The sequence below is a fragment of the Cryptomeria japonica genome, chromosome 3 (assembly GCF_030272615.1).
Source record: "Cryptomeria japonica chromosome 3, Sugi_1.0, whole genome shotgun sequence".
Taxonomy (NCBI): domain Eukaryota; kingdom Viridiplantae; phylum Streptophyta; class Pinopsida; order Cupressales; family Cupressaceae; genus Cryptomeria; species Cryptomeria japonica.
This window is the reverse complement of record NC_081407.1, coordinates 364,880,626-365,457,341: the sequence shown is the minus strand read 5'-3', so window position 1 is coordinate 365,457,341 and position 576,716 is coordinate 364,880,626. Positions and strand designations below refer to the sequence as shown.

The 576,716-nt window shown below is 36.7% G+C and overlaps 4 protein-coding genes across 12 annotated transcripts; 3 read left to right on the top strand and 1 right to left on the bottom strand.

Moving 5' to 3' along the window:
- The first annotated feature begins 84,333 nt into the window (after positions 1-84,333).
- Positions 84,334-191,821, top strand: LOC131080026 (uncharacterized). Of its 2 annotated transcripts, XM_058018117.2 has the most exons (14): positions 84,334-84,540; positions 107,978-108,235; positions 108,356-108,423; positions 115,225-115,286; positions 115,397-115,537; positions 120,174-120,350; positions 138,604-138,819; positions 161,339-162,876; positions 163,104-163,166; positions 187,242-187,311; positions 187,426-187,655; positions 187,869-187,934; positions 188,071-188,140; positions 188,297-191,821. In XM_058018117.2, the coding sequence occupies exons 2-14, from the start codon at positions 108,012-108,014 to the stop codon at positions 190,820-190,822; spliced, it is 5,451 nt and encodes a 1,816-aa protein (XP_057874100.2). In that variant the 5' UTR covers positions 84,334-84,540; positions 107,978-108,011; the 3' UTR covers positions 190,823-191,821. The 2 variants fall into 2 exon arrangements, with proteins under 2 accessions (XP_057874100.2, XP_057874101.2); XM_058018118.2 differs by lacking the exons at positions 84,334-84,540; positions 107,978-108,235; positions 108,356-108,423; positions 115,225-115,286; positions 115,397-115,537 and having other exon boundaries at positions 120,245-120,350; positions 138,614-138,819.
- Positions 191,822-234,675: 42,854 nt separating this feature from the next.
- On the bottom strand, positions 234,676-538,699 carry LOC131080024 (serine/threonine-protein kinase EDR1). Of its 8 annotated transcripts, none has more exons than XR_009114112.2 (21): positions 538,292-538,695; positions 535,024-535,162; positions 482,571-482,877; positions 465,531-465,734; positions 452,014-452,205; positions 451,353-451,615; positions 450,573-450,698; positions 450,248-450,337; positions 439,353-439,448; positions 399,305-399,403; positions 364,133-364,180; positions 363,059-363,145; positions 312,044-312,155; positions 308,705-309,002; positions 275,200-275,323; positions 275,041-275,060; positions 266,179-266,335; positions 235,661-235,949; positions 235,326-235,398; positions 234,995-235,241; positions 234,676-234,887 (listed from the first exon to the last, which is right to left on the bottom strand). XR_009114112.2 is itself a non-coding variant. In XM_058018113.2 (21 exons), exons 4-21 carry the CDS (start codon positions 482,814-482,816, stop codon positions 235,159-235,161), a joined length of 2,607 nt encoding a protein of 868 aa, XP_057874096.1. In that variant the 5' UTR covers positions 482,817-482,877; positions 486,414-486,445; positions 535,024-535,162; positions 538,292-538,687; the 3' UTR covers positions 234,676-235,158. The 8 variants fall into 8 exon arrangements, 6 of the variants coding, with proteins under 6 accessions (XP_057874096.1, XP_057874097.1, XP_057874092.1 ...); XR_009114111.2 differs by having other exon boundaries at positions 235,022-235,241; positions 538,292-538,694; XM_058018113.2 differs by adding an exon at positions 486,414-486,445 and having other exon boundaries at positions 234,676-235,241; positions 538,292-538,687.
- Positions 506,900-508,098, top strand: LOC131031097 (uncharacterized). The gene is made up of 2 exons (XM_059218332.1): positions 506,900-507,683; positions 507,796-508,098. Exons 1-2 carry the CDS (start codon positions 506,947-506,949, stop codon positions 507,947-507,949), a joined length of 891 nt encoding a protein of 296 aa, XP_059074315.1. The 5' UTR covers positions 506,900-506,946; the 3' UTR covers positions 507,950-508,098.
- On the top strand, positions 508,680-509,600 carry LOC131080025 (uncharacterized). The gene is made up of 2 exons (XM_059218333.1): positions 508,680-509,135; positions 509,246-509,600. The coding sequence occupies exons 1-2, from the start codon at positions 508,778-508,780 to the stop codon at positions 509,584-509,586; spliced, it is 699 nt and encodes a 232-aa protein (XP_059074316.1). The 5' UTR covers positions 508,680-508,777; the 3' UTR covers positions 509,587-509,600.
- Positions 538,700-576,716: the final 38,017 nt, after the last annotated feature.

Genomic DNA, 576,716 nt, shown 5'->3' with positions numbered 1-576,716 from the left:
AGATTTAGGCTTGGGATTCCGCTTTGAAACAAGATCCCATTTCAAATTTTGGCTTTGAACCCCAAAGCATAAGAGGATCCCATTTTGTTCGGTGCATTTTCACGTTTTTGGCCAAGTCCAAAATTTCCACTCTAATTGGATTTAACTTTATGCATTTACACATGGAAAAGTTATTACTATACATCATAGTATTTTCCAGCCCTTAGTTAATCATGAGAATTTTACCATTGATTACTTTTGGCCTCAAAAACCTCAACCACTTAAACCTCATCAAGATATCTTATTCCTTTCCTACATAAAGTTTGAAGCAAATAGGATAACTAACTTATCCCTAGGTAATCCTTTGAGATCTTCTTTGATTGTCACACCTAAGGATCCTTTGTCATATATGGATATATAAGTATCTATTCCTACCCCATAGGTGAGGAGTGAACCACATCCTGGACCAGGAATCCTTCTTACTCCTAGCATTCCTCCTATATATGTTGTGGTTTCGCCTCCACAATCCTATAAGGCACAAAGAGGGAAACATCTAGCATCTTCTATCTCTCAACCTTTAGTGGTTCCTTTTGTTCCTACTTACATTCCTAGAGAAAGGGAAGAAAATAAATTGATGTTGAGTTATTCCCAATGTTCTACACAAACTTCAATTTGTAGCCAACACAATTGTAGTGTGACAGAATGCCAATGAAGATGTCATCCCAAGGCTCGTGAGCTTGCTTCCAAAATAGATTTTTCTCCTAATAGTTTGAATATTGATTTGATCTCATCTTCTCATCCTTCTTTGTCATCTTCCATGCCTAGGGAGGATCCTTAACTTGACGAAACTCGCCAAATTTCAAAGTTGTCGATTCAAAATGGTTCTTCTTCTTCTCCTCCTCATATTGAATATCCTATTGTGATTAATTTAGATGACGATTTTGATGATATAGTTGAGGATGTTGTCAATTATAATGATGATCTATCCTCCATGTTTTCAAAAGTATTAATTATAGCTCCTAGTGACACACACTAGAACAAATAGACAAGAGCTCAAGATGTCATGAGTACAAGGCGATGTAAGATGAGTTTGCAAATCTCTCAAATACATGCAATCCAGAAGTTCAAATGGTGCCTAGATAATTAAAAATTGGGCTTGTTAAATTTCACTAACCAACAACATTAAATTGTAATTAACACTCACTACATGTCTTTAATGCTCGGTTAGGCATTGTCAAGCTCAAGCGTCAAGACAACAAGACATTGTCATTATTAGGTGTTGGGGTTAAGGTTTGACACTTTTAGTTTCAAGGAAGATGAAACTCTTAATTCCAATCCATTTTCTTGTGAAGAAAACAAATAGGAGAAGCAAGCATCAAGGGTCAAGGTTGAAACTTTTGGGATACTACAAGGATGACACTTGATCCTTGAGAAGAAAAAATTGAAGCGTGAAAACAAACAAAGGGAGATGAAAAAGGGGGGGGGGGGGGGGGGGGGAGCTATTTGAAAGGTGGGGCATAAGGGTGTAAGGCACAACATTAGGTTGATCCAATATTAGGATGGTTCGATGGTACATCATGTACAGTCACGTGTGTCACTTATGACAATGGAAAAATGAGATATTTATCATGTAAAATATTTATGCTTGTGCATATATGTACAATTTTTTTTATATAAATCAATATTCTAAAAAATAATTACATTTTGGTAGGGCTCTATGAATATATGGGGGTAGGTTTCTTACTACGAGGGTCACCTGACTAGGAGTTGCTTACTTTTATTCCTTGACATTTATGTGGAAATTTATTTGTTTATATCATGAACACACACACACACACACACATCATAAAAATGTTTATATATGTTTATATTCATGGCTTTACATATATGACCTCATTTATAAATTTGATGTGCACTAGTGTGTGTATCCCAAAATGTTATATATTTCTATAAATTTCACTATTTAGCACATTGTGATAATTTATGGTAATATCCAATATAATCACATAGCTTGTCTATTTCAATATGGGAAATTTTGCATAAGTTATATAAAAACATATGGGAACTTTTTAAAAAATTGTTTAGATACAATTGATGTTTGAATGTTTCCTATCAATTAATATAATTTTTTAAACCAAAATTTTCATTGTTTCATGTTAATTAACATAATACACAGAGATTCACTTATGTAAATAATATCTTGCATCTAAAATAATTAATATTTCACAATTAAGAATGAATATTAGCATGATGTAAAGATGCAACAAGTTAGAACTTTGTCAAAGATATATACTTTGTCAATAAAATTAGGAAACAAGTTATCACTAAATTATATGTGGATTGTGTTGAACACACTCAGATGTTGAGAGTGGGGTGAATCAACATTACCTAAAACTTATGCATTCATTAACCATTTAAACAATAAATAGAATCTTCTAAAAAGTAACAAAAGCAAAGCATTCAACACATAAGAACACCATTTTACATGGAAAACCCGAGAATGGGAAAATGATGGTGAGAGTTAAATCAAACTATATGAAACAAATATTACAATGTTTGTTTTAGGGCTCACCGCTCAAGGAGGCTCACTACTCATAGGACTTATTGGTTGAGGGTCACTACCCCAGACAAAGATACAAAAGACTCGTTGAAGAGACACACTATCTCTAAGCAAGATACATGAAGGTTACAATTAAGAACATAATATGAATTGTTGTAGAAAAAGGCATCTGACATATGTTGAAGTTGCAGTCCTCCTTTTCTACTGCAGTTAGTATGTCATATTGATTTTGCACACTTCATGGTCGATTGATTCATCCCAACATACTTCCTTGCCCTCACGAATGATTTATCTTTCCTTATATACCCTCTGCAATGCACTGAAACATTAATTAGGTCGACTCCAGCAGATGAAACATATGACCCAATATAGGTCAACTCCAAACACATATGTCGCAAACCAAGATTAGGTTGTGGATCAATCCAAGGCTTAATTGTACTTCAAACACCTCTTTTCACATCCTTCAAAGCAATTATAATAGGTTAGGATCAACTGCAAATGAAGGAACTCAATTGTTGGTCCAAATATCAACAAAGCTATTAAAACTATTAACTATTAGCCTCAACACCATCGAAAAAACCAAAATCAATATGAGGACCAAAATGAAACTTGTGCAAATAATCTACAACCACAACAATCACCTCTTTAAGAGATAAATCACCAACAATCAACACAAGGGAGTAAATCCACTGACAGAGCCAAGGCAACCCAAACAAACTATAACACTTCATCATGATAAGCATTGCACTATCAAGCACCAAATCATTTGAAACTCATATTACTGATTCCTCATACCATCTTGAACATGTTCTAAAATCCGCACAAGCATACCAATTATCGTGGACGAACACAGAGCATTCTAGTGATTCAATTGAGACAAATTTCACTCTTAAACTGCAATTTGGATAACAAACACTTATAATTTTTGTTGCTAAAATGGTTATGACTCTAAATCCAAGAGTTAGACATCTTACACACTACCAATATTAACTCTAGAACCACATAAGCATAAAGTGTAATGTGGTAGAATGTGGACCAAATTACCAACTCATATACTTGTGAAAATGCTCTACTCAACACTAAGACAAATTTGCTTAACATCATAAGTGTGAAACTAAACTTCAACATCACTAATCAACACCTTGAGCATGTAGCCAACATTTAAAGTAACGATATCTCATAACCAAAACATAAAGCATACATAACAATGTGTTACCATATACTTACAATGATTTTCCAAACTGATAAACTGACATAGATACAACTGCAGTAATTTTGGATAGTCTTTCCTGTTGTTTTCCAAGACACCATCAATGTTAGAGGCACAACTTCTCTCAACTCCAAACACATATGTCGCAAACCAAGATTAGGTTGTGGATCAATCCAAGGCTTAATTGTACTTCAAACACCTCTTTTCACATCCTTCAAAGCAATTATAATAGGTTAGGATCAACTGCAAATGAAGGAACTCAATTGTTGGTCCAAATATCAACAAAGCTATTAAAACTATTAACTATTAGCCTCAACACCATCGAAAAAACCAAAATCAATATGAGGACCAAAATGAAACTTGTGCAAATAATCTACAACCACAACAATCACCTCTTTAAGAGATAAATCACCAACAATCAACACAAGGGAGTAAATCCACTAACAGAGCCAAGGCAACCCAAACAAACTATAACACTTCATCATGATAAGCATTGCACTATCAAGCACCAAATCATTTGAAACTCATATTACTGATTCCTCATACCATCTTGAACATGTTCTAAAATCCACACAAGCATACCAATTATCGTGGACGAACACAGAGCATTCTAGTGATTCAATTGAGACAAATTTCACTCTTAAACTGCAATTTGGATAACAAACACTTATAATTTTTGTTGCTAAAATGGTTATGACTCTAAATCCAAGAGTTAGACATCTTACACACTACCAATATTAACTCTAGAACCACATAAGCATAAAGTGTAATGTGGTAGAATGTGGACCAAATTACCAACTCATATACTTGTGAAAATGCTCTACTCAACACTAAGACAAATTTGCTTAACATCATAAGTGTGAAACTAAACTTCAACATCACTAATCAACACCTTGAGCATGTAGCCAACATTTAAAGTAACGATATCTCATAACCAAAACATAAAGCATACATAACAATGTGTTACCATATACTTACAATGATTTTCCAAACTGATAAACTGACATAGATACAACTGCAGTAATTTTGGATAGTCTTTCCTGTTGTTTTCCAAGACACCATCAATGTTAGAGGCACAACTTCTCTCAACTCCAAACACATATGTCGCAAACCAAGATTAGGTTGTGGATCAATCCAAGGCTTAATTGTACTTCAAACACCTCTTTTCACATCCTTCAAAGCAATTATAATAGGTTAGGATCAACTGCAAATGAAGGAACTCAATTGTTGGTCCAAATATCAACAAAGCTATTAAAACTATTAACTATTAGCCTCAACACCATCGAAAAAACCAAAATCAATATGAGGACCAAAATGAAACTTGTGCAAATAATCTACAACCACAACAATCACCTCTTTAAGAGATAAATCACCAACAATCAACACAAGGGAGTAAATCCACTGACAGAGCCAAGGCAACCCAAACAAACTATAACACTTCATCATGATAAGCATTGCACTATCAAGCACCAAATCATTTGAAACTCATATTACTGATTCCTCATACCATCTTGAACATGTTCTAAAATCCGCACAAGCATACCAATTATCGTGGACGAACACAGAGCATTCTAGTGATTCAATTGAGACAAATTTCACTCTTAAACTGCAATTTGGATAACAAACACTTATAATTTTTGTTGCTAAAATGGTTATGACTCTAAATCCAAGAGTTAGACATCTTACACACTACCAATATTAACTCTAGAACCACATAAGCATAAAGTGTAATGTGGTAGAATGTGGACCAAATTACCAACTCATATACTTGTGAAAATGCTCTACTCAACACTAAGACAAATTTGCTTAACATCATAAGTGTGAAACTAAACTTCAACATCACTAATCAACACCTTGAGCATGTAGCCAACATTTAAAGTAACGATATCTCATAACCAAAACATAAAGCATACATAACAATGTGTTACCATATACTTACAATGATTTTCCAAACTGATAAACTGACATAGATACAACTGCAGTAATTTTGGATAGTCTTTCCTGTTGTTTTCCAAGACACCATCAATGTTAGAGGCACAACTTCTCTCAACTCCAAACACATATGTCGCAAACCAAGATTAGGTTGTGGATCAATCCAAGGCTTAATTGTACTTCAAACACCTTTTTTCACATCCTTCAAAGCAATTATAATAGGTTAGGATCAACTGCAAATGAAGGAACTCAATTGTTGGTCCAAATATCAACAAAGCTATTAAAACTATTAACTATTAGCCTCAACACCATCGAAAAAACCAAAATCAATATGAGGACCAAAATGAAACTTGTGCAAATAATCTACAACCACAACAATCACCTCTTTAAGAGATAAATCACCAACAATCAACACAAGGGAGTAAATCCACTGACAGAGCCAAGGCAACCCAAACAAACTATAACACTTCATCATGATAAGCATTGCACTATCAAGCACCAAATCATTTGAAACTCATATTACTGATTCCTCATACCATCTTGAACATGTTCTAAAATCCGCACAAGCATACCAATTATCGTGGACGAACACAGAGCATTCTAGTGATTCAATTGAGACAAATTTCACTCTTAAACTGCAATTTGGATAACAAACACTTATAATTTTTGTTGCTAAAATGGTTATGACTCTAAATCCAAGAGTTAGACATCTTACACACTACCAATATTAACTCTAGAACCACATAAGCATAAAGTGTAATGTGGTAGAATGTGGACCAAATTACCAACTCATATACTTGTGAAAATGCTCTACTCAACACTAAGACAAATTTGCTTAACATCATAAGTGTGAAACTAAACTTCAACATCACTAATCAACACCTTGAGCATGTAGCCAACATTTAAAGTAACGATATCTCATAACCAAAACATAAAGCATACATAACAATGTGTTACCATATACTTACAATGATTTTCCAAACTGATAAACTGACATAGATACAACTGCAGTAATTTTGGATAGTCTTTCCTGTTGTTTTCCAAGACACCATCAATGTTAGAGGCACAACTTCTCTCAACTCCAAACACATATGTCGCAAACCAAGATTAGGTTGTGGATCAATCCAAGGCTTAATTGTACTTCAAACACCTCTTTTCACATCCTTCAAAGCAATTATAATAGGTTAGGATCAACTGCAAATGAAGGAACTCAATTGTTGGTCCAAATATCAACAAAGCTATTAAAACTATTAACTATTAGCCTCAACACCATCGAAAAAACCAAAATCAATATGAGGACCAAAATGAAACTTGTGCAAATAATCTACAACCACAACAATCACCTCTTTAAGAGATAAATCACCAACAATCAACACAAGGGAGTAAATCCACTGACAGAGCCAAGGCAACCCAAACAAACTATAACACTTCATCATGATAAGCATTGCACTATCAAGCACCAAATCATTTGAAACTCATATTACTGATTCCTCATACCATCTTGAACATGTTCTAAAATCCGCACAAGCATACCAATTATCGTGGACGAACACAGAGCATTCTAGTGATTCAATTGAGACAAATTTCACTCTTAAACTGCAATTTGGATAACAAACACTTATAATTTTTGTTGCTAAAATGGTTATGACTCTAAATCCAAGAGTTAGACATCTTACACACTACCAATATTAACTCTAGAACCACATAAGCATAAAGTGTAATGTGGTAGAATGTGGACCAAATTACCAACTCATATACTTGTGAAAATGCTCTACTCAACACTAAGACAAATTTGCTTAACATCATAAGTGTGAAACTAAACTTCAACATCACTAATCAACACCTTGAGCATGTAGCCAACATTTAAAGTAACGATATCTCATAACCAAAACATAAAGCATACATAACAATGTGTTACCATATACTTACAATGATTTTCCAAACTGATAAACTGACATAGATACAACTGCAGTAATTTTGGATAGTCTTTCCTGTTGTTTTCCAAGACACCATCAATGTTAGAGGCACAACTTCTCTCAAATACACTAGACACACCTCATCTGATTCATCAATGACCTCACCACATATTCTATTCATATTCTCAATGACAACACATATTATCAAACATCAAGTTGACATCATTGACAACACATATTGCTTCCCTTATTAATGTTTAAGGATATATATTTCATAATATAAATCTCCTAACACGATTTTAAATGTAAAAAAATAAGAACCATAGTAGATTGAATGAGTGAAAAAATTAGAATCTAGAGATAACACATACAATCTAAAAAAATTAAGAACCATTTAAGCCAAAAATAATTGAAATTTATTTGAAAGAATTTCATATTTATCAAAGTGAGCTATGTAAGATACATCTGATATTTAGTAGGTCCCTAACACACCCAATACTTCTACTTTTACTAAGTGGCAAAATTCCACGAGATAGTACTTGAGTCTAGAGTGAATACTTGAAATGATAGTTATTATCCATATTTTTCATATCATATCCATTGGTTTGGTTTGTTCTTCAGTAACATGCAATATCTTCTCACGTTCATCTCTATCTAATCTCCATTTAGTACATCCATGCGTATATGGAACTGGATAAAGATACAAACTAGTAGAAATTACTAGGTGATTAATTGATACACCATGTTGTGAGGTTGGTAATCTATAAAGTGAAACCCATTATGAATAATTTTGACTCGTTTGAGATACGTTCCTTGCACTACAACTGAACATATGGAAAACAACACTCTATCACTTGTCTCTAGTTTTGTTAACTTTATCCTTTCTTCTATGCAACATAATAAACAATAACCTTCTATATTTCCAACCTTTGTTGTGACTATAAAAACATCTCTTACATATGTCACAAATCAAATGTAAGAAAAATAGAATGATTCGTGACATTAATTGTAATGACTTAAGAACCGAGTTAAAACTAGATTTTATCATATTAAAAATATCAAAAATTAAAGATTTGTAATCTAAGTGAACTACATGATACATATATACCTTTTTTAATCAATATTAAAATATGGTCATAATTTATTGAAAAAGAAGTGTCTTCAAAGATTTCTTATTCATCTTCATCATATGTGTTTAACAACAACAAATTCCATTCACTAGGGTGTCCATGTTGTTGGTTCTTGTAGTTCTCATAATAACCTAACATGCAATCATAACAAAAACATGAGTAATTCCTAGTGCACAATGTCCATGTTTGACTACTTGTACTCATTAAATAATGAAAATATCTTGTTTTATCTACCCTCTTACATCCATGCATTAATCTTCTATCCACACCTACAAATTACATGTGTGCACATGTCAAACTCATAAGTTATAATTATAATTATAATTATAATTTCATTTCAAGATATTTAATTACATAATAACAATATGTTTAGCTAGAGTCGATCTATTTTTTAAATAATTTACATACTTGATATCTCCCCAAACACTCTAGTTGGACATGGGTTTATCCTTCAAGATGTCTTAGCCTCATATGTGAAGTGTTTCTTATACCATTCAACAACATCATGAGCATCATTTATACGATCTGTGTGATAATTCATTTGATGTTTTCTTAGAGAAATCTCAATTCAAGCTCTTGCATCATCATTTTCACCCTTACCATGTCCACTCTCAAATAAATTCCAAATGTGTGGTACATTTATCATTTCGATGATACCTACAAAGTACTTAAAATGACCTTGATGATTTAAAGTGTGACACGCACACATCTGACCATAAAAAATGTTTCTCAATTTTCACACCCCTTATTGACAAATCTTAAAATAACTTCTTTAAGCAATGTTCTATCATTCTCTTTATCATAACTAATATAAAAGTGATATTCTTTCTTAATGACATGTTACAGATATGTACTCTTAACGCTATCCAAATCCAATAGTGTATGTTGATAACATAAATGCACTATAATAGTGACCTTTGAATAATAATATTGTATTTGAATCTACTTTTGACTAGTAAAATAGTATTTTTTACTAAGTCAACTAGAATAATAAAATTTTTGCAAGTGGAAAAGTATGCCTCAACAACTAAAACTCTTTAGCTCAACACTTAGCAAAAACTACTTGATGAATATATGGTTTTATTTGTTTACGAAAAATCCATAAATGTCTCAATGGGTAGTTGCTCTTCTACTTAATCTAACCTTGTGGATTCTTTCCCAAGTTTAGTTTGATACTTTACATACTTGTAAACCAATTTACCATTTTTGTCATGTCAGCAACTTCATTTCTCAAAGGGAACTTCGCTAAATTTCCACATATTTCAGAATGTCCCTTTACACATTTCATTGGATCGTCTGTATCATCATCATTTTTATCACATAAAATGGATTCTATGAACTGACTTACCCTTTTTGGACATGCATTTCCAAAACCATCATTTTATTCTATGACATTTTGATACACTTGGAGATCAAAATCAATATGGTGACGACAACAACAAGTTTTAAAATAATTGTTTGGTTTGAAATACCATTACCTTAACATTTCAAACAAAATTGCCTAATCTTTATATGAGGATTCATATCACAAAATTTAATATACATTTCATGTTGTGTTATTTCTAACAAGCATTTTATATGCAATTCATAATCATTTGGTTCAATCCTATGTTTGGGTGTATCTTTGCTATTTGATGAAGGATGAATATAATCATGCAAAAAATATGAGATCAAATTTCTAACATCATCTTCAATTTTATCAAAATTAGGAGCCCTATACATCAATGTGCAATTGCTTAAATAGTATTACCATCCAAAATCTTTCATCAATTCACATATCATGTTAGTATTTTCTACTCAAACCAATGCAATTGCCTTAAACAGTATTATCATCCAAAACCTTTCATCTTTTCACATATCTTGATAGTGTTTTTCTACTCAAACCAATTTCAGTTGAAAGTGAAGAGATTTGAAATTTTCTTTACATTTGCAAAGTTACAATAAAGGTCAATATCATTCTTTTTAATATGCTCTTATCAGTTGATCAAGATTTTTTACTAATGGAACTCAAATCTTTTGTAACATTTTTTACCAAATTCTTTTTTAGGTGTCTTTTCCTCAATTTTTTAAAATCGACAACCAACAACTATAATGGTTCTTCTAACTCATCACAAGAAAGTATACTTGATAATATTTGGGCTTGACCAAGTATATTTCAATTTTTAAATACTTCTCAACTATTTTCTCTGAAGTTCTAATCAAGGATCTCTTACTAACCGTACTAGGTTGTTCAACATATAATTTTGATTTCTCTATATCAATATCAGATAAATGTTCTATATTTTTCTAAAAAAAAATTTCTCAATGTCTTTAATTAGGTTCATATAATATATATATTTGTAGAATGAATTGATCTAGAACCATCTCCAACATCAAAGATTAGTTGAACCTTCTCTTTGACATTAACTATGTGTGTTTGGGCCTCCTCCATAACACCAACTAAGTGTGGTTGATCACCCTTAGCTCCAATATCTAAATTGGGCTCAACTTGTATTCCACTTTTTGTATGTTGAGCCCCTACATGTATAAAAGAGGGGAGACAAGTTAGAATCATACACATTATTTATATAAGACCGACATGGATCACTATATATAAACTCATTTTGAAAAACAGGCACATATCTAGCTCATTAGATTTCAGAATATAATTAGTCTTATTCAAGTAGTTGTACCCTTAAGGTGGATGGAAACTTTGTGGGGTGCCTTAGATCATATCTATATTTTAAATTTAGTACTAATTTGTTTGATTGATATATAATTTATGGGAGATTTGATTATAAAAAATAATGATAATTATTCTTTACCAAAACTATTGCATACTGTTGGTTTCTTGTCAAGTAAGAAAATGAAAAAAAATGGACACAGAGACAAATTCTATAATAATTTTCTAGTCTTGTAAATTTGGAATCTCAGGACATCCAAGTTTCCTAGTTAACCTTAAGTGTTGGAATTGTGGTAAGAGGGATCACATAAGAATAATACAAATCTAGAATAAATATGATTCTTTCAATAAATTACTAGAAAATAATGAATTTAGTAATGAAGTTTCTATATCTCCAATTACATTATCAACAACATGAATCCTAGAATTGCTTAAAGTTATTGCATCATATCGCATGGATCTACTTTAGGAAATAGTAAGTTTTGATTACAATAAGTGAGAGTGATATATGTAGAATATATTCTTTGGTTGAGAGTATTTCTCTAGGGAGTTTGAAGTGTTTTATAAATATTCTATAATTGTTGTTGAGATCTAGGGGGAAAGAACCTATGTACATTGCAATGAAAGGTAGATAAAAATTTGAACTTGATCGTTTAATATTTGAAATTAATGAAATTGAAGGTTATTTACTTAATTTATGTTATAAACATGAAACTTAGAGTCTCATCAAAGGATGAATAGTGAAAGGATGCATTTGGAACATAAAATGTAACAATACATGATGTATCTACAAATTAAGAACTAGTGGACAATGCAATTTAGCTAGAGAGAAAGGAGATCAGGCACAAGTTTTGGAAAAAAAAAAAATGTTGACACATAATGGGATATCCAATACTCCTTAAGAAGTCATAAAATGTTTATGTACACATGGTTTGAAGTAGGACCAAAATGTATGTTGGAATCAAGGAACACTAAGAGGGGGGGGGTGAATCAGTGTTCTATTAGTTAACAAATTTTATGACTTAACCTTAAACCACCAGAAGCATAAGCATGAAACTGAAATGCAGAAAGTCAAAACAACCAACCACAAAATCATAACACCAAGATTGTATACGTGGAAACCCAAATGGGAAAAACCAAGGTGAGATTTGAACCCACAATATTATTCCACTATGGTCAGTAGCAAAACAATATTACATGAGGAGGAATGCACAAGCATTCAGGATCACTGCCTAGAGCTCACTACTCAATTATAATAAGGGATACAACCCTGAAAGGCTCACTGCCTTATTGATCAATTACAAGGATGAAATACAATGAAAGAACTCCAAAATAGCATCTAACAATTCCTGGATGAGTTTCGGTTAAATGTCAAATCTTTGACTGTATCTGCTCTACAACTTTGCTCTATTTCCTATCTCATTCAGCTACCGGATCAAGAATGCGCACGTGAAACTGTGTTACAAAGGATTATCGATCACCACTTGCTCACATATCAATCATACCACACTCCAAAAAGATCTTCAGCACTGGTCTTATATATCTGCAATCATAAAATAGATCATTCATCAAGTCGGCCTGCTAATGTAACGTGTAGTCATATGTCAGCTTGATTGGATCGCCAAGTTGATGATAAAATGATGTTTCTATGTTGGCCCAATTATCCCATGCACGATTCATAACACCGCAATCACTAGAAAGCTTTTGGACCAAAACTACTCTACTCAACCTGAAATACCAATTAACTGGCTACCAATTCATATCCACTTCCGGATATCAAGATCTGTGATTACAGGATAGGAATCTTAAGAAGATTTTCCATTAATGACAACCCTAAACCACCATATGAGTGTCAATTTCCAACAATCTCCCCCTTTGGCATTGATGGCAACACATGTGAAAAATGATTAAATGTTGAAAATTTGTACACTGGATCAAAATTTGCTAAGGATCCCCCTTAGACAAAGAATTTTGAAACCTTGAACATGCTATGTACATTACACTCTTCTACTATACATTTTTCACCTTTACTCTCCCCCTTTGACAATAATTCCAAATATGGGGTGTTGTACAAAACTTATATACAAAGATATCTACCGGAGACTTTACAAGTACTTGAAGATATCTGCAAAAATGTTCTTCAGAAATCTTGGGTGAGTGTCCCACCCACTCTTCAAGTTGTCCAAGAATGTGGTGAATGCACTGGAAACATATGCATGAATCTCCACATCCTTCAGTTTAGATGGAGCAAGTTGTCCCATAGCCTTCAGATAGTGAACCTTATTGCTCAACATGGTGTCCAACCGGGGGGCAATCAAATTCTGGAGTTCACCAACTCTCCAAAAAAATTCTATCCTCATCCACATTAAGGCTCGAGATTTGATCATAATTGAGATTTGCCCTTCTACATTGCTGGATAGGGCTACATTAGGATCAAAATACTGTGAAATACCAGCAAGTTTACCCTGGCAAACATTTATTTGCTTGTCTATGTCTATTGTGAACTTTGACAAAATTATACAAGACATATATTTTACTGCCTTTTGTTAATGCATCTAAAATAATCTGCAGACCTTTATTCAATTTCACTCTATCATCTTCTATCATTTTTCAAAATGTCTGCATTCTAACCTCCTTAAATCTATCTAATACCTGCCTAGGAGTAGACTTCTCCAAAGAATCAAAATTGGTATTTACATTGTTAATCAATTATAATAATTTACCGGAGGGGCTAGAATTGGGATCTAGTTGCACTCATGGAGCCACCTTCTGTAACACATCAACAGACATCAAAATAATCTCTTTGTCTTAGGACTCTGATTTGACCAAATCTTGATTGGCCTAATCTTGCACATTTGCTGCAAGCATCAGCTTCTCAGTAGGAGACATTTGACCAAGATCTAGAGGACCATCAAGATTGATAGAGATTTGGGGTAGGGCCCTTGTGACTTTGACTGGATGAGTGTCAATTGTTGGATCAACAACTCCCTTCCCTTTATCTACCTCTACATCTCACACCTCTGACTTCTTAGGCTCCTTTACCTCAACATTATCCCCTTTTATCCTATGCACCAGTGTTGCCACTTGGTGCAGTATCATCCTTTTGAATCTCAGGAACTTTTCCAACATTATCTATCAGTGAAGGATTTGCATTGATATCAGCATCAAGTGTTGCATTACCTTGGTCTTTTGGATGCTCCTCGGTCCGATTTTCATCCTTTTGATCACCGAAGACACCTTCCTTTACTTCTGGATGGGAAGTCTAAACTGCATCACTGTACAAGGGGTTGTTCTTCATGATTCTTCTCCAAATATCCTCAATCTCCTTCCTCGCCTCTTCAATTCCAATCATCAACCTGTTCACCTTGTTTCTGCTTTTGAATTATTTCTTATTAGCTTCCTCAATAAGCCTTTTGGATTCATCTTGGGAGACACGGGTGCAGACATTAATCAATTCCCTTTCTTTCATTTCCTTATCAATTTTACTGACAGTCAGTCTCCTCGCATCAATAATGTTATATAAATCCTTAGGGAGACTGTGCTCCAATTCAATCAAAGTTTTGCTAAAGTAATGAAAATACAAAACAACTACTTCCTCAACCTTTCTTTCATCTGCCTCATCTAGATTTTCATAATATACTCAAATATTCTTCAAATTTCCATCAACAATTATCTCATCAATCAATTGATTTGTTATCATTGGAGGAACAAATGTATATTTATCTTGTTGATCACCGGATTCAAGATCTTTATCAAGTTGAGTTCTAATCTTCCTTCCCCTATTGGGTCTTCTGGTAAGGGTAGGTTCAGATGTAGCTTTCTTTGCTTCGCATCACCATATTGTGGTTTTCTCACAACTCTGACAAACTCTCCTTTATTCTTAGCTTTATCTGCTTCCTCATCCAATTCGGTCTCAGAGGCCACCGGAGATACAGAAATGTAAGTTTGTTTAGGCTTCTCCTTTTTCTTCAAGACTCCCTTTCTAGATGAGATCTATCCTGATGATGGTGCTACCAAAGTAGGGGTAGACTTCGTTTATTTTGGCTTGGCTTTAGAGGGAACCGGTTCAGCCTTAGGCTTCTTGATTTCCTCCTTACCGTCCATCTGAGCATGTTTTTCCTTAGCCTGCTTCATTGCCTCCCAGGTAAATCCCATCTACACTGCCACTTCCTCAGCCATCTTGGATACTTTCCTCTTCCTTGCAGGGGCTGTGAACTGCTTGTGCAACTCTAGGTCCTTCTCCTTAAATGTACCAAACCTTTATTCTTTCTCATCAACCGGCTAACTCAATATATGTTGAGCATAGGCATCAAGGGTAACAACATCAACTTCATAACCCATTGGAAGAATCCATACAATCCTTGGCCCAATGGCTTCCATTAAGCATTGATCTTTATCAACCATGAAGCAATTGTTTTCTCATACTTCTCCATTATTTCTTCTAGGATTCTTTCTTTGCTCTTCATTGTGGCTTGAAAAGTTTTGAAATAACACCATAGAGTGGATATCCTCATTGTGCCATCACCAATCCCCATAATCCCTTCCTTGATTTGCATAGCAATCAGCTTGTCATAGGCCCATTGGACCTTTCCTTGAACACCGGGGATTTCATTCATAAAATATAGAGCCAAACAGATGATAAGGGTGTTAAACTTAAAGCTATGCTTCTTGTCTTGTTTAATTTTCTTCAAATTGTTAGAATTCATGATTATTGAATTCCCACAAGCCCAAATAGTCATCTGCAAGAATACATGTTACATACAAAGGAGAAATTGTGCAACAAATGAGAATATTGAAGACAATAACAAGAATTGAATGCTTGATTGAATATTGCTTGTATTGATTATTGCTTATTGCTTGATTTACAATGAAGGATATGTCATCCTTATAAAGAAATATAATTCTAAAGATAGAAACCCTAAAAAGCAATTAATAATTAGTAATTAATTAAATATTAATATACCTAAGGGATGCATGCATATTAAATGCCTAAAAAAGCTTCCTAAATTTAGCTTAAGTAAAAAAAGAAAATGTGACTTAATTAATTAATCAATATGATTAAATTAATTAAGTAAATAAAACATTTTACTCTAACACAAATTGCTCGGTAACTCATTCAAGAGAACCGTACATAAATCATACCTCTTATCTTCCTTCAACATCAGATAGGCAGAGTATATTGTTGTACCAGAGACAGAGTTTTGTCTGCTTGACTGGTATACTTTATATCCAACCACCATTGATTCAAACTTGGCATCATTCTCTAGAATTTAATTGATTTTCATCGATCTGCTATCAAATTGAGAATCAGTGGCGGCAATCACAGTGTTGTTTGATATTTTCCTTAGGCTAGGAACTTCACCGGATGCGCTCAAACAAGTCATGGCCAAATTCGCAATCGAGGAGAGAAATTTGCTTTATAATCATTGTGGTCACTATTTTAGGTCGCCAAATTACTTTGCTCTACTACTCTTCACTTTCTCTTGATCGCATTGTGAGAAATGAAGCTTTGAAATGCCTTTTTAACCTTTGAAAACCTAATTCTGCATTGTAATAAATGTTGCAACCGGTTATCTTGATTTTCATGGAATCACTTATCAGAGCATCAAATCTTCACTAAATCTTTTACATAACATCTGCAACTTTCCAAAATTGATTGTAGATCTCCGAAGAGGGGGGATTCTTAGAGTCTACATGAAAAGTTCCCCCTAAGGCAAAAAGCACTAGTTACTGGATGAAGATCCTACACCGGATTCGGGTGCAGATCCATTTTCTACCTTGGATTCATCTTTTCCAGACCCACATCTTCTCATGCTTGTCTATGATGTCCTCTACCTTTGCCTTGCCTTTCTCATATGATTTATTCTTGTCTACCGGAGCACTCAAGTGTTCACATTTTTGCTTCTGTAATATTTTGCAATGTGACCGGTTTTATTGCATGCATAGCAAACAACATTCTGCATAGGCCTAAAGTTCATCTGATTTGGTCTCATCCTATACTAGTTATAGATATGCCAAATATCCCACAAGCATAGCATCTCTTGTTTTGAAAATTATTCATTACTACTTTGCACATGTTTGACTTGTGACCAAAATTATTGCATATGAAACAATGACCGGTAAAGGTAGGACCATTGTTTACATTATTCATTCCATTATTCATCCTACTTCTGCATTGATTCACCATATGACCGAATTTATTGCATCTGCCATAGAATTTATGAGCATCAGGCTATCTTACCGAAGGGTTCTTGTTTGTAGGCTTTCCATTGCTTTGTCCATATCCAGAGGATTCACCTTTCTCAAATCCAAGTCCTCACATCTCCTTTCCATGTCTCTGACTTTCCAGCATCTCATCAAGCCTTGTTGAGCTAGCATTGAATTTGTCTTTGTATTCATTTGTAGTAGCAAGTTCATCTCTTAGGACAACAATCTGTCTTTCAACTTCTTGACCATTATTCCTCGATTGTGTCAACTCAAGATTCAATTGATCATTCTCATAGGTAAGCCTAAAGCATTCATCTTCGCTTTCCTTCAATGATTGAGTCAAATTCTCTTCATTCTTCTTCTAGTCCTCAATCTCCTTAGTCAGCTTCATCACAATGGATTGCATCTCATTCTTCTATGCAGCATTCTCTCTCTCAAGCTTGTCAACTTTGTCCTGATTTTCCATGCATTGATCTTCTTTCTCCTTCATCTTGCCCATCAGCTCTTTCCTCTTGTCTCTTGTAGAGTTCACTTGATCCTTCAAATCATTAATGAAGTCTTCAATTGCATTCAGGTTTCTCTTGAAGGAGCTTATCTTGTTTCTTGTTGTATCAAGATCCTCAAGTGCCACACTAAGATGTCTCTGAAAACTAGAATCCATTGATTCAATCTCCCAGACCTTCCTCAGAGGAACTAGGCTCTGATACCAATTTTTGGAATCAAGGAATACTAAGAGGAGGGGTGAATCAATGTTCTACCGGTTAACAAATTTTTTGACTTAATCTTAAACCACCGGAAGCATAAGCATGAAACTGAAATGCAGAAACTCAAAACAACCAACCACAAAATCATAACACCAAGATTTTTTATGTGGAAACCCAAATGGGAAAAACCACGGTGGGATTTGAACCCACATTATTTTTCCACTACGGCTAGTAGAAAAACAATATTACATGAGGAGGAATGCACAAGCATTCAAGCACACTACCTAGAGCTTACTACTCAATTAAAATGAGGGCTACAACCCCAGAAGGCTCACTTCCTTACTTATCAATTACAGGGATGAAATAGAAATTAAAGAACTCCAAAATAGCATCTAGCAATGCCTAGATGAGTTCTGGTTAAGTGCCAAATCTCTGATTGTATTTGCTCTACAACTCTACTCTGTTTCCTATCTCAGTCATCTACCAGATCAAGAATGCGCACATGAAACTGCACTACAAAGGATTCTCAATCACCACTCGCTCGCATATCAATCATAACACACTCCAAAAATATCTTCTACACGAGTCTTATATATCTGCAATCACAAAATAGATCATTCATCAAATCGGCCTACTAATTTAACGTGTAGTCATATGTCGGCTTGATCGGATCACCAAAAATAAATGTGGATCACAAAGTTGATGATAAAATGATTTTTCTATGTTGGCCCAATTATCTCATGCATGATCCATAACACCGCAATCATCGGAAAGCTTCTGCACCAAAACTGCTCTGCTCAACCTAAAATAGCGGTTAACTAGCTACCGGTTCATATCCACTTTCGGATATCAAGATCTGTGATTACCAGATAGGAATATTAAGAAGAGTTATCATCAATGACAACCCTAAACCACTAATAAAGCATCGATAGCCACCAGATGAGTGTCAATTGCCAACACATGTATATGTAAATCACTAGTGTGATGTATGTGTGCATTATAACTAGGTTTTGCACTTGGAATCACGTTAATCAAATTTTTCGAGCCTAAATAAGAGATGATTAAGGAGATTGAGGCTCAATTATCAAGGAGATTTGATGCAAAGGGATAAGGCTCAATAAGCAATAGTTTGAATCATGAGTGCATTATAACTAGGTTTCTTGGGATCTAAGAACACTGAGAGGGGGGGTGAATTAGTGTTCTATCGGAATGAATAGTTTTTAACCTTTTAGACCACACACATATATACCGGTAAACAAATAAGCATATAACAAGAAGCAAATAAACCATCCACATAAATGAACACCATAACACACAAAGTTTATACGTGGAAAACCTCAATGAGGAAAAACCACTATGGGATTTGTGACCCACAATATCAATTCACTGGCCATATGAAAAGATATTACATATAATAGGGGCCTGCACTTGCAGGAAGGCACACTTTCTAGAGCATATTGCTCATCACTAAAGAGCCTCACTGGCTACAAGCTTTCTGCCAAAGTAAATTACTAAAAATGAACTCAAGAATGCATTTGCTATGCCAAATAGAGTTCTGGTTTAGGTTCTGCTCTGTACTGGTTCATAAACTCTAAACTGCTACCATTATTACTTCTCCTCCAAGAATGCTTTCCAAGCTATCTACAAATCATTGTATGATATAGCATTCACATACAAAATTATCTCCATACATATATTTTGCATCATACAATTCTGCTATATTTTCCTATATCCACATATATCATATATCTTTCTCTATTTCAAAAATATCCTAGCAGACTGACCTATATACCTATTACAAATGATATGCCTTATGTCGGCTTACAATACATTTACAAAAATGTCGGCCTTGACAATAATAATAATTACAAAATGATTTAAGTAAATCCTCCTTGATGTCGGCTTCCAAAGAAGTGTTGATGTTGGTGCCGATGTCGGTGTCGATGTAGCCCTGGATGCTCAAAAGTCGGTATATGCTTCCTAGTGCCGGTTTATGACTTCCATCATATCTTGTTGTCATCAATGACAACAAAATTAATCCAATGAGTGTCAATTGCCAACAAGTTTTGCACTTAGAATCATGTTAATCAAATATTATAAACCTCAATAAGGGTTAATTAAGGAAATTGAGGCTGAATTATTTACAAGATTTGATATAAAGGACTAAGGGTCTATAAGACTTGGTATAGAGATGTTGAATATCCAGGAAACTGAGAGGGGGGGTGAATTAGTTGATAACTTAAATCAATTTATTTTATTATTTTCATATTCAGACCAACTCACAGAATTAACTAAGACAAATATAGCATGAAAATGTAAACATACAATAGATCACACAATGAACACCAGATATGACGCTAAAAACCCAAGAAGGGAAAAACCACAGAGAATGATAGTTCTGAATATAAAACACCAGCTAAGATGACATTGGTTAAGGTGATTTTTACAAAGGGTGGCTCACTACCAGAATTCTCATTGCAAAAGGGCTCACTGCCCAAAAAAAGGCTCACTGTTGAAGAAAGAGAGAAAGAAAGAAAGAATCCACCACTAAATTACAATTTGCAAAACCTGGACTACTTTTGGTGCCTCAATACCAAAACACTCTCACATATCACCAACAGCCAAATCTTTCCTTTCCAATCTCGCATATCTTCAATAAAAATGTCACACTTTTTCCATATTAACACATCCAGATCATTCTCATATATATATATATATATATATATATATATATATTCTCTGAGAAGCATAATCTTCAAAATCGGCCAAGACAGAGATCTAAAATAGGTCAACACTAAACATTTTGGGTGGGAAGGAATGAGAAGTAGACCATACCACAACACACATCAATAATCAGATCAACACGATACAACCATTACAAATTCCTAACTCAAATCAAGATTCACACGCTACACCAAAGTCACTACACATCCTCGAATTTCGAAATTAATCGGAACCCAAACATCATTGCCCAAAACATAAAAAATAAGAATGCAACCAAGATACGAATGAATATCATTGATTAACACCATATCTGATAACCAAAAAATATTTGGATTGCCAACAATATATCTGAACACATCTTCCGAAGCATCAAAGATTTTGGGAACGCATATTCTAGATCACCAACACCAAAAATATCAAAGACATCAATGACAACCATTATGTTGACATCAATGACAACCAAACATAATCATCAACAACATATCTGCAACAATCTCCCCCTTTGTCATTGATGGAAACATCCATCAACAAACTTGAACGCGTGACACTCTCTGCAACAACTCAACAACTATCTGAATCTCTCAAAAACTCTCAAAACTCTCCCCTTTTGACATCAAGGACAAAGGTGAGCATAACTTCCCCTAAGAAACTTACTTCTGCTCCCCCCATGAGGAAGCACCCAAGCATTAGTCCAAATAAAAATATGCAAGTTTTTCACTAGACCAATGCACAACCAAAAGTACATCAGTTCACACTATGAAGGGGTAATACCCCTAACTTCTACTAGAGATACTCAAAACTATCTTTACACAATGCCTTTGTGAATATATTTTCAATCTTCTCTTTTTTTGGTACATACTCAAGCTTCACTTTATTATCCAACACCTTTTCCCTCAAGAAGTGATATCGAATGGATATGTTCATTTTTCTGGAATGTTGTATCAGATTCTTAGAAATTTTTATTGCACTAGTGTTATCACACATAATAGAGATAGGTTCATTAAATGTTACACCAATATCCTTCAAAGTTTGCTTCATCCATAAAATTTATGTGTAACATGAAGATGTTGCAATGTATTCTACTCTAATTGTAGATAAAGAGATAGAATCTTGCTTCTTATTTGACCAAGCAACTAATTGGGAGCCAAGAAAGAATGCTCCACCACTTGTACTTTTCCTGTCATCCACACTTTCAACCCAATTTGCATCAGTATAAGTTGTCAGGGAGAAATATGAGTTTCTAGGGTACCACAAACCAAACTCCTATGTTTCTTTTAGATAACTAAAAATTCCTTTCACTGCCACAACATGTGATTCTTTTGGTTCTTGTTGAAATATAGCCATCAAATAGACTGCATACATGATATTCAATCTGGTAGCAGTCAAATATAATAGTCCTCCATTCATTGATCTATATTGATTTGCATTTTCTTTAGGGGACATCATCTTTTATCAATTTGCATCTGGTGATCACAAGTGTAGACACCGGTTTGGAGTTCTCTACCCCAAACTTCTTCAACAATTCCTTAATGTATTTAGTCTGAGAAATGAAAATTCCTTTATCATTTTGATTTAAAACCAAGAAAGAAATTTAACTTTCCAATCAGAGAAATCTCAAATTCCTTTTGCATCTCATTAGCAAATTTTATGCACGTACCTTCATTTCCTCCAAAAATTAGGTCATCAACATACACTGCAACAATTAATATATTACCTGAATCAATTTTAAAATATAATTTTTTTATTAGCCGAACACTTCTGAAAACCTTGATCAATCAAGCATTTATCTAGCCTTCCATACCAATCTCTAGGTGCTTGTTTCGATCCATACAGGGCCTTCTTTAATCTGCAAACAATGTTCGGATCATCTTTCAACTTAAATCCTTTCGATTGTTCAATGTAAACTTCTTCTTTCAACTATCCATTTAAAAATGTTGATTTCACATCCATCTGATAAAATTTGAAATCCTTTAAATGCAAAAGCCAAAAACATCCTGATTGCCTACATCCAAGCAACTCGGGCATATGTCTCCTCAAAATCAATGCCTTCAATCTGAATATAACCTTTGCAAACCAACTTTGCTTTATTTCTCACAACCTTTCCATCTTCATCCAACTTGTTCTGAAATACTCACTTTGATCCAATCACATTCTTATATGTTGCTCTATTGACTAATTCTCATGTCTGGTTCTTCTCAATTTGATACAGCTCTTATTTCATTGCCTTCATCCAATTCTACTCTTTTGTAGAATATCCTAGGAATATGCCTTCATCAACTCTGTTGTCAAATTTTCCAATATTATCCTCATTTCTCCGGATGTAGCACTTGCTTCCAAATTCCTTGAAATATTTCACTGTTAGAGTTCTACCATGCCATAGTTCATAAGATGTCTTTCCATGTCTTATCTGGTATATAATTTTGTTAAGAGTGTAGACTGCAGTATGAATTGCTTCTCTCCAATAGACTTCCAAGAGTTTTGCTCCTTTGATCATTGTTCTGGCTGCCTCTTGAATTGTTTGGTTCATCCTTTCCACTACACCATTTTGTTGAGGTGTTCTCAGGGTAGACATCGGTCTTCTAATACCATGCTTCTCACAAAAATTGTTAAACTCATTAGAAGTAAATTCTCCTCCTTTGTCAGACCTCAAACACTTAATCTTTCTATCAACTTCATTTTCAACTTTAGCCTTGAATATTTTGAATTTATTTGATGCTTCTAACTTCTCTCTCAAAAATGTAACCCATGACATTATAGATTAATCATCAATCAATAACATGAAATACTTTTGACCTTGTATACTCCTTATTCCGGTCAGACCGGATAGGTCTATATGCACTAAATCCAATAATCTGGTGGACTAATGCTTCTTTCCTCTGTAATTTCCTTTTCTCTGCTTTCCAACTTGACATTCTCTACAAATGTTGTTATACGGTTTGGTCAGCCTCAGTAAATCTCTCACTGCTAATGAACTAATCTTCACCAAGGTGTCAAAATGGATATGAAACATCCTTCGGTGCCAGAGCAAGCTATCATTGATCTGAGATAACAAACAATGCTTCGTAGCTCCTTCTAGCAGATACATGTTTCCACCAGTCCTTTTCCCTATTGCAATAACAATTTTGGATCCTTTCTAGATCTCACAACCATCATCCTGAAAAAACAACATTAACCATTTTTGCACATTTTTCCAACACTCAAAAGATTATGATGCAAACCCTTCACATAATAAACATTGTCAGTATTATGCTTTCCATCAAAATAAATAGAACCAATTCCCATAATTTGTGTTGTTTGATCATCTTTGAACCTCACAGAACCACCATCATAATTATCTAGTTTCAGAAACCTAATTTTGTCATAGTCATAAGATTTGAACATCCACTATCAATCAACCATTCATTTCTATCTCTTCCAACATGTAAAGTAGTAGCAATTGTTGGCATTAAATTGTCATTGTTGTCAACAGTTGAGAAGATGTAGAGACATCCACTAGACAGAGACGCAACAGTATGAATGCCCCAGATGAAGATCGGGTTTGGATGAGATGGTGTTGTCTCGGATTGGAAAAGTTGAGAAACTGTGAGTGCTCAAGAGTGGAGACAAGATTGGACACAAATGTTTGATAATGCATATCCCAAAGGAAGATCAGATTGGCTGAAGTTGTTGGCATTGTGTTGCCATTAATGTCAACTAGTATGCAAGTTGATGTTACTGGTATGCAAGTAGGATTATTGCAAATTGTTGGCATGTTGATGTCAACCGGTAAGTATGTCAACCGGTAAGAAAGAAAAGAGACAAATTGAAGGACCCAGATAAGAAGATGAAAGGATGTGAAGTGTTTTCCACTTTGGCAAAATGGTTGAGGAATGTCACCAATAAATGTTAAGCAGAACAAAGAAGTGCACGATATGAAGGTTAACTAGTTAGTGTATACTGGTAGTATGTTTGGTCGATGACCAAGTTTGAACTGACAGTCAAGTGAGTTGGATGATGATAGAGATGGCATGTGGACTCCAGGTGGTGAACATGTAGTGGTAGGTGAATAGTGCATCGGCGAGGTAGTTGCCGACTAGGTCGGTATTAAATGAAGACTGCGGAAATCACGGATCGATTGCCGAGGATTGCGGATCAAAGCAGATTGAAAGGCAGAGATTTAATTTTTTTGGTATTATGATCAAAGAAGGACATTTGATTGTCTTGTTGATCTGGAGAAGGAAACAACTAGATTATTTATTGTGATCGACAAAATCAAAGCTAATGAATAGGATCCAATTTGCTAAATATAGTAAATGTGTATTGGAAGGATAAAAAATGGCACTAATGTTTGATTTGTTGTAGGTTGTCTATCCAATAAATAAGATCTGATTTGATTTAATATAGACTGAGTCAGTGAAGAAAACCCTAGGCGTGTAAAGATTGAACTTTGTTTTTGGCAGGAAAGCATGTGTATAAATATGCATATCAAAGACTTAAACAGTTTGATGGTGGATGACTGATGAAAAGGTGTGATCATGCTAAACGAGAGCTGATTAGTCTAAGTGTTTATAGAAAAATATTGAAGTGACTAAGTGTTAGAACAAGAACCAACACGAAGGGTTTAACCGACAAGGTTTAAGGTAACCGATAAACTGTTACAGAGCATAACAGTCCATCAAACCGGCAAAGATTGAACTAGTAAGGTAGCCGCTGAGAGTGAAAAAAAACAGAGAGTGTGTGAGAGGAGATTCCGCAAGGCAGAAGTTGAGTTGAAGAGGATTCAGATAGACAGAACTGTGATCTGGTAGAGAAGAAGCAGTGTGACAGAAAATAGTTCAACCGACAGAGTGAATAAGTTGCACAGGTTACAAAACTCATTTGTAACAAAGTGTTTATCATTGTACTGTTTTTATATCTCATTGTATTTCACTGAGTGGGTGCTCAATGTAGGGGTTAGTGCTCCTTGAGTTGGTGCTCAAAATAGATTAGGGGTTGGTTCTCCTTTGGGTAGGCGCCCATAAATTGTTAGGGGTTGGTGCTCCTTGGGTTGGTGCACTAAAACATTGTAAAACTGTTATTTTATTGTGAGGCTGGATTGGAGCAGTAGATCTCCAGCAGCATTTCTCAGTGAGGTTTTTCCCACATTGGGTCTTCCTCGTATATCTCGTGTAATGTGATGTGTTCTTGTGTGTGGTTGCTTGTTAGTGTTTTCATTATCCTGCCGGTTGCACACATTGTTTGAAATTGTTTATAATCACTTATTCACCCCCCCTTTCAATGATATATGTGTTCTACAGGTGTGTTGTTGTGGTGTTGATGAAGAGCAACTTAATTCATGTTGTTAGAGTTGAGTAGATCTCATTGTATACAAGCAAGTTGAATAAGTATGAAATGTGCATGTAGTCAAAAGCCACTAAAAAGATAAAGAAGACAATGGGGTCATCTATTTGGAACTACAATTGGATAAAAGGACAAACACAATAGAACCATGAAAGCACTGGGAAAATTGGATTGGCTTAGAAAATGTATTGTTGCATTGCAGAAATCCCACCATGTTATCTACATGCAACAGGGCGCCTGAGTTTATTGATGAGATATTTCATTTTGGCAAGACGCCTTGACTGCTTTGGAGATCAATCAAGTATAGTTCAGTAAAGCTTCAGAAAAATATTGTGGAAAACCCAACGTGTTTATCACTACATGGGCAGACAGAGAACATAGTGTGGTCATTGTTTCATAGGTCAACATGTTTGTGCTAACCAAGGTGGCTGGCTAAAAGATGTGTAGATATCACGTTGTGTTTATCACCAAGTTCGGTGTGACTTTGATTTTCGATAAAAGATCTAGCAAGTCTCCTCTACACCCTTGGGTCACACTAATATAATAGTAATTGTAAATCACATCGTGTTTATCACCAATGATTTAATTGTAGAAAAATAGGACACTTTGCTTCAAAATGTCCCTATGGTGGGAATGCTGGAGAGGAGCAACAAAGCACCAGCACACCTTCAGGTAAGGATAAAAAGAAGAAAACCTACTAACAAGAAAGAACAAGCTACCGGAAGCTAAACAACCTGTATACTTTTGAAGATGACGCTACAGATGAATAAAGTGCCTCAGAAGATGATTGTTGTGAGGATAAAAGAGAAATTAATCTCTTCATGGCACAAGATGAATCAGTTGATGGAGATAATGAAGATGAAGACATTGAAGCTAAAGTGGGCTTGTAAGGTGAGCTAAGTGCTCTTGAGGAGTTGATAGAAACAAGAAGGGAACTCAAGAAGTGTAAGTGTGTTGTTGCAGAAGAACAAGATCGTTTAGAGCAATTTGTGGAGGAGCCCAAGAAAATAATTTTTGATATGAAACTCCAGTTGGAAGAAGCTAAAAGGATATGTGAAGTTACATCCTCTAAATTGATAAAGATGGAGAAGGAGCATCAGAATCTGGAAGAATAAATTGTAAGGCTCAGAAAGGAGCTTGAAAAAAGCAAGAATGAATTAAAGATGAGCAAATATGAAAGCAGCACTGAAGCCTTGGACAAGATGTTGAATAATCAGAAGCACTCAAAAGATACCGGAGGTATAGGATTTGAAGAGGGACAGAGTTCCAATAGCAAAGACACACCTTGCAAGGAGATACAGTTTACTTCTTCAAGTGAAAGTAAATAAAAACAAACCTTTATAGTCAGCAAATCTACTGAGAAGAAGACCTATGTTGAAGCTGCTAGAAATCAGCATGTGAACCAGAATGCTCAAACCTTGAACTGGAAGGCTCACTCATTGTACTAAAATGTAGATCCTAAAGGAAAGCCCAAGGTTGATAATGAAGGGTTCACTAGAGTCAATAACGTGAGAAGAAAACACCTAGTGAGACGAATATTTTTCGATCCAAAGAGACAAGATTGGTATGTACCCAAATTCCATGGTTACTGTCACCGATGTAATAAGTTTGGATGTAGAATTGTTGATTGTAGTTTAATACATAATCCCCATCATAGTTTTGAAAGTAGAAATCCATTTGTTGTACTCTGGGAAATGAATGTTATTTGTTATCAGTGTAATGGGTTTGGTCATAGAAGTTATGAATGTAGGAGAAGTCAGTCGGTATCCTATAATAGTTTTTCAAATACATCTTTCAATGTCAATGCAAAATGCTATCATTGTCAAAATGTTGGCCACATTGCAAAGCATTGCAAACTCTAAACAAATAAGAAAAAGAAGTCAGTACCGGATCAGAAATCAGAAGCAAAACCAGAGCAAAAAGGTGTTGCTGGACAGGAGAAGGAAGCCAAACAATTTTGGATAGAAAATGATAAGAATAAGGTCGAGTCAAGTCTGATTGTCCAGACTGCCCTGCATGCAGAAAGAAGAAATTTATGGGTATTTGACAGTGGTTGTTCCAATCACATGACCAGAGACAAGAAGAAGTTCATCAAGGTTGAAGATTGGAATGGAGGTTTGGTAAGATTCAGAGACAAATCTTCCATCAAGATAAAAGGCAAAGGTACTCTGAACATGGATGGCAAATTAAAATAAAATGATGTATACTATGTGGAAGGCCTAAAACATAATTTTTTGAGTGTGAGTCAGATGTGTGACAAAGGATACAAGTTCACTTTTGACTCTATCGATTGTCAGATAAGAAAGGAGAGTACCAGACAAATTGTTGCAGAAGGAAAAAGGACATATGAAAATGTGTACAATCTAAAGGAATGCTTTGAGTCCCAATGCTTGATGGGACAAGTAGATGAGAGCTGGTTGTGGCACAAAATATTAGGCCATATAAATTTTGATAATTTAGTTAAGGTGAGTAAGGAAGGCTATGTGAGAGATATACCACAGATCATCAAACCGACAAGCACCTTTTGTGATGAATGTCTAAGAGGTAAGTAGACTAAGGTGACTTTCAAGACCAAGGAACATAATACCTCAAGGCCCTTAGAACTTGTGCATACTGATCTATGTGGACCAACCAGAACAAGAGCTTCAGCCGGTGAAAGATACTTCATGATAATCATTGACGATTTTTCAAGAATGACATGGGTCACCTTTCTACATGATAAATTACAAGCATATGAGAGGTTTAAAATCTTTCAGAAGATGGTTGAGAAGTAAAGTGGATGCAAGTTGAAGTTTCTGAGATCATACCGAGGTGGTGAGTTCACATCAAATGAGTTTGAAGACTACTGTGAGAGACATGGAATCAAAAGATAGTATTCAGCCCCAAGTTCACCACAACAAAACAGTGTTGTAGAAAGGAAAAACCAGACTATCAAGGAGATGGAGAGAACTATGTTGAATGAAGAAAGCATACCAGATGCGTACTGGAAGGAAGCAGTACATACTATTGTATATACATTGAATTGGGTTCAATTGAGAGTAAATAGAAAAATGACATGTTATGAATTGTGGTATGATCACAAGCCATCAGTCAAATACTTCGAAGTGTTTGGAAGTAAATGCTTCATCAAGATATATGAAGATGGTTTAGGTGGTTTTGATTCTAGGAGTGATGAAGGTATTTTCTTGGGTTACTCAACTCACAGCAAGGCCTACAGATGCTACAACAAAAGACTGAGAAGAGTTGTTGAGAGTGTGCATGTAAGAGTTGATGAAGACTTGCATAAAGGCAGACAAACACAAGTAAACCAGTATGATCACTCTTGTGATGAAGCTGAAGTGCAGTCAGAAAGTGAAGCACCCAGCAAGACCCCTAATAGATATGTGCAGAAAAATCACCTGAAAGAGAAGATTATAGGAATTAAAATTGTCGGTGTGCAGACTAAACAAGGCTTGCATAGAACAATGAACAAGTGAATTTTTGCCTCGTGACTGAAATGGAATCCAAAACATTTAATGAGGCCAGCAAAAATGAGAAATGGATGGATGCAATGGAAGAAGAGTTGCAGTAGATTGAAAAGAAAAAGACTTGGGAGTTAGTTCCTAGACCCACAAATAAGAATGTCATTGGTACTAAATGGTTCTACTGAAACAAGATGAATGAAGAAGGTAAGATTGTCAAACATAAAGAAAGATTAGTGTGCAAAGGGTACTCTCAAGTAGAGGGAATTGATTTTGAAGAAACATTTGCACTGGTTGCAAGAAGTGAGGCTGTGTTCTTAGCATTCTCTGCCTACAAAAGATACAAGGTATATCAAATGGATGCTAAATCTGCCTTCTTGAATGGTAATTTGGAAGAAGAAGTCTACATAGAACAACCGGAACGTTTTCTGCTGCATGACAATGAAACTTTTGTATGCCAATTGAAGAAGGCATTGTATGGTTTGTATCAGTCTCCAAGAGCATGGTATTCAAGGTTAGATAAGTATCTTCGAGAGGAAGGTTTCAGAAAGGGAAATACAGATAGTAATTCGTACATAAAATCATATGGACATCACATGATTATTGTTGATGTGTATGTGGATGATATAATAGCTGGAGGCAACAAGGATACCTTGTGTAAAGAGTTTGTTGATCATATGCAATCAAAGTTTGAGATTTCAATGCTTGGAGAGCTATCATATTTTCTTGGTTTGCAGATTTGAAAGCAAGATAAAGGAATATTTATCTCTCAAATCAAGTATGCCAGAGATATGGTGAAGTAGTTTCAAATGGAGGATAGCAAATCAGTTAGCACCCCCATGGTGATCGGATGCAAGTTGAGCAAGGTTGATGAGTCACCAGAAGTGGATCAGACCCTGTATAGATCCATGATTGGTAGTCTGTTATATCTTACTGCCTCAAGACCGGATATAGTGCAGGCAGTATGTATGGTGGCAAGATTTCAAGTTGCACCTAAACAATCACATGTGAATGCAATCAAAAGGATCTTCAAGTACCTAAAAGTAACACTTAATTATGGCTTATGGTATCCAAAGCAATGAAATTTTACTTTACAGGCCTACATTGATGTTGATTGGGCAGGTTACATTGATGACTAGAAGAGAACAAGTGGTGGAGCATTCTTTTTGGGTAACCAGTTGGTTTCATGGCACAACAAGAAGCAGGATTCAATCTCCTTATCTACTGCTGAGGCAGAGTATATTGTTGTTGCTACATGTTGTTCTCAGGTGTTATGGATGAAGCAGACCCTCAAGGACATTCAAGTAGAAATATTTGACCCTATTCCTATCCAGTGTGATAACTCAAGTGCAATCAACATTTCAAAGAATCTAGTTATGCACTCAAGGACAAAGCACATTGCCATCAAATACCATTTTCTCAGGGAGAAGGTTGTAGAGAAAGAAGTAAAGGCAGAATATGTCCCTACAAGTGAACAAGTTGTCGATATCTTCACAAAACCTCTACCGGCAAACACATTTGAGTATCTAGGACAAAAGTAGGGAGTAGTCCCACCAGCTTTCTGCACTTAAATGTGTATGGAGATCTATGGTTCAGGGGGAGTTCACATCTATACATATTTTGACTCTTGGACCATATGTTGTACAAAGGGGGAGAACTCGATCATCAGTCTCCAGAGTGAAGTTGGTGTTTGAGCCCTTTGTCATTGTTGTCAAAGGGGGAGTAAGATTGCAGTTGGAGAAAGAGTACAGTTGTGTATGTGAGTTGACATTGTGTGTTGAAATCAATGCCAAAGGGGGCGATTGTTGGCATTGTGTTGTCATTGATATCAACCAGGATGCAAGTTAATGTTACCGGTATGCAAGTAAGAGTATTGCAGATTGTTGGCATGTTGATGTCAACCGGTAAGCAAGCAAAGAGACAAATTGAAGGACCCGGATAAGAAGATGAAAGGATGTGAAGTGTTTGCCACTTTGGCAAAATGGTTGAGGGTTATCATCGATAAATGCTAACATGTCCTAACCGGCATAATAGAGAAGTGGACGATATGAAGGTTAACCGATTAGTGTATACCTATAGTATGTTTGGTCGGTGACCAAGTTTGAACCGATCGACACAGTCAAGTGAGTTGGATGCTGATAGAGATATCATGTGGACTCCAGGTGGCGAACATGCAGTGGTAGGTGAATAGTGCATCGGTGAGGAAGTTTCTGATTAGGTCGGTATTAAATGAAGATTGTGAAAATCATGGATCGATTGTAGAGAATTGTGGATCAAAATAGGTCGAAAGGCAGAGATTTTTTTTTTTGGTATTATGATCGAAGCAGGACATCTAATCATCTTTCTGATCTGGAGAAGGAAACAACTAGATCATTTATTGTGATCGACAAAATCAAAGCCAATGAACAGGATCTGGTTTGCTAAATATAGTAAACGTGTATTGAAAGGATAAAAAATGGCGTTGATGTTTGATTTGTTGCAGGTTGTCAGTCCAAGAAATAACATTTGATTTGATTTGATATGGACTAAGTCAGTGAAGAAATCTTGAAATTTGTTTTTGGTGAGAAAGCATGTGTATAAATATGCAGATCAAAGACTTAAGTAGTTTGATGATGGATGAGTGATGAAAATGTGTGATCATGCTAAATGAGAGCTGATCAGTCTGAGTGTATAGAAAAATATTGAAGTGACTGAGTGTTAGAAGAAGAAATAGAAAGAAGAGTTTAACCAACAAGGTTAAAGGTAACCAGTAAACTGTTACAAAGCATAACAGTCCATCAAACTGACAAAGATTGAACCGGTAAGGTAGCCGCTAAGAGTGAAAAAAAACAGAGAGAGTGTGAGAGGAGATCCAGAAAGACAAAAGCTGAGTTGAAGAGGATTCAGATAGAGAGAATTGAGATACGGTAGAGAAGAAGCAGTGTGACATAAAATAGTTCAACCAGCGGAGTGAATAGGTTGCAAAGGTTACAAAACTCATTTGTAACAAAGTGTTTATCATTGTATTTCACTAAGTGGGTGCTCAGTGTAGGGGTTGGTGCTCCTTGAGTTGGCTCTCATAATAGATCAGGGGTTGGTGCTCCTTTAGGTAGGTGCCCATAAATTGTTAGGGGTTCATGCTCCTTGGGTTGGTACCCTAAAACATTGTAAAAATTTTATTTCATTGTGAGGCTGGATTGGAGCAGTAGATCTCTAGTAGCATTTCTCACTGAGGTTTTTCTCAAATCGGGTTTTTTCTCAAATCGGGTTTTCCTCACATTGGTTTTTCCTCATATATCAAGTGTTATGTGATGTGCTCTTGTGTGTGGTTGCTTTGTAGTGTTTTCATTATCCTATCGGTTGCACACATTGTTTGAAATTGTGTATAATCACTAATTCGTGCCCCTCTTAGTGATATCTTGTGTTCTACAGGTGTGTTGGTGCGGTGTTGATGAAGACCAAATTAATTCATGTTGTCAGAGTTGAGTAGATCTTATTGTATACAAGCAAGCTGAATAAGTATGAAATGTGCATGTAGTCAAAAGCCACTCAAAAGTTAAAGAAGACAATGGGGTCACCTATTTGGAACTACAATTGGATAAAATGACAAAGACAATAGAACTATGAAAGCACTGGGCAAATTGGATTGGCTTATAAAATGTATTGTTGCAGTGAAGAAATTCCACCGTGTTATCTACATGTAAAAGGGCGCCTGAGTTTATTGATGATAGATTTCATTTCGGCAAGACGCCTTGACTGCTTTGGAGATCAATCAAGTATTGTTGATTAAAGCTTCAGAAAAATGTTGTGGAAAACCCAACGTATTTATCACTACATGTGCAAACATAAAATAGAGTGTGGTCGTTGTTTCATAAGTCAACATGTTTGTGTTGACCAAGGTGGTTGGCTAAAAGATGTGTAGATATCACATTGTGTTTATCACCAAGGATGTTGATGTGACTTTGCTTTTTGATGAAAGATCCAACAAATCTCCTCGACACCCTTGGGTCACATTGATATAACAATAATTGCAAATCACATCGTGTTTATCACTAAGGATTTCGATGTGACTTTGTATTTCGGTGAGAGATCTAGCAAGTCTCCCCGACACCCTTGGGTCACACCAATAAAGATTTCCTTTTCGATGTGACTTTTCTTTTAGACAAAATGCATTTATGTTCTTGTCAACCCTTGGTGTTATAGCGATGTGAATCTTTTCTTTATGACACATAAGATGTCTTGGTGAAAATGATATTTCTTGCGCAATAAATCAAATGACATATTTTACACAATGCCCCATCAGCCCGCATCAAGAAAGTTCAAAGATAGATGATCTTGCAGGATAATAAGGAGGAAGAAGGTGCATAGTCCCGCCATCCTGCAGGTGTTGGTTGAGCGGTTGAGAAAGTGATGTGTATTGCACCAATGTCGACATAAAGACAGTCCACAATGCTAACTCATAAACATTCTAGATTTTGAAAATCTTAGGTTGGCATGTTAACAGAATGTCTTGGGACTTGATTTGGCAATTGGTTGATTCATTTTTGTCAAAATATAGATTGAGAAATGATAAGATCAAAGTATAAACAAACTGTATGAATAATTCTAACGCAACCTAGGAAATTGTGCAGATCATGTTTTGTAAAATCATTGCAAACTATTTCTTGTTGATCTGTGATGATATATCTTTGAGCCAACCTTATGGAGATGAATGAAAAGTATAAAAAGAGGATACATGTCGGCAAAGTGTAATATTTTTTAAGTGAAGCAAAGAGCAGAAACCTAAGAACAAAGAGAGGAAGAGACTTAAGTGAAGGAAAAAAGATCAAAGTTCAAATTATATCAAGTTCAGAGTATAGACAACACAGAGGGTTGTACACACAGAGTGTGCAAAGAAAGAAGCCTAATCAAAGCAAAGATCAAGAATGTTGTGTGTAGAGAATAGAAGAGAACGAGTCAGAGAGAAGAGATATGATCAGAGTAGAGATCTTAAGAGAAGGTGAAAATACAAGATAGAGTGAAGTGAGTTGTTGAAGAGATCAGAGAGAAGAAGAAAAAACTTGTAAGCAGAAAAGAGAAGATTCGGTTTCAGGTGTGGAAAACACGATGTGTTACAAAATATCATTTGTAACAAGGTGCTTAAATTGTATTTGAATATTTGTTCATTGTAATTGTTTGAGTTGGTTCTCAAATAGGGGGTTGCTACTCCTTTGGGTTGGGGCCCATAAATCTCATGGGTTGGTGATCCTTTGGGTTGGTGACCATAAATCTTAGAGGTTGGTGATCCTTAGGGTTGGTGCCCATTAATATGTAATCAAACTATTTTCATTGAGAGACTGGATTAGAGTGTGAAGACTCTAGCAACATTTCTCATCGAGGTTTTTCCCTACTGTGGGTTTTCCTCATATATTTGGTGTTATGGGTTTGCCTTATATGTGTGTGTGCAGATTTGTTTAGTATATTTACTCATAGTTGTTTGATCTTTGTTATTAGAGCTTTAATTTTTAGAAATTTCAAGTTTTTGAGTTACCACTAACTCACCCCCCCCTCTCAGTGATCCATTTGTGTTCCTTCAATTGGTATCAGAGCCCTATGTTCCCTGTCAGATAAGCTATGTCTAGCTTGGGTAGATTCTGGAGTGTGAACACAATGGTGATGTATGAATCATCCTCTGCTAGTGTACCAAAGTTTGATGGCACAAAATATGTCATTTGGAGTTCTGTAATAGAATTCTATTTGTTTGCCTTAGGCTATGATATTTGGATGTCAGTTGTAAATGGTTACTCCATTCCTACTTGTCCTCCTACTGATCTTGAAGAAAAAAGAAGATATGAGTGAAATGTTGAAGCCAAAAAGGCTATTCTCAGTGGGCTATCGAATACAGTGTCCTCAAAGGTCAATAGATGTAAATCTGAAAAGAGCTTATGGGATAGACTAAAGAAAATCTATGGAGAAGTGCCTACCACTACTGGAACAGATTGTGGATTGAAGAAAAATAAAGATGTAGATAATTGTGAAGAAGATAAAAGAAGATCAGACAGTTGTTGCAACAGAGATGAAAAGGAAAACCATCTATTCATGGCATAAGAGGTCCAAAACAAGAAGAAAACATCTAAGTATGAAAAAGAAACTCAATCCAGAATGCAAGATGTATTTGGAGGTGATGATGAAGAAGAAGAGGAAGTTGATGTTGAGGTTGATCTTGAAGGTGAGCTTGTGAGTGCACTTGAAGAACCCAGAAAGGTGAGGAAAGAATGCAAAAATGTTAAGTATGTTGCTACTGAAGAGCAAGACAGATTGAACAAATATCTCGAAGCGTCTGAGAAAAATATTTCAAATCTTAAAAACACAATTGAATGAAGCTAAAAGGATGTATGAGGCGACAAAATAAATTTTGGAAGTTAAGGAGAAGGAGTATCAGAAGATGGAACATGAAGTGATGACTCTGAGAAAAGAGCTTGAGAGTTGCCATGATGAACTCAAACTGAGAAAGAAGTATGATGGTGGTACCAAAGCATTGTATGAAATGTTGAGTAAACAAAAGCACTCTAAGGACACTAAAGGTGTTGGATATGATGTTGGTCAATTCTCTACTAGCAAGGACACATATAAGAAGGAAATACATATTTTTGTCTCTTCAAGTGATAATGGTAGTAGACAAACTTTCACAACCAATAATGCTCCAAGGAAGAAGATTGATCTTACCACTACTACTGAAAGTGTGAAAGCACAGGTTGTTGCTAAAAGGAAGAATGATGTTGATACAGATAAGTTGAATGAAGATGGTTTCATCAAAGAAGAGAACACAAGAGGAAATTTTAAGAGACCTTTTGCTGAAAGAAGACCAAAATATGTTGCTCCCAAAACTGAGAACAAGAGAAAATCAGAATATGTGACTATTACAAATGGACAGCTCAAGAACAACAAAAGAGGAAGAATATTTAGTGCAAGCATATCTATAAGATCTCCACACATTTGGCAAAATCAATTTATAAGTTACAATTCTCCTTTCTCATGTTGTTGTTATTCTTGCAAAGGTTATGGGCATAAAGCAAGTGAGTGTAGAAAAAGGTCTAGAAAAAGGCAAGTTGCATCCTCTATAAATAGAAATGCAGTTTTTCATAGATGCAATGCATATGGACATAAAGTTTTTGAATGTAAATTTATGCATAGATCTACTCCCATCTATGATAGAAAGGGTCATTTTATTGTCCGAAGAAATATGAATGAAATTTTCTATAATTGTAATGGAGCTGGTCATAAGAGCTTTGAATGTAGAAATAGGTATGCATGGAACAAATTTAGAAATGCCCCTAGAATATCAAGAAATACCTTTGTTCCATTTGCCAACTACAAATGTATGCATTGGAAAAGGAAATAAATCAGTCAAACATATGCCACTTTGTTTCAAAGGTTGATGCAAACATGATGTGTTTTGCATGTCACAAGTTTAGGCATAGATCTCAGTACTGTAGAAGCAATCAAATGAAATCATCTAGATACAACAAGAAGGTTGGAACCCTAAACATGAAGTACAAAGGATCTCTGAAAGTTTGGAGAATAAAACAAAGCCCAGGTGATGAGAAAGACAAGAAGGATGTAACTATGAGATGGCATTGTGCATTCCATTTACAAGTGGTATCCCCTCAATGTTGAGGAGAATCAAAACCTTAGGGGGACTTAAACATGATCAAATCTTTCATTCCGAATTTATGAAAAGACTAAGGACAAGGATGTTTCAAAGTATTGGAATTAGTGACAATGAATCTGATGAGAAAAATAATTATTTATGTATACTTCAGCTAATATAGATGTTTGTGTATTCGCAACAATTGCTTGAGTTGCAAAAGTTTATGCCTTGGCAACAATTAAGGTTTGACACTATCGACATTTAGTGTGGTAAGGCTATGTATAGCTGCAAGTGGTGAAAATAAATTGTAGATAGTTTGCAATACACTATATTCAACAAATAAGGATACAATTCATTGGATAAATGAAGTGATAGGTATTTTGCAGCATAAAAGTGAAATAACGGATGTAACAAAATGAGGATAATGAACTATCTTACAACAGCAACATAGAAGGAGATGAAAGTGTTAGGATGGATTGGATAATGCTAAAGAGAAAAAGAAGAAAACATAATGTATGTTGAAGCTAAAAGTATAATGCACATGGAAGCAATTGTAGCATTTGTTGGCAAGTACAAGGACTACAAATAGTTTGTTTGTTGTAGCATTGATCATATGGACATATGGAAGAACTTCAGAAGAGAAGTTGAGAGTACTTGTATAATATGACGTGTTATACATAAGAGAAGATGGGAGAAATTAGAGGATAGGTTAGTTAGAGTATTGATTGGTTCAAGGCATGAAAGAAGAATTGCAGCATATGTAAAATAAAAAAATCTAATCAAAATTTTTGTAGCACAGAAAAGTTAGGATACCAAGCAAGATAACAAAAGCACATGACAATGGTCATAAAGAAAGTGAAAATTAAAATGTAGAGTGCTTAGTTCAGGGGGAGATCATAGCCTCAAATTATATATCCTTGAACTAGTTTGTGCTCTTCAAGGAAGGAGGAGCCTAAATATTATATTATTCCAAGGGGAGTCAATAGAGGTTGCAGAATGGTAACTGGTGTTGCAAATGTGCAATGAACAGAAGAAAAGATATAAGTGGTTTTTGCATGATAAACATAACAGTCTTCAGCACTCCAAAGAGAAGAAAAGGAAGTCTGCATCCACAATTTATCCATATGGTTCTCAAGGGAGGATTATTGCTCATAAATAGGATCATCAAAATTATAGCAAGTATTATAGATGCATAGGCGCAACAGAAGTGTATGTGATAAAACAGTTATGATTGCAACTATTTGTACAATAAAAATTGTCACAGGGGGAGTGTTATTAGCTGAGAGAAGAAGTTCAAAGGGGGAGAAGATGTGCGGTTGAGAAGGTTGGTAGTTGGTTTCCCCGCCCTTTGCCATTTTTGTCAAAGGGGGAGAGTTTGAGCATGGTTGACATCAATGCCAAAGGGGGGGAATGTTCGCATTAGATTGTCATTGATGTCAACAATTGAGAACATGAAGAGACATGCACTAGACAGAGATGCAACAGTATGAATTTCCTAGATGAAGATCAAGTTTGGATGAGATGGTGTTGTCTCATATTGGAAAATTTGAGCAATTGTGAGTGCTAAAGAGTGGAGACAAGATTGGACAGAGATGTTCGATGATGCATATCCCAAAGGAAGATCATATTGGTTGAAGGTGTGTTATTGTGGTGTTGATGAAGAGCAAATTAATTCATGTTGTTAGAGTTGAGTAGATCTTATTGTATACAAGAAAATTGAATAAGTATGAAATGTGCATGTAGTCAAAAGCCACTAAAAAGATAAAGAAGATAATGGGGTCAGCTATTTGGATTTGCAATTGGATAAAAGGACAAAGGCAATAGAATTGTGAAAGAACTAGGCAAATTGGATTGGCTTAGAAATTGTATTGTTGCAGTGCAGAAATCCCACCGTGTTATCTACATGCAATAGGATGTTTGAGTTTATTGATGAGAGATTTCATTTTGGTAAGACACCTTGACTGCTTTTGAGATCAATAGAGTATTGTCAATTAAAGCTTCATAAAAATGTTGTGGAAAACCCAACGCGTTTATCACTACATGCGCAGACCGAGAATAGAGTGTGGTCATTGTTTCATAGGTCAACATGTTTGCGTTGACCAAGGTGGCTAGCTAAAAGATGTGTAGATATCATGTTGTGTTTATCACCAAGGATTTCCGTGTGACTTTGCTTTTCGGTGAAAGATCCAGCAAGTCTCCTCGACACCCTTGGGTCACACTGATATAACAATAATTGTAAATCACATCGTGTTTATCACCAAGGATTTCGGTGTGACTTTGCATTTCAGTGAGAGATCCAACAAGTCTCCTCGACACCCTTAGGTCACACTGATAAAGATTTCCTTTTCGATGTGACTTTGGCTTTCGAAAAAACACATTTATGTTCTTGCCGACCCTTGGTGTTATAGAGATATGAATCTTTTCGCTATGACACATGAGATGTCTTGGCAAAAATGATATTTCTTGCACAGTAGATCAAACGTCATGTTTTGCACAACGCCTAGTTAGCACGCAACAAGAAATTATGAAGACAGATGATATCGCGGGATAATAAGGAGGAAGAAGGTGCGTAGTCCTGCCATCCTGCAGGTGGTTGAGCGGTTGAGAAAGCGATGTGTATTGCACCAATGTCGACACAAAGAAAGTCCACAATACCGACTCAGAAATGATCCAGATTTTGGAAATCTTAGGTTGGTGCACTAACATAATGTCTTGGGACTTGATTTGAAAATTGGTTGATTCATTTTTATCAAAATACAGATTGAGAAATGATAAGATCAAAGTATAAACAAATTGTATGAATGATTCTAACGCAGCCTAGGAAATTGTGCAGATCATGTTTTGTAAAATCAATGCAAATTATTTCTTGTTGATCTGTGATGATCTATCTTTGAGATGACCTTATGGAGGTGAATGAAAAGTATAAAAAGAGGATACGTGTCAGCAAAGTGAAATGGTTTTTAAGGAGTGTTAATGAATTCGGAAATGAAATTAGAGCGTGAAGAACAAAGAGAGTATGTGTAGACATCACTGCGTGTAATTCACATCAAGTGAAGTAGAGAGCGAAAACCTGAGAACAAAGAGAGGAAGAGACTTAAGTGCAGGACAAAAGATCAGAGTGCAAAGTATATAGAGTTTAGAGTGTTGTACACACAGAGTGTGCAAAGAAATAAGTCTAATGAGAGCAGAGATTGGGAATGTTGTGCGCAGAGAATAGAAGAGAATGAGTCAAAGAGAAGAGATCTAATCAGAGCAGAGATCAGAAGAGCAAGTGCAAAGACAAGACAAAGTGAAGTGAGTTTTTGCAAAGATTAGAGAGCAGAAGACAAATCCTATAAGCATAAAAGAGCAGATTCAGTTTCAGGTGTGGAAAACACGATGTGTTACAAAACATCATTTGTAACAAGGTGCTTAAACTGTATTTTAATATCTGTTCATTGTAATCATCCGTGTTGGTACTCGGATAGGGGTTTGCTACTCCTTTTGGTTGGTTCCCATAAATTTTAGGGGTTACTTCTCCTTTGGGTTGGTGCCCATAAATATGTACTCAAACTATTTCCATTGTGAGACTGGATTAGAGCAAGAGACTCTAGCAGCATTTCTCACTGAGGTTTTTCCCTACTGTATATTTTCCTCATATATTTGGTGTTATGGGTTTGCCTTCTATGTGTGTGTAGATTTGTTTAGTATCTTTGCTCATAGTTGCTTGATCTTTGTTATTGGAGCTTTAATTTTTAGAAAGTTCAAGTTTTTGAGTTACCACTGATTCACCCCCCCTCTCAGTGATCCATTTGCGTTCCTTCAGCAATAGTCTTAGGTATATCTCTCTCTACCAAAAACAACCAATCACCATCTTCATAGTCTGGTTCATCATCTGAAGTACCAACATCATCTTTGACATAATAGGCTCTCTTATTAGATTTTTCCTTTACCTTCTCTAGATTTATGTCTTAAACTCTTTTCTAGACACCTAGTAGCAATATGACCAATATTTCTACATCTAAAGAATTTAAGGGGTAACATACCTTTGTATTTGCCAGTGCCTTTCTTCAGTTTCCTTACGAAGTTTTCTTCCATCTCATCTAAACTTTCATCTTTCGGATCTTCCTCAGAGGCTTTAAAGGAAGACACGGTCTTAGCTTTGTCTTTTCCAAACTTCCTTATTTCAAATGTTGATAGAGTACCACAAATATGCTCTCTAGTAAACTTCTTCAAATAATAGGTTTCTTCAATAGCCGAGATCTTGTCACTGTAGCTTTCCAGTAGGGACATCAAGATTTTCTCAATCATGTCTTCATCAGTCAAGGTGCCACCAAGTTCTATGATTTCATTTACCGCACTATCAACCTTTTGAAAGTAGCTAGTTACGTCCTCTCCTTCCATTTTCAAGTTCTCATATCTGTGCTTAGTTGTTAACTTCTTTGATAATTTGACTATGTCATTTCCTTCATAGATATTTCTCAACTTTTCTCAAGCCTCATAAGAAATATTCAATGAAATAACCTTTGTTAATTCAATCTTAGATAAAGAACTAAGGATAGCATACCTTGCCTTTTCATTCTTTGAATCTCATTAGGAGTGGTAAGACCATTTTCCGGTTGAACATACTTAGTTTCCACTACTTTCCAAGTATTGTATCCTGAAGATATCAGGTAGCCTCTCATCTTCACTATCCAAAAACTATAGTTGGATAATTCAAAGATAAGAATAGTCAATTATTAGGATCTACTTCAAGTGGTTAAGCTCTTCTCCAAGGAGCCAAAGATTTGATACCAATTGTTGAATATTCGAGTAACTAAGAGCGGGGGGTGAATCAGTTGATAACTTAAATCGATTTCTTTTATTCTTTTCACATATGGACCAACTAACAAAATTAATAGAGATGGTTATAGCATGGAAACGTAAACACACAACAGATCACACAATGAACACCGGATATGACATAGAACATCCAAGAAGGGAAAAACCATAAAGAATGTTAGTTCTCAATATAAAACACCAGTTAAGGTGATTGTTACAAAGGGTGGCTCATTGCCAGAATGCTCGCTACAGAAGGGCTCACTGCCCAAAAAAAGGCTCAAATCTGAGGAAAGAGAAAAAGAAAGAAAGAACCCACCACTAAATTACAATCTGTGAAACCCAAATTGCTTTCGGTGCCTCAATACCAACACACTCTCACATATCACCAACAGTTAGATCTTTCCTTTCCAATTTCACATATCTTCAATAACAATGTCACACTTTTTCCGTATTCACACATCCAGATCATTCTCATATATATATTATCTCTAAGAAGCATAATCTTCTAAGTCAGCCAAGACAAAGATCTAAAATAGGTTAACACTAAACATTTTGGTGGTGGGAAGGAATGAGAAGTAGACCATACCACAACACACATCAATAGTCAGATCAACATGATACAACCATTACAAATTTTGGACCCAAATCAAGATTCACATGCTATACCAAAGACGCTACACATCCTCAAATTCTGAACTTAATCCGGACCCAAACATTATTGTCCAAAACATCAAAAATAAGAATGGAACCAAGATACGCATGAATATCATTTATCAACACCATATCCGATAACCGAAAAATATCTGGATCACCAACAACACATCTTTCGAAGCATTAAAGATTTCGGGAACACATATTATGGATCACCAATATCAAGAACATCAAAGACATCAATGAAATCAATGACAACCATTCTGTTGACATCAATGACAACCAAACATAATCATCAACAACATATTTGCAACAGGAGATTCATAAAAAAACTTAATCTAACTTGTTCAATTGCATGTTAATTAGCCACATATGAAATTTAGTTATATAAACCTTTACAAATCAAAATGTAAGTTAACATGTGTAAAAGTATAGTTCAATCTACATCTTTTGTAAGTGATGTAAAATAATCTACAAACCCTAGCTCAGGGGAACTAGTGAATTTGATGTAGGGAAAATAGATCTACAAACTACATATGTTAAAACCCTAGTGCAGACACCTAAAAAATATCTCATCACTAACACATTAATTATTCATCTTAATTAATTAAATAATTATTTAATTAAGCTAATTTATATTCTTTTAAACTAATTTAATCATCATGCATTTCACCAGTTCTAATTATTCTATTTCTATCTTCATCATTTAATCATTTAACCTGTTCTTTATATTAATTAAATATTAATTATTTAATTAAATTCAATTTTGAAGTTCTTGTAATTAAACAATTTCTTTAAGTTATTTAATTAACTAATTCATCCTTTACTAATTCAAAATTCCCCAAATGCTAATTTCAAATAATGTGCATTTCATTTCATGATTTTAAAAATCCAAATTCAAGTCAAATGCAAATGAAACTATAAATTTTAAATCAATTTCCTACCACACATGTCAAAATCCTAACTGGCACTGACTTTCAGTCTAACTATCAATCACCTTTTTCTGACTGGGCAACCAATTTAGTCAACTTCCCAATCAATTCAGTTATCTCCACAATTAACTCAATTAACTCATCAATCAACTTTTTGGAACAAATTCATCAATTCAGTCATTTGATTAATCAATCTAGTCATCCTTGTAAGCAAACTTGTAGCCAATTTTATGACAATTTCCACATAACCCAATTGAGATTTTAATCAAATCAACACATAGAATCCACATGCAAAGAATAGACAACATGCCCATGAAAATGTGACACAAGATATATCATGGGAAAACCCTCACGAGGGAAAAATCTAGCCTCCAAAAGCATCATCCACCATGTATTATTAGCAATGTGTCCATTAAAATACAACTATGGAAAGCCTTCGAAAACCCAGTCATAACCAAGCACTCCATGTGACCAAGCATGAATCCACACATCCCATGCCATGCTTCCTCCTTCATAAATGCTAACCTGGCTAACTAACCAACCCAAACAACTACCCTTGTGGTTGCTTTTATAAACACAAGCTCCCACAAAACCACCAAGTGGTATTACATCAAAACCATGTGCCCAAAACCATGTGACAATAAAATATAATATTTTTCCTACCTACCCTTGACCCACATTTAATATTGGGTACTTCATCACAATTGCATTCCCCAATATTAAATAAATACAATATAATAATACCAATGTGTCAATACAACTCATCAAGTGGTTACAAGAATATTCCAAGGGAATCCCTACATGTTGCACGTCCATCTAGGTGCTCCTAGGTGCAACAATACAATATGATATCACAATATAATTCCATGTCCACCTCACACAATAATAAAATAATACAACAATGAAACATTATTATGCAAGGTGCACAACATCATTTCTCAACATTCCCCCACTTGTTGTATACATTGCATAAGGGCCAAGAAGTAAACCATCGCAAGAGATTGATCTCTCCTCGCACATATACTATCATGGAATCCCAGTGCTCCATGTGCCCCATCAAGATACCTCTAACAAGAAACAAAGTGACCACCATCTCATACATGAATGCTCCCACCCTCCATTATGCCACTACCACTGGACATGAAAAGACCATCCAAAGAGAAAGCCACACAATTTATCACAACAAATGATTATTCTTGCACCAACTGATATCCGAACACAAACACTAATCCAAAGGTATTCAATGAAAAGGTAGTTATTTGCATAGCTAAAATAACACCCACAACAAGTGCTAACACATCAACTATACATGCCTCTGAGGCATACAAACCAAGTGAATAACATCTCATCAACATATGCAACCTGTAACATCCAACCATAAGCCCCAAGTGCAATACCTACCACGTATGTACATCAAGGAACTCCCACTGCATAGGTAATGTCAATATCATAAATGAATCTACTAACAACATATCATAGAGTGTAACTGTGTAGTATCAAAAACATCCACATCAATATGAACATCATGTAAACCAATAACCTGCAAGTACCACTCTCACACCATGTCTCCAACATTCTCCCATGTTCTCCACACCAAAAAAAAGAAAGAGATAAAGAAACCACTATGCCATCTTCCACATGACAACACATGAACACAAAACCAGTGAACACATAGGTCCAAACAATCTCCAGCCAATGTAATGTGAATACGAACAACCAGGAAGATAACCGAAATAAAGAGAGAAACATTGCAAATCAAATCTTGTAGTATGTCCTTCTACACACACCTCTAAATGCCAACCATGTCAAGTATGATCTCCTCTATAAAACTCCAAAAGAGAATAGCAAAACAACACCCAAAATCGTTCAGTCCCTTGGACCAAACCAACATATATAACATGTAATAAACATGGATGTAAGTCTCTCATAACCAAGAAGATCAAACTAAATATCCATTCCCATGCCTAGGGAATACAACCAATAAACCATCTTCCAAACTAATATCAATGACTGCCAGCATTATAATAATAACTCAAATGCACAAGGAGATAACCAATACCATACATCTCTCAAATGAACCCTCCAAAACTAAACATCTTTGTAGCTAAAGATCCATATCTATGAAAGATAAGCAATAAACATAATGCACCTGAAAGGAACAATGGGCAATACCTCTCAAGTAGTAAACCACCGAGTAGACCAAGAGTTGGTAATGAGAATGCTCATCAAACTATCCAAGTCATCATGACTTATCTAAGAACAATCTCCTCCCAAGTCCATACCAGGTGAATGCTCCTTGGTCTTTTTGCTGAAACCATCAACCATCTCGACACATATCTCTAATCACAAGAGAATACTAGCATCACCTATGTCTCCAAGTATCCATGAGTACCCGTAACCAATCAATCCATGCCAAACTCCAAATGCAACAGAGCACCACCATAAAGTAATCAAGCAAATGATCATGTACCCAATACAAAGAGAACTACCAAGATCAATGTCAAAGCTCCAACAGCTGAATCAGAAACATAAACATGACAACATGATCTAACCATCCCTTCCAAGAAGACAACATGTTTCATATTAACATATCAAATAATTGTAACATGCCATAACTCTAAATGCATATCAAGAGTATAGCATGACATAATATCAACCACCCTATCAAACAAGGATAACATGTCAAATGAAAGCATAAAACCACATCTCAACCAAGGACTCCTTAAGCCCTCAAGATGTAAACATCCTCAAATATCATGAAGATCACCATCGCCTACAAGTGTAACCGCAAATGTGAAAGACCCTTCTACAGCAATAGGATCTAAGGTATCCTCCAAACATCTGCACACTAAGAAGATCATCCACCATCCAATGGTAAATACACATCACTGCTACAAGCTCCCACTGAACCATGATACCAAGCTCTCCATAGCATCGTGATAACCATCTCCTAAATGAAGATTATCTAGGTCTACACACATACAACTAAAATGTTAATAACATCAAGTAAACCATGAACTCCAAACAAAGAAGATGCAAGACCGCCAACAAACAATCAGGAACCAACCCTACACCGCCACATCATCATTGTCAAAATCTCTCACTAAAAGTCTAACTAAACTATCCATGACATCATGATAAAACCTCCTCTAACATGAGAATCAACCAAAGCCATCTAACAATCAAAGAACTCAAAGTGCACATCATGAGCTCCCAAAAGTCAAAGTAACCATGATCCTCAATCAAGAAGATATACCACCAAAATGAATCAGGAAGCCAAATCAAATTATCATCAATCAAAGCACCTGCAAATCCAACCATGTCATGCCCAATTTCCTAAACACAAGGAACAACCATGGCATCATGATCACATCCACGAAACAAGCATCTAACTCAATGTGTCCAACCTATCACCATCACATAGTCAACCACGTAGGTCCCCATCACAACTGTACCTGGTAACAATATCTCTCCTCCTCAACATGACAACAAATCAATGAAATAATGACTAAGCCAAGCCACCAATTTTGAATATGCATAAACCATGAAAGATCTATGGACATAGACAACCTATATCCAAGTCATAGGTGCAGTCCCATAAGTAAAGACAACTTACAAAACTGCACAACTTGTAGACCAACCAATGCAACATACATACCCAAACTGAAATGATAACCATGTCATCACAAGAGCAATATGAGATACAACACTGAGTATACAATGACATCAAATCCAAATCTCAAATATGTAGCATGTCATAAACTCATAATGTCACCATAGTCAAGAGAACCTATAAACAACTCATATAAAAAAATCAACAAATAAAACATCTCAAACTTGCTCCAAATCTGAACCAAACCATAGTGCTCTCCAACATAAATCCGTCGACTATTCGAAGCCCAAAATCCGACTCCGTATGCTCAAGTTATGATCTCTCAAAGCCATAAAGGTAACTTTCACTTCCAACTAACATTTCACCACCCAAACAACAAAATCTGGAAAAACTAATCATATAATCATTAAGTACACTGAGTCACCTTTCCAACGACTATAAGAAGTCGAAAAAAAAACACCATATGCCCAAGATTTGTTCCGTCAAAGAAAAACAACCAATTAGGCTATATAAGTTTGTGCTTGTGTACTTAGATGATATCATTGTCTATTCTAACGAAGCAAAAGATCGTATCAATAATTTGAGATAGATATTTGAGAGGTGCAGAGAGTTGGGATATCTCTTAATCCTAAGAAATGTGTTTTCGTTGTGCATGAGGGCAGATTGCTTGGCTACATAGTGTCCAAGCAGGGAACCACTATTGACCCAAAAAGAGTTCAGGCAATTTTAGAGCTGCCTTTGCCCGGCCATAAAAAGGAGCTGCAAAGTTTCATAGGCAGAATTAATTTTGTAAGAAGGTTTATGCCTAATATTGCTAATATTTTGAAGCCTCTAACTGTTATGTTAAAGAAAAATACAGTTTTCAGTTGGACTAGTGAAGCTAGGAACAATTTTCAAGCCATTAAGGAAGCTTTGTCTACAACCCCTACTTTGGTAAAACCCAATTTCTCAAAGTAATTCATTTTTTATGCATATGGTAGCCTAGATACTATTTCTATAATATTTTTACAACAAAATGATGAGGGCACATAACAACCCATTGCTTTTTTAAGTAAAGGTCTAGAGGATTACGAGCAAAGGTACAATTTTATGGAAAAGAATGCTCTTGTTGTTATTAGGAGTCTCAAGAAATTTAGACATTTGGTTTCTAATATTAGGATACATATAATGGTGGCTCACCCTAGTGTAAAATAATTCTTGTTGAGCAGGGATTTAAATAAGAAGAGGGTTGGGTCGATTACCAAGGTAATGGAGTATGAAGTGGATATTAAAGTGACAAGGCTTGTGAGAGGAAAGGGTCTGTGTGAGAAGTGGCTAATGAACCAGATTTGGAAGCTGAAAGTGTGAAGGAAGCAGTCTTAGTCATAAATGATGCACCTGCAGTTGGTGAACCGTATGTGTACCTTAGACTACAGTCTGTTCCATATGAACCTGATTTGGAAGCTGAAAGTTGAAGGAAGCAGTCTTGGTCACAGTCTGTTCCATATGTGTTGATTGATAATGTTCTATTTAGAAAGGATCATAGTGGTGTACTCTTAAGATGCATTGATACTGATCAGACTAGTAAGAGACTGCATGAGTTCCATGATGGAACTTCTAGGGGTCACGTTCCCCAAGGACTATAGCATGGAAGATAATGAGGGCTGCTTATTATTGTCCAATCCTATTTAAGGATGCCCGTGCTTGGGCTAGGAAATGTGTTAAATGTGTCATGTTTGAAAACAAAGAAAGGCTACCTTCTCTACCATTGCAACCAATCCAAGTAGAACAACCCTTCATGAGATGGGGCATTGATTTTACAGGAGTTATTAATCCACCTTCTAGTGCAAGACATGAGTGGGTCCTCACTACAACTGACTATTTCACAAGGTGGACTGAAGCAATGGCTTTGAAAGAGGCCAATGAATCTGTTGTTATAAATTTTTATGATGATATCATAACCAAATTTGGAGTGCCTAAGTCCATTATCTCAGACAATGCCTTGGCATTTGTGGGTTTAAGAGTAACTGAATGGGCTATGGAGAATGGTATATATTTGAATACATCCTCAAACTACTATTCCCAGGGTAACGATTTGGTAGAGTCTACTAACAAGAATCTGACAAAGATAATCAAGAGGACACTACAAGATAACCAGAGAGATTGGCACACTAAGTTGAAATCTGCCCTATGGGGAGATAGGATAAATCCTAAGAAGTCTATTGGTAACTCTCCATATGTGTTGGTATATGGGAAAGAAGCGAGGTTCCTTATATCTACTAAATTTTCTACACTTGACCTTTCTAAATAGCTGGAAATGTTTGAAAAAAGTGACCCAACGAGAGTAAGATATGCTCTTCTTTTAGAGTTGGAGGAAGACAGGGATAAAGCAATGAAGACAATGCAATATCAACAAATCCAAACAAAAAGGACCTTTGATAGGAAGGCAAATCCTAGAATTTTCAGAGAAGGGGATGTTGTTCTAAGATGGGATGAGTTGAAAAGACCAGGTAAGCATACTAAGTTTGACAGCATGTGGAGCGGCCTATTTATCATTACTGAATACAAGGAGCACAATGCATACCAGTTGTCAAACATGGATGGAAAATTTCTACCTATCCCAGTCAATGGGATACACCTCAAATGTTGCTTTGAGGTTTGATCTACCCCCGTATATATTAGGTTAGGTTTCTTGTTTTTCAATAAGTGTTGTTGCACATAGGATAGAAGCATTTTTCAATTTTTTCTAAGTGTTGTTATGTAGAGTTTTTTAGTTGTGGTTTTGTTTCCCTAAGTTCTTTGGGCACAAGTTTTGAAGAATAATAAGGTTGATATTTGTATGATGCGTTGTAGTTATAGAAGGAAGGTATTTATTACATGAAACGGTGAAATCAATATATCCACTGCCACACATAACATATATCTCCTTTGTATAACTATAATAAGTCATATCAGTATGTTGGAATAAGAGGGTGTTTTGTGTTTTTTCCCTGCTAGCCATCAATTACACATGTATCATTTATGATAGTGAAGTTGTTAGTTCACTATCACAAATTGCACACCTATACTCAATGAAATAGTAGGAAAAAATGAGTTTCGATTGTAGGCATAAGTTTTCAAGGATTGTCAGTCATTAAGTGACTATGTGCCCAATAGATTGTTTAGGCAACTGGTCTTGATGTCTTGCAGGCAGACATATAGCAAATGTCGCCAAAAATGTTATCAAATTTTCACCTATGGCTCAATCAAGTAGAGCCTCTAAGAGTTTCAAAGAACATGGTGCATTTTTCTTACTTTCCCTAAATTGCATCCAAATGCATGAATGAAATAACTTAAAAGAGATTATAAAACATCAAGGATCATTACATTCATACTGATGCATGAAATATAAGGAAACATTTTACAAATCTATTCTGGAATAGTGATCTTTATTGAATGGCAAATGTACATTTTGTCTCACACAAGCTATGAGACTAATTGTTGCTTATTCAATGCAAACAGAAATGAACATATAGATGAATAAGTAATGAAAAGTAAAAGTTCATGTAGGGAGGGTGACCAGTTATTGCCTGAATGATTGGTTCAGAGTTGTCTTGTTTGTTGTTGCCTCTGTTGTTTGTCTTTCCTAGCTCCTTAGTGCTCCTTATTTCTGCATGGGATCATAGCAATGTGTTAGAGAAATGCTCTAAGCAATGAAACGTCACAAACCTTACAAGATCATCTAATTATACATGTATAAGTTAATCTCAATAGGCATTTAGTTTCTAACATGTTTATTCCATGTGCAGCTACAGGTGAGAAACATGTTCTTTTGATTAATTAGATTCAGTATGTGGGGTAACATGTGGCTCCCACAAGGGTTGAGACCAAAATGCATCAAGAAAAAGGAAAATGATATGATATCATTGAAAATACAATCATCATTCATAAAAGCGGTGTCTGTGATTGTAATGTGTAAAAGAGTGATCATTGTGTAAGTAAGAGATTGCAACAAAGAAAATTGTAGTCATAGATTGCAGGTCAAGCAAAGAAGAAAAGACTAGCACCATCTCTTAAAAGCAGCACAAGGAAAATATAACAGTCATTATCACAGAAGGAGTCTAAATGACTATCATAAACCAAAAGACAATTTTTCATGAACAGTGATCACAAAGCCCTCGAAGGTCTGATAAAGTGATATGGATCAAGTATGGTTAAAGATAGAGAAATGCATAATCGAAACAATCAAAATACTTGGAAATGAATGTATAATATTACCGGTCATCTAGCCATGATGTGTGCAGTCAAATGATGAGTAAAGATACATGAAGTTAAAATGTTGTGTATTTATGGTAGCAGATCAAGACATAGATCTTCAAGAGTATGTCAATCCATAAGCACCAAGCAGTGACTGTATACAAGACAAAATAGTTAATACAATATTCCTCCAAGAGGTATACAGTCAGAAACCCTTGACTGGTCATAGTAGTTTTAAAGACAGTCTTATCCAATATTTGTAGGGAATATCACAAAGGACAGTCATACAACCTCAAAGGCAACAAATATTGTAGACCTTCATTAGTAAAGGGAGCGTGGAGTATCTACAAATTAGCAACTATAATATCAAAGCAAGGAGATGGCCGCAAGTCAATCCTGAGAGAGATAGCTAATCACTATCAGTTTGATAGCAAAAAAAAGAATCAAATTCATCATTGACAATAAATGACCAAAGACTTAGTGCAATGGTGCAAAAGAACAATGATTATCAATTGTCAAAAGGATACATTTGCAGTCATACAGAAGTGTATCATGAAACTGGAGACATTCTTCAATTGTTAAGGAAGCTTATCACAGAGTATGTCTTTTAGTAGACCTAATACATAGAAAGATTAGTGGAAGAGACTTACTGAAATAGCAACATCCACAAACTACAATCACAAGACAGTCATATTAAAAGAGGAAAGCTACAATTAGAAGACATCTTCAGTCAAAAGGAGGGCTATTGGGATTCAGGAACACTAAGAGGGGGGGGTGAATCAATGTTATGCCAGAATGAACAGTTTTTAACTTTCTAGACCATGCATATATATACTTGTAAACAAATAAACATATAACAAGAAGCAAATAAACCATCCACATAAATGAACACCATAACACATAGAATTTATACGTGGAAAACCTCAATGAGGAAAAACCATGATGGGATTTGTGACCCACAATATCAGTTCACTGGCCATATGAAAAGATATTATATATAATAGGGGCCTCCACTTGCAGGAAGGCACACTGCCTAGAGCATACTACTCATCACTAAAGAGCCTCATTGACTACAAGCTTTGTGCCAAAGTAAATTATTGAAAATAAACTCAAGAATGCATCTGCTATGCCGAATAGAGTTTCGGTTCTAGTTCTGCTCTGTACCAGTTTATAAACTCTAAACTACTACCGGTATCTCTTCTCCTCCAAGAATGCTTTCCAAGCTATCTACAAATCATTGCATGATATAGCATTCACATACAAAATGATCTCCATACATATATTTTGCATCATATTGTTTTGATATATTCTCCTATATCCACACATATCATACATCTTGCTCCAGTACAAAAATAACCTAGCAGACTAACCTATATACCTATTACAGATGATATGCCTTATGTCGTCTTACAATACATTTACAAAAATGTCGGCCTTGACAATATTAATTACAAAATGGTTTAAGTAAATCCTCCTTGATGTCGGCTTCCAAAGAAGTATTGATGTTGGTGTCGGTGCTGGTGTTGGTGTAGCCCTAAATGCTCCAAAGCCGGTGTCTGCCGATATATGCTTCCTAGTGTCGGTTTATGACTTCCATCATATCTTTGTGCCATCAATGACAACAAAATGAATCCAATGAGTGTCAATTGCCAACAATCTCCCCCTTTGGCATTGATGGCAACACTCATGTGAAAAATGGATTCCCTGTCAATATGCTCCCCCTGAGCAATACACTACATCTGAAATGTGTTTCCTTGATATTTTTCACATATGAACATACTCCCCCTTTGACATTAATTCCAAAGACCGGTAAAAGAATAAAATAAATAAAATAATATTGTTAGTTTCACTGGAGCTTAGTCATCTTCAGGATTTCCGGGTATGCCTTTTGCAATAACTGAAGATATGTATCCCAGCCGGATTTAAAGGTATCAGGAATAGATGCAAGTCCACTTAGTAAGTGGGCAAGTGTTTCTTTCTCTTGGATATTTTTCGGTGTGGGTTTAGCTATCATATCCATGCACTCTTTCTTGTGAACACCCAATGAATCTAGTCGAGGACTTACCAATCCTCTTAGATTTCTTGCTCTCCTCATGATTTTATCTCTCTCCTTCTCAAAAGAAAAAAAATGGTTCTCCAAGGACAAAATTTGTCCATCAACAGATGTGGTTAGTGTAGTCAATCCATCAAAAGAGTTAGCAATTTTAGCCATCTTATCATATAACTCCTTCAATCTGCTATCTACATTAGTTGTAAGACTTTCTATGTTACAACACACTCTGTAGATATTTGTACATTATTTTAAACAAACCTCAATAGGGATAAGTTTGTCCTCAATTTTCTTCTTCCCTATTTCTATAAGCTGATCAAAAGTTGTTCTTTTTGTTGTTGTGAAATTGTCCAAAGCCTGTCGGTCTACTATCTGCCTCAGAGATTGAAAATTGTTGGATATGTGCTCTGTTAGAGTATTGAGCTTACCATAAGGGCTTGCTCCATCTTCAATGTGACAGTAGGGTAATAACCTATGCAATACAGAGACTGATTAATCAATTAATCCTTTATCTATAGTGCCTTCCTTCAGTAAATTCTGAGTAGCCATCATCATTAATTCTGTTGGACTCAACTCAGAGACTGATTTCTTCTCAACCTGAGAAGTGTCAATTGCCAAAACCTTTGTCGGGGAATCAGTTTTACTTGTCGGTATGGACTCAGTGGCTTTTTCCTTGTCCATTTCAACCTCTATTGCACCGATGGCTTCGCCACTTGGTGCAGTGTCGGTTACTGTCGGTGGAGTATTATCCACAGAATTTCCAGTGTCTTGTACATTGCCTTGTTCAAAAATGGTATGTGTCAATACAGAATGTACACTCTCCTTAGTTGTCGATTGTGTTTGAGTATCTATAGTTACTGTCGGTTGTGTCAAAACTGTAGTTGAACTGCCCAAAATACCTTTCCCTTTTGATTTGTCAGGAATGGTGGAAGATGTTGCCCTTGCAAATTCTTCTTGAGATGTGAGAAAGTCTGGGTTTTTCTGAAAGAATTTGGTCCATCCCTTACTTGTCTCATTTACCACCTCATTTACTCTCCCCATCACAAGGCTTATCTATCGGGATTTACTACTAAAGATTGTCCTCTTTGCAGTGTCAATAAATCTTTTCATTTCCTCATTATTTACAGTACCACATAATTCAAAAAGTGCTACTTCTTTGATCTCCCTATCCCTCTTGACAGTGTCAAGTCTCCTAGCTTCAAGTTTATTATACAAGGATAAAGGTATCTCCTTCAAAATTTCAATTAAGGCTTTCTTGTAGATGTCTATATACAACAAAATAGCCTCTTCTAATTCACTTTTCTCATTCTCTTCTAAATTTTCATAATACTTAGATATATTTTTCAATATTCCATCTTTTGTAATTTCATCAATAAGCTCAGCACAGGTCATTGTGGTCTTACCGGTTCCAATATCATCACCTTTCTTCTTTTTGCTTGTGGTTGCCGGTGTGACTGGTTTCCTCTTCTACATAGGCTTCCTTGTCGGTGGTGGAGGTGCAGTAGGCTTAGTTACCTTTCTAACAAGTCTCCTCCTAGGCTCTACCTTCTTCTGCTCTACCGGTGGTTTTCTCACATTCTTCCTTTGTACCCTTCTAAAAGCTAGAGGTTCATTTTCCTCAGGATCAGAGTCAAAAGTGATAGGGGAAATGTGAACTTGTGGCTTCTTCACTTCTAACTACTCGAAAGCTTTTTCATAATGCTTCTGCTCGCTCTTGACTCGCCTTTACTTCGCTCTGAATGCTTGAATGCTCGGTGAGTGAAAATGAATTCACTTACCCTCTTTTATCAGCGAATAAAACCTTAAATATTTGTAATAAATGCTTCACCAACAACCCTACGGATGTCAATTTCACAGTTATGTGTCGGGTGAACCTTCATCGATGATGAACACAATTCTCCATATCTCTTTCCAGATCTTCTTCTCAGATCTCTTTTGGGGTAGTATGCAAAATTTAGCACTGACTTTGCCAACCCCTAAGGCTTATGCCTTAGTTATCGATGGTATTTCCTGTCAGTGGAGGAATACTTTGTTCTACCAGTGGAGTTACCGATATAGATCCATTCCACTCGATTCTTCAGATTTTCTAGCCCATCTCTTGGCGTGATCTGGTTGTATTTCATCTACCTTCTTCTTTCCTTTCTTATTATATTTATCATTATTAACCAGTTGAGTCTTGCATCTGCAATACTTAGCAATATGACCTATTTTGTTGCATGCATAACATGTAACATTGTTCTTTTGAATTGCTTTGACATGTCCGATATCATTTCTTGACCTACAATGATTATAAAAATGTCCAAACTTTCCACATGCATGACATTTAACATTCATTATGCAGTCTTCTGATCTATGACCATATTTCTTGCAGTTTGTGCATTGACTGGGAACAAAATTGTAGTTTTGATTTGCCTTATTTCTACATTGTTTAGCCATATGCCCAAATTTATTGCAAACAAAACATCTACCATTGAATTTATAAGCATTAGATTGCCTTACCGGTTTCCTCTGTTTTGATGAGTTCTACATACCGGTTGTCTGATCTTCATTTATAGTACTAGAGCTTTCTCCTTGTACAAATCCAAGTCCTCTAGAATCATCAATCTATCTTTATCTTTTCAATAAGTAATCCAACTGTGCAGCATTGATCCTAAATTTTTATTTATACTCACTTGCAGTAGTCAGATCATCTCTCAGAGTGGTTACTTATCTTTCAAGTTCTTGTTCATTATTCTGGGAGTGTGCCAAATCAGTTCTCAATAGATTATTCTCATGAATCAATCTGCCACATTCATCAAATTGGTTCTTCAAAGATATAACAAGATTATCTTCCTTCTTCTTTCTATCCCCAATTTCTTTTGATAACCTCATAGTCAGATCTTGCATTTCATTCTTCATGAGCATGTTTGCTTGACTTAGTTTCTGACATTGTTCATTAAGAGCATTTTTCTCCTCGTCATCCGATCGTTGCAAAAGTTATTTTCTCTTGGCTTGAGCAGATGACAACCTTTCTTGCAGAATAAGAATGAATTCATTTGCAGAATTCAATTCTTCTTGCAATTTCAAGTTCTTCATCCTTTCAGCATCGTAGTCCTCAAGAGCCATCTCAATTTGCTTCTCCATAGCCATGTTCAAAGATTCCAGATTCATGATCTTCCTCAAGATGTTAAACTTCTTCTGAGGTACCAGGCTCTGATACCAATTGTTGGGATTCAGGAACACTAAGAGGGGGGGGGGGGCGGGGGGGTGAATCAGTGTTCTGCCGAAATGAACAGTTTTTAACTTTCTAGACCATGCATATATATCGGTAAACAAATAAACATATAACAAGAAGCGAATAAACCATCCACATAAATGAACACCATAATACACAAAATTTATACGTGGAAAACCTCAATGAGGAAAAACCACAGTGGGATTTGTGACCCACAATATCAGCTCATTGGCCATATGAAAAGATATTACATATAATAGGGGCCTGCACTTGCAAGAAGGCACATTGCCTAGAGCATACTGCTCATCACTAAAGAGCCTCACTGACTACAATATTTCTGCCAAAGTAAATTACTAAAAATGAACTCAAGAATGCATCTGCTATGCCAAATAGAGATCAGGTTCTGGTTCTGCTCTGTATCGATTCATAAACTTTGAACTGCTACCGGTATCTCTTCTCCTCCAAGAATTATTTCCAAACTATCTACAGATCATTGCATGATATAACATTCGCATACAAAATGATCTCCATACATATTTTTCGCATCATACAGTTCTGCTATATTCTCTTATATCCACACATATCATATATCTTGCTCCATTACAAAAATAACCTAGCAAACTGACTTATATACCTATTATAAATTATATGTCTTATGTCAGCTTACAATACATTTACAAAAATTTTGGCCTTGAGATTATGAATTACAAAATGATTTAAGTAAATCCTCCTTAATGTCGGCTTTGAAAGAAGTATTGATGTTGGTGCTGGTGTAGCCCTGAATGCTCCAAAGCCGGTATCTGCCGGTATATGCCTCCTAGTGCCGGTTTATGACTTCCATCATATCTTGTTGCCATCATTGACAACAAAATGAATCCAATGAGTGTTAATTTCCAACAAGGACAATTACCCAAAGGTGAATATTCAATACCCATTTGTTCAACTCTCAATCAATTATGTCTCAAATGATCTCAATCGTTGATCAATGTTTGTTCTCAAATGCATCTCAACAATTCAATTTCTCCTTTTAAAATCTATAAATTAGACATCATTCTCCCAAATTCAATAACCACTATCTTTGAAATTATTGTGTCAATCTTATGCAAGAATCTCAGTGCAACACTGAGAACCACGCAACCATGATAATGTAGAAGAGCAATGGAAGCCATGGATGGAATCAATTGAGGGAGTTTTAATTTAGAATCTATGTTTCATTTATTTTTGTCTTACATTCTATTGAGATTTATGGATTTAGCTAATTAGAATTGAGTTCTAGTGGTTAGCTCATTTATTTTGATTAATTGTGCCTAAATTTCCCGTAAAGACATTGGTGAACCTTACGTGAAGTAACAACAACCTAACATTTTATTTGTTTTATGTGTTTTTGCTAATTACACAATACAGTGTTTCGCATTAGTTCCCAAGATGTTGCATTTGTAGATGCAAAATTTTGCATGTGTTCAGATGTGGCTTTGCATACAATGAGTTCGTGTTTTCAATTCATGCATCAGGTGTTTCACATTCATGAAAGGTAAAACCACGCTAAAGTAAATTTATGCATTCTCTTTCTTCTGCTGTCGCCTATCGATTTTCGATTCAAATGTGTCACCTAATTTATTAAAAAAATTGCTAACAAGGATAGGCACTAGATTTGCAATGTCTAACAAAATGGATTGCAGGGTAAAATTTAATATTGCGGGATCTAAACAGTGAGCAAAACGCAGGAGACTACAAAGACATTATTAGAAAACCCTACACGCAGAGCAATAAATTTTGAACCAGAATTACAGATCACATACTTTCAGTATCAAAGATGTGTTCTCACCTACATTCCGATATACAAAATGATACAAAAAACACAATTAAAATTTTAATGACAATCTATGAAAATTAACTCTTTGTTTTGTAGGATCTGATTTGCAGTTTTTACACAAAAAATGGTTTCGCACGCATTTATTGCCTATTTTGCATTCATTTAACCAGTATTTCGCAAGTGTTCAGATAGTATTTTGCAAATGTTCATTTACTAATTTGCATGTGTTTTGTTTTTGTTTCGCATTCAACTGGTAAATTTGATTCTACTATGTTTTTAATTATTTATGGTTTTTCAATTGTTCTATGCTACTAACTATCTATCTGCAACATGTCCAAGACTTAAATAAACATAAAACTACTGACATCGTATTTTTAGGGGTTTTCCATTTTTTTAGATTAAATAATCTCTCCTTTGGGTGTAAAATGAATCAGTGTTTTTTGTGCTTGGCACACTTGTGCTCGTGAGCGGACCTACTGCTAACACACACTATCCTCTCCCCTGGCTTTCGTGGTCTTGGGTGCAAGATAAAAGTGTTAGTGATGCTAAATTTTCTTTTTTAGGTAAAGGGCATACCTCTCAAGTATCCAATAAGGTCAGGTGAGAGAGAACGACTCAAACGATACTTCTTCAGCCCGCTATATAAATTAATAAGTCAAGTGAAAGTCATGACTACATGGTGACATTTATCTACACCGATGATTCCCTCAGTATCTACATTCATGTGAGATGCATAAAAATCCTTTAACAAGGAATGGGACACGCTCTTAAGTGGGTCACTACCGCATGGGTAGACACTGGGTTTCCCTAAAGTTCCCCCACTAAGAACCAATTATTTTTAGAAGCCAAAAATCCTTCTATCCACTGGTGCAGGAGGTCGGACCTTTGAAGTCATCCCACATACTCACAGTCTAGAGTATAGATAGAAAGTTCCTTTAGACCTACGAGTCTTTGGGAATTTGAAGTTTGGCATGCCTAAGAAGTTTGTGTCGTGGAGGGGAGCCAATGCTATCAAACTTCTAAGTTGTCCACTCTAGATAAGTGCGGCTTAGATTAATTTTCATAGTGGGAATCTAATAGATATTTTCCTTGCCATCTTAGGAATTTTAATTGAATGATTTTAAATTTTGTTCAAAAAATCAAGCAATTTTTTTAATTTTGTGCTTTTCAAAACTCTTAGGATAAAGATTTGCACTCAAACAAGATCATGAAACAACAAAACTGGTCAACAAAAACTGCAAACAAAGTTCTCACAACCAAAATGTTAATCAAACTCAAACTTCACAATGTCTCATTAACATCTTTGTGATCAAAAGTTTATCAAAGGTCCATAGGTCCCATAGGTTGCATAGTCCTCATTTTGCACCTGCATTGTCTTAAGATCGAGTCCAAGCTTTGGTTTAGGAAGTCATTAAGCCTATAAGTCTTCATAGGTTGCATAGCCCTCATTTTGCACTTGCATCGTCTTAGGATCAAGTCCAAACATTTTCTTAGATTTTTTTTTAGCTCAAGAGACCCTCTATTATCAATCAATCTCCAATCAGTCTAGGTGCGCGTACTCATTAGTCTAGTATAGGGTACTGTTTCTCAAAACTCAATCCCGGTCAAAAACAAACCTGAATACTTTTGAGTAGTCTAACCAATTTGGTCATTAGATTTCGCCTTAGTATCTGTATTTTCATTTTAGGATTTGTAACCCATTTAGTAGAGTCTCATAGCATGCATTGAAATGGTATTACCGGGTGATCTAGGATCAAATGACTATTAGGAAGATATCATTTACAATCTTAGTAACCTTTCTTAGAGGCTAAAAAGGAATACCTTCCAGTATATAGGAATCATGTTTGTTATAGAGGACAAAATACAAAAAGTCAGTCGCATTGAGGCCGAAGTTGAAAGAAAAATCATTCAGTAGAGACTCGAGAGACTCAAGCTCCAACAACAACAACCTTTTCCTAATCCTCAGTAGAGTGTCGAGTTAGGTTGCATACTTAGTCTCATCTCATTCACATACATAATTTATCCTTCATTTCAGATCTTGCATTTAGATTCTTACGGTGCCATAAACTGTTATAAGTCTTACATTGCATCTTTGAGTCATTTTAGAGGTCCATATGCCCATCACGAGATCACAAAAGGCTAGGAACTAAATGGATCCAAATAGAGACCCTTTGTGTAACCTAGCTATCATAATGAATGGCTCAAACTATTCACACGAACAACCCCAAGGAGGGGCAACCTTGCCAACAAACTTGAACAATATTCCCTCGATAGAGGAAATTCAACACAATTTGAAAATGAAAGAGCTCGAGGTTGCGCAACAAGACCTGCAAGTCCTCACGGTCCTAAATTCTCACCTTAATCATAATAGAGATAAATATCTCTCCTTGATATTGTAAAATGGTGTTAAGTTACCCCAAAACTTTGTTGTGACAACAATCTTACTAGCAAGAGTAAATTTAAACCAAAATGTGAATCAAGTAGCAAACTCATCTCAAGCACAAGTTGTGTCCTCAAGCTCTACTCAAGGAACAACTCAGATCACACAAGCATCATCAACCCAAGCTACCATAGATTCAAACCAAAGTTCACAAGCTGGCATGGCATCCTCTAATGTAAACATCACATCCCAAACACATGCCAATTAACTTCGCAAATAACTTCAAATGTCCCAACGCAATGTCAGACAAGTACTTCCCAAGTTATGATTCCAACCAGTACATCTCAACCAACGGTGTTGGTCTCGGTGGGATCAACATACAATAACCAAAGTCTAAATCAAGATCCCAATAATCTAATTGGTGCAACCCAGCCTAATGTTAGCATACAGTTTATGTACTTTACTGCACCCCGTGGGACTCAACACACAAATTCACAATCAATCAACATTCCAACAAACTCCAGTGTACACCAACACTAACCCTTTTGTGGGAAACATATACACACTAAATGTGCCAGTAGCTCAAATAGATTTTCTCCTCCAACAAGTCCAAAATTTACAAAGACAAATGATCGACATGCAATTAGGTAATGAGAAGAAATGTTACACCATGGAAGATCTTTGTTTGTATCTTTTTGATCGGATAATCTATATACCACCTTTTCCTCCACATTTTGAAATGTTGAAATTCGATAAGTACATAGGAAAAGGTGACCCAAGAGATCACATTAGGGAGTTCTTCTTGGCTTGCATGGAGGTAGTTTATGAAGATACATTTTTTTTTTATTGCACCAGTGGTATCCCCACGATCCAACCCATCGCACAACCCGCCTTACCTTGGTCTTACTTATTGCTAAGTTGGGGTTCAGGAAGGGGCAAGCTAAGGCGAGACTAGTCCACTGGGGATGTACCAAGCCTCTCACAAGCCAGGTGCATCGAGTGAGTCCGAGGCTCAGAGTCAAACCTGAGACCAATGGGGAGCAAACCCATGGCTCAAGCCAACTCTGCTACCTGTGCGGGATATGAAGATACATATTTAATGTACCTATTCCCTGAGAGTCTTGGCGGTCAAGCCTTGGAGTGGATCTCTCATTTACCGCCAAAGATAAGATCATATAGTAAATTAGTTGAGTAGTTCATCACGAACTTCTCCCATAACATAGACAACTTCGTGACTCTAATGGATTTATGTGCCGCCAGGCAAAGAGAGGGTGAAACTTATGCTTCATTCTTACAATGTTGGAGATCCCTTGCTCATAGATGTCCATTTCACATCCCTGAAGTTTAAAAAGTGGATATTTTCAGAGAAAATCTAATTCCTCAAATCAAATACCCGCTACAAATGCAGTGTCTCGATACATTCAAACAAATCATAGAGAAAGGACTCAAGTGTGAGAAAGGTCTTGTTGAACAGGGGATTTTGAATAACAATAAGGAACGTGATTTGACCAGTGATATAAGTAATGAAAAATCAAAATTTTGGTCAAAAAATAAAAATGTGACAGGCGATGGGAGTGCAGATGCTCGTGTGGTGAACATAGCTCAACTTGTAGTTTCATTACAAGGACTAGTCAATTATTTTGTGCCAAACAAAAATCAATCTTAGGACAATGAATGTAACGTCAATAGATGTCGTAAAACCTATTAACTCTCGACCTTTAAGGAATAACACACCTGAGTAAAAATATACACCGCTTGGAGAACTAATTGAGTCGACACCGAAGAAATTGATATAGAAAAATATCATAACTCTGCCAAAGGTCAAGCCATATGAATTAGGTCATTTCAATTCAACTTGGTGGAATGATAATGATTTTTGTAAATATCATCGCACCAAGGGCCACAAAACAACAAGTTGCTATAAGCTCAAAAAACCTAATTCAAGACCTCATTGACCAAGGAGATATCATTGTAGATAACAATAAAGGGTCTTCCAATAATGATTACATCATCTTCAATGACGCATTTGTCAAACATGACAAAGGGAAAGCTTCAAGCTCAGGTTCACAAGACAACTAGGCCAACTACACTAAGGTTTCCTACAATTATCCAATCAATACTCTCATCTCAGGTGATGAGATAGTGGCCACAATTTTTTTCAACCCAAGGAATTGGAATTGTGCGGTCATCACTCGCAGGTCAAAAGTCACACTACAAGGAGTCCCTTCTAATCCTCCTCCGCTAATGGGGACCTATAATGTTGTGGACTAGTTGAATAAAACTCTAGCATAAATATCACTCTTTGAACTACTCCCCATTTCTCTTAATCATAGAGAAATTCTAGATAAAGCTCTTCGTGAGTATGTTGTCGTTAGAGACATAGACGAGAAAACCTTCCAAGCCATGGTTGTAAATCTAGTTGTTGCTCCCCGTGTTGCCTTCATAGAGCAAGATGTTCCAACACACAAACCTTTGCATAACAACCTACTACATCTAGAGGTTTTTGTTCAAAAGAGGAAAGTAAGGAGAGTATTGATAGATAACGGAGCTAGTTTGAACATATGCACTCTCAATCTGATCAAAGCGTTGGGTTATTCACATCTTCACATCGATCCTTCTAAAAGGATAAACATTAAAGCCTACGATGATGATGAATGCCCATCCAAAGGTGTGGTCACTCTACCTGTGCAAGTAGGACCTATCAATACAGATGTCACATCCAAGTGCTAGATAGAGAATTAGGATACAACATTCTACTGGGTCACCTATGGATGCATGTCATGCAAGTCATGTCATCAACCTTTCATCAGTGCTTTAAGTTTCCATATAATGGCATTGAGATCATAATACAAGGTGATCCACACTCATTTCAACACTGTAATAATCCCAAAGCAAGCAATGATAACCAGGTCCCTATCAGTCAAGCAACTCCTCTCACCTCATAGCTAGAATCTTTGACAATCAGAGATACACAAGCATCTTCATCTTACACACTCACTGCACCACCATTACAAATAAAAGAAGAAGGATGTGGTGAATATTCTTATTTGGGAACACTCTCTTGTGGGTAATCGTCTCTATCCTCAAAATCTTTTGGGAGACCACTACCTAATCCGGCTAATCAAAACAAGGAAAAGAAGTGGTTATATTTTCTTCCTCGTGCTCTTTTATTAGATGGAGAGAATTAAATGATGTATATTTAAAAGAAAATATAAACAAATGGTTGTATAGAGAGGAGAAAGACAATCCCTCAATCAAACTCCCCTTGGATCAGTATGGACAAGGTTTTAAAATGTTGTAAAGGCATGGTTATGATGGTATGATGGGCCTAGGCACAAGGTCAAGGGATCATATAACCAATTTTATCTTCAAAGAACCCAAGAAACCAAGGGCTGGGATATGGAAATAGGACACGAAGATCAATATCTAGGCGAGACACCCCGGTTATATTGTATATGCCTACTCTAACAACACCCCATCCTACTGGCATAATCACTAACCTAGAATCCCTGAATCAAATTAACTTGTCAATGGTGGTGTTTATGCCATCATCTCATGGGAATGTGGAAACAAAAATGGGTATAGCACCTATAGGTAAATTAAGTATTGGTCTTGCACCTTCATCTCATGCAAATGTGGTAATGGAAACTGGTCTAACATTAGCCAGTGACTCAAATATCAAAAGACCACAACCTCTTATCAGAGAGATGAGTGTTATCTCAATAACATAAGAAGGGTCTACTAGTCATGGAAACGTTCCACTAATCATCAATCTTGTAGGAACTTCACTCCCTCCCATCAAAGAAATTGAAGAGCCTTATGAAGAAGGGTCAAACATAGAAACATATATTAAAACCAAGACAGATTCCCATGAATATGAATGGATGTCTCTTCATAGTAGCAACACCTATGCAGTGGACATGTCTTATGATCATCAACCACCCATTGATGATGGTATTGTTTATGAAGACAAGACAATAGATCCTAACTCCTGGCTACATAATTTTGATACTTGAGCATGCATGATAACTACAACACCCTACTCCAACGAGGGCAATGACCTATACCTCATGTTTCCACACTTGATAGTGTATATGGTGAAAATGGAAACAACAATATTGAAAGACTAAATGAATTCAACCATAAAACCCTAGCCTAACAACAACAAAGATCCACCATAACATATGAAGATTACCTAAGACAATGCAAATCAAATAAAATCACAAAGATTATACCATCACATGTCCAATAGGGTTTGGATCTCCATTGATCTTGCTTGATATGTTTGCTCTCAAATTTTATGTGTGCACAAGAGCTCAACAAAGAACGAAAATGTGGCTGCAAGTAGGCTTGATCGCATATGAAAGTTTGAAAGTGTAGTTTAGGAGTGCTTAGGAGGATTGAATAGAATAATTAGGGTTGATAATGAAGGAAGCATCTCCTTGTATAGAAGACATAATAAGAAATGGAGGGATAAGATTGAGAGGTGTAAAAGATAAATGGTTGGCTAGGATTAGAGGGTAGGTAGAGGAAATAATAAAATAATGAGAGGGTAGGTACTGTAGGAATTAAGATATGAATGACATGTGTCACAGGTGGAAAAGGCTGATGAATTAATTAAATAAATAAAGATTTATTTAATTAACAACATAAGCGGGATCAATTAAATAAATAATATATTTATTTAATTTAAGAAAAGGGGAATTTAAATAAATAAAGGTATTTATTTAAATGAGAAATGATGCTAGAAGAGGATAAATTAATTAATTAAATAAATAAAGATTTATTTAATTAATAGAAGAATTAGGCTAAAATAATTAAATAAATAAAGATATTTATTTAATTAGACAAGACAATTTTAGGTGTCTATAGATAGACTAGGGGCAACAAGAGCAACCACAATTGGATTGGTTCAAAAATGATGAAGCCATAGCAGAATTCCTTGGTGCACATGAGGGAATACCATATGGAGACCACAAGGCAGGCTTTGCAATTGATTTAGATAAAACTGTATACTTTGGAGAGGCAAGTTCGTCCTCCACTCTAGAAAACTTGAAAGAAGATGAAAACACACCCAAAGGTAGACTAGAGGATTTGTCCATTGATCAAGAAAGGTTGGCACTACTTATAGAAAAGACAAAATAGGTGAACATTAGTGATGCTAAAACTGTACATAAAATCCACTTAGTAGAATCTCTAAAGCCTAAAGAAAGATAAATTTATCCAGTTCTTTAAGTAGACATTGATAAATTTTGCCTGGTCGGGATTAGATACAAAGCTTGTTTTGCATCACTTGCCACTACTTTCAGGGACAAAGCCCTACAAGAAAAAATTCTAAAAAATACATCCACAAATTGCTCTACTAGTGAAAGTGGAATTACAATTTAAGCTGCTAGATATGGGTTTCATTAGGCCAATTGAATAAGCAAAGTGGATATCCAACTTGGTATCAGTAACTAAACCCATTGGGGGAATCAAAATCTACACCAAAATTAGAGACTTGAATAAAGGTTGCCCAAAAGATGAGTTTCCATTGTCGAACATCGACATGATTATGTATTTAACTACTAGAAATGAAATTATGTCACTAATGGATGGTTTCTCCGAGTATAATCAAATCAGAATTGCACCAAAGGATCAACATAAGACAACATTCGCCTATCCATGGGGGACATATTGCTGGAATGTGATTCCATTTGGACTAAAGAATGTTGGTGCCACTTACCAAAGAGCTATGACAACTTTGTTACATGACGTGATATCATGGAGGACTATGTTGATGAAATTTGTTAGCAAAATCTAAAACCAGAGATTACCACCTTGATGTTCTTGCCAGGATCTTTGATAGACTCGAGCAATATAAAGTTCAATTGAACCCAAAGAAGTGTGTGTTCGGTGTGACAACTGGAAAACTCTTAGGCTTAATTATCTCTAATATGGGTATCAAAGTGGATCCCACTAAAGTGAAATCTATTCTAGAAATTCCATCATAATCTACACTTAAAAAGTTGAGGAGCTTACAAGGGAGGTTGAAATCCATCAGACGCTTCATAACACAATTGGCAAATAAGTACTAGCCATTCTAGCATCTCCTCAAGAAAGGAGTGACATTCAAATGGATAGATTAGTGTCAGGAATCTTTCCAAGCATTAAAATACTATCTTCTATCACCACCGGTCCTAGTGCCTCCAACACTAGGAAAACCATTTTTGTTGTACATTTTAGCAACTAACTCATCCTTAGGAGCACTCTTGGCCCAATATGATGACCAAGGAAAAGAAAGGGCTATCTACTATATCAACAAAGCACTGGTGGGATAGGAAATATATTATAGTCCCACTAAGGGAGCATGTTTGGCAGTAATTTTTGCATCACAAAAACTCAAAGATAACATTCTTAGCCACAAGGTGCAACTCGTTGCAAGCTTTGACCCACTCAAATATCTCCTAAGAAAAGTTGCACTAACAGGAAGACTGGCCAAATGGATCATGATCCTAAGTGAGTTCAACATCGAGTATGTTGATCGAAAATAAATCAAAGGCCAAATAATAACAAATTAGTTAGCAGAAGCGCCTCTAGAAGACAACCATCCCTTGCTCACAAAATTCCTTGATGAGACAATGTTCACATTGGTAGCTTCCAAAAGGTGGAAATTATATTTCGATGGATCCTATACCAACCATGGAGCAGGTGTCAGAATCCTCTTTGTCACTCCCCAAGGTGATTCAATTCTGAAATCATACAGAATAAGTTTCCCATGTACCAACAACATGGTTGAATATAAATCTCTAATAACAAGACTCTACATTATTGTACAATGGAAAATAATAGACTTGCATGTCTATGGAGGTTCAAACCTCATAGTCAACCAAGTTAATGATGACTATACCACCAAAGGCGACAAGCCAATACCTTATAAATGGATGGTGGATGACTTCAAGCAACATTTTAGTCATAATATCTTTTAGCAAATTCCTAGACTACAGAATAAAGTAGCAAATGCAATGGAAACTATACGATCTCTCCTTGACATGCCAAGCAATGTAACGCAGTTTGAGTTCATGGTTGAGCAATTGATGGTATTGGCATACAAGATCCCCCCTTTAGAATATGTATGTGTGATAGTCAGTCTTGAGTCCCCATGGTATAACGACATATCTTCATGAGCAATACATATCTCCTAATCTCTCACGTAATTAGCACAAAAGTCTCATGCAGCAAGCATCTAGACATGTCCTCGTAGCAGATACCTTGTATAGAAAGAGTCTAGATGACACACTTCTTTGATGTTGGATTTTGAAGAAGCACAATTGGCCTTAAAAGAAGTGCATGATGGAATCTGTGGCGCCCATTCTAGTGGCCCTACCCTAGCAAAGAAACTCTTGTGCGCAGGTTACTACTGACCAACCATGGAGAAAGATGCATATAAATATGCTCAAAAATGTAAATAGTGCCAAATACATGGAGATATAATTCATGCAAATTCTCAATATCTCCAACCTATCACATCACCATCACTATTTTTACAATGGGTACTTGACCCACTAGGGAAAATCAACCCTACTTCTTCCAATGGGCATAAGTTTATTTTAACAACCACTGAGTATTTCACCAAGTGGGTAGAGGAAATCCCTCTAACATATACAACTGACAAAAAGAGAGCAAATTTAATACTCAACTACATTATTTATCAGTACGAAGTTCCAATGTGTATAGTCACTGACAATGGACGCCCTTTTAAGAACTAGGAAGTGCATGAATTATGTGATCAATTCCATATTTAGCATCACTACTCCATGCTATCCTCAGAATAATGACCAAGAAGAGGAAACAAATAAGACAATTCTATAGATCTTCAAGAAAGTTGTCAATGAAGCTAGATGAGATTGGCACCTCGAATTGAATCCTGCTCTTTGGGCTTACAAAATAGGTGGTCGCACAACTACAAGAGCTACTCCATAATCTTTGGTCTATGGATCAAAAGCAACTTTTCCTATTGAGGTAGAACTTCCATCGTTGAGAGTTTCCTTGAAACATATCATTTTAAAGAAGATTACAAAGTGGTTAGGCTATAAGAGTAGAAAATCCTAGATGAAAAAAGATAAAGTGCACTAAATCACTTGCGAGGATATTAGAATAGGCTATGAATAAGATATAATAAAAGAGTAAGAGTATGGTTATTTGAAGTTGGAGACCTAGTTCTAAATGAAAATCAAAGAAATCTAGTAGAGTGTGAATGACTAGGCAATTTTGAACCTGACTAGTTGGGTCCTTATGTGATAACTAGAGTAATTGGCAATTGCGCATATCATTTGGCAACAATGGAGGGTGATTCCTTCTTTGGACCCATCAATAACATGCACCTCAAAAAGTACTATGTCTAATGTTGGATAGTTTAAATTTCTTTTCACTTCATTGCATAGCATCTGCATATAGTTTCTTTCAAATCTGTCGCATCTTGCATCACATTTTCATATAGTTGCATCAATAAAGCATTTTAAGCACAAAGATGATTGTGTGAATCGGTCGCTTGTTTGCATTTGAGCAAGTCAAGGTTCATCTCATTTCTTAGATATTCACTCGTGAATTTTTTAAAACCCAAGGTCACTTATATTTAGTGTCATCTTATGATTATGATTTGTATTTGGTTGGGTAGAGGACCGACTATTCTTTCTTGTTACCGAAATCTATCAATTGCTATATCTTTCACACATTATTAAGTTGCTCTAAGTCATTGTAGATACTTGGTTAATAATGTGACTAGTGAAAAGTCCAAAATTCAACTTCAATACCATTGTAATTGCCACACCCATGTACCTTTTTTCACTTACAAGACAATGCAAGGACTAAATAAATCGCCCAACGATATATCAAAAAATCAAGGCAAATATAATGAGCAAGAAAAAGAAATATCAAGCAAAGAACTACATTGAATATCAAAAGATTAGCTATGGGAATATACAAGTAACTCCATCGGGACTATAGACGTCTACAGGCAATGGAGCAATATTCAAGAGATTGCAATGATAATCTCGTTGGGATATAGACATCTACTGGCAGTGAGGCTATATCCAAGATGCTTTTGGAGTTAGGATAACTCACGTAGCTAGTCACATAGGATTCTAAGGGTCGCCAATGCTCACAAGAGTTGGAATAATTCCAAGTGCACACACATAGGGAATTGCAGACCAAAGTCTCAAGAGTCAATGGAGAAGTTTTATGCATATCCATTTACAAATCATAATCACATGGTACGCTAAGTTGAGTCGTCCAAAGTTTGTTGAGAATGGAACGAGACCTAAATCTATGAAATGTTCTACAACCTCAATTTTATTAGTGTATAACAATGTGATAAAGTCACAAAAGTGTCCTTGTTTGGATAAAATGTTGCATAAATCATTTATCATTATGGTTTACATAATAAAAGCATTCATGCTATATCAATCATCATCATATTAAATACCCAGTCTGTATGTAAAGTTTGCATAGTTTGTCGATTGCATCATATGAGTCTACAAAATGGGGGGCATACCCTTAAAAAAATCTTAAAAATCAAATATAATCCTAAAAAAACCCTAAAATTTGCAAAATGTCCTGAATTTTTTTCCTAGAAATCAATTATGATCCTGAAAAAATCATAAAAATAAAAAAAATGTCTTGAAAAAATAAAAAACATCATATAATTATCTTGAAAAAAATTATAAGCATTAAAAAATGATTGTGAAAAAATCATAAACATTGAAAAAACAATCTTGAAAAAACTACAAAAAATTAAAAGCACTAAAAATCGAAAAATCAAAAACAAAATCTTGCAATAAAATGTCTCGCAGAGATCAAACACTTGAGCAGATATCTAGTAAACACTTCAAGCAAAGTCAACAACGGATAAAACTATCTTCTCAAAATCTGCAAACAAACAGATCAACTATCTTATCAATCAAATAAACCAACCGTATCAATCATAATATTGTCTTAAATAGGGAAGGGTACACTCAAAATTAGACAAATCGGTCTTAAACGGGGTATTCAATCTTTGATATAAAACATCAACCATCACATCAAACAATCAAAACGAAGGCACATATCGGTATGGCTGCTGGATTTTTGTCCTAGTTAGTCTTTATCTTTCATCAATTGGTGACCGGTCATGTCCCTATGCTACTCAAGGATGTCCACAAATGACTAGAGGAGCCGAGATGGTTTGTGGTGTGAACCAACAAAGTTTTGGGGCAATGGTACTTTGGGTGTCTGTATTGGTATGTTCATTTGGAAAGCATCCTATGCAAAAATGAAGTCAAGGATAACTATGCTTGTGACTGTCACACATACCTCAACCCTTAGTGCTACACCCAAAATGGAGGGTTTCACTCCTTGTTTGCCATGTGTTTGTTTCTACAATGGGATATCATTTATACAAGGGATCCTTATACCCTGGTGTACAAAGCTCCATTGAAACATAGTAAGGCTAGATGATGAATATGTTGCGTTAAAAATAAAGGCATAAGAATTCATGGTTATATCATTTCAAATCTTTAATTCCTCTTCTAATCTCTCCTAATTCTATCTCAAATCATTTCTCATCAACCTACTAATTTGTACTAACAATTATTCTCAGCCCACAAATCAAGGAACAAAGAGGTACTCTGGCATACATAACATAAAAATATATCATTTATATATAGTTGTATTTCATAATAAAATCATCATATTAGGTGCATTTTGCATTATAGATGTATTTGAATAATAATACTCATTGTATATCATTTTAATAGCATTAAGTCATGCATTCATCCAGTGATTAGGTTGCATATCAACTCATTAATTAAATTGAATTCATTATATTTCATATAGTCCATCACATAATCATCATCACAACATATCATGTAGAAAAATTAGGAAGTGCATAGGTAAGATAGCATTAAACCATTATAGTATGCATAAATAACATCCTATATAATCAGCATAAGTGCATCATAATATCATCAAACATGCATCATAGAACTAAGCATCATAAATAATAACACATAATACATGCATATAGGAATATCGCCAAAAGTTTCATCTCACATATATCTCAAAAATATGTGTGTCAAAGTACAAATATCATGAAGGCTCAAAGGCTCAATAAATGTCTAACAAGTATCAACAAATGCTACCCCGGTCAAGAGCATGTCCGCTTGGTCTTGCCCTAGGATGAACCAGTGGTGGACAATGTGGTCCCATGGCACCTGTGCTACTCGTGCCCCAACTTTGTGACTAACATTTGTTTTATGATCTAGATTCTCAATAGCTAGGAACTCTCTGTCCCTCGAGAACAACAACCTCATAATGACGACGCCAATAAGTTGTCTCATAGCCAACATGGAATAATCTATCTGCCATCTATCATGCATTTGTACCATCTACAAAATATCTCTGATAGGAGTCAATGCACAACTGAGTCCTCCTAACTGCCTCATTCCTCTTAACCTACAGTCTATCTCGCTCCTATATCCAAGCCTTCTCCTCCTGCCTAAACTGAACTTGATCCTCTCTCGTGCATTGTTTCTCTATGGCTAGTGCATATTATAAGCTCCAAATCTAAGCCCTCATAACCTGTAAATCCTCGACCTATGTGGCAGCCTCACCAATGGGAAAATCCTCTAACTCTGGTATATTGGCATCCTCACTACTACTCTCAATGTGCTCCGAGCTAGATGACCCAAGGGATGTATCATCAGTCCCCATTGAGTCTGTATCCCCATGAATCTCAACCTCCACATCTCTTCCCTCCTCCTCACCTACTGCAACAATGATGCCACTCCCCCATCTCCTCCTCCATCTCCTCCATCCTCTCCTCCTCCATCTCCTCTTCGTTGTCTAGGTTGTCTACCCATCTACAGTGTAATGGGCACTGCAGGATCAATTAATGGAATAGGCTGATGCATGGGCCACCATGCATCATACTATGGCGTAGTGCCTGAATCTAATACCTCGACACCCCAATCCCACTAAATAGATCTCAAATAATTGAACTCTACAAAGGCAACATGTGGCTCTATACAAGCCCCCCAAACTGACAACTCTTAGAGTGGATTGTGCAAAATAAGTTATCACATTAGGCACACCCTGAACCTCACCAAATTGATGCAAAACTCAGTTAGGGAGATGTATGTGTATGATTCGTTGAGCCTAAACGGTCCTGCCAATAAGGTATCTATGTTGTCGACACTACGGAAGATGTTGTCCATCATCTACCCAACCAAGGCAATCTATGTATGACCTCCAAGTAAAGTGTTGTAACGCATCTATAACATGTTGCCAATATAGGGTATTCCCTACACCCTTATGCCTGATCACACTTGTGTACCTATGTGCATAAGGCTCCTCTGCTTGTAGCTAAACATGTACAAATGGCCAAAACACAGATATATGCTCCCAAGCCCAGACCCGTAAGAGCATAATGCCACAACTGATGGACCTATACCGCAAGTAAACTACTGTATGTATTTGTTAGTATAACATGGCTAGCACGCAAGGACCCCAAGCATAAACACACATATCGATAATCATACCTACTAGTACTCGGCCCCATCCCACAAGAAAGCCATGACATTGTCGATCAGGAACTAAAGGGCCTGTTATGATCCTGCATAATACTATAGTGAGATCATCATAATCTGCACTCAATTGATCCCATTCAATCTCATACTACCCACCCATCCCTAGTTCTTGCTCAACACACTCAAATAACTCGCACAATGCTACGACACCTACCTTGTGATCATAAACAAGTCTCTCCCCATGGATATGAATGTGCAAGATCCTCCACACATCCTCTAAGATGACATATGCCTCACCTGTCAGCAAATGAAATGTACTCGTTTCCGAATGCCACCTTTCCACCAACGCAGTGATGAGACCTTTGTTGTTTGTAATGTCAAACAGATGAAGAACATGATACAATCCTACATAACGAATTAGAGCAACATCCTCGGGAATCAACTAATCCCGCAATGCCATGCCACTAGGCCTACCCCGTCGTGTCCCTAGCACACCAAGAATCTCCTGCATGTCGGAAAATCAGAGCGGTAATCAAAATGTCCAATTAAGACAATAACTTGGCACTAAATAGTAAAAATTGGCACTATAACAAGGAATGTGAAATACTTATGTCTAATGCGATAGAGACAATGCAAATGCAAAAGACTTAGTACGAATACGCAAGACTTAAAACCAATGCGACAAGATTATAATATATGCATAATTCAACAGTTGAATGCAAAATATATACGACATGCGCGATACAAAAAATGTATGCAAAACTCAGATGGAAAATGCGAAAAAGATATTACTTATGCGAAAAAGTCAAAATATGCATGCAAAATGATTAAAATTGCAGATCTTTGACAAGTTTGAAAAAAAGTTCAAAATCAAGCAAAAATCGATGAAATTTTTTGAGATGTTCACCATGCCTCCTATGCCAATTGGATGTTGGTATGATCGGACATGCTCAGATAAGTGTTGTCGTGCTCTAACGCCTACCATCATGCTCAAAATGCTCGCAAAAGGCTTTGAATTCGCTTTGGATGCTCTAAACTCAAGGGATGCAAATGAGCCAAATGAAGCTTGGATTTTCTATTTATATGCCAAAATTAAGGGTTTTCCCTCCACAATGATTGTGGTCCCCCTGAACTTTGAATCACTTGTAGGTCAATCAAACAAACTTGAAAATTCACAAAATCAAAAACTAATACTCGTGAGCATATTATTGTTAAATTGGTCTCAATTAAATAATTTTTTTTGACCAATTTTTCGAGGGGGCACATTTACACCTTGCTATCGCAAGGGCATATTAGGGCCGAAAAAATTCTCATCGGGACATACTCGGGCAGGAAAATTTCTCATTTTAGTTGACACAATATCATTTTGACATTGTCTCAAAGAGGAGTAGATGTAGACACCTAAAATCATCTCATCGCTAACACATTAATTATTCATCTTAATTAATTAAATACTTTTTTAATTATTTAATTAAGCTAATTTATATTCTTCTGAACTAATTTAATCATCACATTTCATCAATTCTAATTATTTTATTTCTATCTTCATCATTTAACCTCTTCTTTATATTAATTAAATATTTATTATTTAATTAATTGAGATTTAAATTTCAAATCAATTTCCTACATCACATATCAAAATCCTAACTGGCATTGACTTTCAGTCTAACTATCAATCACCTTTTTCTGACTAGGCAACTAATTTAGCCAACTTCCCAATCAATTTAGTCATCTCCTTAGTTAAATCATCAATTAAATTTTTGGAACATATCCATCTATTTAGTCATCTGATCAATCAATCTAGTCATTTGATCAATCAATCTAATTATTTCATCAATCAAATGAGTTCAACTCTCAATCAGTTTTGTCTCAACTGATCTCAACCATTGATCAATTTTATTTTCAAATGCATCTCAACCATTCAATTTCTCCTTTCAAAATCTATAAATTGGACATCATCCTCCCAAATTCAATAACCACTATCTTTTATTAAATTATTGTGTCAATCTTATGCAAGAATCCCAACGCAACACTGAGAGCCACACAACCATGATAATGCAAAAGAGCAATGGAAGCCATGGATGGAATCAATTGAGGGAGTTTTAATTTAGTTTCTATGTTTCATTGTTTTTTGTCTTATATTTTATTGTCATTTATGGATTTAGCTAATTAGAATTGAGTTCTAGTGGTTAGCTCATTTATTTTGATTAATTATGCCCGAATTTCTCGTAAAAACACCTAGAGTCAAGAAGTAGGGAAAATAGATCCTAAAGACAGATAGTAAATTTTTCGTAGAGTTTTTGTACGAAATAGGGGTAAATACAAATCTTTAATTTTTGAAATATTTTTATACAAATTACATATTTTTACATATTGTATTTTTGTAAGAAATATCTTTGAGCCTTTTTTCAAATTGTTCTTCTTCCTTTTCTATGAATATTTCCTCATACTCTTGTTTTTCCTTGTCTTCTTATTTTGAATTTCTTCTTTCGCAAAATATTTGTTTATGGTTTATTTCTCAAATATTTCCTCCTTCTGAAAAGCTAAAAATTACCCAAAAAATCCTTATGCAAATTTTCAAAAAAAATAGCATGTAAAAGCTCAAAATTTTTCTTGTATTTCATTTTTTAGTTTGCAATAATTTTGTTTGATTTATATTATATAATAATAATTAATTTTTAATTTTTGAAAGTCAACAAAAATGATCTTCATTTGAAGGTCACTTATATTTTAATTTTTTCATTCTGTCAAACTTTGAATGAAGATCCTCTTTATGGAATATTTTAGACCTTGTCACACCTATCTAAGCACCTTCTTTGAAGGGACCTTCAAGTGAAGATAGGAATGTTCATTCAAATGTACTTTGAATGAAGGTTCTTGATTGTTAGTTGAAAATTTTGTACACCTAGGAAGGCATGCAAAATTATGGTTTCAACCACATCGTGTGAGTTAAAAACTCTCCTAACTCTTAGAGAAGGCTCCCCCTTTCCCACTATTACAAATTAACTATAATATATAAACACTAATGTAACTTGGGTGGGACAACATCCTTTTCTCTCTTTTTTAGAAAACATTACATTCTTTTCTCTTTTCAGAAAAGAAACTACAATTAGAGTAACAAATACAAAAACTTAAGAAATTTCAACAACTAAAAAGATACTTGTGTAAAGGAGGGAAAGTTACCATGAAAGCACAAAGTATTACATCACTTCCTTGAGAAGGGAAAATAGAAATAGAAGCCCAAAGTCTTCAACTCCTCTAATATCCTATCAACCTTCTAAAGTGATTATTACAACAACAATATATAATATATAATAGCTCAAAGTCTGTCAATATGATGCACCTCCAGACTGCTACTGAATAAGAACGATTACACTCAAAAAGTCTTGTAGTCTCTTCCTATCTTAACACTTATATATGCTAATTTCAACCCTTAGTACTTGCAACACAAAGTCTACAAGAAATTAGATCAAAGCTCTTTCCAACAACCTCACTAGAATCTTAAGTATATGCAAAAAAATATATCACTTTGACATAAGAACACAATGAACATATGAATAATGCTTCAAAACAAAATTTGAAACTCAAATCTCTACTTTGTATTACTTGAGAATCCAATTTACAAGTATAAAACACAAAGTCTTTATCACTGTAAATTTCTGCAAAGTTTTCTTGCTTGCTAAAAAGATCCCTAATTATATAGAGCACCCTCCAATATATATAGGAGAGGGGCTGAGAGAGAAAAAAGTGGGAGAAGTCCAACTAACTAAGACTTATTCCACAACTAACTATGACTTATTCCAAATTACAATGCTATTGTCTTTCAATTTGTAATTTGTTTACATGTAATTACAAGTTACAAGAATACAAGTAATGTAATTACTTGTAATTACAAGTTTTGATATTACATGCAATTTGTCAAAAAGAAAAAAAGAAAAAAACATTCTACAACAAAACAAAGACATCATTCAAGTGTCAAGAGAGAATTCTTTTTCTTCTCTACTCTTGGCCATAAAAGTTTTAAACTTGCTAATTGATTGTTGCAAATCATCAGGATATGAACCTATTGTATTCCTTGCAACGACAACAATTTTGATGATGACATTGAAGTAGCTCATTGTCGCTGCTCTATGTTCTTCAAGAATAGTCTGCATCTTATCAAGGAAAACTTGGCAATTCATAAATCTATTGATTGAAGTCATTGTAAATTGCTCGATTTCAAGCTCCTGATGAAGCCTTGACACCAACTCAGAAAGTATCATATTTTCAGGAAGCAAGTCTTCATCTTGACTTACCATCTTGCAGGATATTTTCTCAAAATTGGTCGTAATATCCTGCTCCACTTCAATACTCATTTCTAGAGAAGCTTATATATCTTTAATCAGGTCCTTGATAACTAATAAATTATTAATCATAAGTTCTTAAAATTCAATGTACATTTCTCTATTTGGTATACAGTGTTGTTGCACAGGATCTCCAACTTTACTTGATCCATTTCATGCCAAACTTTCAAATCTTTTTCAATGGAATCTAGACTTTGCTTAAAAGCTTCTAAAGTTTGGTTTACCTTCATCTTTGTTGCCCTTACATTGCCCAACACCTATAAGGCTTTCTTCACCAGTTGAGTACTTTGATGTGCCAATTGATTTACCCAAGAATCAATAGCTTTTGCCTTTTGAGTAGCTCTTTCAACCTATTTTATGGATTCTTTGAAAGTGGAGGAAGTTAAGGGATCAACCTTTTCCGAAGAATCAGTGATCTTTTGGATCACTGAGATGAGTTGTGCATTTTCCTCTTTTAGCTCATCCTTCTTTGCTAAAAGCTCATCATAGCTCTGAACTAGTGAAGCTATAGAGTCCCGAGCATCATGCATCATCCCAGCATGTGTCTTCTTTCCTAGTTCCACTCTTGTAAACCTGTAATCAAATAGTTGCATTTCTCCCTGTGGCTTATCAGTAAGAGGGTTTTCTACCTCTGCATACTTCATCTTGTTACTATCTACAACCACTTGTGAAACTATTTTTTCTTTCTTGGCAGCCTTGGGTTTGGATTTTCTAAGTTGCTGAAAGTCAAACACATCAGGCGAAATCTCTTGCTTTTTCCTCTTCGGAGTGATTGAGCTCAACCATAGGGGTAAATCTAACGAGCTTTCCTCAGTAACAACAACTGCAGTTTGTGTAGAAATACGCTCAACTTGTACTACATTTGTCATTCTAGGGGAAGCCTCAGTCTGAATAGCAACAAGTTTTTTCTTAGATGATATGTCATGGCTGGCTTCAATCATAAACTTATCAAAGCTTACAACAAAGGTATCAATCTTAGGAAGTGACATACTTGATATAATGGCATATGAAGGATTTGTATCAAAAACATTTTCCAAGTTGTCACGTGGAGCATTCATAGATATATCTGTTGTTGATGTCACAACGATGCAAATAGACACACTTGGTGCAATGTGATCAATGTGAATTGCAAAAAAAGAATCCACATTTGTGTCTATTGGAGACACAGGGACATCCAAAGACAATTGGGGAATGGTCATATGAGGATAATCTAAGTTAAAAGTAGTAGGATATTTAGGAGCATTCTCTTCTTGTGGTTCATCCTTAGGGTCAATGACCTGAATTTGCACCTGGGGTTTCTCTTTTCCTTTCAAAGACACCTCTTCTGGAGGAATAAACTAAGCTCTACTAACTCTTATCTTGATTCTGGTACTAGAGGAAGAAGCACCCTCTTAGGATTTGACTCTCACCTTAGACTCACGCCAACTAGTCTCGTTGAATCATCCTCTGCTCCAACTTTAATCTTTATGGTTTTAACATTATTTCTCCTTAACCAAGCATTGGCGTTGGAAAGGATAGATTGAAATCTATCAAAGATTGAAGTACATTCCTTCTGTGACCAATGTACAGATGGAATCTAGGAGCCTCAACGACTCTTTGTTATGTACTCCAGATCAAGTATTTTCCAGTCATCTACAATGCCTCATGAAACCTTGGTTAGTTCCGGATCTGCAATTTCCTCTAAGGTAATATTGCTATAGTCCGTCTTCCTGATATCTTCTACTATATTAAGATCAACCCATATATCCTCAAGGCGATGAACATGAGTGAAGGCTCTCTTGATTTTATCTTTCATTCCTCGATAATCAAAATCTTTCCTTGCCTTGAACTTCTTCAACTTTATTTCTTGAAGCTCTGTCTCCATTGCCTTGGCTCTTGCTGAAGTGGTCAAGGAATATGTACAAATTTGTAGTGGATTATGTGAGGATATATTGATCCCTGACTTATGTTGAGCTAGTTGGACTATTGAACTGTCATTAGCTGTTTAGCCAACTCCACCAGAATAATCTTATCAGTAGGATATGTTGGAAGCATATATGGATGGCCTTCAAAGCAGCCAACTCTCGTGTAAGTGAAAAGTTGGGAACTAAAGAAACATACATCCACACTCATTTCACTTTCTTCTAGGCTGCCTTAAACACTCTCTTGTTCTTAAGTGTCTTGTCAAACAAATACATGAAATTACCAAAGAAGGCATCCTCTAGAAAATCTTGCTAGGTCCCAAGGTGAGTTGATCATATAATATTTCTACACAGGTACCAATGACATGTCACTTTGGTAGAAAGACCTAGAAACTGTCTTAGCGACACTACTATGTATACCAGGTAGGAGTTCATATATAAAGTGAGAGTGGCTGGAACTTGTGATAATTTTTCATGTAGATTATCACTGATCACTTCTCCCCAGAAGATATGTGACTGAGCTTTTCTCACAACCACAATGTATTTATACATCCAGACCTCAAACACATTAGAATGCTTCAACCCCATTATCTTGCTCATAAGTGTGATCATGTCACTGATTTCTTCAATGAAGTCAGAACAATACAACTTGGGCCATCGAGACAAGTAGATTCTAGGAGTTTCAAGCCATTTGGAATTGACATGCCTTATGCAATCTGACTTTTTTTGGTTATAGTGATCCAGAACACTCTTCATGGAGATGTCTGCGTACACTGGAGTAGTAGGAACCTTAAATATTTTATCAATGATGTTTGCATCCAATCTAATAATAATATTGCCATCATCATCCTTGATTATTCTAGATCCTTTGTCAAAATTAGTATCACAAGCAAGGACAAATTATGGTTCCAAGGCAGCCACCGAGAAACTGGAAATCAAGTGAATGACTATTCAAAAGCAACTGCATGTTATGATTTGGTGACCCTTCCACTCTCTCAATGAAATCAAACATATCAACATGCCCAATCTTTGTATCTTTGATTTCATCGACAAGAGAGCTCACTTGAGAAGGGGAAATATCATTATGGTACTTGTCATATTTGTACTTCATCTTCTTGTTAAAAGGAGATGTTGGTTCTTCTGTCATTGAGCAAGAATTTGTAAGACTACGATGAAAACCCCAAAGAGTTAAGACATCATCATAGGCTATTGGATAAGCCATGACACCTTCTTCAAATGAAAGAGCTTGGAAAACAATGCCCAACTCTTATATTTATCATGGGAAAGGGAAAATGAGTGAACAAGCTTTAACGATGCTATTTGGACGAGACACTAGTGGTGACATGGGCAAAATTTTGTATCTTGGAGGGTGCAATGCAAGTGAAGCAAATTCGGAATGTACGAGTGGAAGAGTGCAAGTTGGGGAAAACATGCTGAAATTTACACTTGCAATCGGGTCTTAGAGACCAGAATGCAAGTAAGTGTGCATTGAACGATAGATGCAAGCTTGTAGTCGAGTCTTCAAGGTCCGATTACAAACAAGTACACATATGAAAGGCGTTTGGGTATAATAAAGTTCACCATTATAATCCTTGATTGCAAGTGAAAAAGAGTGATAAGGATAAGCTTGCAATTGGGTCTTAAATACCCGATTGCAAGTGAACAATCTTGCAATAAAGAAAGTGTGAACGATATACTTGCAATCGGGTCTCAAAGGCCCAATTGCAAGCTGACAAGATTTTCAAGGAGGGCACAAACTTGCAATCGGGCTTTAGGAACCTGATTGCAAGCGTGCACATTATGAAATGCAAACAAACATGATGGTTTGCAATTGGGTTTCAAAGGCCCGATTGCAACTTATAGATGCAAGAAATTTTCATTTGGAAGGTGATTGAGACTATTCATTTAAAAAATTATAAAGCTTAATAAGATTTATGCAACATACACTTTTGGAATAAATGCCACACAACCAAGAACTTTTATTTTGACTAAAAACTAACTCTATAGTCCAAAAATTAAGTTTTTTTATGTTTCATTATTTATAAGTTGCATTCTTTATATACTTAACATTAATAGAAAGGTTAAGACACCTTTCCTAATAAGTATCTAGCTCAACACACTTGGCACTTACACACTATTTCACTTATAGACCATAGATATAGAAAGCCATTCAATGGTAATTGGAAAGTCAATAATTGTAATAGTTCCATAATTTCTTATTCGTAACACTCATGTAACTACAAGTTCAACTCTTCACCTCTTTTATACTCATACAAATCTTTTATTGTAAACCTTATTTATATCTCATTCACAATCTCATTAACTATAAGTATTATTTGTCAAAAGTCTTGCATGCATTTGAATGTGTATTGGTTAATAATGTTTTCATTTTTCCTTACATATTTTATAATTTTATCTTTCACTAAAATAAGATTACCTCGAAGACCACCTAGGATTTGGATCATGCATTATGGGATTGACAATCATAGGATTCAACCATTACTTGTTGATGTGGGTGAGTTCTTTTTGCATCTAGGGCTATGCATTAAAGACATAATGCCAGGAAAATTGCACACAAATACAATGTCGGTCTAATGAATAACAATTATCATCAAATGATATTTTTAAAGGAAGCAAGGTACATGGAAATGTTTCCCTACACTAATATTTGAGGAGGTTGTTGTGCAAATTTCTATATTTTAACAATTACAACAAGTAGAGACACATTTAAATAGAAATAAACAACAAATACCACAACAAATACGTACATAGGGAAAATCCTTTCAAAAAAGATAAAAAGAAAAAAGTAAAAAATACTCAACACTCTAGAGAAACTTAATGTGTTATTTAACAAACTATGATTACAATACACTTATAGAGAAGGCTATTACATGACTATTACCAATTATTGCATTAAGCTTCAACGTTAATCAACAATTATTGCTCAAAGACATTCATTGCCACCTCACATTAGCATCCTTTGTCACTCATAATCTATAAACTACATTTACTATGAACTCAATCTTGGGGGCTCAAAAAAGATACAAGAAAGTCTCAAATTTCAACCCTTGCATAACATGCTCCATGGTACTCATTATCAACATCTAAAAATGACTAATGCATTTTCATCATGTCATCCCTAACTAATCTAGCCTTTATTAATTAAACACATTTTAAGTATTTAATTAAGCTATTTTTTCCTCTAATAATTAAATAATTTTTAATTATTTAATTACTTCATTAGCCTCTTCTATTTTACTATTTTTTCTAATATTAAAATAATTTTACTATTTAATTAATTCTCCACCTTGAATAAATAAAATATTAATTTTATTTATTCTCTCCATGCACTTACACCTTAGCTTATCCTTCCACCTTGTCAATTCATGTGTATTTTAGATCCCACTCTCCATAAAATTTAACATTTCCCTCTAAAATTAATAAATTTAAATAATTTATTTAATTTTCGACCTCAAATAAATTAAAATAAACATTTTATTTATTTTCTCTATGCACTTACACCTCATCTTATCCTTCTACCTCGTCAATTCATGTGCATTTTAGATCCCACCTCTATAAATTTAACATTTCCCTACCAAATTAAATAAATTCAATTAACTTATTTAATTTTCCACCTCAGAAAAATAAAATTAATATTTTATTGATTTTCTCTATGCATTTACACCACACTTATCCCTCCACCTTATCAATCCATGTGCATCATAGGTCATACCCTCTCTCAACAATTGATTTTGCTCTCTAAATCCCTACCATTGATCAAATGTATGTGAAGTGTATAAGTAGGACCTTCACTCCTTCATTTTCTATGTAGCACTTTTCGAGCACCTACAATCAAGCATCTATCCTTCATTGTGCAATCATGGTTATCTATTCTAAAGAGCACCCACGTACCAAAACATTCAAGCAAGTCTCAAGCAACAAATGGAGTCTCCTAAAGTCTTTGTGATGGTATTATTATTTATCATTTGATTTTTTGCATAGATCTTAGCCTTCATTTCGTGTTTGTGTGGATTATAAGTTTAGATCTTACATTACATTGTTTCTATTATTATTTTGATTCACATTTTCATTATCTTAAATATAATTAGATAAATAGACTTTATAGATATCAAATATTAATTCTAATCTATGATAAGATTCACCATATATAAGATTACTATTATAATTGTATCCCAAACTTCTCTTCTAAGTGATGCATATTTCCAATTTTCTAAAAATTGCATTTAATTTGTTATACCTCTGAAATATAATTTGATTATCCTTTAAGGCTCAAGTCTATCAACGATAAAAATAACAATCGCTGAATAAAAGGAGCATGGCGACTTTAAATCAAGTTGGCGCCATTTTATGTTTTTTATTTGGGTTGGCTGTCAGGCTCTTATTTGTTTATTTAAAAAGATATTTATACCTCAAACAAACAAATATATTAAGAAAAGTTAGATGAAGTTTTGGAGTCCAGCTACTGTAGCAGCAAAATAGAACGGTAGCAGAGCAGGGCGTCAGTACAACTTTCCGCCATTTTTTCACCTTTGTTATAATTTAAACGAACGAGGTGAAGTCTCTGATATTGGCCGAAAGCTCTCGAGGTTTGACAGGCGTTTGAATGAAGTGAAAGTATTTGGCGCTAAATCGAAGAATGCGGCTAAATTAGTGTAAGTCACAGCTAAGATTTAATGGTTTAGGCGCGTTTTCCTTTTTCCTTCGGAAGCTATTAGCTAAACTTATATTTTTTTTAAGTAGGAATTCCTCTGGAAGTTTTGTAGATCTAGAAAAAACTATGTTTCACTGGTTTTGCATATTTAGAAACCCTATTGTAATGTAAAGGAATTTACAGAACTTTTTACAGTTAAATTGAAAAAAGCCTTTTGCAATATTGTAATTTGTAACAGTTATGATAGTGAAATTGTAGCTTTTTCTTTTTATTTGCAGATATGTTTGTTATAAGGTTTTAATTATTGCAATTTTATATTGAAGAAGGTGAAGAGTCCTATAAGCCCCCTTAAAAAGAGAGAGAAGACAAGGTCTAAATTGGTACAACCTCACCATATTGCCTGATTTGTGATCTTGGAAACTTATCAATTGTATTCCTTCTTAAAATGACATTATTACAGTCTCACATGCTTCCCCGTCTTTTATGCTATTGTGTAAAGAATAAATGCATACGTACTAGCTGTTTGCGCATTAGTGATATTATACTTCCAATGAAAAGAACCTGAAAATTGTTAACAATGCTGCCCTGGTCCCGTATACTGATGGTCTTCTGGACATCATGAAAACTCACTCATTCATTCATAGTCCATAAATTGGCGTAAAAAAGCAATTTGTATACAGAATCAGTGATGATTCCCGCTCACGGTCATGCTTTGGTAACAATGACACCATTAGTAAATTCTCGGGCATTTTATGCACAAGCATACGACCCTATAACCCTATAGGCATTCTATTTGCTCGTGTTTAAATTCGATCAATGCAATGTGAATCGAAATATGGCATGGAAGTGCTGTTGCTGGAGAAGCCATAAGGGAATGCTTTAAGAGGGAGTGATGCCAACATATTCAAAGTTAAGTGACAATTTCATTAAGCGACCATTCTCCAATTAATTTTTCCCAATGAATGTGTAGACTCAAGGACGCAACTTCACAGCTAGTGCTAATGAGACAGATTTTGTGAAAGTTCACAAGGTGATTCTTTTCATTTATCTTACATTTTGTTCCCATATTGTACACGAAGGTTTTCATCCCGTGATAGTAAACAGAACCTTGCCAATCCAGTTATATTTATCAAGTATATCAGTTAGTATATTGAAGGTAAGAATTCTTTTTGAGGTAAGGTCCCTTGAAGGTGGACGGTGTTTCTATTTTCCAGTTTGTGCCATGAACTGTAGACGTGTCACAAATTGCAGAATTTGGAAATTCTCTCTGACAATGTGGAGTCATTCCTGTTTAGGGAAGATATTTTCAATTTTCAAGATATATAATAAGTGCGGGCCCTTAAAAATAATTTAGGTTTTTGGCAAATTTACTCATGGATATTGGAATTCAATTTGAGGTTTGTTGAAAAAATTGGCATCTAGGTTTTGAACATTTGTCTATTCTTTTCATCTTCCCCATAAAATAAAATTATTTGGTGAATTGGATAGTAAATGTGGCTATTTCAATTTGTAGTTTGGTAAAAATAATAATGAATTTTAGCATTCCTTGCTTACATTTGACTTATTTTTATGAGATCCTTTCCCTTTAAGAATGGTTTTGCTTAATTGCTTGAAAGAAATATTAACCAAGGGCATTTTTGAAAATGTACCTGAAGCATGATTTGGATTGTTGATCAAATATCTATTTGCTGCTTGTTCTTTTCTCGTGGGGCTTAAATAGTACATTCCATTTCAAAGGGATGAACCATGATCAAGTGAAATTAGAACTGTTGATTCATCTTCCATCTAATTGTTCTCATTAGTAACTGGGGTCCAAACAACACATGCCCATGTAAGAAGGATTTTAAAAGAATAAGGAAAATCTAACAAAATTAGAAACACATGGTGTTAAAATGGGGATATTTCCAAATACAAGTATTTGCCTCAATGTGATCAGTAACCTATGATGGTTACGGCCTAAAATATTTACCAATATAAATATCTTAGTGAAGGAAATTAATGCTATACATTTTGGCAATCAACTATATTGCTTAGTAGGAAAAATGCGAACAAACCACCATCTCAAAAGAAGACACACATAATTTACCTCGGACAACCTGATTTTTGAGAGAAAACCCTAGCAAAAGTTAGGCAAATCATCTCTTTATCTTTTATTGTCAATGCCACATACAACCTTAGGCCTCTTGGGAACACAACTACCTAAGATCACACACATCTCCCTTACACGCTCTCTTTTAGCTCTGATTTAGCCTAATTCAGTTTACTTGTTCACATGGATCATTGGAATCCTCTTGGAATTCACTTTTAATTCCTTCTCCATTTTTTTCTTGGGCACTTAAATTGACCAATATGTTTGCATATGTCCAATAGGAATCTCATAAGCCACAAGAAGTAGAATGTGAAGTGTGTTTAGGCATTATAGAACATTTCTAGACATGTGGAAAAACCTTTACTCCTACAAGAATGAAATTACTCAAATTGTTTCACAATTGTCGTGGCAAAATTTCTTGTCCTGTACTTAAGAGATAGAAACCTTCGTTTTTCTTCATTTTTATCCTTTTTGACACTTTCACCTTGCACAAATGATCCTTAAGGATTAGGAAGTTAAAAGTTGAATAGTAAGATGGATTTGTGAGTTTGGCAAATATCAAAATAGGTGATAGAAAAATTTAGAACTGCAAAATGAACATGATTGCTATTTTGTGGGTCTACTTTAGTGCTACATCTTTGGAATTGATCTTGTGTTCATGGAAGTAAACCCCAACTGTTCAAATTCAGAATTTGAACTAAAATGATGCCCTTTTCTAGCTTTGAGAGGTTTCTCCTTGGGTTTGGGGAAAGCTCTAGCATTTGGAAAATTATAAATAGAGGTGTTTGGGATGGGTTTTGAATGAAAGGATTGAGTTGAGTATTTTAATGAGGAGAATATGAAGCAAGTTTTATAGTTTGTGAGTTGCAAGTGATGGACAAAGAGAGTAGAGGGTAGCTATTGTTGTCCAACCTCTTGTAATATTCCTTATAATTGATTCCATAGGGTAGTAGGGTGTTTCCAATACCAAAAGTTGTTTTTTATCTCATAGGGTTTTTGGGAGAAATTCTTGGATTTGTGAATGTATTTCAAATAAAATGAAGGTATTTGTTGTCATTTAATTTGATGATTTCTCTTCATAGAAAATGATTTTAGAAGCCTTGTATGCTCATGAACTTCAAAGCATCTCTTTGACTATCTTCTCATCCATTGTTGATTTTGAAAGGATTTTGCTTCTTTTTTTGAGATAACTTTGAAAAATCTACAAAATGATTTGCATTATGAGCCTTAATTTCAAGAGTGCAAAATGTTTTTTTGTTTGCCTATAGATTAGATAAAAACCATATCTATTGCTCAAATTGGTGGGAAGTGTCAATTAAAAAGGGGTGAAAAATGCATGCGAAGATCTAAAACTCATGTTGGGGAATATTTAATCTTGTTTTAATTTGATACAAATATCTTTCAATAAGACAAAATGAGCCAATAGTTGTTGATCATGATTCTCAAAAAATTCAAGGAATTTTTTAGTGAAAAAGTCCCGAGTGGTGGTGATTTCCGATTAATTGCATTTACTTGTGATTTTTGCTTATTTGATTGGTCAATAGTAAAGGCATATGTCAAGGCAACAAATAAAATGGCACAAGAACAATCTTTTGTTGGAGATTTGGTAAAAGCCCCTCCCAAGAAATTTAGAATTGAGGAAAAAGATAAGTGATGAAAGCAGATGATTTCTTGAAAGAGCCATGGGAAAACAAATTAAAATTTCAATGTCCATTGAAAGTATAAATAAAGACTTTTGATGCAAAAATAAATGCTGAAATGTTACATTCATGGGTAAAGCAATTATAAGCTTATTTTAGTGTTCATAAAGTAGATGGGGCACACACAATTTTCTTTGCATGGTGCAAAATGGAAAGAAATTTGCTTGTATCGTTGGAGAATTATGTTGTGAATTGTGAAAAGAAAGCACTCCATAATTAGCAATTGGAATGATTTTATAGAATTAATTTGTAGGAATGTTAAACCCATTGGGCATAAGACAGACAAAAAAAAAATGAATAGATTACAAACAAACAAGTGGGAAAAGTGTGCAAGACTACACAATAGAGCTTAGGAGGCAAGCCATGTCAAATGGCATGGACTTGGATGAGGAGGCATGTTGACAATGTATCTTGAATGGCTCCATTCCCACATCTGAGGGAGGGTGTTTATCACCAATCATAAGAACATGGAGGAAGCATTTGTTCAAGCTTACTACATGAAGGAGGAGAAGTGTTTGAAGGTGAATCTTCCAAAGAAAAAACAAGATTATAAGGGTAGTTGGAAAGTAAAGAAAGCTAACATTGTTGTTCAAAAGGAAAGTCACCGTCAAAAATAGTTATCCTCTTTTGATGATAGATAACTTGTTAGACCAACATCAACATACAAAAGATTTTACTAAGTTGATTCTTAAATCAAGTTATCATTTCTTGTGGATTAAAGAGGAAGATGCATGGAATATTGCATTCAAAATTGAGCAAGGACTTTATGAAAGGTTAGCTCTTTCATTTGGTTTGTGTAATGCACCAACTACTTCTATAAGACTTATGAATGACGTGCTAAGGGTTTTCATAGGTAGTTGTGTGATCATATATTTAGATGACGTCCTAATAATTAGTACTACATGGAAGAGAGCATTTCATTCACATTAAATATGTTTTTCAAGAATTAAAAGAAAAATTTATGTATTATGAATAAATGTGAGTTTGGAATAACATACCATTGGTTTATCTAGTATGTGGTAGGAGGGGAATTAAGATTAGATCCATCAAAATTAGAAGTGATTTGAATTGGCCTACTTCGTAGAGTGCTATTGAAACTAGAAGTTTTGAAGGGGCTGCACCATACATCAAGAAATTTGTTCTTTCATTTTCCTCCATAGGCTTGCCGTTACATCAAATTGCATCAATGGGAAGAGAATTTAACTAGGGTAAAGAACATGATGAAACTTTTAAAATGCTGAAGCATACAAGGAGTCATGCTGTTATGCTTGCTCTTCTTGATTTTCTCTTGTTGAAGTTTTGTTTAAAGATGCCTTTGTTCATGTTGATATTGATGGTACCCTATTAGACCCTCTTGTCCTCCAAAGATCTAGAAGGCAAGGTTGCCTCTTGGCCCCCTCTTTGTTTGTGATTGCAGCATAATCCCTACGCTACCAATTGAGAGACAACTCCTTTAGATTGCATGTGAAAGAAATGAGCCTTCCTATGGGTCTAATCTTATAGACCTTCAGTTTCTAGATGATAAATCTCTTTTTCCTTGCATGGAGGAGGATAGCTTCTTTGTTATGTTGAAAGGGTTGGATTTATATTGCTTATCTTCTTGTTCTAAATTGTCCAGGCATGAACCTTATGTTGTTAGTTGGTTTGACAAAATTGGTAGGATGGGGTGTCCTAATAAATTGGCAAGATACTTGAGAAATCTCTTTGTTGTCTCCCATTTACTCCATGAAATGTGGAATTGAATAGTTCACAAAATTGAGAAGAAATGTTTTTAAAGGGCAAGGACGTCTTGTTTCCATTGCTGGTATGTCTCAAATGCTTGTCAATAGATATTTTCTTGCTTCAACTTATATTATGCTTTTGCTTGGCTTTTTCGTGGTTGTCAAGTTGATAACTTGCATAAGATGATTAACAATTTTCTTTCGTAAGATGGAAAAGGTAATAAGAAGAGTCATATTTTCAATTGGAATTGGTGCTGTCTTCCTAAGAAACTTGGAGGAATGGTCCTTGGGAACTTAAAACTTTGTGGTGTTCTCTAGTTGTAAAATGGATTCTTAAGTCTTTTGAAGGATATAAACCATGGAAAGTCTTGGTTATTAACAATATTTGCAATGTTGTTCCTAAAAAAAATCATGGAAGTGTCTACACCATGATCTTTTATTTGGGAAATTCTTCATGATACCTGCAGGATCAGCCTTATTTTGTAGTATCTAAAAGAGTTCAAAATCAATCAAATATCTGTTATTTGGTTAGGATGTTTCAAATGGGAGGGATGGTAGTGTTCAGAGCTACAGATCAATTTCATGGAGCCTACACCTTAAAAATAAACCTCTAGCACTGATTCAGGGCTGTTTTTGCTTGAAATTGGTTTTGTTAGAGCATTCAAACATCGTGAGAGTTGTTCAAGAATGGGCAAATAATGTCTTGGAAGGATATTAAAGAATAGTTTATGATTTCTAAATACTGAAATAAACCCTTTTTGTTGTGTTGAATATTGTCAATAATCTTCCTAAGCAACCAAAGATCAATCATAGCATTGACATTTTTAAAAATGTCAGTTGGGATAATGGTGCCTCATTGACCTTTTTTTTTGTAAAGCTTTGTATGATTTACTAACTGGTACCCAAGAAAATTTTCTCTTCTTAAATAATAGAGGGAAGAGGTTTTCTTCTATATGGGATTCTTGGTTGGAGCCCAAGAAAGCCTATTTCTGTTGGTTGCTACCCTACAAAAGCTTTCTGCATGGTTTGTTTTGAATACCATTGGTTTTAGTATTATTGTTTGTTCTCTGTATGTTATTGAGGAGTCCTTTCATCTTTTATTTGATTGAATGTTTGGTAGAAAAATATTGGATTTTTCTTAGAATATCGGGTGAAGTGGGCTAGAAAAGATGTTTTAACTTGATATGATGCCGTGTTCGCTTTTTTTTTTTTAAAAGAGGTAAAAACTTTATTGAAGATCAGACACAAAAATTACAAGGAGGACCAGAGCCCCAAGGCCCCCCAAAAAAGAGCCCTAGGCCCAGACCAAGCTCAGCCAACATCATAACTATCCATGTCCTCAGGAAGAATCTTCCGCAAGACTTGATAGTAATCCGGGGAGAGATGCTCCCAACCTTCAAACTTCCAATCACTATCATGTTCTGAAGCCCACTTAGCCAAACAATTTGCTGCTCTATTCCATTCACGGGGAATGTGGATGAAAGACACCTGCTCCATTAATGAACTAATCTGAAGAATTTGATGAACAATCCCTGCCAGCTGCCAATGAATCCCACTCACCTTCTGCTCAGTCAACAAATTAACAATAATTTGTGAATCCGATTCACAGATAACCTTCCTACAACCCAACTCCCAAGCCCACTCCAGGGCATAGTGAATAGCAAGTCCCTCCATATAATTATTAGATTGCCTCCTTTATGCACCGAAAAGAGGAAGACCACCTCTCCCATATAGTTCCGACCTATCCCACCAACCCCTGCAGGGCCTGGGTTACCCCTAGAGGAGCCATCGGTGTTAATCTTAATAATCTCATCCTAAGGGGGGCTCCACTTTCCCACCCTTTGTACCTTCTTCATAGCACATCTACCTCTTCTGACACAAGCGGAAGTAGGAGACAGCTCATGCCAACCCAACCTACTCACAATGTCCGCCTCATCTCTGTTCAAAGGAAGATTAACCTCACACTTAGCTTCCACCGTCTCCCGAATCATAACCATGGTTCTATTCCATACTTGCTGCACTAACAGTCTGGCCTCTCTAAAGATCCTTGTGTTCCTCTCAAGCCAAATCTGCCAGAGTATGAAGATGGGCCCAATATACCAAACCGTCTGAAGGAAGGAGGACAAGATAGGAGGTCTGCCCAAACTGCTCCAAAATTCCACCAAAGAATCAGCATGAACACACAGACACTTCCACACCCCCCACTAGTAGTGCCAAATAAGCATAGAGAAGGGACATCTGAAGAACAGATGTGAGGAGTCTTCTTCCCCGTTACCACACAAAGCACAAATAGAAGGCCCCAAGAATCCCTTTTTTTTTGGTTCATTTGAAGAGCTAGGAGAAATGAGTTATTTCAAGGTAAAAGAAGGCTACTTGCTTACTTAAGTTGTGAAGTTGGCTTTATTGCTCTCATTTAGTAGGTTACTATGTTACTTGATATCTTTAAAGGCAATTTTTTTTACAAGGTGATGCACCATGGATCCTTGAACTTGACTAAGGAAGACATAAAACATATAAAATAGTGGCATCATATTGATTATGATGGACACATAGATAAATAAAAATAGGTTATTGATAGTGTGCAAAGTGATTCTTGTTGCTCCAAAATAATAGCTAAGTTGTGGTAGAAGAATTGGAAGATTGGATGTGATGTTGAAATGGAAGATAATCAAAAACTGATTTGACATTTCATTTGCCATAATGCTGGCACATCTCTTATAGAACACTTGACTCTATTGTTGAAGTAATCATCCAAGATCTTCAATCCGCAACACCAAATAACCTCCGCATGACAAGAGAGAAGCAACAACAAAAGATGCTATTCCACCAAATCAAGAATACAATATGATACAAGATGCAGGAGAGGCCTTGCTTATATAGGCAAGGAGAGGGCATAAGATTAGACAAGAACATGACACATGTCTTACTCTTATAACATGAGACGACTAACTAAACAAATATTAAATGACCTAGGTAACAAGCATTAAGTAAAGATCTTATCTAGACAACTAATACTTCTAGAATGACACCTAGGACCTAAGTAAACTTAAGCATGTGAATAAGTCTCCACCAAGAACTAGCTAGGTACAAAACCTTTACTAGGTACAAAACTTTATTCACACCAACACCCCCTTTAAGTGCAACTTACGGAGGTGTTGTGACATTTTCAAACATCACTCGGGACCCCCATGTTTTGCTTGGTACCATAGTTGTTTTTACGACTCAACAATATTTTTGGTATCTTTAACCTCTCGCTTGTGAGGGAATGTAATGCCTTGTCGTCATGATGTGATTGAGTTAGGCAGTCCAGCAACAGACAAGTCTCCCTTTGGATTGATTTGGAGTCTTTGCAGCTCTAAGTGCTTAGGTGATGGGCGAGTGCCAAGATATTCATCAAATGATTTCTCACAATGTAGCTTCTAAGTTGAGTCGAGGTATGGGTCTCAAGATAGAAGAATAGTCAAGCAAGTAGGGCACTCTAAGGTTAGGATGAGGAGACAAGGATCGATCAAGTCTAAGTGGATAGAGAATGAATTTCAAGAAAATTATGAGTGAAGATGAGGGAAGTATGAAAAAGAGTATAAGTTGTTTTCCTTGGATTTTCGAGAGGAAATTCAAGGATGAAACCCTCACCTAGGATGAAATCAACTTCATGTGAAGATAAGGTTTAAGTGCAAGTGGTGATTCCACGACTTGCCAAAATCCACGACTTGTCAGAATCCATGACTTGGTGGAATCCAGACCTTGAGGTGAGGTGCAACAACTTGATCAAACCCACAACTTGAAAGGCTTAATGCTCAAGACAGGTAAGAGGTGGGATGATCAATCTATCCATGACCTTCATAAATCCACGGATTTAGTGACTTGATGCCTAAGAGGAGTTGATCAATCTTGCAAGGAATAATTGAAGCGTATGATTTGAGTGACTTAATGCTTAGAGTGGCTATTATAGGGAAAGGTAACATGAAGTCACCTTTGCCACAATTTTATCCTTCACTTGGTGGGATCCACGACCAGAGGGTGAAGTGCTTGATGAAGACGATTCAATGCTTAGAATGATTATGAGAAGCAATGCAACACCAAGTCAATCTTACAACGATGCTATCTCCCACATGGTGAAAAAAGTGAACTTAAGAAGTGAGAGTGAGTTTGTCCACCACTTGAAGGAATCCATGCCTAGGCAAAATCCACCCTGGGGACCTTGAGGGTGATGTTGAGCAAAGGTAGTACTAAATGAATTCATCCTTAGAATCTTCCAAATTTGCAAGCACAAGTCATAGATGATCAACTTGAGCAAGTAAGAACGAAGGCAACTTGAGGTGGAAGTTATTGAGTTTGTCCTTGAGTTGCTAAAAACCACAACCTAAGGGAGTCCATGACTTGAAGATCTTTGAAGGCAATAATGATGTGTAGGAATTGTGCTATCCCTAAGCCTTGATGAGTGATGCCAAGCTTGTCTCGAGGTAGGTTAAATGAAGAATCTTGATGATGAGGGTGAATGATGATGATCAATCCATGACTTGAGCACATCAATGAGGTGCTAAAATCCATGACTCAAGCATGAAAATGGCAAGATTGATCCATGAAGTGCAGGAGAAACAATGAACTCACTTAATCCTTGACTTGGAGAAGTGTTGATGTGTTTTTTATGCACATGCGAACACAGAATAAAATACCAAGGTATCTTATCCTCTCTTGAACAAAGTTATCCTAATGCTGAAGATTTGCCTAAGGATCAGTCGAAATAACTCCAAGGTTCTTATATGTAGGGTCTCTACGTGTGGATAAGCTCTGTTGGTGTGATGTGATTATGCTAGATTCACAAGGGATCTTACGTTTGTTTGTTTGAGCGTTTAATTAGCTGGAACTTGAGTCCTAACTACTCATCGGGAGATTAAAGAAATAGCAAAAGGTTGAGGGCTCAGAAAGTCTACTCTAAGACCTAGAATGCAAGAAGATGGATGAATGACTAGTTGGAGTCCTATTGGGCTAGGTCTCACCATCAAACAGAACAATTTGAGACCAGCTCAGTGCAATCTTCTAAGGGAATTTTGAAGATGTTCAAATTGTTACACCATCAAACACTGATCACCATTCAAGTTAATGCATGAACAATAGACGCATAACAATTCGAAATTCAGCTCATTCAATGCCAGTTGACCACGTAGGGCACCCTTACAATCAATAAGAGGCTAGTGGTTTGGACTAGGCGGATTCCACGCGAGTGCATTTAGTAACTTCATTCAATCTAATCATTTACCATCTAAAATGAAGATTCAACAAGATACCATGCATATTGCAAAGAAACAACATATTTCACCATATCTTCAATGAAAATGGAGTTCATTTACAATCGAGGCAACAATTTCTTGCCTTCTCCTCCTCTATTCTAATTGCTACTTTATTCACTATTCTTCTGCTACTGACTATTCTACTGAATATTAACTATCCACTAACTATTAACCTTTACAAATGAAGAGCCAAAGCTTTATATAGAGAGCTCTTTACATTTCAATGGCTCTGATTGATTTACAATCAATGGCTAGGATTACAAGATGAAAACCCTAATTAGGGTTTGTTACAACGAACTCCCTTAGCCAATGAGAAAATTACATTTCATGAGCGTGGACCAATAGGAAATCGAGGTAGGTGCCTCAAAGTTTGTGCCATCACTGGTGAGTTAGGTACATTGAATTTGGACATGCTGATGTGGACCTATCTGATTGGAGGAACAGTGACTGGGATGCCACCTTGTCTTGCGTTTGTGCTTGGTCAGGGAACTTTTTATCTCTTGATATTTGATGAGAAGCTTAACTTTGATTAACTCTTCTGAAACTATCTGTCTCTTCAACGTACCCTTGTACTGACTTTGGTTGATCCTCCTTCGTCCTTGATGTACTTGATGACTGATGTACCTCCCCTTGACACTCGTGTGTTTGATGAAGCCTCCTCTTGATTTTGCATAATGGTGATAGGAAGTCATGGTCAAGTCACCTTCTCTAGTAGCTCATCTTTCCTTGAAATGTTTTTCTTCTGATATCTTGTGATCTCTTTGAGGATAGTTCTAATACTTGAAGTCCTTTGATTTTAGCAACACCCTGGGTACTTTCTCATGCATCTAAATGTCCCTGATGATGATGAAACTTGAAGAGGTTGCCCTTGTCCTAGCCTGATCTTCCTCCAACTTGATTTGATTGACCTGTAAAACAAACGAAAGGTGATTAAGAATACATGATATATTCATTTTAACATAGCATTTCTTACCTTAAATCATCAACAAGAAGGCATTAGGATTAATTTCGCTCTGGACCCTCTCCAAGGACAAGACCTATAATGAAAATCGCTCTGGACCCTCTGGAAGGACAGGCCCAATAATGAAATTCGCTCTGGATCCTCTCCAGGGAAATGACCTATAATGAGATTTTCGCTCTAGACCCTTTGGAAGGGTCAGGAGCGAATTAGCTATTTTGCTCAATTTTCCTTCACTTTCTCATCATTTTCTTTACTTCAATTGTTTCCAAGGCATGATAACGTCCTAGTTGAGGTTTCAAGGCATGAAATTAGTCCATTTTTGAAGCAAAAGGGAGGGTCATAGGAAAATTCGCTCTGGACCCTTTGGAAGGGTCAAGAGCGAAATTGATGTTATTTAGCCTCAAATTCATTGTTTCCCTCACTTCAATTCACTTCTCAAGGCAAGTATACATCAATCTTCCCTCAAATACGCCATAGGAACAAAGATCTTGGTCTCAAACAAGGAGTAAATAGGTGTTTAGGAAAATGCGCTCTAGACCCTTTGGAAGGGTTAGGAGCGAAATTGATGTTTTAGGCTCAATTCACATTCAATTTGCCTTGGACCTGTCTTTTCCACCCTTACCTTATCATACTCAAGCCAATTTGCTTTGAAAGTGATGTCCACTCAATAGTTTTGGTGAGGAAATAAGTCTTTTGGAGAATTTCGCTCTGGACCCTTTGGAAGGGTCAGGAGCTTAGAAAAAATTCGCTTCGGACCCTTTGGAAGGGTCAGGAGCGAATTTTGCATTCTTGGTCAAATTCCTAACTCTTTCAAGGTCCAAGGGCATTCTTCTAGGTCCCAAATCACTTTAAGTCATTAGTCTTCCCTTAATCACACCATAGGAACAAAGAGTTCAGCCCAAACAAGGAGCAAATAGGTGTTTTAAGAAAATTCACTCCTGTCCCTTTGGAAGGGTCAGGAGCGAATTTGGTGTTTTTGCCCAAGTTCTCCATTTCTTCATGTTCCAAGTGTATTTATCTATTTCAAAGATGCCATGGGAGCAAGGTTTGTGATGCAAATTAGGACCAGGAAGGGAGATATAAGGAAATTTGCTCTGGATTCTTTGGAAGGGCCAGGAGCGAATTTGAGGAATTAGTCTCAGATATCATCCAAACACTCAAACTTCACCCTCATTCACATTGTTCTCACCTTAGGACATGCTAACAAATCACCTTAAGGAAGTGCTTTGTTCAAAATGTTGAATCAAAAGTGCATCTTAACAATTTCGCTTAGGTACCTTTGGAAGGACAGGACCTAAAGAGGAATTTTGCTCTGGACCCTTTGGAAGGGTTAGGAGCGAAATTTGCTTCTTAGCTCAAATTCTCCAATTTTCCTCATCTCACTTGGTTGCAACTCACCTCCAAAGGCATGGATATATCATTTTTCATTCACTCAAGGCATAGAATCAAGGATTTTAACCCATGTTAGAAGCAGGAGAGGTTTTTAGAGAAATTCGCTTTGGACCCTTTGGAAGGGTCAGGAGCGAAATTCTTCTTTAAGCTCAAATTCCAAATTTTCCCATCAACTTTGCTCTTAGACTTAAGAGGTCCCTTGAAGCGTTTCGCTCTGGACCCTTTCGTAGGGTTAGGAGCGAAATTGATGTTTTAGGCTCAATTTCCTCATCCCATCTCGTTCCAACTTGCTCACAAGGCATAGATAGGTCATTCCTCACTCGGTCAAGGCGTAGGAGCAAGCTTTGAGGTCTAAACTAGGAGCAAGAGAAGAGTCTAAGGAAATTCGCTCTTGACCCTTTGGAAGGGTCAGGAGCGAATTTTGCATTAATGCTCAAATTCATGACCTTTTCTCCAAATTTTTAAGTCTAAGTTTGTTCAAAGGCATCCAAAGGGTGATTTCAAGCTAATTTCCTCCCAATCCATGCCATAAAGTGAAGATTTTGTCTAGAATAGGAGTCAAAAGGGAGCTAAGGAGGATTTCGCTCCTGTCCCTTTGGAAGGGTCAGGAGCGAATTTAACAATCTCACTCAAATTCTTCACCTTTTGCTCAAACTTTTAGGTCTAGACTTGATCATTAGGCATTCTCTAAGGGCAAAATAGGTCAATTTTATACCAGTCAATGCCTAGAGGTAAAAGAACTTCATTATTCATTAACTAGACCAATCTCAAACCCTCAAAGGGAAGAATCCTTGAGAAAACATACTCACAAACCTCCATTCACTTCCTTGACTCAATGACATAGGTCTCAAAAGGCAAGACTCCTAACATGGGACAAAGACTTCCTTAAACTCAATCAAGGCTCGACCCTAGAAACAAGACCCAGGCCTAACTAGGGGGAGGCTTTCAAAGAGACCCTGACTTGGACCACCTACTAACCCACTTCAATTCAAGCAGACCCTGCTATCCCAATGATCCCTCTGGCAACTCTCCAATGCAAAGATTAATAGCCAAGAACCTAAAAGACTAAGCTAAGAAAACTAACCCTAGAAAGCAAAAAGTAGGGGTCCCCATTTGCAATGGGGTGATGTGTGAATACGTCACAACAAGAAGGAAGATCAACAACATGATGAAGGTGAATTAATTGATTAAGTGTTGGAGTTTACAAGCTTGAATGATGATGACTATCCATGGACTCAAGAAATCCACACCTCACCAAAATCCACGACCTTAGCAAAGCCACGACCTTGGCAAATTCACGACTTGCTCAAATCCCCGACCAGCTAAAATCCATGACCTTAGCAAATCTACGATTTGCTCAAATCCTCGAGTAGCTAAAATCCATGACCTAAGGGTGGAAGGCAATGTTTATCCGTGAGCCTGCAAAATCCACGATTGTAGAGGCTTGATTGGGCACATATTTGGAAGGTGATGAGTTATGTTAATGCAAGTCAGCTTCTTTGGGAGATGAAAAGGTGCGACCCAAGCATGAACACCTATATAGGAGGAGTGAGCATTTCATTTGCTCACCTACACAATTCAATTCCACAACAAATAGAGCAAACTCAGATTGACCTAATAAGCAGAGCTGAGCGAATAAAGGCAGACTTGTGTGAATTTGGGCAGAAATCAGTATGATTTTGTGAAGGAGATCAGGTGCGAATTAAGATGAGAATCAGGTGCAAATGAGGGTCACATTTAGAAAGCAGCAAATCAGGTCTAAAATCAGAGCAAAAATGAGAAAATAAGACCTGAAACTATCCTCCTCCAAGTGAAAATCATTACTTCCAGAATTAGTGAATTGGCTACAATGTTTGATAATGATTAGCAAGCCTATTCTTTTGTAGCTCTTCAATGTGAATTTAATGATGCAAGGGCTTGAAACTGTCATTTTTTTATTGATCTTACAGTTGACTAAGGGTTTCATTCACTATCCAAGGTATTTCTTTCTTTTCAGGTATGAAGGTGAATGGAGGACCCAACCGTGGAGAGGAACTTCATGACTTCGAGCATTGCAACAACAATAGTAACATTTCAACAAGGCAAGTAATATCAATTATCAATACAAGGATCAAGGTCAAGAGCAGTCAAGGCGAAGGATTCTAAGGTTGAAAGGCGAGACGCATCATGAAGAAGGATAAGTGAAGGTGATCAAATCAGATAAAATGATATCTCACCATCATCACATTTATCCTTCAACAATTTGGAATGTTGAATATCAAGAGATGTTGTTCAACCACAAACACTTGTGATGATCTACAAGATAAGCAAATTGATGTGGTGCCTAGTCATCATGAACCCAATCACATCATTCCAAGTCAAAGCGTCCATATTCAATGTACTTGACTCATCAAACAAGGTTAAATACCACATGTGGAGGCACAAAGTTCAATGTACCTAACCTCATCACTCATTGGTCAGCATTCAAAGGACATGTGTCCAAAATATGTAATCAAATCATTGGTCAAGTATTAGGGTTTTATCTTGTAATCTTGGCCATTGATTTGGATTTGATCCTGGCCATTCATTTGCAAAGGTTAATAGATATTAGTGGATCAATAATTAGCAAGTAGATGTAGAGTAGGAGGAGGTAGCTTGTAATTGTTACCAAGTTATGTTTAAATCAATTCAATACTTTCATTGAAGTTATGGTGGATGTGTTTCTACATTTTGCATGGTTCCTTGTTACTTCTCAAATTTAGATAATGTTCATTTGATCATGGTGATGCTTATGAATATATTTTGATGAATTCCTTGGTTTATACTTTTTGTAGTTTGTTGATTGTAAGCTACAGTGTAAAGTTAGCCTGAGCCTCATTAATTGTGCTAAGTTCGATTGTGTATATTTGTTCAAGTTGCGCCAACATTGGGTATTTGAGTGATGTATTCGTAGTATTAAAGTCTTCCACTTCCTTAGAAGATTGCATCAAGTTTGTGTAGTTGTTGTCATCATGGCAAAACAAACCTTGATTTGAAGGAATTTGTCAAGTAAACATCTATTGTCATCATTTGATCTTAGGAGTACCGTAGTCTTTCTAAATCCTTATCCTTTTTATCTTTTTTTCAAGCCAATTAGATCTCAAGTTCTAGCAGAGTTCAAGTGTAAATGTAAGTCCCCTTGTGATTCCAGCAAAATCACATCAACACACTGAGTGTATCCACAATATAAAGTCAAGATTTGACAATTGAAACCTTGGAGTCGTCTTGGTTGATCACATAGTTTAGCATTCGAGAGGTCTTTGTTCAAGAGAGGATAGAATACTTAGTATTTTATTCTGTGTTGTAAGGTGTCATAAAAAACACATCAACAGGAGGAACAAAAACCAATGCAAAGATGCAAAAAATGGGTCTTGACAACAAGGCTTAATGAGGTACCCATGTACAAATGCAATGCAATCTCTCACAAATGAAGAAAAGGAGAAAAATGCTATGGGAGAAAACTCCTCTCCAAAAGAGAGAAAAACAAAAAAAGTGAGGGAAGGTGGACTCATGAAGATCCCCCAAGGACAACTTCCTTCATCTCAAGCATTGATCACAATTCAAGATAATGAGGTGATTGCAAAGGTTTGGTAAAGATGTTTACAACCTATTGCTCTGTTGGCAAGTGCTTCAAACTGAGAACACCATCCTGGATGAGCTTTTTGATGAAGTGCATGTGGATCTCGATATGCTTGGTACGTTGATGCTCCACTAGGCTGTGAGAAATGTGAATAGCACTTTGATTGTCACCAGATAATAGTGGGATGATCATAAGGAGAGTTGAATTCAGTCATCAACTAATGAAGCCAAAGAATCTGTTGATTAGCCAAGATTGCGCCTCAATACACAACCTCAGTCGGTGATAATGCAATAGTAATTTGCTTTTTGCAAGACCATGCAATCGGTTTGCAACCGAGGCAAAAGACAAAGCTAGAATTAGACTTTTCATCATTGACATAACCAACCCATTTTGAGTCAGTGAAGCACACAATATGAGATGCTCCTGATGTGTAGTGAATGCTGAATTGTGTAATGCCTTGTATGTACCTTAAGATACGTTTGGGTACTTTTCAATGACTCTTGTAAGGATCTTGAGAGAAATGAGAGACAAGTCCAACCGCAAAGGAAATATTGGGACGACTATGTGTCAAGTACAAAATGCTGCTAACCAACTACCATTATAGAGTAGGGGCAAGCTTGCAATCAACCATGCCAAATCTATGAAGCAAATCAAGAGCATACTTCCGCTGGAAGATAGAAATGCCCTCAGAAGAATGATGAACCTAAAGACCAAGAAAGTAATGTAAAGGACTAAGGTTGGTCATATTAAAATGCTTTATCAAATCTTGTTGAGTACTTTGAATCATGGAAGAACTCCCTATGAGAATCAAGTCATCCACATAGAGCACAAGAATGAGAAGATCTCCCTATGTCGTTGGGTATACATGGTTGGATCAGAATGGCTTCGTGTGAATCCAGAAGTAAGCAAGAAACTATCCATCTTCTCATACCAAGCCCGATGGACTTGTTTGAAACCATAAAAAGAACGCCCAAGCTTGCAAATAAGTGCAGGGTCCTGCACAAAACCAAGAGGTTGCTCTATATAGATCTCCTCCTGTAGATCACCATGCAAAAAAGCACTCTTCACGTCCATTTGATACATAGACCAATCCTTAGATGTAGCAAGAGAGATTACAAGATAAATGGAATCTATCTTTACAACAGGAGCAAAGCTTTCAGAGTAGTCAATACCCTCAACCTAGGAAAACCCCTTAGCAACAAGACGAGCCTTGTATTTGTTGTTAGAATTGGTTTAGTCTTATGGGCAAATTGTGCATATTGCCATTGAATTTGTTCATGATGAGTATATTGCCAACCACACGTTTGATGAGGCAATTAGGGTTATAATTTTTTTAAAGGCAAAGTGGATATTGGGAGAATATTTCCCAGAAACACCCTTGTTGATTGCCTTGCTCATGCTTCAGTGTACAATAATTTCAAAGTAGCCCTTGAAGTGCAAAATGAGGGAATCCTTGGTAGGGCCCTAATTGCGTACAATGACTAGTTCGGCCCTGTAGAAACAGGGCAGATTTAGTGTAAGTTTCAAGGGCTCGGTTAGCTGGTAAATCATGTTACTCATGAGCATGTTCATCGACTCATAGCGCATTGCTCAATTAACTCCCTTGGTCGCCTCACATCAAAACTATCACCTTTAGAGTGCTCAAACAAGTAGGACAACTTCAAGGTCCCCTCCAATGACAAAGGTAAAGGAAGAGAAGATTGAAGAAAATGTATTAGACTAGGTTTGAAATATTTTTGCTTTAATATGATTTTGTATAAACATTGTCAATTTTGTATTGTTTGTAGTCAAGCTCAGCTCCTTGTATAAACATCCTCATATTTTTGTCTATCCTTTGGTTGAGCATGGCTCTCATTTTGGTACTCAATAGCCAATGATAAACTTTGCATGATTTGGTTGAGCATTGCTACCAATTAAATCTCATATGCTGTATCTACTCAAATATTAATTATTATAATATTTATATAATATCTACTCAAATATTTGTAAGTGATCAACTTATTGCAATAATAATGTCAATTGATGTGCAAGAAATTTTAGTGATTAATATTGGTAGTTACTACTATTGTGCTGTATTTTATTATTATCATAGTATTACATAGAAATGAAATTGCAAAAATTACATAGTTTATACAAATATTGATAAGGGACAATACATTCTAAAGAGGAGTACAAATATCTAAACAAAACTAAAGACACACTTCAACATGTGTATTTGAGTGTGAGGGCATCAATATTAGTGTAGCATCTAATAAAAAATAATTTTTTATGTTATAGTATGATTTTGACATGAGTGGTTCATGACGTGTGTTGCATGCGTAAAGCATTCTATTTATGTTTCATTTTCACACCTTAGCATAATAATTTCATCCCATTAATAAGAGTCTTATTTTCGTGAAATATAATGTGCCGTGCATAAAAATCTAGTTGCAAAGCTATTTTGGAGTAGTAGCAGCATTGAAACAGTTAAAATGCTGTTTTCAACAAGCTTTGGACAGGTGTTGGGAAGAGGTGAACGAATGGCCATAAGAAAATATTATAGAAAAATAAAGTTTTCTTTTTGAAATCTAAACTTTAAGGCTTTTATTATTTAAAAGTTTATTATATTTAAAAAAAAAGTTTCAAAGTTCAAGGCAAGGGATAAAAATTATGTTCAACACTACTATTGTTTTGTAACTATCTAGTGAGGCAGAGTCTGTAGTGTCCCACCCTAGTCTGGAACACTGAACCACTGTAGAACTGAAAATAACCTGCTTATTCCTTGTATTATTATTTGTTCGATTGATTTTATCTTTCAAAACTGGAAAGAAATTGCAAAGGGTTTGGTTTTTGGTGTTTGCAATGTTTTTTGGATTGACAATAATAAACAACGACATTCTTGCAATAAATGATAGTAATGAAAATAGCATTAAAAACTATGCAACCTGATAACGTAAATTCCAGCTTTCACTATAATTTTCAAAGTTACAAAAATTACTGCACAAGAGAATGACCTAGTTCAGAAAATTGTTCTTACAAATCCCATTGAAGTATGCACAATAATAGCCTCTGAAACTTGAGGAAGGAGGGCTCCAAACAACTGTCTTGTAGGTCTAATTCACCAAGCTAACAGCCACAAAGGATACTCAGAAAACACCAAGTTGACAGCCACTTAGGTCACTCAGAAAATTACTTACAGCTCTTTCAAAACTGCCCTTTTAAACTCAAAAAAGCTCTTAGCAGGGTAGTCCGATCTTGGTGCTCAAGAAGTGCAAAAGAGTTGTCAAAACCTAGACAACTTAGCCTAGAAATCACCACTTTTCTATGGAGCTGGTACGGCCTGGCTGAGTTTGATTTTTTATTGTAATAACCCCTTGAACCTTTGAAAGTTGTAGTCAACTTGCTCCAAACAGTTGTGCGAGAAGTAATAGATGCAGCCCAACACCAAACAGCAGTAGGATAGCTTATTTCAACTCCAAAATGGTTAGGAAAGGGTGCGGCTAGGCAGGCAGACTGCTTACTTAGAAAAACTAGCAATGAAGCTGCAAAAACTAATTTCTTTGTTGCCTAAATGAAACCCTTGAAGTAGGATTTCCTTACACACCCTTGGAATATCTCTCACTTCTGCAGGTATGAAACTTCATGAAGGATTTTGTCTTCACAAAGTGGATTCTAAACCTTCAGTTTCAATAAGCTCCTTAAGAGGCATGAGAGGAAATAATCAACATAACATAATCTACCCAAAATGTTTTCCAAGTGCCTTTTTATAAAACTCCAAAACCATGCTCCCTAATTAGGGTTTATTTCTCAAGCTCTCTTTATGATTTTAATTTCAGTTTATTTAATTTTAATGTCACTAACACCTTTTTATCATTTCTAACTCTACTTGGGGTGGCGTCCAAGGAAAGTGACTTTATTATAGTGTCATTTTCATAACTTTATAATTTTAGCTTTATAAAGTCACCTTTTAATATCATTTGCAATGTTGCAAGTAATTCCAACATGTAGTGAACTCCAATTTCTCTCTCCTAAGGCGTCCATACTCTCTCTCTAGACTTAAGTGAACTTTGGAGGAGTATAACTTGGGTTTTAATATGGTTTTAACTTGGCAACATTGAGACATCATAATTAATAATTGATACCACCCGATTCACGCGAGCAATTTATCTCAACCAAGAGAAAATCAACCCAACATGGGTCCTCTGCCCATCCTGTTAGTCTATGAGGCCTTGGTGATAGACTAATTTCGATTGGCTGACACTGGCTAAGAAGGGGACATTACAGTCCGCCCTCACCAATATTACTTGCCCATAAGCAATCACCTATATTGAATCTATATTAATCTAGGCTCTCGGTATTTCTACCCATGCGTATCTCTTTTAAATTTCTGCTGCTGCACTCTGAAAAAAACATCACTATGCCTCAAATTGTGAAACAATTTATCATGGTTTTAATGAAGTAATGCACCAAACATACTAATGCCACGATCCCAAATCATCATGTTGTCATATTCATTAATCATGAGAAAATAGAAGTATCTCGAAGAGCTATTAACAAACAATTCTCCAACTCCGGATGATCTCTCATGGATGTGGAAGATATCCATAATGGGTGCACTAAAAGACATAGTAGCCCATCCTAGGCTGCTGATGTAGACCAGAACAGCACCCTTAAATCTGAAAATCAGACCTATGATGATGTAACGAGTGCCTCTAATGACTAATAATGATGAGACCTCATTGTTATTCCAACTTCCAATAGTTAAGAAATGATCCATGTTCCTCCAAACCACCCGAACAGCTGCTGTCATCCATGTCCCCTCTAGGAAATGAATGTTTAACAGTATAGGACAGCCACCTCCTATTGATGCATGGAGTAGTTATTGTGAATTCGGGCTGGAACATCGATGTCCTCATGCTCACACCCATATCAAGCACCATAGTCCAGCTGTAACACAATCATTTGTAATTCAAGGTCAAGTATTATAATTTATAACAATATTCCCATGTTTAGGATCATACATTAGCTTGAACTGAATTTCCCAAAATCCATGCCAATCAAAAACAAATGTCTCCATGACATGTGCCATAAGTCTCGGAGGTAGGGCAGCCTCATACCCTATCAAAGAGTCATTAACATGATAGGTTTGTATCACATCACAAGTCCACTCCTCAAGCTCCCCATGAATGATCAAAGGTGTAGGTATAATGCTAGTGGCTGGTCCACTAAGTGTGTGCTTAACTATCCCATCTTCATTTGTGATTTGAGCCTTTAACGAACTATCTAAAAGAGGGGATTCATGAACCTCATGATGCAAACTGGATATCAACACGTTTTAATTTAATTTTAATGTCATTAACACCTTTTTATCTTTTCTGACTCCACTTGGGGTGGTGTCCAAGGAAAGTGACTTATAAAGTCATTTTCATAACTTTATAATTCTAGCTTTTTAAAGTCACCTTTTAATGTCATTTGCAATATTGCAAATAACCCCAACATGTAGTGAACTCCACTTTCTCTCTCCTAATGCGTTCATACTCTTTCTCTAGACTTAAGTGAACTTTGGAGGAGTACAACTTGGGTTTTAATATAGTTTTAACTTGGCAACATTGAGACATAATAATTAATAATTGATACCTCCCAATCCACCTGAGCAACCCATTTGAACCGAGTGAAAATCAACCCAACACGGGTCCTCTGCACATCTTGTTAGTCTATGAGGCCTTGGTGATGGACTAATCCTGATTGGTTGACACTGGCTAAGAAGGGGACATTGCAGAGTCCAATTAGAGGAGTGATTGAGGCGAAAGGTCCAGCCCACCTAAGGATGTAGTGTTGTTATTTTCCACTACTAAAGTGATTGTTGTCTATTGTGGTCAAATCCTATAGAGGATACATAGTAAAGCTCAGTCTCAAGCAAATATTTCAGTGTTTTTATATTTGCATATTGTGTATAATGTTAGAGTGTGTCGCCATGTGTAAGAGGTGTAATGAGGCCTTTCCCATTATAGATTGTAAGTATACAACATTGATGGCGTGTGTAATTGACATATTAAGATTTTCCTCTCCCAATATGAAAACTGTATGTAATAGATGGGGAGGGGGAATGCTGGGAATTTATATGACATAGTATATGTTATAGGGTAATTAGTTATTATATAGGTCTAGATATTTATTTAAACCTATTGACTAAATAAATAGTATTGGATTACTCCATGTTGAGTGGTTGTTTAAAGACTTTAAGACACTCATGTACATAGAGCATTGTTAAGGAATTTCAGGTATATGAGGCTTAAACATAGGGTGTGAGTTCCTAAATAATAAGAGCAAAACCACCCAACAACATTGTATAAATATCTCCCGTTTTATCATTAATAATCATCTTGATACTGACATTTGATTTGCAAAATCTCGGTGGTTCCCAAAGTCAATCTTTGCTTAGATGAAACCACAATTGATCCCTAACATGGAAATTGTAAACCATTCAACAAATTTCGGGTGTGGCTTTGTATTTCTGTTGAGAAGTTTGAAGTTTCTTTTGTGGTGAATCTGTTTTTAACCTTTCCACAGACTTCCCAGCTTGATTGACTTTGTCTTTTTAATCTATGGTTTGGTTTTAAAATGTTTTAATTGTGTGAGTTAATCTTATGTTGGTGGACATACATCATGTATGCTAGAGCTAATTAATTTAGCGAGTTTCTGTGCAGGTTATTTGAAGATTTTGTAAATGATTGCAAAAAGATGGGAAGGCAGTTGAGATTAAATTTTTATCATTCCATTGATGAAATTACGAAAATATTGCTTGTGGGCGAGTCGGAGTTGAATACAATAGATGCCTATGATCGGCTTTTGCATATTCTAAAGCAGCTGGGAAGCTTTCCAAAGTTAGACTATCATACTTGTCAACGCTTGAAAACAATTATTGGGTTCATCCCATCTGGAATCTCCTCCAATGAGGAAGAAGTGTATGTTTTCTTCTGAATATTATGTTGATTGTTTATGGTCATACATTTTTTTGTTTTTATTCTTTTCTTCTGAAATTGGCCAGATAAGTCTAATAAGATGAAATTTGTGTGTTAATGCAGTGCCAAATTAGCCTTGAATTGCATGAGTCTTTTAGTTCAAAATACAGGTTTTGTATCATCTATTTCTAGTAAGTATTTCTCCTACAAAATTCTGTTGTATAATTGTTTTTTTTGAGAAAGAAGAAATATCTTAAAGCATTTGATTCTATATTACTTTGAACTGCAAGTGTAGACAGTAGAATGATCAACCTAGACTTGTGAGAAGAAATCTGGTAAATGTAGGATTGTTGTCAATTTCATGCAACTATAATATAAATGATTGGTAAATAATGGTATCTTCTTATATTTTCTTTGGGGTTGGAGAGGGTTTAAAACATGAAGGTCCATCCAATTTGGTAATTAATATTAAAGTGTTAAACCATTTTTTGGAAATTAAGAAGGAAGAGCATATATTATCATGAGTCCTAGCATCACGAGTTAATAACTTTTCTAGTTCCATAATGTAATCACTGCTTTATTATATAGTTTTATCTTTTTAGATGACTTTCAAGCATTTGCAATTGCAGAAAATAGGAATATATTCCCTTTCAGATATGAATTATTTAGGAATTAATGAATATCAACTTATAAATTATAGTCCATTGACAACCATTTTAGTGCTTTATTGTATTTAATTAGAAAGTTGTTAAAATTAACTGGGAAAAATTGTGGGTCAATAAGATTTATTAAATGAAACAAGACAAATAAAGACACATCTAGTTAAAAACCTCTATCCTAAAGATTTGATCTGTTTCTGGTTGACCTATTAGATTCGCATGGGCATAGGTTTTTGGCATGTTGGTACGACAATTTTTTTTCTTGGGTTCAATATAGTTGGGTATGGTTGTATTATATATAGAGAATTGAAAAGACATCTGATAAATGATTATATCATATAATATTATAATAATATTGGCATTTGAATCTTTGACAGTATGATACTTCATCATTGATCAATGATAGTGCTAAAGATAATATGCATTGTTAATTGATAGTTTAAAGTTTCAATATTATGTCATATATCATATATGTCTAGGAGCATATAGTTAAGATTCAAATGAAAATCATTATAATTATAAAATTTGAAAATAAGACAATTAAAAATTTGTATCTTGGTCTTCAATACTCATCAAAAACATCTAGATGGAAGTAATCACTTGGTTCAACATTATTTGAACCACAAGCAAATGGAATGCGATTCTCATTAGTTACATCATGTGTAAGAAGCTTGTCATCATCTACATTGACTTTGACAAGCTCTACAATAGATGCATCCAAGTTGGTACACTTAGGAGTTATATCTCAATTCTTCATTACCCCTTTTTTTGGTCAACTTCCTTATGTGATAGGTGATGAAAGTTGGCATGGATATAGACGGAGTGTTTTTTTTTGGCAGCTAACTAGTTATGTTTCCCTAAGAGGATAAAGGAGTATGTACTCCAATTCCATGTAGCCAAAGAAGAACTTGCAACCTATTGCAATTGGAGAGAAAGTCAATAAAATTTAAAAATAAATCTGCACTAGACTGGCAAGTACTAAGAATGTTGAACAATAAAAAATAAAAATTATTTGTTTGTTATAGGATTTTGATTGCATGAGGCTGGTGTAACAAAGAATCTTGTCCGTGGAGGTACCACCATGTACAAGCATCTTCCTTGTATTGGTCTCAAAGAGCACAAATATTATGATCTCATCTTGAGATGAACTTGCCAAACTCTTTTCTAACATTATCCACTACTTTTGGATATGAGAAGAACCTTTAGAATGTCAACTTGTACCCATTTACAAGTTCACTATCTTTGTATTGTGTACTTCTCCTTGGCAAAAAAACCTATCTGTATGCTATAATATTCGGGGGTTAATACATATGCAAGGAGATGCAAGGGTGTGTTCATCTTGTTCCAGTAGTGATGAATGATTTTTTCCACACTTCAGAATTGCTTTTTCGGGTCATTCTCCTTTTGTGCTATTATGACCTTTACTTATTTATGTCATAGAGTTGATGCCATGATAGATTTCCTCCAAACATGGTCAATTCGTATTCGTAAACTTGGTCATGCTGCTGATAGGTTTGGTGAAACTCAAGAGATAGTCCTCTTGAGTCCACCAATCATCATCTAGGATCAATGACCTGATCTTTTGTGATTTCTCAAATTTGATCGCTTCCAAATACTCCATTGGTGGTTAATGCCCACAACACTCAACGCCCCTCACATTTAAATAAATCATCTCGAAACACTTGTGTGTGATGTGAATTGGGTCTCAGTAACCTAATGTTGTGTTAAAAATATTTTCATTATTAGTACATTAAAATATAATTAAATATGATAAATTTAATTTAGTTTCAACAACTTTGAATTTGAAAAAGTCTTGAAGATGCCTCGTTACATATGATGGTTTGTTTTACAAACATTTGAGTCTCCTCACCCTCAGTTTATATACTTTTAAGCCACTATCTGAGAGTGCCAATTGCATCACCAAGTTGAGGGAGTGTATGGTACATGATCTCCAAAAAATGTTCGTATACCTTTCCTCAACCGAAGTACTTGTCTTGCAATTTTTCACATTGTTTGTAATGACTTGGATAACATTATCAGGATGCACCATCTCTATGGACTCAATGAGGATTTTGAAATGAATTGTGCATCCTTGATTTGCCCCTCACAATCAACCACCTTAAAGAACATTTCTCTTTTGGGGGATACTAGAATAACAATTTTTGAAGGTTTGTTTTTGTGATCTTTCCATCTGTAAGAAATAATGGACACTCTTGTTTGAATCCATGAATCTCTACTTGGTTTGAGTGATGTCTCTCCAATTTTTTTTCCTTTTGCCAAAAGGGGGCTGTGCACATTATCATATCCAAGACTTGTGTAACTAGAGGGTGCATTAAATTGACCATTTATTGCCAATATGGTGATCTCACCAAGTTGCAATGAAGACCATTGGCATAAATGCAACATGCAATTTTTTCATCTGCAATGTCTCTTGTCTCATTTGAAATGCCTTAACCATTGGGCCTCTTTTGTGAGGAAAGGGATCTTCTTCTTTGATAGATAGAGTCGCCAAGAAAGGATATTGGGAGGCCACTATTGAAGATGAACCTGTAGGTGGTTTCAATGATGTTTTCTTTGCTAAAGAATGGTATTTTAATTTTGCTCTCTCACTCATATCATCAGCTTCTTCTTGTTCTCTAATGCGTGCCATAATTTGTCTTTTTGGCAACGCCTTCTTGTTTTGCCTTTCACATATTCTAATTCCACACCCACTCATAGAACACAAGTGAAGCTTTCACTTGACTATATGAGCTCTTAAATTGGACTCTACACCAATCACAATTCCAAATTAAAGCACCACCTCCTAGAAGTTTGAGCATGATAACATATTTTCATAGAGACATGCTTGATTGTATCTAAATTTTTTATTTGCCTCAAGGCCCACTCGATTTGAATCAGTGGCCATTTCAAATAGATTTCTGTTATAAGAAATTACAAAATATTAAATAAAAAATAAAAAAAACCAACCCAATAATATGTATAAATTAATAAAAGTTTAAAAACCATTATGAAAAAATAAAAAAAACTTTATTTTTTCAAAAAATATTGAACTTTTTGTTTAAAAATTAAAAGAATTTGTTTAACTTCTTCAGTTCAATAGCTTGTCCTTTGTGCATCCTTCGGCAATTTTCAACCGTTCTTCAGAAAATACTAGCAATATTTGAAAATGCAAAACGGCAAAACAAGAATGATTTTGTGTGAAAATAGGCTTTTTTTTGTCAAACAACAAACATAATGGGAACGTTTTAGCAATTTGGGCACTTTTAAGGCTTTTTTTTGATGTTTAAATGTTTAGAAAAGAAAAGTTGCACCTGTAGGTCATGGGAGCATGTGGGTTCACATTAGAGCGACCCAGGCATGTCCTTGCTGCTTCAAATACCCACTAGGAACCAGGGGCAATAGGGATGCACCTTGGCTGCTCCTGATGTGGTCGATTTGTTAGACCAATACTTAGATAGGTGCCCCAAGAGAAGAACTTGACAACTTAGGATCAATGTGTTGATTTAGTCAAACATTAAGTTAATTATGAGATTACCTAGATGACTAAGTCCCTAGTTTGCTAAGTGGACTGAATGCCTTTGGAGTATGGGGTTATATTCTCTATTATATTTTGATTTGAAATGTCGGAGCATCAACTTTTTGTTTCTATTATTCATAAACCAAAAGAGGGATTATGAATAAAATTATCAGATGAATGTAGACATGTTGGATATATTATGTACTCTTAAAAGACAAGGTTGCCGGTTCTGATTTGGGCTTGTGGTTTCGGGCAAAAATGTTTTTCAAGGCTGGGTTCGTTTTGGGTTTGTCCATACAAAAGCATATAAAAATCAGAAATATATACATATTTGCAGCAATAATTAAGTTCAAAATACACCACCATATTTATAGTCAAATAACATAGAAAAATACACTACCATATTTATAGTCAAATAACATAGAAAAATTCACCACCATATTAACAGTCAAATGTTAGTCAAACTTGAATGTCATGATATAGTTTAAACTTTAAAGTTAAAAAATAATAATGTTCAAGTGTCAACAATCAGCTGTTATTGATCATTGATCAAATATCATATGGGTCATCAAAAATATTATCATCATCATCCATATTAGATGACTTTCTTACTGTAGGTCATTTGACTTGGGTTTACTTGACATGACAATCATTTGCAATTATGAGCTCTATAGGCTCTAGTCTCAATAGACCATGAATGACATTTCATAGATAACAACTTGATGACTATCATATGCATGTCTCTTCTTAGAACACTGTGATACATAGGATACTCTTCATAGAGCACTATGATCTCTCTTTTGATACCACTATCATTTGAAGTTTACTATGACTCTCATGATGGCTTATCTGTACATTGTCTTTGTTTGTTGCTGTATCACAAGGTCTTTATGCATATTAAGACTGCTACTTTTTGAGTTTATAAGACCTTGAAGTGTGTCAAGAATTTCGATAAGGCTTACTAGTCCTAAGATTTTAACACGGTATTAACCCTTGCTCACTATTATCTATCACTACCCCTATACACTTGATAGAGTGCTGAAGGCTGCCATTTGATACTCTTGCAGACACAATCCACTGTCCCTAACAACGATAAACATGATTCATTCCTAGTTATAAATTTGATAACATTAGAGATTGAGAATTGAATATGCAAGGGTTTATGATTTATATTAGACCTTCCATTTTGTTTCTAGCATAGCAACCTGGTGATTATTCCTTGATGCCATGGTTTTGACAATATTTTTACCATTGCTGTTGATGGATATTTTACAATAAAAATTCAAAAAGAACATCGAAATTTGCTGGCTGGACACATCTAGAGGTGAAATTTGCTCACTTGGGTTCATCTAGGCCAAACCCTCCAGTTGTGAGCAGGACCTGGTTGAGCCCAGAGAGGATTGGATAAGAACCTGAACTCGGTTCGAACTGGACCAGGACCTAGGGGGTGCAGGGGAAAGACCCAGTAACCTCGTTAAAAGATGATAAACTATCAAGTTGTTCCCCATATTGCTCAATGAGTGAAGATGATAATTTTCTAGTGAGTCGGGTGCATAAAATCATGCAATTTTGCTTGTTTCTGCAGGAAAACACATCATGAGTATGTCAAAAATTTGTTGCAGAGTATTACTGTTTGTTACTTAGGATGCCATTTGCTTTGCGAATACTTGCAGAATATTTCATCTATGGTTGGAAGCGAACCATATGCTACTCATAAAATAGGAATGAAGTTACCAATATTGTACAAGGCAGTGATATATATGGAACATATTTATTGTAGCGGCTTGAAATTTGGTCCAAAATTTTTGATTCCACTGTAATGGCTTTTTAGCAGCAACATATAAACTTGATGCTACTCATAAAATAGGAATGAAGTTACCAATATTGTACAAGGCAGTGATATATATGGAACATATTTATTGTAGCGGCTTGAAATTTGGTCCAAAATTTTTGATTCCACTGTAATGGCTTTTTAGCAGCAACATATAAACTTGAAACTTGGCCCAAAAATGCTGATTTGATGATGTGATATAATTTACTCGTAAATATGAATCAAACAATCGCAATCAATAAACCCAAGTGCAATCCTTGAGTAGAATCGCCTCAAAGAAAATGAGGGTTTTTGTCCCCAAATCCCAGAATCAAAATCCCAGAGGGTTTTTGTCCTTGAATGCTTCAAACTCCAATTCAGAAAAAAAGTGAAATAACAAATTCAGATGATTTGATGTGAGACTTGACCTCTCTTTTATAGTTGCTTATTTTGGGTCGTCTATGATATATATTGTTATTTAATTTATTTTTTCCTCAAATTATTTAAAAATAATTTTAAATTACATTTCAAAGGCCCTTTTTGAATTACATTTTGAATAAAGTGTAAATTTTTTATTTATTTAAACATTCATAGGACCTAATATAACATTTACTTCGTCCATTTGAAAGTAAATTGATTGGGCCCAAGTTAAAATATGATCAGTTATTTTAGTTATGAAAAGGAGACATGACAATCACCAAAGCCTATTTATGTGCAAATGTTACATTTTTGTTTTTATGTTTTGTATATGATGCTTTCTATTCCAATTGATGGGATAAAAGGCATTCAAATTTGTAATATTGGGTGAATCTTTTGGGTTTACCATTATCAAAAGGCTTCCACAAAGATAGAATATTCTATTTGTTAATTTTTGTTTTAATATTTATTTTAAATTTGCAGAATAATGTTTGGTACTTTTGAAGTCTCATGATTTAGTAATTGTAATGACCAGCATCTCTTACAAGATTTCTAGACATTGATATTCTTTTTATTGTGTTTGTTTTAGATGAAATGGCTATTGAATCTTTACTTTCTCTCGTGGAACTGATCAAAACTACAAAATCAAATGTAAGCAGGTCCATATTTTTGGTATTTGTACTTTTCTTTGAAGGACATATACTTATTGTATGCCAATTTTATTGCCCTTGCACTGAAATATATTTCGAAATGACTTACAGGAAATGTTCAAAAAAGGGGTTGAGTGCATCCTTGCTCAAAAATTTGAACCGTATATTATGTCCTCACAACTCTCTCATGTTTTGGAAGGCATTTTACAAGCAGTCAATAATACAAGCCTCTCAGTTGCTGATGTGTTTGAGGTAATATACATATGTTCATTTCCTTTTATATTGTAATTGAAACTAAATTTGAAATTTGCATTTATTATATGAATAGATGAAAAATAACAAACCTATGCTATCATGAAAAAAAGAGTAATATTTTTAAGTGGTATAATCTCAAGGGCTTAAAATATTTATAAATATGAATGATTGTTGCATCCAATAGTTGAATAACTATGCGAGAGTGATCATATCTATCAGGAAAGACATTTATAGATCTTCCTACTATTAGAAAATTCAAGGAATAATTGTATCTGATGTTTCTACGCTTGTATCAATGATACGTTTGTCCATTGATGCAAACGCTGCTTAGGATTATCTAAATTGAAACTTAATTGCTGTAATTAACCATATATGTTATAGTAAATACTTCACATTATTATTTTGAGACTTGAACTTGGCTCATTGTTAATTGGCCTGTTTTAGGCTTGGGCTTGAACTCAGACTTGGAAAAAATGTGACATTTTGGCAAAACACAAAAAAATAAAAATTTGTACATTTCAGCAGTGTATGACAAAAAGAAGTGTTGCTGTTATACCTTCAAGGCAGAATAATGTCAATAACATACACAATTACCCATACACATGCTATTGTTGAAAGGTGGAGTGGAGAGTTAAAATCCTTCAAATTTGATATCTGTACAGTATAAAACATAAACATAATGAGGAGGATAAACTAAGGAGAGGATTTACTATGATGTGCCCAGTACCAAGTGAAGTAGCTATTCTAGTTATCTCTGCTTTAATATTATTCTCCACCACGAGCATTGCTGGCTTTCCATTTGATTATTCAATCCAAGCTATGCCCACCTTGATAAAGAGGGGCTTCCCAGTATTGGTGGTCCACTTAGATTGTGTATTGATCTCCTCCAACTTGATGATATCTACATTGGTCCTCATACATTCATTTTTTGATAGTGCTGGAAAATTAAATTGTCCACTTAAAGGCATTATACGGTTGGGTCAAAATTCAAATAGGAAACTTATGAAGATCGATACATCATAGTAAAATGTATAGGGTGTGAATGATATATAAAATGATTAACATAAATGAAATAGACAAAAATACCAAGAATACAAGATATTTAGTTGGAACCCCTCAAGGATTCTTATATGATAATATTCACAATAACAAGATAGTTAGAAATGTATGTGGATAATGAATAGACACAATTGCATAAATTACCCTTTTTGTTAATAATATGTGAGGTGAGTTGATTACTTGAGTGTACGCAATGTCGTACATCTCCTTGTACTTTATAAATTAAGGATCTATAAAAGGCACAACAAGAGTGATTACATTGAGAGGCATTATGTATTGACATTAAGGGTAAGAATGTTACTATGCACATAAAAACAAAACATAGCTGATATATTTTGAATTTTTTATATAAAATAATCATTTTGTAAAAAATTATAAATATAAAAAATTATTTCCTAAATAGTTCTAAAGTTAAATAGCCTAAGTATTTTAAGTAAATAAAAGAAATTTAGAATAACTCTTAAGTTAAAAAAAAGAACTCTTTAAATAAATAAAAATAATTCAATATTGACACTTACATTTTTAGATAGATGCAGTTAAGATATTGTATATACAAACCTACCTATATATACACACACAATAAATCTTTTAAATAAAAAATCATAAAACTGACATAAATTATCAAACTAGCATACCTATCTTTAGAAAAGTCCATCTGAATTATGTAGAGAAATATCCTTCCCAAGGTGCCTATTCAATTGATATTAGACAAATTGATTCAAAAGTACGTGCATCAAGAAGGATATCTCTTGGTGTAAGATAGGTATGCTACTTTACACCAACGCTAACATTACCCTAAACTACAAATTAGAGGGTGTATAGTGACTTGCCATTCATGTTAGCCAAAACTTCCACATGGTTGAAGGGAATCACAACCCATTTTTGTAATCATTGGAAGACTCAAATTATTCTATTGCAAAGAATGATGATGGAGTAGAGATCTCAATGCATGTCATCTGACTACATTGTTCATCCCTGAATGAAGTTGTGTTCACACGAGATGGCTAAGTGTGAATATCATATGTATTTGTAAATATTGGTTTAGAAGAATTTGGCAAACTGATGCCATTTGCAATGCAAAGCTATCTAAATAAATGACTTTCATACAATTTTTTCAAGTCATCAAGTTTATTTAGCATGCATTCATCTATTGTATGCCTTTTTTTCCCACAATAATTACATTTTGCTTTTTCATTGATTTGGGAACATGATTACAAATTTACAACTAACAAAAATAAATGTAGAATAGAATTGTTGAAATGAAGCCCACCCAAAAAGATAGAGCTCCAAGTTATCAACTAGAACGCATAAAACCACCAAACTAAATAAAAAATGCCTCGTTGAATTTGGAAAAATCACATGGATGGCTGTGAAGAGCTTGTTGGTACCTTTCCAATGCCATAAGAGTTGCGAAAATCAAATAAATTGGCAAAAAAGATATGAGCTTAGAACCTGAAATGATTGATTGAACTTCAACTAGCAATGAAATTTACTAGAAGCAAAATCTAGAAAAATGACCAGCACCATTGCATACTGGTTGGAATTAGCTTTTCAATGCCTATTTGTTTTTGAAAATTTGGCATTGTATGCTCAAGCTATGCTTGTTTCCATAAATTGCTCCTTTTGGGCTTCTTATAAGAACTATAGAAGGTCTTGGCTACCTATGTGACCGATAGTTGAGTCTTTGGGGGTTGATGGTTGGCAATAGGGTATCTAGACACCCATGTGACTAGGGGCTTAGGCTTGGGGGGCTAGCACTTGGCAGATGGGTATTGGTCACCCACATGTCTAGGGGCTTAGCACCCAAATAAAAAATCGTTTTCTAAGAGATAAAAAAATTAATATAAGATTTAGTCATACCTTTTTGACACAAAAATTAAGACATGGAAATCAAGGTGGCACAAAAATCGAGATTGCATGAAAATTGAGATGACTAAAAAATTCAGGACAGCGAAAAAGTGATAGCACATAAATTGAGGCGGTCGTATGATGATACAGATCTATATGGCTGTATGGAATTTGTTTGGCATTTTTTTTATAAACCTCCCAGAAAAGCTCAACTTTTTTTTGGTAATCAAATCCAATCATGCCTTATATGGATTTAGGGATTTTTGGGCCTTCTCAACACAATTGTGAGAGGTGTTGTGCACCAGGATGCACCATTTGACAGCTCTAGGCTGAAACTTAAAAAAAAGGAAAGGGAATTGCATATTGGAGTTGATGATTATACCCTACAGAATCCCAAAGATCATGTGCAAAAAACTCTTTCACACAAGATAGAAGCAATTGATTTTCTTTGAAGCTTGAGAATTCATTAGATGCAAAATAACGACAATCTAATAGACAATGATAAATCCTTGTTATAGAGACAAGGATGAAACCCTAGGATTAAATGAGATCATGACATGTGCTTTAGTCCCATGTCATTAGACAAAAAAGCACATGACCTAAGTAAGATTAAGTTAGCTAGTGTGAATAGGACCTAAAAAGCAACAAGCTAGATAATATAACTTTTTCACCCAACATATGTTCCTAAAAAGTAATGGAGTTTTAGTAAAACTAAGCATATCATCTAAAAATTAACTTATTGATAATTAAGGTTGCCTATCAAAGAAATACCGTGATTAGTAAAATTAAATCATTGACATAAAGTGCCATTATAATTTTATGAGGTTATCAACATATCTGACATTCAAATTATGATTTGAGTTGCATTTAACCATATAGTGATCTCCAAAGGCTGCAACCAAACTTTGATCTTTGAAGCTTGCTAGCGGCTTTGTATGGAACTCTTCCTTTAGATCACCATTGAAGAAGGCACACTTCAGATCTGTATGATTTACATCCTATTCAAAACTTGTTGCCAATCAAAAGATTAGTGCATGATAACACTATCTAGGATAAATTTCCCAATGGCCAAGTACTAGTTTTTGTGAGAAACCCTTAGACACCATGCCATTCCTTGTATTTGTCCACATATGCATTGAAAAATAATTTATTCTTGCAAATCCACTTGAATTTGACATCATGCTATCAAGGTAGATTAGACATTGTCTCAAATATCTTCATTGTCATCTTCATCAGTGGGATGTACTCCTCATCCATAGCCTTTTTTCTACTTTTCTTTCCCTTTGGCTAGTGTTGGGGTCATAATTGGCTCGTTCTTTTTCACATTAGGTACACCAACTGCAAGCTTCATCCTTACTTTGAACTTTAGCGTCCTCAAGAGTCTTAACAACTTAGCTGGGTAGAACTTTTTTTCAGAAATTGTTTTGGATGGCTTTTCTTAGTCCAAGCCTAAAGAACATTTTCTATACCCTCCTAAGTTGGAATTATTTTTGGATGACTTCGATCAATCCGCTTTATCAAGAAGCCTTTTCTAGAAATGTAAATCTAACTTCAGACCTTTACCTAATAACACTTGCAGAACATGTGGTTAAATGTGAAATAAGTCATATATATCTTTTTGTTTTAAGCATTTCATTCACTGATATATTTGAGACCTTGTTTACAAGAATACTTTTCATAAGATCAATCTGGACTTTTCTAATGCTCTTTTAATATACACATGCAGGCCTTAAACCAGTTTAGTATTCAGATGCCAGGGAGAATGAGAGAGCTAGCCCACTTGTGGGCTGCTGTCATATATGAAAAACTGCTTAGCTCTGATGAGGCTGAAAGAAGGATGGCAGATAGTTACCTTTGGATAATGAAAGCAATTGTCTTACCTCCTACACCACTTCTTGCCAAGGTGGGTTCTTAGTCTGTTTTGCCTTGTCTCTGATTTTGTTGTCAGTTTTCTTGATCGTCATGAATTGTAAAGAATATTTTATTTCTTCGTCAGAGCATACGGATATAAATTTTTTATGAAGCTGTAGAAGCCTGTAGTATTCTTTCTATTGAAAGAGTTTGGCCTTTTCTAAGGATATCAGCTACTGGTGACATCAGTGGCATTACATGAAACTAAGGGTAACAAGCTAAGTACTTATAATTTGCAAGTTCAAATACAATGGAAAGTGAAATGTTTATCCGATATTTTGGTTAGGGGAATTTGTTCCTTATCTTCACCTTGTAATGTTAAATGACTAGATGGAACTATTACGAGTAGATTGTTCACTTCATATGGCATATATTCTCTAGCCTGCTCTATATATTCCAAAACTGAAGTCGCTCATGATATTAGTATTTTTCCCAAGAATGTAGTATCACCATTGTGCTACAGGTTGCACAATGTTGTACAATTCTTTTTCATAGGATGACAGTGTGTTGTTGAATATCTTTGAGTGATAAATGACTGGATGCCCATGCTAAGTGAAAATAGCATTGAGTACACTCTGATGCATCAGTTTTGATCTTGATGTATAGTGCAATATCTGCCATGGCTAGGAATAACATTGCATAAAGGTGCTATTTAGGCAATTGAAAAGAAAGTCCTAGGCAAATTTCCATCAGAAAATGACACTGGTGAAAGGGGTTTGATTTAGCAGCTAGCAAAAGTATGAAAATCAACGGACAAATTTGCAAGTCAAAGAAAATTCATTAGGTGTTGTGAGATTACTTGGAGTTGATCAATCTTGGTTTATCTTCATCTTTTATAGATCTACACAAATGCCCTTTGAGCCAATGATGTAACCTAGGAACTAGATTCGTACAACAGCAAATGTAAACTTTTCAAAGTTAGCTTGTTACTTGTGTTTCCACAATGTTTCTAAGATGTATGCAATGCATTGTGCAAGCTTCTCCCAAGTATTGTTGAACATGAGGGTATGATCCAAGTAAATGAAAATGAAGGATTTGTTGCAAGGTTTGAGAAAATCATTCATAAGACACATGAATGTTGTTGGCGAATTGGTCAAGCTGAAAGTCATAACTAACAACTCATACAATCCTTCTTTTGTATTAAAAGTTGTCTCCAAACATATTTAGGACTGGTTGGAGTCTAATGGTAACTTGACCTTAGATTGATCTTGGTGAAGTATTGTGCTCCTAGGAGCTGGCTTAGATGGTTATCAGTACATGGTAAGGATTAATATTCTTCAATGTTTTCTTGATGAGTGATAGTTAGTGTATATGTGTCATGAACCATCCTTCTTTGGAGTGAGGAATACCTAAGTGTGACATGGAGGTCTTGGCCTAATCGTTCCCTGATCTAGGAGCTCTTGTATTTGCCACTGATTGCCATTGTTATAGTGGGCTGTTGAAAGAGTGAATCTTGAAAATATGTTAATTTAAGGCTCTATTGTATAGTGTTTTGGGATGCCCTTGGGCTCACAAAAGATATTTCTATACTATTACAGTATCTGATTAGTTTATTGCTTGTGTAGTGTTGCACATTATTGTTGGTGTTTATGGCCAAACCATGAGCAGAAAAAGGTTGTGTTGGAGACATTGCCTGTAAAATTCTAACTTCCAGATTGTTGTGAGTCTTCAAAATTGATTGTGTTGATCAGTGGACTAATTATGTGGGAAGCAAAGCAATCATAACCATATAGCTAGCTGATTAGAATGCCTCATACATGAATGATATGACATTAGAGGTGAATACATTGTGCATGGACATGATACTAGAGCATGCATTGGATTTTGACTTGAATGTCTTCCTTTTTGCAACCGATTGAGAGAGTGTGGTTGAGACTGTTCTTCATTTGTGAGGTCAAGGTGCTTGATTGCATTTTGCATGATGATGTTTTTTTGGTTTCACTATTAGCGATAATACGAAGAAGTTGACTTTTGATCCAATACTTGTTATAGAAGAGGCACATTTTTCCTTAGAGATGTTGGTGGTTGAGGTGTTGTCCTTGAGACAAGTAGGTTTTGATGATTTGAAATTGAGGTTTTTAAGTGCATTAATGTATTCCTATCTAGAGTAAAGGGTGTGAATGTGGATGCCTATAAATTTGTTATTAGGTGTATGTTGGTGGAAGAAAGGAAATAAAGTTGGACTACCTAATCTATGTAGTAAGTGGGTAATTGTTGAAGGTTGAGGTTAATTATAGTGTGATGAAGTGAAAAAGCATGAGGCCAAATATCTCTTTCCAAAATTTCAACATTACCTATTGGCCAACCCTTTCATGTTATGCATCAATCATATGGTTTTTTGTTCTTCTTAAGTAAGTTACTAATACGTAGAAAAGTAAGCGGATGTTTTCTCTTGCTATAAGAAATTATTTTTTAGATTATATGTGGCTAGGAAGCACTTGTGATTGGGGATCACATGTTGTATAGCTACATTAAATAGATTCAAATATCAAATAACAGATTTGGTCACATAGCTATTTACTTTTAGTATATGTTATCCTTGTGGGATGAGAATAGCTAGAAAATTTAGTTTTAAGATTAGTTTCCCCAAAGATACAAGGTAGAGGGTAAAAATCTACTCACCAAGCTCAAATTCTACCAATTCATCAATGTGATTGGATTGAGTTCGTTGGTGACATATGATGAGAGAAAATATTCAATGAATTCCAAGGGAAGCATATGAAGGTGTCACATTTTGACAAATGCAATATATATCCGTTCCAATGAAGGTTTTTCTAATGGGTGAATGTTGGTCTTTTTTTGAGAGATGGATTTTTGCTTTTGAATTTAGCAAGTGATAGACAAGCCATGAGTTATTTAAGAGATAGGGCATGAACTTTATAGGTTTCAATGAGAAGCCCAATCACCTCTAACAATGCATATAAATTATTAGGCACTAAAGTTTTTGATGAACTAGATGCAAACGAGAGCATAGCCAAATAACTAAGTCACCCCCTTGCAATCCGATCAAGGCAAGACACTGTAGATAGAAAGATTGAAAAGCATTCAATTCACAATTGCATTATCTTCTACATAGACTACTTTATTTAAGGCGTGCACACCATTTGGCATAGAAGGTATTGGAGTAGGAATACAAGTCCTGAGTTGTAGGTGACAGATTCGTAAAAAGTCTACAAAAACATTAGAGCCAATCTTTTGGCAAAACATGGAGGAAGACAATCTACATTATATTAATAGACTGTTATTTTGGTTCTTAGCCCATGGTCTTAGTGTCATTGTTTAAGTTGCACTTCGTTTGCATAAAATGAAAGAAGGGTGTACTTTCCCATTTACTATTAAGAGAAAACCCGAACATATGTATGTTAAAATCTTGTTCGTTGATGCAATGTAGGATGTTTTTGTTATGTGAGGGGAGTGTGTTTAAAATTGGGTTTGTAGGTACAATGCATCTTGGGTGAGTAGGTGTTCCCATGTGGGACTAATTTTAGTAGGGTCAAGAAAGAAGACATCAAGGTTTTTATTAGTCATGATTGTAAAGAAGAAGCTTTGTAGAAAGGAGTTGTTTCAAGAATCTTTTGTGAATCCATAAAAAGGTTGATATTTTATTGAGAACCACAGGTTTGAGTAAAGGATAATAATTCTTGCTGAGCAGAAATTACAAATTTTGTGGTGTATTCTTAAAAATGTTGTTTTTTGGGACTTGCCTGGACTTGGTGAGTCTCGAGTTAGGTAAGTCCAAAGTGAGACTTGCTGAGACCGAGGACTTGCGAGCTCGACGAGTCCCAATGCCTGGACTCGACCAAATTTTTTTTTTTTACTCAAAAAATAACAAAACAAACATTTTGTGATGTTTTTTTTATAAAAAATTTGCATCCAAAAACCCTAAAATGTTCCTAAAATCATCATTTCACCCAATGCAAGGATCATTTTGCTCCCTTCACTCTCTCTTCTCTTTTTCTGTAATTTTTTTCTTTCCTGGGGCATGGTTTTCCCACACCCCTTCTATCATTGGGTTTTTCTCACATCTAACACCTTGTGCAGCTTATCATTGCTATCCCTCAAACCCATTAGCGTCTCTACTCCGAAATCTCCGCTAGTTGGTGGGATCTATCTTAGATGCCTTCGTAGGAGGGATGCAAGCTCCTTTGAGCCATATACTTCTTATTATTGTTTTGATATTTGTTTGGAACATTTGATGTCATGGATTTCATATTCCATGAGTTTTGTATATATTTGACAATATTTATATATCTAAGTGTGCTATTTCCTTCAACTATAATTTGTGTTTATATTTATGTGATCGATGTATACTTGTGTGTGTGATCAAATTAGCTTCTACTTGATGATGTTATTGTGTCTTTAAGGTTTATTTAATAAAGGGTGCAGGAAACAAGTTTTAAATCCTTAAAAATCTTTTAAATTCTTGGGTTTTTCACTTGCCGAGTCTTTTGCTGAGTTTGGAGTCCCAAGTCGAGTCACTCTCATCAAGTTTAAGTCTCGTTTCTATGGTTTTAATCAACAAACATTCAAACAAAAAATTCACATTGAAAAGTTTACAACGTGACCAGATTCTAGAAACAGAAAACATTTTGTAGAGGGGGCCAAGTTGAGCACCCTACCTTGAATTTGGCTTAAAAGAAGTGTGGGATGAAGAGTTTCTAAAAATTGTTCAATGCGGATACAAGAAAAAAATTTGTGTTACAGACATGCAATGGATGGAATTGGCAAAATTAGCAGTGAATTTAGAATGAAACTTACACTTATATTCTATGGGCCTAATTTGAGTAGTTGAGGATATTATAAAAGAAGGCATCAAGTATTTTAGTAATTGATATTATAGAGAAGCAAACATTGAGAAACAAAGAGTTTTAAGAATCTTTCACACATCCATAAGATAATTGAATATTGAGAAACCCAAGTTGTTGTAGATAATGGAAATCAATGATGAAAAAAAATCACAAAGCAAGGAGCTCCATTCTTGATAGCTTGATTTCATCAACAAACATGGAAACCAAGAATTCCTGTTGAAAGGTATGGTATGTTGAGAGATTTTTAGGGTGGCTGATCTAGGATTTACAAATATTGCTATGTGCACATTGTTGCTATGTTTAAAGAGGTAAATTTGTTGAATAGGACCCATTTTTGTTTTGACTTTGCCAACTAGTGTGAAGAATGGTAAAAAATTTAGAGGGAGGTTTGCAAGATTTTTGGTAAGCTAATTGTAAGGATGTAGTGTCCCCTTCCTAACCAATTGAGTTGGTGAACTGTTAGCCTATTTAGTTTGGTTCTCGTAGGCTAATGTGTTGGGGTTAGGGAACTTAGGAGATAGTTTGTCCAATAGTTTCACGATATTTCATGTTTGGTTGAGCTTCCACCATTATTATGAGCGCACTGCCCTTTTTCGGAGTGAATTTGGGTTAGTCTTCTAATACTTAACTATTTTTAGTAACTCAGTTTTGAGCACCGACTGAGCCAGTTGACAAGGTTTCCATTATTAGTATTGTTGGTGGATTCAATATTGATGATTATCTTAGTGTTTTATATTGTCCAATGGTTTTAAATAAAATAATGATAAGTTTTAATTAATAAACTTAAATTAAAGATTTAGCTTTATTGTTATTTTAATTTACTTATTGAAGGGACTACAGAGGCTAGTTATAAAGAAAAAGGTGATTTATTTTAATGGATGGGCCTTAATTATTTAATGCCACATTGGGAGATTAAAGAAAGTGACTTTTATTAATTAAATAAAAGCCAAAATTGAAAGAGGCTGAGTTTGCTTGGAGAGTTATAAAAGGAATTTTGTGAAGCTCATTTGGCATGCTAAGTTTGATATTGATATTGCTATTTCTTTTGGAGGAGAATGCTTCTCATTAGTTTGTGAGGACGGAAAATCTTGCAGGCAACATTCTCCACATTGTTGAAAGATGTAATCTAGAGAATTTGTTGGTGTTTTCACTTGAGGAACACATTGGAGCTTCATGGTGAATCAATCGATATATTAAATCAGTTCAGTTCATAGCTGCAGATTTTGGAGAGGATAATTATGAGTTGCAGATTGTGAGATTGAGGAGGAAGTTTAGAGATTAACATTTCTTGTTTTTGCTGGTCGTTCTATGCTGGCCGTACACCTCCATAAGTTGTCCGTACACTTCCTTGCTGGGCATCTAGGGTTTTGAGGAGCTGTGTTTTGTTGTTTGTAGGCGTTTCGGTCTGCAACTCCTTTCCTATCCTCAATGCGGCCTTTGTGGTAGATAGTGAAGGTTGGTGTTCAGGTTTCCTAGTGCCAATTTACCAATTTCAATGCCAGTTTAGTCTTTTCTTTGCTGCATTTTTTGGGTATGTTTGAAATACATTTGTAATGCTATTTTATGAATTGGGTTGTTCATACTTTTAAGAAATATTGTGTTATCAAATCAGAAATTAAATATGGAATATTTCAGCCTTGTGGGTTTCTGTATATTGTCAATTTTATGAGTTGTTTAATTGGTGCAAGCTTATATAAATTCTGCACTTTCTATATCATTCAAGACAATTGCAATACTCAAACCAAAAACAGAAAATAAAAACCAAAAACTCAAGGCAAAACATGGGAGCATAGTATAGTGGTATCAAAGTGGTTTATCTTGCCATCCTGGAGGATACATAATGATAGAATAGTGATATGTGAGGGTTAGACTAGCAACCTTTCACACAACATTATAATACTCCCAAAAATAGGTTTGGCACAATTTTGGTTGCAGAGGAATAGAGGGCAGTAGAGGGATAAAATATTACAAAGAGAGATTTCTGAATTTGTTGGATGCTTTGGTTAGAGGGCAACAAGTTGCAGAACAAAGAGCACAACGAAATAAGCGTTTGGATCTACTAACAAAAAATGATGGCTCGACAAATGGAGATAAATATTGGTGCAAACATTAATGGAGGCAATAATGGGGGTAATAATGGCCAAGGAGAGAACTCGGTTCATGGTGGAGTTCCAAATCAGCAAACTAGAACCATTGCCTACTTATGCCTACTTTTGCACCTAGGACATGAACATCAGTTGATAAGGAGCCTCAAAGAACATATTTGCAGAACAAGTTCAAACTTGATTGCGAGAATGGAGGTCTTGAGTTCCAAGCTGCTCTATCATTGGGGGACTATATTGATGTCAGAATAAAGCATAGACCTTGCACTAGTGATAGAACATAGAACTATGATTTACGAAAGGTGGGAAAATTGACTCTTATTATGATGGTTCGGGGAAGACTTCAGCTAGAGTTTGAGTCTAGAAGGTAGATACCTATTTTTAGCTCAATCTTATGCTAGAGCAAGAGGCCATTAAATATGCAGCTATACATCTTGATGGCATTGCACGAGTGGTGGCATGATGGGATGATGACCATGGGGCATGATAGAATCACCTCTTAAGCAGATTCTACAGAGAGGTTGATTGAAAGACTTGATAAAAAAGACTTAGAGTTGCATTTCAAAGAATTGGCACAACTGAAGCAACGGGGTTCAGTTGATACATATATTGCAGTCTTTTAGAGACTTGTAGTGTTAGTCACTGATATTTAAGAGATGAGACTCGTAGTTCTTTTAATGGATGGGTTGACATATCCATTGAGAGGTTGGATTAAGGCTCTTATCCCACCTACTCTACAGGAAGCTATAAAAAAGACTAGACATATGGAGGCTTCTACTTCTAGAAGCAAATTTTAGTCTAAGAGTTCCCACATAAAAAGGACAAAGACAAAAAGGGAATCACATCAGCCATGCAATGATTCAAACAGGTTGGATAGGGAGCAGATGCATGACCTCAAAAGGAGGAAATTGTGCTTCCATTGCATAGAATTTTAGGACCCCCCCATAAGTGCACAATGTAAGTGAAGGCTAAGCAGTTGGAGTATTTTTCTGTTGAGGAATCTGCTTTAGAAAAATCAGATCATCTATCTAATTCAGAGAGTAGTGAAGAGGAAAACACATTAGAAGAAGAATTCAGGGATGATAGAACCATTGCACTACTTACTAGTGCTCAAAAGGCAATCACTTTCAAGGTGAGAGGTGTAATTTAAGGGCAATGAGTAGTTGCTTTAATTGATACATGTGCTACACATAACTTCATTGATGAGAGGTTTGTAGTCACGAGGTGATTGCAAATAGAAGAGCCTGATGGGCTCAAATTGATGGTAGCTAACAGGTATAAGCTTCCTTGTACTTGTAAGATTTCTAATCTGATTATACAATTGTGTGATAATGAGCTAACAAACAAATTATATTTGGTTGACATGGGGGACAATGATGTTATTCTTGGCATGATAAGGATGTTTTCTCTTGTAGAGTTCTCTTTCAACTTACAAAAGTTAGAAACTATGGTCAAACACCGCAATAGGAAAGTGGTACTTTGAGGACTTTCAGATGGAGTGCATAGAGTGGTATCATTGAAGAGGATTGTACTGGCCCTTTTTTGAAATAGGATTTAATTTTAAATTATAATAATTATTATAAAATATAAATAAATAAATAAATAAATAAATAAAAAATTAATAATAATATACTATAATTACAAGTTAATTAATTTTATTGAAAAGTCAAGAGGCATGCTATGAATAGTTGTGACTCATCCAAATGTGAGATAGAAAAGGGAGAAGAGTTTTATTGAAAGAGGCAAAAAAAGAGGAAGGGAATAAAAGGAAGCAACATTTAATCTGTAATCAGAAGTGCAGTTCTAATTTGAAAGATAAGACAACGGATGTAGCCATGAAAGCAACAATTATGAAAGGGTTGTGTAGGTATGTTTGTTGTTGCGCAAAAAGCTCGAGCTATCAACGCTCGCTACAAGCGCTAGACTTACCAAGATCTACGGGAGGCGATTAAGCCATGTCGCGAACCTCGAAGGAGGTGCTGACCACCCAGTCAACAATCTCCCCCTTAGCACCAACTGAGGGTTCCGCATCAACGGAATGAAGGAGACCTCCTGGAATTCGAACCCATGATCCAAGGCTTTGATACCAATTGTAGGTATGTTTGCCATTGCGCCAAAAGCTCAAGCTATCGACGCCCGCTGCAAACGCCAGACTTACCTAGATCCACGGGAGGCGGTTAAGCCATGTCGCGAACCCCGAAGGAGGTGCTGACCACCAAGTCAATAGGTTGCACTAAGAGTATTTAAGAACAGCAATTAAGATTATTTAAGGGGCAATTAAGAAAATGAAAGAGACACCACTTAGGGAAAGAAAGGAGGCCACTTCAAAAGACATAACCCTTCAGCAGAGAAGAATGATATTTAAGGAGAAGAAAGGCATCAACCCAAGGATCATCAAACCAAGAAGAAGATCAATCGATCCATTCAAGGAAGCATCAAAGTTTATAACTGATTTCAAAATTAATAAAGAGAGGAAGCCAACAAACTTGATAATAGTAAAGATCTAAATCAAGATTTAAAGTTGGCAATTTGCATTTTCTATATATACTTCGTACCTTGTTGGGAATTCTAGGACACAATAGAGTAAGATCCCATTGGGGGCCATACAAATGGTATCGAAGCATCGTTCTTGCTAGCCTGGGGGACATAGGATAGTTAATGCAAACTAGCCAAAAGGCTCGAGGGCGTTGGAAAGAGAAAGGAAGCAATTTGTTGAATATCATTCCCATTCAAGGCAAAATTGAGCATACTTATGAGCAGCAAGATGGGGTTACGACCACTTTCTGGCTCTAAAAGGCTTATGAGCATCAAGAAGGGGTTAGGCCCACTTTTTGGCTCTAAATGGCTTATGAGCAACAAGATTGGGTTATGCCCACTTTCTGGCTCAAAATTTATTATGGGTAGAAGGATGGGTTTAGGCCCACTTTCTACTTCAAAATGGATTATGGGCAGAAGGATGGGGTTAGGCCCACTTTTTGGCTCAAAATGGATTATGGGCAGAAGGATGGGGTTAGACCCACTTTCTGGCTCAAAATGGATTATGGGCTAAAGGATGGGGTTAGGCCCACTTTCTGGTTCAAAATAGATAATGAGCAGCAAGATTGGGGTTAGGCCTACTTTCTGGTTCGAAAAGAAAAGAGAAGGGATCTAACAACACGTGTATTTGTGTGTATGCTTCGTGTCTGCATATATTCATGTGTATGCTTCGTGTTTTTATGTGTATGCTCCGTGTTTGGTTCATACTTGATGTGTTTTCAACAAGTTTATTCCATGCGTGTTTCCAAATCCATTTCATATAGGGAATCATTTTGAACACTCCATGATAAGGACAAGCAATCTTGGGTGGGGTGGACTGTAATGCTCCTTTTCTGAAATATGATTTAATAATTAATAATAATAAATAAATAAAATATAAATAAATAAATAAATAATAAAATATAATATACTATAATTACAAGCTAATTAAGTTTACTGAAAATTCAAGAGGCATGCTATGAATAGTTGTGACTCCCTCAAATGTGAGATATAAAAGGGAGAAGAGTTCATTTGAAAGAGGCAAAAAAAAGAGGAAGGGAATAAAAGGAAGCAACATATAATTTGCAATCAGAAGTGCAGTTCTGATTTGAAAGATAAGACAGTAGATAGAACCATGAAATTAGCAATTATTAAGGGGTTGCACTAAGAGTTATTAAAGAACAACAATTAAGATTAGTTAAGGAGCGATTAAGAAAATGAAAGAGACACCACTCTTGGAAAGAGAGGATGCCACTTCAAAAGACATATTCCTTCAGCAGAGAAGAATGATATTTAAGGAGAAGAAAGGCATCAACCCAAGGATCATCGAACCAAGAAGAACATCAATCGATCCATTCAAGGAAGCATCAATGTTCATAACTGCTTTCAGAATAAATAAAGAGAGGATGCCAACAAACTTGATAATAGTAAGGATCTAAATCAAGATTTAAAGTTGGCAATTTGCATTTCCTGAATATACTTCATTCCTTGTTGGGAATTCTAGGACAGAATAGAGTAAGATCCCAATGGGGGACATTACAAGGATGGAGTGGCTGATTAGGCATGATTAGGTAGAGTGGGCAGCATAGTGTGTCATCATGCCAACTGTTCCTACAATTTCAGATTTGCAAAAGAACAGTTATTATCCAGATATTTAGAGGTTGCTATCTAATCATAGCAAGGTGTTCGGGTGTATCCTTCATGGAGTGCCACCTGAGAGGGAAATAGAGCATGTCATTCAGCTAGAGAAGGAGCCAAACCAGTAATTACTACTCCTTATTGGCATCCGAAGAGATTAAAAATGAAATAGAAAAGGTAATTAAGGAGTTACTAGAGATGGGGCACATAAGACCTAGCAAGAGCCCATTCAACAATTATTTTGGTGAAAAAAAGCTGGAACAATGTGGATATGTATTGATTATAGGGCCCTGAACAAAAAGACAATAAAAAACAGGTATCCAATTCTTAGGATAGATGAGTTGATTGATGAGTTGCGTGGGGCTTGATACTTTTCTAAGATAGATTTGAGGTCAAGGTATCATCAGATTCGAATGAGGAAAGAGGATATTGAGAAGATTGTTTTCAGGTGCCATTTTGGGCATTTCAAATTTTTGGTAATGCCCTTTGGATTGACGAATGGATTGTATGAATTAGGTGTTTAGGAAATAGTTGAGGAAATTTATTTTGATATTTTTTGATGACATCTTGATTTTCAGTAAGAGTTGGAAGGAGTATATGCAACATCTTAAGGAGGTATTGAGCATCGTAGAGAGTGAGTCTCTATATGCTAAAGAGTCTAAATGTGACTTCGGGATGACAAAGCTTCTTTATATGAGTCACATCATCAGTTAAGAGGGAGTGAGAATCGACCTCGAGGAGATTAATGCTATTGTTGAATGACGTACTCCAAATCTCACACCACTGAAGGGTTTTTTTGGTCATTGTGGATTCTACAGGATGGTTGTTAGATGCTTTCCATAGATTGTAGTCTCACTCACAGATTTGACCAAGAATGGGGCCTTTGAGTTGTTTGATTCAGCAAAGTGTTTTGAACACTTCAAAAAGTTAATGTCTACATGCCCAGTATTAGCAATACTTGATTTTTCCAAACCTTTTGAGTTGGAGTGTGATGCTTTAGTAGAGGGGACAAGAGTGGTTTTGATGTAGGAGAAGCACCCCATCGCTTTTGAGAGCTGAAAGTTAAGGGGTGTGGAGAGAAGCTACTCTGTTTATGATAAAGAGATATTGGACATTATGTGTGCCTTGCCAAATCTAGACCATATCTAGCTGGGGTCAAGTTCATCATCAAAACATACCACAATAGCATCAAATTCTTCATGAACCAAAAGGCTAGTCCAACAACATGATGAAATGTAGAGCCTTAGGATTTGAAACAAATTGATAAGGATCAGATTGCATGCATAGGGATGGGGGACTTTTCACAAGAGCTAACTGCGTTTAGCTTTTATGATGATGAGTATGCAACAACATTTGCATTAGACAATGAGCTTGATTGGCCATTGTGTTTTGTGTCTCAATGCTTCTTTGTAGAATTGCACTTTGTATCTTGAACATGGTGAATAATATAAATAATAGGTTGCATTTTCTTGTTGATTATTTTATGAATTGATTTTCACATTATCAAACTTAGTATAAAATTTGAGTTGATTTTACTCATTATTTACATAACTGATAAATTGCAACTTCTTTTTTCGTTTCCTATAATTAATTCTTCAATTATTAACTTTTATATGTTATTATAAATGTGGTCCACCCGCTGTTATCAAAACAGAATTTTTTCTGGTGTCCCCGTGACACATAGCCCTTGTAATATTCCCATTTTTTTTTAATTTTTAAAGCAAGATCACAGTCACACCAATCTCCCGTTAAGGTTAGAACAATGTAATCCAAACAACTGAAAGGAACCCTACACCTTTTGATCACCGAGAGCCAAAACTGGGAGGGTGAGAGCATACGGTAGCAGGGGATCGTTAGCCACAAACTGCTGAAAGTAATGATTACAATAATGGGCGGCAAGCCAGCCCCTTCCGCTTATCTAGCAGGTAAACAAGATACTTGGCGGTAAACCAGCCAAGGCAACAAGAGCACACTCAACACGAATCACTCTACCACAATGTTTCAGCGGGAGGACTGAACACATCAATAAAGCTCAACTCGACCGCTTATGCAGCGGGAGGATCATTACAAACATAATATCACTCAACCACTTACTTAGTGGGAGGACAAAGCAACAAAACTGAATTACATAACAAGTAGGCGGCCAGCCTCTTCCACTTATGCAGTGGGCAAGCAACACTCCAGAAATGGTTAGTAGTACTACTACTTAACCTTACAATATAGAAATAGAGAGATAGAATAGAGAAGTAATGCTGTCCAATGCTGATAAATATCTCCAAACAATTACTAACTCCCAAAAGATCCTTGAACATGTAATTATGAAATTCTAGGATCAATAACACGCAGACCAGCAGCTTCAAGAAACTATGAAATGCTCATATCTCTCTCCCAACTCACCCAAATCACTCCAAATCACACCCAAATCACACCCAAATCAACTAATCTGTTCACACTTCGAAATGCACACCCAAAAGCCAACTTCTGGAAATCCGTAATTTATGACAGCAAGCTGGAAATGCACAACCAGCAACACCAAGACACACTAAATGCATAAAACTCACTCACAACTCACACAAAACATCCCCAAAAACTCCCAAACTGCAATATATCATAAGTGATCGAGTACAAATAGAAAAATGACCTCTATATTTCTCAACCACCACAACTTGCTTCCAAATGCTCACACAAAGAATGATGCCTAGGTTGGGAAGTTCAATTTGCATGATAAAATTGAACACTCAAAGTTTAGAGCTGAAAATAGACAAATGTCATCGCCTAGGACATAGAAAACCAAAGAGCCAATGCCCAGAAGCAACGGGAGATCACACAGAGACTTATGAACGAAAGTATGCTTCAGCCATGTCGTCCCTAGCAGCCTGGAAACACACCAAAATTTGAACTACAACAAAACCAACAATCCCACACTTCAACAAAGTCACTAATATAACTGGAAGATCATGGAAAACAGCTAGGTACTGTCTTGCAAGTACGGAATTGCACTTAGCTAGGAAGACTCACTTCGAAGCTCAAATTTCAATTGCCAAATCGGCAGCATAACGGTATAATTTCTTTAAGATGTCCAAACGAGAGGCCAAGCACCTGTATTTAAAGATTTTTCCCTTTGAAATTCAAATGTAATTGCTCTCAAATTCGTCCATATCTCATTGCATTTCATTTTCCAAAGTGGACCCAAGAATGGCGTCCCCCTTCAAGTCAAAACCACGCCTAGCCAAAGGGGACCATGATTTTTGACATAACATATACTTTGCTAAATAAAATAAAATTTCCTTATTCATTTTGGTGTCCCCCTTCATGACACAAATAATTCGCCTAGCGGACTTAGGAGAAATCACATCATGCACATTTCCAATGTCGTTAATCAGTAATAAAAATAATAAAATAATAAAATATTAAACCTTAGGATAAGAAAATAATATTTAATTAAATCACTTATGACTTCAATAATGATTATCAACAAAATCCAGAATGAAGCTGAGCAAAGAAGACCACTGAACTACTCCAGGATAAGGACCCTGTCCAAGATTGCTAAAAATAGAAATGCTCAATACTTCCACTTACTAAAAATAGTAAGTCATGAAATACTCATCTAAACAGCCAAACCCTAACTTACTAAAAATAGTAAATTCACACTTCGCCATAGAGTCAATTGCATGTTATGCCACCCTGAAGTTCATGAAAAACCCAGAAGGAAACCATAAACAGAACTGAAGAATTCCCTCCTGATAAACCCTAAAAAGCACATGCAAAACTCCACAAAAGCTGGAAACCCCAATTCTCCTTTCTAAATAGCCTACGGGTCTCCGGAATAGGCCAATGGACTACCGAATGCACATCACTGAGAAGGGGACATTACAGCCCCATCCTTGAAAATTCAGAGTAACACTGATTTTTATGCATTATTGTTTGATAGTCATCTACAAAAAACTAGGAAGAAGCCGTTGTGGGTATCCACTCTACAAAAATCAAATGTAATCTTTGACATGATATATAAAAATTGTTTCACTAAGAAAATGGCTAAAGGAAAAATGGATTGACTATATCAAAGTTATGAGTTACATCTGTGCATTTTGAGAAGGCTGAGTAAATATACAGTAAAATTGATCTGATCCTTGTCTATCCTTATTGAATGAGTTTATTGATACTACTTGACAACATTACTTTCAAGTAAATACAATATTATTTTGTTAGCATCATTGTTGTTTGGTTTGAATATTGTAATGTTCCCTTCTCGCACCTAGTCAGTTTGGTTTCTTGTTAGCCTATTTTTGGGGTTCCCATTGGCTACACAGTGTTGGTTAGGGGACTCATTGTTCAGTGGAGAGCTCGAGCCTGTTGTTTTTTATAATATTAAAGATAGTATGAAAACTGAAATACAGATCCAAACATGATAGGGTTGGGACAACATTATGCTGTCATCAAAAAAGAATCAAAAAATAATACTGTCATTAAGGCCACGTAGGGCTATAACACTGTTTACATCGCTGCCAGCTATATAAGGTCCTAGAGATATCATAATACAGTATACTAAGTTGTCTACTGAGGTAATGCAGATTTCACTTCATATGCCAAAAATGGTATTCATTCTTCCTCCTTAGTAGTTCCTGCTTTCACTATATTGATCTAGGTCCCCCCATCCAATGGGAGGGTCAATAGTAGATATTTTTTCATTGGAGTTGATCACCTCCATAGCTGAGCTTTCTCCCTGGTTCATGTAATATCTGGTTCTCTCATCTTGGTTGGTGTGTTTCGACGACATTTCTATTTTTGGCATATACTATTTTTAGTAAGTGCTATTTTGGGCACTTGGTGTCAGTTTCAATTCCTTGTTTGCTTCTGTGTGAAGTGTTCTCGATTTCAGTGCTTTGGTGAAGTTTCTAATGTTATGCGAACAATATTATATATTTGTCACTAAAGTGACGAAAAAGTGATTTTTATTTTATAACTTAAGTGATAAATGTTTTATAAAGTGTGCCTCAAAGGGGGATGCCTAGGCAAGGGGGAAAACATAAAGTGTTTTTAAAAGATATATTGAGGGTCATTGAGGGAAATATAATATTTTAAAATTTGAGTTGCCCTAATTTTCACTCCAACTCTATAAATTGGAGTTTGGTCTCTCATTCTTCCATTCTGCTTATGCATACATTGTGAGATGTTGCTGGATGATCTCAGAGAGTTTTCTTGGTGATTGTTGAGGACAATTACCCTCTTCAGCTGAGCTGGTTTCGATGGTGCAATATCCATCCTTGCTGGTTGTAGCTTTCAATTTGAGTTTTTTGTGATTTTGGCTTGAAGTTTGGTGATAAGGGTTTGGAGGAGATTGAGATTTATGAATTGTTTTGAAGAGGGTATTCAGTTTTTGGTGTGTTTAATCCTTTTTGGGAGTTCTGTTCATGTTTGGTGAGTTTTGGTCATTTTCTCATTGCTGGCCCTACCATATCAGCTACATAGGAAACAATAGTTTTGCACATATTCAAAGGAAGAATCATTTTCTGCTTGTGGGTATTGACTCATAGGGTTTCTAGCTGCTGGGCGACCCTTTTTGATATGTTATAGGTAATTTTTGATGCACAGTTGAATTAGTAGCTGAAATTGCCCCTATTGGAGGTAGCGCCCACCTTGGTATTGACACGTGTGGTGTTTAGTCTGTTTAATCTGCCCTCTTTGGTCTGCAAATTGTCTTCTTGGAGGCATCTAGGCTTCCAAAATAAATCTGGAAGTGTTCATAAGAGTTCGTGGCCTTGGGGAGTGAGAATCTTAAATCTACGTGAATTGGCCTTCTTGGTTTTGGTGCCAAGGTTGCTGTAGCAGGGTTTTTTTAAGGAGGTTTCAGAGTTGGACAGCATTCTAAGCAATCAAAGTCTGCAAGTGAATGAAATTGTATTGTTGTTGAAGCAGGCTCAAATATTTTCTAAAGCCTCTTGTTTGGATGCATGAAATCAGACTTCAGACTTCCAAGCGTGTTTTTGATCACAAATTACAATGACATCTGCATTTCCAGGTCTGCAATATTTGTAATCAGTCTGTAATGTCCCCTATTGGGATATTCCTATATTTTTGCCCAAGCACCTTGTAAATGCACAGCTCTGTTGTTTATAGCAATCTGATCTGCTGCTATACTCAGATTTATATATATATATATCAATCTGATCTTTCTTTTCCATCAGGTCTGATTCTCTGGTTATTGATTTAATGTTTCTTCTTCTTTTCATTCGATGCCTGCTTGATTATTGTATGCAGATTTGTATTTGTGTTCTGATCTCTTTGGTAAATGTTCATATCATTCTTCCAGATTTTCTTATAATTCTGATTTAGGTCTGTTCCTAAATCTGCTTTTAATTCTTCAGATATCTTGTTCTATTCCATGGATCCTTCCTTCTCAAATGAAAACTTCTCCCTTTATATCCTCCAATGTGAGGGAGAGTCACACCTCTTCATAATGGTCACAACCTTTCACAATTACCACCCTTCGAAAGAGTCACAACCCTTCATCATTGCTGCCCCTTTGAAAGGTCACTTTCTTATATTCTTCCCATAAATGCTTCGTTAATTCCTTTGCTCCCTTCTTTCTTCCTACATCCCTTTCTCCCCAAATGAAGTTTTCTTCTCTCCCTTTTATATCTCATGTTTGAGGGAGTCGCAACTTTTCATTTCATGCCTTTTGACCATTCATTAAATTTAACTAAATTTTAATTATATTAATTTTTTTAATTCTTTTATATTTAATTTATTATTATTATCTATTAATAAATCCTATTTCAACAAGGGGACATTACACAGTCAACCTTTTGATGTTATGTAATTTGATTTGAAGAGTTAATAGCAATCTTGATGATTCTGTTTACTTGTCTTTTCAATATGCTAAAGTTGAATATCTTCTAAACATCATTGCAATGAGATCTTAAATGAAACCTGAAAACAATAAGACAATCAGAAAAACAGTGCATTATCCTTTCCTATCAATCATTCAATCAGCAAACAACTAAAAAAAAAGCATTAGTCTTGTTCAATTTCTCTATTTATCGGAGTAGTTGGTAATTAGTTGTATTTAATTACATTCTGAGATTCAATTTGTCACAAAGCTGTTTTGGTATCTTGATTTGCAACTTATCTTAGTCTCCTTTATTATCTGCTAACAACTTTTGCTGTGGTGGTGATGTGTAAGGTCGTCGCAGAAAGTGTGCAAAACAAATTACTTCTGTGTATCCAGAGAATGATACAAGTTCAAAGCAGTAAGGTTCCAGCTATAAATGCCTGGGGATGGTTTATCTGGCTGCTTGGAGGTCGTGTACTGCAGAATAGACCACTTGTGAATAGCATGTTGAAAATACTAGAACAGACTTTCCTTGATACAGACATTGATGTACGAATTGCATCTCAGGTATGTAATGCAAACTCTTTATTTTTTTAATCTATTAATTGGCATATATAAAATATGGAAAATCAGTCTCATGCATCTTACTTGTCGATAAAATTGAGAAATTTAACAGGTAAAGTCTTGATATTTTTTTAAATTTAAAAACTTTGATTGCAATTATTAGTTGATATTTGCTTCTTTATTCTTAGTTTTGTACCAATACAAAACTTTCATATTGTGACAAGTTTCAAGCTAAAGTCCACCATTTTTGCAAGTTCACGTCATATTGTTTCCATTTGTGTTATTTTTTGTCTTCATAAGATCATGGAATGAAGGTTCTGAAGTTGTTCATCATAGTGAAGAAAGATAGTTTGTCTGAGAAATTCCCAGGGTAAGAGGTCGTGGACACACCTCTGTATGGGAGAGAAAGTTCTAAATAACAAGGTTTAAATCCCTTTGTTGGGGATGCCCCTGTGTGAAGAATAAATTTATTAAGTAAAAAATGTTTATTGAGGTACACACCTCAATAAAGGAAACCGTTTCCAATTCAAAAGGAGAAATTACATTGTCATTTGTCAGGTCATTGTTGTCATTTTATGACACCCTCGGTCCATCAGTGAGAACCGATCGAAGATATGTTCCATGGACCAGCGCTGCCCAGTTGATCAAGGAGAAAAGCAGTGAAATCATGGTTTGAAGTGTTGTCTTGTCGGAAGTTCCTTGGCCCTCTCTTTCTCTAGCTCGGAACTTCGGAACCTCAAGGTTCCGAGTTTCTTTGCCTTAGCTTCTTTCTTTCCTGCTCTGGAACTCCAGAACTTCAAGTTTCCGAAGTTTCCTTCCTTCCATTAGCTTTTCTTCTGTCTTCTACCCCGGAACTCCGGAACCCTCAGGTTTCCGAAGTTCCTTAGTCTTCAACCCCGGAACTCCGGAACCCCCAGGTTCCGAAGTTCCTTGTCCAACTATGGAGACCTCGGTTTCCCAGGTTCCGAAGTTCCCAAGTCTTCAACCCCGGAACTCCGGAACCCCCAGGTTCCGAAGTTCCTTGTCCAACTATGGAGACCCCCGTCTCCCAAGTTCCGAAGTTCCCAAGTCTTCAACCCCGAAACTCCGGAACCCCCAGGTTCCGAAGTTCCTTGTCCAACTATGGAGACCTCGGTCTTCGAAGTTCCCCAACTACGGTGACTCCGGTCCCCGAAGTTTTCCAAACCTACTTCCGACTTGCAACACTTCCGGATGGCGTGATCAACACTCAAGGCTTTAAATGCTTTGACAGTTTGGTGACTTATGCACTTTTTTTGTGGAGCAGATAAGGAGATTCAACGGTACCCATTCCTACAGTACGAAGCAAGGAGTCATTTTAATCCCTTTCACCGGATGAGAATGGCTAATGGGGTGAAGTTTGAGCATAGGCCAACGTTGTTGACAACTTTGATAGAAGAAGATTCTGGTCTAGAATTCCATTGAATTTGATTAGGATATCTGAAGTCTTCAGTGTAGTAGATCAACTTGAGGAAGATAATGAATATGAGCAGCCACACTATGCCAACCTGAAAAACGAGCCTCTTGCCCTAGTGGACTGGACAGATTCTGAGAGATCCAACTTGGGTGATTTAATGAGACCCAAATTGAATACTCTAAGTGGTGGGTAGCACAAAAGACAAAGGAGCTCAAAGCGAGGAATATCTCCTTAACTTACGATCTTATGGGGACTGATGAGTCCTTATCTTCTAATCATGGTGTGACATCCAGCAATCCAAGGAACCCAGAAAGTGCTGGATCAAGGAAAATGGAGGAACCCACTGGGAATTCAGTAAGGGCAAAGGGAAAGAGATTCATTGGAGAGGAAGATGTAAGCAGGCGATAGAAGTCCAATGAAGGCCATTCAACTATTAGTGCTTCATCTACAACTCCAGTTAGAATTTTGATTGATGAACATGAACTATACAATGAAATAGGAGGCAATGAGACGAGAATCCCTTCTCCCATCATTGAGGAACCAATTCAAGAGCGTATCCCCACTAAAGTTGTAGAGCCAGAGAATCCTAAACTTGAAGGAGGATTCCAGGATGGCATAACCTCTGTGCTGAAAGGAGTTGAAGATAATTTTGATGATAGTGGCATGGAGCAATCAACCATCCCTGATTGGTTGAGAGAAAAGATGAAAGTCAAAGTACTTGAAGAAGTTCATCAGGAGGATAATACAACACTACTCTTGTCTGAGTTAAACAAGTCAAATAAAAGAAGACCATCTAAGCCAGCCAAGAAGTTTTCTTTGATCCAAAGGAGCAGTGTGGGATTCAGATCTGATCAGGTAGCAGTGCCGAAAGTAGATAAAGCTCGGGACAATATCACTCCTGAGGAATATGAGATCACTACCATAAGCCTGGGTAAGACCACCAAAATCCAAGAAGTCCAAGAGTTTGATGATTCCTGCAATACCCTTCAAGAAAGGTGAAACAAAGGAGTGGAGAAGAGAAAGAAAGCTAGAGGCCGAAAATGAGTAGTGGAAGAGGTATGTCCAGCACTTGACAAACCCTATTGATCGGGAGGAGGTACACAAACGTACACCAACAATGCCTAACAAGGGAAGATGAGCAATCAAAGTTTGAACAGAATTGCATTGCCAGGTGGGCACTTGACAAGGGAAAAATACTACTTATGGTTAGTGTTGATGTGTTTTTCATGCACATGCGAACACATAATAAAATGCCCAAAAGTATCTTATCCTCTCTTGAACAAAGTTCTTCAAATGCTTAAGATTAGCTTAAGGATCACTTGAGATAACTCCAAGGTTTATAAATGTCGAGTCACGAAGTGTGGATAACCACAGTGGTTTGATGTGATTATGCTGGGATCACAAAGGGACTTACGTTGAATTGTTGAATGCTTAAATCACTGGAACTTGATCATCTGATGTTGCAATCTTGTGATGTTTTTTGTCTTAAACTAACTTGAGTTGAAAAAAGGGCAAAAGGAAAGGGTTGAGAGAGTCTATTCTATGACTTAGAATGTAAGAAGATAGGTGAATGATTAGATGAAATCCTACTAGGCAAGGTCTCACCATCAAATTGAACAATTTGAGACAAGTTCAGTGCAATCTTTTAAGGGATAATTTAAAGATTGTAATGTCCCCATTTTTCGTGAGCATTAGAGTTTGAGGGATTAGCCTATTATTTTGACTCTTGTAGGCTAACATGTTTGGATAGAGAGTCTCAGTGTCAGTTCCACTTCTTCAGTTCAGTCTTGGGTTCAGTTCCAGGGCCTTTGTAGTTAGTGTGTGGACTTAGTTGAGGTCAATTTGGTAGTAGTGTTATCTTTAGTCAGGGCACTTGGACACATGGGGGTTATTCAGTGTTGACTCCAGCTTCAGATGACACATCAAAAGATTGAATATAGAGGGAGATATTAATATTTTAGTGGTTAAGTTAATAAATTAACTTATATGGATATTATAAAGTCATAAAGTGACTTTATTAAAATTAAAAGCTACTTTAATATTATAAAGTGATTTTTATTAAATCACGTAAGTGAATTTGGATGCCCAAAAGCAAATTAAACTATGGAGAGCAAATTAAATACATTTAAATGACTTTGGTTCTACTTTCTTGAGAAACGTGTCATTTGGAGTTATTATAAAGTTATATTATTAACTTTATTAAAGTGGGCCACTTAAATAATATAAAGTGAATATCAAAAGGGTACATCCAAGTGGGGAATTAATTCAAATGTTGCATAAAGTATATTAAATACATTTTAAATGTATTTAACTCCCTTCAAAAGTAAATCACACTTTTTGGAGAATTATGCCTTTTTGGGTTTATAAAGGCAAAGCAAACAATTCAGCCTCTATTATTGATTATTTGACATTGCTTGTTATTTTGCTTTGTGGAATTCTTTGACAAGGGTTTCAGAGGTTTGGCCATTGGAGAACGAAAATTCTTCGTGGATTTGTGATTGTGAGGCTGTGGAAGATCAGCTGAATTATTGCAATTGTGAAGGCTTCATTCAGGAGTCTTATTGTGCTTCAACAGAGATTCTTTTATCCAGATATTGCAGATTTTTCAATAAGGAAAGGGCAAATCAGGTTAGACACCCCTTTTAGCAGCATACTTCATTCAATAAGCAGTCGTACAATTTCCAATTGCTGGCCGTACAATTCAGGCTTGGCATGTGGGGTCTAGGAAAGGGACATTTTGTCCTGGAGGGTTGAAATGCCTTCCTTCTTGCATTTTGGTTGCACGATCATCAACACCTAGCACATACAGGGTATTCCATCACTTTTCTGGCTTGAAGAAATAATTTCCTGGACTTGTACACCTATATTTGTCAGTTTCCTAGTTCTGGCTGGCAAACTCCAGAATTCTTTTTTTAAAATAAGCTGAGGACCTACGGGCATATTTTATGTATGAGTTTCATTTGTAGCAATTATCTAATTCATAATATAGATTCAATTGCCCTATATTTGGTATCTATTCGGTTTTGTGAGCAATTCTTGCTTGGTGCACTTGTTATTTTTTATTCAAAATTGTTCAAAACCCTTGAAAAATCCAAAAACAAATCAGCAATAAAATTTTAGGAGAGTTAGAACCAGCAGGGTTCTTACAAAGATGTTCAAATCATTATCACCAAACATTGATCACCATTCAAGTTAATGCATAAACAATGGACACATAACAATTTGAAGTTAAGCTCATATCATTCCAGTTGACCACACAAGGCACACTTACAATCAGCAAGAGGCTAGTGGTATGGACTAAATGAATTCCGCATAAATGCATTCAACAAATTCCATCTAATTAACATGAAAGCAAATGAGAAGTAGAAGCCATGAGATTTGTTGAAATAATACATTTCACCATAACTTCAATGAAAAGAGTATCTCATTTACAAGTCTTTAACAACAATTTCTTCTTCTCCTAATCTATTCTAACTTCTATTCTATTCTTCTCCTGCTATTATTCTTCTATCAACCTCTACAAATGATGAGCTTGAGCCTTTTATAATGCTCTTAATACAATTCAATGGCTTAGATCAATTTGAGATCGACGACCAAGATTTTACAATGATACCCTAATTAGGGTTTGTTACAACAAACTCAATTCTGGCCAATGAAACAATTACAACACTTGGACACATTTTCTTTTTGGGATATTCGACCAATGGACAATGGGGGTAGGTTCCTTGAAGTTTGTGCCATCATGGACGAGTCAGGTACATTGCATCTAGACTGCTGATGTGGAACTTCTTTGATTGGTGGAAATAGTGACTGGGATGATGATTAGGATGCCACTTCAACTTGCACTTGTAGACTTGGTAGATCATCTTGAATGAATATCATTATCCAGCTCCAACAGTGACGATGATGATCTTCTAACTTTGATTAACTCTTTTGAAACTGTTCTGTTGAATGTCCTAATCATGGAGGTGCATGTTATACTCTTAGTTTTGAAGTATTGATGTTGCCTTGGAATGAACTCTTGATGTCACCACTGCTTCTCTCCTTTGGAATTCCTTCTTTGTGACTCCCTTCATGTTGTTGATTCTTTCAATGCATCTAACCTTGAATCGCTGGATCATGCCATTGTATTAGTAAATGTTTCTTGTGTAGTCACCTTCTTGTGTTTGTCTATGAAGGCCCCTTGAGGATATCTTCCTTCAACTTGATTTTGATGTTGAAATTTTCTCCTTAGGACACTTGTTTGGATCCTCCTTCAACGTGATCTCCTTGATTTCTTTCTTCATCTCCTGTAAAACAAACAAATGAGCATCAAATACACATGATATATACCTTCTATATAACCTCCTAATTTGATATAATTTCTGATTTTACGTGGTTTGCAGGTTTGATAAGAGGATTTAGAGAGAATTCGCTCTCATGAAGGAGCAATAGAAGTTCTCTCAAACCTAGTCCAATTCTGCCCTTCATCACATCAGGTTTTAGTACTTTGTTTTTCATGTAGGTGGAGGCATCAAATTTAAATGGAAGAGGGCTCTACAAGCAATTTCTCTCCTAAAGTGGAGCACTTGAAGTTCGCTCTAGGAATGATGCACATGAAGTTCTGTCCAAAGGTGGTGCACTTGAAGTGAATTTCAAATCAGAACTAAACTTGCTCTCAATCATTTTTATTGCTTCATTGAATCAAACCTTGGGTTTTTCAAACATTCATTCATGAAAGTATGTCAAACCTATTTCATGGAAGGCCCTAAAGGAAATTTTGCTTCTATTAAAAGGCACATGAAGTGAAATTCGCTCCTCAAGAGGAGCACTTGAAGTTAATTCCAAATCAACACTCTAACTTTCCTTCTCTCACCTACACTCACTTTCTCAATTCCAACACGTGATAGCATGCTCAACATGAGGTCTTAGGAGGAATTTCGCTCTGAGTCTTGAGCTCATGAAGTTTGCTCCACAAGGGGTGCATATGAAGTTCACTCTAAGAGTGGTGCACCTGAAGTAGATTGAAACTCGATACTTAGTGTTTGCTCGCTCGCCCTCCTTCATTCCATGGTGTATTCTAGGAACAACTTCGCTTTCCACTAAGGGCATTTGAAATGAATTTCGCTCAAGAGAACTTGAAGTTTTTCGCCCTCAACCTTAAGCACTTGAAGTAGCTTGAAAACGCACTTTGGGTTGAATGCTTTAGTTTATGCCTCCACATACTGTAAGACCTCAAAACCTACCTTGAATAAGATTTCTTGAGGCAACAAGAGTGAAATTTGCTCTGGGAGAGGGGCACTTGAAGTTTTGGCATACTTAGTTAAATTTTGCCTCTAGAAGTCACCTCTCGCTGTAACATATATAAGTCACTCGCATGATCAAGGAAACACCATGCGTTGTTGATTAGACTTGATTAAGGGTTTCTCCATCAATACCTCTTTATTTCACCACTTACACAAGGCTATCCACTTGACCCCTGGCCTCTTGACCATTTATACCTCTTCAATGCAAAGGCTAATAGCTTAGGACTCTAACACTATCCTATAAAGAAGACAGAAGTGGGGATCCCCATTTGCAATGGGGCGATGTGTGAATACATCACAACAGTTAGTTTTAAATTCATGTCTATAGTTGTGCATCTGTATGAAGGAAATGGACTTCAAAATTAGATTGACGTGTGCTCCTCAATTAAGGTAATTCGATTTCTAACTTCAATAGCAGATGATGCATATTGTTAGGCATGCGTTTCTAAAAGTAGATTTCTTTTGAGAAGGAATTTCCCATTTAAGTGAGCACTCAATCAAGTGAAAAAGGGTTGTCGAAAGTGTAAATCAAGCTTTCAGGCATGGACACACTCTTTTATGAAGAGAATCAAGTTTGAAAAGTGCCACTATCAGGTGTGGTGTAATGTCCCCACTCTAGTCAGCATCAGTTGCTGATGGGTTAGCCTATTATTTGGACTCAAGTAGGCTAACATGTTTGGATAGAGAGTCTCAGTGGCAGTTCCACTTCTTCAATTCAGTCTTGGGTTCAGTTCCAGGCCTTTGTAGTCAGTGTTTGAGCTTAGTTGAGGAACTTACTATTATAGTAAGTTTATCTGGCAGTTGTGATATTTTTAGTCAAGGCACCTCGACACATGGGGGTTATTCAGTGTTGACCCCAGCTTCTGACGACACGTCAAAAGATTGAATATTGAGGGAGATATTAATATTTTAGTGGTTAAGTTATTTAATTAACATATGGATATCATAAAGTCATAAAGTGATTTTATTAAAATTATATGCCACTTAAATATTATAAAGTGACTTTTATAATCACTTAAATAAAATTTCACCCAAATACATTTTTTAACTATGAAAAGTGATTAAAATACATTTAATGTATTTAAAAGCAACTTGGGTGTACCTTTTTGGAAATTGTGCCATTTTGGGGTTATAAGGAAAAAGAAGGCAATTCAAACTATATTATTGTTGATTATTTGAAATTGCTTCATTTTGCTCTGTGGATTTTTTGAGGCAAGGGTTTCAGAGGGTTTGCTATTGAAGAACGAAAATTCTTCATGGATTTGTGATTTTGAGGTTGTGAAAGATCAACTGAATTATTGTAACTGGGAGGGTTTCATTCAGGAGTCTGTTTGTGCTTCATGTGAGGTTATTTTCTTCAATTATTTGTAGATTTGGAATAAGAAAGGAGGCATTTAGGTTTAGATGCCTCTATTAGCAGCATTCTCATTTCAATAAAGAAGCTGTACAAGTTCCCATTGCTGGCCGTACAAATCAGACTTGGCATGTGAGGTCCAGAAAGAGGGCGTTTTGCCTGGGAGGCTGGAACGCCTACCTAATTTGCAGTTTAGTTGCTCCATTCCCCACGTCCAACATTATCAGGAGGTTTCATCTCATTTCTGGCCTGGAGAATTCATATTTTGGACTTGTACACTCATTTTGGTCACTTTCCCAGTTTTCGCTGGCAAACTCTCGAATTCTTTATTTAAAATAAGTTTAGAGGACCTTCGGGTATGCAATTAGCATTAGAATTATTCGTAGCAGTTATTCTATTCATAATATAGTTGCAGTTGCTTTCAATATTGTTTCAATTTAGTCTTATGTGCATTTCTTGTTTGGCAAACTTGTTATTTTTTACCTTAAATTATCCAAAACTATTGAAACATATAAAAACAAATCAGAATTAGCATTTCAAAGAAGTTAGAACCAGCAAGGTTCTTACAGTGGTATTGGAGCTCTGATCCTGCCTTCCTGGAGGGTTAGAAGTTCTTATGCATCAGCATCACTTTGGGCATCATAGGTATTATACACGCAGGAGATCTGGTTTATAGGGAAACCAAGATCAATTTGAAGAGATATCGTTGGAAATCATGGGAGACAGGAATGATGGTGAACCACGTAGAGAGCCTGTTAACAATGAGGACCAAGATGCTAGAATTATTATGAGGGGTCTAGTAACTGGGCAGGAACAGGTGGCAAATGTGTTACAACAGCTGACTACAACCATTCAGTAGATCACTATGCCTAGGGGACATAACCAAAATCAAGAAGAGAATGGAAGTGTTGCTGGTCGCCCAAGGGCAAGGGTGACACCCACACGCACCTATGATAGGCCTACACGCCCAACATTTGTGAGAAATGAACCTGAAGAAGAGAGCGTGGCTAAGGGGGAAGATGACGTGGTATTTGCAGATAATTTGACGACAATGCATGATGAGTGGGATAGATTACCACAAAGAGTTAAGGATCATCTTAACTTTGATAGGTTCATCAGTCAGAAGAGAGATCATAGCAAGAATTGGAATGACAGGAAACCATGGAACAAATTCAATGATCTCAGATATGCCACTGACAAGCTTACACTCTCCACTTTTGATGATTGCGGTAGAGTTACAACCAGAGCTTGGGTTAACAAGTTGGATACCTTCTTGAACTTACATCCTATGAAAGAGGAAGATGCCATTACGTTTGTATCTTTGCATTTGGAGGGAGTTGCCCATGACTAGTGGCACCATGTGATGGTTACCTTGCAGCATGACCTTATCACTATGTATCAGAAATTTACTGATAGACTAGTTGAGTGCTTTGGCAAGAGAGACCCAAAGTTATGTTTTAGCAGTGTTCCACAGAAACACATCCCCCCTGGCCCAAGCCCCCCGTTCTTGAAACTTTTTCCCTTTGTCCCCCTTTCCCCGTCCCCGTCCCCAATGGTAGTGGAACAATGTAATTCTAGAGATTTAGCTCAGTTGAAACAGATGGGCAGCTTGGAGTCTTATATTGGTGAATTGTAAAGGCTCTCGGTCATGGGCACAAGTATTTCAGAGAGAAGGCTGGTCATACTATTTGTTGAAGGTCTTTATGAACCTATGAAGGGTTGGATTAAAGCTTTTGACCCCCCTACCTTGCAAGAAGCTATGAGGAAAGCACGTAGCATGGAACTTACAGTTGCACGTAGTAAGTTCACTCCAAACAATTCAAAACCATCTTCATCCTATAATGACAATAAATCTGATCCAAAGAAATCAGACAATGCTGATCAAAAGAAGAAATTTGGAGCACCTTTGGATAGGGAAACTATAAATGATTTGCATAGGAAGAGGCTGTTTTTATTGCAAGGGCCCTTATGATCAAAACCATGATTGTCCTCTCAAGCCTAAGGGGCAAAATAAGCATATGGAATGGTTTTATGAGGGTGAAAACATGAATGAAAATACAGACCAGCAAGCTGATCAAGAGGATTCAAGGACTGAAAATTCTGAAAATGAAGTTGAAAATGTAGAGGAAATGGTGCTACAGGAAGCTCATATATCTAGTATGCAAAGGGAAGGCTCCTTTAAGTTGCGTGGACTCTTGGCTGGTCAAAGAGTCATTTCCTTACTTGATACAGGTGCATCACACAATTTCATAGATGCACATTTGGTGGAAAAGCGTGGTATTCAAACTCAAGAGATTGAAGGTATTAAGGTAAACGTTGCTGATAGTTACACTCTCAATTGTGATACAGTGATTCCAGATCTGCCTATGAAACTTAATAACTATGAGTTTAAAGTAGATTTTTATGTGGTAAACATGGAGAACATGGATGTGGTTCTTGGCATGAAGTGGCTTCATGCAATTGGGGAATTTACACTCAACCTTAGGGATATGGAAATGAAATTTAAGGTTGATGGGAAAAATCATGTACTTAAAGCTATCAAGGACAACAACTCGAGAGTTATAACTCTCAGAAGAATGGAGAGACTTAACAAACATGATATGGTAGAGTGGGCAACAGAGTGTAAGTTGATGACTTCTTATGAGGAGCAACATAAAAATTCAGATGTACAGGAGCTTAGAGTTAGCACACAAAGGTGTTTAGTGACATACCACCTGGTAGACCTCCTGATAGAGGCTTTGAGCACATCATTGAGCTGGAGGAGGGCACGAAGCCCATCATGATTACACCTTACTGGCACCCAAAGTGTTTAAAGGATGAGATTGAGAAAACCATCAAAGAACTCCTTGCTATGGGACATATAAGGCCGAGTAAGTCTCCTTTCACTTCATCAGTGGTGTTGGTGAAGAAGAAAGATGGTATGCTCAGAATGTGCATTGATTACATGATGCTGAACAAAAGAACAATAAAGAATAGGTATCCCATTCCTTGCATTGATGAGTTGATAGATGAGCTTCATGGAGCTTTTTATTTTTCTAAAATTGACTTGAGGACATGATATCACCGGATTAGTGTCAGGGAGCAGGATATTGAGAAGGCCGCATTCAGATGTCATTGTGGACACTATGAGTTTTTGGTTATGCCCTTTGGTTTAACCAACACACCAACTACTTTTCAGTCCACTGTGAACTGGATTTTCCAGTCTCAGTTGAGGAGATTTGTTCTGGTATTCTTTGACGATATTTTGGTTTACAGTAGAACCTGGGAGGAGCATATGGCTCACTTGGATATTGTTTTAGGCATTCTTGATAGGGACTCCTTATATGCCAAGGAGTCCAAGTGTGCATTGGGCATGGCAGAAATTTTATATTTGGGGTCACATAATCAGCAGAGAGGGAGTTCGCATGGATCCTAATAAGGTTCGTGCCATTATTGATTGGCCTACGCCTGAGACTTTGACTCAACTCAAGGGATTTGTTGGTTTATGTGACTTCTATCGTCGGTTTGTTAGTGGATTTTCACGTCATGCCGCACCACTCATTGATTTGACAAAGAAGGGTGCATTTGTTTGGACACCTCTAGCACATGAGTGTTTTGAGAAGTTCAAGCAGTTGATGACTACATGTCCAGTTCTAGCCTTACCAAATTTCACCAAACCTTTTGAGCTTCATTGTGATGCATGTGGAGAGGGTATTGGTGCAGTGATTATGCGGGATCGTCATCCTATAGCTTTCGAGAGCAGGAAGCTAAGGGGTCCTGAGAGGAGCTATAGTATTTATGACAAGGAAATGTCGGCTATCATGCATGCAATGGCCAAGTTCAAACAATACTTAGTTGGCTGATCATAATAGCTTGAAGCATTTCCTTGGACAACGAGATCTAAATGAGCGTCAACAGAAGTGGGTCAGCAAGTTACAATCTTATGATTTTGACATCTCCTATGTCAAAGGGACTCAACACGTTGTTGATGCCTTATCTCACCATCCCCATTTGAGCTCCATGGTAGAAGTTTCTGAGGATTGGAAACACTTGATCATAGTAGAGTATGCCAAGAATCCATGGGCTTCTGGCATTATTGATGGGTTAGTACAGGAAGCAGGCACTCTCATGTGAATGATCTCATCATTTACAAAGAGAGAATATTTTTAGTCCTAGGTTTAGATATGAAGAACAAGGTATTGAGATCTTTACATGATTCACTTGTGGCTGGTCATCTCGAATACTTTAAGACCTATAGGTAGGTACGGGAGAGATTCACTTGGAAGGGTTTCAAATCTGATGTTCTTCAGGATGTCAGGGAGTGCTCTGTTTGTCAGCAGAACAAGCACGAGCACACTTACCCTGTTGGGTTGGTTCAGCCACTGAGAGGAAGTGGGAATGCGTGTCTATGGACTTTATTACGAGCTTTCCAAAAGCTCAAGGGAGAGACAACATTTATGTGGTAGTTGATTGGTTGACTAAGTATGCACGTCTTCCCGATCACGACTACTTATTCAGTTGCATAGGTGGCAGATCTTTTCTTTTGTGAGGTATTCAGATTGCATGGGCTACCTCGTAGTATTGTCAGTAGGTGCATGGGTAACTTCTGGTAGGAGTTATTCAGGCTATGCAGGACAAAGCTCATTCCGAGTACTAGCTACCACCCTCAGACTGATGGGCAGGCTAAGATTGTCAATAAATGGGTGGAGGGACACTTGCGAAACTACATTTATGGGCAACAAAAGGCTTGAGTGAAGTGGTTGCATCTTTGTGAGTATTTTTATAATTCCACTTACCACATGTCTATCCATATGACACCTTTTAGAGCTTTGTATGGCTACGACGCTCCTAGTTTTTTGGATTTATTGATGAACGATTGCAGAGTACCTAGTGTTGGGGACTTGTTACATGAGAACTAGGATATCATGAGAGCTCTTCGTGAGAACATTTAGAAGGCTCAGAATCAACAAAAGCAATGTGCTAATCAGAGGAGGGTTGAGCGATCTTTTGAGATCGGGGATATGGTGTATCTGATGCTACAACCCTATAGATAGTCCTCTCTTAGGAAGAAGGGCTCAGAGAATCTCAAGCCACGTTATTATGGGCCATTCAGGATTATCAGGCGAGTTGGCGAGGTGGTTTATGAGTTAGATTTATCGGCAGATAGTAAGGTTCATAATGTGTTCCGTGTTTCTCGCCTCAAGAAGGCATTGGGACAACATATAGCTCCTTCTTTAGACCTACCACCACTGGATGATGAGGGGAAGTTGATATTAGCACCTGAGGCTGTCATAGAGACTAGAGAGCATCATCTACGGAGGCGGGTCATCAGGGAAATTCTGGTTAAGTGGAGAGATTTGTCGATAGAGGATGCTACTTGGGAGAGTGAGAGCATTTTACAACATCCAACATTGAGTTTGCTTGAGGACAAGCAAATTCAGGGAGGGCAGACTGTAATGTCCCCACTCTAGTTAGCATCAGTTGCTGATGGGCTAGCCTATTTTTTGGACTCTCGTAGGCTAACATGTTTGGATAGAGAGTCTCAGTGGCAGTTCCACTTCTTCAGTTCAGTGTTGGGTTCAGTTCCAGGCCTTTGCAGTCAGTGTTTGATCTTAGTTGAGGAACTTACTATTTATACATTTAATGTATTCAAAAAGCAACTTGGGCGTACTGTTTTGGAAATTGTGCCATTTGGGGGTTATAAGGAAAAAGAAGACAATTCATACTCTATTATTGTTGATTATTTGAAATTGCTTCATTTTGCTTTGTGGATTTTCTGAGACAAGGGTTTCAGAGGGTTTTCTATTGAAGAACGAAAATTCTTCATGGATCTGTTATTTTGAGGCTGTGAAAGATCAGTTGAATTATTGCAACTGGGAGGGCTTCATTCAGGAGTCTGTCTGTGCTTCATCAGAGGTTATTTTCTTCAATTATTTGCAGATTTGGAATAATAAGAAAGGAGGCATTCAGGTTTAGACGCCTCTATTAGCAACATTCTCATTTCAATAAAGCAACTGTACAAGTTCTCACTGCTGGCGGTACAAATCAGACTTGGCACCTGGGGTCTAGAAAGAGGGCGTTTTGCTTGGGAGGCTGGGACGCCTACCTAAGTTGCGGTTTAGTTGCTCCATTCCCAATGTCGAGCATTAGCAGGAGGTTACATCTCTTTTCTGGCTTGGAGAATTCATATTCTGGACTTGTACACTCATTTTGGTCAGTTTCCCAGTTTTGGCTGGCAAACTTCAGATTTCTTTATTTAAAATAAGCTGAGGACCTACGGGTATGCAATTAGCATTAGAATTATTCGTAGCAGTTATTCTATTCATAATACAGTTGCAGTTGCTCTCAATTTCGTTTCAATTCAGTCTTATGTGCATTTCTTGTCTGACAAACTTGCTATTTTTTACCTTCAATTATCGAAAACTATTGAAAAATATAAAAACAAATCAGAATTAGCATTTCAGAGAAGTTAGAACCAGCAGGGTTCTTACATGTGGACTGGTCTAAAGGAAATCCAAATATTAAAGTCTGAAATTACATGTACTTAGGTGTGCCTCTCTGAATAATGAATGAAGTTTCAAAAGTTTGCCTATATGTGTGCATGTGACAAAGGGATGTGATCTGCAAATCATCAAGAATATTGTAATGCTGAAGTGCATGCCTGAAAGAGGAAAATAGTGCAGAGACCAAAATCTCAGATTTGGATGGTGAGTGCCTCGATAGAGGGTTTTTTCTTTCACAGATTAAAGATCAGTTTTGCTAATACAGGTGCACCAATGAAAGGGGTGAATTTCAAAGTGCAGAGTATATGCACCAATGAAAGGGGTGAATTTCAAAGTGCAGAGTATATGCTTAAAGTGTGCACCTCAACAAAACAGGGTTATTTTAAAATATCCTATTCACAAGTGTTTGCCTAGACAAAGAAATTTCCAAGTATAGAAACATACGATCAGATGTGCACGTGTATTGAGAAAAACAAGTTTTAGGTTTAGAGTTCATGGGCTACAGAAGAAACTGAATTTCAACTCAGACAAGAACTATCGTTTATAAGCACACACCTATCTATAGGGGATGGCCACCGACAATAGAGAAGGGTTTTTCTTTTCACATTTCTTATCATGGTACAGCGTGAAAATAAAGACAAAACGTTGCAACAGAAAAATAATAGCAGAATACAAATCTATAGAGTAGAATGCCAAAGAAGAATGGTAATTTTTTAAGTGAAATCAGAGTTTATAAAAAACAACAAAGAATACCAATATTCATGGGAGTAGCTGATTCACTCTTTTTTTCTGGAAGGGTTTTTGATAGTTCTTTCTCCAATCAGCAGTTGTCTTCATCATATCACATCAGTAGTTAATTAGTTTGAAAATTAGGCTGTTCTTTGCCAAATCATCAACAATTTTGAGGCAAAATCAGTCCTATCAGCCTTGAGTTTTTTGTGATCTTTTTCAGCTTTTGAGAGCAATTTCATTGAATAAAAGATGAAAGACAACCATCATAGTTATGGAGTGGTGCAATATCTGATCACTTTATACAGAAAGTGCCTGATGTCAGCAAATTTTCATTAGAGATTTTTATTAAAGGATTAAATATTTTCAAATAAAGACACACCTAATATTTGGTACAGAGAAGTCTATAGAAGAAAGTTTTTCTGTTTTGGAGTTTCAAAATGTTGTTAATGGATCAGCGATGATTAGGAGGAAAACTTCTTCAAAATCTCTAGAACCGCCTATCTTATTTGTTATATTTAGTGCACAACATGCTATTTTTAGCCATCATTGATTTCAAGGAGAAGAGCATATTTTGAAATGCATATCTTTGCGAGAGCTATTTGTAGCCTACATAGTTTAGCCCAATGAGGTTTTTAAGGAGTTAGTTTTTGTTAGATCATCTATTTTTTGATCTCTTGTCATGCAAGAGATTTGAGTTTTGGTGTTAGTTTGTTGCAATCTCTACTAGTAGTTTAGTTGATGATTGTCAGATTTCAGATTTCAAGTTAGTGGATCCATGTGATGGAACTCCTATGCCTCATGTTTGGAATAATCTACATCATGGAACAACTACCATGTGAGAATCAACAATGTTGTGATTTGCAATGAAGGGAGTCTCCTTATCGTGCACACTCTAGTGTTTGTAGGGACCATTCTCATTGAAATCAGTTGGCTTCTGTTGAGTCAACTCATTGCACTTCTTTTTGTGAATGGTTTCAAACAAACTTCAATTTTGTTCACATCTAGAAGTGCTGCAAGGTTGAGATAAGGCTTGGTGGCCTAGCTATTGAAGATTTGGGTATTCTCACCAAAATGTTTCCACCAAGAACTTGTATATAAGATATTCGAACATCTTTTTCAGATGGTTATTGACGAAGAAAAGAGCATCCCTTGAGCTTGCTTGAAATTATATAACTCTGAAATAATAAGGTCCCTCAACTCAACCTCAAGTATCATCCTCCCGATGCATGTTGAGAGGCTCCCCAAAACCTTCCAATCAACACTTGCAAAGCCATTAGAGAGGAAAAAAACTTGCGGTCCTTGTTGCATGAATGGGTTGGTGGAGTCAATTGTTTCACCATTATCAATTATCTTCCAAATGGGATCAAATTTGTTTTTATCACTTCTGTAATGGTTTTGGATAGCCTCTTTGGTCATATCCATGGCCTTGTACACGTTTAAACAAATAAAGTTACAAACTTACAATTGAAGTAAATACTTTTAAAAATAGATACTAAAGTATTCAACTTGAAATTTAATATTAAGTTTGATTTACCTTGATGATCTCTATAACTCTTATGATTTTTATATGTTTTCTACATCAACGTACCCAAACATATCCAACATCCCAATTTTTTTTTGCTGTATTGGCTTATTGTACCAAGTTACCAACATGTCCGTACCCAATCCTAATTCCGATTCAAGAACTTAGTATAAAAGTAAAATTATTGGGACAACTTAAAATATTATTATTAAATTATTTTTCCAATTTTATCTCTTAGTCTATGGGAAATAAGAAATAGGCTGTCTCCCAATTATTTTAATTTTGGAAAGGAGACATGACAAGCTTTAGTTATGTGTGCCCCTTTTCCTATTGCATTTTGTAGAGATCTTGATCAACAAATTGCATGATATTTCTTCTCCTCATCTTGATGATTATGTAATGTCCCCTTCTCAGTGATGTGCATTCAGCGATCCATTGGCCAATTCCGGAGACCCCTAGGCTATTTGGAAAGAGAATTAGGGTTTCCAACTTTTGTGGAGTTCCGCACGTGCTTTTTAGGGTTTATTAGGAGGGAATTCTTCAGTTCTGTTTATGGTTTCCTTTTGGGTTTTTCATGAACTTCAGGGTGGCATAACATGCAATTGACTCTATGGTGAAGTGTGAACTTAGTATTTTTAGTAAGTTAGGGTTTGGCTGTTTGGATGATGCTATCTTATTGAGCTTTCCAAGCTCTTTCTCTAGGTGCGAAGATCATGCTTTTCGGAGGAGTATTTCATGACTTACTATATTTAGTAAGTGGCAGTATTGAGCATTTCTATTTTTAGTAGTCTTGGACGGGGTCTTGATCCTGCAGCAGTTCAGTGGTTTTCTTTGCTCAACTTCATCTTAGATTTTGTTGATAATCAATATTGGAGTCATAAGTGATTTAATTAAATATTATTTTCTTATCCTAAGGTTTAATATTTAATTATTTTTATTACTGATTAACGACATTAGGAAATGTGCATAATATGATTTCTCCTAAGTCTGCTAGGCAAATTATTTGTGTCATGAAGGGGGACGCCAAAATGAATAAGGAAATTTTATTTTATTTAACAAAGTATATGTTATGTCAAAAATCGTGTTCCCCTTTGGCTAGGCGTGGTTTTGACTTGAAGGGGGACGCCATTCTTGGGTCCACTTTGGAAAATGAAATGCAATGAGATGTGGGCGAATTTGGGAGCAATTACATTTGAATTTCAGAGGGAAAAATCTTTAAATACAGGTGCTTGGCCTTTCATTTGGACATCTTGAGAATTTTACACCGTTATGTTGCCGGTTTGGTGATTGAAATCTGAGCTTCGAAGTGTGGCTTCCTAGCTAAGTCTAAGTTTGGTACTTGGGAGATAGTACCTAGCTGTGTTCTTGTATTTCTAGTGCTATTAGAGATCGTTTTGTAGATTGTGGAGTGTTTTTGTGTGGGTTTGGAGTGTTTTCTTGCTGCTGGTTGTGGAGTTGCTGAAACCATATTTCGCTCATACCTCTTAGCCAAGTGAATCTTTCATTCTAGGTATTTGCTCTATCAAATCGTGGCATTGAGGCGATATAGTTTGCAGTTTTATAGCTGCTGGTTTGGAGAATTGGATTTCTAGTTGCAAATCGTACCATCTAGCTAGGCTGTGCCATTCCAGAGGTGCATTGGGATGCGTGCTGCTGTTTTGAGGCGACTGGATTGCAGGTGTTGTGTTCTTGTATCATCGTCCAGGTTATATCTTTCATCTGCATTTGATTTGGTGTGTTTTCGACTTCGTTTGAGTGAGTTATGATCATTTTGGTGTTGCCAACTGAGCTAGTCATGCCTGTTTTGACTTCAGGTTTTTGGTTCAGCAGTAGTGGTTTGATTTGAGTTATTTTGATAGTTGTTTATTGCTGTAATTTGCATTGGATATCATCTCTAATCTTCCCTTTCTATAGTGTAAGGTTAAGTAGTAGTACTACTAACCATTTCTGGAGTGTTGCTTGCCCACTGCATAAGTGGAAGAGGCTGGCCTAGCCGCCTACTTGTTATGTAATTCAGTTTGTTGCTTTGTCCTCCCACTGAGCAAGTGGTTGAGTGATATTATGTTTGTAATGATCCTCCCGTTGCATAAGCGGTTGAGTTGAGCTTTATTGTTGCGTTCATTCCTCCCGTTGAAACATTGCGGTAGAGTGATTCGTGTTGAGTGTGCTCTTGTTGCCTTGGCTGGTTTACTGCTAAGTATCTTGTTTACCCGCTGGATAAGCGGAAGGGGCTGGCTTGCTGCCCATTATTGTAATCATTACTTTCAGCAGCTTGTGGCTAACGATCCCTTGCTATCGTACACTCTCACCCTCCCAATTTGGGCTCTCGGTGATCAAAAGGAGTAGGGTTCCTTTCAGTTGTTTGGATTACATTGTTCTAACCCTAACGGGTGATTGATGTGATTGTGATCTTGCTTTAAAAATAAAATAAATTTTTTTTGGGAATACTACAGATTATCATGGAGTGATCTGAATTGGTGATTCAAAATCTCACACATTTTTTTGCGATAAGCTCCTAAATTGAATATTCACAATTTAGTGCATCTTGAAAGTAATTAGTGAAGACAATAAAGTTGAAAACTATGTTGACAACTAATGGTTTCCATACCTCTTTGCATAAAATCTCACAATTGATAAACACTAAACGTGACTATTAACACTTTCTTACAATCTACTTGAAGTTGTTTCATCCTACTTTATTTATATTAATATGCATGGATGACAAGAATTATTGCAAAGATAAGCCACAAAATGTTTGGTTGGGTTTGAGTATTCTTGCAAGATCATAAAACTCCTTTTCAAGTATAAATGTTTAGTGACAACAATTAACTAGGAAAGTAAGAGATATTGGGACACCACCATGATATAGTAAGCCTTTTTTGTGGTATTAGGTTGGTTTGGGTATATAGGTTACAATTTCAGTGTTACCTTGACATGCTTGAGTCAGGTTACCCTATCAGTGAAATGTATACATTGGACATATTCGAGACCATTAGATCTCATGTTTTTCAATTCTTATAACTCCAAAGGCCTTCAAGGCATAATATAATGACTTATGTTACTGAATAAAAATAAAATAAAAGCAAAAATGGAAGGATACATTTTCCTAGTGGTTTGAATCATAAATATTAGAAGTATCCATTCTTTGATCTAAACTCCTAGCACATAAGGCTCTTAGGGAATCAACATGGTCTGTTTTTGTACAAAATTTCTTTGATGAAAACTTAAGTAGCCAGTTTGTTCATAGAAGGTCCCAGAACTTGGTCTAGTTCAAACCTGGTTTGGTTTCTAGGTTGATCTGTTTGTGGATTCAGCTAGGGGTAACGTTTTGACCTGTGCACTTGTCTTGGATGAACTTGGGTGAGCCCATAATGAATTTGGGAACATCTGTTAGAACCCACAATAGACTTGCATGTTATTTTTGTTTTTTGGTCATTCAAGTGAAGGATTTGGGCCCTCTCACATATATTTATATCAAAATTCAAAAGACTACATATATTGTCCCATATAGTGGGAGTCATATCAAACCATAACTAGACTCAGAGGCAGATTGGTGTCATATCGTAACTGTCCTTCACATAATTTGCTTTTAAACATGGTATCTGTATCTAGATTGTTGAATGTTCACTCGCGCAAATCTAGTTGTCGCCAAAAGTAGAAAAGCCCATTAAAGCACTGGGATATCATTGTTGATTGAGGATACCATCTCCAACCACCTTGATATGCCATCTACCACCGTAAAATCATGATCTTAGTTGATGCCTTTGTTTGATAGGAAATCCACCAATGCATTGCCTTCCCTTAAGCAATGCTGAATGGAGTAGAGTTTAACATGCCCCTTTAAAAATATCTCTGATTCTCCAGTTCACGGAGTGCCTGTTTCTTAGACTCAATGTGACTACCATTGAGTCACCTTCAATGATTACATCATCAAGATTACAAGGCTTAACCATTTGGAGTCCCGAAAGATCATCATTTGCTTTAGCTTCATTTTTTGTCCCCAGGCTGAGTCTCTTTGCTTTTTAGTTTCTTTTTTCCTTTTTTGTGCTTTGCAGTGGGAGGAATCTGGGAAGAAAGTTGTCATATTTCGTGAAAAAGTCGAATAAAGTGCTCCTGCATCTTACTGATAGAACATCATTTCTCTGTTCATGTTGGGATTATAAACTGTGCAGACTTGCATTATTCTTTCTGGCATTCACCCCAACACTATAGACATTATCTTTTTTTACTGTAGGTTTTATTCCCTGTTCCCTGCTGCTATCATGTATTTTTTAGCCTCTACAGATCTCAATATTTGTGCATTTCTTCTGTTCCTCAATTGCATTTTTAAATTTTTGTTTCCCCATGTTTGGACATATTTAAGTTCAATTTTTTTTATAATAATTACAAAAAAAAATTCTGATATACTTTTCTTTTATGATAAGCAAAGAACCATACATTCATATTGTGCTGAGACATTTAAATTTTCTAGTGTAACCCAATATTTTATATATGTAATTAATTTATATAACCTATTTAATTTATAATCTTTAGACATTATATATAGAATCTAGAGATATTACATTTTTATACATAGTTAGAACATTTATATATTTATCATTTTTATATGTTGTTTTGTACAGACAAACCCAAAACAAAGCCAAACCCTTTTTTTTGGCCAAATCTGTGAAATGGACCCGATCCAGCTACTTTGATGAAAACTGTGAAACGTGATTTAGTACTTAATGTGATGTCACCTACTGAAGCCTCTTACTAGCTTATGTTTGCAAATTATTTGATGCAGACTCAACAGGTGCTCATAGATTCCATACTAGTGTAATGGTTCAACAGAAGTCTTCTAATAGTGGCCTAGGTACTTCTGCTTGAAAGTACCACATGGTACATACATGTAATTGATGAAGGTGCATAATCAATATATCTGCTAGTATAAGGAATCATGCATAGGGGTTAAGCATGACAATCACTTACTTTGTTGTTCTTATTTTTGGCCCTTGAAGATCTTTATTGTTGTCGAAGTGTTGTAGAGAGCATTTAGATTCCCAAGTCTTTCAGCCGATTTAGCTGTTGTAATGGAGTCGCATCAAACGCTTCCTTGTTGCTGAGAATTATGTGTTTATCTGCATTTTCAATAGCTATTTATTTTCTACTTACAGAATTTAATAAACATCTCATTCTATTTTTATAGGCTAGTTCCCTGCAGATATAGGCCAATTGGGAGAATGTTTGTTCAGGATATGGTTAAAAGGTTTGAGAAATTTGATTCATTTGGGGGGTTCGAAAAATTTAGAAATATGGAAATTTTGGAAAAAAATAGTAATTTTTCAATAACAATAGAAAACTTATACTGAACTGGACAAATCCAGTTGGTCTGAAAATTCTATATCAAATCAGATTTGAATCAAGTCTGGCTGGATTTGGTAACTATGGTTCACAGTAAAAGTTAGAATATGATTTTATGCCTTTTAAGTTGGATATTGCGGCTGTCCTCATCCCATCTAGAAGATTAAGCCGTAAATATCCCTTGGTGCTAAAAAGTGCATAGCCATTCACTATTTGGAAGGAGAGGAAGAATCATCTTGCCCTTGCCTTTTCTTTTTCGCAAGTTAGCTCTCTTAGCCTATTGTCAGAATAGTGTAATAATATCTTTATTTGTTTTTTGATGTGTTAATTGGTTACTTATTTGGATTTTGGCTATAATATTGTGGTTTACAGGTTGCATGGAAATCCATGGTTGACATTTTACTGCCAACTTCTTCTGTGAATGTAATGGACCAAGATTTCTATAGTGGCAGTCAAGAACCATTTGTTCAACTGACATCAAAGCGTATGAAACTCCTGATCACACCACTGGTTGGCACAATGACTGTTGAAAAATCTGCAAAATCTCGGAATTCATGCTGGATGATATGTATTTATATTTTACAAAAGCTTGCTAGCTCTGTCAACAAAATATCTGTTATGCAGCATATTATAGTTCCAATATTTGAGTCTATCTTTAAATCTGGGCGAAATAATTGGAACCTCTGGGTTTGGGATTCTTGTGCCAGTCTTTTTGAGGAGTTCATCTCTCTCAAGGTTAATGAAAAAGCACAGGCATCAGCTCTTCCTATCGATGGGCCTCCAATTAAATGGTCACCGTGGATGCTTTGCCACATGGAGTATTTGCTGAAAATCTTTGAGATCCTGTGGAATTCTTATTCTAGGGATGTTACAGGTACTGAGAACAAGAAGATATGCTTGAAATTTGTCATGCGGATATGGCAATTGTTGCTGGAAGGATTGGATATGGAGGTAAAAGATGCAGCTGAACCCTCAAGTGAGCTTCGGGCTGCTGTTCACTTACTTCTACAATTTGTAAATAGCATTGTTGATGATGTTGCATTATTGTTTATATCAAACCATGACAGGGATTTGGTGTTTTCTCTCTGGTCAATGTTTGAGTATATGGCTCTTAAAGTCAAACCTTTAGTCTTGTTATCTTCATTTTACAAACTTTCTGTAAATACAAGGATTGAAAATGGAAAGGTTGCATCCAATGTGGTAGCACAAAGTGCTTCTGGACTTGTAGGAGACAATCTATCTTGTAAAGACACTGTACAATTTGAAGAGATGGTGACTCCTATTGCATATGCTTCTACTATTTGGCTAAGATTTATAACCAGTTTAGGCTTGCATAGAAGAAAGAATTCAGAAGTGCTGAATCTGAAGGTTGATGATTATTGGTTACTCTGTGTATGGAGGGCATTTGCAGAACATCGTCTTGTGTTACAGGCAGAAAGTGTGTCTGAGAGTTTGTGTGGCAGCAGATATAAATCCAGAGATCAATTTCTGCTATGTTTGTTAATTTTTCCATGTCTGGTGTCTTCCATTTCAAATGCTAAGGAGATAATAGATAAGACTAAAGATACAATCTTTTCTAATGCTGTTTCCAGTTCAGGAGATGTGTGGTTTTTGACTGAGGATTTCAGCAAGATTTGTGATCCTAGAACCATCCATTTATTCTTCATGATTTCAGGCCAATCTCAGCAATATATGATAACGAGCAGTAATCACGAATATCCTGTCCAAATGACCAATCTCAATGTTTCTGAATGTTCTTTATTAATGAGCATTCGTTGCCACTTTGCAACAATATATGGAAGATTTGTTGTATGTTTAGTCCAGGAAATGTTGTCATTTATAAACAGAAATGATATCTTTGCTCCTTCTCAGCCAGATAGTATAGCAGGCACACTCTCAGTTGCTTCCAGGTAAGCTTTTCTAATATGAATTTAGAATTTTCAAGAGACCCTACACTTTTATCCTTTGAAACATATCTTTCTATTCAATTTCATGTTTGCTTTTCTGGTCACCTGCCATTTTTTATTAGAAACTTTTTAGTATTTTTGTTGCATCTGTTTTTATGTAACCAATGTTGTTGAGATGTTGCAGTGGAATTACTAAAGATTTTTTGGTCTCTGGTTGCTTGCTTGTACAGATTTTTGATCTTAATGTATGAAGCTCGGAAGATCGATACAAAAAGCTCTAATGCCATTAATAGGTATAATATTTGTAATCATTTCAGATTATTGGGATTTGGAAGTATGAATAAAGCTCTGTTCACTATATAGAATAATGATTTCATTCCTTTCTTTCAAATTGAATTTTTAATGTCCCTTGGAGCCTCACAGCTGTATTATTGTCAACCTTACTTTGTATCTCATTTACAGATAGAAGCCACGGTATAAATTATAAAAATAACATCAGCTAGATAATATTCAGGACCGGATAATGTAATCATGCCCAAATAATACCTACAGCAGGTTTCACTCATGACCACAATTTTGTCCTGTTGAACTATTGAATAATAAATACATGGATCATATTCTCACATTTTGGGTAGGTGCCATTTAATTCAAACCCAAGTTACTGAATTGAGTATGGGTATGGGTACGGATACGTGGGTACAATACACCTGTACATCGATTTTTTGGGGGGGTTGGGTTTGTACGTGCAAAAAACTTACAAAAATCATAATATATATACATATATGCAGCCTAAAAAGTAAAAACAAGAATTCAATTTAGAATACCACATGTCATGCATATGCTAAACAAAACTTAGATCTACCATAAAAAGTACAAATTTGAAACATAATATACTAATTTGATATCAATTTGTCAACACTTGAATGTTATGATAGATATATTGAATTCATTGTTCATTGGTTCAACATTAAAACAATACAATTAGTAATCCGCATCATATGGGTCATCAAGGATCATTTGCTTTTCATTTGTTTCCTTTCCAATATTGGATGAGCATCATATTAGTTTCGTTCCCACCAATTGTCATCTAAGATCATCTACTTCACATTTGTTGCCTTTTCAGTATTGGATTGCCTCCATAGTGACCAATTTTGAGTAATAACCATGCTAGCAAGTGGCTCCCGCACCTTCACAAGTCGCCTCAAGACGATTGTGTTGGATGCAAATCAGGTTTCAACAACCTATTAAAAAATAGAGAATTGAAAGTAAAATACAAAGAAGACATGCTGACATTTAAAAAATAAATTACTAAATACTAAAGTGAAATGTAGAATTAAAAAATTGAAGTGTTTCAATTACCTTTTGCAACTCAAATTGTGAAAATGATCTAAAAATGGCCTGTGACATTTGATGGTTTTTGATGAACATTTAGATCTTGTCAGCCTCATCATAGATTTGTTTGATCCAATATATTTTCCTACCCAACTTTTGTAGCACGAGGTTGAGAGAGTGGACAGCACAAGGTGTCCAAAATATGTGTTCAAACCGCGTCTCAATCAACATACTTGCTACTCTACAATTATTTGCATTGTCTGTTATTTCTTGGACAACATTTTGAGGATCCACTTTTGAATACATTGTATAAGGATGTTAGCAATAATTTTTGCATCCTTCACCTATTCCTCACAATCCATAACTTTCAAAAAATTGCTCCTTTAGGGCACATTGCAATCACATTGATTAATGGCTGATTTTATGGCATCCTTCCATCCAACTAAAAAAATTGACACCCCCGTTTGTTTACATGAATTTCTAATGGGAGCCAATGCATTGTCTATGCTTTTTGCCTCTTTTTCTAGTAAGGTGCTGCACACCTTCTCATAACTTGGCCTTTTGTACCCTTGTGGAGTCTCATTTACTTTTCTCAACATATCTTGCCAATATGGTGATCCTACAACATAAAATGACAAATCGTTTGCATATAAACATCTTGCAATGGTTAGATTTGCAATCTCTTTAGCATCATTCTTAAATGTTCTCTCTAATGGCCCCTTGCTTTTGTTCGCATTAATAGGTTCTTCAATTGTACCGCAAAAAAGGGGGCTCTCTACTATGGCACCAAGAAAGTCATCTGAGATGGAGAAGTAGGGGGCCTCCCTGATCCCCTTCCTTTCCTCGAATGATGGTTTGCGCCACAAGCAACTCTGGCATTTGCTTCCTCTTGCTTTCTAATATATTTTGCTATTTGTTGAGATGGTAATCTATTATTATCCTTTCTTGAACATGCTTTGATTCCCTTAGGGGGGATGACACATAAATGGGCTTTCACACGGTTGAATGAGCTAGCATACCTCACATTAAAAAAATGGCATATCTGAACAAATGTTCCACCCCCTTTTACTTGTTCTATCATTTGTAGATGTTTCCATAAAGGTGAATTTGGGTTGGTTTTGAAGGTGGGTCAAGCAACAGAGCTAGTATTGGTTGCCATTGTGTTGTCTACAAGTTCAAAAAACAATTAGTAAACAATAAATGTTAAAAAATTATTAAACAACAAATGTTTAATATTTAATTTATTATAAAAAATTAAATTAGTATAATTATAATTTATATGATATAACTTTAAATTATTATTATTATTTTTGATCGATTCAAGGCAGTCTAAGGGGACTGCAACCATGTATTGAAATCAAGAAAATATAAACATTACATAGTTCATATCCATCTTTCAGATCCTACCCGACAATCTATTCACCAACTTAAACTACATACCCATATAAACAAAATGGTGCTTTGGTAACACCCCATAAATAGAAGGGGGTATTACAAACAACTGCAAATTTGAGATTTCGCTCTCCATACTTGTTATGGGAGCGAAGTTGCATGATGAAGTTTACGTCATTTTTTTTCTTTTCCTTTGCACCACTTTTCAGTTATATTCTGAAGTCCTAGCACTCTAAGCCTCATCCGGTAATTTTGGGGTTTGTCCCCATCCTCCATTGTCATGGTAATTGAGCTCTCAGTCTGCTCTGCTGCCTCTAGATTGGGGCTGAAGCAGCCTTTATTACAAATTATTAATTTTTAAGCTTATAATTAGTAATAAAAATAAATTTTAATATTAAATATACAATATAATAATTTGTTTCATATTTATTATTTTGAGATTTTAAAGTTTAAGTTTAATTAAATATTAAAATTAATTTATATGTAATAAGATTATAAATGTAAATGTTTAATAATAAATTATTAAATATTATATTAATAATAAATAAATAAATATAAATTAAATAATTTAATTTGTATGTATAATAATAATAATCATATTATTAAAATTAATAAACAATATTATAAAAAAAAAAGAATTTTTTTTTTATCGCTGAATGTTAAAAATATTGTTTACTGTTTTTTAATTTTATACATCACCATATTAAAAATAAATTATAAATAGTTAAAAATATCATTTAATATAGTTTTATAAACTAGAAAAATTAAAATTAAATTACAAATTTAACACAATGAGCCATAAGCGAAACTTGAAACAATTGAAAAGTAAAAAAGAAGTTAGGTTGCATTATTAAACTAGTAAACTGAAAAAAATAAAATTAAACCTACCTTTGATGATGTCAGATGATTTTTCTGCATGTTGGCATTTTTTCCTACAAGTCGTGTCACCCTACAAGGTGCAAGTCAAAGTTGCGTTGGCCTTTTCTCCTGGAGCCCGTGTTTTTTTTTTTTCTAAATGTGTGCTTTTTCTCCTGTACCTCATCACTTTTTTACACTCAAGAAGGAAAATGCAGATAAATGTAAACGAAATAAAATATTAAAACGTCTTAGGGTTTTTGTGTTTTGAGCATTAGAAAAAGGGCGAAAATAGTTTTGAAAATCTTGCCAAAACATTTGGAATTGTACTACAAACGCCACGTCGATGTTGGAAACGACATGATTTGTTGGAAAAATTTTGGAAATATTTCTCACGTCAAAAGCTCGAACCTTGTTCAATTCCATAGGGTTTTTAGTTCATACTTGATTTTGGGACATACTTGTTGTGACCTAATCACACATCACCCCATCCCAGATAGGGACCCCCCTAGCTTTTAGGCCCTTTCGGTCGTTTGATCTTGGTTTTTGTGTGTGTTGGTAGCAATCTCTTCAATCTCTCTGCTTTGCGGATGTTCGGGGGTCAATTAGGTTTAATCCGCTTCTCTGTCGAGCGAATTTTGTGAAGTCTAGGGCCCATTTTGTCCCTTTTTAGGGTTTCTACCTTTTGTCCTAAATTTTAGAGGTTCCTGTTAGGGTTTTGGAAAACTGAACATACGACTAGAATCAGGACCCTTCAAGGGACCTCCCAGTAAACTTTGAGCCCAAACAGAGCAACTTTCTATTTTTAGAAAGTCCCTATTTTTTAGGGATTTTTTCGCGTCCCGGAATGTCGCCATTTTGCCAAAAATCAAACTTACTATTTTTAGTAAGTTTCTATTTATAGTAAGTCATTCCTGCACCCTGTCTAGGGATCTAACACTGACACCTTGAAGGTTTCTATTTTTGGAAAGTCATTACTAGTAGGGTCAGTCAGACAAGGCGACAAGGGTCAGACGTTTGCAGACATTTCTAATTCCGGAAAGTCAAACAACAGACAAAGAAAGCCAAAAATGGGTCAAGTGCTTGAAATCCATGCCTAAAATGGAAAGCTCAGGAAAACACTTCAAAATCTCAGGAGGTCAAATATTCTAAGTCTGGGAGATTAAATGATTGAAAAATCCATGAATCCATGGCATGAGCAAAAATTCATCCAAATGTGGAGTCAGGCGTTGAAATGGAGATCCCAAGGAGAGGAGGAAAAATCCACGAATCCATGGACAGAGCAAAAATGCGCCCAAGTCTGGAGTCAGGCGCTGAATTGAAGATCCCAAGGAGAGGAGGGGAAATCCGTGAATCCATGGACAAAGCAAAAATGCGCCCAAGTCTGGAGTCAGGCGCTGAATTAAAGATCCCAAGGAGAGGAGGAAAAATCCGTGAATCCATGGACAGAGCAAAAATGCGCCCAAGTCTGGAGTCAGGTGTTGAAATGGAGATCCCAAGGAGAGGAGGAAAATCCACGAATCCATGGATAGAGCAAAAATGCGCCCAAGTCTGGAGTCGGGCGCTGAAATGGAGATCCCAAGGAGAGGAGGAAAATCCACGAATCCATGGACAGAGGGAAAATGCACCCAAGTCTGGAGTCAGGTGTTGAAATGAGATTCCCAAGGAGAGGGAAAATTCATGAATCCTTGGCATGGTGAAAATTCCACCCAAGCTTAAAAAAATTTGAAATTTTGCCGAAGGCATGGAATCCAAGGAGTCAAGGAGGAATAAAAAGCAAAATTCCCCTCGGGCGAATTTTCGAATTTGCTATTTTTCAGTGTTCCACGGGCGTTGGGGACGGGGGGATGGGGGGACCCGTTTCCGGGACGGGGGGACCAAGGGCCTAAGTTTGGGGACGGCGGGGGGACGATGGCGGGGTGGTGGTGCTGATATAATTATACATATACATATAGTACTTGAAAAACTAGTTTTGAAAAGATGTATGACAGTATTATGGTGTAAGAATTATATTTCAAATGAGACTATAGGAAATTTGAAATACTAAATCTAAATACCAAGATTTCTAAGTTGTGTTGTTATATGGAGCCTGATTAGACTCGGAGGTTAGATTTTCCCTACTTCTATCGACGTGGTTTCCCCCTATATTTTTCAACGGGGGTTTGGGGGCAGCGCCACCAAGTTGGGGTCAAGGGGCATCGCCCCTTGCGGGGTCAAGGGGCAGCGCCCCGCGAGGCCAAAAATACTTTTATTATTTTCTAAAGGCGTCGGGTGTTATTTTTCTTTTGGCCCATGTCCAATTAGAGATACCCCTTAACCCTCAAAAAACTTAAAAAGTCACTTTTAAAATTTTTTTTAATATTAAATATTGCATATATGTGGGGGCGATAGGAGATGTCTAGGCGTCTCCCCGTCCTTGGAGAGACGTCTGCACGTCTCTCGAAGGACGGGGAGACGCCCAAACGTCTCCCAAGGAGATGTGGAGGCGTCTCCATGTCTCTCTGGGAGACGCCCAGACATCTCCCAAGGAGACGTCTCCACGTCTCCCCGTCTCCTTGGGAGACGCGGGGACGTCTCCGCGTCTCGGCGGCGCTTGGGTGGCGGTGGTGGGACGATGGGGGATGTTGCGTCCCCGTCCCCGTCCCCGAGATGTTTCTGATGGGGGGACGCGCCCAAAAGGGGGGGACGCGTCCTCGTGGAACACTGCTATTTTTAGACACCAAATCTCGACTAAGTGTGGAAAATTTTATAGATTCGGAATCAGGGTGAAATTCCTCATCCAATGAACCTGACTCCTAAATTTTAGGAAAATCCCTAAAAAATAGGGATGTTGAAAAGGACATGAAAATTCCTTCGAAGGCAGGAGATGACAAGTTAGAATGGAATCGAGCAAATCCTGAGAAAATCCTTCGAATTCCCTCCAAAATGAGAAAGAATGAAAATCAGCGAGTTGGCAAAAGAATCTTCCAAGTATGATGCGTGACTTGGAGCATTTAAAGAAAATTCTAAATTTGAACTCATTCGCATGGGAAGTTGCCTTTGCATGGCATAGTGATTGGGGAAAGTATGACACACCATAAATGCAATTACTAATTAAAATGCCTCCTAACTTAGCAAGACAGTTCGAAGAATTCTATATAAGCTTGGAAGGACATTTCATTTCTCACGTGCAAGATTTGGGAAAGAAGAAGTGGAGAAGTGCAGAATATTCATACTTAGTCTCTATTTTCATCATTTTGAGGTGCTTCCAAGATGGCGGAACCAAGCAAGGCAGCTACTATCTCCAGGCAGGCATTGATCAAAGTGGAGATGAAGAGTTTTCTTCCTCATTCTCCGTTGAATTCAAGATGGGATGAAATCGGCGATACTAATCTAGGCATGTTCAACTTGGCTGCATTCAAGATCTGAATGTTCGGAACAGCAGGGCACAATCCATCCCCGACAACTGTCAGAATTGTGAGAAGTGGAATAGTTGCAGCAGTTGGTTTTCCTCCCGTTATTCAATGCCTAGATCTGGTCTTGGAATGTGCAGCACATTACAATCTGGAGCGGAAAACAATCTCAACGCTAGATGGCAAGCTGCTGGCAACATTGACTCCGGAGTCAATTGGTGAGGCTTTCGAAATACCTTCACATTATTCCATGACGTACAGGACCAGCAGCGGAGCTCAGGCAGTATATGAAGCAGGTCTTGCCGGGTGTGCTGATTTGATCAATAAGCAGTGGTTGCTGAAGCCTAGAGTGCACGCTTCCAAGATGCCCAAAACTCTCACAATCTTTGAGTTCAAGCAAGAGTATGTGGACTTGATAAAGATGCTAAGTAAAGTAATGGGATGCCCACATTCGGTGAACTTTGAGGTTTGGATGTTCTTCTACATAGGCGAGATCATGAATTCAAATACACTGATCGACTAGGCTAGATTGATCAGTCACTAGTTGCATGAACAATTGAAGAACCTAAAAGAAAAAAGGTCCCAGTCCTTTTTCATGAGCTCCTACCTGTTCTATATGCTTGCACGAAGGGGAGGATTCGATGGGCTGCCAGCAAGAGGAATCATGGGTTGCGGACCAGCTCAGTGAAAAGTGCATGAGTGTTATCCCCAGCTACATCTCTCTAATGTTAGCTCTTACAGGTTGGCGAATGACACCTTCACCATGTACCTGACACGACTTATGCAAAATAAGTTGCACATGAGGTTGTCACCACAAGCAAGTGCCTTGGTCCAGAGGTATGGCGTTGCGTTCCTGCAATTCCCCAAATTCACCTACATCAAGACGCAAGGGTTCTCCTTCCAGTCTTACAAATTGCCTAGATATCCGCCAGACAAGCTTGTATTGCTTGAGCTCATGAGGCAGTTAACTGCCTATGATCAGCTGCAGAAGAAGAAGAAGAAGCAATCTATTGAATTTCCAATTGTCTTGGGGGATTTCATGGAGATATGCCTAGGTTTTGAGGCCGCTGAAAGTGCAGTAGGGGAATTGGCATTCTATCGCCTACCATTTTACACATCCAGGGCCCAATATGATCCTTACAGCTAGATTAGGAAGGTTGCCGGTGTCAAATTCATACACGGATTTCACTTGGAGGATTACTGGGCAAGTGCCGAGGATGACCTTGAGGTTCGAAGAGGAATGCATTCCAGACTGCCCCTCGACACCATCAGAATAAGTGAAATTCATCAGGTACCGGATCAGGTGAAGGAAGATTCAGATTTGACGCAACCCGAATTCGAGAAAGTAAAGGATCAACCTATCCAGTTGCCAAATTGGTCAGAGCCTGAGGTAGATGATTTGAACATCTTAGCTAGACCAGTGCTAAAATTCACTAAGCATTGGATTGACAAGCAGATAAGAAAGTTGGTGGAAGACAATGTCCATCTAACATACCAACTAATGGGAAGTCTAGATTCCCACAGTGAGGCAACTGAAAGCTCTTCACAGTTTCAGGCAGGAAAGGAAGCCCAGATAGATAAAGGGAAAAATGCCCCAAAGAGACCAAGGACAACAAAGAAAAAGGATATCCAGCAGGAAATCCCACAGGAGGTTCAACAAGGAGCCCAGCAAGAGGAGCTGCCACAAAAGAGAGCAAGGACAGAAAGGGGGCATTCATCAGTTAGTTCCTCGAGAGTATGGAAAGTGGAAATGTTTCCACATTCCACAGGTCCACTTCCAAGGAACATTCCAGCACCCGATATACTCAGCATCAATGCCTCACAAGGCCACCATCGACTGAGAAGTCAGAGGCAAGAAAGTCCCCGACACGAAGAAGAGGTTCACCAGGATAGCTTCGTGGAGGCTATCCTTGGTGAAATGGAGGAAGAATCTCAAGAACAGGAGCATGTAGAAGATCATAGCCATTCCATCTCCGCTCCAGACTGGTTGATTGGCAAGCTGGGGAACGAGGCAGAAGGAGGAACGAATCCTGCTCAGGAGTTAGAAGAATTGTTGAAGAGGATGGACCGGCCAGCAGAATGCCGGAAAGAAAGGCTCCCCAGAAGTTTTCCAAGGTGGTCAGAGAAGAATCTGGATCCCGGACCTTGCACATTGCTGAACTTGCAGTGGATAAGGATAGGAGTGAGATTAGACAAGAGGATTATGTCATCAGACAAGTTGATCTTGGCCATGCTTCCACCGGTCAAGTTGTGGGAGACTTTGAAGATTCCTCCTTAGCCATGAAGGGGAAGTTGCTGAAATCAAATGCAAAATGTAAGCGGTTGAGGGAGGAAAATAGATTCCTATGCGAATATGTCAGGAGTTTCAAAAGACCCCTCAGGGAAGCAGGTCCTTCATTCACTCCTCCCTCCCTTCCCAAGGAAGTAGTTGATGATGTAGAACTTATTAGAACAATGGCGCAAAATTCCCAGGAATGGGTAGAGGATGTCTATGTCGAGGCAGGAAAATTCGTTGAGGATGTAGCTCAGCTTCATTCGAAGTTCATGGCCCTCCTAAGCAAATTAGAGACAGCAAAAGGACTATGGGAGGATGTAGATTTTTACCAAGACTTAACCATTTCGCGATTCAGGGCTCTAACGAAGACTCCAAGGCAAACTCTGGTGGACGGGAAAGTGATCCAAGAAAATGAGCTTATGATTTTCCCCGATGGTTCTACGCTATCTGTTCAGGAAAGAACACCCTTGACAAATTCAGCATTGACTCTGTCACCTTGAAGGAGTCTATAAGAGGGATATAGGAAGAAATCCTTAGTGCCATGGAAGCTTTGTTTGCAAGGAAACTCAGTGACAGAGGAATAACGGTGAACTCCCTGAAATCCCAGTTGCACGATTTCTTCTTCGTCGGTTCGTTCCCTAAGGAACATTTTGCAAATGTTTCTTCATTCTCCGGTATGATGAAGAAAACGCAGGAAGTCATGATAGAGTGGGAAAGCTTCTTTTCCAGGAGCAAAGAAGAAATTGCCTTGATGGAGTTTAACATTGAAAATGTGCCAAGTGTCTCCATCGGAGAATTGGAAGCTGTCGTCGACAGATTCATTGCATACGTCATAAATGAACCAGATAATGGTCGTGGACGAAAGTCTTTTGGTTGAACAGTAATGGTGTACTTATTGTTGAAGGAATATTGACTAGGCGTGGGTCCAGTCAATGCATGTCATCGCCGGATAGGGAATCTTCTTGCATGTCGCCTTCTCATTATGGTTTTATGACAGATTCTTCGTGCATGTCACCATCACTTGGAGAATGATGGGCATTTATGATGGTGTCGGTTATATTCTGGGCATAGTCAACATCATGGGGCACATTTAATGTGCTAGTGGGTGCTATTTTAGGCTCTTTTAAATTAATTGTACATGGGCATAATGGGTTATTAACTGTCGATTCCCACCTTGTTGCACCTTGAGTGGGGAATCTTTAGGGTAAACCCTAATTAGGGTTTTACATGTAATCATGGCTTGAGGCCTATATAAGGGGGTGACCCCCTCATTTGTAAAGAAGGAGAGACCATCGTCAGAGATTGTTGCTAAGAGTTTTTGAAGCAAACACTTAATACATTGTTCAATTGTTGGTGTGTTCTTGTGTTGTTTTGGAGCTCGCATGGTCTCATTCTCTTCATGGATTAGATTTGCTTTCATGCTGTTAGACGAACTGGATTTGATAGGATCGCTTGTTGCAAAATTTGTGCTCATACTTTTGGTGTGCAGCTGATTGTTGCATATTGTGCAAAGTTAGCCTGGGCCTCCATTATATGTGTATGTTTAACTTCGATTATCAGAAGAGATTGTTCGATTTGATGGTTTCTCTTGATGATTTGAAAATCTTTAACACACCCTCTGAAGATTGCACCGCCTTTGTATAGTTGTGCGTTGCTGGCAAAGCGAAGCGTGGTTGGATTTTGCGCAAGTTATCCTGTCTCCTTGTTCATAGGATTAGATTACTTTTAATCTAGTTTTCCTCTGCCCTATTCTTATTTACTTTCCGCATAATTCAAAATCCAAAAGATCCAAAACTAGAGCTTTCATTGCAAATCATCCGTACAAAAATCCTTGAACTTGCATAAGTTTTCTTCAACATATGTAAGGCCCCTTGGGTTATCAGCAAACCCATCAAACAACTGAGTCACATCCACGCACTGAAGGAACCTTGGAAATTAGCCGTTTGAACTTTAAGTAATCCTAGCATACAGATTAGTCTTGATCAAGAGAGGATAAGGTGACCGTTGGTGACTTTATTCTGTGTTAGACGTAGTCATAAAAAACACATCAACAATACTGTACTCGAAATCGGTAGGCAAATTGGCCAATTTGGCAACTTAGATTCAAACCAATAGTTACACATGTTTCTCAAATGAATGATCCTTCTTTAGTGTTGTTAATTTCAAATTAGTATCATGCAAATGTCGTTAGATTCACATGGTTGAGGTTTTTAAAGAAGAAATAATGTAAGGTTTGTATTTCCTAAAAACTTCTCTCTTGGCTAAGGTTTTCATCCTTTATAACATTTTAAATGCATACTAGCAAATTTAAGTGTGTGGTTGAAGTTTTTTTGCTAACATAAAACTTTCTAAAAATAGGCTTGCACAATTTTCCAAAATGATTGAGGGGAGACAATTGCCTTGAGTGTATTCCACTAACATTTTCATAATACAAATGACCTCTCCAAGATTTGCAATAATTGGATGGAGTGTAATGTGTTTTTGTCTCTAGATTAAATGACTAGACCAAATCCATACGATATGTTTGACAACATAAATACAACATGATATGATAGAGAACAGTGAAATGGAAGGCAAGTGTTGAATTAGTCAGCAACACTTGGTCCTGATTATTGCATAGATTTCTTTTTTTGAAGTTTAGTTGCAAATGGTGAGTTGGTTTTAGATTCAAATTATCGAGCTGTAATATACTTCAAAGGATCTTGATTCTTATCTAATGGTGGGTTTGGTTGTTTGTCATGGCATGTTCTATTCCTTTTATGTTTTGCTATCTAATAGTAGTTGTTGTCATTTTATGACACCCTTGGTCCATCAGTAAGAATTGATCAGAGATACGATCCATGGACCAACACTGCCCTAGTTGATCAAGGAGAAAGCAGAAGAATCATGAAGTGTGAGGTGTTGCCTTGTCCGGAGGAAGTTCCTCCCTTGGACTTTTCTTCCTTTCTTTCTTTGGAACTCCGGAACCCCGAGGTTCCGAGGTTCGGAAGTTCCTTCTCTTATTTTCCTTTTCCGGAACTTCAGAACCTTGAGTTTCCGAAGTTCCCTCTTCGTTTTCTTCCCTTCCTCGAAACTCCGGAACCCCGAGATTCCGAAGTTCCTTCCCTTTGCTGCCTCTCCTTTCTTTTCCCGGAACTCCAAAAACCTGAGTTTCCGAAGTTCCTCTCTTTCTTTCCCCTTCTCTTCCGTTCCTCGGAACTCCGGAACCCTAAGGTTCTGAAGTTCCTTTCTCTTCTTCTTCCCTTCCCCGGAACTTCGGAACCCCGAGGTTCCGAAGTTCCTTTGCTAAGTCTCGCCTTTTCCTTGCCTCCTTCTCAGTTCCTCAAAACTTAGGAACCCCGAGGATCCGAAGTTCCCTCCTAGCCTTTCTTCCTTTCTTTCTTTGGAATTCCAGAACCTCGAGGTTCCGAAGTTCTCTTCCTTTGCTTCCCTTCTTCCTTCTCCAAACTCCGGAACCCCGAGGTTTCAAGGTTCCTTCCTTAGCCCTTTTTTCAGTTCCCCGGAACTTTGGAACCCCAAGGTCCCGAAGTTCCCTGTTGCTCTCTTTTCTCCTTCTGTGAACCCTGGAACCCCGAGGTTCTGAGGTTCTTTCCTTGTCTTCCCCACTTCGGGAACCCGAGTTTTCGAAGTCCTCAGACTTCTTTCCGACTGGCAACACTTCTGGATGGCGTGATCAACACTCAAAGTTTTAAATGCTTTGACAACCTTTGTGACTTGTGCACTTTCTTTTGTGGAGCTACAGGGGTGCATTTGATGTTTTTGGTAGGATTTGCATCAAGAGAGGTACGAGGCCATGCTTGTTGTGGTGACTTATGTCATGTTTGCATGCTTTGACTTTGGAAGGTCAGTCAATCCACCCTTCTTAGGGTTGCCTTTCCAGAGTATGGTAAGGTTGCTTGCATGTACAGAAAGTCAAGTGCATGCACTTCCTTGTACTCCCAGACTGACATTTCCCTGCACACACAAGGGTCATGATCATTCTTGTAACCATTTTTCTATATAAAGGCTGTTAAGCCTCATTGTAAAGGGTTCTCTCCCTGCTGGCTTGAGCTATTCTATGCTCTTTCACTTCTCTTGTATTTATCTTGCATTTATGCAACTGTAAGTTTGGTCACTGGCCTTATAATGAATTGAAATCACCATTCTTGCCTTCCTTCAAACTTATGTATGCTGTGTATGTTTCCTTACCTTCATCATAGGTGTATGTTTTGTGGCTCTTCTCTCATTTATGCTGTGTTAACTTATTTCTGAGTGTGACTTGTGGGAAACCTTCTCCCCTCGTGGCATTCAACGAATTCTAACCTCCTTACATGCATTGGGGTCACTCATACAACTGAAGTTTGTGCATCTCCTGGGTTTTTCAGTTGATTCTTTGTGTCATTTCGGGTAGGGAGAGGAACAATCTCTTCTTGGTGCATCACCTCCTTTTATTTCAAGCAATTCTCTCTTCCCTTTACCTCTTCAAGTTGTTAGGATAGGCTTAGGAGTAAGTTTTGAAGTGTCGAGCTGGTTCAACACTTGCACCTGGATTGAGAAGGAAGCCGACCTTCTCTGGAGATTCAACCCCCTTGCGCAAGGTCCCACACTTCAGGGTTGTTACCATGTTTCACAAGGTTGCTGAGTTGATGGCTCAACAAGGGTGCAAGCTTTTGTGATAGCAGTAGTATTGGTGTTACCATGTGTCTTTGTGTTTAGTTGGTTGCATGTAACAAGCTAGGGATGTCCACCATCCTCCCCATGTCTTGGCAAACAGCAAATGAACAAAAACATAGAAAACATGTCAACACAAACAATATAATCCATGCAGTTACATTTACACGATACGAGAAACATGATATAAACCACCAAAACCTAAATGCAGGCACCAAAATAGGCTTTGCAAGATTGCCTCAACTTAAAAAAACACACGATATTTTGAAAGGAGTGAAAAATAAATTGAATGAAGAATGATTCAATAATTGGATGATTACATTGAAGAATATACACACATATATAAAGAGATTACAAGATGATGTTCTATAATTAGAACATAACGTTAAAGTAAAAGACTAAAGAGTTAAACGTCAAATTAAGCGTGAAAGCTAAATTAAGCTTAAAGCTAATTACATAAAAAAAGTAAATGACCATTAACCAAGGAACTAAAAATAGGTGACTAACATAGAATTAAATATTCTAATACCCTCCCTTAATGGTCATGCTATCTATCACACCAAGCTGCCCTCTAAATTTGAGAAACTTTGCCGGGCTCAAGGACTTGGTGAGGATATCTGCAGTCTGATCTTCTGTAGGAATGTACTGCAGTATCACTGATCCATCTTCAACATGTTGGCGGATGAAATGACAATGAAGCTCCACATGCTTTGTCTGCTCATGGAAGACTGGATTTTTGGCTAATTTTAGAACCCCTTGATTATCACAAAACAAGGGAGTAGGTCTTGGTTGAGACATTTGCATGTCTGCAAGCATCCTACGTAGCCAAATTGCCTCACATGCTGCCTTAATAGTTCCCCGATACTTTGCTTCGGTTGAGGAAAGAGCTATTGCCTGTTGCTTCTTGCTGGTCCATGTGACTACACCTGTACCCAAGCTAAAAACATACCCAGAAGTTGACTTTCTGTCATCAACACAACCTGCCCAATCTGAGTCTGTGAAACCAACCAGCCTAGGATCTTTGCTTCTGCTGTACGTATCTAAGCACACACTTCGCTGCAACCCAATGTTCAACTTTTGGGGCTGACATGAAGCGAGAAATATAGCTCACAGCATAACTGATGTCAGGTCTAGTGGTGGTGAGATAGATGAGGCTGCCCGCTAGTTGCCTGAATGAAGACTCATCCACTATAGGTGAATCTGATTTGGCTGATAATATGAGCCCTATCTCCATATGTGTAGATGCAAGTTTACAATCTTGCATTCAAAACTTATCCAGTAGGCTCTTGGCATACTTTGATTGAGAAATGAATATGTGGCTATCAGTCTGCCAAACTTCTACACCGAGACAATAATGGAGAAGTCCCAAATCTGTCATATCAAAAAGCTGACACAAATTCTGTTTGACTTGCATGATCAGATGTGCTGCATTGCCAGTAATGATGAGATCATCAACATAGACTACTAGAAATAGAATATCATCACTAGTATGTTCGACATACAAATTGGGATCTGAAGGACTCCTCTAAAAGCCTTGATCAATCAAGTACTTATCAATTTTGATGTACCATGCACGAGGAGCCTGTTTGAGGCCATAGAGTGCTTTGACTAGTCTACATACCTGGTGTTCCTTACTGGCAACCTCGAAACCTAGAGGCTGTGTCATGTAGACTTCTTCCTGCAAATCACCATTGAGAAAGGCACTCTTGACATCCATTTGATGGACTTTCCATCCAAATTGAGTTGAGAGAGCGAGGACAAGCCTAATGGTACTCATCTTGGCTGTGGGAGCAAATGTCTCCTCATAGTCGATGCCTTCCTTCTGTGAAAACCCTTTTGCCACCAACCGAGCCTTGTACTTATCAAGGCTTCCATATACTTGACTTTAAACACCCATTTGCAGCAATTGGGCTTCTTCCCTAGAGGAAGATCAGACAATACCGAAGTGTTGTTTTTCAGAAGATTATGTTGCTCAGCTGCCATAGCCTTTTCCCACTTAGGTACATCTTTAGCCTATGTATATGTTTGAGGCTCATAAATACTGTGTATGTTGGCCATAAGAGCAAAATTAATTGTGTTGCTTGCTCTTACCTCTAACTGATCTACCCTCAATGAGCTCATCATCATGAAGATCACCAATGGTCTTGGCCCACCACTTAGGCCGGAGAGTAGAGGTACCAACATCTGCTGAAGGATGAAGATTACCTGGAATATCTGGAGCAAGCTCCTCTGGATGTGGATCTAGAAGATCCTGAGGAAAGCCAGGGGGTGCAATGTTATGCCTGGGAGACCCCACAACTTTAGAGTCAATTGAATCCCTCCCATCAGGTGGAGCTAAGGGAAGACAAACACCCATACTTGCAGCCTTTGGAGGCTGATTCTTAGTGCTCAAATCAGGAGAGGAAGGCTGAAAAGGCCCTCTTTCTTCATCAAATACTACATCTCGACTAATTATGAGGTGATTAGTGTCTATATCAATCGACCGATGTGCCTTGTGGTTGTCACTGTAGTCGGTGAACATCAATTTTTGACTCTTTGGATCCAGTTTGGTGCGCTTGGCATCTGGAATCCAAACATAAGCTGTAGAGCCAAAAACTTTCAAATGACTGATTTTGGGCTTCCTGCTAGACCAAGCTTCCTCTAGAGTCATCTTCTTAACGACCTTTGTGGGAGACCGGTTCAGAAGGTAGACTGCAGTGAAGACCGCTTCCGCCCAAAAGTGTTTTGAAACATTTCTATGCTCCAACATAGATCGAGCCATCTCAATAACTGTACGGTTCTTGCGATCAACAACACCGTTTTGTTGTGGGGTGTAAGGTGTGGTAAGCTGATGCTTAAGCCATGTGATGCATAGAAGTTGGTGAACTCTGTAGAACAAAATTCCCCTCCATTGTCCGACCGAAGAGTGACTATTTGACAGCTAGACTCTTTTTCCACTAAGGCCTTAAACTTCTGAAACATGGTGAACACCTCTGATTTCCGCTTAAGAAAATAAACCCACATGCGTTTGCTGAAATCATCAACAAATAATAGAAAATACCTACATCTAGTGATTGATGGAGTGTTCATGGGACTACAAATATCCGCATGAACGAGCTGCAAGACCTTGGATGCTCTCCAAGTGTCTCCATTTGAAAACGGAGTCCTATGCTGCTTTCTAGCTTGACATGCTCTGCAAACTCCATGATTCTGAGTTTGAATCTCAGGTAATCCTACAACGAGATCCTCTCGAACCAATTGAGAGAGATAGTGGACATTCAGGTGTCCATATCGCTGATGCCAAAGAGTGCTGATGGAAGTACTCCTAGCTGCCATAGCGAGCTCCTGAGAACTAGTAGAATCAACAAGTCTATAAAGACCTTGATCCTCAATGCCAACTGCAACTGTAGTGCGAGTTTCCCTGTCAACTATGCTGCACTTGTTTAACCCAAAGATGACATCCAGTTGTGGTGAATGCTTTATAATCTGACTGATTGACAGTAGATTGAGCTTCATTCGAGGTACACAATATGCATTGAGGAATATCAAATCCCTCCCACCATATGAAATCTCTACGTTGCCCTTGCCGACAATAGTATACTCTTTGCCTCCACCAAAGATCATTGAATTAGTGAAAGACATGTACTCTGTAAACCAATCTCGACGATGTGTGAAATGCCGAGAGGCTCCAGAGTCAATGTACCAGGCTGATGATTGAACATCATCAGAGGAGGTTTGGGCCATGAATGCATAGAAGGCAGATTCCTTCTGATCAGGATGCGTGGCAAAATTGGCTTTTTGCTTGGACCCTCCCTGTTTGGATTGCTGGGATGCTATCAATTTTTGGCAATCTTTCACCAAATGGCCATATATATGACAGTAGGAACAATGTAAGCTCTTCTTTTTGGAAGACTGCTGAGGTTGACCTTGACCTTGTCCTTTTTGTTGGAAGGACGAAGCTTTACCCTTGTACTTATGCGAAGCTAAGGCTGTGAAAGCTTGTTTAGTGGATGAACTAGCGTTGCTTCCATCGATCCTGCTGTAGTAGCTTGTTGCAGAGATCAGGAAACTTCAAATCAACACTAGTAGAGGAGATATTGAGCGTATCAATGAAATGCTCGTAGGATTTGGGAAGGCTTTTCAGCGTGATCACTACCATATCCTCTTCCACCATGGTTCGGCATATAGCTTCCAACTGATCACAGATGTCCTTGATCTTCGTAAGATGTGCTTGGATAGATGACTTCTCATCCATCATGATAGAAAACAACATATTCTTCAGAAAGCTCGGTTCTTGTTGGACGTTTCATGAAGATCCTTCAAAAGATCCTAGATCTCTTTTGCTGTTTTCCCTGAAGGCACCTGTGGGAGTTGATCTTCTGTGATAGAGAGTTTGATAAGCATGACAACGTTTCGATTCTTCACATCATGTTTGTCTTGATCATCACCTGCTATTGTAGGAGGAGATTCCTTGCCCAAAACAAGCTGATCAAGGCAACGATACTCAAAGATGGTAAGCATATGCTGTTTCCAGGTGTTGCAGTTGCGGCCATTGAACTTCTGACTGTGTTCCAACATGATGTTGGTTAATGATGCCATCACGGAAATTGAGGTTGATTGAGGTCAACTGAGTGAAAGCAAGAGAGATAAGAATCTGATTTAAAAAAAAATCAGAATAGAAGTCGCTGCTGAAAAAACTGAAACCCTATAGGAGAATTCTGACACAAATTCCAAGGCATGAATTTCGAGGTTTGGAAGAAACCCAAAAATTAAAATTTTCAGCAGACTTAAAACAGTATAAACGGTGCCCAGAAGACAACAAAATTCCCGATGTCCATAGAATTAGCAGAAATTGCGAACTGTTTTTAAATTGCAAGGCAAATTTGTTGGCACAAAATTCGAGGCACGGAAAACAAGCCCCCCCCCCCCCCAATCTGAGACCAACCTAGAAAAGCTCTCGAAAAATCCACCAAGAATCTTAAAACAAAATGCAGATCCGATGGCTCAATTGAGGCACGAAAAACGATGCACCTAGAAAAATCTGACGACCAGCCAGTTGAGGTCTCGAAAAATCCACCAAGAATTTGCAACCAGAATAAAATTTTGACTTGAAGTGAAGAATCAAAACCCTAGTCGAAAATTGTAGAAACCCCAAGAAAATTGTCAACCTGCAAAAAAAAAAAAAAAAAATCCCGCCCAAGAAGAGAAAAATAACTTGCTCTTTTTAAAAAAAAAATCTCTTCAGTAAAAACTTCAAAAAATTTTAATAACAAAAACTTTCGAAATTTTTAATTTCCATGCTTTGATACCATGAAAAATAAATTGAATGAAGAATGATTCAATAATTGGATGATTGCAGTGAACGATACACACATGTATATAAAGAGGTTACAAGACGATGTTCTATAATTAGAACATAACGTTAAAGTAAAAGACTATAGAGCTAAACGCTAAATTAAGCTTAAAAGCTAATTACATAAAAAAAGTAAATGACCATTAACCAAGGAACTAAAAATAGGTGACTAAATAGAATTAAATATTCTAATAAGGAGAAGATATCCCACTTGAGCATTTCCCTTTTCAATAATTAAGAGTCACAAGAAATCATCTTTTCTAGATGTCATAGGTAATATTAATGAGTATCTTTTCATGCATATGCGTGAGTGTATACTATCTCTGGCTTTGAATATGTGTAGCAGGTGGAGAAGAAGATAAACCTAACTAGATTTATCCCTTAAATAGAAAACTCTTGAACATCATGATATTGTCCTGACCATGATAGATGCCAAATTTAAATAATTTATTGATGGTTAATAATAAGAGAAAAAAGAAATGTTAACGACTATACAGAGAGAAACAAGAATATAATAGGACTACCTGAATGACTGTAAGATAAAAATTACTCAGATTTATGGGACCCCAAACTTGCACATCATGCATCTCCATTTTACCAAAGGAATGCCCTATGCCATGCCATCTCTCTAGCAATCGAATGGGAAGACGCTAATAGAAACATTAATTTTCTAACAAACAGATTCATAACCAAATGAAATTGTTAAACCTTAAATTTGAAAAAGAATGCAACAGGAACGGCCATAGAAAATCTAAAAAAATCAGCAACAATGTATCATTTTAACACTTAATCACAACATTACATTGGATCTCAAAAAATGGGAGGAACAAATGAACTATCACATAAAAGATCAGAAAAAATTAGAAATTCTTGAAACTAATATGATAATGCATGGAGAATGTTGATCTTGTCTATATGGGGGGAAAAGACTAGAAAGTGAGGATTCCAATGTGTTATCGGAAATCAAAGTGGATTAACAATGATAAGCACCATGAAACTGTTGGTGTTGGAAATAAGCCACACCCGGACTGACGATGGACTAGTCCAACAGGGGCCAGTAGCTCAGTGGTAGAGCACTCCAGCAGCGTATGGAAGGTCCTAGGTTCAAGTCCTAGCTGGTCCATGTCTCAACATGGTATCAGAGCCAGGTCCAGGCTAGGAGCCCCAAGCACACGAGAGGTGTGGCTTAAGGGGAGTTGTTGGTGTTGGAAATAAGCCACACCCGGACCAACGATGGACTGGTCCAACAGGGGCCAGTAGCTCAGTGGCAGAGCACTCCAGCAGCGTATGGAAGGTCCTAGGTTCGAGTCCTAGCTGGTCCATGTCTCAACAGAAACATAAATTTATAAAACAAGAAGTAGCACCATTAATTGAAATGCGTAGAGCTGCAATGACAAAATTATTATTTAATTATTTATTATATGTTTGGGTAAGCTCCACCAAGGCGGTATTGTCTACTTAGGTTTGTAAAAGAATGTGAGAATAAATGTTAGTCCCGTGATGCATATTTATATTAGTTCCATTAAGGAAGATTAAATGGAATCATTATAAAAGTTGTAATCATTCATGTTTTGTTACACTGTCTTCTAGAAAGTCAAATTTTTCTCAGGTTTAACTATCTGTTAAATAATTGGTGCCGATCAATGGTAGACTGGATTGATTATTATAACTTGCAGCAAAGTCCGTAACATGCTAATTACTAGGCAGATTCATGGGAAACTTGCTTGTGTGAACAGCTATGGGGACTGACTCAAAGGTTTTACAATTAATTTTTTTCCTATCTGTGTGGGGCTAAAGGTTGTTCACAAAGGCGCTCACTACTTGTTGACTTCAACCTCAAGCTATCCTATTTCTCTTTGACAATTAAATTTCTTGTTCTTTGTGTAACCTTTGTCTTCAACATTTGGTTATGTTCATGTTCTGCACACATTTAATGTCATATTATCTTTTCAATGCCTTTTCCATATGCTGATCTGCATAACATTGTTATATCTGTTATTGCTCATTTATACAAATTTTGTTCAAGAAAACTGACTGAAAAAAATCTTGTCTCCTTTGACTTACTACTCTGTAATGAAGTTTTCATTTTGAATACTTAATGTTTTGCAAGGTTAATACACTTTCTACAATATTACTCATTCAACACAGAACTTTTTGAAAGTATACTCAATGGTTCAATGGTACACATAAAATAGGATTACACAAATTTTGTAATATTTTTGAAGAAGGGATGTCTAATAGAAGCAATGAGAATTCCCATATCTCTAGGAATATTTTGGTCACTTGAGGATCTTTTGGCCATTGGGGGTTGTTTTAGCACTTGTGCTTTTATTATGCCAGTCTTCAAGGTGAGCATATATAATTTCAGTAATAATTCACCATGTAATAGACTGTGTGGCATCTATTCATGGCACAATCAAGTGGCAAGCTGAATGCCAGGGCAATATCTATTGCTCATATCAGCACCTTGCTGCTTGTATATGCTTCCTTTATTTTTTCTAGTTCCTCTAATAACTAAGGATTCATTGTCTGGTTGGTTTGTGATTGGATAGTTGACTTTTTGGGTAGCAAGCAAAATTGTGACTTGCTGAGCAGAGATAGGTGTTTATTTTAATGATATTCATGGATTTTTAATTTCTTTTATGAATACTGTGGATCATCAGGATCATCAGGATCATCAGGTCTATATATTACCTTCCACTGGGAACTTTAAACTCCTTATACTTGATTTTCTTGTTTGCATTTTTCTTCCTAAGTATAGCATTATCATCTTAGAACTGGAAACGCCATCAGCCTCTCCCACAAGTTATTTGATTGCAAGTAGTGATGTTTGTGTACATTGAGCATTTAGTTTCAGGTACCTTTAATCCCTAACCCATTCCCTGCAGATCCCCTGGCTCCTTGTCGTAGAAGTGCCACAGAAGGCAGCTACCCACAGCCTATGCCTGCACTCCCTCTGTTGTCCTGCGCCTGATTCCATATGCTCCACTGTGGTCAACTATCACCAAAAATGGATCTTTGATTCTCATCCATCATGCATGCCTTCCTTTCATGTTGGTACCACTTTTTCTTCTGCTGTTGCTGTATTGCCCAGGTGTGATTGGCAGACACCTGCCCTTCACTTTAATGGCACCATGAACGTCTGTCTGCCCTTCACATGGGAGTGCTCAGAAGCAATATACATTTCCTTTCTTTCTTTGCTGATAATTCTCATTCCTTGACTGGAGGACACACATTTTACAAATTATATTCAGCAGGTTAATATTCAATACAGAGCATTAAGAAGTTCATATTCTTTATTTTTTTTCAGCAGCTAAGAGATAAAGCAGCAGTTTTTATTTCAACTTACTGCAAGCTGTCTGCTTGCAACATACACAAGGCTTGAACTGGACTACTGCAGAAGGACAGCAGCAAATTACCCTCAATCCTTGGCAAACAGTACAAGGGGAAGGCTGAATTCACCACCCTCATGGCTACAATGGGCTAGGGAAGCAATAAACTCTCATGCGTGTCTTCATTTTCTGATTAAAAGTTGTCTACTTGGTGCAAAAAGTAGTTTTTCCTCTCTTTGTAAGTCTCTAGGCACACTCTAAAACAGTACTGCTGTATTACATAGGTGTTTTCTCTTATCCGAACACTGGATCTGTTGAAAATCTTGTGTGTTATTACATGCAGCATTTTTGTAAAACTAAAAAGGATGGCATGATCACAACTCTGCCTCCTTCATTGTAATTATTTTTTTCATATCAATGTACATAATTTTCCTTTATCCTAAAAAACAAGAAAAACAAACTTAAACCTGACATCAGGACAATTCTTACACTTTTAGTGATAGAATTTCTATCCTGTCCAGAGAATATTGTTGTTTTGAGGAAATGCATTTAATATTTACTCCAAAGAACAAAATATTTACATCAACTGAGCATTATTAACAACATGAAATTTTCAGAGTCCACAGTAGAATGTAATGATATTTCTGGATTTTAACTGTGACACTGGTTTACATCTATGTTTTGGATCATACTCCATGATCCATCATCAGGACGAGTTAGAGCCAGAGAAGAGAAGGATCCAAAACATTGATGTAAAAAATTGTCACACGGTTAAAATCCAAAAATATCATTACATTCAACTGAGAATCATGCTTACAAGGAAATTCTTTCTCTAAATAGGTAAAGAAAGAAAGCATTTGAGGCTCCATCACAATAGGTAAATAGTTCATGGAGTATGATCCAAAATGTTGATGTTAAAAATTGTTACACAGTTAAAATCCATAAATATCATTACATTCTGATTTAACTGAGCATTATGCTTACAAGGAAAGTCTTTCTCTAAATAGGTAAAGAGAGAAAGCATTTAAGGCTGCATCTCAATGGGTAAATAAATCTCATCCCTTCAAAACCACTCAAGCCTAGATTGGATAATCAAAACCAAGTCTTGTGCAAAAATTTGCAACTTTCCAATTTTGAGGGTAGATGTATGTTCTTTGAAAGTAGCTTAGCATCTTGTTCTGCAAAGGAAATTTGACTGCTTTGAACTGTAATTTATGCCACAGAATCTTATATCTGTCTTTGATCATTCACAAATCCCCTAGGTTTGGACTGCCCCAAGATAGAGAGATGTAGCAAAAAGGAAATCAGATTCAGGTTTTAACCATCTCCAAAACCCTTTAGCTATTGATCATTACTAGAAGATATGATCATCTTTCTCCTCATTCCTGTACATAGCCATTTACTCATTCAAGTATTGTTGGAAGAATGGCATTAACCAAATAGTTTTCTTCTCCAGTTCTTGTATAATCGAAGAAACTCCAAAAATAGCACAGAAATAAAGAAACACCAAAAACTGTGATTAAAAGGGATTAAGCATATATGTGCTTAAGAATTGTTGCTTGAAAATTTGAATAATGCTTTTCTATGGCGGGTTGAGGTATTGTAAAGACCCAAAATATCATTTTCTCTCCCAGTTAAGTTTCAAAGCACTATACTATACCATGATTTTTCTCTTCTTTTATCTTGTGCCTTATGATTGTCATGGTGAAATTAGTAGTATAATGGGGATGTCAGATTATACAGACACAGTTATTGACAACATTGTACAGAATGCAACCTTAACCTGCATGATAACATTTGGATTGCAGGGTTTTTGAAGCATTAGGTTCCCTTTCAAAATCTCTGCGAACTCAGCATGACATTCTCTCATTTGTTCAGGTTGGTCTTTTTCTTCTTGAATTATGTGAGATCAAATATCGTTGAGAAGTTTGGAAGTGTCTCATTTTATTAATTTAAATCTTCCCTTAAGAGTTAGATGAATGTGCCATGCAGACACTTTCGGAACCCTTAGCAAAGTGGCTATGCACTTGTTCGGATCCTGAAAACCATTCTACAAGAAACCATATGATTGAGGAGCTGGAGGAAATTTCAAGTTTCAAGCCAACAGAAAACAGTCGCATGGCATGTGAGAATGTTGTAAAGTCTGATGACCTTGATGGCAGTACCAAGTTTATTGGTGCAAATGGTTGTGAGGATCGAAGAATTTTGGCTCTTGTTTCCAGGTACTGTCAATTAGTGCATCTTTTCCTTTGTGGTCAGGTTATTAATTTATAATTCACTGGCTTGCAAGCCATCTTGCTTTTGTGTTGTGAAGATCACAGCTCTGCAAAAAGTCAGTTGCACAAGATAGGTTGATTTGACTTAGCCTACAAAATTTCTATAAACTATCATAATGGAACATCAAGAAGACACTTAACTCATTTTCTGTTTGGCAGGTATTTTATATTAGCATGGGAAGCTCAGCACGGCATTTCAAAGATACATGTAGAATCAGTTTCCAGGTTTAGAGCTTACCAAAATATGCTGTTGAAAAACACTGATCTTAATCTTCATTTATTTTGTATCATTCTACTCTCAGATGATTTTGTTGCTTACATAATCTAGTACATTTTGCATGTTTGAAAAAACTTCATGCAGGGTCTGTGAGGGATTGATTTGCTTTTCCAGATACCTCAAGACACAACATTATACATTACAATTTATGCAGGTAAAAGGCCTACTACTTTGTCAGTTTTATATAATATTATAATAAGATCCCCAATCTATATATTCTTATTTAATGTTGTCCTACATAAAGGCTATTGTCCCTTTTCCTTGTTACATGTCATTTTTATGTGATGCTATGCATGGTTTCTAATTGCAGGCCCTCTCAAAGCCTTTAGTCAAGTGGTTTAGTGGTTGTGTGCATTCGGCGATGTCAGATGATACAGGCCAAAGAATGCTTCTAGTAAAGATTTGGCATCAACTATTGGTATCTCTACAGAATTGCCACCCACCAATATCATTTGACTCAGATCTTCTAAACCTTCAGGCACCCTTATTAGCATCAGCTTTTCAATGCCCTTTTAAACCAATTGCAGAGCAAACTCTCTTGTTCTGGGAGAAAACATATGGAATTAGGACCTCAATATTATCTTACCCATCTTGCTTGGTTCCAGTTCTTCGTGATTTACAACATAAGGTAAAAATTGCATTGCCTGGTTTTCTTCATACATATTTTTCCCGACGATGTTTGAAGCATCAGATAAAGCATCAGGTACAAGAATGCTGTGCAACTGGAAATGGTGAACTCTTTTCAGATGCTGCTGATGGACATAATAAAGAAGATCATGCAAATATAGTGACCATTGGAGTGCAGGCTGAAATTTGTTTGGAAAAAAATGAAGCCAAGTTAGTTTCTAATTTAAAAACATCTGCTTCAAATGAAAATGTGACAGAAGTTAGAAGGAAACGTGGAAGACCAAGGAAACATAAAACTAATGTAATAGAAACTAATGTTTGTAATAATGTAAGTAAGAAAACCGCTGGAGAGCAATATGACTCAGATCTTGTTGGAAAAATAGCTGTGGAGCATATTGGAATTAACATGCACACTAATGAAGGAGATATTGAGCTCAATGGAAAACTGAGCACTGCTGAAGAAAAGGTTGAAGTTACTAAAGTGAAAGCTAGGGGAAGGCCGAAGCATAAGTTAGGAAAGTATAAGTCAGTTGTGACTGGGAAGAAAACTGTTGGTAGAAAAGGGAATGCAAGATCATTGACAGACTCAGTTAAGTGTGACCAGCAATCTGAATGCAATAGAGATGATATTACAGGAGATCGCGTCTTCAACTGTAAAAGAGTCATTTCAAAGGAATTAATTGAAAAAGCTAAAGTAAACCTTAAGCAAGGAAGAACAATAAAGTCAGAGCGATTACAATTAAAACTTCTAAAGTCTGACTTAAAGACACTTGGAATACGTCATTTGCGATCCTTGCGAAATGCTGGGGGTTTAAGAGGTGGCAAGGACTGGAGGAATGCTCATGAAATGGCAAAACGGCTGCCAAAAATATGCAGGCGGCAAATCCAGCAATTGAATATGGTTAAAAGTAATGATTTTAACAGTGTGACAGATACACATACTAATATGCGGGTTTCAGGTGCAAATTTCTTGAATATGGGAAAGCTAGATCATGAGCTTAAAACAAATAAAGAGGAAGTGCAGCCTTTTAGTCCTAAAAAGTTCTCTCCATTGATATGCTCAGAACCTGATACCTTCGATAAGGCATGCCAAACTTCCAAACAGTCCGCTACAGAATCACCCTTTAAGGTCCGAGCTTTGGGTGGTCGAACATGGTCAGGAGGACAAAATTTGTCAAAATTGTTAGAAGATTCTTACCTCCCTGTTCCTTTCACATGCAATGCATATAGTATGTCATCAAGTGAAAAGAATTCAGACAGTGTGAGCAGAAAAAACTGGCGAAAGAGTGGCACACCTAAAAGGATTCCTTCAAATTTGATTTGCGAGGATAAAGAAGATATTTTCTATGAAAATAACATATTATCTCAAGTGAAAGCTGCAACAGATGAAGAAATAAATTTTACAGGGAAACGATTGAGGGATGCAGGACATAAGTTGTTTACTTCTAAAGACTGGGAAACATCAGATGTTGCTAATCCATTTAAGAAATTGAAACATGAAGATAGTAAGGGCTTTGTGAAAAGGCAGAATGCAAAATTTAAATCCAAAGATGGTGTAAATCCTTGCCATGCAACACAAGGGTGTCAAGATGACATGGCCAGTTCGGCAGGTTTTGACTTACAAGTGCCGACCCTGATTCATCAATGTAAGTCGGGAAGAAAAAGTAATTTGGAGAGGCAGCAGGAAGCATCAATATTTGATATCAATAGACATAGGCCAGAGAGTAATCCAGAGGAATTGGAGGCTAGAAATGAAGATTCATGTGAGGCACATTCTGAAGCCACAGATCGATGCACAGAGACAGATGGATTAGATAAAATAGATCATAGAAGGATCGTTCAAGTGTATAATCTTGATTCTCAGTCTGTTGAAGAAGATCAACAACTTAAAAGGAAAACCCAGCAACCTGAGTTGAATGCTTCATCTGCTACTTCCCATGAGGTTTGTGTTGAGGCATTGATAGTTAATCCTCTTGAACATGCTTGCACAACTAATGGTGAAACCCATAACTTCTCAAAGAAAGGTCTAGCTTTGTTAGAAGAAATGGGAAGTGAGTGGAATATATGTGACATACTTTCTGAACTATCCCGCTCGTCTAAGTTGGAAGGTTTGGGGAGACAAGATCTAATACATACAGAGATGCTTCTGCTAGGTCTTACACAGACGATTGCAAAAAGGAAGAAATTGCTTTTGGAAAGAAGATGGTAATGTGGATATAAGCTATCCGCAACTTGTAAAATTATCCTAAAAAGCTGCATGTTTTGGACAAGTGGGATTGGGAGTTTAAACTAAACTTTAGATCCACATATGCCATGGGACAGCGAGTATTGCTTGCAATAATCAATTTGTGACCAAGATTTTCATCTTCCGAGAGCTCCAAATAACTTACGGCAGGTTCTACTTCAAACCTTTATGAGGGCGCTAATATCATATTAGCAGGCTTCTGTTATGGCTTTGAATACTGTAATTATAAGAAACCTCGGCCATCACTGTAGTCAATATCGGATCTTCCCAATTGCACTTGACTGTCTATTTAATCCCTTCATTCTAAATGAGTTGTCATGCATGGCCCAACAAAGTTTTAAAATGTCTATATGGAACAGCTGCATTTCTGTCCCAACCCTCAATATGCAAAGCGTATTTGGGTACGTAGATCATATATGACATGTAATGCATAAGCAAATAGTTGTAAACAGTACAGGAGGCAATGGTAAGGTATACAAGGCAATGGTAAGTTGCTTATTATGTAAGCACCTAAGATACATGCACATTGGACATTTGAAGCTTTGTTTTGGCTAATATTCTTTAAAGCATGCAAGGAGTAAGGCACATGCCCATACATGCATATGCACACACATTAGTTCAATCAGCTTTCATAAATTTCTGGATCAGTTGTCCATACTTCTAGGAATGATATTACATTGTTAATCTGGGTCATTTTGTACACTCCTAGATGATAAGGTGCTTATTGTGTATCACTTCAGGGATTTGCCTATTTTACTCTTGAAGCGATGCTTCAAGAGAGTATTTTTGTTTAGTATCACAGGGCTTCATGTGCATCTCTGCCCATCGATATGTGCACCCAGAGGCATATGAGCAGTTTATAAGAGCTTTTAAAAGATAATCTTATTCAATTCTCCATATTTTTCAAAGAATGAATTTACCCTTGTGCGGTTAAGTAAGCTTTCAAAAGAAGGCTTGGATTAATTCTTTCTTTTTCTAGTGGTGAGTTTGCACGGCTAAATTTTGGCAGGATTTCTGATCAAAATGTTCAAATGACGCTAAACACTTCCCAGGTCTAGAGAATTTACCTTATTATAATTTTGTGGTACGAAGTTGATCTGAATTGAATCAAATGCTTCTATGTTCTCGTTCTTATTTATCTAAGATTGCCATAATATCAGAGCATAATTCACAAGCAAAGGTATTTTTAAAACCAAAATGGAATCATTAAGGGCATGACACGTCATAAACGTGTTTTGAGATCGTTCCTTTAAAATGTCATCAATTAACAATGTTCAAAATCACAGATTTTTGAAAAAACCCAAAACTACATTCCCTGGCAAGACTGAACATGAATATAGAACAAGCTCAGTCGAAGTACAAACTATTTGGAAAAATGAGAAATCTCTTAAATTTTGTGTAATTTGAGAAAGCAGTGGATGAACATTGAATCTACATATTTAAAGTATTTTTATTAGTGAAATTGTTTCTTAAGTTGATCTTTGTTGGATCACACAAACTTACAAAGCCTTTATTTTCATAATCGAATCGGTTTGGAAGTTAATCTTAATTGGATCATGGAACGGCCCCAATTTTTCTTAATCAAATTAGTTTTGAATTCGATCATGAAGATTTACAAAGTCTATTTTTCTTGGTCAAATTGCTTTCGAAGTTGATCTCAATTGAATCATGAAAACTTATAAAGCCTCTATCCTCACTTGAAGTTATTTCTTTTATAAGTTAATATTGTATTGTTATACTTAAAAGCTTTACGAATCTAACAAGCTTGTAAAGCCTTATTCTTTGAGAGTTTCTTCACCTTTGCTTTTCACTAGAGTCAATCACTTATGTGCAATTGTTTCATTAGTGCTTTTATTTTATGCAGAAACGTCATTATCTTAGACATTGGTGAAAACATAATCATATTTTAGTTAATTATAAACGTATTTATTTACTAGAGCAAATAGAAGTTTATATGATCATGAAAGTTATACAAATAATGTGTATGCTATTTCATCATTATTTTAAAATATAATGATGGCATGTGTTGCTACTAGCATGTAAGGATTATGGAATATGATAGGCAATGAATGCAATAACTCCATAATGAACACAACCATAGAGTTGTACGAAATACCTTACGACTTGGATTATTCTAATAATAGAGAACACCATATTAACACAAAAAATCATGTGTTAACAAGTAATGTTAACATATTTGACAAATAATATGAAACAATTTCCACTTAATAACCCTAAGAGGAGAGATGTTAAGTTATTTGATTTAGTAAAGTTTTAGAAGACAAATGCCATGCAAACATTGTTAGAGCAAGGGATAAGATAAATACCATTGTAATATGCGCAATGCAACAAATTGACTTGTAATATCAAGGTTCACATGTACGAGGGAATTCTTTAAAAGAAGATAATAATGAGGTCCGTGACAATGTTACATAGGAACTCATGGTGGTAGGAATAACAATCTTAATAAATCAACCTTAAAAAGTTGGAAAATAAATATCCTACATGAAAAGGGAAATAAAAAATCAAATCCAAATGTGGCATGAATGGGACTTGTCAAGGAGTTCTTAGATTGATTGCTTGTCAAAGTACTTATTCATTGAATTGTTGAAGAATGAAAACAAAGATGAACCTCACATATAATTTAGGTGTAAGATTTGTATAGAGACATGACATTGCAACTAAAAGTTGACATCATAAAAGACATGTTCGCTCCATTTATGAAAATAAATGATAGAGGAAAATTTAATGATAAGATAAAGTAAAGAACAAAAAGTCTTCATGTTACTAGCTACTAGAATATGACGAGTACATCTCAATCTTGTTGCATGTGGACCCACAATTCAATCTTATTTCGAAAAGATGATGGAAAAAACACAACAAAATGTTTAGTTGAGTGTTGCTTTTCATATTTTAACTAGAGGGTCTCTAATGTTAGATTGTACCAAAATATAACTTTTTTTTCAAGATCTTTTGTAGGTTTTCCCAAAATTTTAACACATTTGGTCAATAAACAATGTCTCTCATAGTTAGAATGGACAAATCATTTGACAGTTGAAAGATATTTAGAAAGGCTATTACTTTGTCTTATTGTGAAAGATGCCTATATAAGTTGTTACACACTTTTATAAATGTGTAGGGGTTTGAAGTAGCTTAGCACATGATATACATGTTTCATCTTCAAGTATCTTCTTTTTGTCTTTCTTTGAAACATTAGCCTCATCCTTCAAACTACTACTAGATGTAGACATGCTTCTATCAAATTAAACTTAACCTTGAGATGAAAATTTGAAATTAAGTTTTATAGAAAATAAAATAGAATTTTGCTTACCAAGAAAAATGAATATAACCGTTTGTTGCAGCTAAATCGATATCCAACATACCCGAAGTGCCCCTTTCTTGGATAATTTGTACTCTCCCACATATGGATTAATTAATAAGGTTCTCAAAACTTCACAAGTAACTGCTCCATTAAAATTACAATTTGCTATTTCCTATTAAAATAAAATCATTGGTGCTAAACATAATGATGAGCCAACCTTCTTTGCTTGATTGAAGACTTGAATTGATAAGCTAATTGACTTTGACAAACATCTAATTGAAAATAATAGGTGTCCCCTCATTCCTTCAAACCGGGAAGAAGATTTATTCTTCCAAGTGACACAAAATAATGATTGGAAAATAGAGTCCTATTACAACTGTTCATCTAACTAGTTGGAGAAGAGTTTTGTTTGAACTCTTTTATGATATAATTGATTTTGTTGGTGTGCATAAACATATGGAAATTTGCATCAACAAAAGGTGGAACAATTCATAACTGAATCATTCCCAAATTCCTCAATTGCTCCCTTCCAACTCGCCAGTTTTCATGTTAGTCAACTTCTATCACAAACAACTAAATCATTTTTGTGAATTTCTTCAAATGCCTTCTAGTTATTGTTCCCCCATTTTTCTCTTTCTAGATCATTTTGAAAATCAAAATTTCATGAAGAAACAAGGGAGATATCCTCATTTTACTAAAACTACATTTTTTACTTGTTTTGTGCAATCTATGTGTTGACAACTTTCGAATGGTTATTCTTCTTTTTATTTGCATGAGCAAGTAAATCCTTCCACAAATAACAAGTTAATCCTTACATAAATACTTAAAATTTAATTATCACTATTCATCATAATATATTACCATAATTTAGGATCAACTAACTAAACATACAAATGTTCCTATCAAGTTGGCCACCAAAACACAATTGTGGTAAAAGCTATCCAATCTAGAATCATCAATTATCACAGTCAATGCTTCATGAAATCAAGGTAAAGCTTAAAAATGTATTATAATGGCATTATAAACATGGAGTAAAGTGTCATAAATCATGAAAAAATGGGACAATTTATAAACTCATCATTACCCCTAGTTGAATTCCTTCTTATGCTCAGGCGAGTGATGGACATTGGTTATACATGAAGACTACCCATTTGAAATCTTGTAACTTTGTCTTGCCTTCTCCTTTATCAAGATAGAAAAATTGGTGTCTATCCATCTTTTTTTAAGCCATTCCTTGATATAACATGAATAAAACCATTTAATGCCATTGTCACATTCCTAGTATGACTGTCTTAGTTGGGCATTGACTTGTAATTAATATACATTGTGTTTGTGCATCCATGTAATGGTGAAGAACAATATTTATGACTATAACAATAAGTTGCTCTAGTGGGAATTGTCACTATGCTTTGAATGATTTGGTGACTATCTTCATGTATTTTACCTACTTTTTGAATACTCCAATGATACTTGGTATTAAGGGGTTTCTATTTTCTGAAGATTCATAGATTTTCCATTTACCCCAAGTTTCTTAGTGGTGGACTCTCCAAAATATTTATGAGAACTAAATATACATGATAAATTCAAGTGAGGCTCCTTCCCTTCTAACTAACAATCATCTTATCTTTATATTTCATGTTGGATAGTTTTTTAATCTACGATTTCTACCAACAAATATCTATGCATAAGAAAATGCCCCATATTAATCTTCCAAAGCTCAAATTTGTCTTTATTGAACCTCTTTAACTCCATTCTAGAAGTCCTTGTTATGTCTATTTTTTGAAAAAAAGATCAAATACAATAAAATGCTTCTTGAAAAAGGATTAATAAGAAAAAAGCCCTACTCCTATCACAAATTTAATAAGTTGTTCAAACTCTAATATGAAATGAAGAGAAAAATGAAACAATTTCCTACTTAATCTTAAAAGGAGAGATGTTATGACATATGATCAAATAAAGTTTCAATAGAGTAACATGTAAATAATAATTAGGGTAAGAATATAATGGAATAAATATGAGAGAAATAATAGAAGGAACAATCACACAAGAGTGACATTGATATACTTGTAATGTTGTAAATGCACCCCATGCAATTCCACGCTACATAAGCGCCTTTGCTTTATGTTGATTGGAGAAGTCCTTCACCTCCTTGTCCTTTTGTTTGCTTGGCTTGCTTCACTGTCCTCCCTTTTGCCATTTTTTTTGACTTTGTTGTTTGTTTTACTTGAGGACGTTGTGGAGACATTCGTGCGTCGCATTGTCATCCATGACTCACACGTGCCTCCTTGGATAGAGAGTTGACAAAGGTCGTCAGAAGATCTCTATGACCCATCCTGTGTTATATCCAAGGTACTTGATAGCGTTAGGCTTTGTACTCATCTTGAGTGAATAGGTCGATTAGTGAGTCCCCGAGAGGTTGTTATCTTCCTGTCAGAGTGGTTCATTTTCTCCCCTCTACATTTTGACGAACCCGTCGTGAACCCTTATGTAATTGTAGTTGGGTTTTAGACACTTTAACATTTTCTTTATATACTTGTGTCAAGTTCTTTCTTTGCACCTTTTTAGAGTTGTTGAAGCGTCATAAGGCTCACCTATGAGCTTTATGACCCAGATTTCTTTTGGTGTTGTTGTAAGGAGAACTCCTAGATCAAGTATCCCACCAAATCGTTATAGTCCTAGTTAGTCAAGCTCGATGTTTACAAATACGATGAATCTAAATGATCCCTTTGCCTCTCGTTCCCTTAAGGGTATTATTACTGGGGTCTCTTCTGCAAACAATTCAAAAAATAATTCTTAGAATAATACCTCGACGAATAGTACTATGGGGTTTCCTACCGTTGATAATGAATCTGCTCTTGAGGTTCCGTTCAACCAGATTCACTCCTTAGAGGAAAATTTGAAGGACTTTGAGGGTTTTCTTGAACGAGAAAATGTCCTCCCCTAGGCTAGCTTGATTATTCATAATTTGAGAGATATGCTTATCTCGAATAAGAAAGCCCTGTAAGTGTTAAGGGCTATATCTACGATTGTTAGAAGTCATGTACCACTTGTTGAGACCCCTTCCCAGGCCATCAATTTGACACTACTGGCTCATAGATTAGTGTCGATATCCTTGGGCCGTCGGTCTACTTGGTGGATATTGGACCTACTATTGATCCGTTCATTTGTGGTACTATACTTGGCACTAATGTTTCACAAGTACCCTTGGGTTATATTGACATGGCTACTACTTCCATGACCATTGGCATTTTCGTTAGTGTTGTTATGGGTATTGGAGGTGGTACTAGCTTTCGTGGGTCTACTACTCTACCTCCGCCTCCACCTAACAATCTTGTGTTGGATACTATTTTGCAAAATATGGGACAATTACAACAACTTACTACTCTTGCATCTCCTGCTACTCAGTCCTCACTCCCTTCTTATTTTCTTTGCAGTTCTCTTGATCTAAGTATCTTAAACAATATCACCCTCAAGGGGCGAAATCTTTGAAACTCGATAAAATGGAGAGGGAGCTCCTAACATTTATATCAACTCTTTCATGACTATATGTAGCGATTATCGTAAGTTGGACTTTGTTATGCTAAAGACGTTCTCTTGGTTCCTTAAGGGAACTGCACTAGAATGATACAATTTATTGTCCTATTATTCTATCAAATCGTTTGATCAACTTATGGACACCTTTCGTATGCAATTTCAGGCATACAATATTGGAAGCAAGGTCACTATAGTAGACCTTGTTCATTGGAAGAAAAAATCCAATGAGAGGATTATAGAGTTTATCTCGATACCAATCAATTTCTACAAGATCCTCTTTGCCCCACCAAACAATAATTTATAAAGAGTGTTATCGAAAATCTGTTGTTGGTGGTAAGGGAGAAGCTAGCTCTTAATCATTATTCAAATTTCTCCAGCCTATGTTTTGCATTCACTGATTACCATCACACGATGATTCAGTTTGGGGAATCTTCTTCATGTTAGGAATTGCATGCAAAAAATATCGATTAAATGCAAATAAAGATTAAATAGAGGAATGCAAAAATGCAGAAATAATCATAGTGAAGAGACAATTTTTAACTTGGTTCACCCAAACTTGGGCTACATCCACCAAATAGAGATCCCAATATTATTATCCAACAAATCGAATAGATTACAACTAACAATCTCTTGCAACACAATATCGCTGCAAAATGCTACAAAAATTCTCCATAGAAAAACCTAACCCTTAGTTGTTTTATGAAGACTTATGTCGGTTACAGAAATAGGGTTAGAATATGTCAGCCAATAGAAAAACAACTCTCGGGCTATCCCTTGAACCTGTCTTGGGGGCTCTTCCCCCAAACCCCCGTTGAGTAATTTGGGTGGAAACTATGTCGATAAAAAGGGAAAAATTTAACCTCTGAGTCTGATTAGGATCCATACAACAACACTTCAAACTTACCTGTTGATACTTTTGGAGGTGTGTCTTCGACATGAGGGTCTAGAAAGAACAAAGTTTTGGTGAGTGTTATCATTGTGCCTTAGGGTACTGAGAGATTTATGTGAGAGCTAAAACAGAATCAGTTCTTCACAAAGTTATTCCATTCCTATTTGAGCATACTGCAAAAGCTTTTAAAATAAAATCTTATAAGCCTTCCCGAGATCAAAGCACTGCCCGATTTAGTCCAAGATCATATAGATAGCGGTGCTATGTAGGTCGATGATTGGAAACGAAAGTCTAACAAGTCTGTTGACAAAACCAATAGTGAGTTCCACATCTATACTGATACATTCACACCCGTCAAACTTATTTCTTCATCATTAGACCTTTACTTGAGTGGTATCCCATTCATTAACATGGTCACTATGACTTTGACTCGTCCCCTAGTGAAAGGAAAAGACACAATGACATATCCTTCACACCTTTGGATGCTCCTTATAGTGGGGAGCCTACTTCGTTATATATCATGGCTAAGATAAACAATCACTATTTTAAGTGTGATGCTCGTTCCCACATGTCCAGTGGATGTTATTACAAAGAAAGCTTTGTTTATTAATGGTTTACATAGGGAAAGATATGACAAGTATCATGCCTTTGTTTGCACACATAACGAGTTGTTTGTTCCTCTTCTAGGTAACACCACTTTGACGATCCTTGTGGGACCCAAGGCAGTGTTGTGTATGTTTGTTGTTATTCCCAAACCAGACCTATTTCGGGTTAAGATGGGTATCCCCTTGCTGATCACCATGGAAGAAATCCCCTCAGTTATTCACAAGTGCTTGAAGCTCCCTCACAAGGGCACAATGCATGTTGTCTAGGATATTGGATTTCAATTGCTGATTTCTTGTGGGGGCTTTTCATTAGATCTTATCTACGCTTCTTCGATTGGCCCTATGCTTCCCATGAAGACTTATTATACAAGGCTTATTACAAATACAAAACGAGGGAGTTAGCCTCTACATTGATCCAACTTGTACTTTCTCTATCTCCTCCTGCATCGGTTTACGCTCCTTCCCTATCTACTCCTATACTGTAGTGGGTTGTTTCTTTTGCCCCTTTTGCATCAGGGGATAATGATATACCTATTCCTCAGGGTAAACTTCCTTGCTTTCCTAGGACTACGTAGTCTTTGATGGTGTCTTCTATTACTACGACTGCACCTAGTATAGGAAAAGAATAGACACCCGCATTGTCGACGTCCACAACCCACCCTCCTTTTGAGCTCTCGATCATAGTTGATATCGCTCATCATTCTCGGTACAATAAGGGTAGGCATTCACCTAGAGCTCGTCTGTCACATCTCACTCCTATATCGCAACCTTTGAGGATGCTCCTTTTTCATTCACTTGCTCTTTGAGCAAAATAAGGAAGGGTGCCTACAACTACACATGTAGGACCTGTTTCAACAACACCTCCTGCTTCATCGGTTGGGACTTCTCCTTTGTCAAGAACAACCCCAAAGGCCTCTCCCATGGTGCATGATGCTACCGAGCCTTCTTTGACTTTTGTTTCTAGTCCCTATTTGTGTCGGAACTAGCTTGTGCGTGAACATAAGCGTTGTCGGTGGGTGATGGATCAAGAACATGAGGTTGCTTTGAAGGCTACAGATGGTTCGTTGGTGTTTTCTCCTACTTCGATTGTTTCTATGCCTACTTCCGCTCTTGTTGCTCCTACTACATATGTGCCTGCTCTGTCTTTCATGTTGTTTCATACCACTCCCGAGACTGCCAATAAGCCTTGCCCAAAAAGGGTACAGGTCTTCGTTGCTCCCCCCTTAGATATGCTGCTCATCACTTCCTTTCTTGATATTACTCCATTTTCTCATCCCATTGACATGTTGCATAAGCAAGTGGTGTCTAGTCCAATATTGTCTCAATCGCCTACCTCATAGCCTCCTCTTCATCAAAGATTTCCTAGAGCACTTAAACCTGTTATGGTTGATTGGATGCCTCCACCCTTGTAGAAACATAAATGAAAGTTTGAGCAAGGCTTCATTCCAGAGTTTCGTCGTCAGAAGCAAGCTCTGACAACCTTTGTTTTTGTTTCAGTGCCCGTTTCTTTATCTACATCTATTTGCATTGTCAAGAAGGTTCTACCTTCTCTAGAGTTCATCTTTGTCCTTCTTCTAAAGATCGGCGGTTTAACTTCTATTTTGATGAGGGGCATTTGTCCGACTCTTTAGAGGATATCTTGATGCTAACTACGATCTTTACACAATCATTAATTCTCACTTCTAACGAGTTGGGATGAAGATGTGGAATCTGCATCATCCCTAGCTCCTTCCATTGGTGATGCACTTGGTGCTGCCCTCACAATTGTCCTTTGGTATCGTCCTCCCTCACCATATGATTAAGAGTGGGAGGACGATGACCTAATGGTGGGTGACTACTAGGAAAATACCCTCCTTATCTCATAGATTAGAGCGTTCTTGTTTGTGTTGCCTCATGCTTGCCTTATATGTTTTGTGCCCCTCTAAAAGACACAAGTTACTCTGTTGGTACTTGGAAACAGGGGGTGTTGACTGTCTTTGTGTGTTTATTCTCTCCTAGAGGATCCAAGTTACTCTGTAGGTGCTTGAAAATAGGAGATTATCTATCGTGAATCTTCTTCTATTTGTTGTATCTTGATTTTCAGCATTTGTGTCATTTAGGCTCTCTTCCATGTTGACTCAAATGTTTATTTTATCTTTGTCTTCATGTGCTTTCTTTATATGCAAATCTTTGGGACCATGATGAGTAACTCATACACAACAATATACATTATTTATTTTTACTATTGTGGGTTCTTCTGAGGTTGAACTATCAGATTCCCCTATCTCTTTGTGTTTTGTTGATGTTGTGTGTGTTATGTGTCATCTATTGCAAGGTGGCATTCCATAGAAACATCTCATTATATTGACGTGACACAACATCTCTTCTCCTTAGAATGATATGTATTTCACACATACCATTCTAAGGGGGGGTTTTCATATCTTTGCATTTGCATCTCAATACCTATCTATCTAATGATCTTTATTTTATCTTGTCACCTTTGTGGGGGCCAAACCACCTGATCTTTATCACCTTTGCGGGGGTCAATCCACTATCCAATTAGTCTATGGTTTCCCTATCCTATGGCTATCTAGCATAACACAACTTGCTACCCATATCGACAAAATATTTTATCTTGAGTGATCACTATCTTGTTATCTTTGTGTTTGATCATATCATTTTATCATTTTTTTTGCTTTTTTGTTAACATGTTTGATGAAACAACCTTGCAATATCTCACGAAGGTCCAGGCCTCCTCCCTAGGGGAAACTCTGCATGGTTAAAGGATTCTACTTCCCCTTCGTATCTTGGTAAACTTTTTAACCTTCTCTACTTTAGCTTGCATCTTGTGATAATGATATGCTCACTAAAGTGGTGTCATAATGTAACATCGTAAATTTTACCCCATGTAATTCCACATTACATATGCGCCTTCTCTTTATGCTGATTGGAGAATTCCTTCACCTCCTTGTCCTTTTGTCTACTTGGCTTGTCCCTTCATCCTCCCTCTCTTCCTTTTCCTGACCCATTGACTGTTTTACTCGAGGATGCTTGTGTGCTGCGGAGACGTCCACATATTGCATTGTCGTTCACAACCCGCATGTGCATCCTTAGATAGAAAGTTGACAGAGGTTGTCAGAAGATCTCTATAACCCATCCCATGTTATCTTCGAGGTACTTGGAAAGCTTAGTCTTTGTACTCATCTTGAGTGGAGAGGTCGATTAGTGAGTCCCCAAGACGTTGTTATCCGCCTATCAGAGTGGTTCATTTTCCCCATCTACAATACCTTACGAAAATGTTGTAAAGGAAAAACCTAAACTTCAAAGCATCAAAACTAATGTATTATGATACTTGAGGACTCCTTCCTCTCTCCTTAATTGAAGGAACTTAAAAATAGTGTATCTTGGATGGTTGTACAAATATGGAAGAGAGGTCTTCCTAAATGTTTCAAAATCCCATCCGTAGGCTAATGGGGTGCTTCCTAGGAAAGGAAATGACTTTGTGTAGGTTGGTTGATGTACAAGGTTTTCAGTCCTTTCAAAACTTGGGTTAGATGTTTGATGCTTTAATGTTTGTCTATAGTTATTTTACTAGCAATTAGTTGTAAGTGGAATTTTAGGAACTCGTCAAAACTTATTTACCCTTAGTAAAAAATAATGACAGTTATAATATAATATCAAGATTCTACCTCATAAGAGAGATCAATAGTCTAAAAGCGTGGTAATTCCACCAATATAACTCTCTATAAAGCATGACATAATACATTCATTTCAATATCCAATATTTATAGTAGATCCAAAATCATAATCCACCAATGGTTTCTAATACCATGGGCTAAATCTATGAACCTAATTTTGGGCACACAAATATGTACTGGTTAACTTTAAACTCATGATGCATGTCCCATTATATAATTCAAATCTCAAGTTAAATAGTCCACTTACCAAAGTTAGGTGTTCCATTTTAAACTATTCAAACCTCTTCAAAGATGTCCTTACATGCCATAAATTCAAAAGTATTCCATGACTTTTCTAGTCCCCTTTATAACTCCCTCTTACATGCTCTAAGGCATCATAGTTTCTCTTCTACATTTTACAATGTCGTAGACACTTACAAATCTTTCATAAAAACTATGAACTTATCGTAGTTTACATACCCATGCATTTTCACCTATGTTTTGTGTCTAGTTTGGTGATCATTCCTTTAGCACTTTTGTAGGCTCATTTTAGATACTTCATAAGCCCTTTTCCTTCTCAAGACCTACTTTTGGGTGGTCACTTTTTCATGTCACTTTTGTGTTAGCCCCATGTTTATCTCATTTCTCATCATTTTTAAGCACAAATTGTTTGGACACTAGTACTTAGCATGGATGTTGGCATTAACTGTTAGCATCCCATGATAATTTATTGTTTAAAGGCTATTTTTGAGAATTTATTCACTTGTCACCTTCCCAAGTAAGTGAAAACAACCTAGAATGATTCCAAATAGCTCATCAACCCTTCCTTTTCACTCTTCTTATCTTTTTTCTAAAATCTAACTTCCTTTTTTGATAATCTTTTGTTAGAGGTAGGTAGATCCAGAGCAAATACAAATAAACAATTATATGCAGATACAAACACAAAAGATGAAGAAAAATACATAACATAGATAACACAAAGATTTAACGTGGTTCACCCAAGATGAGCTACATCCATAGATCACAACCGTCCAATATTTTCTTATCATCCAGTAAATTAGTAAAACACCATTACAATGCCTTTTTACATTCCAATGCTTATAACATGCAATTTTTAGGGCAACATACAAAGTCAACTATTTTAAGGGTTTTTTTTCAATGTCGATTTTTCAACAAAAAAATGACAATTTTTTTCCCCTACTCCTAACGAGGATACATTACGAGTGTACAGTAATTTGCATGATCAATCGCCACATATCAACATCTTTGTCTTGGCTCTCTTTGCTATCACAACACTCTCAAGCTCTCTTACAACTCTCTTACAATAGTTTATTCATAACTCTCTTATCCTCTTGGCTTCCTCAAGCCTCATACATAATATTGTTCTTGTTTATTATTATTGCTACAAATGTTTCTTGTGTCCTTGAGCACCTTGGAATTAGCACATATATTCTCTCTCATTTTGTGAATGTTATTATCTCTAGATTTACTTAGAATAAGAACACACATTATGTTATATCTATTTGTCTTGGTTGTCGAGGGTTCGAATGAGGCAAGCCAATAGCTCCAAATATTTTTTCTCTTTTTTCAAGCATGCAAGTATTTTTAGAGAAAACTCAATGACACAAAGGTTTTCAAGCCTTTTTTTAAATTTTTTTATTATTTATTTAATCATTTAAAGATTAGTTTATTTCATTGTACAATATTTGCTAGTGTGTTTTCTATTTTTTATCTTGTAGGTTAGCTAAATGGAAAGGTCAAGCCTTCATATTTTTTGGGTATATTTTCATATACTATTCGCATGGATGAGAACTCCATGTGTAGACATTTGTGTGACATGCTAGCATCCTTGGTAGCAAATCTTATATTTTAACCACATATTCCTCATTGCTTGTACTTTTCATTTATTCAGTTATTTTTATTTATTTAATTATAGTTATTTTCACCATTTTATTGTTTTAAGTGCTCTAGTTAGTTACTTTTTTTTAAGAAATCAATATTGTTTGAAGTAAGTTTAAAACTACTGATTTATCCTAGAGTATTGGATGAGGTTAACTCTCAAGGAAGATATCCTTTGCAGACATTAGCTTTTTCATTCATTACACTTATATATGTCATTGTACAATATCCTAGTGGTGCAATGTTGTTCCCAAGAAACCTTAAGATTCGTCCCAAGTGGATACTATTTTCCATGTGTCTCCATAATTGCAACATAATTGCAACATATTATTTTATTATGTCTTCTTGGATTTTCTTGGTGTACAAAACCTAATCTAACCATATTTAGGTTGTATTTAGATAAGGTAATACGAGTACCTAATTTTCTTGTCCTTTGTAAGGGTTTGTTGACATATTTTAGTTATGCATGTATTTACTTCAAATAAATTATTCATGAGTTTACTTGACTATAGAGCTCAAACATGATAAAAGCATTTAAGATTGATAATGAATTAGATGAAATAATTGAATAAATTGAAATAGAAACTAAATATTGTTAGAGTGAGGGAGATGTAACTCTTGGAAATTAAAAAAATAATAGCTACAAATTAAATTAATGAGTCATGTAGATTTGTTTACATGCATTATGGATGAGTTGCATGCAAAATAAGAAAAGTTACTAAGATTTAAAAAAATGGTGGATGTGCGAGAAACAAGTTTATAATGAAAAGGAGAAAACCCTCTTTCATGGATGCATAAGCTATGATTAAGTTATGCATAATACACACTTGTCTATAAGTTCTTTTTTCCACTTAAAATATTAAATCAAACCTTTAATATTTTTGATTCAAGATGTGTAATAATAACAAAGGCTTTGGAAATTATGATTAATGAAAGGAAAATATCATAAAGGATGATGAAATACCTCAATATATATAGGTTGAGTATCTTCAATATTAAAGAAGTTGGAGAATTCCAAAATAGTTAAAACAAGACAATCTTGTAATAACAAGGATCCCATGTTCCTATTTGATGAAAACAATTTTTGGGGTTACTAACATCATTCTTTTCATTAAATTTATTGAAGAACTTGTTTTTTGATTGAATGTTTCTAATAGAAAAATAAGTAGCATGAGGCTACATGACTATAATTAAGTGATTGTAGAGTTTCAAAACAAATGGCGATTCTAGATACAACACCAAAGGAAACTTTAAAGTATATCTAAAAAATTAAAAAAAAAAAACATAAGAGAGAAGGTGTAACATAGATTTTTTTCTAATTTGGTATGAGAAAAACATAGGGGAATCCCAAGAAGGCATGTAAGAAGAAAGTATGTGATTGCTTATTTCTATTGTAAAAGTATAGCTGTATATCATTAATGAAAGTATATTAGGATATAAATGCACACATAGCATTTGTGACAACTTTTCCGCAACGACGAGTTTGAAAATCGCTCCCGCTCCTCCCACCCAACCTGGGTTGAATTCAACGGTCCTATGCCTCCCACTCAATAGACTTCCTTCGCTGTAGCGATCATTGTAGTTGGTTATGCATCCAGCGGCTCTCCTCTGCCGTCTCCCCCTCAATGGTCCGTTGTTGCTGCATTCAACGTGGATGGTGTCGTTGCCTTACATAGCCTTCCTTCTGTGGGTGTTTTTTCTCCTGGTGACATTGTTGCTGCCACAGCTGTTGATGGTGGTCCTGTTAATTCAGGTGCTAAGGTCCCTCTCAAACTACCTTCTACTGTTGGTGGGTGAAATTTTGCATGAATGGTCAGATCTGCTGCTCCTCTCAAAGGAAAATTTTGACCTCTTTCTTGTTCCAAAACCTCCCTTGTGGTGGTTTGAGGCCAAGATGTGGTTGAAAATGTTGGCTTATATGAACACTGTGGTTTAGTGTCCAAATTTGCTGGTTTCTAGCCTTCTCTCCCTGACCTCCATCTTTGGGTGAGTGATTCGTGGAAGCCTTTGGTTGTTGGTTGCATTGAGCTTTACCCTTGTGCTAAAGGATTTTTCATTGCTTCCTTTGCTTCTTCTCATGATCGTGACTTAGTGATGTAGGAGCATCCCCAGTTCATAGCAATCTTGCATCAACAAAAAATATTTCCTTTCTGTTTGCAATTTCAACATTTCTTTTTGTGTGTCCCGGATTTGGCTCACCTAATCCCGTGGAGCTGGATTTTGGCTTGAAGAATTGATCATCTTTCTTATTCCCAAACTATGGAGCATTTGGATCTTTTCTGGCAAGTTATCGCTATTGGTTTCCAAGAGAGTTTCCTATTACCGGTTGCCTGGGCCTATTTGCATTGGTGATCTACTGGATCCCTTCCGTAACTTGCGGAGCCCTAAGCGTTGATTCCGATGTTCCTTGGCGTGTGACCGACCTTTTCCCATGATCTACACTTCATCCTTTGGATTTTATGGAGGAATTTATTCGCGGAGGCTGACCTTGTTGGTTTTGCATGTTAGGTCTTGTTCTTTGGGTTTTGATTCTTTTGGGCCGACCGGATCCCCTTGGATCGTATAAATCATTGTAATAGGGCATTAGAATGTAACCAAGAAGGTAGACTGAGCATAGAAGATAGATATTAATATTTGAGGTCCTGGTTGTGACTTGTTCTTTATTTTGAGCATGTTTTAGCAGGCCCATGAGCCGGTTTATGTAACCCGGTTGTTGTCAGTTGGTTGTAATAAGTTTTCATGTTATAATTCAATCTGTTTTGCATTGCCTCCATCACGTCCTTGTGTTTCTGTTGTGTTTACTCTTGCTGACTGGTTTAGACTGATCTCCTTGAGTTCTCTCCTAACCGGTGACTGCTTCAAGTGGTATTAGAGCGAGTTTTCATTCCAGAGATTGCATTGTCCTGAGAATTTTGCTGTGGGGTGGCAGATTGTGGATCTGACCTGTAGGTGCAGAAGAATGGCGTAAAGATGGCGCAAAGAGGAACTACGAATGTGATGCAAAGTGGGTAACTAGAAGGTTAGAAGACCCAAAATCACCCTCTATTCCTAATCCAAGGCCTAGTACAACCCCACAACTAGGGTTCTACACACACTAATGAAAACCAATCACCAATTACACTTCCTAGGAAGGGTTTGGAGTGTTTCACACCTATGAAAACTCACCCTAACCTTCCAATCAAGTTTGGAACTCTCCTTTGTGCACCTGGGTCAAGAAACCTCTATTTAGGCCTAGTTCTAGTAGCCTTGCCAGACCGGTATTTCTAACTTGATTCAAAATTCTTCCAAAACACCCTTCAAATAGTTTGCAGATTTGAGTACTCTTTTTGGGTTTACATCCAACCCCAAGAGATTGAGGTTTGACTCTGCTCCAGCACCCCTAAGCACCTACTATGGACAGGTCTAATTGGCCTAGTTAGGCTTGATTTCCAAAGCAACTACTTGAAGATGGGTTTGCAGAACTAGACTCAACACTTGGACCTGTTCCCCTGTCCTCTAATGGGATAAATCAACCATCAAACCAGTCTCCATATATTCCCTTGGTGATTGTTTGCTCTTTCCTCCTTGTAGTCTAGACTAAACACATTGTCTTGTTTAGCCTAGGGCTTAGTGGTGACCGCACCAACCCTCACTCCCTGATTCCACCCTTTTGGAATCTCAATGTACACTCCCCTAACTTTCATTCTCCAAAAGGCCGTGGAAATCCACCATGGAATTTGCAAGTTAGGGCCACATCTTGGGTGAAACCCTATGAACCGGGGTTTGTATGACAGTTTTCAGTAAACTGACCACTACTCGCTCCAAACTATGCCAAATGGAGTCAAACCACTTGCATTAGAGCCTAGATTCACACCACAATAGAACCATTTCAAATTTTCATTCAATCAAATCCTTTGTCAGACTGTATTGTACGTAAACAACGAGAATTGGGTAAAATATGAGTTTTATTATTGTTCAATCCACCAAATCTTCACACACATCATCGAACATCAACATGGATGATCTCAGAGGCCTAAATAGGCCTTCCCCCAATGGCTATAATTGTTTTCAAATGGTTATGGCCGTTGGAACCTCTTTTGTACAATCGGTGGAAATGTTGCTTAGCAACTTTTTACAACTTTGCATATTTGACACTTTTGATGTGCCAAAGTCCCCAATGGACTTTGTAGACCTATCCTAGGCCTAAAATTACTCAAATCAGCCTATCAACATGCTTCCTATACTTCATGAACCCTATGGCCTAATTTGGTCTCTAGGTTTATAAATGACCTTAGAGCCAATTGGCCTTACAAATGGGTTCCTTATTACATCAAGAGGATCCAAACTGATCCAACACACCAACCTAGGATCTAAGACCTATCTAGCACTCAAACAACAAATGGAACCAAGAGGGTGCCCTGCACCATACTCCTAGGTCTGCCAACTCAAGAACCTTGCATCCAATCTTCTCCAAGGCCTACTTTGTTAGCCAGGTTGCATCTTCTAAGGGTTTGTCCTTCCATTGGACTAGGTACTCATAGTAGGTATGCCTCCTTGTTTTCTTACTCACCCTCATGTCAAGTACATGCTCAACTTCAAGCTTAGGTTGCTTAGGTAGGTCTTGTAACATCTCTTCCCTGCTGGAGTCATCTTGACCTACATCACACACATCAGTAACATGACCTTTATATGCATATATATCTGAAACATTGAAAGTGTTAGAGAGACCAATGTCCGGAGGAAGATCAATCTTTTAGGCATTGTTACCACACTTTTGAATGATCTTGAAAGGACCTATCTTCTTCATCATCAACTTGGTGTATTTCTCCTTAGGGAGTCTCTTCTTCTTGGGATGAATCATCACCATATCTCCAATGTTAAACTCCAAATCTCTTTTTTTCCTATCTGTTGCATGCTTGTATTTGTCTGAGGTTTGTTCCAACCTATTCTTTACTTGTTGGTGTATGTCTCTCATCACTTCTACAAAGTCTTTTGCTTGTGCACTTCTTCTTTCCAAATCCTTCACATCTCTGAAATCCAATACACCTCTAGGGTGTGACCCATACACTATTTCAAAGGGACTGTGACTAGTGCTCCTATTCACCGAGTCATTATAAGCAAACTCTGCTTGAGGAAGTATTGAATCCCATGTAGCTCCTTGATCCTTAGTTAGACACCTTAATAGGTTTCCAAGTGACCTATTGATGACCTTAGTCTGTCCATCAGATTGAGGATGATAGGCCGAGGTAAATGACAGATTGGTACCCAACCTTCTCCAAAGGGTTCACCAAAAATGCCCAATAAACTTAGAATATCTGTCTGAGATGATTGATAGTGGCAAACCATGTAACCTTACAACCTCTTTGAAGAATATACTTGCTATGTGAGATGCATCATGTGTGGTTTTACAAGGTAGGAAGTGAGCCATTTTTGAAAACCTGTCAACAAATACATAGATGCTGTCATAACCCTGTTTGGTGTTTGGGAGTCCTAATACAAAGTCCATACTGACCGAATCCCATGGCTTGTTTGGTATGGGAAAAGGTGTATACAAACCTGCATTTGAAATGCTACCCTTGGCCTTTTGACAAATCATACAACCTTCCACATACTTTCTGATCTCAATTTGCATCCTAGGACAGAAGTAGAATCTTCTAACCAATTCAAGGGTCTTGTCAATCCCAAAATGACCTGCCAATCCCCCACAATGCTTCTCTTTCACAATGTTTTCTCTCATGGAGCCTTTAGGAATGCAAAGTTGGCTTCCTTTGAAAAGTAGACCTTCCTGCAAAATGAAGTCTGAGAACTCCTTGTGGTACTTGTCACCCATTTCCTTGCACAATTGGCATTCTTCTTTGAAGTCTTCATCTCCTTGGTACATATCCTTCATGGAACTGATTCCTATGCTCTCCAACTATACCTCTTTCATTGTCAAGTTCCTCCCGCTAAGGGAATCAACCACCTTATTTGCCACACCTTTCTTGTGCTTGATGGTGAAAGTAAATGCTTGAAGGTACTCCATCCACTCCATATGCCGATGGTTCAACTTGTCTTGTCTATTCAAGAAGCTCAGAGCATGGTTATCACTATAGACTATAAACTCCTTTGGCAACAAGTAATCCCTTCATTTCCTCAAAGATTGGACCATTGCATACATCTCCAGGTCATAGGTTGAATACTTTTGTTTGGCTTCATTTAATTTTTCACTAAAGAAGGCTACTGGTCTACCTTCTTGACTCAAGACTCCTCCTATTGCCTTGTTTCTTGCATCACATTCTATGGTGAAGACCTTATGGAAATCAGGTAGAACCAATATAGGTTTATTTGCTACCGTTCTTTTCAAATACTCAAAGGACTTATCTGCTTTACTAGTCCATACAAACTGACATTTTCTACCCCCTTTTATAGTGTAAATCATAGGTGCACATACACCACTAAAACTCTTAATAAACTTCCTATAGAAGCTTGCAAGACCATGAAAACTCTTTACCTCACTTGCATTTCTAGGTGTAGGCCAATTGAGGATTGCTTCCACCTTGGATGGATCCATCTTGAGGTTGCTCTTGGAGATCACAAAACCAAGAAACACTAACTCCTCCTGCAAGAAGACACATTTTTCCAAATTGATCTTCAACTTCTCTTCATTCAACCTTTTCAACACCAAATCCAAATGTATTATATGTTCATCTCTATTCTTGCTAAAAATCAAGATACATCTAAGTATACAACAACAAAATGATTGATAAAGGGTTTCAAGACTTCATTCATGAGTCTCATGAATGTACTAGGAGCATTTGAGAGGCCAAATGGTATAAACAACCACTCATAAAGTCCTTCATTTGTTTTGAAGGCTGTCTTCCACTCATCTCCCTCTCTTATCTCGATTTGATGGTATCCGCTCTTCAAATCCACCTTGGAATAGTACTTGGCTCCTTTTAGACAGTCCATCAAGTCTTCTATCCGAGGCATAGGGAACCTACACCTGATTGTGATCCTGTTTATGGCTCTTGAATCCGTACATAATCTCCATGTACCTTCTTTCTTTGGGGCCAATACTATAGGGACAACACAAGGGCTAATGCTCTTCCTTATGAACCCTTTCTCTAGCAACTCATGTACTTGCCTTGCAAGTTCTTCATTCTGATTAGGGGTCAACTTGTATGTTGCTTTGTTGGGAAATGTAGAGCTCAGTATGAGGTCAATGCAGTGACTTACATCTCTGAAAGGTGGTAGGGTCTCTGGTTTGCTTCCTGCAACTACACCCTTGTATCTCTCCAACAACTCTTTCACCTCTCTAGGACCTGCATTCCTCTCTTGCACCTTGTCTTCTTCTTTCTTCCCCATTTCTTCTCTTGGCTTCACCACTGTGGCAAAGCATGGGGTATCCTTCTCTTTGATTGTCTGCATAAACTCCTCCTTACCTACTAACATGACTCTAGTCACAACATGATTGTCTTTACTATCATCTGATAGTGGGGTCATAGTGTATTGCACACCATCTTTGGTCAACTTGTAGACATTTTTCTTCCCATCATGCTTTGAGTCTACATCATATTTCCATGGCCTTCCTAGGAGCAAATGGCAAGCATCCATCTCTACAACATCACACAAAATCTTGTCTCTATATTCACCTATTTGAAAGTCCACCCAAACTTGTTCACTTACCAAGGCTTGCTGCTCTTTGCTCAACCAGGAGACCTTGTAGGGGTAAGGGTGAGGGATTTTTTTCAATCCAAGTTTGTTGACCATCTCTGTTGAAGTAAAATTATCAGTTGACCCTGAGTCCACAATGACTCTGCATACCTTTCCACTTACCTTGCAAGTAGTTCTAAACAGTTCCTTCCTCTGTGGTGCCTCCTTGGTGGTTTGTACCTTCAAGAGGGTCCTTTTGAACATTAGGCACTCCCTTTGCTCTGGATTTGCATGCCTTGAAGGTGAGTTCACACTTTGGGTGTCTTACTCTTGTGCCAACTGAACTCTTCTTTCTCCACCTTGACTATTAGAACCTTGCTTTTTTGGACATCTGAATGATTGGTGGCCAACTTGATTACATGTGAAACATCTTCCAGTGAACACATTGGTTCCTCTACCTCCAAATCTACCTCGGCCATTTGGTCTTCTTCCTTTGAAACTACCCCTGTGGCTTGGTTCTCCTTTTGATTCCCGATTACTTGACTCTCCTTGTGGTCTAGGAGATGTTCCTCTTCCACCAAATATACCCCTTCCTTTGAAGTTTCCTCTTCTTCCTCTACCTTTTTGGTCTCCGTTTCTTCTAAAATTTTGTTCAATTCTTAATGCCATTTGATAACATTTATGAACTATCTCAAGATTGAAGAGACTTAGTTCATCTTGAATGGCATACTTGAGGCCATTCATGTATCTTGCCAACTTTTTCTTCTCACTCTCTGGCATCTTTGCTCTTAGGGATAGTTTGTGAAACTCCTTTGTGTATCCACTCACATCCAAATCCCTTTGTCTTAGGCTATGCAACTTCTTGTGCATTATCACTTCATAATCCTTAGGTACAAATTTCTTTTTCACCTCTGCAACCATCCTCTTCCATGATGATATGGGGTTCTTCCCTTCTTCTACTCTCTCATTTTGTAAGAAGTTCCACCAACTAAGGGCAAATCCCTTCATCCTAGACTTAGCAGTCTTCATCTTCTGGTTGTTAGGCACATCTTCACACTCAAAGTGGTTCTCTAAGGCCTCCAACCAATCCATGACTTCCTCTGGGTTCATCTTCCCAGTGAACATAGGCAGGCTTGCTTTGTTGTCTCTGCTACCTACTCTCTCAAGGGCCTCAAGGAAACCTCTATGATCTGCAGGTATCCTCTCTCTTGCCTGAAAAAGGGAATCTCCATCATTCCCTTCTTCTTCTTCCTCAGAGTCTCCTTCCTTCTTGTCCATCTTACCCTTCAACTTATCCAATTCTTTTCTCATCTCTTTGTTTGCTACTACCTGCTCTCTTACCACCTTGGCCAATTCAATGTTGTCTTCTTCGTCTGACATCTTGTCAACCTTCTTCCACCCTCAAGAACCTTCTTGGCTCTGATACCACCTGATGCAAAGTGGGCAACCAGAAGGGTAGAAGACCCAAAATCACCCTCTATGCCTAATCCAAGGCCTAATACAACCCCACAACTAGGGTTCAACACACACTAATGACAACGAGTCACCAATTACACTTCCTAGGAAGGGTTTGGAGTGTTTCACACCTACGACAAATCAACCTAACCTTCCAATCAAGTTTGGAACTCTCATTTGCGCACCCGAGTCAAGAAACCTCTATTTAGGCCTAGTTCTAGTAGCCCTGCCAGACTGATATTTCTAACTTGATTCAAAATTCTTCCAAAAAACCCTTGGAACAGTTTGTAGATTTGAGTACCCATTTTGGGATTACATCAAACCCCAAGGGATTGAGGTTCGACTCTACTCCAGCACCCCTAAGCACCTAATGTGGACACAAGCCTAATTGGCCTAATTAGGCTTGATTTCCAAAGCAACTACTTGAAGATGGGTTTGCAGAACTAGAATCAACACTTGGACCTATTCCCCTGTCCTCTAATGGGATAAATCAACCATCAAACCGGTCTCCATATACTCCCTTGGTGATTATTTTCTCTTTCCTCCTTGTAGTCTAGACTAAACACATTGTCTTGTTTAGCCTAGGGCTTGGTGGCGACCACACCAACCCTCACTCCCTGATTCCACCCTTTTGGAATCTCAATGTACACTCCCCTAACTTGCATTTTCCAAAAGGACGTGAAATTCCACCATGGAATTTGCAAGTTAGGGCCACATCTTGGGTGAAACCCTATGAACCGGGGGTTGTACGACAGTTTTCAGTAAACTAACCACTACTCACTCCAAACTATGTCAAATGGAGCTAGACCACTTGCATTAGAGCCTGTATTCACACCACAATACAAACACTTCAAATTTTCATTCAATCAAATCCTTTGTCAGACCGTACTGTACGGAAAACAACGAGAATTGGGTAAAATCTGAATTTTATTATTGTTCAATCTACCAATTCTTCACACACATCACCCAACATCAACATGGATGATCTCAGAGGCCTAAATAGGCCTTCCCCCCAATGACTATAACTGTTTTCAAATGGTTATGGCCGTCGGAACCTCTTTTCCACAATCGGAGGGAATGTTGCTTAGCAACTTTTTACAACTTTGCATATTTGACACTTTTGATGTGCCAAAGTCCCCAATGGACTTTGTAGACCTATCCTAGGCCTAAAAATACTCAAATCAACCTATCAACATGCTTCCTATACTTCATGAACCCTATGGCCTAATTTGGTCTCTAGGTTAATAAATGACCTTAGACCCAATTTACCTTTCAAATGGGTTCGTTATTACATCAAGAGGATCCAAACTGATCCAACACACCAACCTAGGATCTAAGACCTATCTAGCACTCAAACAACAAATGGAACCGAGAGGGTGCCCTACACCAAAATGGTGCAGCGTGTGGGAATGCCGACCCTCCTGTGATGGAAATGTTGCGAGGAATAGTAGCTCAGTTGGAATCCGTGGAGACAACCCAGAGAAGAGGCCGACACGTTGAAGATGTAAGTGAAGATGAAGGAGAAGAAGCCTCGACAGAACAAGTAAACCCATTGGCAGTTGATTCGAATGAGGAGAGGTTTTTGAGGGTTTTGAGTAGGGCGAATACTAAACCTCATTTTACCGCACCAGAATATGATGGAAGTTGGACTCGGATGAATTGATGGATTGGATCTCGGAGAGGGAGAAATATTTTGATTTTGAAAACACTGCAGAAGAAAGGAAGGTGAAATATGCATGTACCCGGTTGAAAGGTCATGCATTTCTTTGGTAGGAGCATTTGCAGGTTGATAGACAGAGAAGAGGTAAAGAGAAGATCAAGACACGGGATCAGATGGTTGCTAAGTGGAAATCAAAATTTATGCTAGTTGATTATCAAGTGAATCTGATCCGGAAGTTGCAAAATTTGAGACAGAAGGAATCTAGTGTGAAGGAATACATCGAAGCATTTTACAAGATGAATATCAGATCCGGACATGTTTATGATGAAGTTGAACAAGTTGGAAGATATTTGAATGGATTGCGTGTGTCTATACAAGATGAACTCAGTTTGGTCAAATTATAGTGTTGAAGAGGCTTACCGGTATGCCCTGAAGATAGAAGAAAAGTTAAACAAAAGACATGAGCAGAGGCAAAGAGGCAAAGGTGGAAGGTTTTCCGGAGGAAGATTTCAAGGAGGAAGAGGATATACTAGAGGTAGAGGAACCTGTACAAATCAGAACAAGGACAAGGAAGTAAGCAAAGAAGTTAAATCATATCGGAAAGATGATAGAAATTTCTACCAGAGGAGAGAACTAGATGGCTACCGGAATGAGAATTTTGGAAGACAAGACAAGAGAATATTTAGAGGAACTTTCTTTAAGTGTGGAGGAGAAGGACATTGTGCTTTCGAGTGTGAGAAGACATATAATACCAGAAGAGCGGCAGTGGTGGAAGAAAACCCCACTAGATCAGATAATGAACCGGAAGATGGAGAACTGTGGATGATGAGGAGAGCTTTGTGTCATACCGGGAGAGATGAAGAGCCCTTGCAGAGGAAGAATTTGATCAAGACCATATGTAAGGTATCCGGTAAGTGCTGTAAAGTTGTTATTGATAGTGGTAGTTCAAATAATCTTATTTCAGAAGAGATGGTGATTAAGTTGAATTTGAAAAGATTGAAACACCCTAAGCCTTATCGGATAGCATGGATTCAGGATGAACATAAGTTGTTAGCAAGTGAACAATGTTTGATGAAATTGGAAATTGGGAATTATCATGCTGAAGTTTTGTGTGATATTATGCCTATGGATATTTGTCATCTTTTGTTGGGTAGACCTTGGTAGTTTGATAGACATGCAATACATGATGGGATGAAGAATACATACACTATTGTGGCCAATGGGATGAAGCAAACCTTGTTTCCCTTGGAGGAACCTTTGAAGAGTGAAGTTTGTATGAATGCTAGAATCTGTTTGGTGGATGGAAGGAAATTCTTGGATGGATTGAGACATGAGAATGTGTGCTTTGCCTTAATTCCTAAGAAGGCTGAGAATCTAGAGCATGAAGAGGAACAACCAGAAGTGATAAAAGATTTGCTGATAGAACATGAAGATATCATTTCAGATAATGTGCCTGATGGATTGCCACTTGTGAGAAGTATCAATCATTGCACGGACCTGGTTCCCAGAGCTAGTTTGCCTAACAAAGCTGCACATTGGATGACACCGACAGATAATGAAGAACTAAATAGACAAGTGTAGGAGCTATTGAAGAAAGGTTTGATAAGAGAAAGTCTGAGCCCTTGTGCAGTACCAACAATATTAGCACCTAAGAAGAATGGAGAGTGGAGAATGTGTACCGATTCCAGAGCAATAAACAAGATCACAATGAAATACCAGTTTCCTTTGCCTAGGATGGATGGCATAATGGACTGTTTAAGCGGAGCCAAATACTTTACAAAGATAGATTTGAAGAGTGGATATCATTAGATCAGGATCAGAGAAGGAGATGAGTGGAAGACAACATTCAAGACAAATGAAGGACTGTATGAATGGTTGGTGATACCTTTTGGGTTAACTAATGCACTGAGTACTTTCATGAGGCTGATGAATGAGGTATTGAAGAAATCCTTGGGTAAGTTTGTTATTGTATATTTCGATGACATTCTGATTTTCAGTAAGGAAAAAGCGGAGCATTTGTTGCATTTGAGACAAGTTTTACAGAGGTTGAGAGAAGAAAAGTTGCCGATAAATCTTAAGAAGTGTACTTTCATGAAAGATAAATTAGTCTATTTGGGATTTGTGATATCTGAGGATGGTTTGAAGATGGACCCTAAGAAAGTAAAAGCAATTGTTGAGTGGCCTACACCAGAAAGCGTTTGATAGGTAAGATCATTTCATGGATTGGCTAGTTTTTACTGGAAGTTCATCAAAAATTTCAGTTCAGTTTGTAACCCTATGACTGAGACCATGAGGGGAGATCGGAGGGAATTCAAGTGGATCACCAGAGCAAACAAAAGTTTTGAACTGTTGAAGCAGAAAGTTACTAAGCATCCCATGTTAGCTTTACCAGATTTCAATAAAGTATTTCAAGTGGATTGTGATGCACGTGGAACAATAATAGGAGCAGTCTTGAGTCAGGAAGGGAAAGCAATAGCTTATTTCAGTGAGAAATTGAATGATGGCCAAAGGAGATATTTAGTGTATGATCAAGAGTTTTATGCCATAGTACAAGCCTTGAAGAAGTGGAGACATTACCTGTTGCCTAAGGAGTTTGTGTTGTATACAGATCATCAAGCTTTGAAGTATTTGAATAGTCAGAGTAAGTTGAATCAGAGACATATGAGATGGGAAGAATTTTTGTAGAGTTACACCTTTGTGTTGAAGCATAGAAGTGAGAAATCCAACAAAGTTGGCGATGCATTGAGTAGGAGAAGGAATATGCTGACAAAGATGAGAGTGACAATATTAGGATTTGAGGAATTGAAGACCTTGTATGACGATGACCCAGATATTGCAGAACCTTGGAGAGCATGTAGAGAACCTGTTACGGTAGATAGCAGCAAGTGGTTGGATTACTTCATTTAGGATGGGATGTTATTCAGAGGAGTTCAATTGTGCATACCTAAGAGTTCTATGAGGGAGAATCTGATAAAGGAGAAACACAGTGGAGGATTAGCCGAACATTTTGGTATTGACAAAACAGTAGCATTGGTGAGTGAGCATTACTTTTGGCCCCAGATTCATAAGGATGCTAGGAAATATTTGCAAAAATGTAGAGTTTGTCAAGTTGCAAAGGGTAGTAGTCAGAATGTGGGATTGTATGAACCTTTGACAACACCGGTAATACATTGGGAGGATATAAGCATGGATTTAATACTTGGATTGCCTAAAACACCGAGAGGGAATAATTTTATATTTGTGATAGTGGATAGATTCTCGAAGATGGCTCATTTCATACCTTGTAAGAAGACATCAGATGCATTACATATAGCAGACCTAGTAGTGAAATTGCATGGATTACCTAAGAGCATAGTTTCAGACAGAGACACTAAGTTTGTTGGCTATTTTTGGAGAACACTTTGGAAGAAGATGAAAACAAATTTGAAGTTTAGTTCTACTTTTCATCCATAGACTGATGGACAGACAAAAGTAGTTAACCAAAGCTTGGGAAATTTTTTGAGGTGTTTAGTTGGAGATAAAACCGGAAGTTGGGATTTGATTCTTGCACAAGCAGATTTTTCCTACAATAATTTAGTAAACATGAGTACCAGAAGAACACCTTTTGAGATTGTTACTGGAGTACATCCTAGAGGTATATCAGAACTAAGAGATATTAGCAGTGAAGACCAGAGAAGTTTAGAAGTAGAAGAATTTGTAGATCACATGAAGGACTTACATATTCAAGTTAAGCAACATTTGGAGGACACGAATATCAAGTATAAGGAGAAGGTAGATGAGAAGAGGAGATATTAGAAATTTGAAGTTGGTGATGAAGTGATGGTGTATCTAAGAAAATAAATATTCTCGGTTGGAACTTATAACAAATTACAGATGAGAAAGTTTGGACCTTGCAGGATTTTGAGAAAGTTCAATTCTGGGAATGCATATGAAGTGGAGTTACCGGATAGTTTGAGCATTTCACTTGTGTTTAACATTGCAGATCTTCACCAGTATCATGAACCAGAACCTAGTGAGGATAATATTGCAGACTTGGAGAAATAGTTGCCCTAGAAGGAACCAGATTAGATTGAAGACATTTTGGACAGCAGGATTAGGCGTAGTACCCAGAGCAGTCAGTATAAAGAGTATCTTGTGAAGTGGAAGGACAAACCAGTTGAAGGTTCATCTTGGATTTCTCAGGTAGAGGTAGATCGCCTTGGTTTTCCTCTGACCCCAACAAAGTGAGAGACTACTTTTTTTCAACAACCCTAGATGTCTGATGTAGGAGCATCCCCGGTTCATAGCAATCTTGCATCAACCGAAAATATTTCCTTTCTGTTTGCAGTTTCAACATTTATTTCTGTGTGTCTCGGATTTGGCTCACTGGATCCTGTGGAGTTGGATTTTGGCTTGAAGACTTGATCATCTTCTTTATTCCCAAACTGTGGAGCATTTGGATCATTTTCTGGCAAGTTATCGCTACCGATTTTCGAGACAGTTTCCTGTTATCGGTTGATAGTTTCTTGTTACCGGTTACCTATACCTATTTGCATTGGTGATCTACCGGATCCCTTCCGTAGCTTGCAGAGCCCCGAGCGTTGATTCCGATGTTCCTTGGTGTGTGGTCGACCTTTTCCCATGATCTACACTTCATCCTTTGTATTTTATGGAGGAATTTCTTGGCGGAGGCCGACCTTGTTGGTTTTGCACGTAAGGTCTTGTTCTTCGAGTTTTGATCTTTTTTTGGGCTGACCGGATCCCCTTGGATCATATAAATCATTGTAATAGAGCATTAGAATGTAACCAAGAAGTTAGACTGAGCATAGAAGATAGATCTTAAGATTTGAGGTCCCGGTTGTGACTTGTTATTTATTTTGAGCATGTTTTAGCAGGCCTATGAGCCGATTTCTGTAACCCGATTGTTACCGGTTGTTTGTAATCAGTTTTCATATTATAATTCAATCTATTATGCATTGCCTCCATCATGTCCTTGTGTTTCCATTGTGTTTACTCTTGTTGATCAGTTTGGACTGATCTCTTTGAGGTCTCTCCTAACCGGTGACTACTTCACTTAGTGTTGGGAAAGTTGTGGGCTTGGGGAGTTAACTCTCTCTTTGTCAAACCCTGGACAATTTATTTTAACCCTCTTACTGAACCACTCAATGTGCGTCCGGTATGGGTTTGCCTTCCTAACCTCCCGCTTCATTTCTAGGAGTGTTCTTGTTATGAGGGCATTGGTAACTCTATTGGTTGTTTCTTGAAAGTTGATGATTCCACAACTACCATGGGTCATTCTACTTTGCCTGCATTTTAATTGACATTGACATCTCTATGCCCCTCCTTGGGGATGTGGATCTTATGGTTGGGGATAGGCCATGGAATCAATCATTGGATTATGAGTGTTGCAAGGTGTGTGCCCTTGGTCTCCTTGTGCTATGCAGCATAGCGCTTGAGTTTCCGACATGGCTTAACTGCCTCCTATGGATTCTATAAGTCTAGTGGTTGTATTGGGCATTAAGAGGTCAATCTTTTGGTGCAATGACAACTGCACTTGTAAAAAGTGGTATTAGAGCTTGGTCACAGGTTCAAACCCCTCGCTTGCACTGGGGGGCATTGTTGCAAGTTGTGCGCCCTTGGGTCTCCTTGTGTTGTGTGACACAACGCTCGGGTTTGTGACATGGCTTAACTGCCTCCTGTGGATTCTATAAGTTTAGTGGTTGTATTGGGCATTAACAGGTCAATCTTTTGGTGCAACGACAACCACACTTGTAACAACGAGGGCCTCCCCTTTCACTATTGAAGATTCTTCTCAACGGGTCACTTAGCTTCGGATTGTTCTCTCACACCACAGAGGTGCTGCTACTTGGTGGAAAAACGTTACTATTGATCACTTAACTACCAAGGCTTCTGATTTTGATGAATCCTCATAGGAGGATGACTCCTCCTCCTGGGTTGAGGTTGTGCCTCTTATCGTTGTTAAGGCCCCTGTTGGCCCTCTTGTTGTTACTGATGTGGCCTCCTCTAGCCCTGAGGCTTCTCCACCTTCTGTTCCTGTTATGCAACAACGATTTGATTCTAGTGAATCTACTCCTATTGTGGTTGTGCAACAACAATCTGCTCTTGTTGAGGACAGTAACTCTACGATATTTCCTCACTAGATCCTTCTCATGATGTTCCTAATAATAGTATTGCCTGGACTGTTGTTGTCATAGGCGGAAGGGTAAGCACTCCCCCCTAAACTCCTCCAGGTCATGTTTTGGGCGTCTCTCCCCACTCTTGAGTCGGGGTTCTAGGCTAATGATGGTTTGGTAGGCTTTTAATAGTGGTCTTTTGACTTGCTGTTAAAGGACTGTCAGACCTAGGTTTGTTAAGGGTATGCACCCTTGTTTTGCTACCTTTCCTTTTTGATGCCTATTGGCTGTTTGTATTAAGGCCAACACCCTTATTTTGCTTCTTATTTCAATAAACAATATTTGTGATTGTATATTAGAAAATAAAAGAAATAACTAGTGTGTGTCTGTATATTAGAAAATAAATGCACAAATAAATTTTCAAGAACTTTAAAAAAAGAAATCCAAATTTGCACACGCCATTCCAAGATGAATAAAAAAATCTATATAAAAATACAAATGACATAGGTTGTGAAGACCACTCTTATAATCTAGACAAAGGGTTACAAATTAAGAAAACAATTATTTTAAGAACATAAGGGAAACATCTTACACACATTATATCATAAGTGCACATTCACATTTGAATTGTTGAAAACTTCACCCTTAACTTCACCAAAATAGTTGTAAAGGGTAGTACTATAAGGAAAAGGAGGCTACCCACATTAAGAAGGAAATATTTGTCTAAGCACTCACAAGATTAGAGATATTAAATGAAATATCAAATCTATCGAACAAGATGCCATAAAAAAAACAATCCAATGAGGAGTCCTGATGTCCATTGCAAGTGAGAAATAGAAAGGTCATCCTTGGATTTATGGATAGAATAATTTTTGAAATAAGTTGATTTGAATTCATATGAATAACCAACACTCATATTGACTAGCACCTAAAAAGGGTTCTTAGTCTTGAAAATTGTGTGTTTGAATTTGTTGATATGAGCATGTAGGCATGAATCCCACTTGTATAGTTAAATAGAGATGTATTTCAATCAAAAGAAAATTTAAAGCAACCATTAAGTCCACTTGGAAAACATGGGCATAGACAACCCTAAACACCATAAATATTTGACTTCAACATAATAAAGATGGTTTTAAGTTGTTTCTTATTTCCCATTATTGTAACACAAATGTAGGCATCACAATTAATATATCATGAAAGTATAATCTTAATTTAGTATATGAATTGCTATAGTATCATATTGATATAAAGGAGTCTTTCATATGAAAGTAACACTAATTTTTCTATGCACATAATACATAATGAATCAATGATTTGTATTAAAAAATGGTTGCAATAGTTTTTCATAACTGATTTTTGTAGGGCAACAATTGCCTTGAGCACATTAAGGAGCATTTATAATCATAATAACGAATCCTATATTTTCATTAATAATGGGAGAGGAGTGACATGATATTTAGTACTTGATAGGTGAGAAGAGCACTCACGATGATAATTTACTCTATAAAAAGAAGTAAGAAGTTTTAATAAATTTGATAAGATTGTAGTGTGCATTTTGGGTGGTTGTCAACATAAAACTGATGGTGCAACAAGCTTTCCAAAAATTGATTTTTGTATGCCAATGACTACATTGAACATATTGTGAGCCATTCAAAAGTATGTTCATGAATCCTAAAGTTTCTTTCATGTGATTAGAGGAGTGGTACTCCTAGTGAGTAGCACTCCAAAAAAGAAAAAGTTAGTTGAATCAATGAGTGATTTTTTCATACTCATAATCATCATTGATGGCATTTCATTACATTCACACTTGTATATATTGTTGTTTGATGAAAAGTTAACTTATCAACCCCTAAGATAGGAATAGCTATGTTGAAGAGGTGGTACTTCATCCAATCACTTAATAAAAAATAATTTGGTCAATTATTATTACAAAGTGAACAAATGAAATGCAAATATAGGCATCTACAAAGAATTTGCATCACTACTGTAACCAACAAGCATTTTTTTGTATAAAAAATAGTTAAGAGGTTTAGCGTAAAAGATTATTGACAAGCACATGGGTTAAAACTATGTAGTCAAATTATTTCCAAGTAAATCAACACACCAAAGTATGCTAGAATAAGCCAATACACATAGAATGTAGATGATAATATTAACAAATAACTAATGAGATCAATCGCACTCTAAATCCAAATTGACTGTGTAAAGTTATAAGTTAACACAAAAAAATTCAAGAGTAAAAGTATTTACTCCATGAAAATAGATAAAAAATTAGTAAACTGAAACATCTGAGTTAACTAGAAGTATTTAGTTTGATGTGTTTGTGACACTTAAATGCATGAAAAACAAAATAAAATCATTTAAAATTTTTTTTATATTATTTTTAATTATTTAATGTTAATTATATCTTCACTTCAACCTTTCAACTACCACTCACTCTGAATTTAACTAATCAATCAATTCTCAATCTAATATTAAAACTAATAATATTACAATATAAAAATAAAAATATATTAAAACATAATAATATAATCATATCTTAATAATAATTTAATATTAATTGTAATATCATAATATACAAATAGTTCAATATTAATTATACTATAATAATTTTTTGAAGTGGAATAATGAACAAATATGATATCTTTTTGCATACTTTACCTATATTTAGGTATGCTAATTAGTAGTTTGACATCATGCTAGACATACAAAGCCTTGGACCAAGATTTGATATGAGAATTTTGAATTGTGATGAATTTCTTAAAAGATAATCTATACTTATATTGTATAGTTATTTTTTCCTTCTAATGTGATTCACTAAATTAGTTCATATTAGTTGAATTTTCTTTTTGATTAAAAGTATAAACCTCTGTCACACTTTTATAAAAAAAATGACCAACACAACAAAAACTATTCAACTTTGTCTGCAATGAAATGTAGAAATATTCTTGAAGTTTATGTCTCTTATTTATTTATTTAATATTTAAAGGTAGATTTTTTATTTTAAAAAACTAAAAAAACAAGAGGTCTTGTTGGCCTCACCAAAAAAATGAAAACATGCTTATTTTTCTCTCATTTCTATTTTCCAAATAGATAACATCAATATATAGTGCACAGAAAAATAAAAAATTTGATGTACATTTTCTTATAATAACATTTTAAAGTCTAACATACGAGAATTTGATAGTTTTCATTTGGGGTCATTTTTTGTCTAATAGTTTATCATTATCAAAAAATCAATTATACCATTTTAGATAAAATACTCTAATCTCTAATCAACCTCTTTTTTAATTTTAACAAGCCATTTCCAATAATTTAGAAAAAGAAATATTAAAAATAATAAAAAACATAAAACGAATTATATGTCTAGATTCTTGATTCTGAGCTTTACCAAAAGGTATTTTTAGATTTTTGAAAAAACTCAATTTGTCTATAGAAACTTTTAGCATAATTGAAAAGTTTTAGAATTTCTTGCAAAAAGTTGATGTGGCTACCACCTAGGATGTCACCTAGGAAGTCACATAAGCAGATCCGACTGGAAGGGAGGTTCAGCCCAAACACTTCATTTCTTAATAAAGATCACACAATTAGAAGTCAAGTTTTGAAGACTTGTTCAACTAATGTAGACATTTAAATACATTTAAGGATATCTAAATTTTGCAACCTTGAAGGCTCATTGGAAAGATATATATTTGTTTTTAATAACTATTTAATGCATTGGGAATGATTTCTTTAATTTAAAATGATATACTCTTTGTCATTGCTGGACATGTAAAAATAGAAAAAAAAAAGAAAAAAAGAAAAAAAATAAATAGTAAAACCAAATATGACAATTTTTTTCATAAATAAATAATTAAATTCAATTTAGTTGACAAGCTGCTTGATTTTAAGGCATTTACTTATTAAATAATTGAAAAAGTTTGCTAATGTTGCTTTCCACATCCTTCTCACTAAATATAAAAATAAATAAAATAGGTTGATTTTGACATCTAACCTAACTCTAAACATTACATCCCTAACAATTAACTTAGCTTGATTGATAAGAATTATATACTCCCTTGATTTTAAGGCATCTGCTTATGATAAAGATAAGGGAAGGAGTTTACTATTGCATACCATCCCCTTTCATAATAAATTTAATAGTAAATATAATGGATTATTTCATGTCTTTCTTAACTTAGAACATGCCAACCCTATTATCTTTGATATTATAATAGACAATCTATTCATTCAATATCATGAGCTTATGAGGAAAAAGATCCTAATAAGATATTATTTTATGTAGATTATAGTTAAATAAATTATGAGTATAAGAGTAATCATAGTGGGTTGATTTTGTATCTTGCTTAAGTAGGATTGTGGTGAGTCCTATTATCCTTGATAGAAAACCAATTCCTTCAATAAACAATTAATTTCTACAATATCCTAAATTTATGGGTAAATAAACCCTAATAAGATATGTTTTGATGTATGGTTAAAGGAAACTAAATAAACATTGAAAAAAATTCATGTTCAAATGTAAGGTTATGTTGGATTAATCTTATGAATATTCAACACATTCCAAAATACAAACTACTCTAGCTTCATCTTAGTAAATAGTCTAGACATTTTATTTGACAAACTTTAATTTAGAACCACATATTTTATGTTGATTTAAGATTTGATAAAATCAATTTGTTTTCACTAAGGTGAATTGAGATGACTCATAAGAAGTCATGTTTTGGTGTCAAAGTAATGGACACATTGGGATTGATGAGTCAATACTTGAGAAATTCAAACCTCAAACTAATAGTCAATTTAGTCAAATAAATGCAATGGGTAAATTGCATTAGTAGATACATTGAAATTTAATAATTTTTAGGCCCTTTATCAAGGCATACCAACTATTGTTGTGCCATATAGTTTATCCCCTTCATCATTGTCTAAAGCTTAAAATTGATACTAATTGCCTCACCTCTTTTATGACCATCTCCTCATGGATTGTAGGATAGGTTCCACCTAAAAAATGACCATGTTTGATGGCCTGTCTCCATGTCCTTAGACCTCCCTATTTAGTGGAAATTTGAATTCCTCCTATAAACCATACCCATGGGCATGCTTGCGTGTGCTCATGTGCTTAGATGAGAGAATGATAGTCATCATTTTTTGGATTTTAAATCTTTGGATATTAAAACATTTAGGAAAATAAAGCTTTAGTTTAGCTATTTTTCTATTTTTTAAAGATATATTTTTTGGATATGTTTATTTTATTTTTGGTCTTGAAGTATATACATGTGTTGTGATAAATATGTCTTATAAAGGATATGTAGATGAAACCACAACCACACAACATATACAAGTAAAAAAGGCTGTAATGTTGTGAGGTATTAAAATTTGGAAAAAGTCTCATATACATCTTTTCATAAGAGATACAATACATATATGCCCCCCAAAAAAGCATACACCAACATAACATATAGCTTATTCTACCTTATATCTAACCACTTTATTGGTTTTAGTCAATGTTTCTTTGAATTGTACCCTGAATACTACTAAATTTATTGACTTCATATTGGTCCTTATCTCTTGAAACCACATTTCAAAGACCCATTACATTGACTAAACTCTTGTTGCTTGTGTTGGTTGGCACTCATATTCTGATGAATATTAATTCTACTATCTTGGTCACCACACTTGGAGCCTAGGGGAAACTAAGGCATTAAAACCTCTTTTTGGCACTTCTCATCTACTTTTTCATTAGGGATATTGCCTCAAGTAAAAATTGTTTGATTGTCTATATAACCTTTTGGATGTTCACATGTCTTAGTCCACTCTATAGTCCTAATAGACCTCATGATCTTACAAATTTTAAAATATTACCCATTATTGATCATTACCACTTGTTACTTGGTTCTTGAAGGTTCTCAATAGTTGATTTTTAGAACTTAGGATAATTTCACAGTGCTTTTGTTTTATACTATCTTATTGCCTCCTTATGCTTGATCCTTGGTTGTTTTCTTCCCTCATATAAGGCACATGGTCATCGTGTTTTAATTGGTTGTAAATTAATTACATTAAGATTAGCAGTACTGTTATTGAGCTAAATCCTCCTTGCACAATTGCTTGTCTTGTTGATATCAATGTATTGTTGCTCAATGATTATCAATATTGATGGATAGAGTCGAAGATACTTGGGACATGCAACAAATCAAAATATTAATGACATAGGAGATCAAAAACATGGCAACCAACTACTATCTAATGGAAAGAAAATCACAACCAAGATCCACAATATCAACACATTATTAGGTGCCCTTTATCTCAAAGTTTCACATATGTAGTTTTCTAATTATTTATTAGTTCTCCCAAATGAAAAAGGTTTAGAGTGTCCATAAGATTGAGCATCTCTCTCAATTGATGGGGTCTATTCTTTTAAGATTTCCCATATTCTATAATCTTAAGACACTACCTTGCTCATAATATTTGTTCCCATTTCATGTATATTTAGGAGCTAGAGATAGAACATAAATATTATGCCCTTGTCAAGTTTAGCCATTATGTCTTTCATCGTCTCAACTTTTTTTTTCTCACGATTCTTCCAAGTACTTCATGACATTGAGTCTGTATATATACTAATATAATTTTTTAAAAATTGACAGAAAGGTCATGTATAGTGGGAGACCATCACCATCCTACATTTGGAGAAAATCCTTTTAATTCTTCTCCAACAATACATCATTAATTTAGATCTCCAACTAAGTTGTTTGGATCCTAAGTATCCCGAGTGTATAAGGTGGAGTTCTTAACTTTTCATGCTAATGTTGTTATAGATCAATATGGTATTTTCAAACTACACATGCAAGAACATTAGACTCAAGGATACAATTTTCATTTTTGACAAATATAAGAAATATAAGGATGACACCCAACTTCACAAGATTTTGTAATATGCCATTGTATCTAGTTTAAAAGAAGTATCTAACAGTAGAGGTATTTGCATGTGCTCAACAAATACCGTGTTCAACATTGAGAAAAAATCCAATAATTACCTTACCACTAGTACAATAAAATTGATTATGTTTTTAAAAAAGCAATATGCTTATAATAGACACTATTTGTCATTAATACACATTTTTTTTTTGCTTTGGGACCATAATAAATCTATTTTTTTTAATCAATAAAAAACTTGTTTATAGGGACAATAACATGGAAGTGGTTCCATTCCTTATTGTTGGAGTTTCAAACAATTTTATCCCACTAGTTGCAATGGTTGTCCTATCTGTCCATGGTGAAATCTTTGTGGGTGGATGTCTTGCTTTGGGTGATAGTGGGGCTTCCTCTTTTGATCAATGTTGTGATGTGTTTCACTAGTCCTTTGACAAGGGCCTGCCATGGTTACCCTATTCTCAACCTAGGTTTTGGTGATTTTGGTGCCTTGATTTAGATCCATGTTGGCAAACTTTCGTAGGCAGGATGAGTTCACTACTTCTGAGATCGAGGTTTCAAATGAAGGTTGTGCCCCTCATTTGGTGGTTGTTGTTACCTATGTTGCAATTCCCAGTGACACACTAAAGGCTTCTATTGCTTGTAGTAGGTCTTTACAAATGTTGTTGGTGTTGATGGTATTGCTTGCCCTTTGAGGGAGAAAAAAACAATCCATCATGTCAATTCCTACCGAGTGGTGATTTGTGGCCAAGATGTGGAAATTGAGGATTTCCATTAACATAGGGGTGTGGTGTGTAGATTCTACAATCTTTTGCCTTCTTTGCTCAACCTTCACAAATAGGTCTTGAATTCTTGGAGGCCTCTTATCAAGAGAAAGATTGAGCACTTCCCTTATGCAAAGGTTTTATTCATTGCTTCTTTTGCTTCTTTAAAGGATAAAGGTTTGGTGCTTGACTGTAAGTTGTGGTCTTGGGGAGAGCGCACTCTCTCCATAAAGCCTTGGTCAACTTCCTTTGACCTCCTTACAAAGCTTCTAAGTGTGTATTTGATGTGGGTTAGACTCTTGAATCCGCCTCTCCAATTTTGGGAGCATTCATGCTACATGGCCATAGGAAATTCTATTGGATACTTCTTACATGGGGTACACTACTTTTTCTCATGTTTTGGTGGACACTGACATCTCCAAGCCTCTTCACATGAATGTGGCATCGATGGTGGGGGATAGGCCTTGGACTCAACTACTTGAGACTCTGAAGTCTCCCTTTCAAATGTAGACAATGCTTTGCCATCAAACACCTAGCTACAAATTGTATCCCCTCTCAATGCAACGACATGGCTTTTTAGTTGAAGAATGCCAACAAAGATCACTTGACTATTCATGCCCCTAATTTTGTGACAAATGGCTCCCCTCAAGATGATGTCTTCTTAAGAGAATGACTCTTTTTAGCTTCCAGTGTAGCTCTAGTATACCCTACTCCTTTTGACCACATTGGAGAACCTTTTCTCTCATCTCTTAGTTTGCTTTTCCTTTAACTTTGGATCGAATTCTAATTACTTATGTGGTGGAGGAACACCATTTATCTTCACCTCATCAATCTATTGCTCCTTTGCACTTTGGTGGGCTCCCTATGGGGGAATCCCCTTCACCCGCCTCACCTTGTTCTAAGGACTCAAAGGATAAGACCTCTGGGATTATTGTTACGAGGAAGAAAGGTCTTCCTAAATCTTTATCCCAAAATCATGCTAGAGTGAAGGGTGTGATGCCAATTAGTGCAAGGTTTTGTATTGTCTAAGTGGGACCTTGGGGGATCCTAGTTTTGTCTATTGATTGTAGTTGTTTTTGGTAGCTTGGTTGTAAGTGCACCTCTCTCCTTTTTTGGTCTTGTTGAGTGGTTTGGTATGGACCGTTGCTCTTAATACATGTTTTGTTTACCTTTTAACTTTTTTTTTGTATGACATTTCAAGCCCTTTCAATCTCGCTTATCAAATCAAATATATGATACATCTATTGGTTTAAAGGTTGAAGTTGAGAAGACTAGCTTGCATCCATTTATCAATACTTTGACAATGACAAAGAGCCATTTCCCCTTTTGTTACCACTCATTGTTTTTGATTAGGTAAGTGGAGAAAGGGCCTCTGACCCAGTATAAAGCCAAGCAAGACAAGGCTGCTACAAAAATAAGTAAACAAGGAAACAACTAACACAAACATAAAGAGAAAACACCACAAATCCACAAACAATAGACGGAACCAAAACAGTTGCACATACCCAAGCAATAGACCAAAGGACACAACAAGCGATGCGAGAAGAGGGTCTTCTAGTCTTCAACCATTTGATCTAGCATTTTCTACCATTACCAACCCTTTTTAATAGAACTTTCTTCCTAGTCTTCTTAGGAGCCTCAATCAACCCCTTCTTTATCTTTATCTTTTCTTTCTTTTCCAACTTAATATTGTCACAACCCACCCAACTTTCTTCCTCATGAGGCCATTGGTAACCATTACAATTTTCCTCATGGCTTGATGAAAGGATACTAGAGTCTCTTGTAGGCCAACCCATTTTATTTACAAAGGGGCTAATTTGAGAAGTTCTAGGAGTTCTCAACCTTCTACTTTAGCATGGAGGTCTTCAATCTCCGCCATCACATTGAAAAGGTTGTCATCCTTAACAACACTTTTCTTGTTGTTTTCTTCTTCCTCTTCCTCCTCACCCACATCTTTCTCATAAATTTTAATGTTGTTTAACCCTTCCATAGCTTCCTCAAATTGAAGATGGCAACTATAGGTGAAGAGTGAGAGATAGAGTCCTCTAAGATTGAATCAATTGAGTCAATCACATAATATTTATCCTCCTTGCTAGGAGAAGAACATCATGAGTCCTCATCTTGACTATGGATAGGAGAAATAGAGGCTAAGGGGGTTTTGTTGACCGCAAAATATTTTGCTATCTTAGCCAACCTTTCTCCCAAAGAAACCACAATCTCTTCCTTCACATACCATCAAACATGCCAACTGAACTAGAAGGCTAGGGTTCCACTTTTCCACACTAGAGAATTTATGCTTAGCATCCCCGATAACCTTTTTCATTTTGCCAGTAGGGAAACTTGCTTGCCTTTGTTTTTGAGGGATAGGAGAATATTGTTAGGGCTAGAGTCATTAGTAGAGGGGGTATTAAACACAATTCCATGCTACTACTTTGTTTTTGAATTTTGATCCTAAAATCCACTTCTTTTGCCTTCTTTAATTTTCTCCCCACTTAAGACTCAACGTTCACATACACACCTTTAATCCTTAACAAATTGGTGACTATTTTATCCCTCGTGTCCCCTTCAATCCCACAAAATCCCACTTGAAATATCCACCCATATTTCTATGTAAATTGCCACTCCTTTGTTTTAAGTTCTTTTCTTGAAATTTATTCCTTGCCTCTCTTCCAATATTTTTCGATTGATCATCATTCTCATCATCAACATGACTCCGCATTCCCATCACACATCCACACCTTTAATCCTAAATAAATTAGTGCTTCCTTTATCCCCCTTGCACAATCTCAAAAATTCCACTCATTTCTTGAAATATCCACTTACATTGCTGTATAAATCAATGCCTCTTTTAAATTCTTCTTACATCTACTCTGCACTTCTTTTAACAATTTCCTTATATTCTTCCAATTTTGATTGGAATATCTAGAAGTTTGTTTTAAGGATGTTATTCCTCTTTAGTCCATTGCACTAAATTGTCCTTTTCCCTTGACACATAGATAATATCCATAAATTTAATAGAAAATGATATTCCATGTTAAAGCACTAACGTATACTTATGTTGTCATTAATAGCACCAACTACCAATCATAAGGAAATACAAACTTCAGATTTATATCCTTCAATTGAAATGATGTCTTAATACATAATAGAGGTAATAAAGCATTGAAGAAATTGATTCAACTAAAAATGGACTTGGACTTTTTGAAGTGGATGGTGATGCATAATAAAACTCACCCTATCCACCTATTCTTTAAATTCCACCTTTTACTAGTTGCCATCCTAAATTCATTTTACATCATAAAATTTCATGGTTAGATTCACACTTCACATTGTCATTCCACAGATCCCATAATTCCAATAATTTTGTTTCAGATATTTGTTGTTGTTTGCTAGATCGAATGCATAACACTCAACTATGATTTAAGTCTTTCATTTGTAGCAGGACCAATACTATGCTTATAAATAGGACTTGATACTACAAATCCACTCACACCAAGGCAAATGGAGGACTAAAGGTTTATTGTTGAAGAAAGAGGAAGATGAATCTACAAGTCTTGTTGGTACAAATAGTAGGATCCCTTTCCTATATGGTAAGATTCTCCCCAAGAACTCGATCTAACACGTCATAGAATCAACAATGAATTGTACCTTTCTCAAACCAGGTCAAACTCCTCTAAACACTCCACATAAGAGGTTTGGAATCAGGTCTTGAAAATGGAAGGATTCTTCCTTGCCTCACTCTAACTAGGTTAGGAGACCATCCAAGGCATCATAATATTACAAGGAGATCATTTTATCCTCCCACATATTGCTGGCACCCCCTCCCCTGCTCAATTATAGAGCTCCTTAATGCTTTCCATAGACAACTCATCATCTCCGTGATGTTCATTATGGTTGACAAAAATTTTAAATTGACCACCCTCTCTGAAATAATAAAAAATTGCCCAGGGAATAGAAAACTTCAACAAAGAGAGATTTACAATCCATAAGTTAGAGAGTGTTCTCTCCAAATTGCTCCATAGTTGTGATGAAACAATCTGAAAAGATGTAAGCTATAAATGGTCAGGTTGAAAATTTCAGCAACCTTGTTGATCAACCTGAAATTGTCCTTAAGCATCAGTGTCATGCTGACCCTGGAAAAATATAGATGCAAATTGCGAAAATTATACAAGATATGTGGAAATAACTCCTGCAAAATGCCAAGCCACTTATGCAGGTACCTCAACTGAAGCAAACATCAAACATGTCTAGTAAAACACCTCGTACAAGCCATAGGCTTCATCATCTTTGACAAAAATACAAGCAATTTCAATTAAGTGGTCCTTATCCTCCACCCATGGGTATAACTAATGTTAGCTTGATGCTTAAAAGTGCATCTGTTTAAATGCGTTGAATCCGGTATTATAGTTGAGGAAATATGTTTTGAAATTGTATGTTTTACAATCTATTTGTATGAAAGTTTCCAGAAAAATGGTATAACGATCTGTTTGTAAGATGTAATGTTTATTCACTTTATTAATATCTTTGTATTTTTCTCTGCTATCATGATTTGTAAGGTCCGCATATATCTATAAACATTTCATATAAATTTAATATATATACCCTTTTCAGAGAAAAAAGGGAAGAATTTCAATCTTAAAATAAGATACATATTTGGCCTTATCCGTTGATGAGTATTATGGTCTTGTTTCACTTGCTTTGTGTGCAGTGTGTTACTTTTCCTTATGAATGGTGAGTCCTATGTCTTATTTGTTGGGTGCATAGCACTAAAAGTCCTCCAATTATGTGTGCTCAAAAGAAAACTGTAGAATACTCTAGGTTTTGAGTACTAGAGGAGTTGTAATACAGTACATCCACAGGTTTTGAAATTGTGGCCTAGTCCATGTTTTTGAAAATATAATATAATATTTTGTCCAAAATGGAAAAAATTCCTTCTCTTAGTGCCTGCTCGCCCAGTGTATAGCTAAAATGTCTTATCAAGAACATTCATGTTGCCCTAAATTGATGGGACCATCCAAATAATGTTACTTGCATGTCTTAGAATATTGTAGAAAAAATTAAAATATAATATTCGAATCACCAAGGCTAAAATGAAATCAGGTATACCAGTGCTTTAAAAGTATTAGCAGTCAAAATCGTTTGGGGATATTTTAAGCATTTTGGTTTACTATTTTTCAGAAGCTACACTCTTTTCTAATGTCAACTAATATTAGGAAAATAAACTGCTTATAGAACTTCGAAATACAATTTTATTTGGGAATACATCTTTCGTGGATACATAATAATCCCAACCTACTAGCTTATAAATTAAATCCCATTTCATAGCTATCACAGGATAAAAATTTAGAACAGTAAAATACAATTTGCAATGAAAAGATGTAGTCATATCTACAACACATTTAGTTCTCCATATAAACGGGTATTGCATTTTTACAAATAAGTAGGTAAGAATAGGATATTGAAAGGTTGATCCTCATTCCTTTATTGCATGATACAGTGCCTTAAAACTGTAATTTGATACAATCTCACATCACTGACACCAATGCTTCAAAAAAAGCATATTTATTCTCCCCTTTACACACCGCCACCATTTGAAGCTGCAAGGGGTTGGAAGCCAATGAAGCTTAAAAACTATTAATGAGAAGAACAAGAAAACAAGAAAATTAATGTGAATCAGTGCATTAACTTTTATAGCATTCCTTACTCGAAGTAAAATGACTAGAAAATTTACTTTTCTTATAATACATCTCACAAAACTTCTGATAGTTTGAGTGTGGTATCTGGCCTGCCAAAGGTGATGACTTCAATATCAGGTTTTTTTTTATACAATCCTCAATTAGTATGTACATTGGCCATTCCAAATGTACTTCAACTTATCAAAAATTCACACTCATGTAGACGGGTGAAAATCTCCTCATAACTGGGTCTATCATCTGCATCAGCCCAGCAGTCTGGGAATTGATTGAAAAAAAACAATAAGGACCACACAAAAAAAAAACATAAAGATTTGAGTACATCATACACTCAATGCGTACCTGATATCAACTTGCCAATGGGGCCTTCAGGTATGTCCAACCGTGCACCCTCGTGGGCAACAGCATAAACTACCTGATAAAAGCATTAAAAAAGAAATTAGAAAACTGATAATGCTAATATAATGTTGATTTGGGATGGAGTATCTAAACTGCCTTTGTTCTATGTGAAATTCCATGTCTCAAATGTGATATTTAAATGACATTGTAGCAATGTTTATGTACAATAAGTACCGATGGAATATAAAACAGTCTTCTACTCATTAACATGAAAAATAATGGAGAGGCACTGAAACTACAGTCCCTTAAATGTAAAAATGCAAGATTACATTACTTACTTGCATTGGCTGCACAGCTTCCCATGGTCGTTTTAAAGTACACAACTCCCACATTATCACCCCTAGACTGAATATGTCACACTTGTATGTAAATGGCTCATTCCGCAGAAGTTCTGGGGCCATCCACTCAGGAGTTCCAGCAGCTACTGTATCCCTTATGGGAAGGTTTGTCATTATCCGTGAAAGACCAAAGTCACAGATTTTGACTGTCAAGTGTTTGTCAACCAGGCAATTTGCACTTTTCAAATCTCGGTGCACTATGTTCATTCGCTGTATGCACATCATGCCCCTTAAAAGATTTAAGATGGAGGTGGCCATATGTTTGAAATTGTAGAATCGCATAATACCAAAAATGTGGAAGTTAGTTCAAGATAGTGAATCATTAAGTAAGAGAAACTGAAATCAACATCGACACAAATCTAGTGAGAAGATAGAAGACAAAGAACACCATGCCCAATCAACATGACAAATTTGTAATGAAAAATAAAAGAGCATGCAAGCTAGCTCTTCATGTATGACAAGCATGAGAGGAACATTCATAGAAAAATCATAACATATCAGAGCAAACTTTGATGTAGCATGCACTCACATGCATAAACATACATACATACAGTTGTGTAAGTGCTTCGAAAAAATAAATGACATCTTGTAATCATCTTCTATAAAGCATTGACCAAGCCATTTTCCATTTACAAAGTAAGTTTTTCATATTTGCAGCTAAAATGCCTAAAGCAATTGAATACATCCCTTTTAAGCTGCCTTTACCGGATAATCATCTCATAAAACATATGAAGTCAGAAAAAAATGCAATAAAGTGACTGTACTTGCCATAATGATAAGTAAAATCTCCAATGTACTCAAATGAATAATGAAGAAGATTCAAATTCTTGAATCTGCATCATTTTACTGAATACTATACATCACATGGATTCATGCAAAATGAAAGATCCTCAAAGTAACATATTATGAAAGACCTCCCATGACAGAAATATCATCTATATGATAGTCAGGTTGCTTGAATGTTACACATGTTGTTTCCTGTTTTTTTCCTTGCATAAGAAAATGGCACAACAACTTTCCACCTGCAAAGTTGGCCCAGGACAGATAATGTAATATAAAGATGAGAAGATCTGTTGGCGTGAGTTTGAAATTAGCATGAATGACATATCTTTGCCCATAAGTGCATCCTTACTTCAAACGTAACTTAAAACAAATTTAACAGAACAAACGGTCTTTCCCCCATCCAAGAGAGCTTGCTCCTATAATTCTTGGGGCTATATCATCTCAATATAGGATCATCTTTTTATTGGCTCAAATATAAGTCATCATTCTAAATGCCCCAATTTCCTCACTTTCCCTTCAAACAAATTCTCGCATTGTAATTCTTTATTTAGCGGGGATCTGAACTGTTCCCAAAACAGATCCACCATGTTCTCCAATATGATGACTAAGATGAGGCATATCCTAGAATCATTTCTAAAATTATCTATATTGAGACTCGCAATGATGGTTTATTTCATTTCTCCAGTGACTGATTGAACTCTGGATAATCAATATTGATGAACAAGGTGATTTAATCATTTAGAGAGTTCGTTTCTTCTAAAGTCTGTGCTTACTCACCCTCAGCCCATAGTCTGCCCGCACAAAATTTCTTGACTGGGTATATAAAGGCCAATTCAACTCAATGATTGTGATAAGAAATGTAACAATTTATGAAGCTTGGTATAGGAGAAAGCCTACAGAGGCATACTTGAAAGTATTTGATTGTTCAGCTCATAGTTTTACAACTTGCAAAGTACTCGTCATGAATTTGCAGTGAGTTCTAATAGGAAAAATTGGCCAAGCTTCAGTGGCAATTTTTTGGCAAGTCTTAGTGCAAAAATTTTCAATGTGCACGGAAAAAGGTACATGTGGGAAAAACACAAGAAAAATGCAGGTTTTTGACATAATATATATCCACCCAAGGTGAAGAATCACTTACATTTCAGCATTGTTGAACAAATTGGAAGGATTTTTTATAGTGTATTCAAAGATTGAATTATTGGAATTTCAGGTTTGCAGGTTAGTTATTTTATTTTATATTTTTAACATTTTTTTTTCCCAAGCATATAAACTATTTTTAGCATGTTAAAGTTCTTTATAACATGTAAAATTTACAAATTTAATTGCATTGAATTCAATTTATATAAATTTTATTGCTGATTTACACAAGTTTTTGTGAATGAAATTGTTGTTTTATTTTTTTTCATGAATGTAGAGTTTACATTTTATAGTAAAAATCTATGTTCCATGGAGTGTTAGGATGGAGGGATGGTAGTGGGACGGTGGTGCAAATATATATAGTACTTAAAAAATAGTTATAAAAGAATGAACAAGAAATCACATACAAAACTTTGATATATTCAAAGATATTGCATTAAACAATGAAAATGCTGAATATCAAAATCTTTGTATTACATTACATACAATTGGCCAAAGGGACAACGCTTCAAATCATCATCCATTTGCAAAGTCTTAATCAAATTCCTCACTTCTTGTATTTGTAATGTTCCCACTTTGAAATATAATTTTGTAATAAATAATAATTATAAGATTAAAATACAAAAGAATAAAAATTGAAATTGAAATTAAAATATAAAAAAATATAATTAATTAAAGTTAATGAATGGTTAGAAGGCATGGGACGTACTGTTTGAATGCAACCAATCCCTTCGATCAGGGAGGGTATAAGATGGAAATGACGTCATTGTAGCAAGGATCGATAAGGATAGCAAGATAGTCAATAATATAATTCAGAATGATAAACTACTTATAATGTCCATAATACATAGTGATATGGCCATAACTTTGTCCTGAGTCTTACACAATTCCAATTCTTCTATTCTCCAAGTCAGATGGGTTCTGTTAGGGAGAGGCAGTAAATCCACTCCGAGATGAAAGAGCCCCAAGGATGAAAGGACTGATGTTCCTGACATCTGGGCTGAATTAGGGAGGTGGTGTCATAGTGCCCTAGACAAGCCAATGCCCTCTTCTGGGATTAAGAATTAGGACTGGAGTAATGACAATATTAAGTTGAATTATGGACAACTTTAATCATCTACTCTGAATTAATGTAATATACTAGGTAGTGATACATGTTGTTCTTTGGGAATTGAGAGCCTCCTAATAGGGGACATTGCAGTATTGATGGACTCTTCAAAGTCAAGCTCCTCCAAACCAATAACAATAAACCTTGTCTATGCTACACCTTCATCAATCTGTACTTGCAACTTTGGTTCTACATACCATCAGGCTACTTGACTCTCTTTGTACGTAAGTGTGTTGTGGTCAATAAGACATAATATGCTATGTACAACTACAAGCTTTTTTGTCCTCCTAGAGGTAAGTCACTTCCTCTTTACAAAGTGGATGAAGGTATCAATTTATCAATAGATCAATTCCCCTTAGCAACAGAAGAACTAGAAACTTGGTATTGTTGATGAATGGCTAGTGTGGTTGTCAAAGGATTAGGCCAATGCATAACCATAGAATTGAATCCTCTTGTGATATAATCTCTCTACTCATCTTGGCCTTGCTTGAATATCCTCTAAGAATGGCAAATTTTGTCCACTTAGTATGAATGATGCAAACTTGTATAGAATCATACATCTTCAGAATGGCCTTCATGAATCAATCCTTCACCTTAACATACTATATAAGGATAATTCTGCTTGGCCTTCGATCATACCACTTTGAGTTCAAAGCATAGGGATCGATGTGAAAGAGACCATTGAGCTTCTCCCATTGGTGATGAATAACTGATTAAATATGATCATTGCAGAACTCTAATGTAGGAATTTCTCTTGTACAATGGCCTTCATTTGGCCAAGCACAATGTCAATGCATTAATTCACCTCTCCAAGGCTAGATGCATTTGCATTCCCATATCTAATAACTCTGAAAACTAAAGCAATGATGGCAACAATGTATCTCTCATCAGCCAAAAAAGTCACTCTTCACCACCTTCACCTTGCTCCCCTACTCTAACTTAGAAATGGGCCATTAATTTCATTTTGTTATCATGACTATTAGTTTCATTCCCTGTTGCAACTCAAGCATCCTCTCCAAGAAAATAAAATATGATGTATATCTAGTCCCTATAGCAAAAACAACACGTAAAAAACGCATTTTAACCAAGGTTTTACCTGTGTTGACATTTTCACCCAAGTTTTTTTGCATCTATAAAAACCTAGAGTTAAACTTGTGAAAAAATCTCACCCAGCAAAAAAAATAGAGAGTACTGGGCAACTCGGAGAGTACTCGCAGAGTTTGCAAACTATGCCTGCAAGTACTCGCAATGATTCTGTAACTTAATTAATTCATGCTAACTTGACCACAAGTTTACTTGTGAATTCCTCATACAGCATATCAACTTGCAATTTTTGCAAGTACTAGAAAGTTTTCTAAATATGCTTTTAAGGTAATGCGTGGACCTATCTCACCCTATGTTTTTCCATATGGGGGTACCTTGAGTTATGGTCAAGTGTAACCATATTAAAGAATAAAGACCAACCCTACATCTTCTTTGAGCTCAGTCTCATACTTACCTTGACATTTTACCATATTAATGCACCAAAACCATCCCCATGTCTTCTATGAGCTCCATCCCAATCTTAACCCTAGCATTTACTTAACAAATTCGGATCTAATGGTGAGAAATGAGGAGTTTCATCCCAAAAACTCAAGTTCAATTTACACCACCTTGTAATGGCCAAATGGACACCTTAAGATAGGGTTTGCATTTATGGCAATGAATCAAACTAAGGCCACTCCTATGTTTCATCATGAGGGCACCTTAAGGTATGGTCAAGTGTAAACATATTAAGGAACTAAGCCCACCCCCATATCTTCTATGAGATTTGTCCCAATCCTAAATTAACATTTGCCTAACAAGTTTGGATATAGTGGTGAGTAGGAGGAGTTTCACAACACAATCCAAAGGTCAATCCCATGGGCAAGGAATTTTAGCAAGCAACAACCACGGGGACACCTTGAGGTAGGGGTGACACTTATGGCAATGCATGGACCTAAGCCCACCCCAATCTTTCCCCATAGAGGCACTTTGAAGTACAATCAAGTGTAACCATATTAAAGTACCAAGCTCATGCTATGTCATGTATGAGCTCTACCCCAATCCTAGCCTTGATGTTAGCCCAACAAATTTAGATATGGTGAACACCACAAACCTAGGTTCAATTCTCATGAGTGGGGCATGTTGCAGCAGCCATGGGGACACTTTGAGGTAGGGATTGCCCTTGTTGAAACACATGGACCTAAGTCCAGCACCCATATATTTCACGATGGGTTCTCCTTGACATATGATCAATTGTAATCATATTAGAAACCTAGCCCACTTCCATGTCTTTTGTGAGCTCTACCACAATTATAACCCTAATGTTTTAGTCTAGAAGGCATGACTTAGTGGTAAATTCAAAGAGCTACCATGATGAAGACTCAAGTTCAAATCCCTTGAGAACTACAAGGCTATGGTGTTCATGGCCTTATCTGATAGTGTTAGGGCACTCTACCCTACGTGAGTGCTAGCCTTAGATGTCTTGAAAACCCACAACATGCCTAAAAACCTGAGCCTCATTTGTGTTCCAAAGATTGCGGTTCCGATAACACCCACAACTTAGCAATCAACAAAAAGAAAGTAGCAAAGAAAGAAGGTATGTGAAGCTGTGTCAGCTTATCATTAAAAACTCTAAAAGCAATCAAGATGAAAATTGGTTAAGATTTTTTTTTTAAGTTAATCTGATAGCTGAACTTTTTGATGCAAATTATGAACTCATCTCTAGAAACTATGACAAACAAAGGTCATGATAGAACACCAAGGTATGAATCATAATTGATTCTAATAGCTCATAGTTTATAAAATCTTAGCAGCTTGGTAATGAATGTAAGAAATATTTCAAATTTTCAACAACCACATAAAAGTTCAATGTAACCAAATAGCAGTGAAGTTCAATGTCTTGAAAAACATCATAAAGTTAATTTGCCAGCCTAGAGATAAGGTTTTGAAAACTCCTAAGAGAAAGTCTTGAAAAGTGCATGTGAAATATGGTGGTTGCAAACAGTAAAACAGGGGATGGTATGGAAAACAAAACATGGGATGATGAGTCTAGGGATGAGGAAGTGGAGAGTTGAGGGGAGTGAGTCTGATTCCTAGGAGATGGATGCCTCCCCCTCTCAGGATGTGAAGGGTAAGAGGAAAAAAAGGAAGAGGGCTAATGTGGCTACGTCAGGGTTTAAAGGTTTGGGTTCTATGGGTGAAGATTCAAAAGGGTTGCAGAATCTTGGGGATGATGAAGACTATAATTCAAACCCTGAAATTTGTGATACCATTGGCAAAGGAATCTCGGGGGTTTCCTCTTCTCGTCCCTCACCCCTAGGAGTAGTGAGGATAGAGAGACCCACCCTCATTTTCCAAGACATCTACATAAGGATTCACCTTTCTTGAATTAAGATAGAGAGGATCCGAAGGAATTTCTTGGATTGGCCAAGGATGCGGTGGTTGACCAATTCCAAAATGTCAAAATGGTTGTTTTAAGAGCTTCTCTAAGGAGGAGTTCTTGAAACCTGTTGAGACTAGATATGCATTCTATTTAATTCTCTTGGAGAGAATGATAGAGTTGCAAGAGTCATTGCAATTAATGGTTATGACCTTTGTCACAAGGTTTGAGTTCAAATTCGTGTTCGGCATCAATGAAATTTGGATGAAGTTTGACAAAGAGAAGAAATTCAAATAACAATTCGTGATTAAATTTGCCTTATATAAATTCAATTATTTAAAAATATAATTAATATATCTATCAATTATCAAAATAATTTAATTTAAATATTCAAAATTGTTATATTTTTATATACAATAAATTAAAATTATTCAAAAAATAATAATAGTATATTAAATTTAAAATATTAATGTAAATATTTAGACTTTTTAATTATAAAGTAAAATGGTACTATATTTGTTTAATTTAACTTAAATATTTTTATTTTAATTTATTAAATACTATATAATAATAATTCTAAATAAATCATTTAAAATATTGAATTTTACTTTACTTAATGTTAATATTAAAAATTAAAATTGAAAAAATATTGAATTTAAACATATTAAATATAATGTCTATAAAATAAAAAGAACTTACTAAATTTATACATATTAAATATAATTATCTTCAAACATATTAAATATTAAAAAGAGTTTTTAAATTTTATCCATATAAAAGGGAAAAAATCTTAAAAAAAAAAAAAACCTAAAAAAAATATTGAAGTTTTGATGGGAGTCCCTCAATATGTGCGAATCATCGCTTGGCGGGAGTTGCAAGTTGTCGCTTGATGAGAGTCGCTCTGTCTATGTAAGCCATCACCAAGTAGGAGACACAATTTAAAGGAAAATGCAATCTCACAGTCACGCTTCCCTGTTGATGCTCCCTCTTGCTCGAATATTAGAATCTCTGTAATGAAAGAAATTTGTAAATTATTGGCTATGGAAAATTTTAGTGGTGAACTAGTAGAAAATTTTCTTCGCTCACTACTCAACCCTTGGCTGCAGCCAAACATATAGGCAAAGTTTAGCACATTTCATAAGTTTTTTTAATGTTTGTCGAATTTTGAACTTCAGGCATGAAACTCGGCAAACCCCGTGACTTAGGTTATGACAACAAAATGGAATCGGTGGGCCAAGTCCAAGATAGAGCAATGGAGGAGGGTGAAGGATACAATGAAGAGTGATTCCTTTTGGGGCGATGCAAAATATAATCTCCATCATTGCTCCAATTGTCCAAGTCATTAGATATGGGGATGCCAATGCACCTAGCTTTGGAGAGAAATATGAGTGCATTGATTCTATGCTTGACTAAATGAGGGTTGCTGTGTGAGAGGACCCCACATTAGCATTCTACAATGACCATATTCAGCCAATCATTCATCAAAGATGGGAGAAGCTAAACACTCCTGTTGTGAGGTATTCACACATCACCCCATTGCAAATGGGGACCCCCACTTTTTCGCTTTCTAGGTTAGTCGTCTTAGTTTAGTAGTTAGTTGTTGTCGAGTCTTTGCTATTAGCCTTCTATTAGTAGTTGCTCAAGAGCTGATCAAGTCCCCCTCTTAAGAATGAAGTGAGGTTCAACACTCCCTTTGCCCAGCCAAGGCTTAATCCCTTCCACTTCTCCCAGTCCTGTCAGTGGGTGCCCAAACCCGATCAGTCCCATTTCCATCACCATTTTACCATTCCATTTCCTTCTATTTCCACCTCCCCTACCATGCTTCACTTCCATTTACCATATCCTCTCCCACCTACCTTTCTATACTCCATCTAGCCTTCCTTCCACCCATCCCCATATCCTAACCTACTTCACCTACATAACCTACCTTATATTTCCTAACTTCCATTCCACATCCTTAACCTACCCCTTCCACTACCTTTACCTTTAGCTCCATTACCCCTTCTATCTCATTCACCTCCCTACCCTTCACCTATAACCTCACACCTACATCCTCTACCCTCCATCTCACACCCCCTTACCTTTCCTTAGCCTACCCTTTCCCTTACCTACCACTTTACCCCTACCCCTATCCTAACCTAACCACCTTCCATTTCCTACCTTTTCCCTTAACTACCACCTCACCCTCTCTACCCTTTCTTTACCCCCTTATACCTCCCATTGCATTTTACTCCCCAACCTCCCCTAACTCCATCCACTACCCCTTATACCTCCTAAGCTCACATATCTCCTACTTCCATCATTTATATCCCTTGTGTCTGTGATAACCCCCATGATATCACTTGATACAAATTATTTAGAAAAATATTAATATCCTAAAGAAGAAATAAATCATTAAATATTGTAAATAAATGATTAAAATATTAATGTATTTAATATATAAAATATTATTAAATGTCAATATAAAAAAATAATAAAGAAAATATATTTAATATATATTAAGAAAGTATTATTTAATATTTAATACATTTACAATAACAATATTTAAATATATAATAGTTAGTATATTAAAAAAAAACATCGAATATTTAAAATATAATAAGTTTTCCCCCCCTCCCCGCACAAATTAATATTAACATATATTAACCCCCCCCCCCCACACGATCACCCCCGCACAAAGGGATGTGACGGTAAACATAGCCTGGGCTGCGGTTACCTTCGCACCCCTTCATGCGGAAGGGGACTGTGGAGGGGCACATCCCTTCATGGGGTTTAAAGGGGAAGGAAGGAGGGCGGGAGAAGGGGAAGAAAGGAGGAGAGCGAACGGGGAGGAAAGGGAGGAGGAGCGGATTGTAGGGAGAGGGTAAAGGTGAGCAAACTGCGAGGTAAGGAACATAATTCCTCCCTATATTAAATAATAGGTATAGTATATGGAAGATCATTATTATTAATATTACTAGGTGGTGTTAATAATAAAAGTTCATTAATATTAGTTAATAATGGGTAATGGGTAAAGGGTAAGGTTCATTGATAGGTGATATTAATGGTAGTCTAGTGAATATTTATACACATCTTAATGTATAATATTCACTAGTCGTTAAAAATAGGAAAAGATATAATCTTGTTAAATGTTGTATACATAAGTTTGCATATTAAGAAGGATTATGAATACAAGGTATCTTAAGAAATGTAATGCATATGTAAAAGATGGAAAATCATATTGATATATATGTTAATTAAAGAATACATTGAGAATTCATGTTAACACAAGGGATAGTTTATAAACTGAAAATGTTATGCAAATGTATGGCTTGGTTGACTAAAACTCAACCAAGAAGAGAAGGATCTGGTCAATTCCCTTGAGGACTTGGATGATGGAGGCATCATTCGAGACAAGGAAAGGCAAGGGTCTTCCTTGGCTGGCTTGGGTGTAAGAGGTTATACCCAAGACAGGACTCAAAGGTCGGGCCGATCCCCTTTGAGGACTTGGGTGATGAAGGCATCACCCAAGGCAAGGAATTGACAAGGGTCTTCCTTGGAGGGCTTGGGTGTAAGAGGTTACACCCAAGACAGGATTCGAACTCATCTTCGATTTCCTGGAGGGCTTGGAACCAAGGGGTTCCAAGAGGGCGAGCTTCACGACAGCCTAAGGACATCTTGGAACCAAGGGGTTCCAAGAGGGCGAGCTTCACAGCCGCCTAAGGACATCTTGGAACCAAGGGGTTCCAAGAAGGCGAGCTTCACGATCGCCTAAGAACATACCTTGTATGGTATTCGTATCCTTTTTATTAGATAAAAATTATGATTATGTTAATTAAGCATTAAAGTTAGAATTGCAATGCAGGATAATGATCTCTAAATAGGAGGGACATTACAGTGTCCCCCTTTCCTCCAACATCCCATTCCCCACTCTTTCTCCATGTAGCAGCTACCCTTAACATTTCCTACCACTCCCCCCTCATTCTTCTCTCCACCGTATCACATTACATGCTGGGCCCCATACACTCCAAAATAGAGAATTAAATAAGTTTTTTCCTAAGGACTCTTTGCTGGGACCCACCAACCACTAGCTGAGAATGTAAAATCTGTTTTTGTTTTGATATTGCATGGGCCCTACCAAAATTTTGAAATGAAAGAAAGGTTTTTTAATGAATTTTAAATAAAAGGGAAAGCATCCACCTCACTCTACCCCTTCATCCCTTCCACCTTATCCCCTCTGTGACACTTCTTTACCACATCACCCCATCTTCTTTGCCACAATATCGTATTTTATGTTACACCTTTCCAATCCCTTTTCACACCCGTGGCATATTTGGGCTCCACTAAAACTTTAGGATGAAGAATATAAAGCAACTCACTTCAAATTTGATTAAAAACTTCTAGGTAAGAGCAGAAAGCACCACTTGACAATGTGAGAGAATTAGCACTCAAAAACTTGTGTTTTGTACAAATCAGACCCTTAAGACCTGATCCGTTTGATGAATGAAGGCAAGTAAGATTGATTGATCAATCATCTACCACAAATGAAGCTCCAACGACCGATTCAGGAGTAAGGATCTTTGTTCGTGCAAAGATGAGAAATGCTTTCACCAAACAGCTTTAGTACAAAGGAACCTAATTTGACTGATCAAGTGTGCGAGTTGCGGAGGTCTCCCAAATTGGCCGATTCACTCATGTTTGCTAAGCTGTCTAAATTAGCCGATCATGTTTTGGTTTGCAACGCTATCCAATTTAGGACTAATTTCATGCACAAGGCAAGTAGAGTGACTTCAAGATTCAATCCATAAGCGACTTCAGGAAATAAAATACATCAGCGAAGTTCAAAGAATCCAAGTATAGGAGCGCACTTCACAAATCACCATTTATGAGCGAGCTTGACAAACTGAAGAAGATGAGCGAAATTCATGAATTGAGCTATATGAGCGAAATGCATGATATAAGAGCGAAGGGGATCTGAAAGCATTCAATTTGAAACAAACTTCACAAATCACCCAACATGAGCGAATTTTATGAACATGTTAAATGGAGCGACTTCGTGAGTTGACAAATTGAAGCAAAATTTCTAACTTCATGACTTCATGTTTTGGAGCGAAATTTCCTACTTCATGACTTGCCATGTTGGAGTGAAATTTCCTACTTCATGAGCGAGCAAATTGGAGCGAACTTCAAGAGTAGAGCTAAACGAGCGAACTTCATAGATCAAGGTGGATGAGCGGATTCCAACTTGTACTTAAAAGATCAATCAACCTCTAAATGAAATTCAAACCTAAAGAACTAAGTCGGCTAGATTGAAATAATGGTTTGTTATTTTAATGATTAATTAAAGCAAGTCGGCCTCACCTTAAAGGGCACATCTCCTCATTAAGACACCAACATAAGGAGACTTGAAGCAATCATTTAGTCACCAATTCAAAGCAATCCTTTCTCCTAGAGTGAACTTGATCAGCAGATCAACAGTCCCCATCAACTTCATTCGCGAATTCGATCAGCAAGGCAAGGAATCCATTCAATATTAACAACAGGAGCGACTTCATGTGTTGAGGATTTAGAGTGCATTTCATGAGTCAACAATTTAGAGCGAGCTTTGTGTTTAGGAAGTTTGAAGTGAACTGCACAAGTCAAGAAAATGGAGTGAGGTTCATACTTCATGAATCGACAAATTGGAGTGAATTTCATGTAAAGGTAAACTTCACAAGTTTGAAAATTGAAGCCACTTCATGAGTTGTGAGTTTGGAGAGAAATTCATGATTAAAAGGAGATGAGTGAATGCACCCAAGACAAGATACAAGGCAGCTAAATAGATGCATTTTCCTTGAAGCTAATTTGATGCCTAAGAGGGGGTGATTTTGAATGAGTCGGGCAAATAGAGCGAATTTCATGAATTCACCTAGGGCAATGCACTTTAAGATTCATGATACAACAGTGAACTTCATGTTTTGAGGAAATGGAGCGACACACAAGCAAACTTCATACAAATGAACTTCGTGAGTTAGAGATTAGGAGCGAATTTCATAAGTTGGAGAGGGAGAACAAACTTCATGTGCACACCAATTAGAGCGACCTTCATCCTCAAAGGCTTCATGAGCGAATATCAACTTCATGAATCAAGCTACATAAGCGAATTTTAACTTCATGTTTGAGATTAGCGAACTTCATGTAGAGAGCTTCAAGAGCAAATTTCAACTTCATAACCCAAGGTATATGAGCGAGTTTTACATTTTGAGGACGAATGAACTTCATAAAATGGTGTATAAGAGCGAACTTCATGAACTCACTTGCATGAGTAAATATTATGATTTGATCTACATTAGCAACTTCATAGTCTCAGTAAGGCGAGCGATTTCAAAAGTCAAGGTATATGAGCGAAGTTCAAGAAAATGAATGGAAGTGAGTTCAAAGACAAGTCAAGAGCAACTTCTTGAATACCAAGGGTGAAGTAAACTTCAAGAGCTCCTCTCCAAGAGCAAAAAAACAACTCCAAGTGTCTTCATGAAGGCAAAATCTCTTGATATGCTCTTATCAAACCTATATATCGTGTAATTGATACTTGCTTGTTTGTTTTGCAAGAGATGAAGAAAGAAATAAGGAGGTCACACAAAAAGTATTCACTTACACAAAGACATGAGGGGAGTCACAGAGAAGGAATTCCAAAGGAGAGGGGCAGTGGTGACATCACAAGTACATCAATACTTCAAAACCAAGACCTACATCAAGCATGATTGAAGAAGCAGATAGTTTCAGAAGAGTTAATCAAATTTTGCTTCCCATCATCATCATCCCTTTGAGCAAACCGATAATGTTGAGTATCAAGAGACATCTCTCAACATCTCCTCATGATGATGAATCAAATTAAGTCTATGAAGTGCAAGATAAAGGTGGCATCCTAGTCATTGTCCCAGTCACTACTTCCTCTAGTCAGAAAAGGTCCACATCAGCACGTCCTAATTCAATGTACCTGACTCACCAGTGATGGCACAAACTCCGAGGCACCTACCCTTGTTATCTATTGGTCATACCAAAGTGTTGTAATCATTTCATTGGGCAAATTGAGTTTGTTCTAACAAACCCTAATTAGGGTTTCCATTTTAAAATCTTGGCCATTGATGGAAATTCAATCCTAACCGTTTATTGTAAATGAGCTCTCTATATAAAGCTCAAATCTCTCATTTGTAAAGGTTAATAGTTAGCTAATAGTGAGTAGAATAGAATAATAGAAAAATAGCAATTAGAATAGAAGTTAGATTAAGAGAAGGCAAGGATTGTTGCCAAACCTTGTTGTAGAGAACAATTGATTTCATTGAAGTCATGGTGAATTTGATTCGTTACTTCAACAATTCGCATGGTCTTTGCTTCTCAATTTGCTTTCATGTAATTAGATTGAGTGGAAGAATTTGTTGAATTATTCATGTGGAATTCGCCTAATCCATACCACTAGCTTCTTGCTGCTTGTAAGTGCACCTTGTGTGGTCAACTGGAATGATATGAGCTTAACTTCGAACCGTTCTACACTCATTGCTTATGCATTAACTTGAATGGTGATCAATGTTTAATGGTATTGATTTGAATATCTTTGAAACGTCCTTAAAAGATTGCACTGAGCTTGTGTCAAATTGTTCAAGTTGACGGTGAGACCTCGCTCAGTAGGATTCCATCTAATCATTCACTCATCTTCTTACATTCTAGGCCTCAAAATAGACCTTCTCAACCCTTTACCTTTTGCTATTTTTTCAAAATCAAGCTAGTTTAGGACAAAGAGCATCACCATATAGCAACATGAGATGATCGAGTTCCAACAAATCAAGCATTCAGGCATTCGAATGTAAGTCTCCTTGTGATTCCAGCATAATCACATCAAACCAATGAGCTTATCCACACGTAGTGACCCTACATTCATGAACCTTGTTGTCTTCTCGAGTGATCCTTAAGCTAATCTTCAGCATCTGAGAGATTTTGTTCAAGAGAGGATAAGATACTTTTGGGTATTTTATTCTGTGTTCGCATGTGCCTAAAAAACACATCAACAAAATTGGCGCTAGGAGGGCATGATCGCAATGAATGCCTGAACAACTGAAATCCAGATTTTATCAATTCATGTTTGCGGGAGTAATCTTAAGGACTTTTCACCCTCCTCTTCACGCTCAACCAAATTACGAGGGCAAGACAGCGAATGCAAACTCTTGAATAGGTGAATCCAAGGAAGATCAGTGGAGAGCCATCTTCACGCTCAACAGAGTTGAAGCACAAGGAAGGCATGATTGTGGATACATGAATGAAGCAGTTGATGCTGGAGTTTATCAAGGAAGCACTTTGCGTAGCTAGAACCTGTTGAGCTTTCAAGTTAAATTTGAGATATTAAAGATCTCTCTTTATTCCAAAAATCCCCCAAAAGTGAAAAAACTAGAAAATCCAAAAAAAATCAGAAAAAAATAAAAAATAAAAATAAAATTAAAAAAATAAAGATTTCTCAATGGAGCAACGACAATTTCATGGTGAGCAACAAGTTGATATTCCTCAACTTTGGTGGAGGCTAAATGCACAATTATACCCACACAAATTGTCCGAATTTCCAAGACCAGGGCAGTGTAGAATCCATGAGACAAATGAACATGATGTAATGCATTGCTTGAAATACCTATCAAGGATGGAATTGACAGTACAAGGAAAGATTTTCTTTTGGGACGTTCCTAAGCCAGAAACGGAAGAAGGCAATTTTAGTATCTCGGAGAAAAGGGATCCTCTTTCAAGTTTCTTATGGATGATTGAAAGTCAGCTTATTTTGAATGATGAAATGCATTTAGAAGGCATATTACTACCATTGTGGTGTAGGATTCACAATGCACCTCACTCCGAATTCCCTTGCTCATTGTGTGAGATGGCCATCAACCAAGTTAGATACCAGTTTGGATTGCCAGCCTTATCCGAGGAAGAGTGTATTGCAGACAGATCTTGGAATGCATACCTTGTAGCTGAATTTAGAAGAACATATGAACAAATTATTGCTAGACCATCAGACAGTGAAGAAAGGCAGTTACACGTTGATACCACAAGTTCACCTAATGATCAATGTATTGCAAAGGATAGCTCACCATGCCTTGCACCTGAAGAAGAATGCCATGAAATGAAAGTTTATAATGAGGAGCCAATTTTGTGGTGGAATTGCCATGGACTGATTTCTTTGACTACTCTAGCCATTTGATTGCTATCTCAGATTTCTAATTCTTTAGCTACTGAGAGGAATTGGTAAAATTAAATTATAAACACTTGAATTAGTTACTAAATTAGTAAATTGTAATTATTAAATGAAAAGCAAACAAACAAATTAAAAAATTGTCATGGAGGGCCAAAGCTTACCTTGACGCTTGAGAAGAACCAATAGTTGATTGATGAAGACTTCATACTTGCTCTTACTCTCACTCTTCCTAACACTCTCACTTGCAATCTTTCAGATTCTTATTGCAACTTCCAAAATTGTTGTTGATATTTAGGAGAGATTTGGAGTGAGGCTTAGATGTCCATACACCATTAGGCTTAGGGTTATTAGTACAAAAATCCAAGAAAATTAATGATTCTAAAAGAAAAAGAACTTTTTCCTCAATTGACACAATGTTTGTGTAGGTATCCTTGGTGTGATTGTGTAATGTCCCTACTAGTTAGAGATCATTGTCCTGCAAAACAGATTGTTACAACACAACAAAAATATATATACATAACTAATCTAATTTGCAATTAAAGTTCAATTACTTAATTAACACTACTTTCAATTCTTTAAAATAAAAAGGATATGAATGCCATACGAATATATGTCCTTAGGCAGCTGTGAAGCTCGCCTTCTTGGAACCCATCTTGGTTCCAAGCCATCCAGGAAATCGAAGGTGAATTCGATTCCTGTCCTGGATGTAATTTATTACACCCAAGCCATCCAGGAAATCGAAGGTTAATTGGATTCTTGTCTTGGATGTAACTTCTTACACCCAAGCCATCCAGGAAATCGAAGGTTAATTCGATTCTTGTCTTGGGTGTAACTTCTTACACCCAAGCCATCCAAGAAATCGAAGGTTAATTCGATTCCTGTCTTGGGTGTAATTTCTTACACCCAAGCCATCCAAGGAAGACCATATGTCAATTCCTTGCCTTGGATGATGCATCTCATCATCCAAGTCCATCAGAGGGGACCGACCAGATCCGTCTCTTCTTGGATGAACTTAGTCAACCAAGCCATATATATGTATATAGATATTCAGTATATATTGCCTACTAGGGATTATCATAATCCCTCCATTAGGCTAAGGTAATTTCTTCCCTATAGCCTCCATCATATAATCACATTAATATTACATTTTATAATTCATTACTATTTTCCATTCCATAATTTACGTCTTCATTTACATATTCTTTAATCTTTCTAATGATCCTAAATATACATACATATTCTACATAGATTCCTATCTTTATTGCTACATTCATATAAGTAATCATTAGAGATATATGTATTCATAAAAAATGCATTAATATATATGTGTGTGTGTGGCACACATGTCCACACACATATACACCTTAAGACATCTTAACCCCTCTTACTTGTACGCAGATTGTAGCCTGCGGTTGGAGTTCGCACTGTAGATGTCGCCTGTAGATTGGGAGGCATACCACAAAGAATACAAATGTTACTTCTTGTAACTTGATAACAATTCTGATATGATCTTATCAATGGTAATCTCACTAGATGCTTTTGATTCCTTCCCTTTATATCTCTCAATTTGAGGGAGAGGTCACACCTCTTCATCATGTATGCCCTTTGGCAAGAGACACACCCTTTCACCATTATCACCCTTTGAAAGAGTGCAACTCTTCATTATTTCTACCATTTGAAAGGGACACGACCTTTCATAATCAAATCTGCACTTATTATTTAAATCAGATCTGCACTTCTCATTACCAAATTGTCCCCCCCCCCAAATGAGGTTTTCTTCTCCCTTTTATATATCATTGTTGAGGGAGTCACAACTTTTCCTTTCATGTCTTTTGACTTTTCATTAACTTAATTAATTTTTAATTAATCATATTTAATTATATCATTTTATATTTTAATTTTATTATTATCATTTATTATTAAATTATATTTCAAAGTGGGGATATTACAGATTGTGAGATGAAAGGGAGTCCTCTAAGGGTTCCAAGGACATCTTGACATCTCTAAGGGGTCTTCGTTACAGGGGGATGTCTTGGAAACATCTCCTCTTTGGTAACAAAAAACAAAGTCTTATATCTTATGAGTTATAAATTACTTATTGATAAAATATTGTTTGCTTAGAAAATCTTGAAAATCTTATTTGCAAGTTCTTGGCGAGAAGATTCGGGGTGAAATAACCTAAATCCTTTACAACTAGCCCTTTGAATTGTCTCAACCTTATAGAACTTCTAATTGTGAGTGCACTCGGAGTTTGTTTGATGCCATTTGCATGAAGAAGTGCATTATGTTTACTCAATGTCACCCCAATAACTTAGTTTTTGTGCATTATAGCCTTTGGCTTTGCCCAAGAAAGTGGGAAGACAAAATATAGGAGCTTATTGATTTGGATGAGATTAATTTTCATAGTGATTGGATTGTGCAAAATGAAAAGCCCTCCTTGTTTACAAAGGACAAAATTGCTGATTTTGAGAAGCATAAGAGATTGAATTTGATGATGTCAATGAGGTAGAGGGGTCATTGCCATCTAATAGCAAGGTGAAGCCAATGGTACAACCTTCTAGGCTACATGAGGACTAGACCCTCTCTCCAATTTTTAACTAGAACAATGAAGAGAAAATTCTAGACTCTTGCAATTTGTAACTTGCCTAGATATGCATTTTATGATGATTTTCAAAGACAGCTATCATAAATTTATAATAGTTATCAGCTAGCTATTGTATCTGCATGATGATGCAATTTTGTACTCTGTTTGTATTCAAATCTAATAGAAAATACTTCTCCCAATGTTTTATATACTCATTTGATACATTTTGTCCAAAATCTGTTCTTTTTCAAAAAAAAAATGTAATTTATTTAGTTGTTGAGTTTTACCAAGTTAATTTTTTTGGTTTGCTAAGTTTGAGTTGAGTCTGAGTTTGAGTATATCTATGGTTTAGCTTATGTTCACATAAACGATAAACCAAGAAAGAAATTGGATGCAAAATGTGAAGCATGCATGTTTACAAGTTATAGTGTAGAAAGAAAAGTCTATAAGTCTCAGTCTCCTTAAGGTAAGAAGAGTATTATTTCAAGAGATGCTATATTTATTGAAGAAGTCTCTGACGATCATTCGAAGAAAGAAAATAAAAACAACAAGTCAAGGAATAGTTTCAGATCATGAAAAAAAAGATCAAAATTTCAAGATCTCCATCAAGTTCAAGCATTGTTACACAAAGTAAAAATGTAATTTAAACTCATCCTCCAAATCTAATGTTAGATCAAAATTTTGAAAGAAGGTTAACAAGAAGCCAAGTTAGAGAAAGCTATGAAAATAAAATGGTTAATTATGCATTTATTGAGATGGAATCTACTATGTTCAAAGTGGTACTTAAAAAGAAAGAATGGATTAAACCAATGGAGGTAATGCCATTGAAGGAAACAAAACTTGGTAGCTTGTAAAGCTTACAAAAGAGAAAGCAAAATGATAGGAACTAAAAGGGTTTATAGAACAAAATATAATAAGGATAATACCATTGAAAGATACAAAGCTAGATTAGTTGCAAAAGAATTTGCTCAAGGTATGGGGTCCAAGTTATGAAGAGACCTATGCAATTGTTGCCAAGCATGATATTATAGGATTGATATTCACATTGGCAACACAAAAAGGATGGAAAGTACACCAATTAAATGTGACAAGTGTATTTTTGAATGGATACATTGAAGAGGAGGTATATGTGGATCAACCACAAGCATATGAAAAAGGCAAAGAAGGATACGTTTATAGGTTAATAAAGTGCTCTATGGGTTGAAACTAACTTTACGAATATGGTATTCATGAATTAATAAATGGTTTTTAGCAAGTGTATATGTGAGAAGCAAGAATAATTTTACAAAAGATTTCAAGAAGGAAAGCAATAAAACAATTTATGTATGTCTATATGTTAATGACTTAAATCTATAGAGAAAGCTCAAATAGAAAAATGAAAGAATCCAATAAAGAAGTGATAAAAGAATTTGAAAAGATAACTTTAAGACATGTGCAATATTTCTTGGCATTGAGGTATGCCAATCTCATGGTAAGATCTTTATTTCTCAAGCTAAGTACATGCCAGATATGCGGAAGAAGTTTAATGTCCTAGATTATACAGAGTTGATGCACCAATTGCACTTGGAAAAAAATTGACGAAGATGGATCACTGAAAGTAAATGAAAGGAAATACAAATGTATTGTTGGAAGTTTACTGTGTTTATAGTTACAAGGTCAGATATCATGTTTGCAATATCATTAATTTCAAGGTATATGAGTGAACCTATAGAAAGATATTTACAAGCAACAAAAATAATACTAAGGTACATGAAAAAACAAAGGATCATGGAATCCATCATATAGTTGAATATTCAGAGTTGTTGGGTTGTTTATATTTGCATTGGGCAAGATCATTATATGCCATAAAGAGCACATGAGGAAGTAGATTGATTACTTGAAGTTCAAAGAAGCAAAATAGGGTTAATAAGTATAAAAGTTGAGTATGTTGTATTAATAGTAGCACATACACGATTAATTTGGCTAGGACAAGTTTTGAAATATCTATGAGAAGAACAAAGAAATCCTACCATAATATTTTGAGATAATAGTGGAGCAATACAATTATGTGAGAGTCCAAAATTTCATGTAATGGCAAAACATATAGAACTAAATCACCATTATGTAAGAGAGTTAGTACAAAGTTGAAATTCTGTTTTACTTCTTAGATGAATAATTGGTAGACATCATGACTAAAGCTCTTAACAAAAATTATAAACCAAATTGATAACAAAGTTGCAGATACAAGGATTTAAAATCAGGGGGGATAATGTTGGAAAAACTGATGTCAAATATGCATAGCATACACTGTAAACAACCACGATTAAATACCAATTTCAAAGGTAAACCGAAAAAATGTAGAATGTAAAAAAAGGAGGATGCCAAATATAGAAGAAAGGTGATTATTGAAATAAGAACAACAGAAAAGTGGCAAATATAAGAGGATAGAAATAGGACAATAAAAGTAGGATTGATTTTGCATTTTTTTTAAAGCAAGGAAATGTTTAGATTATTGATTCATTGTTATAAGAAGGATGATTAAATGATAAATCATTGTTAGGATAAGGAGAAAAGATTTTATGAGAGATCAAGATGAAGGAATTTCAGTTTTTGTAAGCTGAATGTGGCGCTGAAGCAAAACAGGAGATATAATATTATTTTTATTTATCAATAAAAAGAGAAAGTTGTTCCAAAAATAGTTTGAAATGCTTTTAGATCTTGTGGACAAAATTTACTATTTTATGTTTTTGATTTCTTGAGGATTTTTAGTACTACCCTGTTCCATACAGAATTTCCCAACAATCATGACAAATCTGCATTTTCATGGTCAAAAGAAGAGTTGGGATTCGTTTGGGTTAAACCTTCCATATTTTAAGATTGATTGATTTTACCATTGGTAAGCATTGAGCAATAAATTTTAAATGTTAATATAATATCTTAAATACATCTGCAAGCTGTGCATGCCAGTGCAGTGGCCACATGGTCACAGAATTGTGCCATGGTTGACCATGGAGCAGCACCACTGAAGTGGTATGCAGTATGCACGACTCTATAGTTGTCTCTGGCCATTAAAAATATTATCCATGGTCCACGGAAACATTAATCCAAAAACTAATATCTTCAAGTCTGTGTTTCGATCCTTCAATCCTCTGCTTCGTCTTCTTGGATCCTCTGGTCTTTTGCTCTTTTCTTCAGCATAATTGTTTAAATTTTACAAAGTCATTTGATTTTTATATACAGAGACTTTTTTTTAATAGTTTTGTCAGATGCTCAGTAAATTTTTCATTTTTTTTTGTATGTCTCTAGCAAAGGGTTTTTGTGAACACACTATTGTCATTACAAACTCTTTGCTGCTACTGTAGGTGAAGCCTGAACCTGTAATTATTGAGTACCAAGGAACGAGAGAGTTGAAAATAAATTTTTCCTATCTTGATACAAATGTTACCGATTGGGTTTTACTGTCACCAACATTTACACAAAATAAAAATGTATATTGCTTTTTAATATTTTATAATTGATGATTTGAATTTTAGGCTTTAAAATCTGTTTATAATAACATATTGCTTTTTATAAATTGATTTCTCCTCCTTATGCACTCTCTCATCCTGATGATGGATCATGGAGTATGATCCGAAACTTTGATGCAAAAACTCTCACACAATCGAATCCAGAAATTGCAAACTATGAATGCTATATTTATTTCCCTGGATTAATTTACGTAACAAGTAAACTACATAATAATTATGTATTTTATATTTTATTATTGTAAATGTATATAGACTGTGATGACTTTCAGAACAATCAGAATTCTGAGACAATGAATTTATACTGTTATTGTTTGATTTAAAGAAATATAAAACTGATTGTATGTCTTATCAGTTTGCCTCTGTAGATACGAAGACCAAGCAATTATCCCTTATACCATTCACCGCATGTATTGTGCTGTCTTTTATTCAATAAAAGATGGAGGATATATATCATTAGTCTTCATTGGATCGTGCCTCCACAGGGGGTCACGATCCTATGTGGAACCACGTGGTTCCACATAGGGTCGTGACCCCTGTGTGGAGCCAAGATCCTTCTACACCGGCGGAATTACTTAACCAAACGTCACAATAGCAAAACTAGTATGTTAGTTTAATACTAACTTAAATAAATCAATTAAATCGCAAGTAAAACAAAATTGAATTTCTGGGTGCTTATAAATAGATTATGATTTTGTTAAGAGTTACAACTGAGACTAATTTTAACACTCCCTCTTAGTCTTAGGAGTATAGTCCTAAAACTTAATTTAGCTCAACACTAATCTCATGATAATTACATCACCTAGGTGTGAAGAATCAGCTTGTGATTCTAAGGATATACTCACTTTGATATCCAATTTTAAGTATCAGCTTGTGATACTAAGGATATACTCACTTTGATATCCCTGTTATAGTATGTGCACTGACATTAATCCGCTTACATAATGTCTACTATAACTTATCATATTATTGATATTCAAATTTTCTGATTTTCAGTTTATATGATCTTCCAAACATTTATAAGATCGTCACCTTACAATGTTTAAAATACAAGTGTTCATTAACTAAGGAATCATCATCCTTTAGGAATGAACACAAGGAAAGGTTACATACTTCATATACTCAAATATATGACCAAGAAGTTTACATAATTTTAGACATCAATTACATTTTAACCATACCAAGATACCTCTTGAAGTGATCAATTTTCACTCTTGCTAGGGGTTTGGTGAGAATGTCAACTGTCTGATCTCCTGTATTGACATATTCCAGTCTTATTACCTTTCTCTCTGTCATGTCTCTTACATAGTGATATGGGATCTCAATGTACTTGGATCTATCATGAAAAACTGGATTCACTGAAAGTTTAATGCAGCTCTGATTGTCACAATGAATGATAGTAGGCTTCAGACTTTCACCAAACAGTCCTACTATCAATTTCCTCAACCATACAGCTTCCTTAGTTGCCATGGATGCAGCTATATATTCAGCTTCTGTGGAGCTCTAAGCTACGGATGATTGTTTTCTGCAGATCCAAGATACCATAGCTGATCCTAAGCTGAAACAACATCCTGAAGTGCTCTTCCTGTCTATCACGCTTCCAGCCCAGCTTGAATCAGAGTATCCATGTAGGTTCAATGCAGTGTGTTCATAATGCAGTCCATAGTCCAAGGTACCTTGCAGATATCTCAATATATGCTTTACTGCAACCAAATGTATTTCTTTGGGTTCGACCATGTGTTGGCTGAGTGCATTTACTGCATAAGATATATTAGGTCTGGTATTGACTAGGTACATTAATGATCCAATAATCTGTCTGTATAATGTTGGATCTGTAAATTTGGAATCTACTATAGCTTCTTTTAGTTTATGTAGGTTTGTTTCCATAGGAGATGACATTGGCTTACAATTCATCATTCCAAATCTCTTCAGAATGTCAATGGTATATTTACCTTGATTTAGATAAATACCATCTGGTTTTTGCCATACTTCTAATCCAAGGAAATAATGGAGTAGACCTAAATCCTTCATCTCAAACTCTGAAGCTAGTTCCTGTTTGCATTTTGCAATGAGATGATCTTCGCCTGTAATTAATAAGTCATCTACATATAATATGAGTATCAACATTTCACCTCTGATTATTTTGAAATAAAGATTTGGATCAACAATGTTCTTAGAGAAACCTATCTCTAATAAGTAACTGTCAATTCTTTCGTACCATGCTCTGGGAGCTTGTTTTAATCCATACAGTGCTTTATCTAATTTGCATACATGTGTTTTAGCATTACTTACCTCAAATCCCTCAGGTTGCTCTAGATATACTTCTTCTTCAATTGTTCCATTCAAAAATGCAGTTTTTACATCCATTTGATGAACTTTCCATCCTTTAGATGCTGCTATAGCCAGGATTGTTCTGACAAAAGTGTATCGTACAATAGGTGCAAATGTTTCTTCATAGTCAATTCCTTCCTTCTGTGAGAAGCCTCGAGCAACAAATCTTGCCTTATGTTTTTCTATACTGCCATCAGCAACATGCTTAATTTTAAAGAGCCATTTAGAAGATACAACTGATTTTCCTTTAGGTCTAGGCACAATTTTCCATACATCATTCTTTAAGATAGATTGATATTCCTCTATCATGGCATCCTTTCATACTTGTTGTTTAAGAGCCTCTCTGGCACTTGAAGGTTCAACATTTATGAGGTCTGTCATTAGAGTAACATAGCTAGAAAACTTTGAAGGTTTTTTGCTTTCTCTAATTGTTCCTCTAGGTGCTGCAAAGGATTCTGATTCCTATACTGTTTTAGTGGCCCATAGTGGTCTCTTCCTAGGATTCTCTGTTGTAGTGTTCTCATGTTCCAAGGTGTTATCCTCAGGATGCTCCCTCTGAGTTTTAGAAAGAGAGTCTTCTTCCAAATTAATGGAATCAATTGGGATTTCAGGTGTGATGGAACTCCTTGTTTTGTTAATAGCTATATCTTCCTCATATATGACATCTCTGCTTAATTCTATTTGTCTTTGACTAGGGATGAATATTCGGTAGGCTTTAGATGTTTCACTATGTCCTACAAAAATCCCTTTCTATCCAGTAGGTTCTAATTTGGTTCTTTTCTCCTTAGGTACATGAATATAAACAGGACATCCAAATATTTTGAGATGGCTAATATCAAGTTTAATTCCAGTAAAGACTTCTTCAGGAGTTTTGTCACCAATATGAGAGTGAGGACATCTGTTTTGAATGTATACAACGGTATTTGTGGCTTCTCCCCAAAGTGCAATTTCTAGGTTTTGATCTAACAACATAGCTCTTGCCGCTTCTACTATTGTTCTATTTTTCCTTTCAGCAACCCCGTTTTGTTGAGGATTGTAGGGTATAATGAACTCCCTCTTAATCCCAGCATCTTTGCAAAACTCTTTAAATATTTCTGATGTGTATTCCCTACCATTGTCAGTCCTAAGAGTTTTGATTTTCCTACTAGAGTGATTTTTTGTAATAGATTTGAACTCTTTAAAATTCCTAAGAAAAATTGTCTACAAAGATTCCATAGTATAATGCATTTCCTAGTGATGGTTCAGACATAGGCCCACATAAGTCAGAGTGAACTAGTTCTAGTACTCCTTTAGTTTTTCTAGAACTGCAGGGAAAAGAGATTTTAGTGATTTTCCCTAGTGCACATCCTTTACAAACATCTGAATGAATTTTCTTTAGTTTAGGTAGTCCTGTGACTAATTTCTCCATCGAGGGTAGAGCACGAAAATGTAGGTGCCCTAGTCTTCTATGCCAAATTTCTGCTTGATCTATGACTTCATGAAGTAAGGTTTGATTTGGCTCATTACACAATTCATATAGGTGTCCTTGTCTGTAACCAATAACTTGTGCTCTTTTGAAGGTGGATGTTTTTGGCCATGCCATTACCTTTCCTTCTATGAATGAGACTCTATATCCTTCATCCTCAAGTGCAGAGATAGAGACTAAGTTCCTTTTGATGCCTGGTACAAATAGTACCCCAATGATTTGGATTGAGATTCCAGACTTCAGTCTGATTGTACATGTCCCGACACCTTTTACAGGATGTGCAGAGTCATCCCCTATTGTTACCTCTTCATTTGATCCCTCTTCCATTGAGTCTAGTAATTCTCTGAATCCGATGACATGTCTTGATGATCCACTGTCTATCACCCAAGTGTTAGACTTGTTTGAAGCTTGACTTGATAGTGCTGAATATAATACAAACTTCTCAGATTCTAGTCCTGTGTTCCTTTCTACTTTGGCGAATGATGCCTACTGTTTTACTTTGTCAGGACAATTAAATGACATGTGTCCGTACTGATCACATCTATGACATTGGATTTTTGACATGTCTTTCTTATGAAAGTTTTTCCCATGATGGGATTTTCTCTTCTTGCCTTTCTTACGAGAGTCAGTATTCAGCATGTGGAGGTCCTCATCTTTAGTTTTGTGATTTCCCCCTTTCATTTGCCTTGACTCTTCAAGGAGGCAGTCATCCCTTAGTCGATCAAATTCTGTAAATTTATCCCTTGCATTTATGCCTTGTTTGAATGATTCCCAGGATTCAGGTAATCCGTCTAGGGTAATCATTGATAGTTTTTGCTTCTCGACATGATAATCAAGTTTTTGCAGTTGATCTCTGAGTGAACCTATCCTCATGAAGTATGAGTTTATTGTTTCACCTTTGTTTATACTTATGTGGTTCAACTGTCTTTTTAGAGCTAGGGTTTTGCTCGGATTGTTTATCTCATACGTCCTTTCAAGGGTTTTGAACATTTCATAAGCGTTGTCATATTTTAATATAAGTGGTAATATGTGATCCCTTACTGCATCTATCATGATTTTTACAGCTTTATCATTTTCTTCATTCTACACAGTTTTCTCAGGTTCGTCTTCAAGTTCGGGCTTGTCTTCTTTTATGAATTTGATTACTTTGTTCTCTTTTAATACTATCATAATTCTGACTTTCCAAGCCACAAAATTTGCTGCTCCTTCGAGTCTGTCCTCGAATCTGATTGTGTTCACCATTTTCGATTTGATATGTAAACTTCGCTTTTAGTCTATTCGGATCTTAAGTAGTTAGGCTCTGATACCATGTAAATGTATATAGACTGTGATGACTTTCAGAACAATCAGAATTCTGAGACAATGAATTTATACTGTTATAGTTTGATTTAAAGAAATATAAAACTGATTGTATGTCTTATCAGTTTGCCTCTGTAGATACGAAGACCAAGCAATTATCCCTTATACCATTCACCGCATGTATCGTGCTGTGTCTTTTATTCAATAAAAGATGGAGGATATATATCGTTAGTCTTCATTGGATCATGCCTCCACAGGGGGTCACGATCCTATGTGGAACCACGTGGTTCCACATAGGGTCATGACCCCTGTGTGGAGCCATGATCCTTCTACACCGGCGGAATTACTAAACCAAACGTCACAATAGCAAAACTAGTATGTTAGTTTAATACTAACTTAAATAAATCAATTAAATCGCAAGTAAAACAAAATCGAATTTCTGGGTGCTTATAAACAGATTATGATTTTGTTTAGAGTTACGACTGAGACTAATTTTAACAATTATAATATATTTTTGTTGAGCCAACTATTCCAGGGTCGTCAAATAAACTATTGGAGTGTGGGTTTTGCTCTTTTCTTCAGCATAATTGTTTTAAAAATTTACAAGGTAATTTATGTTTTATACATATAGAATTTTTTAATAGTTGTGTTGGCTGCTCAGGTATATTTAAACTTCTTGTATGCCTTTAGCAAAAGATTTTTCTAAACTATTGCAAGTCCTTTGCTGCTACTGCAGATGAAGCCTCTATGTGTAGTTATTGGAAACCGAGGGAGGAGAGAGTCGAAAATCAAAATTTCCTATTTTGATACAAATGTTACTGATTAGGTCTTGCTGTCACTCTCGTTTACACAACATAAAAAATGCATATTGCTTTTCATAAATTGATGATTTGAAGACTAGGCTTTATTATCTGTTTATAATAATATATTTTATTTCCTTGGATTAATTTACTTAAATAATCACCTACATAACATTTATTTCTTTCATATTTTATTATATTATATATGTGTTGGGTTAACCATTCCAGGGTCGTAACATAGATCTTAGAACTTTCAAGTTTATGGTTCAAGCTTTTACTAGAGAAAATAAAAATGAAGTAGCAGAGATTGTTTACTTCCTATAGAAGAGCAAATTGCAAACATACTGACAACAGACAGGACAAAGAATAAAATATACAGGACTTCTCAGAGTGACGGAAAACAAATTTAACTTCAGAGATAGTGTCAGTTATAATGTTTAAATTTTCCCTTTTTCGTTCATGGAATTCTATCATGTGGATAGTAGAGATGCGTTTGGACCTAGTTGATTGTAGCTCATATAGTTCCTTGTAAGTTATATGTTAGGTATCAACTGGGGAGTTTAGTGACCCTTCACATATCAATATTTTTCAGTTATAATCAATGTTCCGCAGGGATGCATCCCCCCCAATAAAAACCTGCATCCCCTGTATGGAAACGTTTCCGAGTTTTGGGGGACACATCCCCCCACAGTACCACCACTTCCGCCATCTCCACCATCTCTACTGAGGATGTTGCCGGGTCACTTGCTATATGGCACATGCCATTACATACTGATTGCAACCTTTACATTCATGGAAACTAGTTGGCCTTTCATGGGGCACTCACAGAGATGTTATATTACAGAATTTGCCTTGAAGATTTCAATTTACCTCTATTTTTATATCAACATCAATAAAATGGCCAAAAATTGGGTTGACAAATTAGATCAAAAATCATAAATGCTTAAAAAATAAAATTGGGAAGATGGGTGGGGGGCTGGGCAACTAGCAACTAATCAGTGATTTGTACTACTATAACTTATACAGTGAAAACTTGGATCTGTCTAAAAAATTATTTAATGAATTTCAAAAAGCCATTATAAAATCTGTCTCTTATGCACACAAGACCAAGAAGACTCGGAGTCTTTTTATAAAATTTAAAAAGAAGGCATGGGGTGGTTAAGTACAATAGGCAGCCAAAAATAGAGGATAATTCATGTTAATCTTACATTCAATTATGATCAAGATCAGTCCAAGACTTATCTTGATATTTACAAAAAAAGATAACAATGAGGTAACATTTCTTATATTCGGTGTGTCATCATGTCTTGAGAATAGCATGAGGTGGTTAAGTACAATAAGTAGCCAAAAAAAAAAAGAGAATTCATGTTGACTTTACATTCAATTGTGATCAACATCAGTCCAAGGCTTATCTTGATATTTATAATGAAGATAACAATGAGATAAGATTTCTTATATTTGGTGTGCAATCCTAACTTGAAAATAGCCATAAAAAATAAAAATTGATATTAAGTTAAGGATTCAAAATTTATTAACATTAACAAGTAAATAATTAAATCACACTAACACGATTACAGGAAACATTTCAATGAAATTACTGTCTCTAACTTTGGGTGGCATCACAAAGGTTACTTCTACAGATTATAATTATTATTTAATGAAAAACAGAAAAGGTGAGTCAAATACATGACAGGAAACTTCAAAACTAGAGTTAATTTTACAGCAAATAAATGAGGCAGCTCCTTGTTAATAAAAAAAAGGAAAAAGGGGAAACTTGACCATGTTATCTTACATTTGTGCTTAAAATTTTGCAGCAGAGAGGTTCAAGGGTTTTTAATAATTCAATTCACTTTTCATGTAATTATTTGATTTTGGTTTCAATTTTCAAGTTATCTTTTCTGTTGTGTACCACATTGTCTATGTTTTTGGAGTCAACAGGAGTTTTAGATTTTTGTTGAAAATTTCTCAACAGATAGGTTCAGGGGTTTGCAATAAATTATACATTTTTATATGATTGTTTAATTTCATTGATTTCAAGTTATCTTTTCTGCAGTTTTCCATATTGTCTAAAGTTCTTTTGGAGTCAACTGCATTTTAAATTTTTATCCAGAATATTTACAAATGCTGTCGACTCCAGAAGCATTAGACAGTGTTTAATTTTGTATTTTTTTGTAATAAAGTCAGGACTCTAGGAAAACCTCACACCGAAGGCACACTAACTATCCCTGATAAATTAAGAAAAACCAGGGATCACAGTTAGAGAAAGGTAATTTCTAAATCAAGTCCAAAGTAAAATGAAAAATCCCATGGGCAACATCAGCCAGATGATTCTGGTTGGGAAGACAACTTCCTTTATAATATTACTTAAAATGGTGAAGTTGTGTTTCAAAGTGACTTAATATTATATCCCATGCAAGTCATCTACCCATTCCAAACTACTAGCGATGACATTGATGAACTAAACCAAAATCCTGTCATTTATCATTGCATGTATCCATGTCGAGAACAATTTTGCCATCGTAAGAGAATTAACAGGTCTGCACTTTTGGCTATGCAATGATTAGAATGATGAGTTATTTGAGCTGTTTCATAATTGAAAACTGCAATCACATCTTCAGTTGGGAAAATTTGAACGGCATTACAAGTAGAGCATGCCCAATGGTAACTGTAAATTTAAGATGTGATATGGAACACAGAAAATGAATAATTAAAAAAATTAAATTATCGGCACTCAAAATCATAATACAAGGTTCAAGACAAACAATTTTCTTTGTTCATTTGGTAAAAATATTACACAGAAGTAGTGATTGCTTGAGGCAAACCGAATCCAGCAGAAAAAGTATTGAGCATCTAACCTGCAGATATCACGGAGCATCTTTAATCTCCTTCGCCAGCTAAACTTCTTTCCTTGACCACTTGTATGTATTAAGTGATACAGAGAACCCATTTCCATGTATTCTGTTACCATTGAAAGATGAGGTGGCTTTGTACAGGCTCCAAGAAACAATATCACTAAATTCACAAGCACACCAGAATATGTCAGCAGTTGACAAGTATTTCTTTAAATTTTGCAAGATTTTCTTAAACAAAGAAACTGAGCTTTATCTATTTAATCACATTCATTTCAAAATTTGTGATGAGGCATAACAATATGTATAAGATCCTTACTTTTTACAAAGGATCTATAATGGATACACAGCTAAGAATATCCTACTTATTTGAAAGCTATGAAAATGCTATTGGTTTTTGTAGCTACTCTTCTTTTCTGTGTAGGACGGTAAAATATAGAATACTGGACTTTGCTATTCCAAACAGTCAGGATTAATGCAAACAGAAGTGAGGATAACATTTGTACATGACAACTTACAAATATTCTGTCAAGAATGCAAAACTAGGTTTTGAACTTGCAATTTTTAGTTCTGCCACAGAAATCAGTGCTACCCAAGACAAAAATAAAGGAACTAATGGTATAATAATAGATCTATTTATAAAACACTAGGAAGTCAAGGGAAAACTAAAAAAAATCAAATGCTTTTGTGGCCAGATGTAATGTCCACATTTTTGGTCTCTCTAGCATTGCAGTTGGTTCTGAACTTCTAAGTGCTGGCCTTGTCAGAGGGATTATTTAATGTTACCATTGAGTTTAGTTAGACTTGAGGACACTTATGCATCTTTCTGAGGTGATTTCCAACTTCTGGTGTGTTTACCAAGATTCTTGGAGAGAGCGTCTATTTATAGCAAGTCACTCAGTCGGGCTAGATTCTTATTATTCATCAATGGTATCACTATTTTGTAGTCAATTATCAATTGCGATACTTTTCAACAGTTTGTACAACTTGGGTGCATTAATGGCTTTATTTTAATTATTTTACCAAATTTGGTTAAAGCACCTAGGTATAATAGCTCCTTGGAATGAAAATTGAAAATTTTAAATGTTGGATGCTAGTAAAGTGACTTTAAGTGCCAGGGAATGTTTAATTAATAAAATATATCTTTTTTCAAGGATATAAGGCTTATTTAATTTATAAAAATGATTTTATATTGAGTTTTCTAGAAAGTTCTCAGGAAACTTATAGAAAGAGATTCGGAGAACTCTTTTGGCATTATGCAGATTATGTATTTCTCTATGGTGAAACCCTTGTGGGTCTATAAAATTGAACCTACTTCATTGTCAGCCTTCTTGAAGAAGATTGGCCATGGTGGTGAAAGATCCTCCCTAGTCAATGCGGCGTGGTTCAATCAGGATCATGGATTGTGCGGAAGGAGATTTGCAGTATTCCAGATTACTGGGTGATTGACTTCAAGCGTGAGACTTAACAAACCTAGGCATGAGGGTCTTGACTTCAGATGATTGTGTTACTTAGATGGTCGTTAGTTTTTGTGAGCTTGTGTTATTGGTTTTTGGGCATGTGAAATTATTTATTGTAGGCAGTTAATCTACTTGTAATTGTCTAGGCCTCTGGGATTGATCACAGTCTTTTCGTCATGCTCACTTTGCCTTAACTTCTGTAGCAGATTTCTGAAGTTTAGAAGCAATTCTGGAATGCTGGGTTGCTGTTCTGAGAATTGCTTCTGCTGTATTAAGCCTAATCTGCCTTTTAGAGAGCTGTTCACATTTTTTCTATCAGCATAATATCCTCTACAGGCAACCTTGGCATCATTATGAGAATTCTGGGCAAGCAGGTTGGATCAAGGAGAGGCGTGGATTGTGGAAGGCTCCATCAGATGCCATTTCTAAACGGCCTGTAGTTTGCTACTCTCTGCATATGTTATTGGCAGATAAAAGAGGTTAGAAATTAAGTTGTAAATTTCATATTTCTGTAGTAAAATTTCCAGCAACAATTTGTATTATTTGCCTTTGTCACTTCTAACCATGGTATGAAAGAGAATCTTGTATAATTATATTTTAAAATGTACAAGTATTCTATAAAAATCATTGTTAATGTGATAAAAATTAGAAACACTGTTAGTTGCATACAAGTGTTTGACAATAAACTTCATAGTCAACTGGAAAAAAATTGTAAAATTTCGGTAGCAAACAGGAAAGTGTTCTTGCACCGGATGTCCTTAATTTCTTTCCCATAGCCACCTCCCTATTATACTGAACAAGATTTGCACCCTCCCAATAAACTATAGAAATATTTCCAATTAAGGAGATCTGTCTGGAGCCCATCCAAGAGACTGTGTGGGGCTGGTGTCTTCATCCATTGCCTTTTGTGCCCAAGTCTGGGAGAGTTGCCACACCTGAGGCCAATAAATTCAAACAGCCCTCTCTGCATCCTGATATTCCCCAGCTCTTGAGGTCTCACCCTATGTAGCTTGTCTTTTCAGATGGGTTCTTGCCCTCTCTGTCCCTGAAGAAGCACCTGAGCCTTTTTTTATGTGTGCTCCCACACTATCAGCACTTCAATGGCGGAAATTCTCTTCGCAAGGATGGTAATGCAGTGGGCTCACTGTTCCTGACATACAAGGAACACAAAAAAATCATTCAAGCACCAACTTAGAAAAATTCTTTTCTTCAATCTGCTGTCAAAGACAATTATATTTTTCTCCATGGTTCTGACAGAGTTGATTGACAGTTTATAGTTATACCTTAATTCAGGGTCTAGCTTAGGCCAAAGGTTTGCTATGCCTCTGGGGGAGCCTAAGGTAGCACTAGCACCTTTTGTTGATACCTGTGTTGAAATCTGGAAGATTCTGGAGATATTGCATCCAGTTTGATGCAGAGGCAATTGCACTATTGGAAGGGTACAAAATAGAGGGAGGAATGGTAGGACAAGTTCCAATTGAGGGAAGAGCTAAAATTTCTAGGCATAGGGTTTCCAAACCCAGTCACAAATTGTAATATCGCCGATAGGAATATTATATGATTTCTATTCGATTCAATTCCAATCAAAACTAATGTCTGGATTTATTACACGATCAGATCTAATGCAACTTCCTTGCAAATGTGATGGCATGATCTCTATTTGAAAGCAAATGCAAGTAATCTAATTTTATTTTTTCAAGTGCATGCTTAATTGCTTGCAAACCTGATGTTGAGACTCCAACCCTGGGACTCTTTTGTCCCTCTTCAAAGCAAATTATCTAGATGAGGTATTCAATGGATTTATCTGTGCTATCAAAACGAGCTCAGATTTGTACAACCTTTTCACTTGGTGAATACTCATCCTTACGTGTTGATCCAAGAGTTGTAACATGATGAAATTTATATGTATTACCTGTCAAAACCTCAACCTCATGGCTGTGATCAGCACTTCCCTATGAAATTTTTTCCTCCAATTTCAAGAGCTCATACTCTTGAAGGACCTCCCCATTAGTATCACCATGTTGAATCATTCAAGCATGGGGATTGCTAGAATCTTCATGTGATATCTCACTCTCATAAAGTTCACTAATTTCTTCACTCATTTGTTTAATCTCGATAATTTGTAAGTGAGGTTGTTGTTCTTTGGGTGGGACTGCCATAGAAGACTGATTTTCTGATTGGGTTGATGTAGAATGTGCCAAACTCAGTTCTAAACAAAAGCTTCTCACTCTGGTTTTCTGCTTCTTGAAGGGCTACTTGAGTAGCCTCCAAGGAATCCTTAGTATTCATAAGCTCGGAGGTAAGATTGTCAGCTTCCTCTTCCTTCCTTCTCAATGCATTTGGATAAATAACAGCAAGATTGAGGAGATGATCTCGATCTGAAAGTAGATTTAAATAATTTGATTTCATTGTTTCCATGGCTGTTTTGATTGCCTGTAAACAAGCATGAGAAGATTCCTCTTCACAACCCTTTTGCCCTTCCTCAAAATTGAACCTTCCAAAGGTGATTTTCAGTTAGATTGTGAGAGCTATTGGAATGTCATAATGCTGCATCAATCTTGTCTTCACTAACCTTCAGTTGGTTCTCCCAATTAGGCTTATGAACAACATTGGATTCAATTGATGTAGTAGCTGATTGACCTTGAAGAACTTGGCTCTCCTAAAAGTCTTCTTCTAAGATATCCTCTTTGCATACTTGTTGATTTGGAACTAAAGTAGTGTCAGTTTCAAACACAAAATCATCATCATCATCCTTCTTAACTGTCTCATTGGATGATGTCATGCTTTCTTCGTGTAGAAGAAATGGGACAATGTTAGAATCACACAGGGAACCTTCAAAGAAGTCCTCTTCACATGGTTTTTCAATCATGATCTCCAAATTACCCACAAGAAGACTCATGCAACCTTTACCTGTAATAACAAGTGATTCTTTCTCCCTAGATCCCTTGGTGTCATTCTGCTGAAGCTTGTGTTAGACCAATCTTCTTCATTACTGGTCCATACTTCCTTTATTGACTTATCTTCAAATTTTGCAAACTTAAGGACATCAATGTTCTCATCATTGTTGGTAGAAGTACACTGGGATTTAACTTCAACCTCATAATTGGCTTCCTTAATCAAATGATCAGTTTAAAGCAAACTTCTGTTGGATTCCTCACATATTGAAGTAGGTGTTTGGCTGGTAAATTAAGGCAGCTCTTCCTCCAAAAATTTTTCTCTAAAAGTCCCTTTTTATTTGTCTTTGGTTCTGACATTTTATTTTCAATCTCTCCCTTATGTTTGGATTTTATCACTGTCTTACAATAACCCTTGATGTCTAGGTCCTTCATAAGTTCGGGGAGTCCTCCTATCAGCTCAGAAATTGTCTTACCAGAAGTATTCATCTTTCCAATGTCTATTATGCTTCTCATAAAACTCCATAAAATGGCAGGTTCTTAAGTTCTGGTACCATTAAGTATCCCACCCCAAATTGCAACCAATTCCTTTACTTTGCCAAACACTATACCCACTGTAATATCCCCACTAGGATAAATCTAAAATTCTGTTTTTTAAACTTCTGATTCTTGCCCTAATTCTGATTTTCTTTTTTACTTTATTTTCAAACTAATTAGACACTATTAACAGCCAATAAATGATATCAAACAAGTCTGAAATTAGACATGACATACACAATATATGAACAACAATGCACACAAGTCTAAAATTCTGATGATAACTCTGCTGTCATAAGTCAGGTCATAAGTCAGAATATAGAAGTCTGAAAGTAAATCCAAACATGGGCCAAAACATGACAATCATGGCCAGAAATGCTGCAGTCTCAAATCAGATTAATACCCTAGGATTTCTACATACCAAATCATGGCAAAATGAACAACAAATGTTGGAATCGTCCTTCAAGGAGTAGCACCAAGTTTAGGGCATGAAACCCTAATGCAAAGTGAACACAAACCACCAAGAATACTGCTCCAAATGTGGCACTCAGATCTGCTCCAAGGGCTGTTACGAATTAGGGTTAAAGAAAACCCTAGACAATGAAGAAATCGCCTTCTAAATGCCAAATTGCTCCTCTCAAGTTTGCGTTCCAATTGGGGCAATGCCTAATGCAAGATAAACATCAAAATGCCTCCAATGGAAATAAATATAGACTTTACACACAAACCCAGCAAGCCATAAATCTGATCAGCCACCTTAATCTTTCTTTTCCCTCACAAAATGATGCCAAATTGATGGTGAACAAACCCTAGTCAACCTGCAATGATGTATTCTCAAATCGTCTCCAAATTAAATGAAATTTGGACACAAATCTCCTTCATTTAATGTCCAAACCCTAGCTGTCCAAGGTATTATGAAAATATGGAAAGAAGCAATATATCTTCCAATTGCAAATAAACTTCAAACCCTAGCTGATATGATTTTCCTTCTATCAGACCCTAAATGACGTATAACTTGCAAATATGCTCAATGATTAACTCTAGGTGGATTCACCTCTCAATGTGGAGTTGGGATTAATCCAATCCACTGATTTCAAAGGGTTTTCAACCTCAGATTTCCTTAAAATGAATGACAAATCTTGCAAGCTTCTCAAGGAGAAGATGAATAAGCCAAGTATATGTTAAATGAGCTCCCAAGTGCCTTTTTATAATGCTTTCATCCCAATGCCCTATTTAGGGTTTGCACAATTTAAATTAATCATAAATTCACATTCTGACTCCCTTGGCACCCAAATGATAATCACTTCATTAATATTTTAATTCAATACCTTATAACTCCCATGATGCTAATATTAGAAGTTTATATTATATTAAGTAACGTCAATTAAATATTTAATTTAACTTTAGCATTAATGTTATCTAAAATAATAACTCTAGACATCATTAGTTGCCAAGATAAATTCAAATTTAAACAATCACCGGCTATACAAATCTGGACATTAAAGATACTGCATGCTGAAGCTGAGGGGAGACCGAACTATGACTAGTTGCCGGCAATAGCGGTTACTATAAATCATAGCTGACCTCATTTAAGATATTGTAACGTTATGATGACTTTTGTTGTAATTGAGACAATGGATTCTTTTTCTTGCTACTATAACTAAATCAATGAACATTGAACATCAAATTTCAAATATTATATGAATGTCTAAACATATATAGCTAAACTTTGAAAGAAATTGAGTTCTACATACACATACAAATATACATAAAGATAGATGGATAGATATAATCCCCCAAAAAGGTGCCCTGGATAAATGATAGTGAAGTAAGCCACCTTTTCATATATTGATTGCTGCTATCTAATGAAACATTGTTGCCCTTTTAGACCTCTAATCATTGCTTATTAAAATATATTATCATTGCCTTGTTCATTGTCTTTATCGCTTCCCTTGGCCACTACACTAGTTGCTGCCATTATGCTTTTTCAATCACTATCTTTGCCTTTGTACTTTCATTGCTTCCTTGTATTCATTAATTTCTGCTATTCCTTCACTTTAATTAGTCCTCATAGTCATAGTTATTCCCTACTTAATTGGCCAATTAATATTTGTGCATTTGACTTGTGCAATTAAGAATGTAGTCAATGCGGATTAGTTAATACATTGATTTCATCTGCAAAGTTCGCCAGCAATAGATAGATATTTGAATGCCTTGCTTGTATGCTAATATGAAGAGTGTTGGCCAGCTTAGGAACTTGTCTTCTAATCACCTTGAAATAATGTAATCTGTGTTTGAAACGATTAGTGGCCTTTGGCCTTTATTTTGATTTCTTTGAGCATCAATTATACTTCGATATTCATAACTTTCCTTTGACATAAATCATAACAATAGTCTTCCTTTGACATCAATGACACAAATTTCCAAGAATATACATATACATATGTGTGTGTGTGTGTATCATTTAAGATTTTGTAATGTTATGATGACTTTTGTTGTAATTGGGACAATGGATTCCTTTTATTGCTGCTCTAATTAAATCAATGAACATTGAACATCAAATTTCAAATATTATACGAATGTCTAAACATATATAGCTAAATTTTGAAATAAATTGTGTTTCTACATACACACACAAATATACATAAAAATGGATGGATAGATGAAACCCCCAAAAAAGGTGCTCTGGATTATCATCTGTCTTGGAAATGTTGTGGAATGTAGGAACTAAGTGGCTGGGATTATCAGACAAAAGAAAGTGAGGAGCAACGATGAATATTTTGGTTGCAATGCTTAATTTCAAACTGATATTGCTGAGAAGTAACTATCAAACATCATCTCTGTTTGTCACTATGCTCAGTAACATAGTACTTTATCCTACAGGAGCATCACCACTGACAGAGAGCAACGCAAGAGACTTTCAGATTGTCTGATATGTTCCCATTATTTGCATTTAGAGATAAAAGTAGCTGAGTGGACTGCATTATGGATAGAAAGAAAGAGTTGAGGGAGGATGAATATTTTGGTTGCAATGCTTATCTTCAAGCTTATTGCTAATAAGTAACCATCATATATCAACTCAATTTGTCACTACGCTCAATACAATAGCCCACCCCTTTCATCCTGCACAAGCTTCAATTTAAAGGATTAAAAAGTAGAAAAGGTGAATTGTAAACAGGATAGTGTGTACTGTATTGCACATGAGGGAAAGTTCAAGTGTTTACTTCATCAGATTCTCTTTGAGTCCTTCCTCTGAATCAAAGACCTAGAACATTAAAGAAATGAAAGAGGACAAACTTGACTCTTATAACCTTGACATTAATTTCAATTTGCATGGTGGGCTAGCTTTAATAAAATGTTTGTTATTAGTATGATTTCTACGATTCTATTATTTCAGAATTGTTGTCTGTTAGCAAGGCATCAGGCAGTTTTGAAAATTAATCGAGATAGCAGGATCAAAACAGAGGAATTACAGTCCACTAAGTACCAGATGGAATGGAAAAAAAATTTAAAGTTTTAATGGATTAAAGTATAAGGAAAAAGTTTCTTATTATCTATATTTGATTCTCAAATTCATGTTCTTATTGCCAAATTGGATAGTTTACACCAACTGATTATTATCACCTCCTCAATTCCTTCTTGGATCTAGGGTCCCTTAACCCTAAATAATATTAGCCCAAAATCATAAAAACTTAAAACAGTAACTGATACCAAACTAAATTAGTTCATTATCTACTCAAACAGAACATATTCTCAAATTCACAGCAATTGCAATGCAACAATTGCATGAGTTGTAAACAGGCAAACATGCATTGTAATCTTTACATATAAAAGGTTCCCATATTAAAGCATCAATCTACGTGATAAACACAACATATAGTTGAAAACATTTTTTGAGCGCTTTAGAATCATACTTCAGCCTACTTTAAATTTTCAGAACAATCATTTGAAGCTATAGGCAGGGAACTGAACAGTACCATTTGGATGTCGCAAGCGGCTGGACAAGATGCATATAAAACAAAACAGAAAATGTGTGAGAAATAAAGATCTACCAATCTCTTTAAAAAAGTAATTTGACATAGCAGGAGAATTTAATCATGGTTATGAGAAATTTGAATAGAATGTTACGCAGCTACCTTAAAAGTGATATTTCATTGCAGAAATCTTCCATGTTCTCCTCTGTCAAATCTTGCTCCAGTAAAATCTTGATTGCAACTTCTGTTCCCTTCCATATGCCTCGAAAAACTTCTCCAAATGAACCTGGATGCAGAATAAATTTCACATCAGCATTCTATCTCTATACTTTACAATCAAAAAGATATATCACATCAAGGTTGATTAGTTTGGGAAAGTAACCATGGGACTTAATCTCCTTTATATGGAATATGTTACCATTCTTATTTATACAGTGTACTGGGCTTCCAGCAATGTCAAAAACTAATGGCTTTGGTTGTAACAAATGCTAAAATTTTAGATTGACAAAATAACTCAAGGAAACAAGAAACATACTAAACAACATGAATGCCATCATCATAGTTATTTTTCACAGAAACAAAACTAACAAACTATTCATTACAATACTATACAAATTTGCTCTTTATCCATTTGTCTTCTTTGTGAAAGTGCATAAGGTGTGCGTTTTTTCTAATAATATCTAGGTGAGATTGACCTCCATCATACACGTCTGCTAATTAATCGGGTATGACCTAGAACAATTATCATTGCATTATCACGGAAGGATGTGCTCTACCAAAATTAACAAGAAGAGCTTCCCATGACATCATTTGGTACAATGGGAGACATTCCTAATCCATTCTATGATTAAATAGACTTATTGAATATGTGTTTGCATGATTTCATTGACAAAATTCCCATAAAATTTGACTTAGTTCACAACAAGGCTAATATCTAGTTCCATGTATCTTAAATGTGCTTCTGTTCTAAACATGAGAAATGTACTGGCTACTGATAACAGAAGATTTAATATAATATTCATACTAGAATGATGAATATAGTAACATCTTATAGATAGAAAAAGGCTGGGACCATTCATTACGTGCAACAAGAAAATTCAAAATACCAACCAAACATGATGAATTTCGCCAGAGATGAATATTTAGTAAAGGATAAAGTCAAACTATTCAGCTTCCAACAAACAAAGTAACCTGCTACTACATTTTGTTCTCAAAGGAGAGTAAAAAAATTGGTTAAGGTTTACCACCATCTTAGGAATGTGCAGTTGTCCACATCCTCACATCTGTGCCAAGTTTTAGATTTTAAGATAGTTCAATCAAATAGAAATATCCATTCTTCTAGAGATAAAACGTTTTGAACTCCAAGTTCTGTGGGTTGCAAAAGAATAAGCATGAGGTTTTCATCTGATTGCACAATTATCAAAATTATTGTTTGCAGTGTCTACAGATTTAATGGTTTTCCAAAATAATGCACTAGCGTCCACATAAATTTTCTCTATTCACAAAGGTTTTGCACATATAAATCTAGTCTCAATCACTAAAACATTTTGGATTGTGGTTTGAAGGTATCTGTACAACTTCTTAAATACATATTGATCGAAACTGGATGGTGAAAATCATAATATTTCAGTTGAAAGAGCTGATAAATTATATTTTTTGGTTCATGCCTAGGTCACAAGATTTGTGTCTGTATTCAAGTTCAGTGCAGAAAATATTTGGAAGAAGTTTGTCAATTGATAAAATTAAGGAAAAAAATGATTAAATTCAAATAATATAAATCTATAATTTTATCTTATTTAATTAAGTATTGCCTAATTTAATGAAAACCTAAAACCTACTTAAATTTAAATATTGTGAAACCAGAATTTTTATTTCAAATAGGAGAGTACCGCTTCGAAGCCTTGTGAGGAAGACGAAAAGTCATCCTCCATTGTTGCTTGTGAAACTTCAATTTCTCCTATGATTGAATTTGATTAGTACTCATTGTTATCTTGGTCTCTCAGTTTTTCTAAGCTTTTTTCTGTGTCATTGGATTTGAGATTATACTAAACCCTTTTTAAATTTTATTTTTTCTTGCCTATTTATTGTCTGAAATCCATGCTTGCACTTATGGCTGGGTATGGCTCTTTTCACTGCTTTTAACTTTGTGTTGTCTTAGAGGTCATGCTACACCTAGAATTTATTCAAGATACATGTTGGGTGTAGAGTATATCATCGTTGTTTAGGGTACTCCACACATACCTACTACCTGGGTGTAATGAGTCACATCTAGCAATATTTAATGGAGTGTAAGATTTGTGTCAAATCAACAGGTAAGTTGGGAGGTAATGATGGTAATAAAATTCTGGCAAGAGTGTTGAGTAAGATGAAGCTCCAGTTATCCTACAGATGACCTACTTTGCTGCTATCTTTTGTTATGGTCAAGACATCAATTGTGACTTTTGGAGAAAAGATCATGATGGAGGAGAAAAACTCAGTAGGACACCTCCTAACCCTAAAATTCTTGTTGTCAACCCTAACTCTAACAAAGTCAAAGCTTTAATTGCTTGGACAAAGATTTCTTGCCTTGTATAATTTTTTTTGATGAATGCATGTTTGAAGTTTGGGAGGAAAAATGGGGATATACATGTCATTTTGAAGAATGATTCGGCATGGGCTATTCGTTGTTTTCTTTGAAAAATTCAAATATGTAGTGTTAAATAAAGAGTTCTGGAATATCAATAAGCTTGTCTTAAGGGTTACTTCACGGAACCTTAACCTAACCCCTTGTGAAGTAAGACATATACCCCTTCAACTCTAGGCTTTAGTTCCACATGCCTTTAAGTCTCTTGGTAATGTGTTGCAAGTGCAAGATACCAAAGTCCACAGACTCTACCTAATGTCATATGAATTCCAGAGTCTTGATTGCTGTCAACCCTTTGTGTTTTCAATTTCAAAATATGGAGATATAATGTGAATTGAGACTTTTAGGGGATCTTAATCCATTTTTTCTATTCAAAAAGGATAGGCATCAATGAAAGGATTGCCTTAGAATCCCTAGGAAAACTAATAGATTTAACATTGATAAAACTGTATCTTTTGATGAAAATATGTGAACAGAGTCAACTGGTGTGCAGACATTGAACAGAGTAATGAAGGGGCTGCACAGGAATTGAAAGAATGTATGTGAAAGAAAATATAACACAAACTTGCACAAATCAAAGGCTATGTGAACAGAGGCATGGAAGAAGAGAATGCTATGGGTTCACTTGAAGGTACAGAGAGTTGTGAGTAGGTAGAGTAGAATTTTTTGAAACTTGAGAGGCTAAACTTTATAAATAATTTGTTGCAGATGTATATTTAAATTATGAATTGAAATAGAATAAAATTGAATGGTTGCGTTGCAATTGGTGTGTTATTGTAAATTGACTTTATCGGCAGTGAAACGCCTGCATGAATGAGTGTTTTGGAAGCAAGATATTTCTTCTCTTGCATTGATTTGTAAATAAATTTTCTATGTTAATATTGTGCAATAATTCTTGGTAAAAAATGAAGTGCTGCAACATATAATGTTTTGGAATTAAATGCTAAAAAAATTATGCACAATATCCTATCAAAAAAAGTAAAACAATCTGAGAAAAGCCTGACGCAAACTGTTTGATGAAATGCCTACATAGTAAAACTGTGGGAAAATGCAAAATAATTGGTTTACAAATTTGGTCTAGCATATTACACTACTTTGGTGAATAAAACTAAAGAGCTCACAAATGGAAGTATGAAAGGACCCTAGAAAGAAAATGCTTAGTAATTAATCTTAGAAACCTCTCAAGAGTGAAGTTTTTTTTGAGTGTTGGGTTGTCCATGCCATTCTTATCTCTCAAGACATTGAGAGAATGAAAGCTAGTGAGTAGATCCATGCTATATTTATAGGGAAATTAAAAAGACAAAAGGCCTTTGTTGAAATACCTATTGGGGAAAATAATAATGACTCCAATGTGATGTGTTGGTTGAAACTTTTGTACACCTGGGGGATGTGCAAACTTGTGGTTTCAGCCACAGTGTGTGAGTATGATACTCCTAATTTAGGGAAGGCTTCCCCTATCTACAAACTAAACTAATCTAATATGGGTGAGACAACAATCTTTCTTCTTCTTTCAAGAATTATTTTCTCTTCACAGAAAAGTAATGGCAATTGGAAATAAATAACAGCAGCAACTTATAAAGTAAAATGAGAGAGAGAAAATGAAGTTTCCTGAAAGCAAAAAGACTTCCATCACCTCCTCCGGGACGGGAAAACAATATCAAGCGCAAAGTCTTGAATATCTGAAATCCTATCTACCCTTTTATAACAATAATTTTCAAGAACAAGTGCAAGGTACAGCAACACAAAGTCTGCAAATATAATGCGCTTCTAAGACAAAAATGAAAATTATCACAAGCACAAAGTCTTGTAATACTTCACAGCTTCAAATTGCGAACTAAAACTAATTTCGCCTTTGATATCTACAACAAAAAGTCTGCAATTATTTGGGGTGAAGCTCTTTCCAATAGCCTTCTACAATCTTAAGTAAGCAAAAAGATATATCCCTAAATGACACAAGAACATAGTTGGAGCTAAGCAAGATTTCAACACAAAGTCTGAAATCTTACACTTCTTTATATTACTCAGAAAATGACAATTTACAACTATAAAGCTCAAAGTCTTTATGAGTATCCAAATCCTACAGAATTTACTTGCTTGCAAAAAGATAAGAAATACAATAGACTCCCTCAAGTATATATAGGAGAGGGAGTTTGAGAAAAAGGTGGGAGGATCCTAACCAACTTGAGAAATTCTCTCAACCACCATGACTTATTCCAACTACAATCCTAATCTAACTCAACTTGTAGTCGCTCAACATGTAATTACATTTTACAAAAGTGCAAGTGAAAGATACACTTGCAATCACAAAAATCATCTTTAGATGTAACTTGTCAAAAGCAAACTGAGTGTCCTGAGACACTCTTTACTCCTTTTCATTCATAACCATGAAAGACTGGAAACTGCTGATTGATCTTTGCAATTTATCTCAATTGGGCCTTGAAGTATTTTTGGCACTACAACAGTCTTGATAATCACATCATAATACCTCACTGTTGCTTCTTTATGTTCTTCAAGAACAACTTGCATTTTATCATAAAATACCTGACAACTCACAAATCTATGGATTGAATCCACAGTAAACTGTTTTGCTTCTAGTTCCCTGCGAAGTCTTGAAATCATCTCTACAAGTACCTCATCTGGTGCAAGCAACTCTCCATTTGAATTTAGAATCTTACAAGACATTTTATCAAAATTAGAAAGTAAGTCTTGCTCAACCTCGCCACTCATCTCAAGTGTTACCTAAACATCTTTGATGAGTTCTTTGACAACCAACGATTTGTTTGTATAAAGTTCATCAAATTCTATGTACTGTTTTTTGTCAGATATAATCATATTGTTGCACAGTACCTCTAACTTTATCTGATCCATTTGATGCCAGATCTTCAAATCTTCTTCAATTGATCTAAGCCTTTGCTCAAAAAGTTCCAAAATCTCATTCAATTTGGTTCTTGCTGCTCTAATGCTGCTCAAAACATGCAACGCCTTCCTCACTACTTGGGTACTTTGATCAATCGACTGATCAACCTAGGTATCAACTGCTCTAGCCTTCTGAGAAACCTTTTCTAATTGTTTGATGGATTCTTCAGAAGTAGAGGAGGTCAATGGATCAACTTGCTCTGAAGAATTCGTTATCTTTTGAATTACTGTAATGAGCTGTGAATTCCTCTCTTTAAGCTCATTCTTCTTTGCCAGTAATTCATCATAATTCTAGACCAAGAGAGCTACTGAATCCGTGGCATCATGCATGACACCTATATGCATCTGCTTACCAAGTTGTATCCTTGTAAGCCTATAGTCTGACGGCTGCATCTCTTTGAATGGCTTCTCGACTAGTGGCTCTGCTACTTCTGCATACTTCATCTTACCCTTGTCTACCACCACTTGCGAGATTGTTTTTGCTTTCTTTGCAGCTCTGGGCTTAGGTTTTGCAACTTCCTAAAAATCAAAGATATCAAGAGAAATCTCCTGTTTCTTCCTCTTAGGTGTGATCGAACTCAGCTAAGGGGGTAGTTCTAATGATCTCGTATTTGAGACAGCAACTGTGGTTTCTGAAGGAACATGTTCTACCTGTACCATAGTTGCAACTCGAGGAGAAGTTTTTGTTTGAACAACAACAATTCTCTGCTCAGGTGGTAACTCATGACTTGCCTCCGTCATGAACTTCTCAAAGTTCAAAGCAGAAGTATCAACCTCCGGAAGAGAAACACTGGATATGGCCACATAAGGAGGATTTATCTCAAAAACATTCTCAAGGTTGACATGAGATGTTTCAGTAGAAAGCCCTGTGTCAACACCAGTAGATGTACTTGGTTCCACAGGGTTTACATATATAGTAGAAAATGAATTCACATTTGTATCAATTGGAGACATTGGAACATCCAATGACAGTTGTGGAATAGTCGTATGAGGAGAATCTGAGCCAACTGAAGGGGATGATTCTGCAACATTCTCATCACGGGTTTCATCCTCAGCATCAACAACATGGATCTGCACCTGTGGTTTCTCCTTCCCTTTCAATGACACTTCTGGTGGAGGGATAACCAAGGCTCTACTCACTTGTAGCTTAATCCTTGTGCTAGAAGAAGAGGCACCTTCCTTAGACTGGATCTTGACTTCAAATCTCCGCCCAGCAAGCCCAGCCAAATCACTTTCATTTTCAACTTTGATCTTGATAGGCTTGACCCTATTATCCTTCAGCCAAGCATTTGTATTTGCAAGGATGGGCTGAAATCTATCAATGATAGAGTCACATTCCTTCTTTGAATATTGTGGAGAAGGAAGAGGAGCTTCTACAACTCTTTGCTCGACATACTGAGGATTGAGGATCTTTCCATCATCTACCATGCCCTCTGGAATTCTAGTTAAATCAAGATCTACAATCTGTCCAGAGTCAACTTACTATAGCCCATTCTCCTGATTTCTTCTTCAGTGCAAAGATCAACCCAAATGTCTTCTAGACGATGTATATGGGTGAAGGCCCTTTTGATCTTGTCCTTCATGCATCGGTAATCAAAATCCTTCTTGGCTATGAACTTCCTCATCTTGATTTCCTAAAGTTTTGTCTCCATTGCCTTAGCCCTCGCTGAGGTATTCAAAGAATATCGGCCAATCTGCAGTGGATTGTGTGAGGAAATATTTATACCGAGTTTATGATTGGCAAGTTGCATTGCATGAACTACCATCAATTGTCTTGCCAATTCCATCGGGAGAACCTTAACTGTAGGATATCGAGGTAAGATGTATGGCTGCCCCTCAAAACATCCAACCCTCGTATATGTGAAGGTTGGGAACTGCAAAAACAAACATCCATAATCATTCACCTTCTTTCGTGCAGCCTTAGAAACCCTCCTGTTCTTGAGTGTCTTATCAAAGAGACACATGAAATGACCAAAGAATGCATCTTGCACTCTTCTGTAATGAAGCCTACTGGGCCTCAAAGTCAACTGATCATAATATTTCCATACTGGCACTTGAGATCTGTCACCTTTGGTAGAGAGACAAGGAAACTGTCTGAGTGACGCTGAAATATAAACCAAGTAGGAATTCATATAGAAAGTGAGTGTGTTAGGAACTTGTGAAGCTGATCACACAAGTTGTCGTTGATAATCTCTCCCTAGAAGATGTGAGATGCATTATTCCTCATGACCACGATGTACTTGTACATCCAAATTTCGAATACATTGGAATGTCTCAAACCCATGATTCTGCTAAGAAGCGTGATCATGTCTCCTACTTGAATGAAGTCACATCTATACAACTTGGGCCATCTTGAGAAACAAGTCCGAGGAGTTTTCAGCCATTTTGCATTAATGTGCCTAATACAATCTGATCTTCTCTGAAAATAATGATCTAAGGCACTCTCCATGGTTATGTCAGCATACACACGGGATGGGGGAACTTTGAAGATTTTGTCTATTGTTTCTGGATCCAGTCTTATAATTACATTCCCGTCTTCATCTATGATTGTTCTTGTTTCTTGATCAAAATGAGAAGAACATGCGAGAACTCACTCAGGTTCAAGGGCAGCCATTGTAAATGAAGACACTAGATGGATATGACTATTTAGGAGCAGGTGCATCCCATGTGTTGGAGAACACTCAGTTCTTTCCAAAAACTCGAACATGTGAACGTGTCCGATCTCTGTAACCGAATCTCATCAATAAGAGAGACCACCTGTGTGGAAGCAACCTCATTTTGGTACTTGTCATACTTGTATTTCATCTTCTTGTTTGGTGGCAAAGATGGCTCTCCCGACATTGAACAAGAATCTGCAATATTGTGATGAAAAACATCTTCTGCTGCAACTGGCGATTCCATAGCCTTCAAGCTTTGAAAATCAATACTCACACAAGAACTTGGGAAGGATTTTAACATAAAATTGCTTGTACCGACTCAACAATGCTTTGAAGTAGCTGAGATCAAAATTATCAAACAGAGATCCAACTATTGTTAGGAATTTGGTAAAAGTGGAAGCCATTTTGAAGTGATCCAAGACTTTCATTGTGATTGAGACAAGGAGTTTAATCCATGAATTGTAGAAAATAGATTTTTGTTGTTTATATTCATATTGCTGATTACATAGGCAAATATTCATTTAACTTTTTAAAAGGGAAGTCACCAAATACACCAAATAGTTGTCTAAATCTTAGATCAAAGATTAGCTAAGTCTATGAAGTAGCTGAGATCAAAATTTATCGGACAGAGATCCAACAATCGTTAGGAATTTAGTAAAAGTGGAAGCCATTTTGAAGTATTGATTTCTGAACTATATACTATCCTTATGTACTATATGTATTTCATGTGTATGCTTGATGAATTGAGTTTGTATATAGACTGTTTACGTTGTGTGTGTTTCATATACATGCTTTGCACTTCCATGTGGCGTGTACGCTTCATATCTTGTGTGTATTTGTGAATACTGCTATAGGTATTACTTTTGTGTATACTTTAAGCCTTGCATGTGTTTTAATGACTTTGTGTGTATTACTTCATGTTATCCATGTCTTACATACTATTAAGGCCTCATGCTTGTTGGTTGAAAATTTTGTACACTTGGGGAAATATAAAAAATTGTGGTTTCAACCACAGCACGAGTAAAAACTCTCCTAATTAAGGGAAGGCTTGTTGTGTAATATGGATCGAAGAATAATGACAACGATTCTAGAAGACTGATTGCCGTGAGTTATTGATCGTCTCCATCATTGAATCCGGTTTAAATACAAGAGGAAAGGTTGCCTACGTAGGGACATGTCCATACGTGGTAGTTGCCACATATGGACATGCCCCTATGGAGGCAACCGTTCATAACAATTAGTTTGTTTATGTTTAATTTCCGAATTGCATGCTCCGTTAATATAATGCGATCGAGAATCACATGGGCACGATAACTATCGTGCCCACTGTGATTATCATCGCAGTGTATACAAAGTTTATGTCCATCTGCATATCGGGACTGTGTGTTAATAGCACTCTCCAGAATGACTTTCAGGCATCAATCATATATATATAATAACCGATTTACCATCAATTAGATTCACGAGGGCTATATCTTAACACTCCCTCTTAGCAGGGGTGGATCTAAGTAATTTTCTTGGGAGCATATTCTGTCATGACTTCCGACCCAATTCGGGACAACATTTAATATAGTCTTGTCATGACAATAGACTCACTATCATGATATCCGGCTCAGTCCGGGACAATCACTTAAGAGGTCAATCATGAGATGATCACATATTTTAGGATCAAGATATCCGGCATAGTCCGGGACAACAACTTAATGTAGTCAATCTTGACACTTGGTCAACTATTGTCAAGATCGTCACCTTGAAATAGTAACCTTAAACATAAGAAGATCGTCATCTTCTTGAACACAGTTAGAATATTGCAATATACATTTTATTTATTTATTCATGAACAAATTACACATGGTAGGAATTTCATCCTAATAATCTCAATTATAATCTAGTCATACCAAGTTTACTTCTGAAGTATTCTATCTTCAATCTTGCAAGTGGCTTGGAGAAGATATCAGCATTTTGTTCTTTAGTACTGATGTACACTAGTTTTATGACGTTTCGATCTACCATATCTCTTATGTAGTGATAAGGGATCTCAATATGTTTGGATCGATTGTGAAAAACTGGATTTACTGAGAGCTTGATACAGCTCTGATTATCAGAGTGAATTATTGTTGAATTCAGAGTTTTTCTAAATAATCCAAATAATAACTTTCTCAGCCATACCACTTCACGAGCTCCCATGGAGGCTGCCATATGTTTTGCTTCGGTGGAGCTTTGTGCAACTGCTGACTGTTTTCTGTTGAACCAAGATATCATAACAAAACCAAGACTAAAGAAACACCCTGTAGTACTTTTACGGTCAGTGGTACTTCCGGCCCAATCAGAATCAGAATATCCTTCAAGTTTAATCTCAACATTTTCATACTTTAAGCCAAGTCCGATTGTGCCTTGTAAATATCTTAGAATGTGTTTAGCAGCCATTAGATGTATCTTCTTAGGTTCACACATGAAGTGACTTAATACATTTGTAGCATAGCAGATATCAAGACGAGTATTTACCAAATACATGAGTGAACCGATGATTTGTCTGTAGAGTGTGGGATCTATAGGTTCTGAATCTTCTGCCTCAATTTTTAGCTTGTGCAAATTAGTTTCCATTGGTGTAGCTAATGGCTTACACTCCATCATCCCAAATCTAGTTAGAATATCTGTGGTGTACTTTCCTTGATTTAGGAAGATGTAGTTTTTCTTCTGCCATACTTTTAATCCCAGAAAATAATGTAGAAGCCCTAGATCCTTCATATCGAATTCTGCTGCCAGATCTTGTTTACATTTCACAATGAGATTATCCTTTCCTGTTATCAAAAGATCATCCACATAAAGGACCAATATAATCATATTGCCATTTGAATCCTTTAAGTAGATGTTGGGATCTGCTAGGTTCTTGGAGTACCCTAGTTTGGAGAGATAGTTGTCTATCCTTGCATACCAGGCCCTAGGTGCTTGTTTTAGCCCATAGAGAGCTTTCTTTAGTTTACAAACATAGCAATTTTTATCACGTATGGTGAATCCTTTTGGTTGTTCTATATATACTTCTTCTTCAATTGAACCATTTAGGAAGGTAGTCTTTATGTCCATTTGGTGAATTTTCCATTCTTTGGATGCTGCAATTGCAATGATTGTTCTTATTGACGTATACCGGGCAACTGGGGCAAATGTCTCTTCATAAGCAATTCCTGCTTTCTGAGAGAATCCCTTGACCACAAAGCGAGCTTTATGTTTTTCAATGCTGCCATCAGATGCATATATGATCTTGAATAACCACTTGGATGAGACAACTGATTTGTCTTTTGGTCTAGGCACTATATCCCAAACATCATTCTTTAGTATAGATTGATATTCTTCAACCATAGCATCTTTCCAAGCCTGTTTTGATAAAGCTTCTCTGACATTTGTTGGTTCAGAATTTGTGAGTTCGGTTAGAAGTGCAGCATAACATTTTAGAGTTCTTGTTTTCTTATTTTCTATGGAAATTTCATTTGGTTCTACATTATTCTCTTCAATCATTTTCCTTGCCCACAGAGCTCTTTTCTTGTTATTGAGTGTTTCAATATTTTCATCAACAAGAGGTTTAGAAGCTCTTATGATGTCCTCCCTCTCAGTGTCTGAAGGTTCGGAATTTTCTATGATATTCTCCCTCTCAATCTCAGTTATGTGATCTTCTTCTTCTTTAGTAATGTTATCATCCTCAGGTTCTTTGAGTGTAGTGTTTTCTTCAAACTTTACATCTCTACTTATCTCAACAGATTTTTTCCCTGGAATGTAAATGCGATATCCTTTAGTATTTTCACTATAGCCAATAAAGATACCTCTTTTTCCGGATGGTTCTAGTTTTGTCCTCTTTTCTTTAGGAACATGTATATATACGGGACAGCCAAATATCCTTAAATGACTTAAGTCTGGTTTGTTCCCTGTAAAAGCTTCTTCAGGAGTTATGTTTTCTAGAACTGAGTGCGGACATCTATTTTGAATGTAGACTGCTGTATTTGAAGCTTCTGCCCAGAATGAACTGTGTAAGTTTTGGTCATGCATCATGGCTTTTGTTGCTTCAATTATGGTTCTGTTCTTTCTTTCTGCTACTCCATTCTGTTGTGGATTATATGGTACAGTGTACTCCCTCTTAATCACAACAGAATTACAAAAGTCTTTGAAGTTGTCAGATGTATATTCTCCCCCATTGTCGGATCTTAACAACTTAATTTTCTTCCCTGACTCGTTTTCTACTAGTGCCTTGAATTCTTTGAACTTAGATAGTACTTCATTTGAGTCTTTGCACTTTAGAAAATATATCCATGTTTTTCGAGAGTAGTCGTCAACAAAGATTATGTAGTATAAGGATCCAGTTAGGGATGGTGTTGACATGGGACCACATAGGTCTGAGTGAATTAGTTCTAAAATAGATTTTGTTTTGTGCTCGCTTGAGGGAAAAGAAACTTTCACATTCTTTCCCAAGGCACATCCTTTGCAAATGCCTGTGTTCAGATTTTAGTTGGGGCAGTCCTGAAGTAATCTTCTTTATGTTGGATAGAGCACTATATCTTAGGTGTCCTAATCTTTTGTGCCATAATTCATTATTATTTGAAACTTCAAGATTTAGTGCTTCCTTTTGATCACTGCATAGTTTGTATAGGCTACCATCTCTTGAACCTATTGTTATGGCATTTTTGATATTTGTATTTTTAGGCCAGAGTAGAACTTTATCTTCATTAAAGGTAACCCGATATCCTTGATCAGCTAGGCCTGAGATTGAGACTAGATTTCTTTTGATTTCAGGTACAAATAGAACATCCTTTAATTGTAGAGATACTCCATTTCTTAGTTTGATAGTACAAGTCCCAATTCCTTTCACAAGATATGTGGAGTTATCTCCAATAGTAACCTCTTCACTTGAGTGCCAGTTAAGTGTTTCAAACTGATTTCTGAATCCAGTTATATGCCTTGATGCTCCACTGTCTACGATCCAAGTGTTTTTATTTGTATTTATTTCGCTTGATAGGGCTAAGAAGAAAAGTGACTTTTCTCCTTTGACTTCGGCTAGAGTAGCTTGTGTTTTCTTCCTTTTTGGACAATTCCTGTGAGTGTGCCCATATTTGTCGCATTTGTAACACTGAATTTTAGACATATCTCTTTTCTGATGGTTTTTATTTCCTCTCTTCCGTTTGGAGAACTTTTTCTTTTTGTTGAAGGTATTTGTATTAAGTGCTTGGATTTCTCCTTCTTTATTTGGCCCTAATCCTCTTGAGATTAGTCGAGATTCCTCTTGAATGCACTCATTCTTAAGTTGTTCTAATTTGGGTAAGGGGGGTGTTCTGCTAATACATTGAATGTAGGATTCTCATGAAATTGGTAATCCTCTTAGGGCTATGAGAGAGATTTCTTGATCATCTACCTCATTTCCAATAGTTTGTAATTGGTCTTTTACTTCAGATATCCTTGAAAAGTATGTAGATATTGCATCATCTTTATGTTTAAAAGTTGTTGTTTCAAGGTTAACATTCTGCTTGCATTGTTAACTTCATATGTATTTTTAATGGTTTTAAATACTTCATATGCTTTAGGCAGTCTGGCTATAGACGGAAGAATATGATCTTTCACTGAGTCAATAATTATTTTCTTTGCTTTATTATTACGCCTTTTCCAGGTAGATTTCTCTAGATCATCATTTGGCATGTCTAGATTTTCTTCTATGTAAGACTCTAATTCTAGTTCTTCAAGGATGGCAATGATTCGTATCTTCGAGGAAACGAAGTTGGAGGCTCCTCCGAGTCTATCTTCCACTCTCATATTACTTGACATTTTGAATATTATCTTAGTCGGATATATCCTCTGAGTATATAGCCTTTGCGTCGATTTGTTATTTACTTTCGATAAATGCTTATGAGTAATATGGCTGTCTAATTTATTCTCTTAATAACTTGGCTCTAATACCATGTTGTGAAATATGGATCGAAGAATAATGACAGCGATTCTGGAAGACTGATTGCCGTGAGTTATTGATCGTCTCCATCATTGAATCCGGTTTAAATACAAGAGGAAAGGTTGCCTATGTAGGGACATGTCCATACGTGGCAGTTATGGATCGAAGAATAATGACAGCGATTCTGGAAGACTGATTGCCGTGAGTTATTGATCGTCTCCATCATTTAATCCGGTTTAAATACAAGAGGAAAGGTTGCCTATGTAGGGACATGTCCATACGTGGCAGTTGCCACGTATGGACATGCCCCTACGGAGGCAACTGTTCATAACAATTTGTTTGTTTATGTTTAATTTCCGAACTGCATGCTCCGTTAATATAATGCGATCAAGAATCACATGGGCACGATAGTAATCGTGCCCACTGTGATTATCATCGCAGTGTATACAAAGTTAATGTCCATCTACATATCGGGACTGTGTGTTAATAGAACTCTCCAGAATGACTTTTAGGCATCGATCATATATATATAATAACCGGTTTACCGTCAATTAGATTCACGAGGGCTATATCTTAACAAGGCTCCCCCTATCTAACTACAACTTTGAAAATAAAATACGATGGTACAACAATCTTTCTTTTTCTTTCAAGAAAGACAATATCGTTTTCTCTTCACAGAAAAGGATAGCGATTGAATATAAACAACAGTAACCACTTTCAAATGAAATGAGAGAAAGGAAATGAAGTTTCCTGAAAGCGCAAAGACTTCCGTCACTTTCTTTGGGACGAGACAACAATATCAAGCTCAAAGACTTGATTATGTGAAGTCCTATCTACCCTTTTCTACACTAATGCTATAAAGAACGAGTTATGACAACTCAAAGACTGAAAAACACTATTCTTTTCTACTTTAAATAATGGGAAGTAGTATAAGCGCAAAGACTTACAACTATTTCTCACAGAATCTATTCCTAAATTCTCTTAAGAACAAGTGAAAGCACAAAGACTTGCAGCTTCTCTCAACAAAATATTTAATTTAATCTATATTAAACTCAACTACTTGCAGCACAAAGACTACAAATCAGAAGTGATTAAGCTCTTTGGGAACACTTGCAAGAAAGATAATATAGAACACTAACTCAAGAATGTAGCACAAAGACTCAACACTTGAGCAATTTCCTTCTATTCTTTTCAATTCTTGAATTTACACATGAAAGCTCAAAGACTTCTTTGCTGTAAATTTGGCAGAGTTTTTGCTTGCTTTCCAAAAGATAAAAATTACAATAGATCCCTCAAGTATTTATAGAAGAGGACCCTTGAGAAAAAGGTGGGAGGATCCTAACTAACTCGAGAGATTCTCTCAACCACCAAGACTTATTCAATAACTAACTAAGACTTATTCCAACTACAGTCCTAACTGAACACAACTTGTAGTTGCCTTACATGTAATTACAAAAGTGCAAGTAATGTGTAACTTGCTTTTTACAAAAAATACTTTTACATGTAACTTGTCAAAACAAAATTACAACTAAAGATTACAAAAGTGGAAAAGCAACTAAGTGTTGAAAAACACTTAAGTTGCATTTTGTGAAGACACAAATCCTTGAAATTTCTGGATGCTCGTTTGTAGTTCCTTGGGATTCAGTTCATGGGTGTTCTTGGCAACAACCATGGTCTTCACAATAGCGTCATGACACCGGAGGAGCGCAGAATTGTTTTTATTCAGGATAGACTGGATTTCATGCAAAAAGGCTTGGTGTTTCATTAATATCTGAATTGAAGCGGCCGAGAATTGTTCGCTCCTCCATTCATTATGAATCCTCATCTATAAATCAGCAAGAACTTCTTCTTCTGGAATCAGCTCTCCATCCTAACTTACTATGGTATAAGAGACCCTTTCACAATATGAGACAATATCTCGGAAAACTTCACCCCGAAATCTCTTTGCATCACCGATCTCCTCAATGAGGGATTTAAGAACAAGGCCCTTGTTTTCCAGGAGCTCAAATTCGAAGTACAAGACCCTGGATGAGATGATGGCATGCTCCTGCAAAACACTCAGTTGTCGTTGGGGCATGGTACACCAGATTGTCAAACTTTCTTCAACACTTTTGAGATTCTTTTTGAAAGTATCAAAAGTCTGATCTAGTTTCTCTTCAATGGTCTCTAACTTAGACATCATTTGAAAAATCTCTTTCATTACCTGTGCACATAGATCATGAAGCTGATCAACCCAAGAATCCAGTGCTTGTACCTTCTGAGCAACCCTTTCCACTCCACGAATTGATTCTTGGGAACCAGAAGAACCTATTGAGTTACTCCCTTCAGCAGTAGGTTTTGTGATTTTATGAACGACTGCCATAAGTTGTCAGTTTTCATTTTCTAGCTTGTTTTGCTTTGCTAGAAGCTCATCACACCTTTGCACCAACGAGGCAATAGAAAACTGAGCATCATGTTTAATGACCTCATGCATCTGTTTGCCCAACTCTATCCTTGTAACCTTATAATCAGCAGCTGACATTTCCTCAAGTGGCTTATCTGCAATAGGTTCCACAAATTCAGCTACCTTTATCTTGTTGCTATCAACAGTTACCCTGGAGATAGTCTTGGCCTTCTTAGCAACTTTGGATCTGGACTGTTTCAGTTGTTGGTAATCAAAGGCATCAGGTGAGATTTCCTGCTTCTTCCTTTTCGGAGTAAAAGAAATAAGCCATGGAGGCAAAGTCATCAATTCCCCTCCAGTAGCCGCCGTAGGCAAAGGAGAAGCAGTTTCTATTTGAATCACCGTGGTCATCCTGGGAGGAATATCTGTTTGGACTGCGACAATGGTTTGCTCAATTACCAATGGGCATGAAGATTGCCTCATGAATTCCTCAAAACCAGAAGTGGAAGTATCAATTTCTAACAGGTGGATGCAAGTAGGAATATCCTTCGGAATTTCCAACACAATCTCTTGTTGATGATTCGGAGATGGCTTGTATGCTGAAATGGGAATAGCATTCTGAGGAGACTCGTCCACAAGCAAATCAGGAGGAGAAAGAGGCGTCTCAATGGATACTGGAGGAATGATCTCATGAGGCGAGTCTGAAACCGGAGACTTAAGAGCATCATCAGATTGCTGCCCTTCTTCTGGATTATCCAGATCAATCACCTGAACATGGAACCGTGATTTTTCCTTCCCACGAACTGTCGTCTCCTCAGGAGGAAGCACTACTGCACGACTGACTCGCAACTTGATCCTTGTGCCCGAAGATGATGCACCCTCCTTGTTGTCAACCTGAATCTTAGACTTACGTCCAAGAGGCCCCGTAGAATCATCTTCTTTTCCAACCTTGATTTTTATAAGTTTAGCAGCATTATTTTTCAACCATGCGTTAGTGTTAGCCAAGATAGGCTGAAAGCTCTCAAGGATGGATATGCACTCTTTGTGCGACCATTGGATCAAAGGAAGTGGAGCTTCCTCAACCCTCCCTGAAATGTATTCAGGATCAAGTATGTGCCCATCATCAATCATCCCTTGTGGGATATACACCAAGTTCAAATCAACAATTTGCTCAACAGTGAGCCTACAGTAATCTATCTTCAGAACTTCAACTTCTGTTCGAAGATCTACCCAGATGTCCTCAATGCGATGCACATGCACAAAAAATTTCTTGATCTTCTCCTTCATACTCCTATAATCAAAATCAGCTCTAGGTTTAAACCTTTTGAACTTGATTTCCTGCAGTTTAGTCTCCATGGCCTTAGCTTTCACAGATGTGACAAGGGAATATTGGCCAATTTTCAATGGGTTTGTGGTAGAGATCCCCATTCCAACCTTGTGTCTAGCAGACTGAAAAGTGTGAACAGCCATGATGTGTCTTCCCAACTCCATAAGAATGATCTTATCAGTTGGGTATCTGGGAAGCATATATGGCTGACCACCATAGCATCCAATTCTCATATAGGTGAAGGTGGGAAACTGTAGAAACAAACATCCATACTTGTACACCTTTTCCCATGCCTCATCTGATACTCTCTTGTTCCTGAGATTTCTGTCAAACTGACATATGAAATATCCGAAGAATGCATCTTGGACTCTTTTGAAATGCAGTCTGTTGGGTCTCAACGACAACTGGTCATAATATTCCCAAACTGGTATAAGTGAGCGATTACCCTTGGTAGAAAGACCTAGAAAGTGTCTAAGTGATGTTGCCAAATATACCAAATATGAATTCATGAAGAAGGTCATGGTGGTAGGAACTGTTGCAAGTTGTTTGCACAGGGCATCGCTGATGACTTCTCCCCATGAAATGTGATAAGACCGTCTTATGAACATGATGAACTGGTACATCCATGGCTCAAAGACATTGGAATGCTCAAGGCCCATCATCCTGCTGAGAAGAGTTATGGTGTCTCCTATTTCCCATTTGAAATCACAGCGGTACAACTTCGCCCACCTTGAGAAGGAGGCTCGTGGCTCTTGGATCCACCTATTGATATGTCGCTTGCAATCTTTGTCCCTCTTCACGTAATACTCTGCTGCACTTTCTTTGGAGATTTCCATGTAAACAGGTGCAAGAGGTATTCTGGAGACCTTCTCGATTGTATCTGCATCAAGACGAATTATAGCTTCGCCATCATCATTTTTGATGATTCTTGTCTCTTTATCAAAATGATGGGCACAGGCAAGAATAAACTCAGGTTCTAGGGCAGCCACCGGGAAAGTAAATGCATGATAGATATGGCTGTCCAACAGCCGCTGCAAGTTATTATCCTGTGGATCTTCTACCCTCTTGACGAATTCCGACATATCCATGTGCCCTATTTCCGTATCTTTGATATGATCCAAAGGGGAAGAAACTTGGGAATGTGCAACCTCGCTCTGATATTTGTCATATTTGTATTTCATCTTCTTTGGAGCTAGAGATGCCGACAAATTTGACACTGATTGTGAACCTGGAATACTGTGATGAGGACTTAAAAGAGTTATGGCAACATCATAGTCAACTGCAAATATCATTCTTCCTTCTTCAAATGGGAAAAACTTCGATTCTTGAACTTCAGGATTTTGTGAGAGGAAGAGGTGAAATATATGGAAATAGGAAACTCTTGACTTTGACCAATTTCGGATCTTGGGGAATCGCAAGTATACAAGTTGGAAAGAACATACATGCAATCGGGGTTTTAAAACCCGATGCAAGTACACTTGTAATTTTGCAAATGAAGAAATGGATGGAAAATGAGAATTTGACTTGTGGAAAATGACGAAAATGGAAAGTACGGATATGGGAAAAATGAATGGATAGAAATGGGAAAATCCGAGAATGTCATTTTCATGAAAATGGGAAGAACTCTTCAACATGTAATCTGGTTTTTAAAACCCGATTTTGAACGGGAGGGGTATTTCACACTTTTCAACTTGGAATTTTAACCAAAAATGGTTAAATTCCTTAACTGTAAGGGAAGAACAAGAATTTCCAGCGAACTTGTAATCGGGATTAAAAATCCCGAATACAAGTAAAGAGGGAAATATGGGAAGAACAATGCAATCCAAAAATTGCATTCCAAGGGGAAGATTTCTCTCACAAAAACCGATTTTTGGGGGAAGAACAACATATTTCCAAAAATGCAACTAAGAAAGAAAACTAAGAAAACAAGAAAATAATAAAATGAGGGAAAGAAAGGAAAGAGAACATACCTTTCTTCAAACTGAAAATGCTTCTCCAAAGATGCAACAATCTTTGGAATGAAGAAGCTAAAACAATAAATAGAGACCAAACCCTTGCCACGTTTTGCAAAATGCTTGGAACCTCTTTAACCCTCAACGCCTTGGCATGAAAGGCAAAAACGAACTAGGAGACTGCAACTTCGTGGAGATTTGGTCCACCAAAATGTGGCATTTTGGAAACACGTGGTTGCTAATTTGGAGCAAAAAACCAGTAAATGCAAACCCAAAATAGAGTGACAAGTGGTTTCAAATGCATAAGAATAGGGTAGAAACCAAAATGCCTCTCCTTCCTAGAAGATCTCCACAAAAATCTGCTTTGAAATCTTCAAAAACTGTTTTTCCTTGCAATTCGGGTTTTTGGGAGAGAAGAACAAGTTCGAATTTGCACTTACATGTGAAAATCGGGTTTTTTAGAACATATGACAAGTTCTAATTTTCACTTTTTCACTTACAAAGCCAAATTTGGGTTTTTTGGAGAGAGAAAAGTTTAAAATTGCAATTTTTCACTTACTAGGCAAATTCGGGTTTTTTGGAACAAAATGCAAGTTTAAAATTGTCAAAAATGTACTTTATGTGTAAAATCGGGTTTTTTGGAGAGAAATGCAAGTTTTACTTACTTGTAAAAGGGAAATAAAATCCCTACAACAAGTTAGAATTGCTTGCACACATGTAATGGGGGTTTAAAATCCCTATTACATGTAAAAACCATTAAAGTAGGGGTTTTTGGAGAGAACAACAAGTTTACTAAAAAATCCCTATTTTAACTAAAAAAGACCAAAAAACAATAAAAATGATAAAAACAATAAAAGGGAAATTTAAAACAAATTACAAGTATTCATCCTTGAATAAAAGTGCACATGTAATAAGCCAAAAATTCCCCTACAAAGACCAAAACAATGGATATCATTAAAACTTGCAGTTTGAAGAAAATTCTCCACTTGCAGTCGGGATTTTAAAACCCGAAATTAAAGGAAAGACATAGAAAACGAACCCAAAATTCGACGAAATTCGAAACATAGTTCGAAGATGGACTGAGGATTAAGCCAGTCCAAGGATTAGTCGAAATTATGCCTCGGGAAGCGTGTCATAGAGTAAATTTTTTATGTAGTGGTGTTTCATTTTTGGAAACAAAAATGAGGACAACAACTGGCTCTGATTGGGGAATTCTTTCATTTATCCTTCAAGATTGTGAAAGAAAAGAATCCAGAACTCTAAGTGCCTTCCTCTTATCCATTGGGTCACAGAGTCAAACAAAGCAAAAACAAACAACTAAAAGACAGAAAACAAACAAGAGAAAGACATTATTTACAAGAAGTTACCTCAAACCTTCATTCAAAGTAATGCTTCAAATGCTGACCATTATAAGGCAGCGCAAATGGTGTACCATCATGATAAGCCAAGATAAAACTATCTTCTCCAGCAACACGGTGAATAGTGAAGGGTCCTCTCCAAAGAGAATCAAAATTTGCCATGTAAACCTTTCGGTTCTCTTCGATTATCCTAAAGCAAAACACGATCACCAACTTAGAATCCTCTTTGCTTTGTTTTCTTATCAAAAAGAACTTTGAATTGTTGCTGATGCTGAGCAATCCGATCTACCACTTGTGTTCTTTGTTCTTCCAACTGCGAAAGATACATGATCCTTTTGTCTAAAGCATTCTCATAAGTTTGATCTTCAATTGCTTTAGCCAACTTGAGAGCAGGAAGTTCCAAAGTGATGGGTATCTCTGCATTGATTCCATAAAGAAGCTGAAATGGTGACATACCAATAGCCCTTTTGGGTGTAATTCTGTCCGCCCATAAAGCATCAAAAAGAGCCTTATGCCAGGACCTTTGATTTTCCTCCACAAGCTTGCGAATAATAGTAATCAAATTTTTGTTACTTGATTCCGCCTGACCATTACCTTGGGGATAATAATCGGATGAATGAGTTAACAAGATACTATATTCAAAGCAAAATTGTGAAATTTCAGAGGAAGAAAAGGTGGCTGCATTGTCAGTCACAATTTTGAATGGAACACCACACCTGGAAATAATATTCTCCTTGAGGAATCTGCATACTATCTCTGAAGTAACGTTCTTTACCGATATTGCTTCCACCCACTTGGTGAAATAATCGGTAGCAGTAAGGACATATGAATGACCTGCACTTGAAGAAGGATTGATCACACCAATGAAATCAATGCCCCATTGCGGGAAAGGCTCTTTAACAATAACTAGCTTCAATGGTAACGCTGCAAGCTTTTGTTTGCCCACAAACTGTTGACAATGTATACATTTACGCACCCATCGGAAAGCATCTTGAAAGAGCATAGGCCAATAATACTTAGCTCTAAAAATTTTGTGAGCAGTCACTGGTGCAGAAAAACGTCCACAACAAGCCTTGTCATGGAAAGATTCTAGCAATTTAGTTTGTTGTGCTTTGTCAACACAATGAAGGAAAGTACCATCGATTGCTCTTTTGTACAAACCTATATCCCATAACACAAAGTTCGCAGCTTTCAACTTGATACTTCTTTTTTCCTTGAATGACAAATATTGTGGACATTCACCATAAGTGAAGCAAAATGCTATATTAAAGTACCATTCATCAGTAGTACTCACAAACAATACCTTGGGAAGATCTTCAGAAACATCCAATTCTCGCTCCTCTGGAATACCTTCCGACATCAGCTGAGAGAGTCCTCTTCCTCGAACAAGCTTTGTAGGCTTAATCTCCAAATCATACTCTTGGATTTTAGCAATCCAATTTCCTCTCTTTGTGCCAAACTCCTATTGTGTTAAGATAGACTTGACTGATGTATCAGGGACTGATGTATTAGGGACTGATGTATGAGAATTCAGGATGTAAAAACGGAAGTTCTTGACTGCTTTAACAACCGCATAGGCATTCTTCTCAATAGAGGAATACTTGAGTTCAAGAGATTTTAAAGGACAACTCATGAAAGCAATAGGAGATTCAATCCCTTCTGAATTTTTCTGCATCAGAATAGCCGACAGAGTATGCTCGGAAGCATAACTATACATGATGAACTCCTTGGTGTAGTTGGGACAAACCAACACGGGTGCATGAGCGATTGCATCTTTGATTTCATTGAATGCTGCTTTTCCTTTAGAATTCCAATGGAAAGCAGACTTTCCTTTCATCATATCCACAATATGACGAGTCTTTTCTGCAGAGTCAGGAATGAATCTTCGCAAAAAATTTACCTTACCAAAGAAGGAATGAACAACAGTCTTATTGGATGGCAAAGGGAGATTCTGAATAGATTTAACCCTCTCGAGATCAACTTTTATTCCCTCCTTGGAAACAATATGACCAAGGAGTTTTCCCTCAGTCACCCCAAAAACTGACTTCTTGGGATTAAGGGAGATGTCATGCTTGCAACATCTTTCAAGAACATCTTGTAAGTGAAAAAGATGATTCTCATGATCTTTAGAAAAAACAGTAAGATCATCAAGATACACTACAATATACCTTCCCACAGTCCCATGGAAAGCCAATTCCATAGCTCGTTGGAAAGTAGCCCCTACATTGATCAACCCGAAAGGCATTCTGCGGTATGCAAATGTACCCCATGGAATAGTAAATGCAGTCTTATGTTGATCAGGTTCACTAACCTCAATCTAATTGTATCCCGAAAATCCATCTAGCATAGATAGCATTTCGGAACCTGTCACTGTTTGCAAAACTTGATCCATGATTGGCAATGGATAATTATCCTTGAGTGATAGCTGATCAAGATTTCTGAAATCAACACATATACGTATTTCTCCATTCTTCTTACGCACCGGCACTATGTTCGCCAACCATGTTGAATGATGGATGGGAAAAATAATCCGGGCATCAAGCATTTTTTGAATTTCAGAAAGAATGGTACCTGAAATCTTCGGATTATACTGGCGTTGCTTTTGTCTGAAAGGTTCTGCACCAAGCTTGAGAGGAATGTCATGCTGCACTTCCTTGGGTTGAAAGGATTTTAGATCATCATATGAATATGCCAAGACATCACGGTATTGGCGCAAAAGCTGAATAAACTGATCTCTCTCATCTGAAGTAAAGTTACTGCCAATATTGACAAACTTTAGATCTTCATCTGAACCAATATTATATTTCTCATATCCCATACGAGAATCAACACTTTCTTGTTGTCGTCTCTTGATACAACGATCATGTCGATTGAAAAGGTTTTCAAGAGAAACCAACCCCTTGGGAATCTTATTTCCTTTCAGCTGAAGAATATTTTCATCTGACTCGGATGATGTTTCAGACATTGAATCAGATGAAAAAGAAGTAGGAGAATTACTTCCTTCAAAATATAGGTTGTTGAAACCATCTTCTGCTTGCAGGAAATTGTTAATATGCTTGTCATCATTAAAAATCTGCCAATGATCCCAATTGTCAGGCACACTAGGTCGGCAGATTATCTCAATAATATATTTATCTTGACCAAAGTCAAGATGGGGAATTAACGAAGTAGCTGAAACAGCAAGAGAATCAGCCCTATCATTGTATTCACGAGGAACAACTGAGATATTAAAAAAATCAAAATCTTCAATATTTTCCCATACCAAATTGCGGTAATACTTGAGTCTATCATTCTTAGTTTGATATATGTTTCACACTTGACAAACAATTAATTCTGCATCACCCTGGGCATGAAGATTTCTGATTCCTCTTTTCAATGCAATGCTCATTGCTAACAAAAGCGACTCATATTCAGCCGTATTATTAGTTAGGAAATTGCAGCTTGAAAGAGTAAGGGAAGATCTCCCCCTTAGAAGATATAAGAACTACACCAGCTCTGGATCCATTTGTGGCGCAACTGCCATCAAATTCAAGAGTCCACACATCATTTGAACTGCTATTTTCATTGGAATAATTAGAGCTGCCTTCATCCGAAGCGGATGCATTATGAAAAGAAAAGTTGCTATAATGCAATTTCGGGAAGGGTGGACTGTAATGTCCCCTCCTTGACCATTATATATAAAAATTATCAATTAATAATATAGAAACTATTATTAATTAATATAATAATTATCAACAAATGATTACTTGGAATCATTAAATATTTATTTATTTATTAAATAAAAATTAATTCTTCTTGAAATATTTAAATAAAATAAATTAATATTATATACTTTGAAAATATTATAAATAAATATTACACATTAATAAAATAGTGATATTTAAATGTTTGATCAATAACAATGTGTAAACTGTAATTGATCAATGATAAATTAATAAGTAAACATTCATTATCATAATAACAATGTAATTTAAAACAAACATAAGAATAAATAAAGACCAAGGGGACTGCAGGTGTTAGAGTTATCCCCTAAGCTGTAGACAATGATAATTAGTCAATATCAATAATAAATTGGTTAAGTCAGTCTAATGTTAATCATCAACAATAATAGGGAGTGGTTTACTAAGTTTCAATGGGAGACAACTACACAAGCAAACTAATCACCAATGCCTCCTAAATAACCCAAAAGACAAGATCTGATTAGCAAACCAATTATTATGATGAAGGTCAGATGTGTCCTATCAACATATCAATGTTAAGAACTGATACGTGGTTGTTATTGAGATAACAAACCTCATCGAGTATATTATGAAAAGGCACTTTAGATTAAAGACGTCAATTCCTAAAAGAAGCGAACATGTCTTTTGAATGATTCCTCTCCCACACTATAAAGAGTTCGTGGTAATTAATTGAAGGGGGAAGGAAGAAAAATACAGGAATGTCTTACAAGCCATTTTTCATTATCAACAAACATGAAGGGAAAAATAGGGCATGGCAACGAACAATCGGGAATATAGACCAGATTAGAACTGTCATTAAGTTTCAGGGGGTATCATCCTTGTTCTCGATGGTATGCATAGGATCGTGTTTAATATGTATGCTTAATATTTGAAGCCCGATAACATTCCTATGCAAAATTTAATAGTAATATAAATCTAGAAAATAATAATAATATAATTATAATAATAATAATAATTATTATAATGTTTTGTAAGTTCTGCATCTGCAGTAATATAATGATAATATCTGAGAATAAATAATGTATATAAACATATATAAAATTATATGTATATAAATAATAAAAATTAGATAGAATGTTTAAGATATATCAGGAAGAAGCCAAGTATGTCGAGATGGATTAATTATGGTTAAAACAAGCCAAAACTTAGTAGGGGACATTACAAGTGATACGACAGGAAGGGAGACGGGAGGATAGCAAGCGGACTACGGTCTAGGAGCTTCAACAATAGACTGCAAACTACGACAGGTAAGTGATGTCTGCGGTTCACAGAGGATATATATGTGTGTGCACGTGTGTGCCACACACACACATATATAGTAATGAATATTTTAATACATGTTACTGAATAGTTCTAAATATATGTTAATGAATATTTGTGAATATACGTTAATGAATAGTCATGAATATATGTTAATGAATTTTCCTGAGAACATGTTAATGAATATTTTCTGAATATATGTTACCGAATACATGTTCATATAGGAATATGTAAATGTAGATTATGGAATGACAATGATAATGAGTTGTAGAATGTAATATGAATGATGTGGCTATATGATGGAGGCTATTGCGAAGAAATTCCCTTAGTCTGATGCAAGGGTTATGATAATCCCTGGTAGGCAGTATATACTGAGTATCTATATGCATATATGTTATGGCTTGGTTGATAGAGTTCATCCAAGAAGAGACGGATCTGGTCGGTCCTCTCTGGTAGACTTGGATGATGAGATGCATCATCCAAGACAAGGAATTGATCATATATGATGGTCTTCCTGGTATGGCTTGGGTGTAAGAAATTACATCCAAGACAGGAATCGAATTAACCTTCGATTTCCTAGTATGGCTTGGGTGTAAGAAATTACATCCAAGACAGGAATTGAATTAACCTTCGATTTCTTGGTATGGCTTGGGTGTAAGAAATTACATCCAAGACAGGAATCGAAGTAATCGTCGATTTCCTGGTATGGCTTGGAACCAAGATGGGTTCCAAGAAGGTGAGCTTCACAGCCGCCTAAGGACATGTCCCAGTACTGCACTGGTATCCTTTTTATTAAATAAGAATTGAGATTAGTGTTAATTAAGTAATTGAAGTTTAATTGCAAATTAGATTAGTTATATATATATATATTTGTTGTATTCTAACAATCTGTTTTGCAGGGCAATGATCTCTAACTAGTAGGGACATTACAATCCAAGACTTTCATTGTGATTGAGGCAAGGAGTTTTCTAGGGGTAGTTCAATATTTGAGAAAGCTTATCAAATCACATTCCATAGTTGTAGTGCTTTATATTCCCTGATGGCAATTGGTAAGTCTTTTATATGGGGTAGATTTCAACAAAAGGCATTTGTTTAGCAGAAGTAAAAGATTAGCAAGCCAGTGGTTTCGGCAATACCTAGCTTGCAACTACTATTTTAGGTAGAGACAAATTTTAATGATTGTGTGTTGGAGGCTCTTTTATTACAACTATGTAAGCTTGTTTGTTGGCATTAAGATTTATTTCGTGGAGCACTTTAGATATATTGCTCACATAATGAATTGTATATCTTTGTTTGAGCAAAAATTAACTAGCTTGCCGGTTCGGGTTCGAAGAACCGGTACGGCAAAATTTTGAAAAGGGGTTTGGGTTCGTTAGTACAAAAACATGTGAATTATATATATATATTTGTGTAGCCTATAAGCATGAATTAAGATTAGCATGTCACATAGCATCCTATAAACAACAAAACAAACAAACTTGTAATCATAGCATCATGATCATACCATAATAGCATCATATACATCAAGTTTAATATCAAAATGACAAAATATTCAAGTATCATTGTTTCAACTTTCAACAATATAAAGTTTAATCATCAAATGGATCAGCTAATTCATCCTCCTCCTCCTCCTCCTCATCATCATCATCATCATCATTGACATTGACATTAGATGAGCCAATGCCACTTGCACTTGCACTTGCACTATAAGTTTGCTCGCTCTCCGAGTCATAAAGTGTCAATGCAAGGAGTTGAGAAGCGGGAGCATCCAAATCAGTATGCTCTAGCTCTATATCCCACATCTTCGTTTCTCCTTGTGTGTAGTCACATTGTTTGTGTGAAAGAAAATGTAGGTTGGAATGCACATATACTAAATTCTCCGCTCTTTTTGATAGCAACCTATTGCGCTTTACTGAGTGGATGAAAGAGTATGTGCTCCAATTTCTTTCTGAAGCAGATAAACTAGTAACCTATGAAGACAAAGTATACAATTAAAGTTATACTTTAATATAATTAAAATTAAAAATTACTAGCAACCTATAAAGACAAAGTAAACTATAATCAAACTTGTGATAAATTTTAATTAATTAAACTTACTTGTGATAAAACTTTTACAGCGAGGGGTTCTAGGTGTTGGAAGCATGCACCATGGAAGTACCACCAGCTATGAGCATCTTTCTTGGATATATAATGAAGAGCATCAACACTTAGACCATTCCTATTTGTGAATTCTATGAACTCATTTGTAACATTATCTCGCAAATCATCATCAAGATATAGTCTAAGAAATGTTGCCTTGTACCCATCAGATACTTCTAGATCTCTCCATGGTGGAATCCTTCCTGGTTTATCAAGAAACTAATTGCTATAGTACTTTGGTGTCAAGGCATAGGCAAGAAGATGCAAAGGAGTGGTCATCTTATTCCACCTTTCTACAATAATTGCTTTCACTTCTTTGAAGAATTTCTCCTCGGGGTCATTCTCTTTTGCATTTATAGTGAACTTTATTTTTTCAAGCATTGAGTCAATGCCATCATAAATCTCACCAATGCAAGGCCTATCCATGTCGGTATAGCGAATCATACTCATAATGGGCTCAGTGATACTTAGGAGATATGTAACAAGATCCCACCATTTCTCATTCAATATTCTCTCCCTAATTTTTTCTGCCCTCTCACTGCTACTTTGCTTCCATACAGTCCAATTGTTGTTGATCACCATATTGCATAGTGCCACTCTAACTTTCACAAGTCGTCTTAAGATGATTGTGTTTGATGCCAAACCGGTCTCAGCAACCTATAACACAAATTAATGCCAAAATGATTAAAAAAAAAACAAAAAATGTAAAATTAAATTACTATTTCACTTACCTTCAATAGCTCCAAATTCGAAAAGGATCTAAAAATCCCTTGAGACATGGTGTTTTGTGATGAAAATCTGGATGTCCTCAGCCTCTGCATACACATCTCTAATCCATTTTACTTTAGTCCCAATCCTTTGTAGCATAAGATTGAGTGAATGGACCGCACAAGGTGTCCAAAAGATGTGATCATAGCGTTCCTCAACCAACAAACTAGGAGCTCTACAATTTATTGCATTGTCCGTTATGACTTCGACAACATTGCAGGGTCCCACTGACTCAATGGTAGAGATGAGAATTTCTGCAATAAATTGGCCATCTTTTACTTGGCCCTCACAATCCACAGCTTTCAAAAACATTGCCCCTTTAAGGGACATCGCTATGACATTGATCAAGGGACGATTTTTAACATCTTTCCACCCATCTGAAACAATTGTTACACCTGTCTCAGCCCATGAATCCCTTATGGGTTTCAATGCATCTTCAACCCTCTTTGTCCAAAAATGTTCCAAGTACCTTCTCATAACTTGGGCCCTTATACCCTCTTGGAGCTTCATTAACACTTTTTATCATTTGCTTCCAATATGGGGAGCAAACAACATTGAAAGCCGGCCCATTTGCATAAATGCACCTTTCTACATCTTGGTCAGCAATGTCTCTACTCTCATTTTGAAATGCGGTTTCTAAAGGCCCCTTTGTTATTTTGCATGTCAAGAGTGGTTCACTTTTAGGTTCATTTGTGGAAAAGGGGTGGTCTTCTACTACAACATCAGGATTAGATGGGGGCTCGCATTTCCCTTGTTTTCTTTGGTGCAGTTTGATTCAATCTACGGGCTTCTCTCTCTTCTGCCTCCTAATGCTCCCTAATATATTTCATCACTATCTCATCTGGTATAGGTTTACCATCTTATACAAGGCATTTTTTGATGCCTCTTTCTTTTATTCCACACAAATGGCCTACCACCCGATAATATGAACTATTATGTTCAATACCACATCCTTGGCATCTCCAATGGAATCCCCCACCTCCTGGAAGTGGTTTTAAAATGTCAACATACTTCCATAAGGGAGAATTTGGATCATTTCTTTGTTTTGTAATTGTTTGTTCATTGCCAATGGAGGAAGAGGTAGATGCCATTCTAGTTCCTATGGCAAGAAATAACATAAACATATTCAAAAACAAAAACAAAATAATGAAAAACAATTAATGTTTCATGTTTGACAATTTGTGAAACAAAAATAGTTGGAAAAAAATGTTAACAAACCTACCTCTTGTAGCCAATGGGAGCTTGCAAATGTATCGAAATGATGCTGCAACACTTGTTGAAACTTCAAAAATCAGCCTTCAACTCTTATTTGATCTTGGAAGCCAAATTTTGTTCACCCTTTCTTCAACCTATTGTCAAAAAACTTCTGTTTGCAACACAAATGAGGAGAAGTGAGGCAAGATTATCTTTTAGAAGTCACTTTTAGGGTATAAAATTCACTTTTTACATGGTGGATTCCAAAAAAAAATTAAATTTTGCGTAAAATATGGCTTTTTGAGCTGCCCAGCCGCCGAGTTCGACCTGGGTCCACTCAGGGAGAAATCCGAACTAAGGTCGGACCGGACCCGAACCAGGGGTGTCTAGGGGCGAACCCAATAAGCTAGACAATTAACTATATCAATTATAAATTAAAAATCATATATCTATTGTACAACTTGAGTTGGCCTAGTGGTGGATAACTTGTGCTCTTGAAAGAGAGGTCACAAGTTAAAATCCCACCAGGTGGTATGGTATGTATACCTTATCGGCTTCGGCCCATTACGGATCAAAAAAAATAAAAATCATATATCTATATCTACATATATTAAATATGTCTTTGAATGTTTACGGTTGTGGTGGAAAAACTCCATTGGTGAGGTAGCCACCAAGGTACAAACCCCTACTAGGCCATTGAGATCGTGGGCTTTCTACCTTTGTTGGGTCGTTGAGCTCGTGGGTTTGCACAAGTGAAGTGTGGGGAATGATGAACCCCCCGAAAATGGACAAAATAACAAACTTTTTCAACGTTTATTCCAAATTGACTCTAATTTTGTCTTAGACCAACCCTATTTCTAAGCAATTCGGTAATTTCACACGTTTTTCTAGGATTTTGCAAGTTTTTACAATGATTTTTTTCACCTTTTTGCCATTTTTGGGATTTTTAACAAGATTTTAACGTGATTTAAATGCAAAAAAATCTTTGAAAATTGAGTCAACGCTTGGTCAACAATTTTTTCGTGAATCGGGATTTTTTCGGGGAATAAATCAGCTAGCTGTAGTATTCAGGATTAATCGGGTATAATCACGATTGTTTGTAGACTACTTCATTGTGTTATAGGATTCAAATAAAGGCTTTCGAGAAAATCCAATTATTCTTAAAATATAAAAGTTATCTAATGAAGTTCTTGGAGTGGCAGATAGATGCACAGCTGAGAGCAGCAGTCAAGCATGCTCAGTAACTAAGTGACCTACAACAACGTAAGGCAGGAAACATTGAAGTTTCATTCTGATTAATGATATGGTTTGGTACAAAACAGTTCATCTCAGAACAGAATACCAAGGCAGATTTGGATTGGTAAAAGAACATACCATATGGGGAAAAATGGCAAAACGAAGAATCCCAAGGGAAGTTGAATCAATTCTTATTTTCTTTCATAGGCGAGGCCCTTTCAAGTCCTTTGTATAGCTCATTTGTCAATATCTCAGCATAAATATAGCCCCTAGGGGAAGTTAAAAGCACTCAAGAAGATTTGAGTACTGCTAAAAGTGAACTAAGGTGGTACATACTCTAGGCAAGCACTGCACAGATTAGAACAGCAGTCAAAACACAGAATAAGAAAGTAACCCACAGCTTGGTAAGCTAGAGAAGCAATTAAAAATCAGTCCAAAGTGACAGTTCGGCTTGGCAAAACATGCACATCATGGAATACAGTACCAATACAAGTTTTGCTTCGTACAAGAGCATAACACATGGGACAAAATAGTGAAACCAATCATCCAATGGTAAGTACAGTGAATTTCTATTCTTTCTTTGTGTAAGAGAGACATTTAGAATCCTTTTCACAACTCATTTGTCCACCATTTTACATAAATTAACCCCCTGAGCATCAAGTAAAGACATTCCAGAAGACCCATGTATTGATAAAAGTGATCTAAGGGTGTTCTTAAAATATAAGAGAAATTGTAAGTGAATGCAGCAGAAAACCAAGTTGAATAAGCAAGCAATCCACAACAAGCTAAGCTAGGAGAGCATTCTAGAGATGAACAAAAGCTACACTTCATTTAAAGGCTTAAAGTGAGCTATTAGTTTGTAAAATCTTGCAAGATGATAGTGGTGATGATTAATCTTAGCTTCACTAGTCTCGAGTTTTCCTGCATAGTATTTCTTGAATGTAAATCACACTGTTAAACTCTCTTTTCAGGCGTGTTCTGTTTCACTTTCTTGTTTAAGTTCATTCTATGCATCTACTTCACTATCTCAAGATTCTCAACCATTCAAGAAAACATCGAGTTTATATGTTCAACTGATTACATGCAAAGTACTTGTTCGTAGCAACTAATACAAGTTGCTGTTGAATTCAACCTCAAATTAGTTAAAGAATTGGCATACTATTGGAATAAAGAAGAGTTGCATGTTGGTGATAGCATAAAAGGTATACAAATCTGATATATAGCCATTTCACATGTGTGTGTGTTCTCATGCGCAATTGCAAAGTAGTTATGTGAAGTACATAACAGCCATATAGCTGTGAATGTATCATTTAGAAGCCTCAGAATGTTGTTTCAATGATATTAAAACTTCCATATATCATGTAAGGAAAGATAAATCTGTGTTGGTGAATCATTTATTGAATTACCGAAGAGAAATAAGTCACATATCTAAGGACTGAAGTTTCAACATTTCTCTGAAGCTGAAAGCCAATTGTAAAATTTCTTCTGACATAAAAAAATATATCACCAAGATATTTAGAATTTAGATACCTGTGGCACACATCACATGACACTATAATCTATTATTAAAGATTCGCTGTATGTAATATTTACCATGCATCCAAAACTTTTTAATTCATATAAATTGGAAGGACTATAGGTCCTGACCACTAACCATGTTTTTACAATCCTATTCACTAAGACTCTATAGTTCAAAGCTAGAAAGAAAAAATGGGTACACTATGGGGTTCTTTATATAGGATGCTATTATTCTCGAATATGCAATGGCATTAATCTTATAAGTGTTAAACATAAAAAGACATGCAATCAATTGTGTTCAATTGAAGCCTGGCAGCCAGGGTGTATAGGGTAAAATTGGCAAGACTGTCAGCCTATCAAACCTGCTTTTTAAAAAAAAACATTATTAAAAAAAATGCATTAAATTTTAAAAATGAGTTCATTTAATAGCCCATGTATTTTCATATTTTTTATGTTTTTTCAAAGAAAAAACTCTGCCATGCTTTAAGGTTCAATTCACCATGTTCTTCCCATTCTACACCCATGTAATTATATTCCATGTACAATTTCAGTTTGCTGTGCCAATGCTGTCTAAATGTAATACTATAGCATAAACCAACAAATTGTCTGGAACAAATTAGCAGACCTGATTATTACACCATCCATCTTAATAAATATGTAACAGGAAACATACCAATACCAACACGGACACCAACTCTCAGCTCCGAAAAGTCTATATTCCATTCTAAGAATGGTAATAATGGTTTGGAAGTAAGTGGTGAAGACTCTAACACTCGATTCCATGAAGTAATTATGTCAACAGATTTTGAATGATCCATCCCTCTTACAGACACAAGATTCTTCTGAAATTCTCGTGGCGATGAAGGTACTGAAATAGCCCTATGAGAGTGTTTTTCAGGATCCTTTGAATAACTGGATTCTGTCCTTTCTCTAGAACTGCTTCCTTCATCACTGGCAACGAAGTTCAGTGCCTGAAGACAAAGCTGTGTTAGCCTGAACAGTATTTCGAAAGATAAAACTTACAGTTGTTTGCCTTTAGCATCACATTTTCAAACTTGATTTAACTAGTATGACAAGAAAACAATTTAAAGACAGAAAAATGTTGTTTAAATCTACAATGTTTTAATCAGATATGGAGGTATGTAAAAACTAAAATTTATGAAATTCCCCAGAAAGTTCAAAACTGACACCCATAAAGGAAGATCAAAATGCAAGTTTAAGGTCAACTTTCACCAGTGTCTGTATCAATATAAACATGACACTAAATACCTACAGATGTGAACAACAATAAAGTAAACCGAAAAACAAGATTTTAAGTCTTTAACCAACCAGAATCAATAAATGCAGATGGAATAGCAATGGTTCAATAATAGTAAAGAAATTTTATGAAAACAATTACTTCAAAAAATTATATATAAGTTATGAAACTTTCCTAGAACATGATAAGCAGTGCAAAAGGTTGTCAGTGCTGTTACAAAAGGTGAGAATATAGCTGCTATTATAAATCAGTGTTATCTTTAGTTATGAGGGCGTAACTGCCATTTGTTGTAACTTCTGTCTATTTTTAGTTTGTACCTACTTTATCTGTACACTATTTTCAATAATACAAGGTTGTGCTCTCTCTCTCTCTCTCTCTATCTCTCTCTCTCTCTCTGAGTAAACACCTATTTCTCTCAATCTCATTCACTTTTAGCTCTTTAGTATATAACAATATCATTCTATGTGCAGTCTCTAGCAAAACCCAATAACAATGCAAGACACCAGTAACAGAACTTGATTAATGCAATATTGTATTTACATAGAACTACAAACTGCATGACAGTCTCTTTCTTTAGTAACTTATAAGTTCACATTCTACTTCTTTGCAATTAAAATATTGCTTTGCTTCACGCCTACATAAACCAGATTCAGCATCAAAAATTGATGTCATCTATTTGCTTCTTAAAGTTGAACAATAATTGCTTTGGTTTGGTTTAGTTACTTGTTGGTTGAGTTGGGAAAGTGGTTAATAGGTTTTGTTTTTGTTCGATCAATGGAGTAGTTACTAGGTTTCCTTGGCTGATGATAGGAGCTTGGGTGCACTCCAACGGTGCATTTAGGTTGTACTTACTTATTTGATCTGGCATGCTTCAGTTATTTGTTTTTCAATTTTTTGTTAATGGATCCCTCTATGAATGATAGGAAGCTACATGTTGTCTGACCGTGTGTCTGGTTGTCATTGCCCCTTCTTGAAGCAAAGTTAAAGTGTACATATTTGACTATGCCAAGTCTAAAAGTTATTAGTCCAAGCTTGAGCAATATACAGAAAAGGACACATTAAAATTCATTATGAAAAATCAAAAACTAAAATATTTCTCAGATCCTCTTGAATCTTAGTTGACCACCACTGAAGGAGAAAAACATGACAAAAAGGGTTGTATTTGTCAGGAGCCTAATTGCCTAGCCCATCCGCTACTTTATTGCATTCTCGAGGAAAATGGTTGAATCGAACCTCCTGAAATTTGTCCTGCAAGCTTTGAATCTTCCTCCACTCTCTTTGCAAATTTTTTCTATGGATACCTTAGGATTAGATAACAAAATGATAATTACCTTTGAATCAGATTGAATTTGAAGTTTTTGCAACCCAATTTTGAAAGCCTCTTGCATCCCTTACTAAACAAATTTAATCTTTGGTAATAGTTGGTTATAGTCCCAATTTTTCAGCAAAGAAGAAGGCTACAAAGTTATCTGAATATCTACCAATACCTTTCTGGCTAGCTTAACCTAGATTGTCCCTCGAGGGACTGCCTGTGTTGAATTTACTGAACGCAAAAGGAGGGGCTGTCCAAGGTCTATCCAACTGATATTCTTTTTTAGGTCGAAAGACAGGCATTATTGAAGTCCTCGGTTGCAAAGAGAGATATTTACATAAATTCTCCCGTTTTAAAGTTACAATTTGAGGTAGACAAATCTTAGGTTCAGCTATATTCATATTGATCTTCTCCCAAACATTAATGATATCCTTGCTATCCTGCTAGAAAGTTTCGTCGTCTTTTGCCTTCCAAATGTTCCAAAGCATAAGGATGATGCTAGACTGCATCAAAGGGAGGAGGTTTTGACCCTTAGGCAGACAACTTCTCTATGCTTTAATCAGCTACTGACCCATGGAAGATTAAACACTGTAAAAGCAAATACCATAAGGAGGCTGCACATGGGCATTGGAAAAACCAATGTATGATGGTTTCGATACTTGGAATGTTGCTCTTAGATGCTTCTATCTCTCCATCTATGAAATATTTTTCCAACTCTGTTTTCTCAACCTCCCTCATCAAAAGGTTGTATTGACTTTTCAAGTTGGTTTGGAGGTTGACCCACACTCGTCTAGTAATTGAAGGTGTCGTATTATTTCCACCCAGTAATCATTCACATGATTATTTGAAGTGGAAAAGTTTTGATCTTTGGCTTTTTGGCTACAACACTAAATCCAACTTCGACTTTGAAATGGACTTTAGCCTTGGATTTGTACAATTGGGGTTTCTTTGGCTACTTCTCGTAATTCTCTTCTTCATTCTCTTTGCTCTATCAATCATAAAGATCAATTGATCTCTTGGTCCTGACTGCATTGTGGTCTCTGCCTGAGTTTATTGGAGCCCAAGGGCATGGAGATCTTGTATCAAACCTGATTTATTTTAGTCAGCAATGCTAAATGTTTACTTTTTGATAGAGCTAATACTTGAAATAATGAAAAGACAAGAGTAGTTAAATATGTCTTTATTCACACATGAAGTTCTTTTAGAAGCAGACCAAAGATGGTTAGCCAAGGATTACGATGCATTCATTGACTACACAAAGTCTGTTTAAGAAGCTTAACAATTGCAGAGAAAAACACAATTGTCTACCAACTAACTCCTATAACTACCCTAAAATTTACTTATAAATGTGTGGATGCAACGAATAATTTAATGGCAATGATAAATTGAGATTGCAGAATCAGTATCATAAACAATTATTCTTTAAGGAAAAAGGAACCAACATGTTCAGACTGATTATTCCAAACAGTTTGGCTTTTCTCATCTCCAATTGCCCCTTCTTCACTTTTAACAAGTTGTTCTTGCTTCATTGCTTCTTTCATTGCTCGAACAGCTCTAAGATCCAGGATACACAAAAACAAATTTATTCAAATCAATAACTTAATAAAAATATTAAATAAGGAAACAACAAAGCAAGCAAACTACAAGAGAGTCATCTTAATCTCCAAAATTGAACCACATATGTCCTATATTATGGTAGCCAATTGCCACAAAACCAATCAAACCTTCTATATGAAAACAAGATAATGAGAACACATTTACTGTATCTAAACAAATCATGCACATGTTAAAATGTGTTAAAACAGAGCAGGTATAATATTGGAAAAATAAAAAATTGCCTGCAATCTCCATAACTGAAGATCAAATTAAAAGAGGTTAAACAATGCTTCACATAGTTGTAGGGACATCTAGATATCAAATAATGGACAAGCATTTCAGGCAAATCCAACGATAACCCTCAAATTTCAGTGAGGAAACATTGATGATAAGATATTTAAATATATCAAAAAAAAAAAATTTAAAAATTGACAGGAAAAACTAATCATGAATTTGAGGCAATATTTTTTAAAAACTGAACAGTTAAAAAAAAGCACAATCACTTAAGAAATGGGCAACTGGTTCCATGCTTGAATTTTATTAATTTCTATAACAAATTAAATTTTATGTACATTAAAATTCTATATTTCTCGCATTCTATAGTTAGAAACATTGCAGACCAAAACAGTTATTGTTCTTTAAATAAAATTATAAATGTAAACACAGTTCAATAACTCAGATGTCAAGTTTAGAACACCAAAAATTCAACTGAAAATTCTGAAATATTGAAGCATAAAACATGGAAGAATCTAAGACAATGAACTATAGCATACTTGCAACCATAGCACACACAAAGACATCAAAAGATAAGAATAGGGGTGAACTTGTGTGCACATAAAGTTGGTGCCTGCGAGCACTTGCTAAAGGAAATCATTTTCCTCCAAGAAACCAAAAAACTGTTGAATTGCATTGACATAGAATAAATTGACAAAATACATACAGGGGAAGAGGTAAATTCCAATTGATAAGAAAAAGGGTAAGTCATGACACAAACAACCTATATCACCTTGACTAAACAAAATGAATGAATGTCGCTGCATAAGATATAATTAGCTGTACAACATCAATTCCTGATGAGTATATCAGTTCTGTACCCTCATAGTCATGTTAATTTTAGGCAATAAACAGGTCATCCTCCTTCTAAGGCATGCTCCCCTGAGCTACAAGCACTCGCCATACAGATGTGCATGAAGAAAACTGATCATAGCCCAAAATTACAAAGCATTTAATATGCAATATTTGTCAAATTGTCCCTCCTGAATAATCTAAAAAAACCTCCAAAACTTGTAAATAATACCATTTGAACAATTATTATAGCTTTGTGATTGTAATTAGTATTAATTAAAACACATCTGTTTTGGTATAGGTTCTATGCAATGGAAAAAGAGAGCAAAATGACATTGAACCCATGAAACTGTGAACAGAAACATTGAGGCATCCAAAAACAAATCTGAAATTTTTTTATCACCAAAAATAACATATTTCGAACCTCAAACCTCACAAGTGACTTACTTGTTTTACTCTTCCCTAGCTAACATATATGGGTTCTGTTGTGCTTGGCACATCATCCCCGTCTCTGACGGGGACCCCCTTTTTCAATTCCCTGCTAGCATGTGAGAGAGAAGAATGAACTGTTTGATGTGCTAAGGCAGGGATGAGGTCTGATTTCTACTGGCTCAAACCCCCCTGAATAGCCTAAAGCAAAAACCTAATGCCTGAGTTTATTCCAACATTTGAACAAGGTTTGGTATTTTTCCCCCCAAGAACTTCAGTGTTTTCAAAACGAGAAACTTGCTTACACCCTTGATAAGATTGAAAATGGCCGAGCTCTCCAAAATCGCTACACACTTGGAAAATAACACCAAAGGTGCTAAGCGTTTTTAAAATCAAAGAAAAAATGAAGTTTCATCTTTTAGAAGAAAAAGGGCACAAGTCCAAAAGTGAAGTCGTTTTTTCCCCCCTTTTAAAGCTGCCAAAACACCAAAAAAGGCTAACCTATTAAACGTTTTAAAACAAGTTGGAGCTTCGGTCTTTTCTAAAAGGAGTGAAATCTTTCTATTCAAAGGCTCTTGCTATCGTCTTGTTGTGACCTTTTCACACATCGCCCAATTGCTAATGGGGACCCCCTCTTTCTCGGCTTTCTGTGTTCTTAGGTTAGGGTTTTGGCTGCTTAGTGGGCAATTTTGTGTTTCTAGTGCCCAAGTCTCAAAATTTTGATCGTGCCTAGTGTCGTTTAGGGTTTTGAGGTTATAGGATCAAGCGCGTAAAATCGATATTTTAATGATCCTAATTTTGTCCCAAGTGTAGACCCTTTTGGAGCGTTAACATGATTTTAAATGTCCTCGTCGATGATTTCAAGTGCTAAGGTGTTTTCAGACTTTTTGGAGTTGTTTTCTCGCTCCTAGAAAATTATTCAGGTTGATTTCACACTTTATCCCGATAGATTCTCGTGTTACGCTCCAGTTTCTTAGGAATTTGCCTAAGTCTGATTGAGTTTTATTAAGTTTCAGAGTTTCTAAGTGATTTTGACTAGAAAATCATCATTTTGCAGAGTGAAATCTATATTCTAAGGGTTAAAAGGTCAAAATTCCATACTAGAGGTGCTTTTCCCCTCATATTCCTAACTACCCATGGTTTTCCCCAATCAAAATCCACACTGGACATGGATTTCCCCTGAAATCCATACTTGCCTCATTTTTCCACCATTGTTAATCCATACTAGGGTCGTTTTTCCCCTGGAAGCATTAAAATTTGACTAAGTGTCAGGATTTATCTTGACTACCCACGTTTTTCCACCAGGGAGGTATGGATAGGTTGCTGATGATGTTTGCATTCATTCCACACCTAGGTCGATTTTCCAGCAGGTATTTGTGACAAGTTTTTTAGGATTTTTGTCCGGATTTTCATACAGACTCATAGCGATTTTCCACTGGGAGTGCATTTCATAGTTTTGAGTTCGGATTTTCATCCAGACTGAGGTTGATTTTCCACCAAAGGGGTACTTTTGGGTGATGACTTAATTTTTGAGTGGAAATTTCATTCCAAACTCATATCGATTTTGCCGTCGCCCATTTTTGTGCACATTTGATAAATTTTGAGTCTGGATTTTCATCCAAACTAGGATCGATTTTCCCCTAAGGGGATACTTGGCGATTTTTAAAGTGATTTTGGTGAGGATTTTTCAATCCTTACTCAGATCAATTTTCCCCAATTGGCACATTTTGATTTAAATTGAAATATTTTAATAAATGAGCCCCATTTTAATTGTTTTAATAAAAGGCAATGATTATTTAAAAGATAAAAGCAATTAATAAATGATTTGCAATAAGCATTTAATGTTTTCAACCTTCTAGAAGCAAGTTAGTTTCACCCAAGCAAGTATAAGAGCAAGTGTTTTATCCCACATTGCTTGTGTCGTGAAATTTGGTGATGAAAGTTAGTTTAAAGGAAGGAGTCTAACAATATTTTATTATTAAGTTTGCCAGGTGGATTCCATGCAAAGGCGATTTTCTCCATAGTAGGCGATTTTGGAGTTGGTGTTTTGATGAAGTGTTAGATTGAAGACTTGTTCCTCCATTCCAGCCAGCTGGACAATCCACTCCTTTGCTGCCATTGAGGCTTAGTCACTCCACTGTTCTCAGATTTTTGATTATGAAGTTCGCCATTTTGGTGAAAATCACGATTTTTTGGTGAAGGCGATTTTTTGTGTTTGGGGTTTCCATCCCAAACAACAGTGATTCTCCTTGATATCGCCAGGTTTCTTACTCGTTTTGACCTCCATTGTTGGCAGATTGAGGTGCATTGATGATCATTTTCAGATTTATAGAAGATGGCGCCATAGCTGAAAAGTTCGATTTTTATTTTACTAGTGTTGAAGCATATTTTGGTGAATTCCCTTCACACTTGGTGGCTGCCATTATTCCTACTTGCTGTCATTTGATTCAGATCTGAGCCTAAACACCATTATCACAGCAAGGTGACTTCCATTGTTGGCTGTACATTCATTTTAGAGACCTAACTTTTTGCACAGCCAGCTGCAATTTTAGTGATTTGCATTTGGAGGCATTTTGGAGACATTTTGGGATCATTTTCAGACCATTTGAAGGCTGTTACAGGTCTGCAACTTCGCCATGGCAGCTTGTCTTCAGAAAATTTATCTTTTACCAGCCATACCTATGTTCCCAAAATTGATTTGTTTCATCATCAAGACTGATTTTTATCAAGTTTGTGCATATTTTGAAGATTGCAACATGTTTTGAGAGGTTGATTCATTTAGTTGCAGGTTGTCTTCAGATTTGTGACCTCCATTGTTGACTGTGGAAGGTGTCTTCAGACATAATTTTTTGTGAAAACACAACCTTTCACACCTTTCCCTAGTCACTCTTAATCCGGTATACTCCTTTGCACTATGATTTGCACGAAAGTTCCAAGTATAAGGAAGTGTTGATTTCATGAAAGTTTCATACCCTAGTCTTGTCACATTTTGTGTTTAAATTGTTAAGATCTACCTAGAGTGTGGACTATTTTCCTGACTTCATGCTTTAATTTAGCTTAAAATCATTAGGAAGTCAGGAATTCTATTAAGAATATTGTATTTTTTCCTAAGTTCTAACTTCAAGCTTCGTACAGGTGCGATGTCGAAATCCGGATTTAAGGAATGAAGAGAACAACAAAAGATACTGGAGACTGGATTCTATCCAGAATCCAAGATTTCATCCAGATGGAAGGAGATTGTGGATACAAACATGCATTTCCTCAGCCTAAACCTGATGCGACAGCGGATGTTCAGAGTCGGAAATCAGATTCCTTCCCCAGCATATGCAAACATTATGCAGTGTGGTATTTTTCAAGTCGTTGGGTTTCCACAGTCCATACAATGCAGTGAGCTTAGCCTAGAGTGTGCACGATGTTATGATCCTCGCTTGCGAATGATCAAGACTCCTAAGGGCATTGTCATTGCCTACCTTACTAAGGATGCGATAGCTGAGGTGTTTGGAATTCCACGCAGAGTAGATATGAAGGATGCAACTGAGGATGAATATGAAGAGCAGTACACGAAGAAGATGGATGCATGTAAGAGTATGATAAACAAAGAGTGGATGATCAAGCCTAGGCTTCATCATTCCAAGGCTCCAAAGACACTCATGTGCACAGTCTTTGAAGAGAAATATAGTGACTTAGTATTCCTACTTAACAGAGTGATGGGGATGCCATAGGGTGCAATATTTGATGGATGGATGTTCTACTTCATCCAGGATTGTCTAAGAGGGACAATGATAAATTGGTCTAGAATCATAAGTGACAATCTGGACTTTCAGCTGAAGAATGTAGAGCGGTCCAAGGCATACGCCACGACTTCCTACCTGGCATACCTGCTTGCACGGTTTATTTCATATAAAGGATTGATATGCAAAGGTGAAGTCGGGAATGGGCAAGGACAATTCAGGAGTCATGAGTGCTACCCCCAACTAAACATGTATAGAATTGAGGATTATAAGAGAGTGAATGGTGCATTCACCATGTACATCACTCGGATGCTGCAAGGCGGAATCCACAGAAGATTGTCCAAGGAGGCAACAAAGCTAATAGAGAAATATGGATCGTGGTATATTCAGTTTCCCACTTTCATGTACCTTAGGATTCATGGGTTTCAATCTGAACCCTACAGGCTTCCTAAGTATCCGTCTGACAGAATGATCTTGTTGGAAGTGGTGCAACAACTTTTAGAGTTTAATTCCATTCAGAGAGAGAAGCATAGGACAGGCATGACATTCCCTATTTCAATTGGGAAGACGTTGGAGGCTTGTCAGTCTGCCTTAGCCGCCAGCATTGCAAGTGAGGAGCTTGCATTTTATCGATTTGCAACCTTCAAGAAAAGAGAAAGATTTGATCCCGATAAGAAAGTTGGAAGGATCAGGGGAGAGAAGTTCATCCACAAGGTACACATAGAAGATTATTGGGCCAACCTGTTGGACGAGCAGGCAGTGAAAGGACGAATGTGGTCCAGAATGTCAGTGGATTTCATGAAGTGTGGACTTTTCCTCATTCCTGATCAGGTGTTAGATGACAGGGATCATACGCATCCACAGTATCAGAATGAAATGAAGAAGGCAATCTTATTGCCCAATTCGTCAGAATCATAGGAGATTGATCTGAATGTATTGGTGAGAGAGGTCTTGAGTTTCTCCCATACATGGGTAGATATTCGGATGAATAAGTTAGTTGATATGGGTGTTTCCTTCACTTATGAAAAGATGAAGCCGGAAGAGTCTACTTCCGAAGATGATCAGAGGACTATCAGTGATGTCAGGATTCATGCAGACGAAGAGAATCAAGCTCCAAAGATAAGGAAAAACACGCCAGGAGGAGTCAATGCCAGAGGGAAGAAGATTGAGGAGGTGAAGAAGAAGAGACAAAAGACTATCATTCCTTCACCACCTCTCAATGTCACATCAATTAAGGTAATTAAAATAACAGAGTAGAATAAGGAAACCCAACAATGTTCCAACACAATGATACTACCAGAGAATATTCAAGAGTTACATGCCATAGCGACATCTGCACCACCAAATCAGAATGATGATCAACAGGGATCCCCTACCATCCTCTTGGAGGTTAGTTTGGGAAATGAGGTATACGATTTGACCAGGAATAATCCTAATGATGATGATGATCTTATCTCGGCATTGAGAGGGCTTGATCAAGATATGTGTCTCGATGATGGTATGGAGATGGCCGCTATTCCTGATTGGCTGATGAGAAGTATGGAAAAGAGCAAGAAAATGATAGAGGTACAACCTATTGATAACATTGATGATTACCTAGCTAGGAGCAATAAGGAGAAAGAACCCAAGAGAGATGAGATTTTGTCGCACATAGCTAGAGATGAGACAGGAATGCGGATTGCGTAGGTTGTTGTTCCTATTCGAGGTGTGACAACGGACATTGCTACTCCTATGGATTTCTAGATTACTTCAGTTGCCCTTGGTCGTACATCAAGAGAGAAAGAGTTTCAAGAGGTTGGTGATAACCTCAAGGCGATCAGCACCAGGATAGACAAAGAAATTGAAGAGAAAGATAAGTATAGAGAAGAGAGTATCAGACTTAGAGAGTATATTGTGGGGATAAGGCATGAGAATCCCACCCTTATTTCCCCTATTGCAATTGATCATGGACTACATTCACACTATGAGGCAGCGAGGGATACACACTGGGACGTGGAAAACTGCATTGAGAGTGCAAGAAAACAGGCGAATGATTTCCTTAGTTTGTCGAGGCATATGATAGGACAACAGGGCTCGTGTTTAGAATACAGTATTTGGAGGGAGTATGGGAAGAATTCCGGCTTATTCAAGAGAAGACTATTCCACACCTCAAGACTTTGAAGAGGATTCCTAATTCCACCTTGGTCAGCGAGAACATTGTGCACAGTGGAGACAGATACTATTTTAATGGCTGGTATTGTTCATTGGCTGTGAAGAGATCAACTTATGAGAACACCCAGTCGAGTTGTATGGATATGGAGGGATTGATTCAAGACATTCAGATGAAGATCCTTGCCTCAATTGAGGAATTATTGGGTGTTGATGTTAGTGATGCTAGTGGTTTACACTTAGCCGAATTAAGAGACAAGATGAAATTTATGTATTTTTGTCAGTTGGACTGTTTGAAGAAGAGTCAGATAGATGACTTGGTCTCTTTGTTGATTCATGTTCATAGTTCGCAGAAGCTCATGCCAGATTGGGAGAACACTTTGGAAACTTGCTCGAATTCATTGGACGTGATTGATTTGAAACAAGATGCCTTGCCTAGCATTTCCATGGAGGAGTTAGATTCTATATTGGCTAGATTCTTGGAGTATACTAGGAGAGAGAGCGAGATGCAGGGAGGAATCTTCTAAAAGATTCCCTATTTGATGACTAGGGATCTTTTTATTGGGCCATATGTTGGTGGCGCCATTTTTTATGTAGACCCTAATTAGGGCAATTCTAGGGTTTTGTTGCCATGATCTTGGCCGTTGATCTTGTATCAATGTTGGCCATCCATTTTGTAAGAGACTTTATATATACCTCCTTGTCTCTCATTCGTAAGGGAGAGTTTTTGTAGAATTGTTGGTATATGCTGCAGCTATTTGAATCTAAATCATTGTTGAATTGTTGGTGATTTTGCTCTTCAAATGTTGTCTTTGCATTCATGGTTCTCAATTCCTCCAAGTTAGATTAGAATTTTAGATTAGAATTTGTTTTCATGTTTATTAGACTGAGTGGAAGATTTGTTGAATATATTTCTGTGGAATCCTTAATCCATACCACTAGCCTCTTGCCGCTAGTAAGTGCGCCTTGTGTGGTCAACTGGAGATTTGAGTAAGCTTAACTTCAACTATTATGCGTCCCTTGACAAGCACCGAAAATACTAAGTATTTAAAAAGATCAAAACAAAAGGTAATAAAGTTTGGGCATGCGTTTTAGAGGGAGTTCCAGATTAAGAAGAATGAAAGTCGGAATTTATTGACGTTCATTTTCTAGACATAAGGATCTATTGGCATTCATTTGTGTATTTAAGATCACACTCCTCAACCATGCTAAAAAAATTTCTGTCTTTTCAGGTCTGAGGCACGAGGTGATTGAGTAATGGTAAAGGAGGACATCTTAGCGGCTTGCAGTGCCAACGAAGAACGTGTCCCAAAGATCGGGAAGGCGAAACCGCCACCACCAACAACAAGTTTGAAGGCAAGTGCTCACACAAAATCCTATAGGAAGTATGCGAACTCAGAGAATTCATAGTTGGAAATGACAACTAGAAATACTTTATTGTCAAAGGGAATTATTATATTGGAAAATAACTACTTTTGGATCAATCTAATACAATGCAATAAGGCTAAAAGGTTATTTATTTCTCCATCTACCCAAAGCTGTCCATTTCGTCCTGTAGTGGAGGTAGTTGAAAGTGGTTAAAAAGAGGCAGTTGGGAAGTTATGAGAATTACTAGGTATGGGTTAAAGTTGTCAAAATTTCTAGAAGGAAGATTAAAGCCATTGGATGAATTCAATCCTGGCCACTGGTTCAAAATGTAAAATCTATAAAAGGCCAGTGCCTCTCTCTTTGTAAGGTGGTTAGAATTTTAGTAGGTTAGATTTTTTAGAGTTAGACAACTAGCTAATTAGGAGTAGAAGTTGAATAGAGTAGAAGTTGTTGGGCAGAAATTGTTGTAAGTGCAACTTGAGCAAATGAATAAAGCATTGAAATATGGTGTTTTCCCATTTGCCCAAACTTGTTTGCAAGGTTTCTCTCCATTTAGCTAATTAAAGATCAACGATCTTAATGGTGAAGTGTTACGGTATCTGATTTGATTTCAAGTTCATACCATTGGAGACTTGCTGATTGTAGGTCCCCGTGCATGGTTAGTCTGAACCAATATTATTCTTAGTTCAACTGTGGGTGTTTATCTTAGGCTCTACCAAAATTGGGTGCCTGAATGAATATCCATAGTCTGAAAATCTTTTGTATCCCTTGGAGCTTTCACTATTCCTATGGAGTCGAGTATATCTCTAGCTGAGTAGGAATTAGTTTATGTGAAATCTGTCCACCTGTAGCACCAACTGTTACTATCATTGTCCTTAGGATTGCTAAACCCTATCACTTTTGTTTTTTATTTCCCCAGTTTGAGAATCAAGGCATCGCCAGATGCAGACCAGCTTGCCCAATTCATAAGTCCCCTTGTGTTTACTAGCAAAACACATCAAACCGTTGAGTTAACTTGAGCAATCAAGACCTGATAGTTGGAACCTTGGAGTTATCCAGTTTGATTAGTCCGAACAGCATTAGGGATTTCCTTATTCAAGATAGGATAGGATACTTAGCATTCTATTCTATGCTGACCGATCGAAGAGCATACTTTTCCCGTGCCAACAGGTTCCAAGAATGTAATTTTCCCTCCTGGAAGAATGCCATAGAGACTATTTGTTGCACCATGCCAATTTTCCTTTTATATTTGTACTTATGTTACCAAAAACATCAAACAAAGGAACATGACAGCAATCAAAACATCATGTGAAACAAGAATGGAAAGGATGTGTATAAGAAAAAATAAAAATCCTATAGAATAAAGTACACATAAACTTCCATTCTAATGTAACTATATATCTTTATATACATTATTTTATTATGACCAATTTCTTTAAAAATATTTGTCTTTTTTCCATTTTTCCTAAGTTTTTAATATATATTTCACCTTATAAATTAGAGCAGTTCACAAAAGAGCCAAAAATCAATTTCAATGATACTTGTAAATATTTAATCTGCAACAAATTTACATGGAAAGCAACAATAACTTTCAAAAATATAATGAAGTACATTTTCTCTCATCATGATCACAGTAAGTTTGTCCTTCACATGAAAAAAATCATTTAAATACTTGTGGGAGCAATTTTGAAGGGGATGTAAATAAACTTTAATTTTGAATAAGAGTTGCATACAAATGAAACACATATTGGATAAAGATAGGTATCAGATATCGATATAGAAACAAAACATAATAAGAAACAATGGCAAGGATGCATATAAGAAAAATGTTCCTATAAAATAAATTGTACATAATATTCCACTCTGATGGACCTATACAAATTTATTTACGTATTATTTTCTTATAACACATTTCTATAAAAATATTTGTTTTTTGTTTTTCCAAAGTTCATATATATTCTTCTCCTCTAAAATATAAAATGTATGCAAAAGAGCCAAAAACGGTACTGTTGTGACGTTTTAACACATCGCCCCATTGCAAATGGGGAACCCCACTTTTTGCTTAGATTAGGTGTTTTAATTTTCTTAGTTTCTTTAGTCGTTAACCTTTGCTAATGAGTAAGAGATGTCAGGTTGTGGTCACGTTGCAAAATTGCTTGAGGTTGTAGGAAGTTATCAATAATGCCAATATGTTGCAAAGATCAACTTAGGAGTTCTACAACAGCCATGTGCATCAACTTAGGTTGATAGGAACCCAAAAAAAATTCTAAGTATGAGACCCTACGGATCAACTTAGTTTGGTAGGAAGTCTCTAACTGCCTGCAGATCAACCTAGGTTGGTAAGAAGGTAAAATTGCTTAAGTTCAAATTTCAACCTCCAATGATGAGAAAGGGGCTGCGAATCAACCTACGTTGGTAAGGAAGATTGATGAAGAACATTTTAACCTCCTCCGCACCAACTTAAGTTGGAGAGAAGTAAACAAGCACTACAATGTTACCTACGGATCAACTTAAGTTGATTGGAAACTAAATGCCTATTCAAACTTGATTCCCAATGATCAGAAAGAGATTCAAAATCAACCTCAAAGCATAGGAACTTGACCTTCCTTAGAAGAGAAATAAATGTTCAAAGGAAGAGGCCGATTCGCATAATTCAAAGGGTAAAGACAAATCGGGCCCCTTAGGAGGATGAAAGATGAAAATCTTAAGTCCCACAGATGAGGGTTGAAAATTATCAAACATCAAAATCGAACCTCCAAGGGTGTAAGTTGAAATACTTAAGTATCAAGTCGAACCCCTAAAGATATGAGCTGGCAAATTACTAAGAAAACTGCGAATCAACCTAAGATCATGAGAAGGAGCATTTAAGTAACCTTACCCTAATTTAACACCAATTCTAACCCTAACTAATGTAAGATGAAGATCGACATCTAAACTTGGAAGGTAAGATAACACGAACTTGAGGAGTCAAAATCAAGAAATTAGAAGGAAGCAAGTTGGACAAATAACAGAATGAATTTGAAGAAGATCGGAACTTAGACAGCTGAAAGGTAAACAAAGTCAAAAATGATGTTAAGGGACATGAAGCTCGCAGGAAGGAAGACAAAAGATGAAACCCTCAAGACGCAAGGATATGAGTTGATGAATTATTTAGTAAAGGAGAGATGTGCATCAACCTAAGTTCGCTGGAAGGATGAAACCAAGGTGCTGAAAGATGTAACTTGCATGATATAAAGTTCGCTGGAAAAGAAAGAGAGGTAAAAATATTAAAACAAAGGAGTGAAACTTCTAAGCTGTAACAGTAAGGGCTGGAAATCATCAAGTCAAAACCGAGCCACTAAACAAGCAAGTTGAAGCCAAGTTAAAACAAATTCCAACCTACATAGCTGGAGGTTAAAATTATTGATGGCAAAACTTGAACATCCAAAAGGACAAGCTAAACAATGAAGGCAAATTTCCCAAAAGATGACAAAGCGAACTAACTTAAGGTGAAAATCTCAAGTCATATGGATGAGGGTTGAAAAGATGAAAGATGAGACTTTCAACTCATATGGATGTAAGTTAAAATCTAAGTCTCAAAATTCAAATGTAATGTCCCCTTGTAGAATTTTGTCTATTTTAACCATAATTAATGTATTTACAAAGTACTTATTACTTAACTTGATTAAGAGTCGAGACTATGAATCAAATCTGCGATGTTCTATCGTTCTTTAATCTATCAAGTTCTTGCTAACTTACCATACTAAATAATTAATCTTAGTCTGATTCATTTATAAATCATTTATGTATTTATTAATTACTAGTTATATGAATTATTATGTATTACTACAGAACATTTTCTAAAGGTATCATATTAATTATAATTATTATATTAATAATCTATTATTATCAATATCTATATTTACAATCCTTATATTATTCCTTATGCTGAGTTGAGTATATATATATATATATATATATATATATATATATATATATATATATATATATATATATATATATATATATATATATATATATATATATATATATATATATATATATATATATATAAATGATTTAAATAATATTACCAATTATTTATGTATTTGCTAATATCCTATTATATAAATTACTAATACTACCACTACTTAAAACATTACTAGTTATTAATATGTTTAGTGGCTGGTAATGGCAAACAGATCTGACGCATGTCAGATCTGGTCTGCCACTGTCATGATATTATGTATTACTTTAATATATATTTCAGTCTATGCTAATATTATCATTAAAATTCTGCATAAAGACATTATCAGACTTCATAAATTAGGCATACGTATTAAGTATATCCCTGTGCATACTACCGAGAACAAGGATGTTACTGCCTGTAACTTTATAACAGTTCTGATCTCATTATTACAGCCTTCGGTATTTGGTAATATTCTTTCCTGTTCGATAATCCCCCTCTATCATGTTCCCCTTTTTTTTCTCCCTTCTGTGTCCCTTACCCAGACCCGACATAAATAATCTTTCATAGACCATGTTGTTAGGATATGACTATTCAGAAAGATGCGAGTCTTTCTATAGTCACGTCTTTGTCCTTCGACGCCATGGTTAAGTAACCAATGGTTAAATTACTAATCAATTTATCCAGTAAACACCAATTATTATTTTGTTATTAAATTAAGAATAACGATTAATTAAATTAGTTTGCCATCATTAAATTAATTCGATAAGGAATTACTTTAAAAATTTGTAATCTCGGAACAAAGAATGTATTACAAAGAATTTGTATTCTGTACATTAGTCATGGGGACATGACATTGATGCTCTCAGATCTGTAACAGTAACATCAGGTCTGTAATCCTTTTAATCATATTAGTCCATGGTAGCAACGATCAAGTCTGCAACGTGGATGAGGACGATGAAGATGTAAATTATGTTTATAATATATTAATTTAATTTTTATTTGTATATTTCCAGAATATTATTAGTAATAAATATTAATTAAATAATAAGATTTAATAAATAGATAAATTTCAAATAATCATTTGTTGGAAATTTTTATATTAATTAATAACAATAATTGCTTTGTTTAGGTTATATATAACGATCAAGGAGGGGACGTGACATCAAACTTCTAAACATGAGAGTTAAAACAAATGACAAAGCAAATTCAACCTACATGGCTGGAAGTTGAAACGCATAAGGAGATGAAATTCGCTCTTCTAAGTCACAAAGATGGAGGTTAGAAATAGTTAAGTCCAGAATTCGAACCTCTAGAAATGCAAGTTGGCAAAATTGCCTAAGTATAAAACATGCTTATCAATTTAAGTGGGTGAGACGGATGAGACTCCTAAGTCACAAGGATGAGAGTTGAGACGATCAAACCTCCAAGGATTGAGGTTAGAATCAAAATCGAACCTCTAAGGATGGAAGTTAAAATAAGATGAAAATCGAACCTCCAACGATCAAGGTTAAAATTATAATCGAACCTCCAAGGATCAAGGTTGAAATTAAAATCGAACCTCCAAGGATAAGGGTTAGAAGTCATTGAGTTTTAAAATTTAAACCTCTAAAGAAGATCGATGGATGGAGGTTGATGGGAGTTTCAAAGCAAGATAACACTTCATCTATATAAAATCGGCGAAGAGGTGAAGTAAAATTGCAAGGGGTTTAATTCAATACAAGGCGATTGAGATAAAAGAAATTGTAAATAATGCAATTTACTAAATAACAAAACATTTCTTTATTAACAAAGTCGGCTAAGAGGTGAAGTAAAATTTCAAGGGGTTTAATTCAATACAAGGTGATTGAGATAAAAGAAAATGTAAATAATGCAATTTACTAAATAACAAAACATTTCTTTATTAACAAAGTCGGCTTGTTCAAAGCATGGAGAGGTGTGACTTCTCACCCAAAACGCATATATAAGGGGAATTTCAAATGATAATGAATTCAAAATAAAATCATTTCTGCTCTCTCATAAAATCGCACAATACCAGACTATAATTATATAGTGAAAAGTCATAAAGAAGAAAGGAGGAGTGCATCAACATCAATCTGAACCTGTCAATTTGAATTCACTTTGAAGGAAGATACATCGAACTTGTCTTAAGAACAAAAGGTAATACTAAATGCTAGGAATCTGCAATTAAAGAAATGACAGTTTGAAGGAATTCATTGGCATTAGATATATAAATATGCCTTAATCAGCAACACAATTTCATTCATTATAAGCTGAAAGGAAGAGTTCTTGCACATCAAGGCGTTAGAGGAAGGAATTAAGAGGCTGGTCCAAGAACACAGCCTAAGAGGTTTAAGTCAGATTTCTGAGTGTCTATAAAAATTAAGTCATCTCTTTACTCAGAAACCTAACTTCAGAATTTGATAATCATTTGAAGGAGGTATGACTCAGATTTTCTGAGTAGTGATCAGATCTTAAGGATGGTAACATTCAGATTTTGGAGTACAAATTGCATGCACTATCATGACATTTCCAGAATTTAATATAGATGACTCTAAGTTCTGATTTTATACAAAGTTCAATTGGACTTCCATATGACACATCATTTCCAGATTCGGAGGGGATTTAGGAAGAGTAATTTACCAAAGTATTAGTATAATTCTCATTAATTGCTTAATGTTTTGATGCAAATATTTTGTCTTTCAGGTTTGATGGATTGAAAGAACTTCACAAGGGACACCTCAAGGGCATGGAAAGGATTCACTAATACAAGCACATGATCCAGCTATTCAAGGATGTGAATGAAAGAATCAACAACATGAAGGGAATCACAAAGAACGAATTCCAAAGGAGTGAAGAAGAAGTTGTGACATCAAGGGTTCATTCCAAGGCAACATCAAGACTTCAAGACTAGGTGGAAAGCGACACCTACACCTCACATTTTCAACATTGCAATGCAAGAATTGACAAGTCCAAGTACTTCAAGATGGAATCCATCAAGAACATGAGGAGTCAATCGCAATGAAGAAGATCAAGAAAATAAATGGAGATATCAAGTTACACATCGGCAACTTGTTCCCATATTCAGCTACATCAAGGATAAGGTCAATTTGTGACATAAGGATGATGACAAAATCAGGAACTACATCAAGCTATACAATTCAGGATCAAGGAGTTCAAGTTCCAAGTCCAAGGCAAAGAAGTTCAAAATCAAAGAAGGTTAAGGAAGTACTTCAAGATTCAAAGGTTGAAGTTGGGAATGCATCACAAGAAGTAAAATTTCCAAGTTAGAGTAAAGAAGAGTGAAAGCGATCAAGGAATGGAAATAGTTCCGAAAGAGACTAATGTGGCATACTATTCGCATTCAAGCCAATCAAGTTATTTCCACATTAGCAAGTCCAACTTCAATAACCCTGATTCATCTCATGGTGGAGCAAGTGAAACATGGCACCTCATCAAATATTATCGTATGTACCTAGCCTATTCTCTCATTAGTTAGAAATCAAAATGGACATGTGTCCAATTCATTGTAATGACCTTATTGGCCAGAAAGAAGTTTGTTGTAACAAATCCTGGTTAGGGTTTTTATCTTGTAATCTCGATCATTGATCTCAAATCAATATGAGCCTTTGAATTGTAATGAGCTCTCTATATAAGGCTCGGTTTTCTTATTTGTAAAGGGTTAATAGGAGGTTAATAGTTAGTAATTGATCAATAGATAATAGCTAGTTAGCAATAAAAATTGAAGTTAAATCAAGAGAAGATAAAGATTGTTGCCAAGATCTTGTTGTAAAAAGCATTTGATTTCATTGAAGCTATGGTGAATTAATGTGTCATTTCAACAAGTTGCATGGTCTCTACTTCTCAATTCATTTGCTTTCATGTTGATTAGATGGATGATAGGAGTTGTGAATGATTAATGTGAAATTCATTTATCCATACCACTAGCAATTTCTTGATTGTAAATTTGCCTTGTGTGGTCAACTGGAATCCTCAAATAAGCTTAACTTCAATTGCTATTAACACTTTGATAAGCATCACCTTGATGGTAACCTTGTTGTTGATAGTGATTTGAACATCATGTGCTTACCTTAGGAGATCGCACTAAGCTTTCTAGAGTTGTTGCTTTGCATGTCAAAGCAAGGCTTAGTCGAGTTTCACCAAAGATTGTGCATTGTTCCTACATTCTTAGACTTCTTAAACCCTGTGTCTTTTGCCTATTTTTTTATTCTCCGCACAAGTAAATCGAATCAAATTTCCAGCAACTCAAATATTCATATTCAACGTAAGGCCGCTTGGATTAACAACAATCACAACGACCAATAGAGCTTATCCACACATCGTGACTCAACATTGAGGAACCTTGGAGTTATCTCAAGTGATCCTTGTGCGAATCTTAAGCATTTGAGAGACTTTGATCAAGAGAGGCTAAGATAGTTTTGGGTATTTTATTTTGTGTTTGCATGTGCCTATAAAAACACATCAACAAGTAACTCCATCCAGCAATACCCCCAACAACCGAACTCTGATATCATCCTTAGCAAACAGTCCTTTATCTGTTTTTAAAAAAAGGGACATCACAAGTCCTTCATCCCCAAGATTCCATGTCCTCAAGCAATGCAAATTAGAATACTCAAAGATCTCAAGCACTTCCCATGTGGTATCTTCAAATGGTAGGTTTCTCCACTTAACTAGATACTTTGTGATTCTCTTGTTCCTCAAGTGTCTGACACAAGTGTCCATTACTTCCTCTATGATTAGAATCAATCTTCCCTCATCGTCTAAAGGTGGATACTATTTAGTCCTAAATGTATAGTTGGTGAATAATCAGATAACACAGTATTTCCCGCACGTACCAAGTATTCATGAAACAAAACAATTATACATCACACCATAAATGACAATGATAATATTTAGACCACAAAAGTTATATCTTTACTCCAGTGTCCAGAATTGTCCATACATAACAATCTCCCTACTGAGGTTCCAACCAAACAATATATAGACCCGACGGTTGGTCAAGTTGCCAACCGTCACCAACTCCCAACTACCCAATGGGAACCTCTCGGCGATAAACATAACATAAACACAACATACATACTTATAGATCTTATTCTTACTAACATACTTTATTTACCCCGAACATTAGCCCCCCCCCAAAAAACGTAGTCGTCTTCCAGACGACTCAAACAAGAGAAACTGAATTATAAAAACATAGCTAAGACCGAGAAGAGGGAGCAAGCATCCCTATAGTGGCCGTAGTAGGAGGTTGTTGTTCGGCCTGAAGTTTCAGATTCTTTTCTGCCATCAACTGTCATTCCCGTGCTTTCTTTACCATGTAAGCAGCTTCTAGTAGCTTTTTATCTTTTTGTTCCAGCTGTAAAGTGAGCTCTGCCACCTGGGATGCTAATGCCTGTGCCTCCTTCTCCTGCAAGCTGAAACGGGCCTCATAGGTAGTCATCTTCATTTCCATCTCCTTCCTCAAGCTCCTCTCTACTGTGGCCAACTGTGCCTGCTTCTCACCTTCCTTTTCCAGTGTTGTTATGTACATCCGTTGGGCCTCTTTTTCCACCTGGTGTTGCCGCATCTGTAAGTACACCTCCCGGAAGGCCCTCTCCATGCTGCGGAAGGTGGTGCCCAAGGTGCCTGTGCCCCCTACCAGGAGCCTGTGGGTCCAGTTCTGAAGCATCTCAGGCGTACTGTGGTCCGGCCACCCCTGTTGCTCAAAGTGGTGCGTGAACTCCTCCTTGCACCCCTCGGTCATGAAGTGACACAACTGTGTAGCGTCGGCTAAATTGCCTGCCTCCATCTGTCCCGTAAGCTGAGCCATGTTGCGTGCAACATCAGAGAGCCCCTGTAGCTCCTCTAGGAATCGTCCGAGTGAGCCTGTTGGCCTACTAGAGCTCCCTCTGGTCCACTACTCTGCTTGTCCCTTCCCTGCTGTTTTTGATCAGCGGATCTCTCTCTATCCAGGTCTGGAACAGTAATATGTCTATTTGTGGTCATGCCTAGCCCAATGGCCATGTTATGTGGTGCACGGGAGGCGGGAAGGTGTGGGGCGAATGCGAACTGCCCTAGCCATCCATCCAACGAGGCATCTATATCTTCGTCTGTCAGAGTATCAAAAGTTGTCGCTGCCTCCAAGCCACCCGTACCAGTTTCTGCTGGCACCGTACCGGTTTCTATTGGTATTGTACCGGTTCCTGCTGGTATCGTATCGGTTTTTGCTGCAAGTACGACCAAGCTGATCTGCGAAAGGGATACCCGTCACTGTGCTGGCAGTTCCCCTTCTCCAATTTTCTAAAACAGCACTCCAACTGGTCGTACATATCCCACTGGGCTTGCTGCTGCAAGAGCCTCCTGAGGTACCAAGTGTGTCGAGGATAGTTTGGAGGGTGTGAATTTTACCCTCATACTTTTCCATTGAGCCCGCAATCCTCCCTGTTGCTCCTCCTCTTCCTCTTCTTCTTGCCGCCATGACTCCGTTTCCTCTTCCTCTTCCTCTTCCACAGCTGTGTGTCCTGACAGATGGAACCCCTCATCACCGCTTTCCTTCTCTTCCGTCTCTTTCACCTCCTCCGAATCCTCTACGTTGCTAACCTCTTCAATCTCCGCGCATGTGTCCACTTTCCTCCTTTTCCTTGTCGGTTGCGTTGTGTCACCTAGGGTGTCCAAGTGGATATAGTAGTAAATGGTGGGTTTATTTGGTTCCACCCTTCCGCGTGGTTCAAATGTCCCCCATACTTCTGATGGTACCTACAGGCGTATGACATCCAGGAACAAGTTGATAGCATGATGGCAAATGTAGAACGTTTTGTGTTCCAGTCTCAGGAAGTCATGGATTCGTTCTGCCAGGAGTTGTCCCCAATTGTACACCTTCCCACATCTGATCCCATTCATTAATCCTATCATCCATATAGCTATGTCAAATGCGTGGATGGCTCCTATAAGGTGGCTTTTGACCAGGTCCATTAACATCCTCCATTCACCAGGTGCGGTAAACGCACGCTTCATTCCTCTTCTATCTGCCCAAGCGCTTTTCCACTGCTCTTCCGTGAGGTCGTCTCTGCACACCAAATCCATCAACCACTTCTTTTCCCTGGTGAGATTTTTGGTTGGTTTGGCCGCAGATGCTCCTTTCTCTGGTATGCCGAATACCCGCCTGAAATCCTCAGGTTTGAACGAAACTCGCACTATGCACCCTTGGAACTGAATGATTGAAGCTCGTTCATGTGGATGATAGCCCGATACCATGGTTCGTAGGACTGGCCCGAACTCTTTAATGTTGAAGGTGGGGATTTGGACGGCGTGATCGACCTGTGCCCTCCTAAGAGATTCCTTCGTCACATGGTCTGGAGGGTTTTCTTCCCACCAAGTGCGACATTCACTGCCCGTCAAACTCTCAAATGCTACATTCGCCGCCGTGGGCCCCTCTGTGTCCTTCGATGTCTTTGGTCTACTCTTGGTTTTCTTGCTGCTGGCGGGCTCTGTGGCAGTCATGGCTGCACTGCAACTGCCTTTTTCCGTTCTTCTTCCCATAACCCTTCCTGAGTCATTATTATAACTGTCGAAAAGATTGTCTCGCCATTTTGTACGGTCCATTGTGTCACTCACCGTACCAATACCCTCCTTAATTGGTTTGTCCAGTACCCACCGTACGGATAGGGTGTTGTCGCAGTACGTGGCACACTTCTCTGTCTGCCCTCCTGATACCGTACGCCGTACGGATTCTTCATTCGGCGAACTCTCTTGCACGTGTCTGTACGGCAATACCTCCTTTGGCCCCTCTACTGAATGTGTCCGTACGGTAACGTCGTACGCCGTACGGTGACTTCTGTCGGCACTCCTCCACAATCCGTACTCCGTACATGTACGGCAAAAAGTTGTGTCCAACCTTCTTGCTCCGTACACCTTTCTCTGTAATCCATACGTGATCCGTACACCACTCCTTTCTACAATCTGTACATCGTACGGTGAGACTTTTTAGCAATCCGTACGCCGTACGGTGAGGCTTCCTGGCAAATTGTACGGTGCCCTTTGTTGGCGCTTCTTTGGAATCCGTACGTCATACGATGAGACTTCCTGGCCCTCGTTTTTTCCTGTTTGTGCAATCCGTACACCGTACGGATTTATCAACTCTCAGTTTACCTTTGCGTCCGTACAATCATTATGTACGGTGTATTGTGTCCGTACAATTGGCACGTGCAACTGGTCCGTACGGTATGTTACTTGCTTCCCTTCGCTCAATTCCGCCTGGCTGCCAGGTTCACCTTTCTGTCTTCCTTGCGCTATGCCTAATGGGGTCTCGTGGGGGTTTTTATAAGCACTTTCCTTTGCCAAGGTTATGGTTAGGTAAAAATGTTTTATTAACTTAACATAAAATAATTGTCTTTTCAACGGTCTTAATTTTTCCCTACTGTTTTTGCTTGTACTTGCCTGATATTTCAATTTTTTAATACCTGCCGACTTGGACTTATTTGCTTTTTTCCTGTATTTCTCCTCCTCACCCTTTAAGACCCCTTGTTTTTGCAGTCGTCTTACTTCTTTTATCTGACATGGCTTTTTCAATATTAGCTTCCTTGTCTTTAATTTACCCAGGGACCCTTGGCCTCATTGTGCCCTGTAGTTGGCCTTTTGTAAGCCACTGGCCAGTTTATTGTGTTCATTCTTTTAGCTAAAGAGTTTCCCTGTCTCCTTTGTTTCCTTCTTGCTAGCCCCCTACCTTGCTTCTTTTTCAATTTCTTTCATGTTTCTTTGTTCCTCGCCCTGTCTTCCTTCCATTTCTTGTTTGGTTCCCGTTCGGAGTCTTCATTCCCATTATTGTTCCTTTTTGCCCTTGAGGCATAGTTGGGCATCTTCATTCTTATTTCTGAGCCGTGTAGCCACGTACATACGTGTGGTAGTCTTCTGTAGCATTCTTGTGCGCAACACGTCCCCACGTACTCCAAATCCCATATCTTGTCCACCAATGGGGCTGGTCCCACACCCCTGTAGCGACCGTCAACATACCGATCCCCGTACTGGTGGTACCATTTTATTCTCTCCGTCAATCTCTAGTAGCCCAGTCGGGTTAGGGGTCACCCGGTACAATGAGTTAGGTCCGGCTTCTACCTCACCTGCTTCGGAAGCGATGACGAATAGGTCCTCTGTTTTCAGCACCATTTTTAAGCATGGGCCTACGGTTGCCCCATATTCTTCCAGGTCGAGCTCTTCTTCCAGGTCCACCGGCTCCTCTTTATTTGTGTTCTCAACTCTCCTCCGAGCTTCTGCTTCTTCATCAATGTCAGATACTACGTATCCCTCCCGAGCTCCTTTGTATGGGGCCCGCTTTTTCCAATATCCTGAAACTCGCACCCACACAATCAGGTCCCCGAAATATGCATTCGTGAGATGTTTGTGGGTCCTGGGAACCGCCATTCCTTCCACCCTTTTTGGTACAAGTTGTTCTTCCATGGCCACCAAATGCTTCGCCAAGTCGTCATCCCTCCGATAGGGTTCTCCTTTTACCATCAGGTCCTCTTCGACCTCCTTGCTTCAACCAATAGTCCAATGCCCTCCCGTGGCATATCCTAGCATGTTAATCCCAATCACAGGCTTATTTCTTTCCCTGTAGATCTTCAACTTGGAACCATTCACCGGGTCTTTGATCGGATTGTTATCCAGAGTCGCGACATTTACTGCTCCATTCCTACTGACCTCTCTGATTTTATAGGGTCCCAACCAACGGACCTTGAACTTCCCTGGTCGAAGTTCGTTCCGACCGTTATACTTCAAAACTAGTTGTCCCGACCGGGAGTTGGCCTTCCGCAGATGCTGGTCGTGCCAATGCTTCTGTCGGCGTTGTGCAACCTTTATTGCCCATTGTGCCATCAGTCTTCATTCATCCAGTTTTATCAAACCATCAAGCCTTGCATTCAAGCTTTCTTGGTCCCCAAGCCTAATTTCCACTGCCACCCGAAGGCTCGACATAGTGTACTCAGCTAGTACCACTGGCTCCTGCCCGTACATGAGCTGAAACGGGGTATGCCCGGTAGTGACTTTGTATGTTGTACGGTAGGCCCATAGCACGGCTGGTAGTCTTTCCTCCCAGGCTTCTTGTTCCACCCCACACTATTTGTAGATTATTGATACCAACACCTTGTTGGTTGCTTCTGAGTGTCCATTAGCGCGGGGATAGTACGGATTGGATAGGTTATGGAATATTTTAAATTCCACGGTCATGGCACGGACTACTTGATTGACAAAGTGCACTTCTCTGTCTCTACTGATTTGGAGTGGTATCCCATACGTGGTGACAATTTGTTCGTACAAGAACCGTGTCGTACTCAAAGCCGTGTTATCCGGCAACGCCCTAGCTTCTCCCCACTTGGTGAGATATTCCGTGGCAACTACAATATATTTGCACCGGTGCAGGTTACTTGGCTTCAAGGGTCCCACAAAGTCCAAACCCCATCGTTCGAATAGTTCCTACTGCTGCAAAGGAAAGAGAGGCATGAAGTCCCTCTTGAGAGGTTTTCCCGCTCGTTGGCAAGTGTCGCATCTGATCACCCACTCTCGAGCATCGGTGTGTAGAGTTGGCCACCATAGACCTGCCAGAAGCACTTTCCTGGCAGTTGCATCTGGGCCCATATGTCTGCCTGCTAATCCGTCGTGTGCCTCCTTTAATACGCCACGAATTTCCTCCTCCATGACACAGCGCCTAAAGATTTTGTTGGGACCCATCTTATATAAAAGCCCATTAATTAGTTGGAAGGTTTTGCTTTTTAGTGCCAACTTCCTCCATTCCATTGGAGGCATTTTGCTTGGAAATGTGGAGGTAGATAGGTAATGGCCTATCTTTTCATACCAGGTTGGTAGTATTGCATTTTGGAACAAGTGTGCATCTCGAAAGTCTTTGTTACTCCCTCGGCCGGTTCCCCTGATCTGATCCTTGATAGTTGGTCGGCTATCACATGGGACTTCCCTCGCTGTACAACAATGGTGAAGGCGAATTTCTATAAGAGCAGTAGTCACCGACTTACCCTCCCTTGGATGATTGGTTTATTCACTAGGGACATTAGTGCCTGGTGGTCCATATAAAATATGAACGGTAAAGCCAACAAGTAGTGCCGGAACTTTTGTACTGCGTACACCATCCCTAGTGCCTCTCGCTTCGTTGTGCTATTGTTCTATTCGGCCTTTGACAGGAGTCGGCTTGCAAAGAAGACCGAATGGTCTAGTCCTTGCGCCCCTACCTAGGCGAGGGTAGCACCAATTGCAAAGTTGGAGGCGTCGACATGTACGTGAAATTCTTTGTTCCAGTCCGGGTATACCAATATCGGTGCACTCACCAGTCGGTCTTTCAAATTCTTTGAAGGCTTCTTCTTGCTCCATACCCCACACGAACAACTCTCCCTCCCTTGTCAACTTATCTAAGGCCCACGACACCTATGCAAAGCCTTTGATGAATCTCCAGTCATAGCCGACATGGCCGAGGAACGATCTCACCCCTGTTACGTTCGTTGGGCTCTCCATGTTGACAATTACTCCCATCTTGTCTGGGTTTGTCTTCAATCCTTCCTTACAGATGATGTGGCCCAGGAGTTTCCCTTGTGGTACCATAAACCTGCACTTCTTTGGATTTAGGGCTAACCTAGCCTTCCGACATCTTTCCATGCATTCCCCCAAAGCCCTCAAATGGGTGTCCTGATCGCTAAAAATCGACCAGTCATCCAGGAATGCTCTCAAGCTCCCTACTAACATCTTGTCAAAAAAAAGAAAAATTATTCTCTGGAAGGTCGCGGGCACATTGCATAGCCCGAAGGACATGCGATTATAGGCATACACTCCTTCCTCCAGCACGAATGTGGTCTTCAGCTTATCTTCTTCCGCAATACTTATCTGATTGTACCCGGAGAATCCATCCAAAAATGTGTATATTTCGTGTCTGGCGACTTCTTCGAGAATGCTATCCGTGAATGGAATCGGGAATGGGTCCTTGATGGTTACTGCATTTAGATACCTGAAATCAACACATCCTTATCTGATTAGCCTCTTTTTTAAGAGAGGTGACTATTGGAGAAACCCAGTCACTAGTTTCCACTTTAAATATAATCCCTGCTTCTAACATTTTATTGATCTCCTCATTTACTTTGGCTGCGTAATTTTTGTTCATCCTGTACGACCTCCTTCGTTCCAGTTGGGCTCCTGGTACGAGGGTTATGCGATGCATGCATAGCTTTGACCGTACCCCCTTCAAGTCCTTATAGGTCCAAGCAAAGACGTCTTTATATTCCAGAAATATCTTGAAGGCTGCTGCCTTTAGCACGGGGTTCCAGTCATCTACCAGTTTCACCTGTGGTTCTGCATCATTGCCCAGATTAACCTTCTCCACACCCCGTTCCTTGTACATGATGGGTTTATCCCGTTCAAACTGGTGGGTTGGCGTGTCGTCCATTATTGCCATTCCCTCTTGGTATCTACCGTACTCTGGGGGAAAGGATTGTTCTTCCATCCCGCTGCTTGATTCTCCTATCTCACATATTTGTAGCATGTGACACTCCGGGTGAAAGACCACATAGTCCTCCATTTGCCAATGAAAAAGTCTCGCCAGTGAACTGGTTCCATCCTCGAAACATCCATCCAGTTCCAACACTCCTTCCTCGTCCGGTTCTTTCCCTCCTCTGTCTCCTTCAGAACCCCACTCCCATCTATTTGAATCTTCTGAGAAAGAGTACAATGACGCGAGCTCTTTGCTACCGGACTGGTTTCTTAGATCAATTACATACTTATGACCATCACTCTCGATTGAGAGCGTATTGCTTTTTCAGTTGTGATTAGCTTTGGCCATGATCAGCCACCCCCTTCCTAGAACAGCGTTGTACGCTTTCCTTTCCAATGGAATGACTACAAAATCTAGAAGGAATTGTTGCGTCCCAATTACCACCTTTTGTGCCATGAGGGTACCAAGGGGTTTGATACCGTGTTGATCCGCACTGACCAAGTGGAAGGTTGGTGGCCAGAGTGTAGGCTTGTCAAGGCTTCGCCAAGTTTCCTCTAGTAGTACGTTGACTCCGGACCCACCATCAACAATGGTGTTCGTAATCTTTTGTCCCATTATATCCATCTCTACTACTGCGGGTTTCCGTCTGACACCCACTGCGAGTAGCATAGGATTCATGGCATCCGTACCAGATTCCTTCACCGGGTCCGTACCGGATTTCGCCATCGTTTGGTGTTCCTGACCAAGTAGTGTCCCCGGTTACATTTGTCAGATCCATCCTTAATTGTGGCATGGTGTGTAGAAGGTCAGACACTCATACAGGTTTTGTGGTTTGTAACATATGCTTGATGATAGTTTTCTCTGGTTCCAACCGGACTGGTGTATCCGTAGCCAGGTGCGAGGCCCACCACTCTCCAGCCATCGCCCGCTCGATATCCACCCTCGCCTCCTAGAGCCTTTCTTTTCCTGTGTGAGGGTCCGGGTACATGGCTTTCTTGTTTTGCAACCTTGCGATTGCCAGTACGTCTTCTCCTGATCCCTCCACGTCGAGCATGTTCATTCCTTTTTGCTTTGGACAATCTATGTCCTCGTGATTTCCTGGCCTGCACCATCTGCACAGCAAACTTCCTGCATCACCTCCATTTTGGCATTCTCAAGCAAAGTGACCCCATTCATTGCACTTCCTGCATCGATTCATGGGTCGCCCCTTCCCATCCTATTGAATTCTACTCCTTTGTGTGTTATTACTGGAACTATTGTTACCCTGCCGATTGTTTCTGTAGAGTCCAGGGGAGGCGTCAGAGTTTGTTGTTGGCTTCAGAGGTTTCGTCGGCGGTGTGGCTTGGTTGGCTTGGGCGTAGAGCACTTGTGTGCTCTGTGCTTTCAAGTTGTATGGGCATTCCTTAGAGGAATGTCCCATTACTTGGTAGATGTCATAGAAAACTTTGCGAGGACAACTTCCCTTAGTGTGTCCTTCAGTCTTGCAGTCAATACACCATAGTTCTTTTCCTTTTCTACCACTTTCCTTGTCACCTTTTAACTCCTCCATCATCCTCATCATATCCTTCCGGAGTGCTTGTACGGTTTCGGATCCCCCATCGCTATCTTTGTCTGTGCTATCACCATCGCTCGCCCGTCGTTTCCCCCGGGATGTCTTGTTTTCACTTTCAATATCCATGGCGCGGTTGTATGCTTCATCGTACGATGGCGGAGGGACCACTTTCATCGTCCTTCTCAAGGATGGTAGCAATCCTTCCACGAACCACCGCTTCTTGAGGACATCCACCAGCTCGTTCTCCATTTTGTTAAGTAGTTCCCTCAGCCTTCTGTTATATGCATGCACACTTTCGTTTTTTCCTTGTTTGGAGTTGTAAATTTCTGCCACAATTTCGTTGTCATCCCGTAGGAGTTTGAATTCTTCCTCGAAGGCCTTCTTCAGATTGCTCCAAGACGTTTTATGCTGGGCATCGAGGTCTGTGTACCAATCAAAAGCTATTCCTCGCAAAGTGGCCGGGAATGCCTTCACCCAATAGTCCCGGTCGTCCTGGCCATTTGCTTCCCAGATGGTGATGCATTTCTTGCAATGCCGTATGGGGTCCTCTAACCCGTCGCCCGTGAATTTCGGGAGTTTCTGCTTCTCCGGAGTGTGTGCCATCGTTCTTTTCTGTACAATTTTATGTAGTGCTTGGAAATGGCTATAGGTCAGGACGGTACTATGTGTCCGGGAGGTACCATACGCTCCTGGTCTAGTCGGGCCCCTATCACCCGGGCTTTGGACACCTTCGCTTCTATAGTCCCTCCTTCCCACGGTTTCCGGATCTGACCTTCCTATTTTGATGCCCTCTGACAAGAACAATTTTTTAATGCTAGACAACGTTGCTTCAAAAATAGTGGCGATTTCCTCGTGCAGGTCTCGTACAACCTCCTCTCCTTGTTCGGAAAATTCCGATTGGGTGCTTTGCGATTCGGCTCTAGAGTCTTCTTCACTTGACGTGGAGTGTGGGGCCTGGTCGGCGAGATCTTCCTCCGCTACGACTGGAAGTGGCAGGTTCCTGGCGACCTCGGCCAACTCCTTCCACGTACACGGTTTTTGCCTCTCCCGACTACGACTCCAACTCACACTCAGACTCTTGTTATGTTTCTCCGGACTCCTCGAGTCGGCAACCTCCCTTAGTCGCCGTCTCCTATCGGCCTGTTCTTTTATGCGGAGAGATCTCCGTACAGTTCCCTCGTTTACTCCTTCAGTAGTAGTGGTACATATGTCTCTGTTCGGCCGTAGGGGCATCAAGTGCCAGAGGTACGGATCTGACTAGCCTCCCTGTCCTCTTCCTCCCTACGACTCCGTTCCTCGTACCGTCAGAGAACTTGTTGCCGCCGAAGTTCCTTTGCCGTTTCCTCCCTTTGGTCTTGGAGAGCAATCAAATTTCTATCGAGTAACCTTGGAATACTCCTGAGTAGGTCAAAGACGGGGGTGTTGACAGTGAGTTCACCACGTACCGTGCCTTCCGAGACAGCTCTCTCCTAAGCCTCTTGTTGCATGTAATGCGTGACGGACAAGTCCCACAACTCCACCAAGTCTATCGTCAACTGATCCTCTCGTTTCTCTTCTGTGGTACTCTCTTCGTGCGTGTCGTTGTCCACGACAGTTAATTGTTGGTTAAATGGTCGGCCCATTAATTGCTTCCGCCTGCCGCCATAGTTATCTCCAGGTTCGTTCAGGCAATGGCACCAAAATGTTTAGTCCTAAATGTATAGTTGGTGAATAATCAGATAACACAGTATTTCCCGCACATACCAAGTATTCATGAAACAAAACAATTATACATCACATCATAAATGACAATGATAATATTTAGACCAGAAAAGTTACATCTTTATTCCAGTGTCCAGAATTGTCCATAAATAATAATCTCCCTGTCGAGGTTCCAACCAAACAATATATAGACCCGACAATTGGTCAAGTTGCCAACCGTCACCAACTCCCAACTACCCGACGAGAACCTCTTGGCGACAAACATAACATAAACACAACATACATACATATAGATCTTATTCTTACTAACATACTTTATTTACCCCTAACAGATACTCTTCTGAGGGCATAATGAGTTGGCCAAGGACATTCTTCAAACAAGACACATGAAAAACATTGTGAATCCTGTTGTTTAGTGTGAGCTCCAACTCATAAGACACTTCTCCTATCCACTTCACAACTTTGTTATGTCCATAGCATCAGGGTTTGATTTTTTCACTTCGCCATCTTAAGAGAGGCTTGCTTGTATGGCTGCAATTTCGTGAACACCCAATCTCCCACCTTGAAGGACCTCTATGTTCTCCTCCAATGTGTATAGATCTTTTGCTGGTTCTATGCTTACCACAGATTATCCTTCAGTCCCCTCAATATCTTGTTGCGATTCATTAAGCCACTTGTTGCTGGCACCCTACAATCTAAAAGCAATAGATCAGAAAACACTAGCACATCATAATCGTATCGAGCCCTATAAGGTGTCATCCCAATAGACATGTGGTGTGAGATATTGTAGCAGTATTCACCAAGGTGCATCCATTTGATCCATGCAATCTTCTGATCTGAGACATTTCCTCAAGTACCCCCCAATCCACTAATTCAGTTTCTGTTTGTTCATCAGTTTGGGGATGGTAGTTGGTACGAAGTGTGAGTTCTATACCTATCAAGAAAATAATTCTTGCCAAAAAGAACAGAGAAATCTATTGTCCTCGCCATTGACAATGTTCTTGAGCGAGCCATGTAGTCTAAAAATCTCCTTAAGGAATATGTCTGCTACTTGATAAACCTTGAATCTCAAGCAACAACAATAAAATGTACATATTTTGTGAATCTATCAACCTCAACATAAATTCAAGAATTGCTAGTCGTTGGAGCAGGCCTATTGGAAAAATTTGTTCTCCTTTGTTATGTTGGCAATTCATGCATTCTATAATGTGCTTATCAGAATCCTCTAGTAATGTTTTCCATGAAAACCTTTCACAGATCAACCTGTATGTTTTGTAATACCCTTGACGTCTGATGTTCGCATATCATGAAAGGATTCCAAATTTTTCTTCTTCATCTTAGACTTAGGAACCAAAAGGACTCCATTTTTATAGAGGATTTTCCCTTTCCTCACAACATACTTGTCATGTTTCACAACCTCATCAATGATGTCAGTAGCAAATTTATTCTTCAGACTTAGCAATAATGGAAACCCTCCAATCAGCAGAAAGAGTAGATAACAAGCATAGCAAAGGTCTCCTCGAAAGTGCATCAGCAAAATATTCCTCTTGCACTCTATGTACTCATTTGGAAATCATAACCTTGCAGCTTGCTTACCCATGTTTGTTCATAAACATTCTGATTTCAAGAAGAACTTCAAACTATTATGGTCAGTTGTAATGTCCCCACTTTGAAATAGGATTTAATAATATATAATAATAATAAATTAAAATACAAAAGATTTAAACTAGCATTTAAATTAGAAATAAAATAAAATAAAATATAATTAAATTTTAATTAAGTTAATGAATGATCAAAAGACATGGAATGAAAAGTTGTGACTCCCTCAATCTAGAGATATAAAAGGGGGAAGAGAACCTCATTTGAGAGGGGGAGAAATTTTGGGGAATCAAAGGTGCAGATCTAATTTAAATAAAAGTGTAGATCTGATTGTGAAAGCTTGTGTCCCTTTCCAAGGACAGAAATAATTAAGAGTTGCACCCTTTTGAAGGGTTGCTGATGGTGAAAGGGTGTGTCTCTTGCCAAAGGGCATACATGATGAAAGGGTATGACCCCTCCCTCACATTGAGAGATATAAAGGAAAGGGATCAAAGCATCCACTGACATCACCATCAATCAGTCCAGATCAGAACTGTTATTAAGTTACAGGCAGTAACATCTTTGTTCTTGGTTGTATGCATAGGAATGCGCTTACTATGAAACCTGATAGTGTTCATACTGTCATATGCCCCTCATACTTCAGTTTGAGGAGTCATTGGAGAAGAGTATGTATAAGATCGAACATCTACAGCCATCATCAAGTAAAAGGAAGAACAACATTCAAATCAAGAGGATTATAACTTGTCATTAAGGAGGATAGTGGTTGGCTTATGAACAGATTCCAAAATGAAGAGTTACGCCTTTGCTGAAAGGGCAGACACTGTCAAAAGGGGCGTCTCTCTTCATAAAATCATGGAAGTATATATGAAAGGAAATCTAAGGCAGAAAGGGACATCGAACAACCTTGGAAGGCAGAGGTAATCAAGGAAACAAAAAGAAGTAATAAGATGAAAGGCCAATATCTGCTACGAATATGATCAGCCAGATATCCGAACTGGTATGGATTTCCAGGAAATATATATAGCAAACTGTCAATGCATTATATGGTAATTTTCACATGATAGTATCTGTATATTCAAAGTATTAATATCTTACATATTCATGTTTGATGCTGATTACATTCTGCCTATTTGATTGGCAATATATTCATGTTTATGAATCTGATCTATGATACTGCTGTACATTATCTCTAGAGGGAGAACTTCTATTAAGGCACCCTCTCAGACAGAGGGAGAACTGCTATTAAGGCACCCTCTCAAACAGAGGGAGAACGGTTAATGAGCCACCCTCTTTACGATTGAGGGAAAACTGTTATTAAGGCACCCTCACAAAGTGGCTTGTTTAGGGAGAACCGTTACTAAGGCACCCTATCAAGATAATAAGAATTCCTATGACTGACCCAAGGTTTCTGATCTTTACATTACAGTTGCTGTTTGCAAAATTATTTTAAGTTTCTTATGAAACATATTTAGTCTTCTTTATTTTATATAATTAGCCTTCTCTTATATATCATGATCGGTTCATTGTTTACTTAGTATGTTTATAATTAATCACTTATATATAATTATTAGATTATCTCCTAACTTGTTGCAGGGTTCTTTTATAAAAGGGTTAAAGGTATTCCTTCTCTAACCCACCCTTATTGGCTGAGAGTTGTAATCTAGGGCAAACAGGGGCATTTTACAAAAGGGGACATTACATCAGTCTTCACAGCAAATTTTTCACAAACTAAAGATTGTCTAAACTTGTCCAATGCATGCAGGAAGGCCAACATCTCCTTATTAAAAATGGAATCTCTTGTAATGTCCCCTTTTTTTGAGAAGAATTGATTAATTAATTTAATTGGTTAAATTGTCCAAATAATTATTATTTTTTATGGATAGATTAATTAATTATTTTAATTAATAATATTAGGTTAATTATTTATAAATTATCAAATAAATAAATAAAATAAAAAATAATATTTAATTAATTTAATAAAGTGACTAATTAAATATTATTTCATAAAGTCACTTCTAGAAGCTTCTGGATGTTGGGGTAAAAAAGTATTAAAGGAGATCAAGATGAAGCTTCAAAGCAGCTTGGATTTCGATTTTGATTTTGATTGGATTTTGTAGAACCGAGAGGTGTCTGCAGACTTTGGTCTTTGGGAACAAAAACTCCCATAGATTGCATAACTGAAGGAGTGGAAGACCTTCCGAGGGGTTGCAGCTGAGAGTGGAAGATACTCAGTTTTCCTTATAGACCTTAATGAGTTATTACACTTTCATGGTGGATGGGTATTCATGGCATCTTCAGAATTTCAGATTGAGTGCCCTTTTTGCATCAGCTTTCATTGAGGCTAGTAGGCGATATTATTAGTGGATGGTTGGAGGTTGAATTGTATGAAGTTTGGTCAATTTGCAGGTCTGATAACAACATCGACTTCAGCCTATATACCCACGATTTTGTTCATCCTTCATCATTGAAGCATCAAATACTAAGTTTGAGGACAGCGATATTTTTGGAAGTCAAAGGTATTCTATCAGTCTGAATCAGAATCATACCAGTCAGCTGTGTTCCTTCGATTTTGCTCATACCACTTCCCTTTGGCATCAAATCTCATCATTGATGGTAGCGCTACCCTTGTAAGGTGAAGGCGAACCTTTTAGGAGAGAAGATTGAGGGTTTACTGCTGATCATCATTAAATATAAGACCTTCCATTAGCAGCAGCAGGGGCGATTTATGAAGGGGGTCGAACTGACACATTGGAGGCTCCTTTGACCTTGATATTGCTTACTTCTTCAAGGCGCTGTATCCCTTGTTCATTTGCAAATAAACTTCATTGTAAATTCTCAGTTTTGTATGCATAAGTTTAGGACTGTCATTTGTCTTCAGAAGTATGAAAATGGTCAATTGATATCAGTCCATGTGTCTGATTATATCACAGTCATTGTAATGTCACATGGGGTTATCATATGAATAAAGATTGAAGGAGTATTGGTTGCATCTTAAACATAATCTTTTCTGAGGATGTATGACAACTGTTTGTCATAATGTCAGTTTGTTGTTTGTTTTGATTTTTGGACCTAGACTCATAAATATCAACAATAGATAGTTACATATGCATCTCTAGTTAACTATCAGTCAAAGAGAGTCATCTAGAAGTTGATAATTCATAAGATATTCATGTATGATGATCTTCAATACAAACTGAAACTCTGTCAGCATAACACACAAACCTAAGAACACCATAACACGCAGTTTTGGGCAGAAAATATTCCTTGTTCTCAGTCATTATAGAACAGGGGATATTACATCTCTCTTCTCTAATCTACTTAATTTACTGCTCTCAAAAGCTTCAGCATGGTGATAGTGAAGAAGATTATTTACATCCCTCTGAGAGCAATCTTCTTCCTATCTATTGTGAAATTAAGTTCCATAATCTAATAAATATGTGAATACTCCCCTAGAGAGTGCAAGCATCGTACTCCCAAGACCATGTCAGTATCCCCCAAACCAATCACATAAAAGTCATCGTGTACCTTATCATCTCCTAGTGTGATATTATAATGTCCACATTTTTAGTAAAGAGATTTGTGCACAATAAAGCCTAGTTTGCAAGCTCTTCCAGAGGCTAATTTGTTTGCTGTGGGAACTCCAAACTTCTTGAAGTACACTGGTTTTGTATTTCACAGTTTCTATTTATAGCAATGAGCTCAATTGGCAGTATGTATCGCAATGACACTTTTAGAAGTGTTTTCAGGCATTGTTGTGGTCTACAAACTTCTTGGAGCAGTCATCTATTTTCAATAAGTCACTTGGTTGGTTATGATCATCATCCCAAGGCTTCAGAATGACATTAGTGTGATCAGAGTATATTTCTGATAAAGTTTTAGTACATTGTGCAACTTGGATAAGTTATTAAAATGATGAGAAATATTAAAATGACAACTTAGTGTAATAACTCATTGGAAAGGTGATTAATTGCTATAAAAGTTTGATGCCTAGATAAGGGGGCCTTTGCACACGAAATATTATTATTTCAAAAGGTCTTTATGACAGAAATAAAGTTAATTATTATATTTCTAAATTGCAAATTACCTCCAAAAAAAGCTTAAAAAGGGGGTACTGGGGCTCATTGTTGAAAATTTTGATAAAAATTATTGTTATGCTGCAAGAATGAACTTGGGTTCTTCCACAATCTTCTGAGGACGAAAACTCTCTAAAGCCTTCTAGCTTTCGGTTTGAAAGATAATCCCTAGCTAGACTGGTGTGGTTTCATTCAGAGACCGCCATTGTGTTGTAGGTTGAGATCCATTTTTGAAATTGCAGATATGACGATCTTTGTAGTGTTTTGAGGAGAAGATTTTGGTTGTGTTTACAATCGAATTTCAAACTTAGTAGTGTTTTGTTTGTTGCGACTTTGGAGGTTATTTCTTGCAAGCTATACCACTTTGCAACTAATCAAACTCCACCATATCAAGTAGCATTGTTTGAGATTGGTATAAGGGTTTATTGAATAAATATTACTTGTTCTTGAAGCCATATGTGTTTTGCGAGTCGCACAGTATGGAGATTGCTATAGTTACATTATGTTGATTGTACACCCATCCTTGCTAGGCCGTACATTTATGGTGGGGCATGCGAGTTCATTGGCTAAGGAACTTTTGTTTTGAGACTCTTCCTTCATGGTTTGGGGTCGCCCCTGCATTGTTACTAGTTACCAATCATTGGGTTGGTGGAAAAATATGTATTTGATGAGATTTTGCTAAGCCACCATTCCTTCATTTCAGACTTGCATGTGTCTGAAATCCATTTTGAGATTCATGTATTCAACTTCCAGTGGGATATGGTGTGAAAGAGAGTTGTTTTTGAAGTATTCTACTAGCTTGTCCTCTTGCTTGGTGCATTGGGTATGATTTGATGTAGTTTTTGGACATTTTCTTGCTGCCCAGAACTTCTGCAGCATATTCACAAAGCGTAACATACATCTAAGAGTGTATTCCACTTCAGTCATTCACGTATATTGTTGTTATTTTCAAGCTGGGTGGTTTATTTATGATTTGGGTACCTTTGGGATGTGTTTCAACAGTTATTTCCTCATATCAGCACTTGTATCAGCATTTTATGACAGCAGTTGATTGGTGTTTATTTGCTTAAAGACTAACATTGTAGGTTTCAGATGGTGATACCACCGAATAGCTTTCCATTTCCTAAATATTACCACCAGTAAGTCAATTTGACTATTGCTCATACTTACCCGATTGAACAAGTGGTTTGTAGCCCACCACTGGACAAGTGGAAGGAGCTTGTTATTTAATTTCAATTGTACAAGCTTCCCCACTATTAGTGGATGTGCCCCACTTGTTATTTACTTTTTGTTTAAATAAGCTTTCCCATTGAAAAGTGGATATGCCAATAAGCTTTCTCATGAAAGTGGATGTGTCATTCTAATTCTCATTGAATAAGTGGATGCTTACTTTTTGTGAATAAGAGGTTTGGCTGGCTAGCCACCTAATGCATTTCTTTCAGCAGTTTGCTTTCAGTACTTTCTAATTCAAAACATTGTATGCTCTCACCTTGCACTTTCTGAGATTTGGGAGATCAAAAAGTGGCAACGAAGTTGAAATGCATTTCAATTTTGTCGTAAGCTAACCTATATTTTTGAAAAAGATTGAGGGTGGTTATTGCAAATATTGAGTTGCTGGATTACTTGGTTGCACGGAATGGTGGATCAATTAACTATTACAATGAAACATTCAAATTCTCTTGCCATTAATCCTCTCTTCATCAGTAAACCTTCATCAATAAAGTAGCGAGTAGCCCCAATCTCAATCAAAACAGTCATCCTTTCTCTTGCTAGCACTCCATGTACCTTGCTGGGAATATATTTTGTGACTCTAGGGAGAGTACCAAAGGTGCTTTCCCTTGTGGATGTGTGTTCTTTAGCAATGTGGTCGGCAAACTTCAAATACCTCTGGTTCATCTTTTGACTCAAAATCTATACCAAATGTCCATGGCTCTATACAAGACAAATACAACTTCTTACTCCTAAGTTGATTCTTTGTCTCATCCATCTTGATCATTGTGGGGGTAATGCCTTGGTTTGAGGGATTCTCATAAGGGGAGGCTTCTACTGTGCCATAGATGGTAAAATCTTGGAGGCCACCTTTTGGTCATTGAGTCCTTCAAACTTAAAGAGTTTTTTTTATAGCTTCTTGAAAGGTTCAAATCAAATGCCCTTCCCTTTGGACAACTTTGGGATGCCTTATACAAAATTACCTATGAGTCTCCTTTCTGTCATATTGAGAACCATCATTGATAGCCTCTAAAATTCTACCACATAGTGCTCAACTGCACCCTCTTGCCTCAATTGCGCTAGCTCCTTGAAGTAAATCTTTGTATCCTTCTTGTCAAACCTCTCCATCAATCTTTGGCTGAAGGCTTCTATGGTACTGATAGAGCTATGTCCTTGCATCGTCATGCCATGGTACCCCCATTCATGAGAGACACCCTCCAAGTGTAAAGCGACAAACTTGATGGCCTCTTCTTCAAGCATTGTGTTCAAGAAGAGATATATATCCAACTTTTGCAACCAGCACCTAGTTGTATAGCCATCTGATCCATCAAATGTGGGTATATAGATCTTTCCCAAGAAATGTTGGATGTCCTTGTGGGATTGTTCATCGTGTCTTTTTCTCCCTTGTCCATTTCTTTGATATTCATAATACTGGGTAAAAATCATGTCCCGATGGATGGTTGAGTCAGGGGAATCATATTTGGTGTGATGCCTTGCCATTTTATCCTATTGTCCTGTGGGTTGTTCTTCCTCTAAGAGTTGTGTCCCATCTTTCTAAAATTTTAGCTCTAAATATCATCTAAGGCAGGCTGATTGAAACCATGTCATTTGTTTTTTATTAAGAAAACCTTGTCATTTATTTTAGGCACCATTACGAAGGAAGCACATTGCCACCTACAAGACTTGCAAGTTGAGATGCACTATCCTAGGGTAAGATACAAAGGGACTTGTAGCCTGAGGCTCAATACTCTAGGCCTACATACAAAGGACATGCAGGCTGAAACTCACTGATCTAGGGAAAGATATAATGTCCCCAGTTTGAAATACAAGTTAATGGTAAATAATAATAATAAAATTTAAAATTGAAATATACAAGTATAATTGAATATAATTAAATTTTAATTAAGTTAATGAATGGTCAAAAGACATGAAATGAAAAGTTGTGACTCCCTCAAACATGAGATATAAAAGAGAGAAGAGAACCTCATTTGAGGTGGATAAATTGGGAATCATAACTGCAGATTTGAGTTAAATAAGGATTGCAGACCTGATTACAAAAAGTTGTCCCTTTTAAAGGGCAGAAATAATAAAGAGTCGCACTCTTTCAAAGGGTGCTAAAGGTGAAAGGGTGTGTCTGTTGCCAAAGGGTATACATCATGAAGAGGTGTGACCTCTCCCCCCACATTGAGTGATATAAAAGGAAAGGAATCAAAAGCCTCCAGGGATATAACAAATGATCAGACCAGATCAGCAATGTTATTTACAGGCGTTTGCATCCTGGTTCTTGGTGGTATGCATGGGGATGTGCTTAATATATGAAGCCTGATTATATTCTTATGCAGAATTTAATAGTAATATTAATATAGACTGCAATATGAATGACAGACCTACTTAATTGCATCTACATTCATAGTACATTGAAGTTAGTAAACTCCTAGCCTATTCCCTGATTTGTCATGCTCCCGACCTGATATGTGGTGAACAGCAAATCAATCATTGAAATTGTCTTACAGAGTAAGACTTCACAATTTCATGAATCAAACAGAATCGCTTATCCCATGAAGCTGGGCTTGTTACACAGCCTCACAGCATCAGCCTATAGGATCGGATCTCTTATATAAAGCAGCGACCATATTCATCATAATTGATTTAGGGGTGCGATTACATTCCTAACTACTGATTAGTTCACATGAATTAACAAAGGGGCAATGGTCAAACCATGAAATGGCGCATCCCTCACAATCATTGCAACCCTTGGAAAGGGTCACGACTCTCCAACGTCTAGCCAATAAGGGATGACTCCAGCACCCAGATTAAAGCATGGAACAACCTTGGAAGAGAGGAGAACAAAGTGACCGAATCTGACACTACTGTTAGGATAATACAATATTCTGGATTTCCTACTTTCAGAAATAAAGGTATTCCTCCCTTAACTTACCCTTAGCTGTTAAGAATTGAAATCTAGGGTAAACTAGGGCATTTTAAAAAAGGGGACATCACAAAGATACATAATCAACATATCTCTGAATCAGCAAAACAAAATCTTTCTCCAACTGTCAAGTTGTCCTTCACCCTCTCGTACAAGCAACAAACTCCAAAAACAATCACCACCACATTCACTGTCTTTGCATCACAATAACCTAGAAGAGAGGAGAACAAAGAGATCGAATCTGCAACTACTGTTAGGATAATACAATATTCTGCATTTCCTACTTTCAGAAATAAAGGTATTCCTCCCTTAACTCACCCTTAGCTGTTAAGAATTGAAATCTAGGGTAAACTAGGGCATTTTAAAAAAGGGGACATTACAAAGATACATAATCAACAAATCTCTGAATCAGCAAAACAAAATCTTTCTCCAATTGTAAAGTTGTCCTTCACCCTCTGGTACAAGCAACAAATTCCAAAAACAATCATCACCACATTCACTGTCTTTGCATCACAATACCCTACTAATGATATGATCATGAAAGCACTTGCACATGACACACTTTGCTCATTACTTCATTATCTTCACCACTACTCCAATACTCCTTCAAAGATGCACCATCACTCTGATTTGATCTTCTATATATATGCCATCTTCTTCATTACAAACATCAATTAGGTCGGCTAGAACAAGGGACAACCATAGGTCCTATCAAGTTAGCTACCAAACACAATTGTCGTGAATGCAGTCCAATCGTGGAGATAGAGAGGACCAAAATTCATCATATTACACTTCTTTAAGCAACTCCAAACAATATACACGCTAGCGCACATCATCCAATGTCGACTACAAGGTAATGTGTAGATAAACAATGTAGCACACAACCAATCGGCCCAAAATGCATCATTCAAATGAAATAATTCAATGCGGATCCCCACACACCATACGTAGGACCCAAACACAACTCAACAAACTCTCCAACGTCGGCACATATCATTAGGAACTAAGCACAACCCTGAAAACTAACTTTTGTCAAACAAACAACCATAGTTACCCAAAAGCATAGCATCAAACAAAATGCAGCACCAAACTAAACATCCAACACCATGGAGAGCTCATAAGGATTTTCATAGAACATTCAACAACAAATCCAAACACTTCTTTCTCACTATCACATTAATACAAGCTAGCACAATAAAAACTATTACAAAATACCTCATCAACGGACCGCCAAGAAAGACAACCCTAAGAAGAACATCAACAAACCTTCTTGCGAAACACTTCAACACTTGAAACTAGAATTGAGACAACACGAGCATTAGAAACATGTCCTCCAAGACGCAGCACCTGAAACATCAATGCAGAAGAATGTGGAGCATTCTCGAACCAGTCAAACCACTTTTGCCAAACAACCAAAATGTCAACAAACAACCATTACAAACCACTTCAAGCTACAACACCAGGGACCTAGAAAGATAGCAATGTCCACAGAACACAGACATTAAGTCCAAATCTGCAGGACCAAATTCACAACAGTGGAGGAATGCATAGCATTCTTCCAGACAAACATTAAATACTCTTTCCTACATATTATAACTCACCATACTGCAAAACCTTCCATAAACATCATTGGCCAGACAAAGAGTGTCAGGACCAATGAGAGCACATCCTTAACTATCACCATCAATCATTACCCAAAAGAAATCTTCATTATACCAACACAATAGCTTCCCCAACCTCAATACAATAACCCAGACAAAGTGTAGACATCGAACACCAAAAAAGGTGGACATCCAGAACCCGAAGCAACTACAACCACCAACCTTCAAAACTGCAAACAAACTCTACATATGACCATATATTAGCAACATCAAAAACATCATCGATACATCGGGAACATCAACAATATCAGCAACATCAATGACCACACAATCAATTGCACAAACATCATCAAGGTCAACACATATTGTTAGACATCAATGACAAAACATATTGCCAACAGTATTATTTCAACTTAGCTTGGCTCCAATTTTTAATGTGTTGCAAAATATTTGCCCCAATGCCTTTGATATCAAGAACACCATTTTAGCATGAATATAAAGCAAAATGTTGAAAAACCCACTTCTGTAATTGAGCACTTTGTGTTTCTCAATTGTTCTCATGCACACACTCAGAGTAGTCATATAACTCAATGGTGTGCTTTATAGTTTGCTCCTTGCATTGGTAAAAGTGCTAAAACTCCATATACTCATCCTCATAGTGTCTAAGGGGGTGCTATTCCTCCTACAAAGGATTGACAAAGGAACTCCATGTAAAAAAAAGGATTGTGGTCTGGTTCCCATTGTTAACTAATTGCGTGGAACACTAAAACAGACATCTTCAACACTACCCAAGACATCTCCTCTTCATCACCAAAATTGAATGGGCATCTCAAGCACTACCAAAGGAATCTTCTCTTAATCACCAAAATTGTTGACAAAGAAATATGCCTCTAATACTCGCACCTTCTTCTCCAATGTTGTGGCATCAAATTTGACTTTGAAGTTTGAACATAAAGATATCCAAGTTGACTTTAAATAATGTTACACCATCAGTCCAAGTTGTAGCACATGTTCACATAACTATCCAAAGAGTTCTTGGTGTTGCATTACGAGAGCATCTTTAATCATTTGAGGAATGTGCATAGACAACTTTGATGTTCGCTTGTATGTGCGAACCATTTTACTCTTCCCTTGACATTTGTCTAGATGCTCAAAAATTAAACCCAGTGAACAACCTTCCATGTGTTGTTGTGCACGCATTTTTACATGGATAAGCTAAGCATTACTTTGATACCGATGATCTAGATCTTAGAGAACGATAAGATTATAGATTGTGCAAAACAAAGTAACCTAATACACAATAAATGAGAGCAAATTATCTTTAGCAATTGCATGCTAGTTCTATTAAAATATGTTACAAATAATAAAGCTAGGAATAAGACTTCCTAAAACCAAAAATGGGTAAAAACATCAAACTGGTTTCCCAAACTATTTAGTTATCTTAACTACAACATGAATGCTCAAATGTCTATATATACAATATAGTTACAAAACAAGAGCGGAATTCAAAAACATTCATGTCCCAAACCGCTTAACATTCCAACTTTTGGGTAGCTATGTTCTTGAGAATTGGTGTTTCAATCCAACACCTGAAGAAAAAGCTTAGTTGGATGGCACTGTGGAGCACACACATATAATCAGAGGCGGTTAGGTGGGAGGGGGGTAATCAGTATAAGACAATCTTTAACTTTTTAAAAATTCAACAACCACACTAGAAAAATCACATAAGATCTACCGACTCAGAAACACAAAATTTATGTGGAAAAACTTTCGAGAGAAAACCACCAAAAATGACTGCTTGGATCTACTGTCCAAATCCAGCCAAAAAAAAAAACTCTCTACAAAACATTTGTACACACCAACCAACTGGTGTCCCTTCTATTGAGATGCGCCAACCTCCAAATGAACAAAATTTCTCCTTCTTGAATATTGTTTTTTCAATATATGACAATCATTCATTCTACTCTCTTCATAAAATTTCTGCTTGTATTTCGAAGGATATCACATTAATCCCTTACTTTGTTTACCCCCAACTCATCTTGCATTTATACCACCTTAACGCCTCTTCAAGTGGGGGCGACTTCTCAAAGAGGTGTTGTGATCTTTTCACACATCGCCCCATTGCTAACAGGGACCCCCTCTTTTCCAGCTTTCTGCGTTGTTTGCTTAGGGTTTTGGCTGCTTAGTGGGCAATTTTGTGTATCCCGTGCCCAAGTCTCGAAGTTTTGATCATGCCTAGTGCCATTTAGGGTTTTGAAGTTATAGGATCAAACGCATAAAATTGAGATTTCTAAATGATCCTATTTTTGTCTAAGTGTAGACCTTTTTCGGAGCGTTAACGTGTTTTTAAATGTCCTCGTCGGTGATTTTAAGTGCTAAGGTGTTTTCAGACCTTTTGGAGTTGTTTTCTCGCTCCTAGGGAATTATTCAAGTTGATTTCGCACTTTATCCCGATAGTTTTCCTTGTGTTACGCTCCAGTTTTTTATGAATTTGCCTAAGTCCAGTTGAGTTTTATTAAATTGCAGAGTTTCTAAGTGATTTTGAGTGGAAAAATCATCATTTTTCGGAGTAAAATCCATATTCTAAGGGTTAAACGATCAAGATTCCATGCTAGAGGTTCTTTTCCCCTCATATTCCTAACCGCCCATGGTTTTCCCCACTCAAAATCCGGACTAGACATGGATTTCCCTAGAAATCCATACTCGCCCCATTTTTCCACCACTTTTAATCCATACTGAGGTCGTTTTTCCCGTGGAAGATTTAAATTTTGACTATCAGGATTTATCCTGACTACCCATGTTTTCCCACCAGGCAAGTATGGACAAGGTTGTTGATGAGGTTTGCATTCATTCCACACCTGGGTCAATTTTCCACCAGGGATTTGTCACAAGTTTTTTGAGGATTTTTGTCCAAATTTTTATCCAAACTCATAGCGATTTTCTACTGAGAGTGTATTTGATGATTTTGAGTCCCGGATTTTCATCCAGATTGAGGTCAATTTTCCACCAGACGGGTTATTTTGGGTGATGATTTAATTTTTTGAGTGGAATTTTCATTCCAGACTCATCTCGATTTTCCCCTGGCCTATTTTGTGTGAATTTTGATGAGGATTTTTGTCCACACTGAGATCGATTTTCCCTTGTGGGGAAAATTTTGGCATTTTAAATGAGTTTAATGGGATTTTTTAATCCCTACTCATATCAATTTTCCCTTATGGCTCAATTTTTGACTTGAATTGAAATATTTTAAATAAATGAGCCCAATTTTAATTGTTTTTAAATGATGATTGACGATTATTTAAAATTTAAAAAGAAAATTAAATAACTTGCAATGAGCATTTAATGTTTTTTACCCTTCTAGAAGCCAATTAGTTTTGCCAAACAAGTATAAGAGCAAGTTTTTTATCCCACATTGCTTCTGTTGTAAAAGTGAGAGGCAAAAGCAAATATAACAAAGGAGTCTCCAGCAATATTTTATTTTTAAGTTTGTTAGGTGTCTCCATGTTTGGCGATTTTTCTCTCTTATTGGTGAATTTTGGCGAAGTGTTGAAGTGAAGTGTTTGATTGAAGGCCCCCATTTTTTCCAGCTTGGCAATCCTCTCCATTGCTGCCACTGAGGCTTATTGCCTCCATTATTTCCCGATTTTCGATTTTGGTGAAGTTCACCATTTTTGGTGAAAATCACAATTTTTCAAGGATGGTGATTTTCGTGTTTGATGAACTTTGGCGATTTTCCACCATTATTGCTTGCTGTTCCAGATTTTAGTTACAAATTGTTGGCAGATTGGAGGTGCATTGAAGACAATTTTCAGATTTTCCAAGGATGGTGCCATAGCTGGAAATTACGATTTTGATTTGGCAAGTGTTTGTGCCATTATTTTGGTGAATTCCCTTCACACTTGGTGGCTGCCATCACTCCCTACTTGCTGATATGTAGCATATCTGAGTTTATCCTCAACTGTTGCAGATTGCTTGACCTTCATAGCTGGCTGGAAAATCAATTTTCAGACTTATATCTTGTTCCCAGCTATTTTGTGCCTTAAGCGATTTTATCCGAAGGACTGATTGGGGGCATTCTCAATCAATTTTCAGAGTTATCTTCCATTGTTGCAGATCTGAAACTCCATTGTAGGGGCAATCCTCAAAAAACATTTTTTTTCCAGCCACCTACCTACCTTGCAATTTCACTTGGGAAGCATTCTTGCTTCATTCCAAAGTTTATTTCTGAGTATTTTATCATTCCTAAGGGTGCTGGTAAGTCTGAAAACTTCATTTCCAGATTTGTCTTCAGACTAAGTTTTCATTTCCAGCCCTACATAAATGCTCAAATTTTCTTATGTTTGCCTTGGAAAGTTGATTCTCATCAATTTGTGCATATCTAGGTAATTGCAACATCTTTTAAAAGTTTAATTTTTAGGTTGTCTTAAAATTTGTTGACCTCCATTGTTGACTGTGGAAGGTGTCCTTAGACATACTTTGTGTGAAAACACAACCTTTCACACCTTTCCTTAGTCACAGTTGATCCAGTCTACTCCTTTGCACTTTAGTGCACACAATTTCTAAGTATAAGGAAGTATAAATGAATTTCATAGAGCGTTTTCATACTCTAACGTAGTCACATTTCGAATCTAATTGTCAAGCTCTACCAAGAGTGTGGACTATTTTCTTGAGTTCATGCTCTAATTAGCTTAAAATCTTTAGGAAGTTAGGGATTTTATCAAGAATACTATCTATTTTCCTAAGTTCTAACTTCAAGCTTTGTACACGTGCAATGTCGAAGTCCGGATTTAAGGAAAGGAAAGAACTACAGAAGATACTGGAGACTGGATTCTATCCAGAATCCAAGTTGTCATCCAGATGGAAGGAGATCACGTATACAAACATGCATTTTCTAAACCTGAACCTGATGCAACAGCGGATGTTCGGAGTCGGAAATCAGATTCCTTCCCTAGCATATCTAAACATTATGAAGAGTGGTATTTTTCATGCCACTGGATTTCCACAATCCATACAATGTAGTGAGCTTATCCTGGAGTGTGCACGATGTTATTATCCTCGCTCGCGAATGATCAAAACTCCTAAGGGCGTTGTCATTGCCTACCTTGCTGAGGATGTTATTGATGAGATATTCGAAATTCCATGCGGAACAGATATGAAGGATGTGACCAAGGATGAATATCAAGAGCGGTACACGAAGAAGATGGATGCGTGTAAGAATATGATAAATAAGGAGTGGATGATTGAGCCTAGGCTTCATCATTCCAATGCTGCCAAGACACTCATGTGCACAGACTTCAAAGAGGAGTATAGTGACTTAGTATTCCTACTCAGCAGAGTGGTGGGGAAGACGCAGGGTGCATTTCATTCAGGATTGTCTCAGAGGGACATTGGTAAATTGATCTAAGATCATAAGTGACAATCTGGACTTTCAGCTGAGGAATGTAGAGCGGCCCAAGACATTCGCCATGACTTTCTACCTGGTATACCTGCTTGCACGGTTCGTTTCATACAAAGCATTGAGATGCAGAGGTGAAGTCAGGAATGGGCAAGGACAATTCAGCAGTCATGAGTGCACCCCCAACTGAAAATGTAAAGAATTGAAGACTATAAGAGAGTAAAATGACGTATTCACAATGTACATCACGCGGATGCTGCAAGGCGGAATCCACAGAAGATTGCCCAAGGAGGCAACAGAGCTAATAGAGAAATATGGATCGTGCTATATTCAGTTTCCCACTTTCACGTACCTTAGGATTCATAGGTTTCAATCTGAACCCTACAAGCTTCCTAGGTATCTGTCCGACAGAACGATCTTGTTGGAAGTGGTGCGACCGCTTCTCGAGTTTCATGCCATTCAAAGAGAGAAGCATAGGACAGGCATGACATTCCCTATTTCAGTTGGGAACACATCGGAGGTTTGCCAGTCTGCCTTAGCCGCCAGCACTACAAGTGAAGAGCTTGCATTCTATCGATTTGCAACCTTCAAGAAAAGAGAAAGATTTGATCCAGATAAGAAAGTTGGAAGGATCAGGGGAGAGAAGTTCATCCACAACGTAGACATAGAAAATTATTGGGCCGACCTGATGGATAAGCAAGCAGTGAAGAGAAGAATGTAGTCTAGAATGTCAGTGGATTTCATGAGGAAGTGTGGACTTCTCCTCATTCTTGATCAGGCGTTAGATGACAGGGATCATACACATCCACAGTATGAGAATGTATTGATGAGAGAGGTCTTGAGTTTCTCCCGTGCATGGGTAGATATTCAAATGAATAAGTTAGTTGATATGGGTGTTCCCTTCACTTATGAAAAGATGAAGCAGGAAGCGTCTGCTTCCCAAGATGATCAGAGGACTATCAGTGATGTCAGGATTCATGCAGACGAAGAGTCAACCTCCCAAGAGAAGGAAGAACACGCCAGGAGGAGTCAAGGCCAGAGGGAAGAAAATTGAGGAGGTGAAGAAGAAGAAACAAAAGATTATCACTCCTCCACCTGTCATTCCTTCACCACCTCTCAGTGTCTCATCAATTAAGGTGATTGAAATAACAGAACAGAATAGCGAAACCCAACAATGTTCCAACACAGTGATACTACCAAAAAATATTTAGGAGTCACATGCCACAACGACATCTTGTCATAACCCCACATTTTTGTAATTATTTAATTAGAGATAACATTTATACCTTCCATTATTTAATCGATGATCATGTTTTAATTATTATTAACTCTTAATTTAACTTTACCATAAAATGTTGTTAATTGAATATAATTATTGATGCATATAATGTGTTACTAAATAAATATAAATATACAATATAAAAAACTTAATGCATTATAAACATTATGATTAAGTAATGAGATCTTATCACTATACGATAACATTAAATAGACCCCATATCAATATACATAAATAAAATATTTATAATGCATTTTAAATAAGCGCTAGACTTTACCGAGGGTGTTGCACCCAGCAATCACATTGTATGTGATGCGGTGCGTATAACTTGAAAGGCGCCGAAAGAAGTTTCGGGTGGGCCAGGGTGCGGTGACTCCAACAGTCACCCACGTTCACTCCTGCCTCAGCAATCACGACCCATGGCTGGGTCCACCCCAGCCCCCCGATGGTATTAAAGGCATAGCGCGTGGGGAAGAGGAAAAAGGAAGGAAGCGCACGGGAAAGGGATAAAGGAAAGAAGCGGCAGGAGACGCTGGTAAGACACTTACCGCACTTATTTAAATCTGCAGTAATATTTTGATAAATCAGTGAGGTTTCATACTTATAGATAGGTAAATATATAATTCATAGGTGCATAAATTTATGTAGCTGTTAATTCAATATATTTACATATACTTAGATGTGGCTAAAATACATTTTTTACATAAATGGAAATTATATAATGGAAACAAATATAATCTATTAACATATATATATATATATATATATATGGGTATACAATATGAATACATCTACATGTGCTAAATTAATAAGCAGATTACAACTATAATTTGGGGAATAAATAGCATTATTCAATTAAGGACAAGTAGGAAGGAACTAAGATATTACCAAGATGATGAATAAGGCAATTGCATATCCAAACCTGGTGAGATAGATGAGGAATTAAGCAACAGGGATAGCAGGAACTAGGCCTCTGTCAGGTAGGCCACCCACTGCAGTTGACTAAAGGTCTACTAGCAGTTGGGCCAAGGGGGAGTGTACCGCCCTTGGGCCTAATAAGCGCTATGGGCATCTTATGGTAGGTAGTCCTCTCGATCTCATTAGGAACCAAATATGGGGATTGACTTATTGATAACAAATGACTTAAGTGAATTTGGCTAATTACACTCTAGATAAATCATTCATACCCAAGAATCAATCGTTGAAATTCATTGTTTGTATGTTTTATTTAGATTGCGGAGTTGGGGACATTACACATCTGCACCTCCAAATGAGAATGATGATCAGTCGGGATCCCCTACAGTCCATTTGGAAGTCAGTTTGGGAAATGAGGTATACGATTTGACCAAGAATAATCCTGATGATGGTGATGTTATCTCGACATTGAGAGGACTTGATCAAGAGATGTATCTCGATGATGGTATGGAGATGGCCGCTATTCCTGATTGGCTGATGAGAAGTATGGAGAAGAGTAAGAAACTGATAGAGGTACAGCCTATTGATAACATTGATGATTACCTAGCTAGGAGTGCTAAGGAGAAAGAAACCAAGAGAGCTGAGATTTCGATGCACATAGTTAGAGATGAGACAGGAATGCGGATTGCGCAGGTTGTTGTTCCTATTGCAGTCGTGACAGTGGACATTGCTACTCCTATGGATTTCCAGATTACTTCAGTTGCCCTTGGTCGTACATCAAGAGAGCAAGAGTTTCAGGAGGTTGGTGAAAACCTTAGAGAGATCGACGCAAGGTTAGACAAAGAGATTGAAGAGAAAGAAATGTACAGAGAAGAGAATATCAGGCTTTGAGAGTATATAGCGGGGATAAGGTGCGAGAATCCCACCCTTATTCCCCCTATTGCAGTTGACCATGGATTACATTCACACTATGACGTAGCGAGAGATACATTCTCAGACATTGAAAAGTGGATAGAGGGTGCAAGAAAGCAGACAGATGATTTCCTTACTCAGTTTGTCCAGGCATATGATAGGACAACAAGCCTCGTGTTTAGAATCCAGTATTTGCAAGGAGTTTTGGAATAATTCCGGCCTATTCAAGAGAAGACTATTCCACGTCTCAAGGCTTTGAAGAAGATTCCTAATTCAACCTTGGTCAACGAGAACATTGTGCACAGAGGGAGACAGATATGATTTACATGGCTGGTATTGTTCATTGGTCGTGAAGAGATCGTCTTATGAGAACGCCCAGTTGAGTTGTATGGAGATGGAGGGATTGATTCATGACATTCAGATGAGGATCCTTGCCTCAATTGAGGAATTATTGGGTGTTGATGTTAGTGATGCTAGTGGTTTACACTTAGCCGAATTAAGAGACAAGATGAAATTTTTGTATTTTTGCCAGTTGGACTCTTTGAAGAAGAGTCAGATAGATGACTTGGTCTCTTTGTTGATTCATGTTCATAGTTCGCAGAAGCTCATGCCAGATTGGGAAAACACTTTGGATGCTTGCTTGGATTCCCTGGACGTTATTGATTTGCAATAGGATACCTTGCCTAGCATTTCCATGGAGGAGTTAGATTTTGTATTGGCTAGATTCTTGGAGTATGCTAGGAGAGAGAGAGAGATGCAGGGAGGAGTCTTCTAGAAGATTCCCTATTTGGTGACTACGTATCTTTTTATTGGGCCATATGATGGTGGCGCCGTTTTTTATGTAAACCCTAATTAGGGCAATTCTAGGGTTTTTTTGGCATGATCTTGCTTGTTGATCTTGTATCAATCTTGGCCATCCATTTTGTAAGAGACTCTATATATACCTCCTTGTCTCTCATTTGTAAGGGAGTTTTGTTGTAGAATTGTTGGTATATGCTGCAGTTATTTGAATGATAGTCATTGTTCAATTGTTGGTATATGTTGCAGTTATTTGAGTCATAATCATTGTTCAATTGTTGGTGATTGTGCTCTTCAAATGTTGTCTTTGCATTCATGGTTCTCAATTCCTCCAAGTTAGATTACAATTTTAGATTAGAATTTATTTTCATGTTTGTTAGATTGAGTAATAGATTTGTTGAATATATTTGTTTGAAATCCTTAATCCATACCACTAGCCTCTTGCCACTGATAAGTGTGCCTTGTGTGGTCAACTAGAAATTGACGACGCTTAACTTTAATTATTATGCAACCTTTTACAAGCATCAACTTGGATGGTGTCAATGTGTGATGGTAATAGTCTGAAAATCCTTAAGTATACCTTAGATGATTGCACTAAGCTTGTGTCAATACCTGTTTGTGAGACCTTGCCTAGTTTGATTCCACTAGATTTGGTCATCATTTCCTACATTCCTAGCCCTAGAATAGATTTCCTGCACCCTATTCCTTTTGCCCATTTTCTTAGTAAGAATTAAATCCGGAGTTTCATTGCTAAATCCTAAGTTGTCAGTACACCTATTCCGCATCTTCATGATCGAAGAAGATAATCCTAACATTTACGTAAGTCCCCAAGTGAACACAGCAGTTCACATCGACCATTCAGTTACCCACTTGTCAAGACCTGACATGTAGAAACCTTGGAATCATTTTAGTTTATCTTATCCTTAGCATCTAAGGTGATTTTGTTCAAGAGAGGGTAAATTACCTTGGTATTTTATTCTGTAATGTTATGTGCATAAAACACACATCAACAAAAGGTTGGCCTCATTTAAAACAAAAATAATTTCAATTCAATTTGAAATATGGGTGCCAAACTACATGGGTTCAGCCAGCCCGTTGAAAAATAATAAATTCAGTGATGTGTTCAATGAAGGCTGACGCATTTTTTGTCTTGATAATCACCTTGAAATAATCGATTAGTGGCCTTTGGCCTTCACACATTTGAATCCCAAATGTTACATGTTAAAGCATTCTATTTTCTTCTCTGACAGCAGCAATATGGTGACAGCAATTTGCTCTTCTCTCCTTTAACATCAATGAAAACAATAATTCCAACATGCACACAAATAGAACTGTTGGTTGTGCAATGACCACCGAGTGGGACAACATGCATGTTGAGTCATGTGCAGTGGCACGTTATAATGCACTGGCATGCACACAACGCATGGACGATGTTGTAGGAGCTTGCCCACTAGCCTAGAGTGCTACTGAGGCAAACATAAGGTGCTCTAAATTTTGAATGGTTGCACTTTGGCTAGAAGAAACTAAAACAAAACTTAAGTATCGTTATATCTTTAGATAATCAGATAGAACCATATCTAACCATTACATACCAGCAATAAAACATAATGCTATGGAAGTCAAAATGCTACAACTATAATCCTTATATACAAATTATTAGTAAAGAACAAAATGAAAAAATACCTTTTTAAGAAACAAAGTAAATAATGAGACCATTACAAATGACTAACCTGACAATATCATCACCTATCTCTGGTGTGACACTGATGCTTCTTTTTCTTATTCGACGTGCTTCTGATGGTGAATGATGATCAGACCTATCATACAGCAAAAGAATAACAAAATATAAGAAAAACATCACTAAAAAGGAAGGATGCCACATTTTTTGTCAAGAGAGACTAACATTTATTGCAAGCACTCTTTCATTGCATAAAGATTTTCATGAAGGATTCTTTAGCAAAAAAGTATATGAAAAATTAGTCACCATAAAAGAAATTCACAATGCCCTTTAAGAGCTTTCTTAACACTATATATTGAGCATTGCCACAAAGAAATCAAATTAAATCTAGAATGCTGTGGGAGGAACATATAAGAATTGAGAGAACAAATCATATCACAAATCTTATGAAATAATAAAATATAAAAGTGCATACTGAATGAAATATATACACAGCATGGTGCTTCGTAAAACAGGAATAAATGCATGAAAATATCGATTGGAGCTCAAGGAATTTATCAAGCCAATTGTACAAATATGTACACCACAATGCGAAAATATTGTTGTACATAATATGATAGTTTTGCGATTTGGTAGATGCCGTGAAGTAAAAAGTTTCCTGATTCACATTGCAAAATTATTCAAAACATGCAAACCATTACACAGATATTTCTACCAAGGAACACAAACACAAGAACCCTCTGAAGACAACGTAACAACATCCTTATCCTTTCTTCTATTAAGACTTTTCCTCTATTTATTCAAGCATGAACTGTGTACTGAAATAAAAGCAAACGTATAGCACTGAACATCACCCAGAAAAAAGACATAATAAAACAACTAACACCTCAAACAAAAATAAAACACAGCATTTGTACATAGAAATGACAAACCATTAAGTCAAAAATTTAAAAAGCATGTTAGATGCAACTTATAGCAGGGCACTTCACCCAAAAAAAAGATATAACAAAGTAACTAACATCTCGATTGAAAATTAAAAAAAACAGCGTTTATAAATTATAACATAAAACTTACAAACCATTAACTCAAAATTTTCAAAACCTTGCTAAACGCAACCAGAACTTACCGAGTAAAATCTCCACCAACCCAAGTGCCATGGGTAGCTACTCTTCTCCTAGAAAAAATAAACAATCACAATCAATTATCAAAGATACTCCTGATATAGATTTTAGATATGATTTTGCCATTACGCACTAGAAGAAATAAAGCATGTAAAATCAACGAAGGACAAAATTATGTTAAACCAAGATAAAGTAACAAAGCATTAAAGAGATTAAGTGAAGTACTTCATGAAACATAAATTGCAATGAAAACAGATTTATATAGAGGGCCTCTACCTTGGACACCTACAAATATCCAAATAAAATATCCAATTCAACCTCACTAGTTTCTATATTTTGACGAAACAGCTTACTTTTTTCCTCAATCTATGTTTAAACTCAGGTGTAACATAAAAGCTCACGGAGCATATAACTCACAAAATTCTCAATTTTCGTCTTTTTTAATCTTCACCATGCTGTGCAATTTTTGCAGCAATTTTATAACCATCATTTATAGCAAGGAAATGTGGATAAGTTGCCATAAGAACGAAGATAATAAGTCTATAAAAGACAAATATATATTGTGAAGCAAAACGAGAAGCATGTGATGGAGCCATCAGCAATATACTTCTATAATTGAACAAATTCCATTCTTGGCATTAAGATTGGATACATATATATGCACATCCACTACATTGGATTTCCAAATGAGTGGTTAGGAATGACTTAACTGATACAATGGAATTTGGAAACAAGGCGGCCAACCAAACCCAAATAAAACACAGCATGTAGTCTATTTACAGAGAGGGCCTCAAAAATCAGAAAATACATCTGAAGAAAGAGAACAATGTGAAGGTTCAAGTGAAGATTACACAAGTTCCAACTCCATGCTATCCCCCTCCCACCTCATAAAGACACGTGGTGCTTGTCCTAAGGAGGAAGTTTGGAATGCCAATTGATGTACAAAGATGAAGAAAGGTGTCCATAGGAAGCACCTTCGAGAAGATATCTTCTAGTTGTGACTATGAAGACATAGCAGAAGTCAACCTTGCCTACCTGAAATTCGCCAAACTGCATATGAATCTCACTATTTTAGTATTCTAATGATGAAAAGGGTTACAAATGATCTGACCACTATTAATAAAAGGTGGGTTATCTTAGGGAAACCCAAGTCGAGAGAATTGTTTGATGTATCAAAGGATATGTAAGTTGTGTCTAGATGAAACATACATGGATTTTGCATGAATCTAGAAGCAATACTGACAGCATATGAAATATTTATCTACGTAGTAATGATATAACGAGACTTCCCACTAATGAGATAAACAAGACTTCCCACTAATTAACAAAAGGACACTCAGGAAGCAGAATGACCAGCCATTGAGTCCCAACAGCCAATAGAGTAAGAACAAGATGACAATCATGCATATCAAACATTTGTAGCAAATCTATGGTACATTGTTCAGAAATGAAGATGTTTTAAGTATCTTGGGTGATCTTAATCCCCAAGAAATTGTAAATAAGACCCATATCAAAAATGTCAATGGATGCATGGCACTTGCTCTTAATATCTTCAATTATAGATAATATATCACCATGCTTAAGAAGCTTACTAAAGACTATAAAAAGATTTCTTAAATTGGCAAACAAGGGTAGTGTTCATGTGTTTTTTAGAACACTTCGAACACAGAATAAAATACCAAGTATTCTATCCTCTCTTGAACAAAGAAACCTCATATGCTAAATAATATGATCAAATGAGGCAACTCCAAGGTTTACAATTTGAACAATCAACTTTAATTGTGGATAGACTTAGTGTATGTTATGTGATTTTGCTGGTAATCACAAAGGGACTTCCCTTATGAACACAATTGGAACGTGGAATCTAAACTTGCTTACTTGGAAAATAAAAGGCAAAAGCAATAAAGGGATAGGAAATCTAAGCTGAACCTAACAATGTAAGAAATGATTGCTAACTCGATGAAACCAAACCAAGCTTTGCTTCGCCAAGAGGGAATAACTACACAAAGATGGTGAACTCTCCCAAGGATAAGCAAATGTTTTTCATATCACTTATGCACACCAACATCATGAACAATGAGCATAAAGCAATTCAAGTTAAGCTTTTAGATAAGTTCAATCTAACCATACACTAAAACTTGCAATCAACAAACTCCAAATGGTATGAACATATAGGCTTCACCATTCATCAACAATAAAATCTTCCATTCAACAAATCAACATCTAAAACTTCAAAACTAGAAACCATGCAACATGTAGAAACTTGTACAAGGATCCACCATATCTTCAATGAAATCAAGTACTTATTTCAACAAAGCCTTGGCAACAATTTTTTGTTTTCTCCTAGCCTACTTCCAACTATCAACTACTCACATTTAACCCTTTACAAATGAGAGGATTGAGCCTTACATGGACATCCCAATTACAATCCAATGGCCCAATTGACTTGGAATCAACGGCTGAGATTACATAACAAAACCCTAATGAGTGTTAGTCACAACTAACTTCCTTCAACCAATGAGATCGGTGCAATGTTTAGGACACATGTCCTTTGAATTCAAACCAATGAAAAATGAGTTTAGGTATGTTGAACTCAGTGCCTTCCACATAGGGTAGTTATCCTTCTTGTAGGATGTGTCAAGTACATCGAACTTGGACGAGTTGGCATGAAATCTATTGATTGGTTTGATGGTGAATAGACGCCAACTCAACATGCCTTATCTTGTAGATCATAACAAACAAGTGTTTGTGTTTCAAGCAATATCGTTGACACTCATCATTATCCAATTTCTTGGCATGATGATGGATCGTATTACCCAATTCTATCATCTTTGTGATCAAGTCTCAAGCTTTGATTAACTATTCTAAAACTATCTCCATTCCTTGATCCCATTTCACTTTCACATTGGGGATCCTTTATGATACCCTGCATTGATCTTCGACATCCTGATTCCTTCCCTGCACATTCTTCATGATGCCCATGCTTGATCATCTTGTGCATGATGTACTTGACCAGGATTACCTCCTTGTTGTATTGGCTTTGTATCTTGGATTTTTGAAGGAAAATCATGATAATTGCCAAATTCTCTCATCTTCATTGTGATGTCTTGAATATCATAACGTTGTAGCACAATCTCCCATATGGTGGTTGTATCATTTGTAAAGATTTGAATTCCTTGTGGTGTGGTACTTGAACAAGCGACATCCTTGAATGCAAACACCCTATCATGTCATGAATCTTTGTGATAGTGATAATGTTGATATAGAGCAATGTTGTCTTGAAATGTAGACTTGTTCATGCATGGGTGAGTCTTTAGAAAGTACATCCTTTCTAGCATATGTAAACCTTGACCTTGATCTTGCAATCATCCCTCCTCAGCTTGAGTGTGTAGGTCTAAACTCCTTGTGCCAAACCTGAAAGAAACAAACATATTTGGATCAAAACACTAGGAATAAAAACAATTATCCATAAAATCATCCTTCTTACAACCTTTTCAAATTTGGAAATAAGTTTCTAAGGCTGGAAACTGATGATGTTGACTAGGAAAAGATGATGAAAATCGCTATCTATCAGGTCTGATCCGGAAATCAGAACTTGGTTTGCCAAATTCGTACTTAAGGCTTATGAAATTTGCTCAAAATCTACCTAAAAACCTACTAAAATTCGAATGAACGAAGTCTGTTTTGTAATGCTCTTGCACATGGTGATAAAGGACGGGACAATTTGCATAAAATCTGGACAAATTCGCTCTAGGTCAGTTCTGCTAATTACTTGTTTGGATTTTGATGTTGAAATAAACATTTGAGCTTTGTTTTGTATGCTTCTTTACCCCTTCAAATTTGCACCTAATCACTTGGCTGACTTGCACGTGTAATTATCTGTTTGTGTAATTAAGGTGTTGTACCTAGTAATAACCTCACCTAGGTCCTAATTACACTTTATCACTTAAGTTTACTTAGTGATCACGTTATACTTTAGGAGCATCTCCACTTTAGGTGGTTTTATCAAGTTATCACTTAACCACCTCAACTGGATCTGCCCCTTTAGTGGACTTATCACACTATCACTTTTCCACATTATGTGGGTGATAGGTTGTGCATTGCACAGTATGATGACACTTGTCATCATCTTGTTTATTCACCTTGCCTATATATGCAAGATTCATTATGTACATTTTTATGTCCATTAATAATATTATCATCTTGCATTGTGATGCAATCTTCTTGTCATCCTCTTGTGGAAGTTATCTTGGTCTTTATTTGATCCTGGGGATGTTGTAGAGTCGCCTAACACTCTAACATGGTATCAGAGCTCTCTAGGTGCGAAGACTCCTTCTCTTGAGAGGTGATTTTGGCTGGAAGCTGTTGTTGGGTGCAGTTTGAGGCTGTGTGGGCATCACTATTGCATCCGGCAGGTCATTCCAATGAATTTTGACTATAGATACACCTATATTCGGGTAAAATTGTTTTTGTAGCGAAAAATTTTAGTGGCCATTTGGCCCCTCCCGAACTGCAGTTTCCAGAATTAGTTTCTGTCATATCTCAATATTCTGGGAAAATCTGTCATAACCCCTGTTTGGGCATTGGATTATTGTGATTAAATAAATACGATAATTAAAACATTTATTAATTAACATTTAATAATATTGGAAAATCGTCTCATTTATGAGACTTCACGATTTCCCTCTAATATATAATTATTAATGTTTATTATTTGTTATGATTATTATTTATGTTATATATGATCATTATTTATTAATAACGAATAAAACTTAAAATAAAATTTATATTGCTTAATATTAAATAATAATAATATGAGTAATATAAATAAATACCGGGTGAGTGCATACGAGTAAAGATAAGTGAGTGTGTAAAATTGGTTAACATATGCGAACTAACTTCCGGTGCAGGGTGTTATTATATATTAATCGATGAGGCCGAGTGCAAATTCGTGGCAAAATTAACGGAATAGACAGCACTTGATCATGAGATCTAAACTAAATGTATGACCCCGGCAGTAGTAAAAAGGCATTTCACCAATCTAAGAAAACAAGTCAACAATATTCCTTCAAACAATAAGAGAATAGCTTGAGGGTGGGCAAATTTACATTTAATCATTTTCCGACTAACTTCGTTTTGCTTTCCAAGGTTAAGATAGGCTATAGCTTCCAATCTCTTGTTGCACACAAAGATATTCTCTTCATACATTCTCATGGTGATTGGCTTCAAAGAGGGACCAAAATATTAATATCATTCTTTTATATGCAATTTTTGTCTTTCAAGGCAAGCACCGCTATACCATATCATCTCAATGTAAATAGTCATCGGTTGATCTATAGCATTATTTTTATCTTCTCCCCGCATAGGTTGAACAATTATAAATTACATATTATTTCTAAAGCATATGCTTCCTCAGGGAGCCCTGCCATATTACCTCTGTATTAATTAACATCTCACCCCGTGCAACATTACGTACACAATACATTACATTGAATTGCAAATCAAAGAAGACCATTCAGAGGTAGCGGGTTCATCCATAGTCATCAGATGCTGAATACTTCTCAGAGAAGTGTATCTCAATGATCAGAACAGGTGCACAGAGACATTCAGATTCAGACCTCAACATCGATATTGCCTAAGAACATTATATAGAATCTGTACAGAAAGAGTCTATTAAATATATAATTATAAATATATAGTAATATTTATTATTCGCATAGTCTCCTCAAGCAGCGTTCTGCAAATAACTCTTATTTAATATTTTCCAAAACAAGCCATTGGAAACTCCAGGACCATTAATACTTCAAAATTATTAAGAAATCAGAGGAGTCTTACCAGGGACATTACAGTAATCGATGTATGAAGGTATATTTCGAAGTGTTAATAGCAACGGTAGTCCATATGGAAATCAGTAGCCAAGCGAAGGGCAATTAATAATCATGAATACCGACCATGACATGAATACCCTGCGATAGTCAACCACATAATAATAATAATAATGCTGTAGTTTGAATTATAATAGTATCAGCTAAGCAATGGTCCAGGACGATTAATGATTACAATTAGAGTAACACGATGTCAACTAATAATCAACACCCCTTAACAGTGTCGTCAAGTATAATCGATAAAGTAGAAAGAAAGACTAATCGCTTTTATGCAGAAATTAGTAGGAAATGGACAGCGATTCCAATACAGATTTAATCGTGGATTACATGGAAGTTACCACTAATCAATTGAAGGTTAAGGATCAGATATCGATTTGGGAAGTCTAGACCGATAACAATATTTGTCATAATATGATCCGGAGGCAGTGATAAATAGCCATGTCCTTTGGAATACAACTCTTCAGTCATGACCGCTTGGAGAAATATTAATACAAGATCGTAAGTCTCTTCAAGGGAGGAGGATTAGGAAAATGGCATATTCACAGCACTCAGGGGAATCCTGTGGTCAGCCGAGTAAAAGGGAGGTATATCATCCACCCGCAACAACATGAAGTACGCCCTATAACAGGGTACAAAGGTCAATCGAGCATAGCTATACAGATAAGGGCTAGTCCTCATATCTTCATTGCATGATCATATAAAAACAACAATTACTTCCATTCCTATTAAAGATAATCATTATATCAGGTTCCATTGACAGTAATTCAGATCAGAACTATTATTAATGTCACAGGCAGGACATGCTTATTTCCGGTGGCATGCATGGTGGTGTGCTTAATATTTATGCTTAGTATATGAATCCCAATAATTTCTTTATGTAGAATAATATTAACAGTCTGAAATATGTATTATAGGAATACATAATTTCATGAAAGTGGCAGATCAGATCTAACATGCGTCAGATCTGTCTCCCACTACCGGCCACTGAATATATCCATCACTAGTAATATTTTAGGCAGCAGTAGTAATAATAATAGGTTATTAGGAAATATTAAAATCATTGTCAACATATATATATATATATCACTAAGGAATAATATTAAAGTTATTAATAAGGATATTTATACAATAACAGATATTAATACAACAAATATAATTAATGTAATATCTTTTAGAAACTGCTCTGCAGTAACGTATAATAATCCATTAAACTAGTAATTAAAAAATATGTAAATGATTTATAGACGAACTGGAATAAGATTAAATTATCTAGTACTTGATAGACTAAAGAAAGAATATCACAGATCTGCTTCATGTTAAGATAGCTTTGACTCTTAATTAAGATAGTTTAAGTCATCAGTACTTTGAAATAGATTAATTATGGTTCAAACCGGCCTAAACCTAGAAAGGGACATTACAAAATCTGGCCCTTTAAGGGACACTGAAGGTTTTGGTACAGATTTTAAATTATTTTGGCAATATTCTACTCGGGACAAAATTCCTTTGTATCTAGCCACTTTTGTTGCAGATCTGTGGCTTTATTGCTGAGAAAAGGCCAGGACAACACTATTCTTTATCAGTGTATATTTGTTTGGGCCCTTTGACAGTTTCATTGGCAGCCCGATTCCTTATCTGCTCGATCTAGCTAATTAGAAACTTGTATTTGCCTTATTTGGTCTTGTGTTTGCAAAATCTGATAGTTTATTGCCAAATCCATCAAAGGTGGTCATTATTTGTTGGGCGATATCTTGTATGAGGTCACATCATTTACGGCCCCATTGGTTGAAGTTTGTAGTACCATTTCTTTGCCATTGGTTCATCTGATTCATGAGCATCCATTCACCTTCACCCTATTTGGCAAGCCAGTAAATGAGACAAACAGAATCTTCCATATGTCGTGTTTGTTGGGTGGATTGATCAAGATATCTCTTTGCATGCTAGGCGATTGTATTGGTCTATAGTTTTATATAGACCCACTGTTGATCTTTGGTGGCGACTCAATTCCGTGGTTGTCAGGGTTCCACCTTCTATCATCAAGCAAGGATCTTGAGTTTTGAACAGTGGTGTGTCGTGTATATCATATTGGATCGAGCCTCTTATTTTTCCCCAGGTAATACTCCTCCATCAATTGGCTGGTCCTTTATTATTCAATCTCACATTGCTTGTGATTGGTTCTTGTTTTGTTGACTGGTAAGGCTCATATCTGTGTGCTTGTGCCTTCATTCAAATCGAGTGTTAAGGAGCTAGTTCATTGTTGTCAGATTCTATGACCTATGGTCGGCCCATCACAATCCTTGGTCCTAGTATTCTGTTTAGGAGTTGTGTGTCTCATTGGGTTTCTCATATTTGTTGATGCGAACGCTATATATGAACATTTGTTCTTAACACCTACAACAACTCCACCACAGGAAAACCGGGATCTGTCTGCCTAAGACGTGGCGCCTGCGTAATTCATATTGTCTTAGGATCAAGCTCATTACCAACAACTCCATTCTACTGGAACTACTTTGCTCGGCCATATCTGCAATCTACTCCGCATACCTACAGGTTGATCAGAGTTTCCTTGGTGTTTTATTCGGCAGATTTGAAGAGCTTATACCTCTTCTCAGCCAGTGCTCTCATAGCTCAGTTTTCTTGATTGTTTTGCCACCTCTTTTATTGGCCAATCACAGTACTTTGTTTGTAGGCATCATTCATACGGGTGCATGCACCTGATTGTGTTGACACTCAGACAGATCTCATTTTGCGGATCTTGGAAGCCCCGTCATCCATATCCTATAGCTCCAATAGAACATATTCTGAGTTGTTTTTTTTCCTTTAAGCGCATAGACCAAATTCACGCGATTTGATCGAGCTCTGTCTTCATAGCAAGCTCTAATCGAGCGCAACAGACCTATTCAGTGGAGCTGTAAACAAATTGGTTCGTGGGTCCAGCTACGCTTTGGGGTATTTGGGATTTTATCCCATATGCATCCTGTATTCTTGCATCTTTAGTCATTCCTCTCGGCTTCTTATATTTGGCAATGGTGGTATTCATTACCTGCAAGCTGTGCCTAGCTCATCCTGTGACTATGATTTGGCTCTGCGAAAGATTTTTGCTTGGAGTGGTCGGCTTCTTTCACAGTAAGGTAATCTCTTCTTCTAGGCCGCGATCCAGGATTTTAGCAAAAGTTGTTATAATTTGTAGCTAATTCTTATTCGCTCGAGAGAGGTTTGATGGTCTTGTTGATCATTTGTTGCTTGGCTTGAAAGGAGTTTGAACATTGTGTTGTTAATTGGTGCGTACAACCACCAATTCATCGCACATATCGCCATTAAAGAAGGGCCCCACCATATCTTGTTGCAGCTATTTGGTTTAATTCTTTGGGATGTTGTGTTTGTGATGCCACTATTTTTTATTTTTTTTGGAGAATCATCATAATCGGTTTTTAATTACTTTGGAGAAGGGGAACCATAGGCAGTGAAGTGATTTTATTCTCACTCATCTTAGTGAATGTCATTTATTGCTTTACTTCTATAATGAAGTTCCTTGTCTTAGCACACCTTGTGAGTATCTTATTTGGAAAGGGTTTTGGGCTCAATTTTTTAAAGTTATTTTTGAAAATGTAAATGATGACATTCTGGAGTCACTTATCCACTTTGAGTGTCCTCATACTCTATGGACTCACATTCAGGAGGTACATTGAGATCATGATACTCCACCATCTCTCAAGGATCCTCTTTTCGATTCTCATGTGCCTCTTCATTCTTCGAACTAGATAACCCATGTTTGTGATCCTTTGGAAGTTGCAATTGCTTCAGAGGTTCCTAATTCTTCATCAAAGATAGTTGATCTGCCATCACTAGAAACTTCCATCAATCCTCATTCACAGGATTATCATTCTCTTCATAATTGGGATTCCTATGTGCCAGATATTGGTTCTTTGTTTGTGGAGTCTCACATTTCAGATTTGGGGGACACCTATGAGGGGATTTCTCTTCTCTTAGATGACAATTTCATCATAGTTGGGGAGTCTTCTACATTGTCTTTGGAGATTGACATTCATGAGTCTCCTCCTTCACTTGAATTGTCACATTCCATGGTTCAATTTGATCATGAGCATGTGATGGCTTCTTTGAGCTTGGAGACTCTATTCAGTTTTCATAGGCATCTCTGTTATTTGATGATTGTTGTGGCAATAGTGTTGTCACTTCATCTTTGTCTTTGGAACTTGTTCAAAATCAGTTTCCATTGGTTCAGTCGTCAGGTCACTACAACATACTAACCTGAGCAGCCATTCCTTCCTCTCCTTCATTTTTGTGCTTGAAATTGCCACCTTTTCTCCTCAAGTGGGGATGCCAAATACCCACCGGAATTCCACTAGCTTGAAGGACACTATGATGGTGGCACCCTAGTATTGCACAATGGATCTATGCGAATGGTAATCATATCCTGCTACAATGGTTTGAAGAACCAGCTCCAACTCCTTCACATTCAATACTAGCATTTGTATGGCGTGATCCACTTTTGCTCTCCTGAGGGAGTTTTTTCAAGGGTAGTCTAGTTCGTTTTCTTCCCACTAGTTATGGCACTCAAGGCCGGTTACACTCTCAAATTGTCACCATCTCCTCACGTTGCACCCTTGACCACACCTTGGTACCACTGCAACTAGCTCCTCCTGCTTTGGTCTTCATGACTCTGTGCGTGGGCGCTTGGCACTTGCCAATATTTTTACTCTTGTTGGCAAGACCGTTATTATTACAGTTCCCTTTCTTAGCTTGATTAGGGTTGCCCAAACTTGACTTTACCATTCCGAATTTGTTGTCGTCCCAATCTCTACCTCCAAGTTGTGTAATTCCTCCTTTTTCGTATGGTATAACCTATATCACTATGCCGACTTACGCTATTATCTCATATGGTTCTGTTTGCAACTCATTCAAACTCCTTTCATCACACAGTTGTGCTTCTATGGCGTACGATGTGCTTGTCTCTTCTAGCTGGTTTGTCCCTACCATACGGCTCTCCTTGGCCTTGTCAAAGGAGCTTCCATTGCTTTTGTCATATGGAATCCTCATGTACAGATGCCTCCCCTCGTCCAAAGTGAGTATGTATGACTTGCTAGGAATTTCCACTTCATCGAATCCTAGTGTGCTTACACCGTACAGACTTCTCTTGTACGGGCTTTCTCTTCCTACGTGTGCGCTTGATGATACTACATATGTGGTGCGGGGCACCCAAGCAATTTTGGTCCAATGGTGTCAATAGGGGTTTACTTTAGGGGTATTGTCATTTCATGATGTAATAAGGTCCTTTAGGAACATATTTGATGTACTTGAGTCATGTAGGGTCTATATGTTAAGTGCTGTCAATTTTGGAAACATTTTGCAAAAGTTGCAATGTTGTTTTGTGCATTTTCGGGTTTGATTGGAAGACAAACGATCAAGAGTTCAAAAATCAGTTAGAGACCATTGGTTTCCACCTTTTTGTGATGATTGCACTTATATATTGGCCTCTTAGACACGAGGCAAAGGTTGTTGGTTCAAAAATTTGAAGAAAGGCAATAAGAATTGCACCATTTTCCTACATTTTCTCTAGTTTTCTTCTGTTACAATGCTTATTTCGTATGGATACGGAAAGATTATGACTCAAGGCTGGATTTATTTGAAAGAGCATTGAATTACCTTTCATTTTGTACCAATTTTGTGAGGTTTCATTAAGTTTTGAGTGTTTTACAAGCAAATCTTTGAAAACTGACCTGAAACCCTTGTTTTAGGGGTTTGAAGCGAAGAGATATGAATATCTCACCATTCCATCGTTGAAATGTAGCCAAAATCAACGGAATGGGTGGTCTAGGTGTGCTCCAGATGGGTTTTGAAGGATTTGTGCAGGAGATGAAGTTTGAGGCCTTTTTGAGCAACTCCTAGCCTAATATCTTCATGTGTTGGTCTTAGAAGTGTAGGTAGAAGTCAGATTTTATTAGTGTGCAATTGGTGAGTGAAAGTGGAGGCCAAAATCCACTTATTGGGACTCCATGTGATGTGTTTAAGCCTCAACAGTAGTGGTTTGAAGTTTGGTGATTGAATTTATAGTACTTGCTTTGAAAAAGTGGCCTAATTAAGCCTAAAAGTCACATTACCGGTAAAAAACAGAGCCATTTGTTCCAAAACAACCACTATGACAAATTAGATATGTTGTAAAACTGTCAAAAGGATATCCATAAATGTCCTCCTTTTCCATGAAAACTGTCAGTACAAAAAGTTATGGTGGAAAAACCCTATGACTAGGGCTACAAGGAATCTAACCTAGTTGTGAAGCAACTCACTTCAAAGCAAGTTATGGGACATCAACCAAGGTTTGGTGGGTGTTGTTATGATGCCCTTAAACACTTTTGAAGTCTGCCCTTGAAAGATTAAACCATTTAGCGCTCTGTCTTAAGGTTGGGTGAAAAATTGCCATTGAATTGGGCTAGTGAAGGGTTAGGTGAGTTGGGAGAAAGATTCCCGCTTAGAGATTTTGCAAGCACTCCAAGGAGTGTAAATTGGTATGGTATTGTGTTTGATGACCTGCTCTGCATCAGTATGAACCAAAGAAACGGGACTCGGTGTAATGTCCCCTACCTGATCTATTTAAATATACTAAAATTGATAGATTTTCTTCAATAAGTTATTAACAAGTGCTTGTCTATTTTCCTCATTAGCTAATTAATTTCATTATTCATAGTTCTTAATATAGATATCAAACCCTGCTACTACTTCAGTTTTAAAGGAGAAGGGTTTACATATGTTACCAAAGTGCTTAGAGACCAACTACAATAGGTTCCCTCAAGCCCTTACCTATCTTGGGTCTATACCCTCAAGGCTTATTGGTCGCTGATCGCCACCCTATCTTGGGACTTAACCTATTGCTTGGATTTAGACTGCCCCTCTTTGGAACATCTCAATCCCATCTTCTTAAATACGGAAAGTAATAACATGATTTAGACTATGAGTATATATATTTCTTATGTATTATGAATACGTATATGAAATTAAGTATGACTATCATACATATTGCAGTCCATATTAGTATTACTATTAATTCTGCATAAGAACATTATTGGGCTTCATATATTTAATATTAAGGATACTTATTAAACACATCCCCATGCATACCACCAAGAACAAGGATGTTACTGCCTGTAACTTAATAACAGTTCTGATCTGATCTGATCCATGGTGCTCTTACTAGATGCTTTTGATTCCTTTCCTTTATATCTCTCAATGTGAGGGAGAGGTCACACCTCTTCATCATGTATGCCCTTTGGCAAGAGACACACCCTTTCACCATTCCCTTTGATAGAGTGCAACTCTTCATTACTTCTGCCCTTTGAAAGGGACACAACCTCTCATAATCAGATCTGCACTTATCATTTAAATCAGATCTGCACTTCTCATTTCCAAATTACTCTCCCTCTCAAATGAGGTTCTCTTCTCCCTTTTATATCCCATTGTTGAGGGAGTCACAACCTTTCCTTTCATTTCTTTTGACTTTTCATTAACTTAATTAATTTTTAATTAATCATATTTAATTATATTTAATTATTTTATTTTATATTTTAATTTAATTTTAATTATTTTAATTTTATTATTATCATTTATTATTGAATTTTATTTCAAAGTGGGGACATTACACTCGGACTCGGCAAGGCCGACTTGCACTCGGACTCGGGACTCGGCATCGGACTCGGCTGGACTCGAGAAAGTGAAAAACTCAAGAAATTTAGAGATTTTTAAAGATTTCAAACTTGTTTCAGGCACCCTTTATTGAATACACCTTAAAGACACAATAACATCATCAAACTCGACGCATTTCATTACATACACAAGTATACATCAATCACATAACCATAAACGCAAATTGTAGCTGAAGGAAATAACAAACATAGATATATAAATATTGTCAAATGTATACAATATTACAAAACTCATGGAATAAAAAATCCATGTCATCATATGATCATCATCAAATGTTTCATACAAATACCAAAGGTAACTACAACTACAAGCCTATGGCTCAGAGGAGCCTGCACCCTTCGGCCCCGGCCCCCTAGGAAGGCGTCTCAGGTAGGTCCTGGATGATTCGATAGCCATAGCCGCTCCCCATGCCACCATGCCATGCTCACCAACATCTGGAACATCCGTGTCACTATCTGCCTCTGAATCTCCTGTCTGTGCTCGTGCTCTCCGCTCCTCCTCTGCCATGGCTACAATCTCAACCTCTATATCTACCTGGTCGATCCAATCAGTGTTAGACTCGGAGCTTAAATTTTCCCTACTTCTATCAACGCAGTTTCCCCCCATATTTTTCAACGGGGGTTTGGGGGAAGCGCCCCCAAGGTGGGTTCAAGGAGCATCGCCCCTTGCGCACTCCATGTCGTGATACAGGGCGGGGTCGACGCCAAAAAAACTTATTATTTAATAAAGGTGTTGGGTGTTATTTTTCTAATGGCTGACATGCTGTAACCCTAATTTTTCTCATTCTCAGACGAAGGTTGTAGTGACCAAAGACGATACCATTCATTTAAAAAAACTTTTTAAAATGTATTTTTTTGTCATTTTACTAACCCAACCAATAGCCGAGTTTGGGGCTCGGGGCTCACCGAGTTTGGCGAGTTTGAGCCAAACTCGCTAGACTCTGTCCGAGTCCGAGTCCCAAAGACTCGGCGAGCATGACTCGGACTCGGACTCGCCGAGTTTAGGCGAGTCCCGTTTCTATGGCTATGAACTCATATTGCATACGAAATTCCCCTACGAATTGGATGTTGCTTGAGACCCCGCGGGTTTATTTTTCCACCGTGCGAGTATTCCTTCCCTCCATTTGGGTATTCCTTCCCTTCATACAGACCATCGTATGGCTGTATGACCTTGCCTCGTAAGTCCTATTCTTCCCTCTCTGTGTCGAGTGTTGTGACCCTACGGCCTTCACCCTTCCTCTTCGAAATTTCTTTCCCTTCTGCCTCTTTGTTGCGGCTAACTGGCTCAAAATGCCAAAATGATTGATTCGGGAGGTTTTATAACCAATCCTGGCTTTTAAGGTTAGGAGTAGATAATTCATTATTTGACACTAAGACTTTATTCATTTACAATGCTCATTCGCTCGAGGGTAGTACGGACTTGACAAGTTATGAAAGTTCTTGAACTCCATCGCCATTGCCCAGATTACATGGTTTACAAAGTGCACCCCTCGATCACTTGTGATTTGTATAAGGATGTCGAACCGCATCACGATCTGCTTAAACAGAAATCTTGTCGTGCTAATAGCAATGTTGTCTAGTGGAGCTCTTGCTTCCGCCCATTTCGTAAGATACTCTGTCGCCGCGACAATGTATTGACACCAATGTATACCACTTGCCTTCAGTGACCCTACGAAGTCTAGACTCCATCTCTCAAATAATTCTTGTTGCTATGACGGAAATAGGTGCATGAAGTCACTCCTCAATGGCTTACCCGCCCTTTGGCAGGTGTCACCTCTCAGTACCCACTATCGGGCATCAGTATGTACAGTCGGCCACCACAGCCCTCCCAATAGCACCTTTCGTGTCGTGGTATTGGATCCCATATGTCTTCCAGCCAACCCCTCGTGACATTCCTTTGGCACCACTGGACTTTCTTCTTGCATCACACACATTAGTAGCACAATGTTGGGTCGCAGTTTGTACAACCCGTTTATCAACTACAAAGTTATCCTCTTCACTGCCAACTTCCTCCTCACTTGGCAGCATAACCCTCGGGAATCTGGAGGTCGACTGATAATCTCCGATGCTCTCATACCATGGTGGCATCGTCTCTATTTGCAAAAGGTGAGCATCTAAAAAGTCTTCATTCACTCCCTCTACTGACTGTCTCGAACTAATTCTTGACAACTGGTCTGCAATCACATTGCTCTTCCTCAGTCGTTCTATAATAGTGAAAGTGAATTACTGAAGCAACAATAGCCACCTACTCACACGCCCCTGAATGATTGGTTTGTTCACCAGGTACATGAGGGCTTGATGGTCCACATAGAATGTGAACAATGTCGCCAGGAGGTAGTGTCGAACTTATGTACGAGGTACACAATGCCCTAAAGCAGGAGTAGTACTCCTTGGGTTGGTGCCCTAAATGTTGTAACCAACTATTTCATTGTGAGGCTCGATTGGAGCAGTAGTCTCCAGCAACATTTCTCACCGAGGTTTTCCCCATCTTGGGTTTTCCTCGTACATGTGGTGTAATGTGGTGTCCCCTTAATGTGCAGTTGCATTTGTGTCATTCTCCCTTCTAACCGGTATGTCTGCTTTATGTTAGATCTGTTAACTGGTTGACACACATAGGTTAGAAAAGGGCTAAGATTGGAAATCACTTCTGCTAGTGTAGCGCCAATTGCGTAATTCGACATGTCAACGTGCACATGGAATTCTTTATCCCAATCTGGCTACACCAGGATCCGTGCACTCACCAGCCTAGACTAGAATTCATTGAACGCCTTCTCCTACTCATCTCCCCGTCTGAACGGCTCCCCTTGTCAAAATGTCCAATACGTCAGAAATTTGTGCGAAACCCTTGACAAACCTTTTGTAGCAACCTACGTGCCCTAGGGAGGACTTCACCCATGTGACATCTTTCAGGCTCTCCATCCTGACAATGACACTTATCTTGTCCGGGCTGGTCTTGAGTCCTTCCCTGCATACTATATGCCCAAGTAATTTCCCTTGTGGCACCATTAATCTACACTTCCTAGGATTCAACGCCCGTCGTGCCTTTCGACACCTTTCCACACAATCCCTCAATGCAGTGAGGTGAGTTTCCTACCCACTGTATATTGACCAGTCATCCAAGAAGACTTTAAAATTTCCCACGAACATTTTATCAAAATGTGAGATTTAATACGTCGTACGGTCTTCTAAAACACTACTACTCCACATACGTGATGGTTCTACGGTATGCTTCCTTGTGATGTCCGTACGCTAATCCCTCTCTTCTATGATGTCCGTACAATATTCTCTCCATTCGGTGCGCGGAACAATGTCTTGACCGTACAATGAGTGTTTGACATACGGTAGCATGCTTGGCCGTACAGTGGATGTTGGACTAGGTGTACCATAGTGGGTCGTACAGTGGGTGTTGGATGGGGGTGTACAGTAGTGGGCCATACGGTTGCAGTTGGATGGGGTGTATGGTAGTGGGTCGTATGGTGAGTGAATGCTCGCCAAGTTCCGCCCTCGAGCCCTTCAGACACTTAGTCAGTTCGAAGTTGTATAGAGTAGTGGAATGAATTATTATTATTCCAGGCACAAGAGACTTAGGTGTAGATGATGAATATTCGCACATGCACAGGAAATTATATTGATAATGATTGCACAACAAATTACACAGACTCCGAACAGAAGCAGAATAGGGTGAGGAGATCTCCCACTGAAACTGCGGATGCCAAGTAGGGAGGATCTCTCACCTCCGAAATGACAGACAAGCTGAACTCCAACTAGAATTCGCACATACAAAGAAAAAATACCAAATTCACATGCCTACAACAATGACTAACTCGGCCACATATAGGGGCTCCAGGAAACTTCCCGAAGGGTTACAAACGGGCTGACACAGCAAACATAACTTAACTAATAAAATAAAAAGGGGGCCAGAAAGATTTTATTATTAAATTTAGGGCCATACAATAATTAATATTATTTAGTTATATCGGGGACATTAAAAATCCTCCCCACCCAAAGATTGCTTGCCCTCAAACAATCCATCATCAAACGGTTTACCCATTGTATAGATACAGGGTCCCGAACCAAGCACGTACACCGATAGCCATATCTGAAATCTCCATGCCGCAACATGACCACGTGCCCACACATGGAAGTAAGCGAGAACAGTAAACCTCCCTCCACTTTCCACTGCTCCAGTCTGATATAAATGTGGCCATGCCTAGAGTCGTCAGGATCCCACTGAAACCAATCATCAAACACATTGATGCCCAGATCCCAAGCTATCAGGCCATCATGCCAATCAGTCATTTTCCAATGATGGGTTGGAATCTCAAAACTCATCTGCAACAGGTTCTTCTCATATAGATGTCGCTCTTCCTGAAAAGCAACGCTCATGTTTGTCGCATGTCCTTCATACCACTGTGATGTTCCGGAATCCCTCTCTCTCATTATATTCTGCGAAAGACCATCCAGGCAGAATACCTCACGAAAGAACCACTCGGCCACTTGAGCTGCCTGGTATGTAGTGGAGGTGGCAAAGAAATGGGCATACTCGGTCAAATAATCTGCCACGATGAAGATGCAATCCTTTGTTTGCACTTTGGGAAGCCCAATACTGAAATCCATTGAGATGCTATCCCATTTCTAGTCGGGGATTGGCAATGGCTGAAGCAGTCCAACAAGTAAGGTGTGCTCGGATTTGTTCTCTTTACAAGTGGGGCATTCCCCCACATACTGCAGAAAGTCGTTGTTAAGTCCCTTCCAGGAAAACCTTTCTCGAATATGTCTGTAGGTTTTCAAGTTTCCCGAGTGTCCATCCAAGGGAGAGTCGTGTATTTCGTTTAGAATCTTCTCCTTCATCTCGGACTCGAGCACCAGATAGATTTTGTCCTTGTAGTAAATGATGTCGTCAACCACCTTGTATCGGTCATCTTGCACTTGACCATCCATCAGTTTGCACGCGAATGTATTCTTGGAGCATTCAACCAACAGATGTTCCCTTCCAATCCACCGATATCTGGGATAGAGAACATATGGCAAGCCTTCTCACGAGGGTCCGGCAGAGCCTTTGCTCACCACTTCTTAACTCCCTCAACGCATCTATCAATCCATCACTCGGTGCCATGATTCTCCCAACAGGCTGGCAGAATTACAGGTCTCATACCAATGTGAGATTTCGTACGTCGTACTATCTTCCACTACTACTCCACGTACGTGATAGCTGTACGGTATGCTTCCTTTTGATCTCCGTACGGTAATCCCTCTCTTATGTGATGTCCGTACAATATTCTCTCCCTTCGATGCACGGAACAATGTCTTGACCGTATAATGAGTGTTTGACGTACGGTAGTATGCTTGGTCGTACGATGGGTATTGGATGGGGTGTACGGTAGTGGGTTGTACGATGGGTGTTGGATGGGGGTGTACTGTAGTGGGCCGTATGGTTGGAGTTGGATGGGGTGTACGGTAGTGGGTCGTACGGTGGGTGAATGCTTGCCAAGTTCCGCCCTCGAGCCCTTCAGACACTTAGTCAATTCGAAGTTGTATAGAGTAGTGGAATGAATTATTATTATTCCAGGCACAAGAGACTTAGGTGTAGATGATGAATATACGCACATGCACAGGAAACTATATTGATAATGATCACACAACAGATTACACAGACTCTAAACAGAAGCAAAATAGGGTAAGGAGATCTCCCACCGAAACTGCGGATGCCAAGTAGGGAGGATCTCTCACCTCCGAAATGACAGACAAGCTGAACTCCAACTCGAATTCGCATATACAAAGAAAAAATACCAAATTCGCATACCTACAACAATGACTAACTTGGCCATATATGGGGGCTCCGGGAAACATCCCGAAGGGTTACAAACAGGCCGACACAACAAACATAACTTAACTAGTAAAATAAAAAGGGGGCCCAAAAGATTTTATTATTAAATTTAGGGCCATACAATAATTAATATTATTTAATTATATCGGGGACATTACACAAAAATATGTACTATGATCCTTTGGAACATGGATGTGGCGTTGCACAAGCCAAACAGTATTCTATTGCATGCGTACACCCCATCCTCTACCACAAACGTGGTCTTGAACACGTCCTCCTTCACTATACTTATCTGGTTGTACCCCGACAAGCCATCCATAAAGGAGTACATTTTGTGGCTGCCACCTCTTCCAGGATACTTTCAGTGAACGGAATTGGGAAGGGGTCCTTGATCGTAACTGCATTGAGGTGCCTGAAGTCTACGCAAATCCTTATTTGAGTGACTTCCTTCTTCAAGGATATCACTATTGGCGAGACCCTCTTGCTCGTTTCCACTTTAAAAATTATTCCTGCCTCCAACATCTTCTCAATTTCCTCGTTCACATTGGCAGCATATTTGTGTTGGCATTGTGTATAGGATGGCAACCGGTATGGTAGATTGATGAGCAGTGTTGTCATTGATGAATACCGGAAATGGTGTCATTGATGTCCTCTAGCATAGCAAGTCGCCGGTAAGGGAGAGAAGGTCATCTAGCATATTGACCATTGGAGTCACCGATACACAAGTTAGTGTTGACTTGTGTTGAAGACATAAGGACTGCAGACCAATAAGTGAGATGTTGGCACTGCATAGTTGTCACCAACAAGAGAGCAAAATGTTGGGTTGTTGATTGTGACGAAGAGGGGGAATGTTACCAAAACCACATCAACACCAGAAGTGAAGAATGTGCAAGCCACTGGTATGCTATATGGACGTGAAACAACAGGACTCCCATCGAATAAAGATGCAATCACCATTTGAAGAGATGACTGACAGTGAATGTGCCCCAACCAGATCACATGTGCCTGTTTGAAGATATGTTGCTCAAACAGGGAAGCCACATTGGTGCAATGCAAGATGCAGATGACAAGGATCCACTCCTATCGGTAAGTGGAGCTTATCTCATATTATGCATGGAATGCATCATAGTTCTCGGAGATAAGATAAAAGAGTTAAAGGCAAGTGTTTGAAGGCTCACACCAGATCAATCAGTGAAACACTAAGTTGCTTAGGTGCATGAGATCAGAGATATGCACCGGTTCTGTCGGGTAGACGTGATGAGTTGCCGGTACAGAGAAGGAAGGATATGTTTGTCACTTTGACAAACAAATTGATAGGAGAACTGGTCTATAGATGAAGAAGGCAAGTTTGAGCAGAAGCAGACAGATGGAGATTGGTGAAAGTTGATGACATGATGTCATCAAGGTGTTTACCAGTAAGTATGTCCACAGGTAATGCTGACAAAGTGCACATGCAGAAGTCTCCCATCTGATGAAGAAGTGCATGAGGTAGGTTGGCATGTGTGCTAACCGGTTTAGGTGCTCCACCGGAAGCAAAGCAAAGTGCAAGGTTGAAGGCAGACCGGTTAGGGTATAACCGTAACCGGCAGGGTCTGTGAACCAGTAGATGAACCCGGTTGTGTGGTTGGTCGGTGACCCTTTCCAAACCGACAAAACCAGCCTAGCAAAGGTGGATGCCGACAAAGGGGCCACGTGGAGGTGAAATGGCATGCATGTACAAGTCGGTATGATGTGTCGGTGATGTTGTTGGAAACTAGTCCAACATTTATGACGACTGGGAAGCTTGAGGAATGAAGGCACAGGATTGCGGCTCGAGATCAAGCAAACAACAGAGATCCAGTACAGACTGATCTTGCAGATCAAATATGATGAAGGATACCGCATCACGCACATGATCGATCAGACAAAAGGCCGAAAATCATGCTACAGACGACAAAAGAGAGAAGATGTGGTTCGCAAGGTAAACAATTGGGCGAAGCTCATTGATTGAGTGTTGAACATCGATCAAGGACATGATATCAGATTGGATATGATATGTCAAGATGATCAAAGATCTGATCAGACGCAGATTCAGTGCATGGTAGAAACCCTAGCGTGCCAATGTTCAAACTCACGTTTAGGCGGGAAAATTTGGCTATAAGAGTGTGAGCCAAAGATATTGTTAGTGTGGCTACATGTGAGAGAAAATCAGTCAAGTGCTCAACGATAATCAGAGAAGAAACTAAGTGTGTGAGTGAGAATCAGGTTCAAGAGTTCAACCGGCGAGTGTGAGGCAGCCGGTAGTCTGCCATTGAGTCTGACAGAGTACACCGGTGGTGATTGAATCGGCAGAAAAGAGTCATAGAAGATTGCAAAGAAGGCAAGTTGAGAACCGGCAGGTATCAGATAATAGATATCTGACTGTGTGAAGAAGACTAGTGGTGGCCAGCAACAGTGTGACAGAGAGGTTGGAGAATCGGCAGAGAGCAAAACCGGCAGAGAAGAAGAAGAGGCTGAACCAGCAAGGGTGCAGCAGAGAGTGAGTTACAGTAGAAGATAAGGTTGCTGCAGAGAAAAGGTGAATACAGAACCGACAGAGATCTGTGTAGAGGTGAACCAATGGAGAAACTTACATGACAATTACAAAGTTCTTTTGTAACAAGAATATTACTTTTGTAATTGATTATATTCATAGTAGATCACTGAGTTGGAGCTCGGTGCAAGGGTTGGTGCCCTAAAGCAGGAGTAGTACTCCTTGGAGTGGTGCCCTAAATGTTGTAACTGACTGTTTCATTGTGAGGTTGGATTGGAGCAGTAGTCTCCAGCAACATTTCTCACCGAGGTTTTTCCCATCTTGGGTTTTCCTCGTACATATGGTGTAATGTGGTGTCCCTATAATGTGCAGTTGCATTTGTGTCATTCTCCCTTCTAACCGGTATGTCTGATTTATGTTAGATCTATTAACTGGTTGACACACATAGGTTAGAAAAGGGCTAAGATTGGAAATCACTGATTCACCCCCTCCCCTCTCTCAGTGACATCTTGTGTTCAACAAATTGTTTTTCATCCAGTACAGCCTCTTCCGCACGGGTTGGGCACCCGATACAAGAGTTATTCAATGCACGCAAAGTTCCAGAGGGATCCCCTTCAAGTCCTTGTACATCCAAGTGAACACATCCTTGAATTCCATGAAAATTTTAAAAGCCACCACCTTCATTACAGGCTTCCAATCATCCCCGACCAGAATAATCTTTGTGTTATCTTTGTCACCAAGTTTTACTTTCTTTATATCTAGTTCCTCATATTTTATTGCTTTGTCTCTTTCAAATTGGTCGGTAGGTGTGTCATCTACTCGTGCCACTCGATCCCAATATTCTTCGTACTCCGAGAGGAAAGCTGCTCTCTCAGTACCTTCGCCAACCTCCTGGATCTCCCTAATTTCTAACATGTTACAACTGGGGTGGAAAACCTCATAGTCCTCCATCTGCCAATGGAATAGCCCGTTAAGAGAGTTTGTTTCATCCTCGGAACAGCCTTCCAGTTCTAGCACCCCTTCCTCATTGGGTTCCATCTTCCTTTTTCTGTCCTTAGAACCCCATTCATAGTCATTAGAGTCGTCAGAGTTCAAACCGGAGGATGCCAACTCTTCACTTACGACCTGATTCTTTAGATCAATGACATACTTCTACCCTTCTCTCTCGATGGAGTATGTTATTCTTCAATTATGGTTCGCCTTGGCAGCAATCAACCAACCCCTTCCAAGGAGGGCATCGTATGCTTTCCTTTGCAACAAGATGACCACGAAGTCCAGGAGGAAGAGTTCAGTGCCAATGATGACCTTTTGTGCCATGTGTCTTGAGAGGTTTGTTGTCGTATTGGTCGACACCTACCAGTTCGAAGGTTGGCGGCCATCAGCGTTGGCATGCCAAAGCCCTTCCAGGTCTCTTGGGGCAATACATTTACTTTAGAGCCTCTATCAACGATAGTATCGATCAACTTTCGTCCCATGATTTACATCTCTACAACCGTCGGCTTCCTTTCAACCCCTATTGTGATTAGCATGGGATCAATAGCTAGGTTGCCAAGTGATTTCATTGCTGGTTCACAGTGTTCCTGGCTGACTGTTTCAACCTCGATTACATTGTTGAGGGCCAACTTCAATTGTTGCATAGTTTGTAGAAGGTTTGCTGCCTATATAGGTGCGGTGGCTTGCAACATCTGCCTCATTATACTTTTTTCGGACTCCGCCCATACTGGAGTACTAGCGACTTCATGTGAGACCTTTCTTTCTTCCACCATTGCCCATTTGACATCCGCCTTCGCCTCTCAGAGTCTTTCCTTTTCCATACATGGATCAAGGTACAGTGCCTTTTTTGTTTGGAGCCTGGTGATCGCCAGTACTTCCTCACCTGGCTCTTTTATGTCCAGCATGTTTACTCCTTTTTGCTTTGAGTAGTCCACGTCCTCATGGTTTCCCGGTCCACACCACTTACACAGCAAACTCCCATTATTGTTACCGCTCTGGCATTCATGAGCTAAGTGACCCCACTGGTTGCACTTCCGACACTGGATCACCAGTCTCCCTTTCGCATCGTACTAGATTTTGCTTCTCAGCATGTTGTTGATAGACCAGTTGTTCCCTCGCTGATTATTACGGTACCCTCCTGGCGAGGCATCTGAGTTTGTTGGTGGTTTGGGTAGTGTGGTTGGCGAGGTAGGCTATTCCCCTTGGACAAAGAGCACTTGTGTGCTCCATATTTTCAAGTTGTACGGGCATTCCTTGATGGAATGGCCCAGTACCTAACAGATGTCAGAGAATGGTTTTTTCGAGCAGGTGCCCTTGATATGACCTTCTACCTTGCAGTCAGTACACCATATTTCCTTTCTCCCCTTGGCTCTCTCTTTCTCTGCCTTCAATTCCTTCATTATTCGCATCATATCTCTCCGTAGGCTTGTACGATTTTTGACCCTTTCTCGTTGCTTCCATCCGTACTATCATCATCGCTAGTCTTTTTCTTCCCCATCCATCGTCCAATTGTAGACATCGATGTACCATCACAAAGGAACAACTTTCATCTGCTTCCTGAGAGAGGGGACCAATCCCTCGACAAGCCACTGCATCTTCAATTCGTCTATCGGCTTGTTTTCCATTTTTTTCAACAATTCCTTGAGCCAATGATTTTAAGCTTGTACAGTTTCTTTCATTCTTCCCTTGTTTGGTATTATATATTTCCATTGCGATTTCATTGCCATCCCTCAGGAGTTTAAAATTTTAAATTCTTCTTGAAAGGCCTTTTTCAAGTTTTCCCACGAGCTTGTTTGCTCTATATTCAGCTTCGTAAACAAATCAATGGTTGATCCTCTCAACGTGGCCAGAAATGATCTCAACCGATAGCATGTGTCATCTTATCCCGTCGACAACCATATGGTTTCATAGGTTTTGCAATGCTTTACAGGATCATCCGATCTATCTTCTCTGAACTTGGGGTGATTTTGCCTCTCAACTCCTGCACTTGTTGGGAGAGTCACCATCCTTCCAAATGGAAGCGTACCATGTGTCCAAGACCAAATTGGAATGTCTGGCTCTTCACGTTCTAGTGCCTTGCTTGCACTCTCAGCCACATGCGAGCCCTCTACGTGTCCATCGTCTACATCCTCTGCACCATGGTTACTTCCCTCGTTTCTCAACTCCCTCCTCCCCGAGGTCTTTGGCTCAGGCCCCCCTACTCTCAACAATTCTTCTGTGAGGGATAAATTTGCAATTCTCTGCAGATTCATTTCCATAATTTCGGCAACCTCAGTTGCCTGGTTCTGCTCTTCTCCTTTGCTGTGTACCGCCTATACGGACAAAGTGCTCTCGTACTCAATTCCGGACTCTTCACTCGACATCGAGTGTGAGGCCTTGTCAGCAAGATCTTCCTCCGCTACGTCTGGAAGTGGTAGGTTCCTGGCAACCTCTACCAACTGGTTCCACGTACACGATCTTTGCCTCTCATGATTACGGCTCCAACTCACACTCGGACTCCTACTTTCCGGACTCCCCAAGCCTTCAGCAAGTTCCTGTAACCGTCATCTCTGCTCACTTCGATCTCTTACACGCAGAGATCTTCATACTAATCCCTCCCCTACCTCTAGGGTATTCTTAGTACGTCATCAATCTTTGTTCAGCCATAGGGGCATTAATTGCCAGAGGTAAAATGTTTTCTCGTATCCCTCTCCTCTTCTTCCCTAAGGTTTCATTCTTCGTACCATTCCAATATTTGTTGTCGACGTCATTCGCGACTGCTTTCCTCCATTTTGTCTTGTAGTTCGATCAAATTTTGCACCAACACCCTTCGAATACTTTCGAGAAGACCAATGACAGTGATATTCAATGTGAGTTTGCCACACACAGTGCCTTCAGGGACCGCTCTCTCCCGAGCTTCCCTCTGCACGTACTGGGTGACCGAAACCTCACACAGGTCTACCAAGTCTTCTGTCAATTGATCCTTTTGTACTTCCACCTACACTTCTTCGCTGTCACTTTCAATTATAGTAATTGCTATTGAAATGACCGGCCAAATATACGTGCCTACCGCTTGCCGCCATATTGAGCCTCGAGTTTCTATCGACAACGACACCATAATGTTTACTCCCCATGGTATGGGTTTTCAAACTACCAGAAGTAAATAGAAAATAACAGGTACATGAACAATAACAACATATATGATTCACATAACAGTTATGGGAAAAAGATGTAGGTTTTATTCCAACATGTAAACTGGATACAACAATAGTGATCCTCTTCCCGTTACAATATAACATATATATACCACACGGCGGTTGGCGGAGATACCAACCGTCAGCGACTACCAACTAACCCCTACGAAAACATTACATTGCCATTTATTAAACTAAATATAACAAAGTATTATTCATATTTCAGCAATTTACCGCCAATAGTAAATTAAGACAAACTTAATGGCATTCGACATGACAATTACAAGGTAGATGTAATCAAAAACCAAACATCAAAAAAAATCTAAATTCATTCCATTTTGAAGAACCTCTGAACAAAGACCATCCCAAAAAGATCATTAATGGTTATGACAATGATAGCCTTGTAAACCATAGTGAACACGATGATGATAGCATTGGTTTGTTTAAAACTGAACATGGTTGTGCCCAGGCAGATCAATTCCTATTTGAAAACAAAAACAACATTCCCATTCATCTCATAGAAATAGGACTCAAAACTTCCCTCAAATTACAAACTTGAAAACTTGACAAACATAATAAGCACCCCTTCAAATCCAAAACACGGTACTTCAGGCAATCCTATTGCCTATAATAAAACAAACCTTTAGTCAAACAACATAAACCTTGGTAAAGGAAAATTAATTCCAACAAGATCCTAAAGACCGAAACCAAATTGTGTTTGTCCAATTTCAACAGTTAAGAAAACAACTATCAAGTTTAGCCTCCCACACAGATTGCACAACATCCAACCCTTCACAGTGACCAATAACCCCAAGATCAACAACCAAACTTTATAATTCCCCCAATCATCAACACCCACAAGCACAACATTTCCTCAAAAATAGCAAGCTATGAAAAATTCTCTCCAAAGATTACAGGAAGGAAACCAAAAACAAATATATGAACTTGAGGAGTTGTGCCCCCATTTGTTTAATAAAGAAATACAATGAATCCCCATTTCCCTTCCTTTGAACATCCTAGGTTTCACAAATACAAGAAAAGGGGCTCACCCAAAAGAAAATGCCAATGAAATTCTAATGTCTTCAGAAAAGGTTGCATATGGTGGCAATTAGTTTTTTAGATTACTCCACTAGAGTCTAATTAGAATACTTCCTAAAGGATCCATCACAACCTTTGAAGACCCCACCGTAATATTTGTTTAACATTCTCCCATAACATTGAATGTGTGTTGTCGGGAATAATCATTATGTTATGTTGTCGTCGGCAATTGTGGGTTACGGCAGTCAGTTAGTCTTCCCGAAGGGCAGTTGGACGCGACGGTTGGTCACACCCCTTCGGGTATTATATATTGCATACCTTTCCTTCGAAGTAGGATCATGATAGTCGTATCGGGGTGTGATGTTATAAGCACTTGATGTACATGGACTGTTGAATTAATACAGGGACTAGTTCTTTAAGATATTCTCATTATGTTTTGTGCATTTACTTTATGCATTTAATCGTTTACCCATATGTGGCAAACATCTGGCGCCACTGCCTAGACATACTCGAGAAAGGAAGGAGCGGATAGCGTACAGACATGACGGGCCTACCCGTTGGTGAGATTAACCCAGATGCCGACGATGCGCAAACGGAGCTTTACGACGGAGAAGACACTGCAACGAGGGAATTCTCAATCCTGCTTCAGGTGGCCATCGAGACCTACGTCCAAAGAGAGGCCACGAAGGCTGATGTCCCAACAAGTGTCATGTGGACCGCACTGGAAGTTAGCCCCGCAGCGAATCGGTTGATGAACCACCTACCTCGGTTGCTTGCACAGGCATCACTGCCACAACAAACTCGCCTGGAGGAGATTGCTCGTGAGGAGCGACACCAATAGGTCCTCCAACAGTACGAAGAAAACAATCCTCGCTCGGAAGCGAGCGTGATGGCAAGAGGCCAAGGGGAAATTGAACCCTGAACCTCCAGGAGGAATAAAGAACATTCTATATTATAATAATGGTGTCGTACTATTGACACAAATTGTATCCGATGGAATGAATTAATAAAGAAGTGTTCTATTTTTATGTGTTGTTGCTATTTACGAAGATGTACGGGAATTAATGCCCAACTTATTAAATAAGGACAGAAATAAGAAGGCACAAAGTGAGGAGTGGGAGGGCACATAGAGGGCCTTGATTCTGGAACAACATGTAGAACGTAGACGGAGGCTCAAGCAACTTGCCGAAGGACGACCTGCCGAAGGGTTGCCCGAAGGGAACCAAGGAGATGTCACGGAGGGTGCAGAAGCCGAAGGAAATTTCTACGCGTCACCAGAACACCGGAGGGTGAGAAGCCACGAAGAGTTTTTGGAGGAAACTAGGCTACGAGGAAATCTGGTCGATGAGACCCGGGATCAATTCAGGAACTTATCCCTTATGCCATGCACGGAGGACCACCGAATGGAGCGAACAGAGGACGAGGGTGAGAAAGAGGGTGAGGGCAACCGTACGACAATAGGTGTGGAGGAGGCACAGGCACACGACAGACAGGACCCCCTCTTGGGACCCATCACACCAAGCACGCGCGTACAAAACACCGTACCCCCATTCACCCAAACAGGAAACACCACTAGCGTGGGAGGGAGTGGCGCGGGTGCATGACAGACATAGCCACCTCTGGGGACACAACCCCCATCAATGGCCAATAGGCAGAAGCTGTCGAAATTCACCGGCGACGAGGAGGATCATGTAAGGCACTGCAGAACCTGCGAAACCATATGGGCGGCCAATGGTGTCACAAACCAGGACGAATGGACGACGCAATTCCCAGCGACATTACGGAGAGTTGCCATCGACTGGTACTCGGATATTGATAAAACTACAGTGGCCACATGGGACACGCTGTGGAAAGCCTTCGAGAAGGAGTTCCGCCTACTCCGGGATGATAATGAAATAGTGACAGAGATATACAGTACGAAACAAGGACAAAAGGAATCAATTTGTGCCTACAGAAGGCACCTAAAGGAGCTAATTGGGAAAATGGAGAGTCAGACGGCCGACGGACTCAAGAAGAGGTGGTTCGTAGAAGGCCTAAAACCCAGTTTGAAGAAGAAAATGAAGATAGTCCCTCCTTCGTCATATGATGATGCATACAATAGGGCTATGGACTTAGAAAGTGAATACAAAATGTCCAAGAAAAAGGGGAAGTCCTCCTTCAAGGAAAATGACTCTTCCTTTGATGAGAGCGGTAACGAGGAGTCGAAAAAGAAAGTGACGGCCCTACAAAGGGACATGGAGCGTATGATGAGGGAATTTAAAGCAATGAAAGGCTTTACTAGCCGGACTGAAGGAGACGTGTGGTGCATGGAGTGCAAGGAGGGAGGACATACGAAGGGTACATGACCGAAGAAGGCCTTTTGCGAAATTTGCCAAGTAATGGGACACTCCATCAAGGAGTGCCCATACAATATGAAGACCCGAAATACGCAAGTGTTGTTCACCGAGCGGGCCACAACATCCACACCAGCGGGTATGGCCCAGCAAACCAACACAACGGCATCATTTAGAGGTTACCAAGACAACAGATGCGGCGGCAGAAGGAATAACAACAATAACAATAGCCGAAGCCGTGTCCAGTATGACGCCAAGGGCCAACCAATGATCCAATGTAGGGCCTGCAATCAGTGGGGGCACGTCGCCCGGGATTGCACGAAGGAAGCCACCCCTCAACACCTCTGTCGATGGTGTAGGCCAGGCGACCATGAGGATGCAAATTGCCCGAAGCCAGCAATAAACCTTTTGAACATCAAACCCACGAAGGCAGAAGTGTTGGCAATCACAAGGGCACAAGCCAAAAAGGCCGCATACCCAGATCCTTGCATGGAGACCGAGAGAGTGCGGGAAGCAAGGGTCGAGATCACAAAGGAAATGGCCGCACAAGGGCAAAACAGCCACAAGGCCACAAGCCCGTCACAGACGAAGGGAGAAGAGAGAATCCTTCGGCAAATATTGCAAATAGAGGTACCCGTGAAGATTCCAGACGTCCTGGAAACCATACCACAGTTGAAATCGGCTATCTTGAACTCCGTACCCACACAAGCCAAAACAAGGGAGGTCGTAAGCCCCACAGTCGACCCTATGTTGTTAGTAGTCAACAGCGAACGCCACCCGGCGGTTGTAGAAATGGGCATCCTGGGGACTACCTTGACGGACACCATTGTGGACGGAGGGTCAGGAATAAATGTGCTCCCAGAAGAGACATGGAAAAAACTGGGAAAGCCTACGTTGTGGCCCCCCATGTTCAACCTGCTAGGGGCAGATCAACACGAGATTAAACCCCTCGGTACCCTCGTGGGCCAACAGGTGATGATTGGCACGCAGCCATTCGTGCTAGATTTTGTAGTGATTCCACTGAAGCAGAAAGGGTACGACACCATTCTCGGACGTGGGTGGCTCATTGCAGCAAAGGCGAATCATAACTGGAAGCGGAATACGCTTTCCTTGGAAAGCGTGGGGAGGAAGTACGTGATCGATCTCCGTACGCAGATGGTAAGTGAGGAGTTGGCATCCTCCTCCAACTCGGAATTTGAGGGAGACCAGTTGGGTGAGGATGGAGACGGACACCGTATGGAACCTAGTGACGGACGGGTGTTAGAACTGGAAGCATGCTCGAGGGATGACGGGGACTCCTTCAATGGCCTCTTCCACTGGCAAATGGAGGATTATGAATTGTTTACACCCTCGTGCAATGTATTGAGTATCAAGGAAGAACCAGATATATTTCCTCCAAAATATGAAGAGTACAAGGAAGGGGAGGCCTGTGTGAATGACACTCGCGCACACCAGTTCCCGAAGGGCGCACCTATTAAATACCAAGAAGCCAATTTGAAGGAGACAAATCTGGGAAAGGCAAGTGATCCCAAGGTCATCCTTGCCGGAGATGACTAGAACCCTGTGTGGATGGACGCAGCCTTCAAAATCTTTATTCTTCTTCTTCTTCTTATGTACGGGAAGGAGACCGTGGTCCTTGTAGAATTTATGGTTCCAAGTCTTCGGATGGCCATTGAAAATAGACTTGCCATCAACGAGTCCAAATTGAAACCCTACCATGAGAAGCGCGCAGGGGACCCGAGAGGCCAGAAGGACACCCAAGAGTCCGGAGGGAGACCCGAGAGGATGGAAGGGGACTCGAGAGGCCGGGCAAGCAACTCGAGAGGCACGGGACCAAAGCGGGAGACTCTCGGGCCAAGCAAACCGAGAAGGATGAAGGACGATCCCAGAGGCACGGGACCCGAGCCCAATACTCTCGAGACAATTAGATTAGGAAATTAAAAAAATTAAAAATAAAAATTAAAAAATTGAAAAAAAATAAATAAAAAAAAAATCGGTGGCCATGGTGGAACCGCCATGCAATGGGACCACCGTCAGGGGTCCTCGTACGATGGAACCACCGTCGGTGACCATCGTGTGGTAGAACCACCGTCGGGGGGGGGCCATCATACGTGAGACCACTGTACTGTTGAACCACCGTCGATGGAGGTCACCGGCGGCGAAATACCATCGTAGGCCTGAAGGAGCACGGTGACAGCGGCGGCGGTTTTTAAAAAAAAAAGGTGAAAGGAAAAATACCACAGCACAACAGGGATAAACTGTGGTGATGGCACGTGGAAAGAAAAAATGCACCGACAACTCCTCACCCTATTCTTCTTTTGTCGAAGTCGGTGTAATCTATTGTGCGTTCATTATCAATATAATTGCTTTTTACAAGTGCGAATCCACAGGTTATTTCTTCGGCAAGTAAAATCTCCTTTTGTCACTTGCATTGGACAAAGTATAATTATTTCCCCTTTCTCTGTGCAACACCGAACTGTCACTTCTGTTGGGCGTACAACAGGAGGACTACACGGTGTGTATGCTAGACGGTTCGTCGTGTTGTCCGTACGGTGGAGGGGTGTTTGTACGGTAAGGAGGGTGTTGACCGTACAGGAAGGTGGTCGTACGATTGGAGGTGTCAAGGTTCAATTTCAATGTTGTTGTTGACCATACGGGGAGGTTGTTGTATGGCTGGGGGTGCCATCAGGTACATTATAGTGAAAACAAAAACGCCGACTAGATTGAAAAATTATTCGATGGAGTGTGGAGCTAGAATATTGAAAAATTTAGAGTGGAGAAGAAAGTTTTTGGCATCTTAAAAAAACAAAACTCCAACAAAAATGATGTGCGCCATGGACTTCTATGTGGTTCTGAAGGTTGTAAATTGGTGTTGGCGATGCCCCCAGACCCAGCGAGGGGCGCTGTCCCTCGACCCCGCTGGGGCGCTGCCACAGTCCCCGCGAGGGCACTGCCCCTCGACCCTGCTAGGGGCACTGCCCCCAAACCCCCAGTTTATTTTTGCGCTACAATACACTTTTTGAGTTGGGTGAAGGGCATCAAAGAAGTCACAGTAAGTGTTGGGGTTGTTCCGTACTGTGAGAAAGAAGCTTGAAGCTAAGCATTGGCGGGGAAGCCATAAGCCATAAAGGGAGATGGATTTGGAGGTTGCGAACAAACAGAGTTTGAAGGAAGGCATGGCAAGAACGCGAAGTCGTACGGCACCAGGGAGTTATTCAGTTCATTTATCAGCCTTTGGGGAGTGTGATCGAGGATTTTAGGCGTCTCCTAGCCTTTGTGCCAGAGGGTTGTGGCCACTTCCAGGCATGAATGGTACGCTTTGAGGAACTCGGAGTATGTCTCGGCTGGACGTGAGGTTGCCTTGGTGGATGCACAGAGGGCTCGGGAGGAGCTGACCACCAGGTTGGAGGTAGTAGCAGCGTGAGACTTAGCTTAGCTTACCCAGGAGTTGGATGCCACGAGGGCAGCGCGGGTGGCTATCGAGGACAAATTGGCTAGGGAAAAGTATCATTTGAGTAGCAGTTGGTGGAGGCTGAGACTGAAAAGTGTGTTTTGCAAACAAGTTTGGTTTAGGCACAAGTGGACTGTGATGTCAAGGAAAAAAAAGAACTTGTGGAGCAATAATGGTGAAATCTGCACTTGAGCATCAGATGGTAGCACAAAAGGGTTTTCAGGCGAGGACACAGCAGGTGTACAATCTGCGCGCACGACTGACACCAGCATTATCATCAGCCTTACCACCTGCTGCTACAGGGACGCCCCCTCAGCCCCCTTCTTCTTCTATACCTTGATTCTGTTTAGTGTATGAACCTCATCTCTATTTTGTATTAAGTCGTTCGGAAACGACTTCTTTTCTTGGGGGGGATGATGTTGTTGGGAATAATCATTATGTTATGTTGTTGTATTATGTTATGTTGTCGTCGATAATTGTGGGTTACGGCAGTCAGTTAGTCTTCCCGAAGGGCAGTTGGACACGACGGTTGGTCGCACCCCTTCGGGTATTATATATTGCATACCTTTCCTTCGAAGTAGGATCATGATAGTCGTATCGAGGTGTGACGTTATAAGCACTTGATGTTCATAGACTATTGAATTAATATAGGGACTAGTTCTTTAATATATTCTCATTATGTTATGTGCATTTACTTTCTGCATTTAATCGTTTACCCGTATGTGGCAAACAATGTGTACTTACAATAATGGAATTATGTAACACTAAATAAACAGAATCATTTCTACAAAGATGGAGAAGCAAAGCGAGTAGGTTCCTTATTCAATCTCGAAAAAACAATTGGTTACTATATTCATCACCAACCTCAATCAAGAAAATGGCCTTTACTAGTTCATTGTGTTAATACCTTTAGATCAAATCATCAAGAAAGCACTTGTCACTAAAGGATTGGTGAAACTTTATGATAAAGATCATTGAAATAAAACATAGTTAAATAAAACCAAGTTCTTTAGTAAAAACAAAAAGATTGTTAGTTATGGAGATACTAATTCCAAAGATATTCACGCTGTTCAAAGTACTCCCAACATTTATATTCCTAGGGGCTGAAATATAAACAAGAGATCACAATAAGGCAATGTACTCCTTTGGGGCAATCTTTGGAAATTATTTTTCATAAACTAGCTTTTGCAAACATAATCATTTTTCCATTAATCAAATCCTTTCATGAAACCAAACCAAAACCTACATCGTACAGAGAATGATTACTATGGACTTCACAACAACCGAGGACATTCAACCAATCGGTGCATGAAACCAAAAAATTACATACAAGATCTGATTGATAGAGGAGATGTTGAAATCGAGGGAAAGTGCATGTACATCAAGAAACTATAAAGTACGGATATACCAAGATCTATTTCCAAGTGAAGGTCAAAATGCCCAAACCAATAATCAATAATGTCAGTTAAAACAAAGCTTTTCATTCCTATGATGCAGTTGTTAGTCACATTGAGTAGTCCAACAACCATGTCACACGCATCAAAATTAAAACCGTAGATTGTGCTGCCATAACTAGACGTACCAAAATCATTGTCCAAGGACTTCTGTTGCCTACTCCTAAAAACAGTACAACCTCATTAAAAATCTCAAAGAAACTCCAACCCAAATTTCTATCTTAGATCTTCTCAAAGCATCCACTACTCATAACCATATCTGTACAAAGTTCTTCAAGAGTCAAGAGCCTCAAATAACATTGACAAATAATATCCATCCAGTATCGTTTTATATTCATTGTTTACATTCTTCACTATCCTCTTAGGAATCACGCTTACATTTTCACAGCTCCATTCAACTTCAAAACATCAATCTCAGCTATTAGAGGAAAGATTAATGAACCCGTTAGACTTTGATCAAGAGAGTTAAAATAAGCTCACAACATTTAGTCACAAATCATTATAAGAAAAACTCTACTTCACATTAATAATTCTGATATTCTCACTATTAAGAGAACTGCACTTTTATCTATCTTCTAGATCAAGGTCAATTTTGAAAGATCACAAGAAAATATTAAAATGTCAGATACATAAACTAGTTATTGAAAAAGCTACACAAACATTTATCATGAATAATATTTTGACCATAGTCAAACAGAGATTTTGATTTGACGAATTAAATGCATAATATTTCTAAATATTATCTGAATAACACGTTTTTCAAAACTAACTAAAAGCCTAAACAACAGAGAATAAAAACCTTTCATTTCCACCGGTAAGGGGAGAGGAAACTAAACGTTGTCCAGGCATTGCCAAAGTCTTCCTTATAGCAATGTTATGCTGAGGGGACTGATCAGGACTGCAACATAAAAATAAATAGTCAGTCAATCAAAGTCCTTTACTTCTCAAAAATTTAAAGCCTATTCTAGTTCATATTGAGAAGTCTAAGTATGAAGTTCAACAAAACTGATAAATGGTCCAAAAGATTACTAGAAATGGTAACCCAAAATTTTCACAACTAGTCATATAATAATCACAATTTCAGATTACACATGTCTTCAAAACATTGTTTCCATTATAAAAAAGACATTTAAATCAAAACAGTTTCCCCTAAACTACACGCATGCCAAAAATCAGAAAAGATTCTATTAGATCTTTTAACTTTATACTATATAAACAGACACTAGATCATTTGTTGCATTCAAATTTTAAACCCATTTATCTGTGCAGCACTGCCTATTAAATCATATGAAAGGGTATAACAGAAAGAGTTAAGCAGGTCCTTCCAACCATCATTTCAAGAGAGCAAGAAGAATTCACATAAGGGAACCAGATACTGTATGCAATGCTCTTGATTCTAAGCTGTGACAACATGCTAAAGGTTCTATGGTTTTCAGCACAGAGAAAAAATCAATTTGTTGATTCAATTGACAGTAGCAAATAGTAGAAACGAAAGGAAAAAACATAATGTATTGCCACACAAAGATGAATCTATTTCGTACATAGTGCTCTTGTAAATGACGAACAGTTACAGCCTTTGGTGATAACCTTTCCAAATTAAACTCAAACTCTATTATAAGTGATTTCCAAGCACAATTATAGCATTATACTACTTGATGCTGATATAAGGAAAATAAACCAAGTATCAATTTCCTTCCTACACTTCTACCCCACTACAACAAAAGGCCAGTTCCCCAACTAGCTACAGGAAAGGTTGTGCAGTATATTTCTCAAAATGCTGCTCCTGTTAGATCTGCTGTAGGTGTAAGGTCATCAACTAAACTCAGCTCCAGGGGTACCAGTTAACTGCCTTCCTGCTGCTCTGCCAATGAATCTGCAGTATCATTTGATGATTTCTCTGGATTTGCCGTTTCTTGTGATCCCACTGATTTCTTTCACTTGGTTGATTTAACAGCTTCCAGCACTTATCCAACAACACACAAGTATGGCATATCTGATATTGAAGATATGCTCTGCCAAGGGTGTATTCAATATATATCGACCATATTACAAAATTTCTAATAGTCAGTTTTCTCCATGAGCTTCCATTTTCCTGATATTCAAGGTCCAAAATATTTTCCAACCTTTCTTTTTCAAATTTCAATACTGCAGCCAAATTTTCGCATATCCTCTTGCCAATCATTATCTTGTCACACTGATGTTCTCTTAAGTTCTTTTGCTAAGCCATAATAGAGTATGCTTTGAAAAAGAGTTCAACAAGAACCAGACAACATCTACCGGCAAACCAGAGAACATCTCTATTTAATCTTTAGCCTAACCCATTTCTCCCATGGATGGATCTGCCATAAAAGTCAACCCCAGGCTGGCCATGCTCACCTCTCATCCTCCCCTCACCCTTCCCCCTCATTACAGAATTTCAGGACAGAAATCAGACCAAGGAGGAACTCCACACTGTCTAGCAATACAATGCCCATCAAACCATTTCCAGGTCAATTTTTCAATGAAAAGCACAGATTGTCTACCATCTAAACTGGATGCACAGCCTAAACACTCATTCATGGTATCAGAAATCGAACACAGGATATCAGAGGGAACGCCTTTGACCTGTACGTTCTGCAAGCCTACCCTAGCCTAAAATACTCAGATCATAGATCAAAGGAAACTAGAATGTAATCATCCTATTCAATATTCTCATGTTGTCAAAGAGATATTTCATGTGGCTGTTTTCAACACCAAACAAGAACAGCATACAGCCTTCAAACTATAGATTATGTTTATCAATAATTAGGACTTTTGATCCAACAAGGAAAACCAACTTCCAACCCCACTGTGGATTTCACAGTTCTTGTCCCTGCATAGGTTTGTCTCCCCTTCTCCCAAGTTAATATGTGTGAGAGACCTTTCTACAAAAAAGTAGTGTCAGCAAAGGAACCCACTCAAGAACTATTTTCAAGCCTCAAGCTTCTTCTTATGCATCATGGCAACTCAGCAATCTTTCAAAGAGAAGTAACCCTTATCCTCCCAATTGTCACATTTTATCATGGTTACTAAGAGCTGGTCCAAAAGCCAATGTGCTGAATAAATTTAATCTATAATTTGATACTTCTATTACAATACATCTATGTGTTACAAACAATATTTTTTCTTATGTACATATTAATGTAAATGTTGACCATAGTCGAAAGACTCATGGGACTCACCACAGACTCGCCAAGACTCGCGTCTATTGGCAGGCCAAGTCGACTCACCAAGGCCTCGCGAGCCAAGTCCAGACGAGTCCTGGCACAAGACTCGCGAATCTGTGCCAAGGACTCGCCCGAGTCCGACTTAAAGACTCGTGACGCACAGAAAGACACCCAGCCACATTAAAAAGTGGTTTTTTTTTTAATTTTTCACACATTTCCCATTCTTATTTGCGCAAAACAGGTTTGTAGCGTTTTAAGAATGAGAGGAAACAAGATCAAAACAGCAAAAGAGATCTAGGTAAGGATTTTTCATTAGTTTATTAGGAGAGCAAAGAGGAAGATGTAGCCTTCTCTTTAGATTGTTCATTGTTGTTTTTCACATTTGGACATTTCATTATATGTAATTTTATAAACATTTATAAACTTATGCTGCTATTATACATTTTAAAGTTTGAAACTACGAGTATGAATGATGAAATTTCAATTTTTGAGTGTTTGGAGATCATATGACATGTGTAATGTTCCAATTATGGCTTTTATGTTCACTAAATGCATTAATTTCTTTTTGTTTTTTTTGTAAAACTACGTTTGTTTTTTTTTCGCCGAGTCCTTTCCCGAGTTTTTGCCAAGTTCAAGTCCGAGTCCAATTTCTTGGGCTGCCAAGTCCGTGGCGAATCTGACTTTTCCAACTCTGATGTTGACAACTTCTAACAAGTCACATCTATAATGCTCATTGCTGCATATATCTGATGCTTCTCTTGCTGTTTCAAAGAAGCATTAGTTGTATACATATATTTGTGACAAGCCATCTTAGCTAATCTTTGGCTTATTAAAATTTGTCATTGTCTTATTTTAACTTCTTGGTCTTTGTCTCATTATCGGGCTACTTTCCTAGACAAATTCCATGTATTTGTGGATTCCCGTGCTTCTACATAAAACGCATGAGCTTTTTCATTGGGCTACTCTCGTATCCTCTTCCATGCCCCCAAATTAATCACCAAAAAGCAATGCTAATCTAGGCCATAAGTACATTTGCCATTTGTCAAATTTTCTCTCAAAAATCATCAAATAAATATTATAGTCATTTTTCTATTTTGGAAATAAGTGAAAGTGTTTCTTTAAAGTTTAAAACATTCTTCTTGCCCAAACCCTTAAACACAAATAGATTGTTTCAGCCACAATACAACACTAACCACTTCATTAAAAAGAAATTTCACAAGTTTGTTACTTTCACTATCAACTCCAAGAACACCATACCTATATGTTCGCTCTTCTACTAACTATCATTAACGCATATTTATCTTCATTTCTTCCCTGTGTTACAACGTACTTGTACCAAAGGCCGGCTCCGTCTAACAGAACAGTACAGGTCCCAATCCAGTATAGGTATGCCCCCGAGTATGCCAAGGGTGGTGCCTACGTGCCATAGACGCAGAACATACCCGACCATTGAGGTGGTACCTCGGTTCTACACAAGGTAAAACCAGGCATACCCATGCCATCGGATGCCCAAAAAGGCAATTCTCTTAACCAAGAAAAAACATTTTTTTATCTTGCCCTCCCTCAATGCATGCATTCACCCTTAAGTGATTCTATTGGATTTTTGCAAGTCATTTGACAAACACAAACTATGAAAACGAGCATTTTTCCCTGCAAGCTACCATTATTTGGTTAGAGGGTTGCTCCATTTCTCTTTCAACTATGAGGGCTACAAAAGAGTAAGATGTACACCAAAATCTAAGGAATTGTTGCACAAGGAAGATTTACCAATCAAAAGTGAGTAAATCTTTCAATTTTTTTCAAGTTTTCAGTAATTTTTTCAACAAATTTCAACTTCTGTTTTTAAATTTCAAGTTTTTTTCTAATTTTATTTTTCCAAGTGTAGTGTTGCCAATTATAGTTTCTTTATTTTAGGTTCATACAAAATGGTTGGAGGTGCAAGTTCGGTTGCTCTTATCAAATAGATCGACATTAAATAGAGGAGAGGAAGGCTCCTTAAATAGTGATTACATGACAATGTTTCTAAAAAAACAATCAGCTAACTGAAGCTTAGAAAAAAGCTAAAAATAGCAACAAGCTATTTTAACTCTAAGACTCTAAAAATAGCTAAAGATGACAACTTAGATGACCATTATAAAAATAATATAATATTATATTAATAGCCTCCCTTAATGGTCATCATACTAACTACATTACAGAAGACACTGCAGATCTTTTGATCACAAATGCAAACAAAGCTGCCCCTTCTACTCAAAACACTCTCTTGCTACTGAGACCCTCCTTGGATCTGCAGAATGTTAATGACCGAGAGTACCAGAATCTTTCCAACCTCATGTTCGGAAACAAAACTCTCCCTCCCTATAGCCAAAGATATCAAGAACAAATTCTCAAACTGAAACCATGATTTTGAAAAAAAAAGGGGAAACCCTCCAAAAAACAATAGACACAATTTTAGCAAAAACAGCCAATTTTTTTACAGATGAGCACTAAGCACTATATGCCATACGAACTCCAAAACAAACTACAAGAAACCATTGTTGCAGTTCCTCACCCCAACAACTCGAGGTGCGACCCAAAACAAACTCCAAGAACCCACAATTTGTGTGGAAAAACCGTTAAACCTAGAAAACTGAAGTTACAAATCATCGTTTTTTCAAAGAAAACATTAAAAACCCTAAAACAAGAACACCCATCATAGTTTTTTGTGGAAAAATTTAGAAAAACCTCCAAACAACACAAACCTCGATTTGAGGACAAAATTATGCAAAACCTAGACACGATTTTTGAGGAGAAAATCGAAAAAACCCACCAATAATGTTTTAAGAAAAAATTATAAACCCAGACTATAATTTTTTTAAGGAAAAAATTACAAAATCTTAAAAATATTTTTTAAGGGAAAAATTTACAAAACACAGAAACATTTTTTTAAGGACAAAAAATTATAAACCCCACGAACAATTTTTTAAGGACAAAATATTATTAATAACCCACAAATGATTTTTTTAAAGACAAAAAAATATTAAAAAACCCACAAATAATTTTATTTTTTTAAGGACAAAAAATTACAAAAGCCCTCAAACGAAAGTTTGGCCACCAAAAAAAACACATTGAATCAGCAAGAAACCCTAGGTCAGGTCTGGAACAAACTATGAATAAGCCAAACATGGGAAGAAACAACGTTGTCACACAAAGAGAAAACCCAAAAAGAGCGCAGCCTGAAAAACGTTGTGCAAGAGAAACACCAGTCACATCCAGAAAAAAGACCCGTGCCTCAAATACACCCTCAAGCAGAGAAAAGCCACAAAAAACGTCAAAAAAAATTTGCATGCAAAACACGCGGCAGAAAAACCCTTCGAAAATCCTTCATGAGACCTTCGCGAAAAACACCCGGCAAATCTGCCACAGAAAAACAGCAACTCAAACACGAATTTCATTGCATGAAAATAAGATGCAAGACAGACCAAAATTGTGCAAAAAGGAAGAACAACATCTAAAATAAGGTGGGAGGAAAAATGGAACCCAATCAGAAAACAAATCCATCGCATAAGTCTGATTGAGACACGATTTTCCTTCAAAAAAATCTGCACAAATAATAAAACAGAAACCCAAAAATCCTCATCGCAGTGCACAAAACAAACCCTTCATGAGGAAATAACAGATCCACGAATCCTCGAAAATCAGAACCACACGATGCTGGAAGAAATTTGTTTTAAAAACCCTCAACTTACACAGAAATAAGGGTTCAAAAACCTTTACAAACCCACGAAAAAATTATTCATGGGCTCAACTAGGTCTCATGCAATTGAAAATCCCGAATTATAGACTTAACAAAAAAAACACCCACAAAAACAACACGATCTGCCTTTGAATTTCGAAAATTCATTGCAAATTATTAAACCCTCCCAAAATCCTAGGTCCTCCCGTGAGGGAGTCGGACCCAGACCGGCTCCCGCTCTAATACCATATTCAGATAATTAGATATTAAACAGAGGAAACGAAGGCTCCTTAAATAGAGATTACATGACAATGTTTCTAAAAAGAAACAATCAATTAACTGAAGCTAAAATGAAAGCTAAAAATAGTGACAAGCTATTCTAACTCTACGATTCTAAAAATAGCTAAAGATGACAACTAAGATGACCATTATATAAATAATGATAATATTATATTAATATGCCCGATATGAAGACAGTTCTTTTAAAATTGACACCGTGTCGCCTCTTTGGTGACATACAACAATGATTCAACAAATTCCTAGTGGTGGGGGTTTCTTCAGCATTGTAGCCAACATTGAAAAGAGCATAAGAGCTCATATTTTCAAGTGAACGCTGACTTATGCAACATCCCTTTAAAAGGAATCAAACTTTCTCTAAGGCAATACAAAAAAGTGTTGCCAAAGGAACAAATATTGACTTATATTGAAAAACAAGAGGATGCCAACATGAGAATTAATAGATGAAAGACTTGCACATCCTCTTGCCAAGAAAATATTGCAAAAACCTCATACTGGCTTCATACAACCAGCTGGCCCACATCCTTTCATGCCAATGCCACCATCTTTTGAAGAAGAGAATGTTTTAGATTCATCAAAATGAGGCCCATGGGACAAGGCCTTTAAAAACAAAGTGAGAGCATTGCAAATAAGACCATTGCTCATTGCATTTCTGGGAATGGGCTTCCTTTCAACATTGTTAAATCACCTTATTGGTCGGATATGGTGAATACCCTTTGTAATACATCTCTTGATTATGTTAGTCCTCGCCCTATGGGTATGAAAAGGTGAGAACTAGCTTATTGGCAAATGAGAAAGCTTCAGTACAGACATCGTTCATAGTAATCAAGGATACATGGCCCAAAACAGGTAAATCCATCATTTCTGATCAATGAAAAGATTGCAAAAAAATCCCGGGATAGTTCTATAACGTCCATCCAGCATTCACCCTCGATTGATTGGGCGATAACTAGGAAGGAGCTACCTAACATTCTTCAGCTGCCCTACTATTTTATGGGAACCAGGGAGATCGAGAAACGGTTCGAGCATGCTTTCATTCTGGTAACTAATCTGGTCTGAGCATCCGACAAGGAGGTTTATGGTTTCTGTCCTACCGACAAGGCTTAATTCGGATAGGGTTATGGCTGCTAATTAGTTTGCTTTACCAAGGCATTTTATGGGGCATTTTTATGGGGAATTTTTAGGGGAATTTTTGTAGGCATTTTTAGGGGCATTTTTGTAGGGGCGTAATGATGGCATAATGAGGGCATTTTATGGGGCATTTTTAGGGGAATTTTGGTAGGGGCAATTTTTCAATGTTATAGCAGTGTCGCCTAAAAGGGCGATCTTTTTGAAGGTAGTGAATTGTGAGGGGCAGGTAAAAGATGCAACTTTCATTGGCAATATACTCATTGAAGGCATTGAAATGGTGGGGCATGAAAATGTTGTCAAAGTCATAACAGACAATGCTAAAAATTGTAGGGTACTTAGGTCTATAGTGGAGGCTACATGTAGTCCCAATTTTTGGACACCATGTGCAATCCACTCGCTCAATTTGATATTGCAAAAGATTGGCAAACAAATTGAGTGAGTCAAACGAATCTACACAAAGAGCGAGCAGATCTAAATATTTGTGACTAATTATCATCAGTCACAAACCATATTCAAGATCACCGCCAAGTTACAGTTGCTGAAGGTAATTTTTATTTTATTTTTTAACATACTTTTTAATTTTTGTTCTTTATTGTTAATATGTGACGTGTATTTTTTTCATACCATGTTAGGTTATCAAGACATGATTTGCATCTTACACAATTATCTTAAGACGACTTGTGAAGGTGCAAGAGGCCCTGAGTTCTATGGTCATCAACAACTTAGGAAGTACATGGATACAGCAAAGCACAATAGGAGCCCAAAAAGAAAAAGCGTCGATCCTAGATGATGAGTGGTGGGCTCCTATAAAATATGTTTTAAATTTCATTGAGGCCACATGAGCATGATTAAGTATACTAATACCAATCACTCAAGTTGGGGTAAAATTTATGATGGTATGCACTCCATGGTAGAGAACGTATGAGCAATAACAAAAGCCAAGGAACATGACCCAATGGAAATAATTTTTAAAATTATGCATAGTATCATTGACTGTTGAAAGAAGATGGCCATCCCCTTACATCTCTTAGCATCTTCTTTGTCGCCAAAGTGTTAGCAAAGAGGCATTTCATTGTCGAGGAGGGTTCCACCTTACAGAGGTGGGGAGGTTGTCCTTAGCTATAACGCTTCATTCGGAAAGTTACATTCAAAAAATGATGATGTTTATGCTCTTATTTACAAATATAGGAAAAGTGTTGATGAGTGGTGGTATCCACAGGGTCAACAGTCCATTTACTTTCATCCTCTGGCAATTAAAATTCTCTCTCGAGTATGTATCCTTTTAGTTTTTATTTTTCTCATTTTTCATTCCATGCTATCTCCTATATATTATATTTTAAAATAATATAATTTTATAACTTATGTTTTAAGATTTCTTTCCTGAATTAAATACTAAATGTTGTCTACAAACTCAATAGGTAGCCAATTCTTCTTCAGCTAAGCAAAATTGGACTAGATACTCCATCCACTCGATCAATCGCAACAGTTTCGGTGCAAAAAAAAAAAAGTAAATTTCATCTATATACAGTTCATGTCTTATCAAAATATCGGTGTGACAAACAATCAGGAACTAATCCATCAGCATGCTGATTTAGATGCTTCAATTGCACCACTTCCCAAAGTCTCTATAGATGAGGCAACTTCTGCACTTGACACTGCTAGCGAGAGTGGCAATTCAACTAATTGTGGTCCACATGAAACGGTACCAAACGTGTAATGTCCCCTATTAGGTTTAGACCTATTTTGACCACAATCACTCCATCTCAACATACCTATGACTTAAACTACATTGATTAGGAAACAAAAACTATCTTAACCTGAATTCAATCAGTGTTAAAATAATCTTCTTCCTAATATTGAATTGATAATTCAATCAGATTTATAATCTCACATTTACTTGTTCATTCAAATCTCTCTCTCTCTCTCTCTCTCTCTCTCTCTCTCTCTCTCTCTCTATATATATATATATATATATATATTATCAGATTGTATTACACTATATGTTTTACTGCAAAGTAGTACTTTATAGAATATTATTTAACTGATCAACCCTAATATATATTAAATAAATCAAATTATATTCCACCACTGCAATTTACTAAAACACTAATCATAGTTCTACCTAGTAGCTGTAGTAGCAGACAGATCTGACATGCGTCAGATCTGGTCTGCCACTGTAGGTGGGTTAAGTATTATGAGTGCCTTACGAATTATAGACTGTATTAGTATTATCCTTAAATATTACCATTAAATCCTCCATAACACACATTATATATTAAGCACATCCCACGCATACCATCAAGAACAAAGATGTCTGCCTGTGACTCAATAACAGTTCTGATCTGATCTGATCGATACTGCCAGATTATTAATATCTCCTATCTTCTCTCCTAATTCCCTCCTATATATATATATATATATATATATATATATATATAATGAATGACTCATAACTATTACTATCACCATATAACTAAATTAATATAGATAATTCAGAATTGTATACTTTATTTCCCACGATTACATCATACCTGTATTGGATGTCTTACGACTACCTGGCCTTAATGTTTATACCCAGGTATGATTCTTCAGTGATCTTTCTTAGTGATCACCCCTTGTATATCCTTCAGCATTCCTTACCTCCCAATTCCTTATTTTCCCGTTTTATGTGGTCATTGATACTTGGTCAAATGCTCTACTAGAGTCATTCCATAAAATTAAACTCTCCCCCTACCCTTGAAGAATGATGGCGGGTCTTATATACCCCCACCCTTGTAAGGAAAGATCACTGAGGAAAAGTCATACCTCTTGGCAAACGGATTCTTGTAATCCTTAATTAATCACAACTGCTCTAATGGCATTTGTCAAGGAACTCATCGATAATTATTTGGGACTCTTGATTAATGAAATCGCAGCTAAACAAGTCGCCACTTTCTAACTCCGTAACCTTAATTACATATTGTTGTGTAGGTGTGATCAATCCCTTATTAAATCATTCTTAACCAAACAGTCGGCTGGCATATTTGTCTTTAAAGTAATCTTATGGAATTGTCCAGCCAGGTGCAAGGATCTTATTTATGTTTGTTCTTTAACATTCATTGCTGTTAAATCCTTTGTAATTAATTTATTGTTGCTTCTATCTAATCACTACATATTATGACTTCAATTGTTGTTCAAGTTTTACTTAGTTGCTGTCCTCTCATTACTGATCTTCATAATACAATCATGCCATTTTATTAATTGTTGTCTATTGACTCTAAATTGTTGATTTTTATATGTGGTCGTTGTCCTCTGTTTTATACTATCAATAACATATCTGAGATCTTTTCATCACTGCCTTGCACTTCCTTGATTATTGTATTATCATCTTTATTAAATATATAAATTGTGTTTAAAATTAGTAATATGTAGATTAGGTTCATAATACTTATAATATCAATTTATTTTTATTTGAATATTTTAAGAATTTTATTAGTAATAGATATTTAATTAATAAATATTCAGATAAACATTTCCATAGTAATTACTAATGCTAATTAATAATTACTTCATTTAGTATATATATAACGATCAAGGGGGGGACATGACAAAACGTCGATGTTGACCTTGATGCTTTTGATGAAGAAGAATATGAATGTTGGAAATATTGTCATTGATGTCAAACGAGTGAAGATAAGGTTTTCATTGATGTTGAAAGAAGGTATCATTATTATTGATGAAAAGGTGAGATGATTGTTATTAATGTCAAAGTAGCAATATCATTGTATGCAAGGTGTAAATATAGTTATCATCATTCAGTGGAATGTCTAAGGCAAATTAGATCAATTGTTGTGTTATCGGGTTTGCCTGTTTTGGCCTGTGTACTTGAACCAGGTTCGCTCGAGTCTGGGATCGCCTGAGGTTCCTCTTGGGTACATACCCAAGCGTTTGGGTTCACCAGGTACGAACTGAGGTATGAACCCAAGTGTATCAAAAGGCACTGCGGTACGAACCCGGGCGTATACAAAGGCACTGAGCGCCAAAACATAACAAAAACATACATATTTGACCTTCTTGTGCAATTAAAAACCCTAAAAGCAACCCTTCTATCATTGTGTTTTGTCACACATTAATCAATGATGAAGTAGCATACTATCAAATGTATTTAGTTTTATAATTCTGAATATTTCTTTAAATTTTTACATATAATATGTATATATATATATATATATATATATATATATATATATATTGTTGGCAACAATGCAACAAACTAAGAGGGGGGGGAATCAGTTTGCACAAAAACTTACTGCAACTTAAACCACAAGACTGATCTAATAATTAACAGTCAAAGCATGAAACAACACCACATCAATGACACACATAACACCAAGATTTTTGACGTGGAAAACCCGGTTAAGGGAAAAATCACGGTGGGAACCTACCCACAATGAAATAATACAATATTAGGAGTAAATGTGAATATTACAATGGGGGAAGGCACACTGCCTAGAGCTCACTAATCAAAATAAGAAACCCAAGAAGGCTACAACCTTAAGGGAAGGCTCACTAGCTTACAGGAAGTCTCACTAGCTTACAAAAACATTCGGACAACAATCCGGATCACATGAACTGTGAAAATATGTCATGACCCCTCCTTCATCGTTATATATCCTAAATAAACAATTATTATTATTATTTAATAAAATAATTATCAACATATAATTATTTAAATTTATTTATTTATTTATTAAATATTATTATTTAATTAATACTTATTAGTGATAATGAATGGAATGGTACGATTTGTATATATAGCTTATTATTTCGGTATGCTTCCAATATAAGGCACGATAGTTTGAAAGGTTATCTTTCAAAAGGGACATTGCATGATCCTTCGGTTTGGAGAAGTCTCTTAAAAAGACGGGGTTGTGAAAGTAGAGTTGGATGAAAACTATCGATACATCTCAATTAACACAACCATTGTCAGTCATCTTCAAATACGGTATTCATACCATTAATCATATTGACACATAATCTTCATACCTGGAAATACAATTAGCTATGTAGAGTAATATGAAAAAATGAATAATTACTCAAGGACGAGTCAAAGGCTACAATTCGCATCCAAGCATGCGAATTACCAAGACCAAGTATAATAATATCGGCGTCCACTAAAATTGTCTATTCATCGCCTATGAAGATAAAGATGACAAAGGCATCGATTAGACGCAAATAAAGATAACAAATAGTAATAATCACAAAGAATGTACTAAGCCTAATTGTTATGGGACGAGTAACCAATGTTTGATAAAAGAAATGCAATAAGCAGCAATCAACTTTAGCCAATACTCAGACAAATCTGTCAAGAATATATCAAAGGGGTGCGATATAGAGTATTTGACTAATGGACATACTCTAAAAGACACAATTAAGGATAGTTAAGTTTCAGCAATTAGAGAAGGGTGCGATTTGTATATAAGAATGATTTGCTACCAAATGATTAATCCTTTAGACAGCTGTTAACAAGATAATGATCAAGGCCGATTAAAGAATGGTGATTAATAAGATCTTTAAAGACAACACTAATCAGCAGCGATTAAGAATAAAAACGTATGATTTGTATAAACAAGTGTTCATGGAAAGATGTGATTAAGCAAATTTGACTAATCCTTAACAAAGGGATGCGATCTAAGGATAGAAGGGCAGGGTGCATCCATGCATCCATTCCAATTCCTAAGATACTTAAGAGGATTAATATTGTTTCCAAATGGGAGGGAAGGAAGGTGGAAAGGTAATGGTTTATTTTTCTGAGTTTTGAACAAACTTGGAGAAATTCGGAGGGAATATAAAGTAAAGGAGAAATAAATATACTCTGGCAGTCATCATAACTTATAGGCAGTAACATCTTGTTCTCGGTAGTATGCACAGGAATATGCTTAATACGTATGCCTAATTTATGAAGTCTGATAATGTCTTTATGCAGAATTTTAAAGATAATATTAGCGCAGATTGAAATGTATATTAAAGATGTACATAATATCATGACAGTGGCAGACCAAATCTAACATGCATCAAATCCATCTGCCATTACCAGCCACTAAACATATTAATAACTAGTAATGTTTTAAGTAGTGGTAGTATTAGTAATTTAAATAATAGGATATTAGCAAATACATAAATAATTGGTAATATTATTTAAATCGTTTATTTATTTGTATATATATATACTCAAATCAGAATAAGGAACAATATAAGGAGTGTAAATATGGATATTGATAATATTAGATATTAATATAATAATTATAATCAATATAATACCTTTAGAAATTGCTCTGTAGTAATACATAATAATTCAAATAACTAGTGTTTAATAAATACGTAAATGATTTATGAATGAATCAAGATAAGATTAATTATTTAGTATGGTAAGTTAGCAAGAACTTGATAGACTAAAGAAAGATAGAACATCGCAGATTTGTTTCATAGACTTGACTCTGAATCAATTTAGTTTAAGTCATAAGTATGTGGATATGGATTAATTATGGTGAAAACAAGCCTACACTTAGTAGGGGACATTACAAACTAGCATCTTCATATGCCTAAGTACAGTTCCGGTTAAGCACACAGTCTTCTCTCCAACACTTCCGAAAGATCAAATCACTTGTTCGCACATACAACTCGATCATACACTCGCAAATACAACGCAAACACTTGCAGACATGCATCTTACATGATTATTACATATATTTATACAAACCCTCAACCTCAATTTCAAGATTGGCTAAATCCTCAATACAAATAACAAAATAATATCCTCACACGCTACAACAATACATGCAGACCAATACGATGTTGGCTAAGATATAGTCTCGACCCAAATCAATACCGCAAACATGCAACACCTCCAACAATTATGCCTCGATCATCCGCAACATGCTACAGCCATCAAGAATGTCGCATAACACGAAGAACTTCACCGAACAAAGAAAATCTTCAATAATGCTCACAATAATCAATGCGGACCACCAATACCCATACAACACGATCTAGAGACATTCACAAGCAACGTCAATTGCATCACAACAACTGCAACAACTCGGATTAACAGAATCATCATCATCTCTCTACCGGAGCTCAAGAACATCAACATAACTGACTGTCAACCTGAAAGATTTGCTTGTGGATTTCCAAATCATGAACCAATCGAACTGAGGACACACATCAACATCTAGAACATATCACACACATCCGCAACTAAAGATATAGCAATTCTGGAACAATACGGAGCACAAACCAGAATACCGAATAACATGAACAACTGCATAACATCCTCAATACCGGATCTCATAACTCAATCAAATGATCATGCGGACCTCTACAAATGGGAATGAACCATCTACAGACAATATACCAGAAACTCTTTAAACCGCATCAGCTCAACTGCAACACACATGCTAAACCAACTCATCCAATCAAACTGCAATACTGGAATACACAGAAGAATACGTTAACAAAATTTTCCAACTATCTCCTCGTCAACAATCTCCACATATGTTGACATCAATGACAACATATCAGCCAATATCATGAACCAGGTTCGCATACTCGAGTCCGAGCCCGAACCCAAACCGGTAACTTAGTCTGATAGAGAAGATAATGTTTAAATTAAAGATTTAAACATTGGTTAGACATGGACCATAAATATATGTGAAATGGTGCAATTGATGCAATTGGCATTAAGACAAAAGTCTTATTTATAATAAGCATCAAAGTTCTCATTATTCAAGGCAAAAGTAAATTCAAGGAAACTAGATAGAACTCCTTGTGCAATCGCCGCCCAACATACAGGATTCCAATAAATATTTTATTATGCAAAGGGGCTGATTTGAATGTGTTTTGGAGCCCAACTCTAATGGAATTAAAAATAAAGAAATAATATTCAATATGGGCCAACCCAGAGTAGCTGACCAAGATTGTGTGCCCAAGAATAAAGAAATAAAGTTTAAATTAAATATTTAAAAAATGCTTGTGGCCGACCTACGAACTACACCCCACTTTGGGTGATTTCTATTTGAAGCTTAAATAAAAATAAAATCAGAAATAAATATGGGCCAACCCCATAGTGAGCGCCCCTTTCTGGGTGAAAACGTGCATATAAATAAGAGGTTATGTCTTTTGCAATGAACACATCACTTCAGCGAATAGACGTCATTTTTGGCAAGTATTTAAGGTAGAAGATTTTGAGTTTTGAAGGTGAGAAATGAATTGAAGATTATTCGAAGATAACAGCAGATTTTCTAGAGAAATATTTTCAGATTTAAGAGTAGATTTGTAAGAGGAATATTTCCAGTCTTGTGGGGAAGATAAGAACAGATTTAAAAGGCACTTTTAAGTGCATATCTAAAGAAGAGAAGGAGCACATTTGTGTGATGAGTGTGAAATAAGAATAAGTTGTATGTGAAGAAATAAAAGATATATCAGATCTACACATTCAGATCTGTGCACGAAAGTAAGTTATGATTTATTTTTTAGTTTAAAGCAGAGATAAAGGAAGAGAAGGGGCAGAAATATGAAGTGTGATTCAGATTCATATTGAAGAATATGCAGCCCATGTATAAAAGATAAATGCACATATATATGAACTTACGTGATGTGTAAGAGCAGATTTTGAATGAAGACAATGAGATATTTATGACTATCTTGTGAAAGAAGACTATGCATAATTGTAATCAGACTTGTGAGAAAAGCTGAAGGCAGAGTATATCATATTCAAAAAGATCTTTGAGATAAATTGTTAAGTTGTCCATCATCCGTTGTAGAAGCAACATTGACAAGGTGGTAATTTGAACTAGTGAAGTTGGAGCTTCATATTGGTGCGGTTGGTGTCTCATATTGGTGAAGTCTGTGCTAAATAATTGATGAGGGGTTGGTGCCTCTAGTGAGTTGGTGCTCACGAATATAGGCATTGATTCCTCTAGTAGGTTGTTGGTGCCTACAATTTCAGAAGTGGGAGTTGGTGCTTCCAATGGGTGGATGCTCACAAACTAAGTTAGGGGTTGATGCCTCTAGTAGGTTGGTGCCTACAAACTTTGTAAAAGAAGAATTATAGAAAAAGGATTCATTTGTTGTGGTTTTCTCCCATTAGGGTTTCCACGCAAACATTGTGTTATTGTGTTTTTATGTGCATGGTTGTTGGACTTGAGTAAATAGCACCAGTGTGGTTGATAAAGTTTAAATTAGTAAAAATCAATGTTATACTGATTCATCCCACACTCCTCTCAATATAACCGTCTATTCTTCAATTGGTATCAAAGTGGGTTCCTTCTATAAAGCCTAACTACTTGAAGGTAGATAGTGTGAGCACATATAGGAAAAGGTAATAACAAGCAGAATATTGATGACAAAGCACCAAATGTAAGTGATAAAATAGAATCTAGCAGATGTGACGAGGTGGCACTTAGAATACAAATGGCAATAGAAAATGATGTCATGACAAATGGACATGACCTTTAATGAAAGGAGAAGGTAAAAGGCAAAGAGAATCTTTAAATGGAGTTAGAAGAAGATAATTCAACTAAAAAGCGAACAATGTTCAAATCATAGATGGACTACTCGCCGAGTGGCAAAAAACTGAGTTTTTTGGCCTAGCGAGTAAAGTCGCCATTAATTCTCGCAAGTTTTTGACGAAAAAACTCGGCAAGTCCATCCTGAAAATTCAGCCGTCCAGGTGTAAAAAGGCAGGGACATCAAACATCATATTTCATTTTTATTTTGAGTTATCTCTTTTGCTGGTGCAGAGGTAAAACTGCCTCCCAAGCTTCTCCAAGGTGATTTGCATAAATTTTAGACAATTAGAAGCTGATTTAAAGCGGATTTGAAGTGGATTTGAACTGGAATTCGAAACAAAATCAGGTTCCCTCAAAGGTTTCTGATTCTTTTTTCTATGCTTTTTAAAACATTTTACTTCCTTTTTGTTGCATCTAGCTTAATAGAAAATCAACAATGTCCTTTCCTAAGTACTTTAAATTGATTTAGTCCAATGAACAAAATTTAAAACCCTTTTTTGACAATTCTTACAGATTTCGACACAGGTTCTCAAGAATTTCTACTTTTCAAAAAAAATTCAAACCCTAACCAATTTTTTTAAGGTTTCATCTAAGTCTAAATATATTTAAACTAATTTAGTTTGTTTCGTAAAAAAATTTATTAAAATTTTAACTTTGTGTTTTCACTTTGTATGTGTACCTTAACGGTTAAGCATTAATTTATAATGGCAAATAGAGAAGATTCTATGGTTCAGCTTCAGGGTTTGCCCCATCAATAGATCCATGTCCATCTCAAAATGTAGGCACTCGTCCTAAAGGTGCTAGAGACAAGGCTTGGAAGTAAGTCGTTGAAGGATTGGAACCTAGATTAGTAATATGCATTACATGTGAAAGACTATCTTATGGAGACATAAAACACCTCGAATACCACCTTGTAGGCATCAGTAAGCATGATGCTAGGGGTTCTCTTGGGGCAACAGAGGAAATAAAAAGAGAAATTAATGACTTACTTTCAGCCAGGGAAGGGAAAAGTTGCAAAGGGAGAGGCCAAAACTAGCCATGAGAGCATCCATACCTATAACTCAAGGTACTTCAATCGATCTTGAAGAAGAAGTTGCACTTCAAGACACAGTGGACTCTCTTCGTGGCCCACATCCGTAAATCCACCACCACCTCAGCCACCACTTCAGCTACTTCTAGTAGAGCACTAGCTGCACCACCATCAATGCCACAGTCTATAGGTGATTATTTTGTGCACATGAACACACCTGGAGCACAACCATCATTGGAGGCAAATGGGTGGAATAGGGAGGTGCATGAGCAAACGGATTTTGCATATGCCAATTTTTGGTACTTTAACAACATCCCATTCAATGTGGCTAACAATTCTTATTGGCTTAATTTGGTTACCATATTGGCAGTTTTGGTAAAAGGATACAAGGCCCCTTCTCGCAAGGACTTGGGTAAGAGGTTAGTAACTTAGTCCATTTTTTTTCATTTTTTAATGTCTTACTTTTAGTTTTGATAGCTTATGCTGAGTTTTAAAATTTAGACTAAATTTATATTGTTGAATTTAAGCTATTTTTTATCAAAATTGTGTACTAAGACTTAATTTCACTTCGTACTTGTAGGTTATATTATATATATATATATATATGAATATATGAATATATATACCATATATATATATTTGCTCACGAATGCAGTTGATAGGGCAAGACATGTGGTAGAAGACCAAAGAAAGGAATGGAAAAAATATGGCTGCACCATTCTTGCCGATGGGTGGATGGATGGCAAAACCTACACCATCATTAATTTTTTGGTTGCTTGCAAGAATAATGTGGTATTCTTGAAATCAGTGGATGCCTCCAACAAGGCGAAAAATGTTAAAATTTTGGCTCTAATGTTGGACCAAATTGTCATGGTGATGGGACTTGAAAATGTGGTGCAAATAATAACCGATAATGCAACAACATATGTGGCCGCTGGTAGAATCTTCCAAGAGAAACACTCCCCACTTTTTTAGACACCTTGTGCAGCACATTTCCTTCACCTTCTTTTGGAGGACATAAGAAAACTTGATTGGGTGACACCAGTTGTCGAGGATGCAAGAAGTATCACAAAATACATCTACAATCATTCTTGGGTTCTTAACATGATGAGACAACACACCCAAGGGAGAGAGTTGGCAAAAGCAAGTGTCGCAAGCTTTGCAACAATTTCCTTAACGTTGCAAAGAATTATTGGTTCATTGCTGGCTTTGAAACAAATGTTTGTAAGTCAAGCATGGCTAGACTCAACTTATTCAAAGAAGCCTATAGGAGAGGGAGTTGCATGCATACTCTTCGACAACCTATTTGCACAAAAAGCTACAGAGATTGTGAAGGTAACTTCAAAACTTGAATATTTAATTTATTTTGATTCAAGTATCTCATTATTAATTTGTAACTTTAAGGTAAATCTTTTTGTGTTTTTCAATTGTAATTGTCGAAGCCCTTGGTTAGAGTTCTAGCCTTTGTAGAAGGGGATCAAACCCCAATGGGGTATTTTTATCAGGCCATCAATAGGGCCAAGGAGTCTATAAAATATTACTACAAGGGGGACAGCCTCAAATTTGATTATGGTGAATTATTGATAGGAGGTAGAACAATCAGCTCCAGCAACCAATTCATGTAGCAAGATACTTCCTCAACCCTCATTTAAAATTCGAGGATTCCTACCTAGATCCCAATGGAGAGGTCATGGAGGGTCTCACTACATGCATTCAGAGGATGATATTGCGACCGAATTCCAAATTTCTGAGGAAGCAAGTGACAAACTATTCTCTTTAGAGCTGGCCAAGAGAGGAAGAACCACTCAAGCCCTAGATATAAATTTCAAATTTCACAAGTTTACAAGTTACAACTATTGATAATTTGATAAAATATGTTTTCACTTTGCTTTCTAACTCTTTAATATTATATTTTGCAAATGTGTGGTGGCGAAGTTGCAGTGGAAATACACCAAATCACCAAAAATTTCCCCTTAGAATCTTATGCCAGCCTTCTAGTTCATCTAGTTGTGAGCACAATTGGAGCTTTTTCAAGGCCATCCACACGAAGAAGCAGAACAAGTTAGCTCAAAAACGCCTCAATGACCTTGTCTTTGTGCAATATAATCTTCAATTGTGCACAAGGAAGGTACAGGAAAAACCAACTAGTCCAATTGATTTGGATGATATAGATCCTTACAGTGATAAGACAGCGCAAGAGCAACCTCCATTGTCTACCAACGACATCTATGATTTGGAGAGGCGGGCTATGGAGGAGGGAGGTTGATTTGGATTCACACTGGATGACATTGAGGAGGATGAGGACGATGCGGAGGAGTCATTGCCAGTACCAACAGAAACTAGTCCTACAACTAGGATGGAGGTCGAGCCATAACCAGTCGCACGGAGCAACGAGGTGAAGCTACAATAGGCTCCTAGGACTAGACCCCCTAGTTCTACGTCTCCAAAGTCATGCAAGTAGAGGTTTATCATTATTCCCAAAGTCATGCGTTCCTAACTTGCTTTCATGCACTTGCAGTCGATCCTCCAAGATCCAAATTCCAGCCTTGTCGCTATCAAAAGCCTATCCATAAAGCATCTATGTGTTGATCCATCCCTTCTGATGATAAATACAGATGCAAGTCTTGGTGTGAGCATTGGTTTCCAAAGTTTTGGCATCATGGAATCCCCAATAGCTATTGAAGATGTTATTACTCTTTTGAGTTTTCATCCACTATTCCTATTCAATGACAAAAGAGCCAGCATCTCCTTCTAATAAGAAGATGAAATACAAATATGATAATATCAGAATGAGATTGCTCCTACTCAAATGGTTTCCCTCATTGATGAGATCAGAGAGACGGAGATTGGACATGTTGACATGTCTGAGTTTCTCAAAAGAACAGAATGATCGCCGACTCATGGCATGAAGTTGCTTCTGAACAGTCACATTCATTTGGTTTCTACTTTCCCAGTGGCTGCCTCGGAGCCGGAATTTGTGTTCGCATGTGCTTCTCATTTTGACTACGAATGTAGGACGATCAAAGATGATGATGGCAATGTCATAATCAAGTTAGATGCGGAAACCATTGACAAAACCTTCAAAATTCCTACAGCCCCTGTGTATGCAAACATCTCTATGAAGAGCGTTGTGGATTATTACAACCAGAGAAGATCAGACTGCATCAGACACATCAACTCTAAATGGCTCAATACTACTAAGACCTGTTTCTCAAGATGGCCCAAGTTGTATCGCTTTGACTTCTTTAAAGAAGTTAGCGATATGATCACACTTCTCAGCACGATAATGGGTTTAAGAAACTCTAATGTGTTTGAAGTCTAGATGTACAAGTATATTGTGGTCATGAGGAAAGGGCAATCTCACATTTTCTGGGGACAAGTCTTCAGTGACAACCTGTGTGAATAGTTGTCACAAGTCTCAACTACCCTCACCTTCCACATGAATTCAGACTTGGTGTACATAGAGGTGTCACTTTGGCTCATATGATTTCTTTATCGTCATTGAAATTTATTTATCATGAGTTTTAATATCATAAGCAATATATTTGTGAAATAACACTTGCTTTGGTTATCCTTTTTGGCATGTTTTTACACACAATTTAGGGATGATAAGTGTAGCGTCCTAAAATTGCGACACTTGCAATTTCGACCGCATTTGGGTCTTCACGATGGCGACGCAACACTAAACCTGAATGGAGACCCCGAAACTTGCTCATGACACCAAAAACTGCATTTTTCCAGCACCCTGGCCTGATCCTCCTTGCACCCTGCTGTCCCGGGAAGTGGGACCAGAGCGCCCAGCGCCCTGGTCCTTCAGGACCAGGGCGCCCAGCACCCTGGTCCCCCAGCGCCATGGCGCCCAAAGCCCTGGTCCCTGGCCCTATTTTGGGCCCGGTCTCCTATGGGACTTCGGGCCTTTTTGTTTGCAAATTGGAAAATAACATTTCCTGGTTGGCCTAAGGTCGGGAAAATCAGTCTATCAGCCCTAATTGACAAGTATATAAACTACATTTTCCTCTTTCATTCGTATTGATGGAAAAAGCGTGGAAACTATACTCAAGCATTCAAGCATTCAAGCATTCTTTCAAACAATTGATCATTCTAAGTCTCCATTCAAGGCTAAGTGTTGCATTCAAGACAAGGATTCAACCATTGAAGAGGAGATCACATACTACTACTACAACATACAACATACAACAATACAACAAACAACAACATCTATACCTTCGCACATAAGGATACAAACATCCTTACAACAAGGTATTAGTACTTGTTTTACATTACAGACATTTACATTTACAGCATTTCTCATTTCTTGGTTAATTCCAAAACCGGGGTTTGACCTAAAGGCAAACCCCTAATCCCTAACCCCCCAATCGTCTTCGCTTTTCTGTGTGTAGGTTGCAGGTACGCGGCTGAAATTGAAGATCTGGAATCCTTGTGTAGAGACGAACAGATCCCCTTTCGTTTCGCGGATTTTTCGGAGGACCGTGTGCACGCCGGGCGCCATCGTCCCGTCAACTTTTGCTCAAATTTGCAGGACAGCGCCGTCTCGACATTTTACTGCTAATTCCAAGTCCGCAGCTTCATTCTATATCCCTAACTCAGTTTATAAGCGAATCTTTCTCACTTTCTATGCATTCCTAGTTCAATCTTTCCATCTACATTCTTTACAAAAGAGGGTATCCTTGCTATCACAACCCTTGAAACTCATATAGAATCCAATCTTGCATTGCGTGGGATTGGATCTTGTGGGTTTCAACCCCTCTTTTGAATGTAAAGTCCCTCCTAAGTGAAAACCATCAACCCTAGTGAATCTCCCTTCTCCCTCCTCGGAGTTGGGGAGGGGAGAACGACTAGGGTTCGATTTTTCCGCTTTACAATAAGAAGCTAATTTGGAGTTCATCATTGGAGCAAGGGGTTCAACACAATTGGAAAACGGTAAATCAAGGCGCATTTGTTCCAACCCCTCTTATTTGAATTTCAAAAAGTGGACATAATGTTTTCTATTTGTCATAGAATCATTTCTTTCTTACTTGAGCTGCCTTCCACATATTGAAAAAGGGATTAAAATTAATCATACACATTTTGATTTGGTTTTAAAATAAACCAGTGTCTTTTCACCCCCAAAATCATTTATGTATGATCTCCTCTTGGAACCCAGCAGTTACCTTGAGTGGTTAGAAATAAGTGGTCTTGTTTTCTTTTGTCTAGGAGGCCTGCCTAGAGAAGTGACCACTCTAGGGGACGACCTCAACTCCCGTGTTCGGGCAGAGTATAAATAGCAAAGGTGAATCTAAAGACACGCCTCTTGGAAGTTAAATATTGTCAATCTAAGCTAAGCCTCTAAGAACTTTATACCTTACAGAAGTGAAGGTGAAGAGTGGGTTACCCTTTCCTCTCAGCTGTTTGGGAGTATTTCTCTTTCAATTCAGGATTCAGGCCTCACGTACCCTTGTGGTATATAGAGGATACCCTTAGTTGAGCTTGTAAAGCCTATAGATGAACTTATCATTTCTTGTGAATGCAAGGAGTGATAATCCCACTTGAGTAGGCTTGTTAGTGTGTCTTATGTGCTTGAATGTTTAGATCACCTTCCCCACTTGAAAGCAAAAGGGGACACATCATCCAAATTGAGCCATAGGTTTTTGTCTTTTTGCATTTATTTCTTGTGTGTTTTCATATTTAATCAAAAATCTAAAAAAATTAAAATATTTCAAAACAAAATCATTTTTTTTGGTCAAAAATATCTACCACAAACACATACAACCCGAACTCAAAATTCAAGGATTGGTTTGAAAAAAAAAATGGTTATAAAAGTTAAAGCATCTAGTCCAAATCCCAAAAATCACTCACACATTTCTACAAACAATAAATCCTCAAAATACCTTCTAGAATACACTTACAAGAGAGGAAGAAAATTTACACCTTTGAGTGAACCAATAGAATCATCTAATGAGGAATTAGGCATGTGTCAAGATCCTCCTTCCAAGCATGATCAAAATCATATACCTATGTCTAGCAATGGCTCATCCCAAAAGAAAGCTTCCATTTCTCCCACGCACAACAAGATGCTTGAGTCCTCACTCCTTTTCCTATCATATATCCATTATCTTCTAAAGAAGTTGAAAAAAACAAAAGAAAAAAACTCGTCACTTTGGTGAAAACCTAGCAAATAGGTGCCTTGTGACACAAAAAAAAAAAAAGTAAATAGAAATAATTCGTCCAATGGTGAAAATCACTTCTTGTGGCGCCTTGGGCAAGTACCATGATGAAAACTTCGCAAACAGGCGTCATGTGTAATCCATTTTCCTCTTGTACTCTCCACTTGGGGGAAAGTTCCATCCCTCATCCACCATTATCTCTCATAGCCTCCATTATCTCTCGTCCACCATTATCTCTCATAGCCTCCATTATCTCTTGTCCACCATTATCTCTCATAGCCTCCATTATCCACCTTCATCCACCATTACCTCTCATAACCTCCATTATCCCTCATTCACCCTATCTGTCTCCATATTCTTTTTTCTCCCACCTTTCATCTTGACAAGGTTAGCGATCTTCATAAGCATCATTCATCCATTTTGCTCCACCTTATCCACACCTTTCAATCTATATCCATTATATTATCTACTTGTGACTCCCATCATCCATATCTACCTATGATCTTGCTTATCCTATATTTATCCTATCTCCATCATTTCCATCTCTTGATCTTGATCAAACTAAGGACATACAATGCAAAACATGTTTTAAAAAAAAAACTCCTAACATGTCCATTCCATTGGACCCCAATGCACCATGCTAGCACCTTACATTGCCATATCTAGTTCCTTCGCTTGAATAAAAGTGTTATCCCATTGTGAGATAGTCCTTGAAAACCAAATCATCCTTAATTTCGTAATAAGTTGCCTCCATCCTTCACTTATCCATGTCCCTCTTACCAATCCATTCATTTACTCATAATGCGTTATGCCTTGCTAGACACTAGGGGCAACTAAATGCATCTTGGTTGAGAATAAATTTTGATATATGTCTTATACCTCACTCGATGTGAAAAAAAAAACGTGAAAAATCAAAAACCTTAAAAAATCCAAAAAACTTCAAAAAACTTTAAAAATTAAAAATTAAAAAAAACCCAAAAAATCAAAAAAAAAAATTGATAAAACTTTTTTAAAAAAAAGTGAAACTTTTAAAAATCAAAATATTTTTCAAAACTCTAAACACTGCAATTAACTGTCTTTTGCTGAGACACAAACAATTTGAACAAATGCAATCAAAACAATGAACTTAACAAATCATGCATCAACAAATACACTACCAAGCTAGTTTACAACCTTGCCGATCAACTGCCTATCAATTTTAACATCTTTATCAAACAACATGCCTCTACGAATACATCGTTCCTAGAACAGGCAAGTTATTAGATATCATGTCCTATAGATACATATTTCCTACAATGGACATCCTATCAAACATCATTTTAATAAGAACACTTAATCTTGGCAAGAAGATCTAAATGGTTGTTGACTTGTTTGGTCCAATGAGTCTTATCTTTTCTTTGATTTATCTTGTATTGTTTTTGCATCATGTTCCTATGCTACTCAAGGGCATCCACAAGTGATTAGAGTTGTCAAGATGGATCATGATTTTTATAATTTGATTGTTGTTTGTGGTTTTCCTTATCACTCCTTGAAAATGGTAAGTGAGTTATCTAGGTGCTTGCATCCACTTGCCATAATAAGCTCAATGATGATATAGCACAAGAGTTCATCTCTCATCTCCCATATCCACTCTCATCTATAACCACTTCTATAGCCATCGATTTACCATATCCCCCTTCATCATCATTCATTTTTTATTTTTTATTCTTTCCTTCGCATTATCCCCATATCTTTCCTTTTGAGAGCACACATGTGCTCTCCTAACCCACATGTCCTCTCAAGGGGGCATCATTCTCTCTTATCCATCTAAGGCATCATGCTTCTAGTCCTTATCCCTATCCTAGCCACTATGTTTTAATCTTCTTTGAAACAACACGACAAGCTGCATTGTCTCAAAGAGGGGCAAAATGTAGAAACCTAAAATTGTCCAGCTTCATTAAATAAATATTTTATTTATTAATTATTTTATCCGTCTTCTATTATTAAATAGGTTTTTATTTATCTAATTAACTCATTTATCCTCTTCTAACCTTTCCCTATTTAAATAAGTATTTTTATTTATTTAAATTATCTTTTCCCTAAATTAAATAAATATTCTATTTATTTAATTGGCCCCACTTCCTCTATTAATTAAATAAATCTTTATTTATTTAATTAATTCATTAGCCTTTTCCTTCAATGGCACATGTCATTTATCTTTTCATTTATCTTACTTTTTTATTATTTCCTCTACCTACCGTTTAATCCTAGCCGACCATTTATCCTTTTACCTCTTAATCTTATCCTTCCATTTATAAGGTGTATTCTATATAAGAGAAGACTCTAATCATTATCAACCCTAATAAGCAATCTAATCAATCAGCAATCTAACACTTTATGTGATCAATCAGCCTTCTTGCGATCAAGCAACTTCACAACCACAATCCATTCTTTGTTGAACTCTTGTGCATATACAAAATCTAAGAGCAAATATATCAAACTAGATCAATGGAGATAGGAGAAAATGGAGATCAAACCCTACTTGGCATGTGAATAGTATTATTGTTTCAATTTGTTAATTTGCATGTTCTTAGGTTTCTTCATTGGTGTATGGTGAATGTTTTTATTGTAGAACTAGGATTGTTTGTGGTTGGATCTTTGTGGTTTTGCAATAATTTGTCATCATCATTTTTCACCACACACTATCAGGCAGTTGGAGAAAGCTGCTCAAAAGGCCAAAGAAGTTGATTCCTAGGTGGATCAACTGATTGATCAAAGCACTCGAGTGGTGAAGCAAGCAATAGAATCATCTAATGAGGAATACACTTACAAGAGAGGAAGAAAATTTACACCTTTGAGTGAACCAATAGAATCATCTAATGAGGAATTAGGCATGTGTCAAGATCCTCCTTCCAAGCATGATCAAAATCATATACCTATGTCTAGCAATGGCTCATCCCAAAAGAAAGCTTCCATTTCTCCCACTATTCCCTCATCTCCTAAATCTTTACAACATCAATCCCCACCATCTCCATCAAACAATCAATCTAATGATGACACCTTTCAAGTTTACCATCAAGGGCTATCCATTATGAAAATCCACGCTAATCCACTTTTTGATCCCACCCATGATTCAAAAATCCTAGAACCAATGTCACCATGCACTCCACCTCCAATAAAAGCCACTCAAGAGAGTCTCATTCAAGATCTAGTCCTATCAAGCCAACACATGAACTCCATCCAAGAACCCCCCATGCATATCTAAACTCATACTTGTTGATGTGTTTTTCATGCACATGTGAACACAGAATAAAATACCAAGGTATCTTATCCTCTCTTGAACAAAGTTATTTGAATGTTGAAGATTTGCCTAAGGATCATTCGAGAAGACTCCAAGGTTCTTATATGTAGGGTCTCTACATGTGAATAAGCTCCGTTGGTGTGATGTGATTTTGCTGGATTCACAAGGGGACTTACATTCGATTGCCTGAATGCTTGATTTGTTGGAACTCAAGTACTATCTACTCATCGGGATAATAAAGAAATATCAAAAGATAAAGGGTTTAGAAAGTCTACTCTAAGACCTAGAATGCAAGAAGATAAATGAACGACTAGGTGGAGTCCTACAGCGCTAGGTCTCGCTATAAAACTAAACAATTCGACACCAGCTCAGTGCAATCTTCTAAGGGAATTTTGAAGCTATTCAAATCATCACCATCAAACGTTGATCACCATCCAAGCTAATGCATGAACAATGGGATGTATAACAATTTGAAATTAAGCTCTTTAATGCCAATTGACAGCTCTTTAATGCCAATTGACAACACAGGGCACACTTACAATCAGTAAGAGGCTAGTGGTATGGATTAGGCGGATTCCACACGCGTGCATTCAACAATTTTCTCCATTCAATCTAATCATTTACCATCTAAAATGAAGATTCAACAAGAAACCATGCATATTGCAAAGAAACAACACACTTCACCATAACTTCAATGAAAATGGAGTTCATTTACAATCAAGGCAACAATTTCTTCTCTTCTCTTCCTAATCTACTCTAATTGCTATCTAAGCTTCTAGTCTAGCTACTAACTCTTGACTATTAACCTTCACAAATGAAGAGCCAGAGCTTTATATAGAGAGCTCTTTACAATTCAATGGCTCTGATTGATTCACAATCAATGGCTAGGATTACAAGATGGAAACCCTAATTAGGGTTTGTTACAACAAACTCCTCTAGCCAATGAGAAGATTACATTTAATGCACGAGAACCAATAGGAAACAGGGGTCGGTACATCGGAGTTAATGCCTTATTGTATAAGTGTGATTCACTTAATCTGGACATGCTGATGTGGACCTATCTGACTGGACGAAAAGTGACTGGAATGCCACATTGTCCTAGACTTGCTTAGTCAACGAACGTCGTATCTCTTTTCATACTCACTATGGTGATAATGAGAAGCTAACTTTGATTAACTCTTCTGAAACTATCTGCTTCTTCAACGTTCCGTTGCACTGACCTTGGTTGATCCTCTTCCGTCTTTGATGTACTTGATCAATGATGTACCTCTCCTTGACTATTTTGTGCTTGATGAGGCCTCTTCTTAATTTTGCATAATAGTGATAGGAAGTCATGGTCAAGTCACTCCTTCTCTGGTAGCTCATATCGCCTTGAAATGTTTGTATGATCCTTCCTCTGACATTTTGTGATCTCTTAATGTGGTAGAATGAGGACCCCGAGGATAGCTTGCTCTATTGCTTGCAATTCCTTGAACACATGAAGTCTTTAGCACTTTAAGTCTTCTTTTATGCGCTTAAGGGGTCCCTTGAGGATGATGAAGCATCCTAATGACGTCCTCCTTGTCTTTGTCTGTTCTTCCTTCTAGCCCAGCATTCTTGATCTACAAAGAAAACAAAAGATGATTAAGAATACATGATATATATTCTAACATGGCATTTCTTACCTTAAATCATCAGCAAGAAGATACTAGGATCAACTTCGCTCTTGACCCTTTGGAAGGTACAAGAGCGAATTAGGAGTTGTTTCAAGTTTTCTCACTTTTCAAATGAAAGCACTCTCAAATTCATAGTTCTTGGGATTGTTCGAACACTAGAATTAACTTTAAGAAGACCTTCAACACAAATTCATTAGCTAAACCCTCTCTCCCAAGGAATTTCACTCTGGACCCTTTGGAAGGGTTAGGAGCGAATTTGGCATTTTGCTCAATTTACCTCACATTTCTCATGATCTTGTCTTAGATTTGTCCTCTGAATCCTTCTCACGTCAAGATCATGTTAATTTGCCTTCAAATCTACTCAAAGGGAGATTCATTCAATTGTTTGAGGTGAAGAATTAGTTTTTTCAAGAATTTCGCCTTGGTACCTTTGGAAGCTACATGTCCTTCTAACAATTTCGCTATGGACCCTTTGGAAGGGTCAGGAGTGAATTTGCTCCTTTAAGCTCAAATCCTTTACTTTCTCATCATTTTTCTTTACTTCAATTGTTTCCAAGGATGATAACATGCTAATTGAGGTTCCAAGGCATGAAATTAGTCCATATTTGAAGCAAAAGCGAAGGTCTTAAGAAAATTCGCTTTGGTACCCTTGAGAGGGTCAGGAGCGAATTTTGTCATTTAGTCTCAAACTCATCATTTCCTTTGCTTCAATTCCCTTCTCAAGGCAAGTGTACAGCAATCCTCTCTCAACCACACCATAGGAACAAAGATTTTGACCCCAAACAAGGAGCAAATAGGTGTTAGGAAAATTCGCTCTGGACCCTTTGAGAAGGTTAGGAGCGAAATTAGCATTTTGCTCAATTTTCCTTCATAGAAATTCATTTCTCATTCTTTTCTCATAAAAAACAAGTCATTTGACTTCAAAAATGTTTAGGAATAGGTTTCACTCAAGGGCTTACGCAAGGTACAAGACCACCTAGGAATTTCACTTTGGACCCTTTGAAAGGGTCGGGACCCTCCAAGAAAATTCACTTTGGATCCTTTGGACGGACAGGACCTATAATGAAAATTTGCTCTGGACCCTTTCGAAGTACAGGACCTATAATGAAAATTCGCTCTGGACCCTTTGGAAGGACAGGACCTATAATGAAAATTCGCGCTGGACCCTTTGGAAGGGTCACAAGCGAATTTGGCATTTTTGCACAAATTCTTCACACTTTGTGACCACAACTCACTCAAATGCATGTCTAAGGATGCCTCTAAGTTCAATCAACGCTAGGCTTGACGTAAATTGGGAGCAAAAGGAGGTTTCAAGAGAATTCGCTCTGGGCCCTTTGGAAGGGTAAGGAGCGAAATAGCTATTTGCACTCAAAATCTCATATTTCCTTCAACTTTGCTTTTAGACTTAGCTTTTGGGTGCTTCCTCCATCTCAATCAAGTCCATTTGTCGTCAAAGCGATGTCCACTCAATGCTTTTGGTGAGAAATTAGGCCTTTCTAAGGATTTTGCTCTAGACCCCTTGGAAGGGTCAGGAGCTTAGGTGAAATTCGCTCTAGACCCTTTGAGAGGGTCAAGAGCGAAATTTTACTTTTTGGCTCAAATTTCTCTCATTTTGGTCTTCAAGTTTGCTTCAGTTTATATGTAAGGCATGGATAGATCATTCTTCATTCAGTCAAGGCTTGGAAGCAAGGGTTATAGTCCAAGTTAGGACCAACAGAGGTTCTTAGGAAAATTCGCTCTGGACCCTTTGGAAGGGTCAGGAGCGAAATTCTTCTTTAAGCTCACAAGATATCTTGCAAGATCTTAAGTCATGATGGAGAGTTGCTCACGGAAGATTTGATACTTACAGAATTAGTGTCAAGCCTTCCTCAAGAACTATAATAAGAACAGTTTACTGTGGCTTCAATCCACAAGTTTGTAAGTTACCAAATGTTTTTTTATAAAATGCAAATTGTTCTTCAGGAGCACAGGGAGGCAACAGTGAGGTATTTTCATGTCATGATCAAGACTGTTGTCGTTGCTAGGAATACTGCAAGTCCTCATCCTGATGAGTTGCAGAAATCCATCGACAGTTTCCAGTCCCTCATGGCTAGAGATAGAAAAGAATAAGAAGTGTCTCATGACACTTGCATTTTGTTTTCGACAAATTACATATAGTGTCAGGATTCATGATTACAAGTGCATTCTCACTTGTAACCTTGTAAATTGTAATTACATGTAAACAAATTACAAGTTGGTTAGTAATAGAACTATAATTTGAATAAGTCATAGTTAGTTAGTTAGTTGTGAAGAAAATCTTAGTTAGTTAGACTTCTCCCACATTTTGCAATCAACCCCTCTCCTATATATACACAAGACTTTGCGCTACCATATGTTGTATATTGTTCTTGTTTTATCATTATGAAAAAGGTAGATAGAATTGTGGGAACTCAAGACTTTGACGGAAGTCTTTGTACTTTCAAAAAACTTCATTTTCTCTCGTCTTGCTTTAAGTTGTTGTAATTATCTTTTAATATTGTTGTTTCTTTTTAGGGAAGAGAAAAGAATATAATCTTTTCTGAAAAAAGAGGAAAGGTTGTTGTCCCGCCCAAGTTAGATTAGTTTTAGTTAATAATAGTGGAAAAGGGGGCTCTTTCCCTAAATTAGGAGAGTTTTACACTCACACACAATGGTTGAAAGTGAAACCACAATTTTGCACATCTTCCCATGTGTACAAAATTTCAACCAACAGTTTGAAAAGAGCAATGGAATGTTGGAAAAGGTAATCAACTCTCAAAGATCATCTTCCATCGAGTTTGGATCTGGGTTTGAAGAAAACAAAGAGGCTACCATAGAAGAGTCAAGTTCAAAGGCTACAAAACTTCAAAATAAATAAAGTGAAGAAGACCCGAAAGGGCATACTGATGCGCCAAAGGGCTTCACAAATAAAAGCAAACCTTCAAAAGTCAAGAATGACACATTCAGAAAGCCTTCACACAAGTAAGCACATATAACTAGATTTCATCACTCATTCTTTGGTTATTGAGTTTTGTGCAATCAATTTGGTCACAAAGCAATTGGTTTCAACGTGGGTTTCCAAGACTTAAAAAAATAATTTTCTTTACAGCTGTACATATTCCAAGGCCGCATGGGTTTTCTTGAGGTGAGTTCAGATCTGCTGTGAACTCTAATAATCAGCATATTCCAGCATTCAAAGACACGTTAGGATTTGTGCATCTGATTTGTATTTTCAGAATCAATATGATTATCTCTAGCTGATAAGGGTATGAATTATTAATTTGTTAAATTATTTTTGAAGGGAGGGTTCGGAGTAATTAAATTGCTAAAAAATTAGAAGTTGTTATTTACATTTTATAGTATTTCTCTATCAATTCATATATTTTAAAAAAATAAAATAAAAACTCAGAAAACTGAGAAAAAAGCAAATAAAAATTTTTTAAAAAAAAAAAAGTGAAATGCAAAAAGACAAAAATATTCCAGAACCCGAATCCAAAAGCATAAAACAGGGTGGGATATTTCACTCATTACCATTTATCAATCTTGGGCCTCAAATCCCCATGAACATTAGATCAGCAAAGGCACAAGCCTATGATCATAATGGCCCAACCAAGATTTGAACCTTTCTGGGCACAACACCACCACTTAACCAACACACTGGGATGAACCCCAGTCTTGGTCACCATCGATAATATGGCCAAAAGCATATTATTTATTTGACTCAAATAAATAAATTCTTTACAAGAATGCTCCAAAAATTGAAACAAATAAGATTCTAAGAAACAAAATTTTGCTTTTGACATCAAGTTTAAAAGAGTCCCATCAAATTTTGCAATTAGATTGGTAAAAAGATTAAGATTTTGAGGACAAACATAATAAATGGATATTGAGATCGAATAAATATTAAAAGACCAAAAACATTAGATCCTATTCTTTACCCTCTCGGGTGAATAACTTAAAGCACACAGATAAAACACGTAATGCAAGATAATAATGCCATAGATATCAGATGCAATATAAGAGATGTTATTCGAGTCCTCCCCCTTACACAAGTTACATTCGGAAGTATATAAAGATGTCGAGGGGGTGCAAGCACCAACTGTCGCACTGGAACTACCACCCCTCGGTTGCCAACTAACCAACACAATTACAACTTAATTATCTAGTTTTATTTCCGTGTACAATATTGCCGCCAACACCTATCAAGTCCAATATCCCAAAAGATTTATGAGAACTAAAATGAAGACTAAAAAATAATTTTGTTTTCCATAAACAATTTTTTTGCAAAACTTGAATTCGAGGTTACAATCAATTAGCCCCTCAACAAGGCTTTTGTTTTCCAAGGTCCTTAGACCCTTCTCACCTATGTGACTCATCATTTACAAATATAACAATTTTTTCTTTGCAAGAAGCTGAGTCGGTAAAGCATGAACACCCTCAAGCATGAAGAAAGCAAGACCATCGAAAGTTGATGCAAAACTCCTCTTTTATTGGATCCAATGGTGAAGTTGAAAGTACAAATCTCATGAAAGATCCCCAGCCAAGATTTTCTGAATATTTTCTCATTGCTTACTGATTGGTGGTTTAAGATAGTTTTTTTTTGGGTTTCTACTGCGTTTTGATACCAATAGTTGTATGGAAGTTTGATCATGCAAGAATGCCAATCTAACAATACTTCTCAACTTAAAATACTGAAATATAATTGACTGATAATAAAACTCAAAATTCTGAATTTTGGAGCAGCAAAATGATAATTTGAGAATTAAGAAATCTACTTCACCACGACAATAGAATTGCATACCAAGGCCTGGAATGCGTTTTATTAAAGAAACTGAAGCAGAATACAATCTAAGAAAACCCAAATGCTGGAAGTGGCTCCAATGAGCTTTATTTGACCCAACAATAATTACCAAAAACAATTCCTGGAGATCTACTGAATTCCATGTCTGGCTCCAACAAAGGATTATTCCATCTACTAGCAAAATTAATAAATGAATGAAAATGTGCTCCTATCGCCTGTTGAATTTATTGAAATACTAATGTGTAGTGCTGCTCATCAGATTTCCATGAAATCTAAACCCTCAATAGGCTGAATCGAACAAGAGTTGCAATCTGGGGGAGCTGCAAATGGTACGGCTGCCTATGGAAGTTGTACAGCTGCTGCAATGTAGATATGGCTGCCTTCTAAAGTTCCCAAACCCTCTCCAACCTGCAAATAATTCACTGAAACTGCTAAATAAGTCTGAATTGAAGCACAATTAGGAATTCTAAATGAATCCCTCCATTCTGTGAATTGGGGTATCATCCAAATCCACCTATCTTCAAAGAGTTTTCGATCCTCAAAGCTGCTATGCTGTTGAAATGTGTTGCAGAGCACAATTCCCAAAAAGCTGATTGTAAAAATGATTCCAAGATAGCCAAATGAAGTCTCCCCACATTAATTTATTGTTTCCCCAACCCTAATCTAACCTTTTAAGGTTCGCTCCACAAATTAATGAAATTTATTAGATAAAAATCCTCTCTAAATAATTCACCCAACTTGACGGTCTATTCCATCATTGAGGGTGCCACCTTTTAAAATCAACTTAATGCCAAGGGGGGGCGTGCCATGGGGTTATTTTAATGTTTTATTAATACTTTATAACTTAATCCCAATAAAGTCACTTTAATTTACTTCTTTCTGTTTTTAGAAAAAGTGACTTTATAATAAAATAACATTATACTCTCAATTAATAACACTTCCTAGCGCCTAAGTGTCAAGTATAGGCTCCCATATGCCATCGCTATCATCTCCTATCCATCATTTTCACCTGCGGAGATGGCTACCAAGTGGACCTCTATATTTGAGTGATCTACTCAGAATGAGGGGGCATTACACCTCATCACTTCATAAACTGAAAAGCGATTGCACTAAACCATGGAATCATGGATACATCTAGCTAAAACAAAGTGCATTTTCAAACACCCTTAGCAAGCACCATTGTCCCTCTAAACATCTTGCACCCTCCACTCAAGAAAAAAACATAAATCACTCAATTCATTTACACAAATTAGGTTTAGTGCCAAACTAGGGACATGCTATACACCATTGGTCCCCATCACTCATCAAACTAGGAATTAAATCAAAACTCTTCCACAACCAACGATCTTTCGATTACAATCATCTCAAACGTACGCCTTCCCACCATTGTATTCTTCTTATTTTGTAAACCAACCTTCATGTGAAGTCATATGACAATATGCACCAAATACAATCAACCAATGCACCTTCGAATGCATTGTAGCCAAGGCTACAACAAAGGCACCATCGTCATCCTCTAGAGAACTCAAAGTAATCACCAAAATTGCTCTTCTTTTTTTCATCCTTACAATCTCTTGTAAAATGTTCAATCATTCTATAATATGCACATTTTACCTTGGGCTTAGTAAAGGATCTGGATATCCCATACGATTTCGATCTAGACTTGTCCTTGCCTTCTTGTTTGTATCAACCACAACCAACTAGGGTATCCTGAGAAAATTCAAAAGCCTTTCTTCGCATCTCTTTTGAAAGCAATGATGCCACCATATCATTCATTTTCAATTTGCTCACAATGCTCCCAATAGCCATAGCAAGGTCGTTTCATGTATACGAAAAAGAACATAGCAAAGTCATGCAATGATTCTCCTCTACTTTTATTCGGACAAAGTGCAACTAGGTAACAACCATGTTAAACGCATTCTGGTTTTTTGCCACAAAGCCACCATCTTCCATGCTTAAGGGATAGGACTTCCTTTAAAAGATTTTTCTAACTAATCATTAGCTTCATACAAGTCTCCTAGTTTCTTTCAAATAAGAGTTGTAGAATAAGAGTTGAATTGGTTTCTTCACATACATTCAACAATACTAAATAAACATCAAAATCTAATGAGACCCTTAGCTTCTCTATCCATTTTGTCCCAATCTTCTTGTAACATAATAGTAGGTTTAGATCTACATACTACAACCAATAGATCTCATCCCACAAGTATATCCTCAATCTTGAGTTTCCAAGGTTCAAAGCTTGTGCCTAAGAAATTCATTTCTATTTTGGATGTACTTGACATCTCTTCCTTCAATCAAATGAAACCCTTTTGAACAAGCTCCCACTTAAATGAAGACTAGTACAAAAGAACTTCTACACAACACCTAGAATCTGAGGTGATCACGCTCTTATACCAACGAAAAGGAAGCCAAGTATACAAAAAATGCTTCCAACACTAATCTGAGAGAGTACTGTACACATTTTACACCTTTATAATTATGGAAACGAGAAACACATATAAAACATGAACAAATATCTTACCATGACACAATTATACGTGGGATAAACCTTTTTGAGATAAAAAACACAAACTCCAAAGAAGCCTGATGTATTATTCAGTAATCTAAACACAGTTACAAGGCACTTGCAAAGTGTGATAGCCCCACTCAGAGAACGAATGCTCAACTTTGTAAAGTCTCTAGGAAGAGACGAAGTTGAGAATAAATCGGCCAGACTTGACTATCTTATGTATGAACTTGAATTACGATATCCCCAAGGAAGTCGACCGATAAGATTACTGAATTATCAATAGCTCAAGAGTGGACATCATATAATACACAGACCGGTATATCAGAGGGATGGGTCTTACGCAAGCAGCATAACATTGGTGACTCCAGTCGAATAACATATCACACCAATAATTATAAACATATCGATCACTAACAACTATGGATAAGGCGAATAGAGGAGAAGATGATCATCAGCAAACACGAACGTTGACTCCCGGGAACCGAATCATTAGAGTCGTGTCAACCCTTGACTTCTGTTAATGATTTGCTAAAGACAGACTTAGCAACGTAACAAACATTAATAGAAGGACGTGTATGAAGGAGAAGACGGTTCAAACTAAACAAGACGACTATTCCACTTGCAAAATATAACAAGTCAATCGAATCACCCAGGGACAGGACCAGAGAAGAAGGATATAAATTGTCCATCGAAGAAATTAAGAAAGAATCATACATAATCGAAAGGAAGGATCAGTCGGTAGATATCAACACCACACATCTGTGAATCCATACTTACAAATCAACGATACTTTTCAATATCAAACTGCAATGTATAAATAGGAGAACTTTCTTAATCGCAGATATCATAATCTGTATATTCAGAAGATATTGACGGCATTAAATATAAATATTTGTTACACATCTCAGATAATAGCATACTCTTGTCAAGATATTTCACGTATCAGATATTTTCTGTTGCATTCTAGAATATCCTTACGAACAAAGGATTGCTTGATCCAATCTCTATTTGTATCGGATCTCATAACATAATTACTTTCAGATATCACCCTAAAATAAATTAGACTTGGGTAATATAACAGTGATCTATAACTCTTTTACATCACCATTTAATTGTCATCAAAATCTCAAAGGAAGAGGTCCCTGTTGGGGACATCACACAAAGGAAACCTTTATAGAAGTATCACCAACCAAAGATTTGAAGTAATTCTAACAACACATCGGTACCCACAAACACACTACAAATACCTCCATCTCAACCACCCAATAAATACGAGTACATGAAAGTTGAAAAGAACAAATGTTAATTACAAAACCATGATCTAAAACGACCCAAAAAGTAGCACCCAAATACCTAGCTACAAAACCAACACCTAAATCGCATGATGATTTTGCAAGCAAATAATAGCATATTCCTCCCATTTGTCATAAGCATGTCATAATCTACTACTAACTCAGGCATTTCATGTTGCCATTATTATCACCAATCAAACATATATTATGATGTTTCATAACATGCATCATATGTTGGTCAACAATTGTAACTCTCTCTTATAGCTCTTTTTGTGCCTGAGAAGTTTTTACATTGCCAATGTAGGAGGGCATAACTTTTGATTCAAAAGGCGATTGGTGACCCTTTTTTGTTAAATTCTAGAGCTCAAAAAGGTCCACACAAGAAATAGCCTTAGAACTTAGAAGTGATGCCAAACATCCCAAAAAAATTATTTTCCCCAATAACACAATCTATAGCCTAGAAATTGAATTTTTATTTTTCTTAGTCCAAAAACTACATTATTTATATACTCACATTATTAGCAATGTTTAGAGACCTTTCCTAACAAAAGGGTCTAAGTTGAATTTGATTGGTGATAAAAGGGTAATATGTTGATTTGGTAACTAGGTTAGGAAAATAAATAGGATTCGGATTGCCTTAAGGCATCATCTGAATCCTTATAGGGCAGGGCCCTATCTATTGTATTTATATGTAATGTGTAAAACAAATAGGGCTAGGCCCTATTCCAATGTTGTCTGAATCCCAAAAGGGGGCTGGGCCCTGCTTCATTAAGGAGGTGTGTAAATAGGGCTGGGCCCTATCTCTATGTGCACAAACTCGAATAGGGCTGGGCCCTTTATCTCCTACACACCAAGCAAAATGAAAGGCGTTCATCATATTATAGGGCCGACCCTATATCACTTCATGTAACGTGTGGCCCTAAATAGGTGCGCTCCCCTTGCAATATAACTTAATCATTATTAAGATGCCAAAATAGGGCAAGACTTAAGGCAACGTGTAAGCCTTATAATTGCAATTAAAATCTTGGCACAAAACTTAAGGTAAAGCCGACTTGAATTGGTCTCCACGCCACATACAAATTGAGATTCATTTGTATGTATTCATCATTCAGTTTTATCATCATCAAAGTGAAGTTAGCTCTGCAAGATCTGGAGGTTAGCAAATATTCATTGAAGGCAAGTAAACCACCTCTGAAGATCAGCGAATTACTTCTGCCATCAGCATTTACCATACATGCGATCTTGGACAGTGAATACATTGAAGAGGATAGCGAGTTCCTCTTGAAGGTCCACAAACATCATTAGGTCTGCAATCTTCAGTGAAGAACTACAAAGAGCTGGAAATTGTATGCTGATAAGTCTGTTATCTTCTGCTGTTATATTGTGCCCTAGCTTGGTTACGACTGTAACTCTAATTCTGCCCTAGGTTGACAGTTATATCAGATAAGTAATCTGATCTTTATTGCCATTGTATTCTACAATTAATAAAAGGATCTAGATCTGATTTGTTGCTGGGTTTTTCCTCCAAGAGGGAGGTTTTCCCAGGGTAGTCTTGTGTTGTGTGATCCTCTATTTGTATGCTTTATTGTGCAACTTTGGTTTTCTGTTTATTGTGGATAATCTGATCACGAAAGTCTAACATAATATACTTATGGATGAATGCAGGCTATATCTTCCATAGAAGCTTAAACAATAGTGATATACCCAAATATTTTAAAAGGTTAACAAGGCAAGGAATATTCCTATTAGTTAATCCCCTATTCTCTCTTTGATTCATTTTAATGAGGATTTTGAGTTGAAATGTACAGGGCCTTGACGCCCACGAAAGAAATTATTTGGTTAAATCTCTTTGATTCAGTAATTAAAACTAAAGCACAACTTAAATAAGCTCTATTTGTAATTTCCCTTTATAAACTCACCATATTAGATAAACCAATCATTCAAATGCATCTATTACCAAATATTTAACTAATTTCAGTAAATACAATCTTCGTATCATTTATTTTCAATACAGAAAGCTCTCTTGTACAAAGGAAACGGTTGATATCATTTATCACTAAAATCCATTTATAACATCCCATTAATATACAGCTGAACCAGGATAATCTTCTAACATTTGATCCCTACAATTAGACAGAACTTTAAACTTATATATGACTGAATTTGCATTTGTGATTCTACAAGTTGTTAGCTAATGGTTCTACAAATTGTTAGCTAATGATTCCCTAGAAGATACATACCTTGACGCACTCACAGAATCACCATCTTCTCCAAATGACTGTCTGCGCCCACTCAGCATAGAACGGCCATGAGTCCTCAACAAAGGATGCTCTGGACTGCAAAAATATTGTACACATTTAGACTCAAAATAACCTCAGCATACACAAGCATGCAGGTATATTCATCAATAGGCCACTATTGAAATCTATGTTACCCAAACTCATTACTTCATATCACATGGATTTAGCCAAATCTTAACTTGAAATACATCAACTTATACACCCTTGTCTCTTTGGTTATTCAATCAAATTCCCACCGATTCAAGAAAAATATTGGAGCATTCCACATTAAAATTTAAAAAAAAAAAATTCTGTATGCACCTCATTGCAAGAAACTATAACACTTGGCTGAATAGGCAGATTAAATTGCATTCATTTGTAGCTGGTGTAGCTGGCATGAAATGTTTATTGTTATGTTTGATAATTTTGGTTATCCGACAATGTATTATTTAATTGTATTAAGTGGGTTGTCACTGTCGGGTAATTATGTGTTGGTTGGTTGACGGTTGTGTACCTCTCAGCGACCATCACCCAACCAACACGTAACTACCCAAGTGTGACAACCCACTTAATACAATTAATTAGTACACTGGCAGGCAACCAAAATTATCAAACATAACAATAAGCATTTTATATCAACTACAATAGTATTGTTATGATTGTAACCACTTTAACAACAGAATTTCCTAGATTATTCCACCCATCAACAAGCAGAATATGATGTCCAAGGGGTTGAGCTTAACTAGTTAAAACACTGGGTTTTCATGGTGGAGACCCAAGTTCAACTCCCAATAGGGACATCTAAAGTGGAATTCTAAGTTGTGACTCTTGGCCTTCCATAGGATGGGGAAGGTCTTGAGGTCAATCTAATCAAACACAATAATAATAATTATAATAATAATAATTTAAAGATATGTAATGGGGATGGGGCCCCTACTGTGGCCCCACTGGTTCATAGCTCCAGTCAAAAGCTATTCAGGCTTCAGCCAATTACCTATCAAAAAAAAAAAAACAAGCAGAATATGATAGAACATGGCTAACTATTGACAATTTCTGGCTTTCTTTTCATCAGTAAATGAGAGGTTGAATTTGGGAAACTTGCCTAGTAAATGAAAACACAAGCATAAAGTTTTAAATGTTTACCTACATGCCACAGATAGGACACACAACATTTTATAGATAAAGTGTGACTTGCCATGAATAGTTATTGGTGGTTTCTTCTTAATTATTATGCAACGTCCTACAAAGATGTGAAACCCCACCCCCCCCCCACCCCCCTCAAAATCTTCATTTTTCTGAGACAGAAACATCGTCAAGATGCAAAGATTTGGATTAAACAGTCCCTTACCACCCCTTAAACAGTCAAGGGACCCTACTAACAAAAACCGATTTTTAAAGGGGAAAACCCTATTTCTTTAAACCCAAAATATTCTCTTATTTTAGAGAGCAGCTAAAGCAATACACTAAAAAATTTCTTCCCATTTTTAATCACAGTTGAGGCCTTATTAGAACAAGGAAATCAGGAGGGTGACAATGGGGCACTCTATTGAAGCACTCCCTATTTAATTGTTATAAAACTGAAATGGTTGCCCAAAACACACGACAAGAAGAAGAAACCATTTCTGTTTTGGGCTAATATGAGATAATATTTTAGCACTTATAGTAGCTATAATAACAAATCCTAGAGCTGCAAAAAACGTGAGAACAATGGATACTAGTCGCCAACATAGTTCACTGAATTCCATTTTAAAAACAAGTATTAATAGTTTGAGTCACAACTACTCCTGCCACAAATCACAACTTAATCATCCCAAAAAAAAGAATCCCTCAATACACAGTCCTCTACGAAACCACAAACAAACACCACCCTTATAAACATCCTCTAATTTCAACCATTGTGAAAAAGGTATATCCAAGCGTAACAAAAAAAAACTCTACTAAGTCGAGAATTAAAATATAAACTTCCCTTCATCTTACAAGTCTTCAACAACTATCATATCTATTCCACAATATACACCCATTAACAAGCAACATTTCATGATTTTTTATTTTGTATTAATCTATAAATTATTAATATATTTATTATTCACTAGTTTAATAAGTATAAATTATAAATATTCATTAGTTCAGTAAATAAATATATTTTTATATTCAAAGTAATAAATATTTTACATATTAGCTATATTAAAATAACTACTTAATACATCAATAATACCAAATATATATATTAAGGGGATGACCCCACAACGCAGCAGTTAGCTGCGAGCTTCCTACATGGGAGGTCGTGGGTTCGAGTCTGCTCAAGCCCCATGTGTCCCACACACAGGCAATGCAGAGATAAGGTGATGCCTAGGTGTGGAAGACAGGACAGCACCAGGAGATATAAGGGTGTTAATGCCGAACAAATATAAGGATGAGACCCCTCAAAAATGTGGTCTCACTAGTTCATAGCTCCAGTCAAAGGTGATTTGACTTCAGCCCGTTACCAAGCAAAAAAAAAATACCAAATATATATTAAAAAATTGAATATTTATATTGATTATTTCATAAAATTATCTACCCGCATTCAGTGATAATAGACAAATAGTTAATGTGCAATTAAGCCAAATGGTTGAAACCCCAAAGAGCTTTCAAAAGCTTACATGTGATGGGGCTTCAAGGAGTAGACCTAGGCTTTCTAGGGCTACTTTTGTTGTCCAAGACTCTTGTAGTGATTTTGCAAAAGGGAACTCCCAATTCTTGAAGAGTCATTCGAACCATGAGGCAAAATGCATAAAGGGTCTTTCTAAAGTTGCCTACTATAGGTGTCAGTGCTTGATTATCCAACAGGAGTTTGCAATGGTCATTGTAGACCTTAACAAGATCTTTTGTCCTAAATGCCAAAATCTAATAGAGGAAGCAATATACATCTATAAGGCTTTTGATGATGACTTCTTCATTCACGATTTTCGCAAGGATAAATAAAGTGGTGGATAAAATAGTAAATTTAGGCATAGATCAATCTCATTTCCCTACCTTGAATAGCGATCAAGCTAATAACTAGGAGTAGTTGCAACCACTATTTTTCCTAATATGGCTTTGTCAAATGCTTAGGTGTAAATTCAAGGATCAAGTTGGATTCTCTTCGTTAGGAATTTCACTTGCATTGGTGCTTTCCTACCCTACCACATGTTTGAGTGATACCACACCCATTTCATCACCACATTGTCACGATCCTCGCTATATATATATAATACCTAGGTGTTCAGAGTAGAAAGGCAATATTTATCTTCACAAACGGAGGAATAAACAGCAATAAAATGAAGTTAAATTCTTAATGGCTGACTAGTGACTACCTTTGTGATAGCAATCAAATGGAAGAACTATTAAAAGAAATTTTTTATTTATGGGGCTGAGCCTTGGCATCTAATGCCCAACTTTGGGGATTTAAATTTCTAAATAAATATATTTTTTATATTTTTTATATGGACCTCCCTATGTCTAGCACTCAAGTATTATGGTGACGGGCTGGTTATAAACTGAAGTGTTCTCTATCTTTGGATGAGACATGCCTCTTGGAAAAGTCACCACTTCTCAAGTAGACAAATGAAGTGTGTTAAATGTGGTAAGCAGGGGGAAACGAAGAAATATTCCTCCTATCTAAAGAAGACTCAGCTCTAAGAAGACTGAAGTGCAGATCTAAAGCAGACTAAAGTGCAGATCCAAATCTGACTGAATTGCAGATCGAAGGCATATTTTGTGCAGAAGAACAAAATGAAAAATCAGTAAAACAAACATCACATTTCTGAGTATAGCAGCAGTGATCCATTAGTTAAGGACAAGGGCATTTTTTAAAAGACACCACCCTTAAGAGGGTGGTAACTGTAGGAGGGGACATAACCCTTCTTTAATAGCTAAAGGCTATATAAGGAGGAACTCCAATCGAAGGTAGGGGACGAATCAATCATCTATGAATCATAAAATCATCATCAGAAAATCAAAATCAAATATCACGAAAACAATCAAGATCGAATAACAAGAAGAGTTAATTTCATAAGATTAAGAGCAGTGACCAAAGAAGAAGCAAATACCAGTTCAAGAACTCGACTTATAACAGCTTTCTAAGCATCTTAGATTTCTGCTGTCAAACTAATATAATGTGGTATATCTATTGCATTTATATCCTTGTTAATCATGTTCATTAGATATATTTGTGTATACTGTTGTCTTAATTTTTGAATTTTCAAAAATTGACAACCCCTACAAATTTTTATTTAAAATTCGTAGTTTCTTTCTCTAAAGGCACCTTTTACGAGGTTCAGAACTCGTATTTGTTTGTGTCCAGTCGTTGGTAAGTGTGTTTGTTGTCTTTGTCTAGTTTTTAGTTGGTTTTTGTTTTATTTTTCTTTCCTTTTTGTGCAATTTCAGGTTTCAAGACAGTCATTGCGAGTAGGAACTTTTTGTTTTCATTGCGAGTAGGAACTTTTTGCTGTCATTGCAAGTAGGAACCTCACTTGTAATCGCGTTCTAGAAACCCGATTACAAGTGAGCACATTGTTCTAAAGTTTGTTCTACTTGTAATCGGGTTTCTAAGACTCGATTACAAGTATGTTTTATAAAAGTAAAATGAAACGCATATTGCACTTGCAATCAAGGTCTCAAGGCCCGATTGCAAGTCACCATTGTATGAGCTTATTGATGTGCTAATTTGCAATCAAGGTTTTGAAAACCGATTGCAAGTTTGTGCCTACCTTGTAAAACTTTAACACTTGCAATCGGGTTTCAAAACCCCAATTGCAAGTTTGTGCCTATCATACAAGAATGCCTACTTGCATTCGGGTCTTCAAGACCCGATTGCAAGTGTAAGTGTCAATGTTTTCCCCAACTTGTGTTTCACAAATTCCGCATTCCAAGTTTGCTATGATCCCTTGCACTTCCATTCCGCCTTCCAAGATCCGTAATTCACCTTTTGTCTCCACATACTCTCATTCCCACGCCTTTCCTTCACAAGATCAATACTTGCAATTGGATCCTAGAGACCCGATTGCAAGGGATCTTAATGAATGTAGAGATAGTGGGCAAAAGCCAGAGTTGTCATATGTATATGACAATAGTGATGTAAACTGAAAAGGGTACAATGTCATATGCACAGAGAGAACTTCTCCTAAAGAATCAGTATTACCCCAAGCACAAAGATGAGGTTGGAGTTCGTTGGCAAAGGACATGAGAACTATCAAGGATGCAAGTTGACGTCCCTAGACATATACCTTCACCGATCTTGAATACTTCAAGTGCCAGCATCTTGTAGTAGCATGAAGACCTCTTAGACAAAGGATAATGTACATTGTAAATAGAGTCGTGTCTTGGACACTTAGATTAGTTTCAATTATGCATTTGTAATTTCCCTTTGACAAATTACACGTAATGTCAAAAATTGCAATTGCAAATAGTCACATTACTTGTATTCTTGTAACTTGTAATTACATGCAAACAAATTACAAGTTGAAAAGACACTAGCACTATAATTTGGAATAAATCATAGTTAGTTGTGGAATAAGTCTTAATTACTTGGACTTCTCCCACTTTTTTCTCTCAGCCCCTCTCCGATATATACTTGAGGGTGCTCTATGTATTTTCTATCTTTTTGGCAAGCAAGAAAACTCTGCAGAAATTTACAACGATAAAAAATGTGTTTTATACTTGTAAATTGGACTCTCAAGCAATATAAGAGGGACATTTTAGTTTCAGACTTTGTGTTGATGCTTTGTTCATATATCCATTGTATTCTTATGTTACAATGGATATATTTTCTGAGTATACTTGAGATTCTAGTAAGGTTGTTGGAAAGGGCTTTAATTGGATTTCTTGCAGACTTTGTGCTGCAAATATTGAGGGTTAAATTAGCATAGTTATGTGTTCATAATAGAGAAAAGCTACAAGACTTTCTGCTTGTAACTATTCTTGTTCATTATAGTTTAGAAGTGCATCATATTGACAGACTTTGAGTTGATGCATGTTGCACATTGTTACTATAATAATCATTTTGGAAAGTTGATAGGACAGTAGAAGAGTGAACACTTTGAGCTTTTATTTCTATTTTCCCGTCCCAGGGAAGCGACAGAAGACTTTTGTGCTTTTATGGAAACATCAGTTCCTATTGTATAAGCATTTTTGCAACTGTTGAAATTAATTGAAAGTGATGTTGTCTCACCCAAGTTAAAATAGTGATTATAAGTTATAGTTAATTTGTAATAGTTAGAAGAAGTGGGAAAGGGGGAGCCTTCCCTTAGAATAAGGAAATTTTTACCTCACACGTGGCTGAAACCATAATTTTGCACGCCTTCCCAGGTTTACAAAATTTTCGACCAACATATACATGTTGATCATACATAATAGAGAATGCTCAAGTCTATGTTTATATGATACAATATAAGAGATGCATACCTATCTGAAATCCGTCTTGTAGGAAACGACCTGAAGTGTAAGAGAAGGGTGGCAAGTGCACTAGTAACTAGTCCCTCTTAGAAGGACCTTTGCAGCCTAAGATAAAGAGAGCACCTACCGAGTCAAGTAGCCCCTTACAACCTCCGCCCAACTCCACAAGATAGCAACAGACTATAGGGAGACGAGACATGGTGGGGGAAAGCAAGTTCAAGCCGCCAAGCAAGAGGGTTGTGGTAGACATTCACTCTTAGGCTTGGTGTAGAAATGGCTTCGGGCGAACCCATCATGTGTCTTTCCCCCAATGTGTTTATACTCTATGAATATAATGCAACTTGACTAACCCTGATGATTAACTTTATATATGTGTGTGTATTGCATATGTCTTTCATGTTGTGATTGCAGGTCCCAAATTCAGGATCATATTATTCAAGAAAGATTTAATAGGTGAGATGTAACCCTAACCCTAATTTGTTGCAACTGTGATTTTAGGACAAATTAGGAAGGGAACATTACACAAATCATGTCAATTATTACTATCAATAGCAACCTTCTTTGGATTCACCTTGTAATCATTTTTGTCGTTAGGATTCATAGTGTTAGAGTGTTACATCAGTAGTATGTCACCTTCCAAATGTGATGCTCCCCAAATGCTAGGTTTATTTGTTTATCTTTGTTTATGCTTGTTTCACTAGAACAACTTATATGACAATTTTCTCCTCTCCTTTTCTACATATGTTTTATTGTTCGTGGATTGGTAGTATTCTCTCAATGGGACACAGCCTCATATGTAAGAAGCAAGAACAAAGGTTGGCATTTCAAAGGTGTAGTCCCTGGTGGGCATTTAAAGTTGATCGTGAATTGCATTCATTCATATCTATTTCCCTAGTAAACAAAATTTTGTGTCCATTGGGTGTGGGTGATACTAGCAATTCTTGCTCCTAGGTATCCATTTTAGAGGATTTCTTGCAAGTGTTAGAAGTTGGAGTAACTAACCTATTTGTTCATTCTTATATGAAGTGATTGTTGGTTCAAGTATATACTTTTCTACAATAGGTAGTGGTCTTAATGCAATATGCTGATTCAAAAGACAACGCTTCCCTATAGGTTATGAAAATTGATTTGAGTGACTTCAACAAAGAGCTTTTGATCGTCTATCATGAGCTAAAGGAGGTTTGAAAATATTGTCTTGATTTAAACATGGTCACCAACCCCCTAGTTTGGCTTTTAAAACCAAAAAAAGGTATTTAACTTACCTAATAGAAAAGCAACATTTTTTCCCTAGATTCTATTTCAACTAAATCGAGTAATTGTATTCCATTTAAACTTTTGGTTTCACAAGAAAATTGTCCCCACTTTTGTGCTTTCCTAAGCATCAATTATTTTCAAAGGTTAGCCTATTATCAATGGTCCCAGTAGGCTAATGTGGTGATTAGGGAGCCCTTTGAGGGTTACTTAGGGTTATTTAGGTGTCTAATTTAGTACTCTCCATCTCAGTGCATTAGTTTATTTGTGGTTTGCCTTCTAAACGTCTTTTAGTCTCCGTTTATAAACACTTACTATTTTTATTAAGTTGCTTGGACATGTGGGTCCATACTATGTGGTAGGTCATCGAGATGGTTAGAGGGCACCACGGTTATATCCAGAAAGTTGGCAGGATCATGTGTTGGTCTAATATTTGGTATTTAATGGAGTTTAATGACTTAATTTAATTAATTAAAGTCTAATCTAGCATTGACTTTCATATAATTAATTAAACTAAATATCTTTATGATTAAAGGGGATATAAGGGGTCAAGTGTGCATTTGGTATATTAATCTCATAAAGTGGTTAATTAAAAGCCATAAAGGGGGCACCAACTTAGGGAGTTATAAGGTTATTCAAGTGACTTTAAGTTTATACAAAACTAAAAAAGGTAACTATTATATTTTCCAAATTCAAAGTAATTATAGTATTAAAAGAGAGGGAAATTAAAATGAGTTACTAGAAGCTTCTTTGGAGATTTATAAAAGGGCTCATTTACAGCTCATTTGATATACTTGGTTTGATTTAATTTCTCTCTAAGAAGCTTGAGAGCTTTACATGTACCTCCCTTTTACAGCTCATTATGTGTCCGACGCAATTTTATATTTCCTATTTCAAGAGACCCAACTTTCGGAGGCCATTACTTTTGAACCAGGTGTCCGATTGACGAACTGTTTGAAATGCCGAAAATCTTGCAACACGCTCTATCAAGCTAAAATCGGCTATGCCAATTACAGACACTTTGGGCCATTTTGGAGCCTCTGAAGCGCTCAAAATTGACTCTGAAACTTTCGTTCACAACTTTTAAATATCTTCAAATCTAGACATGTTATTAATGAGATTAATAAAATTGGTATATATATATATATTGGAGTTTCTCAGTTGTGTGGACGAAAACCCATTCAGCCTATTGGGTGGATTCATTCCAAAATTCAAATTGACCTTACTGTAGGTATTTGGCATTGAGAAGGAGCTGGAAATGGTATTCTATTTGCAGGTCCGCAGCTGTTAGGATTTGGAGCAACTTGGAAGAGATTTGAAAGCAAAATTCAAAGTTGGGTATTTGATATTTTGTGAGATATTGAAGATAAGAGGGTTTCATATCAGCATTATGGCAATCATTTTGATGTATTTGATTAGGGTTTTGTGGCTGAATTAAAATTGCATAGCTGGGCGCTAGGGTTTTAGACCCTTAGATTGAGATATTTTAATGATTTGGTGATCAAAAGATTTTATAATAATTTTCTACATAGGGGCAACTGGTATGGGGATATTTTCGAAGCATCTGGTGAAGATTCCAGGTTTATATCAGCTGGGAAATAATTTAAAAATTATTTTTGCATATCGGTAATTGGTATTTGTGAAGATTGAAGAGGAAATCATCATTACAGTCTAAGCACACCTAGGGTTTGAAGGCATAATTGATATTGCAGACTTATGTGAGAGATTTCCAGCTTCTTTCCAAGTGTTCATTGCTCATTTGGAATTATTACCTACAGCCGTACCTCTTCCAGCTAGAGCGCCACCTTCCACCTTCACAAAATGATTATATGGCATCCTATTGTGTTACTACATCATTCGTATGATCCAAAAATGTTTGCATTTCATTGGCAATCGATATATATAACATTATTGAAGAAAATATCTTACTATCGTAATTATATCAGACCTATAACAGATCTGATATCATTGTACCTTCATTTACACTTGAGGAGAAATAAGAAGTTTACCATGTGTTCCTTCATTGCTTTGTATTCTATATTATTTTATGCACCTGTTTATGCTAAAACCTAACTGAAACAATATACAACATTCAACACGAGAATAAATCACAAAAAACAGAATTTCAGATAAGGGAAAAAATCAGAAAAAAATGGGGCAGACTTGGTAGCAAACAGAGGTGGGACACTACACCAAGCCAACCCAATATTAATTAGTGCTACTATGGAATAAACCATTTTGATTTACCTTTAAGATGTGTCATTTGGCAATTGGTGATTCGCATTGAATCTCCAAATTATGATTATTTTTCTGTATTTTTTATATATACATATTGTACAACGGTACAACCAAACCCAACCATACTAAACATAGGTAAAAGCAAATCAGCAAACCATAGAACCCAAAACAGCAAAATTGGTGTGAAAAAAAATAGAAAACATTTTAAAAACACTCTTTCTTGTTGACAAAGGTCGAAGGGTTGCTATGTATACCTTATTATAAGAAATGAGGTTAAAAACCTTGGAAGGGTCTCACAAAGCATACCTTGTTGAGAGAATTTGTTACCAAGAGAAACAAAAACAAGCCAAGTGATATACAATCAGTCTACAACTAAATTTAAACCTCCAAGATGAACTATAATACAATGTGAGAAAAAAAAAAAGCCAGAAAAAAGGTGACTACCCCACTAGGCTTCCAAGGGCAAGGAAGTCAAAACCATGGAAGACTTATAAAATGTTGCATGAGAAAAATCAAACTAATCAATTATTTCACAAAAAGCATTGCACCAATTTACTTGCCCCCTCCAACAACTCCTAAGAAACATCAAGAATTTAGACCTTTGAATTTGCGTCCCAGTAACAAGTTATGATAGTATATCAATATCCATCCACAAAGTTGTGATGGTACAGAAATTCAGATAAAGTATACTTCTATTTCACAAAATTCAATAATCAGATATAACTTATTCCCAGTCAAAAGAATTAAATACCACCAATTTCTAGATGTAAACAATTGAACACTTATGCTTGAATGCCAACTACTATGTGACTTATGCATTTAAATAAATATTCAACGTTCACCACCAACACAACTTTTGTCACGAGCAATCTGATTATCTAGTCTGAATTGCCCATTTTCTAGAGTCCAAATTTATTGAACAGTCATCGAAACATATTAACAAAATAACTGACCTAGAACTAGAAGTGCGCTGTTCAGCAATGGCTTTCCTGCGGCTACGTCGCCAGAAACCATTTGCAATATCTGGTTCACTTCGTGATAGACTGTAACCATTTAACAAATCTATCCAAATGTGTTACTAAACATCTTAAGTGTTAGATTCAAGTTTGAGCTCAGAAATTTTCTAGGTCTGTACAATAGGATTATTGGTTATTTATGACATTTCCCACAAAGAGGACCAAAACAAAATCTCAGGGCATAGAAAAATCAATACTTCTACACTTATTACTAGCATTTGTAGGAGGGAAATATACAACTCAAAAAGCTAGCACTTATCACCTTAATTTTCCTTCAATAGCTGGCCTTAGTTTTATGTTTGGCAAAGAAGGCCCTGCTGATGGACAAAGATTATCCCCCTTCCTTGGGTAAAAACATTGAAGACTTTGGTGTTCCTCCTGCCCTGGGCTGCATTTGTCATACATTTCTAAATGAAACTAAAGAAAGAGTCCAAAATGAAAACGATAGTAAAGTTACATTAGCTATTCTAATTAATCTAATATGTTTTTCATTTTCATACACTTCAAAATGAAACTTAACAAGAGTCCAAAATAAAAATGGTAGAAAAACTGAATTACCTATTCTAATTTATGTAAATATGTTTTACCACAAACTATAAAAATGGAACACAACACATAAAACTATTTTTGAGCGTCCAAGCCTCAAAGCATAATAGACTAGATATAGGCATTATGTGCATTATTATATGCAATGCTCCAACAAGGAAAAAGACGAGGTGAACCCAGAAAGAAAGAAAATAATCTCAGTTGAGTAATCACAATCAAATTAATTATTCTGACAGATATTGACATAGATTTTGCCTTTTCAAATGAGGCTTTAAAACACTTTTCAGTTATCAACCCTTGTGAAGCAGTTTGGGCATCCAGATTTACAGTCACATCAATAATGGCCTGATAAGTTTTAACCAGTAATAAGTCTTATGTTGCAGTGGTTTACAGTAGAATTATTTACAATCTCAATTAATCTGAAACATTAACAATCATTACTACCACATGCTTAACAGGCAGCGTCTCTTTACATTTTCAAACAACATGAATTTACCTTTCACCTTCCAATTTATCTGGAAAACCAAAGTTTGGACTGTTTGGCTCTAGAGGAGAGTCACATGAATCATTCTCTGCCGAATCACTTTCTCCAGATCCAGAGATATGATAGATAATAAGAGCTCTCACTGAGAAAGGTATTAACTGACCAGGAGACCTCATGATATCCACTAGCATGTCCACAGAATTTAATTCAACCAACAGAGACATATGTTTTGGACTCTCCTTGTATGCAATTGCCTTATCATATAGTTGTAGACCCTGAGAACAGAGAATTTCAAATGGTCAACAAACAGAAACCCATTAGGTGCACCACAGTCACCTAAAATTGGACAGTTTAGAATTGTTTTGATGTACTTGTTACATGTGAGACTGACAGATTTAATCACATATCCTGAAACCTGTTTCGGTACATCCACTCAAAAGAAAAGGAAAAACAGGAATCGTAAACTGATTATATTATTCAGCTATTCCAAATTACAACCTCTAAACCATTCATAAATGTGCTGAAATTCAAGACTTCAGTTAATTTTCTTCAAACTTCCTTTTAGATCTGAGTTTTCCAACGTCAACCAAATAAAATGTGTGCAAGTGAAATTCTAATGCTAATGAAACTGATTCATTGAATCAAATGAAAATCATGATGGCCAAATTCTTACCACCAGAAGTTTACTTTTAAGTCCCACAGCATCTGCAAGAACTTTGAATAAAATTGCCCGTGGCCGGCATAACCCGTTTTTAATCTGACCTAAGAGCTGAAATCCATGGCTGTCTGCCAAAGTCGATATCTCCTCAGGTGAGATCTTCACAGGGCTTGCTTCAGAAAGAGGTCCTCCATAAAACTCACAAACCTGTAGAATAGGAAACTACATAATTTAAATGTCATATTTTTTTACATTAGGAAAAAAAATTGCTTAAACTGCACATCTATTAGCGGGATGGACATGACTGTAGACTTCTCCTGACATATACCAACATGAAATTTACGAAGTCCAAAGTCCACAAGAATTAAGTTTGAGGATTTAAGAAACTTGAGATTTTCCCATCATACAAATTTTAAAGGGAAAAACATAAGCTTTGATTCCTTCAAATATTTAAGCTTCAAAACCTGTATTTCTTGGACCACTTTCAAAAACAATCTATGAAAATGGAAGCATATAGGCTTCCAAGGAATTCCGTAATGTAATATTACAACAGATAAGGTTGTTTAGTATCTGCAATAACACCACTAACCTATAGATGCATGATATACATTGCTACCATATAAATTTGTAGTAATACTTCTTCGACATGATGCTATAGGCAAGGCCAAACAACAATGATGGTTAAGGAGGGCATATTGATGCGCTTGAACTTTAAGGATGAAGACAACTTTACCAAATAGATGGGAGGTCTCCATTAATGCATGCTAGGACAAATAATCTCAGATTCTCAAGTAAGCATAAGGACCTTGATGGCGCATGTGTGCAGGACTATTACATTTAAGAAGTAAAAGAAAGGAGAAGGAAGATCCTAATAATAAATTAAGTCTTAAATCATCCCAAACATAGAAGAATGCATGTGGAAAGGCAAGAAGAGTGGCACTGTTTTGGATGTTTGCAAAGATCCAAAGAATTATTGTAGTCATTGTATTATCAATGGGCATACTGACACAAAGTGTTTGAAGTTGCAACTCAATTTGCATCCCAAACAGATATAGTATTGGGACAACATTTGCTCACTACTTTAGGAACGATTGAAACAAACTTTTAGGAGCTATTTGTGAGATTTCACTCAAAAGGGAAAATAGTGGAACTAAGAGGGTTGTGTGCAAAGTCCCCATAGATGGTAAACTCTCATCAAATGCAAAAGTTGTTAAAGAAAGGAGCTAATGGATTTGTGGCCCAATTGTTTTCATTAACAACCTATCAATCAAATGCTCCTACCCATCCAGATCTACAAGCAATTATAACTCATCACTCAGTGCTTTTTGGAAATATGCCTAAAGGACTCCCTCCTACAAGGGATCATGATCATGCCTTTAAACTAGTAATTGGAAGCCAGCCACCCAACATTAGCCCTTACAAGTACACATATATACTAAAAGGTGAGATTGGAAAGATTGTCCAAAAGATAGCAGAGGCTAGTATTATTATCAGGCCTTGCAAGTGTAAGACGTATCAGAAATTTCATGCATGGTGTGTGCAAGGGAAAGATAAATTATTAGTAGTGTTGTGTGTGCATGATGAAATGATTTAAATATCACATATTTATATTGATGCTAAGAATGCCCAACCATACCTTTATCTAGCCCAAGGGAGCTGTACTTTTAAAAGGGGGAAACTAAGTTCAATATAAGGCATTTGAGCTTTATTCTAATTCCAATGAACCATATGGTGGGGTACAAGAAGTCAACATAGCAGTCATACAAGGAATCGCCACTCTTCCAAAGTTTGTTGATGTCTTTAGGAACTGACATACAATTTGTTGCAAGAGAAGAGTTGATTCAACCTCTTGAAGGCTTAAAAGTCTTTTCCTATTGCCAACATGGCCCTCCAAAGCCTTTCTCAGACTAATGGCAGCACATTCTAAGGAGGCACCACTTCCTTAAAGCTGCCATACCAAATTCAAAACTGCCATACTAGTGTGAAGGAGAACAAACAGCTAAAGCAAAATTATACGAAGGTTGCTGATAAGGTTTTGGTTATTCTGCAGTTTAGAACTGCAAGTTTGACTTGTGAATATTGTTGATTTATTAAAGAAACTATTGCTGTAAACAAATTCTAAGTATATCGCTTTCTACAACAGAAAAATCAGAGTAAAGAATAATTATTTGTGGATTCCACTAAGCAATGATTTTAGGTATCAATGAAGTTATTATCAATATTTGAAATTGAGGAATTAATGTTACGATGATTATTTATCATGTTCCTTTAAAAAAGTTGTATAACATAATCAGACCAGCCAGCATGCAAACTGTTTCATGAAATGCCTATGCATCATAAACTGTGAAAATTGCAATATTTTGGTTTTAAAAATTTGGCCAGTATATTACACATGGCAAAAAGAGACATTTAAAATCAAGCTTCCATTTCACTAGGTCAATTCCTTTGTAATGTCCCCTTTGGGGATACTCCTGGTTTCTTGACCTGCAAACACTAGAAATCAACAAAAATTGACATTAGAGATATTAGTTATCAAGAAATTCTGATAATATTCAAATCATAGTATTATTTATATTTACCACATCATAGCATAAATATTATTCAGTTCAATACATTGTAGTACAGCAATCGAAGCCAATTACATAGAGAATTTCTTATAAATACCTGCAAATAGCAATATTAAAATGAGTCATCCTCAATATTGCCCAGAGCATGTAAGGGGGCCCATCTTTACAACTCCCACTCCACCTTGGAGGGGGGCATCCTCCTTGTCCAAGCTCAAGAGCGTGCAAGGTGGGCCATCCTTCCAACTCGCGGCCAACTTCATAAGAGTATGATAGGGGGGCCATCCTCTCATCTCTCGTAGACTTGGAAGGGGGGCCATCCTTCCTATTTGCAAGACACTTCCATAAATTCTGAATTGATTGCTTAAGGAATTTGCTAGAATATTTCTAATAGAATCTTTGATGAAATAACAAATTTATTCACATATTGCTGCAATAAATTTGTCTTCTGAATATTATTGATTGTTGTTATTAATTTCTGATTTGCTGATGTAAACTAAAGATCTTCTGCTGAATATATTTTTCCAATGTTACTTGAATTCTAATCCTAGATGTCTTCAACCAATGAATTGTCCTCCCTTTTGTATCCTCCAATCAGGAACAGGCACACCCTTCCATGTTGCAAGGGTTGCATCCCTTCCACTTCAAGCACTCCCTTGTTTATTTGCTTTAAGAAATCGTAGGTATTTATATTCCCTTGGTCGGCCTCCTCCACTTAGTCACTAATTATGTCATTAATCCTTGGTTGGCCCATTAAAATTAATTTTTATTTGAATGTCTGGATCTTATATTTATTAATGCTACAATTATTTTGTACATGGCGAGAACACGACATCCTTATATTGTTGTGTCATCTTATAGGGTAAATAACCCCCAAGGCCATCATACCTCACATCTAGCTATGCATCTTAAGGACATATGCCTATATATCAAGTGATGTTGACATCATATTATCGAATGTTGGGACATCCATCCTTTCCATATTGAAGCAAGAAAAGAAACTAGATTTTTTTTGTTTCTCTAACCTTTAGCATGCTGAAGTTTCAGTAATATTTTCTCAGTATTAGAGAAGAATGATGATATTATGGTTTTTTTCCTCCTTTGCTACTAAATAGTGCATATTTTTCATCTATATTTTCCACTATTCCATGGGGACGCATCCTCCCCCAAAAACCCCCCATTTTGAGGACGGGGGCAGGGACAGCCCCCGCCGAACCGCCATCACCACTGGGACTCAAGAGACAACATGGGGACGGCAAGGATGCCCAGACATCCCTCAAACATCCTGAGGACTCCAAGAAGTCTCTTGTCACTCCTAGTTAGAAACATTAACCCTAAACAAAAAATGGCGAAAATTTTGTAAAAATGACATTTGCTTGGGGTAGAGCCCTAGCGGGGTCAGGGAAGAGGCCCGGACCCCGCTGGGGCTCTTTCCCAAACCCCCACAACGGGCACTAACCCTTATCCCCAAACCTCCACTACCCATTCCAATTGTTAATGCAATCACTACCATAGATCAAAAAAATTACAAGAAAATTGCAAGACTCGAGAGTACTCGCAAATGATTTTTTGATTTAACTCGCTGCAATTTGTATCCAAAAAATAACAAAAAATCGTCAAAACATGGGGAAAAGCTTGCCAAAACAACAAGGTCAACATAAAACTTTAAATCATTTCGGATTGGAACCCTAAAAGTTTTTTTGTTTTTCCAACCATCATTTTGCACAATGTGCTCATTCTGACACAAGAGGGCACACTTTTGGATGCACAAAGGAAAATCGCACACTTCAAGTATGATTTCTCTGCGAATTTTTCCACATTGGTAATACGAGAGTATTTGGTAAAAAATTGACTAAATTAATGAATGATTGAAGGATCATTATATAGAATACAAAGAGATCAATGTTTCTAAAAAGCAACAATTGATAACAAACGCAAGAATAGAAACTCCTAATATTTACAATATACTACAAAATTGACCATTAAATTGACTGAATAAAGATATTATTCTTATACCCTCCCTGAATGGTCAATCTGTCTACGACACCAAGTTGCCCCCTGAACCTAACAAACTTATCCGGATGTAGGGACTTGGTGAGGATATCTGCAGTCTAATCCTCAGTAGGAACATACTACAAATCCACGAATCCATCCTCAACCAGCTTGCGGATAAAGTGACAATGAAGCTCAACATGCTTGGTCCGCTCATGGAAGATTGGATTTTTGGCAAGTTTCAGCACCCCTTGATTGTCACAGAAGAGGGGTGTAGCACCGGCTAGCAACAGCTGAATGTCTGAAAGCATCCTTCGAAGCCAAACTGCCTCACAAGCTGCTTTGACCGTTCCTCAATATTCAACTTCGGTCAAGGAAAGAGCTACGGCCTGTTGCTTCTTACTGGTCCGAGTGATAGCACTTGTGCCCAAACTAAAGACATACCCAGATATGGACTTTTTGTCATCAACAAAGCCTGCCCAATCCAAATTTGTGAAACCAATGAGTCTGGAATCTTTGGTCCGTTCATAAAGGATACCAAAGTCTAAAGCGCCCTTGACATAGCACAAGATTCGCCTCACAACAGCCCAATGTTCTAATGTAGGAGTTGTCATGAAGCAAGATATGTAACTCACTGCAAAGCTCAAATCAGGTCTAGTGGAGGTGAGATATATTAAACTACCCACTAGTTGCCTAAAATCAGATTCATTCTCTACTAAAGAACCGGATTTGGCCGACAACTTCGGGCTTTTCTCCATAGGTGTAGATGCAAGAGTTGGAATAGTTGGAGCCCTCCCATTAGGTGGACCTAATGGAAGACAAACACCCAAGTCTAAAGCCTTCAAAGGTTGATCCTCTGAATCCACAACTGGAGGAGAGAGCTGAAATGGCGCCCTCGTTCCTCATCAAAAACCACATCACAATTGAAGATGACATGATCTGTTTCAATGTCAACCAGTCAGTAGGCCTTGTGAGCATCACTGTAGCCGGTTAGCATGAGTTTTTGGCTCTTGGCATCCAACTTAGTGCGCTTAGCCTCAAGGATCCAAACAAAAGCAGTGGAGCCAAAAACTTTCAAGTGACTGATTATGGGCTTGCGCCCTGACCAGGGCTTTTCTGGAGTCTTCTTCTTCACAACCATAGTAGGAGACTGATTCAGAAGATAGACAACAGTGTTAACAGCTTCAGCCCAAAACTTCTTCGGAACACTCTTGTGTTCAAGCATAGACCAGGCCATTTTGGTAATCGTGCAGTTTCTCCGCTCAACGATGCCATTTTGCTAAGGGGTGTAAGGTGTAGTGGGTGCCACTTGATGCCATGTTGTTCACAGAAATGAGAGAAGACAGAAGAACAGAATTCTCCCCCATTATCAGACCGAAGAGTAAAAATAGGTTGACCAGACTCTTTTTCAACTAATGCTTTGAACTTTTGAAACACAACAAACACCTCTAATTTCTAATGAAGATAATACACCCACATTTTTCTACTGAAATCATCAACAAAAAGTAATAAGTACCTAGACCCAATGACAGAAGGAGTAGCCATAGGTCCAAAAATATCAGCATGGACTAGTTGTAGTACCTTAGAGGCTCTCCAAGAGTCGCCATCCGAAAATGGAGTCTGATGTTGATTGCCAACCTAACATGCTTCGCAAACTCCGAGGTTCTGGGTATTAATTTCTGGCAATCCGATGACAAGATCTTCCCGAACAAGCTGAGAAAGATAGTGCACATTCAAGTGCCCATAACACTAATGCCAGAGTGTACTAACAGAGGAGCGCTTGGTTGCCATGGCAAGCTCCTGAGAATCACCAAAATCAACTACTCTAAATAGACCATGATCCTCAAGACCCACAGCAACAATAGACTGAGTCTCTCGATCAATGATACTGCACAGATGCGAATTGAAGGTCACATCGAGCCGAGGAGAATGTCTCAAAATTTGACTGACTGAAAGAAGATTGAGTTCCATTCATGGAACATAGTAAACGTTGAGGAAAATCAATTTCCTCCCTCCAGACCGAAACTGCACATTGCCTTTTCCGACAATGGTGTACTCTTCCCCTCCTCCAAAAATAACTGAATCTGAGTAAGGCTGAAAATCAATGAACCAATACCAACGATGAGTGAAGTGGCGTGAAGCACCTGAATCTATATACCAGGCAGAGGATTTGGCATGGTCTGCAGGTCTTTTAGCCATGAAGGCATAAAAGGCAGACTCACTTTGCTCGGTGTGCTCCGCTACATTTGCTTTCAGTTGCGAACCACTTTGCTTAGCCTGTGCAGCCAAGCGTTTACGACACTCAAGTTTCATATGACCAAATTTATGGCAGTAATTACACTAAATATTTTTCTTCTTCAAGCCTTTTGATGACGTAGCAGAGAGTTTATGTTGAGAAGACTAAGAAGACTATGATTTTCCTTTATCCTTCTAAAAGGATTTGGCTGCAAATGCTTGTTCTGTAGAGGATGAGCTGGTACTACGGCCAAACTACTACTTCCACCAATCCTACTGCAAAAGTTTAGTTCAGAGATCAGCGAATTTCAGATCAACACCGGTTGAGGTGATGTTGAGGGTTTAGACAAAATGCTCGTAAGAATTTGGCAAACTTTTCAAAGTTATGACAACCATGTCCTCCTCCTCCATTTTCTGATTGATGGCTTCCAACTGGTCACGGATTTCCTTAATCCGATTGAGATGATCCTAAAGGGATTTTCTCTCATCCATGACAATAGAGAAGAGCATATTTTTCAAGAAGGCGGCTTTGCTCTTATCAGACGTCTCATGTAGCATCTTGAGATGCTCGCATATCTCGGCAGCTGTTTTGCCGAAAGGAATCTGAGGAAGCTGATCGTTGATCATTGAAAGCTTGATGAGCATGACAGCTTCACGGTTTTTCTTATCAAACTTGGTCTAATGGCAGCAGAAGGACGGGAGACTTTTCCAAGAACCAACTAATCAATAACACGATACTCGAAAATTGTGAGCATCTGCTATTTCTAGGTATTGTAGTTTCTGTAGTTGAATTTCTAACCCCCATCGAGCAGAATATTCATCAGAGATGCCATCACTGAAAACTGAGGTCAAAACTTGTTGACCAAATAATGGCACGAATATCAAGGCAGAAGATATCAATGCGTGAAATCGCGTAAACGCGACGCGTGCAAAACGGAGGCAAAAGATTGGCACTGATTTCAAGGTGGAATAAAGAAATTTTTTGGCATGGATCCCAATGTCTAGATTTCTGAGCACCCAAAAAATTCTAACAAATACCCAAAAAAGATTTCGAAAAAACCCAGGTAACAGATTTTTTGAGAATTATTTTCTGAAAAAACCTGGCCACTAATAAAAGTAAGGAGGGTTGTTAAAAACCCTAGGTGGCACGAATATGAACTAAAATATGCAAACGCACAGAGATGGCCACCGAAAATGGTTGCATGGAGCAATGAAACAGATCGCGGAACAAGATTGCAGAGATCGCGAAAAAATTTGCACCACAAACAGGTGACACAGGAGACAAACAGGCTGCAACGCAAGCTGAACAAGTCGCAACATCAAGCGACCAGCAGACGCGGTAGAAAAATAAATCGCGCGGCCACAAACACGGGCGCCAAAATTTTTCCATTGCGAAAATAAAATGGTGCAACCGAAAAAACAGAAGTCACACGAAAACAACAAAACAGACGAAATCGCAAACAGAAAATCACGCGGTAAACACAGACAGTCGCTGTGAAAAATAAACAGACGCACGGGTTGATGGTTGCAAGCGTTAAAAAAAACGCAAAAGAAAAGTTTGCATTTAATCACCCACTTGAACACAGGCCAGAGAGATGACGGAAACCCTAGACAAATTTTTTAGGAAAATTCTAGAACAATTTCGAAAATTTTCACTAATAAAATTAGGATTACAAAATTTTTGAGAAAATTCTACTATACTCTGATACCATAATACGAGAGTATTTGGTAAAAAATTGATTAAATTAATGAATGATCGAAGGATCATTATATAGAATACAAAGAGATCAATGTTTCTAAAAAGAAACAACTCATAACAGACGCAAGAATAGAAACTCGTAATATTTACAATTTATTACAATATTGACCATTAAATTAACTGAATAAAGATATTATTCTAATAATTGGATCATATTATTGGTCACACCAAAACTATCAACCACCATTCGATGTTTGCAAACTTAACTACTGATCAAGATGCACTCACTAATTTATGGCTCTGATTAGTTTATGATTTTCTAATCACTGTGTTTCGATACATGAAGAACAACTTATTCTCCTTATTCCTTAAGCTCCATTTAAAGTAAGAGCAAGAAAAACAATGGATCATTATAATTAAATGTTCCTAATAATTTAATGAAGTCCCAAAAAGAAAAAGAATTATATTTTACAACCAATGCACAACACAAAAATTGCATTCACCATTACTTCAAGCTTTTCTAATGTGTGTTTTTCTTAGAATATTTTAAAAAATTATATATTTTCAAATGTTTGAAAACTTTGCTGAGTCATTGCCGATTTTTTCCCAAGTTTTTTGGCAAATACCCAATTTTTAAAAATTTTGGGCCAGCTGAATCACTGTTGAGTCTAAGTTTTACAATTATGATCATTGGCATGCTTTTTATGTTAATTAGTTTTAACTTTAAACTTCATTTAGTATGCCAAAGTTTCATTTGCGATTCTTATACTCATTCTTGGTTCACTCCTAAACTTCCAAAAGTCTACCCACCATTATTGATGTTCAAGTTTCAATGCAATCATTCTCATGCTTTTAATGTTTATTAGTGTGAACTTTACATAGTATGGCAAAGTCTCATTTATAGTTCTTATACTTATTCCTTAAACATCTTTTTATAACTAGTTTTTCAAGTACTACATGTATACGTGTCACCCACTAGCCACCACCTCCAAACCTATGCCCTTGGCCCCCGCATTATGAAACTCCATGGCACAGATTTTCTCTATCATATTTGTAATTCTCAAGATGAATTTTTGATATGATAAATATGAAATTACCACTTTTGTTCCACAAAGACTAACGTTTCTTAATTATTGGACAGCATAGTTCACAAACTTGGACTCAGCAATAACTCGGCTTATCCAAAAAATTCAAAAACTCAGCTGTAACTCAACTGACCAAAAAAATTCAAAAACAAGGACTCGACAAAAACTTGGGGAAATACTCATCAATAACTCAGCAAATTTTCCAAATATTAAAAACACAAATTTGTAAAAGTATTATTAAAAAACTTAAAAATATACATACTACAAAGTTAGGGTACAAACTACTGATTTCCTTCATATATAGATCGAAATTAGAAATTGATACACATCATAGACCAAAAAACAAGTTCAGTGCATATCAACTTTCAGTTTCAATATAAATAACAATTACAAAATATAGTTTCATGTTCATAATCTATAAATTTCTTCTACGACCAAAGCTCAACAAAGACTGATGTTCTATAGACGTCCTCCAACTAGATGGTCCTGCTGCAACTTCTTGTTAGGAACAATATTATCCTTAATAGGAGCATGATGTGAGTGTGATGACACCCCCATGGATGAACTGCCTTCTTTCTCTTCACATGCTGCCACTTCCGCTTGCCATTTCACTGCATTGCTCTCCATATCAGCCATATTACCCTTTCAAATGTCTTAAAATTGCATAGCTTTGAAATGCCACTATATAAAATTTGAACAAAAGCTGATATGAGTCAATATGTTGGTCACTATTATGGAAACTAATGACAGACAATGATCATCAAGATATTAAATATTCAATATCCACAAAGGAGCGAAAATCTCCTAAAAAGAGTTACAAGGGCCACTTGTTTTTCTTTTTCTCCTTGGCTACAAAGGCCTATTCCGCACTCAATGAATCGTTGCTGCTACCAAACTGCTTCTTCAATTTGTCCTATTGTAAGAGTTTGTTGCATATGTCATTGAACTTCAACTCAACATTGGTAGATGTGATATGCATGTTTTTATGAAATGTCTTTGACCTTCATCAAATTATCCTACAAAAACACCACCTCATCCATCATGATCAAGAACAACATATTCTTTAGGAAGAATGCCCTACATTTATCCGGCATCTCATGCAAATCTTGTAGGCATGTCCAATTCTTTGTAGAAGAGATACCTGAAGGAATCTCCAGAAGAATTTCATCTATGACAGATAATTTAATGAGCACAACTGCTTCAGGATTATGCTCATGGTACTTGTCATGATCTTTATTGCAAATATTTGCCAAGTGTCAGTATTGAGGACTATCTAACCAACGCACTTATACTCAAAAACAGTGAGCACCCTCTATTTCCAAGCATTGTAATTTTTGTGAGTGAACTTTTGGCTATCTTCCAACATGATGTTGGTCAATCAAGCCATCCCTCTCGTACTCCAAAAATACGAAAAAATGAGGAACCCACTGGAAAAGATGACTTTGAAATTTTTAGGAAAAAACTTGCCAAACCCTAGCAGCAAGGTAAACTCCTTGATTTTATCAAAAAAAAAAAAAAATCTGCAATAGAAATTACTTTAAAAATTGCAAAAAATGCTTAACCATTTTGTTTTCTAAAAAAGGGGCAAAAAAATGATTGAAGACACCACTACTTTTTGGAAAAAATAGATCAAAAGCCTTCCCTTCCAACAATGACCACAATATTTTACAAAACTCGCTCAAAAAATTGTCTGTAAAAGCTGGAAATCACAGCTGAACCCTACACACTTCTCAGATGCAGAAAACTCCACAAATGCTCAGTCACAAGCAAAAAGAACCTCAATTTTTACAAAATTCGGAAAAAATGCAAAATAAAAACCCCTCCTCCATCAAAAATGGGAGAAAATGGAGTGCTAGAAAAATCACCAAAAAATGTGATGAAGGAAAAAATAACAATTTTTGAGAAAAAATTATTCAAAAACCTCCTATCATGTTGTCGAAGTTCTTCTCCGGGTCGTCGTAGGTGAATGAAAACCCTATCACATCTATAAAAAAGCCAAAAAATTCCTCCTTTAACAAAAATCAACTAGAAAATTGCCGAAATCGACACCAAAAATGAAGACTAAATAAGTGCGCAAACAATAAAAACCATGGTGCCATGAATTTCATTGAATAAAAACCAACAATTCTAGACAAAGAAACCTAGGAAAATTGCAAACCAATAAACCCTCAATTTTATACAAAAAATTCTGAAAAACACGAATTTCATTGAAAAAATTAGCCAAAACTTCAAACAAAATACCCACGAATTTCTTTAAAAAATTTGCCAAAACTTCAAGAAAGAAATCTAAGATTCTTCCTCCCTTGGAACATTCGTACAACACCGTACAAATTCATACGAGCCCTTTCGATAAATTTACTATCACCGATCTAAAGGCTCCTTCAAAACTCAGGATTTCCTTCATGTGCACTAATACCATATTATGAAAAGTAATGACAAGGAATGATTATCAAGATATTTAATATTCCCAAAGGAGCAAAAGTCTCCTTAAATAAGAGTTACAAAAGATCTATCCAATAAGGATAAGATTGAAAACTAAGAAAAGCAAAAGAACCTAAAACAATAAAAAATATTCTCAAAGTCTACCCTAACAACCGAATTGACCATTATAATTAAATACTACAACATTTTAATAGTCCTAAATGCTTGTGAATTCATTTACCACTACTCCAGCACCAATGCTAAAATTACAAAGACAAAAATTACTCAAAATGATGATTTTCTTTTGATGGAAAGTGCTTATAAAACCACAAGCAAGTTTTTAATTACAAGTCGCAAGTTTTTCCAAAGTTTTCCATGAGCATTAGGCAAGTTGCTAGAGAGTTTTAGTTAGAAAACTGGCATCAAGTAATTAAGCAGGTTAAACAGGAGCCTTTTCAACTCCAAGTTCCATGAGTTTTTACGATTTTGTTAAACTATGTTTGAGAGTATAATTCTTCTTTAGTAATTTAAGGATCGAAAGACTAAAATACTTCTGACTTATACTAACATGAGAAATGCACATTTTGAATATGAAATCTTGTTTATTCTGGATTTTAATTTAATTTAGATGTATGTTGGGTTTATAAATAATTCATGGCAAGTGAGGTTTCAGAACGTCATTGCTTTGTTTAAGTTCACTTTTATTTAGTATGACAACATAGTTTAACATAAACATTTTACTTTTAAGAAAAGGTATGTCTTCCTTATAAAAAAAATATTTTATTAATTTTTGGACGATGCCCCCTATGCTATCCCCTAAATGTTGGGGGTCACCTTCAGCCATGCCCAAACAACATCCTGCATACAATAAACTTAATTTTTCATAGCATACTGCAACCAAATGAGATGAGATGTAAAAGAATATGGAGTTGGAAGTATTTACTGATGCTTATTGCTATTTCCTGTCTGCCATTCACCAGTTAGGCTCCTACGTTTTCTGATAATGGAGACCCCAGTATAAGTTTCTTCCTCTTTTATCACTTTCTCCTATTTTTGAAACCTAATATAGATTGCAGTGGTGTACACTTTATAATTCATCTACTTTCTTATACTTGCTGGGCTGTAACATTATTGCTCACTTGATAGTGTAAAAAAATTTAGCTTATCTACAGGCTGTCTTAGCACGGTAATTGTTTTAGAGCCATAAAGTTATGAATTAAACCTATTCACATTTTTTACAATTGCAGATCACATTTTCAACAAGATTTTGCTTCATCGTCTCTGAAAATATATGATCTAAATTCATACATTCTTATGAAAGTCAGCTTTATTTTGTGGTAATTAAAATTTCAATATATCAATGCGATTCAATAGGAACTGTTGATAAAAATAGAAAGAGAAATGGGTTACAGCCAAAACGAAGAAATTGCAAGAGTTGGAAGAAACAAGAAAAAAATCCAAGAGGAAAGAAAGATGTACTCAGTCAACAACTACAATTGAGTATAATTAAACCAATACAAATGCATAGTATCTCACCACATCAGCAATTTTTTTAATCATCGAGGCAGGATTTGAACTCAAACCCTTCACTGATGCTACAGTAAATTGCTTCAACTTTGCAAGTCGTTTGTCCTTCTCTGCATCTACAATAACTGCATCAGCTTTGAAACCTTCTGCAGCTAATGAACACAGCTCTTCAAGACTCGGAATTCTACTAAACCGGGCCTTCACTGTTTTATCCTACATAAGAAGTTCAACCCAATTGGGCCTTATTAGTAAAAGGATAATTGTGCATGCTAAATAAAATATCAGTTCAACATACATAATCTGCTAAATATAAAATGCACATACTAACTTATGCATTGGCTATCTAAAGAAATGATAAATTCATATCTGACTCCCAGGTTCACAATGTGTCGCACTCAGATCAGGTTTAAATTGCAATTGATAGAAAGTCCGTTTTCAATAGACACACATTTCGCATTCATAAATTAAATGTTGTTATCTTGTTGGAAGTAAAACTGACAAGTTATTGAACTGAGTGTTGGATGTTTTGTCATTGCCGTCTAAGTGTTGAGCTACCTGATTGTGAGCTTGAGTTGCTTGCCTATTTGCTTGAGCTTCCTACCCACCTAGTTGAGCTACTTATCTGCCTACTTAAGCTACCTGGGTGTCTACTTCAGCTACATACCTGTCTAGCCGAGCAGCCTGTGTGTCTTAAGCTGGTTGGCTGTCTGTTTGAGCTGGCTGTATGTCAGCTTATGCTGCTTAGTTGACTGCTACATCTTTCTTTCTGCCAAGTCAGATTTGACATGTCATCTACTTCAACTTACGTTTTTCACATTAGATTGAGGGAAGTCAATGCAGTGTTCAAATCATTTTCTAAAGCTTCCTGCCTAAAGGAATTTCGGTTTCCTTCGGCTTTTGTCAGAAGTTTTTGGCTGATTCGAGGTTTTCTGTGCATTGTAAGTAATGGAACAAAAACGTGTTTGAAATGTTCAAAAGTAGATTTTTTTGGTGAACTGTAAAGTGTATGTCGATTTTTAAAAAAACAACTTCCTTTCTTTTCAGAGAAACATTTTTTTACGTTATGTGCCTTGGGGGATTGTTTTTTAAAATAATGAAGGATCATTTTGGATGTATTCGCTGATCTGTAACGTGGAAAGTTTTCTTCGGTAAAACGGTAGAAGCTTGTGGAGATACGCAGAAGTACAATAATACGAATAGCTTGATGAGAGAGGTGGAAGTTTGTGATTCAAAAAACGCAAGAAGTTGTTTTTGTTTATGAGCAGCACATATTAAATGTTAATCATTATTCGCACTGCAAAAAGAAAGTAGAATGTAATTGCCAATGATACAAAAAATTGGTGTCGTATCTTTCTCAATGAGAATAGAGTGGGTGTGTGTTTGAAAAAGAAAAGACCTTATGATTTTCTTTTTTTTTTTTCAGGAACCCACTTCAATGGTGTTTTTCTGTAGCGTTCGATTTCTGTGGCAATAAAGTTTCTAAGGCTTAGCTGATGTGTAAAAAATTCCGAAAAAGCCTTCTACAAGTGTCAAAGTTTGGCAAAGAGGTAGCTACAACGAAAAACGGATGGATGTGTAAAACAACCGATCAATAGACTTCATTTTGTGAGAATGTATGATGATACAGACTATTATTGAGTTCCAGATATAAAAAGAAAGAGTGTTGGCCTTAATTTTTTGGGAGATAGTAATTGAATCGAAAAAATATATCAGTGCACAATCACATACAAGGAAGAAGATAAAATAACAACCTTGTTATTCATCGGGCATATACCCAGTGTTATTACTGGGCTTACTCGATGTTGGCTTTGTAGAGGATAATGCAGTTGTAGAAGGAAGATGTATTAGTGGTGCTCATAGAAGATGTATTGCTGGGCAGTGAAATAGATGTTAACAATTGAAAAAGAGTTCCTTTTTGGAAATTGGAGAGTCTTAAAGATAGAAGTTAAGTACGGTATGCTGTTAAGTATTAACTGTGTGAAGGAGCAGTGTGTTGAAAGTGTTTGTTTGGGGTTTGTGCTATCTGATAAAACAAAAGTGTTTTCTTGCTATAAGCTCATATTGCTTGATATCTCTACTACTGTAATGTCCTCACTTTGAAATACAATTTAATGATAAATGATAATAATAAAATTAAATATAATTAAATTTTAATTAAGTTAATGAATGGTCAAAGACATGAAATGAAAAGTTGTAACTCCCTCAAACATGAGATATAAAAGAGAGAAGAGAACCTCATTTGAGAGGATAATTTGGGGAATTAGAAGTGCAGATCTGAATGTGAAAGGTTGTGTTCCTTTCAAAAGGCAGAAATAATGAAGAGTTGCACTCTTTCAAAGGGTGCTAATGGTGGAAAGGGTACGTCTCATGCCAAAGGGGCATACATGATGAGGAGGTGTGACCTCTCCCTCGCATTCGAGGATATAAAAAGGAGAGAGCCTCATTTGAGGAGGACATCCAAGGGAGATCAATTTGAAGAATAATTTATTATGAAGAGTGATGACTCATTTCTTATGAAGAGGTGTGACTTCCCACAAATGAAGATATAAAGAAGAGATTAATTCAATTGACAAGGGACACTTGGAGGAACAATCCATAAGATCAAAGAAGACAAATAGAGCACCTTTGTTTGATGGTTGTTGCATTCTGGAGTGTATGAATGAAGACCTATCTGATGTCTCTTGGTTTTTATGTGTGGATGAGCGTAGTGAATGTTTATATAGTCCTTTCAACTCCTCCAACTAATGCTGATGGGAAGAAAGCTTTTGAAAGTAGTGCAAAAGCCATGAATACTATTTTATGTGGTCTATCAGAGACTAAATTTGTAAAGGTTAAGCAATGTGATACTACCCAGGACATGTGGGAGAAACTTCAAAAGTCATATGAAGTGACAAGGTTAAAAAGGCTAAACTTCAAACTCATAGAATGCAATTTGAAAGTCTTAGAATTCACGATGAAGAGAACGTTGGTGCTTCAGTGTTTTGAGAGTTGGTGCTCACTTTTGTAATCTGGGTTGGTGCCCATTTATTGTAATTGAAAGCTTTTGTGCCGTGGCTTTTTACCCAAAAGGATTTTCCACAAGAAAATTTGGTGTCTCTGTCTTTATGCTTGATCCCATTTCTATATCTCTGTTTGAAGTGGTTTCATGAGTTTTAAAAATTAGACTCTTCACTCAGCACATAGATATACCACTGAAAAAATACAATATTATTCATTTGACTTTCAATCAATGAAAGCACAATGACTCCCATACATTTTCATAGATATGCCCATTCCCATAAAATTACCCAACCAATGTCTACAAAGGTCAACAATGGTACGAAAGTTCCATGCCTAGGTATTCCCAACTATGGGATCACTTCAACAATACGACAAAGAAGTGTTCATGAGTATGGTACATTAAGGATCACAGTGTATAATATATCAACAATGTACATTACAGTTAATGAATGCTTTGTGCTGCTTCGATGTGTTGTTTCCATTAGAAGCTTTGGTAGCCTATGTTACACAATTGTTAGAAACAATTCGACCAACCATTATGTCTTAACTGACAACAGTTGATCGTTCCAATAGCACTTCAATTGTTGGGGTAAGTGCACCGATTCTACAACAGCCCTCCTTGTGCTCTTAAGCATTGTATTGAGAACCACCTATGAAATAAAGCCATTTGTTTCCATTAGAAGCTTTGGTAGCATATGTTACACAATTGTTAGAAACAATTCGACCAACCATTATGTCTTAACAGACAACAGTTGATCCTTCCAATAGCACTTCAATTGTTGGGGTAAGTGCACCGATTCTACACAGCCCTCCTTGTACTGTTAAGCATTGTATTGAGCACCACCTATGAAATAAAGCCATCATTCTTAATATTCGTATGTAAATGTTCTCTGTTATGAGTTTTGATTCCAGTCATTTGTCTGTACTATGACATGTGATTTTGCAGAGCAGATTCTAAAGTTAAATTATAAATATTATGGCACAGTTGGGAGAGAATGAGTCCAGGTTACCCACGTGACAGGCAGGAACACTCACCACTATATGTAGTATATTATGGTCTATATCATAAATCAGCATAGCAAAAGATTAAGATTTCTTCAAACATTGGGAAAAAACAGATTTTTTAAAAAATATAGAAAAATGCTCCAAAAATAAAATTAACATAGAGCTATAAAAATCAAACTAGAATGAGAATTTGGCCCATGAATTGTAGAATGTATCTTTTCTCATTCATGTTCATATCCCTGCTAACATTGCATCACACAATGCATACTGCATAGTGCATAAATGATAATTAGATACTAATTTGTTTTCAAATTTTCAATTATAATCTACTTCACAAAACATGATAGAGGAAGACAAAGATCAATTCTTACAAAATATGAAACTTTGCCTTAGGTCTTCAATCTCTGAGAATGAGTGGTTATTTTGCCGCATTAACAAGGGACATAAAGATTGGTCTATACAAGAAATCTAAACATTATCTGATAACTAGATATGTGAATTATGGTCTACTCCAATATCCACTAGTGGTTAATGTTATGAAAGAACCAATGCTAGTTAATGCATACCATTTAGTAATACTTTTAGTTTGTGAATCAACTCTTAAATCTTCCTCTATCAATGGTTTAGTGGTTTTTCTAATAGAGTTGCTTTGATATGGATAGGGTATCTGATACAGATACAACTATTTTTCAAAACCCTCTACTATAGAGACAGCCAGGTATGACAATTGTATATATAATTATATACTACATAATACTAAAATAATTAAATAGAATAACCAACCAAACAGAAATAATAATAAAATAGAGTAAATGCAAATTAAAAAATATTAAAATAGAATAATACAAAGTAAAAACATATATTTTTATGTTAAAAATATTTTTTATTATTTTACACCTAAATATCATAATTTTATTAACAATAACTCCATGGCCACTATATAGGTGGCAGTAGGGGGTGGAAGTAGTGTCTGTCTCTGCCTATTTAATATTAAGTTTCAAAACTAATAAAAATACTAAATACATGACATCTCCTATAAAGTTGTCTACTTTCACACAGATATGTCATCAACTTCTAAGGTCGGGAAAGATAAGAAGTGGAATGTGTTGACGGGAGGGATATGGCATCAATGGGCAAGGGCAAAGGTAAACAGAAATTATTGAAGATGATGTTGTATCTTGTAGAAGGAGATTAAGCATCCTAACTTGCAGCTGAGGGAAATATGGGAGCTTACCAAAGAAATGGACAAGGCTCCATGTATTGGCATATGTTTATCTATGACAAATTTGCTACATGATCCAGGGCACACACAAGGCAGATGGAATGTTTTTTATGCTGCTCAGTCCCTGAGTTGTGCATCAATGTCATCAAATGCTACATGGTTATATTTGCTGCATAGCAACATCATGGAGGTGGAACACCAAATTAAGTTCTTTTCAACTATCTAAGGGAACATCTCCATGCTACAAAGCAGTGAGAACAGTGCTTTCAAGTTTTCAACGAACCATTGAGGAGATTGCCAAGGGACTGAAGGTAATTCTTCACTGTAATGCTATTCCTTCCTTTTTCCAACTGTTGTGATCAGGAGAACTCTGATGAAGTGTCAGAGCTTGGTTCGTCTCATAAAATATAAGTATGTAACAAATGCAAAAAAATAGAAGCCAGTAAGCCTAAAGCCTACATAATTTACTTCAGTCCCAGGCTTTGTTTTTTAGCGTGAATTTTTTACTACCTGGAGGAAGGGAAGGCTGTAATAACCTGCCCTTACTTCCCCTAAATTTTTTATGGATTAGAGGTTTGGGCTAGCTGGTAAACAGGATAATGCAATGTCTCATACAGTGGGAGTTAGTGTTGGGTCAATCAGGGTCAAGTATATCAACTCTGTATGATACCTATAATAGAAGCTAGCTATGATATCTCTGTTTGGACTTCTGGATATTGGTCACTCATGCTTGGTGATGGATAAGCTGTAATAGATAGAACTGGTGAACCCAAAGTTACCAATATCAACTAACTAACTAACAAACTAGCTAGCTATCTATCTATATAGACTCGGCAAGGGTGACTCAACTCAGGACTCGGCCACACACACACACACAAACAGAGACATATATACATACACACACACAGACATACATACACACACACACATACATACAGACATACATACATCACAGAAGCGAAACTCGGACTCAATGCAAACTCGGCAAGCATGACTTGACTCAAGACTCGGCAAAAAAACTCAGGAAAGACTCAGCAAATGAAAACTCAAGAAATTTAAAGATTTTTAAGGATTTAAAACTTGTTTCACCAACCAAAACAAAAAAAGTTTCATGCACCCTTTATTAAATAAACCTTAAAGACACAATAATATCATCAAATGGAAGCTAATTTGAACACATACACCAGTATATATCGATCACATAATTATAAATGCAAATTATAGTTGAAGGAAATAGCACACTTAGATATATAAATATTGTCAAATGTATACAAAACTCATGGACTATGAAATCTATGACATCAAATGTTGCAAACAAATATCAAAACAATAACTAGAAGTCTATGGCTCAAAGGAGCTTGCATCCCTCATGCAAAGGCATCTAAGGTAGGTCCTGTTGGTGTACGTTTTATCATATACCGAATATTAGAATAAAATATCCAAAGATACTCTACCCTCTCCTAAACAAAATCACTACATGTGCCAAGATTGCAAAGAAAGACCACACGGCCACTCCAAGGTCTATATGTGCGAACAGGCGACTTTATATTGGATAGCTTCCTTGGTTATGTATGTTAAAATACAAGGGGGACTTATGCTCAACTGATATTGATCACAAATTAGGACTTAGACGAATATAACAATGAATGTTCTCTTTTTTTGTGGTTTTTAAGTTTTGGACTTCTAAAAAAAGGATAAAAAGGATGAGGGTTTAGAAGTTCTAAGCTACTCCTATGAACTTATGCATAATACCATCAATCGAACAATATTTACTCAAAGTAGAAGTTAAAGCATCCACATCATATGCTCAGGCTAGCTTTACACATTGAATGAAAATCATCCATACAAAGAAAGTATGAGCAAGCGTTTCACCAATCTAAACTATCAAATCCTTCATTCATCTAACAACTTTGAAAGCAAAATTATCTCTAAGCAAATCTATTCTATTGTTGAAGAAAGTATGTAACCATGCAACCACTTAATAACAATAAGACTTCCAGCAATATCTGCAAATAAACTTTTTATTATTCAAGTAGCTCTAAGCAACAATTTCATAAATCTCTCCACAACAACAATGAAATGAGAAAATGAGAGTTTACATAGAGTTCTGAAAAATGAATGAAAGGCCAAGATCGATCTAAGATCAATGGTTGAGATTAAGACGCACAACCCTAATTAGGGTTTCCCAAAAAAAACCATAGACAAATACATGCTAGACAAGTGGCACAAACAATTATCTTCTAGGAGGGCACATCCTTATCTTCTTGACCTCCTCCATCGTGACATGTCACAACATATTGACCCTGAATTCTAACCCATCTAATTCATATGCACACATAGCAAAAGAAATTTTCCATTCCAATTCCTGTCTTTCGAAGGCATCTCGGATGGACAAAAGGTTCGATGCCTTAGTCAAATTCTACTTCAGGACTGGTCCAGTGATGGGGAAGAAAATCTCTTGAATTCTGAGCTTTAGAGTTTCCAGTTGCATATCATTTTCTTGGATTGTTTCCTTCTCAAGCACATCTGTAGCTACAAGGAAGATCTTATTCTGAGTCTCTTTTATTTGCTCCTCAGCGTTGACACTATCAGCCTTCACTTTTTCCAAGACTTCGCTTCATACAACCAACGTCCAGTGCCAACTGTTGAAGTCATATGCAGCCCCTATTGTGATCACATTTCCATCAACCAATTCCTGCTTCGGAATTCCTTTAAACACTCTAAGGCACGAGATAATTTTGTCTTGAACATCCTAGAGGTCAACCCATGCTTCCGCCATGTTTGCAATTCTGGAGAGTAAAGAGGAGGTTTGTCCATCTGTCAATGCTAATCCTTCCACAAATGTGGTTGCTTCTTTACTTATGCTTTCCATCCATTCCTTGGTTTCTCTGGTTGTCACCACTTCTTCCCCAAAATCTTTAACTGCTTCTTGCGAAGAATTCAAAAGTGAAGGACCTGCTAGATTGGCTTGGTTAAGTGGCTTGGTCAAGTGCTGAACGTATTCCTTCAAGCGCTCAACTTCCCTTTTGTATTATCTTTTCTTTCCTACCTGCTTATCTAATCTTGCCTTCATGGAAGCAACTAAATTATCTAAGTCCTCAACCTCATGACCCTTTGTAGTTGGTCCCAAGTTGACAGTAGTGATTGCATACTCATGAGGAGCAATATCCTCCTTTGCCTTGTCTACTTTGGGTACAGCAATTTAGGATGGTCGACATCCTGTCTCATCTCTCTGGATGGTGGAAAACCACTTAGCTGGCTTCTTTGTAGCAACCTTTTCTAACCTAGCCAATAAATCGGCCGTATCATCTTCTCCTTGAACCTCTATTTGTGTCTTCATTTTCAACCTTTCCTTCAACCAGTCAGGAATAGTAAGTTGTTCAATGCCTTCCTCATCCCAATTGCCTTCTTCACATGAGATGTATTGAACTCCTTGAAAAGCCGAAATCATTCCCTCTTGAAATTCACCGTCCAAGAGATTCATTTCACTGTCTGACTCCAATATCTCTGTGCCTGTAGGAGACGGGGGTTCTTCATCTTCTTGATGGATTGACTCTACATTTTCCTCATGGACCGGAGAAGGAATCTTTATCTCAGCCAATGACTCATCAAAAGTTAATACAATATGTTTATTCCCCGATGCGACAGAACGAGATAGTTCTAGCCTCTACTTCTTCTGAGCAGGTCCTTCATTTATAATTGTCATGCCCTTTGTCCTTGAAGAGCTTCCAACTTTTTCCTTCTTTTTCCTGGAGTTAGTGCTTTCAATTGGTCCGGCACTTTGAGATGCCTCTGCATTTGAAGAATATGCTTTTGTTTCACCCATCAGGTTATAAGTCAAGGTCAGATTCTTTTGTCTTAGTCCATAAACCTGTTGATCAACCCAACACTTTGAATACTTGACAATTGGCCGCATTAAGGTGGCTAAATCTGCGTGCTCTGGTTCTGACCATTTCACAGGAGGAAGAGGTGCATCCTCGTCGAAGCGCGGCTGAGTGTATTCTCCATCATCTTCCAACTGATCAAGCACATGGAAAAGTTCAGTTGTTCTGATCAAGCTTACTGGTAGTCTAGACCATAGTCTTTTCCTAATGTCAAACTCATCAACAACATTTGCCCAAAAATCTTCCAGGTCTACTCTATGTTTGTACCTTTCTCCATTCACTAATCCAATATGGTTATGAGGATCGTAATCAACTCTGGACCAGTAAAACGTGAATGGGTACCATTGCATTTCAAGCCTGGCACTCTTAGTTGCTTGCATCGTTGGGCAAGACTCCAGTGTATTTCCAATGAAGAAGGGAAAGGAAATAGTCGCCTTTTGCTTTGCTCTTTGGAAGCCCTGATATGTTTCTAGCTCTCTAAGGACTTCAAGCAAGACCATTCTGTTAGTAGGATAAATCGGAAGTCGGTAAGAGCATCCAGTAAAACCATGAACTCTTATGTATGTGAATTTCAGATACTGGATAAACCAAGATCCATATTTGCTTATCAAACTCTTGGCCTCGTGAGAAAGCCTCCAATGGGTTCCTCCCTGCAGTGTCCTTGTGATGTACATCAAGAATGCATCATTTACCCGCTTGAAGTGGGTTTTTTCACTAAGCTACAACTGCGGGTAACAGTCATAGGAGTTGAACTCGTTCTCTCCATTGCCAACTATCCCTTTGCAAATTAGTCCAGTATATCTGTAGTTTCCAGCCAACAAGTAAACAATGTAGGAGCTCATGCGAAATGCCTTTGTCCTTTCCAAATTTTTCAGCTGTTCATGAAGATTATCATTGATTATTCGTGACCAATTAAACATCTTAAATCCTAAGGTGATCTCATCAATGAAGTAGTACATCCATGTTTCAAATGGCGCACCTTGAGGGCTGCCCATTACACTATTCAGCATAAAGATGATGTCACCATATTCTTCTTTGAAGTCTGTGCGCAGCAGCTTCTTTGGCACTTTCTTGAGGGAAGGCCTTGGCTTCTCTAACCATGACTTTTTGATATTTGTTGCACAGAGTTCAAGCTAGTCCTCATAAAGTTTTTGGGTGTCTTCTTTGGTTTTATAGGAAGTTTTGCTGTAACTTGCTATCCCAAATGCCTCCTGAATGGCTAACTCTCCAAGATGAGCCAATACTCTTCCATATGGTGCCACGATTTCTCTCTCTTGAGCATTGTAGTATATAGCACATTCAACCATCAGCTCAGCACATTCCATAGCTGGTGGAAATCCAGCCGCTTGGACGATGACATTTCTCATCATCCAGTGAGCAATAGGTGTTGGCAAAATCCATCTTGTCCATACATTCTTCTCTTTAAATCTTTGAAGTCCACGTGCCCGAGGTTGGTGTCTATGATGTTTTTCCATTTGTAACTGATTTTTTATTCCGGCCGCAACCCTTAACTGCCAAACTTCATCTCAGCATTCCTCGAAGGTCCTACTCTGGTTGTCATCAACCTGCAACAAACATGAAAAATTCAACATTACTTTCCAAGAAAATTTAAAGTTTTTAACTCTGATTTTGAATGGTTTACTCGAAAATTTCACTTTCATCTTGTCAAAAGGTTATAATTCTGTTAAAAATAAGACTGAAAATGGACGAATTTGGCTAAATACTTGGTAAATTTCGTGAAATAAATGATCAAGACAGAAGAAGAACGAAAGAAATCAGTCAAAAATATGGGATTTTCAACTTCTGGAGTTTACTTTTGACTGATTTTGACAAAAATCTGCCTTCAACTTTGTAAATTCTGTCTAAAACTCAGAAAAAGCACCTTATGCTCTGCAAATTTTGTCCTTCACTTAGAAAATTTTACTTCTCCTTCAAAAAATTCTTCTTTAAAACCTATCTTTCATAACCTTGAGGGAGAGAAAACTTCTTCACAACTGAACTCCAATCTTAAAACTTGATAACGAATTTGAAAGTGACAAGTCGAATTGATATAGAGTTGAGAAGTTCAATTTTTAGAAACTCCATGTTTTTGTGTTTTTTTTTGTTTTTATGTTTTATTGATATTCATCGAACTTGGACATGTTTTATTTCTTCCAAAATGGAAACTCAATCTTCTCCTTTAAGCAAGTTGGCATAGAATCTTCTAAACTCTTCTCTTGAATTCCAAAAATTTTCTAAGTGTTGAACCTTTTCGAAAATTTGACTAAGTGTTGAAATATTTTTGGAACAAATACAAAAAATATTCTAAAACAAAGTGTTTGCCTTTATTTTTCCAACCCTTTCAATTGATCCTTTGTTAACGGTGAATTATCCATATGTTTTGTGTCAAATTTGTCTGTTCTTCTAGCCATTTCTTCCCTTCTTCATGGCAAATTTGGTCATCTTCATGATAATTCTTTCTAGGCGGACTTCATCTTTTTCAAGCCATTTGCCATACATGGCAAGGCAGACTTCATTGGTTGCTTGACATATTTAACCTTATCATGGCGAACTTTGCATCTCATTAGCCATGTCTCTTGGGCAGACTTGATAGCTTGATTGGACATGGCAGACTTTGTCTTGGTTTGGAAATCTTTCTTGGCGAACCTTGGGTAGGGCGGACTTGACAACTCTCATGCACATGCTATGGCGGACTTGCTTAGTGTTTGGACATACTTTTCACCTTGCTGGGCGGACTTTGCATATGTTTGGACATTTTGGCTTGGGGCGAACTTCATCCTTCACATGCCATGCTAGGGTGGACTTTACCTTGGTCTTGCCATAGGTCTCTGTCATAACCCCTCTTTGGGCATAGGATTAAATAAAGACGATAATTAAAACATTTATTAATTAACATTTAATAATATTGGAAAATTGTCTCATTTATGAGACTTCACGATTTTCCTTTAATATACAATTATTAATATTTATTATTTATGATGATTATTATTTATTATTATCGTTTTATTTTAATATAACGTTCATATTTCAATTACTAATATTATATTAACTATTAAAAGGAGTTTTACCATTAAAAACATAAAATAGATATATTGAAAATATGATATAATATTACACTTACCATATAAAATAAATATAAAATATAACAAATATTGTCAAAATACATTATATTTATTATTTGGACTAATATCGTATTAATACGATATCATTGATAGAAACCTATCTACAAAATAAACAATTTATGACTACAAACTAAACACTCTCCTTAACCACACTAAGGAAGAGCGAATGACTTGTTAGACAAAAGCATTAAGTTAAATGCGGGGAAGATAATCAAAGGCGCCAAGGGTAATTGCGATTCAAACAGGGAGCGGTGGCTCCAACAATCACCATCGCTTACCCCTTCTTCAGCGGCCACGACTCTTGGAGGTATCCGCTCCAACACCTTCCCCCGCCGGCATTACAAATGCAAACCGAGAGGAAGGAAGGGACACGGGGGGTGATTAAGGAGACGATATCCATGTGTGATGTTGTTTGCATAATGGACCAATATCTATAATTCATAGAGATATACGATTAAAGAAGCATGACAGTAATTACTAATCGTATTTATATTTGATTGCAATTGAGGTATAAGCGATTAGTATACACCCGTGATTATGAAAGGTTTGATTTGTTAATGCTGATGTCTAATCACCGATTAGTCATCCACAAAAGGGATGTGATTCATACTCACAAGGAATCACGATTATATGAGTGCGATTAATGATAATAAGCGATTAAACATTGATTGTGCTGTGACGTGTGGTGACTAATAAAGGAAGACAACTCCTCACTTCCAATCGGTGTAACCTTTCAGAATTACAAGATATATATGGTAGATCAATTCCATTTACTAAAGGGCATTGAAGTTGGTTTTTATTTAATTCATGTATCCCACGTGGATCTGCTCATTAGAGCATCTTTGTCTTAAGTGTCGAAAGAGGTTGCATACATTTCAGGATTAAAATCCGAGAAAGACACTCCCATTGTTGCAGGCTTCCAGTCATATCAGAAACAGCACAATTAATATTGTTGCAAGTATTCATATTCATATTGGAAACAGCAACGTATTGCTTCAAGCAATATCATCATCATATCTATATTGCATATACTTAACGATTGAAATCAGAAGTAGCAATTCATTACTATAGGCGATTGGAGGACAAATTAGCATACTTTCCATTGTAAAATCAGAGAAGACTAACATCCAGATCATCTTTGCATAATTATCGGTTTATATCAGATATAGCAGTGATCTATATTCAACATATATACATTATTCTTTGAATAATATTATCAGTATTTATATACAGATCTTATCAATCACATAGTTTAAAACACTCATAAGTAGTATCATTAATCATAATTCATAGTAATTATAGAGGTTTGGAGGAAAGAAGTCTCTTGCAATTGATCTTTGCAAGATAAATGTCCCTATTTCCTAAGCCATAAAATAAGGGGACATTACAGTCTCCCTAGTTGGGCGGACTTGGTGGTTTCTTGGACGTTTTTCCAAGTGTCTTAGGCGGACTTTGTGGTTCTTATGCATGCTAAACTTGAGGGCTAAGCCATAAAGTGGGCGGACTTTGCCTCTGTCTTGCCATTGTCCTTGTCAAAGGAGGGCGAACTTCAAGGTTTAAGTGCCATGCATAGGGCGGACTTCATCTATGTAGATATCTTGACTTCTTCAGGGCGGACTTCAAGAGTGCTTGGCCAACTTCTCTGGTTGTTGGGCAGACTTGGCAGCTCTTGTGCTACTTAACCTTGGCGGACTTTAGCTTCTACACGCCATGCCAAACCTTGAGCGAGTTTGATAGTTGCTTTTCTAGGGCGGACTTGAAGTTTGTCAAGCCATAAGGTGGGCGGACATTGAGGTTGGCAAGACATTATGCAAGGCAGACTTTACCTTTATCCAGCCATCTCTATCTTGCTTCCATTGCGATGTTTCATAATCTCGTCCTTGGCAAAAACACTTAATGATTTTCCTGCTCAATCATGCATGCTTATTTGGAACATTTGGAACAAAACCCTTGCTTGGAGATTTTACCTTGCTTTTTACACTTGGAGACATAAATGCTAATGCCATGACCTGAGGGACCCAATCCTAGTCTACTTTCAAAAAAAGCAGAAAAAAGCAGAAAGCAAAAAAGCAGAATTCCTTAAAAATAGGAAGGTGTCAAAATTGACCATAAGCAATTGCGTTTTTCGTCCTTTGGGCCATCTGAGCACTTTGACGATGTCCAAACACTGTTCTGACCATGAATTCCTTATTTGACTCGAATGATTTCTCAGAAACCCTAACTCTAAACTCTCGAAAATAGAGACTTATTAAATTGCAGAGCTAAGACAAAACCCTAAAAAGCAAACTACTGGGGGTCCCCATTTGCAATGGGGCGATGTGTGAAATAGGTCACAACAGGTCCCACTAACTAGACTGGACTCGCTTGGACTCAGTGAGTCTCACCCAAACTCAGCTGAGTCCAAGTCCGAGCCCCCAAGACTCATAGAGTCTAGGGAAGTCTTGGAACTATGATATATATATATATGTATATGTATATGTCTATGTCTATGTAAGCATTGAGGAGATCACCAAGGGGACTGAAGGTAATTCTTCACTATGATGCTATTCAGTCTTTTTCTGACTGTTGTGATGAGGAGATATATATATATATATGTAAGCATTGAGGATATCACCAAGGGACTGAAGGTAATTGTTCACTGTGATGCTATTCCATCTTTTTTTGACTGTTGGTGATGAGGATGAGTCTGATGAAGTTTTAGAGGTTGGTTTGCCTCATAAAATGTATGTATGTAACAAATGCAAAAAATATGGAAGTCGATAAGCCCAAAGCCTAGATAATTTACTTCAACCCCAGGATATGTTTTTTAGCCTGAATTTTTTACTACCTGGGTGAAGTGCAGGCTCTAGTAATCTGCCCTTACTTCCTCTAATTTTTTTATGGATTAGGGGTTTGGGCTAGCTAGTAAACAGTATAATGCAGCGTCTGATACAGTGGGGGTTAGTGTTTGGTCAGGCAGGGTCAAGTATATCAACTCTGTATGATACTATAATAGAAGCTAGTTATGATATCTATGTTTGGACTTCTCAAAATCGGCCACTCATGCTTGGTAATAAAATTTTATGGATAAGCTGTAATGGATGGAACTAGCGAACCCAAAGTTACCAATATCTAGGGTGTGTGTATGTGCGCACGCGCACGCATGTAACACAAATAATAGCTCTCAACAAACCACATTTTGGGCTTCAGAAAGTGGAATGGTAAGATTATTGTTGATATTTACAAATATTATGAAAGGAAAGGGAATCAACTACCCAGCCAAAAAGGCATTTCATTGACATTACAATCATATAGACCCTTCACCTTTGTGGGAAGGGAAGTTGTATAAAATCATATAGACAAGGTCGACAAGGCATTATCAAACTAATTTCCATTCACCTTCAATCATTTGTCACTGTAATTAAGGTAATTGTATCAGTTAATTTCAGAAAAGAATATGATACTAATGTTATTTGTTAAATTTTTCTAATTTGTTCAGTCTTCATATCAGTTACTTAAACAACCTAACTTACTTCGCTTTCAAACAAACAAACAAAAACATGTCTAAAACCCTAACCAGACAAAAAAACATTGGCTGAAGTCAAAATTGGACAGAAAAGGTCAAAATTTGTTAGAACCCACAATTTGCTTTTATCGAGATTTTTTGCAATTATGTGGAAAAAAAACAGTAAAAGAACATTAACTGCTATTAATTCAAACAAATCAAGGAGCTTTAGGAGAAAAGGTTGCAAACCCAGCAATTCGTAACTTCTACTTCTATGGTCTACATAAGAACTCGTCTGGTGAAGAGAAAAGTAATTGAATTGCATTATGCCAGTATATGAAGGAACATTTCTATTGATGCAGGCAAGGAAAATATGCATTTGTATAAACTCCAATACTTCAATGACAAACATAAACTCAATTGAAAGGGAGTAGGAAAGGAGACTTTCATCATGTACAGATGTCACAGCTTACATAAAGTGGTGGGAGCAAATTCCAAACAAAATTCCACAATCACAAAAGATGTGCTTAAACTTCGGTCCATGTGCCAATAGATACAAGACAAAGTACTTCACAAATTTCATACAAGGCCAGAGTAATATGATAATAGATATGGTTTTGGATATCAATACAACGAATTTTCAAGACCCCCTAGTGCAGGTAATGCTAGATACTATTATAGAAATACACATGTTTTCAATTATTTATACATCTAAACACACACACACACACACACACAGATTAAATAACTCAGAACCAAAAACAGGCATACAAGTATATACATATAATTTATGTTTCTAGTTCAGGAGGTATTTACTGTGTACACCAACTGAACTGATTTAAGATACACAATCCAAATTAAAGCTTTCATAATCTACTCCTGTCAAAATAAAAGTAGCAAAAAGCTTGTTTATCTCAACACGAAAAAAAAAGAAAAAGAGGACAAAAACAAAATATCCTCCCAACTATAAGATATGTTTTTAGGATTGCATCTGGCTATCTAGATTAACATACAAAATTCTCAACCCAAAATAGTTCACAGACTTCAATACATTAAATACAACTCCAACAAAAGCAGACACAAATAAACACCCACAACTATGATATAACATATGATCACCCTTACCAAGTACCCTAGTGTCTTTGAATTTCTCCAATAGACCAGCTTGAAGGACTATAACTATTTTATCTTCAAGAAATGTGGTTACATAGAAACCTAACATTTATAACAACAGTATCACATAACCTACCACAGTGATGAAAGAGTGCAATTATATTAAAAATATAAAATTATTCCTTTCCACAGTGATGAAAGGAAATCAGAAGTACATACTGGAATAACCGAGTAAAATCCATTGGGAATTCTGCAATTTAGTTGTCCATTTTCCCACAGCATCTGAGATACAGTTTGAGGTGAAAAATCTTCTTCTTGACTACACCCTGAAACTCCAACACTGGAAATTTCTTCTTGAGAGCACAAATCAATAGACTGCATTTTGTCCACCAAGCTTGGTGGTAGCCATCTGTAGAGTGAAGTATCTCCTTCTGGTTGCATTGAATTTCCACCTGTTTCCTCCATCTCCTGCCTAGCTTTAGATACAATCTCACTCCACCACACCTCTGAAACAATATATAAGTACCTATACTTGCAAGTAAAAGACAAAGTTAACTAGGATAATTCAAAAAGGTTAAAACAGAATACAAATGTGAACTGCTGACCAATCACTACTTTTATTTTTTTCTGCCACAAATATTATGAAAAATTGATTTCTCCATATAAAGATATACTTTGCATGGCTAAGAGGTAAACTCCTGGTAAAGAAACTCAAAAGATCTTTTACGGTTGATGTTAGGTCTGATTTACATGATAAGCACTGAGCAAGGCTCAATTTTTTTATTGGATCATCAAAAAACTGATACATCACACTATCCATGATTTCCATGTTCAGCTCTATTTACTGCATGTTTCTTCAGATACACCTTAGGATTTTATGAGCTTCGAAAAGATTTTTCTTCATTTAAAACCTGTTTTACTTTCTTGACTCAAACCACATTTCATTAACTCTAGCCTCTTCAATCCTAGCCATTTGAAAATGAGACATAATCTTCTTTCGAATGAAAAAGTTTGAAAAAAAATTAAATCCCTTGTATGTAGTAGTCTCACCCTGAAATATTGAACATCCACACACATTATGACAGCCAAATGCTTTCAGCCACTAATAAAACATATGCCAGACCAGGAAAATACTCACGAGTGTGGCTAAATATAAGAAACAGCTAAGAGGGAAATGCACCAACAGTCTCACATAACAGCATATAGAGACAAGCATTACTCGGAAACCTCTGTTCCTTTTCTCCTACATGGAAATGTCTTAAAATGTCACAAGACTTGAGATGAATTTTCTTTGTGTTTATGTACAACTTGTGGAAATTTCCCTTGAAGCTTGGGTAGCTTCCTATAGAAATTTCTTAGATATATCATATATGATATAAATTAGTAAATTACATTGATTATTTTCCTTAAGTGCTGATAATTGGTTAACAAGAGCTAAAAGAATTAAAGAAATACACTTGGACGTGTAATTATCTATTTTTCAAAAGAAAACATACAAAAAAATTTATAGCAGAACTTTTGAGTTAACTATGCCACTAATTAACCTGTTTTGTGAAGTCTGTCTCTTGGACAGGTGGCCTAGGAAATTGAGAGAAGCAATCCAGGACCACTACGAGGAAGTAATTTATACTTCTGAAGAGGAAGAAAAACTTCTTTAATTGTTTGGTTCAAATAATGCCCCAGTTACATATCATTGCAGGAAATTCTTCTCACTGGATATACAGATCACCAGATTCCAGTCCATGAATTGGACTATTCCTACCAAGATGAAATTTTTAAAATGCTGCAAATTTGACTTCTTCAACAATATCGCTTTTCTCCAAAGTGAATTTGAAGATTATGCTGATATTCTTCATTCCAGATTTCCCTCTAGATATGAAAGAATTGTTTAATCTAATTAATGGAAGTCTATTAAAAGCGATTTTTCAAGGATTGGTTCAATATCTCATTGGTCCACATATTTATGGCATTCTAAAAATAGAATTCTACTCATTGGCTTATCCATGGTTTCAAGAGGTAAACATTGAAGACATGCAACCCACATTATTTCCTTCCAAGCTTTGTTGTCTGAACAGAAATTGGTTTTGTAAGAGGAGAAGAGCAAATGAGGATAGTGTATGCATTTATTTCTCATCCTTTTGATTGGGATGAGTTGTTCAAAGTTAAACCACTTCCAGATACTTTGCTTCCACCAATGCCAAATAATACCTGGCACATGGGTTTGTATGTGTCATGATTTTAGACACGTTATGATCTGACAACAAGATGCTACCCTGTCATAAAAAGAAAAATCCATAAAGCCACTTATGGGTTTTAAGTGAGTCGTTCTCACTTCACAGTGTCCAAAAATGCAAAAAGTGATTGTCTTTTTCTCCACCAAGTTTAGTGCTCATGACATATTGTCTCTACAACTGTCTACTCACTTAGTGCTTGTAATAATTTGTTACATGTCAGTTTAGTATGCTTGGATTTCAAGACATCATTGCTTTGTGGTTAAAGCTCACATCCAGGTCTATATATCCCTCGATACACCTATTGTGACACGTGCAGGCTTTAGATATTTAAGTTAGGATCTTAGAGCCTTTAAAAAACAGATATATGCTCTCATTCTATGCCTAGAGCGATCTGAATGATCAGAAACCTGTTATAGGAAATGCATAAATCCATCTGTTTATTGAATTTTAGTAATTCAGTAATGGGAATTTATGTATGAAATTGCTTCCAAAGTGAATTTAAAGAAAATTTGCCATCCCTAAAACACATCCCTGCATCCACCCATCTCAGAGAGTCCATAAATAATTGATATTATCCCATTCATCACTTATGTGCATCTCAAATGTTTCATATTTATATATTATTGCAGTGGGCCCTGTATTGATGTGAACACTATGCTCCCTAAATTTCCTCTATAGCACAGATAACAGTTCCTGTTCATTTAGATTTTGCAACCAAATATCATCTCCAAACAAGATGTATAATTGACCAATCCAAGGCATTGTACCAATTCTTGCTTGCTTATTGTTCAGGGAGCAGAAGTCTTCAAACCAATATGACTATCATAATGCATTCCTAGACATATCACCATCCTATGTCAGGAACAGAGATTAGATTTAATTTTGTGGAAATTTAATGGATTCAGCAAGGTGTAAGGCTATAGAATATAAAGAATAGTCTTTGGCTGAAGAGGAACACAATGACCCCAAGGCTTGTTTCTCCCAGAGTAGATAAATACCAGCCTGACATAGGACATAACCACTTAGTGTTTCCCATCAACAACATAACCAGAAAACACAAGAATAATGTTTGTCATCATACAAGGATATTATCTTAAGATCAATAGCAATCAATCTAATCTAGTATATGCTATGCAAATGCATGCCGCAGCATTTATAAATTTGAATATTCATTTTTTATTTACAAAGGATAACTGAAAAAAGAGCAAATACTTTGAGAAGGTTTGTGTAGCTGATTAGGTTTGCTGGTAGCAGAAGCATGGCCCAAAAGCTAAGCATGTCTAAAAGCCAACCAAAATCCTTGTTCATGACCAAATGCAACTGAAAATATTTGTTTCCTATTAATCATTTTACTGAAAATTCACAAGTTTCTTTCTGAGATAATACAGCAATTTAACAAGTGTTCCAACTTATAGGTTGTTTCCAACAATAGAAATTCGCTGCACATTTCAAATGGTGGGAAAAACATATGGTAGAATACATTGCATCCACACAAGAATGCAGAAATAATCTAACCTCAGATACACTCGAAGGCCCAGAACTTAGGTAGTTTGAATTTAAACTGAAAAGATGCTTGATAATAATCTTGAGGAAAACAAAATGAAATTTACTTGACCCTGAGGAACTCTTTTTGAACTGTAGTATAAAAATCCCACCAAGGAAACAATGATATTGTCACCCATGTTTGATAAGTGCAGAAACACAGTGACCATAAATGAAACTAAAATATACTTGACGTTTCAAAAGAGGTTGGTCACAATAGTACCAAATGCAGATATATGCCTAATTACTCATTAAATCAACAGCAAATTGCTAAAATCGTACACACCTTGGAGTCCATCATTGCTGTTCTTGCCTGTCCTGCAAGTGGCACCAATCCAAATGAATAACCAAGATGCATCTAAAACTCATCATCATTAGCTACTGTTGCCAACAAAGCATTATGAATGTAAACAACAACAGTAGGTAGCCTATCAAACTGTATAGTGCATACTTGTCAAGAATTAGTCAGTTGAGAATGCGAGCACAGTGAGGAAGAAAACAAAGACAATTTTACAAATGAGAAACGAATTTCAAATCTCTATATCTTGAGTTCGTCATGTATTGATAGCAATAACAATTTCTCCCAGCCAACATTCAAGAAATAAAACTCTCAGTGCTCACACCTATTTTTTGAAAACATTTTACCAGACCTAAGTACAAATGTTTTAGTCAAGTTTAACAAAGGTGCCAAAGGAAATTGTGATCAATATTGAAGAAAAGCGTAAATAAGAATGCATTCTCACTGCTATGTGGCAGAGAAACATTAATAACATGTATCTTCTTGTTGCATTCTATGTAGTCTTGATTAAAAAATAATAGCCATGGAAATTTAAAAGAAATTTCTTGAACATTGTTGGTTAAACGATACCTACATCATAATTCTATTGCTCTATTATCACATAAAGAGGTAGTTCTGTGAGAACAACCTTAAAACTAAATATAATACAAAATAGTGGAGAAATTGTTCACCACCTTTTTTGGCCAAGAAACACAAAATTATTATAAACAAATGATTATTCACAGTCCATGAATTTCAGTTGCAGTGCTTTTGGAAGAACCAGACAGATTTTGCATCAATGTTTCAGGTCACACTTCTGTGATCCATAATTGGGATCATTTGTTTCTCATCGTGATGATGGATTGTGGAGTGCAATCTGAAACCTTCATGTAAAAATCTGACACATTTTTTTTCCAAAGCACTACAACTCGAGCATTAAATAATCTTCTACATTTTTATTGATAAAACAATAGATTATCACTTCTCTTTATTTACCTTTATCAACCTCCTATTTTGCTACCTAGATCTCACATTTTTCCTATTTTAAAGCTTTTTGGCATTTCAATTTCATTTTTGCTTTTTGCTCTCTAGATCTTTTTTTTTTTTGTCTTTTCAGTTCTAGTTCCCTTTTTTTTCCGCTTTTTTTAATAATTTTCACTATAGAACAGATGCAAATGTACGACTATTATTGGGAAGCCAAACCATCTGTCTATGCAAGATTTATTGAGAAATTTGAAATATAAGATCATGGTTCAGTCATACTAAGAGATTACTTTTTCAAGCCTTTTAATATAGACCTGATCCAAATTCAATCATTGCACAAAGGCAACAAAGCATGACTTGAGAAAGAATTCTATGAAAAATAATACAACACGATTGATTATAATCACCAACACATGGCACACCAAACACAACCTTACAAACAAATTACACAGCAAAGTATTAAGACTGCATTTTTCTTTCATATCAAAAAAATGTCATTGAAGTTAGCATAGACAGAAAGAAGAGCTTCCTTTTGAGTCACATCGATGTCCTCCTCCAACCTAGAGTACTCAAATGATCAAGCTATTGCCAATTAGAATTATCAATTCATTAATTTGCACCTTAAATAGCCCATCATGCCAAGGCAATTTAAAGTACAACTGGATGAATACAGACAAAAAACGCATCTAAATAGCCCATCATGCCAAGGCAATTTAAAGTACAACTGGATGAATACAGACAAAAAACGCATCTAACTCGGATTAGTGATGGAAGATGGGAAATTTCTAAGACAAACATCCCTTATAGTGACCTAGCAAGGAAACAAACTGAGGAGAATTTTTTGGGATCAAAACTTGATCAAATCATCAAACAAGTAATTATTATTTTCTCTATTTTGTTTTCTTGATTTGAAAATCAAAAACACTTTAAAACTTAGGGGAAATGCTGTCAAACTTCTTCTATTTCCCCTCATCCCTTATTTCCTAACACTTTTAGCTTCTTATCGGATTCTATTTATTTAAATGAATGCTAATCATTTTCCTTGTTCCAATTTTTTTTGCAAAACCCTACTGATTTTTTTCCATGTTAAAACAACAATGTCAACTTCAAGTTCAACACAAATAAGTGGTAAAAGAGATCTTGCATGGAAGTATGTATATCAAGAGCTATCAAAGGCCAAGTCATTTGTAGTGAATGCAAGCAATCTATGATTCATGGTATTTAAAGGTTAAAATACCACCTTGCTCAAATACCTGGACAAAATATGAAGGTATGCCCTAAGGTGTTTGAGAGATTGCTAGAAGTGAATGCCTACTAGTTAAGCATGAGATGAAAAAACCAGAAAAGAAAAAGACAAAGGAAGCAATAGCAGTAGTGATGAGTAGTAATGTATCTAGTTCTATGCCTATTGATTCCTTTGCTGGCCCAACTCCAAGCTTTTGTCATCCACATTCATTTATTGGTCAGATTCACAAGGTTTTGTTTCTATTTCTAGAGAGATTCCTTCATCATCACCGAATTTCTTTGTTCCACACAATGTTCCAGGAGCACAAGCCTCACTTGAAGGTACCACTTGGAATAAAGAAAAACAACACGAGGTGAGGATCACATAAGCAAACTTTTGGTATTATAATATTAATGCATTGACCAGTTTCAGCTAAGGGGTTTAAGATTCTAACAACTAGAGAATCGAGTCGGGCATTCCTAGAGAAAGCCATAAAAAATACACAACTTATAGTTGATGATCAAAATAAAGTGGCAGGAAAAAGGCTGCAACATCGTATCAGATAGATGGATAGATAGACTAAATAGGACTCCTTAACTTTTTATTGGCTTCTCAATGCACATTGGTGCTCTTGAAAATTGTAGATGCCCCGCATCAACTCCAAAAAGTTGAGACTTTGTGGAATCTATTGGATGGGGTGATCTGGGAGTTTGGAGTTGAGAATGTTGTCCAGCTTATCACAGAAAAACACAACAGAAAATGTAGCCACAAGGAGACTTATTATGGAGAGGCATCCTACTATTTCATGGACTACTTGTGCTACATATTGCTTGGATTTGTTGTTAGAGGACATTGGAAGATTGGATGGGACAAAAGTATGGTTGAAGATGCTAAACAAGTTACCAAATTTATCTATAACCATACTTGGTTTCTTTTTTTATAAGAAAACAAACAAATGGCAAGGAGCTTGTGCAACCAAGAGTACCATGATTTGCTACCACGATTCCTCATCTCAAGCAAATATCTGAGCTTGATGCTTGGTTGGAGGCTCCATTTTCCAAAAATAGTCTAGTTGCTGTTTTTATTATGGGCCATTTTCTAATAAATTAAAATTTGTTTTCAATTTATTAGGTGATAGAAACTTTGGTTAGGGTTCTTCATATGGTGGATGGAGACAGCATTCCAATAGGTTTACTTTATGAGGCCAAGGATAAGACCAAAGAGGCTATTTTGTATTACTATGGCAAAAACATAAAGATGAAATCATTTGGCGCATCATTGATCGTAGATGGAAAAAACCAACTCCACCAGCCGATGCATGCCTTGTGTTGGAGAAATTGAGACATCACCTTAGTAATTAATTAATCAATCATTATAGTTAGGTCCCTTATTACTTTATTACACTATAGCTAAACTTAGTAATGCTTTTCTATTATTAGATTGAGCTAATTATACATCACGTTGTCTCAAGTCATATGATTAGACACTTGTCATGCTCTCATTTCATCCTCTCCTAGGATTTTCATCTAAGGTTTTATCTTTATGCTTTTATAAGCATACATTGTATTCATTGTAATCAATCTAATTTCATTACATGTTAATCTTGAATATCAGATTGCTCTTTGGATCAATCATGACTTCTCTCCAAATATGATAGGCATTTTGGTTGCAAGTGATATTTGGGAGCTATGGGGTTAGCTATCAACTCAAATATTATATCAGACCACTAGATCTGTGATGACTTGTCCATTTTCTAATAGAGTCAGCCTTGAAGAAATATATTAGCTTATATTGGAACAAAATGAGAATCATCATTCGATTCAAAGAGGCCGAAAATCTAAAGTTTGCCTATCAATTAGTCATTTTTTGCAAAATAAGCATAAGAAGCAAAAACAACAAAATTTGGCAATAACTTTTGCTCAATATATTTTAAAGAAAAACAATTTCTAGGTTTTGTTCACAAACACAAAAAACCATTTGGGTTTCTATTAGATTTTCTAGATAGTGAGCAGATCTTACAAAAAATGTTGTCAAAATAGCACGACATGATTATTTTTCCTCCAATTTGAAGTTTATTTTTTTATCAAATCACATATTTTGCTTTTTGGACTGAAAAATGTTTTTTAGGTTTTGTTGGCACCATCAAAAAGATTTGTGGGTATCAGTTATTTTTTGCATGCAATGAGTAAATTTTGCAAAAATCAAATAAGAAGGGTCGTGTCTATTGGCTATCAAATGGCTAAATTTACCATGTTTTCTAAATATACATAACTTGGGCATATGCAATCAAAACTGGGCAGACAAGATATTGTCGAAAAGTTGGTTCTAAGCACTTTCCAGTGGTGCAAGTTTCATCATCAGATTTTTGTTGCTTGTTTTTGTTATTCTCAATCAAATTCAAATCTTCATTTTCTCCTTCCAAGCTCATACATTTTCACCAATATCTCTGATTTTTGCAATTCTTGCAACATTGGAAACGTCACTCGGAGCTTCAAATTCATTCATGCAATTTTTCCAAAATCTACCCTAGGTACATTTTATTCAGATTTTTGTGTTCACATTCTAATCAATTACTTGGACATTTTGGCACCTAGAAAGCATCTGTTTGGATGATATGATTTCATTTGATCTACTTTACAGGCACTAAGGCTATTGTGTCTAATTTAATAATTTTTAGGCGTTATCATGGGGTTTTTTGTTCATCGTATTGTTGACATCCTAGCAAAGGCTAATTATGAGTCTTGGCAAACTGGCATCCTAACATATCTCAGGTGGATAGATCTTTTGCCTTATTTGTGTGGACTCATACCTAAACCAACCACACCAGGGGGTGGATCAGCTTGGGGTATTATCATAGACCATTTTGTACAGTTGATTTGTTCTACTGTGGATCTTGATACTATGTGCTATATTGAACATTGATTGTCCCCACACACTTTGGACTCGAATTTGGGATATGCATGCAGACCCTCACATCTCTCCATTCCAAAATTGTCTTATTCCCCTTGCACATGCAAATTATATATTCTTTAATGATGATACCTTAGAGGACCTTGAGTATATCACAGGTCATGCATGTTCTAACGGATGAGAGGCTTGTCACCTAGTTCCAAGTCCTCACATTGAGACTCAATCTTCATCTTTTGGTGTTCCTGATCAGCTTGGTGTCACCACCATCATGGCCCCCATGTAGCAAGACATCTATCATCTTCCATAGCTACTTAGGTTTTGTATCTTGCAGACATATCATCCTTGTTTGTGGAGTCTCAAATTGCAAATTTGGAGGATTATCTAGAGGGCATCCACCTCCTCTTTCATGGCAAACACATCGGTGTTGTCAACCCATCTTCATCATGCATTGATTGTGTTCTACATCAATCTTCACAAGCTTCTAGATTGACATCATCTCATTCTGACATGAAGACATTTGAATGGCATTCATTGTATTCTTTGTAATCAATCCAATTTCATTACAAATCAATTTTTATATTAGATTCCTCTTTCGATCAATCTCTCTCAAAATTGCATAGCACACAATCATTGTTTCTTCTCTTCAAATGTGATAGGTATTTTTGTTGCAAGTGATTTCTTGGAGCTGTGGGGTTAACTATCAACTCCAACACCTTGGCATACTACCTGAACCCAAAATTCTACTTCTCTAATACATCTAAAGTTGATGAGGTCATGGAAGTTGTTATTACATGCATTGATAAGATGGTGCCAAAGCGTGAGATGAGAGACAAAGTTTTTAATGAGTTGGAGGTGAGATTTACTATATCTTATTTATGAATTTGGCAATGTTGACAATCTAGAAACATCCATTTTACATACATAATAATTGAGTTTCTATGTCTATTCTATCTATTCAAGGTCTAAAGGGTGTCGAGGGGAGACTCTTTTCTTCAGCTCAAACAATTCAAAGGAGAGAAAAACGACGAGGCAAAAAATCTAATTCAATACTACAAGTAGAAGTTAGAATAGAAACTTGATTCTTATGTGTTTTTCTTAATTCTTATATTTTTTAAATGTTTATTTGTAGATTTATGGAGGCCTTGCAATTTGAGATTGATTCCTTGTTTGTCATACCGTATGAAGAAATTGGTGCCCAAGTCATACAGTGAATCTTGAGGGGTACCACCAGTAGATTTGATAAAATGGTGGTTGTGCGACATGAGCTGATGCAGGAGCACTGGAGTAGTTCAAACCACCATTTGGATTTGATCCCGGTGAGACATCGATCCCCGTATTAGTCCGATATTGGTGTGCTCTTACCAGTTGGTTTTGCAGTGTATGGAGCGAAGATGAATCGAGTTGTGGGTGGTTTCTGTGACTTGCAGATTGATGGGCGATGTTTTGGGCCTTGTCCGATGTTTCCAAAGGACCACGTGTAGTTTTATGAATTTGAAAATGTTCTTGGTGATTTGGGCCGACATGTTATCATTTACATGTTTCATCATGAACCGGTTGGTCTTTGGCAGACTTGATCGAGTTGTTATTGCTTGCGGATGGTATAAAGGTAAAGTTTAGAGATTCATTTTGGGAGGATAGAGATCGAGCGAAGATGTAGTTTCCGGAGAGATTCTGGTCCAGGGAGACTGAAGTCCGGAGGGACTGAGGTCTGGATCAGTGCAGAACAGTGCAAACTATTACCGGAGACCTATTTGTCAAGCAAAAGATCTGCGAATCTTAGATCTGTGTTGTATAGATTGTTTTGTAATCCTAGGTTGTGGTCCAGCATGTGTAGCCAATGAAGGCTTATGTAATTCATTAAATGGATACAGTGATCAATTTATCTGGTTACTGGTTATATCGTGTGTTTCTTAACCAGTTAGGTTGCTCTTTATCTGTTTACCGATTATATCATGTGTTGCTTCTACCTGTTAGGGTTGCTTACTAGTTGTATCTTGTGATCTGTTACCGGTTGCCGGTATCTTGCATGGTGTTTTTGTGTTATGGGCTGCAAGGCGGGGATGTCCTTCATTGGATTTCCCTACCTTGACTGCCAAATGGTATCAGAGCTGGTTTGTGAACCTGTTGATCGAAGAAGACCCGGTTATGTACCAGTTGGTTGGAAAGGAAGTTGAGGTAGCTTGTAGACTTGTTCCGATCGCGAACATGAGGCAATGCAAGGCTTGCAAGTAGACCGTTGAACCTAGAGCTTGAGCTTGAGGCAATTACTGGGTGGAGACTTGAACAGATCGCCGAGGAGAGGCAACCGAAATCTGTAGTCAGACCGCCGAACCCATGAGGCAGTTGCAAGTACCTATTAACAGATTGTCTAACCAGATCAAGTGATGGGACTCACTTTTCAATTAACCCCGAAAGCCTGATGCAGGAGCACCGGAGTAGTTCAAACCAGCATTTGGAGTTGCAAAAGATGGGGAAGATGGTGTTCTAGATGAGGATGATTTCCTCCCTCTCCTCCTTTCACCCTCCATGCCGTCTGATGGGGCTCTTCGTGGCTCTTCTTTGTTGGATTGGTAGGTGGAGGAGTTTGGTACAGAGGAAGGAGTGGAGACTGCGGCAGCGATGGAGGCATTTTGGCATGGGTTTTTTGTGGCCTCTGTTTTTGGTCATCAGGGGTGTGCGGTGGTTCCTGTCAATGGCCTTTTTTCTGCTCTTTCTTTGGTGGGTGGTGTTCTCCTGCCTGTGTCTAGGATGGTGTCTGGGTAGATCTAGGACCCTAGCGGATCTCTTGTGGAGAGGCTCTATGTGTTCTCTCCTTTCCTTTGTGCTGAGGATTTGTTGTTGTTCTGGCCTTTGGCGCTCTGGTTCTTCGAAGGAGCTTCTTTTTTCAGTTCTTCTTTGTTAGGCTACTCTCCTATGGAGGTGGAGATTTGTCTTTGGTGTGAACCTTTGAGAGGGGTTTCTTGGCTCTTGTTCTTTTCCCCTCCTTGTCTGTTAGAGGTGACCATATTTCCTATGGAGGTGGACATTTGGTGGAGGAGAAAGGGCTGGTTTCTGCTTGCTGCTGGAAAGTGTTGGCTGTTGTCTTTCTACTTCATTCTTCGTCCTGTAGAGGTGGAGATCTTTCCTATTGAGGTGGAGAGATGGAATGTTGGGGATTTTCGACTTTTGGTGCTCCTCTTGCTGCTGGCTATAGATGCCTGCTTCTTCTCTCATGGGAGTCTCCTTGGGTGGGTCTGGAAGTTCTTTTTTCCAAACTCCCAGCTTGTCTCCTGGACCGGTTCCTCTTTGTTGTTTCTTGGTTTGGCCTCCTTCCTTCTGGTTTTTGGGGTCTTTGTTCCCCCTTTTTCTTGTTGTGGGTTCCTGGTTTATCCTATAGGCAGGCCGGTTGCTAATAGTTTTAAAGGGCCTAGTCTGTCTTTCTGTTGTCTTTGGTTTGGAGAAAATCCTGTGTTTGGAGTTCTTAGCTCATCATTTAAGGTTGAGCGTGCCTGGCAAAACCCCCGGCTGCTGGTTTTGGGTTCCATTTTAAAACCAAGTTTGAAGGTTGAGGGAGCCTTTCAAAACCCCTACTGGCCAGATTCAAATTGTATGAATATCTGTTGTAATCTGGTGTTGTTATTGAAGGTTAGGGGTACCTTTCAAAACCCTGATAGTTGGCTGAGGGTGCTTGTTATACCCTCAATTATTACTGTTTCATGCTATAGTTTGGAGCTGTAGCTTTGTTGGGTGTGGCGTGACTATGCTGGTTGTTGCTGGTTTTAGTCATCTTTGCTGGATTTTGGCTGCGGTTTTTCATTGTTTATTTCTTTTAGTGGCCTGCTTTGTTGGGTTCTAGATCCCGGTAAAATCTATTGGGTTTCGGGTCCCTCCAAAACCTGTTGTATGGGGTTTCGGGTCCCCTCAAAACCTGTTTTTCCCCTAATCAAAAACTAAAAATTAAAAGACATCTTCACACTCGATGACTTGTAGTTCTAAAGTCTCGACTTTTGATTGTATCTTATTGACAAAAAACATCTCAGCAATCGTGATTATGTTGTATCTTAGTTCATTGTATTTAAATGTTGCATCTTAAAGACTTAAACTATTTGATAATTTATTGGAAATATTACTTATATTTTTTTTTAATATAAAAATTATATAAGGCGAATTTAGTGCCGAATTTTTTGCCCTTGTCGAACTTCATCCGAATTTCATGGTTGCTGAACTCAAACTCGAATTCGAACGCAGTGACTTTCAAGCTAGGCGTTCAATCTAGTATATTGACTACAAGTGTAACCTCTTTTCTTTCTCTATATGGCCTTAACTTAGAATCATTAATGCTATCCTTGAACAAGGTAGGATCCAAGTTTTTTAATTTGAGGATCCATAGTTAGGTACTTCTTGTTTTTAAAGATTCTCGGCCACCTTATGTTGAACTTGCCCGATTTTATTTCATTACGACTGTTATATTTCACAACTAACTAACCAGGTTGGAAGTTCATCCTCCATAGATGTTCATCAAGTTAGTTCTTCCATCTCCTTTGAATCATCTTTGATGCCCATTGTGCGAGCACTCTTCTCTCATCAAGCTTATTCAAGTGGAAAAGTCATTCTTTTAAACTTTCAATGTCTCCTAGCTGATTCTCTACTGCAACTTGGAACCATATACTCAATAAGGACCACTACTTCTTGATGGTACATTAATTGGGAAGGTGTGTGTCCTATAGTTACTTTGTAAGTTGTTCTATATACCTAGAGCACAACTGGTAGCTTCTCCTCCCAATCAATTCCTTCAATGCCACAAGATTTATGGATGACAAAAATAAGTATCTCATTTGTCGTTTCAGCTTGCTCTAAGATACTATGGGCTTGAAAGGGTGTGGAATATATGGAACTCAGTCATCGTCAAGTGAAAAACATAGTTCACAAAATGGCCTCCTCTATCGCTAGTGATTTGTATAGGAATACCATACCTCCTCTATCGCTTCCAACATGAAGGGAGAGAGATAACATTAAAGGGATTTCCCGACGGCTCTCCAAAGATAGTATCCTGCAATCAAATGGAGAAAATCCTTAGACATGATCAAGGAGAATGGGTCACCCAAAGTATGCTCTTGGATAAATCTCCAATCGAACGTCAAATCATTCAGAATGATATACAACCCATCCTTAAGAGACACAAAAAAGTCTTCGAGGACATTCCTCCGGGTTTACCCCCAAAAAGGGGATTTGAGCATTCATTGAATTAGAAGGAGCAAAACCTGTCATTACCACTCCTTACCGCCACCCCCACAAATTCAAAGAGGAGATTGAAAAAACCATAAAAGAATTATTAGAAATGGGACACATCCAACCAAGCAGCAGCCCTTTTGCTTCATCAGTAGTATTGGTCAAAAAGACTATAAAAAACAGATACCCTATTCCAAGAATCGATGAACTAATGGACGAACTCCACGGAGCAAAATATTTCTCTAAAATCGATCTAAGGTCAGGATACTATCAGATTAGAATGAGGGAAGAGGATATTCCCAAAACAGCATTCAGATGTCACTATGGACATTTCAAGTTTTTGGTTCTGCCATTTGGTCTCACTAACGCCCCGGCCACCTTTCAGTCATGCATGAATCATACATTCAAGCAACAGTTGAGGAAATTTCTTCTAATATTCTTTGATGATATACTCATTTTCAGCAAGACATGGGAAGAACATCTCCTGCACATCGAAGAGGTATTAAATATCCTTGAGTCTGAATCATTATATGCTAAAGCCTCCAAGTGTGAATTTGGGATGAGAGAAATCATCTACCTAGGACAAAAAATTAGTGAGGCCAGAGTAAGTGTGGATGAAGAAAAGATCAAAGCCATCAAGGAATGGCCCATCTCTAGAACCTTAACACAATTAAAGGGATTTGTGGGGCTATGCAGCTACTATAGACGTTTTGTAAAAGGGTTCTCCACGATTGCAGCACCCCTTACCGATCTAACTAAGAAAGGGGCTTACGCGTGGAATGACCAGGCCCAACGGGCTTTTGAACAACTTAAAATAACCATGAGCACTTGTCCAGTATTAGCCATCCCGGACTTCTCTATACCTTTTGAACTACAATGTGATGCATCACGGGAGGGAATTGGGGCAGTACTCATGCAAAAGAAACACCCCATAGCTTTTGAGAGCCGTAAACTTACTGACGCAGAAAGACACTATTCTATCTATGACAAAGAAATGCTAGCCATAATGCACGCCTTGGCCAAATTTCGCCAATACCTTGTCTGTGGGAGGTTTGGTGTGAAAACTGATCATAACAGTCTACGCTTCTTCTTGAGCCAAAAGGATCTTAATGATAGGCAACAAAAATGGGTGAGCAAAATACAAACCTACGACTTTGATATAGAATATATAAAAGGGGTGAACAACAGGGCAGTAGATGCATTATCCCGAAGGGCTCATCTCAATACCATCACCAGTATCTCAAAAGACTGGAAGGAAGAAATCCTTAATGAATATGACCAAGATCCACAAGCAAAGGAAATCTTGGAGGGAAATCTTCCAAATGAAGATTTTAAAGTTAAAGGAAATCTCATCTTGTATAAAGGAAGGATATACTTGACCCCTCAAACCAGATTCAAAAGCAAAGTCCTTAAAGAATTTCATGATAACCCCCTAGCAGGACACCCAAGGTACTACAAAGCTTATAAACACATTAGGGAACGATATGCATGGAAAGACCAAAAAAGAGATATCCAAAAATATGTACAAGAATGCCTAACATGTCAGCGCAATAAAACTGAACTCACCCACCCCGTTGGGTTGCTTCAGCCATTACCTATTCCTAATCAGAAGTGGGAGAGTATTTCTATGGATTTCATAACGGGGTTGCCAAGGACACAAGGGAAGGATAGCATATTTGTGGTGGTAGACAGACTCACGAAGTATGCCCATTTCCTTGCAGTCTCCACTGAATACAAAGCCTACCAAATAGCAAATCTATTCTTCAAGGAAATTTTCAGACTCCACAGGCTCCCTCTGAATATTGTCAATGACAGAGATAGCAAGTTTATTAGCCAATTTTGGCAAGAACTCTTCAGAATGGCAGGAACAGTCTTGACCCCTAGTACCAGTTACCATCCTCAAACCGATGGGCAAACTGAAATAGTGAACAAATGGATAGAGGGCTACCTAAGGAATTATGTTATAGGGCAACAGACTGCTTGGGTTAAGTGGTTACACTTAGGAGAACATTGTTACAACACGACACACCGCATGTCAATAGGGATGAGTCCTTTCCAAGCCTTGTACGGCTATGAGGTCACAAGCTTTGCGGAACTAATAACCCAAGAAAGCAAAGTACCAAAAGCACAAGACTTTGTTCAGCAGAGTAGAGACATCATGAAGACCTTGAAAGAGAATTTACAACAAGCTCAAAATCAACAAAAGATCTACGCCGATAGGAAGCGTACAGAACGGTCATTCGAGGCCGGAGATCTGGTGTTTCTAAGATTACAACCATATAAGCAATCGTCCCTCAAAAACAATGGGACTGAAAAATTGAAACCCCGGTTCTATGGACCCTACAAGGTAATTCCAAAGATTGGAGAAGTAGCTTATGAGATTGAACTTCCCAAAAGCTGTAAAATACATAATGTGTTCCATGTTTCCCGACTTAAGAAGGTTCTCGGACAACACTTGGTTCCTTGCAGCGAACTACCCCCCCTAGATGATGAAGGGAAACTCACATTGTACCCACAGATCATTCTGGATACACGGAAAAGAGAGCTCGGGAACCAAACCATTACCAAACACCTGATAAAATGGAGGAATCTCCCAAATGAAGATACCACTTGGGAAAGAGAGGAGGATCTAAAAATGCTTGAGGACAAGCAAATTTGAGACAAAGGGACTGTGATAACCCCACCTCAGCACATGATGTAAGCCTTTTAAAACACAAATAATGATAGAATCAATTATTAATGATGTAATTTATCAAATAGTGTTAATACACTAAAGAGGAAATAATACTAATAAATTACTAGAAAAGAGTAATTAAATATAAAAAGTATTTAATTGATTTAATATAATTAATATGTTTAAATTATGCTAAGTGGGAACTAGGAATCACTTTATATTTAATAATTAATAGTTAATGTATTTTTATTATATTAAATATATACTTACATTTAAATAAGTAAATATGTTCTATATATTTATGTGGACCCCCCCCACCCCCCCCCCCCCCCCGCGGGAAGTGGTGGGACGGGAAACCGCAACCCAGGCTACGACTACCATCACACCCCTCCCCTCGGAAGGGAAGTGGTGTGACGGTAGTCGCAGCGTAGGCTGCCACCCATCACATCCCTTCCCACGGAAGGGTCCCCGTGGAGGGACACAATCACTCCCCTCCACGAGTATTAAACCCAAACAAATCCGCAGGGATCAAGGAAGAAAGGAGGAGACAGGGCGGGAAGAAAAGAGGATTGCGGCACTGCAGATTGGAGATCAGACTGCGGGTGCAGACAGGTAAGAGGGTCACATAATGTATGTGTCAATAGATATAGGTAATAATAGTTAATATATATTAATGAACATAATGAATAGTTTAATAGATATATATTAATAAATATAAATAATGAACATCTGAATACATATGTTAATGAAAGGGTCTTAGATGTTAAGGAATGTGTATAAACATAAGTAGTAAATACATATCAATGAATAGTAGGAATGTATGTTAAGAAATAAAAGTGAATATTGGTTAATGAACATTTTTATGAATATATGTTGGGGAATACATGTTAAATCAGGAATATGTACATGTGGATTATGGAATAGGAAAATAGTAATAAAAAGCAAAAATGTATTATAAATATAATCACATGTTGAAGGCTATAGGGAGGAAACTCCCTTAGTCTAAGGGAGGGATTATGATAATCCCTAGGGCAGTATATATACTAAACATCTATATGCATATGTATGGCTTGATTGACAAGTTCAACCAAGAAGAGACGGAGTTGGTTGGTCCCCTCTGAGGACTTGGATGATGAGGTGCATCACCCAAGGCAAGGAATTGACATAGGGTCTTCCTTGGATGGCTTGGGTGTAAGAAATTACACCCAAGACAGGAATCGAATTAACCTTTGATTTCCTGGATGGCTTGGATGTAAGAAATTACATCCAAGACAAGAGTCGAATTCACCTTCGATTTCCTGGATGGCTTCGAACCACAATGGGTTCCAAGAGGGCGAGCTTCACGACCGCCTAAGGACATATCTCCGTATGGCATTCGTATCCTTTTTTATTAGATGAGAATTGTGATTATGTTAATTAAGTATTTGTAAGTTAAATTGCAAATTAGATTAGTTATATATGTATATATCTGTGTATTCTAACAATCTGTTTTGCAGGATAGTGATCTCTAACTAGTAGGGACATTACAGTGTGTGTCCGATAGTTACTTTGTAAGTTGTTCTATATACCTAGAGCACAACTGGTAGCTTCTCCTCCCAATCAATTCCTTCAATGCCACAAGATTTATGGATGACAAAAATAAGTATCTCATTTGTCGTTTCAGCTTGCTCTAAGATAGTATGGGCTTGAAAGGGTGTGGAATATATGGAACTCAATCATCGTCAGGTGAAAAACATAGTTCACAAAATGGCCTCCTCTATCGCTAGTGATTTGTATAGGAATACCATACCTGGGGACGATATGTTCATAATAAAATTTGTCGTATTGCGAGTTGTATTATTTGGTAATAGTCGAGCTTCTGCCCATTTGGTTAGGTATTCAATAGCCACAACAATATATTTGCACCTATGTAATTGGCTGAGCTTGAGTGGGCAAATAAAATCCAATCCCCATCTCACGAAGAGCTCCTATGGTTGTGATGGCAGGTGAGGCATGTAATCCCTTTTCAATGGTTTCCCTACCCTTTGACAAATGCCGAATCCAACTACCCATTCTCAAACATCTATGTGTAGTGTTCGCCACCATAGACCAATCAAGAGAACCTTTCGACTTGTGGCATCTAGCCCCCTGTGTCTTCCTACTAGTCCTTCATTAGCTTCTTTGAGTACACCTTTTGTTTCCACCTACATGACACTGTCTCACAACATGGTCAAATCCCATTTTATACAACAATCCATTGATGAGTTGAAATATTTTGCTTTTGAGAGCTAATTGTCTCCTCTCTTGGTGGCACCTCCTTTGAGAATGTTGAAATAGATAGGTATTCTCCAATGTGTTCATACCAAAGAGGGAATGCTCACATCTGGAAGAAGTGGGCATCTACGAAACATTTATTTATACCTTCCATTGATTCACCCGACTTTATTCTTGACAACTGATCCGCTATTGTGATGTCCCAATCTTATTCTTAAGCTAACTTAAAATATATTTTCAAGGGTGGCAGTCCTAAATCTCTAAGTAGTATTAGTTTAAAAATAAAGATTAGAAACCGTTAAGTCTTATAAATAAGATGGTTTCCTTATCATTAACCTCCTTATCCATTGGAACAAAATAAAGGGGCAAGAAGAATGTTAGCATTGATTACCTCCAAAAAGAAAATATTCATTGATGGTTCACTGTATACCTGCAATAAATTTGTTAGCATCATATCATAAATAATAAAGACTTGCAGGCATCCTTCAAATAAGCAATTGATCTTCCATCAAAAGAGGAAATGCACATTCTCTATGGTTGCCAAGCATGATGACCACAACCATCCGCACACCTGCTCACAATCATACCATTCCAAACATAAATTCAGAAAGTACAATGCATAAGATGATAGGGTCATGAGCAGATCATCCATGGAGGAAGCGCATCATCATGATGACGAGCATATGGCCACCCAATCCATCAAGTTCCAGCTATACCTGATGAAGTGAATGACCATATGTACAAAAAGCGATGAATTACATATTACGAATCAGACTGGAGACATTCCAACTGCATGATCAAGGAATCCAATAAAATAAGATTGACCTTTCAAGCATGTATCTTCGCCAGCTAACAAACAAGGAGGATCGGATAACCTTGATACCAATGAACCATTGAATATTGACCCCTTTACAATATCAAAGATATCGAGCATGATTAAGGAGACAAACAAATTCCTTAGGAATCAAATTAATTAACATAATCAGTTAATATCCTGAGGTGGTGCGATTACATCTTAACAAATAAACACATCTCTATCCACCAATAGACACAACCCATCAGTTTTGTAACTATATATTTGCAATCTCAGCGAGTTGGAGAGGTTACCTATGAGCTTGAGCTACCAGCCAGTAGCAAGGTTCATAATGTATTTCATGTAACCAAACTCAAGAAGGAACTTGGTCACAACATGGTTCCCTCATTCGAGTTGCCACCGTTGGATGAGGAGGGGAAATTGATATTCATTCCAAAGGCCACCATAGATAGTAGAGAAAGGACTCTTCGAAAAGGGTCATCGGAGAATTTTTGGTTAAATGGAAGAACTTACCAGTAGAGGATGCCACATGGGAGAATGAACAGATTTTACAGCATTGTCATGTCCCCTCATTCATCATTATATATAGCATAAATGAAACAATTATTATCATTAATAAATATAATATTTATCAATGAATAATTATTTGAAAATTATTACATATTTATTTATTTAATATTATTAAAATTTATTACTAATAATATTCTTGAAATATTCAAATAAAATAAATAATAAAACTATAATAATATAAATAAATAAATAAGTAACAATAAATATAATATTTATTAAGACAACTAAAATGGAAGGAATCTGAACATAGACAGTGTCCAAGATAATCAAAAGCGATTAATGAACATTGGATCGACATCCAAATTAATACGTCTCCTCAATAACATTAAGGATTAATTAGAGTTAATGGCACTAAACTAAAGAGCGAATTATCTTTGAAGAGGTATATGAATTGTAAAAGGGACACGTCTCTTTTCCAGCAGCCACCAGTTTGGGGGAAAGTCACAACCTTTCAACCCCAATGAAGTATTAATGAACCACAAGAAGCGATAGCTGAGGGGGGGAGAATTCACCAACCAGTCGCAGCATCGGAGGGAAAAGAACATGATTGGCCATCACGATATGAATATCAGAAACAAAGACACCATAAGCCTCAGTGAAGACAATAAACCAACGTCTTCAGACCATAAATATCACTAAGATGTCTTAATCTGATCATTCACTCATGAGGATGCTGATATGCTTAGTGATACATTGAATAGGTACTCCGACGTGACTAATATCTTACCCGTGACCTATGTATCATATTTGGTGTTAACGTGAGGTTGACCCCTGTTCGTAATTGTTTACGTGAAAGCATTCCCACATACATTGCGGGATGTGCTTCATACGTCTACTAGAATATATGAAGTCTAATAATATTGTCATATTTCAATTGATCATTAATATTGGTTATTTAATAATATCAAGCCGCTTTTAAGGATAACCAAGGCAACGCCTTTGCAAGGAGTCGATGCCTTTGGCCAAACAACACCCTCCATTCATATAAGGAGGACGACATCGCAATTATGGGAGGAAAAAAAATAGGTATTCTATCTAATGTAAGTCAGTCGAGACATAAATAAGTGTTTGAGCATCATCAAATAGGAAGGGAGATTAAAAAATACTAAAATCTATGATAATCAGATCTGAACTATGATTAAGTTACAGCTAGTAATATCCTCTTCCTTAGTCGTAAATTCGTAATACATGCAGTTACAGGCAGTAATACATCTATTAAGCTATGCAGTTACAGGCCATAATACAAATATTAATAATATCTGAAAATAGATGAAAGTATATGAATCTATAAATATATATATGTTTCTATCGGACAAAAAAACATAACATTGTAAATCAAAAAGAGTTCACAAGGCAATAAACAGTAAGAAGAATATGTTTGGATATAATCCTTGCTACTGCTGTGGATGTATGATAGATGAACCATTTACTTATTAATAATTGATGAATTAATTGAACTATAGAATATCACAGATTTGACTCATGTTAAGATAGATTTGTCTCCTAATCAAGATAGTTTAAGTCATAAGTATGTTGGAATGGATTAATTATGGTGAAAACAAGACTAGACCTAGTAGGGGACATTACAAGCATCCAGAATTGAGATTGCTTGAGGACAAGCAATTTCAGGAAGGACGAACTGTAATTGCCGCTTCCTAAGCCAATTCATCATGAAGTCGTTAGCCTATTCAATCAATTACTGTGGGCTAATGATTAGGTTTAGGGAATCTTGGAGGCAGTATCAAGTGTGATTTCATATTCTAACAGTTGGATCAGCGTAATGCTCTTTTCTAGAGCCTTTTCGAGTAAACTCTCTAGTACTTACTATTTTTAGTAAGTTATGAGCACCGACAGAGTCAATAGGCATGCTTGCTATTTTTAGTATTGTCGATGGGTTCAATTCTAATGATCATCTTCACTTTTGATACAATCCAAGGACTTTAAAATAAATAACGATAAGTTAATAAAGTTAAATTAAAGATTTAACTTTATCGTTATTTTAATATATTTAATGGACTATAGAGGCTGATTATTAAATTAAAGGTGAATTATTTTAATGGATGGGTTTTTATTATTTAAAACTACATTGGGAGAATAAAAAGGGAAGTGACTTCTATTAAATAAAAGAAACAAAGTTTTTTTCGTAAAAAAAATAGCAAAAAGCCAAAAAAAAGTCCTTTTTCAAAAAGCAATGAAAAACGAAAAATGTTTTCCCAAAAAAGTAGCAAAAAGCAAAAGAAATACTTTTTCAAAAAAGCAGCCAAAAAGCCAAAATAATATAAAAGGGCTCTCATATGAGGATATGTGTATTGATTCTGATATTACTTCAAATTTGGGGAGATTACTTCTTCTCTTTAGTTTGTGATGATGGAAACCCTTGCAAGCAACATTCTCCATGTTGTTAAGACATACAATCTGGAGAAAAATCTAGTGATTTCATTCAGAGGTCACATTTGGGCATATTGGAGTCTACATTTTCATATTTGCCGAGTTTATTGAATATCAGATTTAAAAAGAACAATTTTGGAGAAGATTGAGGAGGATGTTAAGTTTTATGATCAGATTAGATAGATAGTAAATTAAATACAACTGCACAAGGTTTATCCTGGGAAAAACTTCCTCTTGAAGGTAAAAAAACCCACCAACAAGGAATCTCAATTACTTTCAATAATATGACAAGAGTTTTTACAATGAGATGCTTCACACTTTGAAGCTATGTGACAAAATGCATTCACCCTAGACTGCAATGAACAATTCGAACTATAGTATAATTGAAGACTGCTATATAGTGATCCTTTCTTTATCAGTCTTCCTTCTATATCAATTAATGTCCTTTGATGATAAGAGCGCGTTGCTGAAGAATGAAATCAGTCTTGTTATAGAAGAACACGAACTGCTGTTTGTGGAACTGCTGTAGAATAATATATGTCTGATCTGCTTTTTGTAATATTCATTCGATGCCTTTGGCGGATGGAGACCACGTCTTATATACACCCTATATGTTCTTTTAACCATCATGACTCTTCCAAGAGTTGTCCACCATAAGCATCGTGTCTCTTCATTACACGTACCAAGGTTGGCGGGTTTTGGTTATTAAATGATATTGGCACAATATATTTATACAACTCTTAATTGTTGTCTTTAATTGTTTTATTAAATCGACGTGAAATTGTCTTGGACAATTGCGTCAGTCCTAAAGGAGTCCGACATTAGCTATTTACATTAACCATAGATGACAAACTCGCCGAATACTCGGCGAGTCACAAAAACTCACCGAGTTTTTGCCCCTGGCGAGTAGTAACGACTTCTACTCGCCAGGAAACTCGCAGAGTTTTTGGCAAAAACTCGCCGAGTTTTTGGCGAGTTTTTGCCACAAACTCGCCCGTGTTTTGTATACAGCAGAAAACGGCTTAAAACTCATTTGTTTTCTTGTTTTTCAATTGTGTTTTGGGCTGAGAAGGGGGAAACTCATTTGGAAGGCTTGGAAGGTGATTTGGGGTGGTTATTGAGTGATTCCAAGTGGATTTGACGGGGATTTGAAGGGGATTTGAAGGGAAAATCAGATTCCAAGTAAGTTTTTTAATTTTTTTTTCTATGCTTTTTTAAAACAATTTGTTTATTTTTTGTTGCATTTAGATTGATTACAAATGATTCCTAGGTAGTCTAAATCATTTCTAAGTTATTTACACAAGATTTAACACAATTCTTGTTGAATTTTCACAATTTTTTTGAAGAATCTAGTTTTCAAAAAAAAATTCAAACCCTACTTTTTTTTAAAAAAAACTTCGAATGATGTCTAAATTTATTTAAACTAATGTAGATAGTTTGCTTAGTGCTAAATTGTTTAACTAAAATGTTAATTTTTTTTTGCACTTTGTATGTGTAGGTTAAGTAAGCATTAATCATGGCAAGGGAGCAATGGCCACTAGATCCATGCCCATCTGGATTTATAGGCACCCGTCCTAGAGGTGCTAGAGATGGGGCATGGAGGTATGCCTATGAGGGACCCGATCCTGGGTCAATTATATGCATACAGTGTGAGAGAATACTTCATGGAGGCATCAACCGCCTCAAATACCACCTTGCAGGAATAGATAGGCATGATGCTAGAGCATGCCCTGGGACCAATGAAGAAATAAAAAGACAAATGAATGCCCTACTTGCAGCTGGGGAAGAGAAGAAACTGCAAAGGGAGAGGGCAAAACTAGCCATGAGATCAGCCATAGCTGAATCTCAAGGTGTTTCTATTGACCTTGAAGAGGAAGAAGAAGCACTTGAGGGCATAGTGGGCTCTCGGCGTGGCCCACGTATCCGCAAACCGACCATCAGCTCACCCATTGCTTCTGCTTCCTCTAGTAGAGTACCTGGCCGGGGCCCTGTTCCACTTCCATCACAACGATCAGGTTCGATAGGTGATTATTTTGTGCCCAGAAACACACCTGGAGGACAACCATCATTAGAGGCTAGTGGATGGAATAAGGAGGTACATGAGAAAACTGAAATTGCAGTTGCTGATTTTTGGTACTTCAACAACATTGCATTCAATGTGGCGGAGAATGCTTATTGGTTGAATTTGGTGACTGCTATGACAGTTTCAGGAAAGGGGTACAAGGCCCCTTCTCGCAGGGATTTGAGTGGGAGGTTAGTAAATTACTACATAGTCCACTTGATTTCATTTTTAATTATTTTTTAGATTTCTTGTTTATTAAATCAAAATTGTGTACTAATACCTAATTTCACTTTGCATTTACAGGTTGCTCACAAATGCAGTTGCTAGGGCAAGAGAAGTGATGGAGGATCAAAAAATTGATTGGGCAAATTATGGCTGCACCATTCTTTCTGATGGGTGGACAGATGGCAAGAACCGCACCATCATCAATTTTTGGTCGCTTGCAAGGACAATGTAGTGTTCTTGAAATCTGTCGATGCCTCCAACAAGGTGAAAAATGCAGAAACATTGGCTGGAATGTTGGAGCGTGTCATCATGGAGGTGGGGGTAGAGAATGTGGTGCAAATCATCACAGATAATGCAGCAGCATATGTGTCAGCAGGCAGAATCCTTTTGAATTATCACCTTTAGGCATTAGCAATATTCTCATTTGTTGTGGGCTTTGTTTTACTTGGTTGCATATTTCTTAAGAATAAATTCTTCTTTTGCAGGAAGAATCCTCCAAGAGAGGCACCCCACTCTTTTTTGGACACCTTGTGCAGCACATGTCCTTGACCTTCTTTTGGAGGACATAGGAAAACTTGAGTGGGTGACTCCAGTTGTGGAAGATGCAAGGAGGATCACTAAATATATCTACAATCACCCTTGGGTCCTAAATTTGATGAGACAACACACGCAAGGGAAAGATTTGGTGAGAGCTGGTGTCACAAGGTTTGCAACGATTTTCTTGACGTTGCAAAGCATTCTTGCTGCATTGACTTCTTTGAAACAAATGTTTGTGAGTGGAGAATGGCTTAACTCACCTTATTCAAAGAAGCCTGAAGGAGAGGTTGTCGCATGCATAGTCTTCGACAACCAATTTGCACAAAGGGCTGCAGAGATTGTGAAGGTTGTTACTTCAAAACTTTAATTTTTAAATTTTAGTTATTCTTGATTCAAGTCTCTCATTACTAATTTGTAACTTCATTATTTAAATTTTGATCTTTTTGTAATTTGTATTTTTCAATTGTAGGTGTCAGAGCCCTTGGTTTGAGTTCTTCGCTTGGTGGATGGGGATAAAACCCCAATGGGATATCTTTATGAGGCCATGGATAGGGCCAAAGAGTCTATCAAAAATTACTACAAGGGGGATAGGCTCAAATTTGATCCCATTTGGGAAATTGTTGATAGGAGGTGGAACAATCAGCTCCACCAACCCATTCATGCAGCAGGGTACTTCCTCAACCCTCGTTTTAGGTTCGGGGGTTCTTACTCAGATTCGAATGGAGAAGTCATGGAGGGCCTCAGTACATGCATTGAGAGGATGGTACCTGATGTTGAGGAGAGAGACCTCATTGTGAGTGAGCTCCAAAATTATGAGGGAGGAAGGGGTAAGCTATTCTCTTCAGAGCTGGCTAGGAGAGGAAGAACCACTCAAACCCCAGGTATAACATTTGCCATTTGGATTTTGGGATCTAAAGACTAAAATGATTGATAAATTATGTTTTCTCTTTTCTCTTTGCTTTCTAACTTTTCCATTTTATTTATTTTGCAGATGCTTGGTGGCAAAATTGGGGTGGAAACACCCCACATCTCAAAAAATTTGCCCTCAGAGTCTTATGTCAGCCTTGCAGTTCATCCAATTGTGAGCGCAATTGGAGCTTGTTTGAAGCAATCCACACGAAGAAGAGGAGCAAGTTAGCGCAGAAACGGCTCAATGACCTTGTCTACGTGCAATATAATCTTCGATTGCGCGTAAAGAAGGTAGAGGAACTAGAAGGTGGTCCAATTGACTTGGATGATATAGATCCTTACAGTGATTGGACATCACAGGAGCAGCCTCCATTGTTTTCCGACACTGACATCACTGATTTGGAGAGGCAGGCTATGGAGTAGGGGGGTGGATTTGGTTTCAGGCTGGATGACATTGAGGAGGATGAGGATGAGGATGAGGATGAGGATTCATTGCCAGTGCCAGAGGCAGGTGGAGACATAGCTTCATCCAGGATGGAGAATGAGTCTCAATCAACCATACCGAGCGAGGAGGCACAGTCACGCCCAGTCCCACAGCAGACTTATACGACTAGACAGTCTAGACCCTCTAGTTCTACCTCTCCCCATGTTTTTGCTAGAGCTGGGAAGAGGAAGTTGTAATTGTAATTTGTGATGATGTATTTACTTTTAGTTTTACAAAAACTATTTAGTAATTTACTATTTTGCTTCAGGCTTCCAGCCATCAGCATTCCTCATGAGGATGCGATTTTGTAGACACTTTGCATTTAAATATATCTAGAATCAGCTTGTTTCTTTTGTGTTATCACTTATTGACTCTTTGGATGCATCTTCTCATTAAAAATTGCAAAAAAAATGCGTTTTTTACTAAGTTTAAGCGTGTTTTTAAGTTGCCGAGTTTTTCGCCGAGTTTTTCCGAGTTTTTCCCGAGTTTTCGCCGAGTTTTTTTCCCAGGGGCTTGGCGAGTCGAGCCGAGTCGCGAGTAGTTCAACTATGACATTAACACTCCCTCTTAGCTAGGGAGGAGTCCTTCTTGATAACTGAATCACATAGTGACATCCACCATGGCTACTCGCAGAGGCTAGATCCACCATACCTACTTGTAGAGGGTGGAACAAGGGCTGAAACCTCAAACGTCTCTTCACAGAGAAGAATGCACAACAAGGGCTAATACCTCAAACTTCTCTCATAGAAGAATGCATAACAAGGGCTAATACCTCAAACTTCTCTCATAGAAGAATGCATAACAAGGGCTAAAACCTCAAACTTCCCTCACAGAGAAGAATGCTCAACAAGGGTTGATACCTCAAACTTCTCTCACAGAGAAGAATGCATGACAAGGGCTTGCACCTCAAACTTCTCTCACAGAGAAGAATGCATTATAATACATATCAAGTAATTACTGATGATGAGACTCCCTCTCAGCAAGAGCTTCATTTTCCACAATTCCAAGCTTGTCTCGAAAATGCACAAATTTCACTTTTGCAAGAGGCTTGGTGAAAATGTTAGTTGTTCGTTCCTCAGTACAAATGTATCTCAACTGAACAGCAATTGTTCGTTCCTCAGTACAAATGTATCTCAACTGAACAGCATTCCTTTGTACCATACCTCTGACATAGTGGTACTGAATCTCTACATGCTTCGTTATGTCATGAAATACTAGATTGACTGAAAGCTTTACACAGCTTTGTTTATCACAATGTATGATGGTAGGCTCCAACGATTGACCAAACAATCCTGCAAGGAGCTTACGAAGCCACACTGCTTCGCGAGTTGCTACACATGCTGCAATGTATTTTGCCTCTGCAGTGCTCAAAGCTACTGAAGATTGCTTCCTGCTACACCAGGAAATCATAGCAGATCCCAAGCTGAAGCAACAACCAGAAGTGCTCTTTCGATCAGTAACACTCCCTGCCCAATCTGAATCAGAATATCCTTCAAGAATCAGATCCATACTCGAAGAGTATTTCAAGCCATATCCAGCTGTGCCACGCAAGTATCTCAAGATATGCTTGACTACAACTAGATGTATCTGTCTAGGTTCACTCATGAATTGGCTAAGTGCACTTACTACATAGCAAATATCTGTTCTAGTGTTAAATAGATACATCAGGGACCCAATCAATTGCCTATACATAGTAGGGTCCACAAGATCTAAACTAGCTGCAGCTTCCCTTAATTTCTTCAAGTTAGTTTCCATTGGTGTGGACATAGATTTACAATCTGTCATTCCAAATCTCTTCAAGATATCGATGGTGTATTTTCCTTGACTTAAGATAATCCCATTGGGCCTCTGCCACACCTCCAACCCTAGAAAGAAGTGCATAAGTCCTAAGTCCTTCATCTCAAATTCTGAAGTCAACTCCTTCTTACATCTATCAATGAGATGATATTCTCCGGTAACAAATAGGTCATCAACATAAAGTACCAAGATCAACATATCACCATTAAATACCTTGAAGTAAAGGTTTGGATCAGCATCATTTTTGCAGAAACCCAAACCCACTAAGTATCTATCAATTCTTTCATACCAAGCCCAAGGAGCCTGTTTAAGACCATATAGGGCTTTCTTCAATTTACACACATGAGACTCTTTCCCATGAATCACGAACCCCTCAGGTTGCTCGATGTAGACTTCTTCTTCAATCACACCATTGAGAAAGGAAGTCTTCACATCCATCTAACGCAACTTCCATCCCTTTGCTGCAATGGCAATGATGGTTCTAATGGAAGTATAGCGAGCAACAGGGGCAAATGTTTCTTCGTAGTCTATTCCCTCTTGTTGAGAGAAGCCACGAGCCACAAATCTAGCCTTGTACTTTTCAATGATGCCATCAGCTACATGTTTTATCTTATACAACCACTTGGAAGATACAACAGACTTCCCTTTTGGTCTAGGCACAATATACCACACATCATTCTTGAGAATGGATTGATACTCCTCATCCATTGCATCTTTCCAAACTTGTTGTTTTGTGGCTTCCTCTACACTAGAAGGTTTAGACTCAATAAGATTACACATTAATGCAACATAACCAGAAAATATTTGTGGTCTTTTGCTTTCTCTAAATGTTCCTCTAGGAATGGCAAACTGTTCTACTTCCTGCATAGTGTTTTACGCCCAAAGAGGTCTCTTTTGAGACAACAACAATATCTCTAGGCCCATCAGTGGGATCCAAGAGTTCAATTGGATCATTACTCACATCAGGTTTTGTAGTCTCCCTCTGAATCTCAGGAGAATGATCAACATCCATGTCTTGAGGAGTCTCATCATCTATCTCCATGCATGAGCCCTTTGATTTCCTAAATGCAACATCTTCCTCAAATGTGACGTCCCTACTAACCTCTATTTGCTTCTGTCCAAGAACGTAAATAAGATAGGCTTTGGAGGTTTCACTGTAGCCTACAAATATTCCTCTCTTGCCAGAAGGCTCAACTTGGTTCTCTTGTCATTGGGAATATGAACATACACAGGACAACCAAATATTCTCAAGTGGTTGATATTAGGCTTGATACCTGAGAAGGCTTCTTCAGGAGTCATATTTTGTAATATCCGATGGGGACATCTCTTCTGAACATACACTGTTGTTCTAGAGGCTTCTGCCCATAGAAAAATCTAAAGGTCTTGATCATGAATCATAGCTTTTGCAGCTTCAACTATAGATCCGTTCATCCTTTCAGCAACCCCATTTTGTTGGGGATTGTAAGGAACACAAAACTCCCTCTTGATCCCTGCCTCAATACAGAAATCACGAAACCTACCCGAGGTGTATTCACCTCCATTATCAGACCTTAGAATTTTAATTTTCTTTCCAGAGATGTTTTCTACAAGAGCTTTAAACTCTTTAAACCTACCTAGGACTTCATCAAACTCTTTAGACCTTAAAAAATAAATCCAAGTCTTCCTAGAGTAGTCATCTATAAAAGTTATATAATACAAACATCCACTTAGGGCTGGAATTTACATTGGACCACATAAATCTGAATGTACAAGATCTAGTATTTCTTTAGACCTACTTTCATTGCTATGAAAAAGACTCTTAATATTTTTTACCCATAGCACAACCTTTACAAGTACCATCATTTACATGAATAAGTTTAGGAATACCTTTTACCATCTTCTCCAAAGATGGAAGAGCCCTGAAGTGAAGATGTCCAAGTCTTCTGTGCCAGAGTTCGCTGGAACTAGAAGAATCATGAATAAGAGCTTGAACTGGGAGAGTGGAGAGTTTGTATAAACTCTCATGTCGATTTCCGATCACACGAGTAGTCTTGATGCTGGAGTTCTTAGGCCAAGCAAGAACTCTTCCTTCAGAAAAGCCAATTTGATATCCCTTATCCTCCAAGGCTGAAATAGACACAAGGTTCCTCTTGATCCTTAGTACGAACAATACATCACATAGGTGTAGAGAAACTCCAAATTCAATTTTTAGAGATGTAGCACCAACTCCTCTTACAGCATAGCGAGCATCATCCCCTATAATGACTTGAAGATGTGACTCTTTCTCCACTAGATCAGAAAGGTGCTCCCGATGACCAGTGATATGTCGAGAGGCTCCACTATCAATTAACAATGTATCACCGTTTGTAGGAACATTGCTTGATAATGCTGATATGAAAAGAAAACCATTGGAGGTATCTTCATTCTCCTTCTGAGATGAGACTTCATTGAAGTTTGCTCCTTGATGATTAGGTCTTGTCAAACAATCCTTTGCAAAGTGACCAAACTTGTCACAGCTAAAACACTGGATGCGAGAGAGATCTTTCTTCCTCTTCCTAGAATAAGGTGCAGAATCTGATTTGAAATCTCTATTCTTTTTGAAGTTGCCCTTCTTCCAATACTTTTGTTTCTTGGTAGATTGAGTGGCAAGAACATGTGTTCATTTTGAGAACTCTTGACGATTCCTCTGGCAGTCAATCTTGATTCTTCTTGAATACAATCTGCACAGAGTCCATCAAACTTAGGTAATTTTGACCTTCCATTTATGCTTTGGATAAATGGCTCCCATGAATGAGGCAGACCATTCAAGGCTAGCATAACAAGGTCTTTATCTATCACTTGATCCCCAATTGCACATAGTTGATCTCTCAATTCTGAAATTTTCATGAAGTAGGTGATGACTGAATCTCCTTTTGCCATCTTCACTTGGTGGAGTTGTTGTCTCAAGGCAAGAGCCCTACTTACGTTGTTAATCTCATATAAACCCTCCAAGGTCTTGAACATATCTCTTGCAGTTGTCATCTTAGAGATGAGAGGCACCAAGTGATCCCTCACGGAGTCGATTAATATCTTCTTTGCCTTGGTTTCGTTCTTCTTGAATTGCAGTTTCTCCTCATGATCTTCAGGTTCGAAAAAATCCTTTTCCTCAATGAATTGAAGAAGATCATTTTCTTCAAGTGCAATGAGCACTCTAAACTTCCAGGAGGTGAAGTTAGATGCGCCTTCAAGCCTATCTTCGACTTTAAGACCGTTCACCATTTTCGAGACTTAGAGATACTGCTCAATGGAGAGAGAAGAGAGAATACTTAGAGGTTGTATAGAATCTGATCACGATCTTCTTTCACCATGGCTTTGATACCATGTTAAGTTTTATGATCAGATTAGATAGATAGTAAATCAAATACAACTGCACAAGGTTTATCCTGGGAAAACCTTCCTCTTGAAGGTAAAAAAACCCACCAACAAAGAGTCTCAATTACTTTCAATAATATGACACAAGTTTTTACAATGAGATGCTTCACACTTTGAACCTATGTGACAAAATGCATTCACCCTAGACTGCAATGAACAATTCGAACTATAGTATAATTGAAGACTGCTATATAGTGATCTCTTCTTTATCGGTCTTCCTTCTATATCAATTAATGTCCTTTGATATAAGACCGTGTTGCTGAAGAATGAAATCAGTCTTGTTATAGAAGAACACGAACTGCTGTTTGTGGAACTGCTGTAGAATAATATATGTCTGATCTGCTTTTTGTAATAATCAGTCGATGCCTTTGGCGGATGGAGACCACGTCTTATATACACCCGATATGTTCTCTTAACCATCAAGACTCTTCCAAGAGTCGTCCTCCATAAGCATCATGTCTCTTCATTACACATACCAAGGGTGGCGGGTTTTGGTTATTAAATGATATCGGCACAATATATTTATACAACTCGTAATTGTTGTCTTTAATTGTATTATTAAATCGACGTGAAATTGTCTTGGACAATTGCGTCGGTCCTAAAGGAGTCCGACATTAGCTATTTACATTAACAGAGGATATATTTTCTATTTTGTTGGTTGTATCTTCTCCCTTTTTGGCCGTGAACTCCTTTAATGGGTGTCTAGGATTTTGAAAAGGTTACACTTGCTATTTTGGGGCATTTTCGACCTGCACTTCCTTACATACCTTCAGTGTAGCCTTCGGAGCAGATTGTGGTGTGATATTTTGGTATTTTTGTGAGCAACAAGCAGAACCATTGCTGCATTTTTTGGGTATCTTGCATTTAAATATGTAGTGTATTTTTATGGACTAGATAATTATTTTTTGAGTAAAAATGTATTTCCAGATCAGAAATTAAATTTGGAATTTTCAGCTATGTTATTTCTGAATATTAGTCATTTTCTGAACTGAAAAAGTGTTGCATTATTATCTCTGCACTATTATTGCCATTGATTATATTGCAAAAACAAGTGAAAAACACATTCAAAAACAAAACAAAAAGCAACCACAAACAGGGCTGCATATTACACCACACCCCTTCGTCATTCAATTTTATGAAACCTATATCCTCTTCTACCCATGTCTATCCACCCTTGGACTCTTAATTGGAAGAAGTGACCTCTTCATTTACTGCCTAATTTCGCAAATCAATTATGTACTTCCTTCCCTTGTTTTCTATCGAGAAGGTGTTTCTCTTTCAATTGTGATCTTCCTTGGCTGCTATCAGCCATCCTCTCCCTAATAATGCATCATAATTCTTCTTCTCTAAGGGAATAACCCAGAGTTACCCGGGGACACGTCCCCGACCTGAAAACCCCCGTCCCCGTCCAGGGGACGTTTCGGGGACTTGGGGACGGCCAGGGGACGTTTCCCCCCGTCCCCAAATTGTCCTGCATTTTGAGGGGACGTCCCCAAAACGGGGGGACGCCTGCCCTAGCTTTGGGGGACGTCCGTACATCCCGAGGACGGCTGGGAACGGCTGGGTCATCCCCAATCCGTCCCGGGGATGGCCAGACGTCCCCCATACCTAAGGCCATTAAAATATATTAAAAAAATTTAAAAAGTTGTATTTTCAATTTATTTTTTTTAATTTCTAATATGCACCTTATTAATTCAAATTGTTATTAAAAATTAAAAAAATAAAAAGATACCATTAATTAAATTTTAAATTTATTAATTTAATTCATAATTTTGACAATGAAACTATATGGCAACAGTGTAGCCTTTGGGCATTTTGACACAAAGATTAGAAAATCGCCAAACTCGGCGAGTCAATAGAAAAATAACAACCAACGCCTTTGTTAAAGAATAAGTTTTTTTGGCCTCACGGGGCACTGCCCCTTGACCCCACCTTGGGGGCGCTGCCCCCAAACCCCCGTTGAAAAATATGGGGGGAAACTGCGTCGATAGAAGTAGGGAAAATTTAACCTCTTTGTTTTGACATTTTGTCTATTATTTCTTTAATATCTATTATGATATGCATATTGACAATGTGAATGAATTGAAATTCTGATTTATGAATGCATAATTGCATATTGTCTATTGAGTATTAACAATGTTGTATGTTCAGAATTTACATTCTAAAATGTTTTCAACTTTTCATAGTATCATACACATGCTATATCCATGTTTTATTGTTTTCATATGAATATAATGAATGTATGCATGCTTTATCCATGTTTTCATATGAACATTTAGAATTTTGAAATTTTCCTATATATTTTAAATTTTTCCTATATTTTATATAGCCGTCCCCTTTGCCGTCCCCGTCCCGGAAACTTGGGGTAACTTTGGAATAACCACAAAAATAAGCAAAAATTGTTGCATCCCAGCCATTACATTTTGTGCCATTAGTATTCCCAATGGTTTAATTATGTTGATCTGCTCCTACCAATTGGAAAGTCGACAAGAATAGAGTTGGTTTCACTAGGCATCTCCATGTGTCTTCTAGCAAAACATTTATACTCGATCCTCATTCAACAATTGTATTTTTAACAGTTCTCCCTAAGATTTGTGTATGCACTACGGCCAGTTTCTTCTCCATTCTTTCTATCAACAGCATGGGGTCAATGACTTGCTTCCCTTGCAGTGGTGGTTCTATAATCATGTGTGGACTGGTACATTCTTGTTTCTGAAATTGATCATCCCCGATAGCATTAGTGATTTCAACTCTTAGTTGTGGCATACTTCGTAGCAGGTCTGAAATTCTTATAGGTATAGTAATTTGTAACACCTGCCTTGCAAAAATTTTCTCTAATTCTGACTATGTGGAGACATTTGTTGTTTCATTTGAACTCCTCTCTTGCTTTTGTCATTTCAATATTCCTTATGGAAATGTCCCCATTCAATGCATTTCCAACATTGAATCATGGGTCTTCCTTTGGCATCGCACAAAATTCTGCTCCTCATGCCCCTATTGCTAATCAAATGTTATTTCATCTCCTATTGTGATATCCGCCAAGGGATGCATCATTGTTGTTGTGTTGAGATTTTGGTGGTGTATTCAGCTAGGTCAATTGTTCCTCCCCTTGTATGAAGAGCACTTATGTGCTTGTTTTCGAGGTTATATAGGCATTTCTTAACAGAATGTCCCATGACTTGGAGAATGTCACAAAACAACATTTTTGGACAGTTCATTTTAATTTCCTTCTATTTTACATTCAGTGCACCACAATTCTTTATTTTCTTTGATAACTTCCTTTTCCACATTAATTTCCTTAAATCATTCTCACCATAACTCGTTGTAGGGCTTGGGCAGTCTTTGATTCATTATCAGTGCTATCCCTCGAGAAGATGATTATAAGCATTGGCATAAGAGAACGATGGCAAAACTTTCATCTTCTTTCTCAAGGAATCAGCCCTTCGAGGAACCACCTCTTCTGCAGTCTGTCCACAGATTGATTTTCTAGTTTTACCAACAATTCCTTGAGTCTACAATTACAGGCTCTTACATTTTCATGTTTACATTGTTTTGTATTGTAGATTTTTGTTGCAATATTGTTATCATCCCAAAGGAATTTAAATTCATCCTCAAATGCTTTTTTCAATGCATCCCACGAGGTTGTGGATTTTGCTTCAACTTCTGTGAACCAGTCGATTGCTATGCCACTTAAGACCACAAGAAATGCTCTCAACCAATAGTCTCAATCAAGTTAATGTACTAAGTGTTTGTAATGAAAGAAGGTGAACGTTGCACTTGTGTTTACGTTGATAAATGTAAGTCTACAATCACATATGCACTTCATTCATCTGTGTACATAAAAACAAAAAGCAATTAAAAAATAAAAATTAATTTAAAATCAATCGATACTAAAATTATTTTGGGATAAAGATAATGATCAGATTGCCAAACAATTCTATTTTAACTATAGATATGTAAACAATTATTATTATTTTTTATTTTTACAAGGGATAAACATTAAGTATTTGTAAATCAGTTTTTTTTTTTTAATTTCTGTAATGAAATAAGCATTAAACATTTGTAAAATCATTTTTATTTTTTAATTTATAACAGATAAACATCAAGTCTTTGTAAACTGTTTTAATTTTTATTTTTATTACTATAATGCAATAAATAAATAAGAAATATCTTTTTTATTTTTATAACGGATAAACATTAATTATTTGTAAACCATTTTTGTATTTTTATAATCGTAATGTAATATAAATTACAATATAATAAGATATATATTGACGTACTTTATATAGATTATCCTTAAGATATATATGCTAGCATAGAGACCATCCAGCTGTTAATGTCATTCAATAATGTAAATCCCATATTTGTAATTCAATGAGTTAAATTGAATTGAAGAATCTTGTCAAACTTTGTGTTAAAGTGTGTTGCTCTTCTAATAAAACTGTCTATTCCTTTGACAATTTAATTCATCAATTCATGTGATGTTCTTCCGCTTAATCATTTCATGATATCGCTCACTAATTTAGCCGATAAATATTGTCCGTTAGTGTTAAGAAATTAAATCCTTGTTTGCAGCTAAACACTACTTTAACCAATAGGAAATTCTGTTGGCAATATGTGTTGCCATTTATGTCAACTTGTTGTCTGACAATATGTGTTGTCATTAAGGAAATGAATAGAATATGTATTGTTAAGTGTTGTCATGAACTGACATTGTCGGTAAGCCATATTTGAGAGAAGTCGTGCCTCTAACACAGTTAGTGTCTTGAGATCTGTTAAATTTATGGATCAGAATTAAAATTATCTTATGTATTACTGATTAAAATATAAATCTGACTATCTTCTTTTGTATGGCAGGTGAGAGGAGCATTTATTTTTCTATATGCTATCTCACGAATGCCACTCAATATAAGTATATAACAAATGGGACACGGTCAAGCAATGCCTTGATCAGTCATGACCGATCAAGACATTACTTGATCGTGCCCTTTTGTTTATACTAACAAATGCATGTTTAAATGATTGAATGAGAGACTTCATTTATCTCTCATTCAATCATTTATCTTACCGCAGCTATCATGCATTAACACTCCCTCTTAGCTAGGTAAGATAAAAGGTATTGGGAGCAATATTCATAAATCGTATGATGCTTATTTTGGGACCATAGTTTCAAGATGTGAATTGCCTCTGTCGGCGATTCTATTCACAAACTCTTGAGTGGATTGCTTCTGTCAGCGATTCTATCCATAAGCTCTTGTGTGGATTGCCTCAGTCGGCGATTCTATCCACAAGCTCGTGTGGATTGCCTCAGTCGGCGATTCTATCCATGAGCTCTCACGTGGATTGCCTCAGTCGGCGATTCTATCCATGAGCTCTTGTGTGGATTGCCTCAGTCGGCGATTCTATCCACAAGCTCTTACGTGGATTGCCTCAGTCAGCGATTCTATCCATGAGCTCTTGTGTGGATTGCCTCTGTCGGCGATTCTATCCACAAGCTCTTACGTGGATTGCCTCAGTCGGCAATTCTATCCACAATCTTGAGTTATTGTAAGATCGTCACCTTCCAATAACCTCAAAAATACAAGTGGAAATCATTTGGAAGTCGTCACTTCCTTATGATTTACACAGGGCCCGTAAAATAATTAATATTTACAATTTTTACCTCAGAAGTGCTCAATCTTTATTAGTAAGCTCCCTCTCAATCACAAGGTATCTTGAGTTTCTTCTAGAGAACATATTTTTCTGAACATACGTCTGAATTTTTGACTTCAGCAAGGGACACTTGTAGTTTAAGTTTGAGAGGACAAGTTCTTGCAATGTGGCCATATTCGTCACATATGAAACATTGTACTTTATAGGAGTCTCTAGGCTTCTTGAATGATCGATTACCATATGTCTTTTTGTCCTTTTTCCTTTTCAAACTAGAGACTAGAACTTGAACATCTTCATCAACGGGTTTCATGATTCCTCTTGATATTAGGTTACACTCTTCTTGAAAGCAGTCAGCTTTTAGTCTATCAAATTTGGGAACTTTGGATCGAGCACTAACTCCTTGTCTAAAGTTTTCCCATGAGATAGGGAGCCCATTTAAAATTATCATATTTAGCTCCTTATTATCATAAATGTGACCAATTGATGAGAGTTGGTTCCTTAATTCTGTTATCCTCATAAAATATGAAGTGATAGTCTCTTCTTTACTCATTTTAATATTAGAAAGTTGATTTTTAAGTGTGAGGATTCTGCTCGTGTTGTTAATCTCAAACATGTCTTTCAAGGCTTTGAACATGTCATATGCAGAATCTAACCTTGTAATGATAGGTAGTAGATGACTCTTTACTCCATCTACTAATAACTCCATTGCTTTAATATTGTTCTTTTCCCACTGACTCTATTCGTCTTTTCCATCAGGTTTAGAAGGATTCTCTATTATTGTGTTTAACTCATTCTTCCTTAGTACCAACATCATTCGTAGTTTCCATGAATCACAGTTTGAGGCACCTTCAAGTCTCTCTTCGAATCTGATTCCATTCGTCATTTTAAAATACAAAGTTTCAAGGAGATATCAATCTGATCTTAATCGGATCTTCCTTCAAGCGGTTAGGCTTTATAGAAGGAAACTTGGCTCTGATACCATGTTAAATTTATGGATCAGAATTAAAATTACCTTGTTCTATGTATTACTGATTAAAATATAAATCTGACTATCTTCTTTTGTATGGCAGGTGAGAGGAGCATTTATTTTTCTATATGCTATCTCACGAATGCCACTCTAAGCTTTGTAGTGCATCAGCTGCCTATTTCCAAGATTTCAAGTCAAAATCCCTTCTACAGCAAAAGTTATAAGTGTTTGTTCTCCAAATCACAGTTTGACAATATAATGTGTCTATGTTGAATCACCAGAATGCTCTGCATTCTTCCACGGTGATTGGTAAGTTTATGCGGTTTTGGGAATATGTTCAAGATGGTATAAGGGTTCAGTGATATGAGTTTCAAGCAAATCGGTGCCTCATAGTATAGTATTCATTGTGTTGATGTGTACCAGCCTCTTTGGTCTGCCTTGTTTCTGGTAGTTCAAAAGGATCACTCCTTTGCGCCAAAACTTAATGATCGATTTCTTCAAGTGATGTTTGTAGAGAGGTTGTAGATGATCTCCATAGCTTCTGTTTTGGTCCACATGATGATTTCGGTTTCTCCCCGGTGGTTGAAGGCAAGCAATCAACAGTTTTGACAAACAATATTGATATTTAAGACGATAGGATGAGCTCCTTCATGTGCAATTAAACCTAACCTATCCTATTGCCTTGAAGATGTGTTTGGGGTTTACCGACGCCTTGGGTTGTAATGTCCCCTATCAAGACTTTACCCAATTTGCCCTAGAATTCTCGAATGAGGTATGGATTATGTTTGGGAATGTAAATTGACAACTTAATATCTTGATTTAGAGCCTACAACCAGGTTAGTTATCATTATGGAAGATGAATAAACATATAATCCAACAATATTAAAAATAGAATTCTAATCATTATTATAATATTCATAATGTACATGTGGGATTCCTTTAAGGTTCTACACAACAATCCATCATCATTATGGAGCACCACTTGGGAAATCATACAAGGTGCGTCGAGCCGTTCCATCCAACCCACGAGCACGGAATGACATCCGTCATTTGGCCTCCCAACCCCACTTGGGATGTCTCTAACAGAATGGCTTCCTCGCTACTTGCATTCCTCATATGCACTATCTCCCTTCACAATGGGACGGCAGATTAGCTGAAGCTTTAAAGGAATCTTCATCATTAGTGTGTGTATATATATATATACTAACAATAATATGTTAATTACATCCATTTCTATATGGATGACAAAATAGCAAATTAGTAAGATCATGGTCCATGCATTATGCATCAGACCCAGACACTCATATAATGCACAGGGACTGTATGCTGAGTATTATCCATTTATTCCCATTCCTACTTCCTATCAAATGGAAGTCAAATCAAAATGCACTATGCATCATACCAATGACTTGAACAATTATAAATCTGCAATCTAGTTTTATTAATTATGAAACTCGAGGTTTCTTCTTCATCCAATCCTTTTTTTATACTGTTCAATTGTCCTCCCTTTACATTCTCCATGGTGGAAAGAATAGGCATACCCTTTCATTTAGTTGTCCCTTGAAAGAGACACCACCCATACCTTTTCAAACAATCATGACTCTTCATTTGTATTGCAGCCTTTCACAATGTAATCGCCGATTTAATATAAATTGTTGTTATTTAATGGTACCTATTTACTTATTAATGATTAATCGCTACCTCTTGAAAATTATACTCACAACCTTTTATTTGATAATTGCTACCTTTTTTTAGTATGCCTTCATTAATATGGAATCGTTGTCTTTTATGCATTCACTGATCTTTATAATGCTATGAAGGTCTATTAGTCAATGCAGCCCGACGTAACATTATTTTGTTTGATGCAAGTTTAAGGGAACCAAACCTGACACATTTTTGGGTTGTCTGCTGAAGACGAGTTTATAATCACATTATCTTAGGGAGAAATAAAATTGGTTCTCGTAAAATATATAGTTGGAAAACAATTTCTGACAGGCTGAAGCATTGTCTGCTGCAAAGAAATACAAGATGGTGGGTCCCAATTGCTGTTGCAGGAAAAAGTAAAAACACAAATTTTATTAACAAATTACAAGGCATTTTATCCTTAGTTTGACGGGGCATGACATGGGTTGATCTACAGCCTAATTTTGTGCTTGATATAGATGTTTGAAGCCGACTTATTCTAGGTCACACATTTCATCTGTTAGGTCCTATTGAGCCAGCCTAATTAATGTATTAAGGTGTTGTGGGGGATATATAAGGATGAATGGATTATTTCTGAAGGGAGCAAGATTGGTAATGTGGTGATTTGTGAAATAGTTCAATGATATATTAGATGAATATTAAGTGTGCGAAATCAATGTGACAAAGTATTAGGGCTACAAAGGGGATTGCACCATTAGCATATGTCAGATGCTTCATCTACAGAAGTTCTTGTTATGTTCTTCATTGTAATTTTCATGTATCTTGCCCTAAGGTAGTGAAACTTAGTCTACGAATCCTTCCCGAAGCAATGAGCTTCCTCGGCAGCGTGCCTAAATCAAACATTGTAATATCGGTTTCATATAGTGTGAGTTAATCCTCACAGTGGTTTTACCCTCCTTGGGTTTTTCATGTGAAAGCCTTGGTGTTCTTGTATGGTGCATGCTTTATTTTTGTTCCTTCTTTCAGTAAATCTAACTTAAATGGTTAAATGTGTAATGGATGTTTAAGTTTTAATTAATGCCAATTCACCTCCCCCCTAGCATCCGGATGTGTTCAACAAGTTCCATTTGTTCATGTTTGAGCTGATAGTCCAATTTAATCTGAAAATCTCACTGCAGTCTTCGTTATTGATAATTCAGTGTTTGATGCAGGAGCATCCTGGGTGTAAGAGCAATCTTGCATCACCCAGAAAATATTGTTTAATTTTTCAACAAGGGCTATTTCTGGCAGGGTTACTATATTTGGCAGGATTACTATTTTTAGTAGTTGGCAATTTTGCACGAAATCTTACATAGACCCCCTGCATAGTGAATTAAAGCCAATGGTGAAAGACTCATCCCAATATTTTGTGGCATTTAAGAAAAATTTCAATTTTTCTGGAAAAATTCTCCAATACAGCCTTAAATGCATTTCGAGGACCTTAGAGGCCTTGGATAGGCTCGAATGTTGACAAGAGTATGCATCGGCACACTTGGCTGCTATAGGTATCCTCACAAGCTTTCCAACAATATATGATGATTAAAGATCAGACAGCCAGCTTGACAGTTATGGCTCCCAAAAAATCGACTACCAAAAATCCAATAAAATATTTTATTAAGTGGGAAAGTGGCTGGTTAGACTTTTGATGCCCAAAAATGAGGGATTTCACTTTCCAGAACATTCTAAGGCAGTTATACTTTCCAGATAAAGAAGGTGAACAGGGTTACAGGACATATTTCCAATACTACAAATTGTGGCTCTGCCTTGTGGATTATTGTAATGAGAAAGCCCCTGTGGTCGTAGCATGTTAGTTTTTGAATGTTGTAATGTGATTTCATTGAGATTGTTGAAACTAAGTAGCTTCGGTAAGATAAATGATTGAATGAGAGACTTCATTTATCTCTCATTCAATCATCTACCTTATCGATATAACTACAAGCTAATGGTAGACTTCATGATTATATGCATTCCACAATCGGATTACACAGTTCGATATGTGGACATCATTACCAAATGTAATCGATCGTGCCATATGCTGTGATTGCAATAGAACAGATCAAATTTATAATAACTATAAATAGTTATTGTATTAATTCCATCGTACCGATTTGTTATCGGTTGTTAATGTAATAGCAATTTGACGTAAACCGATTTGTTATCGATTGTTAATGATAATAGCATTCAACGTGAACCAATTTGGTATCGGTTGTTAAACATTAAATAGCATTTGTTTCAAACCGGATAGTTATCGGTAAAGCGCCTCATTGAAGCGATGCCTATGAACCGATCAAGACATGTCTTGATCGGGCATGTCAAGGGACATGTCCGGTCAAGGCATGCCTTGATCGGTGGGCATCACATATAAGTAGATGCCGTGCGAAGTGCTGTAGAAACATAGAAATTAATCAATGTCATCTACAGCGATCTGAAATAGAAGAAACAACAGTCAATAACAGTAAAAGAATATCAAACCTCCTACAACTTAGATTTGAATATCATTTACATGGTATCAAAGCCACGCTGATCGAACCTAAGGCATTCAAATTTGAGAAGTTCAAATCGAAGATATAAACATCACATTTTCCATGGCTAATGCTATCAGATTTGAGGACAGACTTGAAGGAGGCGATAATTTCGCTGCATGGAAGTTCAGAATTAAGATGATTCTAAAAGAGAATAAAGTTGAATCATTTGTAAGAGTTGAATCTAAAGAACCAGAGAATGAACCTAACAAATCGACATGGATTGAGGAAAATGAAAAAGCCATGAAGATCACAGTCAATGGAGTGAGAAATCACATTATGCCAATAATAACAAAGAATGAGACTGCCTACCATATGTTCAAAGCACTCGAAAGTGCATTCGAGATAAACAACACAAGTAAAACCCTGGCTCTAAAAAGGGAAATAAATCATATAAGTATGAACAAAGGAGAGTCAATCAATGCATACTTTATGTGGATATCAGCCCTAAGGGATGAACTGGCAATGCTTGGATTATGAAATCCAGAGCAAAGAGCTAACGCTCGTTGCTCTAGTCGGGTTGCCTAGTACATGGGAAGCATTCATCCAAGGGATTAGTGCAAGGGCTGCATATCCGAAATTTGATAGGCTAAGAGCAGATTGTCTTCAAGAGGAGTCAAGGTTAAATAAGAAAGGGATCAAGCAAAAAAATATAGATGAAGATCTCCATGTTCTAAATACCAACTCCAACAAGAAAAGCAAGAAGAAACATTTCAAGAAGAGAAAGAACCAACATGAGAAAAGGTCATCTAAGAAAGACAACTCTCACATTCAATGCTTTAGGTGTGATCAATATGGACACTATGCAGCAAGATGTCCGAATAGAATCAAACAACAAGCTACATTTGCAAAAGTGAAAAGGGAAGAATATGACTCCGAGAAGCATGTATTCTACTCTGCCCTCTCTAGCCAAGTATCCAATAAATCTAACACCTAGATCATTGACAGTGGGTCTTCGAGACACATCACTGCGTATAGAGAATTATTGGATTCCATGTTAGAAGAAACTGATGAAAAAGTAACCATTGGTGATGACTTTGCACATCCAGTGAAAGGCGTCGGTACCTGCACCATTAAGCTGAAGACAGGCATGTCTCTCCAACTCACTAGAGTCCTATTCGTTCCTGGCATCAAGAGGAACTTAATCTCCATATCTGCACTTGAAGATGATGGGTACAGAATAACCTTCATGAATGGTAAAGTTCTAGTATGGCCACAAAACTCTTCCATCAAGAAGGCTATAACCCTAGGACATAGAAAAGGCTATTTGTACGAGGCATGTACTAAATCTAACCTAGCCCTACTTCATGAGATTGTAGATTCTAATGAAATTTGGCATAGAAGATTAGGTCTTTTAAACTTTCGTGCTTTATGTTCAATGGAAAAATTAGTAATTGGTTTGCCTAAGTTAAAACAATACCATTCCAGTACATGTAAGGGGTGTGCCCTAGGCAAAAATACTAAGAGTTCCTTTCAGAATAGTTCTAGGAAAACAAGCAATGTTTTAGAACTAGTTCACTCTGACCTATGTGGGCCAATGTCTGTACCATCATTAGGAGGATTCCTTTATTATGTAATATTCATTGATGACTTCTCCAGGAAGACCTGGATCTACTTTCTTAAATGTAAAGAATCTGAAGAGATCCTCAAGAGATTTAAGGAATTCAAATCTCTCTCTGAAAAACTCTTCCGGAAAGAAAATAAAAATCCTAAGGACTGACAATGGGAGGGAATATACCTCAGACATTTTTAGGGAATTTTGTAAAGAAGTTGGGATTAAGAGGGAGTTGACTGTCCCTTACAACCCCCAACAAAATGGGGTTGCTAAGAGGAAAAATAGAACCATTGTAGAAGCAGCCAAAGCCATGCTTCTTGATCAAAACTTAGAAACTCATTTTTGAGCAGAAGCCTCCAACATTGTCGCATACATACAAAATAGATGTCCTCACTCCCACATTGAAGATAAAACTCCTGAAGAAGTTTTCATAGGAATAAAACCTGATATCACTCACTTTAGGATATTTGGATGCCCTGTCTACTTTCACATACCTAAAGAGAAAAGAACAAAACTAGAACCCTCTGGAAGAAAAGGAATCTTTGTTGGATATAGTGAAACTTCTAAAGCCTGCAAAATATTTGTGCCTGGACATAGCAATATTGAACTTAGTAGAGATGTAATATTTGAAGAAGACACAGCCTTCAAAAGGGCTAAATACTCTATTGAGTCAGAAATCTATGCTCCATCTTCGGACATAGAAGAGGATCCCACTCCTGAGATTCAGAGGGAGTGTTCAGAAGCAAATGAAGTACAAATTCCTCCCCAAGAAATCCCTAAGAAAAGACCTCTATGGGTTCACAAAACAATGGAAGATGCAAGGGACTTTGCAGCTCCTTCAAGGACTTTTAGAGAAAGTAAGAGGTTCCGAAGATTCACTAGCTATGTAGCCCTAATGAATGATCTCTCCAAATCAGAACCCTCTAGTGTACCAGAAGCTCTTAAACATCAAGTTTGGAAAGATGCCATGTCGGAAGAATATAAATCCATCCTAAACAATGATGTGTGGGAAATTGTTCCTAGGCCAAAAGGGAAATCCGTTGTCTCATCCAAGTGGCTATTCAAAATCAAACATGTTGCAGATGGTAGCATAGAGAAACATAAAGCCAGATTTGTTGCCCGGGGATTCTCACAAAAAGAAGGAATAGACTATGATGAGACATTTGCTCCAGTTGCTAGATACACCTCTGTCAGAACAGTACTGGCCATTGCAGCAGCCAAAGGTTGGAAAGTCCATCAAATGGATGTGAAAACTGCTTTCTTGAATGGTAAAATTGAGGAGCCAGTCTACTTAGAACAACCAGAAGGGTTTGAGATCCACAATGCAGAGACACGTGTGCCGATTAAAGAAAGCTCTATATGGTCTAAAACAAGCTCCCAGGGCCTGGTATGAAAGAATTGACAGCTATCTCCTGGGATTGGGATTCTCAAAGAATGATGCAAATCTAAATCTTTACTTCAAGAAAGTCAAAGGTGATATGTTGATATTGATCTTATATGTTGATGATCTTTTAATTACAGGAGAAGATCACCTTATTGGTCAATGTAAGAAAGACCTTGAAAAAGAGTTTGATATGAAGGATTTAGGCCTTCTACATTACTTTCTTGGATTGGAAGTTTGGCAAAACTCTAACAGTATCATACTTAATCAAGGAAAATACACCTTAGACGTATTGAAGAGATTTGGTATGATGAACTACAGACCCATGACTTTTCTTTTGGAAACTAATCTTCACAAACTGAAGGAGGCAGCAGCAGATTCCCCATTGGTAGATCCTACTCTCTACAGACAGATGATTAGATCATTAAAGTACTTGGTCAATACTAGACCTGATATCTGTTATCCAGTAAATGCCTTGAGTCGGTTCATGTGTGAACCTAAGGAGATTCATCTTATGGCTGTAAAACATATCATGAGATACCTTCAAGGCACTCTTTAACTATGGACTCAAGTATGAGAATATTGGTTTGGATCTTCACGGGTTCACTGATTCAGATTCGGCTGGAAGTGTGACTAACAAGAAAAGCACCTTAGGGTGTTGCTTCATCTTGGGTTCAGCCATGATATCTTGGATTAGCAGGAAACAGTATTCAGTAGCTCAGAGTTCTACAGAGGCCGAATATATCGCAGCTTCCATGGCTGCACGAGAAGCTGTATGGCTACGGAAACTACTTGTGGGATTATTCGGAGAACCACTGAAGCCGACTACAATTCATTGTGATAATCAGAGTTGTATAAAACTCTTAGTGAACCCTGTATTTAATGGTAGATCCAAACACATAGAGATTCCTTATCACTATGTGAGAGATATGGTGGATAGGAATGTGATTCAGTTGCAGTATATCAGTACAGGAGAGCAAACAGCAGAAATACTGACCAAGCCTCTATCCAGAGTGAGAGTTGAACACTTCAAGAAAGGTCTTGGTATGATTGAGTTATAATTAGTTTTGTAATCTGTACTAATATACGAGATGTTTAATGTGTAAACTTATTTGGTCGTGTTATGACTTTATGGGCTCCACCTCCTGTGTACATTTCTAAAAGGTGACGATCTTTTAGACAATGAACACTTGTATTAAACATTACAAGGTGACGATCTTGTAATGTTGATATCACTCTAAATCATGGATGTGCCATGATATGTTATGGTAGACATTATGTGACGTAATGTTAGTGCACATACCATAACCTGGATATAAGGGAATTCAACATTCTCAAGTATTGTATATCCAAGGTATTGCGTGTTATGCGATACCGATATCACGTGCTATGTGATATCTATATCACGAGATGATGTGATATATTCTTGTGTCACTTATTATGTGATATGATCCTTTGTATTACGAGGACATGTAATACATTATATTATGAGAAATGTGATGCTTATTTCAATGTTTACATAAGTCTCCAGTTATCTTCCCTAGCTAAGAGGGAGTGTTGAAACTAAGTAGCTTCGGTAAGATAAATGATTGAATGAGAGACTTCATTTATCTCTCATTCAATCATCTACCTTATCGATATAACTACAAGCTAATGGTAGACTCCATGATTATATGCATTCCACAATCGGATTACACAGTTCAATATGTGGACATCATTACCAAATGTAATCGATAGTGCCATATGCTGTGATTGCAATAGAACAGATCGAATTTATAATAACTATCATAGTTATCATATGATAGCATCGATTGATGTTATCATATGATAGCATCGATTGATGTTATCATATGATAACTATAAATAGTTATCGTATTAATTCCATCATACCGATTTGTTATTGGTTGTTAATGTAATAGCAATTTGACGTAAACCGATTTGTTATCAGTTGTTAATGATAATAGGATTCATCGTGAACCGATTTGGTATCGGTTGTTAAACATTAAATAGCATTTGTTTCAAACCTGATAGTTATCGGTAAAGCGCTTCATTGAAGCGATGCCTATGAACCGATCAAGACATGTCTCGATCGGGCATGTCAAGAGACATGTCCGATCAAGGCATGCCTTGATCGGTGGGCATCACATATAAGTAGATGTCGTGTGAAGTGCTGTAGAAACATAGAAATTAATCAATGTCATCTACAGCAATCTGAAATATAAGAAACAACAGTCAATAACAGTAAAAGAATATCAAACCTCCTACAACTTAGATTTGAACATAAATTTGAATATCATTTACAGAGATAATCGAAAGCAAGTGTTTCTTTCATGCATTTTTTTGTTTATTTCTCTGTTTTTGTTGTATGTTTGGGTTTGTATGGGAAATAACCTTCATTAGTGCTCCATCTAGGGCAAAATCATAGTCAAAGTAATATTTTATATGAAATCCAAAACCCATATTGATGATTTTTACAATGTACATATTAGTGGATTCTATTAGTTTAAGTTTAACTCTCGAGAAGATTCCCCTTCTAACATGAAGAACAGTTTTATTGTATTCACTATTCTATTTTGTGTTGTCGAAAACTGACAAATTAAAATGTCAATACAACATACAAAATGAAAAGAGACCATAGAATATCATGGGCACATCCAAGATATTTGATTTTCATTTTATTATGAATCAACCATATTACAACTTATTAATGGGCCTAGAGATAGTAAGAAATTAGAAAGGTGAAAATGTTGGATAGGTCCAGTGATAGGCATCAAACTGAACTTTGATGGTGCCTCTAGAGGCAACTCTGGTGCAGAGGAGCTCAATATTTACTTCAAGACAATAAGCAAAGGTTTTCAATTTTAAGGATATCGTAATCTAGGTTCAAATACCAATAAGGAAGTTAAATGGGAAGCACTCATTATAGGGCTAATCTTGGCTTGTAAGGATGGTGTTAGAGATAAAGGTTGAAGGTGACTCTCAAGAAGTGATAAAGGCTTTGTTCAAACTCATAGATGGAATACTCGTAGAGTACTTGACAAGTTTTGAAAAACTCTATGAGTTTTTTTGCTCAGCGAGTATTTATGCCATTGACTCGCAAAAGAAACTTGTCGAGTTTTTGCCGAGTTTTTGGCAAAAACTCTGCAAGTTTTCGGTAAAAACTCGACTGCATAAAAAAAAGAGGCCCAAACATGTCAAAAAATTATCTAAATTTTTTTTTTCGAGTCAGTCTCATTCTCTTCATCGGAATATATACATGAAATATAACATTTAAGTATAAGACTTCTTATACTTTAAGTTATATTTCATGTACATATTGGCAAGATGTTTGAGAGTGGTTTTAGATCTCTAGGAGTTATAATGCAAATTCTAGCTTTTAGAAAATCTTTTAAATTTTCAGACAATCAAATTTCAGTAATCAGTAGGCTACTATCAACATTCTCTCGCTCTCTCTGACTCACTTTATCTACCCCGAATTTTAGACCCGTCTCTCTCCCTATCACTCTTCCTTTATCCCCTCTCTCTACCAGTCTTTATCTCACTCTCTCCTCTCTCCTCCAAGATCTAGACCTATCTCTCTACCCCTCTCTCTCACCCTCAAACCCCCACAAGTGGTGCTACCCTCAACCTAATTTTGGTGAGGAGGAGACGCCACATCAGACTCCTAGTACTAGACCCTCTAGTTCTATCTCTCCCCTGGTTTTCACTAGAGTTGGGAAGAGGAAGATGTAAAATGTTTTGATGCAGTATTTACTTTTAGTTTTACAAGAACAATTTGCTATTTCATTTTGTTTCAGTCTATCAGTCATCGGCATTCCACAAGAGGATGCCATTTTGTACCCAACTTGCATTTAAATCAATCAAATATATGTAGACTCAATTTGTTTCATTTGTGTACTCATTTATTGACTCATTGGATGCATCACCTCATTGAATTTTGCAAAAAAAATGCATTTCTAATTAAATTTAAGCAATTTTTTAAGTTGCCGAGTTTTTGTCAAGTTTTCGCCAAGTTTTTTTTGGGGGCCTTGGCGAGTTTTTGCTTTTGGCAAGTAGTTCAACTATGGTTCAAAGGCAACTAACCTAATTGGTGTATGTGAGATTATGTTGAAGAAGCAATATTTTGGATTATAAAATGTTCACCAAAGTGAAGTATATGCATTGCTATTATGAACAAAATGAAGCTTATGATTTTCTGGCAATAAGGGAATCAAAATCCCTGTTATATCTTCTATTGAAAGTATCAGTATAATGGATTGGGAGGGTCTCATTAATCCTTGAGATCAATGGAATAGGTCATATTGAAAATGTCATTCTATTCTTACTGTCCACATTGACAACTGGCAGCAGCAGAGCATATTGTTCATTTATGATTGTTTTATAGTCACCGATTATGAACATATGCAAGGTGAGCATAAGCAGAATGTTATAATGAGTGGAGAGGTTGACTACAGCTTAAGGATGAGTTTTTTTCAATGGTTTTATTTGCCCATGTGCTGTTTAGCTGTGGAGCATTGGCTTGGCTTTCTTTGGTTTTGTTTAGGTTTCCTTTCAATGACAGGACATAGTGCTTATCCCCCTGGAGATCTGCTTAGGCAAGGGTATGTCTCAGATCTCAGATTAAGAAAAAAAATTATTGTCCAAATATTTGGGCTTTGAATCTTGTCAAAGTAATTCGAGGGCATGATGGGGTGGCAGAAATAAGTCCCATTTGATCACAGGTTACTATTTTGGCTGATTTCCACGCTATGCTTAAGGAGGGAGTGAGTAGTGCAGCAGCAACATTGTATTGTGGATCTTTTATTGTTTAATGGAGCAGGGGATGAGGTACTGATGTCAGCTCTGCAAGTGCCTCCATCTGCTTGTGTAATTCCTGTGGTGGCTAAAGGTGAAGTAGTGGTGGAGGAGCTTGATTCCCTGAGCAAGGATGTAGGGATTCTGATGGATTTTTTCCAGGATCTTAGGTAGATTGTTAAACATATTTGGTTGGGGGTCTCATCATCATGGATTGTTGGAAGTCGTGAGTGTTTATTCTCTTCCTGCATATGCTAATGATACATTGTCAATTAATGGAGTTTGAATTTCTAGGCTGGCATCTGCATCTTCTCCACTCATACTGGAGATGCTGGATTCGGAGGAGGAAGTAGCTAACAGGGCTGGAGATTGTTGGAGGTCAATCTAAGGTGGTATGGCTATCCCTTGATGAGGAGTTTTAAGTGTTAATGTTTCTGCAGTGTGTGGTTGTGTCATGGAGATTTTTTGGATGCTTTGCAGCTTTACATTACTGGTTGCAATTGTAGGCTTTATCAGATATTGATGTGATTGTACAGTTGTATGTGTCTCTATAGGTACTTAGTGCCATAGTTTTCCCATTCTCAGTTGTCTCTTGATTTCAAGTTACTTCCTTTTTTGGGTTTATCAACCTTCCAAGGGTTTGCACAGGCATTTCCTTTCTATATTGCTGTATTTATCTCTTATAGTATTTGGGATGAGGCCTCCTAATAGAACCTCATAGTTATAATAATTAATTAAAGGAAAAATCAATCATATGACAATATTATGTGTACATGCAGAAACAATAGTTTGGTAAATAATATTATCGTGAAGACCCTTATGGAATATATTTTCACTGCATATGATGCAACTCTCTTATGCATTAAGACTTTCTCAAAAAAAAATAACTTCCCCTTACTATAAGGATAACAAAATAAAAAAATCCACAGTAAAATATCATTAAGTTGTTGAAACATAGACTAACAAAATATCAAAGAGAAATTGACAACATAATTGGTCCATATGTAGTCACTCCAAGGGATATTTTACAGAACAAATCAAACTAGAAAATAAATCAAGCACTAAGAAAAAGTACATGTTTCACCATACTGTCTTTATTTTTATGAAATAATCAGTATTTGGCACAACTCCAAATCCAATAATGCCATGGTAGGGGAAAAGTTAAAACCTTTAATAAGGATCTGAAGAAATACTTCACTATGATTGGTACAAGCAACTAATATTGTGTTCAAACCCTGCTTTCTGGGATAAAATTGAAAAAGTAAAAACTTTTATTCACAAAATATACCAGAAAATCATTTAGCAAAAGTACTACTCAACAACATTTAATTAAAATGGGATGGAAGTTTTCAAGACATGAGAATAAGAATGCCTTATCAGAATTTAGCACACCCAATAAAAATGACTAGTCAAATAGTTAAAAGTTTATATTTTCTTTCTGCATTCGGAAACAGATATCTACCACTAAAATCCTAGAACATGTGAAAAGAAAGTAAATGTTTGAGCTATTGCAGCTGAGTACAGTTATGGGATCAATAGAATGCACAATACAGTGTCATCTCCTGAAATCACAATCTGGCAGTACTAGTGATATTTTACAGAAGAAATTTAGAAAAAGCTATAAGGAGGCCTGACCTGATCATTTTTCTGGAGAAGCAACTCCATGAGAAACCAATCATGACTACTATAAAACATCATGCACCTCTGCTGCAAACAAAAATCTTTCAACTCTTGTAATTGGAAAATCTTCTTAGTCGCTATCCTGAAAGTTTACCTATTAAAAGAAAAAAAACAATTCCTTTCATATAGATCCCTATGATTAAACATGAATAGACCATACTTAATGCAAATCTAAAGATAATAAATAATTGGATCCTAAAACTCAATATTAATTGAGTTAAAAAAATAGTTATTTTGATGGTAAACATTTGTCAGCATAAAAGAAAAAATAAAAATAACCTAGAAACGTAAGAATTCAGAAAATCATGCACCCCTCTAATGCTGAATGATACTACTTATTATTAGTTGTTCATCCTAAATTTATGAAAGTCTTAACCTCAGAAAATTCATATTGAATCTACACATGCTTTATAACAACATATTACAGATAAGCAAAACATGCCTAACTGCAAGATCCAAGTCATGCAAGGTCAGCATCACCTGCTAGAGGAAAACCTTTAATTTTGGGATTTAATCTAAATACTTGTGATATTTTAAATGATAAGCCTATAATTGGTGCACTATTATTCATAAAACAATAATTATTTATCTGAATAAAGGATGGTCGGAAATATTTATAACAGTTGAAAAGCTCAAATATAAATGACCAAACGTTACAGAATAACAAGTGCAGCTTATATGTTACTATTTTAATTTGTTCCTAATTCAGCAACATTTGTCCCTTAGAGACATTAGAAATTGTAAAGAACTCATATTGAATCAGGAACAAAGCAAAGAGAATATTCTTAAAAAGTTATTGGTACTGAAAGGAGGCATCCACTTTATAGCAGAAAATTTATCGCCAGAGTGGCAATCTACTTAGCATTGCAACCAAGTGAAAAGATCAATTATGAGTTAGAGAAATGGATATATCAGATGTGTCAGGACTCAAGTAATCATACAGTCCAAAAAAACAGTTAAACACTTCTTTGAAATAAACAACAGCAGTCCAAGAAGTGAAAAACAAATGCCCATGAAAGGAGTATGACACCATCAATTACTAAATATGATATTGTTTTCTAATGAATTCCAATATAAAGTCGATATTGTCTCTTCAAAGACCAGGAATTTATAACTGCCATTTAATAAATATAGAGCTATTGTTTCCAATTGAACATGTGTAGATAGCATTAATTGATCCTCATGAATGCATCATTCCATCATTTACTCTCTCACTTGACCAGTACTATTGTTGGTGGGGGAAATAGACAATGTTTGGGCCAGACTGTACATCTGATGTCCTTCATGAATCAGCACACAAGATCTTAAACATTGACCCTCTACACCTGCGTTGAAACTTGTTTGATTGACTCTTCTTAAATGTGGTTATCTGACAGTGTTGGCCAAAGAGCTCTGCTATATTGACTGTGTTGACCAAAGATCTCTGCTACATAATAGCATTAACTTCTGTACCACTTACATTGACTATTTTGACTGCTGATTATGCTGCATTGAGTGCAACATTCTACTTTTCAGTGAGTCGTGATCAAATGCAGGCTTCTTTGAGTTTTTCTTTCTCTATTATGTTTATTGAGGAGCATCTATTATGGTACTTCTGAGGTGATAATGAATTGAACTGTTATAGATTACTATCTCAAAATTACGTTGTTCTAGTCAAAGAATGAATTGCTATGATTCACTAAACAAGAGGAGACCCAACCCTGATTTATTTCCTTGTCCTCGGAAGGAACACAGTTCTGGTATCTTTTGTTTCTAAGAGCTTCAAATAGATGACAGAAACTGTGCTCATTCAGGAAAAGCACGTGCATAATGTATGTCAAGTATTTTCACTTGGGACTTTGTTCTGAAAGCTCTATTTCTTATTACTTTAATTTAAATGGCTCGTAAGTGAATTTTGGTAACTAATTTGAGAATATCTGTTTGACCTATCACACTCTCACGTCTGGATGTTTTGAATGGGCATTGAGCACAAACATAAAAATACAGAAAAACTAAAAAAGAGCAAAAGTTCCTCCTTATTGACAATAAGGATAATATTCATAGTCCATCCCTCAAATAAATATATAATGAAATTGTCCAAAAACCTAAATATCATGGGTAGTAAAATTATTTAATATTTCAAATTCCCCAGTCCATAAATATTTCAAATTGTATACATGTGAATGGAATCACATTGAAAATTTGTAGCAAGGACTGTAAATAAACTTGAATTTACCTTATCAACAAAAAGGACAAAATCACTTATTGAATGTTTCTGAAATAGCATGCCACAAACCCCATACCGTTTATATATAAAAGTTTACTTTGACTTTTAATTTTACTAAAGTCATCTAGAAATGGGTTCAGGTATGGGTATTGCCAATATTTGAGGTACCCTAAGTGATTTTGTAGCACACATGTACGTATAAATGTATACATAGATGTATATGTACATGTATCAATTTTATGCTCATGATCAAACTTGAAAGCAACAAAAACTAACAGAGGTGTAAAACTGGTGGGGTTAACCTGGGAAGGAGATTAGAAATGCATTCGTTTTAGAAGGTTTGAACCGACGTTAGAAATAAACAAAAAATACATAAAAACTAAAATTGTACAGAAATTGCTACAATGTGATCGATAAAGACAAAATTCAAATTCTCAGTCTCGGATTACTATGCACGGAAATTTTCCTAAAACCTAACGAGGATATAGTAGAATTAATATTTACTGAAAATAAACAAGCACTTACGATGTTTGCCACAACAATCAATTAAACGTGATTTCGACATATCAACAGATAAAGAAAAAAACACTTGTAAACAGCCGTCCCTGAACCCTAGAGAGTGAAAATTATCCGATTTCACTGAGAACTTCAATTATTGTCATCAAAGTTTACATAGAACTCTAATTCTCGTGACAAGTTAATTTTGCTTAAAACTTCATTCTCAATTGAAAACATCTATGTATTTTCTCTTCCGGAAGTTCTGAACGGATTAAAGAAACATACAGAAATATTTCAAAATATAAAAATCAAACGTAAATCATCGGATCACTATACACTGAAATTTCCTAAAAACCTAGCAAGCATATATAGCAGGGGCAGTTAAATTGTTCCACAAAAATAGTCTACGACAAATTTAATTCCTTACAGTTTCGCATTGCTTTCAAAAAATTAAAACTCCTTCAAAAAGCTCACTACGTGTCTGCGCAACATTTTCAGCTGCTGTTAAGGTTTACTTACTTGCAGATCCGGATACAGCGCATTTCAGGTCCCGAGATCGAGCCGCGGGGCAGCCTTTTCGTTTCTTTAATTTCTCCTAAAAAATTCGGCCGCGGAGGGGTTTCATTGGCTCGGGGAAATCAAAAGGGGGCGAAAAAAATATGCAGACGGACAAAGTGAAAGTGAGAGAAATGAAATGAAAGTGCTTGTGCTTTCAGACAACACAACAACAAATGTATCCGATAAGCTTTGATTTGCCTTTGCTCTTCTGCTTTCATTAAAATGGTAACAAAAAGTTTGCTAAGAGTCGGTGCGGCGATCATTCATCCGGAGCGGAAAAATATTAAATACTTGATTTTTTTTAAATTAGTAATCGACTAAATTTTTAAAAATTGGCTCCAGTATTTATTTAATAGTCACGTGGGTTTCAAGTCTCTGGATTTTTTTATATTTTTTTTTCTGATAAAGTGGTTTGGTGAAGGAAAAGATGATTTTCATACTCTACTCGTTTTCGTTGCTTCAGATCTAAATTTCAACCGCAAGCTTAGCCCACGAGTTTTTCAATGTGTCTCCTTGGTCACCATCAACTATTATTTTTTTGCATTATAATCTCCAAATGATTTTAAAGTTTTTATTACTATATGGATAAATTCCCATGTCGACTTTTCAGCTTTGACGATTTTGAAAGGAACGCGTTGGCTCGCCCCATGCCAGCAAAATTGTTTGGGAATATAAATGGAAATGTAGGTGATGCCTAACTTCCACGAATAAGTATATTCTCCAGCAAAATTTTGCAGCGAATTTAGTATTATTTCCATTCGAATGGAATATAAGGGATATACAATTTCAATCCTAGTCTAAAGAGAAATTAGGACTAAAATTCCAAATTCCACGCCCACCCTTACGACGGGGACAACGAGGTCTACAATTAGCTCAAATTTAGGAGACGGCAAAAAGGAACACGTGGCTCATTTTTTATGATATACTATATTTTCATTAGATTGAAAACACAAGGATGTGATGTTAACCATTTTAAACTTATAAAGAATTTTTAATGTTCCATTTTTCATTTCTATGTAAAGTTACATGATTTATAAAGAGTTTATTGGAATTAAATTTTGTTTATTATTATAAAATTTGCAATGTTTAACTAGAGATCAATTTTCTATTTTAATTTATATGTAAAGTTAAATGGTTATAAAGAGTTTATTGAGATTAAGTTTTACTTATTATAAGGTTTGTGTTGTTTTAAAGGGATAGGATAGAGATTATGTTTCAAGTGATTTTGATGGATGGGTACCTCTTAATGATTAGCTTTTAACCAAAAGATTATCTATACAAATTTGATTTGTGTTTCTAATATCAATAGGTTGCAAAAATGATCAATTGTGTTTATCCTATTATTAAAAAAAACATACTTTATATTTTTTTCACTTGCTTTAGCATATATTTACTATAAACGTTATTTTGATGAATTTGACTGTAATGCTCTGCAAAAAGGGGTTAATGTTTAGACAAGAACCTGTGGTCGTATAACACATAAGAAACACAAGAAACAAAGAAGAGTTAGTGTTAATCAACCCAAAACTAGTCTAAGCAGGCATACCAAGAGAGACACTAAAACATAATGAAGTATTTAACTATAAAAGCAAACACAACAAGGCATCTCCAAATGTCTTCCACCATGCTTGTAACTCCTTCTCCCTTGATCCTCTCATCTCCAAGTTCCAAATTAGTGTAGTTCTCAGCAGTTTTTTGCACTATGGATGCCTTATGGAGATTCAAGATTGAAATGTTTTAGCTATGATATGCAAATGTAAAATAAACTAATTAGATATGCTATGAAATGAACTAAGATTTATTTTAGTCCAAAATGACAATATATGTTATTTATGCTAAATTCTCTTTCTCTAAAATTCACTATAATGTAAATGCATACAAGTTTTTAGGATTATGACTATGAGTGCTAAATGCCTGAGAATGCTTGAGGATTTGAGGATGCTTGAGGATTGAGGATTTGAAAATGAGGAATGTGAGCTCTATTTATAGGTAAAATGGAGCAATGGATGGTTGAGATTGAGTAATCTCAACAAGGGTCAGGATTGAATGATATTCGATCCATGAGAGGGCTTTCAATCTAATCCCAGGTTAATAAGTGTCAATATGAGATAGGTTGAGATGAGAGGGAAGAAGTATTAAATGTTTGACATGATTTGAGAGTTAACTTAGGAGTTAAGGTTAAGGTTAGGTTGAGTGAATAAATTCATTATCCAAAGAATAATGCTTTTATCCAATGGATAAACTCTTATGCAAGAGTTAGTGAGGATAACCATGGTCAAAGCAATAAATGCTTGAGAAGACATATGGGTCACATGAGGGTTAAGTTAGGGGTCAAAGTCCCTAACCATGGGTGCAAGTGGATTTAACCATTAATGGTCATGTAAGAGCCATAAGTGGTTTGGAAGACTTTAGAGGTTAAATTGTTGAACACACAAAGCATTTAATGCTTTTCAAAGACTTTGAAGTATTTGAGAAGTGACTCCAAGTTGTTTAGGAATGTGACAATATTTAGGGGGTGGATTAGGATAATTAGGAAGGGGTTTAGAAGAATCTAGAAGGGGTTTAGGATTGCAAGTGGGTTTGGTGGGTGAGGGAAAATAGGATTTTTATTTAAATAAAATTCATTTATTTCAACAAATAGGTGCAAGTTGCATTTTTAGGAGAATGCAAGTGGGGGGATTTAATGATTTAAATAAATATTTTATTTAATTTATTTAAAAGAGGAAAGAGGATTAAATTGAATAAATAGAATTTAGTCATTTAATTGATTGTGAATTTGGTTTAATGAATTAATTAAAATAAATTGAATAATTTATTTAATTAATAGGAGAATGATTTGAAGATGAATTAATTAAATGTTAATTTAATTAACTGGTGGCTAATGGATTTTTAATCAAATAAATAGCAAATATTCATTGAATCAAAATGGACATATTTATGTGACTACAGACTCTTTTTGGACTTATTTAGAAACGCCAAAAAAATCTCCTCAACCATTAAAATGCATACTTCACATTTTTTTCAGCTTGTTTTAACAAATATTTTCTCCGAACATAATTTTGATCAATTCGACTCTTTTTGGGTTGTAAATTGTATTGTAAACACCCCATTTCTATATGGGTATGACCCCTAACACAACAAAAACCTTGTTTGTATATGTTTGTTAGGATTTAGTGTGATTTGCACCTTTCAATTCTATGTATAATGTTGTTATCCCTAACTATCTTAGATTGAGGTACATGTTGTCCATGAGGATTCGGTGGGCATTATTTTTATTATCATTCTCTAGGATACTGGTAATGATATTATAATGGTATTTACCAAGGAGCTTACATTTACAGGTCAATAGTGGGAGTTTTGGATCTAAGGTGGATTTGTCATCTATTGACATATTATATTCTTGCTTTCAAAAGACTTCTTCTACTTTTTCTTTTGGGAGCTTCAAGCACAAGAGTTGAGTTCTTTGACTGTGTTAAGGTCATTTGTGATCTTCGACTTTTTTAAGGCATATATTTATCATGGTGTCATGCAAATCTCTAGACTACTTTTAATGGCAAATTGTGCTAATGATGTGGATCTATCAATTGGAGACAATGATCTTTTGTTGAGAAGATATAAAACCATGGTGGAATTACACCAACAAAAAGCACCAAAGATACCAATCTAGAGCAACATTTTTTTTATATAAGAGCTACCAAATCATCTAGTGTAAAGAATGCCACACCATCAAGGGTTAGCTTCTATCAACAAAAATTGGACACAATAAATTTTTAATGAGTTTTGGTCTATAAGGAAAGATCTATGTTAACTAATTATCGACAAAAATAATGAAATTACACCAACAGAAAACAATTATTAGCAGAAATAATGGAATTACACCAACAAAAAGTGCCAAAGATACCAATCTAGAGCTACATTTTTTATATATAAGAGCTACCAACTTGTTTAGTGTAAAGAATACCACACCATCAAGTGTTAACTTCTATAGACAAAAATTGGACACAATAAAATTTCAACAAGTGTTGGTCTATAAGGAAGGATCTATGTTAATTAAAGACTACTATAGATTTTGATGACATCCCAGAGGATGAAGAATTTAGCATTTTTGTAATAAAGAGCATCCCAATGAAGCTAAGGCTGAACAAAGTCATGATGAACCTGATGATGGTGGGAAAAACCAATCCTTAGATCTTAATCGTAAGGTAGATTATTCATATAGGCCTTTTCTAACTGAGGCTACAAAATAAAAAATATATTATAGGGGCAACCATAGTGGAAAAAGTAGGTTATGATGGTGGTGCTTTAGGATCTAGTGGAAACAAAAGTAGCTCCTAGAAACATTGATGATTTTGGAGGCATCAGAGCACATCAAATTGCCAAAGGGAAAACAATGATTGAAGGTCTAGTTGTATTTGTTTATATAAAATCTTTAATTTCAACCTTCTCATGAACAATCATATACAATCACAAGTACAATCGGTGCTACAACAACAAACTTCTTAGAAGAGGTAAACACTGGAAGAGACTAAACAATTAGAGGAACTATGTGATTAAAGCATTCTTAAAAAGTAAAAATTATGGCAACTCAAAGTCATCTAAATTTGGTTTCACATCAAATGAGTTATTTCCATAATTCACCATTGTTGTTTTTAGTAAGAGGAAGACAACAATGGCTAATCCTTAACCTTCACTAATTGCATATGTGCCCAGCACTACAAGTATTCTTTCTCCATTCAAAAATAAAATAATCAATTATTAAATATCATGTAACTTTGTGTTGTGTAATGTCACTACAGGAGGTTGCAAAGATTAGGATTTTTGTGATGGTTGTAGGAACTCAACTGTGAATGGTCTTCCTTGGCAGTGTGGACAAGATCTATGGTTGTCAACCCTCCTCAAACCACAATAACTTCTCTGGTGTTGATACTTCATGTGCTCCTTATGTGCCTTTGCAATCAAACTTGGCTAGGGTTTACCACAGGGGGATCGGGGGAAAGATGATTGATCGCAATATTGTGCCTTTTGCCTCTAGGACAATGGGTGGCAATGGAGGTATTAAGCATGAATAAAGGTCATCCAGAAGATCTTTTTGTCTCTAGGACAATGGGTAGTGTTGGAGGTATTAATCATGAATAAAGGCCATCTACAAGATCTTCTATGGTGCAAGGGACCAAGAATCGCAATCTCCTTAATAGGGTTGTGGTGCCCCCTGCCACATGTGCCTTTACATACTACTCAACCCCCTTTGAAAGTGGATATGGGAGAAGATATTCTGCTTGAAGTTGTGGAGTATGAATATTTCTTCACCAAGCATGGACAAGTTCAAAGGGTTTTAATCAAGTCTTTTTTATCTTCACCAGTGGATCTCGAACACATGGAGGCCCATTTTGAAGGATGATGTTCGAATTTATCCTTGTGCATTGGGCTTTTTTGTGGTGGTATTGAAAATATTTAGGATTGGAAAACAGTTCTCTATGACTACCAATGGGACTTCAAGGAGCACCTTTTGATGTTGAAACCACTAGCACCCATACTTTGACCCAAATTTTGAATCTTTCTCCGCAATTCCCATTTGGGTAAGACTCTCAAATTTACCATTGCATTTTTTCTTTGACTCATGCTTTAAGATATTGGAAACTCTTTGGGAAATGATGGGTCTTCAAAGAACCTGCACACAACTTATGCTTGCATTTTGGCTGAAATAGACATCACCAAATATCTACCTATAGAGCTCTCCTTGAATATTATTGGCAAATGTTGGAACCATATCATAGACTATGAAGGTATTCCCTTTCGTTGCCAAAGATACTATAATGTTGGACATATAACTATCCAATGCTTTAAACAAAAGATGGATAATCAAGCTACCTACTGGAAGGATGCCTCTCACCATCATTATATTATGCAAAAGGCAATTCCATGCCAGGAGGGGAATATTGTTTCTACAAGTATGGCCAAAGATGTTATTTTCATAATAGATTATCCATTGTGTAGGGTTGATCCTCCGAACCCTTCAAAGTATCAAGTTGGTCCTCCAATCCACGGAGGACTTCCAATCTTGGGGCCAAAGTTGGGTCCCCATTAGCTAGTGAATAAAATCCCAAGGTAGTCAATACTCCTCCCCCATTCATGGTGTTGGCTGGGATATTTATGTGCTCTCTTTCTTAGACCCTTAGGGGTGGGGATTCTACATAATAATTCAAGGGTGAAGATGGTGATGGGGAAAACTAGACAGTGGTCCAACAAAAAAGTAATAAAAATGTGACCCCTTTCAATATGCTTATTCGTTCCCGAATTAAAAGCAGAACAAAATCTTAGTAGTGTTATTCTCTCTTGTAATGCATAAAGGATCTTGCATAGACTTGAAACTTCCAAGAGATTTAGGGGATTTTTAGAGTGAAAAAGGATAGTTTTTTACAAAGTTGGTTTTAATTGAAGCTTGTTAATGGACTCTAATGGCTCTTAGTCGATATGAATTCCTTTTATATTAATTCAAACAGGTGCAGCCCCTTAGCTACTATTTACCTATAAAAAAAAAGTATTCTTTCTCCATTCAAGAATTCGATTATGTCAGCAATTTAAGGTTTTGATTACAAACAATATGAAGATGAGATTTAAAAGAAACATGTATAAAAAAACACAACAATAAATTGGTAGATGATATTGCTATAAATTCAAAGCTGTAACAACCAGGGTGATTCCCACAAATGACCCAAATAAAGAAACCATGGAGTGCATGATTCTTGTGCCCAAACTTAACAATAAACTAGAGCATCAGATGGATAACTTTGAATGTGAGGCAAACAAGTTATCCAAATGAATTTCTCTAGAATGAAAAGTTCTAACAAAATCAATGTATTAAAAAGGAACAAGCAAGTGGCATGGATCATTTCTAAAGAAAGAGAGAGAAAGAATTAACTTGCAATCTCAAATAGAAAAGTAAAAGGGAAACCTAGTAAATGAGAAAGCATAGAGGAAAGCAACATATAAACAGATGAATGTTCTAGACAATAGGATAAAAAAATCTTGTTGTACGTCGGCAAGCCAAGAGAATGATTAGGTAGAGGTGGAATTGTGTGAACTAAAGGAAAAATTAGATGTGCTGAAAATATAATTATGTGTTATCATTGATGTGAAACTTGTTGTAATTGATGTCAACGAAGGTTCGGATGTTGTTTTTGAAGTATGTGATTAGTGGTGTTGTATCTGGTGTATACTCATGTGTTCATATTGATGCATGGTGGTTGATCATGATGACAATAGATGATATATCTATTTGTCCCATGGTTGTTTCAGAGCATTGTAGATGTATTCAAATTTCCACAATAGATTTTGACTGTGACTGTTCGAGTGAATAGTCTATTAGACAGGGTTTAGAATTATAGTCTGCGTTGTGCCACATTGATTCATCTTTGCCTATGATTATAGCGTGATTTTGCTAGATGAAAAAGAATGTTATATCCAAGGTTTTACATTCTCATTTGATCTGTCATTGATTTGGTTTCATTTTGAGTGTTGATTCTGCAGTGACAATGTACCTATTTGTAGGAATGCTTTGCATTCCTTCACTTTTTGATGTTTCTAGTGTTGTAATTCTCTAATTTTATATTTTTGGTGTCAAGTGATTCTATGTTGTGCATCTGTAAGTGTTGTGTACATCCGCACCATATTTTGAGTATGTTTGACTAGGTTGTATTACCGATTCTACTCTCTAGAGCCAACTTAAGTATTTTTGGTCCATGTAGTTGTGTGCTGAGTTGAAGTTGATAATTTGGGATTATTTGGAAGGTTGCCAACATGTTGTGATGCTTCACTCATCTTGTTTCCCTTCTGCATTTCTTTGGAGAATGTATTTTGGGCTTACTATTTATACTCTACACATTACATCTAATTAGGCCAACCTAATTAATGTATCTTCTTTGTGTGAAGATGTATAAAGGATGAGATATTTTGGAGGATTATATGGGTGGTAAACATGAATTGAGAAGGTGTGTATGGTGCATGGTGTAAGTGCAAAGGTGCATAATTTTAGATGAGCAATAGTGAAGTCAGTTTTAGATGTTTTGAATGATGAACTGTAATCAGCATTTCTAAGAATGCACTTCTAATCGGTTCAACAAAATTACTCTTTGTAATCAAATTTATTGGATTTTTCCATGAATAAGTGATCTTTAGTATTTTGCAAGTCCATTGTATCTTGCCCTAAAATTGCGTGCCTTAGTCTACAAGTATAAATCAAGAGTAGTGAGCTTCCTTGGCTTAAAGCCTAAAACTTTGTAATCAATTTTCATATAGTGAGATAGTTCTCACCATGGTTTTTCCCTCATTGGGGTTTCCACATAAAATCTCGGTGTCATTGTGTGATTGATATTTTAGTTTCAATTGCTTACTTTTACACATGATAACTGGAATGAATGTGCAATGAATGGTTGAATTTTAATATATGTTGATTCATCCCCCCTCACCCCGCCCCCACCCTCTTTAGCATCTAGAAGTGTTCAACAAGAAGAAATCCTAAATAAATATGACTTAATGAAAGAGAAAAATCACAAAAAATAGTAAAAACTTGATGAAAACCAATACCCTAGTAAAATCTAAATTGAATTAAAACATCATGTCAATTATAAATTAACAATAAGAAATGAGAATTCGACTATAGTTATTAAGAAAATAGAGGAGAAAATGAGTCTTACTTGAAAACATAATATTTGTAGTACGTACAAAAATATAAGACATAAAATAAAATATTTTGGAGGAAATAATGCAGAGGAGTGATCAATTGTTTGACAATATGATATAACATATTGGGAAGCTCAATCAATGTGTCGAGAACAACAAAAACTTGAAATCGAGAGAGAAAATGGCAAATCAAATTTTGTAAATACTCTATAAATCAACTAAAGATGAAATGATGTCCAAAATAATTTAGAACCATATTGATGCCCAAATAAAGGTATCAAAGATGATTCAAAAAAGTTCCTATCTAGGTGAAACCAAGGATTTTTTTAGTTCAAGTCAAAAAAAGGTTGTGAAACTTGCATGATAAAGTTTACTTCTCCATGGAAATGAGAAGGTGTGGATTCAGATCCTTGAACAGTCGGATAGGAAGGATGGTGTTGTGTGGGGTTGTGCCTATGTTCAGCTAGGGGAAACCCTATCCGAAGTCTCTTTTTGTGGCTATGATCGGGGATGATTTGTGTGTGAGGGGTGGCTTTTCTTGGTGTCGGGCTGGCATTGGTGTTACTAAGGTGGTGGTAGACTCTTGTTTGAGGTTGCGATGTTTTATGTTTGTTGTTGTTTTCTTGGTGTAGAGGATTGGAGTTTTGGTGTGGTGTGGTGATTGCGTTGGGTGGGTTGTTTCCTGGGCCGGTTTGTGTGGCTAGTTTTCTCTTCTTGGCTTTGTGGGTGTTTGCCCTTTTCTTTTGGCATGGTAGATAGAGGGGCTTATAGGGGTGAATCTCTCCCCGAGTTAATGGTTTCTTCAAATCCTCCTCCCTTGCTGCATGCATGCGATGTTGATGCTCAATCCAAAACATTGTTGGGGGATTCTTCCAAGAGTGCTTTCAAAATCAAGAAAGTTAATAGGTGTTTAGAAGGGAGTTTAGATTGTCCAGTCTTGGTGATTCCACCTGATACTATCTCTGAGTATGTTGCGTATTAGAGCAACCATGCTCTTATTTGTAAGTTTTTGGGGCTATGCCTGTCTTTGCCAATTTTAGAGTCATGGGCTCGAAAGGTCTGGAACTCGAAAGGTGACTTTGAGATCTTGGTTGTTGCAAATAACTATTTTTTAGTTTCTTTCTTATGCATGGTTGATCAGTTTGGCATGTTTAAAAGTTTTAATAGATTCAAGGGAATACTGATTCACCCCTTCCCTCTTAGTATTTTGAATTTTCAATAACATTATGTTCTAACACTCCTCCTTAATGTTAATAGGGATCACATGTGAATTCCCATAAAAGAGAAAATAAAGTACCCCAATAACGTAGGTCTTCTTTGACATTGACAAACATGGACACAAACATATGCCAACATGAAGATCATGCATTTCAGACTACATGAAATTCATCTCGTCATAATTTATAATCCTAGTGTTTTAAAAATGATGCTATGAGGTCTTAAAAAATGATATTGGAGTCGTGGTCTCCTCAAATTAGCCTCTCCCCAGGTTCATTACATAGTGCCCATAGGACTTAATACAATGCTTTTATAAGTGGAAGATTTACAAGGAGAAGAATTTACAATATGCCTATAGGAATTGAGGACTTACTAATGGCTACCTACAGTATTTAAAACAAAAAGGACTTACATATTCCTATTTGTAGATTTAAAGGACTTACTAATGCCTCTATAGGTCTTATTTCAAACCTATTAGGACATATGCCTACTCATAGGATTTAAAACTAGGATTTAGCCACTAGGTAGTGTCATTGACATGCACACTCCCCCTCAATAGCATCACCTATGTCCAAGCATTATTTGAATTTGGAGCATATAATGCCTAAAAATTCTTATTCCTATTATGTCTTACATCTATGATTTAGCCACTAGGTGGTGTCATGTACACACCCCCTTAATCTCATCACTTAAAAGCCAATCATTGTACAAAGGATTTCAAAGTGATGGCTATGATTATGATATATAGGATGTGTCCATGATATTCAATGTGCTTTTATGATAGAACTAGAGATAAATTTTATGATAAGTTACTTTCACTTTAGCAAGGTGCCATGATCTTCAAGGTGTCTTTATTATGAAATGCTTTCACCTGAGTGGGGTGCCCATGATCTTCAATGTTCATTTTTATCTTTAGAGGTGATATTCTTTGGAAAGAGTAGAGTATCTTCAAGTAAGATGGTACTTTTACATGTAGCCAACGAGAACTCTTCCATAATCTTCAAAGGCCATATTGACTCTTCAAGATCAACTTTCATATTTTACCCTTTTGATTCAAAGACACATAGAAGATAGTCTGTTTATTAAAGTATTACACCATCCATGTAATAGCACCTACACCATATGTTTTGAGGGAATAATCTCACCAAAGAAATGCCAATATAGTTAGTAACATGTTAATCAATTAAACTTGATTCTTGGTGTAAAGCAAAAACATAATATTATGAATTTGCCATTTCCCAAAGATCATATACTATTTCTCATGAATTTATAATATAACCCAATGATTAGTAGCAAAGAGATAAAAACATATTTTCATAAGCATAAGCATTAATAATTAGAGAAGTAGACATACTACTACATAAAGTAATGATCCATAAAACAATTTAAGCAACGGGTGAGCTATCCTTTCTAGGTTTGACCCCCAAATAGTTTATAAGGGTGATAGCCACCCATTATAAATAGTTTGATTAAAGAAATGGATTAAATACAAAATAGAACAACAAATATCTCTGATCTCCAAAGAGATGCTAGTGAGAAATTTATCAATTTTGAATTTACTTATGCATATTTACATTTCATAAAAAATATTGTTAAACACCTTTATAAGGGAATTATGAAGTATTAGCACTTATAATAGATGATCTAGGAAATTAGAAATCTACACCATCTCTTATAACACTGTGAAGGCAATCCCTCTTAAGAATATTTTTCATATATACAAAATCTTACATTAATCATAAACGAATTCTTACATTGACCACTTTTAATGGTAAGATTTTTTATATGTGAAATATGCAAGCTTGATGGATTCCTATAAAGCACTTGACAGCACAATTTAATGAAATATCTCATAGATTGCATATGGTTACTCATGAGATAATCACATTAATTCATAAGTAATAAGTCACTATTTGGATCCTCACTGTGAAGAAATTGAACATATATGAAATGATACATTGTATAGTATATGTGGGGATAAATGTAGAAAATAAAATTATGAATACTTTCCACAATTGTTAGTTACAATGAATCATTTGACTAGATATATTAGTACCAATACCTCATTATCTTTCTAGGAAGAGGAATGACTATATCAATATCATATTTATTTGGGATAAATGAAGTTAGTGTTCCAATATTTAGCCAAATTTAATGAATATAAACATGTGTGTATGTGTAAGATTTTGAAACTTTTTCGTGTATCCTTTTTATTCACCTGTCCATACTTATATCTTAGCAAAAGGGGAATTTATTTTTCAAATTTAATATAGAAAGAATGATAATTCTTCGAGATAAATAGTGATCTCCTTAGATGGTTGTGTAGACCACCTATGTATTGTAGGGTCCAATTTTATCAACTTTGAGACATATAAATTATTGATATCTAGTTATAAGTATGATGCCAAAAGAATTACTCTTTTAACATGAGTTCTCAAAAAACAATCCTCGAACCTTATCACCTTGTAGGACTCAACCTTTTATTACTTTGTATGCAAATCTCTAGAAGATATATATATATATATATACAGTCACTAAGAATCAACCAATTGTTCACCAAGGGTTTCATGTAGCCTAGAGTATTTGTTTTATTCTATAGGACAAAAAATTGACATCATAAATGTTCATAGAGCATTGCATTTTCAACTCAAGATTGTTTTTGAAGGTGAGAGAATTTAGAGGAATTACATCTCTATTAGTTTATTTCACAAAAAGATAACTTGAAACTGACTTTTTTTTTACAAAATTATCATCATCTTAATCTTATCTCAATTTTGAAAATGTTTCAAAGGATTCAACCTACTGACAAGAGTTTAAATCACAACTCAAAATTGTAGACACCTAAAATTGTCATGTCTAATTAAATAAATATCTTTATTTATTTAATTACTTTAGCTAAATTCTTCTATTAATTAAATAAATCCTTATTTATTTAATTAATTCATTTATCCTCTCCTAGCCTTATTTCTCATTTAAATAAATATATTTATTTATTTAAATTATCCTTTTCCTAAATTAAATAAATATCTTATTTATTTAATTATCTCACTTCCTCTATTAATTAAATAAATCTTTATTTATTTAATTAATTCATTAACCTTTTCTACCTATGACACATGTCATTCATCTCTTAATTCATACACTACCTACCCCTTTCATTATTTTATTATTTCTTTTACCTACCCTCTAATCATAGCCGACCTCCTTTTACACCTCTTAATCTTATCCCTCCATTTCATATAGTGTCTTCTATATAAGGAGATACTTCCTTCATTATCAAACCCTAATCAATCATTCTAATTGTTCTATGCATCCTAATCAATCATTCTAATGAATGATCTTAAGGACTTGACTACACTACGATCCTACTTGCAACCACATTTCGTTCTTTGTTGAGCTCTTGTGCACATAAAATCTGAGAGCAAATACATCAAGCAAGATCAATGGAGATAGGAAAAATGGAGATCCAAACCCTATTGGACATGTGATGGTATAATCTTTGTGATTTCGTTTGATTTGCATTGTCTTAGGTAATCTTCATATGTTATGGTGGATCTTTGTTGTTGTTAGGCTAGGGTTTTGTGGTTGAATTCATTTAGAATTTCAATATCGTTATTGTTGTTATCCATTTTCACCATAAACAAAAATAATTCAAGTTTCACACCTATATGATTTTGTAATTATATCTTATACATCATTTTTTTTTGCAATTATTGCATGACATCTACATTGCTAGCTGCTTTTCTTTGCAATTTTCTTCCTTTTTTGGCATAGTATTTGAAGCCTTCAACATTTTGTACATGGCATAGTTTACTTTATGTTTTCTCATTGCATTGAAAGTAATGCCACTATTAAAATTCAATAAGGTGCAAATATGGAAAGAAATCTTTGACTTGTAAGATCTATTTTCTTCCTGATTATTAAATATTTGGCATAACATTTAAAATATTCTCGAAACTATAAGACATCCAATGAGGACTTAAGCTTTCTCATTTTATCTTGGAAGCCCTATTATCTGCATTACTAAATAAACCCTGTTGTACATTCTATCAAGAGTGATGACAAAATGGGTAGTGGAACAAGTGCATTGTTTATAATTCTAGTTGGCGTTCCCTTCCATCAATGTACATGCTTACATTGGGATTTAATATTGCCCACTTGGCAAATAAAGTTTTACATCAGGTAAGAATATTTGAGCAATTAAATTTCAATAATAATTTACTTTAGTTTTTCGAAAAAGTCTAAGTGATTTCCCTTAAGTCAGGCATATGTTGTGAAAAAAAAAAATGACGACAGACTATTGGGAGGAGGGGTTTCATGAATAGTTGCAATTCAATGACTTTTCTTTGATCCATTGAGATAAGACTCTGTGAAAAGTTTTGCCATAGCATTTTCCACAGCTGAACCCTAGGCCCTTTCATTGTGTTTTCCACAACTAAGATAGGATGTCATCATTAGAATCTTTGGTTGCAAATATTAACACCCAGTATGTGGTTCTTAGATCCCACTTGGCGCTAAAAATTAAGCCACAAAACATGAAAAAAAGGCAAGGGAGAAAACAAGGTCTAGAGCAGGGTCTAGAGCAGACACAACCACAAGAGGGAACATTTCAGCTCCCACGCCCCTATCGGGATTTGGTGAGGAAAAAATGGTTGTCATGCCTACTGGGGTGTCCTCCATTCTTTCCAAATATGATCCCCAACCTGCAAAGCACACCAAGCCAATTGATAATGCCTCTTCGTCAGTTTCTCATCCACCCATCTCAACTACAACAGGTGCTTAGGAAGGTAATGCCATCTATTTTGCCTTTCCTAATGATATAGTATAATTTATTTCGGAATGCAAAGCTAAGTGTAGTCACATAAATCTGTCCATTTTAATTAAATGAATATTTCATATTTATTTGATTAAAAATCCACTAACCATCAATTAATTAAATTAATATTTAATTAATTCATCCCCAAACATTCTTCTATTAATTAAATAAATTATTCAATTTATTTTAATTCATTCATTAAACCAAATACAAATCAATTAAATAAATAAAATCTATTTATTTAATTAAATCCCCCTATTCCTCTTTTAAATAAATTAAATAAAACATTTATTTAAATCATTATCCCCACCCCACTTGCATTTTCCTACAAATGCAACTTGCACACTTTTTGAAATAAATGAATTTTTATTTTAAATAAAATCCTATTTTCCCTCACCTACCAAATCCACTTGCAAAATCTAATCCCCTTCTAGATTCTTCTAACCCCTTCCTAATTAGCCTAATCCATCCCCTAAATATTGTCACATTCCTAAGCAAAGGGAAGTCACTTCTCAAAGCCTAAAAGTCTTTGATAACCATTAAAGGCTTTCAACCTTCAACCACTTAAATCCTCAAAGTCTTTGATAGCCATTAAAGGCTTCCAACTTTCAACCACTTAATCCACAAAGTCTTCAAAAACCATTAATGGTTAACCCAAACCCTCCTACATGGTTAAAACATTTGTTTTGACTCAACTTCTACCCAACCCAAGGGTCTCATCGGGCCTTTAATGCTTTGACCATGATTATCTCTTAATCATTTGCACAAAGGTTTATCCTTGGATTAACTCTTAATCCAATGGGTAATCTTAATTTAGGCTTGACCCTTACCTTCTAGATAACCATGAGGTCTTCTCAGGCATTCAATGCCTCCAACCTCTTCTCTCAACCCAATCCTGTGTTGACACTTGTCACTATTTTATTGGTGCCAATTGTGCACATGGATCTCCAACTTTCAAGCTCGACCCTTGATTAAACCTTTCAATCCTGGCCATCCATTGCTCCATTTTTCCTATAAATAGAGCCCATTCCTTCATAATCCAGATCCTGAAAACTTGTATGCATTTAGGCTATAGACATTCTTAGAGAGCATTTAGCATAGCATAACTAAAATCTTGTCTTTTTGGTAAAATCAATCATTTTAGCATCACTAGCATAGTATTTGGCTTTTCATTTCATATTTGAAGCTTAATATTAAATCTCAATCCTCCATAAGCATCCATAGTGCAAAAAGCTGCTGAGAGCTACACTATTTTGGAACTTGGAGAGGAGAGGAACAAGGGAGAAGAAGCTAAGGCAATGCTAAGAGGCAGTTGGAGATGCCTCATAATCTTTGTTTTGTTTATTAGATACATTAGCATGCTTTTTAGTGTCTCTCTTGGTATGCTTTCATAGATTAGTTTTTGATTGACTAACACTAACGGTTTTTGTGTCTTTGGTGTTGTTTATCATTTGCTAACCTTGTGCCATTTAGGAGGGCATCATTTGGTGAACCCGGCGTGAATCGAACACGCAAAAACATACTTTTTTTTTGTAACTAACATATTTACTTGTTGAAAGTGCCACACAGGTCGCGCTTCGGCGCTATTGAACACGTTCTAGCGCTATCGACACTTTTTCTTTCAGCGCTATTGCCCCCACAATAGCGCTATTGTCAAAGTTTCGGCGCTTTTGAGATTATTTTAGCGCTTCTGTGATTATTCTGGCGCTATTGGAACAATTCTAGCGATTTTGTCTTTCTGTCTATTTTGTTCTTTCAGCGCTACTGTATAAATTAGCGCTTCTGTTTAAATACAGACTAGCGCTACTGTGTAAAATAGCGCTTCTGTCAAAACACAGACTAGCGCTATTGCGACAGAGTGTTGTCCAAGTCGCCTTGTAACTGAAAAATTGAATATCTTAGGCTTGTAGAAGCCCCCCCTTGGACATAAATTTTACTAACAAATTGTGGTTTTTGCAGGTTAAAACTAACCCCTAAAAATCATAACATTTTCATTTTGGTGCTTAAAAATACAAAAAAAAATAAAAATTTTCCATTGTTTTCTAGTTAGGATTCATCTTTTTTTTTTTTTTGGTGCTTAAAATCAACAACACAAATTTGATTTCCTTGCATCAATTCGGACCTAAAATTTACAATACACACTTTAATTTTGGGCAAGTAAAAAGAACAATCCACTTGTTTTGATTTTTGCAAGCGATTTTTACTTCATGCAAACGTGTTTTCCATTAAGTTGACCAGGATTTCAAATTCTAGAATACAAAACACATTGCCTTTGAAGGTTAAAAAGAACACCATGACTGTTGGAGCAACATCTCCAAATAGCTAGATCACATTGCAATGGTGGATTAAAAAGAACAAGTGTCTTTCGTGTTTGGCACGCTTGTGCACAAAAGTCAGTCGAGTGGTCCTACCTCTAACACACACTATCCTCTCCCTTGGCTCTCGTGGTCCTAGGTGCAAGAGAAAAGTGTTAGTAACACTCACATTTTATCTTTTTAAGAGAGGCCTGCCAAGGGATCGATACTCTTGGGAACGACCTCGAGCGGTAAATCCTTCGAGCCGCTATAGAAATCAGGTGAGAGCGAAAGTTGTAGCCTTGGGTATAGTTGTTCCTATAGTGTAACTGGCCGAAAGGACAAATGGGCCCCACCACCAGTTACAAGGCTCTTAAGTGAGTCACTACAGAATGAACTTATGTCCAAAAACATCGAACATGACTAAACACCTTTAAGTAGTAGCCCACCCGTTCTATTGATTGAGGATATTTGAGGTATAATTTAGTGCAAGAGCATAGAAGGTTTTGCTCCCAAGATACTCACCATACATATTTCCTTGAGTAGAAACATAGCTTTTTGAAAAGTCACTTGTGGCTTGATAAAAGTGGTGACTCCCCCATCATAGGGATCATCTATTTGTTATGCTCGTGCAAGACTTAGTATATCGCATCCTTACCTGCCACGGTGGGATTCATAAGGTATGTAGTACCAAAGTCGAAGAAATATCAAGATGTGGGCTAAATTTATCACAACTGGCCATTTGACCTTAGGGATAAAGAGTGTTTGAAGTGTGTTCGTTTTACAGACCTAGTGCAAATTGAGCCGACTTCAGGCTTTGGAAATACATCTAAAGGAAGGGTCAGAAACAAGTCCAAGGATTGGGTTGATCTAGACCCATACTCATTTGTGCCTTTGAGGCAACAATCTTGTGTTTGTGTGCTTGCTTTGTTTTCTTGTCAAAGAAAAATCAGAAAATCAATCCCAAAAAAAAAGTATTCATCCAACCAAACATCTGTCAAAACAACCAAAAACATCAAAAACACAGTGCAAACAACACAGAGTCACAACTTTTATGACCATTCTTCACATCTTGCGAAAGAAGAAGTGTCATCAGAATATCAACTTGAAGAGAAGACCATTGAGCTCAAAGGCTTTAATCAAAAGGAGGAAATTCTTCTATATCAATCGACAAATCTTTGTCTCCCATAGAGTCTTTCTACATCGCATGCGTCTATACCTTCAAGGTAAAACAAACGAGTTTGATTCATAATCATTGAACTGCAGAGCTTTTATGCAATATAGAGCTCTGAGTTATCACAAAAATCAAGGAGGATCAAAGATGGAGATTGAGGTTCTAAATTTTTCTTTTAATACCTTTAGCATAAACATCAAACTGGGCACATTTATGCAATTATGACTGCTGATGGTACCCTTCATAACAACCACTCCAATATTTTGCACATTTTCTATGAACATTTCAAAAATCTTTTTACTGATGACACTAAAGATGACATTCTTCTTCCTATACTTGAAGACAGTGTCACTGAGTGCATCCCAAAGAGAATAGACCCAAAATATAGTAGATATATTGATCATCTTCTTTCTATAGAGGAAATTTATGAAGCCCTTCGTTGTATGGCTTTGGAAAAAAGTATAGGAATCAATGGCCTTCTAGTTGAATTTTATAGATAAGTTTGACCCCGTATGTTAGGGTTAAGGTAGATCCGGAGCAAATACAAATTAACAATTATATGTAGATACAAACACAAAAGATGAAGAAAAATGCATAACATAGATAACTTAGAGATTTTACGAGGTTAACCCAAGATGGGCTACATCCACATAACACAACTATCCAATCTTTTCTCATTATCCATTAAATCAGTACAACACCATTACATTGCCTTTTTACATTCCAACCGGTTATAACAAGCAATTTTTAGGGCAACACTCAAAGTTGGTTATTTTTAAGGTTTTTTCAAAGTCAATTTTTTTTCAACAAAAAATGGTAAAAAAATTACAATAATGAGTGTACAGTGCTTGCATAATCAGTTGCCACATATCAACAATCTCCTACTTGGAGACTGATCAGGCTCCACGCCAAACAATCTCCCATTTGGAGACTGATCTTGGATGACACTGCTAAACTTGCAACTCCCATTGGATAAAACTCTTGGACTCAATTATTCCTTAATTCCACGATTTTTAGTCAAGAAGGCCGAGAGAAACTAAGGAGGAAATCAACTTCTCTTGTGGGACTACCTTTGTGAACATATCTACAGGATTGCCATGTGTGTGAATTTTCTCAAGCTGTAACTGGCCATCCTCCAAAACAGACCATATGAAGTGGTACCTAAGCTGAATGTGTTTTGTCCTCAAATGAAGAGCAAAAATCTTTGCAAGATGAATGACACTCTGACTATTAGTATACAATGGGCTATCCTCTTGCATCTAACCTGGTTCCTCCAAAAAATGTTGTAACCAAATCATCTCCTTGCTAGCTTTAGTAGCAACTACATACTCAGCCTCAATGGTTGAAAGCGCAACCTTTTGTAGTCTATAAATCCAACTAACTGCAGGTACCCCTATATTAAAAACATACCCTATAGTACTCCTCCTTGTATCAATATCACCTTCCAAATTAGAGTTAACATATCCTCGTAGAGAAGAATTTTATCCTTTGAAACATAATGCCTTGCTAGAAGTACCTCTCAAATACCTGAGAATCCATTTGACAAAATTCCAATGTTCTATTCCTGGATTGCTCATGCATATGGTCACAACTCCCATTGTATGTGCAATCTCTGACTGTGTGCATACCATCGCATACATCAGACTACCAAAACTGATGAATACGGGATGTTAGACATTTTATTTACCTCTTCCTATGTCTTGGGACACATCTCCTCAGTTAGTTTTAAATGACTAGCCAAAGGTGTAGCAATTACTTTTGCATTCTACATGTTAAATCTTTTCAACACCTTCTTTATATACTCACTTTGGGAAAAAGTTAATGTTTTATTTTTCCTGTCCCATAAAATCCTCATACCAAGGATTTGCTAAGTTGCACCCAAATCCTTCATTGCAAATGACTTTGCTAATTTCTGTTTAAGTTTATTTATATGCTGCATGTTACACCCAACAACAAGAATGTCATCAACATAAAGTAACAAGATAATATAGTTGATATTATCCAATCTCTTAAAATAAACACAGTGATTAGAATGACATCTATGGTATCCTTGTTCAACCATGAAACTATCAAATTTCAAATACCATTGTCAGGGTGCTTGCTTTAGGCCATACAGACTCTTCTTCAACCTCCACACTAACTCCTCCTTAGCTTTGACCTCATATCCCTATGGTTGCTGCATGAAGATTTCCTCCTCCAAATCCCGATGGAGAAAAGTTGTTTTAACATCTAGTTGTTCAAGATGCAAGTCTTCTGCAACCACAAGATTTAGAATAGTTCTAATTCAAGTCATTTTTACAACCGGAGAAAATATTTCATCAAAATCTAGATACCCTTTTTCTGTGCAAAACCTTTAACCACAAGTCCAGCCTTATATCTTTTATATCCTCCATCCTCCCCCTTCAGCCTATAAACCCATTTATTTGGCAAGGCTCTTTTTCCTGCAGGTAATGGGACTAAGTCCCAAGTCTGATTCTTCATCAAGGAATCTATTTACTCTTTCATGCTTAGTTGCTACTACTATTTGGCATCCAACTGCATTACTTCTTCATATCCTTTTGGTTCAAAAGAATCTATTAATAAAATAGAATACAAAGAAGGAGAAAATCTTTCAGGAGGTCTACTTAACCTCGTAGAACGTCTAACACTTGCAAATTTTGTGGGATATTTTTTTTTATTGAGCATCAGGTACCAATGACATTTTATTTTCAGGAATCTCATCCAGCACCACACATTCCTTTTTGACTTGTTCATGCTTCTTTTCCTGCATTTGTTCTTTATACATGATCTGATCATTGAATATAACGTCTCTACTTCTAATTATTTTTTAATTTTCAAAATCCCATAACTGATAATCAAATATCCAATTAAGGTACATTTTTTAGATTTAGCATTAAGCTTGTTTTTATTTTCTTTATCAACATGGACAAAAGCTTCACAACCAAAGGTTTTATAGAAAAGAATAATTTACATTTTTACCAGTCCACGCCTCCTCTGGAATGCCACCATCCAAAGGGTTTGAAGGCCCTTTGTTTATCAAATAAACAACAATATGTACAACATCTACCCAAAAATGTAGGGGCAATCCAGCATGAAATCTCATGCTCCTAGCACGCTCCATGATGGTCCTATTCATTCTCTTAGACACACCATTTTCTTGTGGGGTTCCTGGAACCGTCTTTTGCCTTTAGATTCCATTAAAAGAACTGTAATCTTCAAATGCTTTGCTGCAATACTCAGCTCCATTATCAGATCTCAGACACTTTAACTTTTTTCTTGTCTGATTCTCAACCAAAGATTTCCATTTCTTAAAAGTTTCAAAAACATCTAATTTCTGTTTTAGGAAATATACCCATGTTTTACGGGTTGCATCATCTATAAAAAATAAAATTATAACAAGATCCACCAAGAGATGATACATGAGTCAATCCCCATACATCTAAATGCACAAGCTCTAGTTTCTCACTCTTCTTCTCTTTTTCAACCTTGAGAAATCCAACTCTTTTTTGTTTACCATAAACACAATTTTCATAGAATTCTAAATCTATTTGCTTCAATCCTAGAAACAAATTTTTAGAGTGAAGGATTTTCATCCCTTTCTCAGTTATGTGCCCAAGTCTATGGTGCCACAGTTTTGAATCTATCATTGCAACATCTATTGTAGTTGTCCCTACAACAACTTTTTTTGTAGCAACTAAGGTAGAGTATGCATTACCAATACACAAATACAATGTGCCTACCTTTGCACCTTTAGCTACTACTAATGCACCTTTAGTGACCCTCCAGACATTATCTGTAAAGGTAACTATGTAGGCTTCACTACCTAGCTGTCCTGTAGAAATTAAATTTCTTCTTAAATTAGGAACATGTCTTACCTCCTGTAACAACCAATCATTTCCATTCTGCAAATTGATCTTTATCTTGTCTTTTCCATCAATCTGACAGGGCTCGTCATCACCCAAATATACCTATCCAAAATCACCTTAAACATAATCTAGAAAATATTTTCTATGCGGTGTAGCATAAAATGAAGCCCCTGAATCTATTACCCAAGAAACATTAACAATATCTAAACATAGAGTCAAGACATCTTGTAAAGTAATACTTGCAACATTAGCTTCCTTACTGTCATCTTCATTTCCATCTCCTTGTTTCTTTTTTCCTAGACTAGAAATATTTCTTTAAATGCTCTGGCTTTTCATAGTACCAACAATCCTTTCTTCCTCTGGATTGAGAGCATACTTTCTTTGACTTCCCTCGTGACTTCTCACACCCAAGGCCTTTTCCTCTTTCCTTTGATCTTCCCTTGGTTTTTACATTCAAAACAATACCTGATGATGTTGAAGTCTCGCCTGTGCTTTTCTGTCACATTTTCTCGCTTAGGAGTCTTGGCAAATTGGAGGAATTGATTATGTGTTGCATTGATGTTTTGTCATTGATGGCAACACCTACTGTTTTGGTTGTTTACAGATTTTTGATAGGTTCCGCTAGAGTGGTTGGATAATGATATTGATCCGATATGCTTTGGTTTGTGGAATTGGTTTGGATTTGTCATTCATGCTATTCATATGCGTATCATGATTAGTTGGTTCGGGATTTGATGACTCAGGAGCTATCATTTGTTCTAGTAAGCCTTTTGGTCACCGGTAAGGATTTTATCGACAGAGCTTTGTTGAAGATCTTGATAAGTGGTGTTGGTATAAATTTTAGATGGCTTTCGAGATACTATTGGTTATCTTGTTCGTGTTCTAGTTGATCGATGGTGTTGCATTTAGGACCGGACCTAATGCTATCTTATTCTGCTAGGTTATGGACCGGTTTATGTAGCGTGTTGGTGGATGATCTTGACGTGTTACTGGTTGGATTTATTGATTGGATTATGTTGTTTTGGTCTTAGGATGACTTGGTTGATCATTGGATTGTGGGTTTATATTATTAATTTATTGTATTATCTTTTAGGTGGCCGACCTAATTGTTTAGCTCCCAGGTTGGTATAAATATGATGTAAGATCTCTTTGTAGATCATAGTTAGGGAGACGAGTTTATGGGTTATGTGACTATCTGTGTGTGAATAATGTTGTAATCATATGTAGAGGTTTTGGTCAATCATAGGTGATCGAATTGGGTTGGTGAAAGAGGCTTAAGACCTCCGGTACTGAGCTTAACCAAAACTGTACTCAAGCATAGGAGATGCTATTCTTGCAGTTCACTCTTCTTTCCGGATTGTGGTCTTGATTTATTTTGTAGTCAGTGAGGCTCCTTTTGTGATGAGAAATGTGCTCTAGGCTATTAGCCATCCTGCATGTGCAGGCCCCTTATTGTAATATTTATTGATTTGATCAGTGGATAGATATTGTGGGTCTCCAATTCCTCTGTGGTTTTTCCTCTTTGAAGTTTTCCACGTATAAATCTGTGGTGTTATAGTGTTCATCTTTGTGGTTGCATTGTTGCTTATTGGTATATGCTTTTATGTTTACTAGTTGCTAAGTTGTTGTGTTAATAAGGTTAAAAATTTCTCCAAACTAGCAGAACACTGATTCACCCCCCCTCCCTCTCAGTGTTCTTGGATTCCAACAATTGATATAAGAGCCTAGTGTCTCAGATTAAGTCTAACAGCTTGAGGAAGATCTTGTATCTGGAATCTATGGAGATAAGTTTGAGGAAGGAACTTCAAGTAGCTCTTGAACACTATAATGCTGAAAGGTTGAGGAACATGAAGCTACAAGATGAATTGAGATATGCGAAAGAATTCATTTTTACTCTGCAGGATAGGTTGTCATCTGCCCAAGCTAAAAGGAAGGAACTCTGTGATCAATTAAAAAATCAAGATGATGGAGAGAAGAATGCTTTAAAGGAATTATGTCAGAAGTCAAGTCAAGAGAATGGTGTCATGAAGAATGAAATGCAAGCCATGACTATGAGGATGTCTAAGGAGATTGAAGACTGGAAGAAGAATGAAGAAAATCTTTCTATATCTCCGAAAGAATGGTGACAATACTAAGAGGTGATCTTGATACTACAAATGAATACAAAGATAATTTCAAGGTTAGTTCTGCTAAGCTTGATGAGTTATTGAAGGATCAAAGAGACACTGGAGACACTAGGGGTCTTGGATTTGAGCATGGTGAAAGCTCTGGTACTGCAAATCAGGATGACTCGTCCGATCAGAAGGTCAACCGGAATCAAAGATCACCGGTAAGGAAACCCAATGCACACAAATTTAATGGTAGATGCTTTGTTTCTAATAAGTTTGGTCATAGAGCAAGTCAATACATGAATAGAGCAAATCATAATAATAATGTAGTTCCTTGTCAGCGTTCAAATTGTAAAAAGTATGATCATAGGACAGAAGACTGTAGAATGAATGTGAGATGTCATGCATGTGGAAAATTTGGACACATGGCTAATCAATGTAGGTAGAGGAATGATCAAGGATACAGTAAGGCAATTTAAAAGAATAATGCTACTTGCTATGCATGCAACAAAGTAGGACATGTTGCTAAATTTTGTAGAAGTAAGAACATACTGGCAGGAAGTGATAAATCTAATGAGAAAGTAAAGCAGAAGGTTGATGATATTCAGAAGGATCATGAGAAGAAGTGGGTTATGAAGTCTGAGGATCAATTGACAGAATCAAATGCCCCAAATGTTCATCTGGCTGAAGCATATGCCCCGGTTACTCAACCAGTAGAGCAGAATGTTTCTGTATCGACATGAAACTCATCTGGTAACTAAGGCATTTGCCTTAGGGGGAGGCAAATTGATGACAGATCTTGCATTGCCCTTGGTAGTGGTCTAAAAGCTTGTTTCAGATCTTGGAGAATTTAGTTTGAAGGTTAATCGGTGAAGATTTGTTGGATCTTGGATCTGGTTTGGTTTACCGGTAAGTCGCTTTATGAGTTATGGTTTGGTCATACACCTACAGTTAAGTATTTCAAAATCTTTGGTAGTAAACTGGAAAGTTTGATCCTAGATGTGATGAAGGGATATTTCTTGGTTATTCAAATGAAAGCAAAGCATATAAACATATATAACAAAAGATTGCAGAGAATTGTGAAGAGTGCTAATGTCAAGATGGATGAGCAGTACAAAGGTGAAATAAGAACTTATGAGAGAGAATCGGAAGTGGAAATGGTTATAACTGAACTGAAAGCACCTGTACCAGAACAAAATGTTGAACCAGTGACCCCGACAGTATCAAAAAATTCAACTGTAACTGAAGATCACAATAGAGGAATAGAAAGTCAGAAGACTCCTAAGTATGTTAGGTTAAATCATTCAGAAGATCAGATCATTGGAGACAAGAATAAAGGAGTGATGACAAGAAGAAGGTTGGTAGCTGATGAGGTATGCTTAATTTCTTTAATTGAACCGACATCAGTTATTGAAGCTTATAAGGATGAATGTTGAAGAGGAATTAGATAAGATAGAAAAGAACAACACATGGACTTGGATGTTATTTGAACTAGGATTGATTGGTATGTAAAGGATAATGTCAGAAGGAAGGAATTGATTATGTTGAATTGTTGCTCCAGTAGCTAGGATTTTCAGACATTTCAGGGATTTTTCAGGTATGGTTTTTGGTTTATGAGGACTTTATACTATGAGCATATTCAGATACGGATTGGGATAGAGATATAGGTAACCGGATAGGCTCATCCAGTGAAGTTTTCTTTCTTGAAAAGAAACTTGTTTCATGGATCAACAAGAACAATCATGTACTTCTTTGTCTACTGTTGAAGCTGAGTATGTTGTTGTTGCTACTAACTATACACAAGTTCTATGGATGAAATAAATATTAAAGGATATAAGGGTAGATTATAATGAACCGGTAGTTATTCACTATGATAACTCTTCTGCTATTGACATATCAAAGAATCTGGTATTTCTATCAAGTATAATTTTCTGAAGGAGAAGGTGGAAACAAATGAAGTCAGACTGGTTTATGTGAACATTAAAGAACATATTACAAATATATTCACTAAACCTTTACCTAAGGAATCATTTGAGTACTTCAGAGACAAATTGAGATTTTTGCCCCTCCGATAGAGACATGAGTGATGCTGATTGGCATCAATTCGGTATGCATTTATCAGAGCTATCATTCATTCTGGATTGATGTGTTGGTTCTACTACTCAGGGGGAGTAGTCAACAGTGTGGTTCAGAGGATTTATGATTTTTCTTTGATGTTTATGTTAGATTTCTGGCATTGATGTAAAAGGGGGAGAGATATATGTGAAAAACATAGCTTAACAGAATATCAGTCAAAGGGGAGAGATCAAAGCTTAACAGGGATACCATTCATAGGAGGATTTTGTTAACTTCATTATAATATCACTTTATGGGAGATTGTTGGTTGTATTCCTTTGGGGGAGACTTGTTTGGCATTTCTTGGTACTTGGATGTTTTTCACATCTAGTGTTGCCATCATTACCAAAGGAGGAGATTGTTGGAAAATTGGAGGAATTGATTATGTGTTGCATTGACGTTTTGTCATTAATGGCAACACCAATTGTTTTGGTTGTTTACCAGTTTCTGGTAGAGCGGTTGGATTATGATATTGATCTATTATGCTCTGGTATGCTTTGGTTTATGGAATTAGTTTGGATCTGTCATTCATGTTATTCAGATGCGTATCACGATCAGTTGGTTCGGGATTTGATGACTCAGGAGCTATCATTTGTTCTAGTAAGCCTTTTGGTCATCGGTAAGGGTTTTGCCGGCAGAGCTTTGTTGAAGATCTTGCTAAGTGGTGTTGGTACGACTTCTAGATGGCTTTCGGGATGCTATTGGTTATCTTGTCTGTGTTCTTGTTGATCGATGGTGTTGCATTTAGGACCAGACCAAATGCTATCTTATTCTGCTAGGTTATGGACCGGTTTATGTAACGTGTTGGTGGATGATCCTGATGCGTTACCGGTTGGATTTATTGAATGAATTATGTTGTTTCGATCTTAGGCCGACTTGGTTGATCACTGGATTGCAGGTTTATATTATAAATTTATTAGATTATCTTTTAGGTGGCTAACCTAATTGTTTAGGTCCTAGGTTGGTATAAATATGATGTAAGATCTCTTTGTAGATCATTGTTATGGCGATGGGTTATGCTACTATCCATGTGTGAATAATGTTGTAATCATATGTAGAGGTTTTGATCAATCATAGGTGATCAAATTGGGTTGGTGAAAGAGGTTTAAGACCTCTGGTATTGAGCTTAACTAGAACTATACTGAGGCATAGGAGATGTTATTCTTGTAGTTCACTCTTCTTTCCAGATTGTATTTCGGATTTATTTTGTAGTCAGTGAGGCTCCTTTTGTGATGAGCAGTGTGCTCTAGGTTGTTGGTCTTCCTGCATGTGCATACCCCTTATTGTAATATTTATTCATTTGATCAGTGGATAGATATTGTGGGTCTCCAATCCGACCATGGTTTTTCCTCTTTGAGGTTTTCCACGTATAAATATGTGGTGTTATGGTGTTCATCTTTGTCGTTACATTGTTGTTTATTGTTATATGCTTTTATGTTTACCAATTGCTAAGTTGTTGTGTTAATAAGGTTAAAAATTTCTCCAAACCGGCAGAACACTGATTCACCCCCCTCTCAGTGTTCTTGGATTCCAATAAGGATAACACCAACAACATCATCAAATTTCAAAGTATTTGAACCAGAGACAAAGTTGCTTATAGCCATAACCAAGATATTCTTTCTATTTGGCAAAGAACATAAAATTAAGAGAGCCATAACCTCCTCATCAAAGTTAACTTTTACAGAAGTTAATTCGCTGGTAACTTTATTAAATTTATTTAAATGATCTGCTATAAATCCTCCCTCACTCATTTTCATATTAAACAAATGCTTCATAAGAAATACCTTATTCAAAGCTGAGGGTTTCTCATACAATTTAGCCAGTGTTGCCATTAGATCTGAAGTTGTTGTTGCTTTTTATATATTGAATGCTACAGATGGTGCAAGGCACAACCGAATGATTCCCACTACCTTTATGTCCAAAATATCCCAATCTTCATCTGACACCACGGTTGGTTTCTTTGACTTTCCTTCCAGTGGCCGCCACAAATCCTTTTGACACAGGTAATCCTCCATCTGCATTTTCCATAACTAATAATTCTGGTCGTTGAACTTCACAACCTTGAATTTCGTTTCTTCCATTGCTCCCACTCAAATCTAAAAGTCCCTGCTAATTTACAAAAATACACGGATCTGATACCAATTGTTAGGGTTAAGGCAGATCCAGAGCAAATACAAATCAACAATTATATGCCAATACAACAACAAAAGATGAAAAATGCATACCACAGATAATGCAGAGATTTAACATGGTTCACCCAAGATGGGCTACATCCACACAACACAACCGTGAAATCTTTTCTTATTATCCAATACATCAATACAACACCATTACATTGCCTTTTTACATTCCAGTCGCTTATAAAAAATATTTTTTAGGGCAACACTCAAAGTTGGTTACTTTTAGGGATTTTTCAAAGTCAGTTTTTTTCAACAAAAAATGGATTTTTTTTCCTCGGGTGTTGCGCCCTCGAACCCCCGCTCAGGGCCTAGCCCGACCTTGAACCTCGACGAGGATACACAACTAGTATACAATACTTGCATGATTAGTCACTACATATCAACACCATTTTCATCATGATTTTTATAATATTTACCTTGAAGGAGTTGAGAGTGGTTCGTTGGGTATTACCATTAATCAAGGGCTGATCAAGCTCATCCTTGAGGGAAAGGATGAAGATATTGTCAATGGATGGAGACCTATTATAGTCCTCAACACCTCATACAAGATTATTGTGAAATCTCTTGTTAGAAGACCTAAATATATATCTCAACAAATTGTGCCACCTGAACAAACATGTTTCCTTGGAGGAAGATTCATTTTAGACAATCTTGTCCTAGCTTGGGAAACAGTTGAATGCGCTCAACAAACATTGTAGGATTGTTATTCATCAAATTGGACTTTGAAAAAGCCTATGACCGCATTCGTTGGCCCTTTATTCTTAAAATGCTAAATTGTCTTGGGTTTGGTTTGAAACTTTGTGAGCAAATCAAAATGTTTTTCATGGATGCAAATGCTAGAGTGGCTATCAATGGTGTGCTCTCTCCATCATTTCCTTTGTAGAAATCCATATGCCAAGGTTGTCCCCTTGCACCATTCTTGTATGTCCTAGCTGTTGATGCACTTGGTTATCTCTTTCAACATGCTCTCAACAATAAACTTATTAATGGCATCAAGCTTCCTGGAAATGCAACTGCTCTCAATTCCCATTTTGCTGACGACAACATGCTTTTCGTACAAAATTCATTAGAGGAAGTGGCTCATACACTTGAAATTTTAGAGGTATTTTTTCTATTTCAAGATATAAACTAGCCATGCACAAAACATGATTTATCATGACTAGACCCAACCCTCGTCCTTCTTGGATTCCTTGTGAGTGGAGAGAAGTCTAGCATGGAGTTATTACTAGATACCTTAGGGTTCCTTTTGGAATTGGAGTTTCTCTCAAAGACATGTGGAAATGGTTCTTAGCTAAAATTCAAAGAAAGCTCTTGAATTGGACCAATAGATTTCTTTCTATGGTTGGTAGAATCCAAATTGCCAATAAAATCCTTATTTCTAGTCATGTGTACATTTCATCTTGTTGACTACCTTCTAAAGCATGTTATAACCAACCGACTCAAACAATTCGAAGCTTCCTTTGGACATAGTGGGGAAATAAAAAAGGTTAGCCTACTACGTCATGGACCCATTGTATTCAGCCTAAAGACAAAGGAGGATTGGGAATCATTGACCCTTATACTCAAGGTATTCATCTGCTACCAAATGGATTGTTAGGGCTATAAATGTTGATGCTCCATGGAAACATTTTGTTCATCATCATATTCAAACTGCCTCAGCTGGCCAATCTTGGGATTTGGTAAGATAGATGGATAAGTTATTACTTGCTCCTTATTTTAAAGTTCACGGTTAAGCCCCCTTCAACTCCATTTGGAAAGCTTGGCAAGTAACATCTACAAAATTATCTTGGTATGATCAATCGCTGAGTAATGGCTTGAGTTTTGGATCTTCCTCCATCTAGTGGAACCATCTTGTTCAACTTGAAAATGCCCCACTTGCCTTGAACAAACACCTTAAAGGTAAACATCTCTTTAAAAAAGGCATTCAAGTATTTCAAGATCTTTCAGATCCAATTGGTTTTAATTGGAAAACATGGCAGCAATTAAAATCTCAATTTAAGCTATCCCCTATTGATAAAGCTCCAGTTCTTCAAATTCAAAGACTTGTTTCACCTGAACTTTTTGATCTGATGTCTACCCCATGCCATGCTAGATTTCTAACAGATTGGAAATGGCCAAATAATCAGAGCTTTCGTTCCTTCCCTCTTAAACTGGTTTATAAACAAATCCTTCCTACTTGTTCCTTCTCAACCCATCTTAACTGTAAATGGCATTGCAGGCTAAGTTGTGCAAAATGGAATAAGTTAAGTGCTCTTATTTGGAAATCCAAAGCCGAGGCTCAAGCCCAATTGACAGCCTAGAAGATACTTCATGTTAAGGTCCCTATTGGTGATCGTCTCTCCTTCATCTCCCCTACACCATTTTGTCCTTTTTGTGGTAAAAAAGAGACTATCAAGCATGTTTTTTGGTTCTACCCTCACCCTCAACACCTATGGAAATATCTTTTTTCCAACCTCCCAACTCTTTTTTCTCCACGTCGGTCTTGGAAAGTTTTTCTGCTTGGTTTCTCCTCACATGTAAATATCATATCACAAACCTTTTGACACATTTTTTTGAAGAACATTTGGAAATTCCATTGCCTAGCTGCCTTCTCCCACACTTTCTATACCATTCATATGGAAGCTTTTCTCATCTATCTTAATCTCTCCCCTCATATTAATCTCTTGCATTCCTCCATCCAATCCAATGCTGACTTTCTTGCCATATTGAGAGAGATACAAAATCAATTCGGTTCTTTTGAGGCAAGAATGACAGGTGTTGATTCCAGAAGGAGGCGATCACTAGTCTTCCAAATGATTGATTCTTTGGATGTGAGTTCTTCTCAAGTTATTGAACCTTCAGCTGGTTGCTTCAGCTACCACTATTATGAAGTAGTGGTCATAGTGTTGCAAGTCCTTAAGGATGGCTTCCAAAAATGCATTAAGCAACGAGTAAAAGTGAAGGGATGCTTAAGCTGGATCAATAAAAAAGAAGTTGTTGTTGAAAGAGTGATGAAGTTGTTGTTGTTGATGGCCATCTTGCTAGAAATATATTATCTTGTGTTTGCAGCAAGTTGTAAGGAGTTATCTCTCCATTGTTTGTCATTATTGTTGTTGATTCAGTTCTTCGCAGCAATATGATTTTTGTAATCTATTGTAGCTGTTACAATTTTTTAACTTTGTAATATTATTATTTTTCTTCCAATAAAAAAATCCATCGAGAACTATTCATTCAACTTTTATAAAAGACTTGATTTAATTTATTAAAAAGAGGAGCACGACTTTTGTAAGAAGAAACTGAATACACTGAATCCAAACTAAATAGTACATAGAATACAAAGGCATAACATTCACAATATCTAGACAATTTCAGAGTCCTCCATTTGTTCAAAGCAAACAAACTTGCATTGCCCCATATGGTGGTTTTCAGGGTTTTCTTGTGGATGGAGTGATTAGTATGGTGCTTTACAAGAGGAATATATTATATGCTCATGTAGGAGATGGAGCATTCTAATAATTGTTTTTTATATAAATATCTTATTCTTTAGGAATCATTTTTCTTAATGAGAATGAAATACAATATTTTTTTTATGGGATATGTTTTATAACTAAATATATTTTTTTGGATCATAGGTTGATCAACTTTGATTACATGGAGAGGCCTATTACATTTACAGTAAAACCTTTGTTAAGAAAAACTAAAGACAATTAATTTGACATGCTTTTAAGTGTCAATGAAATTAAATTAAATAACTAAAAATCAAATTAGATTAAACATTTAGAGATTAGCAAATCAACCAAACATCAAAGAAAAATAAACAACAAGTAAATAAAAAATAGAAACAATAACATTATAAAATATAAGCTAATTAAAATTCAATTTTTTTTTAAGAATTAAAAAATTAAATAAAACAACTTAAGCAAAATTAAATTAAATAACCAAAATGAAATGAAATTAAATAACTAAATTTGAAATTCATAACATAATAAAATTTAATTATTGTTTTTGAACTAAAAAATTAAATAAAATAACTTTAATTGAATTAAATTAAACAAAATAAATTATTTAATTCAAATAAATTAAATTAAAATAATTAAAATTCAATTCAATTAAATAACTAAAATTAAAAATTAAAAGTTAAAAATTGTGTACAAACTAAAAAATTAAATAAATTAACTTTATTAAATAAAATAATTCAAATAAATTAAATTAGAAAATAACTAAAATTCAATTCAATTAAATAAATAAAATTAATTTTTTTTTCATATAAAAAGTAATGCATACTAGATAAGGTGGTGATCTAGAATTGGATATACAAATTTATTTAGAATATTTTGAATTAGTAGGATATAATTGTTTCTATTTTTATAATATTTTAATATGAATTTTCAAAATAGTTTCTATTTTTATATGAATTTAAAGACTTAGTCAATTTAATTTTTTTAATTCTTTTAATAAGATTGTATTCACTTTACAAACTTGCCATAATTGAAATAATAATAGGATATAATTGTAATTAAGATTATAATTAAGATGGTTGGGCATGACATGAATACAAACTTAGGCAAAGTCATGGGTCCTACTTTGATAGGTAATGTAGACACATATTTGTCCACTAAATTAAATAAATATTTAAAATTTGTTTAATGCACTAATGTTCTTCTATTAATTAAATTTACATTTAATTAATTCGTCTCAATCCCTATTCTGTTAATTTAGTTAAAAAAAAATCATGAATTTATTTAAATTTAAAATTACTAACTATAGTCCAACTATTAAATAAATATATCAATTTATTTAATCATCCCCTTTCCTCTCATTTAAATAAATTAAATGCACAGTCAAAATCCCTATTTAAATCAATGAATATTTAGTTAAAATACTCACCCACTTGCAAATACAAGTTGCACATTTTATTGAAATAAATGAATTTTGTTTTAATTAAAATCCTAATTATCCTCACCCACTTGCAAATACAACTTGCACATTTAATTGAAATAAATGAATTTTGTTTTAATTGAAATCCTAATTATCCTCACCCACTTGCATTCTCCTACAATGCCCACTTGCTCACTAATTTTCTTCTAAACCCTTATATTTTAGAGTAAACCCACATCTAATCATTTTCACAATCCTAAACTCAAATTAACCCTCAACCCATCATCTCACCCATTTAAAATTCTTACAAAGTCTTAAATGATTCCCTTCTTCAACACACTAACCCACATTGGTCTTGTTCCTTTGACCAAGGCCTAATCATGCGTAAACCTTGCACAATTATTTACCCATTGGATAATAGCTTTATCCAATAAATCATCCACATGAGGTTACCCTCATGTCCTCTCAAGCATTTAATACTTCTTCCCTCTCCTCTCAAGCCCTCTCATGATGAAGCTTGTCACCATTGCATTGGTGGAAGTTGCAAAGCATGGATTGACGATCAAGTCTTCCTCATGCAATCCTAGCCCTTGATAAGCCAAATCAATCTTGACCCTTCAATTGCCCATTTTGTCTATAAAAGGAACCCTCGTCCTCAAGCAAAAGAGGTAGCATTTTTCAAGCATTGTTACTATATTGGCATTGTCAATCATACTTGGCTTTCTCATAGCTATTCTACTTGTCTAGTTGCATAGCAATGGAAGTTCATTATCAACCATTCAATCCTTCATTTGGCATCCATGACTACATGCTAAAAACAAAGAGCTACAATCAAGCATTTCATTTTGGATCTTGGAGAGGAGAAGAACAAGGGAGAGACATCAAAAATCCCAATGAGAGAATCTTAGGGAGTTTCTAACTCTTATTTTTCATATGCTATGCTTCTATTGTTTGCTATTTATCTCTTTTGGTACGCATTTGGAAGTTTTTAGTTCATTTGGTTTTTAGTTTTGGTTGAGACTAATATATTTGTATGCCCCTAAAAATGGTCTGAAGATAATTAATTAAATAAGCAGTTATTTAATTAATCCCCCTTCCTAATTTAATTGAATTCATTAGCAATTTGATTAAATTCTCCCTTTCATCTGCTTATTAACAAATCTAAGGATTTATTCATTAAGTTCATTCCATGACCCCCTTTAATTAATTAATTCAAATTAATTAATCCTCCCCCCATTTCAATCAATTATTCTAATCCCCTAATTAATTGAAACAAATCAATTTATGAGTTGTTGAAAATTAATTAGTCTTTTCCTATTATTTGAATTTTTTAAATTCAAATTACCCATATGCCTTCTAACTTCTAACCACCTAGCCTAACCCATTCCATCTAACCTTGGGTTTTCTTAACCCTATCCTATCTTGCACATCCTAACCTCCTTATCCTAACCTCTTATGGTGTGGATATTCTTCCCTTGAGACACATGGCACTTTGGCCACATGTCTCCTCCCTTGGACACTTGCCCTTTTACAAGCAAGGCTTCTTGACACTTGTCACCACAGAGATGACAAGTGTCCCTTCCTCCAACCTCTTCTCCAACCTCCTCCAATTTCACCCTTGATGGACTCAATGTTGACCGTTGATTCCTGCCACCTCACCCCTGGCCTTGGAAATCCTATAAATATCCCCCATTTTGGAGCATAAAGGATCCCATCTCATTATCAATTTAGGCATTATTACTATAGTCATATCATTTGAGCATTATTGTTATAGGCAATTGCATTAGCTTAATTTGATCATTTTCTAGTATAATTGTTGAATCATGTAGCTTAATCAATCTCTTTTCTAGCTTAATTGTATCATCATCATCATAGCTTAATCATGCATATCTTTAGCTTAATTAGTCTCTTGGATCAATCTAGCTTAATCAATCTCATCTTTGCATATCATTATCATTTCAAATCCTCCGTCTAGGTGTAGTCAAGTCACTGGGATCGCTTATACAGATCTGAGAGCAAATCCATACTCGCATCTCTTAGGAGGCGAGAGGTTGCTTTGTCATGGTTCATCTTTCATTTGCTTCTTATTTGCTAACCATGCTTGTAATGATCTATTGAGTGTTTTTGTTGTAGCTGCAGGTATCACACTTCATAGGCACAACATTTTGGCACCCACCATGGGGCCGAAAATCTCATTTTTGGCCTCTCACCATCATCAAATTTTTAATCTAGCAAGTTTCTGGTCGGGTTTGATTCAAAATTTCGTACAAGTTCCTTTGTGTCCTCGTACGAGCAGGTGAGAGTTGTCATACGATCAGGTGAGAATTGTCGTACAAAATTATGCTTCTATGTTTTAAAACAGATTGCATTTTAGGGTTTTCATGCTTCAATTTGATTATTACTAATGCTAATCTAGTCTGTTTATGAGTTTGTTGGCAGCATAACTAGTTTTTGCAGGACGATTATCAAAGATTACGCTTGTCAAAGCTTTATTTCATCCAAACAACATGACTACTAATGTATCTATTTTGCAGGTTGCCTAGGAGGACTAAACCAAACTTTATGTCTTCTTTAAATTTTCTAGGCACACTTATTTTGCTAAAGGAAATGAACAAACATGTCTTATGTGTTTTGATGATAGGCGAGTATGCTCTCACCTTTCTTAGGTGATCAGAAAGTTAGACTCATCCTTTTCTTTCAATAGTGCATATCTTTAGCGGGCTTGCCCTCCTGAGGAGCCTATAAGGCCAAAGACATTAAGGCCGGTGAGAGGGGAACGACCCAAGTGGAAACGACTAACACCAAGTACTCCAACCCACTATGATATAAATGTGATTTGATGAAAATTAGGTCAATGACAGTGCTTGGGAATAGCTCTCCTTCGTACCTTCGGGTATATCAAACCTTGGTTTTCAAGGCTAGGAGACCTCTTAATTGAGTTTATACCCTAACGCGTCGAACGGATCCCTTACTAGTTTTGATTAAAATTAGAAGCTACCCGATTCACCTTCAAAAGAGGGATAATATTTGTGCAAGAGAGATAGTAACTCTCCCAAGACACTTGCCATACCATGCCCCCATTAGCGTTTGGAGTCAGATAATACGACGTTGAGAATCTATTGCGTGAGACTCAGCGATCATATTTTGATTAGCTATTGGGTGTGTACCTAAGTTTGCAAGCAAATGTTTTCTCTCTCAGCCAACTTCCTTGGGTAGCAGACTTTGCTTGAGGTCACTTATCATATTGTGTGTTTACTGTGTCTTTGTCCCTAAAATAGAAAATCAGACATCTAAAAAACTGGAAAACAGAGGCAAAACATCGAACTTCATTGATCAAAAATCTGTCCAAACAAAGTTTTTGTCACTATTCTATCTTTTGTCGTACGAGTTTGTTAGTTTGTTGTACGAGGCATCTAGTTTATCATCCGGTCCAGTGAGAATTGTCGTGCGAGTCATCTTAGCAGAAAATTTTGTGTTATCTTTTATCGTCTGGCCCAATGGGAATTATCGTACGAATCGACTTAGCAAAGAGTTTTGTGTCATCTTTTGTTGACTGGTTTTGTGAGAAAGCTCGTACAAGTTTATGTATTTTGTTGTGCAAGATTTATGGTTTGTTGTATGAACCTGTCTAAATTGTCGTTCGGGGCTGTATAAGGTGTCGTACGAATTTATGTCTCTGTCTGTCCAAAACTGTCTTCTTGCATGTCTTTTTCAGATCTGTCATATTTGCTTTATTAGTTTACAGTGAGCATAAACAACTGCTATCTGTCATTCCGTACTTAGATTGTCTCTTTGGTTCACTTGGTCAAGTTATCATCTATCAAATTGGATTCTAGAAATAGACACCTCAAGACTTTCAAGTATTTGCCTTCAACAAGTTCAAGATCTAGCATCTCAAAGTGCATTATCACCCTCTTTGATAAACTGATCACTCAAAGCATAGTTTCTCATTAGGATCTATCATCCTCTATCACAAAACTACAACGTTTGGTCAATAACCTTGTCCCACATAATAAGATATATCGTTCCTATTGGACTTGGTTTTTATCAAAATCATCATCATTGCACTCCAAAACCGAAGATCAAAAAACTTGAAAACTTTTAAACACTTGAATCATCTTTTCATGTCATATCACTTTATCACATTTACATTGACATTGATCACTTATCAAAACAAATTTTGGACAATTGAATCCTAGCACAATATCTAACACACATGTATTCCCATTTTAACTAGAGCTCAGAGACGGAAGATCACAGAGATGGAAATAGAAACATTCGAAATAGCTAAAAATCGTATCAACATGGCATACCAAAGCAAAACACAAGAAGAAGACATGACACACCAACATATCAAAGCAATCAAACAACTCCAAAATTAAAATCCAACTATGTTAAAATCTCACAAGGATTCAAATATATCTCCAAAGAAAGGTGGCTCTTTTATGCAACTCTTAAAGAGATTCCTAAAGGATTTTGCTAAAGAAGATCAAAATCACGCACCTATGTCTAGCAAAGGCTCATCCCCCCATAGGAAAATTGACTCTCCAAAGGCATCTATTCCTACACCTCTTGAAAACTTGCAAGAATCTTCCATAGCATCCTCACCAAACAATATACCCATCAAACTTATTTCAGAGGATCCTATTCAAAGCTCATCTCCTTCATATCCAAGCATTGATTCCTTGCAACATCCCCATAATGCTACCTTGCAAATTGAAGTCCTTGTTATTACAACGCTCGTTAAATGTGTCCTAATATATAGGAGAGTTGGCTTAAACATTTGCTCATTAAGTCTTGTCTGTGTTCTAGGTTATTCAGAAGATGCAGTTGATCCCCAGAAAAAGATCACCATGAAAGCATATGATGAAGAAGAGCGTTCCTCTAAAGGAATTGTGGTATTACCCATCAGAGTGGGACCTTTGCAAAAAGACACATCATGCTAAGTTCTAGACTTGGAATTACTCTATAATATACTCTTGGGAAGACCCTGGATACATGACATACAGGCTATTCCATCAACATGTCATCAGTACCTGAAATTTCCATATAAGGGGGAGGAAATCATGATCTCAACAG

Excerpts from the sequence above, each read along its gene's own strand:
- LOC131080026 (XM_058018117.2), top strand. The coding sequence starts at position 108,012 with ATGGGAAGGCAGTTGAGATTAAATTTTTATCATTCCATTGATGAAATT. Across the intron at positions 108,424-115,224 it reads TTTTGTATCATCTATTTCTA|ATGAAATGGCTATTGAATCT; the intron begins GTAAGTATTTCT and ends TGTTTGTTTTAG. Across the intron at positions 120,351-138,603 it reads CTACACCACTTCTTGCCAAG|GTCGTCGCAGAAAGTGTGCA; the intron begins GTGGGTTCTTAG and ends GTGATGTGTAAG.
- LOC131031097 (XM_059218332.1), top strand. The coding sequence starts at position 506,947 with ATGGCAAGGGAGCAATGGCCACTAGATCCATGCCCATCTGGATTTATA. Across the intron at positions 507,684-507,795 it reads CGCAGGGATTTGAGTGGGAG|GTTGCTCACAAATGCAGTTG; the intron begins GTTAGTAAATTA and ends TTGCATTTACAG.
- LOC131080025 (XM_059218333.1), top strand. The coding sequence starts at position 508,778 with ATGGGATATCTTTATGAGGCCATGGATAGGGCCAAAGAGTCTATCAAA. Across the intron at positions 509,136-509,245 it reads AAGAACCACTCAAACCCCAG|ATGCTTGGTGGCAAAATTGG; the intron begins GTATAACATTTG and ends TTTATTTTGCAG.
- LOC131080024 (XM_058018109.2), bottom strand. The coding sequence starts at position 535,067 with ATGATTGGTTTCTCATGGAGTTGCTTCTCCAGAAAAATGATCAG. Across the intron at positions 482,878-535,023 it reads TTCTCCAGAAAAATGATCAG|GTACTTATATATTGTTTCAG; the intron begins GTCAGGCCTCCT and ends TTGCAAGTATAG. Across the intron at positions 312,156-363,058 it reads ATAGGTGATGATATTGTCAG|AGCTGTTCGAGCAATGAAAG; the intron begins GTTAGTCATTTG and ends CCTGGATCTTAG.